Here is a 576,716-nt window from a genome sequence, read left to right as displayed (position 1 = left end):
CATACCATATCGTGACAACCTGGAACACCATTCTGACCTGCTTCACATGAGACTCCCAATCATACGAAAAGACCAAAATGTCATCCAAATATACAATCATGAATCTATCCAGGTACTCTCGGAAGATGTCATGCATAAAGGACTGAAACAGAGATGGAGCATTAGAAAGCCCGAATGGCATAACCAGGTACTCAAAATGACCCTCGGGCGTATTAAATGCTGTTTTCCATTCATCGCCCTGTTTAATTCGCACAAGATTATACGCCCCTCGAAGATCTATCTTGGTGAACCAACTAGCCCCCTTAATCCGAGCAAACAAATCAGACAGCAGCGGCAAAGGATACTGAAATTTGACTGTGATCTTATTAAGAAGGCGGTAATCAATACAAGGTCTTAAAGAGCCATCCTTCTTGGCCACAAAAAAGAACCCTGCTCCTAACGGTGATTGTCACGATATGGTATGAAATATCATAAGTAGGTCTCTTGCTAGCCTGAGTGGGCTAAGCCCCCTTCTTGGAGAACAGTTTGTAGCTGCAAATTCCTGGCTTTCCTTCTCTGAGAGTATGGGGGGAAGAGAGGTTTTATTGCCGAACGGAATTTACGACTAGCATTTCCTGTGTAAGCTCTTGTCCAGCTAGAACAGGAAAAATGGCTCCAAAAATTCATGAAAGATTCTTTGTTTAGTTTTTGTAAGATATTAGGCAAACGATTTAAGCTAGAAATACGAAAATATATATTCGTAGTCTCACTCGGTGTAGCTACACATCTCATGACACTCGGGTTTCTAACTCCATCTGGTAAAGAAGTAGGGTTTTCTCTGTAAATATGTATCCCAGATAGGACATATTTGATCTCATTAGAATGCTCACGTTAATCTGAGATGAATGATGAGCTTTTTAGGACGCTGACATGTTTTGTAGTGAAGTTATAGAAATCAGAGAGAATAGTTTAAAGTTTAGGCAGAATGTAGAGAGAGGAGGGTCTGGATAAGCCAGCCTTTCTGTGATGTCACAGCCTTAATGTTTTAAGTGTCTGGCAGGCTCTGAGGAGTCACTTGCTGCTGGATTTCTTGTCCTGTCCTGGAAGAGCCCTGCTCACGTCCCAATGAGCTGGGACGTATGGAAAAACTCCACTAGCCTGGTTGCTTGTCATGCTTTAAACATGTAAGTGTTGCTTTTCTCATTTATTCCCTTTATGTTATAATTACCCATGTACATATTTGCAATTGTCTCATTTATAACCTCTTTATAAACTATTTTTGATAAAGCATTGCCTAATTATTTTTAATGGGATATACTATTATATATTAGTTCGTTCTCCTGTTCTAAACCGTACCCTAAGTCTCTGAAGGGAAATACGCTACTGTTACTGTTGTGTTGGGTTAGCTTCGGACCCGTTTAATCGAAGCTGGTGGCAGCGAAAGTGTGCTGACGGTTGGATTATGCTGAAGCAACTGCGGGTTTGATAATTATTGTTCCTGCCTGCGTGGGAGTAGTTATCGCGTCGCTGCAGCGTGCCCAATAGCCAGTACATAGCAGGCAGCCTTTCTGGCAACTAATTACCCAGGGTGCAGTACCTAATCTGACCTGAGAGTAAGGGGGCGCCAGAGAGCTGCAAGTGTTAAGTGGAACTGTAAGCGGGATATACATAAATCCCTGCAGTTCGTGGTATATAGAAAAGCAGTGGGATACCTAGAATAAGCCCCTGCTGTAAACTAAGAGGTCAATAGCCTTGTGTGTGGTTTTTCATCACATTGTTAGCAGTGGAGGGATAACTAAGATAAGCCCCCCTGCACATGTGATAGCCGTCTGTTGGCCTAAAGTCACCCTGATCCGTGACGTAGGGGTGACGGTCACGGTGTGAATCCTGACCCAGTGGTGACAGCGGTCAGGGGAATCGTGACAATTGGTGGCAGCGGTGGGATATCTTAGAGCATTAGTGATTTGGTTTGAGTAATCATTCCTCTCACTAAAAACTTGCAGAAAGTTCTTGCGAGGACTCTGCGCAAATAAGTTTGGAGAACGAACTCAGTGCTTTTTAGTTGTGAGACAATTGTGTACGGGTAATTATCCCCTCCCTTTCTCTTCGTTTTTCTATCCTATCTTTTATTTGGCAACCATGGTTGTGCTGGGAGAAACCTTTTATGAGCAGCAGACCAGAGACACCCTTGTTGCCTTATGCAAGACACAGCACATTGACTTTGCAAGCAAAAACAAAGCCCAACTGGTCGCAGATCTGGTGCAATGGGAAGCCGCTCGAGACCAATCTCAGAGCTCCGAGGCCGCAGAAGCCAGCACCAGCGAACATGGTGCTGCAGCAGAGGTCCAACCACTGAATGCTGGCCCTGTTAGCAATCCGGGCGAATTGGACCCCCACCTGCAGGCGGCCTTGAAAGAATTCCCCATTGACGACCATGAGAGACGTCTGCAGCTGATCCAGCAATACCAGGAGCGAGCCGAGCGAGAGGCCCAGGCCCAGCGAGCCGAGCGGGAGGCTGAGCGAGCCGAGCGCCAAGCCCAGCGAGAACATGAACTGGAGATGCTCCGGCAGGGGGGGATGCCCTCCACCGCCCAGAGACGTGAGCACAGCAGCGCTCAGATACCTAAGCCCCGACCCGATCACTTTCCTGTTATGGAGAAGGACGGGGACTTGGACACTTTTCTGCGGGCCTTTGAGAAAGCCTGCAGACAGTACCGGCTGCCTACAGATGAATGGGCCCGATACCTGACACCAGGGCTGAAAGGTAAAGCTCTGGATGCGTTTGCTGCCCTCCCTCAAGAACAAGATGGTGACTATGAGGCCATCAAAAAGGCTCTGATAGCCAAGTACCAGCTTACACCCGAGGTGTACCGTAGAAAGTTCCGGACCCTCCAACGTGGCCCACACGACAGTTACAGTGATGTGGTGCATGGACTGGGGACCCACTTTGACCAGTGGACCCAAGGACTGTCAGTGACCACCTTTGCACAGCTGCGAGACCTGATGATCAAAGACCAGTTTTTTCATCTTTGCCCAGCTGAGGTGCGACAGTTCGTGATGGACAGAGAACCCAAAGACGTGACGAAAGCAGCGCAGATTGCCGATGCCTATGAGGCCAACCGTAGATCGGAAGCGCGGAAGCCAGTCACCACCAGCTGGAGAGGGGGTAAGCCTGCAACCAACGCCAGTACCCCTGCCAGCCAACACACCAGAGGTCCTGTCCCTGTGGCCAACAGCACCAGACCTACCACCGAACCTCGCGCGTGTTACACCTGCAAGCGGCCTGGGCATATCAGTACCTTCTGTCCAGACAGGCCGAAGAACCCCCCAGCCAAGGCCCCAGGGCCTAATGCAGCAGTTCTTTTGGTGGGTGGTGTGGTTGGGAGGGTGTGTGACAACGTACAGCCCGTCACTGTGGGAGGCCATGTTGCTACAGGCCTCAAGGACACCGGGGCTGAACGAACCCTCATCCGACCCGAACTGGCGGCCCCTGAAGAAATCATTCCGGGGAAAACCCTAACTGTCACTGGGATTGGGGGCATCAGCTGTCCCTTACCAATGGCCCGGGTTTTTATTGATTGGGGTGCTGGGAGCGGGGTGAAGGAAGTGGGGCTGTCTGATAATTTGCCCACTGATGTTTTGTTGGGGACTGATTTGGGGAGGATGTATGCATACTACGTCCCTGACACCCCTCCCCAATCTACTAATGAGGGTAAAGTTAACGCTGATGATGATGATGATGGGAAATCGCATGTGTTACCTGACCATGCTTTATCTTGTAATGATGCATCTAATAACCATTTTTTCCCTAGGATTGAGGGTGAAAATGTTGTACCTGTGCCAGCGGAACCTGATAATGATTTTTCTGTGAAGGTTAATGTGTCCATAGGTACAGGCGTGCCCAGCCACGTCGCTCTGCGGAGTGAGACGGCTGAGGAACCCCTAACAGGGGCAAGTGTCGGTGCTACAGGAAATGGGGAGATGCATGGGAACCGTGAGGAAGGTGACGCCATGAAAGTGACCAGTGCCACCGAGGAAGGTAACTGGCCCATAAGTAGCACTGCCCCTGGAGTGTTGGGGGTGGATGGGGAAGTAGAGCCCATAGCAGCGTCGGCTGATGGGCCTGTAGAAACCCCCGGGGAGACAGCCTATGTAGCTGCTGTCACCCGCAGTCAGAGTGCCCGGAACGCAGATAACTGTCTGCCTTCCGGACCCTCCTCAGTCAACACTGTGACTGAACCAGAGGTGGACCCAGAGCAGGTCCAAGAGGGTTCCCGTGGGGAAGGGACCCTGACGTCGCTTTTGGCTTCCCCTAGCCAGGAGTTTCAGGCCGCTCTGCACACAGATGCGAGCCTAGAGAGTTTGAGACAACTCGCCGGGACGCGCTTCTCCGAGACTGATAAGGAGAAGGTGTTCTGGGAACAAGGAAGGTTGTACCGGGAGACAGTACCCGGAGAATCACAAAAGGAGTGGTTGAGGGAAAGACAGCTGGTCGTCCCACAGCAATTCCGGGGTGAGTTGTTGCGGATTGCCCATGAGATCCCGCTAGCTGGACACTTGGGGATCAGCAAAACTAAGGCCCGGCTGTCTCAACACTTCTATTGGCCTAAGATGGGGACAGATGTGTCAAACTACTGCCGCTCCTGTATCACTTGTCAAAGAGTGGGGAAGGCGGGGCCTGCTCTTAAGGCTCCCCTGATCCCTTTGCCAGTGATAGAGGAGCCTTTCCAGAGGATCGCGGTGGACATTGTGGGCCCGCTGGCCGTCCCCAGCAGCTCTGGAAAGCAATACATCCTTACTGTGGTAGACTATGCTACCCGGTACCCAGAGGCAGTAGCTCTGTCGTCAACTAGGGCAGATAAGGTGGCGGATGCCCTGTTGGCCATCTTTTCACGTGTAGGATTTCCCAGGGAAATGCTTACTGATCAAGGGACCCAATTTATGTCTCGCCTAATGGAGGCTCTCTGTAAGAAAATGCAGGTGAAGCACCTGGTATCGAGTGCGTACCACCCACAGACCAATGGCTTGTGTGAACGCTTCAATGGTACCCTCAAACAGATGCTACGCATGCTGGTTGAGACTCAAGGGCGCGACTGGGAGCGGTACCTCCCACACCTGCTGTTCGCTTACCGAGAGGTTCCGCAGGCCTCGACGGGGTTCTCCCCCTTCGAGCTCCTGTACGGCAGGCGAGTCCGGGGACCCCTTGGGTTGGTAAGAGAATCCTGGGAAGAGGAGCCGAACCCTTCTGAAGTGTCCATAGTGGAGTATGTCATGCGCTTCCGTGACAAGATGCAGACCTTGACGCAGTTGGTGCATGACAACATGACGCAGGCTCAGGCTGATCAGAAGCACTGGTACGACCAGAACGCCCGGGAGCGGACCTACCACGTGGGTCAAAAGGTGTGGGTGCTGGTCCCCGTACCAACGGATAAGCTTCAGGCAGCCTGGGAGGGCCCGTACGTCGTCCACCAACAGCTCAACCCGGTCACGTACGTGGTCACGCTTGACCACGCTCGGGGTAGGCGAAAGGCCTTTCACGTCAACATGATGAAGGCTCATCACGAACGTGAACCTTTCGTCCCACCGGTCTGCAGCTTGCCCGAAGACGGTGAGGAAGACACCCTCCTGGACTTGCTGGCCCAAGCCAAGGCCAATGGGTCCATCGAGGATGTGGAGGTAAGCGCCTCGTTAACTGAACCCCAGCGGGTGCAGTTGCAAACCACACTGGAACCCTTCCGGGTCGTATTCTCCAACCGACCTGGGAGGACTGAGTTAGCCGTCCACGAGGTGGACACCGGGAATCACGCCCCACTACGGCGAACACCCTATCGAATCTCTGACCAGGTGCAGCAGACTATGCGCCAAGAGATCGATGAGATGTTACAGCTGGGGGTGATTCGACGGTCAAAGAGCGCGTGGGCATCGCCTGTAGTTCTCGTGCCAAAGAAGGACCGGACCACACGGTTCTGCGTGGACTACAGGGGGCTCAACGCCATCACAGCCTCGGATGCGCACCCAATGCCGCGCATCGAGGAGCTGCTTGAGAAGTTAGCTGGCGCAAAATACCTGACAATAATGGATTTGAGTAGAGGATACTGGCAGATTCCCCTGAGCCCCGAGGCGCAGGAGAAGTCCGCCTTTATCACACCCTTTGGACTGTACGAGTCCACGGTCATGCCCTTCGGCATGAAGAATGCCCCTGCCACTTTCCAGCGGATGGTCAACCGCCTGCTTCAGGGACTGGAGACGTACGCCGTGGCGTACTTGGATGACATTGCCATCTTCAGTTCCTCCTGGGAGGAACACCTGCAGCATCTCGAGGAGGTGCTCAGGCGAATTCACCAAGCAGGACTGACTATCAAGCCGGGAAAGTGTCAGATGGGCATGAGGGAGGTTCACTACCTGGGAAACCGGGTAGGCGAAGGCACCATGGAACCAGATCATGGCAATGGTGATGGGTTGGCCCACCAGGGTGAATCTGCTGAGGTGCGCATGGAGGAGAACCATCAGGTCCTGCCTCCCTAGCGCACACCAAAAGGGGGAGGTGTCACGATATGGTATGAAATATCATAAGTAGGTCTCTTGCTAGCCTGAGTGGGCTAAGCCCCCTTCTTGGAGAACAGTTTGTAGCTGCAAATTCCTGGCTTTCCTTCTCTGAGAGTATGGGGGGAAGAGAGGTTTTATTGCCGAACGGAATTTACGACTAGCATTTCCTGTGTAAGCTCTTGTCCAGCTAGAACAGGAAAAATGGCTCCAAAAATTCATGAAAGATTCTTTGTTTAGTTTTTGTTAGATATTAGGCAAACGATTTAAGCTAGAAATACGAAAATATATATTCGTAGTCTCACTCGGTGTAGCTACACATCTCATGACACTCGGGTTTCTAACTCCATCTGGTAAAGAAGTAGGGTTTTCTCTGTAAATATGTATCCCAGATAGGACATATTTGATCTCATTAGAATGCTCACGTTAATCTGAGATGAATGATGAGCTTTTTAGGACGCTGACATGTTTTGTAGTGAAGTTATAGAAATCAGAGAGAATAGTTTAAAGTTTAGGCAGAATGTAGAGAGAGGAGGGTCTGGATAAGCCAGCCTTTCTGTGATGTCACAGCCTTAATGTTTTAAGTGTCTGGCAGGCTCTGAGGAGTCGCTTGCTGCTGGATTTCTTGTCCTGTCCTGGAAGAGCCCTGCTCACGTCCCAATGAGCTGGGACGTATGGAAAAACTCCACTAGCCTGGTTGCTTGTCATGCTTTAAACATGTAAGTGTTGCTTTTCTCATTTATTCCCTTTATGTTATAATTACCCATGTACATATTTGCAATTGTCTTATTTATAACCTCTTTATAAACTATTTTTGATAAAGCATTGCCTAATTATTTTTAATGGGATATACTATTATATATTAGTTCGTTCTCCTGTTCTAAACCGTACCCTAAGTCTCTGAAGGGAAATACGCTACTGTTACTGTTGTGTTGGGTTAGCTTCGGACCCGTTTAATCGAAGCTGGTGGCAGCGAAAGTGTGCTGACGGTTGGATTATGCTGAAGCAACTGCGGGTTTGATAATTATTGTTCCTGCCTGCGTGGGAGTAGTTATCGCGTCGCTGCAGCGTGCCCAATAGCCAGTACATAGCAGGCAGCCTTTCTGGCGACTAATTACCCAGGGTGCAGTACCTAATCTGACCTGAGAGTAAGGGGGCGCCAGAGAGCTGCAAGTGTTAAGTGGAACTGTAAGCGGGATATACATAAATCCCTGCAGTTCGTGGTATATAGAAAAGCAGTGGGATACCTAGAATAAGCCCCTGCTGTAAACTAAGAGGTCAATAGCCTTGTGTGTGGTTTTTCATCACATTGTTAGCAGTGGAGGGATAACTAAGATAAGCCCCCCTGCACATGTGATAGCCGTCTGTTGGCCTAAAGTCACCCTGATCCGTGACGTAGGGGTGACGGTCACGGTGTGAATCCTGACCCAGTGGTGACAGCGGTCAGGGGAATCGTGACAGTGATGATGACGGGCGAATATGACCCTTCTCCAAGGACTCCTTTATATAACTCCGCATAGCGGCGTGCTCTGGCACAGATAAATTAAACAGTGGGCCCTTAGGAAACTTACTACCAGGAATCAAATTAATAGCACAATCACAATCCCTATGAGGAGGTAGGGCACTGGATTTGGGCTCTTCAAATACATCCCGGTAATCTGATAAAAACTCAGGGACTTCAGAAGGAGTGGAAGGCGAAATTGACAACAATGGAACATCACCATGTACCCCCTGACAACCCCAGCCGGACACAGACATAGATTTCCAATCCAACACTGGATTATGGACCTGTAGCCATGGCAACCCCAAAACGACCACATCATGCAGATTATGCAACATCAAAAAGCGGATATCCTCCTGATGTGCAGGAGCCATGCACATGGTTAATTGGGTCCAGTACTGAGGCTTATTCTTGGCCAAAGGCGTAGCATCAATTCCTCTCAATGGAATAGGATACTGCAAGGGCTCCAAGAAAAAACCACAGCGCCTAGCATACTCCAAGTCCATCAAATTCAGGGCAGCGCCTGAATCCACAAATGCCATAACAGAATAGGATGACAAAGAGCAAATCAGAGTAACAGACAATAGAAATTTAGACTGTACCGTACCAATGGTGGCAGACCTAGCGAACCGCTTAGTGCGCTTAGGACAATCGGAGATAGCATGAGTGGATTCACCACAGTAAAAACACAGCCCATTCCGACGTCTGTGTTCTTGCCGTTCAGCTCTGGTCAAAGTCCTATCACACTGCATAGGCTCAGGCCTATGCTCAGAGAATACCGCCAAATGGTGCACAGCTTTGCGCTCACGCAAGCGCCGATCGATCTGAATGGCCAAGGACATAGACTCATTCAGACCAGCAAGCGTGGGAAATCCCACCATGACATCCTTAAGGGCTTCAGAAAGACCCTTTCTGAAAATTGCCGCCAGGGCACATTCATTCCACTGAGTGAGCACAGACCACTTTCTAAACTTCTGACAGTACACCTCCGCTTCATCCTGACCCTGACACAAAGCCAGCAAGATTTTCTCTGCCTGATCCACTGAATTTGGTTCATCATAAAGCAATCCAAGTGCCAGAAAAAAACGCATCAACATCACGCAATGCAGGATCTCCTGGCGCAAGGGAAAATGCCCAGTCTTGAGGGTCACCACGCAACAAAGAAATAATGATTTTTACTTGTTGAACGGGGTCACCAGAGGACCGGGTTTCAAAGCTAGAAACTGATTACAATTATTTTTGAAATTCAGGAACTTAGATCTATCCCCAGAAAATAAATCAGGAATAAGAATTCTAGGCTCTAACATCGGATTCTGAACCACAAAATCTTGAATGTTTTGTACCCTTGCAGTGAGATGATCCACACAAGAGGACAGACCTTGAATGTCCATATCTACACCTGTGTCCTGAACCACCCAAAGGTTTAGGGGAAAAAAAAGACAAAACACACTGCAGAGAAAAAAAATTGGTCTCAGAACTTCTCTTATCCCTCTATTGAGATGCATTAATACTTTGGGCCAGCTGTACTGTTATGGACCTGGTGGTTAGGAGCACCCGGAACGACCTGATAGTTAAACTCACACAGGACAAGCTCTGGAATGTGGGAGCTCTGCTGACCGCAACCCCTAATCCTATCACAACAACTAGAAATAGCCGTGGAGCGTTCCTGACACTCCCTAGACGCCTCTTCACAGCCTAAGAGCTAGCTAGCCCTAGAGATAGAAAATAAAGCCTACCTTGCCTCAGAGAAATTCCCCAAAGGAAAAGGCAGCCCCCCACATATATTGACTGTGAGTAAAGATGAAAGTCACAAACGCAGAAATGAAACAGGTTTCAGCAAAGGGAGGCCAGACTTACTAAACAGACTGAGGATAGGAAAGGTATCTTTGCGGTCAGCACAAAAAACTACAAAAGACCACGCAGAGTGTGCAAAAAGACCTCCGCACCGACTAACGGTGCGGAGATGCCACTCTGCATCCCAGAGCTTCCAGCTAGCAAGGCAAAATCATGATATCCAGCTGGACAAGGAAACAATGAACAAATAATAACTAGCAGGAACTTAGCTTCTGCTGGAGTAGACAGGTCACCAGAAAGATCCAAGAGCGAACTGAACCAATGCAGGAACATTGACAGCTGGCATGGAGTAACGATCTGAGTGGAGTTAAATAGAGCAGCCAACCAAAGGATAAACCACGTCACCTGTGTAAGGAACCTCAGAAGCAACAGCTTCACTCGCAGCCACCAGAGGGAGTCCATGGACAGAACTCGCCGAAGTACCATTCACGACCACAGGAGGGAGTTCGACAACAGAATTCACAAAACCTGTCCACTCCTGCAGTCCAGGCACAACTGCATTACCCTCTGCAACCACCGGAGGGAGCCCAAAAGCTGAATTCACAACACTCCATGGAGTGAACTGTAGTTTTGCCTGTCGCATCCTTCACTTTTGGTTTGGGTGAAGGACACAAGGAAGCAACTTGTTCCTGACCGGGAACATCCACTGACGACTCGCTGCTTTTAGATTTCGAACCTTCTGAAGAGGAGGCGAAAGAGCTAGAGGCTGAGTCAGCAAGGAAAGCCAAAACTTTTTCCTGCTGCTCCGGCTTTAAAACCTGTTTTCCTACTCCCAGACAAGGGAGCCTTCGAGGCCTTGTATAGCCAGACGATGACGCTGGGTCAACACCTCGAGCCTTTGGTGCTATTTTGCTTTTCCCACTGCCACCAGATGCTCCACCACCACCACCACCATCAGTACCAGCTGGCAACGCCCGCTCACGGCCTCTTCCAGCAGACTTCCTCATTTTTTGGAAAAATCTAACCAAAATAACAACCGTTATATGGTACTGTGAAACAAGGTAGAAGGTGTATATAAACTTGTGGAGAATTTAAATCTCCCTTTTTTTGGGGGGGGAGACTGCAACAAAACTCAGGCCCAGTGTATTACACTACACAATGTAAGTGGCAGAACGTGGCGGGCAGATATATTAAAAAATACAAGGGCTGTAGTACAATTTCAATCTCCCTCCAATGATCTCAGGACAAGTATGGCAGCAATAAAAAGGACTGCTGCACACAAGTGTGGACAAAGAAACAAGAGAACTGTGCAGAATGGAGCAACAGGATTTTTGCTTTTAAAAAAGCAGTTGGTTTGCACAGCGGCGTACAAACAGCAATGCAGCTATCAGGGAGCCTTATAAGGAGCCTAATAAGATACAGAGCTGATGCACAAAAATATAAACTCCACTGTCCCTGCAAAGAAAAGGTGGTGTTGGACAGTGGAAATCGCTACAGCACAAGAGGTTTCAGGGTTAATCTTCCCTCCCTAACTATATCCCTTCTTCTGATGAAGCTGCAGCAACCTCTCCCTATGCTACGATCGGCAGAAGTAAGATGGCGGTTGGCGTGCACGCCCCTTTATAGCCCCTGTGACGCCGCAGAATGCAAACCAATCACTGTCATGCCCTTCTCTAAGATGGTGGGGACCGAGACCTATGTCATCACGTTGCCCACACTCTGCGTCCTCCTTCATTGGATGAGAAATGGAGCTGAAAGTAACATACGAAATGCGACTTTGGCGTGAAGATCGCCGACCTCATGGCCAATCCCACACTAGGATCGGGTCGAGTTTCACGAAACCTGACTTTGCCGAACGTCGTCGACTTCTGAATTTGTCCGATCTGTTTCGCTCAACTCTAGCCCTGATTGCTAATAGGGCCTGTATTCAGTGGTTGGACCGCTGCTGCAGCACCATGTTCGCTTGTGCTGGCTTCTGCGGCCACTGAGCTCTGTGACCTGGCTTGGTCTAGAGCGGCTTCCCATTGCACCAGATCTGCGACCAGTTAGGCTTTGTTTTTGCCCGCAAAGTCAATGTGCTGTGACCTTCATAAGGCAACAAGGGTGTCTCTCGTCTGCTGCTCATAAAAGGTTTCTCCTAGCACAACCATGGTTGCCAAATAAAAGATAGGACAGAAAAACGAAGAGAAAGGGAGGGGATAATTACCAGTACACAATTGTCTCAAGACTAATAAATACTGAGTTCGTTCTCCAAACTTATTTGCGCAGAGTCCTCGCAAGAACTTTGCAAGTTTTTAGTGAGAGGAATGATTGCTCAAACCAAATCACTAAAGCGCTAAGATCCCACCGCTGCCACCGATATGTCACGATTCACACCGTGACCGTCACCCCTACGTCACGGATCGGGGTGACTTTAGGCCAACAGACGGCTATCACATGTGCAGGGGGGCTTATCTTAGTTATCCCTCCACTGCTACAATGTGATGGAAAAAACACACACAAGGCTATTGACCTCTTAGTTTACAGCAGGGGCTTATTCTAGTTATCCCACTGTTCTTCAATATACCACGAACTGGAGGGATTTATGTATATCCCGCTTACAGTTCTGCTTGAACTTGCAGCTCTCTGGTGCCCCCCTTACCCTCAGGTCAGAATAGGTACTGCACCTAGGCAGGGCCGTATTTAGAGTTTCTGCTGCCCTAGGCACTCTTAGTGCTGCCTCCCCCTTTGGTGAGTATGACACTATCCGCAGTGACTTTGGCAAGAATCGCTGTTGTGAAAGTCGCCTTTTGCAGCAGATCGGGGCAGTTTTTCTGCATCTGCCATGTAACGGATCACTTACGGCAAAATTGCGTTTGGTTTCATTCATTCCCTATGGGATTTGCGGTACTTGCTGTGATCTGGGAAATGTGGTACCATACCTCCCAACTTTTGAAGGGAAAAAGGCGTAAAGGTTGCGGCGCACGTAGTGCGCGGCGGCAAATTTTAGGCCACGCCTCTGACCACACCCATTTCACAACTAATCACACCCATATCCAAGTCCCAACCACACCCATTTAGCACTGCTGATCACACTGTTTCATATACAATAATTAAAACAAAAAAAATATGGCCACACAGTGCTCCATACTGTATAATGGCTACGCAGTGCTCCACATACTGTATAATGGCCCTACATGATGCTCCATACTGTATAATGGCTACGCAGTGCTCCACATACTGTATAATGGCCCTACATGATGCTCCATACTGTATAAAGGCCACACATGATGCTCCATACTGTATAACGGCCACACATGATGCTCCATACTGTATAATGGCCACACATGATGCTCCATAATGTATAATGGCTACGCAGGGCTCCACATACTGTATAATGGCCGCACATGATGCTCCATACTTTATAAAGGCCACACATGATGCTCCATACTGTATAATGACTGCACATGATGCTCCATAATGTATGATGGCTACGCAGTGCTCCACATACTGTATAAAGGCCACACATGATGCTCCATACTGTATAACGGCCACACATGATGCTCCATACTGTATAACGGCCACACATGATGCTCCATACTGTATAATGGCCGCACATGATGCTCAATACTGTATAATGGCCATACATGATGCTCCATACTTTATAATGGCCCATGATGCTCAATACTGTATAATGACCTCACATGATGCTCCATACTGTATAATGACCGTACATGATGCTCCATACTGTATAATGGCCGCACATGATGCTCCATACTGTATAATGACCGCACATGATGCTCCATACTGTATAATGACCGCACATGATGCTCCATACTGTATAATGACCGCACATGATGCTCCATACTGTATAATGACCTCACATGATGCTCCATACTGTATAATGACCTCAGATGATGCCCCATACTGTATATTGACCACACATGATGCTCCATACTGTATAATGACCTCACAAGATGCTCAATACTGTATAATGACCGCACATGATGCTCCATACTGTATAATGACCGCACATGATGCTCAATACTGTATAATGACCTCACATGATGCTCCATACTGTATAATGGCCGCACATGATGTTCCATACTGTATAATGGCCACACATGATGCTCCATACTGTATAATGGCCGCACATGATGTTCCATACTGTATAATGGCCGCACATGATGCTCCATACTGTATAATGGCCACACAGTGCTCCATACTGTATAATGGCCGCACATGATGTTCCATACTGTATAATGACCGCACATGATGCTCCATACTGTATAATGACCGCACATGATGCTCTATACTGTATAATGACCGCACATGATGCTCCATACTGTATAATGACCGCACATGATGCTCCATACTGTATAATGACCGCACATGATGCTCCATACTGTATAATGACTGCACATAGTTACATAGTTATTAAGGTTGAAGGAAGACTATATGTCCATCTAGTTCAACCCATAGCCTAACCTAACATGCCCTAACATGTTGATCCAGAGGAAGGCAAAAAAAACCCATGTGGCAAAGAGTAAGCTCCACATTGGGGAAAAAAATTCCTTCCCGACTCCACATACGGCAATCAGACTAGTTCCCTGGATCAACGCCCTATCAAGGAATCTAGTGTATATACCCTGTAACATTATACTTTTCCAGAAAGGTATCCAGTCCCCTCTTAAATTTAAGTAATGAATCACTCATTACAACATCATACGGCAGAGAGTTCCATAGTCTCACTGCTCTTACAGTAAAGAATCCGCGTCTGTTATTATGCTTAAACCTTTTTTCCTCCAACCGCAGAGGATGCCCCCTTGTCCCTGTTTCAGGTCTATGATTAAAAAGATCATCAGAAAGGTCTTTGTACTGTCCCCTCATATATTTATACATTAACATAAGATCACCCCTTAGTCTTCGCTTTTCCAAACTAAATAGCCCCAAGTGTAATAACCTATCTTGGTATTGCAGACCCCCCAGTCCTCTAATAACCTTGGTCGCTCTTCTCTGCACCCGCTCCAGTTCAGCTATGTCTTTCTTATACACCGGAGACCAGAACTGTGCACAGTATTCTAAGTGTGGTCGAACTAGTGACTTGTATAGAGGTAAAATTATGTTCTCCTCATGAGCATCTATGCCTCTTTTAATGCATCCCATTATTTTATTTGCCTTTGTAGCAGCTGCCTGACACTGGCCCCTGAATATGAGTTTGTCATCCACCCATACACCCAGGTCTTTTTCATTGACGGTTTTGCCCAGAGTTTTAGAATTAAGCGCATAGTTATACATCTTATTACTTCTACCCAAGTGCATGACCTTACATTTATCCCCATTAAAGCTCATTTGCCATTTATCAGCCCAAGCTTCTAGTTTACATAAATCATCCTGTAATATAAAATTGTCCTCCTCTGTATTGATTACCCTGCAGAGTTTAGTGTCATCTGCAAATATTGAAATTCTACTCTGAATGCCCCCTACAAGGTCATTAATAAATATGTTAAAAAGTAGAGGGCCCAATACTGACCCCTGTGGTACCCCACTGCTAACCGCTACCCAGTCCGAGTGTGCTCCATTAATAACCACCCTTTGTTTCCTATCCCTGAGCCAGCTCTCAACCCACTTGCACATATTTTCCCCTATCCCCATTATTCTCATTTTATGTATCAACCTTTTGTGTGGCACCGTATCAAAAGCTTTTGAAAAGTCCATATACACTACATCCACTGGGTTCCCTTGGTCCAATCCGGAACTTACCTCTTCATAGAAACTGATCAAATTAGTCTGACATGAACGGTCCCTAGTAAACCCGTGCTGATACTGGGTCATGAGGTTATTCCTCTTCAGATACTCCAGTATAGCGTCCCTTAGAATGCCCTCCAGGATTTTACCCACAGTAGAGGTTAAGCTTACTGGCCGATAATTTCCGAGTTCAGTTTTTGTTCCCTTTTTGAATATTGGCACCACATTTGCTATACGCCAGTCCTGCGGCACAGACCCTGTTATTATGGAGTCTTTAAAGATTAAAAATAATGGTCTATCAATGACTGTACTTAATTCCTGCAGTACTCGAGGGTGGATCCCATCCGGGCCCGGAGATTTGTCAATTTTAGTGATTTTTAGACGCCGCCGCACTTCCTGCTGGGTTAAGCAGGTGACATTTAATTGGGAATTTTTATCACTAGACATTTTGTCGCCATGGGATTTTCTTGTGTAAATACTGATGAAAAAAAGTCATTTAGCATATTGGCTTTTTCCTCATCCTCATCCACCATCTCACCCAGACTATTTTTAAGGGGGCCAACACTATCATTTTTTAGTTTCTTACTATTTATGTAGTTAAAGAATATTTTAGGATTATTTTTACTCTCTCTGGCAATGAGTCTCTCTGTCTCAATCTTTGCTGCCTTGATTTGCTTTTTACATAATTTATTTAATTTTCTGTATTTATTTAATGCCTCCTCACTACCTACTTCCTTTAATTCTCTAAATACTTTCTTTTTGTCACTTATTGCGCCCCTTACAGCTCTATTTAGCCATATTAGTTTCCTCCTATTTCTAGTATGTTTATTCCCATACGGTATATACTGTGCACAGGTCCTATCCAGGATGCTAATAAACGTCTCCCATTTTCTTTGTGTATTTTTGTGTCTCAGGATATCGTCCCAGTTAATTGCACCAAGATCCTCTCTCATCCGTTGGAAATTTGCCCTCCTGAAGTTTAGTGTCCTTGTAACCCCTCTACTACACATCTTTTTAAAGGATACATGAAAACTTATTATTTTGTGATCGCTATTTCCCAAGTGACCCCCAACCCTTATATTTGATATGCGGTCTGGCCTGTTGGTTAATATTAGGTCTAGCAGTGCCCCCCTTCTTGTTGGGTCCTGAACCAGTTGTGAAAGGTAATTGTCTCTCATAATTGTCAAAAACCGATTACCTTTGCTGGAACTGCAGGTTTCTGTTCCCCAATCTATTTCAGGGTAGTTGAAGTCCCCCATAATAATGACTTCTCCTTGAGTCGCAGCTTCATCTATTTGCTTTACGAGGATATTCTCCATTGCTTCCATTACTTTTGGAGATTTATAACAAACCCCTATCAGTAATTTATTATTTTTTCCCCCTCCCCTTATCTCCACCCACAGGGATTCTACATTTTCATTAAATTCACCTATATTATCGCGCAGGATGGGTTTTAAGGATGATTTTACATATAGACACACCCCTCCCCCTCGCTTATCTGTACGGTCATTTCTGAACAGGCTATAGCCCTGCAAGTTAACAGCCCAGTCATGGCTCTCATCCAGCCACGTTTCAGATATCCCCACCATGTCATAATTATGCTCCAACAACATTAGTTCTAATTCGTCCATTTTGTTGGCGAGGCTTCTGGCATTAGTATACATGCACTTTATGTTCCTCTCTGTACTTCTATTTCTTAAATTATTAACTGTTCTGACCCCACCCCCCATGCCACCGCCACCCCCAACTTCCTTATTTGTGCCCAGGTCTCTGTCTGCACTATCTTCCCCTCCTATAAAATTGATACCCTCCCCCCCAATCCCTAGGTTAAACACTCCTCCAACCTTCTAGCCATTCTCTCCCCCAGCACAGCTGCACCCTCCCCATTGAGGTGCAGCCCGTCCCTAGCGTAGAGCCTGTAGCCAACTGAGAAGTCGGCCCAGTTCTGCAGGAACCCAAACCCCTCTTTCCTACACCAATTCTTGAGCCACTTATTAACCTCCCTAATCTCCCGTTGCCTCTCTGGCGTGGCACGTGGTACCGGCAGTATTTCGGAAAATACCATGTTGGAGGTCCTTGCTTTCAGCTTGCAGCCTAATTCCCTGAAATCATCTTTAAGGACCTTCCACCTACCTCTAACTTTGTCATTAGTGCCAATGTGCACCATGACCGCTGGGTCCTCACCAGCCCCTCCCAATAATCTGTCCACCCGATCAGCGATGTGTCGGACTCGAGCGCCAGGTAGGCAGCACACCATTCGACGATCCCTGTCTTTGTGACAGATTGCCCTATCTGTTCCCCTAATAATTGAATCGCCCACTACCAACACCTGTCTGGCCTGCCCTGCTCTCCTATTTCCCTCCTTACTGGAGCAGTCACTCCTCCGGCTTTCAGAGGACATGCCTGGCTGCAGCAGTGCTACCCCTGTACTGGCACCCCCCTCATCTGCCAACTTAGCAAACTTACTTACATGATGCTCCATACTGTATAATGGCCACACATGATGCTCCATACTATATAATGACCGTACATGATGCTCCATACTGTATAATGGCCGCACATGATGTTCCATACTGTATAATGGCCACACATGATGCTCCATACTGTATAATGACCGCACATGATGCTCCATACTGTATAATGGCCGCACATGATGCTCCATACTGTATAATGGCCACACATGATGCTCCATACTGTATAATGACCGCACATGATGCTCCATACTGTATAATGACCGCACATGATGCTCCATACTGTATAATGGCCGCACATGATGCTCCATACTGTATAATGGCCACACATGATGCTCCATACTATATAATGACCGTACATGATGCTCCATACTGTATAATGGCCGCACATGATGTTCCATACTGTATAATGGCCACACATGATGCTCCATACTGTATAATGACCGCAAATGATGCTCCATACTGTATAATGGCCGCACATGATGCTCCATACTGTATAATGGCCACACATGATGCTCCATACTGTATAATGACCGCACATGATGCTCCATACTGTATAATGGCCGCACATGATGCTCCATACTGTATAATGGCCGCACATGATGCTCCATATTGTATAATGGCCATGGCTCATATCCCCCCTCCTCCTGTATGCATGGCTCATAATTCCCCCCCCCCCCCTGTATGCATGGCTGATGGCTCATAATTCCCCCCCCTGTATGCATGGCTGATGGCTCATAATTCCCCCCCCTGTATGCATGGCTGATGGCTCATAATTCCCCCCCCCTGTATGCATGGCTGATGGCTCATAATTCCCCCCCCCCCCTGTATGCATGGCTGATGGCTCATAATTTCCCCCCCTGTATGCATGGCTGATGGCTCATAATTCCCCCCCCCCCTGTATGCATGGCTGATGGCTCATAATCCCCCCCCCTGTATGCATGGCTGATGGCTCATAATCCCCCCCTATGCATGGCTGATGGCTCATAATTCCCCCCCCCCTCCCTCCCTATGCATGGCTGATGGCTCATAATTCCCCCCCTCCCTCCCGATGCATGGCTGATGGCTCATAATTCCCCCCCTCCCTCCTTATGCATGGCTGATGGCTCATAATTCCCCCCCCTCCCTATGCATGGCTGATGGCTCATAATTCACCCCCCCTCCCTATGCATGGCTGATGGTTCATAATTCCCCCCCCCTCCCTATGCATGGCTGATGGCTCATAATTCCCCCCCCTCCCTCCCTATGCATGGCTGATGGCTCATAATTCCCCCCCCTCCCTCCCTATGCATGGCTGATGGCTCATAATTCCCCCCCTTCCCTCCCTATGCATGGCTGATGGCTCATGATTCCCCCCCTCCCTCCCTACGCATGGCTGATGGCTCATGATTCCCCCCCCTTCCTTTCTATGCATGGCTGATGGCTCATGGCTCATAATCCCCCCCCTCCCTATCCCTCCCTCTGCATGGCTCATCTCTGCAACCCCTCCCCCGCTCCTTCTCCCGGGCCATCTTGCATGGCGCGGGTGGCTTACCATCCTCCCCCCGCCCCCCGTCCCTCATACTCACCTGTCAGCTGCCTGTCCCACACGCCGCGCCGACATCCCTACGGCTCCGGCTCTGTCCCGCAGCAGCGCCTTCTTCCTGAGTGAGCGGTCATGTGGTACCGCTAATTAAGGTCATGAATATGCGCATATTCATGACCTTAATTAGCGGTACCACGTGACCGCTCACTCAGGACGCGCTACAGACGCTGAGACCAGGCATCGCTGGAGCAGGTGAGTATCGTCTTCAAGGAGGGTGGGTGGGACTCAGAGGCAGGGGGACTCGGAGACTTGGAGGTGGGGGGACTCGGAGGCGGGGGGGCGGGGCCGTCGGTCGCGTTTTTGACCTGGGATTTATTAAAAAAAACAAAAAAACACCTTGCTCAGGTGCCGCCCCCGCAATGTCGCCGCCCTAGGCACGTGCCCTTGTGTGCCTAGTGGCAAATACGGCCCTGCACCTAGGGTAATTAGTCGCCAGAAAGGCTGCCTGCTATGTACTGGCTATTGGGCACACTGCAGTGAGGCGATAACTACTCCCACTCACGCAGGAACAATAATTATCAACGCCGCCATCGCTACAACGACTCCCAAAGGCACAGAACACAGTATGCTGCCACCAGCTTCATTTAAACGGGTCCGAAGCTAACCCAAAACAGTAGCGTAATTCCCTTCAGAAGACTTAGGGTACGTTTTAGAGCAGAAGAACGAATCTAGTATTTTAAATATTATACTCTATAAAAGATTTAAGGCAGTGTTTATAAAAAGTTATATAAAGATGTTACAATATGAGACAATTGAAAATATGTACAAAGTAATTATAAAATAAAGGGATTAAATGAGAATAGGTAAAACTCACAAGTTCTCAGTTCATTTCAGGCAAAACTAGGCTAGTGGGCGGAGCTTCCAAATGTCCCAATGCATCAGGACTGGCAGTGAGGGCTCCTCAAGTCAGACTCAGACAGACTCTGCAGGCTGGGTAAAGTGGAGTCACTTAAATAACCACAGCCTTGTGACATCACTAACAGGGCTGGTTTCCTCAGACTCTCCTATCTCTTCAGTCTTACTAAATTTCACACAAGTTTGTCTAATGCCTGTATTTCCGCTACAGAACATGTCAGAATCATAACACACCCAGCATTCATCTTGTATTAACATTGGAGTTCTAATGAGACCAAATTTGGGCTTGATGGGATGCATAGTTCCAGAGAAATCCATACTCTGTCCCTGTTGGAACTAGAAGCCCGAGCTGACCGTGGCTGATAGATGCGTCGATGGAGATTCACAAACTGGACGTATTATTTTCCTAGTCAGTATTACAGAGGTGTCACTATTACAAAGGGGGGGTCACTATTACAGGGGTGTCACTATTACAGGGGGGGTCACTATTACAGGGGGTGTCACTATTACAGGGGGGGAGTCACTATTACAGGGGGGTCACTATTACAGGGGGAGTCACTATTACAGGGGGGGTCACTATTACAGGGGGGGTCACTATTACAGGGGGGTCACTATTACAGGGGGGGTCACGATTACAGGGGGGTCACTATTACAGGGGGGGAGTCACTATTACAGGGGGGGAGTCACTATTACAGGGGGGTCACTATTATAGGGGGAGTCACTATTACAGGGGGGGTCACTATTACAGGGGGGTCACTATTACAGGGGGTGTCACTATTACAGGGGGGGTCACTATTACAGGAGGGGAGTCACTATTACAGGGGGTGTCACTATTACAGGGGGGTCACTATTACAGGGGGTGTCACTATTACAGGGGGAGTCACTATTACAGGGGGGGTCACTATTACAGGGGGGAGTCTCTATTACAGGGGGTGTCACTATTACAGGGGGGGAGTCACTATTACAGGGGGGTCACCATTACAGGGGTGTCACTATTACAGGGGGTGTCACTATTACAGGGGGGTCACTATTACAGGGGAGTCACTATTACAGGGGGGGTCACTATTACAGGGGGGTCACTATTACAGGGGGGTCACTATTACAGGGGGAGTCACTATTACAGGGGGGTCACTATTACAGGGGGGGTCACTATTACAGGGGGGAGTCACTATTACAGGGGGAGTCACTATTACAGGGGGGTCACTATTACAGGGGAGTCACTATTACAGGGGGAGTCACTATTACAGGGGTAATCACTATTACAGGGGGGTCACTATTACAGGGGGGTCACTATTACAGGGGGGGTCACTATTACAGGGGAGTCACTATTACAGGGGAGTCACTATTACAGGGGAGTCACTATTCCAGGGGGGGTCACTATTACAGGGGGGTCACTATTACAGGGGGGGTCACTATTACAGGGGGGAGTCACTATTACAGGGGGGTCACTATTACAGGGGAGTCACTATTACAGGGGGAATCACTATTACAGGGGGGGGGTCACTATTACAGGGGGGAGTCACTATTACAGGGGGAGTCACTATTACAGGGGGGTCACTATTACAGGGGGGTCACTATTACGGGGGGGTCATTATTACAGGGGGGGAGTCACTATTACAGGGGGGAGTTATTATTACAGGGGAGTCACTATTACAGGGGGGAGTCACTATTACAGGGGGGTCACTATTACAGGGGAGTCACTATTACAGGGGGAGTCACTATTACAGGGGGAGTCACTATTACAGGGGTGTCACTATTACAGGGGGAGTCACTATTACAGGGGGAGTCACTATTACAGGGGGGGTCACTATTACAGGGGGGGTCACTATTACAGGGGGAGTCACTATTACAGGGGAGTCACTATTACAGGGGGGTCACTATTACAGGGGGAGTCACTATTACAGGGGGAGTCACTATTACAGGGGGGGGAGTCACTATTACAGGGGGGGAGTCACTATTACAGGGGGGGAGTCACTATTACAGGGGGGGAGTCACTATTACAGGGGGGAGTTATTATTACAGGGGAGTCACTATTACAGGGGGGGAGTCACTATTACAGGGGGGGAGTCACTATTACGGGGGGGAGTCACTATTACAGGGGGGAGTTATTATTACAAGGGAGTCACTATTACAGGGGAGTCATTATTACAGGGGGGGAGTCACTATTACAGGGGGGTCACTATTACAGGGGGGGTCACTATTACAGGGGGAGTCACTATTACAGGGGGAATCACTATTACAGGGGGGGAGTCACTATTACAGGGGGAGTCACTATTACAGGGGAGTCACTATTACAGGGGGAATCACTATTACAGGGGGGGGTCACTATTACAGGGGGGAGTCACTATTACAGGGGGAGTCACTATTACAGGGGGGTCACTATTACAGGGGGGTCACTATTACAGGGGGGGTCATTATTACAGGGGGGGAGTCACTATTACAGGGGGGAGTTATTATTACAGGGGAGTCACTATTACAGGGGGGAGTCACTATTACAGGGGGGTCACTATTACAGGGGAGTCACTATTACAGGGGGAGTCACTATTACAGGGGGAGTCACTATTACAGGGGTGTCACTATTACAGGGGGAGTCACTATTACAGGGGGAGTCACTATTACAGGGGGGGTCACTATTACAGGGGGGGTCACTATTACAGGGGGAGTCACTATTACAGGGGAGTCACTATTACAGGGGGGTCACTATTACAGGGGGAGTCACTATTACAGGGGGAGTCACTATTACAGGGGGGGGGAGTCACTATTACAGGGGGGGAGTCACTATTACAGGGGGGAGTCACTATTACAGGGGGGTCACTATTACAGGGGGGGTCACTATTACAGGGGGAGTCACTATTACAGGGGGAGTCACTATTACAGGGGGGGAGTCACTATTACAGGGGGAGTCACTATTATAGGGGGGGAGTCACTATTACAGGGGGGAGTTATTATTACAGGGGAGTCACTATTACAGGGGAGTCATTATTACAGGGGGGGTCACTATTAATGGGGGGGTCACTATTACAGGGGGGATCACTATTACAGGGGGAGTCACTATTACAGGGGGGAGTCACTATTACAGGGGGGAGTTATTATTACAGGGGAGTCACTATTACAGGGGGGGTCACTATTACAGGGGGGGTCACTATTACAGGGGGGGTCACTATTACAGGGGGAGTCACTATTACAGGGGGAGTCACTATTACAGGGGGTGTCACTATTACAGGGGGAGTCACTATTACAGGGGGGTCGGTCACTATTACAGGGGGGTCGGTCACTATTACAGGGAGGGGAGTCACTATTACAGGGGGAGTCACTATTACAGGGGGGAGTCACTATTACAGGGGGGTCGGTCACTATTACAGGGGGGTCGGTCACTATTTCAGGGGGGAGTCACTATTACAGGGGGGTCGGTCACTATTACAGGGGGGGTCACTATTACAGGGGGAGTCACTATTACAGGGGGGGTCACTATTACAGGGGGGGTCACTATTACAGGGGGGGAGTCACTATTACAGGGGGGAGTCACTATTACAGGGGGGGAGTCGCTATTACAGGGGGGGTCACTATTACAGGGGGGTCGGTCACTATTACAGGGGGGAGTCACTATTACAGGGGGGGAGTCACTATTACAGGGGGGGGAGTCACTATTACAGGGGGAGTCACTATTACAGGGGGGTCACTATTACAGGGGGGAGTCTCTATTACAGGGGGAGTCACTATTACAGGGGGAGTCACTATTACAGGGGGGTCACTATTACAGGGGGGGAGTCACTATTACAGAGGTGTCACTATTACAGGGGGGTCACAATTACAGGGGGGAGTCACTATTACGGGGGGTCACTATTACAGGGGGGAGTCACTATTACAGGGGGGAGTCACTATTACAGGGGGGAGTCACTATTACAGGGGGGAGTTATTATTACAGGGGAGTCACTATTACAGGGGGAGTCACTATTACAGGGGGGTCACTATTACAGGGGGGGTCACTATGACAGGGGGAGTCACTATTACAGGGGGGAGTCACTATTACAGGGGGGGAGTCACTATTACAGGGGGGAGTCACTATTACAGGGGGGTCACTATTACAGGGGGAGTCACTATTACAGGGGGAGTCACTATTACAGGGGGATCACTATTACAGGGGGGAGTCACTATTACAGGGGAGTCACTATTACAGGGGGAGTCACTATTACAGGGGGGAGTCACTATTACAGGGGGGTCGGTCACTATTACAGGGGGGTCGGTCACTATTTCAGGGGGGGAGTCACTATTACAGGGGGGTCGGTCACTATTACAGGGGGGGTCACTATTACAGGGGGGGTCACTATTACAGGGGGGAGTCACTATTACAGGGGGGAGTCACTATTACAGGGGGGAGTCGCTATTACAGGGGGGGTCACTATTACAGGGGGGAGTCACTATTACAGGGGGGAGTCACTATTACAGGGGGGGGAGTCACTATTACAGGGGGAGTCACTATTACAGGGGGGTCACTATTACAGGGGGGAGTCTCTATTACAGGGGGAGTCACTATTACAGGGGGAGTCACTATTACAGGGGGGTCACTATTACAGGGGGGAGTCACTATTACAGAGGTGTCACTATTACAGGGGGGTCACTATTACAGGGGGGAGTCACTATTACGGGGGGTCACTATTACTGGGGGGAGTCACTATTACAGGGGGGAGTCACTATTACAGGGGGGGAGTCACTATTACAGGGGGGAGTTATTATTACAGGGGAGTCACTATTACAGGGGGAGTCACTATTACAGGGGGAGTCACTATTACAGGGGGGGTCACTATGACAGGGGGAGTCACTATTACAGGGGGGAGTCACTATTACAGGGGGGGAGTCACTATTACAGGGGGGAGTCACTATTACAGGGGGGTCACTATTACAGGGGGAGTCACTATTACAGGGGGAGTCACTATTACAGGGGGGTCACTATTACAGGGGGGAGTCACTATTACAGGGGGGATCACTATTACAGGGGGGTCACTATTACAGGGGGGTCACTATTACAGGGGGGTCACTATTACAGGGGGATCACTATTACAGGGGGGTCACTATTACAGGGGGGAGTCACTATTACAGGGGGGTCGGTCACTATTACAGGGGGGGAGTCACTATTACAGGGGAGTCACTATTACAGGGGGGATCACTATTACAGGGGGAGTTATTATTACAGGGGGGGTCACTATTACAGGGGAGTCACTATTACAGGGAGGTCACTATTACAGGGCGGATCACTATTACAGGGGGAGTCACTATTACAGGGGGGGAGTCACTATTACAGGGGGAGTCACTATTACAGGGGAGTCACTATTACAGGGGGGTCACTATTACAGGGGGGGTCACTATTACAGGGGGGGAGTCACGATTACAGGGGAGTCACTATTACAGGGGGGATCACTATTACAGGGGGTCACTATTACAGGGGGGTCACTATTATAGGGGGGGTCACTATTACAGGGGAGTCACTATTACAGGGGGGTCACTATTACAGGGGGAGTCACTATTACAGGGGAGTCACTATTACAGGGGGGTCACTATTACAGGGGGAGTCACTATTACAGGGGGGGTCACTATTACAGGGGGGGTCACTATTACAGGGGGGGTCACTATTACAGGGGGGTCGGTCACTATTACAGGGGGGTCACTATTACAGGGGGGGAGTCACTATTACAGGGGGGTCACTATTACAGGGGGGTCACTATTACAGGGGGAGTCACTATTACAGGGGGGTCACTATTACAGGGGGGGTCACTATTAGAGGGGGGTCGGTCACTATTACAGGGGGGTCACTATTACAGGGGGGTCGGTCACTATTACAGGGGGGTCACTATTACAGGGGGGTCACTATTACAGGGGGAGTCACTATTACAGGGGGGTCACTATTACAGGGGGGGTCACTATTACAGGGGGGTCGGTCACTATTACAGGGGGGTCACTATTACAGGGGGGGAGTCACTATTACAGGGGGGTCACTATTACAGGGGGGGTCACTATTACAGGGGGGGTCACTATTACAGGGGGAGTCACTATTACAGGGGGGTCACTATTACAGGGGGGGTCACTATTAGAGGGGGGTCGGTCACTATTACAGGGGGGTCACTATTACAGGGGGGTCGGTCACTATTACAGGGGGGTCACTATTACAGGGGGGGAGTCACTATTACAGGGGGGTCACTATTACAGGGGGGGGTCACTATTACAGGGGGGGGTCACTATTACAGGGGGAGTCACTATTACAGGGGAGTCACTATTACAGGGGGGTCACTATTACAGGGAGTCACTATTACAGGGGGGGGTCACTATTACAGGGGGAGTCTCTATTACAGGGGAGTCACTATTACACGGAGTCACTATTACAGGGGGGTCACTATTACAGGGGGGTGTCACTATTACAGGGGGAGTCACTATTACAGGGGGGGTCACTATCACAGGGGAGTCACTATTACAGGGGAGTCACTATCACAGGGGAGTCACTATTACAGGGAGTCACTATTACAGGGGGGTCACAATTACAGGGTGTTAAAAATCGTTATTGCGCAAAAATATCTAATCAAGACTTAACCAGGTGCGTTATTCTTAAAAGAAAAATGTCATGATATTCTGACGAAAGTATAGTGGTTTATTGAGTTATCCACCATCGCAGCAAAAACATAAAAGGTAGATGAAACAATTACAAACAGAGTGTCCATGTGTAGATATCAGCGCTTCTCCTGTTACTCATCTTTCCAGGGTCCTGAATGGTAGAAGTCATCTGTCTGTGTGAAAGTCTGAAGTCATCATGGCATGGAGTAGCTAACAGCTGTTGTTCCTCGTGTCTTGTCTCATGTCCATGGAGAATGATGGTGAAGGAAGGGAGGTGACCGTCCCACGTGACAAAAAGCCCCCCACCCCCTCCTAAGAGACGTTTATATATGGTTTCTACAGATCACGTGTCTTCTGTATATGGAGTTAACTTATACTCTGAGCTACATACACAGAAATAGCTTTTGATAGTGTCAGCAAGAAACCATGTGCTCGGTACAGAATAAAAATAAGAATAATTAATATTTAACAATTCCCCCTTTTGAGGGTGACAGACATTGATTGGAACCCTCAAAGTAAAATATTAATAAAATCTTCTTTCTTCTTTGGCAAAATGATGTAATAAATAATATTATTAATAATAATATCGTTATATGTTCTCAATAATATAATGATATGTAAATTCATGTTATGGTAAGCCGTGACTAATATTCATATAAAATATATATTATACTTCCCTATATCTACTTGATGCTTCTCAGGTCTGATGTCATCTGATGTCATCTGGTCTTCATCTTGGTTCTTCTTCTTGGTTCTTTCAATCTTTAATATGTCTTTTGCAATAGATGATAGCATGTAGATATGTAGAGACCGTGTGTCATGTGTCAATCAAAGTCCATAAATTCAAATGTTGATAAGAAAACAAAGTCCATAGATGAAATGTAGCTTTAATATCTGTGCAGTGTCACTTTTAGAGACCTGGACTTACGTTGGCTCGCCTTGGAAATCATCTGGAATCCTCATATCGTCCGCACTGGTCTTGGGACAGGTGTGACGTCTTTGGTCAGCACAGCAAGGGTTACATTGACTCTTCCTTGCCAAACATAGCACCATAACCAGTCCTTAGTGCACAGGAGACATGTCAGGGTTGTAGCGTCCTGACAATTACCTGAGTGTTCACCAGCTTTCATGGAAGTCTTATAGGTGATAGGAAACCACTGGAACGTAATAACACAGTTCATCTTTGATACTGTACTCAGTTGTCAGTGATGGATGCTGTAGTTGTTGTCAGTAGTGACATGAATTGTATTTGACACAGTCTATTATTACTCAGAAATCATAGCATTGTTACCTTGTGGAACTTCTGGATAACAGCTTTTCTTCTTGTAACTTTTAAGAATCAATTGAATTTAGAAAAATGAAAAGTCTTTATTAACGTATCTCCGGTATCTTGATTGAAGTCTTCATTCCCTATTCTATACCAAATCTGGTAATTTCCCTAACTTATAATATCACAGCGTACCATAGCAATCAATAATATCCACATAATTATTAAATGATATTAAAATGGAGTTTATATTTGGAAAAATAAAATAATAATAATATATGATATATTATTAACCATATTCTTCATGTGATTGGACATTTTTATGTCATAGGTGTAATTTCTTCTTGAACCCATAGATGTCAGTATGTCTTTTATGTAACAAGTGCTGATATTTAGTATTAAAACTTTATTAATTTATGTTCAGTAGACCAATAATATGTAAGTATGTATAGCCATGAACCAAAATAAGAATATATATATATGAATAAACGAATGAATGAATGAATGAATTGTTGTATTTAACTCAGAATTGAAACATTTCTTATATAATGAAACCATATGATCACTATATTTGATCAAGCAATATTCTTGTATTAGACATTACTTTATGAAATATAGATTTTTCCTTGATGAAAAATAAGAATGAAAAATAAAAATTGAAAGAAAAGTGGAAAAAAAATGAAAAATAAAAATGAGAATAAAAAATAAAAATAAAAATAAAAATAAGGCCTTTATATGTTGATGACAAATGCTGAGATTATGTCTCAGTAACACACTCCCTTAATATTTTCTTCATGTAGATGTTGTCATAGCCTTGGATTACCAAAATATTGAAATTATGCAGCTTTGCATATAATACCCTTCATTAGAGGAAAAAATGATATTTATAATATTTATTGTTATTGTACCCAATAATACCTTATTAATATTTCTTCTTTATTAAAATGTGTGAAGAAGAGGTATTGATGAAATGTGATGATGTGATCAGGATCAAAAACACATTTCCCCCTTAATATCAAAAAATATTATTTTATGAAAAAATTAATTTGTAAAAAACCCAAGTGAAAAATAATTATTTTTATAACTGTCATATCAACTTGTGCCATATATTTGTTTGAAGATGTATACTCATCTATGTAACCATAAAAAAACACTGAATATGAAAAAATTATAATTTGGAAAAATTATTCTAAATGTAGGTTTTCTTGATAAACCATATTGATGTGTCATTGTACTTATTAAATAATAATAACTAAAGAAATATATGTTGAATAATAATATTTAAATATATCTTAATATTCTAATAATTTAACTGAATCCTATTATTATTATTTTTTTTTAAACACACAGTTGTTGGGTTTTTTTTCTGACATACCATAAATCATGAGGCCTCAGTCAAACTGTGCATCCACATTCCACATTCCACATTCCACATTCCACATACCACGCTCTGGTCACTCTTACATTACACACTTATGTCAAATTCACTCAGCAGCTGCTCATATGTTCTCTCACCTGTCACATGTGACTCACATAGACGTTCACAATACATTTCACATACAAAGAATAAAAAACATGTATATTAACCCAAAATATTGTATCCTAATTATCAATCAATGCGCATTGTAATCTATTAAATTTAGTATTCTAATATTCCTTTGAATATTCCCCAAATATTATTTAACAGTATCAGTATGTTTTAATGTTTTAAACTATAGAAAGGACTGGACTCATTTACAAGAAACTTGAGTTGAATGTTCTAACGCTATTTCGGTACAAGCCTGTTACTGAAACCATTTGAATGTAAGGCTGAGGAAAATTCCTAAAATTAAAAAACAAGGCTATATGATATTCCTTAACTCACATATGTCACACCATGCAGTGGGAGGAAAAAAAAAACACGTTTTAGATTATTACAGAAAGAAAATTTACATGTAGTACACACATTTTTAGGTTGTTAGATATATTATTTATTTTTAAGTGTTAAATATATAAAAATCATGCAGTTAATATAACTTCCTGTGTGAATAAGACATAAATTCATGAAAGAGGTATTTTTTGTTCAATCCTCGCTTTGAAAGTAAAATTCTAAGGGAAATGAAAGATAAAGGTTATTTCATATTTATTTCAAAACAAAATAATTTAAATATCTTATACATATGTATATATTTAATAAATGTATTTAATTGTAATTCTAAATATTTTTTACTGGAGTAAATTTTAATTATTTCACTATACATATAAAAATACAGTTAATATAATCTCTATTTATACAAATATGCTACAGTATTTACTGTATACTATATTAATATATGTAACTGCAGAATTTATATTGAATAAAATAATTACATATTAATAAATAATACATTGTATAACTCATCATATAATATAATTACATATTTAGCCAATTCCTATCCCAAAATGTAACTCTCTGTCGATTATCTGAAATGCTTTATTTAGTAAGGTCAGTTTTAACCCTATGGACTCTTTGAAGAGCTGCTGTGATAATGGAGTGTTCAGCTGAGCTCCCCCTGGGATACTCACCTGCTTCCGTCTGTCAGTTTCCGCCATCTTTAGAGACAGATCTGAGCCTTCAGATTTTAAATCTTTCAGAGAAATATCTTTAATAGACTCCTGAATCTTTTCATAGGGTTTGTAGCAAATATGTAATTTTCTTCGTACTTCATAGATTTGATTTTGGATCAGTTTTGGAGATTTTGATTTTGGCTTTTGATAAGATTGAATTCTTACTGGTTTCAAAAACTTAGTAAAATGTGTTTTCCTTTCAAGATTCTCGTGTTTTCTAGAAAAATCAAGGGATTGGGCGCATTCGTATAAAGAATTTTTCTGTGAAGCAATTATACGAGATACAGGATTTAAGAATTTAAACTTGTTTACAAAACAATTTATCATGGATTGTTGATTCAAATTCGTACAGACCAATTTATAAGTCCTTTCAAAAATGGCCATAAAAGTAAACGTACATTCTTCCCGGCCAATCTTCAATTTTAGAAGAATATCAAGATCTGGATAATTTTCTTTTAATCCACAGAAAATCAAAATTCTTAATCTTTCTACATCAGTCATATTTTCATACTCCTCATTCTGCATTTCTAATGAATATCTTCTCATAAAAGTTACTGGCAGCCAAATTTTAAACAAATTATTTTTCTCCTGATTAGTCAAATCAAACTTATCAGCAAAACTCTCAAATATCTCTGAATTTCTGCACACATGGATTTTGTCATCATATGCAGGAATGATTTTGCATAATTTTAGCATGATTTTCCTAGATTTAAGTTGGAGTTGGGCCTCTGAGTCGTCTATTTTTAGTGTCCCTTGTACATCTGTCCCTCGTAGATCATCTTTGTCAATTGTCATGTCTCCTTCACTTCCTCCATCTTGTTTTTCATCTTGTGTCACAAAGTCAATGTCACTTTGGGTGGTCATCGTCATCACAGATACGTGTGTCACATCTTCCTCACTCTTCTCATTACAGTCAATCTTGGGAACATCATTCGTTTCCTTAGAAATTCTTTCTACACTGTCTTTTTTGGACTTCTCTGTCACAAACTCGTTAAATACATAAACCATATGTAAAATATTTTTAAGTTGCTCTTTTTCTTTTTTCTTAGACATTAGCTTAGAATCTAAATTCAAATTCGAATTCGCTATTCTGCATTCTGCAAATAAATTAGACCAAAATATTTCTAAGCTAGATCCGTACAAACTTACAAATTCTATCTGACTTGATTTAGCATATGAATTTATCAAATCCATTTGTCTTACCTTGAAATCTCAGCTTGTAATCCCTTTGCTTTTACAACGCTGGGCTCCGGACTTCAGCACGGCTATTTTTAGCACATCTATCTTCAGCACTACCAGTGCTTGCCGTCAATCCGTCTGACACCTGTTAAAGTCTCCGTAATTCGTAGGTTCTTGTATGAGTTCTTTGTGACTTGAAGTTTTGAAGTGGAATTCCTGAATACTTGCACAATCTAGCGGAACTCTTCTGTCTTCCCCCGTGTGCAAGAAGAAGGAAATTCACGCAAAAATAGCACAAAAAAATCAAAACTGGCTGGCTTGGCCAAATGTTAAAAATCGTTATTGCGCAAAAATATCTAATCAAGACTTAACCAGGTGCGTTATTCTTAAAAGAAAAATGTCATGATATTCTGACGAAAGTATAGTGGTTTATTGAGTTATCCACCATCGCAGCAAAAACATAAAAGGTAGATGAAACAATTACAAACAGAGTGTCCATGTGTAGATATCAGCGCTTCTCCTGTTACTCATCTTTCCAGGGTCCTGAATGGTAGAAGTCATCTGTCTGTGTGAAAGTCTGAAGTCATCATGGCATGGAGTAGCTAACAGCTGTTGTTCCTCGTGTCTTGTCTCATGTCCATGGAGAATGATGGTGAAGGAAGGGAAGTGACCGTCCCACGTGACAAAAAGCCCCCCACCCCCTCCTAAGAGACGTTTATATATGGTTTCTACAGATCACGTGTCTTCTGTATATGGAGTTAACTTATACTCTGAGCTACATACACAGAAATAGCTTTTGATAGTGTCAGCAAGAAACCATGTGCTCGGTACAGAATAAAAATAAGAATAATTAATATTTAACACAGGGGGGTGTCACTATTACAGGGTAGTCACTATTACAGGGGGGTCACTATTACAGGGGGAGTCACTATTACAGGGGAGTCACTATTACAGAGGGGTCACTATTACAGGGAGTCACTATTACAGGGGGGTCACTATTACAGGGAGTCACTATTACAGGGGGGGGTGTCACTATTACAGGGTGGTCACTATTACAGGGGGGTCACTATTACAGGGGGGGTCACTATTACAGGGAGTCACTATTACAGGGAGGAGTCACTATTACAGGGGAGTCACTATTACAGGGGTGTCACTATTACAGGGTGGTCACTAATACGGGTCACTATTACAGGGGGAGTCACTATTACAGGGGGGTCACTATTACAGGGGGGATCACTATTACAGGGGGGTCACTATTACAGGGGGGGAGTCACTATTACAGGGGAGTCACTATTACAGGGGGGATCACTATTACAGGGGGGTCACTATTACAGGGGGGTCACTATTACAGGGGGAGTCACTATTACAGGGGGAGTCACTATTACAGGGGAGGTCACTATTACAGGGGGGGTCACTATTACAGGGGGGTCACTATTACAGGGGGAGTCACTATTACAGGGGAGTCACTATTACAGGGGAGTCAATATTACAGGGGGGGTCACTATTACAGGGGGGGGTCACTATTACAGGGGGGGTCACTATTACAGGGGGGGTCACTATTACAGGGGGGTCGGTCACTATTACAGGGGGGTCGGTCACTATTACAGGGGGAGTCACTATTACAGGGGGGAGTCACTATTACAGGGGGGTCACTATTACAGGGGGGTCACTATTACAGGGGGGTCACTATTACAGGGGGAGTCACTATTACAGGGGAGTCACTATGACAGGGGGGTCACTATTACAGGGGGGGGTCACTATTACAGGGGGGTCGGTCACTATTACAGGGGGGTCACTATTACAGGGGGGTCGGTCACTATTACAGGGGGGGTCACTATTACAGGGGGGTCACTATTACAGGGGGGGTCACTATTACAGGGGGGGTCACTATTACAGGGGGAGTCACTATTACAGGGGAGTCACTATTACAGGGGGGTCACTATTACAGGGAGTCACTATTACAGGGGGGGTCACTATTACAGGGGAGTCACTATTACAGGGGGGTCACTATTACACGGAGTCACTATTACAGGGGGGTCACTATTACAGGGGGGTGTCAATATTACAGGGGAGTCACTATTACAGGGGGGTCACTATTACAGGGGGGTCACTATTACAGGGGGAGTCACTATTATAGGGGGGGGTCACTATTACAGGGGGGCCGGTCACTATTACAGGGGAGTCACTATTACAGGGGGGGTCACTATTACAGGGGGAGTCACTATTACAGGGGAGTCACTATTACAGGGGGGTCACTATTACAGGGGGGGGTCACTATTACAGGGGGGGTCACTATTACAGGGGGGGGTCACTATTACAGGGGGGTCGGTCACTATTACAGGGGGAGTCACTATTACAGGGGGGAGTCACTATTACAGGGGGGTCACTATTACAGGGGGGTCACTATTACAGGGGGGTCACTATTACAGGGGGGGTCACTATTACAGGGGGGGTCACTATTACAGGGGGAGTCACTATTACAGGGGGGTCACTATTACAGGGGGGGTCACTATTACAGGGGGGTCGGTCACTATTACAGGGGGGTCACTATTACAGGGGGGTCGGTCACTATTACAGGGGGGGTCACTATTACAGGGGGGGAGTCACTATTACAGGGGGGTCACTATTACAGGGGGGGTCACTATTACAGGGGGGGTCACTATTACAGGGGGAGTCACTATTACAGGGGAGTCACTATTACAGGGGGGTCACTATTACAGGGAGTCACTATTACAGGGGGGGTCACTATTACAGGGGGAGTCTCTATTACAGGGGAGTCACTATTACAGGGGGGTCACTATTACACGGAGTCACTATTACAGGGGGGTCACTATTACAGGGGGGTGTCACTATTACAGGGGGAGTCACTATTACAGGGGGGGTCACTATTACAGGGGGGGTCACTATCACAGGGGAGTCACTATTACTGGGGGGTCACTATTACAGGGGGTCACTATTACAGGGGGTGTCACTATTACAGGGGGTGTCACTATTACAGGGGGGGTCACTATTACAGGGGGGGTCACTATTACAGGGGGGTCACAATTACAGGGGGGTGTCACTATTACAGGGTAGTCACTATTACAGGGGGGTCACTATTACAGGGGGAGTCACTATTACAGGGGAGTCACTATTACAGGGGGGCCACTATTACAGGGAGTCACTATTACAGGGGGGTGTCACTATTACAGGGGGGTGTCACTATTACAGGGTGGTCACTATTACACAGGGGGGTCACTATTACAGGGGGGTCACTATTACAGGGGGAGTCACTATTACAGGGGGAGTCACTATTACAGGAGAGTCACTATTACAGGGGGGTCACTATTACAGGGTGGTCACTATTACAGGGGGGTCACTATTACAGGGGAGTCACTATTACAGGGGGGTCACTATTACAGGGGGGGTCACTATTACAGGGGGGTCACTATTACAGGGGGGGTCACTATTACAGGGGGGTCACTATTACAGGGGGGTCACTATTACAGGGGAGTCACTATTACAGGGGGGTCACTATTACAGGGGGGCCGGTCACTATTACAGGGAGGCCACTATTACAGGGGGAGTCACTATTACAGGGGAGTCACTATTACAGGGGGTCACTATTACAGGGGGGTCACTATTACAGGGGGAGTCACTATTACAGGGGGGGTCACTATTACAGGGGGAGTCACTATTACAGGGGGTCACTATTACAGGGGGGGTCACTATTACAGGGGGAGTCACTATTACAGGGGGGGGTCACTATTACAGGGGGAGTCACTATTACAGGGGGAGTCACTATTACAGGGGGTCACTATTACAGGGGGGGTCACTATTACAGGGGGGGTCACTATTACAGGGGGAGTCACTATTACAGGGGGAGTCACTATTACAGGGGGTCACTATTACAGGGGGGGTCACTATTACAGGGGGAGTCACTATTACAGGGGGAGTCACTATTACAGGGGGAGTTACTATTACAGGGGGGTCACTATTACAGGGGGGTCACTATTACAGGGGGAGTCACTATTACAGGGGGTCACTATTACAGGGGGGGTCACTATTACAGGGGGAGTCACTATTACAGGGGGGGGTCACTATTACAGGGGGGGTCACTATTACAGGGGGAGTCACTATTACAGGGGGAGTCACTATTACAGGGGGAGTCACTATTACAGGGGGAGTTACTATTACAGGGGGGTCACTATTACAGGGGGGTCACTATTACAGGGGGAGTCACTATTACAGGGGGGTCGGTCGCTATTACAGGGGAGTCACTATTACAGGGGGATCACTATTACAGGGGGGTCACTATTACAGGGGGAGTCACTATTACAGGGGGGAGTCACTATTACAGGGGGAGTCACTATTACAGGGGGGAGTCACTATTACAGGGGGAGTCACTATTACAGGGGGGGTCACTATTACAGGGGGGGTCACTATTACAGGGGGAGTCACTATTACAGGGGGGTCGGTCACTATTACAGGGGGAGTTACTATTACAGGGGGGTCACTATTACAGGGGGGTCACTATTACAGGGGGAGTCACTATTACAGGGGGGTCGGTCACTATTACATGGGAGTCACTATTACAGGGGGGATCACTATTACAGGGGGTCACTATTACAGGGGGAGTCACTATTACAGGGGGGGAGTCACTATTACAGGGGGAGTCACTATTACAGGGGGGGTCACTATTACAGGGAGACACTATTACAGGGGAGTCACTATTACAGGGGGAGTCACTATTACAGGGGGAGTCACTATTACAGGGGGGGTCACTATTACAGGGGGAGTCACTATTACAGGGGGGTCGGTCACTATTACAGGGGGGTCACTATTACAGGGGGGTCACTATTACAGGGGGGGTCACTATTACAGGGGAGTCACTATTACAGGGGGAGTCACTATTACAGGGGGGTCGGTCACTATTACAGGGGGAGTCACTATTACAGGGGAGTCACTATTACAGGGGGGGTCACTATTACAGGGGGAGTCACTATTACAGGGGGGGTCACTATTACAGGGGGGAGTCACTATTACAGGGGGAGTCACTATGGCAGACGCGGTACTGAATAAGGTGCGCGTCTCTGACTGGGGAGCACATAGAGAGCTGCACGTAAAGGTGGTCTGTGCCAGTTCCCCCCCAGCATCACTCCCCCCTTAGTGGTGCACTAATTGGAAGATCCCCAGCCGGCCAGTGGGCACTAGAGGGGAGGGGTCCTACGGCCACTCCTACAGGGGTTAAATCCAGGTGTCCGGCCGAGAACTTTCTCTTTCACTCTCGGCGGACACCTGGAAGCTTTTGTCCCTGCATCCCTGTAGTAATGTCGGACTCCCTGGTCGAGGCCCTGCGGAAAGGATTGGAACAGAGAGGTGAGCACTGGCTTCAGGCCATCCTTACCGGCGTCAGGGCTCACCTCCCTGGGCCTTCTCCCGACCCCGCTCTGTCTTTCCTCACCCCTTCGTCCCCTGGTCCCGTAGGTCCGTCCTCCATTACCCCGTCGCCCTCTGGTCCCCTAGGTCCGTCCCCCAGTATCTCTTCTCCAGGGCTGTTCTCCCTTACCCCTCCGCCATCGGGCCCCCTCGGGCCTAGCTCACCTCTGCTGCCTTCGGGAGCACCAGCACCCTGTGGTCCGTCGTCTGGCCCGGCCCCGATCGATGGACAGAGGCCCCTCTCTGTGCCGCTGCCGGTATCGGGGCCCTCGGCTGTAGAGGGTCTGGGGGCCTCTCGAAGGCGGCGGGGGAGAGCCGGGCGTCGCACCCGTCGGAGGGTGGCCGGCGTCTCCTCGCCGGCTCTTGTCCGGACTCCGGTGGGGGCGGAAGGCAGCGATGGGCAGCCGGCGCCGGTTACTCCGTCCCGGCTGTGCGGGGCTACATCCGGCGGCGCCCGGCGGCGGACGGTGTCGCCCCCTTCCCCGGCCGCTCCGGAGAGGCCGGTGGTGGCGCCGGGTGGCAGGCGATCCGCCCGCTTGCCCCGCGCCCCGGAGCGGCTCCAAGTCGGGGAGGAGAGGGCCTCACCGCCTCGCAGCTGCAGGCGTCTTCCGGAGGCCTCGAGCACCGCTCGGAGCTCTGGGGAGGCTCCGCCCAGCCACTTCCGGTGCCCGCCCACTTCCGGTCGCCGCATATCAGCGCTGAACACAGCGCTGGTCAGTCCTCGGTTGCCTTCCCTGCGGGCACATATACGCCGCCCGCAGGGGGTAACCTGGGGGCTGGTTTTAACCCCTCACATGCCACAGAGTGCGCTGTTCGGTCGAACTCGCTCGAACAGCGTGCTGATTTATCTCCTGGCGTGACCTCCAGCTTACCCCCGGCAGGCGCAGCACTGATGCCTGTACGGGGGTATCAGGGGTCAGGCCAGAGAGGTCACAGGGCGGCTGAAGAGCGCGTTGTTCGGTCCCATAGGACCGAGCAAGGCGCTCAACAGCCGCACAGTGGGAATCACGGCGACATCTCAGTAAACGCACCATGCACAGACACATTATCACCTCCCCCCACAGCCCAAAATCTTAATAAAAATTTTCCGTTTACCACTGCCCCGTCAAATGCCAGCAATAGGGAGGAATACGGTTACCTCCTGACGCCCCCCCTTCCGATTAGCGCTACAGGACCATCTACGGCCAATTATCCCCCTCTGTCCACCGATAGAATCCCCCCCATTACACCGCATAACAACGGCGGACGAAGGCGTAGACGCCGCACGTCCTCCCAATCTTCCTCCGATAACTCCCGTCGCCGTTCCCGCTACTCCTCTAAACGCCCCTCCCGTCACCGTCGCAGACGCAGCTCCCATAGGAGCCGCCGCAGATCCCGGGCCACAGGATGGCTGTCATCAGCAACATCCGAGGGGTCCGAGGTGTCGCTAAGTCCGGATAAGAGTCATCGTGAACGTGGCAAGTCCTCTAAATCGCGGGCACCCTCTAGGGCTTTCAGCCGGGGAGAACAATCCCCCGCAGCTTCCAGCCACAACAACCACCACGCAGTCGCTGAAGACGGAGCCATCAATCCGCCACTATGTGGTAGTAATCGGGCTCCAACGCACGATACTCAGGACATCGGCCAGTCCCTCGCTGTAGCGGGAGCCAGAGTTTCCCCGTCCTGCGACATCCCCCCGTCAACATCGGCGGGGGTTCCTCCAGGATCGGTATCCACTCGTCCAGAGTCACACAGCTGTGAGTGTACCAAGGATAGCGAGGAAACGTTACGCTACGGGGTTAATGTAAAGGAAATGGAGCTAACTTCAGCGTTAAAGGAGATAATCCTACATTTATCTCAGGCAAGGGGAAATGTGGTGAACAACACAACACCACAATCCGCTAATCTACACAAAGACGCCTTCTTCTGCGGGATAAGTCCGCTAGGCGCTCATATAGATCAGGAAACTAGACTGAAGATATGGAGCAACGATTACATAGATATATGGTCGCTGTTATCAGCCGACCAACAAACGGTGGATAGAGCTAACGATAGGGGTTTTGATAGGGGGAGATCGAAAATTGCTCTAACCATGAATAATTGGCTCCAGGCCTTCGCAGTATTGGGCTGTATTATGGGCCAGAAACATCCGGAACGCTGCTCGTAATTGTTTATATATCAGGACATGATATATAGTTCGTACAAGTCGCACGGCGGTTCAGCCTGGCGACGGTACGACGAGGAGTTCCGCAGGCGTCTGGCCCTACAGCCCGATCTAGGCTGGGGGGTAAAAGCGACAGATGTGTGGTTGCGTATGATGTTGTCTCAAAAGCAGCCCCCCTTTTCAGCCACGACCACTAATTACTCCGGAGCCGCAGGTCAGAACTCAGTGGTCGTGCGAAAACCCGGGGCCTGCTGGCTATATAACGAGGGAAACTGCCGTTTCCACGCGCTATGCAAATTCAGACACGAATGCTCCGCTTGCGGGGGGGGACACCAAGCATCAAGGTGCACTCGTCAGGCGTACAAAGGGCCTACACGGCAGAACCCCAGTGAGCGTAACCGCGATAGCCCCCTGGCTAAAGCTCTACCCCAATAAGAAAGCGGCTCAGCAGCTGCAGGCGGGATTCACCGACGGTTTCTTTATACCCTTTAGGCTAACAAGAACGCCAACCCTATCCGATAACCTTAAATCAGCTCGCGAATTCCCCAAAATTCTTAGGCAAAAAATTGGAAAGGAGGTAGAATTGGGTAGGGTAGCCGGCCCCTTTACGTCGCTCCCCTTCAAAAACATTAAAATATCACCGTTAGGCATCATACCAAAAAAGGAACCCGGTAAATACCGCCTAATCCATCATTTATCCCACCCAAAGGGCGATTCGGTTAACGACGCAATTACCCCAGAAGAAGCTTCTGTCTCATACGCGTCTTTTGATAAGGCGGTTGAATTAGTGCGGGCAGCCGGGATCGGCGCCCTGCTAGCCAAATCCGACATTGAATCGGCATTCCGTTTACTACCCGTGCACCCCGAATGTTTCCACCTTCTGGGCTGCAAAGTGGACCAATACTATTACTTCGACATGTGCCTCCCGATGGGATGTTCCATCTCATGTCACTATTTCGAGCTGTTCAGCACCTTCCTAGATTGGGTAGTTCGGTACGAGACGGGCAGTAAATCCCTAATTCACTACCTCGACGATTTCCTGTTCGTCGGCCCCAGAAATTCTAAACTCTGCTTCGATCTACTAGAAAAATTCAAATCCATATCTCTCAAATTCGGCGTGCCCTTGTCACCGGAGAAAACGGAGGGTCCATGTAATGTATTGCCCTTTCTGGGCATTGAAATAGATACCAACATGATGGTGTTCCGCTTACCAGAGGATAAAATACAAAAAACCCTGCAAATGTTGAAAGGCTTCCGCGAAGTTAAAAAGGTAACCCTACAGCAAATGCAGGCGTTATTGGGTCTACTGACATTCGCCTGCCGGGTAATGCCGGTCGGCAGAGCATTCTCGCGCAGACTATCTCTGGCAACAAAAGGCGCTTCTCAGCCCGGCCACAGATCTGCTGGTATGGCAGACGTTCCTACAATCGTACAACGGTCACACGTGCGTCATGGCTAGAGAGATTACAAGCGAGGATTTAGGGCTGACATTAGGGTGGAACAAAAAAGAGGGTTTCGCAGCAATCTATAAAAAGCAATGGTGCAAATCTGGTTGGCCAGAGAGATGGACGACAACAATGTGGGGGCAAGACCCAGCCCTATGGGAAGTGTTTGCGGTAGTAGCAGCGTTGGAGATATGGGCCGATCAGTTGAGAAACATGAACATTCGTTTCCAAACTAAAAATACGAAAACAGCGAAGAGTTTAAATCACATGTCTTCTTCATCCTTGCCCATACTCGCTCTCTTGAGACGGCTCGCACTGATATGCCTAGAAAACAATATTTGGTGTAGAGCCACCGTGGTGGCGGAGGTTGACGAGAATATCATTAACCCATTGTTATTTTCCAATTGGCAGGCTTTCAGAATCCAGCAGCCCAACGCGCAACCCCGGGGTATCCTGTGTCCACTGTCCCTGTGGGATACAGTGGCCAATCATTGATGCCCTTAATCCGGGCCTCCGTTTCGCCAGCTACCTGGCGGGTGTATGGTAAGGCTTGGGAGGAGTGGTGCTCACTAATTCGGGGTAGGCCAGTCGATAAATGCGATCAAGCACGAAGCGTGGTGACGACTGATTTTCTAGTGCGGATGAGAGAAGATGGGGCGTCGGACACCTCAGCACAACGGAAATTATCGGGGCTAGCATTTTTCTTTCAATTATTGGGATGGGTAGACGTAACTAAGTCCTTCTGCATAAGACAGGCCATAAAAGGTTGGAAAAGGCTTCAGCCAAGCCAAGAATGTCGCCGCCCCATCTCTCTGAGACTATTGCAGGACCTGATTGCGAAATCCCCGTCGGTCTGCTCATCGCAATATGAGGCAGCCCTCTTATCGGCAGCTTTTGCGACCGTCTTTTTCGGAGCACTGCGTATCAGCGAATTGCTACCGCGGTCAAAAAACGCGTCGGAAGGAGGCCTAATTAATGAGGACATGGTAATATGCAGCGACGTCCTGCGCATCAGGGTCAGAAAATCCAAATGCGATCCCTCCAGTAGGGGTACATGGGTCCTGGTTAACTCCACAGAGGGCCCAGCTTGCCCGCTAAAAATGGTTAGAAGATACGCCGTGATAAGACACGCTGGTAGATTTTTCTTCACTCATACAGACGGGTCCCCTCTGACCAAGTACCAATTCCAGGCAATGTTCAAGCTATGCTTGGAAAAAACCGGCGCTAATCCAAACAAGTACGGAACACATTCGTTCCGCATAGGGGCAGCCACAGAAGCGGCTAGGGCAGGAGTGTCAGAGGCCGAGGTGCAGAGAATGGGTCGTTGGAAGTCCGCATGCTTCGCCAGATACATAAGACCCGACTTGCTTAATTGACATGTGTTGTCTCTTACAGGGGTGGAAGTTTGGGTGGTAGGAGATTCCTACGTTTACTGGGCCGAAAAGAGGGCCAAACTGCGGCCAGGAGGAACAAATCTTTACCTCCCGGGCATAAAAGTAAACTGGAGGGGTATCAAAGGCCTCCAGTGGAAACAGGTGTTCAAAGAGATGGTTGGCATAGCAAGGATGGCGGAACACCCGGTAATAATGGTGGTACACGCGTGTGGCAATGACCTCGGCAAACAAAAGGTGGCCGATTTGTACAAATGGGTGACAACGGATATCGAAAGGTTCAGCTGTCTATTCAGGAACATAATGCTGGTGTGGTCGGATATAACACCACGGGCCGTTTGGCGAGGAGCAAGAGATAAAAAAGCCATAGAGCGGACAAGGGGTAAATTCAACGCGCGGATTGGAAAATATGTGAGAGGAAGAGGCGGTATCGTGATCCGGCACCGCCAGCTACAAGGGGATAACACGCCACAACTAAGACCGGACGGAGTTCACCTAACGGACATTGGCCTCGATATTTTTCTGTCTGGTTTACAGGATGGGGTTGAACAGGCCCTAACATCGAGGGGTGGGGTCGGAGTCCCGCGTAGTTAATACACGGGATCCTCCGTGGCGGAAGAAGCGGGGGAGGGCAAAGGTCGTAACCGCTCGTTTGGCCAATTCCCCTGTCGATCACGGACAGGAGCTCGGCGCGAGCCGCTCGTTACGATATGTAATTGCCCTTTCTCTGATTATTTAATTAATAAACTGTGACCAACCTGTTCAACCCATCCAGGACTGTGTGTGTTTCATTACGGGACTGATGGGAGGGGGGAAGGCACTGGTTACGACATCCAGGTCTCCACAGTCTGGCAGGGGAGTCACTATTACAGGGGGAGTCACTATTACAGGGGGGTCGGTCACTATTACAGGGGGAGTCACTATTACAGGGGGGGTCACTATTACAGGGGGGTCACTATTACAGGGGGAGTCACTATTACAGGGGAGTCACTATTACAGGGGGGTCACTATTACAGGGGGAGTCACTATTACAGGGGGGGTCACTATTACAGGGGGGGTCACTATTACAGGGGGAGTCACTATTACAGGGGGGTCGGTCACTATTACAGGGGGAGTCACTATTACAGGGGAGTCACTATTACAGGGGAGTCACTATTACAGGGGAGTCACTATTACAGGGGGAGTCACTATTACAGGGGGGGTCACTATTACAGGGGGGTCACTATTACAGGGGGAGTCACTATTACAGGGGAGTCACTATTACAGGGGGGTCACTATTACAGGGGGGGTCACTATTACAGGGGGGAGTCACTATTACAGGGGGAGTCACTATTACAGGGGAGTCACTATTACAGGGGGAGTCACTATTACAGGGGGGCCGGTCACTATTACAGGGGGGTCGGTCACTATTACAAGGGGAGTTACTATTACAGGGGGGGAGTCACTATTACAGGGGGAGTCACTATTACGGGGGGGTCACTATTACAGGGGGGTCACTATTACAGGGGGAGTCACTATTACAGGGGGAGTCACTATTACGGGGGAGTCACTATTACAGGGGGGTCGGTCACTATTACAGGGGGAGTCACTATTACAGGGGGGGAGTCACTATTACAGGGGGGTCGGTCACTATTACAGGGGGGGTCACTATTACAGGGAGTCACTATCACAGGGGGGTCACTATTACAGGGGGGGTCACTATTACAGGGGGGTCACTATTACAGGGGGAGTCACTATTACAGGGGGAGTCACTATTACAGGGGGGTCACTATTACAGGGGGGGTCACTATTACAGGGGGAGTCACTATTACAAGGGGGATCACTATTACAGGGGGGATCACTATTACAGGGGGAGTCACTATTACAGGGGGGGAGTCACTATTACAGGGGGGTCGGTCACTATTACAGGGGGGGTCACTATTACAGGGGGGTGACTATTACAGGGGGGGTCACTATTACAGGGAGTCACTATTACAGGGGGGGTCACTATTACAGGGGGGTCACTATTACAGGGGGAGTCACTATTACAGGAGAGTCACTATTACAGGAGAGTCACTATTACAGGGGGGGTCACTATTACAGGGGGGTGACTATTACAGGGGGGGTCACTATTACAGGGAGTCACTATTATAGGGGGAGTCACTATTACAGGGGGGTCACTATTACAGGGGGGTCACTATTACAGGGGGGTCAATATTACAGGGGAGTCACTATTACAGGGGGGTCACTATTACAGGGGGGCCACTATTACAGGGGGGGTCACTATTACAGGGGGAGTCACTATTACAGGGGGGTCACTATTACAGGGGGAGTCACTATTACAGGGGGAGTCACTATTACGGGGGAGTCACTATTACAGGGGGGTCGGTCACTATTACAGGGGGAGTCACTATTACAGGGGGGGAGTCACTATTACAGGGGGGTCGGTCACTATTACAGGGGGGGTCACTATTACAGGGAGTCACTATCACAGGGGGGTCACTATTACAGGGGGGGTCACTATTACAGGGGGGTCACTATTACAGGGGGAGTCACTATTACAGGGGGGTCACTATTACAGGGGGGGTCACTATTACAGGGGGAGTCACTATTACAGGGGGGGTCGATATTTTTCTGTCTGGTTTACAAGATGGGGTTGAACAGGCCCTAACATCGAGGGGTGGGGTCGGAGTCCCGCGTAGTTAATACACGGGATCCTCCGTGGCGGAAGAAGCGGGGGAGGGCAAAGGTCGTAACCGCTCGTTTGGCCAATTCCCCTGTCGATCACGGACAGGAGCTCGGCGCGAGCCGCTCGTTACGATATGTAATTGCCCTTTCTCTGATTATTTAATTAATAAACTGTGACCGACCTGTTCAACCCATCCAGGACTGTGTGTGTTTCATTACGGGACTGATGGGAGGGGGGAAGGCACTGGTTACGACATCCAGGTCTCCACAGTCTGGCAGGGGAGTCACTATTACAGGGGGAGTCACTATTACAGGGGGGTCGGTCACTATTACAGGGGGAGTCACTATTACAGGGGGGGTCACTATTACAGGGGGGTCACTATTACAGGGGGAGTCACTATTACAGGGGAGTCACTATTACAGGGGGGTCACTATTACAGGGGGAGTCACTATTACAGGGGGGTCACTATTACAGGGGGGGTCACTATTACAGGGGGAGTCACTATTACAGGGGGGTCGGTCACTATTACAGGGGGAGTCACTATTACAGGGGAGTCACTATTACAGGGGAGTCACTATTACAGGGGAGTCACTATTACAGGGGGAGTCACTATTACAGGGGGGGTCACTATTACAGGGGGGTCACTATTACAGGGGGAGTCACTATTACAGGGGAGTCACTATTACAGGGGGGTCACTATTACAGGGGGGGTCACTATTACAGGGGGGAGTCACTATTACAGGGGGAGTCACTATTACAGGGGAGTCACTATTACAGGGGGAGTCACTATTACAGGGGGGCCGGTCACTATTACAGGGGGGTCGGTCACTATTACAAGGGGAGTTACTATTACAGGGGGGGAGTCACTATTACAGGGGGAGTCACTATTACGGGGGGTCACTATTACAGGTGGGTCACTATTACAGGGGGAGTCACTATTACAGGGGGAGTCACTATTACGGGGGAGTCACTATTACAGGGGGGTCGGTCACTATTACAGGGGGAGTCACTATTACAGGGGGGGAGTCACTATTACAGGGGGGTCGGTCACTATTACAGGGGGGTCACTATTACAGGGAGTCACTATCACAGGGGGGTCACTATTACAGGGGGGGTCACTATTACAGGGGGGTCACTATTACAGGGGGAGTCACTATTACAGGGGGAGTCACTATTACAGGGGGGTCACTATTACAGGGGGGGTCACTATTACAGGGGGAGTCACTATTACAAGGGGGATCACTATTACAGGGGGGATCACTATTACAGGGGGAGTCACTATTACAGGGGGGGAGTCACTATTACAGGGGGGTCGGTCACTATTACAGGGGGGGTCACTATTACAGGGGGGTGACTATTACAGGGGGGGTCACTATTACAGGGAGTCACTATTACAGGGGGGGTCACTATTACAGGGGGGTCACTATTACAGGGGGAGTCACTATTACAGGAGAGTCACTATTACAGGAGAGTCACTATTACAGGGGGGGTCACTATTACAGGGGGGTGACTATTACAGGGGGGGTCACTATTACAGGGAGTCACTATTATAGGGGGAGTCACTATTACAGGGGGGTCACTATTACAGGGGGGTCACTATTACAGGGGGGTCAATATTACAGGGGAGTCACTATTACAGGGGGGTCACTATTACAGGGGGGCCACTATTACAGGGGGGGTCACTATTACAGGGGGAGTCACTATTACAGGGGGGTCACTATTACAGGGGGAGTCACTATTACAGGGGGAGTCACTATTACGGGGGAGTCACTATTACAGGGGGGTCGGTCACTATTACAGGGGGAGTCACTATTACAGGGGGGGAGTCACTATTACAGGGGGGTCGGTCACTATTACAGGGGGGGGTCACTATTACAGGGAGTCACTATCACAGGGGGGTCACTATTACAGGGGGGGTCACTATTACAGGGGGGTCACTATTACAGGGGGAGTCACTATTACAGGGGGGTCACTATTACAGGGGGGGTCACTATTACAGGGGGAGTCACTATTACAGGGGGGGTCGATATTTTTCTGTCTGGTTTACAAGATGGGGTTGAACAGGCCCTAACATCGAGGGGTGGGGTCGGAGTCCCGCGTAGTTAATACACGGGATCCTCCGTGGCGGAAGAAGCGGGGGAGGGCAAAGGTCGTAACCGCTCGTTTGGCCAATTCCCCTGTCGATCACGGACAGGAGCTCGGCGCGAGCCGCTCGTTACGATATGTAATTGCCCTTTCTCTGATTATTTAATTAATAAACTGTGACCGACCTGTTCAACCCATCCAGGACTGTGTGTGTTTCATTACGGGACTGATGGGAGGGGGGAAGGCACTGGTTACGACATCCAGGTCTCCACAGTCTGGCAGGGGAGTCACTATTACAGGGGGAGTCACTATTACAGGGGGGTCGGTCACTATTACAGGGGGAGTCACTATTACAGGGGGGGTCACTATTACAGGGGGGTCACTATTACAGGGGGAGTCACTATTACAGGGGAGTCACTATTACAGGGGGGTCACTATTACAGGGGGAGTCACTATTACAGGGGGGGTCACTATTACAGGGGGGGTCACTATTACAGGGGGAGTCACTATTACAGGGGGGGTCACTATTACAGGGGGGTCACTATTACAGGGGGAGTCACTATTACAGGGGAGTCACTATTACAGGGGGGTCACTATTACAGGGGGGGTCACTATTACAGGGGGGAGTCACTATTACAGGGGGAGTCACTATTACAGGGGAGTCACTATTACAGGGGGAGTCACTATTACAGGGGGGCCGGTCACTATTACAGGGGGGTCGGTCACTATTACAAGGGGAGTTACTATTACAGGGGGGAGTCACTATTACAGGGGGAGTCACTATTACGGGGGGGTCACTATTACAGGGGGGTCACTATTACAGGGGGAGTCACTATTACAGGGGGGAGTCACTATTACGGGGGAGTCACTATTACAGGGGGGTCGGTCACTATTACAGGGGGAGTCACTATTACAGGGGGGGAGTCACTATTACAGGGGGGTCGGTCACTATTACAGGGGGGGTCACTATTACAGGGAGTCACTATCACAGGGGGGTCACTATTACAGGGGGGGTCACTATTACAGGGGGGTCACTATTACAGGGGGGGTCACTATTACAGGGGGAGTCACTATTACAGGGGGGTCACTATTACAGGGGGGGTCACTATTACAGGGGGAGTCACTATTACAAGGGGGATCACTATTACAGGGGGGATCACTATTACAGGGGGAGTCACTATTACAGGGGGGGAGTCACTATTACAGGGGGGTCGGTCACTATTACAGGGGGGGTCACTATTACAGGGGGGTGACTATTACAGGGGGGGTCACTATTACAGGGAGTCACTATTACAGGGGGGGTCACTATTACAGGGGGGATCACTATTACAGGGGGAGTCACTATTACAGGGGGGGAGTCACTATTACAGGGGGGTCGGTCACTATTACAGGGGGGGTCACTATTACAGGGGGGTGACTATTACAGGGGGGGTCACTATTACAGGGAGTCACTATTACAGGGGGGGTCACTATTACAGGGGGGGTCACTATTACAGGGGGAATCACTATTACAGGAGAGTCACTATTACAGGAGAGTCACTATTACAGGGGGGGTCACTATTACAGGGGGGTGACTATTACAGGGGGGGGTCACTATTACAGGGAGTCACTATTATAGGGGGAGTCACTATTACAGGGGGGTCACTATTACAGGGGGGTCACTATTACGGGGGGGTCAATATTACAGGGGAGTCACTATTACAGGGGGGTCACTATTACAGGGGGGCCACTATTACAGGGGGGGTCACTATTACAGGGGGAGTCACTATTACAGGGGAGTCACTATTACAGGGGAGTCACTATTACAGGGGGGTCACTATTACGGGGGGAGTCACTATTACAGGGGGGGGTCACTATTATGGGGGGAGTCACTATTACAGGGGGGGTCACTATTACAGGGGGGCCGGTCACTATTACAGGGGAGTCACTATTACAGGGGGAGTCACTATTACAGGGGGGTCACTATTACAGGGGGAGTCACTATTACAGGGGGGTCACTATTACAGGGGGGTCACTATTACAGGGGGGGTCACTATTATGGGGGGAGTCACTATTACAGGGGGAGTCACTATTACAGGGGAGTCACTATTACAGGGGGGTCACTATTACAGGGGGGTCGGTCACTATTACAGGGGGAGTCACTATTACGGGGGGGAGTCACTATTACAGGGGGGTCACTATTACAGGGGGGGTCACTATTACAGGGAGTCACTATTACAGGGGGAGTCACTATTACAGGGGGGTCGGTCACTATTACAGGGGGAGTCACTATTACGGGGGGGAGTCATTATTACAGAGGGAGTCACTATTACAGGGGGGGTCACTATTACAGGGAGTCACTATTACAGGGGGGTCACTATTACAGGGGAATCACTATTACAGGGGGGGTCACTATTACAGGGGGTGTCACTATTACAGGGGGGTCGGTCACTATTACAGGGGGAGTCACTATTACAGGGGGGTCACTATTACAGGGGGGGTCACTATTACAGGGGAGTCACTATTACAGGGGAAGTCACTATTACAGGGGGGTCGGTCACTATTACAGGGGGGTCGGTCACTATTACAGGGGGAGTCACTATTACAGGGGGGGTCACTATTACAGGGGGGAGTCACTATTACAGGGGAGTCACTATTACAGGGGGGTCAGTCACTATTACAGGGGGGTCACTATTACAGGGGGGTCACTATTACAGGGGGGTCACTATTACAGGGGAGTCACTATTACAGGGGGAGTCACTATTACAGGGGGAGTCACTATTACAGGGGGGGTCACTATTACAGGGGGGTCACTATTACAGGGGGGTCGGTCACTATTACAAGGGGAGTCACTATTACAGGGGGGTCACTATTACAGGGGGGTCAGTCACTATTACAGGGGGGTCACTATTACAGGGGGGTCACTATTACAGGGGGGTCACTATTACAGGGGAGTCACTATTACAGGGGGAGTCACTATTACAGGGGGAGTCACTATTACAGGGGGGGTCACTATTACAGGGGGGTCACTATTACAGGGGGGTCGGTCACTATTACAAGGGGAGTCACTATTACAGGGGGGTCACTATTACAGGGGAGTCACTATTACAGGGGGAGTCACTATTACAGGGGGGTCGGTCACTATTACAGGGGGGTCGGTCACTATTACAGGGGGAGTCACTATTACAGGGGAGTCACTATTACAGGGGGGTCACTATTACAGGGGAGTCACTATTACAGGGGGGGTCACTATTACAGGGGGGTCACTATTACAGGGGAGTCACTATTACAGGGGGGGGTCACTATTACAGGGGGGGGTCACTATTACAGGGGGAGTCACTATTACAGGGGGGTCGGTCACTATTACAGGGGGGTCACTATTACAGGGGAGTCACTATCACAGGGGGAGTCACTATTACAGGGGGGTCACTATTACAGGGAGTCACTATTACAGGGGGGTCACTATTACAGGGGAGTCACTATTACAGGGGAGTCACTATTACAGGGGGGATCACTATTACAGGGAGTCACTATTACAGGGGGAGTCACTATTACAGGGGGAGTCACTATTACAGGGGGGGTCACTATTACAGGGGGGTCACTATTACAGGGGGGTCACTATTACAGGGGGAGTCACTATTACAGGGGGAGTCACTATTACAGGGGGAGTCACTATTACAGGGGGGGTCACTATTACAGGGGGAGTCACTATTACAGGGGAGTCACTATTACAGGGGGGTCGGTCACTATTACAGGGGGAGTCACTATTACAGGGGGAGTCACTATTACAGGGGGGTCGGTCACTATTACAGGGGGGGAGTCACTATTACACGGGGGAGTTATTATTACAGGGGAGTCACTATTACAGGGGAGTCACTATTACAGGGGGGTCACTATTACAGGGAGTCACTATTACAGGGGGAGTCACTATTACAGGGGGGGTCACTATTACAGGGGGGGTCACTATTACAGGGGGAGTCACTATTACAGGGGGGTCACTATTACAGGGGAGTCACTATTACAGGGGAGTCACTATTACAGGGGGGTCACTATTACAGGGGGGGTCACTATTAAAGGGGGAGTCACTATTACAGGGGGGTCGGTCACTATTACAAGGGGAGTCACTATTACAGGGGGGTCACTATTACAGGGGAGTCACTATTACAGGGGGAGTCACTATTACAGGGGGGTCGGTCACTATTACAGGGGGGTCGGTCACTATTACAGGGGGAGTCACTATTACAGGGGAGTCACTATTACAGGGGGGTCACTATTACAGGGGAGTCACTATTACAGGGGGGGTCACTATTACAGGGGGGTCACTATTACAGGGGAGTCACTATTACAGGGGGGGTCACTATTACAGGGGGGGGTCACTATTACAGGGGGAGTCACTATTACAGGGGGGTCGGTCACTATTACAGGGGGGTCACTATTACAGGGGAGTCACTATCACAGAGGGAGTCACTATTACAGGGGGGTCACTATTACAGGGAGTCACTATTACAGGGGGGTCACTATTACAGGGGAGTCACTATTACAGGGGAGTCACTATTACAGGGGGGATCACTATTACAGGGAGTCACTATTACAGGGGGAGTCACTATTACAGGGGGAGTCACTATTACAGGGGGGGTCACTATTACAGGGGGGTCACTATTACAGGGGGGTCACTATTACAGGGGGAGTCACTATTACAGGGGGGGTCACTATTACGGGGGGTCACTATTACAGGGGGAGTCACTATTACGGGGGGTCACTATTACGGGGGGAGTCACTATTACAGGGGGGTCGGTCACTATTACAGGGGGAGTCACTATTACAGGGGGGTCACTATTACAGGGGGGGTCACTATTACAGGGGAGTCACTATTACAGGGGCGAGTCACTATTACAGGGGGGTCACTATTACAGGGGGGTGTCACTATTACAGGGAGTCACTATTACAGGGGAGTCACTATTACAGGGGGGTCACTATTACAGGGGGGGGTCACTATTACAGGGGGAGTCACTATTACAGGGGGGGGGTCACTATTCCAGGGGTGTCACTATTACAGGGGAGTCACTATTACAGGGGGAGTCACTATTACATGGGGAGTCACTATTACAGGGGGAGTCACTATTACAGGGGGGGAGTCACTATTACAGGGGAGTCACTATTACAGGGGGAGTCACTATTACAGGGGGGGTCACTATTACAGGGGAGTCACTATTACAGGGGGGGTCACTATTACAGGGGGAGTCACTATTACAGGGGGGGTCACTATTACAGGGGGAGTCACTATTACAGGGGGGTCGGTCACTATTACAGGGGGAGTCACTATTACAGGGGGGTCACTATTACGGGGGGGTCACTATTACAGGGGAGTCACTATTACAGGGGGAGTCACTATTACAGGGGGAGTCACTATTACAGGGGGGTCACTATTACAGGGGGGGTCACTATTACAGGGGGAGTCACTATTACAGGGGGGTCGGTCACTATTACAGGGGGGTCACTATTACAGGGGAGTCACTATCACAGGGGGAGTCACTATTACAGGGGGGTCACTATTACAGGGAGTCACTATTACAGGGGGGTCACTATTACAGGGGAGTCACTATTACGGGGGGGTCACTATTACAGGGGGAGTCACTATTACAGGGGGAGTCACTATTACAGGGGGGGTCACTATTACAGGGGGGTCACTATTACAGGGGGGTCACTATTACAGGGGGAGTCACTATTACAGGGGGGGTCACTATTACGGGGGGGTCACTATTACAGGGGGAGTCACTATTACGGGGGGGTCACTATTACAGGGGGAGTCACTATTACAGGGGGGTCGGTCACTATTACAGGGGGAGTCACTATTACAGGGGGGTCACTATTACAGGGGGGGTCACTATTACAGGGGAGTCACTATTACAGGGGCGAGTCACTATTACAGGGGGGTCACTATTACAGGGGGGTGTCACTATTACAGGGAGTCACTATTACAGGGGAGTCACTATTACAGGGGGGTCACTATTACAGGGGGGGGTCACTATTACAGGGGGAGTCACTATTACAGGGGGGGGGTCACTATTACAGGGGGGTCGGTCACTATTCCAGGGGTGTCACTATTACAGGGGAGTCACTATTACAGGGGGAGTCACTATTACAGGGGGAGTCACTGTTACAGGGGGGTCACTATTACAGGGGAGTCACTATTACAGGGGCGAGTCACTATTACAGGGGCGAGTCACTATTACAGGGGGGTCACTATTACAGGGGGGTGTCACTATTACAGGGAGTCACTATTACAGGGGAGTCACTATTACAGGGGGGTCACTATTACAGGGGGAGTCACTATTACAGGGGGGGGGGTCACTATTACAGGGGGGTCGGTCACTATTACAGGGGGGTCGGTCACTATTCCAGGGGTGTCACTATTACAGGGGAGTCACTATTACAGGGGGAGTCACTATTACATGGGGAGTCACTATTACAGGGGGAGTCACTATTACAGGGGGGGAGTCACTATTACAGGGGGAGTCACTATTACAGGGGGGTCACTATTACAGGGGGGGTCACTATTACAGGGGGAGTCACTATTACGGGGGGGTCACTATTACAGGGGGGGTCACTATTACAGGGGGAGTCACTATTACGGGGGGGTCACTATTACAGGGGGAGTCACTATTACAGGGGGTCGGTCACTATTACAGGGGGAGTCACTATTACAGGGGGGTCACTATTACAGGGGGGGTCACTATTACAGGGGAGTCACTATTACAGGGGCGAGTCACTATTACAGGGGGGTCACTATTACAGGGGGGTGTCACTATTACAGGGAGTCACTATTACAGGGGAGTCACTATTACAGGGGGGTCACTATTACAGGGGGGGGTCACTATTACAGGGGGAGTCACTATTACAGGGGGGGGGTCACTATTACAGGGGGGTCGGTTACTATTCCAGGGGTGTCACTATTACAGGGGAGTCACTATTACAGGGGGAGTCACTATTACATGGGGAGTCACTATTACAGGGGGAGTCACTATTACAGGGGGGAGTCACTATTACAGGGGAGTCACTATTACAGGGGGAGTCACTATTACAGGGGGGGTCACTATTACAGGGGAGTCACTATTACAGGGGGGGTCACTATTACAGGGGGAGTCACTATTACAGGGGGGGTCACTATTACAGGGGGAGTCACTATTACAGGGGGGTCGGTCACTATTACAGGGGGGTCACTATTACAGGCGGGGTCACTATTACAGGGGAGTCACTATTACAGGGGAAGTCACTATTACAGGGGGGTCGGTCACTATTACAGGGGGGTCGGTCACTATTACAGGGGGAGTCACTATTACAGGGGGGTCACTATTACAGGGGGGAGTCACTATTACAGGGGAGTCACTATTACAGGGGGGTCAGTCACTATTACAGGGGGAGTCACTATTACAGGGGGGTCACTATTACAGGGGGGTCACTATTACAGGGGAGTCACTATTACAGGGGGAGTCACTATTACAGGGGGAGTCACTATTACAGGGGGGGTCACTATTACAGGGGGAGTCACAATTACAGGGGAGTCACTATTACAGGGGGGTCACTATTACAGGGGGGTCGGTCACTATTACAGGGGGAGTCACTATTACAGGGGGGTCGGTCACTATTACAGGGGGGGAGTCACTATTACAGGGGGGAGTTATTATTACAGGGGAGTCACTATTACAGGGAGTCACTATTACAGGGGGAGTCACTATTACAGGGGGGGTCACTATTACAGGGGGGGTCACTATTACAGGGGGAGTCACTATTACAGGGGGGTCACTATTACAGGGGAGTCACTATTACAGGGGAGTCACTATTACAGGGGGGTCACTATTACAGGGGGGGTCACTATTAAAGGGGGAGTCACTATTACAGGGGGGTCGGTCACTATTACAAGGGGAGTCACTATTACAGGGGGGTCACTATTACAGGGGGGGTCACTATTACAGGGGAGTCACTATTACAGGGGGTCGGTCACTATTACAGGGGGGTCGGTCACTATTACAGGGGGAGTCACTATTACAGGGAGTCACTATTACAGGGGGGTCACTATTACAGGGGAGTCACTATTACAGGGGGGGTCACTATTACAGGGGGGTCACTATTACAGGGGAGTCACTATTACAGGGGGAGTCACTATTACAGGGGGGGTCACTATTACAGGGGAGTCACTATTACAGGGGGGGTCACTATTACAGGGGGAGTCACTATTACAGGGGGGGTCACTATTACAGGGGGAGTCACTATTACAGGGGGGTCGGTCACTATTACAGGGGGGTCACTATTACAGGCGGGGTCACTATTACAGGGGAGTCACTATTACAGGGGAAGTCACTATTACAGGGGGGTCGGTCACTATTACAGGGGGGTCGGTCACTATTACAGGGGGAGTCACTATTACAGGGGGGTCACTATTACAGGGGGGAGTCACTATTACAGGGGAGTCACTATTACAGGGGGGTCAGTCACTATTACAGGGGGAGTCACTATTACAGGGGGGTCACTATTACAGGGGGGTCACTATTACAGGGGAGTCACTATTACAGGGGGAGTCACTATTACAGGGGGAGTCACTATTACAGGGGGGGTCACTATTACAGGGGGAGTCACAATTACAGGGGAGTCACTATTACAGGGGGGTCACTATTACAGGGGGGTCGGTCACTATTACAGGGGGAGTCACTATTACAGGGGGGTCGGTCACTATTACAGGGGGGGAGTCACTATTACAGGGGGGAGTTATTATTACAGGGGAGTCACTATTACAGGGAGTCACTATTACAGGGGGAGTCACTATTACAGGGGGGGTCACTATTACAGGGGGGGTCACTATTACAGGGGGAGTCACTATTACAGGGGGGTCACTATTACAGGGGAGTCACTATTACAGGGGAGTCACTATTACAGGGGGGTCACTATTACAGGGGGGGTCACTATTAAAGGGGGAGTCACTATTACAGGGGGGTCGGTCACTATTACAAGGGGAGTCACTATTACAGGGGGGTCACTATTACAGGGGGGGTCACTATTACAGGGGAGTCACTATTACAGGGGGTCGGTCACTATTACAGGGGGGTCGGTCACTATTACAGGGGGAGTCACTATTACAGGGAGTCACTATTACAGGGGGGTCACTATTACAGGGGAGTCACTATTACAGGGGGGGTCACTATTACAGGGGGGTCACTATTACAGGGGAGTCACTATTACGGGGGGGGTCACTATTACAGGGGGGGGTCACTATTAAAGGGGGAGTCACTATTACAGGGGGGTCGGTCACTATTACAGGGGGGTCACTATTACAGGGGAGTCACTATCACAGGGGGAGTCACTATTACAGGGGGGTCACTATTACAGGGAGTCACTATTACAGGGGGGTCACTATTACAGGGGAGTCACTATTACAGGGGGAGTCACTATTACAGGGGGGGTCACTATTACAGGGGGGTCACTATTACAGGGGGGTCACTATTACAGGGGGGGTCACTATTACAGGGGGGTCACTATTACAGGGGGGTCACTATTACAGGGGGGGTCACTATTACAGGGGGAGTCACTATTACGGGGGGGTCACTATTACAGGGGGAGTCACTATTACAGGGGGGTCGGTCACTATTACAGGGGGAGTCACTATTACAGGGGGGTCACTATTACAGGGGGGGTCACTATTACAGGGGCGAGTCACTATTACAGGGGGGGTCACTATTACAGGGGAGTCACTATTACAGGGGGGTCACTATTACAGGGGGGGGTCACTATTACAGGGGGAGTCACTATTACAGGGGGGGGTCACTATTACAGGGGGGTCGGTCACTATTCCAGGGGTGTCACTATTACAGGGGAGTCACTATTACAGGGGGAGTCACTATTACATGGGGAGTCACTATTACAGGGGGAGTCACTATTACAGGGGGGGAGTCACTATTACAGGGGAGTCACTATTACAGGGGGAGTCACTATTACAGGGGGGGTCACTATTACAGGGGAGTCACTATTACAAGGGGGGTCACTATTACAGGGGGAGTCACTATTACAGGGGGGGTCACTATTACAGGGGGAGTCACTATTACAGGGGGGTCACTATTACAGGGGGGTCACTATTACAGGGGGAGTCACTATTACAGGGGGGTCACTATTACAGGGGGGTCACTATTACAGGGGGGGTCACTATTACAGGGGGGTCACTATTACAGGGGGGGGTCACTATTACAGGGGGAGTCACTATTACAGGGGGGGTCACTATTACAGGGGGGTCACTATTACAGGGGGGTCACTATTACAGGGGGGAGTCACTATTACAGGGGGGTCACTATTACAGGGGGGTCACTATTACAGGGGGGTCATTATTACAGGGGGAGTCACTATTACAGGGGGAGTCACTATTACAGGGGGCTCGGTCACTATTACAGGGGGAGTCACTATTACAGGGGGAGTCACTATTACAGGGGGGAGTCACTATTACAGGGGGGTCGGTCACTATTACAGGGGGAGTCACTATTACAGGGGGGTCACTATTACAGGGGGGTCACTATTACAGGGGGGGTCACTATTACAGGGGGGTCACTATTACAGGGGGGTCATTATTACAGGGGGGTCACTATTACAGGGGGGTCACTATTACAGGGGGGTCGGTCACTATTACAGGGGGGGGTCACTATTACAGGAGGGGGGTCACTATTACAGGGGGGTCACTATTATAGGGGTGTCACTATTACAGGGGGGTCGGTCACTATTACAGGGGAGTCACTATTACAGGGGGGTCAATATTACAGGGGGGTCACTATTACAGGGGGGTCACTATTACAGGGGGGTCACTATTATAGGGGGGTCATTATTACAGGGGGAGTCACTATTACAGGGGGAGTCACTATTACAGGGGGGTCACTATTACAGGGGAGTCACTATTACAGGAGAGTCACTATTACAGGGGGGGGTCACTATTACAGGGTGGTCACTATTACAGGGGGGGTCACTATTACAGGGGAGTCACTTACAGGGGGGTCACTATTACAGGGAGTCACTATTACAGGGGGGGTCACTATTACAGGGGGGTCACTATTACAGGGGGGGGGTCACTATTACAGGGGGGTCACTATTACAGGGGGGTCACTATTACAGGGGGGGTCACTATTACAGGGGGGTCACTATTACAGGGGGGGTCACTATTACAGGGGTGTCACTATTACAGGGGGTGTCGCTATTACAGGGGGGCCGGTCACTATTACAGGGGGGTCACTATTACAGGGGGGTCACTATTACAGGGGGAGTCACTATTACAAGTGAGTCACTATTACAGGGGGGTCACTATTACAGGGGGAGTCACTATTACAGGGGAGTCACTATTACAGGGGGAGTCACTATTACAGGGGGGTCGGTCACTATTACAGGGGGGTCACTATTACAGGGGAGTCACTATTACAGGGGAGTCACTATTACAGGGGGGTCACGATTACAGGGGGGGTCACTATTAAAGGGGGAGTCACTATTACAGGGGGGTCGGTCACTATTACAAGGGGAGTCACTATTACAGGGGGGGTCACTATTACAGGGGGGGTCACTATTACAGGGGAGTCACTATTACAGGGGGGTCGGTCACTATTACAGGGGGAGTCACTATTACAGGGAGTCACTATTACAGGGGGGTCACTATTACAGGGGAGTCACTATTACAGGGGGGTCACTATTACAGGGGGGTCACTATTACAGGGGAGTCACTATTACAGGGGGGGGTCACTATTACAGGGGGGGTCACTATTAAAGGGGGAGTCACTATTACAGGGGGGTCGGTCACTATTACAGGGGGGTCGGTCACTATTACAGGGGGGTCACTATTACAGGGGAGTCACTATTACAGGGGGGTCACTATTACAGGGAGTCACTATTACAGGGGGGTCACTATTACAAGGGAGTCACTATTACAGGGGGAGTCACTATTACAGGGGGGGTCACTATTACAGGGGGGTCACTATTACAGGGGGGTCACTATTACAGGGGGGGTCACTATTACAGGGGGGTCACTATTACGGGGGGGTCACTATTACAGGGGGAGTCACTATTACGGGGGGGTCACTATTACAGGGGGAGTCACTATTACAGGGGGAGTCACTATTACAGAGGGGTCACTATTACAGGGGGGGTCACTATTACAGGGGAGTCACTATTACAGGGGCGAGTCACTATTACAGGGGGGTCACTATTACAGGGGAGTCACTATTACAGGGGGGTCACTATTACAGGGGGGGGTCACTATTACAGGGGGAGTCACTATTACAGGGGGGGGTCACTATTACAGGGGGTCGGTCACTATTCCAGGGGTGTCACTATTACAGGGGAGTCACTATTACAGGGGGAGTCACTATTACATGGGGAGTCACTATTACAGGGGGAGTCACTATTACAGGGGGGGAGTCACTATTACAGGGGAGTCACTATTACAGGGGGAGTCACTATTACAGGGGGGGTCACTATTACAGGGGAGTCACTATTACAAGGGGGGTCACTATTACAGGGGGAGTCACTATTACAGGGGGGGGTCACTATTACAGGGGGAGTCACTATTACAGGGGGGTCACTATTACAGGGGGGTCACTATTACAGGGGGAGTCACTATTACAGGGGGGTCACTATTACAGGGGGGTCACTAATACAGGGGGGGTCACTATTACAGGGGGGTCACTATTACAGGGGGGGGTCACTATTACAGGGGGAGTCACTATTACAGGGGGGGTCACTATTACAGGGGGGTCACTATTACAGGGGGGTCACTATTACAGGGGGGTCACTATTACAGGGGGGAGTCACTATTACAGGGGGGTCACTATTACAGGGGGGTCACTATTACAGGGGGGTCATTATTACAGGGGGAGTCACTATTACAGGGGGAGTCACTATTACAGGGGGCTCGGTCACTATTACAGGGGGAGTCACTATTACAGGGGGAGTCACTATTACAGGGGGGAGTCACTATTACAGGGGGGTCGGTCACTATTACAGGGGGAGTCACTATTACAGGGGGGTCACTATTACAGGGGGGTCACTATTACAGGGGGGGTCACTATTACAGGGGGGTCACTATTACAGGGGGGTCATTATTACAGGGGGAGTCACTATTACAGGGGGGTCACTATTACAGGGGGGTCGGTCACGATTACAGGGGGGGGTCACTATTACAGGAGGGGGGTCACTATTACAGGGGGATTCACTATTACAGGGGGGTCACTATTATAGGGGTGTCACTATTACAGGGGGGTCGGTCACTATTACAGGGGAGTCACTATTACAGGGGGGTCAATATTACAGGGGGGTCACTATTACAGGGGGGTCACTATTACAGGGGGGTCACTATTATAGGGGGGTCATTATTACAGGGGGAGTCACTATTACAGGGGGGGAGTCACTATTACAGGGGAGTCACTATTACAGGGGGAGTCACTATTACAGGGGGGGTCACTATTACAGGGGAGTCACTATTACAAGGGGGGTCACTATTACAGGGGGAGTCACTATTACAGGGGGGTCACTATTACAGGGGGGTCACTATTACAGGGGGGGTCACTATTACAGGGGTGTCACTATTACAGGGGGTGTCGCTATTACAGGGGGGCCGGTCACTATTACAGGGGGGTCACTATTACAGGGGGGTCACTATTACAGGGGGAGTCACTATTACAAGTGAGTCACTATTACAGGGGGGTCACTATTACAGGGGGAGTCACTATTACAGGGGAGTCACTATTACAGGGGGAGTCACTATTACAGGGGGGTCGGTCACTATTACAGGGGGAGTTACTATTACAGGGGGGGAGTCACTATTACAGGGGGAGTCACTATTACGGGGGGGTCACTATTACAGGGGGGTCACTATGACAGGGGGGTCACTATGACAGGGGGAGTCACTATTACAGGGGAGTCACTATTACAGGGGGGTCACTATTACAGGGGGGTCACTATTACAGGGGGATCACTATTACAGGGGGAGTCACTATTACAGGGGGAGTCACTATTACAGGGGAGTCACTATTACAGGGGGGATCACTATTACAGGGGGGATCACTATTACAGGGGGAGTCACTATTACAGGGGGGGAGTCACTATTACAGGGGGGTCGGTCACTATTACAGGGGGGGAGTCACTATTACAGGGGGATCACTATTACAGTGGGAGTTATTATTACAGGGGGGGTCACTATTACAGGGGAGTCACTATTACAGGGGGGTCACTATTACAGGGGGGTCGGTCACTATTACAGGGGGGTCACTATTACAGGGGGGAGTCACTATTACAGGGGGAGTCACTATTACAGGGGGGGAGTCACTATTACAGGGGGGTCGGTCACTATTACAGGGGGAGTTATTATTACAGGGGGGGTCACTATTACAGGGGGGTCACTATTACAGGGGAGTCACTATTACAGGGGAGTCACTATTACAGGGGAGTCACTATTACAGGGGGGTCACTATTACAGGGGGAGTTATTATTACAGGGGGGGTCACTATTACAGGGGGGATCACTATTACAGGGGGAGTTATTATTACAGGGGGGGGTCACTATTACAGGGGGGATCACTATTACAGGGGGAGTTATTATTACAGGGGGGGTGACTATTACAGGGGGGTCACTATTACAGGGGTGTCACTATTACAGGGGGGGTCACTATTACAGGGGGGTCACTATTACAGGGGGGTCACTATTACAGGGGGGATCACTATTACAGGGGGGTCACTATTACAGGGGGGTCACTATTACAGGGGAAGTCACTATTACAGGGGAGTCACTATTACAGGGGAAGTCACTATTACAGGGGGGGTCACTATTACAGGGGGGAGTCAATATTACAGGGGGGTCACTATTACAGGGGGGTCACTATTACAGGGGGGGTCACTATTACAGGGGGTCACTATTACAGGGGGAGTCACTATTACAGGGGGGTCACTATTACAGGGGGGTCACTATTACAGGGGGGTCACTATTACAGGGGGGTCACTCTTACAGGGGGAGTCACTATTACAGGGGGGTCACTATTACAGGGGGAGTCACTATTACAGGGGGGTCACTATTACAGGGGGGTCACTATTACAGGGGGAGTCACTATTACAGGGGGGTCACTATTACAGGGGGGGTCACTATTACAGGGGGAGTCACTATTACAGGGGGGTCACTATTACAGGGGGGTCACTATTACAGGGGGAGTCACTATTACAGGGGGGTCACTATTACAGGGGGGTCACTATTACAGGGGGGGTCACTATTACAGGGGGAGTCACTATTACAGGGGGGTCACTATTACAGGGGGGTCACTATTACAGGGGGAGTCACTATTACAGGGGGGTCACTATTACAGGGGGGTCACTATTACAGGGGGGGTCACTATTACAGGGGGAGTCACTATTACAGGGGGGTCACTATTACAGGGGGGTCACTATTACAGGGGGGTCACTATTACAGGGGGGTCACTATTACAGGGGGGGTCACTATTACAGGGGAGTCACTTACAGGGGGGTCACTATTACAGGGAGTCACTATTACAGGGGGGGTCACTATTACAGGGGGGTCACTATTACAGGGGGGGGTCACTATTACAGGTGGGTCACTATTACAGGGGGGTCACTATTACAGGGGGGTCACTATTACAGGGGGGAGTCACTATTACAGGGGGGTCACTATTACAGGGGGGGTCACTATTACAGGGGGAGTCACTATTACAGGGGGGTCGGTCACTATTACAGGGGGGTCACTATTACAGGGGAGTCACTATCACAGGGGGAGTCACTATTACAGGGGGGTCACTATTACAGGGAGTCACTATTACAGGGGGGTCACTATTACAGGGGAGTCACTATTACGGGGGGGTCACTATTACAGGGGGAGTCACTATTACAGGGGGAGTCACTATTACAGGGGGGGTCACTATTACAGGGGGGTCACTATTACAGGGGGGTCACTATTACAGGGGGAGTCACTATTACAGGGGGGGTCACTATTACGGGGGGGTCACTATTACAGGGGGAGTCACTATTACGGGGGGGTCACTATTACAGGGGGAGTCACTATTACAGGGGGTCGGTCACTATTACAGGGGGAGTCACTATTACAGGGGGGTCACTATTACAGGGGGGGTCACTATTACAGGGGAGTCACTATTACAGGGGCGAGTCACTATTACAGGGGGGTCACTATTACAGGGGGGTGTCACTATTACAGGGAGTCACTATTACAGGGGAGTCACTATTACAGGGGGGTCACTATTACAGGGGGGGGTCACTATTACAGGGGGAGTCACTATTACAGGGGGGGGGTCACTATTACAGGGGGGTCGGTCACTATTCCAGGGGTGTCACTATTACAGGGGAGTCACTATTACAGGGGGAGTCACTATTACAGGGGGAGTCACTATTACAGGGGGGTCACTATTACAGGGGAGTCACTATTACAGGGGCGAGTCACTATTACAGGGGGGTCACTATTACAGGGGGGTGTCACTATTACAGGGAGTCACTATTACAGGGGAGTCACTATTACAGGGGGGTCACTATTACAGGGGGAGTCACTATTACAGGGGGGGGGTCACTATTACAGGGGGGTCGGTCACTATTACAGGGGGGTCGGTCACTATTCCAGGGGTGTCACTATTACAGGGGAATCACTATTACAGGGGGAGTCACTATTACATGGGGAGTCACTATTACAGGGGGAGTCACTATTACAGGGGGGGAGTCACTATTACAGGGGGAGTCACTATTACAGGGGGGTCACTATTACAGGGGGGGTCACTATTACAGGGGGAGTCACTATTACGGGGGGGTCACTATTACAGGGGGGGTCACTATTACAGGGGGAGTCACTATTACGGGGGGGTCACTATTACAGGGGGAGTCACTATTACAGGGGGTCGGTCACTATTACAGGGGGAGTCACTATTACAGGGGGGTCACTATTACAGGGGGGGTCACTATTACAGGGGAGTCACTATTACAGGGGCGAGTCACTATTACAGGGGGGTCACTATTACAGGGGGGTGTCACTATTACAGGGAGTCACTATTACAGGGGAGTCACTATTACAGGGGGGTCACTATTACAGGGGGGGGGTCACTATTACAGGGGGAGTCACTATTACAGGGGGGGGTCACTATTACAGGGGGTCGGTCACTATTCCAGGGGTGTCACTATTACAGGGGAGTCACTATTACAGGGGGAGTCACTATTACAGGGGGGGGTCACTATTACAGGGGGAGTCACTATTACAGGGGGGGGTCACTATTACAGGGGGTCGGTCACTATTCCAGGGGTGTCACTATTACAGGGGAGTCACTATTACAGGGGGAGTCACTATTACATGGGGAGTCACTATTACAGGGGGAGTCACTATTACAGGGGGGGAGTCACTATTACAGGGGAGTCACTATTACAGGGGGAGTCACTATTACAGGGGGGGTCACTATTACAGGGGAGTCACTATTACAAGGGGGGTCACTATTACAGGGGGAGTCACTATTACAGGGGGGGTCACTATTACAGGGGGAGTCACTATTACAGGGGGGTCACTATTACAGGGGGGTCACTATTACAGGGGGAGTCACTATTACAGGGGGGTCACTATTACAGGGGGGTCACTAATACAGGGGGGGTCACTATTACAGGGGGGTCACTATTACAGGGGGGGGTCACTATTACAGGGGGAGTCACTATTACAGGGGGGGTCACTATTACAGGGGGGTCACTATTACAGGGGGGTCACTATTACAGGGGGGTCACTATTACAGGGGGGAATCACTATTACAGGGGGGTCACTATTACAGGGGGGTCACTATTACAGGGGGGTCATTATTACAGGGGGAGTCACTATTACAGGGGGAGTCACTATTACAGGGGGCTCGGTCACTATTACAGGGGGAGTCACTATTACAGGGGGAGTCACTATTACAGGGGGGAGTCACTATTACAGGGGGGTCGGTCACTATTACAGGGGGAGTCACTATTACAGGGGGGTCACTATTACAGGGGGGTCACTATTACAGGGGGGGTCACTATTACAGGGGGGTCACTATTACAGGGGGGTCATTATTACAGGGGGAGTCACTATTACAGGGGGGTCACTATTACAGGGGGGTCGGTCACGATTACAGGGGGGGGTCACTATTACAGGAGGGGGGTCACTATTACAGGGGGATTCACTATTACAGGGGGGTCACTATTATAGGGGTGTCACTATTACAGGGGGGTCGGTCACTATTACAGGGGAGTCACTATTACAGGGGGGTCAATATTACAGGGGGGTCACTATTACAGGGGGGTCACTATTACAGGGGGGTCACTATTATAGGGGGGTCATTATTACAGGGGGAGTCACTATTACAGGGGGGGAGTCACTATTACAGGGGAGTCACTATTACAGGGGGAGTCACTATTACAGGGGGGGTCACTATTACAGGGGAGTCACTATTACAAGGGGGGTCACTATTACAGGGGGAGTCACTATTACAGGGGGGTCACTATTACAGGGGGGTCACTATTACAGGGGGGGTCACTATTACAGGGGTGTCACTATTACAGGGGGTGTCGCTATTACAGGGGGGCCGGTCACTATTACAGGGGGGTCACTATTACAGGGGGGTCACTATTACAGGGGGAGTCACTATTACAAGTGAGTCACTATTACAGGGGGGTCACTATTACAGGGGGAGTCACTATTACAGGGGAGTCACTATTACAGGGGGAGTCACTATTACAGGGGGGTCGGTCACTATTACAGGGGGAGTTACTATTACAGGGGGGGAGTCACTATTACAGGGGGAGTCACTATTACGGGGGGGTCACTATTACAGGGGGGTCACTATGACAGGGGGGTCACTATGACAGGGGGAGTCACTATTACAGGGGAGTCACTATTACAGGGGGGTCACTATTACAGGGGGGTCACTATTACAGGGGGATCACTATTACAGGGGGAGTCACTATTACAGGGGGAGTCACTATTACAGGGGAGTCACTATTACAGGGGGGATCACTATTACAGGGGGGATCACTATTACAGGGGGAGTCACTATTACAGGGGGGGAGTCACTATTACAGGGGGGTCGGTCACTATTACAGGGGGGGAGTCACTATTACAGGGGGGATCACTATTACAGTGGGAGTTATTATTACAGGGGGGGTCACTATTACAGGGGAGTCACTATTACAGGGGGGTCACTATTACAGGGGGGTCGGTCACTATTACAGGGGGGTCACTATTACAGGGGGGAGTCACTATTACAGGGGGAGTCACTATTACAGGGGGGGAGTCACTATTACAGGGGGGTCGGTCACTATTACAGGGGGAGTTATTATTACAGGGGGGGTCACTATTACAGGGGGGTCACTATTACAGGGGAGTCACTATTACAGGGGAGTCACTATTACAGGGGAGTCACTATTACAGGGGGGTCACTATTACAGGGGGAGTTATTATTACAGGGGGGGTCACTATTACAGGGGGGATCACTATTACAGGGGGAGTTATTATTACAGGGGGGGGTCACTATTACAGGGGGGATCACTATTACAGGGGGAGTTATTATTACAGGGGGGGTGACTATTACAGGGGGGTCACTATTACAGGGGTGTCACTATTACAGGGGGGGTCACTATTACAGGGGGGTCACTATTACAGGGGGGTCACTATTACAGGGGGGATCACTATTACAGGGGGAGTTATTATTACAGGGGGGGTGACTATTACAGGGGAGTCACTATTACAGGGGGGTCACTATTACAGGGGGGGTCACTATTACAGGGGGGTCACTATTACAGGGGGGTCACTATTACAGGGGAAGTCACTATTACAGGGGAGTCACTATTACAGGGGAAGTCACTATTACAGGGGGGGTCACTATTACAGGGGGGAGTCAATATTACAGGGGGGTCACTATTACAGGGGGGTCACTATTACAGGGGGGGTCACTATTACAGGGGGTCACTATTACAGGGGGAGTCACTATTACAGGGGGGTCACTATTACAGGGGGGTCACTATTACAGGGGGGTCACTATTACAGGGGGGTCACTCTTACAGGGGGAGTCACTATTACAGGGGGGTCACTATTACAGGGGGAGTCACTATTACAGGGGGGTCACTATTACAGGGGGGTCACTATTACAGGGGGAGTCACTATTACAGGGGGGTCACTATTACAGGGGGGGTCACTATTACAGGGGGAGTCACTATTACAGGGGGGTCACTATTACAGGGGGGTCACTATTACAGGGGGAGTCACTATTACAGGGGGGTCACTATTACAGGGGGGTCACTATTACAGGGGGGGTCACTATTACAGGGGGAGTCACTATTACAGGGGGGTCACTATTACAGGGGGGTCACTATTACAGGGGGGTCACTATTACAGGGGGGTCACTATTACAGGGGGGGTCACTATTACAGGGGAGTCACTTACAGGGGGGTCACTATTACAGGGAGTCACTATTACAGGGGGGGTCACTATTACAGGGGGGTCACTATTACAGGGGGGGGTCACTATTACAGGTGGGTCACTATTACAGGGGGGTCACTATTACAGGGGGGTCACTATTACAGGGGGGAGTCACTATTACAGGGGGGTCACTATTACAGGGGGGGTCACTATTACAGGGGGAGTCACTATTACAGGGGGGTCGGTCACTATTACAGGGGGGTCACTATTACAGGGGAGTCACTATCACAGGGGGAGTCACTATTACAGGGGGGTCACTATTACAGGGAGTCACTATTACAGGGGGGTCACTATTACAGGGGAGTCACTATTACGGGGGGGTCACTATTACAGGGGGAGTCACTATTACAGGGGGAGTCACTATTACAGGGGGGGTCACTATTACAGGGGGGTCACTATTACAGGGGGGTCACTATTACAGGGGGAGTCACTATTACAGGGGGGGTCACTATTACGGGGGGGTCACTATTACAGGGGGAGTCACTATTACGGGGGGGTCACTATTACAGGGGGAGTCACTATTACAGGGGGTCGGTCACTATTACAGGGGGAGTCACTATTACAGGGGGGTCACTATTACAGGGGGGGTCACTATTACAGGGGAGTCACTATTACAGGGGCGAGTCACTATTACAGGGGGGTCACTATTACAGGGGGGTGTCACTATTACAGGGAGTCACTATTACAGGGGAGTCACTATTACAGGGGGGTCACTATTACAGGGGGGGGTCACTATTACAGGGGGAGTCACTATTACAGGGGGGGGGTCACTATTACAGGGGGGTCGGTCACTATTCCAGGGGTGTCACTATTACAGGGGAGTCACTATTACAGGGGGAGTCACTATTACAGGGGGAGTCACTATTACAGGGGGGTCACTATTACAGGGGAGTCACTATTACAGGGGCGAGTCACTATTACAGGGGGGTCACTATTACAGGGGGGTGTCACTATTACAGGGAGTCACTATTACAGGGGAGTCACTATTACAGGGGGGTCACTATTACAGGGGGAGTCACTATTACAGGGGGGGGGTCACTATTACAGGGGGGTCGGTCACTATTACAGGGGGGTCGGTCACTATTCCAGGGGTGTCACTATTACAGGGGAGTCACTATTACAGGGGGAGTCACTATTACATGGGGAGTCACTATTACAGGGGGAGTCACTATTACAGGGGGGGAGTCACTATTACAGGGGGAGTCACTATTACAGGGGGGTCACTATTACAGGGGGGGTCACTATTACAGGGGGAGTCACTATTACGGGGGGGTCACTATTACAGGGGGGGTCACTATTACAGGGGGAGTCACTATTACGGGGGGGTCACTATTACAGGGGGAGTCACTATTACAGGGGGTCGGTCACTATTACAGGGGGAGTCACTATTACAGGGGGGTCACTATTACAGGGGGGGTCACTATTACAGGGGAGTCACTATTACAGGGGCGAGTCACTATTACAGGGGGGTCACTATTACAGGGGGGTGTCACTATTACAGGGAGTCACTATTACAGGGGAGTCACTATTACAGGGGGGTCACTATTACAGGGGGGGGGTCACTATTACAGGGGGAGTCACTATTACAGGGGGGGGGTCACTATTACAGGGGGGTCGGTTACTATTCCAGGGGTGTCACTATTACAGGGGAGTCACTATTACAGGGGGAGTCACTATTACATGGGGAGTCACTATTACAGGGGGAGTCACTATTACAGGGGGGAGTCACTATTACAGGGGAGTCACTATTACAGGGGGAGTCACTATTACAGGGGGGGTCACTATTACAGGGGAGTCACTATTACAGGGGGGGTCACTATTACAGGGGGAGTCACTATTACAGGGGGGGTCACTATTACAGGGGGGGTCACTATTACAGGGGAGTCACTATTACAGGGGAGTCACTATTACAGGGGAAGTCACTATTACAGGGGAGTCACTATTACAGGGGGGTCAGTCACTATTACAGGGGGAGTCACTATTACAGGGGGGGTCACTATTACAGGGGAGTCACTATTACAGGGGAAGTCACTATTACAGGGGGGTCGGTCACTATTACAGGGGGGTCGGTCACTATTACAGGGGGAGTCACTATTACAGGGGGGTCACTATTACAGGGGGGAGTCACTATTACAGGGGAGTCACTATTACAGGGGGGTCAGTCACTATTACAGGGGGAGTCACTATTACAGGGGGGTCACTATTACAGGGGGGTCACTATTACAGGGGAGTCACTATTACAGGGGGAGTCACTATTACAGGGGGAGTCACTATTACAGGGGGGGTCACTATTACAGGGGGAGTCACAATTACAGGGGAGTCACTATTACAGGGGGGTCACTATTACAGGGGGGTCGGTCACTATTACAGGGGGAGTCTGGCAGACGCGGTACTGATTAAGGTGCGCGTCTCTGACTGGGGAGCACATAGAGAGAGCTGCACGTAAAGAATGTCTGTGCCAGATCCCCCCTAGCATCACTCCCCCTTAGTGATGCATTAATTGGAAGACCCCCAGCCGGCCAGTGGGCACTAGAGGGGAGGGGTCCTACGGCCACTCCTACAGGGGTTAAATCCAGGTGTCCGGCCGAGAACTTTCTCTTTCACTCTCGGCAGGACACCTGGAAGCTTTTGTCTGTCCCTGCTGTGATGTCGGACCCCCTTCTTGTTGAGGCCTTGCTGATGAGAGCGGTGCAGGAAGGTGAGTTCTGGCTTCAGGCCGTTTTCATAGGCAGCAGGGCTCACCTCCCTGTGCCCTCTCCTGACCCCCTGCTCACTGTTCCCTTATCCGGTCCAGAAAATTTGTCCTCCCTCACGCCTGCGTCTCCGGGTCCCCCCCCCCCTAGGCCTAGGTCACCCCCGCTGCGTGCACGCCGGCTCCCGACGGGTTGGAGGTCGGAGCTGTACAGAGCCATGTGCGAAGGCTCTCTGCTGCCGGCTGTTCTCCCTCACCCCTCCGCCATCGTGCCCAGCTCACCTCCAATACCTTCGGGAGCACCAGCACCCTGCGGTCCGTCGTTTGGCCCGGCCCCAATCGCTGGGCAGGGGCCCCTCTCTGCGCCGCTGTCGGTGCCGGGCCCCTCGGCTGTAGATGGTCTGGGGGCCTCTCGAGGGCGGCGGGGTAGAGCCGGGCGTCGCACCCGTCGGAGGGTGGCCGGCATCTCCTCGCCGGCTCTGGTCCGGACTCCGGTGGGGGCAGAGGGCGGCGATGGGCAGCCGGCGCCGGTGGCTCCGTCCCGGCTGTGCGGGGCTACATCCGGCGGCGCCCGGCGGCGGGCGGTGTCGCCCCCTTCCCCGGCCGCTCCGGAGAGGCCGGTGGTGGCGCCGGGTTGCAGGCGATCCGCCCGCTTACCCCGCGCCCCGGAGCGGCTCCAGGTCGGGGAGGGGAGGGCCTCGCCGCCTCGCAGCTGCAGGCGTCTTCCGGAGGCCTCGGACACCGCTCGGAGTGCTGGGAGGCTCCGCCCAGCCACTTCCGGTCCCCGCCCAGCCACTTCCGGTCACCGCAGATGAGCGCTGAACACAGCGCTGGCCAGTCCTCGGTTGCCTTCCCTGCGGGCACATATACGCCGCCCGCAGGGGGTAACCTGGGGGCTGGTTTTAACCCCTCACTTTCCCCACAGTGCGCTGATCGGTCGAAATCGACCGATCAGCGTGCTGATTTGTCACCTGGTCTGACCTCCAGCCTACCCCAGGCAGACGCAGCACTGATGCCTGTACGGGGGTATCAGGGGTCAGGCCAGAGAGGTCACAGGGCGGCTGAAGAGCGCGTTGTTCGGTCCCATGGGACCGAGCAAGGCGCTCAACAGCCGTGCAGCGGGAATCACGGCGACATCGCAGTAAACGCACCAAGCACAGACACATCCACACCTCCCCCCACTGCCCAAAACCTAAATAAAAATTATCCGGTAACCGCCGCCCCGTCAAATCCCAGCAATGGGGAGGAATATGGTTACCTACTGACGCCCCCCCTTCCGATTAGCGTTACAGGACCAGCTACGGCCAATTATCCCCCTCTGTCTACTGATAGAATCCCCCCCATTGCACCGCATAATAACGGCGGATAACTCCCGTTGCCGTTCCCGCCACTCCTCTAAACGCCCCTCCCGTCACCGTCGCAGACGCAGCTCCCATAGGAGCCGCCGCAGATCCCGGGCCACAGGATGGCTGTCATCAGCAACATCCGAGGGGTCCGAGGTGTCGCTAAGTCCGGATAAGAGTCATCGTGCACGTGGCAAGTCCTCTAAATCGTGGGCACCCTCTAGGGCTTTCAGCCGGGGAGAACAATCCCCCGCGGCTTCCAGCCACAACAACCACCACGCAGCGGGAGCCAGAGTTTCCCCGTCCTGCGACATCACCCTGTCAACATCTGCGGGGGTTCCTCCAGGATCGGTGTACACTCGTCCAGAATCACGCAGCGGTGAGTGTTAGCCAGGGAAGAACAATCCCCCGCGGCTACCAGCCACGACAACTGCAATGCAGTCGCTGAAGACAGAGCCATTAATCCGCCACTATGTGGTAGTAATCGGGCTCCAACGCACGATATTCAGTGCATCGGCCAGCACATCGGCCAATCCCTCGCTGTAGCGGGAGCCAGAGTTTCCCCGTCCTGCGACATCCCCCCGTCAACATCTGCGGGGGTTCCTCCAGGATCGGAGCACACTCGTCCAGAGTCACACAGCGCACAGCGCAAGGGTAACGAGGAAATCTTATGTTACAGGGTTAACATAAAGGAAATGGAGCTAACTTCAGCGGTAAAGGAGTTACGCCTACAACTATCACATCCAAACGGATAAGTGGTGAACAAAGATCTGGATCAAAAATAGCTTTAACTATAGATCAGGAAATTAGTCAGAAAATCAGGAGCAACAATTATATTGACATATGGTCGCTGTTATCAGCGGACCAACAAACGGTGGATAAAGCTAACGATAGGGTTTTCGATAGGGGGAGATCAAAAATCGGATTAACCATGAATAATTGGCTCCAGGCCTTCGTAGTATTGGGCTGTATTAAGGGTGGCCCCCTGGCTAAAGCTTTACCCCAATAAGGTAGCGGCTCAGCAACTGCAATCAGGCTTCTCCGACGGGTTCTTTATTCCCTTTAGGCTAACAAGAACGCCAACCCTATCCGATAACCTAAAATCGGCTCGCGAATTCCCAAAATTCTTAGACAAAAATTGGGAAGGAGGTAGAATTGGGTAGAATAGCAGGCCCCTTTAAGTCGCTCCCCTTCAAAAACATTACAATTTCTCCGTTAGGCATCATACCAAAAAAGGAACCCGGTAAATACCGTTTAATCCATCATTTTCACCCAAAGGGCGATTCGGTTAACGATGCTATTTCCCCAGAAAAAGCTTCTGTCTCGTATGTGTCTTTCGATACAATAAGGTAGAACTAGTCCGGGCAGCCGGACCAGGCGCCCTGCTAGCCAAATACGACATTGAATCGGCATTCCGTTTGCTACCCATGCACCCCGAATGTTTCCACCTTCTGGGCTGCAAAGTGGACCAACACTATTACTTCGACATGTGCCTCCCGATGGGATGTTCCATCTCATGTCACTATTTCGAGCTGTTCAGCACCTTCCTAGATTGGGTAGTTCAGTACGAAACGGGCAGTAAATCCCTAATTCACTACCTCGACGATTTCCTGTTCGTCGGCCCCAGTGATTTTAATCTCTGCTCCGATTTACAAGAAAAATTCAAATCTATCTCACTCAAATTCGGCGTGCCATCGTCACCGAAAAAAAACGGGGGGACCATGTAATGTATTGCCCTTCTTGGGCATCGAAATAGATACCAACATGATGGTGTTCCGCTTACCAGAGGATAGAATACAAAAAACCCAACAAATGTCGAAAGGCTTCCGCGAAGTTAACAAGGTAACCCTACAGCAAATGCAGGCGTTATCGGGTTTACTGACGTTCGCCTGCCGCGTAATGCCGGCCGGCAGAGCATTCTCACGTAGACTATCTTTGGCAACAAAAGGCGCTTCTCAGCACGGCCATAGAATTAGGCTCACTCGTTCGCTAAAAGCAGATCTGCTGGTATGGCAGACGTTCCTACAATCGTACAACGGTCACACGTGCGTCATGGTTAGAGAGATCACAAGCAAAGAATTAGGGCTGACATTAGGGTGGAACAAAACAGAGGGTTTTGCAACAATCTATAAAAAACAATGGTGCCATTCTGGTTGGCCAGAGAATTGGACGACAACAAAGTGGGGGCAAGACCCGGCCCTATGGGAATTGTTTGCGGTAGTAGCAGCATTGGAGATATGGGCCGATCAGTTGAGAAACATGAACATTCGTTTCCAAACTAAAAATACGAAAACAGCGAAGAGTTTAAATCACATGTCTTCTTCATCCTTGCCCATACTCGCTCTCTTGCGCCGGCTAGCGATGATATGCCTTGAAAACAATATCTGGTGTAGAGCCACCGTGGTGGCGGAAGTAGATGATAATATCATTAACCCATTGTTGTTTTCCAATTGGCAGGCTTTCAGAATCCAGCAGCCCAACGCGCAACCCCTGGGTATCCTGTGTCCACTGTCCCTGTGGGATACAGTGGCCAATCATTGATGCCCTTAATCCGGGCCTAGCAGGTGTATGGTAAGGCTTGGGAGGAGTGGCGCTCACTAATTCAGCCAGTTCAGCTGATGGCTGAGTGGTTAAGCTCTTTCACTGAAGAGTGGGAAACATGGTTTCTATCCCCAGTAAAAGTAAATTTCTTCTTTATTTATTGGTAGGCCAGTCGACGAATGCGACGGAGCACGAAGCGCGGTTACAAGCGAATTTTTATTACGGAAATTATCGGGGCTAGCATTTTTCTTTCATCTATTGGGATGGGTAGACGTAACTAAGTCCTTCTGCATAAGACAAGCCATAAAAGGTGGGAAAAGGCTTCAGCCAAGCCAGGAATGTCGCCGCCCCATTTCACTGAGACTATTGCAGGAACTGATTGCTGCGTCGGAAGGAGGCCTAATTAATGAGGGCATAGTTATATGCAGCGACGCCCTGCGCATCAGGGTTCGAAAGTCCAAATGTTATCCCACCGGTAGGGGCACATGGGTCCTAGTTAACTCTACAGATGGCCCAGCTTGTCCGCTAAAAATGGTTAGAAGATACGCCGGGATAAGACACGCTGGTAGATTTTTTTTTCTTCACTCATAAAGACATGTCCCCTCTGACCAAGTACCAATTCCAGGCAATGTTCAAGCTATGCTTGGGAAAAACCGGCGCTAATCCAAAGGAGTACGGAACACATTCGTTCCGCATAGGGGCGGCCACAGCGGCAGCTAAGGCAGGAGTGTCAGAGGCCGAGGCGCAGAGAATGGGTCGCTGGAAGTCCGCATGCTTCGCCAGATACATAAGACCCGACTTGCTTAATTAACATGTGTTGTCTCTTACAGGGGTTGAAGTTTGGGTTGTAGGAGATTCCTACGTTTACTGGGCCAAGGAGAGGGCCAAACTGCGGCCAGGAGGAACAAATCTTTACCTCCCGGGCATAAAAGTTAAATGGAGGGGTATCAGAGGCCTCCAGTGGAAACAGGTGTTCAAGGAGATGGTTGGCATAGCAAGGAGGGCGGAAAGCCCTGTGGTAATGGTGGTACACACGGGTGGCAATGACCTTGGCAAACAAAAGGTGGCCGAATTGAACAAATGGTTGACAACGGATATGGATACAAAAGGTGGCCGAATTGTACAAATGGGTGACAACGGATATGGATTGGTTCAGCTGTCTTTACAGGAACATGATCCTGGTGTGGTCGGATATAACACCACGGGCCGTCTGGCGAAGAGCAAGAGATAAAAGAGCCATAGAACGGACAAGGGGTAAATTCAATGCTCGGATTGGAAAATATGTGAGAGGAAGAGGCGGTATCGTGATCCGTCACCTCCCGTTACAAGGGGATAACACGCCACAACTAAGACCGGACGGAGTTCACCTAACAGACATTGGCCTCGATATTTTTCTGTCTGGTTTACAGGATGGGGTTGAACAGGCCCTAACATCGAGGGGTGGGGTCGGAGTCCCGCGTAGATAATACACGGGATCCTCCGTGGCGGAAAAAGCGGAGGAGGGCAAAGGTCGTAACCGCTCGTTGGGCCAATTCCCCTGTCGATCACGGACAGGAGCTCGGCGCGAGCCGCTCGTTACGATATGTAATTGCCCTTTCTCCGATTATTTAATTAATAAACTGTGACCGACCTGTTCAACCCACCTAGGACTGTGTGTGTTTGATTACGGGATTGATGGGAGGGGGGAAGGCACTGGTTACGACACCCAGGTCTCCACAGTCTGGCAGACGCGGTACTGATTAAGGTGCGCGTCTCTGACTGGGGAGCACATAGAGAGAGCTGCACGTAAAGAATGTCTGTGCCAGATCCCCCCTAGCATCACTCCCCCTTAGTGATGCATTAATTGGAAGACCCCCAGCCGGCCAGTGGGCACTAGAGGGGAGGGGTCCTACGGCCACTCCTACAGGGGTTAAATCCAGGTGTCCGGCCGAGAACTTTCTCTTTCACTCTCGGCAGGACACCTGGAAGCTTTTGTCCCACCCACCCTCCCTTTTAAAGGCTAATTATGATACTAACCCGCAGGAGAATGTAAATGTGTGAATTATGTTGTAAGTTTAAAAAAAAAAAAAAAAAAAATTATTACGTATGTTGATAGAACTAAACCCTGGTAACCTTTATTAAGTCACAGCGGAAAAAGCGGAGGAGGGCAAAGGTCGTAACCGCTCGTTGGGCCAATTCCCCTGTCGATCACGGACAGGAGCTCGGCGCGAGCCGCTCGTTACGATATGTAATTGCCCTTTCTCCGATTATTTAATTAATAAACTGTGACCGACCTGTTCAACCCACCTAGGACTGTGTGTGTTTGATTACGGGATTGATGGGAGGGGGGAAGGCACTGGTTACGACACCCAGGTCTCCACAGTCACTATTACAGGGGGGTCGGTCACTATTACAGGGGGGGAGTCACTATTACAGGGGGGAGTTATTATTACAGGGGAGTCACTATTACAGGGAGTCACTATTACAGGGGGAGTCACTATTACAGGGGGGGTCACTATTACAGGGGGGGTCACTATTACAGGGGGAGTCACTATTACAGGGGGGTCACTATTACAGGGGAGTCACTATTACAGGGGAGTCACTATTACAGGGGGGTCACTATTACAGGGGGGGTCACTATTAAAGGGGGAGTCACTATTACAGGGGGGTCGGTCACTATTACAAGGGGAGTCACTATTACAGGGGGGTCACTATTACAGGGGGGGTCACTATTACAGGGGAGTCACTATTACAGGGGGTCGGTCACTATTACAGGGGGGTCGGTCACTATTACAGGGGGAGTCACTATTACAGGGAGTCACTATTACAGGGGGGTCACTATTACAGGGGAGTCACTATTACAGGGGGGGTCACTATTACAGGGGGGTCACTATTACAGGGGAGTCACTATTACAGGGGGGGGTCACTATTACAGGGGGGGGTCACTATTAAAGGGGGAGTCACTATTACAGGGGGGTCGGTCACTATTACAGGGGGGTCGGTCACTATTACAGGGGGGTCACTATTACAGGGGAGTCACTATCACAGGGGGAGTCACTATTACAGGGGGGTCACTATTACAGGGAGTCACTATTACAGGGGGGTCACTATTACAGGGGAGTCACTATTACAGGGGGAGTCACTATTACAGGAGGGGTCACTATTACAGGGGGGTCACTATTACAGGGGGGTCACTATTACAGGGGGGGTCACTATTACAGGGGGGTCACTATTACAGGGGGGTCACTATTACAGGGGGGGTCACTATTACAGGGGGAGTCACTATTACGGGGGGGTCACTATTACAGGGGGAGTCACTATTACAGGGGGGTCGGTCACTATTACAGGGGGAGTCACTATTACAGGGGGGTCACTATTACAGGGGGGGTCACTATTACAGGGGTGAGTCACTATTACAGGGGGGTCACTATTACAGGGGAGTCACTATTACAGGGGGGTCACTATTACAGGGGGGGTCACTATTACAGGGGGAGTCACTATTACAGGGGGGGGTCACTATTACAGGGGGGTCGGTCACTATTCCAGGGGTGTCACTATTACAGGGGAGTCACTATTACAGGGGGAGTCACTATTACATGGGGAGTCACTATTACAGGGGGAGTCACTATTACAGGGGGGGAGTCACTATTACAGGGGAGTCACTATTACAGGGGGAGTCACTATTACAGGGGGGGTCACTATTACAGGGGAGTCACTATTACAAGGGGGGTCACTATTACAGGGGGAGTCACTATTACAGGGGGGGTCACTATTACAGGGGGAGTCACTATTACAGGGGGGTCACTATTACAGGGGGGTCACTATTACAGGGGGAGTCACTATTACAGGGGGAGTCACTATTACAGGGGGGTCACTATTACAGGGGGGTCACTATTACAGGGGGGGTCACTATTACAGGGGGGTCACTATTACAGGGGGGGGTCACTATTACAGGGGGAGTCACTATTACAGGGGGGGTCACTATTACAGGGGGGTCACTATTACAGGGGGGTCACTATTACAGGGGGGTCACTATTACAGGGGGGAGTCACTATTACAGGGGGGTCACTATTACAGGGGGGTCACTATTACAGGGGGGTCATTATTACAGGGGGAGTCATTATTACAGGGGGAGTCACTATTACAGGGGGCTCGGTCACTATTACAGGGGGAGTCACTATTACAGGGGGAGTCACTATTACAGGGGGGAGTCACTATTACAGGGGGGTCGGTCACTATTACAGGGGGAGTCACTATTACAGGGGGGTCACTATTACAGGGGGGTCACTATTACAGGGGGGGTCACTATTACAGGGGGGTCACTATTACAGGGGGGTCATTATTACAGGGGGGTCACTATTACAGGGGGGTCACTATTACAGGGGGGTCGGTCACTATTACAGGGGGGGGTCACTATTACAGGAGGGGGGTCACTATTACAGGGGGGTCACTATTATAGGGGTGTCACTATTACAGGGGGGTCGGTCACTATTACAGGGGAGTCACTATTACAGGGGGGTCAATATTACAGGGGGGTCACTATTACAGGGGGGTCACTATTACAGGGGGGTCACTATTATAGGGGGGTCATTATTACAGGGGGAGTCACTATTACAGGGGGAGTCACTATTACAGGGGGGTCACTATTACAGGGGAGTCACTATTACAGGAGAGTCACTATTAAAGGGGGGGGTCACTATTACAGGGTGGTCACTATTACAGGGGGGGTCACTATTACAGGGGAGTCACTTACAGGGGGGTCACTATTACAGGGAGTCACTATTACAGGGGGGGGTCACTATTACAGGGGGGTCACTATTACAGGGGGGGGTCACTATTACAGGGGGGTCACTATTACAGGGGGGGGGTCACTATTACAGGGGGGTCGGTCACTATTCCAGGGGTGTCACTATTACAGGGGAGTCACTATTACAGGGGGAGTCACTATTACATGGGGAGTCACTATTACAGGGGGAGTCACTATTACAGGGGGGGAGTCACTATTACAGGGGAGTCACTATTACAGGGGGAGTCACTATTACAGGGGGGGTCACTATTACAGGGGAGTCACTATTACAGGGGGGGTCACTATTACAGGGGGAGTCACTATTACAGGGGGGGTCACTATTACAGGGGGAGTCACTATTACAGGGGGGTCGGTCACTATTACAGGGGGAGTCACTATTACAGGGGGGTCACTATTACGGGGGGGTCACTATTACAGGGGAGTCACTATTACAGGGGGAGTCACTATTACAGGGGGAGTCACTATTACAGGGGGGTCACTATTACAGGGGGGGTCACTATTACAGGGGGAGTCACTATTACAGGGGGGTCGGTCACTATTACAGGGGGGTCACTATTACAGGGGAGTCACTATCACAGGGGGAGTCACTATTACAGGGGGGTCACTATTACAGGGAGTCACTATTACAGGGGGGTCACTATTACGGGGGAGTCACTATTACGGGGGGGTCACTATTACAGGGGGAGTCACTATTACAGGGGGGGTCACTATTACAGGGGGGTCACTATTACAGGGGGGTCACTATTACAGGGGGAGTCACTATTACAGGGGGGGTTACTATTACGGGGGGGTCACTATTACAGGGGGAGTCACTATTACGGGGGGGTCACTATTACAGGGGGAGTCACTATTACAGGGGGGTCGGTCACTATTACAGGGGGAGTCACTATTACAGGGGGGTCACTATTACAGGGGGGGTCACTATTACAGGGGAGTCACTATTACAGGGGCGAGTCACTATTACAGGGGGGTCACTATTACAGGGGGGTGTCACTATTACAGGGAGTCACTATTACAGGGGAGTCACTATTACAGGGGGGTCACTATTACAGGGGGGGGTCACTATTACAGGGGGAGTCACTATTACAGGGGGGGGGTCACTATTACAGGGGGGTCGGTCACTATTCCAGGGGTGTCACTATTACAGGGGAGTCACTATTACAGGGGGAGTCACTATTACAGGGGGAGTCACTATTACAGGGGGGTCACTATTACAGGGGAGTCACTATTACAGGGGCGAGTCACTATTACAGGGGCGAGTCACTATTACAGGGGGGTCACTATTACAGGGGGGTGTCACTATTACAGGGAGTCACTATTACAGGGGAGTCACTATTACAGGGGGGTCACTATTACAGGGGGAGTCACTATTACAGGGGGGGGGGGTCACTATTACAGGGGGGTCGGTCACTATTACAGGGGGGTCGGTCACTATTCCAGGGGTGTCACTATTACAGGGGAGTCACTATTACAGGGGGAGTCACTATTACATGGGGAGTCACTATTACAGGGGGAGTCACTATTACAGGGGGGGAGTCACTATTACAGGGGGAGTCACTATTACAGGGGGGTCACTATTACAGGGGGGGTCACTATTACAGGGGGAGTCACTATTACGGGGGGGTCACTATTACAGGGGGGGTCACTATTACAGGGGGAGTCACTATTACGGGGGGGTCACTATTACAGGGGGAGTCACTATTACAGGGGGTCGGTCACTATTACAGGGGGAGTCACTATTACAGGGGGGTCACTATTACAGGGGGGGTCACTATTACAGGGGAGTCACTATTACAGGGGCGAGTCACTATTACAGGGGGGTCACTATTACAGGGGGGTGTCACTATTACAGGGAGTCACTATTACAGGGGAGTCACTATTACAGGGGGGTCACTATTACAGGGGGGGGTCACTATTACAGGTGGAGTCACTATTACAGGGGGGGGGTCACTATTACAGGGGGGTCGGTTACTATTCCAGGGGTGTCACTATTACAGGGGAGTCACTATTACAGGGGGAGTCACTATTACATGGGGAGTCACTATTACAGGGGGAGTCACTATTACAGGGGGGAGTCACTATTACAGGGGAGTCACTATTACAGGGGGAGTCACTATTACAGGGGGGGTCACTATTACAGGGGAGTCACTATTACAGGGGGGGTCACTATTACAGGGGGAGTCACTATTACAGGGGGGGTCACTATTACAGGGGGAGTCACTATTACAGGGGGGTCGGTCACTATTACAGGGGGGTCACTATTACAGGCGGGGTCACTATTACAGGGGAGTCACTATTACAGGGGAAGTCACTATTACAGGGGGGTCGGTCACTATTACAGGGGGGTCGGTCACTATTACAGGGGGAGTCACTATTACAGGGGGGTCACTATTACAGGGGGGAGTCACTATTACAGGGGAGTCACTATTACAGGGGGGTCAGTCACTATTACAGGGGGAGTCACTATTACAGGGGGGTCACTATTACAGGGGGGTCACTATTACAGGGGAGTCACTATTACAGGGGGAGTCACTATTACAGGGGGAGTCACTATTACAGGGGGGGTCACTATTACAGGGGGAGTCACAATTACAGGGGAGTCACTATTACAGGGGGGTCACTATTACAGGGGGGTCGGTCACTATTACAGGGGGAGTCACTATTACAGGGGGGTCGGTCACTATTACAGGGGGGGAGTCACTATTACAGGGGGGAGTTATTATTACAGGGGAGTCACTATTACAGGGAGTCACTATTACAGGGGGAGTCACTATTACAGGGGGGGTCACTATTACAGGGGGGGTCACTATTACAGGGGGAGTCACTATTACAGGGGGGTCACTATTACAGGGGAGTCACTATTACAGGGGAGTCACTATTACAGGGGGGTCACTATTACAGGGGGGGTCACTATTAAAGGGGGAGTCACTATTACAGGGGGGTCGGTCACTATTACAAGGGGAGTCACTATTACAGGGGGGTCACTATTACAGGGGGGGTCACTATTACAGGGGAGTCACTATTACAGGGGGTCGGTCACTATTACAGGGGGGTCGGTCACTATTACAGGGGGAGTCACTATTACAGGGAGTCACTATTACAGGGGGGTCACTATTACAGGGGAGTCACTATTACAGGGGGGGTCACTATTACAGGGGGGTCACTATTACAGGGGAGTCACTATTACAGGGGGGGGTCACTATTACAGGGGGGGGTCACTATTAAAGGGGGAGTCACTATTACAGGGGGGTCGGTCACTATTACAGGGGGGTCACTATTACAGGGGAGTCACTATCACAGGGGGAGTCACTATTACAGGGGGGTCACTATTACAGGGAGTCACTATTACAGGGGGGTCACTATTACAGGGGAGTCACTATTACAGGGGGAGTCACTATTACAGGGGGGGTCACTATTACAGGGGGGTCACTATTACAGGGGGGGTCACTATTACAGGGGGGTCACTATTACAGGGGGGTCACTATTACAGGGGGGGTCACTATTACAGGGGGAGTCACTATTACGGGGGGGTCACTATTACAGGGGGAGTCACTATTACAGGGGGGTCGGTCACTATTACAGGGGGAGTCACTATTACAGGGGGGTCACTATTACAGGGGGGGTCACTATTACAGGGGCGAGTCACTATTACAGGGGGGGTCACTATTACAGGGGAGTCACTATTACAGGGGGGTCACTATTACAGGGGGGGGTCACTATTACAGGGGGAGTCACTATTACAGGGGGGGGTCACTATTACAGGGGGGTCGGTCACTATTCCAGGGGTGTCACTATTACAGGGGAGTCACTATTACAGGGGGAGTCACTATTACATGGGGAGTCACTATTACAGGGGGAGTCACTATTACAGGGGGGGAGTCACTATTACAGGGGAGTCACTGTTACAGGGGGAGTCACTATTACAGGGGGGGTCACTATTACAGGGGAGTCACTATTACAAGGGGGGTCACTATTACAGGGGGAGTCACTATTACAGGGGGGGTCACTATTACAGGGGGAGTCACTATTACAGGGGGGTCACTATTACAGGGGGGTCACTATTACAGGGGGAGTCACTATTACAGGGGGGTCACTATTACAGGGGGGTCACTATTACAGGGGGGGTCACTATTACAGGGGGGTCACTATTACAGGGGGGGGTCACTATTACAGGGGGAGTCACTATTACAGGGGGGGTCACTATTACAGGGGGGTCACTATTACAGGGGGGTCACTATTACAGGGGGGTCACTATTACAGGGGGGAGTCACTATTACAGGGGGGTCACTATTACAGGGGGGTCACTATTACAGGGGGGTCATTATTACAGGGGGAGTCACTATTACAGGGGGAGTCACTATTACAGGGGGCTCGGTCACTATTACAGGGGGAGTCACTATTACAGGGGGAGTCACTATTACAGGGGGGAGTCACTATTACAGGGGGGTCGGTCACTATTACAGGGGGAGTCACTATTACAGGGGGGTCACTATTACAGGGGGGTCACTATTACAGGGGGTTCACTATTACAGGGGGGTCACTATTACAGGGGGGTCATTATTACAGGGGGGTCACTATTACAGGGGGGTCACTATTACAGGGGGGTCGGTCACTATTACAGGGGGGGGTCACTATTACAGGAGGGGGGTCACTATTACAGGGGGGTCACTATTATAGGGGTGTCACTATTACAGGGGGGTCGGTCACTATTACAGGGGAGTCACTATTACAGGGGGGTCAATATTACAGGGGGGTCACTATTACAGGGGGGTCACTATTACAGGGGGGTCACTATTATAGGGGGGTCATTATTACAGGGGGAGTCACTATTACAGGGGGAGTCACTATTACAGGGGGGTCACTATTACAGGGGAGTCACTATTACAGGAGAGTCACTATTACAGGGGGGGGTCACTATTACAGGGTGGTCACTATTACAGGGGGGGTCACTATTACAGGGGAGTCACTTACAGGGGGGTCACTATTACAGGGAGTCACTATTACAGGGGGGGTCACTATTACAGGGGGGTCACTATTACAGGGGGGGGTCACTATTACAGGGGGGTCACTATTACAGGGGGGTCACTATTACAGGGGGGGTCACTATTACAGGGGGGTCACTATTACAGGGGGGGTCACTATTACAGGGGTGTCACTATTACAGGGGGTGTCGCTATTACAGGGGGGCCGGTCACTATTACAGGGGGGTCACTATTACAGGGGGGTCACTATTACAGGGGGAGTCACTATTACAAGTGAGTCACTATTACAGGGGGGTCACTATTACAGGGGGAGTCACTATTACAGGGGAGTCACTATTACAGGGGGAGTCACTATTACAGGGGGGTCGGTCACTATTACAGGGGGGTCACTATTACAGGGGAGTCACTATTACAGGGGAGTCACTATTACAGGGGGGTCACGATTACAGGGGGGGTCACTATTAAAGGGGGAGTCACTATTACAGGGGGGTCGGTCACTATTACAAGGGGAGTCACTATTACAGGGGGGGTCACTATTACAGGGGGGGTCACTATTACAGGGGAGTCACTATTACAGGGGGGTCGGTCACTATTACAGGGGGAGTCACTATTACAGGGAGTCACTATTACAGGGGGGTCACTATTACAGGGGAGTCACTATTACAGGGGGGGTCACTATTACAGGGGGGTCACTATTACAGGGGAGTCACTATTACAGGGGGGGGTCACTATTACAGGGGGGGTCACTATTAAAGGGGGAGTCACTATTACAGGGGGGTCGGTCACTATTACAGGGGGGTCGGTCACTATTACAGGGGGGTCACTATTACAGGGGAGTCACTATCACAGGGGGAGTCACTATTACAGGGGGGTCACTATTACAGGGAGTCACTATTACAGGGGGGTCACTATTACAGGGGAGTCACTATTACAGGGGGAGTCACTATTACAGGGGGGGTCACTATTACAGGGGGGTCACTATTACAGGGGGGTCACTATTACAGGGGGGGTCACTATTACAGGGGGGTCACTATTACAGGGGGGTCACTATTACAGGGGGGGTCACTATTACAGGGGGAGTCACTATTACGGGGGGGTCACTATTACAGGGGGAGTCACTATTACAGGGGGAGTCACTATTACAGGGGGGTCACTATTACAGGGGGGGTCACTATTACAGGGGAGTCACTATTACAGGGGCGAGTCACTATTACAGGGGGGTCACTATTACAGGGGAGTCACTATTACAGGGGGGTCACTATTACAGGGGGGGGTCACTATTACAGGGGGAGTCACTATTACAGGGGGGGGTCACTATTACAGGGGGTCGGTCACTATTCCAGGGGTGTCACTATTACAGGGGAGTCACTATTACAGGGGGAGTCACTATTACATGGGGAGTCACTATTACAGGGGGAGTCACTATTACAGGGGGGGAGTCACTATTACAGGGGAGTCACTATTACAGGGGGAGTCACTATTACAGGGGGGGTCACTATTACAGGGGAGTCACTATTACAAGGGGGGTCACTATTACAGGGGGAGTCACTATTACAGGGGGGGTCACTATTACAGGGGGAGTCACTATTACAGGGGGGTCACTATTACAGGGGGGTCACTATTACAGGGGGAGTCACTATTACAGGGGGGTCACTATTACAGGGGGGTCACTAATACAGGGGGGGTCACTATTACAGGGGGGTCACTATTACAGGGGGGGGTCACTATTACAGGGGGAGTCACTATTACAGGGGGGGTCACTATTACAGGGGGGTCACTATTACAGGGGGGTCACTATTACAGGGGGGTCACTATTACAGGGGGGAGTCACTATTACAGGGGGGTCACTATTACAGGGGGGTCACTATTACAGGGGGGTCATTATTACAGGGGGAGTCACTATTACAGGGGGAGTCACTATTACAGGGGGCTCGGTCACTATTACAGGGGGAGTCACTATTACAGGGGGAGTCACTATTACAGGGGGGAGTCACTATTACAGGGGGGTCGGTCACTATTACAGGGGGAGTCACTATTACAGGGGGGTCACTATTACAGGGGGGTCACTATTACAGGGGGGGTCACTATTACAGGGGGGTCACTATTACAGGGGGGTCATTATTACAGGGGGAGTCACTATTACAGGGGGGTCACTATTACAGGGGGGTCGGTCACGATTACAGGGGGGGGTCACTATTACAGGAGGGGGGTCACTATTACAGGGGGATTCACTATTACAGGGGGGTCACTATTATAGGGGTGTCACTATTACAGGGGGGTCGGTCACTATTACAGGGGAGTCACTATTACAGGGGGGTCAATATTACAGGGGGGTCACTATTACAGGGGGGTCACTATTACAGGGGGGTCACTATTATAGGGGGGTCATTATTACAGGGGGAGTCACTATTACAGGGGGAGTCACTATTACAGGGGGGTCACTATTACAGGGGAGTCACTATTACAGGAGAGTCACTATTACGGGGGGGGTCACTATTACAGGGTGGTCACTATTACAGGGGGGGTCACTATTACAGGGGAGTCACTTACAGGGGGGTCACAATTACAGGGAGTCACTATTACAGGGGGGGTCACTATTACAGGGGGGTCACTATTACAGGGGGGGGTCACTATTACAGGGGGGTCACTATTACAGGGGGGTCACTATTACAGGGGGGTCACTATTACAGGGGGGGTCACTATTACAGGGGTGTCACTATTACAGGGGGTGTCGCTATTACAGGGGGGCCGGTCACTATTACAGGGGGGTCACTATTACAGGGGGGTCACTATTACAGGGGGAGTCACTATTACAAGTGAGTCACTATTACAGGGGGGTCACTATTACAGGGGGAGTCACTATTACAGGGGAGTCACTATTACAGGGGGAGTCACTATTACAGGGGGGTCGGTCACTATTACAGGGGGAGTTACTATTACAGGGGGGGAGTCACTATTACAGGGGGAGTCACTATTACGGGGGGGTCACTATTACAGGGGGGTCACTATGACAGGGGGGTCACTATGACAGGGGGAGTCACTATTACAGGGGAGTCACTATTACAGGGGGGTCACTATTACAGGGGGGTCACTATTACAGGGGGATCACTATTACAGGGGGAGTCACTATTACAGGGGGAGTCACTATTACAGGGGAGTCACTATTACAGGGGGGATCACTATTACAGGGGGGATCACTATTACAGGGGGAGTCACTATTACAGGGGGGGAGTCACTATTACAGGGGGGTCGGTCACTATTACAGGGGGGGAGTCACTATTACAGGGGGGATCACTATTACAGGGGGAGTTATTATTACAGGGGGGGTCACTATTACAGGGGAGTCACTATTACAGGGGGGTCACTATTACAGGGGGGTCGGTCACTATTACAGGGGGGTCACTATTACAGGGGGGAGTCACTATTACAGGGGGAGTCACTATTACAGGGGGGGAGTCACTATTACAGGGGGGTCGGTCACTATTACAGGGGGAGTTATTATTACAGGGGGGGTCACTATTACAGGGGGGTCACTATTACAGAGGAGTCACTATTACAGGGGAGTCACTATTACAGGGGGGTCACTATTACAGGGGGAGTTATTATTACAGGGGGGGTCACTATTACAGGGGGGATCACTATTACAGGGGGAGTTATTATTACAGGGGGGGGGGTCACTATTACAGGGGGGATCACTATTACAGGGGGAGTTATTATTACAGGGGGGGTGACTATTACAGGGGGGTCACTATTACAGGGGTGTCACTATTACAGGGGGGGTCACTATTACAGGGGGGTCACTATTACAGGGGGGTCACTATTACAGGGGGGATCACTATTACAGGGGGAGTTATTATTACAGGGGGGGTGACTATTACAGGGGAGTCACTATTACAGGGGGGTCACTATTACAGGGGGGGTCACTATTACAGGGGGGTCACTATTACAGGGGGGTCACTATTACAGGGGAAGTCACTATTACAGGGGAGTCACTATTACAGGGGAAGTCACTATTACAGGGGGGGTCACTATTACAGGGGGAAGTCAATATTACAGGGGGGTCACTATTACAGGGGGGTCACTATTACAGGGGGGGTCACTATTACAGGGGGTCACTATTACAGGGGGAGTCACTATTACAGGGGGGTCACTATTACAGGGGGGTCACTATTACAGGGGGGTCACTATTACAGGGGGGTCACTCTTACAGGGGGAGTCACTATTACAGGGGGGTCACTATTACAGGGGGAGTCACTATTACAGGGGGGTCACTATTACAGGGGGGTCACTATTACAGGGGGAGTCACTATTACAGGGGGGTCACTATTACAGGGGGGGTCACTATTACAGGGGGAGTCACTATTACAGGGGGGTCACTATTACAGGGGGGTCACTATTACAGGGGGAGTCACTATTACAGGGGGGTCACTATTACAGGGGGGTCACTATTACAGGGGGGGTCACTATTACAGGGGGAGTCACTATTACAGGGGGGTCACTATTACAGGGGGGTCACTATTACAGGGGGGTCACTATTACAGGGGGGTCACTATTACAGGGGGGGTCACTATTACAGGGGAGTCACTTACAGGGGGGTCACTATTACAGGGAGTCACTATTACAGGGGGGGTCACTATTACAGGGGGGTCACTATTACAGGGGGGGGTCACTATTACAGGGGGGTCACTATTACAGGGGGGTCACTATTACAGGGGGGTCACTATTACAGGGGGGAGTCACTATTACAGGGGGGTCACTATTACAGGGGGGGTCACTATTACAGGGGGAGTCACTATTACAGGGGGAGTCACTATTACAGGGGGGTCGGTCACTATTACAGGGGGGTCACTATTACAGGGGAGTCACTATCACAGGGGGAGTCACTATTACAGGGGGGTCACTATTACAGGGAGTCACTATTACAGGGGGGTCACTATTACAGGGGAGTCACTATTACGGGGGGGTCACTATTACAGGGGGAGTCACTATTACAGGGGGAGTCACTATTACAGGGGGGGTCACTATTACAGGGGGGTCACTATTACAGGGGGGTCACTATTACAGGGGGGTCACTATTACAGGGGAGTCACTTACAGGGGGAGTCACTATTACGGGGGGGTCACTATTACAGGGGGAGTCACTATTACAGGGGGGTCGGTCACTATTACAGGGGGAGTCACTATTACAGGGGGGTCACTATTACAGGGGGGTCACTATTACAGGGGAGTCACTATTACAGGGGCGAGTCACTATTACAGGGGGGTCACTATTACAGGGGGGTGTCACTATTACAGGGAGTCACTATTACAGGGGAGTCACTATTACAGGGGGGTCACTATTACAGGGGGGGGTCACTATTACAGGGGGAGTCACTATTACAGGGGGGGGTCACTATTACAGGGGGTCGGTCACTATTCCAGGGGTGTCACTATTACAGGGGAGTCACTATTACAGGGGGAGTCACTATTACAGGGGGAGTCACTATTACAGGGGGGTCACTATTACAGGGGAGTCACTATTACAGGGGCGAGTCACTATTACAGGGGGGTCACTATTACAGGGGGGTGTCACTATTACAGGGAGTCACTATTACAGGGGAGTCACTATTACAGGGGGGTCACTATTACAGGGGGAGTCACTATTACGGGGGGGGGTCACTATTACAGGGGGGTCGGTCACTATTACAGGGGGGTCGGTCACTATTCCAGGGGTGTCACTATTACAGGGGAGTCACTATTACAGGGGGAGTCACTATTACATGGGGAGTCACTATTACAGGGGGAGTCACTATTACAGGGGGGGAGTCACTATTACAGGGGGAGTCACTATTACAGGGGGGTCACTATTACAGGGGGGGTCACTATTACAGGGGGAGTCACTATTACGGGGGGGTCACTATTACAGGGGGGGTCACTATTACAGGGGGAGTCACTATTACGGGGGGGTCACTATTACAGGGGGAGTCACTATTACAGGGGGTCGGTCACTATTACAGGGGGAGTCACTATTACAGGGGGGTCACTATTACAGGGGGGGTCACTATTACAGGGGAGTCACTATTACAGGGGCGAGTCACTATTACAGGGGGGTCACTATTACAGGGGGGTGTCACTATTACAGGGAGTCACTATTACAGGGGAGTCACTATTACAGGGGGGTCACTATTACAGGGGGGGGGTCACTATTACAGGGGGAGTCACTATTACAGGGGGGGGGTCACTATTACAGGGGGGTCGGTTACTATTCCAGGGGTGTCACTATTACAGGGGAGTCACTATTACAGGGGGAGTCACTATTACATGGGGAGTCACTATTACAAGGGGAGTCACTATTACAGGGGGGAGTCACTATTACAGGGGAGTCACTATTACAGGGGGAGTCACTATTACAGGGGGGTCACTATTACAGGGGAGTCACTATTACAGGGGGGGTCACTATTACAGGGGGAGTCACTATTACAGGGGGGGTCACTATTACAGGGGGGGTCACTATTACAGGGGGGTCGGTCACTATTACAGGGGGGTCACTATTACAGGGGGGGTCACTATTACAGGGGAGTCACTATTACAGGGGAAGTCACTATTACAGGGGGGTCGGTCACTATTACAGGGGGAGTCACTATTACAGGGGGGTCACTATTACAGGGGGGAGTCACTATTACAGGGGAGTCACTATTACAGGGGGGTCAGTCACTATTACAGGGGGAGTCACTATTACAGGGGGGTCACTATTACAGGGGGGTCACTATTACAGGGGAGTCACTATTACAGGGGGAGTCACTATTACAGGGGGAGTCACTATTACAGGGGGGGTCACTATTACAGGGGGAGTCACAAATACAGGGGAGTCACTATTACAGGGGGGTCACTATTACAGGGGGGTCGGTCACTATTACAGGGGGAGTCACTATTACAGGGGGGTCGGTCACTATTACAGGGGGGGAGTCACTATTACAGGGGGGAGTTATTATTACAGGGGAGTCACTATTACAGGGAGTCACTATTACAGGGGGAGTCACTATTACAGGGGGGGTCACTATTACAGGGGGGGTCACTATTACAGGGGGAGTCACTATTACAGGGGGGTCACTATTACAGGGGAGTCACTATTACAGGGGAGTCACTATTACAGGGGGGTCACTATTACAGGGGGGGTCACTATTAAAGGGGGAGTCACTATTACAGGGGGGTCGGTCACTATTACAAGGGGAGTCACTATTACAGGGGGGTCACTATTACAGGGGGGGTCACTATTACAGGGGAGTCACTATTACAGGGGGTCGGTCACTATTACAGGGGGGTCGGTCACTATTACAGGGGGAGTCACTATTACAGGGAGTCACTATTACAGGGGGGTCACTATTACAGGGGAGTCACTATTACAGGGGGGGTCACTATTACAGGGGGGTCACTATTACAGGGGAGTCACTATTACAGGGGGGGGTCACTATTACAGGGGGGGGTCACTATTAAAGGGGGAGTCACTATTACAGGGGGGTCGGTCACTATTACAGGGGGGTCGGTCACTATTACAGGGGGGTCACTATTACAGGGGAGTCACTATCACAGGGGGAGTCACTATTACAGGGGGGTCACTATTACAGGGAGTCACTATTACAGGGGGGTCACTATTACAGGGGAGTCACTATTACAGGGGGAGTCACTATTACAGGGGGGGTCACTATTACAGGGGGGTCACTATTACAGGGGGGTCACTATTACAGGGGGGGTCACTATTACAGGGGGGTCACTATTACAGGGGGGTCACTATTACAGGGGGGGTCACTATTACAGGGGGAGTCACTATTACGGGGGGGTCACTATTACAGGGGGAGTCACTATTACAGGGGGGTCGGTCACTATTACAGGGGGAGTCACTATTACAGGGGGGTCACTATTACAGGGGGGGTCACTATTACAGGGGCGAGTCACTATTACAGGGGGGTCACTATTACAGGGGAGTCACTATTACAGGGGGGTCACTATTACAGGGGGGGGTCACTATTACAGGGGGAGTCACTATTACAGGGGGGGGTCACTATTACAGGGGGGTCGGTCACTATTCCAGGGGTGTCACTATTACAGGGGAGTCACTATTACAGGGGGAGTCACTATTACATGGGGAGTCACTATTACAGGGGGAGTCACTATTACAGGGGGGGAGTCACTATTACAGGGGAGTCACTATTACAGGGGGAGTCACTATTACAGGGGGGGTCACTATTACAGGGGAGTCACTATTACAAGGGGGGTCACTATTACAGGGGGAGTCACTATTACAGGGGGGGTCACTATTACAGGGGGAGTCACTATTACAGGGGGGTCACTATTACAGGGGGGTCACTATTACAGGGGGAGTCACTATTACAGGGGGAGTCACTATTACAGGGGGGTCACTATTACAGGGGGGTCACTATTACAGGGGGGGTCACTATTACAGGGGGGTCACTATTACAGGGGGGGGTCACTATTACAGGGGGAGTCACTATTACAGGGGGGGTCACTATTACAGGGGGGTCACTATTACAGGGGGGTCACTATTACAGGGGGGTCACTATTACAGGGGGGAGTCACTATTACAGGGGGGTCACTATTACAGGGGGGTCACTATTACAGGGGGGTCATTATTACAGGGGGAGTCACTATTACAGGGGGAGTCACTATTACAGGGGGCTCGGTCACTATTACAGGGGGAGTCACTATTACAGGGGGAGTCACTATTACAGGGGGGAGTCACTATTACAGGGGGGTCGGTCACTATTACAGGGGGAGTCACTATTACAGGGGGGTCACTATTACAGGGGGGTCACTATTACAGGGGGGGTCACTATTACAGGGGGGTCACTATTACAGGGGGGTCATTATTACAGGGGGGTCACTATTACAGGGGGGTCACTATTACAGGGGGGTCGGTCACTATTACAGGGGGGGGTCACTATTACAGGAGGGGGGTCACTATTACAGGGGGGTCACTATTATAGGGGTGTCACTATTACAGGGGGGTCGGTCACTATTACAGGGGAGTCACTATTACAGGGGGGTCAATATTACAGGGGGGTCACTATTACAGGGGGGTCACTATTACAGGGGGGTCACTATTATAGGGGGGTCATTATTACAGGGGGAGTCACTATTACAGGGGGAGTCACTATTACAGGGGGGTCACTATTACAGGGGAGTCACTATTACAGGAGAGTCACTATTAAAGGGGGGGGTCACTATTACAGGGTGGTCACTATTACAGGGGGGGTCACTATTACAGGGGAGTCACTTACAGGGGGGTCACTATTACAGGGAGTCACTATTACAGGGGGGGTCACTATTACAGGGGGGTCACTATTACAGGGGGGGGGTCACTATTACAGGGGGGTCACTATTACAGGGGGGTCACTATTACAGGGGGGGTCACTATTACAGGGGGGTCACTATTACAGGGGGGGTCACTATTACAGGGGTGTCACTATTACAGGGGGTGTCGCTATTACAGGGGGGCCGGTCACTATTACAGGGGGGTCACTATTACAGGGGGGTCACTATTACAGGGGGAGTCACTATTACAAGTGAGTCACTATTACAGGGGGGTCACTATTACAGGGGGAGTCACTATTACAGGGGAGTCACTATTACAGGGGGAGTCACTATTACAGGGGGGTCGGTCACTATTACAGGGGGGTCACTATTACAGGGGAGTCACTATTACAGGGGAGTCACTATTACAGGGGGGTCACTATTACAGGGGGGGTCACTATTAAAGGGGGAGTCACTATTACAGGGGGGTCGGTCACTATTACAAGGGGAGTCACTATTACAGGGGGGGTCACTATTACAGGGGGGGTCACTATTACAGGGGAGTCACTATTACAGGGGGGTCGGTCACTATTACAGGGGGAGTCACTATTACAGGGAGTCACTATTACAGGGGGGTCACTATTACAGGGGAGTCACTATTACAGGGGGGGTCACTATTACAGGGGGGTCACTATTACAGGGGAGTCACTATTACAGGGGGGGGTCACTATTACAGGGGGGTCACTATTAAAGGGGGAGTCACTATTACAGGGGGGTCGGTCACTATTACAGGGGGGTCGGTCACTATTACAGGGGGGTCACTATTACAGGGGAGTCACTATCACAGGGGGAGTCACTATTACAGGGGGGTCACTATTACAGGGAGTCACTATTACAGGGGGGTCACTATTACAGGGGAGTCACTATTACAGGGGGAGTCACTATTACAGGGGGGGTCACTATTACAGGGGGGTCACTATTACAGGGGGGTCACTATTACAGGGGGGGTCACTATTACAGGGGGGTCACTATTACAGGGGGGTCACTATTACAGGGGGGGTCACTATTACAGGGGGAGTCACTATTACGGGGGGGTCACTATTACAGGGGGAGTCACTATTACAGGGGGGTCGGTCACTATTACAGGGGGAGTCACTATTACAGGGGGGTCACTATTACAGGGGGGGTCACTATTACAGGGGAGTCACTATTACAGGGGCGAGTCACTATTACAGGGGGGTCACTATTACAGGGGAGTCACTATTACAGGGGGGTCACTATTACAGGGGGGGGTCACTATTACAGGGGGAGTCACTATTACAGGGGGGGGTCACTATTACAGGGGGGTCGGTCACTATTCCAGGGGTGTCACTATTACAGGGGAGTCACTATTACAGGGGGAGTCACTATTACATGGGGAGTCACTATTACAGGGGGAGTCACTATTACAGGGGGGGAGTCACTATTACAGGGGAGTCACTATTACAGGGGGAGTCACTATTACAGGGGGGGTCACTATTACAGGGGAGTCACTATTACAAGGGGGGTCACTATTACAGGGGGAGTCACTATTACAGGGGGGGTCACTATTACAGGGGGGGTCACTATTACAGGGGGAGTCACTATTACAGGGGGAGTCACTATTACAGGGGGGTCACTATTACAGGGGGAGTCACTATTACAGGGGGGTCACTATTACAGGGGGGTCACTATTACAGGGGGGGTCACTATTACAGGGGGGGTCACTATTACAGGGGGGTCACTATTACAGGGGGGGGTCACTATTACAGGGGGAGTCACTATTACAGGGGGGGTCACTATTACAGGGGGGTCACTATTACAGGGGGGTCACTATTACAGGGGGGTCACTATTACAGGGGGGAGTCACTATTACAGGGGGGTCACTATTACAGGGGGGTCACTATTACAGGGGGGTCATTATTACAGGGGGAGTCACTATTACAGGGGGAGTCACTATTACAGGGGGCTCGGTCACTATTACAGGGGGAGTCACTATTACAGGGGGAGTCACTATTACAGGGGGGAGTCACTATTACAGGGGGGTCGGTCACTATTACAGGGGGAGTCACTATTACAGGGGGGTCACTATTACAGGGGGGTCACTATTACAGGGGGGGTCACTATTACAGGGGGGTCACTATTACAGGGGGGTCATTATTACAGGGGGAGTCACTATTACAGGGGGGTCACTATTACAGGGGGGTCGGTCACTATTACAGGGGGGGGTCACTATTACAGGAGGGGGGTCACTATTACAGGGGGAGTCACTATTACAGGGGGGTCACTATTATAGGGGTGTCGGTCACTATTACAGGGGAGTCACTATTACAGGGGGGTCAATATTACAGGGGGGTCACTATTACAGGGGGGTCACTATTACAGGGGGGTCACTATTATAGGGGGGTCATTATTACAGGGGGAGTCACTATTACAGGGGGAGTCACTATTACAGGGGGGTCACTATTACAGGGGAGTCACTATTACAGGAGAGTCACTATTACAGGGGGGGGTCACTATTACAGGGTGGTCACTATTACAGGGGGGGTCACTATTACAGGGGAGTCACTTACAGGGGGGTCACTATTACAGGGAGTCACTATTACAGGGGGGGTCACTATTACAGGGGGGTCACTATTACAGGGGGGGGTCACTATTACAGGGGGGTCACTATTACAGGGGGGTCACTATTACAGGGGGGGTCACTATTACAGGGGGGTCACTATTACAGGGGGGGTCACTATTACAGGGGTGTCACTATTACAGGGGGTGTCGCTATTACAGGGGGGCCGGTCACTATTACAGGGGGGTCACTATTACAGGGGGGTCACTATTACAGGGGGAGTCACTATTACAAGTGAGTCACTATTACAGGGGGGTCACTATTACAGGGGGAGTCACTATTACAGGGGAGTCACTATTACAGGGGGAGTCACTATTACAGGGGGGTCGGTCACTATTACAGGGGGAGTTACTATTACAGGGGGGAGTCACTATTACAGGGGGAGTCACTATTACGGGGGGGTCACTATTACAGGGGGGTCACTATGACAGGGGGGTCACTATGACAGGGGGAGTCACTATTACAGGGGAGTCACTATTACAGGGGGGTCACTATTACAGGGGGGTCACTATTACAGGGGGATCACTATTACAGGGGGAGTCACTATTACAGGGGGAGTCACTATTACAGGGGAGTCACTATTACAGGGGAGTCACTATTACAGGGGGGATCTCTATTACAGGGGGGATCACTATTACAGGGGGAGTCACTATTACAGGGGGGGAGTCACTATTACAGGGGGGTCGGTCACTATTACAGGGGGGGAGTCACTATTACAGGGGGGATCACTATTACAGGGGGAGTTATTATTACAGGGGGGGTCACTATTACAGGGGAGTCACTATTACAGGGGGGTCACTATTACAGGGGGGTCGGTCACTATTACAGGGGGGTCACTATTACAGGGGGGAGTCACTATTACAGGGGGAGTCACTATTACAGGGGGGGAGTCACTATTACAGGGGGGTCGGTCACTATTACAGGGGGAGTTATTATTACAGGGGGGGTCACTATTACAGGGGGGTCACTATTACAGGGGAGTCACTATTACAGGGGAGTCACTATTACAGGGGAGTCACTATTACAGGGGGGTCACTATTACAGGGGGAGTTATTATTACAGGGGGGGTCACTATTACAGGGGGGATCACTATTACAGGGGGAGTTATTATTACAGGGGGGGGTCACTATTACAGGGGGGATCACTATTACAGGGGGAGTTATTATTACAGGGGGGGTGACTATTACAGGGGGGTCACTATTACAGGGGTGTCACTATTACAGGGGGGGTCACTATTACAGGGGGGTCACTATTACAGGGGGGTCACTATTACAGGGGGGATCACTATTACAGGGGGAGTTATTATTACAGGGGGGGTGACTATTACAGGGGAGTCACTATTACAGGGGGGTCACTATTACAGGGGGGGTCACTATTACAGGGGGGTCACTATTACAGGGGGGTCACTATTACAGGGGAAGTCACTATTACAGGGGAGTCACTATTACAGGGGAAGTCACTATTACAGGGGGGGTCACTATTACAGGGGGGAGTCAATATTACAGGGGGGTCACTATTACAGGAGGGGTCACTATTACAGGGGGGGTCACTATTACAGGGGGTCACTATTACAGGGGGAGTCACTATTACAGGGGGGTCACTATTACAGGGGGGTCACTATTACAGGGGGGTCACTATTACAGGGGGGTCACTCTTACAGGGGGAGTCACTATTACAGGGGGGTCACTATTACAGGGGGAGTCACTATTACAGGGGGGTCACTATTACAGGGGGGTCACTATTACAGGGGGAGTCACTATTACAGGGGGGTCACTATTACAGGGGGGGTCACTATTACAGGGGGAGTCACTATTACAGGGGGGTCACTATTACAGGGGGGTCACTATTACAGGGGGAGTCACTATTACAGGGGGGTCACTATTACAGGGGGGTCACTATTACAGGGGGGGTCACTATTACAGGGGGAGTCACTATTACAGGGGGGTCACTATTACAGGGGGGTCACTATTACAGGGGGGATCACTATTACAGGGGGGATCACTATTACAGGGGGGATCACTATTACAGGGGGAGTCACTATTACAGGGGGGGAGTCACTATTACAGGGGGGGTCACTATTACAGGGGAGTCACTATTACAGGGGGGATCACTATTACAGGGGGGTCACTATTACAGGGGGGGTCACTATTACAGGGGGAGTCACTATTACAGGGGGAGTCACTATTACAGGGGGGTCACTATTACAGGGGGGGTCACTATTACAGGGGGGAGTCACTATTACAGGGGGGGGGTCACTATTACAGGGGGGGTCACTATGACAGGGGGAGTCACTATGACAGGGGGAGTCACTATTACAGGGGAGTCACTATTACAGGGGGGGTCACTATTACAGGGGGGGTCACTATTATAGGGGGGGTCACTATTATAGGGGGGTCACTATTACAGGGGAGTCACTATTACAGGGGGGGTCACTAATACAGGGGGAGTCACTATTACAGGGGGGTCACTATTACAGGGGGGGTCACTATTACAGGGGGGGTCACTATTACAGGGGGAGTCACTATTACAGGGGGGAGTCACTATTACAGGGGGGTCACTATTACAGGGGGGTCACTATTACAGGGGGGGTCACTATTACAGGGGGGTCACTATTACAGGGGAGTCACTATTACGGGGGGGTCACTATTACAGGGGGGGTCACTATTACAGGGGGGGTCACTATTACAGGGGGGTCACTATTACAGGGGGGATCACTATTACAGGGGGATCACTATTACAGGGGGGGTCACTATTACAGGGGGGGTCACTATTACAGGGGGAGTCTCTATTACAGGGAGTCACTATTACAGGGGGGGTCACTATTACAGGGGGAGTCTCTATTACAGGGGGGTCACTATTACAGGAGGGTCACTATTACAGGGGGGGCCGGTCACTATTACAGGGGGGTCACTATTACAGGGGGGTCACTATTACAGGGGGGCCGGTCACTATTACAGGGGGGCCACTATTACAGGGGGAGTCACTATTACAGGGGGGTCACTATTACACGGAGTCACTATTACAGGGGGGTCACTATTACAGGGGGGTCACAATTACAGGGGGGTGTCACTATTACAGGGTAGTCACTATTACAGGGGGGTCACTATTACACGGAGTCACTATTACAGGGGGGGTCACTAATACAGGGGGAGTCTCTATTACAGGGGGGGGCACTATTACAGGGGGAGTCACTATTACAGGGGGGTCACTATTACAGGGGGGGTCACTATTACAGGGGGGGGTCACAATTACAGGGGGGTCACAAATACAGGGGGGTGTCACTATTACAGGGTAGTCACTATTACAGGGGGAGTCACTATTACAGGGGGGTCACTATTACAGGGAGGCACTATTACAGGGGGGTGTCACTATTACAGGGGGGTGTCACTATTACAGGGGGGTGTCACTATTACAGGGTGGTCACTATTACAGGGGGGGTCACTATTACAGGGGGGCCACTATTACAGGGGGGGTCACTATTACAGGGGGAGTCACTATTGCAGTGGGAGTCACTATTACAGGGGGGTCACTATTACAGGGAGGAGTCACTATTACAGGGGGGTGTCACTATTACAGGGTGGTCACTATTACAGGGGGGGTCACTATTACAGGGGGGGTCACTATTACAGGGGGAGTCACTATTACAGGGGGAGTCACTATTACAGGAGAGTCACTATTACAGGGGGGGTCACTATTACAGGGTGGTCACTATTACAGGGAGGGTCACTATTACAGGGGAGTCACTATTACAGGGGGGTCACTATTACAGGGAGTCACTATTACAGGGGGAGTCACTATTACAGGGGGGATCACTATTACAGGGGGGTCACTATTACAGGGGGGGTCACTATTACAGGGGGGGTCACTATTACAGGGGAGTCACTATTACAGGGGGGTCACTATTACAGGGGGGCCGGTCACTATTACAGGGGGGCCACTATTACAGGGGGGGTCACTATTACAGGGGGAGTCACTATTACAGGGGGGGTCACTATTACAGGGGGAGTCACTATTACAGGGGAGTCACTATTACAGGGGGAGTCACTATTACAGGGGGAGTCACTATTACAGGGGGGTCGGTCACTATTACAGGGGGAGTCACTATTACGGGGGGGAGTCACTATTACAGGGGGGAGTCACTATTACAGGGGGGGTCACTATTACAGGGGGGTCGGTCACTATTACAGGGGGAGTCACTATTACAGGGGGGTCACTATTACAGGGGGGGTCACTATTACAGGGGAGTCACTATTACAGGGGGAGTCACTATTACAGGGGGGTCGGTCACTATTACAGGGGGAGTCACTATTACAGGGGAGTCACTATTACAGGGGGAGTCACTATTACAGGGGGGTCGGTCACTATTACAGGGGGAGTCACTATTACAGGGGGGTCGGTCACTATTACAGGGGGGTCACTATTACAGGGGTGTCACTATTACAGGGGGAGTCACTATTACAGGGGGGTCACTATTACAGGGGGGGTCACTATTACAGGGGGGTCACTATTACAGGGGGGGGTCACTATTACAGGGGGAGTCACTATTACAGGGGGGGTCACTATTACAGGGGGGTCACTATTACAGGGGGGTCACTATTACAGGCAGGAGTCACTATTACAGGGGGGTCACTATTACAGGGGGGTCACTATTACAGGGGGGTCATTATTACAGGGGGAGTCACTATTACAGGGGGAGTCACTATTACAGGGGGAGTCACTATTACAGGGGGCTCGGTCACTATTACAGGGGGAGTCACTATTACAGGGGGGAGTCACTATTACAGGGGGGAGTCACTATTACAGGGGGGTCGGTCACTATTACAGGGGGAGTCACTATTACAGGGGGGTCACTATTACAGGGGGGTCACTATTACAGGGGGGGTCACTATTACAGGGGGGTCACTATTACAGGGGGGTCATTATTACAGGGGGGTCACTATTACAGGGGGGTCACTATTACAGGGGGGTCGGTCACTATTACAGGGGGGGTCACTATTACAGGAGGGGGGTCACTATTACAGGGGGGTCACTATTATAGGGGTGTCACTATTACAGGGGGGTCGGTCACTATTACAGGGGAGTCACTATTACAGGGGGGTCAATATTACAGGGGGGTCACTATTACAGGGGGGTCACTATTACAGGGGGGTCACTATTATAGGGGGGTCATTATTACAGGGGGAGTCACTATTACAGGGGGAGTCACTATTACAGGGGGGTCACTATTACAGGGGAGTCACTATTACAGGAGAGTCACTATTACAGGGGGGGTCACTATTACAGGGTGGTCACTATTACAGGGGGGGTCACTATTACAGGGGAGTCACTTACAGGGGGGTCACTATTACAGGGAGTCACTATTACAGGGGGGGTCACTATTACAGGGGGGTCACTATTACAGGGGGGGGTCACTATTACAGGGGGGTCACTATTACAGGGGGGTCACTATTACAGGGGGGGTCACTATTACAGGGGGGTCACTATTACAGGGGGGGTCACTATTACAGGGGTGTCACTATTACAGGGGGTGTCGCTATTACAGGGTGGCCGGTCACTATTACAGGGGGGTCACTATTACAGGGGGGTCACTATTACAGGGGGAGTCACTATTACAAGTGAGTCACTATTACAGGGGGGTCACTATTACAGGGGGAGTCACTATTACAGGGGAGTCACTATTACAGGGGGAGTCACTATTACAGGGGGGTCGGTCACTATTACAGGGGGGTCACTATTACAGGGGAGTCACTATTACAGGGGAGTCACTATTACAGGGGGGTCACTATTACAGGGGGGTCACTATTAAAGGGGGAGTCACTATTACAGGGGGGTCGGTCACTATTACAAGGGGAGTCACTATTACAGGGGGGGTCACTATTACAGGGGGGGTCACTATTACAGGGGAGTCACTATTACAGGGGGGTCGGTCACTATTACAGGGGGAGTCACTATTACAGGGAGTCACTATTACAGGGGGGTCACTATTACAGGGGAGTCACTATTACAGGGGGGGTCACTATTACAGGGGGGTCACTATTACAGGGGAGTCACTATTACAGGGGGGGTCACTATTACAGGGGGGGTCACTATTAAAGGGGGAGTCACTATTACAGGGGGGTCGGTCACTATTACAGGGGGGTCACTATTACAGGGGGGTCACTATTACAGGGGAGTCACTATCACAGGGGGAGTCACTATTACAGGGGGGTCACTATTACAGGGAGTCACTATTACAGGGGGGTCACTATTACAGGGGAGTCACTATTACAGGGGGAGTCACTATTACAGGGGGGGTCACTATTACAGGGGGGTCACTATTACAGGGGGGTCACTATTACAGGGGGGTCACTATTACAGGGGGGTCACTATTACAGGGGGGGTCACTATTACAGGGGGAGTCACTATTACGGGGGGGTCACTATTACAGGGGGAGTCACTATTACAGGGGGGTCGGTCACTATTACAGGGGAGTCACTATTACAGGGGGGTCACTATTACAGGGGGGGTCACTATTACAGGGGAGTCACTTACAGGGGGGTCACTATTACAGGGAGTCACTATTACAGGGGGGGTCACTATTACAGGGGGGTCACTATTACAGGGGGGGGTCACTATTACAGGGGGGTCACTATTACAGGGGGGTCACTATTACAGGGGGGGTCACTATTACAGGGGGGTCACTATTACAGGGGGGGTCACTATTACAGGGGTGTCACTATTACAGGGGGTGTCGCTATTACAGGGGGGCCGGTCACTATTACAGGGGGGTCACTATTACAGGGGGGTCACTATTACAGGGGGAGTCACTATTACAAGTGAGTCACTATTACAGGGGGGTCACTATTACAGGGGGAGTCACTATTACAGGGGAGTCACTATTACAGGGGGAGTCACTATTACAGGGGGGTCGGTCACTATTACAGGGGGAGTTACTATTACAGGGGGGGAGTCACTATTACAGGGGGAGTCACTATTACGGGGGGGTCACTATTACAGGGGGGTCACTATGACAGGGGGGTCACTATGACAGGGGGAGTCACTATTACAGGGGAGTCACTATTACAGGGGGGTCACTATTACAGGGGGGTCACTATTACAGGGGGATCACTATTACAGGGGGAGTCACTATTACAGGGGGAGTCACTATTACAGGGGAGTCACTATTACAGGGGAGTCACTATTACAGGGGGGATCACTATTACAGGGGGGATCACTATTACAGGGGGAGTCACTATTACAGGGGGGGAGTCACTATTACAGGGGGGGAGTCACTATTACAGGGGGGATCACTATTACAGGGGGAGTTATTATTACAGGGGGGGTCACTATTACAGGGGAGTCACTATTACAGGGGGGTCACTATTACAGGGGGGTCGGTCACTATTACAGGGGGGTCACTATTACAGGGGGGAGTCACTATTACAGGGGGAGTCACTATTACAGGGGGGGAGTCACTATTACAGGGGGGTCGGTCACTATTACAGGGGGAGTTATTATTACAGGGGGGGTCACTATTACAGGGGGGTCACTATTACAGGGGAGTCACTATTACAGGGGAGTCACTATTACAGGGGAGTCACTATTACAGGGGGGTCACTATTACAGGGGGAGTTATTATTACAGGGGGGGTCACTATTACAGGGGGGATCACTATTACAGGGGGAGTTATTATTACAGGGGGGGGTCACTATTACAGGGGGGATCACTATTACAGGGGGAGTTATTATTACAGGGGGGGTGACTATTACAGGGGGGTCACTATTACAGGGGTGTCACTATTACAGGGGGGGTCACTATTACAGGGGGGTCACTATTACAGGGGGGTCACTATTACAGGGGGGATCACTATTACAGGGGGAGTTATTATTACAGGGGGGGTGACTATTACAGGGGAGTCACTATTACAGGGGGGTCACTATTACAGGGGGGGTCACTATTACAGGGGGGTCACTATTACAGGGGGGTCACTATTACAGGGGAAGTCACTATTACAGGGGAGTCACTATTACAGGGGAAGTCACTATTACAGGGGGGGTCACTATTACAGGGGGGAGTCAATATTACAGGGGGGTCACTATTACAGGAGGGGTCACTATTACAGGGGGGGTCACTATTACAGGGGGTCACTATTACAGGGGGAGTCACTATTACAGGGGGGTCACTATTACAGGGGGGTCACTATTACAGGGGGGTCACTATTACAGGGGGGTCACTCTTACAGGGGGAGTCACTATTACAGGGGGGTCACTATTACAGGGGGAGTCACTATTACAGGGGGGTCACTATTACAGGCGGGTCACTATTACAGGGGGAGTCACTATTACAGGGGGGTCACTATTACAGGGGGGGTCACTATTACAGGGGGAGTCACTATTACAGGGGGGTCACTATTACAGGGGGGTCACTATTACAGGGGGAGTCACTATTACAGGGGGGTCACTATTACAGGGGGGTCACTATTACAGGGGGGGTCACTATTACAGGGGGAGTCACTATTACAGGGGGGTCACTATTACAGGGGGGTCACTATTACAGGGGGGTCACTATTACAGGGGGGTCACTATTACAGGGGGGTTCACTATTACAGGGGGGATCACTATTACAGGGGGAGTCACTATTACAGGGGGGGAGTCACTATTACAGGGGGGGTCACTATTACAGGGGAGTCACTATTACAGGGGGGATCACTATTACAGGGGGGTCACTATTACAGGGGGGGTCACTATTACAGGGGGGGTCACTATTACAGGGGGAGTCACTATTACAGGGGGAGTCACTATTACAGGGGGGTCACTATTACAGGGGGGTCACTATTACAGGGGGGAGTCACTATTACAGGGGGGGGTCACTATTACAGGGGGGGTCACTATGACAGGGGGAGTCACTATGACAGGGGGAGTCACTATTACAGGGGAGTCACTATTACAGGGGAGTCACTATTACAGGGGGGGTCACTATTACAGGGGGGGTCACTATTATAGGGGGGGTCACTATTATAGGGGGGTCACTATTACAGGGGAGTCACTATTACAGGGGGGGTCACTAATACAGGGGGAGTCACTATTACAGGGGGGTCACTATTACAGGGGGGGTCACTATTACAGGGGGAGTCACTATTACAGGGGGGAGTCACTATTACAGGGGGGTCACTATTACAGGGGGGTCACTATTACAGGGGGGGTCACTATTACAGGGGGGGTCACTATTACAGGGGAGTCACTATTACGGGGGGTCACTATTACAGGGGGGGTCACTATTACAGGGGGGTCACTATTACAGGGGGGTCACTATTACAGGGGGGATCACTATTACAGGGGGATCACTATTACAGGGGGGGTCACTATTACAGGGGGGGTCACTATTACAGGGGGAGTCTCTATTACAGGGAGTCACTATTACAGGGGGGGTCACTATTACAGGGGGAGTCTCTATTACAGGGGGGTCACTATTACAGGAGGGTCACTATTACAGGGGGGGCCGGTCACTATTACAGGGGGGTCACTATTACAGGGGGGTCACTATTACAGGGGGGCCGGTCACTATTACAGGGGGGCCACTATTACAGGGGGAGTCACTATTACAGGGGGGTCACTATTACACGGAGTCACTATTACAGGGGGGTCACTATTACAGGGGGGGGGTCACTATTACAGGGGGGTCACAATTACAGGGGGGTGTCACTATTACAGGGTAGTCACTATTACAGGGGGGTCACTATTACACGGAGTCACTATTACAGGGGGGGTCACTATTACAGGGGGAGTCTCTATTACAGGGGGGGTCACTATTACAGGGGGAGTCACTATTACAGGGGGGTCACTATTATAGGGGGGGTCACTATTACAGGGGGGGGTCACAATTACAGGGGGGTCACAAATACAGGGGGGTGTCACTATTACAGGGTAGTCACTATTACAGGGGGAGTCACTATTACAGGGGGGTCACTATTACAGGGAGTCACTATTACAGGGGGGTGTCACTATTACAGGGGGGTGTCACTATTACAGGGGGGTGTCACTATTACAGGGTGGTCACTATTACAGGGGGGGTCACTATTACAGGGGGGCCACTATTACAGGGGGGGTCACTATTACAGGGGGAGTCACTATTGCAGTGGGAGTCACTATTACAGGGGGGTCACTATTACAGGGAGGAGTCACTATTACAGGGGGGTGTCACTATTACAGGGTGGTCACTATTACAGGGGGGGTCACTATTACAGGGGGGGTCACTATTACAGGGGGAGTCACTATTACAGGGGGAGTCACTATTACAGGAGAGTCACTATTACAGGGGGGGTCACTATTACAGGGTGGTCACTATTACAGGGAGGGTCACTATTACAGGGGAGTCACTATTACAGGGGGGTCACTATTACAGGGAGTCACTATTACAGGGGGAGTCACTATTACAGGGGGGATCACTATTACAGGGGGGTCACTATTACAGGGGGGGTCACTATTACAGGGGGGTCACTATTACAGGGGAGTCACTATTACAGGGGGGTCACTATTACAGGGGGGCCGGTCACTATTACAGGGGGGCCACTATTACAGGGGGGGTCACTATTACAGGGGGAGTCACTATTACAGGGGGGGTCACTATTACAGGGGGAGTCACTATTACAGGGGAGTCACTATTACAGGGGGAGTCACTATTACAGGGGGGTCGGTCACTATTACAGGGGGAGTCACTATTACGGGGGGGAGTCACTATTACAGGGGGGAGTCACTATTACAGGGGGGGTCACTATTACAGGGAGTCACTATTACAGGGGGGTCGGTCACTATTACAGGGGGAGTCACTATTACAGGGGGGTCACTATTACAGGGGGGGTCACTATTACAGGGGAGTCACTATTACAGGGGGAGTCACTATTACAGGGGGGTCGGTCACTATTACAGGGGGAGTCACTATTACAGGGGAGTCACTATTACAGGGGGGTCACTATTACAGGGGGGGGTCACTATTACAGGGGGAGTCACTATTACAGGGGGGGTCACTATTACAGGGGGGTCACTATTACAGGGGGGTCACTATTACAGGGGGGAGTCACTATTACAGGGGGGTCACTATTACAGGGGGTCACTATTACAGGGGGGTCATTATTACAGGGGGAGTCACTATTACAGGGGGAGTCACTATTACAGGGGGCTCGGTCACTATTACAGGGGGAGTCACTATTACAGGGGGGAGTCACTATTACAGGGGGGTCGGTCACTATTACAGGGGGAGTCACTATTACAGGGGGGTCACTATTACAGGGGGGTCACTATTACAGGGGGGGTCACTATTACAGGGGGGTCACTATTACAGGGGGGTCATTATTACAGGGGGAGTCACTATTACAGGGGGGTCACTATTACAGGGGGGTCGGTCACTATTACAGGGGGGGGTCACTATTACAGGAGGGGGGTCACTATTACAGGGGGAGTCACTATTACAGGGGGGTCACTATTATAGGGGTGTCACTATTACAGGGGGGTCGGTCACTATTACAGGGGAGTCACTATTACAGGGGGGTCAATATTACAGGGGGGTCACTATTACAGGGGGGTCACTATTACAGGGGGGTCACTATTATAGGGGGGTCATTATTACAGGGGGAGTCACTATTACAGGGGGAGTCACTATTACAGGGGGGTCACTATTACAGGGGAGTCACTATTACAGGAGAGTCACTATTACAGGGGGGGGTCACTATTACAGGGTGGTCACTATTACAGGGGGGGTCACTATTACAGGGGAGTCACTTACAGGGGGGTCACTATTACAGGGAGTCACTATTACAGGGGGGGTCACTATTACAGGGGGGTCACTATTACAGGGGGGGGTCACTATTACAGGGGGGGGTCACTATTACAGGGGGGTCACTATTACAGGGGGGTCACTATTACAGGGGGGGTCACTATTACAGGGGGGTCACTATTACAGGGGGGGTCACTATTACAGGGGTGTCACTATTACAGGGGGTGTCGCTATTACAGGGGGGCCGGTCACTATTACAGGGGGGTCACTATTACAGGGGGGTCACTATTACAGGGGGAGTCACTATTACAGGGGAGTCACTATTACAGGGGGAGTCACTATTACAGGGGGAGTCACTATTACAGGGGGAGTTACTATTACAGGGGGGGAGTCACTATTACAGGGGGAGTCACTATTACGGGGGGGTCACTATTACAGGGGGGTCACTATGACAGGGGGGTCACTATGACAGGGGGAGTCACTATTACAGGGGAGTCACTATTACAGGGGGGTCACTATTACAGGGGGGTCACTATTACAGGGGGATCACTATTACAGGGGGAGTCACTATTACAGGGGGAGTCACTATTACAGGGGAGTCACTATTACAGGGGAGTCACTATTACAGGGGGGATCACTATTACAGGGGGGATCACTATTACAGGGGGAGTCACTATTACAGGGGGGGAGTCACTATTACAGGGGGGTCGGTCACTATTACAGGGGGGGAGTCACTATTACAGGGGGGATCACTATTACAGGGGGAGTTATTATTACAGGGGGGGTCACTATTACAGGGGAGTCACTATTACAGGGGGGTCACTATTACAGGGGGGTCGGTCACTATTACAGGGGGGTCACTATTACAGGGGGGAGTCACTATTACAGGGGGGTCGGTCACTATTACAGGGGGAGTTATTATTACAGGGGGGGTCACTATTACAGGGGGGTCACTATTACAGGGGAGTCACTATTACAGGGGAGTCACTATTACAGGGGAGTCACTATTACAGGGGGGTCACTATTACAGGGGGAGTTATTATTACAGGGGGGGTCACTATTACAGGGGGGATCACTATTACAGGGGGAGTTATTATTACAGGGGGGGGGGTCACTATTACAGGGGGGATCACTATTACAGGGGGAGTTATTATTACAGGGGGGGTGACTATTACAGGGGGGTCACTATTACAGGGGTGTCACTATTACAGGGGGGGTCACTATTACAGGGGGGTCACTATTACAGGGGGGTCACTACTACAGGGGGGATCACTATTACAGGGGGAGTTATTATTACAGGGGGGGTGACTATTACAGGGGAGTCACTATTACAGGGGGGTCACTATTACAGGGGGGGTCACTATTACAGGGGGGAGTCAATATTACAGGGGGGTCACTATTACAGGGGGGGTCACTATTACAGGGGGGGTCACTATTACAGGGGGTCACTATTACAGGGGGAGTCACTATTACAGGGGGGTCACTATTACAGGGGGGTCACTATTACAGGGGGGTCACTATTACAGGGGGGTCACTATTACAGGGGGGTCACTCTTACAGGGGGAGTCACTATTACAGGGGGAGTCACTATTACAGGGGAGTCACTATTACAGGGGAGTCACTATTACAGGGGGGATCACTATTACAGGGGGAGTCACTATTACAGGGGGGGAGTCACTATTACAGGGGGGGAGTCACTATTACAGGGGGGGAGTCACTATTACAGGGGGGGAGTCACTATTACAGGGGGGGAGTCACTATTACAGGGGGGATCACTATTACAGGGGGAGTCACTATTACAGAGGGAGTCACTATTACAGGGGGGTCACTATTACAGGGGGGTCACTATTACAGGGGGGTCACTATTACAGGGGGAGTCACTATTACAGGGGGGTCACTATTACAGGGGGGTCACTATTACAGGGGGGTCACTATTACAGGGGGGATCACTATTACAGGGGGGATCACTATTACAGGGGGAGTCACTATTACAGGGGGGGAGTCACTATTACAGGGGGGGTCACTATTACAGGGGAGTCACTATTACAGGGGGGATCACTATTACAGGGGGGTCACTATTACAGGGGGGTCACTATTACAGGGGGAGTCACTATTACAGGGGGGGTCACTATTACAGGGGGAGTCACTATTACAGGGGGAGTCACTGTTACAGGGGGGTCACTATTACAGGGGGGGTCACTATTACAGGGGGGAGTCACTATTACAGGGGGGGTCACTATTACAGGGGGGGTCACTATGACAGGGGGAGTCACTATTACAGGGGAGTCACTATTACAGGGGGGGTCACTATTACAGGGGGGGTCACTATTATAGGGGGGGTCACTATTATAGGGGGGTCACTATTACAGGGGAGTCACTATTACAGGGGGGGTCACTAATACAGGGGGAGTCACTATTACAGGGGGGTCACTATTACAGGGGGGGTCACTATTACAGGGGGGTCACTATTACAGGGGGGGTCACTATTACAGGGGGAGTCACTATTACAGGGGGGAGTCACTATTACAGGGGGGTCACTATTACAGGGGGGTCACTATTACAGGGGGGGTCACTATTACAGGGGGGGTCACTATTACAGGGGAGTCACTATTACGGGGGGGTCACTATTACAGGGGGGGTCACTATTACAGGGGGGTCACTATTACAGGGGGGTCACTATTACAGGGGGGATCACTATTACAGGGGGATCACTATTACAGGGGGGGTCACTATTACAGGGGGGGTCACTATTACAGGGGGAGTCTCTATTACAGGGAGTCACTATTACAGGGGGGGTCACTATTACAGGAGGAGTCTCTATTACAGGGGGGTCACTATTACAGGAGGGTCACTATTACAGGGGGGGCCGGTCACTATTACAGGGGGGTCACTATTACAGGAGGGTCACTATTACAGGGGGGGCCGGTCACTATTACAGGGGGGTCACTACTACAGGGGGGTCACTATTACAGGGGGGCCGGTCACTATTACAGGGGGGCCACTATTACAGGGGGAGTCACTATTACAGGGGGGTCACTATTACACGGAGTCACTATTACAGGGGGGTCACTATTACAGCGGGGGGGGTCACTATTACAGGGGGGTCACAATTACAGGGGGGTGTCACTATTACAGGGTAGTCACTATTACAGGGGGGTCACTATTACACGGAGTCACTATTACAGGGGGAGTCACTATTACAGGGGGGTCACTATTACAGGGGGGGGTCACTATTACAGGGGGGGTCACAATTACAGGGGGGTCACAATTACAGGGGAGTGTCACTATTACAGGGTAGTCACTATTACAGGGGGAGTCACTATTACAGGGGGGTCACTATTACAGGGAGTCACTATTACAGGGGGGTGTCACTATTACAGGGGGGTGTCACTATTACAGGGGGGTGTCACTATTACAGGGTGGTCACTATTACAGGGGGGGTCACTATTACAGGGGGGCCACTATTACAGGGGGGGTCACTATTACAGGGGGAGTCACTATTGCAGTGGGAGTCACTATTACAGGGGGGTCACTATTACAGGGAGGAGTCACTATTACAGGGGGGTGTCACTATTACAGGGTGGTCACTATTACAGGGGGGGTCACTATTACAAGGGGGGTCACTATTACAGGGGGAGTCACTATTACAGGGGGAGTCACTATTACAGGAGAGTCACTATTCCAGGGGTGTCACTATTACAGGGTGGTCACTATTACAGGGAGGGTCACTATTACAGGGGAGTCACTATTACAGGGGGGTCACTATTACAGGGAGTCACTATTACAGGGGGAGTCACTATTACAGGGGGGATCACTATTACAGGGGGGTCACTATTACAGGGGGGGTCACTATTACAGGGGGGGTCACTATTACAGGGGAGTCACTATTACAGGGGGGTCACTATTACAGGGGGGCCGGTCACTATTACAGGGGGGCCACTATTACAGGGGGGGTCACTATTACAGGGGGAGTCACTATTACAGGGGGGGTCACTATTACAGGGGGAGTCACTATTACAGGGGAGTCACTATTACAGGGGGAGTCACTATTACAGGGGGGTCGGTCACTATTACAGGGGGAGTCACTATTACGGGGGGGAGTCACTATTACAGGGGGGAGTCACTATTACAGGGGGGGTCACTATTACAGGGAGTCACTATTACAGGGGGGTCGGTCACTATTACAGGGGGAGTCACTATTACAGGGGGGTCACTATTACAGGGGGGGTCACTATTACAGGGGAGTCACTATTACAGGGGGAGTCACTATTACAGGGGGGTCGGTCACTATTACAGGGGGAGTCACTATTACAGGGGAGTCACTATTACAGGGGGAGTCACTATTACAGGGGGGTCGGTCACTATTACAGGGGGAGTCACTATTACAGGGGGGTCGGTCACTATTACAGGGGGGGTCACTATTACAGGGGTGTCACTATTACAGGGGGAGTCACTATTACAGGGGGGTCACTATTACAGGGGGGGTCACTATTACAGGGGGAGTCACTATTACAGGGGAGTCACTATTACAGGGGGAGTCACTATTACAGGGGGGTCGGTCACTATTACAGGGGGAGTCACTATTACAGGGGGTCACTATTGCAGGGGGGGTCACTATTACAGGGGAGTCACTATTACAGGGGGGTCACTATTACAGGGGGAGTCACTATTACAGGGGGGATCACTATTACAGGGGGGTCACTATTACAGGGGGGGTCACTATTACAGGGGGGGTCACTATTACAGGGGAGTCACTATTACAGGGGGGGTCACTATTACAGGGGGAGTCACTATTACAGGGGGAGTCACTATTACAGGGGGGATCACTATTACAGGGGGGTCACTATTACAGGGGGGTCACTATTACAGGGGGGGTCACTATTACAGGGGAGTCACTATTTCAGGGGGGTCACTATTACAGGGGGGCCGGTCACTATTACAGGGGGGCCACTATTACAGGGGGGGTCACTATTACAGGGGGAGTCACTATTACAGGGGGGGTCACTATTACAGGGGGAGTCACTATTACAGGGGAGTCACTATTACAGGGGGGTCACTATTACAGGGGAGTCACTATTACAGGGGGGTCGGTCACTATTACAGGGGGAGTCATTATTACGGGGGGGGAGTCACTATTACAGGGGGGAGTCACTATTACAGGGGGGGTCACTATTACAGGGAGTCATTATTACAGGGGGAGTCACTATTACAGGGGGGTCGGTCACTATTACAGGGGGGGTCACTATTACAGGGAGTCACTATTACAGGGGGAGTCACTATTACAGGGGGGTCGGTCACTATTACAGGGGGAGTCACTATTACAGGGGGGTCACTATTACAGGGGGGGTCACTATTACAGGGGAGTCACTATTACAGGGGGGGTCACTATTACAGGGGGAGTCACTATTACAGGGGGGGTCACTATTACAGGGGGAGTCACTATTACAGGGGGAGTCACTATTACAGGGGGGTTCACTATTACAGGGGGGAGTCACTATTACAGGGGAGTCACTATTACAGGGGGAGTCACTATTACAGGGGGGCCACTATTACAGGGGGGTCGGTCACTATTACAGGGGGAGTCACTATTACAGGGGGGTCACTATTACAGGGGAGTCACTATTACAGGGGGGCCACTATTACAGGGGGGTCGGTCACTATTACAGGGGGGTCACTATTACAGGGGAGTCCCTATTACAGGGGGGTCACTATTACAGGGAGTCACTATTACAGGGGGAGTCACTATTACAGGGGGGTCACTATTACAGGGGGGGTCACTATTACAGGGGAGTCACTATTACAGGGGGAGTCACTATTACAGGGGGGTCACTATTACAGGGGGGGTCACTATTACAGGGGAGTCACTATTACAGGGGGAGTCACTATTACAGGGGGGTCACTATTACAGGGGGGGTCACTATTAAAGGGGGAGTCACTATTACAGGGGGGTCGGTCACTATTACAGGGGGGGTCACTATTACAGAGGAGTCACTATTACAGGGGGAGTCACTATTACAGGGGGGTCGGTCACTATTACAGGGGGGTCACTATTACAGGGAGTCACTATTACAGGGGGGTCACAATTACAGGGGAGTCACTATTACAGGGGGGGTCACTATTACAGGGGGGGTCACTATTACAGGGGGGTCACTATTACAGGGGAGTCACTATTACAGGGGGGGTCACTATTACAGGGGGTGGTCACTATTACAGGGGGGTCGGTCACTATTACAGGGGGAGTCACTATTACAGGGAGTCACTATTACAGGGGGGTCAATATTACAGGGGGAGTCACTATTACAGGGGGGGGTCACTATTACAGGGGGAGTCACTATTACAGGGGGGGTCACTATTACAGGGGGGTCACTATTACAGGGGGGTCACTATTACAGGGGGGTCACTATTACAGGGGAGTCACTATTACAGGGGGGTCACTATTACAGGGGAGTCACTATTACAGGGGGAGTCACTATTACAGGGGGAGTCACTATTACAGGGGGGTCACTATTACAGGGGGGTCACTATTACAGGGGGGTCACTATTACAGGGGGTTCACTATTACAGGGGAGTCACTATTACAGGGGGAGTCACTATTACAGGGGGAGTCACTATTACAGGGGGGTCACTATTACAGGGGGAGTCACTATTACAGGGGGTCACTATTACAGGGGGGGTCACTATTACAGGGGAGTCACTATTACAGGGGCGAGTCACTATTACAGGGGGGTCACTATTACAGGGGGAGTCACTATTACAGGGAGTCACTATTACAGGGGAGTCACTATTACAGGGGGGTCACTATTACAGGGGGGTCACTATTACAGGGGGGGTCACTATTACAGGGGGAGTCACTATTACAGGGGGGTCACTATTACAGGGGGGGTCACTATTACAGGGAGTCACTATTACAGGGGAGTCACTATTACAGGGGGGGTCACTATTACAGGGGGAGTCACTATTACAGGGGGGTCACTATTACAGGGGGAGTCACTATTACGGGGGGGTCACTATTACAGGGGGGTCACTATTACAGGGGGGTCACTATTACAGGGGGGGAGTCACTATTACAGGGGGGTCACTATTACAGGGGGAGACACTATTACAGGGGGGGTCACTATTACAGGGGGGGTCACTATTACAGGGGGGTCACTATTACAGGGGGGCCATTATTACAGGGGGAGTCACTATTACAGGGGGGTTGGTCACTATTACAGGGGGGTCGGTCACTATTACAGGGGGAGTCACTATTACAGGGGGGTCACTATTACAGGGGGGTCGGTCACTATTACAGGGGGGTCGGTCACTATTACAGGGGAGTCACTATTACATGGGGGGGTCACTATTACAGGGGGGTCGGTCACTATTACAGGGGGAGTCACGATTACAGGGGGGAGTCACTATTACAGGGGAGTCACTATTACAGGGGGGTCACTATTACAGGGGGGGTCACTATTACAGGGGGAGTCACTATTACAGGGGGGTCACAATTACAGGGGGGGTCACTATTACAGGGGGGTCACTATTACAGGGGGGGTCACTATTACAGGGGGGTCACTATTACAGGGGGGGTCACTATTACAGGGAGTCACTATTACAGGGGAGTCACTATTACAGGGGGGTCACTATTACAGGGGGGGTCACTATTACAGGGGGGTCACTATTACAGGGGGGTCGGTCACTATTACAGGGGGAGTCACTATTACAGGGGGGTCACTATTACAGGGGGGGTCACTATTACAGGGGCGGTCACTATTACTGGGGGGGTCACTATTACAGGGGAGTCACTATTACAGGGGGGGGTCACTATTACAGGGGGGGTCGGTCACTATTCCAGGGGGGGTCACTATTACAGCGGGGGTCACTATTACAGGGGGAGTCACTATTACAGGGGGAGTCACTATTACAGGGGGGTCGGTCACTATTACAGGGGGAGTCACTATTACAGGGGGGTCACTATTACAGGGGGGGGTCACTATTACAGGGGGGTCGGTCACTATTCCAGGGGGGGTCACTATTACAGCGGGGGTCACTATTACAGGGGGAGTCACTATTACAGGGGGGGTCACTATTACAGGGGGGTCACTATTACAGGGGGGGTCACTATTACAGGGGGGGTCACTATTACAGGGGGGTCACTATTACAGGGGGGGTCACTATTACAGGGGGGGTCACTATTACAGGGGGAGTCACTATTACAGGGGGGGTCACTATTACAGGGGGGGGTCACTATTACAGGGGAGTCACTATTACAGGGGGGGTCACTATTACAGGGGAGTCACTATTACAGGGGGGGTCACTATTACAGGGGGGGTCACTATTACAGGGGGGTCACTATTACAGGGGGAGTCACTATTACAGGGGGGAGTCACTATTACAGGGGGAGTCACTATTACAGGGGGGGTCACTATTACAGGGGGGGTCACTATTACAGGGGGGAGTCACTATTACAGGGGGAGTCACTATGACAGGGGGGGTCACTATTACAGGGGGGAGTCACTATTACAGGGGGGGTCACTATTACAGGGGGGTCACTATTACAGGGGGGAGTCACTATTACAGGGGGAGTCACTATGACAGGGGGGGTCACTATTACAGGGGGGTCACTATTACAGGGGGTTCACTATTACAGGGGGAGTCACTATTACAGGGGGGTCACTATTACAGGGGGGTCGGTCACTATTACAGGGGGGTCGGTCACTATTACAGGGGGGTTGGTCACTATTACAGGGGGGTCACTATTACAGGGGGGTCACTATTACAGGGGGGTCACTATTACAGGGGGGTCACTATTACAGGGGGGTCGGTCACTATTACAGGGGGGTCGGTCACTATTACAGGGGGGTCGGTCACTATTACAGGGGGGGTCACTATTACAGGGGGCTCGGTCACTATTACAGGGGGGTCACTATTACAGGGGGAGTCACTATTACAGAGGGGGTCACTATTACAGGGGGGTCGGTCACTATTACAGGGGGCTCGGTCACTATTACAGGGGGGGTCACTATTACAGGGGGCTCGGTCACTATTACAGGGGGGTCGGTCACTATTACAGGGGGGGTCACTATTAGAGGGGGCTCGGTCACTATTACAGGGGGGTCACTATTACAGGGGGAGTCACTATTACAGAGGGGTCGGTCACTATTACAGGGGGGTCGGTCACTATTACAGGGGGGGTCACTATTACAGGGGGCTCGGTCACTATTACAGGGGGGGTCACTATTACAGGGGGCTCGGTCACTATTACAGGGGGGGTCACTATTACAGGGGGGTCGGTCACTATTACAGGGGGGGTCACTATTACAGGGGGCTCGGTCACTATTACAGGGGGGGTCACTATTACAGGGGGGAGTCACTATTACAGGGGGGGTCACTATTACAGGGGGCTCGGTCACTATTACAGGGGGCTCGGTCACTATTACAGGGGGGATCACTATTACAGGGGGAGTCACTATTACAGAGGGGTCGGTCACTATTACAGGGGGGTCGGTCACTATTACAGGGGGGTCGGTCACTATTACAGGGGGGGTCACTATTACAGGGGGAGTCACTATTACAGAGGGGTCGGTCACTATTACAGGGGGGTCGGTCACTATTACAGGGGGGTCGGTCACTATTACAGGGGGGGTCACTATTACAGGGGGAGTCACTATTACAGAGGGGTCGGTCACTATTACAGGGGGCTCGGTCACTATTACAGGGGGGATCACTATTACAGGGGGGGTCACTATTACAGAGGGGTCGGTCACTATTACAGGGGGGTCGGTCACTATTACAGGGGGGTCGGTCACTATTACAGGGGGGGTCACTATTACAGGGGGAGTCACTATTACAGAGGGGTCGGTCACTATTACAGGGGGCTCGGTCACTATTACAGGGGGCTCGGTCACTATTACAGGGGGTCGGTCACTATTACAGGGGGGGTCACTATTACAGGGGGGTCGGTCACTATTACAGGGGGGTCGGTCACTATTACAGGGGGGGTCACTATTACAGGGGGAGTCACTATTACAGAGGGGTCGGTCACTATTACAGGGGGGTCGGTCACTATTACAGGGGGGTCGGTCACTATTACAGGGGGGTCACTATTACAGGGGGAGTCACTATTACAGAGGGGTCGGTCACTATTACAGGGGGGTCGGTCACTATTACAGGGGGGTCGGTCACTATTACAGGGGGGTCACTATTACAGAGGGGTCGGTCACTATTACAGGGGGCTCGGTCACTATTACAGGGGGGATCACTATTACAGGGGGGGTCACTATTACAGAGGGGTCGGTCACTATTACAGGGGGGTCGGTCACTATTACAGGGGGGTCGGTCACTATTACAGGGGGGGTCACTATTACAGGGGGAGTCACTATTACAGAGGGGTCGGTCACTATTACAGGGGGCTCGGTCACTATTACAGGGGGCTCGGTCACTATTACAGGGGGTCGGTCACTATTACAGGGGGGGTCACTATTACAGGGGGGTCGGTCACTATTACAGGGGGGTCGGTCACTATTACAGGGGGGGTCACTATTACAGGGGGGTCACTATTACAGGGGGCTCGGTCACTATTACAGGGGGGTCACTATTACAGGGGGAGTCACTATTACAGGGGGGTCGGTCACTATTACAGGGGGGTCGGTCACTATTACAGGGGGGTCACTATTACAGGGGGGGTCACTATTACAGGGGGGTCGGTCACTATTACAGGGGGGTCACTATTACAGGGGGAGTCACTATTACAGGGGGGTCGGTCACTATTACAGGGGGGTCGGTCACTATTACAGGGGGGTCGGTCACTATTACAGGGGGGTCGGTCACTATTATAGGGGGGGTCACTATTACAGGGGGGTCGGTCACTATTACAGGGGGGTCGGTCACTATTACAGGGGGGTCGGTCACTATTACAGGGGGGTCGGTCACTATTATAGGGGGAGTCACTATTACAGAGGGGTCGGTCACTATTACAGGGGGGTCGGTCACTATTATAGGGGGGGTCACTATTACAGGGGGCTCGGTCACTATTACAGGGGGGTCACTATTACAGGGGGGTCGGTCACTATTACAGGGGGGTCGGTCACTATTACAGGGGGGTCGGTCACTATTACAGGGGGCTCGGTCACTATTACAGGGGGGTCGGTCACTATTACAGGGGGGGTCACTATTACAGGGGGGTCACTATTACAGGGGGCTCGGTCACTATTACAGGGGGGTCACTATTACAGGGGTCCTCCTGGCTGCAGACCTCCGGACAGTAGAGGCCGCTGTGCCGCCCTCCTGCCTTCTGGTGACAGTTCTCCTCCGTGCAGACAGAGGGCGCTGGGCCGCAGAGTGCGCGCTCACTGATTGGCTGCTGATGTCCGCCCACCAATAAGATGGCGCTGCGCTGACAGCGACATCCCTCATTCTCGGAGGTTGCGGTCATGTGACGTAGCTGCTGCTGGTGACGTCAGGAACATGGCGGCGCCCGGCTTCTGGTGACCTCCCGCAGCTCGGAGGCCGGTGACATTACCGTGTGTCACACTGTGCTGTGCCGGTGTCTGTACAAGCTGCAGTGCTGTCATGTTCCCTGCAGGCGGCGCACGCTCGGTGATCTGATTTATCCAGTGATGGCGGACGGCGGCCCCCCGGAGATTCCCGGCTCCTCCTTCCCCTCTGGATTCCGCGGTCGGGAGCCAATAACGAGCGGCTGGGATCGGGTCCGGGAACTGTACCGACGGAAGTAAGTGCAACCGGACTGCAGGGGGCGCTGCGCGGGGGCGGAGCTCTGCAGGTGAACGTGTGACGTCATCCTCACTGCAGCTAATCAGGCGTGCCCAAGACAGCACGCCCCTCCTTCCTGAAAGTGACCTGTGATCAGGATTGTGCTCAGTGACTACAGACAGTGTCAGGTCTGTGCTGTTATACTGATTACACTGATACCTGTGATCAGGATTGTGCTCAGTGACTACAGACAGTGTCAGGTCGGTGCCGTTATACTGATTACACCGATACCTGTGATCAGGATTGTGCTCAGTGACTACAGACAGTGTCAGGTCGGTGCCGTTATACTGATTACACTGATACCTGTGATCAGGATTGTGCTCAGTGACTACAGACAGTGTCAGGTCGGTGCCGTTATACTGATTACACCGATACCTGTGATCAGGATTGTGCTGAGTGACTACAGACAGTGTCAGGTCGGGGCCGTTATACTGATTACACCGATACCTGTGATCAGGATTGTGCTCAGTGACTACAGACAGTGTCAGGTCGGTGCCGTTATACTGATTACACTGATACCTGTGATCAGGATTGTGCTCAGTGACTACAGACAGTGTCAGGTCGGTGCCGTTATACTGATTACACTGATACCTGTGATCAGGATTGTGCTCAGTGACTACAGACAGTGTCAGGTCGGTGCCGTTATACTGATTACACTGATACCTGTGATCAGGATTGTGCTCAGTGACTACAGACAGTGTCAGGTCGGTGCCGTTATACTGATTACACTGATACCTGTGATCAGGATTGTGCTCAGTGACTACAGACAGTGTCAGGTCGGTGCCGTTATACTGATTACACTGATACCTGTGATCAGGATTGTGCTCAGTGACTACAGACAGTGTCAGGTCGGTGCCGTTATACTGATTACACTGATACCTGTGATCAGGATTGTGCTCAGTGACTACAGACAGTGTCAGGTCAGTGCCGTTATACTGATTACACTGATACCTGTGATCAGGATTGTGCTCAGTGACTACAGACAGTGTCAGGTCGGTGCTGTTATACTGATTACACTGATACCTGTGATCAGGATTGTGCTCAGTGACTACAGTCAGTGTCAGGTCGGTGCCGTTATACTGATTACACTGATACCTGTGATCAGGATTGTGCTCAGTGACTACAGTCAGTGTCAGGTCGGTGCCGTTATACTGATTACACTGATACCTGGGATCAGGATCGTGCTCAGTGACTACAGACAGTGTCAGGTCGGTGCCGTTATACTGATTACACTGATACCTGTGATCAGGATTGTGCTCAGTGACTACAGTGTCAGGTTGGTGCCGTTATACTGATTACACTGATACCTGTCAGCAGGATTGTGCTCAGTGACTACAGACAGTGTCAGGTCGGTGCTGTTATACTGATTACACTGATACCTGTGATCAGGATTGTGCTCAGTGACTACAGACAGTGTCAGGTCGGTGCTGTTATACTGATTACACTGATACCTGTGATCAGGATTGTGCTCAGTAACTACAGACAGTGTCAGGTCGGTGCTGTTATACTGATTACACCGATACCTGTGATCAGGATTGTGCTCAGTGACTACAGACAGTGTCAGGTCGGTGCCGTTATACTGATTACACTGATACCTGTGATCAGGATTGTGCTCAGTGACTACAGACAGTGTCAGGTCGGTGCCGTTATACTGATTACACTGATACCTGTGATCAGGATTGTGATCAGTGATTACAGTGTCAGGTCGGTGCCGTTATACTGATTACACTGATACCTGTGATCAGGATTGTGCTCAGTGACTACAGACAGTGTCAGGTCGGTGCCGTTATACTGATTACACTGATACCTGTGATCAGGATTGTGCTCAGTAACTACAGACAGTGTCAGGTCGGTGCTGTTATACTGATTACACTGATACCTGTGATCAGGATTGTGCTCAGTAACTACAGACAGTGTCAGGTCGGTGCTGTTATACTGATTACACCGATACCTGTGATCAGGATTGTGCTCAGTGACTACAGACAGTGTCAGGTCGGTGCCGTTATACTGATTACACTGATACCTGTGATCAGGATTGTGCTCAGTGACTACAGACAGTGTCAGGTCGGTGCCGTTATACTGATTACACTGATACCTGTGATCAGGATTGTGATCAGTGATTACAGTGTCAGGTCGGTGCCGTTATACTGATTACACTGATACCTGTGATCAGGATTGTGCTCAGTGACTACAGACAGTGTCAGGTCGGTGCCGTTATACTGATTACACTAATACCTGTGATCAGGATTGTGCTCAGTGACTACAGACAGTGTCAGGTCGGGGCCGTTATACTGATACCTGTGATCAGGATTGTGCTCAGTGACTACAGACAGTGTCAGGTCGGTGCCGTTATACTGATTACACTGATTCCTGTGATGAGGATTGTGCTCAGTGACTACAGACAGTGTCAGGTCGGTGCCGTTATACTGATTACACTGATACCTGTGATCAGGATTGTGCTCAGTGACTACAGACAGTGTCAGGTCAGTGCCGTTATACTGATTACACCGATACCTGTGATCAGGATTGTGCTCAGTGATTACAGACAGTGTCAGGTCGGTGCCGTTATACTGATTACACCGATACCTGTGATCAGGATTGTGCTCAGTGACTACAGACAGTGTCAGGTCGGTGCCGTTATACTGATTACACTGATACCTGTGATCAGGATTGTGCTGAGTGACTACAGACAGTGTCAGGTCGGTGCCGTTATACTGATTACACTGATACCTGTGATCAGGATTGTGCTCAGTGATTACAGACAGTGTCAGGTCGGTGCCGTTATACTGATTACACTGATACCTGTGATCAGGATTGTGCTGAGTGACTACAGACAGTGTCAGGTCGGAGCCGTTATACTGATTACACTGATACCTATGATCAGGATTGTGCTCAGTAACTACAGTGTCAGGCCGGTGCCGTTATACTGATTACACTGATACCTGTGATCAGGATTGTGCTCACTGACTACAGACAGTGTCAGGTCGGTGCCGTTATACTGATTACACTGATAACTGTGATCAGGATTGTGCTCAGTGACTACAGACAGTCTCAGGTCAGTGCCGTTATACTGATTACACTGATACCTGTGATCAGGATTGTGCTCAGTGACTACAGACAGTGACAGGTCAGTGCCGTTATACTGATTACACTGATACCTGTGATCAGGATTGTGCTCACTGACTACAGACAGTGACAGGTCAGTGCCGTTATACTGATTACACTGATACCTGTGATCAGGATTGTGCTCACTGACTACAGACATTGTCAGGTCGGCGCCGTTATACTGATTACACTGATACCTGTGATCAGGATTGTGCTCAGTGACTACAGACAGTGTCAGGTCAGCGCCGTTATACTGATTACACTGATACCTGTGATCAGCATTGTGCTCAGTGACTACAGACAGTGTCAGGTCGGTGCCGTTATACTGATTACACTGATACCTGTGATCAGGATTGTGCTCAGTGACTACAGACAGTGTCAGGTCGGTGCCGTTATACTGATTACACTGATACCTGTGATCAGCACTGTGCTCAGTGACTACAGACAGTGTCAGGTCGGTGTCGTTATACTGATTACAATGATACCTGTGATCAGGATTGTGCTCAGTGATTACAGACAGTGTCAGGTCGGTGCCGTTATACTGATTACACTGATACCTGTGATCAGGATTGTGCTCAGTGACTACAGACAGTGTCAGGTCGGTGCCATTATACTGATTACACTGATACCTGTGATCAGGATTGTGCTCAGTGACTACAGACAGTGTCAGGTCGGTGCCGTTATACTGATTACAATGATACCTGTGATCAGGATTGTGCTCAGTGATTACAGACAGTGTCAGGTCGGTGCCGTTATACTGATTACACTGATACCTGTGATCAGGATTGTGCTCAGTGACTTCAGACAGTGTCAGGTCGGCACTGTTATACTGATTACACTGATACCTGTGATCAGGATTGTGCTCAGTGACTACAGACAGTGTCAGGTCGGGGCCGTTATACTGATACCTGTGATCAGGATTGTGTTCAGTGACTACAGGCAGTGTCAGGTCTGTGCCATTATACTGATTACACTGATACCTGTGATCAGGATTGTGCTCAGTGACTACAGACAGTGTCAGGTCGGTGCCGTTATACTGATTACACTGATACCTGTGATCAGGATTGTGCTCAGTGACTACAGACAGTGTCAGGTCCGGGCCGTTATACTGATTACACTGATACCTGTGATCAGGATTGTGCTCAGTGACTTCAGACAGTGTCAGGTCGGGGCCGTTATACTGATACCTGTGATCAGGATTGTGTTCAGTGACTACAGGCAGTGTCAGGTCTGTGCCATTATACTGATTACACTGATACCTGTGATCAGGATTGTGCTCAGTGACTACAGACAGTGTCAGGTCGGTGCCGTTATACTGATTACACTGATACCTGTGATCAGGATTGTGCTCAGTGACTACAGACACTGATTACACTGATACCTGTGATCAGGATTGTGCTCAGTGACTACACAGTGTCAGGTCGGTGCCGTTATACTGATTACACTGATGCCTGTGATCAGGATTGTGCTCAGTGACTACAGTGTCAGGTCGGTGCCGTTATACTGATTACACTGATACCTGTGATCAGGATTGTGCTCAGTGACTACAGGCAGTGTCAGGTCGGTGCCGTTATACTGATTACACTGATACCTGTGATCAGGATTGTGCTCAGTGACTACAGGCAGTGTCAGGTCGGTGCCGTTATACTGATTACACTGATGCCTGTGATCAGGATTGTGCTCAGTGACTACAGGCAGTGTCAGGTCGGTGCCGTTATACTGATTACACTGATGCCTGTGATCAGGATTGTGCTCAGTGACTACAGTGTCAGGTCGGTGCCGTTATACTGATTACACTGATGCCTGTGATCAGGATTGTGCTCAGTGACTACAGGCAGTGTCAGGTCGGTGCCGTTATACTGATTACACTGATGCCTGTGATCAGGATTGTGCTCAGTGACTACAGTGTCAGGTCGGTGCCGTTATACTGATTACACTGATACCTGTGATAAGGATTGTGCTCAGTGACTACAGTGTTAGTTCGGTGCCGTTATACTGATTACACAGATACCTGTGATCAGGATTGTGCTCAGTGACTACAGACAGTATCAGGTCGGGGCCGTTATACTGATTACACTGATACCTGTGATCAGGATTGTGCTCAGTGATTACAGACAGTGTCAGGTCGGTGCCGTTATACTGATTACACTGATACCTGTGATCAGGATTGTGATCAGTGACTACAGACAGTGTCAGGTCGGTGCCATTATACTGATTACACTGATGGGCACCATTTTGCTGCGGCCAATTTTTTTTTCCTCCAACAAAATGGCAGCAGTGATTACGCAGTAGCATCCGTCGGTGAGACATACATGACACTGCGCAGCCGCTGCCAACGACATAATTTTGCTCAAAGTAAATTTTTTTCTAACCTCATAATATTCTATGCAATATGTAAAAAATTGTTGTCATCCTCCTCTGTTGTCACCATTGTCCTCCTCCGTTGTCGCCCTCCTCCTTTGTCGTCGTCTTCCTCCTCCGTTGTCTCCCTCGTCTTCCTCCTCTGTTGTCACCCTTGTCCTCCTCCGTTGTCGCCCTCCTTTGTCGTCGTCTTCCTCCTCCGTTGTCTCCCTCATCTTCATCTTCCGTTGTCTCCCTCATCTTCATCTTCCATTGTCGCCCTCGTCTTCCTCCTCCGTTGTCGCCCTCGTCTGCCCTCCTCCGTTGTCGCCCTCATTCTCCTCTTTATCATATTCTTCCTCGTTCTCCTTTTGCTCCCCCTTTTCTTCGCCCTCATCCTCCTCCTCCGTTACCCCTGGACCACGGTCTCAGGCTTTGCTCGCTTTCTTGCAGTGAGCACGGTGAGTTCTCGCCGGAGGTGGAGTTCATGGGGAAGAGCGCGCTGACCGGGGCAATGATTGGCATGGTGTATGGCGGTGTACCAGCAGCTCGCTTCAGCCGGGAGCATTATATAAAGCACAGCCAGGCAGAGGTTTATCGTCACCGGATAGAGGCTGTGGTGAGGTTCATGAGGCTTATAATGGCGGTGCTTTATTTGTCAGGTCAGCTCATCACATTACTGCATTTCTGTGTCTCCGCAGAGGTCAATACATAATGCCGCCATCCGGAGCTTTCTTCGGTACGGATTTCGTTGGGGATGGAGAGTTGCCGCTTTTGTCAGCATCTTTAAGTAAGTGACCACTCGGTGCTTATCCCTAAAGTCATCTCTGTGCAGCCGAGCCTCTTCACGTATGCCCCTCACTCAACAACCATGACTTGTGCTCCACAGCTTAACCAACGCCAGCCTCGCTGCGTACCGTGACAAAGTGGTGGTCAGCAACTTCGCTGCAGCCGGAGGTGAGGAGGAGAGAGTGGTCTGCGAGGGCGAGACATATGAGGGAGACCATGGTTTGTGTGCCCCCGATACGTGTGAAGGGTGAAGGAAAGGGTGGTCTGCAATGATGAGAGACGTATGAGGAAACCCTGTGTCACGGCTCTGTTGTCAGATGTCCTGGGATCGGGGGCTCCTTCCCTGTGCCTAACTCAGGTGTCGCCCTAGCTCGCCCTGTTCCCCGGATTACTTCTGATTGTGAAGACACTGTGGCCCTGTTCCTAGGATTACTTCTGATTGTGAAGACACTGTGGCCACGTACCTTGCCTTATTTCCTGAATCCGCCCTCCGTCTGTACCCTTCCCCCACCCAGGGAAGAGGGGAGTAGTAGTGTACCGTAAGACACCAAGCAGAGTAACAAGGTAATACGAACAGAGGTAACGGAAAATACCAAACATACAAATGTACATATATGAACAACAGTGGTAAATACCGGGGAGTGGAGGATGGAGTTAAACCGAAGTAGGGAATTATCACAAACTTAAAACCTCTTCTGGCTCCACTCTGTCGCGGTAACCCCATGACAGTACGTCACCATTCTACGAGGGACCTCTGGAACCTCAGAACCGGGTTTATCAGGGTGTGTCATGTGAAAAGACCGGATCAGCTTGGCTGCTGGTACCCAAGTCCTCTCTTCTGGACCATATTCCTTCCAGTGTACCAGATACGGAAGTGACCGATGAACTAAGCGAGAATCAACGATCTTGGTTACTTGAAATTCCAAAAATCCATCCACAATGATTGGAGATGGCGGTAGCGGTGATGGTACAGAGGTCACAGCGTAGTTTTTGAGTAGAGATCGATGAAACACATTATGGATCCTGAAAGTAAGCGTCAAAGCAAGGCGGAATGCTACGCGATTGACAATGGCCACAATCTTATAAGGACCGATAAACCTGGGACCCAGTTTCCAAGATGTAACCTTCAACTTAATGTTCCTCGAGGACATCTACACCAAGTCACCAACACACACGTCTGGACCCACCAAACGTCTCCAATGAGCCGCTCTCTTATATTTGGACCCCATCTTCCTAAAATGATCAAGAACCCCTTGTCACACAGATATAACTGATGAAACCGTTCTTCCTCGGGTATTGTAGAAGAGCAATTCCTAATAAATGACCTGAAATGAGAATGAAGCCTGCATTCCTTGAGGAACTGGGCCTTACCAGTAGACTCATGACAACGATTATTTACCATGAATTCGGCTAACGGTAAGTAGGTAACAAAACACCTAAGATAATTCTACAGATTCTGGTTAACCCGTTCAGTTTGCTCATTAGACTGAGTTAGAAATGCTGAAGAGAGCGACAGATGGATCCCCAGACGGGTGCAAAGCGACCTCCAAAATTTGGAAATAAACTGCGCCCTTTGATCAGAAACCATCGGTAGGGATCCCATGTAATTTTACAATCTCTTCGATGAAAATTTGCACCAAGGGCTTTGAATAAAGTAAAGCGGGTAGCGCAAAACAAAACGACATCTTACTGAATCTGTCCAACACCAAGAAGATAACAGTATTACCTGCTGGCACGGGTAGATCAGAGATAAAATCGACCGCTAAATGAGTCCAAGGTCTATTGGGAAAGAACCAGATAGACAAGTGCGAGAGGTCTTAGAATGCGCACAGACACCGCACGACTACATCCTCCCAGACATCCTGATGAACACCTGACCACCAAAAACTCTGAGTAAGAAGTGGTGGCTTTATTACCAGGATGTCCGGCCAAGACTGAATCGTGATGTTCGCTAAGAACTCTCAGACAGAGATTCATAGGAACAAACAGTTTACCAAGTGGCCAGGTAGCGGGGGCGTACCCCTGAGCGCCAACAACCTCTCTTTCCAGATCGGAGCATATAGACGCTATAATCGCCCCTTTTTGTAGTATAGGAACCGGTTCACACTGATTTCCACCCCCAGGAAAACAATGAGATAAGGCATCCGCCTTAATGTTCTTGTTCCCCGGCCTATATGTAACTAAAAAGTTAAATCTAATGACGAACAATGCCTGTCGAGGGGTTAGATGTTTTGCAGACTCTAGATATGAGATTCTTATGATCGTGATTGTCATAACTGGATGAACTGCCCCCTCCAAAAAAAAATGGCGCCACTCTTCAAATGCCCATTTGATTGTCAAAAGTTCCCTGTTACCAATGTCATAATTTCTCTTTGCAGATGAGGTTTTTTTTTTTTTTTTCTCCTTCACCTCACTGGGGGACACAGGACAGTGTGTGACAGTGGGTGTATGCTTCTGCCGCCAGGAGGCTGACACTAAGTAAACTTGAAAAAAAGTTAGCTCCTCCTCCATCGTATACACCCTGACACTGGCTACCAGAGACTCCAGTTTATGCTTAGTGTCTCAAGGAGGCACATCTCTGGGTCCTGGATCTTTGGACCCGATTTTCAACATCTTTGGATTGAAGGGGCGACGGACCTTTTTGAGGGTCCGATCTCCCCAAACCATTAACGGGCAAGTACGTGCGTTGTTTCTCCACGTATCCTTTCCCGCTACGTGGGATCCTGCACCAGACTTGGCCCTGACCACCCTGAGGTAGCTAGACTCCAGGCTGTACAGGTGCCTGTAGATGTCCGTGTGTTCCCCCCTGATTTCTACACCCCTGCGCGGTGGTGTTAGCTGGGGTGGTGGACGGTCCCTCTCCTTATCCTGGGGATAATGGAGATAGGGTTCCTTCACCGTCATTTGTTCTACCCCTCGCTGAGTGCGGTGTGACAAGGGGGGCTCCTGGCATTACCTGCTGCTGCGTCCTCCGGGAGTGCGGTGCCTTTTTGGCTTTGCTGAGGCCGGCGCTGTTTCCTTCTTGGGCGGTGTGAGCTGGGCCGGCGCTGCAGCATGATCCGGCGCTGCGGCGTTAGGACAGCGACGCTGCAGCGTGATCCGGCGCTGCGGCGTGATCCGGCACTGCGGCGTTAGGACAGCGGCGCTGCAGCGTGATCCGGCGCTGCGGCGTTAGGACAGCGGCACTGCAGCGTGATCCGGCGCTGCGGCGTTAGGACAGCGGCGCTGCAGCGTGATCCGGGCGGCGCCGCAGCATTAGGAGCGGCGCTGCGGGTATGATCGGCGCCGCTGTCCCCCCAGAGGCTTCAGCCCTGCCTGGCTTCCTGCGGGCGTGGGGCAGCTTCCTGGAGCCCGGGACTTCCGTCCAGCATACCGCGCTGTGAGGCTCCGCCCCCTCCGGCGCGTCACTTCCGGTTCCGGCTTCTCCTCTCTCTGAGGGGGAAAAATTGAGGCCCCGGCTTCGGGCCTGCTCCAGGCCGCAGCATCGTTTGGCGGTCCCTCCCCCCTAAGGCCTGCTGTGCATATAAGACAGCGCATTTGGGCTCCGCATCGTGCTTTCAGGATCCATCACGGTACTCGAGGGGACACAGGACTGGGGTAAGTGCTTCTCCCTCCATCTGGCTGAAGCATTCTTTTTGTCCAAGTCTCTGGCCCTGGGTATAGCTTTACGGATCATTATGTCTAAAAGGGTTAAGACTCACCCGGTTCTTTTTACCAGTTGTGTATCTTGTCGTGCCCCTTTTCCGCACGCCCAAAGTAATCGCCTCTGCGAGGCCTGTGACTCTGAACGTGCCCAGGAGCCCCCCCCCCCCCCCCCCCCCCCGTCAGTTCTCCAGTAGTCTCTCCGGCTCCGGTCCCTCAAGCAGATGCTGGGGCAGCTCTGCCGGAATGGGTCACGTCCTTGTCGCAATCCATGGCGTCCCTTACTGAAGCGATCAAATCTCTGCAGACCCCGGCAGTCAGGGCCGGTAGTCCACCTGTCTCGGAGAGGGCCTCGGGGTTTCAGGAGTCTTCGGCCTGTAGGGGCCGCGCTCTCACTAGGCAGACGCATGGAAAGCGGATTCGCAAAGCGTCGTCCAGGCACTCAGGTGCTTCCGCATCCTGGAGTTCCGTATCTCGCTCTCCTTCCCCTGCAGAAAGCGGGGAAGTTGAGACTGACTACGAGTCGGAAGGGTCTCTTAATTTTGAGAAACCTGGGTTTCAGGAGTCGGTAGATAGCCTAATTGAGGCTGTCAATCAGTCTTTGGGGATAGAGGACGAGCTCGCCTTATCCTCTGATCATAAAGTCTCATTTAAGCGGGCTATACGGGCCCATAGGGTCTTTTCCTCTCACCCTGAGTTTGAGGACCTGATTCGACGCAACCGGGAGCACCCGGACAAGCGTTTTTCAGGGCAAAGAGCTCTGAAGGCTAGGTATCCCTTTGCTTCGGAACTTTGTAGTAATTGGGCAGAAAATCCTTCTGTAGATCCTCCAGTGTCCCGTTTAGCCTCTAACACATTGCTATCTCTCCCTAATGGCTCATCGATTAAGGATCCTACGGATCGTCTTATAGAGAGCTTGGCTCGTTCCGTCTTTGAGGCCTCAAGTTCGGCACTTTTTCCTTTCTTTGCAGCAACTTGGGTTGCCAGGGCTATGATATCTTGGTCAGAGTTGTTATCAAAGGCTCTCCAAGAAGGTAATTTGTCAGCAGAATTGGCAGAAATGTCATCTCAGGTAGCAATGGCTGGTAGCTATCTGATTAACGCCTCCCTAGATGCGGCAGATTGTGCTTCTTCGGCTGCGTCTAATGCTATTGCCATCAGAAGGGCCCTTTGGTTAAGGTCCTGGCGGGCTGATTCTACCTCTAAAAAATCACTTACATCCCTACCGTATCAGGGTGGTCGTTTGTTCGGAGAGAAGCTGGATCAGCTTATTTCTGACTCCACAGGAGGGAAGAGTAAGTTTCTTCCTCAGCAGAGGTCTAGACAGCCTTTTCGTCGCCAATTTCAGGCCCGTTTTAGAACCTTTCGCAATGTTAGATGGGCCCCAGCATCAGGCTCTCCTGCGCAGGGTCGACCCAATCAGGACCGAGACGGTCGGATCCCTTATATGGCTAGCCAGGGGGGAAGAATGCGTCCCCAGTCTAGTAGATCCAGAGAATCTAGGACTCAAAGATTTTCGGCTAAGTGACTGGAGGCCTCCTCTGGGTGTCTCCAACAGAGTAGGCGGACGTCTACTTTTATTTCGCCAGGTCTGGCTTCAGGTAATCCACGACCGGTGGGTTGGAGAGCTCGTATCTTCAGGGTACAAAATAGAGCTGGTTCAGCTGCCTCCTCCCCGATTCTTTCCATCCCGTCTTCCCAGGTCCAAGTCTCTTCGTCAAAGCCTGTTCAATTCCGTAGAGTCCCTTCGTATCAGCGGTGTCATTTCTCCTGTTCCATGGGAGGAAAGGTTTCAGGGCTTTTATTCCAATCTTTTTGTAGTGCCCAAAAAGGACGGAGCAGTGAGGCCTATCCTAGATCTCAAACTCTTAAACAGGTTTGTCCGCGTTCGTCACTTTCGGATGGAGTCTCTCCGGTCAGTCATCGCCTCTCTGGAAAAGGGAGAGTTTTTGGCCTCAGTAGACATTCAGGATGCTTATCTACATATTCCCATCTTTCCACCTCATCAAAGATTTCTCCGGTTTGCCGTAAACAATCTACACTTTCAATTCACGGCATTACCCTTCGGGCTGGCCTCCGCTCCCAGGGTGTTCACAAAAGTCATATCTACTGTGGTATCCATTCTGCACTCCCGAGGTATAGTTGTCTTGCCATACCTAGACGATTTGCTGATCAAGGGACCGACTTTTCAATCTTGCAGGGAAAATGTCGGCTTCACTCTGGACACCCTTTCTCGTCTAGGTTGGCTGGTAAATTTAAGGAAGTCATCCCTACAGCCGTCCCGGAAGATCTCTTTTTTAGGCATGATCTTCGACACCTCTCAAGCCCTATCAATCCTTCCCCAGGACAAGGTCCTAGCCCTTCGGCGGGAAGTGAGGAATCTTCAACAACCGGGCCCTCATACGATTCGGTCTGGCATGAGCGTGTTAGGAAAGATGGTTGCAACTATAGAGGCGGTTCCGTTTGCGCAGCTTCATCTTCGACCCCTCCAACAAGCAATCCTATCAGTGTGGAACAGAAATCCTCTCTCCCTCAACCGCAGATTTCGGTTATCTATCCAGGCCAGGCTGGCTCTCTCTTGGTGGCTAAACAGCTCATCTCTACTCAGGGGGAAGCCCTTCCCCCCAACCAATTGGCTAGTGGTTACAACAGATGCCAGTCTCCTGGGTTGGGGAGCGGTGTTTTTTCATCACACAGCTCAGGGACGCTGGTCTCCTCGGGAATCAAATCTCCCCATCAATATCTTAGAGATTCGAGCAGTTCGACTAGCCTTGTTACATATCCACCATCTTCTGGCAGGCCGCCCTGTCCGAATTCAATCGGACAACGCCACAGCGGTAGCCTACATAAATCACCAGGGGGGCACCCGCAGCAAGGCAGCCATGCAGGAGGTAAAACAAATTCTACTCTGGGCAGAGAGAAATCACTCTGTGATCTCAGCGATCCACATTCCGGGCGAAGAAAACTGGGCGGCAGATTTTCTAAGCCGTCAGGGTCTGGCCTCCGGGAAGTGGTCTCTCCATCCCGAGGTATTTTTGCAGATATGCCATCTTTGGGGGACTCCGGACGTGGATCTAATGGCGTCCAAGATGAATGCCAAGGTGCCCAGTTTTGTCTCTCGGTACCGAGACCCCCGGGCGATCGCCGTGGATGCGCTGGTATTGTCTTGGAACCAGTTTCATCTCTCTTATCTGTTCCCTCCTCTGGCACTGCTCCCGAGGGTAATCAAGAAAATCAAATCAGAGAGAGTGCCGGCCATCCTGATCGCTCCGGATTGGCCACGACGGACCTGGTATGCAGACCTGGTACAACTTCTCGCCGGGGTTCCTTGGCGGCTCCCGATCGGCCGGATCTTCTATCTCAAGGGCCGATCTACCACCAGAACTCAGAGGTCCTACGTTTGACGGCCTGGTCGTTGAATCTTGGGTTTTAACCCAGGCAGGGTTTTCTCAAGAAGTGGCGGATACCATGATCAGTGCACGTAAGCCCGTCTCGGCCAAGATTTATTATCACACTTGGAAGGTGTTCCTTTCCTGGTGTAGAGAGCGCGGGCTGCCTCCTCTGCGTTTTTCCGTTCCAAACATTCTAGCCTTCCTTCAAGCAGGCCTTGATTCTGGGCTTGCTCCAAGTACCCTTAAAAGGCAGATTTCGGCTTTATCGGTCCTTTTTCAGCGCAAAATTGCTACTAATCGTCAGGTCAGGACTTTTTTCCAGGGAGTCGCTCATAAGGTCCCTCCTTATAGGACTCCTCTGGAAGCTTGGGACCTTAATCTGGTCTTAAGGGCTTTACAGAACGCTCCTTTTGAGCCTCTTCAAGATGTTTCTTTCTTGGAAAGTCGTATTTTTAGTGGCCATAACGTCCATAAGACGGGTATCGGAGCTGGCAGCCCTTTCTTGTCGTCCCCCTTTTCTGCAATTTCATCAGGACAAGGTAGTTCTCAGACCAGCCCCGTCCTTTTTGCCGAAGGTTGTTTCATCATTCCACATCAATGAAGATATTGTTCTGCCCTCTTTTTGTCCGGCACCTACGCACCGTGTAGAAAAAGCTCTCCATACATTGGATCTGGTAAGGGCTCTGAGGAGGTATATTTCCCGTACGGCTCCTTTTCACCAGACAGATGCTCTATTTGTCCTTCCGCAGGGTCGCAGGAGGGGATGCGCTGCTTCAAATTCTACCCTGGCCAGGTGGATAAGGGCGACCATTCAGGAGGCTTATCGCACCATGGGCATGACGGTTCCGGCCGGAATCAAGGCTCATTCAACAAGAGCGGTGGGGGCTTCCTGGGCCGTTCGGCACCAGGCCTCAGCAGAACAGGTTTGCAAGGCTGCGACCTGGTCTAGTCTGCATACGTTTGTCAAACATTATAATGTCCACTCCCAGACCTCTGCAGATGCAAGTCTGGGTAGAAGGATTCTTCAAGCAGCAGTGGCGCATTTATAGACAAACTTTATCTGGATGTCTTTGACTGGTGAGTTATTTTTCCCACCCAGGGACTGCTTTAGGACATCCCACTGTCCTGTGTCCCCCAATGAGGCGAAGGAGAAATAAGGATTTTTGTGTTACTCACCGTAAAATCCTTTTCTCCGAGACGCTCATTGGGGGACACAGCTCCCTCCCTGGTAGCCTTATGGCTGCTTTGGTTTTATCTGATTACATTAGTCAGTAGGATCTTTTCTAGACATAAGTTTTCTGTATTTATGCTGTTATATTATTTTTTGTGTTTTGTTCTCCTACTGCTTTTTGCACCAAACTGGAGTCTCTGGTAGCCAGTGTCAGGGTGTATACGATGGAGGAGGAGCTAACTTTTTTTCAAGTTTACTTAGTGTCAGCCTCCTGGCGGCAGAAGCATACACCCACAGTCCTGTGTCCCCCAATGAGCGTCTCGGAGAAAAGGATTTTACGGTGAGTAACACAAAAATCCTTATTTTTTTTTTTAGAATAGTATGCACATGGACGCCACACTTTACAAGTAGAACCCCTCAACAATACAGCCCCCACTTCAGACGCATTACCCTCTACGATAAATGGCTGAGAGACATCAGGCTGTATGAGGATCGGAGCAGATGGAAAACACCTCTTCAAGGTATCGAATGCCTCCCTGGCCAGACTGGATCACTTGGAAAAATCTGTCCATTCCTGGTCAAATCCATCAGAGGTTTGGCTACTACCGAAAAGTTTTTGATGAAGTTACAGCAGTAAACCTGTGTAACGCCTTCAAAACTTTAGGATGAACCCAATCTAGCACCGCCTGGACTTTATCCGGATCCATGCGAAAACCAGTGGACAATAAAACAGATCTTAGGAAAGGGATCTCCTCAACCGAGAACATACACTTCTCGGGTTTGACCTATAATTTGTCTCGGAGTATCTGTAAGACCTGCCTGACATGTACCTGATGTGACTCAAGGTCAGGTGAATAAATTAATATGTCATCCAGATAGATAACCACAAATCTGCACCAGGTGACTAAAGATGTCATTTGCAAAGTTCTGAAAGATGGCGGGAGCATTCATCAACCCAAATGGCATCACCAGGTTCTCATAGTGTCCCTCAGGCGTATTCAAAGATGTTTTCCACTCATCCCCCTCCTTAATGCGACTAAGATTATACGCCCCCCTGAGGTCCAGTTTAGGAATCCATTTTCCTCCTATAATCTGATTAAAGACCCGGGATGAGAGGGAGCAGATATGGATCTGATTAAGTTTGCGGAAATCTAGCAGTCGTAACCACCCATCCTTCTTCTTCAGGCTTCTTTTACACTTGCCGTTGTTTTGCGACCCCAATAGATTTCTATGGGGAAGTAAAAACAGGCTACAATAATTGCACAGCTCGGCGTATGGTTGTGAGGGGCCCTATTTACGGCCGTGAAAAAAGATCGAGCTTGCTCAATCTTTTTCACGGCTTACGGACACGGCCCCCCATTGTAAATCAATGGGGCTGCAAAAAAAACAGACCGCTGTCACTTCCGATTTTGTGGACCGCCTTACTTTTTCCCAATACTCTTCCTATAGTATTGGGAAGCTGGAAAACGGTGATACGCAAGTTTTTTAGGGTCCGATATTGCGGCAGACCTTGAAAATTGTGGCGATACAGCCTGCAAAAAAAGGCCCACAATAAAGGGCCGCAAAAAACCCGGTTATTGTAAAAGAATTCTTACAAAGAAAAACCCTGCAACAATGGGGGATGAGGATGGTCTGATTTGACCCTTTGTCAAATTCTCCGCAATATAGTCCTTCATGGCCTGTCTCTGGACTGGAGGTATTATAAAGTCTGCTCTTTGGCAGGTTGGCCCCAGGGACAAGATTAATGGCGCAGTCATAAGGACAATGGGGAGTAAGATCTTGGCACCCCTGCTCCGAGAACACATCCCCAAAATCAGACCGGTATTTTGGCACAGACTGGGTGGCCACCCTAGCAAGCTGGGTAACCAACCAGTGTCCTTGACAATACTCCACTTTACCACCCCCGAGTGCCAATCTACCACAGGGTTATGCAGAGTGAGCCAAGGTAGTCCAACAACCACAGGTGAGGGCAGAACCACTTGCACATAAGTCAATACCTTCTGAGTGCATGGCCCCTACCTGAAGATGTAACCCTCGGAAAACTTGAGTAAAACACCCGTCTCAAGGGTGTGGAGTCAATGGCGATTATGTGTCTGGACAGTGTATATTGTTTGAGGCCCTGGACCTGAACTAACCTAACGTGGAGGAAGGTAAACCTCGCCCCACTATCCGGGAATGCAGAAATAACCACCTTATTTTAGCCCAGATGGATTTCAGCAGGCAGAAAAAATTGTGTCCTACCCACAGGGGTGATATGTACACCCAGGTTGCTAACCTCTCCACAATCCGGGCTCCTTAGTTTTCCGGCTGCTGTTTACAGAGAGGTCGGGAAGGACACATGCCCACGAAATGGCCCTGTGTACCACAGTAAAAACACAATCCCCCATTGTGTTGAACAACAGACTACTTTCCAGAACGAGTTGCTGCACCCACCTACATGTGTTCCTCTTATGACCAGGTTTCCCCTGACCCTGGACCTCCCGCACAATGGGGTGTTTCTTTATATCTCAGGCGAAGACGTGGCCGCCTCAAGGAAAACTGGAGTCTCGTACAGGGCTAAGGCATCCTTCACCCTTACTGTAAGTCCCTGACAGAACTGGCATTCTACTTAGTGTCCATGTACCACCTCCGAAACTCTGAGCAGTACTCCTCCACCAGCCGGTCTCCCTGCTGAAGCTGATGTAGAGTGGATTCAGCCTAGGACATGCAGTCAGGGTCATCGTATATACAGTACAGACCAAAAGTTTGGACACACCTCATTTAAAGATTTTTCTGTATCTTCATTATATGAAAATTGTACATTCACACTGAAGGCATCAAAACTATGAATTAACAGATGTGGAATTATATACTTAACAAAAAAGTGTGAAACAACTGAAATTATGTCTTATATTCTGGGTTCTTCAAAGTAGCCACCTTTCGCTTTGATGACTGCTTTGCACACTCTTGGCATTCTCTTGATGAGCTTCAAGAGGTAGTCACCGGGAATGGTCTTCCAACAATCTTGAAGGAATTCCTAGAGATTCTTAGAACTTGTTGGCCCTTTTGCCTTCACTCTGCGGTCCAGCTCACCCCAAACCATCTCGATTGGGGTCAGGTCTGGTGACTGTGGAGGCCAGGTCATCTGGCGTAGCCCCCCATCACTCTCCTTCTTGGTCAAATAGCCCTTACACAGCCTGGAGGTGTGTTTGGGGTCATTGTCCTGTTGAAAAATAAATGATGGTCCAACTAAACGCAAACCGGATGGAATAGCATGCCGCTGCAAGATGCTGTGGTAGCCATGCTGGTTCAGTATGCCTTCAATTTTGAATAAATCCCCAACAGTGTCACCAGCAAAGCCCCCCCACACCATCACACCTCCTCCTCCATGCTTCACGGTGGGAACCAGGCATGTAGAGTCCATCCGTTCACCTTTTCTGCGTCGCACAAAGACACGGTGGTTGGAACCAAAGATCTCAAATTTGGACTCATCAGACCAAAGCACAGATTTCCACTGGTCTAATGTCCATTCCTTGTGTTCTTTAGCCCAAACAAGTCTCTTCTTCTTGTTGCCTGTCCTTAGCAGTGGTTTCCTAGCAGGTATTTTACCATGAAGGCCTGCTGCACAAAGTCTCCTCTTAACAGTTGTTGTAGAGATGTGTCTGCTGCTAGAACTCTGTGTGGCATTGACCTGGTCTCTAATCTGAGCTGCTGTTAACCTGCGATTTCTGAGGCTGGTGACTCGGATAAACTTATCCTCAGAAGCAGAGGTGACTCTTGGTCTTCCTTTCCTGGGGCGGTCCTCATGTGAGCCAGTTTCTTTGTAGCGCTTGATGGTTTTTGCCACTGCACTTGGGGGCACTTTCAAAGTTTTCCCAATTTTTCAGACTGACTGACCTTCATTTCTTAAAGTAATGATGGCCACTTGTTTTTCTTTACTTAGTTGCTTTTTTCTTGCCATAATACAAATTCTAACAGTCTATTCAGTAGGACTATCAGCTGTGTATACCCCAGACTTCTGCACAACACAACTGATGGGCCGAACCCCATTTATAAGGCAAGAAATCCCACTTATTAACCTGACAGGGCACACCTGTGAAGTGAAAACCATTCCCGGTGACTACCTCTTGAAGCTCATCAAGAGAATGCCAAGAGTGTGCAAAGCAGTCATCAAAGCAAAAGGTGGCTACTTTGAAGAACCTACAATATAAGACATATTTTCAGTTGTTTCACACTTTTTTTCTTAATTATATAATTCCACATGTGTTAATTCATAGTTTTGATGCCTTCAGTGTGAATGTACAATTTTCATAATCATGAAAATGCAGAAAAAATCTTTAAATGAGAAGGTGTGTCCAAACTTTTGGTCTGTACTGTATTGCAAAGCGCCAGAAAAAAATCCTCCACAATCTGGAACAACTGGGAGTCGAACAGGAGAGAGAATGCTCACGCTTGTGGGACCCCCTGAAGGAGCAAGATTACTATCCCCACACATTGCTCTTCAGTTCCTTAGGAACAAGGACGTAACCTAAAGTACAGTTTACAGGCCTCCCTGAAAGCAACAAACTTCTCAACCACCCCCCCTTCCTCCCCCCCCCCAGAGAACCTGTGTCAGGCAAAATGATCTTGGGATCCACTGAGGGTTGACTGCGAGTCATGGTCCCCAAACCTGATGTGTTTGGGAGCTGCAAAACGACAGTGCGTAGATCTGCCACCTCCAAACTGAGCTGCTGCAGTTTCTATGTCAGCAGTAATAGGATCCATAATGAATCAAAAAACAGATTCGGTCAGAGCTAATGTCACGACTCTGACATTTTTTCATGTGAGACTGTCCATTGACTCTTGCTGTATGTTAATTTGAGGAATGCCTGTTGATTACGTATTGCATCAGCCACCTGCTGTGTACTTGTCTGCACAACTTGGAGAACAAATATGAAGTCTAAAGGTACCTTCACAGATAACGATATTGTTAACGATATCGTTGCTTTTTGTGACGTAGCAACGATATCGTTAATGAAATCGTTATGTGTGACAGCGACCAACGATCAGGCCCCTGCTGGGAGATCGTTGGTCGCTGAGGAAAGTCCAGAACTTTATTTCGTTGCTGGACTCCTGCTGACATCGCTGGATCGGCGTGTGTGACACCGATCCAGCGATGTCTTCACTGGTAACCAGGGTAAACATCGGGTAACTAAGCGCAGGGCCGCGCTTAGTAACCCGATGTTTACCCTGGTTACCATCCTAAAAGTAAAAAAAACAAACACTACATACTTACCTACAGCCGTCTGTCCTCCAGCGCTGTGCTCTGCACTCCTCCTGCACTGGCTGTGAGCGTCGGTCAGCCGGAAAGCAGAGCGGTGACGTCACCGCTCTGCTTTCCGGCCGCTGTGCTCACAGCCAGTACAGGAGGAGTGCAGAGCACAGCGCTGGAGGACAGACAGCGGTAGGTAAGTATGTAGTGTTTGTTTTTTTACTTTTAGGATGGTAACCAGGGTAAACATCGGGTTACTAAGCGCGGCCCTGCGCTTAGTTACCCAATGTTTACCCTGGTTACCGGCATCGTTGGTCGCTGGAGAGCTGTCTGTGTGACAGCTCTCCAGCGACCAAACAGCGACGCTGCAGCGATCCGGATCGTTGTCGGTATCGCTGCAGCGTCGCTTAATGTGAAGGGGCCTTAACTGAGCAATCGAACAATGAGGGAACAGCCATACATATCTCCCCCCAATCCTGTGTGACACAATAGCCTGAAATGGGAGCTGAGGGGTATATTACACAAAAAAAAGCCTGCTCATGTTCCCGCTGTGATTGTGCACGCCGTCAGTCCAGGTACCACGGTTCGAGCTGGTGGAATACAGATCTGCTCCACTGCTGAACACTGAGCCCACAAAGTCGTTTGTCCCAACGTGAGCTATCCCATTAGGTCACCTGGCCGCATACCTCGCTGTGCTCGGTCAGCATCCTAAACTTGCCGCTACCTCTTCTCTGTGGGTGCTCGCCAAAAGCAGAGTGGTACTAGTTGGGGTGTGGTCTTGGATGCCCTAAAGTCGCATAGGTTCTAATCCCGGTGAGTCAGCAGAAAGGTGAGACTCTAATTTGCCCCATCTTGTGTACTTGCTGAGACTGTAGTATATGCTGATAACTGTTAGTGGTTCAATAAATTGCCACCCTGTGTTGTCTGAGTAGTGTTCTGCCCACAGAGATAGAGCGGGAGGTCATTGGTATGAGCCCTGCTCCATTCAGTCTTTCTAAAGACAGCTGGGCCATCGGACGAGAGCACCCACTGACCCCCGCGTCTCCACACCTGGTCTGGGTGCCCCAAATACATGCGAGGAGAGGGAGACCCTGGCCTGTGTGCCCCCAATACATGCGAGGAGACGGTGGTCTGCAAGGATGAGACGTATGAGGGAGACTCTGTTTTGTGTATCCCCCCCCCCCTCCCGATACGTGTGAGACTGAGGTCTGGGCGGCTTTGTGTACGTGCCAGTCGGGGATGGTCTGCGTTGTTGGCCATATGTGCGAGTGGAGACATGCTATACATGTAAGTTGTTGTGTGGAACAGTATCAGCGGTGGCACCAGTATCAGCGGTGGCTGCACACAGTGTGACTCCTTTTGTCCTATTCACAGCTGTCACTGGTGGAATATTCAGGCTGAACCTGGGGCTTCGGGGCCTGGTCGGAGGCTCAGTCATTGGGATGTTACTTGGGTGAGTGACACTTCTGAGGCAGACTTAATATAAAGCACATAAGGAGGGCACCATCAGAAATACACAATGTGGAAGGGAAGGCAGCTCTCCGTATTAGTTCAGGACTTGGTCTTTGGGACCTTCTATAGTCGGTGGCTCTTCTGTGGCTGCTCTCAGTATTAGTTTGGGACTTGGTCAGTGGGACTTTCTATGGTGGGTGGCTTTTCTATGTCTGGCTTCTCTCACTAGTTCGGGGCTCGGCCATTGCGACTTTCTGTATTGGGCGGCACTTCTGTGGCAGCTCTCTGTATTAGTCCGGGGCTTGGTCAGTGGGACCTTCTATAGTGGGTGGCACTTCTCCACATTAGTTCAGGGCTCGGTTATTGGGACCTTCTATAGTGGGCGGCACTTCTGTGGCAGCTCTCCACATTAGTTCAGGGCTCGGTTATTGGGACCTTCTATAGTGGGTGGCTCTTCTGTGGCTGCTCTCAGTATTAGTTTGGGACTTGGTCAGTGGGACTTTCTATGGTGGGTGGCACTTCTATGTCTGGCTTCTCTCCTCATTAGTTCGGGGCTCGGCCATTGCGACTTTCTGTATTGGGCGGCACTTCTGTGGCAGCTCTCCACATTAGTTAGGGGCTCGGTTATTGAAACTTTCTATGGTGGGTGGCATTTCTGTGTATGGCAGCTCTCCACATTAGTTCAGAGCTCGGTTATTGGGACCACCTTTGGTGGGTGGCTATTCTGTGTCTGCGGCAGCTCTCCGTATTAGTCTGGGACTTGGTCAGTGGGACCTTCTATAGCAGGTGGCATTTCTGTGGCACTTCTCCACATTAGTTCAGAGCTCGGTTATTGGGGCTTTCTGTGGTGGGTGGCATTTCAGTGTCTGTGGCCGCTCTCCGTATTAGTCCGGGGCTTGGTCAGTGGGACCTTCTATAGCGGGTGGCATTTCTGTGGCACTTCTCCACATTAGTTCAGGGCTCGGTTATTGAGACTTTCTTTGGTGGGTGGCATTTCGGTGTCTGTGGCCGCTCTCCGTATTAGTCCGGGACTTGCTCAGTGGGACCTTCTATAGTGGGCGGCACTTCTCCACATTAGTTCAGGGCTCGGTTATTGGGACCTTCTATAGTGGGCGGCACTTCTGTGGCAGCTCTCCGTATTAGTTTGGGACTTGATCTTTGGGACTTTCTATGGTGGGTGGCTCTTCTGTGTCTGTGGCTGCTCTCCACATTAGTTCAGAGCTCGGTTACTGGGACCTTCTGTGGTGGGTGGCTATTCTGTGTCTGTGGCAGCTCTCTGTATTAGTCCGGGGCTTGGTCAGTGGGACCTTCTATAGTGGGTGGCACTTCTCCACATTAGTTCAGAGCTCGGTTATTGGGACCTTCTATAGTGGGTGGCATTTCTGTGGCAGCTCTCCGTATTAGTCCGGGACTTGGTCAGTGGGACCTTCTATAGTGGGCGGCACTTCTCCACATTAGTTCAGGGCTCGGTTATTGGGACTTTCTGTGGTGGGTGGCACTTCTGTGGCACTTCTCCACATTAGTTCAGGGCTCGGTTATTGGGACTTTCTGTGGTGGGTGGCACTTCTGTGGCACTTCTCCACATTAGTTCAGGGCTCGGTTATTGGGACCTTCTATAGTGGGCGGCACTTCTGTGGCCGCTCTCCATATTAGTTCAAGGCTCGGTTATTGGGGCTTTCTGTGGTGGGTGGCTATTGTGTGTCTGCGGCAGCTCTCCGTATTAGTCCGGGACTTGGTCAGTGGGACCTTCTATAGTGGGCGGCACTTCTCCACATTAGTTCAGGGCTCGGTTATTGGGACCTTCTATAGTGGGCGGCACTTCTGTGGCCGCTCTCCATATTAGTTCAAGGCTCGGTTATTGGGGCTTTCTGTGGTGGGTGGCTATTGTGTGTCTGCGGCAGCTCTCCGTATTAGTCCGGGACTTGGTCAGTGGGACCTTCTATAGTAGATGACACTTCTGTGGCACTTCTCCACATTAGTTCAGGGCTCGGTTATTGGGGCTTTCTGTGGCAGCCTGTACATTGGTTGATCTTTCATGTCCATCTGTCTCTCCTCAGGATTCCCGCCGGAGCCTTGATCTCTGGATTACAGACTCTCACCGGACAGGATTTGGGTGAGCTGAGGCGGCAGGAACGTCAGCGGCTGCTTGACCTCCAGCTGCAGGAGTGGTGCGTATGTTGCATACCTGTACACACACGGCGCATGATGCTGAGAGTGGCGCTCACATGTCCGTCTGGTCTCTTTCTCCCAGGGCCGAGCGGGTGGCATTCACTGACGTTGTTGCGCAGGAGATTCAAGAAACTGGAGAGCAGCCGACCGAGAGAGAGGTGGAAAAGATTAACCAGTTACTACAGATATCCAGAACTACCACTCCAGAGCAATGAGGAGGAGGATGGGGGTTATACACAAGCCAAAGTGCAGCAAAATGGATGTCCTACTCGCTGTGCCGGATTGATCCGATGGAAGACAGTAGGATCTGGCTGCGGTGCTGCTCACCACCTGTATCCGAGGAGGACAATAAATATGAGAATGTTCTGGAGCGCCTCCTTGTAGTCATACTGACTTCTTCAGTCAGCTCGCCACCAGGGTTTACCATTTCTGAAGGCTACACAGGGACTGATCCCTGAGGGCTGCTGTGACTCCCAAGGGGTGACATGGTGGGCTTGGAGAGTATAGAAGGCTAGCACTCGACAGTTCTGAAGGTGACGGTGCAGATGAACGGAACCAATGGTCCTCTCAATCATATAATGTAAAATCACTGCACTCGTACGATGAAGATATTCAATTCATGTGGATAATTTTATTTAGAAAAATGTTCAGGTGAAGCGATAAGTATAAACGTTTCGGCCAGCCCGTGGCCTTGTTCACTAAATCGCTGAAACAAATAGAATAAAATAAACGTGAATAACTATGTACAAGACAAAATTACATATATACATATAAACATATATACAGTTCAGAAAACACGTCCATATTAGTGTCAAGGAAATGGAGGCTATCTAGGCTCATATCATCGAAATCTAGCAAGGAACAAAAAACAATGGAGCGAGAGAAATGTACAATCGATAAATTGTCGACAGAAGAGACGGTAGGGAGAGATAGTCCAGCATACCCATAGGTAGTAGATCCTTCCTTTGAATACGTGAATATTGCTGCTGGACTATCAGCCAAGATGCAGAAGTAAATAACCTGTAACGGGTAATGGAAAAAGTAAGCTGGGTTGCTGCATGACAGGTGTATGTATGGCCTCAGATACAACCATAGAAAGGCCTAGCTTGGCCACCATAGGAGTGTTTACACATCACCTTAGTGATAATGATGCCGTAGTCGCCGTGATACAGGGCCGACAGGTGTATATCAATGGCTGTATGGGTAGATATAAATGCACTATATCATCCAGTGTGTACATGACAAATGGGTAAGTAATACAGAGTAAAAATACATAACTACCTGTGTGCTTTAGGGGACCAGACAGAGCAATAGTTGGATGCCTTGGAAGAGTACAACCAGAAATATTAGAAAATTTGTGTGGCTTAGTGATACAGGAGCTGTGGTCGCCGTAGAGCAGGGCAAACAGGTATAAGTACCAAAGGCTGTATGGATAGATGTAGATATGTTAAAATAATCGGTATGTGTATAATCAGTAAATAATGGATGATACCGATGGTAGAAACAAACGTATCTAGCTACCTGTGCGCCTTCAGAGATTTGCCAGAGTCAAAATCGGATACCCTGGAGTAGTATAACCAGTATTGTGGGGAAATTCGTGTAGCTAGAGAGGGGCAAGGAGAAGTAAGTAAGTATCTACGATATAGGTGACGTATATGTAGTAGAAAGATGAAAAAAGACGAAAAAAGTACCTGCTAGGTAGTGGAACCAGCTAGAAGCAATGTATATTGAACTAAACCACAGGAATAAGGGGATCAGTGTCACTAGGAGGAAAAAGGGGAAGGAAACCAATGAGTATGGCACTGAGCAGGTGCTAAGAAACATAGAGTTAACTTATCTGTTAATGATCTCTTACATCCGTCCTCATATGTCCATGGAGATGGGTGGCCAGGACCAGCGTTGGTGGGCAAGTGGGAAGAGCAGACACTCACGGTGTCACTGTGTGGAGTAGCGCTGGTATGGAAGTGTCCAGAAGGCACCTATTTATAGCTCCGGGTATAGCACGAGTGCAGGGATGCCGGCGCATGCGCAATGGCTATTTTCGCCGCTCGAGCGCATCGGTTTGCCAGAGAAAGCCTGGGCATGCGCAGTGTGCGCAAGTCCGGGCCCGTCGATGACCGAACGGGTGTATATGTTTGTAAAGGCAGGGACCGGGAAGTCATATCCCATCAAGGAGCACTACACCTGTGACACAAACTACGTGATCTACATCATCAAGTGCCCATGTGGGCTATTATATGTAGGGGAGACGACTCAGGCTATCAAAGATCGAATTTCTAGCCGTAAGTCCACTATTAGATGCGAAAAAACATGGCTACCATTACCACTGCACTTCAAAGAGGCAAGACACAACGTATCACAACTTAGATTTCAGGTTATAGAAAGAGTCCCTTGCCCTAGGAGGGGAGGGAACCATATTCGATTGCTAAAACAGCGAGAAACGTTCTGGATTTATACCCTTGATAGCCTCCACCCTAGGGGATTGAACCGCGAGATAGACTGGCTAATAGGATTTACCCCTTTTTTTTCTAGACCTAACCTACTGCACTAGTAGCCTCACCCGTCTGCACAGTAGAGACGGTAAGATTTTTTTTCCCCATAGCAACCAGTATCCATTTTTGATTTTCATATTTCCCTTTTTTATTTAATTATTTTTTTATTATTTTTTCATTTTTTTATTCATTTCATTTTTTTCTTTTATGAATTTTTTCATTTCATTCATTTTTTCATTCATTTATCATTATTTTCATTCATTTCATTTCATCTTCCCATTTAGTTCATTCATTTCATTCATTTCTATTTATTTCATTCTTTTCATTCTTTTTCTTTTCATTTATTGGGTTCTTTTCTTTTCATTTCCATTTTATTTAGTTTGGACTCCTACCATGCACCCGTATGCTTTACCATGCAAGTGTAACTGTATATTTTTCTATGTATTATACTGCATATTATGTACTGCCAGTTTCTGTTCTCTGTTACAGCACCCCCTCCATTCACACATCACAGCCTCTCCGTGTCTTCCTCATACTACTACGGTGTCTCCCTATTAATGCCTTCCCCCCTTCATGGCACCTTACTAGCGCCTACATATATCCTGCCGTCTTTACAAGGGCGCTCCATGTGGAACGCTGTGGGGGCGCCCCTGCCTTTACAAACATATACACCCGTTCGGTCATCGACGGGCCCGGACTTGCGCACACTGCGCATGCCCAGGCTTTCTCTGGCAAACCGATGCGCTCGAGCGGCGAAAATAGCCATTGCGCATGCGCCGGCGTCCCTGCACTCGTGCTATACCCGGAGCTATAAATAGGTGCCTTCTGGACACTTCCATACCAGCGCTACTCCACACAGTGACACCGTGAGTGTCTGCTCTTCCCACTTGCCCACCAACGCTGGTCCTGGCCACCCATCTCCATGGACATATGAGGACGGATGTAAGAGATCATTAACAGATAAGTTAACTCTATGTTTCTTAGCACCTGCTCAGTGCCATACTCATGGGTTTCCTTCCCCTTTTTCCTCCTAGTGACACTGATCCCCTTATTCCTGTGGTTTAGTTCAATATACATTGCTTCTAGCTGGTTCCACTACCTAGCAGGTACTTTTTTCGTCTTTTTTCATCTTTCTACTACATATACAGTGGGGCAAAAAAGTATTTAGTCAGTCAGCAATAGTGCAAGTTCCACCACTTAAAAAGATGAGAGGCGTCTGTAATTTACATCATAGGTAGACCTCAACTATGGGAGACAAACTGAGAAAAAAAAATCCAGAAAATCACATTGTCTGTTTTTTTAACAATTTATTTGCATATTATGGTGGAAAATAAGTATTTGGTCAGAAACAAACAATCAAGATTTCTGGCTCTCACAGACCTGTAACTTCTTCTTTAAGAGTCTCCTCTTTCCTCCACTAATTACCTGTAATAATGGCACCTGTTTAAACTTGTTATCAGTATAAAAAGACACCTGTGCACACCCTCAAACAGTCTGACTCCAAACTCCACTATGGTGAAGACCAAAGAGCTGTCAAAGGACACCAGAAACAAAATTGTAGCCCTGCACCAGGCTGGGAAGACTGAATCTGCAATAGCCAACCAGCTTGGAGTGAAGAAATCAACAGTGGGAGCAATAATTAGAAAATGGAAGACATACAAGACCACTGATAATCTCCCTCGATCTGGGGCTCCACGCAAAATCCCACCCCGTGGGGTCAGAATGATCACAAGAACGGTGAGCAAAAATCCCAGAACCACGCGGGGGGACCTAGTGAATGAACTGCAGAGAGCTAGGACCAATGTAACAAGGCCTACCATAAGTAACACACTACGCCACCATGGACTCAGATCCTGCAGTGCCAGATGTGTCCCACTGCTTAAGCCAGTACATGTCCGGGCCCGTCTGAAGTTTGCTAGAGAGCATTTGGATGATCCAGAGGAGTTTTGGGAGAATGTCCTATGATCTGATGAAACCAAACTGGAACTGTTTGGTAGAAACACAACTTGTCGTGTTTGGAGGAAAAAGAATACTGAGTTGCATCCATCAAACACCATACCTACTGTAAAGCATGGTGGTGGAAACATCATGCTTTGGGGCTGTTTCTCTGCAAAGGGGCCAGGACGACTGATCCGGGTACATGAAAGAATGAATGGGGCCATGTATCGTGAGATTTTGAGTGCAAACCTCCTTCCATCAGCAAGGGCATTGAAGATGAAACGTGGCTGGGTCTTTCAACATGACAATGATCCAAAGCACACCGCCAGGGCAACGAAGGAGTGGCTTCGTAAGAAGCATTTCAAGGTCCTGGAGTGGCCTAGCCAGTCTCCAGATCTCAACCCTATAGAAAACCTTTGGAGGGAGTTGAAAGTCCGTGTTGCCAAGCGAAAAGCCAAAAACATCACTGCTCTAGAGGAGATCTGCATGGAGGAATGGGCCAACATACCAACAACAGTGTGTGGCAACCTTGTGAAGACTTACAGAAAACGTTTGACCTCTGTCATTGCCAACAAAGGATATATTACAAAGTATTGAGATGAAATTTTGTTTCTGACCAAATACTTATTTTCCACCATAATATGCAAAAAAATTGTTAAAAAAACAGACAATGTGATTTTCTGGATTTTTTTTTCTCAGTTTGTCTCCCATAGTTGAGGTCTACCTATGATGTAAATTACAGACGCCTCTCATCTTTTTAAGTGGTGGAACTTGCACTATTGCTGACTGACTAAATACTTTTTTGCCCCACTGTACGTCACCTATATCGTAGATACTTACTTACTTCTCCTTGCCCCTCTCTAGCTACACGAATTTCCCCACAATACTGGTTATACTACTCCAGGGTATCCGATTTTGACTCTGGCAAATCTCTGAAGGCGCACAGGTAGCTAGATACGTTTGTTTCTACCATCGGTATCATCCATTATTTACTGATTATACACATACCGATTATTTTAACATATCTACATCTATCCATACAGCCTTTGGTACTTATACCTGTTTGCCCTGCTCTACGGCGACCACAGCTCCTGTATCACTAAGCCACACAAATTTTCTAATATTTCTGGTTGTACTCTTCCAAGGCATCCAACTATTGCTCTGTCTGGTCCCCTAAAGCACACAGGTAGTTATGTATTTTTACTCTGTATTACTTACCCATTTGTCATGTACACACTGGATGATATAGTGCATTTATATCTACCCATACAGCCATTGATATACACCTGTCGGCCCTGTATCACGGCGACTACGGCATCATTATCACTAAGGTGATGTGTAAACACTCCTATGGTGGCCAAGCTAGGCCTTTCTATGGTTGTATCTGAGGCCATACATACACCTGTCATGCAGCAACCCAGCTTACTTTTTCCATTACCCGTTACAGGTTATTTACTTCTGCATCTTGGCTGATAGTCCAGCAGCAATATTCACGTATTCAAAGGAAGGATCTACTACCTATGGGTATGCTGGACTATCTCTCCCTACCGTCTCTTCTGTCGACAATTTATCGATTGTACATTTCTCTCGCTCCATTGTTTTTTGTTCCTTGCTAGATTTCGATGATATGAGCCTAGATAGCCTCCATTTCCTTGACACTAATATGGACGTGTTTTCTGAACTGTATATATGTTTATATGTATATATGTAATTTTGTCTTGTACATAGTTATTCACGTTTATTTTATTCTATTTGTTTCAGCGATTTAGTGAACAAGGCCACGGGCTGGCCGAAACGTTTATACTTATCGCTTCACCTGAACATTTTTCTAAATAAAATTATCCACATGAATTGAATATCTTCATCGTACGAGTGCAGTGATTTTACATTATATGGTTGGCATGAGCGCAGGAAGACTCCTAGCGCCTGCTCTGCATACAGTGACTTGTGAAAGTATTCACCCTCTTGGCATTTTTCGTGTTTTGCTCCCTCACATCCTGGAATTTCACGGTTTTTATTGAGTGTTTGCATCAGTTCATGTAGAGAACATGCCGACAACTGTGAACATTTGTTTTTCTTTTTATTGTGAAGCCGATGATAAATAGGACACAATAACTGAAAACTTCAGTGTGCATAACTATTAACCTCCTAAAGTCAGTTCTTTGTAGAGCCTCATTGTGCAGCAATTACAGGTGAAGGCACTTTGGATAAGTCTCTATGAGATTACCACATCTGGCCACTGGGATTTTTGCCTGTTCCTCAAGGCAGAACTGCTCCAGCGCCTTCAGGTTAGAGGTTTCCTCATGTCTGACCACTAGTGTTGAGCATTCCGATACCGCAAGTATCGGGTATCGGCCGATACTTGCGGTATTGGAATTCCGATACCGAATTCCGATACTTCCCGCGTATCGGATACCGGAATCGGAAGTTCCCAGAATTCAAACTGAACGCAGCAGCCAATGAGGAATGATTGGAAGTGTGGGCACATCCTGTTTAGCATGGTGGGCATGTAAGTACTGGCAAGGCTGTGATTGGCTGCTGAAATGATGTCACTCTGCACTATAAAAAGCGCTGCCGCCATTTTGCGCTCACTCTGCTGTGATTTCAGTTAGGGACAGGATGCTGTGTTCTAACTGAGGGCCAGTTGAGCTTGCTAATTGCTTTATTTTCCTTTCCAAAGGCTAATTTAGCAAAACGCTGTGTGTTCTTCACTGTTCACCTTGCTCTTGCCTTGCAGCGCTGTTTTAACAGCGTTCTGCAAGGTCTCTGTGTGTGTGTGTGTGTGCAGCTCACTCTGTAGTCTGTGTGCAGCCATATACCCGGTTGTATTCAGCTCAGGGGGGGTTCACACTGCCTCACACAGTTGTCCTTTTTTGCTCTTAGTGCAGCCTGCTGCACATTTTTTCTCAAATTTCCTATTAGTGTTTTTCCACCCGTCTCCAGCTAAATTGTGGAAAAACACTAGATAGGATAACCTAGAGGGGGGTTTTTGGGCCTTGCAGCGCCGTTTACGGCTGTCTGCACGGTCTCCGTGTGAGCCCAGCTCGCCCTGCAGTCTGTGTGCAGCCATAGCCGGTTGGATTCAGCTCAGGGTTCGTTACTGCCTCATACCTTGAAAAAAATTTTACTTTTTTTCAAATAGTGCAGCCTGTTTAAAATTTAAAAAAAAAAATTCCTATTAGTGTCTTTCATAGTAACATAGTTAGTAAGGCCGAAAAAAGACATTTGTCCATCCAGTTCAGCCTATATTCCATCATAATAAATCCCCAGATCTACGTCCTTCTACAGAACCTAATAATTGTATGATACAATATTGTTCTGCTCCAGGAAGACATCCAGGCCTCTCTTGAACCCCTCGACTGAGTTCGCCATCACCACCTCCTCAGGCAAGCAATTCCAGATTCTCACTGCCCTAACAGTAAAGAATCCTCTTCTATGTTGGTGGAAAAACCTTCTCTCCTCCAGACGCAAAGAATGCCCCCTTGTGCCCGTCACCTTCCTTGGTATAAACAGATCCTCAGCGAGATATTTGTATTGTCCCCTTATATACTTATACATGGTTATTAGATCGCCCCTCAGTCGTCTTTTTTCTAGACTAAATAATCCTAATTTATTCGGACTCCCATGACAGCACTACGAGAGAGAGGATCCGCCCTTCAGGAACAGGAAACCTACAGATACAAAAGGGCGGCACCTCTCCCCATGCATCAGTTGGTTTCCTGTTCCTGGAGGGACTGGATCCTACAAGAAGATTGCTAGCAGATTCCAGGCCGGCCGGACCGATTCGGGTAGCGAGGGGGTCTCCTACCTCGGCCGGTGCGGGGTACCTGAAGCAGACACGGTGGCTCTGGCAGGGCTGCACGGCAGTGTCTGATCAGCGTGGAGCGGTCGCCAGGGGGTGTCCTGTCTCCGGAAGCCGCGCGTGGTATGTATAAAGGTCCTCCTCCCTTGAGGCGCTGGGGGGGGGCTCTGGGGGGTCGGCGGCATTGTGGGGGCGCCCTCGGAGTCTCCCGGCATGGTCTCGGCGTCCCACGCTGTTCACAGCGCTGACAGGAAGCGCTGTGGACTAGGTGACGTCGGGGGGCGGAGCCGGCGGTGTCTTCCGGGTCGCGGAGTTTCTGCGCATGGAGCTCCAAGATGGCGGCGCCCACCGGTAAATGTGCGCCGATCACCCTCAGGTGTCGGCTGATCCCCTGCAGCTGCGGGGGGGGGGGGGTGGAAAGTGGCTACAAGCGCGGCATAATTACGCTGGCCGAAGGAGGGGCTATATATCGGCTCCAGGTGCGCGATCCTTGCTCCTTATCTCCAAACTGAAGATGGAGTCTGATCAGGATCAGCAGCCTCTGCTGCTGGATGAAGTGCCTCAGAAATCCATGGAGAAGGATCGTGAGAAAAAGAGCGATGGGTCTGGCCGCAGAAGCTCCTCCAGACAGGGGTCTGGAGCGTCAGCCAGAAAAGATCCCCCTCGTACTTCGGTATCTTCTGGGTGTGGGGCAGCCACTGGTAAGTGACCTTCGAGAAAGTTCACTTAGTGACTAGTGTCCCCTCATATGTTTTGTGCAGGGAAAGAAAAGCGTCAGTAAGGTGAAGCATAGGGAGTGTGCCATCTGCGGGGTCCCCTTGCCTGACTCACACCCTAAAAAACTATGTGACCCCTGTATCCAGCAGACGGTGAGGTCCTGGAAGGAGGGGAGGGGGTATAGCATGTAGATCTTACATTCTAGTCTACCTTACTTATCCCCTTAGGTAGCAGAAGAGTCCTCTTCTATTGCGGCCAGTCTAAAGGAAATGGTTAGAATGGAGGTCAAGCAGTCCATTAAGAACCTTTCACAGACAGGAGGCTCTAAGCAAAAAACTCAGTGGGCATCTGATTCGTCTGTGGATAAGGACAGGAGTGAGGAATCGGACGATTCAGCAGCTTCATCCTCCTCTTTGGAAGAAGACGCTGCTCGGTTTTGCCTACCCATAGAGAGGATAGACAAATTGATAAAGGCGGTCAGAGGCACAATGGGTATAACAGAACCCAAGCCTCAACTATCTAAAGAACAAATGATGTTCAGCGGGTTAGAACAGAAAAAGCGCAGAGTCTTTCCTTTAAATGAGAAAATACAGGAACTTATCAACAGGGAGTGGAGAAAACCAGAGAGAAAAGGCTCCTTACCACCTGCGCAGAAACGTCGGTACCCTTTTGATGACCCAGCAGTGGGTAGCTGGGAGAAGGCCCCAAAGCTGGATGCAGCAATTGCCAAGGTAGCAAAGCGATCCTCTCTCCCGTTTGAGGATATGGGGACACTTAAAGACCCCCTAGATAGGAAAGTGGATACCTTCCTAAAGGGAACCTGGGAAATGGCAGCCGGCTCCTTAAGACCTGCGGTGGCGTCAACCTGCACGGCAAGGTCAATGATGGTCTGGCTGGACCAGTTGGAGACCCAATTAAAACAGGGGGCCTCTAGAGATTCCATACTCTCAGCGTTACCAATAATCCAGGAGGGGGCGGCTTTTTTATCGGACGCCTCAATTGACTCCGTAAAGTTGGCAGCTAGAGCAGCAGGACTTTCTAATGCTGCAAGGAGAGCCCTATGGCTGAAATGCTGGCCGGGGGATATGCAGGCGAAAGCAAAGCTCTGCGCTATCCCTTGTAAAGGCGAGTATCTATTTGGGCCTACCCTGGATGAGCTCCTGGAGAAGGCAGGGGATAAGAAAAAGTTTCCCAATCTTTTCACTCCATATCGCCGTCCCTTCAACAAAAGAAGGTTCAATCGGGGAGGAAGGCGCACCTTCTCACCGGGTAGGGATCGTTCCAGATGGGATGATAAGCGAAAAAGAGGCACAGGTCTCATTTCGCCGTAACCCGACGGAAAACAAAAAACAAGACCAATGACTGGCAATCCCGGTGGGAGGGAGACTGTCGCATTTCTCGGCAGAGTGGTCAAAAATCACAAACAGTGTTTGGATAAAAGACACTGATTCCCATGGTCTCAGACTTGAGTTTGTCCATACTCCACGGGACAAATTCCAGTTAACACCCTGGCGTTCATCTCCCACTGAACAATTTGCCTTAGAAGAGGAAGTGAGGACTCTTTGCTCCAAAAATGTTTTGATTGAAGTGCCGTATTCTCAGGCAGGGAAGGGGTTCTACTCTCCCCTTTTCCTAATTCAAAAACCGGATATGTCTTATAGGACCATTATAAACCTTAAGGGTCTCAATAAGTTTTTGGTGAAACATACCTTCAAAATGGAGTCCATCAATTCGACAATAAAAATGCTTTTCAACAATTGTTTTATGGTAGTAGTGGATTTGAAAGATGCCTATTATTATTATTATTATTATTATACATTTTTATAGCGCCATTTATTCCATGGCGCTTTACATGTGAATACGGGGCAAATATAGACAAATACATTAAACATGAGCAGATAACAAGGCACACGAGTACATAAGGAGGGAGGACCCTGCCCGCGAGGGCTCACAGTCTGCAGGGGGTGGGTGAGGATACACTAGGAGAGGGAAGAGCTGGCTGTGCGGCTGTTCAGTAGGTTGAGGATCACTGCAGGCTGTAGGCTTGTCGGAAGAGATGAGTCTTCAGGTTCTTTTTGAAGGTTTCTATGGTAGGCGCAAGTCTGATGTGTTGGGGTAGAGAGTTCCAGAGTATGGGGGAAGCACGGGAGAAGTCTTGGATGCGGTTATGGGAAGAAGAGATGAGAGGGGAGTAGAGAAGGAGGTCTTGGGAGGATCGGAGGTCGCGTGTAGGTAGGTACTATCATGTACCCATTCACGCTGATTTCCAACAATACCTAAGGGTAGCAGTACTAATGGGGGGTAGGATTCAACATTTTCAGTTCAGGTCACTTCCCTTCGGGATAACTTCTGCTCCTAGAGTGTTCACTAAAATAATCGCTGAAGTCATGGCACATTTAAGAGAATCAAATGTCCTTATAATTCCCTACTTGGATGATTTCCTCATTGTAGGGAACTCAGTAGATCACTGTCTGTCACAATGGGAGGTTACTAAAGCCAAGCTAGAACACCTGGGTTGGATCATAAACTTCGAAAAATCTAAGTTACAGCCCCTAAATATTCAAAAGTTCCTGGGTCTAATGTTGGATTCAGTGACACAACAGTGTCTCCTCCCTATAGAAAAAATAGATCTAATTCAAATTTATGCGTTAAAGACAATCAATACACCTTCCATGACACTTAGGCAAGCAATGTCTCTACTTGGGTCACTCACATCTTGCATTCCAGCAGTTAAGTGGGCTCAGTTCCACACCAGATCCCTACAGAGAGAAGTCTTGTTCCATGACAGAGCCTTGGGAGGCGCGTTAAATGGGAAAATAACGTTAGGGCCAACCACGCTAGATTCCCTTAGGTGGTGGTCAGATAAAAATAATTTATCAGCAGGGGTTCCCTGGATAGTAAATGTGTCCCGGGTGATAACCACAGATGCCAGCTCTTCAGGGTGGGGAGCCTACATGGGGGACATGGTGGTCCAGGGACAATGGGAACCCTTCACAACATTCTCATCCAACCAAAGGGAGTTGTTGGCGGTTGAATTGGCTGTTAAAAAATTCCTCATATATCTGCAGGGCCAGCACGTCAGAATTCTGTCGGACAACAGAGTTGCAGTCGCTTACATAAACCGGCAAGGGGGAACTCGTTCCGAGACATTGATGCAAATCACGGATCGATTGTTCCAGGTGGCAGAGCACAATTTTCTATCTTTGACGGCTCTCCACATCAAAGGAAAGGAAAATGTGGCAGCAGATTTCCTCAGCCGAAACGTGTTAAGACAAGGAGAGTGGTCTCTCAACAAAGACATTTTCAATCTGATCGTCTGCAGATGGGGTCAACCAGTGGTAGACCTGTTCGCCACCAGAAACAACAGAAAAGTAAAACTTTTTTGCTCGCTAAATCCCAGGGAGAATCCCTTGGCGGTGGACGCGTTTCTGATAAAATGGGATTTTCCACTGGCCTATGCTTTCCCACCACTGAACCTGATACCTCTAGTGGTGAGGAAAATCAGGGAAGATCGAGCGAAAGTCATCCTTATCGCCCCCTTTTGGCCCAGAAGAACCTGGTTTGCCTGGCTCAAGACAATGTCTGTATCGGTTCCCTGGGTACTACCAGAGATCCCGAACCTGCTTTCTCAGGGACCGATCTCCCATCCACAAGTGGCAGCGCTCCATTTAACGGCGTGGAGTTTGAACGGTCACTATTAGTGGGGAAAGGCTTCTCTCCAAATTTAGTCGAGACACTCCTAAAGAGTAGAAAGCAAATAAATACAAAAATCTACTCTAGAACTTGGAGGAAGTTCTTGTCTTGTTCAAGATTTGACATCCGAGACGGGGTACCAATACAACAAATTTTAGAGTTCCTACAGAGGGGTCTCGAGTTAAAACTCTCAACTAGTACCCTTAGAGTACAGGTCTCAGCTCTGGGTGCCCTGTTTTCATGCAATATAGCTAACAATTATTGGATAGCGAGGTTTATGAAGGCAGTTAGTAGATCTAGACCGGTATATAAGGATAGAACAGTTCCATGGGATTTAAATTTAGTTCTGTCCTCTCTAACAAAACTCTGCAAGAGGCCTCGATCAAAATGTTGACGCTTAAGACAGCCTTCCTGATTGCCATAACCTCAGCTCGCAGGATAGGGGATATCCAGGCACTTTCTAGAGCTCCTCCATACATAGAAATCTTATCAGACAGAGTAGTCCTTAGACCAGACCCGGCATATCTGCCGAAGGTAGCGACACGTTTCCATAGATCACAGGAGATAGTTTTGCCATCCTTTATTCCTAATCCCTCTAATCCTAAAGAGCAGGAGCTTCATACGTTAGACGTTAGGAGATCTCTCCTTCAGTATATCTCAGCCACTGATAATTGGAAGAAAGATGGAGCACTGTTTCTTTCCTTCCAAGGTCCAAGGAAAGGATTTAGAGTGTCAAAATATTCACTAGCCAAATGGATTAGGGAAACTATCTCTCTAGCTTATACAGCAGGTGGGGGGCCAGCTCCGCAGAATCTAAAGGCACATTCCACCCGGGCCATGGCGTCATCCTGGGCAGAGAGATCTGGAGTGTCAGTGGAGCAAATATGTAAGGCGGCCACTTGGTCATCTCCTTCCACTTTCTTTAAACACTATCGGTTGGATTTGGGGTCCTCCTCTGATCTCTCCTTTGGGTTAAGGGTGCTACAGACTATAGTCCCTCCCTAAGGTAGCTTACATCTCTGTAAATCTCTCGTAGTGCTGTCATAGTAACATACATAGTAACATACATAGTTAGTAAGGCCGAAAAAAGACATTTGTCCATCCAGTTCAGCCTATATTCCATCATAATAAATACCCAGATCTACGTCCTTCTACAGAACCTAATAATTGTATGATACAATATTGTTCTGCTCCAGGAAGACATCCAGGCCTCTCTTGAACCCCTCGACTGAGTTCGCCATCACCACCTCCTCAGGCAAGCAATTCCAGATTCTCACTGCCCTAACAGTAAAGAATCCTCTTCTATGTTGGTGGAAAAACCTTCTCTCCTCCAGACGCAAAGAATGCCCCCTTGTGCCCGTCACCTTCCTTGGTATAAACAGATCCTCAGCGAGATATTTGTATTGTCCCCTTATATACTTATACATGGTTATTAGATCGCCCCTCAGTCGTCTTTTTTCTAGACTAAATAATCCTAATTTCGCTAATCTATCTGGGTATTGTAGTTCTCCCATCCCCTTTATTAATTTTGTTGCCCTCCTTTGTACTCTCTCTAGTTCCATTATATCCTTCCTGAGCACCGGTGCCCAAAACTGGACACAGTACTCCATGTGCGGTCTAACTAGGGATTTGTACAGAGGCAGTATAATGCTCTCATCATGTGTATCCAGACCTCTTTTAATGCACCCCATGATCCTGTTTGCCTTGGCAGCTGCTGCCTGGCACTGGCTGCTCCAGGTAAGTTTATCATTAACTAGGATCCCCAAGTCCTTCTCCCTGTCAGATTTACCCAGTGGTTTCCCGTTCAGTGTGTAATGGTGATATTGATTCCCTCTTCCCATGTGTATAACCTTACATTTATCATTGTTAAACCTCATCTGCCACCTTTCAGCCCAAGTTTCCAACTTATCCAGATCCATCTGTAGCAGAATACTATCTTCTCTTGTATTAACTGCTTTACATAGTTTTGTATCATCTGCAAATATCGATATTTTACTGTGTAAACCTTCTACCAGATCATTAATGAATATGTTGAAGAGAACAGGTCCCAATACTGACCCCTGCGGTACCCCACTGGTCACAGCGACCCAGTTAGAGACTATACCATTTATAACCACCCTCTGCTTTCTATCACTAAGCCAGTTACTAACCCATTTACACACATTTTCCCCCAGACCAAGCATTCTCATTTTGTGTACCAACCTCTTGTGCGGCACGGTATCAAACGCTTTGGAAAAATCGAGATATACCACGTCCAATGACTCACCGTGGTCCAGCCTATAGCTTACCTCTTCATAAAAACTGATTAGATTGGTTTGACAGGAGCGATTTCTCATAAACCCATGCTGATATGGAGTTAAACAGTTATTCTCATTGAGATAATCCAGAATAACATCATCTCCCGCCTCGACTACTGCAACCTCCTACTCTCTGGACTCCCCTCTAGCACTCTGGCACCACTCCAATCCATCCTACACTCTGCTGCCCGACTAATCCACCTGTCCCCCCGCTATTCCCCAGCCTCTCCCCTGTGTCAAGCCCTTCACTGGCTTCCTATCGCCCAGAGACTCCAGTTCAAAACCCTCACACTGACATACAAAGCCATCCACAACCTGTCTCCTCCATACATCTGTGACATGGTCTCCCGGTACCTACCTACACGCGACCTCCGATCCTCCCAAGACCTCCTTCTCGACTCCCCTCTCATCTCTTCTTCCCATAACCGCATCCAAGACTTCTCCCGTGCTTCCCCCATACTCTGGAACTCTCTACCCCAACACATCAGACTTGCGCCTACCATAGAAACCTTCAAAAAGAACCTGAAGACTCATCTCTTCCGACAAGCCTACAGCCTGCAGTGATCCTCAACCTACTGAACAGCCGCACAGCCAGCTCTTCCCTCTCCTAGTGTATCCTCACCCACCCCCTGCAGACTGTGAGCCCTCGCGGGCAGGGTCCTCCCTCCTTATGTACTCGTGTGCCTTGTTATCTGCTCATGTTTAATGTATTTGTCTATATTTGCCCCGTATTCACATGTAAAGCGCCATGGAATAAATGGCGCTATAAAAATGTATAATAATAATAATAATAATAACATCCCTCAGAAACCCTTCAAATATTTTACCAACAATAGAGGTTAGACTTACTGGCCTATAATTTCCAGGTTCACTTTTAGAGCCCTTTTTGAATATTGGCACCACATTTGCTATGCGCCAGTCCTGCGGAACAGACCCTGTCGCTATAGAGTCACTAAAAATAAGAAATAATGGTTTATCTATTACATTACTTAGTTCTCTTAGTACTCGTGGGTGTATGCCATCCGGACCCGGAGATTTATCTATTTTAATCTTATTTAGCCGGTTTCGCACCTCTTCTTGGGTTAGATTGGTGACCCTTAATATAGGGTTTTCATTGTTTCTTGGGATTTCACCTAGCATTTCATTTTCCACCGTGAATACCGTGGAGAAGAAGGTGTTTAATATGTTAGCTTTTTCCTCGTCATCTACAACCATTCTTTCCTCACTATTTTTTAAGGGGCCTACATTTTCAGTTTTTATTCTTTTACTATTGATATAGTTGAAGAACAGTTTGGGATTAGTTTTACTCTCCTTAGCAATGTGCTTCTCTGTTTCCTTTTTGGCAGCTTTAATTAGTTTTTTAGATAAAGTATTCTTCTCCCTATAGTTTTTTAGAGCTTCAATGGTGCCATCCTGCTTTAGTAGTGCAAATGCTTTCTTTTTACTGTTAATTGCCTGTCTTACTTCTTTGTTTAGCCACATTGGGTTTTTCCTATTTCTAGTCCTTTTATTCCCACAAGGTATAAACCGCTTACACTGCCTATTTAGGATGTTCTTAAACATTTCCCATTTATTATCTGTATTCTCATTTCTGAGGATATTGTCCCAGTCTACCAGATTAAGGGCATCTCTAAGCTGTTCAAACTTTGCCTTCCTAAAGTTCAATGTTTTTGTGACTCCCTGACAAGTCCCCCTAGTGAAAGACAGGTGAAACTGCACAATATTGTGGTCGCTATTTCCTAAATGCCCAACCACCTGCAGATTTGTTATTCTGTCAGGTCTATTAGATAGTATTAGGTCTAAAAGTGCTGCTCCTCTGGTTGGATTCTGCACCAATTGTGAAAGATAATTTTTCTTAGTTATTAGCAGAAACCTGTTGCCTTTATGGGTTTCACAGGTTTCTGTTTCCCAGTTAATATCCGGGTAGTTAAAGTCCCCCATAACCAGGACCTCATTATGGGTTGCAGCTTCATCTATCTGCTTTAGAAGTAGACTTTCCATGCTTTCTGTTATATTTGGGGGTTTGTAACAGACCCCAATGAGAATTTTGTTACCATTTTTCCCTCCATGAATTTCAACCCATATGGACTCGACATCCTCATTCCCTTCGCTAATATCCTCCCTTAAAGTGGACTTTAGACAAGACTTTACATAGAGACAAACCCCTCCTCCTCTCCGATTTTTACGATCCTTTCTAAACAGACTGTAACCCTGTAAGTTAACTGCCCAGTCATAGCTTTCATCTAACCATGTCTCGGTTATTCCCACTATGTCAAAGTTACCTGTAGATATTTCTGCTTCTAGTTCTTCCATCTTGTTTGTCAGGCTTCTGGCGTTTGCGAGCATGCAGTTTAGAGGATTTTGTTTTGTTCCAATCTCCTCACTGTGGATTGTTTTAGAAATGTTCTTACCTCCCTTCTGAGTATGTTTTCCTGGGTCGTCTTTGTTCGAGTTTAATGCTTTTCTTCCCGTCCCCTCTTCTTCTAGTTTAACGCCCTCCTGATGAGTGTAGCGAGTCTTCTGGCGAATGTGTGTTTCCGTGTGTTTCCGTGTCATGGGAGTCCGAATAAAGCATTAAGCTACTTACTGGTAGCGGCATTTTTCGGAGGCCCATGACAGCACCCTTAGTTCCCTCCCTATTCACGTGGGGGTAGCACTTCCTATAGTGTATATAATGATAGATTTCACGAGTGGTATCTAGTTCGATACAATGGATTGTTTTGTATATAAACTGTATATAATGTATATTTGTGTACCACTAACCGCGGTAGTCCTCTCAAGCTCTGAAATACAACTGATGCATGGGGAGAGGTGCCGCCCTTTTGTATCTGTAGGTTTCCTGTTCCTGAAGGGCGGATCCTGTTAAATATTAATTATTCTTATTTTTATTCTGTACATTGCTTCTTGCTGACACTATGAAAAGCTATTTCTGTGTATGTAGCTCAGAGTATAAGTTAACTCCATATACAGAAGACACGTGATCTGTAGAAACCATATAAATAACGTCTCTAAGGAGGGTGGGGGGCTTTTTGTCACGTGGGACGGTCACCTCCCTTCCTTCACCATCATTCTCCATGGACATGGGACAAGACACGAGGAACAACAGCTGTTAGCTACTCCATGCTATGATGACTTCACACAGACAGATGACTTTTACCATTCTACCTTTTAAAGATGAGTAACAAGAAAAGCGCTGATATCTACACATGGACACTCTGTTTGTAATTGTTTCATCTACCTTTTATGTTTTCTGCAATTTGGTTTTTCTGTGGACTAGTCAATAAACCACTATACTTTCTTCAGAAAATCATGACATTTTTCTTTTAAGAATAACGCACCTGGTTAAGTCTTGATTAGATATTTTTGCTCAATAATGATTTTTAACATTTGGCCAAGCCAGCCAGCTTTGATTTTTTGTGCTATTTTTGCGTGAATTTCCTTCTTCTTGCACACGGGGGAAGACAGAAGAGTTCCGCTAGATTGTGCAAGTATTCAGGAATTCCACTTCAAAACTTCAAGTCACAAAGAACTCATACAAGAACCTATGAATTACGGAGACTTTAACAGGTGTCAGACGGATTGACAGCAAGCACTGGTAGTGCTGAAGATAGATGTGCTAAAAATAGCCGTGCTGAAGTCCGGAGCCCAGCGTTGTAAAAGCAAAGGGACTACAAGCTGAGATTTCAAGGTAAGACAAATGGATTTGATAAATTCATATGCTAAATCAAGTCAGATAGACTTTGTAAGTTTGTACGGATCTAGCTTAGAAATATTTTGAAGTTAGATTCTAAGCTAATGTCTAGGAAAAAAAAGAAAAAGAGCAACTGAAGAATATTTTACATATGGTTTATGTATTTAACGAGTTTGTCATAGAGAAGTCCAAAAAAGACAGTGTAGAAAGAATTTCTAAGGAAACTAATGATGTTCCCAAGATTGACTGTAATGAGAAGAGTGAGAAAGATGTGACGTACGTATCTGTAATGACGATGACCACCCAAAGTGACATTGACTTTGTGACACAAGATGAAAAACAAGATGGAGGAAGTATAGGAGTCATGACAATTGACAAAGATGATCTACGAGGGACAGATGTACAAGGGCCACTAAAAATAGAAGATGACTCAAAGTCCCAAAAACTCCAAACTAAATCTAGAAAAATCTTGCTAAAATTATGCAAAATCAAATCTATGAAGTACGAAGAAAATTACATATTTGCTATAAACCCTATGAAAAGATTCAGGAGTCTATTAAAGAAATTTCTCTGAAAGATTTAAAATCTGAAGGCTCAGATCTGTCTGTAAAGATGGCGGAGACTGACAGACGGAAGCAGGTGAGTATCCCAGGGGGAGCTCAGCTGAACACTCCATTATCACAGCAGCTCTTCAAAGAGTCCATAGGGTTAAAACTGACCTTACTAAATTTAGCATTTCAGCAGATTATCGACAAACAGGTAAATTTTGAGATAGGGATTGGCTAAAAAATGTAATTACTGGTATATTATATGATGAGTTATACAATGTATTATTTATTAATGTAATTATTCTATTTCAATATAATTCTGCAGTTACATATATTAATATAATATACAGTAAATATTTTAGCATATTTGTATAAGTAGAGATTATATTAACTGCATTTTTATATGTATAGTGAAATAATTAAAATTTACTCCAGGAAAAAAAAAATATTTAGAATTACAATTAAATACATTTATTAAATATATACATATGTATAAGATATCTAAATTATTTTGTTTTGAAATAAATATGAAATTAACCTTTATCTTTCATTTCCCTTAGAATTTTACTTTCAAAGCGAGGATTGAACAAAAAATACCTGTTTCATGAATTTATGTCTTATTCACACAGGAAGCTATATTAACTGCATGATATATATATATATATATTTAACACTTAAAAATAAATAATATATCTAACAACCTAAAAATGTGTGTACTACATGTTTTTCTGTAACATTATGTTTTTCCACTGCATGGTGCATGACGTGACAGCTGTGAGTTAAGGAATATCATATAGCCTTGATTTTTAACTTTAGGAATTTTCCTCAGCCTTTACTTGCATTCAACCGGATTCAGTTACAGGCTTGTTTCAGGATTAGCTGTGAAACATTCAACTCGGGTTTCTTGTAAATGGAGGAGTCCTTTCTATAGGTTAAAACATAGTGTTAGATAATATTTGGGGAATATTCAAAGGAATATTAGAATACTAAATTTAATAGATTACAATGCGCATTGATTGATAATTAGGATACAATATTTTGGGTTAATATATGTGTATTCTTTGTATGTGAAATATGTAGTTTGAACGTCTATGTGTGTCACATGTTACAGATGACAGAAGTGTATGGGCAGCTGCTGAGGGTGAATCCAATGTAAGAGTGACCAGAGCGTGATATGTGGAATGTGTATGCACAGTTTGACTGAGGCCTCATGATTTATGGTATGTTTGAGAGAAAAGAAAAAAAAAACAACAACTTTGTGTTTAATAAATAATAGGATTCAGTTAAATTATTAGAATATTAAGATATATTTAAATATTATTATTCAACATATATTTCTTTAGTGATTATTAGTGAATAAGTACAATAACATTTTCCAAATTATAATTTTTTTCATATTCAGTGTTTTTTTATGGTTACATAGATGAGTACACATCTTCAAACAAATATATGGCACAAGTTGATATGACAGTTATAAAAATAATGATTTTTCACTTGGGTTTTTACAAATTAATTTTTTCATAAAATAATATTTTTTGATATTAAGGGGGAAATGTGTTTTTGATCCTGATCACATCATCACATTTCATCAATACCTCTTCTTCAAACATTTTAATAAAGAAGAAATATTAATAAGGTATTATTGGATACAATAACAATAAATATTATAAAAGTCATTTTTTCCTCTAATGAAGGGTATTATATGCAAAGTTGCATAATTTCAATATTTTGGTGATCCAAGGTTATGACAACATCTACATGAGGAAAATATTAAGGGAGTGTGTTACTGAGACATAATCTCAGCATTTGTCATCAACATATAAAGGCCTTATTTTTATTTTTTATTCTCATTTTTATTTTTCATTTTTTTTCCACTTTTCTTTCAATTTTTATTTTTCATTCTTATTTTTCATCAAGGAAAAATCAATATTTAATAGAGTAATGTCTACAAGCATATTGCTTTATCAAATATAGTGATCATATGGTTTCATTATATAAGAAATGTTTCAATTTTGAGTTAAATACAACAATTCTTTCACTCATTCATTCATTTATTCATATATATACTTATTTTGGTTCATGGCTATACATACTTACATATTATTGGTCTACTGAACATAAATTAATAAAGTTTTAATACTAAATATCAGCACTTGTTACATAAAAGACATACTGACATCTATGGGTTCAAAAAGAAATTACACCTATGACATAAAAATGTCCAATCACATGAAGAATATGGTCAATAATATACTATCATTTATTATTATTATTATTATTTTATTTTCCAAATATAAATTCCATATTAATATAATTTAATAATTATGTGGATATTATTGATTGCTATGGTACGCTGTGATATTATAAGTTAGGGAAATTACCAGATTTGGTATAGAATAGGGAATGAAGACTTCAATCAAGATACCGGAGATACGTTAATAAAGACTTTTCATTTTTCTAAATTCAATTGATTCTTAAAAGTTGCAAGAAGAAAAGCCGTTATCCAGAAGTTCCACAAGGTAACAATGCTCTGATTTCTGAGTAATAATAGACTGTGTCAAATACAATTCATGTCACCATTCACAACTACAGCATCCATCACTGACAACTGAGTACAGTATCAAAGATGAACTGTGTTATTACGTTCTTATCACGATCCAGTGGTTTCCTATCACCTATAAGACTTCCATGAAAGCTGGTGAACACTCAGGTAATTGTCAGGACGCTACAACCCTGACATGTGTCCTGTGCACTAAGGACTGGTTATGGTGCTATGTTTGGCAAGGAAGAGTCAATGTAACCCTTGCTGTGCCGACCAAAGACGTCACACCTGTTCCAACACCAGCACGGATGATATGAGGATTCCAGATGATTTCCAAGGCGAGCCAATGTAAGTCCAGGTCTCTACAGGTGACACTGCACAGATATTAAAGCTTAATTTCATCTATGAACTTTGTTTTCTTATCAACATTTGAATTTATGGACTTTGACACATGACACACGGTCTCTACATATCTACATGCCATCATCTATTGCAAACGAATTATAATAAAGATTGTTTTAAAAGAAGAAGACATCAATATGAAGACCAGATGACATCAGACCTGAGATGCTTCAAGTAGATATAGGGAAGTATAATATATATTTTATATGAATATTAGTCACGGCTTACCATAACATGAATTACCATAACATGAAGTTACATATCATTATATTATTGAGAACATATAACGATATTATTATTAATAATATTATTTATTACATCATTTTGCCAAAGAAGAAAGTAGATTTTATTAATATTTTAATTTGAGGGTTCCAATCAATGTCTGTCACCCTCAAAAGGGGGAATTGTTAAATATTAATTATTCTTATTTTTATTCTGTACCGAGCACATGGTTTCTTGCTGACACTATGAAAAGCTATTTCTGTGTATGTAGCTCAGAGTATAAGTTAACTCCATATACAGAAGACACGTGATCTGTAGAAACCATATAAATAACGTCTCTAAGGAGGGTGTGGGGCTTTTTGTCACGTGGGACGGTCACCTCCCTTCCTTCACCATCATTCTCCATGGACATGGGACAAGACACGAGGAACAACAGCTGTTAGCTACTCCATGCCATGATGACTTCACACAGACATGACTTTTACCATTCTACCTTTTAAAGATGAGTAACAAGAAAAGCGCTGATATCTACACATGGACACTCTGTTTGTAATTGTTTCATCTACCTTTTATGTTTTCTATAATTTGGTTTTTCTGTGGACTAGTCAATAAACCACTATACTTTCTTCAGAAAATCATGACATTTTTCTTTTAAGAATAACGCACCTGGTTAAGTCTTGATTAGATATTTTTGCTCAATAACGATTTTTAACAGATCCTCTCTCTCGTAGTGCTGTCATGGGCCTCCGAAAAATGCCGCTACCAGTAAGTAGCTTAATGCTTTCGCTAATCTATCTGGGTATTGTAGTTCTCCCATCCCCTTTATTAATTTTGTTGCCCTCCTTTGTACTCTCTCTAGTTCCATTATATCCTTCCTGAGCACCGGTGCCCAAAACTGGACACAGTACTCCATGTGCGGTCTAACTAGGGATTTGTACAGAGGCAGTATAATGCTCTCATCATGTGTATCCAGACCTCTTTTAATGCACCCCATGATCCGGTTTGGCTTGGCAGCTGCTGCCTGGCACTGGCTGCTCCAGGTAAGTTTATCATTAACTAGGATCCCCAAGTCCTTCTCCCTGTCAGATTTACCCAGTGGTTTCCCGTTCAGTGTGTAATGGTGATATTGATTCCCTCTTCCCATGTGTATAACCTTACATTTATCATTGTTAAACCTCATCTGCCACCTTTCAGCCCAAGTTTCCAACTTATCCAGATCCATCTGTAGCAGAATACTATCTTCTCTTGTATTAACTGCTTTACATAGTTTTGTATCATCTGCAAATATCGATATTTTACTGTGTAAACCTTCTACCAGATCATTAATGAATATGTTGAAGAGAACAGGTCCCAATACTGACCCCTGCGGTACCCCACTGGTCACAGCGACCCAGTTAGAGACTATACCATTTATAACCACCCTCTGCTTTCTATCACTAAACCAGTTACTAACCCATTTAAACAGTTATTCTCATTGAGATAATCCAGAATAACATCCCTCAGAAACCCTTCAAATATTTTACCAACAATAGAGGTTAGACTTACTGGCCTATAATTTCCAGGTTCACTTTTAGAGCCCTTTTTGAATATTGGCACCACATTTGCTATGCGCCAGTCCTGCGGAACAGACCCTGTCGCTATAGAGTCACTAAAAATAAGAAATAATGGTTTATCTATTACATTACTTAGTTCTCTTAGTACTCGTGGGTGTATGCCATCCGGACCCGGAGATTTATCTATTTTAATCTTATTTAGCCGGTTTCGCACCTCTTCTTGGGTTAGATTGGTGACCCTTAATATAGGGTTTTCATTGTTTCTTGGGATTTCACCTAGCATTTCATTTTCCACCGTGAATACCGTGGAGAAGAAGGTGTTTAATATGTTAGCTTTTTCCTCGTCATCTACAACCATTCTTTCCTCACTATTTTTTAAGGGGCCTACATTTTCAGTTTTTATTCTTTTACTATTGATATAGTTGAAGAACAGTTTGGGATTAGTTTTACTCTCCTTAGCAATGTGCTTCTCTGTTTCCTTTTTGGCAGCTTTAATTAGTTTTTTAGATAAAGTATTTTTCTCCCTATAGTTTTTTAGAGCTTCAATGGTGCCATCCTGCTTTAGTAGTGCAAATGCTTTCTTTTTACTGTTAATTGCCTGTCTTACTTCTTTGTTTAGCCACATTGGGTTTTTCCTATTTCTAGTCCTTTTATTCCCACAAGGTATAAACCGCTTACACTGCCTATTTAGGATGTTCTTAAACATTTCCCATTTATTATCTGTATTCTTATTTCTGAGGATATTGTCCCAGTCTACCAGATTAAGGGCATCTCTAAGCTGGTCAAACTTTGCCTTCCTAAAGTTCAGTGTTTTTGTGACTCCCTGACAAGTCCCCCTAGTGAAAGACAGGTGAAACTGCACAATATTGTGGTCGCTATTTCCTAAATGCCCAACCACCTGCAGATTTGTTATTCTGTCAGGTCTATTAGATAGTATTAGGTCTAAAAGTGCTGCTCCTCTGGTTGGATTCTGCACCAATTGTGAAAGATAATTTTTCTTGGTTATTAGCAGAAACCTGTTGCCTTTATGGGTTTCACAGGTTTCTGTTTCCCAGTTAATATCCGGGTAGTTAAAGTCCCCCATAACCAGGACCTCATTATGGGTTGCAGCTTCATCTATCTGCTTTAGAAGTAGACTTTCCATGGTTTCTGTTATATTTGGGGGTTTGTAACAGACCCCAATGAGAATTTTGTTACCATTTTTCCCTCCATGAATTTCGACCCATATGGACTCGACATCCTCATTTCCTTCGCTAATATCCTCCCTTAAAGTGGACTTTAGACAAGACTTTACATAGAGACAAACCCCTCCTCCTCTCCGATTTTTACGATCCTTTCTAAACAGACTGTAACCCTGTAAGTTAACTGCCCAGTCATAGCTTTCATCTAACCATGTCTCGGTTATTCCCACTATGTCAAAGTTACCTGTAGATATTTCTGCTTCTAGTTCTTCCATCTTGTTTGTCAGGCTTCTGGCGTTTGCGAGCATGCAGTTTAGAGGATTTTGTTTTGTTCCAATCTCCTCGCTGTGGATTGTTTTAGAAATGTTCTTACCTCCCTTCTGAGTATGTTTTCCTGGATCTTCTTTGTTCAAGTCTAATGTTTTTCTTCCCGTCTCCAGCTAAATTGTGGAAAAACACTACATAGGATAACCTAGAGGAGGGTTTTTGGGCCTTGCAGCGCCGTTTATGGCTGTCTGCACGGTCTCCGTGTGAGCGCAGCTCGCCCTGTAGTCTGTGTGCAGCCATAGCCGGTTGGATTCAGCTCAGGGTGCGTTACTGCCTCATACCTTGAAAAAAAATTTCCTTTTTTTCAAATAGTGCAGCCTGTTTAAAATTTTTTTAAAAATTTCCTATTAGTGTCTTTCCACCCGTCTCCAGCTAAATAGTGGAAAAACACTACATAGGATAACCTAGAGGAGGGTTTTTGGGCCTTGCAGCGCCGTTTACGGCTGTCTGCACGGTCCCCGTGTGAGTTAAACTTGCTCTGTAGTCCGATCTGCAGAAAAAAAAAAAAGTTCACCAAACACCACTTAACACTTGTGTAGGCCACATTTGAAAAATAATAAAGTTTAGTCCACAATTTACAACATTAGTGTTTCTTACACCTGTTAGGAGGAGCATTACAGGAATAAGCACACTAAGGCCTTAGTACTTTTCTGCTTATCTTTATCTGTCAACCAAGATGAAGAGGGCAGGGAGTAAGGCACGTGGGCGTGGAGCAGGGAGAGGAGCAGGGAGAGGACATGGTGATTCTGTGCCTGGTGCGGGCACCGGTGACTCGTCGTCACTCAGTTTCAGCAGGGAACAGTCCTTCATGCGCAGCTTTGTCGGAGAGCGCCGTGCACCGCTGCTGCGTGAAGATCAAATTGAAGCTGTTGTCGGGTGGATGGCAGCTAACGCCTCGGCATCGACTTCAGTTAGTGCCACATCCTCTCAGGCACAGAGCACTGGAGAGAAGCCATCTGTCTCTTCACCACCTGCCAAATTGGCCAGGCAGTCAGAGAGCCCAGGACAGGAGCCGTCTCTACTTCTGTTCTCTGAATCTCTTGGCTTGGAAACAGGGGGCCAGCCAAGCAGCATTGGAGAAATGGAAGGAGAGGCAGTGTGCAGTGATGCCCAACAGCTTTGTCTCTCTGACTCTGAAGAGGCGGGTGGGCCAGTGCCTGCGGTGACCACAGCGCAGTACGCATCTGATGATGAAACTCAGGTGCCGCTTTCTGGTGCGTACTGTGCTGCCGAGACTACCCAGGAGGAGCAGTTGGTGGCAGAGGGTAGTGGAGATGATGAGGTCGTTGACCCATCGTGGCGTGAGGAACAGGAAGGTGGTGGGAGCAGAGGGAGGGTGAAGACTGCGGAGCCTGTAGCCTCCACTTTGGCACCCGTTAGGAGCCTGTCTCTTTCCAAAGCCAAAAAGGGCGCTCCCAAGACTTGCAGTGCCTGGTCCTTTTTTTACACAGTTGCAGATGACATTTGTTTTGTCAAATGCAAGCTGTGTCATCAGAAAGTCAAAAGAGGGAAAAATGTCAGCAACCTCAATACCACAAATATGTGGAAACATGTGCGGACCAGGCACGCGGTGGAGTTACAGAAACACACTGAAGATGTAGGCCAACCAACAGCGGCAGCTACCACCTCTTCAGCTCGTGTTGCCTCTTCCTCCAGCTCACGCACAGCTGGTTTGGCTTCCTCCCAGGATCGCCATGGAAGAACCTCTGGCACTGTTGTCCAGAGACCTTGTGTAATTCCACCCACAGCACCACCTTCCCAGTCATCCTCACACTCCCAGTCTATTCTACAGCCATCGGTAGTACAGGCATGGGAGAAAAGGCGGGCATTCTCGGCCAACCACCCCCGAGCACAGGCTCTGAATGCAGGCATTGCCAAACTGTTGTCCCTGGAAATGCTCTCGTTCAGGCTGGTGGAGACTGACAGCTTCCGTGACTTGATGGCATTGGCAGTCCCACAGTACAAGGTGCCCAGCCGCTTTTACTTCAGCAGGCAAGCTGTCCCTGCCCTGCACAGGCATGTTGAGGGAAACATAAAACATGTGCTACTGAACGCCGTCAGTAGCAAGGTCCACCTCACCACCGATGCGTGGACCAGTCAGCATGGACAGGGGCGATACGTTTCCCTCACTGCCCATTGGGTTAATGTTGTTGAGCCAGGTACAGATCGTGCGAGTGGCGCAGGACGTGTCCTGCCCACTCCAAGGATTGCAGGAATCCAGTCTGTACGCATTGACTCCTCCTCTTGCACAAGTTCCTCAGAATCAACTCTGCAGGAGCCGTCACAGTCCACCTCCACATGGACCCGTGAACGTTTACCTATGACCGACATGAGCACAGCCGTGGCCAAACGTCAGCAGGCCGTCTTGAAACTAGTTTCATTGGGGAATCGAAGCCACACAGCGCAGGAGCTCTGGAATGCCATCAAGCAGGAGAGCGATGTGTGGTTACTGCCAGCGAATCTCCAGCCAGGCATGGTAGTGTGTGGCAATGGCCGAAATCTGGTGGTAGCTTTGGCCCTTGGCAACCTCACTCACATCCCATGTCTGGCACATGTGCTCAATTTGGTTGTGCAGAGTTTTCTGAGGGACTATCCGGATCTTGATGCGCTGCTGCACAAGGTCTGCCTAGAGTGTGCTCACTTGCGTCATTCCAGCTTGGCAAGATCCCGCATTGCTGCTCTGCAGCGCCGATTCCGCCTTCCGGAACACCGCATCATATGTGACCTACCTACCCGGTGGAATTCCACGTTACAAATGTTGGAGCAGTTGTGTGAGCAGCAGCAAGCAGTTATGGAGTACCAGCTGCATCAGGCGCAAAGAAGTCGCAGTCAGCGCCGATCAGACTTCACAACCACAGAGTGGGCCACTATGAAGGACGTCTGCCAGGTTTTGCGTCCTTTTGATTATTCCACGCGGATGGCAAGTGCAGATGATGCACTAGTCAGCATGACTGTCCCCCTTATCTGCCTGCTTCGGCAAACTTTGCAAGGGTTAAGGGATGATGTTGTGGAAGAGGTGGAGGATGAGGAGTCACCTTTTCCATCAGCTTCTGGAGAGTCAGCGCCACGTGGTTCCTCACAAAGGCGTACGCAGGGGCCACTGTGAGGAGGATGAGGAGGAGTCAATGGAGGAGGAAGAGCTCCGTCCAGAGGAGGGAGCGACACAATTGTCCAGTGGTCAGTGTACAGCGAGGGTGGGGTGATGACGAGCGGGCAGAGATCATGTCTCAAGCAGGGGACAGCGTTTCTGGGCCAGTTGGCAGTCTGCAGCACATGGTGGATTTCATGCTGCAGTGCCTGAGAAACGACCGCCGCATCGACCACATTCTCAACATGCCTGATTATTGGGTGTTCACCCTCCTCGATCCTCGCTACCGGGACAACGTCCAAACCCTCATCCCAGCGTTGACCCAGGAGCGTAAATTGCGGGAGTACCACGACACACTGGTGAATTCCATCATCTTCTCCAGTCCAACTGAGAGGAGTGCTGCTAGTGCTTTACAAAGCAGCTCAGTGCGTCGAGGCAGTGGGGGAGGCTCTGCCCAAAGAGGGAGCAGAAGCAGTGCCTCTGCCCAAGGCAAGCCCAGTATGGCACAACTCTGGCACACTTGTGTGCCCGCCCCAAATGTCTACACCATCACCGGCGGCTCCAGTCAGCAGGAGGCAACGGTTCCGTCAGATGGTGACAGACTACATGGCTTGCCCTCTTACTGTACTCCCAGACGGCTCTTCTCCGTTCAAGTTTTGGGTCTCTAAGCTGGATACATGGCCAGAGCTAAGCCAGTATGCATTGGAGGTGCTGGCTTGCCCTGCGGCTAGTGTCTTATCGGAACGTGTCTTTAGTGCCGCAGGTGGTGTACTAACAGACTGTCGCATGCGACTATCCTCCGATAACGTTGACCGGCTTACTTTCCTGAAAATGAACCAGGCCTGGATCTCGCAGGAATTTGCCACTCCTCTGCCTGATTAAGTAATTGGGTGTCATCCAGGTCTCCTGCTGTGTTCATCTTTCTACCACCTGAACTGCTATTCCTGGGCTCCAACACCGCCAGTTGCGGCTCAGAAGTGCAGGCTGCACAGTAAAAACATACGACCCAGTGTTATTGGGTTTCAGTAACGTCAGCTGATCCCCAGCTGTGTAGCCGGCAATGTATCCTGCGACCGCCACACTGGCACAACAACCTAAATGTAAGGGAACCTCTCCCCCCCCCCCCCCGTTGTTTGTTACTGAAAGAGCCATCTTGTGCAGCATTAATGCTGCACAAGGAAAAGGTAGATCTTTTAGTTTAGCTCCTTGCACACGCACTCAACACTTATTTAATGTGTTCACTGATACCGTTATACCGTCCCGGAGCTGGGACTTTCTTTCGTAATGTGACGCAGCACAGCCGTCATTCCTACCCCCTTGGTGCCATGTGCTGCCTCCTCAGCGTTGTTTTAAGCTGTCACGGAGCCTGCGCTGATCTGTTATCCCTTGGCCATGCCCTATTTGCGCTGCCTGTCTTCTGACATAATTTGGTGTCAGGCTGGCTGCGCCTGTGCGGCCACGCTGCCCGAGATCCCGCCTCGCAGTGTCTTCTGATTGAATCACACTGCGGGCCTGGGATCCATGGGCATGCGCAGTGCATATCTTCCCCTCGGGCTCTTGCTCATCTCCCTCCGCCTTCTTTAGACTGTGCGCCGTCAGCTGATCCCTAATAGCATGCCACGGCCGTGACACCGCACAGTCTGAAGAAGAGGGAAGGAGGGGAGTGAGAGTCGAGGATATGCACTGTGCATGCCCATGGATCCAAGGCCCGCAGTGGGATTACGTTAGACGACACTGCGAGGTGGGATCTGGAGCAGCGTGGACGCACAGGCACTGACAGCCTGACACCAAATTATGTCAGAAGACAGGCAGCGCTAATTGGGCATGGCCAAGGGCTAACAGAACAGCGCAGGCTCCGTGACAGCTTAAAACAACGCTGAGGAGGCAGCGCACGGCACCAAGGGGATAGGAATGACAGCTGTGCTGTGTCCCATTACGAAGGAAATTTGCACCTCCGGGACGGTTTTACGGTATAAGGGGACACATTTTTAGTGTTTACTTCTGTGTTTGCAAGGAGCATAATTAAAAGAGCAACCTTTTCCTTTTCCATCCTTAGTTCTGCACAAGATGGCTCTTTCAGCTACAAACGTCTTGGGGGGGGGGGGGGTAGTTAAAGGTTCCCTTTCAACTTGCTCCAATCAGGCTTCGGCCTACACTCTGTTCCTCTGCTCCTCCTGCTGTCCCTGGGCTCTAACACCGCCAGTTGGTGCCTGGAAGTGCTGTCTGCACAGTCAACAGTCGCTCCTCTGTTATTGGGGTTCAGTAACGTCAGCTGATCCCCAGCTGTGTGTGCGGCAATACCTCCAATCTGCTCCTCCTGCTGTCCCTGGGCTCTAACACCGCCAGTTGGTGCCTGGAAGTGCTGTCTGCACAGTCAACAGTCGCTCCTCTGTTATTGGGGTTCAGTAACGTCAGCTGATCCCCAGCTGTGTGTGCGGCAATACCTCCAATCTGCTCCTCCTGCTGTCCCTGGGCTCTAACACCGCCAGTTGGTGCCTGGAAGTGCTGTCTGCACAGTCAACAGTCACTCCTCTGTTATTGGGGTTCAGTAACGTCAGCTGATCCCCAGCTGTGTATCCGGCAACATGTCATGCGACCGCCACGCTGGCACAACTAAAATGTAAGGGGACCTGTCCTCCCCCCCCCTAGGCGTTTGTTACTGAAAGAGCCACCTTGTGCAGCACTAATACTGCACAAGGAAAAGGTCGCTCTTGAAATTATGCTCCTTGCAAACGCTGAACTACACACTCATGTAATGTGTCCCCTCACACCGTCCAACTGTCCCGGAGGTGGGACTTTCCTTTGTAATGTGATGCAGCACAGCCGTCATTGCTACCCCCTTGGCACCGTGCGCTGCCTCCTTAGCGTTGTTTGATTCCGTCATGGACTCTGCGCTGTTATGTTATCCCTTGGCTATGCACAGTTTGCGCTGCCCGTCCTCTGACATCATTTGTTGTCGTCCTGGCTGCGCCTGTGCGTCCACGCTGCCCGAAATCCCACCTCGCAGTGTCGTCTAATGTGATCCCACAGTGGGCCTGGTATCCATGGCCATGTGCAGTGCATATACTAGCCTCTCACTCCCCTTCTTCACGCTTCTTCAGACTAGGCGGCGTCAGCTGATCCCTAATAACATGCCACGGCCGTGACGCCGCACAGTCTGAAGAAGCAGGAAGGAGGTGAGTGAGAGGCGATGATATGCACTGCGCATGCCCATGGATCCCTGGCCCGCAGTGGGATTACATTAGATGACACTGCGAGGTTGGATCTCGGGCAGCTTGGACGCACAGGCACTGCCAGCCTGACACCTAAATGATGTCAGAAGACGGGCACCGCTAACTGTGCATGGCCAAGGGATAACATTACAGCGTGGGCTCCGTGACAGAACCAAACAACGTTGAGGAGGTGGCGCCCGGCACCAAGGGGGTTGGAATGACGGCTGTGCTGTGTCACATTACAAAGGAAAGTCCCACTTCCGGGACGGTTTGACGGTGTGAGGGGACACATTATATGAGTGTGTACTTCAGCGTTTGCAAGGAGCATAATTTTCGGAGCCACCATTTTCCATGTGCAGTATTACTGCTGTACAAGATGGCTCTTTCAGCAACAAATGCCTGGGGGGGGGGGGTTAAAGGTTCCCTTTCAACTTGCTCCACTGCAGTCTTCGGCCTACACTCTGCTCCTCTTTGATTCCCTGGGTTTCAACACTGCCAGTTGGGACCTGGAAGTGTTGTCTACACAGAAAAAAACACTAGCTGATGTGTCAGTGGGGTTCAGCACCGCCAGCTGTTCCCCTGCTGTGTAGTCGGCAACGTGTCCAGCACAAGCCACGCTGGCACAACAGAACAAAAGCTGCCACCAGTGCAGGCTTCGGCCTACACTCTGCTCCTCTCCTCCTCCTGCTGCCCCTGGGCTCAAACACCGCTAGTTTTTGCCCGGAAGTGCTAGCTGCACAGAGAAAAACACCAGCCAATGTGTTAGTGGGGTTCAGCACCGCCAGCTGTTCCCCTGCTGTGTAGCCGGCAACGTGACCTGCAAACGCCACGCAGGCACATGAACTGAAATTAAAGGGACCCTGCCACCCACCCCAAGGTGTTTCTATGTATAACAGCCACCTTGTACAGCAGTACTGCTGCATTTGTACAAGGTGGCTGACTTTTTCTCCTTGCCCATGTGGAACTCAACACGTACAAAATGTGTCTCATTAGAGACCATTACAGTGTCCCTGAGATGTGACTTTCCTTTTAAATGACACGCAGCACCCCTCTTGGTAGCGCTGCCCATCTTCTGACATCATTGGTTGGCTGCCTGTGCCTGTGCGTCCGCCCTGCCCGACACAACCCCACTCGTTGTCTCATATATTTTGGCTGCGAGGGTGTGATTGATGGGCATGTGCAGTGCATATGTTCCCCTGTCTTAACTCATCTCCTTCCGCTTTCTTCAGACTGTGCGGCCTCATGGCCGTGGTAGGCAATAAGGGATCAGCTGAGGCCGCCCAGTCTGAAGCAGGTGTAAGGACATGTGTGAGTGGCAAACATATTTACTGCACAAGGCCACGAATCCCAGCCACGCAGTGTGATTTTTTGAAAACACACTGCGGGTCTGGGATTCATGGCCATTGCTAACCGCACCGGCCAACATGAAATGAGGTGAGAAGACAGGCAGCGCTCACAGCGCATGGCCAAGGGATCACAATAGCGCAGACTCCTGTACAGCAAATAACAACGCTCAGGAGGCTGCGCCCAGCACCAAGGCGTTATTTATGTGCACCTGTGCTGCGTCTCCTTAAAAAGACAAGTCACGCCTCCAATACAGAACTGAACTACTGTTCTATGGGCTAAATTGTGTACGTCTTTCATTCTGCGTGTGCAATGAGCAAAACTTAAAGGGCAACCTTTAACTTGTGGAGCTTTACTGCTGCACAAGGTGTGGCTCTTCAACATTGTAACACCTGAGGGTGGGTTAAAGGTTACCTTTGAAATTGGTTCAAGTAGGCTTCCGCCTACACTCTGCTCCTCCTGCAGACCCTGGGCTCTAACTACGCCAGTTGGGGCCCGGAAGTGCTGGCTGCACAGAGAAAAACACCCACCATTGTGTCAGTGGGGTTCAGCACCGCCAGCTGTTCCCCTGCTGTGTAGCCAGCATCGTGTCCAGCACAAGCCACGCTGGCACAACAGACCAAAAGCTGCCACCAGTGCAGGCTTTGGCCTACACTCTGCTCCTCTCCTCCTCCTGCTGACCCTGGGCTATAACACCGCTAGTTTTTGCCCGGAAGTGCTAGCTGCACAGAGAAAAACACCAGCCAATGTGTTAGTTGGGTTCAGCAGCGCCAGCTGTTCCCCTGCTCTGTAGCCGGCATCGTGTCCAGCACAAGCCACGCTGGCACAACTGACCAAAAGCTGCCACCAGTGGAGGCTTCGGCCTACACTCTGCTCCTCTCCTCCTCCTGCTGCCCCTGGGCTCAAACACCGCTAGTTTTTGCCCGGAAGTGCTAGCTGCACAGAGAAAAACACCAGCCAATGTCTTAGTGTGGTTCAGCACCGCCAGCTGTTCCCCTGCTGTGTAGCCGGCAACGTGACCTGCAAACGCCACGCAGGCACATGAACTGAAATTGAAGGGAGCCTGCCCCCCCAGGTGTTTCTATGTATGACAGTCACCTTGTACAGCAGTAATGCTGCATTTGTACAAGGTGGCTGACTTTTTCTACTTGCCCACGTGGAACTCAACACGTACAAAATGTGTCTCATTGAGACCATTCCACTGTCCCTGAGGTGTGACTTTCCTTTCTAATGATACGCAGCACCACCCTTGGTAGCGCTTCCTGTCTTTTGACATCATTGGTTAGCTGGCTGCGCCTGTGCGTCCGCCCTGCTCGAAAAAACGCCCCTCGGTTTCTTATTTATTTTGTCAGCGAGGGTGTGGTTTATGGGCACGAGCAGTGCATATGTTTGCCTGTGTTCACTCATCTCCTTCCGCCTTCTTCAGACTGGGTGGCCTCATGGCCGCGGCATGCGATAAGGGATCAGATGAGGCCGCCCAGTCTGAAGCAGGTGTAAGGACATGTGTGAGCGGCAAACATATTTACTGCACAAGGCCTCAAATCCCAGCACCGCAGTGTGACTTTATGAAAAGGCACTGTGGGTCTGGGATTTATGGCCATCGTTAACCGCAGCGGCCAACATGAAATGAGGTCATAAGACGGGCAGCGCTAACAGGGCAGTGCCAAGGGATAACACAAGAGCGCAGACTCCTGTACAGCAAATAACGCTCAGGAAGCTGCACCAAGGCGTTATTTGGGACACCTGTGCTGCGTCTCCTTAAAAAGCCAAGTCACGCCTCCACTACAGTTTGACTGTAGAATGGGCTAAATTGTGTACGTCTTTCATTCAGCGTGTGCAAGTAGACAAATTAATAGAGCAACCTTTGACTTGTGCAGCATTAATACTGCACAAGGTGTGTCTCTTGTACTTTGTAACACCTGAGGGGGGGGTTAAAGGTTTCCTTTGAAATTGGTTCAACTAGGCTTCGGCCTACACTCTGCTCCTCTCCTCCTCCTGCTGCCCCCGGGCTCTAACACCGCTAGTTTTTGCCCGGAAGTGCTAGCTGCATAGAGAAAAACACCCGCCATTGTGTCAGTGGGGTTCAGCAACGCCAGCTGTTCCCCCACTGTGTAGCCGGCAAAGTGTCCTGCAAACGCAACGCAGACACAAAGCTGCCTCCAGTGCAGGCTTCGGCCTACACTCTGCTCCCCCTGCTTACCCTTTGCTCCAACACCGCTAGTTGGGGCTCTAGGAAGACAATCTTTAATAGGCAACACATCCGGGTTCCAGCACAGCCAGCTGGTTCTCGCCAGTGTTTTTGTCACGGATACTCCCTCGTGCCCAGCCTGGTTCCAGCACCGTCAGCTGTTTCCGGGTACTGTCAAACTCACTGAGACGCCTATGCTTGCCCCGTCGTGTTGCGGTCGGGTTAGCCAACTCCAGGGTGCCTCCAGTTTTGGGAGCTTCCTATGTGGGCTGCATGAATTGGTAGTCAAGGCTGGTTCTGTAGTGCCAGTAGGCCAAGCTCCCCCTGTAGGACTGTTGGGGTTCGGTAACTGCGGCTGCCTCGCGGCCTAGCTGTTCTCCCCTCTCCTGTGGACCTTGTGGTCCACCACCTGGTTCCAGCACCGTCAGCTGGTTCCGGGCCGAGCCTTTGGCTTAGGTGCCTCCTCCTGGGTATCCGAGTTCCGCCAACGTCAGGCGGTCCTTGGTAGTGCTTTTAAGCGCAGGCACCTACAGCTTAGTAACCGGGTTCCAGCACCGTCAGCTGGTCCTCGGTCGTGCCATTGGCTCTTGCACACTGGGGCAACGCATCTGGGTTCCAGCACCGCCAGCTGGTTCTCGGCAGTGTTTTTGTCACGGGTACTCCCTCGTGCCCAGCCTGGTTCCAGCACCGTCAGCTGTTTCCGGGTAGTGTCAAGCTCACTGAGACGCCTATGCTTGCCCCGTCGTGTTGCGGTCGGGTTAGCCAACTCCAGGGTGCCTCCAGTTTAGGAGCTTCCTATGTGGGCTGCATGAATTGGTAGTCAAGGCTGGTTCTGTAGTGCCAGTAGGCCAAGCTCCCCCTGTAGGACTGTTGGGGTTCGGTAACTGCGGCTGCCTCGCGGCCTAGCTGTTCTCTCCTCTCCTGTGGACCTTCGGGTCCACCACCTGGTTCCAGCACCGTCAGCTGGTTCTCGGCAGTGTCTTTTGCTCTTGTACCTTCTGCTCCCCATCCTGGTTCCAGTACCGTCAGCTGGTTCCGGGCAGAGCCTTTGGCTTAGGTGCCTCCTTCTGGGTATCCAAGTTCCACCAACGTCAGGTGGTCCTTGGTAGTGCTTTCAGGCACGGGTACCTCCTGCTTAGTAATCGGGTTCCAGTAACGTCAGCTGGTCCTCGGTAGTTCCATTGGCTCTTGGACCTTCGGCTACCCATCCGGGTTCCAGTACCATCAGCTGGTTCTCGGCAGTGTCTTTTGCTCTTGTACCTTCTGCTCCCCATCCTGGTTCCAGTAACGTCAGCTGGTTCCGGGCAGAGCCTTTGGCTTAGGTGCCTCCTTCTGGGTATCCAAGTCCCGCCAACGTCAGGCGGTCCTTGGTAGTGCTTTTTAGCACGGGTACCTCCTGCTTAGTAACCGGGTTCCAGTAACGTCAGCTGGTCCTCGGTAGTTCCATAGGCTCTTGAACCTTCGGGTAGCCATCCGAGTTCCAGTTCCATCAGCTGGTTCTTGGCATTTTCTCAGCCTTCTTGTACCTTCTGCTACATTTCCAAGTTGAAGACCCTAAAGTCGACGACCCGGAAGACCACCCCGATGATGACGACGGCAGAGACGACGACGGCGTAGACGACGACCCTGGAGACGACGACCCTGGAGACGACGACATAGAAGACCGAGAAGCAGAAGAACAAGAGGCTGCAAAACAAAGAGCAGAAGAACATTAAGCATAACACTTAATATCAGAGCAAAAGATATTATCTAAATTATATGCAGAAGAAGACTAAGCAGTGTATGGGGGTGAGTCCGTTCCTCCTCGTGGTGCCCCTGGATAAAGCCTGATGCTGCAGGCCAAACTGAACGCGGACAAATGTAACTTTTGTGACTGGCAGAACGGAAGGTGTAATCTTCAAACTTTTATAGATAACAACTACGGGAATGCCTGTCACAAATGAGAATATGATGAAGAAGTAGAATAGGAAGAATAATAACAGTGGAATAAAAAGAATATGTAGAATGTAATAAAAAAAAAAAATAGGTAGAAGATGAAGAAGAAGATGAATAAGGTGAAGAAGTTGATGTCAAAGATGCTGATGATGATGATGAAGATGAAAGTGTGGGAAAAGTAAAAAAAAAAAGGGGAAGGGCGTGGAATAGTGAAACATCAATATCTGACAAAATTTTAAAAAAAGTTACATAGTCAATATCTTAGTCACTACGAATGTCTTTAAAAAAAAAAAAGGCTATTCTATTTGATTGCGCTAAACCTCTATGACTTAAGGGTATGTTCACACGTTCAGGATTTCCATCCTTTTTTTTTCAGGACAGTTTTTTTAAAAAACTGCAGCTCTTGGCAGAAAACGCAGGTCCTTTTTTTTGTCCTTTTTTGATGCGTTTTTGATGCGTTTTTTGATGCGTTTTTTTATCCTTTTTTTACTGTGTGTTTCCTAGGAAGCTTTTTAGGGCTAAAATGGCTGAAAATACCCTAACCCTACCCCTACCCCTACCCCTAACCCTACCCCTAACCCTACCCCTAACCCTAACCCTACCCCTACCCCTACCCCTAACCCTACCCCTAACCCTAACCCTAACCCTACCCCTAACCCTAACCCTACCCCTAACCCTACCCCTAACCCTACCCCTACCCCTAACCCTAACCCTAACCCTACCCCTAACCCTACCCCTAACCCTAACCCTAACCCTACCCCTAACCCTACCCCTAACCCTACCCCTAACCCTAACCCTATTCTAACCTTAGTGAAAAAAAAAAAAAAAAATTCTTAATTTTTTTTATTGTCCCTACCAATGGGGGTGACAAAGTGGGGGGGGTGTCATTTACTATTTTTTTATTTTGATCACTGAGATAGGTTATATCTCAGTGATCAAAATGCACTTTGGAGCGAATCTGCCGGCCGGCAGATTCGGCGGGCGCACTGCGCATGCGCCCGCCATTTTGCAAGATGGCGGCGCCCAGGGAGAAGACGGCCGGACGGACACCGGGACGCCGGGTAAGTATAAGGGGGGGAGATTAGGGCACGGGGGGGGCATCGGAGCACTGGGGGGGGGGCATCGGAGCACGGGGGGGGGCATCGGAGCACGGGGGGGCGGGATCGGAGCACGGGGGGGCAGCCACACTCCGCCCACGCACTTCCGCCCGCTCCCCCACACTTCCTGCTGCAGCGGTTCTGCACATCAAATCGCAGTAAAACCCGCAGATATATTTTTGATCTGCGGGTTTTACTGCGATTTTGACCTCACAATGGAGGTCTATGGGTGCAGAACCGCTGCGGTTCAGGAAGAAGAATTGACATGCTCCTTCTTTTTTCCGGGAGCTATTCAGCGCGGCTTTTTTTTTACAATTTCCGGACCATGTGCACAGTGTGTCCTGTTTTCCATAGGGTACAGTGTACTGTATCCTGCATGGAAAACAGCTGCGGAACCGCAGCGGCAAAACCGCCGCGGTTCCGCGGTAAAAAACGCACTGTGTGAACATGGCCTTAATGTCTCCGGCACCTCCCCAAATACATCCTGCATTATTCTTTGTTGTTTTCCTTCATGTAGAATGAACCTACAAGGAAAGAAAGGGTTTATTTTAATTCCGATATTTTGGTCCCATTGACTTGCATTGGGATCGGGTATCGGTATCGGCGATATCCGATATTTTTTGAATATCGGCCGATCCAATCCGATACCGATACTTTCCGATATCGGAAGGTATCGCTCAACACTACTGACCACAGATTCTCCATTGGATTGAGGTCTGGGCTGTGACTCGGCCGCTGTGATGTATACAGTCTGTATAGGGTCTTGTGCTTGGGTGCGAGGAAACACAAAGGGTTGTTTACCCCCAAGGGTGGTTTGCACGTTAATGACCGGGCCAATTTTTACAATTCTGACCACTGTCCCTTTATGAGGTTATAACTCTGGAACTTCAACGGATCCCGGTGATTCTGACGTTTTCTCGTGACATATTGTACTTCATGATAGTGGAAACGTTTATTTGATATGACTTGTGTTTATTTGTGAAAAAAACGGAAATTTGGCGAAAATTTTAAATTTTTTTCCAACTTTGAATTCTTACGCCCTTAAATCACATACATTTTTTGTTAGGGAGTTATAAGGGTTAAAAGTTGACCAGCGATTTCTCATTTTTACAACACCATTTTTTTTTTTTTAGGGACCACATCTCATTTGAAGTCATTTTGAGAGGTCTGTGTGATAGAAAATACCCCAAAGTGACACCATTCTAAAAACTGCACCCCTCAAGGTGCTCAAAACCACATTCAAGAAGTTTATTAACCCTTCAGGTGCTTCGCGAGAACCAAAGCAATGCAGAAGGAAAAAAATGAACATTTAACTTTTTCACAAAAAAATTTCTTCAGATCACAATTTATTTATTTTTATTTTCCCAAGGGTAACAGGAGAAATTAGACCCCAAAGTTATTGGGCAATTTGTCCTGAGTATGCGGATACCCCATATGTGGGGGTAAACCACTGTTTGGGCGCATGGCAGAGCTCGGAAGGGAAGGAGCGCCTGATTTTACCCCTATGGTTTGCAGGTGCCGTGACCCACTGGGAGAGCCCATGAGGTCCCAGAACGGCAGAACCCCCCATAACTGATCCCATTTTACGAATTACGCCTCTCAATGAATTCATCATGCAGTGATCATATTGACACCATGGGCGTGTCACAGAATTTTATACCATTGGGCAGCCATGCGGAGAGACTCGAGAGGAACAGAGCTATTTGCCTATTCAAGTGAATGGGTCTGTGCACATGTCAGTGTGTTTCCATGGACGGTGTGTTGTAATGTCAGCACAGGCCACAAAACCTCCAGCACACATGCATACGCATAACACACATGGATGCCATTCATGTGACACGCATCGGCACCGGGGATGAAGTGTTACAGTAAGCGCTGTTCCCCGGCACTGGGTGCTGAACACGGCTCTCATCATTCTCCCCAGCTCTGCCGGCAATCGGCACAAGCAGGGGAGAATGACAGCTCTCTTCATTCTCCACTGCAGAATGGTTCTCCCCTGCTTGTGCCGATCGCCGGCAGAGCTGGGGAGAATGATGAGAGCCATGTTCAGCACCCGGCGCCGGGGAACAGCGCTTACTGTAACGCTTCTTCCCTGGCGCCTGTCCTTGTGGTACTGATGCGGCACACGCATGCCACACATGTACTGCTAGTATTACACACACGGACACTGACATCGCCGGTACCGGAAATATCAGGACGTGTGAAAAAGGCGTTATAGCGGATTTTTATGATTGGCAGCCGTCACACACTAAAAGACGCTTTTTATTTTTAAAAAATTGTTTTTGCACCATATTTTGAGAGCTATAATTTTTCCATATTTGAGTCCACAGAGTCATGTGAGGTCTTGTTTTTTGCGGGACGAGTTGACGTTTTTATTGGTACCATTTTTGGTCACGTGACGTTTTTTGATCGCTTTTTATTCCGATTTTTGTGAGGTAGAATGACTAAAAACCAGCTATTCATGAATTTCTTTTGGAGGAGGCGTTTATACCGTTCCGCGTTTGGTAAAATTGATAAAGCAGTTTTATTCTTCGGGTCAGTACGATTACAGCGACACCTCATTTATATAATTTTTTATGTTTTGGCGCTTTTACACGATAAAAACTTTTGTATAAAAAATTATTATTTTTGCTTCGCTTTATTCTGAGGACTATAACTTTTTTTATTTTTTCGCTGATGATGCTGTATGGCGGCTCGTTTTTTGCGGGACAAGATGACGTTCTCAGCGGTACCATGGTTATTTATATCAGTATTTTTGATCGCGTGTTCTTCCACTTTTTGTTCAGCGGTATGATAATAAAGCGTTGTTTTTTTGCCTTTTTTATGGTGTTCACTAAAGGGGTTAACTGGTGGGACGGTTTTATAGGTTGGGTCGTTACAGACGTGGCGATACTAAATATGTGTACTTTTATTGTTTAGATTTTTTTTTATTTAAATATTTATTTTTTGATGGAATAAATATAGATTTTTTTTTTATATATATTTTTACAATTATAATTTTTATTAATTCGTTCTTTGTTTTGCACTGTTCCACAGTGGGACAATCATATTGTGCAGATCTCCTATATGCCACATAAGCTGTCAGCGCTGCTCTGTGCACTGACCTCAGAGACTTCCGGACATGCACTGCACATGACAGGAAGTCTCAGCGCTGGAGACCAGGATGTCGTCATGATGACATCGGACCCCAAGGCAGCGATTCGGACCCCAAGGCGTGCCGTGGGTTCTCCAATCCAAAGGCAGAGGGGCTGTCAGTCCAGAATGCTGTGATCTTGTTTGATCGCACTGTTTCGGGGGTTAAAGTGACAAGTGACCGCTCCTGGAACTTAGTGCCGGGTGTCAGCTGTGAGAATCAGCTGACACCCGGCCCCGATCAGCGGCGCTCCCCCCATGTGCGCAGCCCTATCGCTATGACGTACTATCCCGTCCATGGTCAAACAGGCCCAGAGCACATGGACGGGATAGTACGTCAGATGTCAGAAAGGGGTTAAGAAGTGCTTGTATTCCTTCATATAGGTAAGTATGTCGCAGGGGAAAGGTCTCACACTATTGCAGGTACAAGGCCGGAGACACGGCAGGCCGGAATAAACCTTAAGTTCAGCAGAAATCACAGAAATAGGTGCAGAGTCCCTTGTAAATGTTGATGGCAACCAGAGGGATTCCAGTATCCACACGTGTCCCCGAGATCTGCAGTAGGAGATGGCTGGAGTACTATGTCCCAGGCGAACTGCAGACATGATGCAGTAGGAGATGGCTGGAGTACTATGTCCCAGGCGAACTGCAGACATGATGCAGTAGGAGATGGCTGGAATACTATGTCCCAGGTGAACTGCAGACATGATGCAGTCTCAAATCAACAATGGATTGAATTAGACTTTGTTCAAGATTATCCCTTTATTTCAGAACAAATATTTTCCCTGTCCCTGCTGCCGAAAAACCTGGTAATGGTGTTCTTGCGGTGATGAGCTGTGTTGGTTTGGCACCAGACAGTATTTACCTTGGTGGCCAAAATGTTCAGTCGTCTCATCTTCTGACCACAGCACTTTCCTACATACATTTGAGGAGTCTCCCACATGTCTTTTGACAAACTCAGAACAAGCCTTACAATTTTTGTGTGTAAGTAAAGGATTTTTTTCTACCCACTCTTACGTAAAGACCACCTCTCTGGAGTGTACAGCTTATTGTGGTCTTAAGGCTAGGTTCACATTGCGTTAGTGCAATCCGTTTAGCGCATACCCTAACGGAATGCGCTAACGCAATGCGCAAAAAGGGATTGCGTTTAGCGATCCCGCTAGCTCAGATGCCCGATCTGCGCTAGCGAGAAACGGACCTCGAACACTGCAAGCAGCATTCGAGGTCCATCAGAAAATAACGGGACATCGCTAACGCATGGCAAAAATGGCATACGTTAGCGATGCGTTCGATACATTGCGGTCAATCGGTGCGCTAACGGATCCATTACATAGCGTTAATTGCGCCATGTAACGGATTACGTCAGCGGACACCCACTAACACAATGTGAACCCAGCCTAATGGACAGATGCTCCAGTCTCTGCTTGGGAACTTTTCAGCTCCTTCAGGGTTACCTTTGGACTCTGTGCTGCCTCTCTGATTAATGCCCTCCTTGCCCAGGATAAGGGTTTTGGTGGTGCCCTCTCCTGGCAGGTTTGTTGTCGTACTAAGTTCATTCTATTTGATGATAATGGATTTGATGGTGCTCCAGGGGGTCTTATTTATAACCCAACCCTGAATTGTACTTCTCAACAACTTTGTCTCTGACTTGTCTGAAGATCTCCTTGGTTTTCATGGTGCTGTTTGGAGATCCCCTTGGTCTTCATGGTGTTGTTTGGAGATCTTGTTGGTCTTCATGTTGTTCTTTGGAGATCACGTTGGTCTTCGTGGTGTTGTTTGGAGATCCCCTTGGTCTTCATGTTGTTCTTTGGAGATCTCCTTGGTCTTCGTGGTGTTGTTTGAAGATCTCCTTGGTCTTCGTGGTGTTGTTTGAAGATCTCCTTGGTCTTCGTGGTGTTCTTTGGAGATCTCCTTGGTCTTCATGGAGTTCTTTGGAGATCCCCTTGGTCTTCATGGTGTTGTTTGGAGATCTCCTTGGTCTTCGTAGTGGTGTTTGGAGATCCCCTTGGTCTTGGTGGTGGTGTTTGGAGATCTCCTTAGTGTTCGTAATGGTGTTTGGAGATCCCCTTGGTCTTCATGGTGGTGTTTGGTTAGTGGTGCCTCCTGTTATTGATGTTGCAGCTTCTGTGGCCTTTCAGAAAAGGTAAAGTGTATATACTGACCGACATGTGACACTTAGATTGCACACGGGTGGATGTCATGTCACGAAGCATGGAACTTATGGGGGGGAATCTCTTGCACCGGAAATTTATAGGGGCTTCATCGCAAAAGGGGTGAATACATATGCACAAGCCAATTTTTAGTTATTTGATCCCATCAATTTAACTTTTGCTGATATATTTTTCTCACTTCACCAACTTAGACTATTTGGTGCTGATGCATCACACACAAACCTGATAACAAAAATATTTACACACAGGTTGTAATGTAACAAAATAGGTAAAAAGCCAAAGGGGTGGATACATTGGTATGATGCTAGATCTGGTTTTATTTCCTGGAGCCTGTAGTTACAGTACTGATTACATGAATTCGCCCCATTGCGCACATACTGACTGTTTCCTTACAGAGACAGTCAGTAGTCGCTCGTGCTGGGAGATTTACCATCCTGGCCCTGCTGATGGGGTTTTCTGGGCTAGTGAAGATGCAGGATCATGGCTAACGTCAGCAAACATGTGAAGGCGGAGCTGTGGCAACTGGGCGGAGTCTGAATCTCTAATCTTCAACACACCTACAATAGAGGCCCTGTCGGAGGTGCTCTGACCTGTGATGTCACATGTTACTACTAGTAGCGGGGTGTTAGTCTGATTACTCCATGTGAACGACCACACTGACCTCTGAGAACAGGGCGGCATGGCCACCCTGCAGAGGACTGTGCCCTCCCTTGCAGGGCCGGGTTATCCTGGACGTCACTCCCTTCATGCTCCACATACTTTCTCTATATCCTATGCGCCACGTTGACCCCTGCAGTGTTCAGTAATGGAGTCTAATAATCTGCCTGACAACACAGATATTGCATTTATTAATAGTGTCGATTGGAGTACGAGCTGACACGTCTCTGGCGCCATGATATACAACCAGTAGAGCAGTGTCCTACTGGAAAGGCGTCTACCCCTCTATGGCAAAGATAACTGGCATCTGACTAATTTACCTTCTACTTCCATCCTCCATTGGTCAGTGCGTTTGTCCTGCCTGTCCTCCCGTGACCTCTACTTTCTGCACTGTTCGGTCCGTCCATCCTGGCCGCCGTGCCCCTCACATTCCATGTTTGTCGATGTGTCCTTCATGCTGTCGTGCCTTCTGCATTCTGTACTGTTCAGTGTGTCCTTCCTGCCCGCTGTGCCCATCACATCCTAAGTTGGTCGGCACATCTTTCCTGCCTGCCGAGCCCCCTAAATGCTCTACTGGTCCGTGCTTTCTTCCTGCCTGCCAAGTTGCTGCATTCTGTACTGGTCAGCACGTCCCTGCTGCCCGCCGTGCCCTCCACATCCTATACTGGTCAGTGCATCCATTCTGCCCATCGTGCCATCTACATCCTCCATAGGTCGGTGCATCCTTTCTGCCTGCCATGCCATCTACATTCTGTACTGGTCAGTGCGTCCCTCCTGCCCGCCATGCCCTCTACTTCTCCTTTGGTCATTGTGTCCTTCCTGCCTGTCGTGAACTCTACATTCTGCACTGGCCTGTTTGTCCCTCCTTGCTGCCGAGCCTTCTAGATCTTCCATTGGTCAGTGCATCTTTCATGCCCGCCGTGCCCTCTACATAATATACTGGTTGTCCGCCATGCCCTCTAGACTGGTCGGTGCGTCCCTCCTGCCTTCTACATTATGTACTGCCCACCATGACCTTAACATTGCTTGTTGTGTTTCTCCTGTCCGCCATGCCCTTATCATTGATTGTTGCATCCTTTCTGCCTGGTGAGCTCTTAACATTATGTTCGGTGTGTCATACCCTCTACACTAGTCAGTGCATTCTTTCGGCCCACTGCACTGTGCCTTCTACATTTTGTTCTGGTCAGTGCATCCCTCTTGGCCACTGTGCCTTCTACGTTGGTTGGTGCGCCCTTTTTGCCACATCTGCCCTCTACATTGGTCGGTGCATCTTTCCTGTGTCCCCTACATTTGTTGGTTGATACATCATTCCTGCCCCCTCTGCCTTCTACATTGGTCAGGGCATCTTTCCTGTGTCCCCTACATTTGTTGGTGTGTCATTCTTACCCCTTCTGCCCTCTACTTTGGTCAATGCATCTTTCCTGTGTCCTCTACGTTGGTTGATGCATCATTCCTGCCCCCTCTGCCTTCTACATTGGTCTGTGCACCCCTCCTGCCCCCTCTGCTCTCTACATTGACCGACCAATGTGCATTTTTCCTGTGCCCTGTACATTGGTCGGTACGTCCTTCCTGTGCCCTCTACATTGGTCGGTGCATCCTTCCTGTGTCCTCTAAATTGGTCGGTGCATTCTTCCTGTGCCCTCTACATTGGTCGGTACGTCCTTCCTGTGCCCTCTGCCCTGTACATTGGTCGGTGCATTTTTCCTGTGCCCTGTACATTGGTCGGTACGTCCTTCCTGTGCCCTCTGCATTGGTCGGTGCATCCTTCCTGTGCCCTCTACATTGGTCGGTGCATCCTTCCTGTGCCCTCTACATTGGTCGGTGCATCCTTCCTGTGCCCTCTACATTGGTCGGTGCATCCTTCCTGTGCCCTCTACATTGGTCGGTGCATCCTTCCTGTGCCCTCTACATTGGTTGGTGCATCCTTCCTGTGCATCCTTCCTGTGCCCTCTACATTGGTTGGTTGGTACGTCCTTCTTCCTTTCCCAGTGTGACGTTGTGGAATTGTAACAATTCAGAATAATTCATAACGTCCCAGAGGTTAGAGGTGTCACTCTGTCCAGAAAGCCGGGATTATCCCCACACACGAGCGCCCGCACACTGCAGTGAGAGCAGGACGAGCGGCATCATCAGACTGAGGAGAACCGTGCTTTCCCTGCTCTTTCGACTCACAGATCCAGATATTCCTGAATGAATTTCACCTGTGAGGAAGAGACCAAAAGTTATTCCGCAAGATGGTGGATATAACCCCATAATGGTGGCCACTGCCCCAGTGTTACCACCACTTACCAGTTTTATCACTGCAGACTTTTCGCCCCTCTGTCACCACACAGCAGGAGATGGAGCCAGTTGTTGACTGCGGAAGGGTCAAACGTCCGGATACATTGTACAGCAGGGTCTGGGGATCACTGTCGGTCCAGGTCTCTGTCATGTTCCTGAACTCGAGTTTAGGGGTAATAATCCACTCCACGTCCCCCCTGGGGTAGCCTCCACTAGAGGAGCAGACAGCAGAGCGAACTGCCCCCTCCCTGAACACAGAAATCCGTGGCCTTGAGTAATCGGCTGCAAGGTGGAAAATAGAGCAATTGGTACACAACCATGAAAGATGCAGCAAACACGGGATGTGATACAAAGATGAGGCATAGAACTCCACCCAACCCTGACATATAGAATACAGCTTCACATCACCCACTAAGCTCTCCATACATCTAGTGGCTGTGCACTATTCCTAGTACCCCCACACTTATAACTAACCGCACCCTCCATTACCCCCGACATCTCATGACACCTGACACTCTACTGTTTATCCATCCTGCACCCCTCTCCCCTGCTGCGCTCCTCTGTTCTTTTGTATGTTCTCCAACCTTCTTCCCGCAGTGCCCCTCTTCGTCTCCCTGCCATACCCATTTCCCCACCACTCCCTTCTTTAGTCTCCCCCCAAGCCTCTCTTCCGTCTCCCTCATATGCCTATCTCTGCGCCGCTCCTTTCTTAAGTCCCACTGCTGTTCTCTTCCATTTCCCGGCCGTGCCTCTCCCTTTTATGTCCATCTCCCTGCCGCTCCTTTTTCTCCCTGCCACTCTCTTAAATCCCATTGGCATTGTCACGCCGTAAGCGGCGTTAAAGGGCCAGGACGGTGTACTGGGACCCGCACCTGTCCCTACCACTTTAATGGGGCCCTGGCTTTCCCTTATCTCGGGGGTACCTATGATGGTTAGGAGGCTCGACCCGCCAGCGTATCCCTGTCTCCTGTGCAGGCCCTATAAGTGGCCCCCTCTTCCCCCCCCCCAGGGAGGAGGACTGCACCAGTGTATAAACACAACAATAAACAGGGTATACAGACAAGGTAACTAAAAGTCTCAAACTCACCAAATACTCACACAACCACAGAGGGTACACATAGAAGGGAAGAGAAGGAGAAAACTAGGAAGGAAAACAGGTTTAACATGCAACCAAAACAGCAGACACCAATCTCTGTAATAAACCTCCAAGCTCCAAATATCACTCTCCTTCAACCTCCAAGCCAGGCAGCAGAACTGATCACTGACACTAGCTGTAATCAAGGCTGGGTCTATATAGAGGAGGAGATTACAAAATCACCTTCAGCTGATATACCCTGCTCACAGCAACTTAGCAAATAAGGTTATCTCATGCACCGCTGGCACAAAGCAGCCAGGTCAAAATACAGGAGAAGAGCTTCTGTTCACTGTGTGTGAACGAGGCCCAGAGCGCTGCAGTTCTCTGGAACCTCAGTTGCGGTAGACCCGTGACAGGCGTTTTCTTCTTCCATCTCCCCGTCTTTCCCTTTTTCCGTCTCCCCGCCTCTCCCTTCTTCCGTCTCCCCTGCCTCGCCCTTCTTCCATCTCCCCGCCTCTCCCTTCTTCCATCTCCCCGCCTCTCTCGTTTTCCATCTCCCCACCACTCTCTTCTTCCATCTCCCCGCCATTCTCTTCTTCCATCTCCCCACCACTCTCTTCTTCCATCTCCCCGCCTCTCCCGTCTTCCATCTCCCCGCCACTCTCCCGTCTTCCATCTCCCCGCCTCTCCCGTCTTCCATCTCCCCGCCACTCTCGTCTTCCATCTCCCCGCCACTCCCGTCTTCTATCTCCCCGCCACTCCCGTCTTCCATCTCCCCGCCACTCTCTTCTTCCATCTCCCCGCGTCTCCCGTCTTCCATCTCCCCGCCTCTCCCGTCTTCCATCTCCCCGCCTCTCCCGTCTTCCGTCTCCCCTGCCTCGCCCTTCTTCCGTCTCCCCGCCTCTCTCGTTTTCCATCTCCCCGCCTCTCTCGTTTTCCATCTCCCCGCCTCTCCCGTCTTCCATCTCCCCGCCACTCTCTTCTTCCATCTCCCCGCCATTCTCGTCTTCCATCTCCCCGCCACTCCCGTCTTCCATCTCCCCGCCACTCTCGTCTTCCATCTCCCCGCCTCTCCCGTCTTCCATCTCCCCGCCTCTCCCGTCTTCCACCTCCCCGCCTCTCCCGTCTTCCACCTCCCCGCCTCTCCCGTCTTCCACCTCCCCGCCTCTCCCGTCTTCCACCTCCCCGCCTCTCCCGTCTTCCATCTCCTCGCCACTCCCGACTTCCATCTCCCCGCCTCTCCCGTCTTCCATCTCCTCGCCACTCCCGTCTTCCATCTCCCCTCCTCTCCCGTCTTCCACCTCCCCGCCTCTCCCGTCTTCCACCTCCCCGCCTCTCCCGTCTTCCACCTCCCCGCCTCTCCCGTCTTCCATCTCCTCGCCACTCCCGTCTTCCATCTCCCCTCCTCTCCCGTCTTCCATCTCCTCGCCACTCCCGTCTTCCATCTCCCCTCCTCTCCCGTCTTCCATCTCCCCGCCTCTCCCGTCTTCCATCTCCCCGCCTCTCCCGTCTTCCATCTCCCCGCCACTATCTTCTTCCATCTCCCCGCCTCTCCCGTCTTCCATCTCCTCGCCACTCTCATCTTCCATCTCCATGCCTCTCCCTCCATGCTTAGCCCTGCAGTTCATCACATCTCCCATAGTTCTCCATGTTTTGTGTTCTCTATCTTCCTCCACTGGGGCAAAGAGTATCAATCGCCTTCTTCCCCGTCTTACCGGATATGGACAGAACCAGTCGCCCCTTGTACTCCAGATCATATCCCCAGGATCTTTTCAGGAAGACATTGCAGTCATACTCTCCCTCATCACGGAGACTGATGTGTGAGAGGGACAGCGTGAGGTTGTCTTTAAGGAGGTGGCAGCGGTTCTTGTACTCCCTGTCCTGGTGATCGGGCTGCTCCTTGCCGTTTGAGAAAGAGAATACCACTTTTGGATTGTAGGAAGGTGAAGGTCTCTGCAGGAAAAGCCGGAGTGTTCCCCACTGGGTAATGTTGGGGACCGGGTCCACACATTGCAGGCTCACGTTGTGCCCTAACTGTGCTTGTACCGGACGAGGCTGCACAGCACCTGCGGGAACAGACAAGCGACCATTACTATAAACATATGCAGCAACGATGTGCGCTGGCACCATCCACCAGAACCAGACCCTGCAGAAACACGGGTTCGTAGAAAACAGCATAGCAGGAAAAACCGCTCTCGCCGTCCTTTAAAACGTTTCTTCTTTGCTTGCAGGGGTGAATGGCGTGCTTGCAGGGTGACAGACGAAGCGTCTACAGGTGCTTGACTATTACCTGTTGGACCTGTTGAAACTCCAGTTGGTGGGAACCATCTGTCATCCTGCAAGCACACCATTCACCCCTACAAACAACGAAGAAACGTTCTAAAGGATGGCGATTGTGATTTTTTTTTCTCTACTGTTTCCTGCTGTTACTATAAACATACAATAGTGTTCAAAATAAAAGTCGTAACGGGAGACTGTCTGTGATCATCCTGGAGCCGATCATTGGTAACGTGAGACTGTCTGTGATCATCCTGGAGCCGATCATTGGTAACGGGAGACTGTCTGTGATCATCCTGGAGCCGATCATTGGTAACGTGAGACTGTGATCATCCTGGAGCCGATCACTGGTAACGTGAGACTGTGATCATCCTGGAGCCGATCATTGGTAACGTGAGACTGATCATCCTGGCGCCGATCATCGGTAACGTGAGACTGTGATCATCCTGGAGCCGATCATCGGTAACGTGAGTCTGTGATCATCCTGGAGCCGATCATCGGTAACGTGAGACTGTCTGTGATCATCCTGGAGCCGATCATTGGTAATGTGAGACTGTGATCATCCTGGAGCCGATCATTGGTAACGTGAGACTGTGATCATCCTGGAGCCGATCATTGGTAACGGGAGACTGATCATCCTGGAGCCGATCATCGGTAACGTGAGACTGTGATCATCCTGGAGCCGATCATTGGTAACGTGAGTCTGTCTGTGATCATCCTGGAGCTGATCATTGGTAACGTGAGACTGTGATCATCCTGAAGCCAATCATTGGTAACGTGAGACTCTGATCATCCTGGAGCTGATCACTGGTAACGTGAGACTGTGATCATCCTGGAGCTGATCATTGGTAACGTGAGACTGTGATCATCCTGGAGCCGATCATGGGTAACGTGAGACTATCTGATCATCCTGGAGCCGATCATTGGTAACGTGAGACTGTGATCATCCTGGAGCCGATCATTGGTAAGCTGAGACTGTGATCATCCTGGAGCCGATCATTGGTAACGTGAGACTGATCATCCTGGAGCCGATCATGGGTAACGTGAGACTGTGATCATCCTGGAGCCGATCATTGGTAACGTGAGACTGTGATCATCCTGGAGCCGATCATTGGTAACGTGAGACTGTGATCATCCTGGAGCCGATCATTGGTAACCTGAGACTGTGATCATCCTGGAGCCGATCATTGGTAACGTGAGACTGTCTGTGATCATCCTGGAGCCGATCATTGGTAACGTGAGACTGTGATCATCCTGGAGCCGATCATTGGTAACGTGAGACTGTGATCATCCTGGAGCCGATCATGGGTAACGTGAGACTATCTGATCATCCTGGAGCCGATCATTGGTAACGTGAGACTGTCTGTGATCATCCTGGAGCCGATCATTGGTAACCTGAGACTGTGATCATCCTGGAGCCGATCATTGGTAACGTGAGACTGTCTGTGATCATCCTGGAGCCGATCATTGGTAACGTGAGACTGTGATCATCCTGGAGCCGATCATTGGTAACGTGAGACTGTGATCATCCTGGAGCCGATCATGGGTAACGTGAGACTATCTGATCATCCTGGAGCTGATTATTGGTAACGTGAGATTGTGATCATCCTGGAGCCGATCATTGGTAACCTGAGACTATCTGATCATCCTGGAGCCGATCATTGGTAACGTGAGACTGTGCTCATCCTGGAGCCGATCATTGGTAACCTGAGACTGTGATCATCCTGGAGCCGATCATTGGTAACGTGAGACTGTCTGTGATCATCCTGGAGCCGATCATTGGTAACGTGAGACTGTGATCATCCTGGAGCCGATCATTGGTAACGTGAGACTGTGATCATCCTGGAGCTGATCATTGGTAACCTGAGACTGTGATCATCCTGGAGCCGATCATTGGTAACGTGAGACTGTGATCATCCTGGAGCCGATCATTGGTAACGTGAGACTGTGATCATCCTGGAGCCGATCATTGGTAACCTGAGACTGTGATCATCCTGGAGCCGATCATTGGTAACGTGAGACTGTGATCATCCTGGAGTCGATCATTGTTAAACTAGAAGAAGAGGGGACGGGAAGAAAAGCATTAGACGCGAACAAAGAAGACCCAGGAAAACATACTCAGAAGGGAGGTAAGAACATTTCTAAAACAATCCACAGCGAGGAGATTGGAACAAAACAAAATCCTCTAAACTGCATGCTCGCAAATGCCAGAAGCCTGACAAACAAGATGGAAGAACTAGAAGCAGAAATATCTACAGGTAACTTTGACATAGTGGGAATAACCGAGACATGGTTAGATGAAAGCTATGACTGGGCAGTTAACTTACAGGGTTACAGTCTGTTTAGAAAGGATCGTAAAAATCGGAGAGGAGGAGGGGTTTGTCTCTATGTAAAGTCTTGTCTAAAGTCCACTTTAAGGGAGGATATTAGCGAAGGAAATGAGGATGTCGAGTCCATATGGGTCGAAATTCATGGAGGGAAAAATGGTAACAAAATTCTCATTGGGATCTGTTACAAACCCCCAAATATAACAGAAACCATGGAAAGTCTACTTCTAAAGCAGATAGATGAAGCTGCAACCCATAATGAGGTCCTGGTTATGGGGGACTTTAACTACCCGGATATTAACTGGGAAACAGAAACCTGTGAAACCCATAAAGGCAACAGGTTTCTGCTAATAACCAAGAAAAATTATCTTTCACAATTGGTGCAGAATCCAACCAGAGGAGCAGCACTTTTAGATCTAATACTATCTAATAGACCTGACAGAATAACAAATCTGCAGGTGGTTGGGCATTTAGGAAATAGCGACCACAATATTGTACAGTTTCACCTGTCTTTCACTAGGGGGACTTGTCACGGAGTCACAAAAACACTGAACTTTAGGAAGGCAAAGTTTGACCAGCTTAGAGATGCCCTTAATCTGGTAGACTGGGACAATATCCTCAGAAATGAGAATACAGATAATAAATGGGAAATGTTTAAGAACATCCTAAATAGGCAGTGTAAGCGGTTTATACCTTGTGGGAATAAAAGGACTAGAAATAGGAAAAACCCAATGTGGCTAAACAAAGAAGTAAGACAGGCAATTAACAGTAAAAAGAAAGCATTTGCACTACTAAAGCAGGATGGCACCATTGAAGCTCTAAAAAACTATAGGGAGAAAAATACTTTATCTAAAAAACTAATTAAAGCTGCCAAAAAGGAAACAGAGAAGCACATTGCTAAGGAGAGTAAAACTAATCCCAAACTGTTCTTCAACTATATCAATAGTAAAAGAATAAAAACTGAAAATGTAGGCCCCTTAAAAAATAGTGAGGAAAGAATGGTTGTAGATGACGAGGAAAAAGCTAACATATTAAACACCTTCTTCTCCACGGTATTCACGGTGGAAAATGAAATGCTAGGTGAAATCCCAAGAAACAATGAAAACCCTATATTAAGGGTCACCAATCTAACCCAAGAAGAGGTGCGAAACCGGCTAAATAAGATTAAAATAGATAAATCTCCGGGTCCGGATGGCATACACCCACGAGTACTAAGAGAACTAAGTAATGTAATAGATAAACCATTATTTCTTATTTTTAGTGACTCTATAGCGACAGGGTCTGTTCCGCAGGACTGGCGCATAGCAAATGTGGTGCCAATATTCAAAAAGGGCTCTAAAAGTGAACCTGGAAATTATAGGCCAGTAAGTCTAACCTCTATTGTTGGTAAAATATTTGAAGGGTTTCTGAGGGATGTTATTCTGGATTATCTCAATGAGAATAACTGTTTAACTCCATATCAGCATGGGTTTATGAGAAATCGCTCCTGTCAAACCAATCTAATCAGTTTTTATGAAGAGGTAAGCTATAGGCTGGACCACGGTGAGTCATTGGACGTGGTATATCTCGATTTTTCCAAAGCGTTTGATACCGTGCCGCACAAGAGGTTGGTACACAAAATGAGAATGCTTGGTCTGGGGGAAAATGTGTGTAAATGGGTTAGTAACTGGCTTAGTGATAGAAAGCAGAGGGTGGTTATAAATGGTATAGTCTCTAACTGGGTCGCTGTGACCAGTGGGGTACCGCAGGGGTCGGTATTGGGACCTGTTCTCTTCAACATATTCATTAATGATCTGGTAGAAGGTTTACACAGTAAAATATCGATATTTGCAGATGATACAAAACTATGTAAAGCAGTTAATACAAGAGAAGATAGTATTCTGCTACAGATGGATCTGGATAAGTTGGAAACTTGGGCTGAAAGGTGGCAGATGAGGTTTAACAATGATAAATGTAAGGTTATACACATGGGAAGAAGGAATCAATATCACCATTACACACTGAACGGGAAACCACTGGGTAAATCTGACAGGGAGAAGGACTTGGGGATCCTAGTTAATGATAAACTTACCTGGAGCAGCCAGTGCCAGGCAGCAGCTGCCAAGGCAAACAGGATCATGGGGTGCATTAAAAGAGGTCTGGATACACATGATGAGAGCATTATACTGCCTCTGTACAAATCCCTAGTTAGACCGCACATGGAGTACTGTGTCCAGTTTTGGGCACCGGTGCTCAGGAAGGATATAATGGAACTAGAGAGAGTACAAAGGAGGGCAACAAAATTAATAAAGGGGATGGGAGAACTACAATACCCAGATAGATTAGCGAAATTAGGATTATTTAGTCTAGAAAAAAGACGACTGAGGGGCGATCTAATAACCATGTATAAGTATATAAGGGGACAATACAAATATCTCGCTGAGGATCTGTTTATACCAAGGAAGGTGACGGGCACAAGGGGGCATTCTTTGCGTCTGGAGGAGAGAAGGTTTTTCCACCAACATAGAAGAGGATTCTTTACTGTTAGGGCAGTGAGAATCTGGAATTGCTTGCCTGAGGAGGTGGTGATGGCGAACTCAGTCGAGGGGTTCAAGAGAGGCCTGGATGTCTTCCTGGAGCAGAACAATATTGTATCATACAATTATTAGGTTCTGTAGAAGGACGTAGAACTGGGGATTTATTATGATGGAATATAGGCTGAACTGGATGGACAAATATCTTTTTTCGGCCTTACTAACTATGTTACTATGTTACTATGTTATTGGTAACGTGAGACTGATCATCCTGGAGCCGATCATTGGTAACGTGAGACTGTCTGTGATCATCCTGGAGCCGATCATTGGTGGAGTCTTTCCCATTCTGGCCATTCTTCCATCATTACAATGGTCGTCTTCCACTTTCTTCCTCGTCTCTCTGGTTTGGCTTTCCATTATAGATCATTGTAGCTGAACGGCCGATCATTGTCTGCACTTCTGTATAAGTTTTACCTTCTCCAATCACCTGTTTAATCACAGTTTTCTGTTCTTCTGAGCAATATCTGGAACACCCCATATTCCACAGCCTTTCCAGGAGAAATACATGTACAACATGTCCTGGCTTAGATAAGGGCCATCGGATTCACACCCGTCTCATCACAGAATGATGGACCTCTCTGATTGACCTCCATACTGATATTATTGTGATCACCCCCTGTCAATTATTCTAATACACAGACTCAGAAACCTGCAGATGGTGAATGTGGAGTCTGGTGGTTTTCTTATCTACTGCACCGACTGGTAAATTGTGTGACGTGGTGATAGAATTTATACCAAAACCAGAGATTCATCTGGTCAGTCATATTGGATGAATATTACACTACTGTATGTGGTCACAGCAGCCTCCATCATAGGTAGTCCATAGAAGGTACACTGCAGACATGTGATGTACGAGGGGTGTAGTCCGCACATAGACCTGATGTATGGAGGGTGTAGTCCGCACATAGACCTGATGTATGGAGGGTGTAGTCCGCACATAGACCTGATGAACGGGGGGTGTAGTCCGCACATAGACCTGATGTATGGGGGGTGTAGTCTGCACATAGACCTGATGTACGGGGGGGTGTAGTCCACACATTGACCTGATGTTCGGAGGGTGTAGTCTGCACATAGACCTGATGTTCGGAGGGTGTAGTCCACACATAAACCTGATGTACCGGGGGTGTAGTCCGCATTGTAGGAATTTCACTCACTCAGGTGCGACGGCTGACACTCAGGAGGCACGTTCCTTTAAGAGTTCACAGGTTTTATTACTTCATAAACCACATGGCAAAATAACAGCAAACAAATAGCCTTTAGCTCAGGAAAAGAAAACAAAGTGTCCAGTCCATCAGGCTCAGTCCTGGAGCCTTAACACACTCAGGAGGGTTTCACCTCCACACATATCTGCTGTGTTAAGCATTAGCCTGTCTTATATAGAGCTAACCACACCCAGTAACCCATCACATGATTAGCCATGTGGTCTGACATCACCACAGGTCCTGAAACACATATATATATATATATACATGGTTATGTACAACAAAGAAATACTCCGGGCTACATTACAGCAACAAGACACTTATGTGACACATACCTCCCGTCGACTACACACCCTTTAGCCATGCTATTGCACATAGACCTGATGTTCGGAGGGTGTAGTCCGCACATAGACCTGATGTACCGGGGGTGTAGTCCGCACATAAGCCTGATGTACGAGAGAGTGTAGTTCGCACATAGACCTGATGTATAGGGGTGTAGTCCGCACATAGACCTTATGTGCTGGAGGTGTAGTCCGCACATAGACCTGATGAACGGGCGGTGTAGTCCACACACAGATATGATGTATGAGGGGCTCTAGTCCGCACATAGACCTGATGTATAGGGGTGTAGTCCGCACATAGACCTGATGTATAGGGGGTGTAGTCCGCACATAGACCCGATGTATGGGGGGTGTAGTCCACACACAGATATGATGTATGAGGGGCTCTAGTCCGCACATAGACCTGATGTTTGGGGGTGTAGTCCGCACATAGACCTGATGAATGGAGGGTGTAGTCCGCACATAGACCTGATGTATGGGGGGTGTAGTCCGCACATAGACCTGATGTACGGAGGGTGTAGTCCGCACATAGACCTGATGTATAGGGGGTGTAGTCCGCACATAGACCTGATGTATAGGGGGTGTAGTCCGCACATAGCCCTGATGTGCGGGAGGTGTAGTCCGCACATAGACCTGATGTACGGAGGGTGTAGTCCGCACATAGACCTGATGTACAGAGGGTGTAGTCCGCACATAGACCTGATGAATGGAGGGTGTAGTCCGCACATAGACCTGATGTATGGGGGGTGTAGTCCGCACATAGACCTGATGTACGGAGGGTGTAGTCCGCACATAGACCTGATGTATAGGGGGTGTAGTCCGCACATAGCCCTGATGTGCGGGAGGTGTAGTCCGCACATAGACCTGATAAACGGGGTGTAATCCACACACAGATATGATGTATGAGGGGGTGTAGTCCGCACATGACCTGATGTTTGGGGGTGTAGTCCACACATAGACCTGATGTATGGGGGTGTAGTCTGCACATAGACCTGATGAATGGGGGGTGTAATTCACACACAGACATCATGTACGTGGGGGTGTAGTCCGCACATAGACGTGATTTACGAGGGGTGTAGTCCGCACATAGACGTGATTTACGAGGGGTGTAGTCCGCACATAGACCTGATGTACGGGGGGTGTAGTCTGCACATGGACCTGATGAACGGGGGGTGTAATCCACACACAGACTTCATGTATGGGGGGTGTAGTCCGCATATAGACCTGATGTACGAGAGAGTGTAGTCTGCACATAGACCTGATGTATGGAGGGGTGTAGGCCCCACAGATACCTAATGTATGGGGGGTGTAGTCCGCACATAGACCTGATGTGTAGGGGGTGTAGTCCGCACATAGACCTGATGAACGGGGGGTGTAATCCACACACAGATATGATGTATGAGGGGGTGTAGTCCGCACATAGACCTGATGTTTGGGGGTGTAGTCCACACATAGACCTGATGTATGGGGGTGTAGTCTGCACATAGACTTTGGGGGGTGTAGTCTGCACATAGACCTGATGTTTGGGGGGTGTAGTCCGCACATAGACCTGATGTACGGGGGGGTGTAGTCCGCACATAGACGTGATTTACGAGGGGTGTAGTCCGCACATAGACCTGATGTACGGGGGGTGTAGTCCGCACATAGACCTGATGTACGGGGGGTGTAGTCTGCACATGGACCTGATGAACGGGGGGTGTAATCCACACACAGACTTCATGTATGGGGGGTGTAGTCCGCATATAGACCTGATGTACGAGAGAGTGTAGTCTGCACATAGACCTGATGTATGGAGGGGTGTAGGCCCCACAGATACCTAATGTATGGGGGGTGTAGTCCGCACATAGACCTGATGAACGGGGGGTGTAATCCACACACAGATATGATGTATGAGGGGGTGTAGTCCGCACATAGACCTGATGTTTGGGGGTGTAGTCCACACATAGACCTGATGTATGGGGGTGTAGTCTGCACATAGACTTTGGGGGGTGTAGTCTGCACATAGACCTGATGTTTGGGGGGTGTAGTCCGCACATAGACCTGATGTATGGGGGGATGTAGTCCACACGTAGACCTGATGAATGGGGGGGGTGTAATCCATACACAGACATGATGTATGGGGGGTGTAGTCTGCACATAGACCTGATGTACGGGGGGTGTAGCCCGCACATAGACCTGATGAACGGGGGGTGTAGTCCGCACATAGACCTGATGATCGGGGGGTGTAGTCCGCACATAGACCTGATGAACGGGGGGTGTAGTCCGCACATGGACCTGAAGAACGGGGGGGGGTGTAAGCCACACACAGACTTGATGTATGGGGGGGTGTAGTCCGCACATAGACCTGATATTTGGGGGGTGTAGTCCACACATAGACCCGATGTACGGGGGATGTAGTCCGCACATAAACCTGATGTACCGGGGGGGGTGTAATCTACACAGACCTGATGATCGGGGGGTGTAGTCCGCACATAGACCTGATGAACGGGGGGTGTAGTCTGCACATGGACCTGAAGAACGGGGGGGAGGTGTAATCCACACACAGACTTGATGTATGGGGGGGTGTAGTCCGCACATAGACCTGATATTTGGGGGGTGTAGTCCACACATAGACCCGATGTACGGGGGATGTAGTCCGCACATAAACCTGATGTACCGGGGGGGGGGGTGTAATCTACACAGACATGATGTATGGGGGTGTAGTCCGCACATAGACCTGATGAACGGGGGGGTGTAGTCTGCACATGGACCTGAAGAACGGGGGGAGGTGTAATCCACACACAGACTTGATGTATGGGGGGGTGTAGTCTGCACATAGACCCGATGTACGGGGGATGTAGTCCGCACATAAACCTGATGTACGGGGGGGGGGGGTGTAATCTGCACAGCCATGAAGTATGGGGGTGTAGTCCGCACATAGACCTGATTAACGGGAAGGGGGGGGGCGGTGTAATCCACACACAGACTTGATGTATGGGGGTGTAGTCTGCACATAGACCTGATGTTTGGGGGGTGTAGTCCGCACATAAACCTGATGTACGGGGGGAGTGTAATCTGCACAGACATGTATGGGGGGGGTGTAGTCCGCACATAGACCTGATGTTCGGGGAGCTGTAGTCCGCATACAGGAGTGATGTATGGGGGGTGTAGTCCACACACAGATGTGATGTTTGGGGGGTGTTGTCCACACAAACGTATTGTATGGGGGATGTAGACCCCATCGCATTGAGCGCTACACATAGTGTTACATGTTACCTGCAGTGACGAGGCTGCACAGAATCATATTCATGTCCAGTAATACCAAGGCTCCCTGGATCCGCCACACGTCTCTGGCCGCCGTGGTCTCAGGCATGTCCCGCTGGGGCTGTAGGAGGCAGATTACATCAGGTGATCGCACCATCATTTCATACAAGTGTAAACTAGATTCTCAGAAAGTCCAAGAAGCGATGATCTGGAAATCTCTACTCTGCAGACGATCTCATTCAGAAGTTGATGGCTGCGACATCTCAACAGTCGGGATGGGTATTACAAAAAGCAGAAGGTTGTACAAATGGAAAAAAGCCCAAAGATAGGGTTGTTCACTTGACTTTTTAATTTTTTTTGAACGGCTTATCAAAAAAACACAGACAATATTTTTTACAGACTCATTGCTAAATCATAATAAATCATTACAAATCATACACGGCTGCAGCCCAGATATCCAATATGAGACCTCGGCTGCATTCAGTGTAAACTATAAAATTAGGATTACAGTCAAAATGATCTGTTGAAGTTCCATCAGGCTCAAAAAAAATGGATGCCTTCAATTTTTTTACAAACTGGATGAGAAAGTGTCCTATTTATACGGACTGTCCTGGAATTTCTGGACAGTCGTCAACTACCCCAGGGGTCAGTGTTAAGCTTGGTCCAACGACTGTATGAAGAGCGTGTGAGAGAGGCAGAGTCTCTCCGAAGCAAAAATAGTCGGAGGTCATCGATTTGAGAACAACATGAGGCTGAAATTGTGAACAACATCAGAGAAATGTTCCTCAGTGTAAACTTATACCGCAAGAATATCTTCCATCTATATCACAAAATAACATCAGAGGATTCAGAAACTCTGAAGAAATCCATGTGCAAAAGGTCGACAGTCCGTATTGGAGGCTCGTTGTCACGATTCACACCGTGACTGTCACCCCTAGGTCACAGATCAGGGTGACTTTAGGCCAACAGACGGCTATCACATGTGCAGGGGGGCTTATCTTAGTTATCCCTCCACTGCTACAATGTGATGAAAACACACACAAGGCTATTGACCTCTTAGTTTACAGCAGGGGCTTATTTTAATTATCCCACTGCTCTTCAATATACCACAAACTGCAGGGATTTATGTATATCCCGCTTTACAGTTCCGCTTGAAAACTTGCAGCTCTCTGGCGCCCCCTCACCCTCAGGTCAGATTAGGTACTGCACCTATTGTAATTAGTCGCCAGAAAGGCTGCCTGCTATGCACTGGCTATTGGGCACGCTGCAGCGAGGCGATATAACTACTCCCACTCAGGCAGGAACAATAATTATCAACACCGCCGTCACTATGACTCCCAAATACCCAGAACACGGTATGCTGCCACCAGCTTCGATTAACGAGTCCGAAACTAACCCAAAACAGTAGCGTAATTCCCTTCAGAAGACTTAGGGTACGCTTTAGAACAGGAAGAATGAATCTAGTATTTTAAATATTTTACTCCAAAAGATAAGGCAGTGTTTATAGAAAATATTACCCCGATGTTACAAAAGAGACAATTGAAAATATGTACAAGGTAATTATAAAATAACAGGGGTTACATGTTACACTTACATGTGTTCAGGTCATTGCAGGCAAACCATGCTGGCAGGCAGAACCCCAAATGTCCCAGTGCATCAGGAGGTCTGGGTAGGAACAGCTCCTCAGGTAATACTGAAGGCTGGGCTAAGGGTAGAAACTTATAAACTGCAGCCCTGTGACATCACTAACAGGGCTGGTTTCCTCAGACCCTACCCTCTCCTCAGACTCACCAAAGTTAACACAAATTTGTATAATGCTCGTATCTCCGCTCCAGAACATGTCAGAATCATAACACACCCAGCATTCCTCTTATTTTAAAATTGGCTTTCTAATGGGACCAAATTTGTCCTAGTTGGAACACACAGTTTCAGAGAAATCCGTACTTTTTACCTGTTGCAATTAGAAGCTCGCACTTACAGTGGCTGACAGATCCGCCGATGGAGATTCGCAACATGGACTTATTATTTTCCTAGCCTACATCGTTGGCCCAATATCTCCCTGTAACAGGACAAAGAACCGCATGTCTTGAGAGGGATATCAGACCAGTTCTAGCTGGTACAACCGTCCACTGCAGCTATAGCGGTCGTAAAAATTCCTCTTCTACACAAACATTCCAGCAAGCAAAACACAGAGTGAAGGGGGTTTTTTAGCCCGCAGCATGGGTCTAACAGGCAAAGCTACAAAATCATGTTACATTTTGCACATTATTGTGACACTCGTGATCTCCGGGCCCTCAAGCTGCACTGCATTAAAAACAGACAGGATCTGGTCATGCAAATCACTACACGGGGAAAGGAATAATCCAGAAATCATCGGTGATCATAGGTCACCTGTCAGGAACATGAGGTATTTGATTGTATATTATCATGCACACTGAGCTCTGCTAAGTCCCTTAAAGCTGAGCCTACACATTCTGCAGGCCATCCCAACCTCCCCTCTTCTCTCGCTGCCTGCTTGTGTGTGAATCCTAAACCCCTAATTTTTCCCTCCCAAAACAATTTGTATTGCTTTTAGCTGCAAATAGCAGACATTTTTCTAAAACTACTCATTCCCTCTCCCATCGAATACTAGCTAAAACTGGTGTAGAAGCCCTGAGTTCCTTTGTTCTATTAATGTGATATATATGGGCACCGACCCAGGCTACAAATATACAAATGACATATTCCGGATGTCCCTCAATAGATCTATCACTCACTGAAACTGCTAGAAGCTAAGCACAAGTGCAAAGAGTGGAATTCTTCATAAGCAGGTCATGTAATTAATCTGTATTTACATTTAAAAGAATCACCCCGATGTGGTGCACCTTGTGATTCTTGGGTTTTTATTATACGAGGTTCATACAGCGAGATATGCATAAAAATAGTTTTCATATTCTAAGTAAAGGGGGAGGCATCAGCCCCTAAGTGATGTCACCACAGGTGGAGTACCTGGGTTTTGAGCTGTGAGATAACTTAGTGGGACAGCAGTTTGCAGTTTTTTTTTGTCTGGGGGGTCTAGCTGCTATAGAGAGGGGTGTTATGCATCTGGATATATGCTCACTCTTCCCCCCAGCACATGGCTGCCATGATGATGCCCTGAGATAACGACCTGTAAGTTCTCTTTTTAATGTTAATCCTTTTTTATTTGTAATCTGTAATGTACACATGATTTTGTCTTCTTTATAATATCTTTTATACTTTGTAAATACTGCCTACCTTTTTATGGAGTAAAATATATAATTTGCTAGCTTGCCTCTCTCTGCTCTATAAACGAACTGTCGCTTTCTCTAAAGTGAATTACGCTACTGATTTGGGTTGGCTCTGGACCAGTTAACCCTTGTGGAATCAGAGCTGGTGGCAGCATACTTTGTTCTGTGTGATTGGGAATCCTTGTAGCGAAGGCAGCGTTGTTAATTATTGTTCCCTTCTGTGTGGGAGTAGTTATATTGCCCTTGCTGCAGTGTGCACCACAGCCTTTCTGCTGACTAATTACCCTAGGTGCAGTACCTAATCTGACCTGAGCGTAAGGGGGGCACCAGAGAGCTGCAAGTTTCAAACCGGAACTGAGAAGTTGGATATAGATAAATCCCCTTCAGAAGGAACCAGGGGCAACCAAACAACCCTGGTTCGTGACAAATTGGTGTGAGTAGTGGGGACGATAAAGATATCCTCCCCGGGATCCCTGACATATTGGTGGGATCTGTGACATATTGTCGGCAGCATGGTGTGAACTGTGACATCACTGTAAAATCCACAACTGTAAGTGACAGCTCCATTATGTAAGGAAGAAGCAAAATATCTGCACAATCCAAAAACGAGGCCAGCTTCACTGGGCCAAAGCTCATTATAATGGATGGAGGAAAAATGAAAAACTGTTCTATGGTCAGATAAATCAGAGTGTGAAATTCTTAATGTAAACCCTGGATGCTGTGTTGTGCAGACTTAGGAGAGGGACCATCCAGCTTGTTATGGAAGGGAGGGACCATTAAGCTTGTTATTGGGGAGAGAGAAGTCCAGCTTGTTATGGAGGAGAGGGACCATCCTAATTATTATTGGGGAAAGGGACCACATGGCTTATATTTAGGAGAGGGACCACCCTGTTTGTTATTGAGGAAAGGGGACCATCCAGCTTGTTATTGAGGAGAGAGAGAACGTCCAGCTTGTTATTAAGGAGAGAGACAAACACGTTTGTTATTGATATTATGGACGATCCAGCTTGTTTATCGAGGAGAGGGATCATCCAGCTTGTTATTAATGATATGGACCATCCAGCTTGTTTATCGAGGAGAGGGATCATCCAGCTTGTTATTAATGATATGGACCATCCAGCTTGTTTATCGAGGAGAGGGATCATCCAGCTTGTTATTAATGATATGGACCATCCAGCTTGTTATTGAGGAGAGGGACCAACCAGCTTGTTATTGATGATATGGACCAACCAGCTTACCAGTGCACGATTCTGCAACTCTGACGTGCGGGGGTGAGCATTAGTGCCTAGGGCAGGGGCAGCACACACATGAGAAGTACCAGCAATGCTGAGCGTTATGTAGCAGTTATAGAACAACTTCTGCTCCATCCAGGCATCTATTTCAGCGAAACCGTATATTTCAGCATTCCTCCATTACAGCAGCACAACTCCACAAAAGAAGAGTCCCGGCGATGAACCAGCCACTTGCAATCCGGACCTTTCCCTAATATAAAAGATTAGATGGTTGCCCGATTCTAATGCATTGGGTATTCTAGAATATGCATGTCCACGTACTATATTGCACAGCCACGTAGTATATTGCCCAGCCACGTAGTGTATTGCCCAGTCACGTACTATTTTGCCCAGCTACGTAGTATATTGCCCAGCTACGTAGTATATTACCCAGCCACGTAGTATATTGCCCAGTCATGTAGTATATTGCCCAGCTACGTAGTATATTGCCCAGCCACGTAGTATATTGCCCAGTCACGTAGTATATTGCCCAGCCACGTAATATATTGCCCAGCTACGTAGTATATTGCCCAGCCACATAGTATATTGCCCAGCCACGTAGTGTATTGCCCAGTCACGTACTATTTTGCCCAGCTACGTAGTATATTGCCCAGCCACGTAGTATATTGCCCAGTCAAGTAGTATATTGCCCAGCCACGTAGTGTATTGCCCAGTCACGTACTATTTTGCCCAGCCACGTATATTGCCCAGTCACGTAGTATATTGCCCAGCCACGTAGTATATTGCACAGCGACGTAGTATACAGCACAGACACGTAGTATACTGCCCAGTCACGTAGTATATTGGCCAGTCACGTAGTATATTGCCCAGACACGTAGTATATTGCACAGCAACGTAGTATATTGCCCAGCCACGTAGTATATTGCCCAGCCACGTAGTATATTGCCCAGTCACATAGTATATTGCCCAGTCACGTAGTATATTGCACAGCCACGTAGTATATTGCCCAGCCATGTAGTATATTGCCCAGTCACGTAGTACATTGCCCAACCACGTAGTATATTGCCCAGTTACGTAGTATATTGCCCAGTCACGTAGTATATTGCGCAGTCACATAGTATATTGCCCAGCAATGTAGTATATTGCCCAACCACGTAGTATATTGCCCAGCCACGTAGTATATTGCCCAGCCACGTAATATATTGCCCAGCCACGTAGTATATTGCCCAGTCGCATAGTATATTGGCCACGTATGTAACAGGTTAAAAAAGACTTAAAATGAAAAATAAACATATACTCACCATCGGAGGGCCCCTTGTAGTCCTGTCGCCTGTGTACGGTGCACGCGGCAGCTTCCGGTCCCAGGGTTGGTATGAGCGCAGGACCTGTGATGACGTCGCGGTCACATGACTGTGACGTCATGGAAGGTCCTTCTTGCATAGCATTCTTGCCATCGGAGCCTGCCGCTTGCACTGCCGAGGAGAGGACGTGACGGCGGAGGGTGAGAATAACCTTTTTTTTTTTTATTATTATTATTTGTAACATTAGATCTTTTTACTATTGATGCCGCATACGCATCATCAATAGTAAACAGTTGGTCACACAGGGTTAATGGTTGCGTTAATGGAGTGCGTTACACCGTGGTCCATTAACACTGGCATTAACCCTGTGTGAGGCCTGACTGGAGGGGAGTATGTATGGAGCGGGCACTGACTGCGGGGAGGAAGGAGCGGCCATTTTGCCACCAGACTGTGCCCATCGCTGATTGGTCGTGGCTGTTTTGCCGTGACCAATCAGCGACTTGGATTTCCATGACAGACAGAGTCCGCGACCAATGAATATCTGTGACAGATAGACAGAAAGACAGACAGACGGAAGTGACCCTTAGACAATTATATAGTAGATGTAGGGTATTATGAAGCAAAAAAGGTTCACCTCTCAAGTTCTTCTCACTTTCCTCATGCCTACAGGCTGTTGTAAAAAGAAGAAGGAACGCTGCACAATGGTGGCTCAGGCCCTGGCACGATGGAGGACAAAGCACTGGCACAATGGCAGATGAGGCCCTGGCACAATGACGGACGTGGCCCTGGCACAATGGAGGACGCAAACTGGGCAGAACTGTTCTGAGATATGTCGATGGCATCAATTTCTAAATAAGGTAATTTTTCATATAAAATTGAGAAATGTGCGACTTCCAACCACTCTTCTTGGCTATGCTCTGCATGATAAGTATCGATGATATAGAAATCTATTGTCTCCATACTTTGTTTCTGCACCTTGTACACAGCTGCCCAACTTCATTAGATTTGGGGATCAAAATGACACATAGATCTGATGATAAGTCTGTTGTAAAATACCGCTGTGAGGATCTGTGGTTGTGGGATGTAATAATCATAAAGCCAGGTTAACGATGCAACTATTTTTTTTTTTTTGCATCCATGGTTTTCCAACAAATCCAGGTAGCTGGCAGTAACAGAGTGTCACCCCAGCCTGTACACATGGGACCACCTCGGTGCAGGAAGACTACTGTACACAAGATGAGGTGCAAACAACAAAGGGTAGATTTATTGAAAGGCAAGGAATGAAGTGGATGAGGAAGATGCAAACAGGGGTATGCAATGGCAAAAGATAATTTACAAGAGTTATATTCTATAGCTTGTCCATTAAATAGCACGGTGCTCCAACTGTTACAGATTCAATATATGTCACACAAGTAAATGCAAACAATATACAAAGAATGATGCTACTCTACATATAACCTTCATGGCCTTTACTAAGCAGGCCTCACGGCTGCCGTGTTCTGACTATTGAAGCCTACACTAGGCCCTGACATGTGCACATAACAGGAACAAACTCACGGTGATGGTGGGGACTCTGATCCAGTCCCGGGGGGGGGGGCCCCCAACAGTCTAGTACGGTGGTGCGCACGGCTTTCTGTCAGCTCCGTGAAACGTGGTCTTCTCCTTGCTTCTGGGTCCTGGACAGGGGCGGATTATCAGAGGGTCAATATGGGCGGTAGCCCAGGGCCCAGTGGTCTGGGGGGGCCCTGGGCTACCGCACAGATTGACCCTCCACTAATTGTCTGAATGCCCGCCGGCATTTGTGTGCCCCCGGGCCCGGTGGACAGAGAGAGGGGGCCCGCATTGGTTGGGAGGTGCGTGTATCAGCCGGTCAGCTGAGAGCTCCGAGTCCCTGCACCAGGCCTGCACAGCAGCACACCACATAATGGCTGCTCTGTGCACAGGACCTGTGATGAGGTCACAGGATGGGAGGAGTCAGGGGTCACATGATCGGGAGGAGGACCTCCGTGTACAGGACTTTGCTGGTTGCCATGGCGCCGGAGGAAGGTAAGGCAGCGTATGTGTGAGGTCAGGAGGTGTTTACAGGGTGGATGTAGCAGAGTCGTGTGTGTACGAGGTGTATGGATCAGAGCAGCGTGTGAAAGGTGTATGGAGCGGAGCCATGTGTGTACGATGTGTACGGAGCCGTGTGCATGAGGTGTACGGAGCGCAGCCGCGTGTGTACGAGGTGTACGGAGCAGAGCAGCGTGTGAAAGGTCTATGGAGCGGAGCCGTGTGTGTACGATGTGTACGGAGCCGTGTGCATGAGGTGTACGGAGCGCAGCCGCGTGTGTACGAGGTGTACGGAGCAGAGCAGCGTGTGTATGAGGTGTACGGAGCGGAGTCGTGTGTACAAGGTGTACGGAGCACAGCCGCGTGTGTTAGAGGTGTACGGAGCGCAGCCGCGTGTGTACGAGGTGTACGGAGCAGAGCAGCGTGTGTATGAGGTGTACGGAGCGGAGCCGTGTGTGTTAGAGGTGTACGGAGCGCAGCCGCGTGTGTTAGAGGTGTACGGAGCGCAGCCGCGTGTGTACGAGGTGGACGGAGCGGAGTCGTGTGTACAAGGTGTACGGAGCGCAGCCGCGTGTGTACAAGGTGTACGGAGCGGAGTTGTGTGTAAGAGGTGTACGGAGCACAGCCGCGTGTGTACGGAGCGGAGCAGCATGTGAAAGGTGTTCGGAGCCGTGTGTACGAGGTGTACGGAGCACTGCCGTGTGTGTACGAGGTGTACGGAGCACAGCCACGTGTGTACAAGGTGTACGGAGTAGTGCCGTGTGTGTACGAGATGTATGGAGAGGAGCCGTATGTGTATGAGGTGTACGCAGCGGAGCTGTGTGTGTGCAAGGTATGCGGAGCAGTGTGTGCAATGTGTATGGAGCGGAGCAGTGTGTGTATGAGGTGTACGGAGTAGTGCCGTGTGTACGAGATGTATGGAGCTGAGCCGTGTGTGTATGAGGTGTATGGAGCGGAGCCGTGTGTGTATGAGGTGTATGGAGCGGAGCCGTGTGTGTATGAGGTGTATGGAGCGGAGCCGTGTATGGAGCAGAGCCGTGTGTGTATGAGGTGTATGGAGCAGAGCCGTGTATGAGGTGTATGGAGCGGACCTGAATGTGAACGGAGCGGAGCCATGTGTGTATGAGATGTATGGAGTGGAGCTGTGTGTACGGAGCGGAGCCGTGTATGCAAAGTTTACGGAGCGCAGCCGCGTGTGTAGGAGTAGCTATGTGTGGCCATTATCATGTGCGGCCAATATACTGTATAGAGCATCATGTGTGGCCATTATACAGTATGGAGCATCATGTGCGGTCATTATACAGTATGGAGCATCATGTGGGGTCATTATACAGTATGGAGCATCATATGTGGCCATTATACAGTATGGAGCATCATGTGCGGTCATTATACACTATGGAGCATCATGTGCGGTCATTATACAGTATGGAGAATCATGTGTGGCCATTATACAGTATGGAGCATCATGTGCGGTCATTATACAGTATGGAGCATCATGTGGGGTCATTATACAGTATGGAGCATCATGTGCGGTCATTATACAGTATGGAGCATCATGTGCGGTCATTATACAGTATGGAGCATCATGTGTGGCCATTATACAGTATAGAGCATCATGTGCGGTCATTATACAGTATGGAGTATCATGTGTGGCCATTATACAGTATGGAGCATCATGTGCTGTCATTATACAGTATGGAGCATCATGTGCTGTCATTATACAGTATGGAGCATCATGTGCAGTCATTATACAGTATGGAGCATCATGTGCTGTCATACAGTATGGAGCATCATGTGCAGTCATTATACAGTATGGAGCATCATGTGTGGCCATTATACAGTATGGAGCATCATGTGCGGCTATTATACAGTATGGAGCATCATATGCGGTCATTATACAGTATGGAGCATCATGTGTGGCCATTATGGAGCATCATGTGCGGTCATTATACAGTATGGAGCATCATGTGGGGTCATTATACAGTATGGAGCATCATGTGCGGCCATTGTACAGTATGGAGCATCATGTGCGGCTATTATACAGTATGGAGCATCATATGCGGTCATTATACAGTATGGAGCATCATGTGTGGCCATTATGGAGCATCATGTGCGGTCATTATACAGTATGGAGCATCATGTGTGGCCATTATGGAGCATCATGTGCGGTCATTATACAATATGGAGCATCATGTGTGGTCATTATACAGTATAGAGCATCATGTGCGGTCATTATACAGTATGGAGCATCATGTGTGGCCATTATACAGTATGGAGCATCATGTGTGGCCATTATACAGTATTGAGCATCATGTGCGGTCATTATACAGTATGGAGCATCATGTGCAGTCACTATACAGTATGGAGCATCATGTGTGGCCATTATACAGCATTGAGCATCATGTGGGGTCATTATACAGTATTGAGCATCATGTGGGGCCATTATACAGTATTGAGCATCATGTGGGGTCATTATACAGTATGGAGCATCATGTGTGGCCATTATACAGTATGGAGCATCATGTGTGGCCATTATACAGTATGGAGCATCATGTGGGGTCATTATACAGTATTGAACATCATGTGTGGCGATTATACAGTATTGAGCATCATGTGGTCATGTGGGATCGTTATACAGTATGGAGCACTGTGTGGCCATTATACAGTATTGAGCACTGTGTGGCCATATTTTTTTTTTAGAATTATTCTTTATGAACAGTGTGATCAGCAGTGCTAAATGGGTGTGGTTGAGACATGGATATGGGTGTGACTAGTGAATGGGTGTGGTCAGAGGTGTGTCCCAAAATTTGCTGCGGCGCGCAACGCGCGCCGCAAACTTTGTACCTCTTTCCCAACTTCAAAAGTTGGGAGGTATGGTAATATGTGTTCTGGAAATGGTGCGGTGGTATTTGTTCCTTGTATGTGATATTATTGGTCAAGATATACCTAAATTGTATTGCAGATTTTAACAAATATTTCCTAGGTTACAGTAGAGTAGGGCCCGGCCCTTTTTCTGGAATAATCTGGTTCGGGTATATCATGACCCCCGTCACATGACCCCCGTCACATGACCCCCGTCACATGACCCCCGTCACATGACCGGGGGGGCCCACAGTGTGTGAACAGCCCGGGGCCCTGGCTACCCTTAATCCACCCCTGGTCCTGGAGGTGCTCCTGGAAACTGTAAATCCCTTTCTCTGTATCTTCGTGGCTCCTAGAACTAACACAGAACAACCACCCTCGCTGCACCTGGAAAAGTCTGTCAAATCTCTCAAGTCCACTCTGTTACGGGCTGGGGGTCCTCTCTCAGGGTCGGACTGGCCCACCGGAGAACCGGAGGATCCTCCGGTGGGCCCAGGCACTGACCCCTGCGGCACACTAAGCAACCCCTGAGTGAGGGAAGGGGGAGCAGCGGGTCACAGAGGCAGGAGCTGCTGCTGAGGCTAAACCTGTGCCCGCTGCTAAAGAGACATGAATATTCACTGCTTTCCACGCCCATTTCTCTTTAGCAGCGGCACACGTGATCAGCCTTGGGAAGCCTGCTAACACTGCCTGCTAAGTGCTACTGCAGAAGAATACTCACTGCCACCCAGGCTGGTGTTAGAGGCAGTTTTGAGCTGCCTCATGCTTTACACATGCTGCTCCTGACCGGCTTCAATCCTCTACAGAAGACAGGCCTCTGTCACACTGCCGGCATGAGAGGAGCCTGGGAGCCATCACTAACATGCTGGGACTGGGAGCAGCAGACTAAAGAGAGATGAGAAGACTGCTTGTGTTCCTATAGCCACTGCTTTCTTAGGGCAGTAATGGGCGCACAGGCAGGGAGACTGCTGTCAGTGGTGACAGGCTTCAATCCTCTACAGAAGACAGGCCTCTGTCACACTGCCGGCATGAGAGGAGCCTGGGAGCCATCACTAACATGCTGGGACTGGGAGCAGCAGACTAAAGAGAGATGAGAAGACTGCTTGTGTTCCTATAGCCACTGCTTTCTTAGGGCAGGGAGACTGCTGTCAGTGGTGACAGGCTGAGGTAGTTCATGATGACTGGGGCCTGTGCAGCCATTACTAGCCTCACTAGCAGTCGGGAAAGTACAGACCTGCTGTAAGGAGACCTTGTTTGTTTCTGTCCCCTCCTGTGTCTGGCAGCCCCTCACTACACTGCAGTGCCCTGAGGAGGAGAGCAGCCATAAATCCTTCACCCCTCTCTCAGATAAGCAGAACATGTGGCCAGGAAGCCTTGTCCAGTCGCTTCCAGAACAGCAAAATTGCCATAGATTCAATGGAAAGAAGGGGGGCTGTAATGGGCGCAGCTGGATGAAAGCCCCCACATGACTGCGTTGCCAAGAAGGGAGTTTTAGAGTTTTGAATAAAAACAGGGATCTTATAGGGGATTGGTGGAAATTTTTGAATAAGGGGTGGACCTAGTGGGGAAAGGAGGCAGGGGCTGGAGAAGTGCGGGAAGGATCACTTGTGAGGTGAATCATCAGGAGAGAAGAAGTGTGCAGCTACTCACCATGGCCTCCATAGACAGCCTCGTGGAGCAGCTGCGCAGGGAATCCAGGTCCAGGAGCGATGGATGGCTGGAAAAGCAGCTCACCAGGCTGCTGGGCGACTGCGGGAGCCGGGGCAGCAGGACCAGGAGAACCCGGCCCCCAGAAAGATTGTCCCCCGACATGTCACCGCGCGGCAGGCGCAGGCCGCGGAGCCCCTCCGGGGACCCTGCGGGGGCTGCGGGACGCGGCGCGACCATCCTGCCCGTCCCCCCCTCCGGCAGGAATCCACCCGGCGGCTCTGCCGGCGCGAGGCGGCGACGTGGAGCGGCGACCAGCCAGGCACGGCCCGATGCCAGGGCCGCAGCGGAAGCCAGGGCCGCAACGGAAGTGCGGCCTAGTCCGGGAGCGAGCGGCGGTGCGGCGCCCTCTAGCGGTGCCAGAAGCAGCCGGAGCACAGCGCGGGCAGCGGCGGCAGAGTCAGGAGGAGAAGGGAGCACAGCGACGTCAGCGGTGAGGGCCGCACAGGTAGTGCGGCCTAGTCCGGGATCGAGGGGAAGTGCGGCGCCCCCCAGCGGCGCCAGGAACAGCAGACTTACAGCACAGTCAGCGGCGGCGACAACAGGAGGAGCCAGGAGTCCAGCGACGGCAGCAGTGAGGGGGAGCTATGGAGCAGCGGTGACAGCGGCGGGCTCACCTCCCCTAGGTGGGCCTGGCAGCGGCACGAGACGACAGAGTAGGGCGACGGGCAGGCTGGCATCGGTGGTTCAGCTGGGCCCGGGACGCGTTGGTCGTGGGGCAGGTGCCGGTCGGGCAAGTAGGCCAGGAGGCCGAGGTGGATTGCAAACAGCCGTCAGGTCAAGATCCGCCAGGAGGTCCAGCGACAGGAGTGTATCGCCAGTCTCGGTCCCCCCTGGTGACGTGGAGGCCAGGGGCGCGGGCCTGGGGCAATTCAGCGGCAGCGACGACCCCGGATCTGAGAGCGAACATCCAGAAGATGGCAAACAGCGGGATTCCGGAGACACGGCTGGTGGGGACACAGCACCTGCGCAGCCTCGTGAGTACATGTCTATTCCTATTTCGGTGCCGGGTACGGTGGGGTTAGTGGAGGGGGTAGGGGACGCTGGTTCTGGGCTTCCTGGCGTTAGAGAGCTTTTGGCAGGTATGTCGCATATTTTGAGGCGATTGTACGCGGGGCCAGCAAGTAATATGGGAGGGTCACCTGCTGGGGCTTGGTTGGTGGATCCTGTTAGTACAGCCGGGGGAGGGGGCTCCGGTGAATTAGTGAGGTCTGGGGCGGCCGCGTCGGCCCAGGCAGCTGGGGTGTCAGTGTCGGTTCAAACGGAGACGGGTAAGAAGGATGAGATAAAGTTGGATGATCGGGCAAAAGGGGAGGTCTTTGTGTGCTTTGAGGGTCCCCTCGGTGCCCATTTAAAGAAGGAGGTGAAGGAGAAGATCTGGAAGGATGAATTTGTTGAGATTTTCTCCCTCCTCCCTTTGGAAAAATTTAATCTGGACAAAGGGAAAAAAGATGATAGCAAAAAGGAAGAGGAGGAAAAAAGGCGTTGGCGCCTGATTCCGCAAACGTTTGTTAATTGGCAACAGGCTTTTGCTATCTTGGCCAGTGTGATAGGAGAAAAATTCCCGGAAAATTGCTCGGGTCTTTTCTGTTACTTTGATTCTATTGGTGAGGCACATCGTACGTATGGGGGCCAGGCTTGGCAGCGTTACGATGAACAATTCAGGCAGCGGAAGGCGGTTAGGCCTGAGATAAAATGGGAGCATAAGGACATTGGATTGTGGCTGAAGGTGATGGCCCCTGTGAGGTACGGGCAGTCCTTTCAAGGGGGCGCGGGGAGTAGTAGTCAGCAATCAGGACAAGGGGGAGGAGGAGGACAGGGGTATCAAGGGGCGAAGGAAAAAACGGGAACGTGCTGGCAGTTCAATGACGGCCAGTGCAAGTATGGCAATACCTGCAGGTTTAAGCACGTGTGTTCCCATTGTAGCGGAGCTTCACACGGGGCTTCAAAATGTTTCAGAAAAGCAAGGGGCAAGCCAGCAGGGGGTAGCGGTCATGGGGGTGACGCCGGTGAGGCTTCAAAAGATGGCCCCTTATCTAAGTAGATATCCGGACCGGTTGAAGGCGGTGGTGATTAGGGACGGTTTTGCTGAAGGTTTTAGGATTCCTCACCCGAATCATACGGTCCCCTTTTCTACAAAAAATCTGAGGTCAGCAAGTTTACATGCGGATGTTGTTTCGAGTAAGTTAGCAAAAGAGGTGGAGTTAGGAAGAATGGCGGGCCCGTTTAGTTCGCTGCCTATGGAAGGGGTGATCGTTTCTCCATTGGGGGTGGTGCCCAAGAAGGAGCCAAATAAGTTTCGTTTAATCCAGCACCTATCGTACCCAAAAGGTTGTTCTGTTAACGATGGCATTGCGGAGGAATTATGCTCGGTTGTATACACGTCGTTCGATGCGGCAGTGCAATGGGTTCGTATGTACGGAGCGGGGGCCTTGATGACGAAGACAGACATCGAGTCTGCCTTTCGGCTTCTGCCGGTGCATCCGGAGAGCATTCCGTTACTAGGTTGTTTTTGGAATGGAGAATTTTATTTAGACAGGTGTTTGCCGATGGGCTGTTCCATTTCTTGCTCGTTATTTGAAACTTTCAGTACTTTTTTGGAATGGGTTGTTAGAGACGTTTCTGATGTTGCTTCGGTCATTCATTATTTGGATGACTTCATGTTTGTGGGCCCCCCGGACTCTGCGGTGTGCGGTAATTTATTGGCCACCATGGAATGGGTGTCCGGGCATTTCGGGGTCCCTTTGGCGCAGGAGAAAACAGAGGGTCCCTGTACGGTCTTAAGTTTTCTCGGGATTCTTATCGATTCTAGAAAGATGGAATGCAGGTTGCCCGACGACAAATTGTTGTTGCTGAAGCAGGAGGTGTCCAGAATCGGAAAATTGAGGAAAGTGACGTTGAAGGAGTTACAGTCGTTGCTAGGGCGCTTAAATTTTGCGTGCCGGATCATGCCTATGGGCCGGATTTTTTGCCGAAGGTTGTCCAGAGCTACGGCGGGAGTCCGTGCAGCTCATCATTTCATACGTTTGAGCCGGGAGCACAAGGACGATCTGTTGGTTTGGCAGCGTTTCCTGGAAAATTATAATGGCAGATCATTGATTCAGCAGGAGGATTTGAACGCCTTTGATTGTGAAATTTATACGGACGCAGCAGGGGGAGCCGGTTATGGCGCCTACTGTGCAGGCAAATGGAGTGTCGGAGTGTGGCCGGAAGAATGGCGGCAAAACGGGCTAACCAAAAATTTGGCATTGTTGGAGTTGTTCCCAATTGTAGTGGCAGCGTTTATTTGGGGCGAGAATTTTAAGGATCGTCGGGTACGATTCCATTGTGATAACTTGAGTGTCGTGTCAGTTATCAACAGTTTATCTTCCTCTTCTCCCCCCGTGATTAGGTTGGTTAGGGAATTGGTGTTGAGGTGTTTGGAATTGAATTCGTGGATTTCGGCGGTGCACGTACCAGGTGTCCAAAACAATATAGCTGATGCTTTATCTCGTTTTCAGTGGGACCGATTCCGGGAACTGGCGCCAGATTCGGAACCTACAGGAGCGGGATGTCCTTCGCATCTGTGGCAGATTGTTGCGGAAGGGGAGGTCGCTTGATACAGGCCTCACTGTCGAGCCGGACATGGTCGGATTATGCAGCGGCTTGGGAGATGTGGGAAGGTTGGTTGGTCCAATGCGGCCCAGTGGAATCCGACGGCGATAAGATTATGGCTCTGCTGGCTTTGATGGGTAAGGCGGCCGAATGGGGATGGTCCGTTTCGAGGTTAAACAAAGTTGTTGCGGGTCTGGCCTTTGGTTTTCGGTTGCAAGGTTCAGCTGATCTGACAAAAGATTTTTTGATAAGGCAGGCTTTGAAGGGTTTTCGGAAGGGCAATGTGTCTTTTGATAAGCGTAGGCCGATTTCTTTTGGTATGCTGGAACGGCTTGGGGAGGCTTTGGGCGGTATTTGTAGTTCGCAGTTTGAGGTTGTATTGTTTAGGTTAGCCTTCTCTTTAGCGTTCTTTGGCGCTTTGCGCCTGGGGGAGCTGGTGTCCCCAAATAAAAATAAGGTGGGTGGTCTGTTAGCGGAAGATGTTGACTTTTGGGCAGGAGGTATTGTATTTTGGATCAGGCGTTCTAAGACTGATCAGCTTGGTAGGGGTAGGCGAGTGGTGCTGGGGAGAGTTGACGGTAGCGGGATGTGCCCGCAGCACTGTTTGGAATCTTATTGGCGTCTGTCGGCACTGAGGGCAGGCCCTTTGTTACGACATCAGAACGGGGAATTTTTGTCGCGCTACCAATTTACGGCGCTGTTGAAGAGGGGTTTGGGATCGTTGGGTGTTGACCCGAAGAATTTCGGGTCGCATTCGTTTCGAATTGGTGCTGCGTCCGAGGCGGATGGTCTGGGCCTAGGCGTTGATGTGATCAAAAGAATAGGCAGATGGAGTTCGGATCGATATCTGTCTTATATTAGGAATTAGGTCTGTGGGGGAGAGAGCCTTGTTATGGTGTTAATCATTGTTGTGTTTTTTCAGGTCGAACCTCCCTCCTGGCATGGATTATCGGACATTCATTTGTTCATTGGGGTGCGCTTCGTGCGGATGTCAGGCGAAATGGTAGGCAATTAGGCTTTGTAAGGGATTCGGTGGTTATTAGATGGTTGGGATTCCGGGGTATGTTATGGCGGAGTTTGTTGCCGGCAGTTGCCAACGCCGCTAGATTGGATCGACCCCCGGACATTTTGGTGGTTCACCTTGGAGGAAATGATTTGGGAGTTAGGCCAGTGAGGGAGTTGATCAGAGACATTCGTTTTGATTTTTTACGGTTGTGGGTATCTTTCCCGGGTGTTGTGACGGTGTGGTTGGACATTGTACCAAGGCGGAAGTGGCGTGATGTACGGTCCCATAGAGGGATCAATAGAGCCCGGGTGAAGCTGAATAGGGCGGTGGCAGGATTTGTGTCTCGGAACGGGGGTATTGCCGTTAGACATTTGGAGCTGGAGGATGGGATTGGCAATTATTGGAGGGATGATGGAGTGCATCTTAATGATGTTGGTATGGATTTATAGGCACTCGGGCTACAGGAAGGAGTCGAGAGAGCTTTGGTGGCGGTGGGGCACTCACGAGCCTGAGGTGGTCAGGGCTGTTCGTGTGTGGCGGGGGGTGGGGTTCTTGGAGGTGGTGATGACGTTTTTACGGGGTTGATCTGGCTTTTGTTTACGGGCTCTGGACGGGGAATTTACCTCGGGAGCTTTGGGGTTTTGGTTTGCCCGAAATGGGTTACATGGTGCCCTTGAGCTGGTGGTCACGGCTGAGGGTAAAGAAGTGTTTGGTTTTAAAGTTGGTGGTGGCTTTATGCCTATTTTTGAGCCAGATTTCTTACCCCCAAGAACCCTCCCCTCAAGGTTTTTACATATGGTATATATGTTGTTATTTATGTTATTGTTTGTTTAATAAAATGGCCGCTGTGGCCAAAATTATCCAAAGAAATTTACGTGTTGGTGTTTAATTTAAATTTACAGGAGAAGGGGAGAATGGCCCCCTGGGGATGGGGTGGGGGTCAGGAAGATTGAGTACGGGAAAGACCCTGTTTTGGCGATACGCGGTCAAGAAGGGGGGCTGTAATGGGCGCAGCTGGATGAAAGCCCCCACATGACTGCGTTGCCAAGAAGGGAGTTTTAGAGTTTTGAATAAAAACAGGGATCTTATAGGGGATTGGTGGAAATTTTTGAATAAGGGGTGGACCTAGTGGGGAAAGGAGGCAGGGGCTGGAGAAGTGCGGGAAGGATCACTTGTGAGGTGAATCATCAGGAGAGAAGCCCACCCTCCCTCCCTTTATTGTGGATTAGTTTAAGTGAACAGTTTGATGGGGGGGTAGCCGGGGAGTTGGGTTTTTTCTCATCTCGGTTTTTTAATCAGTTATTGCCAGAGGGGAGTTTTCGTTATCATTGTCACAGTGGCAGTTTTGGCGGGGGGTGGGGTTCTTGGAGGTGGTGATGACGTTTTTACGGGGTTGATCTGGCTTTTGTTTACGGGCTCTGGACGGGGAATTTACCTCGGGAGCTTTGGGGTTTTGGTTTGCCCGAAATGGGTTACATGGTGCCCTTGAGCTGGTGGTCACGGCTGAGGGTAAAGAAGTGTTTGGTTTTAAAGTTGGTGGTGGCTTTATGCCTATTTTTGAGCCAGATTTCTTACCCCCAAGAACCCTCCCCTCAAGGTTTTTACATATGGTATATATGTTGTTATTTATGTTATTGTTTGTTTAATAAAATGGCCGCTGTGGCCAAAATTATCCAAAGAAATTTACGTGTTGGTGTTTAATTTAAATTTACAGGAGAAGGGGAGAATGGCCCCCTGGGGATGGGGTGGGGGTCAGGAAGATTGAGTACGGGAAAGACCCTGTTTTGGCGATACGCGGTCAAGATTTCTAAAAGGTGATTGTGTTCACTATCTAACTTCTATGTGAGAAATTGTATAATTTATTGGTGTTGGACAATCAAACCTTGATAAGCTATCCAGGGGTCCAGTTATGTGATTATTGGCGTCCAACATCCAGCCCCCACCCCACTGATCTGCTGTTATTTGGGTCAGCTATAGTGGTGAATGTAGCTGCAACAGTCGTTCCATTGAATGTGTAGCAGCCACTGCTGGGTACAGCAGACCGCCTCTTAGGCTCTGTGCACACATTGCGGATTTTGCTGCGGATCTGCAGCGCTTTCCCATGAGTTTACAGTACCATGTTAACCTATGGGAAACAAAATCCGCAGTGCACATGCTGTGGAAAAAAACGCACGGAAACGCAGCGGGTTTTTTTCCCGCAGCATGTCAATTCTTTGTGCGGAAACCGCAGCAGTTTTTCACCTGCTCCAATAGGAAACTGCAGGAGAAAAACCGCAGCGGAAACCACAATGAAAACCGCAATAAATCCGCAATAAAAAACGCAGCGGTTTTGCACTGTGAATTTATCAAAACCGCTGCGGAAAATTCCGCAATGGAATCCGCAGCATGTGCACATGGCCTGATAGCTGCAGCCGTTTTGCAGTACCCGGCAGCGCCAGCTACACAGCATCTCCCGCACTTTGCAGCTCTATGGAAAGTGTTTCCATATTGCCGCCAACTGCTGGATGGAGAAGGAAAATCCTCGTCGTCGCGTCGTCCGTCCTGGTCGGCCGCATTCTGGCGGCCAACAGTTGGTCAAACAACGTAATATTGATGAATAGCTCATCACTGTGTTTTCAGCAGACGGCTCCTTCAGTTGTATCGGCATCAGTTGCAGGGGCGGCGTGATGAACTGCAACATCAGTGATTAGACCTCATTCACACATCCATGTTGCACGTACATGTTCTGTCTGTGCATTTCTCAGATACAACAGGTCCCTATTTTTTTCTACATCCATTATAGCCTATGGGGCTGTTCACTTGCCTCTGATTTTCACAAACACCATGTGTCTATGCAAAATTCAGACACAAATCTATTTTTATATTTCAGGATTGAAAAAGGCTTTGGAGGGAAGCATTATTAACAAATTGGGGAGAATTCCCAATAAACGCTCACTATCAAGCCCTAAAATTGTCTTTTATTATATTAACCCCTTCATGACCGGGGGATTTTTCGTTTTTCCGTGTTCGTTTTTCGCTCCCCTCCTTCCCAGAGCCATAACTTTTTTATTTTTCCGTCAATTTGGCCATGTGAGGGCTTATTTTTTGCGGGACGAGTTGTACTTTTGAACGACATCATTGGTTTTAGCATGTCGTGTACTAGAAAACGGGAAAAAAATTCCAAGTGTGGTGAAATTGCAAAAAAAGTGCAATCCCACATTGGTTTTTTGTTTGGCTTTTTTGCTAGGTTCACTAAATGCTAAAACTGAGCTGCCATTATGATTCTCCAGGTCATTACGAGTTCATAGACACCAAACATGTCTAGGTTATTTTTTATCTAAGTGGTGAAAAAAAATTCCAAACTTTGCTAAAAAAAAAAAAAAAAAAAAATATTGCGCCATTTTCCGATACTTGTAGCGTCTCCATTTTTCGTGATCTGGGGTCGGGTGAGGGCTTATTTTTTGCGTGCCGAGATGACGTTTTTAATGATAGCATTTCGGTGCAGATACGTTCTTTTGATCGCCCGTTATTGCATTTTAATGCAATGTCGCGGCGACCAAAAAAACGTAATTCTGGCGTTTCGAGTTTTTTTCCCGCTACGCTGTTTAGCGATCAGGTTAATACTTTTTTTTATTTGATAGATCGGGCAATTCTGAGCGCGGCGATACCAAATATGCGTAGATTTGATATTTTTTTTATTGATTTATTTTGATTGGGGCAAAACGGGGGTGATTTAAACTTTTATGTTTTTTTTATTTTTTTCACATTTTTTTAAACTTTTTTTTTTAACTTTTGCCATGGTTCAATAGCCTCCATGAGAGGCTAGAAGCAGGCATAGCACGATCGCCTCTGCTACATAGCAGCGATCTGCTGATCGCTGCTATGTAGCAGAAATGGAGGTGTGCTGTGAGCGCCGACCACAGGGTGGCGCTCACAGCGACGGGCAATCAGTAACCATAGAGGTCTCTAGGACCTCTATGGCTACAATATACAAACATCGCCGACCCCCGATCATGTGACGGGGGTCGGCGATGACGTCATTTCCGGCCGCCCGGCCGGAAGCGGTAGTTAAATGCCGCTGTCTGCGTTTGACAGCGGCATTTAACTAGTTAATAGGTGCGGGCAGATCGCGATTCTGCCCGCGCCTATTGCGGGCACATGTCAGCTGTTCAAAACAGCTGACATGTCCCGGCTTTGGTGCGGGCTCACCGCGGAGCCCTGCATCAAAGCAGGGGAGCCGGCATCGGACGGTATAGTACGTCCGATGCCGGTAAGGGGTTAATGTTAAAAATTGCTTTAGGGTCTAAAAATTGAGGTCCCTAATCTGCCTAAATTTGGGTGCATACTAAAACCCTATGTGGCAAATTTACCTATGCCTATGGTAGATATTTTAGTCGTATTCATCTACACCTCTGCCTATTTTAGATTTTTTTTTACCGTTTCATTTTCTTAATTTAGTTTTCCTTTCCACTTCACTCCATTTGAAGCAGAGTAACCAATTTATTTACATATGTATTTATTTGACATAAAGTTGCAATACATGAATGTAGGGGTCAAATTTTTTGGAAACGGAATAACGGTTTTGAGCTCCGTTTTTTTTATTGGAATATGTTCATATTAGTACAACAACGTTATCTTCCAAGTTTCATTAGGATCTTTTTAGGGATTCAGTCTTTATGCGCCATATTCTGCCATACCTATGCCTAATGTGCTATCATGGTTGGAAACGGAAAAACGGTTTTGAGCTCCGTTTTTTTTATTGGAATTAGTTCATATTAGTACAACGACGTTATCTTCCAAGTTTCATTAAGATCTTTGTAGGGATTCAGTCTTTATGCGCCATTTTCTGCCATACCTATGCCTAGTGTGTTATCATGGTTGGAAACGGAAAAACGGTTTTGAGCTCCGTTTTTTTAATTGGAATTAAATTAGTAGTATATTGCCCAGCCACGTAGTATATTGGCTAGTCACGTAGTATATTGCCCAGCCACGTAGTATATTGGCTAGTCACGTAGTATATTGCCCAGCCACGTAGTATATTGGCTAGTCACGTAGTATATTGCACAGCCACGTAGTATATTGCCCAGTCACGTAGTATATTGCCCAGCCACGTAGTATATTGCCCAGTCACGTAGTATATTGCACAGCCACGTAGTATATTGCCCAGCCACGTAGTATATTGCCCAGCCACGTAGTATATTGCACAGCCACGTAGTATATTGCCCAGTCACGTAGTATATTGCACAGCCACGTAGTATATTGCCCAGCCACGTAGTATATTGCCCAGCCACGTAGTATATTGCACAGCCACGTAGTATATTGCCCAGTCACGTAGTATATTGCACAGCGACGTAGTATACAGCAAAGAGCCATGTAGTATATTGCCCAGCCACGTAGTATATTGCCCAGCCAGGTTTGTCACATTTTAAAAAATAAAAATATACTCACCTTTCTGAGGGCCCCTTGTAGTCCACGGCAGCTTCCGGTCCCAGGGTTGGTATGAGCGCAGGACCTGTGATGACGTTGCGGTCACAGGCAATATAGTACGTGGCTGGGCAATATAGTACGTGGCTGGGCAATATAGTACGTGGCTGGCCAATATAGTACGTGGGCTGGGCAATATACTACGTGACTGGGCAATATACTACGTGGCTGGGCAATATACTACGTGGCTGGGCAAAATATTACGTGGCTGGGCAATATACTACGTGCCTGGGCAATATACTACGTGCCTGGGCAATATACTACGTGGGCTGGGCAATATACTACGTGGCTGGGCAATATACTACGTGGCTGGGCAATATACTACGTGGCTGGGCAATATACTACGTGACTGGCAAAATATACTACGTGGGCTGGGCAATATACTACGTGGCTGGGCAATATACTACGTGGCTGGGCAATATACTACGTGACTGTGCAATATACAACGTGACTGGGCAATATACTACGTGGCTGGGCAATATTCTACGCGGCTGGGCAATATACTACGCGGCTGGGCAATATACTACGTGGCTGGGCAATATACTACTTGGGCTGGGCAATATACTACGTGACTGGGCAATATACTACGTGGCTGGGCAATATACTACGTGACTGGGCAATATACTACGTGGCTGGGCAATATACTACGTGGCTGGGCAATATACTACGTGACTGGGCAATATACTACGTGACTGTGCAATATACAACGTGACTGGGCAATATACTACGTGGCTGTGCAATATACAACGTGACTGGGCAATATACTACGTGGCTGTGCAATATACAACGTGACTGGGCAATATACTACGTGGGCTGGGCAATATACTACGTGGCTGGGCAATATTCTACGCGGCTGGGCAATATACTACGCGGCTGGGCAATATACTACGTGGCTGGGCAATATACTACTTGGGCTGGGCAATATACTACATGGCTGGGCAATATACTACGTGACTGGGCAATATACTACGTGACTGGGCAATATACTACGTGGCTGGGCAATATACTACTTGGGCTGGGCAATATACTACGTGACTGGGCAATATACTACGTGACTGGGCAATATACTACGTGACTGGGCAATATACTACGTGGCTGGGCAATATACTACGTGACTGGGCAATATACTACGTGACTGGGCAATATACTACGTGACTGGGCAATATACTACGTGACTGGGCAATATACTACGCGGCTGGGCAATATACTACGCGGCTGGGCAATATACTACGTGGCTGGGCAATATACTACTTGGGCTGGGCAATATACTACGTGACTGGGCAATATACTACGTGACTGGGCAATATACTACGTGACTGGGCAATATACTACGTGACTGGGCAATATACTACGTGACTGGGCAATATACTACGTGGGCTGGGCAATATACTACATGGCTGGGCAATATACTACTTGGGCTGGGCAATATACTACGTGACTGGGCAATATACTACGTGGGCTGGGCAATATACTACGTGACTGGGCAATATACTACGTGACTGGGCAATATACTACGTGGCTGGGCAATATACTACGTGACTGGGCAATATACTACGCGGCTGGGCAATATACTACGTGGCTGGGCAATATACTACGTGGCTGGGCAATATACTACTTGGGCTGGGCAATATACTACGTGACTGGGCAATATACTACGTGGCTGGGCAATATACTACGTGACTGGGCAATATACTACGTGGCTGGGCAATATACTACTTGGGCTGGGCAATATACTACGTGACTGGGCAATATACTACGTGACTGGGCAATATACTACTTGGGCTGGGCAATATACTACGTGACTGGGCAATATACTACGTGACTGGGCAATATACTACGTGGCTGGGCAATATACTACGTGGCTGGGCAATATACTACGTGGACATGCATATTCTAGAATACCCGATGCGTTAGAATCGGGCCACCATCTAGTATATCTACATCTATATATACCTATTCTATGTGTACACATTTATTCTACCTATTCTATTGTAAGCTGTCAGTGTGATTTTACTGTACACCGCACTGAATTGCTGGCTTTTCTCTCTAACACCGCTGCGTATTTCTCGCAAGTCACACTGTTGGTCCGTGTGTAATCCGTATTTTTCTGGCCCCCATAGACTTTCATTAGTGGATTTTTTGCGCAATACGGTGACAAACGCAGCATGCTGCGATTTTCTATGGCCGTAGAAGACTGTATAATACGGATCAGTAAAATACGGCTGATAGGAGCTTGGCCATAGAGAAGCATTGTACCGTATGCAATCCGTATTTTATGAACCGCTCATACGTCCGTAAAACTCGCAGGTGTGAGGTCGGCCTAAGGCAAAAATTTTCGATAAAGATATACTTAGGGATTCAGTGTTTATTTCAAATGTAAAGTTACTATATAGCAATGTATGGGTTTGCCTTGTTGAAAACGCAATTAAAGTTTAACCTCCGCTAATTTATTTTTAAATAGAGTGAAGTGGAAAGAAAAAATAGATTAAAAACATTCAACTTTAGAAAAAAAACTACCATAGGCATAGGTATGGCAGAAAATGGCGCATAACGACTGAATCCCTAAAAAGCTCCTAATGAAACTTGGAAGATAACGTTGTTGTACTAATATGAACATATTCCAATAAAAAAAACGGAGCTCAAAACCGTTTTTCCGTTTCCAACCATGATAACACACTAGGCATAGGTATGGCAGAAAATGGCGCATAACGACTGAATCCCTAAAAAGATCCTAATGAAACTTGGAAGATAACGTTGTTGTACTAATATGAACATATTCCAATAAAAAAAACGGAGCTTAAAACCGTTATTCGTAATTCTTACCAAAGTGATGATGGGAGAGCCTGGTGTTGCAGCTTGACTTCAGTAAGGTACAGTCACACATAGCGACGCTGCAGCGATATAGACAACGAGCCGATCACTGGAGCGTCGCTGTTTATGTCGCTGTAGAGACGTCAAACAGAACGATACAGGAGCGATCCAGTGACGTAACGGCGACTCACTTATTGTTCTCGCTCCATGTAAAACATTGTTGGCGTCGTTGCTTTTGATGTCAAACATGACGATACGCGCCGATCTAGCGATCAAATAAAGTTCTGGACTTCTAGCTCCGACCAGCGATGGCACAGCGGGATCCTGATCGCTGCTGCGTGTCAAACACAACGAGATCGCTATCCAGGACGCTGCAACGTCACAGATCGCTGTCGTTCTCGTTGCAAAGTTGCTGAGTGTGACGGTACCTTAAGATATGCCCCAGCTAGCATGTCCACTTACTCTGCATTCTATGCCCCAGCTAGCATGTCCACTTACTCTGCATTCTATGCCCCAGCCAGCATGTCCACTTACTCTGCATTCTATGCCCCAGCCAGCATGTCCACTTACTCTGCATTCTATGCCCCAGCTAGCATGTCCACTTACTCTGCATTCTATGCCCCAGCTAGCATGTCCACTTACTCTGCATTCTATGCTCCAGCTAGCATGTCCACTTACTCTGCATTCTATGCCCCAGCTAGCATGTCCACTTACTCTGCATTCTATGCTCCAGCTAGCATGTCCACTTACTCTGCATTCTATGCTCCAGCCAGCATGTCCACTTACTCTGCATTCTATGCTCCAGCTAGCATGTCCACTTACTCTGCATTCTATGCTCCAGCTAGCATGTCCACTTACTCTGCATTCTATGCTCCAGCCAGCATGTCCACTTACTCTGCATTCTATGCCCCAGCTAGCATGTCCACTTACTCTGCATTCTATGCTCCAGCCAGCATGTCCACTTACTCTGCATTCTATGCTCCAGCCAGCATGTCCACGTACTCTGCATTCTATGCCCCAGCTAGCATGTCCACTTACTCTGCATTCTATGCCCCAGCTAGCATGTCCACTTACTCTGCATTCTATGCTCCAGCTAGCATGTCCACTTACTCTGCATTCTATGCTCCAGCTAGCATGTCCACTTACTCTGCATTCTATGCCCCAGCTAGCATGTCCACTTACTCTGCATTCTGTGCCCCAGCTAGCATGTCCACTTACTCTGCATTCTATGCCCCAGCTAGCATGTCCACTTACTCTGCATTCTATGCCCCAGCTAGCATGTCCACTTACTCTGCATTCTATGCCCCAGCTAGCATGGCCACTTACTCTGCATTCTGTGCCCCAGCTAGCATGTCCACTTACTCTGCATTCTATGCTCCAGCTAGCATGTCCACTTACTCTGCATTCTATGCTCCAGCCAGCATGTCCACTTACTCTGCATTCTATGCCCCAGCTAGCATGTCCACTTACTCTGCATTCTATGCTCCAGCTAGCATGTCCACTTACTCTGCATTCTATGCTCCAGCTAGCATGTCCACTTACTCTGCATTCTATGCTCCAGCTAGCATGTCCACTTACTCTGCATTCTATGCTCCAGCCAGCATGTCCACTTACTCTGCATTCTATGCCCCAGCTAGCATGTCCACTTACTCTGCATTCTGTGCCCCAGCTAGCATGTCCACTTATCTGCATTCTATGCTCCAGCTAGCATGTCCACTTACTCTGCATTCTATGCCCCAGCTAGCATGTCCACTTACTCTGCATTCTATGCCCCAGCTAGCATGTCCACTTACTCTGCATTCTATGCCCCAGCTAGCATGTCCACTTACTCTGCATTCTGTGCTCCAGCTAGCATGTCCACTTACTCTGCATTCTATGCCCCAGCTAGCATGTCCACTTACTCTGCATTCTATGCCCCAGCTAGCATGTCCACTTACTCTGCATTCTATGCCCCAGCTAGCATGTCCACTTACTCTGCATTCTGTGCTCCAGCTAGCATGTCCACTTACTCTGCATTCTATGCCCCAGCTAGCATGTCCACTTACTCTGCATTCTATGCTCCAGCTAGCATGTCCACTTACTCTGCATTCTGTGCCCCAGCTAGCATGTCCACTTACTCTGCATTCTATGCCCCAGCTAGCATGTCCACTTACTCTGCATTCTATGCCCCAGCTAGCATGTCCACTTACTCTGCATTCTATGCCCCAGCTAGCATGTCCACTTACTCTGCATTCTGTGCCCCAGCTAGCATGTCCACTTACTCTGCATTCTATGCTCCAGCTAGCATGTCCACTTACTCTGCATTCTATGCCCCAGCTAGCATGTCCACTTACTCTGCATTCTATGCCCCAGCTAGCATGTCCACTTACTCTGCATTCTGTGCCCCAGCTAGCATGTCCACTTATCTGCATTCTATGCTCCAGCTAGCATGTCCACTTACTCTGCATTCTATGCCCCAGCTAGCATGTCCACTTACTCTGCATTCTGTGCCCCAGCTAGCATGTCCACTTACTCTGCATTCTATGCTCCAGCTAGCATGTCCACTTACTCTGCATTCTGTGCCCCAGCTAGCATGTCCACTTACTCTGCATTCTATGCCCCAGCTAGCATGTCCACTTACTCTGCATTCTGTGTCCCAGCTAGCATGTCCACTTACTCTGCATTCTATGCCCCAGCTAGCATGTCCACTTACTCTGCATTCTATGCCCCAGCTAGCATGTCCACTTACTCTGCATTCTATGCCCCAGCTAGCATGTCCACTTACTCTGCATTCTATGCTCCAGCCAGCATGTCCACTTACTCTGCATTCTATGCTCCAGCTAGCATGTCCACTTACTCTGCATTCTATGCCCCAGCTAGCATGTCCACTTACTCTGCATTCTATGCCCCAGCTAGCATGTCCACTTACTCTGCATTCTGTGCTCCAGCTAGCATGTCCACTTACTCTGCATTCTATGCCCCAGCTAGCATGTCCACTTACTCTGCATTCTATGCTCCAGCTAGCATGTCCACTTACTCTGCATTCTGTGCCCCAGCTAGCATGTCCACTTACTCTGCATTCTATGCCCCAGCTAGCATGTCCACTTACTCTGCATTCTATGCCCCAGCTAGCATGTCCACTTACTCTGCATTCTATGCCCCAGCTAGCATGTCCACTTACTCTGCATTCTATGCCCCAGCTAGCATGTCCACTTACTCTGCATTCTATGCCCCAGCTAGCATGTCCACTTACTCTGCATTCTATGCTCCAGCTAGCATGTCCACTTACTCTGCATTCTATGCCCCAGCTAGCATGTCCACTTACTCTGCATTCTATGCCCCAGCTAGCATGTCCACTTACTCTGCATTCTGTGCCCCAGCTAGCATGTCCACTTATCTGCATTCTATGCTCCAGCTAGCATGTCCACTTACTCTGCATTCTATGCCCCAGCTAGCATGTCCACTTACTCTGCATTCTGTGCCCCAGCTAGCATGTCCACTTACTCTGCATTCTATGCTCCAGCTAGCATGTCCACTTACTCTGCATTCTGTGCCCCAGCTAGCATGTCCACTTACTCTGCATTCTATGCCCCAGCTAGCATGTCCACTTACTCTGCATTCTGTGCCCCAGCTAGCATGTCCACTTACTCTGCATTCTATGCCCCAGCTAGCATGTCCACTTACTCTGCATTCTGTGGTTGCTGGGTACTGGATGTGTGAGAGGAGGGTTTATAAACTATCTCATGGTAGACAATATTAGGCTAGGTTCTCATTGCGTCAGGGCAATCCGTTTAGCGCTAAGTGCTAGGGGATTGCGCTAACGCAATGTCTTTTTAGGGGTCGCGTTAAATGTCCCCGCTAGCTGCAAGCAGCATCCGAGGCGCGCCACAAAAGAACGGCACATCGCTAGCACGTGCCGAAAATGGCACGCACTAGCAATGCGCTTTAACATTGCTGGCAATGGGAGCGCTAACGGACGCGTTGCACGGCCTTAATATTATCTCACTCAAAACATCCCCCTCCCTCTCTCAATTCAGGTACACAGAGAAGGGAGTTGTAAGGCTATGTGCACACGTTCAGTATTTTTCGCGGTTTTTTTCTATAAAAATGCGATAAAAACGTGAAAAAAACGCTTACATATGGTTCCCAATCATTTCAATGTAATCCGCAAAACTTGTGCAAATGTTGCGATTTTTTCCGCGAAAAAAACAAATCGCGGAAAAAAAAGCAACATGTTCATTAATTCTGCGGAATCGCTGATTTCCCGCACACTGTAAAAAATCTACCATAGGTATAGACTAAAAAAATCTACCATAGGCAAAATCTACCATAGGCATAGGTATAGACAAATATGACACATAGGGTTTTAGTATTTTCCCTAAATTTGTTGTCAGTAAAGTGCTCGATGCTGGATTTCTTATACTTAATGGGTAACACTGTGGAGTGCTAACACTTACAGTATGTGTCCACCTTCAGGATGGCCGGCGGTTTAGTCGGAGCGGCAAACCCGCTCTGTGCTAAGCTCCGCCCCCTTCTGGAGACGCAATGATGCTGGGTGTGTTCATTGCACACATCCGGAATCATCGCACCCCACACATAGGGCCCTGTGTTATACCTTGCAGCGGGGCAGCATCGCCGCAAGGTATACGGACATGCTGCGATCTTAAAAGACGCACCGCATGTCCGGAGTCGCAGGGCTGCCGCGTGCGTGTTACCACGCATAGTGGAGACGGGATTTCATTAAATCCCTTCCACTATGCTGTAACATCTGGACGCTGCGTGTCTGACGCTGCGTCTCTATGCAGCGTTTCCTGCACGTGGAAACATACCCTAATTTGGCAGAATTTGACGTACAAATTTATCGCACTTGTTCCCTCAACATGTTTCACCGCATTTGCGACAACAGGGGACAAGCCACAGTCCCATCCCCAACGTGGTGGCCTTAATTCTGTAAGACTCCATTATATTCTATGATGTGGGCTGTGTTATACTAGATCAGGTGAGCTGTATTATATTCTGTGGGGGGCTGCATTATATTTTATGGGGGAGGGTTGTGTTATACTATATGAGGTGGGCTATATTATATTCTATGTGGGGTTGCATTATATTCTATAGGGGGTTACATTATATTCTATGGGGGGGCTGTGTTATAATTTATGAGGGGGCTGCATTATATTCTATGGGGGCTATATTATACCCTATGAGGTGGGCTGCATTATACCCTATGAGGTGGGCTGCATTATACCCTATGAGGGGGCTGCATTACACTATATGAGGGCTGCATTATATTCTATGGGGGGAATTATACTCTATGAGGGGACTACATTATATTCTAAGAGGTGGGCTGCATTATATTCTATGAGGGGGGTTACCCCCAACCCTAATGAGGGGGGCTACTCAAACCCCTGCTATATCATTAAAACGTGTACTACCTTATATTATATCCTGATATTAGCGTGTTTTACGGCACAATCAGTGGTCTTGTATTTATTTCTATGTAGCTACATAGTGGGCCCAAAGAATGATTTTCTCTGGTGGGCCCAAGGAGCTCCAGTCCGACGCTGTCCTCTCTTGCAGCTATCAGCACAAAGTTCTCTCTGCAGCAGCCTCAGCTCACATACACTGTTCAGGCTTCACCCCTGCCATCTGTACAGTCCAGTTCATTCGCACAGTCTATTGCAGGGGAGAAGCAGAACATTCCATCTTGCCAGACAAGGGGGTGCAGTCTCATAAAGTAACAGCGTGTTCCTTACTGTCCATAACAGCACCACCCTCCTACATGCCTCCCTTCTTAATGATGGTCGTCCTCGGCGATCACAGCATCAAGGTCAAAGTGTAATGAAGGAACGTGCAATGCGGAAACAGCACCTATTTAGAAGGCAACAAAGTTGTAAAAACAGACAGCGCACACTGTTCTACATATCGGACTGGTGGAACCCCTGCATTAGACCTCTGGGATCTCCCAAGCTCTTGGCTGTCAGGCAAGGTTTGACTATCTTCCAGAAGAACACTTGCTGCAGGAGTCATCATGGGCTCTTGACTGGTCTCATCCTCGCGTGACGTACTGGTACATCCATGGGTTTACCGTCTCTGTGCGGCTCAGGACCCCTACTGTGTTAGGGACGGTCCACCACTCATCATCGATTTCACCATCAGGCATGACAGATTCAGGAAGTGGAGTAGCACCTTCAGGCAACATTGGCGTAGAACAGACCTCAGACTGGCAGGGCCACAGCATATTTATTATGAGCCCCAGGCAACTTGAAGACAGGGCCGTTAGCATACACTCGCTCGATTACTCTGTAAGGCTGTACTTCCCATCTCTCACTTAGCTTTCCTTTGGGGCTTTTCTCTCTGACTAATACTCGGTCTCCGGGTTGGAGCGGTAACTCTTGAGTCGGTTTGCGGCCCGTATGTTCTTTTTCTTGCAGCTGCTGACTCGCCAACCACCGTATCGTTTGTAATCGTTGCCAATGCTCTTTCACCCAAGAAGTGACAGTTCGCTCCATCAGCTCCTCTGGCTGTTCCAAATTCAGCTCAATGATCTCTCGTCCAGCTCTTCCAAACAGCAGTAGATAGGGGGTATAACCCGTGGTGGAGTGTACCCGATAGTTGTAGGTCCAGACCAACTCTGGCAGGTAGTCTGGCCAACACGCCTTCTTATCTTTCTCCAACGTTCTCAGCATTTGAAGCAAGGTTCGGTTGAAGCGTTCACATGCTCCGTTACCTTGAGGGTGGTAAGGGTTGTCCAGGACCGCTCGAAGCCATACATACGATACAGTTCTTCCATCACCTTGCCTTGGAAACATGCGACTTGGTCGGAGTGGATGCGCTTTGAACACCCATACACCTAGATGAAGTCTTGACAGATGGCTCGCGCCGCCGATTCCACAGTCTGATCTCTAGTCGGGGTGACTACTGCAAACTTAGAGAAATGATCGGTCATCACCAAACAGTACTGTAGCCCCCGGGCCGAGTGTCCCGCGAGGAGGTAGTCGATCATCAAGACTTCTAGCGGTTCCTTAGTTTGTATGGTCTGGATGAGCGCCCTCTGTACGGTACTCTTAATGAGTCACATACTCGACATTGCCGGCAAACCTCTTCCACCACAGACTCCAACCAGGGGCAATACACACACCGCTGTAACCATTCGTAGGTCTTTGTGGGGCCAAAGTGAGCTCCAAATTCGTGGGCTTCTTTAGCTACTTCTTGAACTATTCTTCCTGGGATGACCACCTGCCCCATTACTTCCATATCTTTTAGCTGTTGTCTCTTACAATATATCACTGACTCTCGCACTTCCAGTCTATCCCACTGATGTAACACACTCTTCATTTCCAGTCCAGATCATCTCTCTCTGGTTTGCCAGGCTTCCGCTTCTGAGGTACCCACCATTTCATCTGTCTCAGCCCTTCGTCTTAATCCTGAACATGTCCCCATTCCTCATTGGTTCTCCCCAGGGACCGGGGTAATGCGCAGGCCTCCCTTCTTAACTGGGCCGCAACCACTGGGAGCTTAAACTTACGAAAGTCTGGGGTTTCCTCCTCTTCGAGTTGCTCATCGAGATCCCCTGCTGGAGTCTCCACAGTCACTCTTGACAGCCCATCAGCATTTGCATTTTCAGTAGCAGAGCGATAACAGATGGTAAAGTCAAATTTGGCTAGGCAAGCCACCCACCGTTGTTCTAAGGCCCCCAATTTAGCATTCTCAAGGTGGGCCAGGGGATTATTGTCTGTTCGAACTTGAATCTTGGTACCTGTCAGAAAGCCCACAAACTTCTCTGTCATGGCCCAGGACCAGGAGCTCTAACCGGAAGGAGCTGTATTTGTGAGGGTTTCTTTTGCTGTCTCACAGGGACCAACTGGCATACCCGATGACTCTCTCATGTCCATCCTGTATCTGAGAAAGTACTGCACCGAGTCCATGAAGGCTACCATCTGTGTACAACAGGAACGGTTGATCGAAATCTGTGTAGGCCAAAATCGGAGCTGAGGTAAGGGCATTCTTTATAGCCTGGAAGGCCTCGTCTTGTCTCTGGGCCCAAGGGATGTACTGGGTCTTTGGCAATCCAGCGGTCCCATCAGCAGCTCATTGAGAGGACCCGCCACCTTCTCAAAGTCTTTAACAAACTGGCGGTAGTACCCGGCGAGCGACAGAAAGGCCTGGAGTTCTCTCACTGTTTGAGGGACTGGCCACTTCTGGATAGCAGCCACTTTTTCTGGCGAGGGTAGAACTCCATCTTGTGACACTATGTGGCCCAGGTACTCAATCTCTCTCTTGAAGAGGTGGCACTTCTTTGGCTTCACCTTCAGGTTATGATCCCGCAGTCTTCCGAGTACCTGTCCAAGCCGGCAAGGTGTTCTTCGAACGAGGCCGAAAACACAATGATGTCATCCAGATAGATCGGGGTAGCCTCAAAATTTAAGTCTCCCAAACACTTTTCCGTCAGCCATTGAAACGTGCCCGGAGCATTGGAGAGCCCGAAGGGCATCCAGTTAAACTCAAACAGCCCCATAGGGAGGATGAAGGCGGTTTTCTCTTTTTCTTTCTCTGCCACGGCTACTTTCCAGTATCCACTTGCTAGGTCCAGGATGGAGAAGTACTTGGCTTTCCCCAACGCTGTCAAGGATTCCTCGATGTGGGGCAATGGATATGAGTCTCGAACAGTGCAGGCATTGAGTTACCAGGAGCCCTGATGACCCCTACCGTCTGATAAGATGGCACACTCTTCTGTGTCCCACAGAGGCAGATCAGTCATTGAAGGGCTTCTTGAGTAGGCTTATGTGTAGTAGCCTTCTTCCAATATCCAGGTCCCCATTTGGTAAACATCATCTGATCGAGTTCACGTAGTATATTCATTCCCAGTACTACAGGCACATCTTCTTTGATAGGCTCAGGGACTAGCAGGATCCCTTTTCTCCCCACTTCTTGCCCACAGATTCGAATATTTATCCACACGACCCCTGTGACTGGGATCGGTTGTTGGTTAGCAGCAAACAACCGGATCAATGTCTATTTTTCTGGCTTGGCCAGGGCCTGGAAATGCTGCCTGAAATACGTTTCTGGCATCGTTGTCACTTGTGACCAGGTATCTATCAGGCAATCCACTAGAACTCCCTTGAATTCAGCACGTAGGATGGGACACCCAGCAATCAAGTATTTGTTATGATATGGAGCCTTCTCTCTCCTCGCCTCCCCCGCAGAGTGCCGCACTACTGCTGGGGTTGGCAGTTTAATGGTGGCTTCCGCTGGCCTTGCATATAGTTCCAACAATCTCTGGCAAGGTGCCCCCATCCTCCACATTCCCAGCATTGGATACCTCCTCCTCGCCGGGGAGCACCTCGAGCCTGTCCTCGTGCCTCCGATGCCTGATGGGAGGGGGCTTGCTCCCACTGATCCCGTATCGGTCAGGCCGAAGAATGGTTGCATGAATACGGTAGGTCAGACTGTTGTAGTTCCCCCACTCTTCGCTCCATCTGGGTCAGTTTCTCTTGTACGTTGACAAGGGACCGCTGCAAGTCTTACATCACCTGGACCAACACCTCCTGATGGTTTAAGTCCCCTCTGGTATTGGCGCCCTGGACACGCATCACCACAGACGCATAGCTCTCTTCTTTACTTTGGGCCACTGTTTCCACCAAGATTTGACGAAACATAAGAGCCAGATCTGCCTGGACCCATTCTGACAGTGCTCGCCTCAAGGATGTGCTGTGCCGTCCCAGAATTAATTGCTCCCGGAGTATCCGGTCTTTAGAGCCCATGTCGCCAAATCCATCCGCCTCCTTTCTCAGCACCTCTGCTAACACTTCTTGCAGTGCTGTTGGATACTGAGAAATTCCTTCTTCCCGCTGCAGCCTAGAGAAAAATTTGGCGCGAAGATGTCCCGCGCTAGCAGTCTCGCCGTAGATCTCTTCCAGGAACTTCACTAGCTCCTTCAGGGTACTGCGGGTGAGTTCTGGTTGTAGGCAGACGTTTCTACGGGCTTCTCCCTCTAGGGCAGTTAACGCAATGTCCACTTCAAGGTCTGGGCTGATGTTATAAATCTTCAGGATGCTTTGCAGGCGGGACACCGAGTCGGACAGTGGCATATTATTGCCGTCAAACTTTGGTAGCACACTAAATATGGTGCCCATAGGGAGTGTCCTTCCAGGGGTTCCACCAATGCCCACAGCATCTCCATTAACATTAGCATTGTCGCCATGGCTGTCTGCTGCCTCCATCCTGGTGACAGTACCCTGCTCGCAGTGCCACTTGAAGCGATGGCCGGATGACCACCACGTTGCAGGAAGACTACTGTACACAAAATGAGGTGCACACAACAAAGGGTAGATTTATTGAAAGGCAAGGAATGAAATGGATGAGGAAGATGCAAACAGGGGTATGCAATGGCAAAAGATAATTTAAAAGAGTTATATTCTTTAGCTTGTCAGTAAAATAGCACGGTGCTCCGACTGTTACAGACTTAATATATGTCACACAAGTAAATGCAGTATTTGGGATATAGGGGGTTCTCACTGAAAATGGAATTTGGTGCTCTGAAGGAAAAAAAAACAAGAAGACTGAAACAAAAACCTTCGGCACTCAATAAGAACAATTTATTGTTCAATGTTCAAATGAAATAAAAAGAGGTGAATCATCCACCATATACAAAAGCAAAAAAACGGAACACAGGTGTACACAGATATGCTTCTGCTGCAACGATTCAGCAATATAATGCCTTTGTCAAGCCAAATCTGTGACAGACAGGTCTAGGTGTAGAAATGTACTCGGCGGGTCTGCCTGCTTGTTTTGGAGAAGTAGATAAGGTGGCGGGCTGCTGGGGTCTGTGTGCAAACGCTGGGCAACAAACAAAGAATGATGCTACTCTACGTATAACCTTCCTGGCCTTTACTAAGCAGGCTGTTATGACCTGGTGGTCAGGACAATAATGGACCTGGTGGTTAAGAGCACACGGAATGACTTGATAGTTACTGATAATAAAGGACAAGCTCTGGGACGTGGGAACTCTGCTGACCGCAATCCCTAATCCTATCAAACACACTAGAAATAGCCGTGGATTGCGCCTAACGCTCCCTATGCAACTCGGCACAGCCTAAGGAACTAGCTAGCCCTGAAGATAGAAAAATAAAGCCTACCTTGCCTCAGAGAAATTCCCCAAAGGAAAAGGCAGCCCCCCACATATAATGACTGTGAGTAAAGATGAAAATACAAACACAGAGATGAAATAGATTTAGCAAAGTGAGGCCCGACTTACTGAACAGACCGAGGATAGGAAAGGTTACTTTGCGGTCAGCACAAAAACCTACAAAAAGACCACGCAGAGGGCGCAAAAAGACCCTCCGCACCGACTTACGGTGCGGAGGCGCTCCCTCTGCGTCCCAGAGCTTCCAGCAAGCAAGACAACAATAAAAATAGCAAGCTGGACAGAAAAATAGCAAACCAAAGAAATACAAGCTGGAACTTAGCTTCTGCTGGGAGGACAGGTCACAAGAACGATCCAGGAGTGAACTAGACCAATACTGGAACATTGACAGGTGGCATGGAGCAAAGATCTAAGTGGAGTTAAATAGAGCAGCCAGCTAACGAATTAACCTCGTCACCTGTGGAAGGAAACTCAGAAACACCCACCAGAGGAAGTCCATGGACAGAACCAGCCGAAGTACCATTCATGACCACAGGAGGGAGCCCGACAACAGAATTCACAACAGCAGGCCTCATTGCTGCCGTGTTCTGACTATTGAAGCCTACACTAGGCCCTGACAGGTGCACAAAACAGGAACAAACACACGGTGATGTTGGGGACTCAGATCAGGCCCCCAACAGTCTAATACGGTGGCGCGCAGGCTTTCTATCAGCTCTGTGAAACGTGGTCTTCTCCTTGCTTCTGGATCCTGGAGGTGCTCCTGGAAACTGTAAATCCCTTTCTCTGTATCTTCGTGGCTCCTCGAACTAACACAGGACAGCCACCCTCGCTGCACCCTGAAAAGTCTGTCAAATCTCACAAGTCCACTCTGTTACGGGCTGGGGGTCCTCTCTTGCAGCTATATCAGGACACAGTTCTCCTCTCTTGCAGCTATCAATACAAAGTTCTCTCTGCAGCAGCCTCAGCTCACACACGCTGTTCAGGCTCCACCCCTGCCATCTGCACAGTCCAGTTCATTCACACAATCTATTGTAGGGGAAAAGCAGTACATTCCATCCTGCCAGACAAGGGGGTGCAGTCTCTTAAAGTAGCAGCGTGTTCCTTACTGTCCATAACAGCACCACCCTCCTACACATGGACCATACTGTAATCAGGCTTACATTAGCATTCCTTGTCCTGTATCTAGTGGGGGCATGCTTGTCTTTGTTCCTCTCTGCAGGGGCATCTCCAATACACAACTGCAGCCAATTTTTCTGGAACATTCTTAGTCATTGAAGCTATGTTTAAGTGGGTGGGTGTTAGTATCTGTCACAATAATGTAAAAATTTCATATTGTGAGTTTAGTTTCAGAAGGTTACATGGCTTTCCAGACACATGCTGCAGATTTGACCCCCTTTCTCCCCCCTCTGGCCAAGCCCTATGGCAGACTCTCTGTGCAACTCGATACCAATGTGGGAGCAGTTTATGGCTTTTAGCTGCAGCAGACAAATCATCCTAAAACTATTCATTCCCTCCTCCCAACCAATACCAGCCCAAACTGGTATAGCCCCTTCCAAACTGCATGAGATCCTTTGTTCGATTAACTTGATATATATGGGCACCGATCCAGGCTAGGGATATAAGAATTATATATTCCGGATGTCCATCAATAGATCTACAATTGTGACACCCCTGCAATTCTGTCAGATAATACTCAGTTTCTTCCTGAAAATGATTGCAATCACAAATTCTTTGGTATTATTATCTTCATTTAATTTGTCTTAAATGAAAAAACACAAAAGAGAATGAAGCAAACAGCAAAACATTGATCATTTCACACAAAACTCCAAAAATGGGCCAGACAAAAGTATTGGCACCCTCAGCCTAATACTTGGTTGCACAACTTTTAGCCAAAATAACTGCGACCAACCGCTTCCGGTAACCATCAATAAGTTTCTTACAATGCTCTGCTGGAATTTTAGACCATTCTTCTTTAGCAAACTGCTCCAGGTCCCTGATATTTGAAGGGCGCCTTCTCCAAACTGCCATTTTTAGATTTCTCCACAGGTGTTCTATGGGATTCAGGTCTGGACTCATTGCTGGCCACCTTAGAAGTCTCCAGAGCTTTCTCTCAAACCAATTTCTAGTGATTTTTGAAGTTTGTTTCGGGTCATTGTCCTGCTGGAAGACCCATGACCTCTGAGGGAGACCCAGCGTTCTCACACTGGGCCCTACATTATGCTGCAAAATTTGTTGGTAGTTTTCAGACTTCATAATGCCATGCACACGGTCAAGCAGTCCAGTGCCAGAGGCAGCAAAGCAACCTCAAAACATCAGGGAACCTCCGCCATGTTTGACTGTAGGGACCGTGTTCTTTTCTTTGAATGCCTATTTTTTTCTCCTGTAAACTCTATGCTGATGCCTTTGCCCAAAAAGCTCTACTTTTGTCTCATCTGACGAGAGAACATTCTTCCAAAACATTTTAGGCTTTTTCAGGTAAGTTTTGGCAAACTCCAGCCTGGCTTTTTTATATCTCGGGGTAAGACGTGGGGTCTTCCTGGGTCTCCTACCATACAGTCCCTTTTCATTCAGACGGCGGCGGATAGTACGGGTTGACACGGTTGTACCCTCGGACTGCAGGGCAGCTTGAACTTGTTTGGATGTTAGTCGAGGTTCTTTATCCAACATCCGCACAATCTTGCGTTGAAATCGCTTGTCAATTTTTCTTTTATGTCCACATTTAGGGAGGTTAGTCACAGTGCCATGGGCTTTAAACTTCTTGATGACACTGCGCATGGTAGACACAGGAACATTCAGGTCTTTGGAGATGGACTTGTAGCCTTGAGATTGCTCATGCTTCCTCACAATTTGGTTTCCCAAGTCCTCAGACAGTTCTTTGGTCTTCTTTCTTTTCTCCATGCTCAATGTGGTACACACAAGGACACAGGACAGAGGTTGAGTCAACTTTAATCCATGTCAACTGGCTGCAAGTGTGATTTAGTTATTGCCAACACCTGTTAGGTACCACAGGTAAGTTACAGGTGCTGTTAATTACACTAATTAGAGAAGCATCACATGATTTTTCGAACAGTGCCAATACTTTTGTCCACCCCCTTTTTATGTTTGGTGTGGAATTATATCCAATTTGGCTTTAGGACAATTCTTTTTGTGTTTTTTTCATTTAAGACAAATTAAATGAAGATAATAATAACAAGGAATTTGTGTTTGCAATCTTTTTCAGGAAGAAACTGAGTATTATCTGTCAGAATTGCAGGGGTGTCATTACTTTTGGCCACAACTGTATCACTCACTGAAACCGCTAGCAGCTAAACACAAGTGCAAAATGCGGATTTCTCAGTAAGCGGTTCAGGTAATTGCTCCGTGTTTACACTGAAAAGAATCACCTCGACGTGGCGCACCTCGTGATCTGGATTTATTCCGGATACGAGATTCCTACAGCGAGCTAGGCATAAAAATAGTTTTCCTAAGTCTAAGAAAAGGGGAGGTTTCAGCCCCTAAGTGATGTCACCACAGGGGGAGTGCCTGGATTTTAGGCTAGAAAACAAGTAGTGAAGCGAGCAGTCTTCACAAGTCTTTTGTCTGGGGTCCAGTTGCTATGCTGAGGGGTGCCATGCATCTGGATATATGCTTACCCTTCCCCAGCACACGGCCAGTCATGATGATACAATGACATATCGACCTGTAAGGGTTCTTTTCAATTTTAATCCCATTTTATTTGTAATTTGTATTGTACATATGATTTGTCTCCTTTATAATTCCTTTTTACACTTTGTAAACACTGCCTACCTTTTTTGGAGTAAAATATAAAATTACTAGCTTGTCTCTCCATGCTCTAAACGAACTGTCACGTCCTCTGAGGTGAATTACGCTACTGATTTGGGTTGGCTCCGGACCCATTAACAATTAAGAGAATTGGAGCTGGTGGCAGCTTACTTTGTTCTGTGCTTTTTGGAGGCTTTGTAGCAACGACGCGTTGATAATTATTGTTCCCGCCTGAGTGGGAGTAGTTATATCGCCCTCGTTGCAGCATGCCCAATAGCCAGTACATAGCAGGCAGCCTTTCTGGTGACTAATTACCCTAGGTTCAGTGCCCTGACTGATCTGAGGGTAAGGGGGCGCCAGAGAGCTGAAAGTTCCAAAGCGGAACTGGGAAGTGGGATATAGATAAATCCCCTTCAGAAGGAACCAGGGGCAACCAAACAACCCCAGTTCATGACAAATTGGTGTGGGTGGTGGGGATGATAAAGGTATCTTCCCCGTGAACCACAACATATTGTTGAGATCCCTGACATAGCCGCTGGGATCTGTGACAGTATCTCTGCTGAACAAGGGGGCTGATACCAAGAGTGGTAGGACAATAGGACACATGTTCAGTTAGTTGATGCTGTGTGCTTTGAAGGTCAAGGATCTTCAGCTGCAGCTGGATCCTGGTATCGCGTATGGAGATTGGATATCATTTTGCCACATGGATTTGTGATGTCTCACAACAACCCTACTAGATTTAAGGACTGAATCTAAAGACTGTTGTTGTGTGGTTGCTTGCGAAAGGGCTGGGATCTTATGCTGAGGCGAGAGCCTTGTCACCGTGTGTATTGTTAGAAGCTGCCACGTGGGACTGTGTTATGTCCCTCATCTGCTGGATCCATTGAATTCACCCAAGGACTATTTCTATTTTCCTGGTGTCATATTGCGAGTGGCACCCCCAGATCTACTCCCTTTCTGTGGATTCATTGTGGACTCGTTGTGGACTAATTACGGACGCTGCAGAATTACTTTCATTTGTGTTGTCCCAGTTCCCTGCTCCAATAAATCTTGTTGGATTGTTTATTGGCCTGGTGTCTCTTCCTGCTCTGCCGCATACCCTTTCACAAACTGGTGGCAAGCAGTGGGGTCAGAGCAGAAAGAATGGAGGACAGCGGCCCATCAATGTCTGGAACCGGAACCTCAGGATACAGGAACTAGACTGTGTTGAGCTTACAAGCAAAGAACTGTGAATTAGGAGTCAGCTACAAAGGGTTGTCCAAGGAGCAACTGATTGAGGCTCTGGAAGAAGCCTGCCAGCAAGATGGCACAGACAAAGGATTTCCATAGCAAGGGGAGGAAAGACGGGAGCTGGAGGTAAATACCCCCAAAAGTCAGTGGGTTGTGTGGTATGAGGAGGAGATGGCATTTCTTGGGGATGAGGCCACCATAGAGGATAAGAGGGAGGCCATTTGCACAGCTAAGGAGAGGCAGTGCATGGTGGAAGCAGCTAGAAGCTCTAGACAGACTGTAACAACAGCACCTACCATGAGGGAATTCCCAAGGGTGTCCTGTAAGGACTTTAAGCCATTTAACAAGGCTGCAGATGACATTGAGGGCTTCTTCCAGGTCTTCGGACATCAATGTTGATTAACAGAAGTCCCGGAAAGGGAGCGAGTCAGACATCTGGTGGGTCTTTTAGAGGGTGGAGCTGCCGAAGCCTACAGAGCTATGGACCTCCGGTGGAACAGTAAGTATGGGGAGGTAAAAGAGGCCATTTTTGAACATTATGCCATAACCCCTGACATTTACAGGACTCAGTTCCGCTCTTTAGCCTGTGATGGGGAAGTGTCTTTCAAGATGTATGCCCACAGGCTCAAACAAGTATGTCATCACTGGCTGGAGGGAGAGGGGGCCTTAACTTGGGATACTTTCCTCCAGGTCATCCTAAAAGAGCAGTTCTATGCCAAATGCCCTGCTGAAATCTGGGAATGGGTGCGTGAGAGAAAACCAGCAACAGTAGAACAAGCTGCTGCTTTAGCTGATGAGGTTCTCACCATCAAGCCTCAATGGAAAAATTTACTGGTGGATGGAGTAAAAACTACCAGCACCCCACCACCAGTGGTCTCTTGTCCTTCAGTCCCTAAAGTTTGCTGTCCCACTAGACCACCACTTCATTTTGATACCCATGTGAATCACCTTTCATCTAGTCCTGCCTCTTCCTCTTAAATGCGACAAGAAGAGAAAGTAGTAGTGCGCAGGTGTTATGGATGTGGGCATCCCCGGCATCTGCAGGCCACATGCCCAGCTATACAGTGAAGAAATCAGTCTCAACCCCAACAACCCCCTCATGCACCTTCACATGGATATCAACCTCCAGGTTCCCTTACCTCCATCACCAAAGTGCACATGGGAAGGCGTGCGATACAGCGCAGATGTTATGGATGTGGGCAGCCTGGGCATCTGCAAGACGCCTGCCCTCATGGTGAATTGTGGATTGATCCTGCACCAAATCGGCCTATCAATTATTTACAGCCAAATACAATAGAGGAAGAGGTGCCACCGCTACAAATGGATTTGCCTAATAGCTCAGAAATAGATCACAAACCCATGTTCGACCATTAGGGGTTTATGGTGTGCGGGCCACAGCCATGAGTCCCTTTCATCCTCAAAGAAAGGAGGTTGTGCTGGACGGTCGGAGAGTTCTTGGTTTTTGTGACTCTGGGGCATTTCTCACCATAGCTGATCCCAGAGTGGTTCGGCCAGAGGCAATGCAGCATGGACCTGGGATTACCAATGAATTAGCTGGAGGCCAATGGAAAAATATCCCAAAAGCAAGTGTAGAACTGGATTTGGCTTTGGGGTCAAGCAATGCATGGTTGGGGTGATGAGGGGCCTGTCTGTGGATATTGTCCTAGGAAATTATGTGGGAGATTTACAATGCCGATTTGTGGGTGCAGGAAACAGAGTTTTAGGGTACCGTCACACAGTGGCACTTTGGTCGCTACGACGGCACGATCCGTGACGCTCCAGCATCGTAACAATATCGCTCCAGCGTCGTAGACTGCTGTCACACTTTGCAATGTACGACGCTGGAGCGATAATTTCATGACGTATGTGCGATGTAGAAGCCGTTGGTTACTATGCGCACATCGTATACAATATCGTGCACACCTTTGTTACACCATGCGATCATGCCGCCACAGCGGGACACTAGACGACGAAAGAAAGTTTCAAACGATCTGCTACGACGTACGATTCTCAGCGGGGTCCCTAATCGCAGGAGCGTGTCAGACACAGCGAGATCGCTGGAACGTCACGGATATATCGCTGTAACGTCACGAATCGTGCCGTCGTAGCGATCAAAATGCCACTGTGTGACGGTACCCTAAGTCAAAGAGGATGTAAAATGGAGCTCGGCCTTCACCTCCAACTTCCCCATACAAAAAGATGAGGCAGTCAACAAAAATGCTGATAGATCGTCCAGACAGGAGCAATAAGTTATGTTGGCCATGTCTACGTCTACGTGACAAGCATCCTTTTGAGGTCACTAGTCTGTACACTACTTTAGGGGGGAAGGGGTTGTAACAGAGTGTCACCCCAGCCTGCCTGTATACATGGGTCATACTGTAATCGGGCTTACATTAGCATTCCTTGTCCTGTTTCTGGTGGGGGCATGCTTGTCTCTGTTCCTCTCTGCAGGGGGCATCTCCAATATACAAACCTGTAGACAGACTGCAGACAGAGTTTCTGGAACATTCTTAAGGTACCTTCACACTAAACGACGCTGCAGCGATCCAGACAATGATCCGGATTGCTGCAGCGTCGCTGTTTGGTCGCTGGAGAGATGTCACACAGACAGCTCTCCAGCGACCAACGATGCCAGTAACCAGGGTAAACATCGGGTTACTAAGCGCAGGGCCGCGCTTAGTAACCCGATGTTTACCCTGGTTACCATCGTAAAAGTAAAAAAAACAAACACTACATACTTACCTTCCGCTGTCTGTCCCCGACGCTGTGCTTCTCGGCCCTGCGCTTAGTAACCCGATGTTTACCCTGGTTACCAGTGAAGACATCGCTGAATCAGCGTCACACACGCCGATTCAGCGATGTCTGCGGGGAGTCCAGCGACGAAATAAAGTTCTGGACTTTCTGCAGCGACCAACGATGTCACAGCAGGATCCTGATCGCTGCTGCGTGTCAAACACAACGATATCGCTAGCCAGGACGCTGCAACGTCACGGATCGCTAGCGATATCGTTCAGTGTGAAGGTACCTTTAGTCATTGAAGCTATATTTAAGTAGGTGAGTGTTAGTATCTCTGCTCAACAAGGGGCTGATCCCAAGAGTGGTAGGACGATAAGCCACATGTTCAGTGTGCTTTGAAGGACAAGGATCTGCAGCTGCAGCTGGATCCTGGTATCATGTATGTGGATCGCCCCCAGACACAGGGCCACGCGTTCTCGGTACCGGGCCTCTCTGGTTCGGTTCTGAGGCTGTCACGGTGGCTAGACCCGGTCCGCGACCCTGCTAAGGGGGGTCCGATAAAGGGAATACAGTCTATCAGGGATTCGTGACGCCACCTGTCATGATCCCAATGGCAGGGAATCACAAAAGGACAAGCACAGACACAATACGAACTCTAGGGAGATGGAACCTAAGCTGACCGCGACCCTGAACCTAAACACACAACTAACAGTAGCTGGGGAACGTGCCTACGATGATCCTAGACGTCTCGCACCAGCCGAAGCTCTAACTTCCCCTATTAGAAGAAACACAGACCTCTCTTGCCTCCAGAGAAATACCCCACAGAAATAGCAGCCCCCCACATATAATGACGGTGAAATGAGAGGAAAGCACAAACGTAGTATGAAAACAGTTTCAGCAAAATGAGGCCCGCTAAAGCTAGATAGCAGAGGATACAAAAGAGAACTGCGCGGTCAGCTAAAAACCCTTCAAAAAACCATCCTGTAATTACTTGAACTCATGTTCCAACTCATGGACCATGAAGAGTAATTACAGCCCACTAGAGCAACCAGCAGCAAGAATCATATATCTGCAAGCTGGACAAGACAAAAAATAAACAAAACGTGAAACAGGAAAAAACAGAACTTAGCTTGTCCTGAAGATTACTGAAGCCAGTAGCAGAGGAAACAAGACACACTGATTACATTGATAGCCGGCGGGGAAATGACAAGAAAGCCAGGTTACATAGGAAACTCCCATATCCTGATGGAACAGGTGGAACCCAGAGACCGCAGAAAACACAAGTCACCCAGTACCATCAATAACCACCAGAGGGAGCCCAAAACCAGAACTCACAACAGTACCCCCCCCTTGAGGAGGGGTCACCGAACCCTCACGAGAACCACCAGGGCGACCAGGATGAGCCCTATGAAAGGCGCGGACCAAATCATCAGCATGAACATCAGAGGCAACCACCCAGGAATTATCCTCCTGACCATAACCCTTCCACTTGACCAAATACTGGAGTTTCCGTCTGGAAACACGAGAATCCAAGATCTTCTCCACAACATACTCCAATTCTCCCTCCACCAGCACCGGAGCAGGAGGCTCAAGCGAAGGAACAACAGGTACCTCATACTTCCGCAACAACGACCGATGGAACACATTATGAATAGCAAATGATGCCGGGAGATCCAAACGAAACGACACAGGGTTAAGGATTTCCAAGATCCTATAAGGACCGATGAACCGAGGCTTGAACTTAGGAGAAGAGACCTTCATAGGAACAAAACGAGAAGACAACCACACCAAGTCCCCAACACGAAGTCGAGGACCCACGCGGCGACGGCGATTAGCAAACTGCTGAGACTTCTCCTGGGACAACTTCAAATTGTCCACCACATGACTCCAAATCCGATGCAACCTATCCACCACCATGTCCACTCCAGGACAATCAGAAGGCTCCACCTGACCAGAGGAAAAACGAGGATGAAACCCCGAATTACAGAAGAAAGGAGAAACCAAGGTAGCAGAACTAGCCCGATTATTAAGGGCAAACTCGGCCAGCGGCAAAAAGGTAACCCAGTCATCCTGATCAGCAGAAACAAAACACCTCAAATAAGTTTCCAAGGTCTGATTACTTCGTTCCGTCTGGCCATTCGTCTGAGGATGGAATGCAGACGAAAAGGACAAATCAATGCCCATCTTAGCACAGAACGTCCGCCAAAATCTAGATACAAACTGGGATCCCCTGTCAGAAACGATGTTCTCCGGAATCCCATGCAAACGAACCACGTTCTGGAAAAACAGAGGGACCAACTCAGAGGAGGAAGGTAACTTAGGCAAGGGCACCAGATGAACCATTTTAGAAAAGCGATCACACACAACCCAGATGACGGACATTTTTTGAGAGACAGGAAGATCAGAAATAAAGTCCATGGAAATGTGCGTCCAAGGCCTCTTCGGGATAGGCAAAGGTGACAACAATCCACTGGCCCGAGAACAGCAAGGCTTAGCCCGAGCACAAACCTCACAAGACTGCACAAAAGAACGCACATCCCTCGACAAGGAAGGCCACCAAAAAGACCTGGCCACCAAGTCTCTAGTACCAAATATTCCAGGATGACCTGCCAACGCAGAAGAATGGACCTCGGAGATGACTCTACTGGTCCAATTATCCGGAACAAACAGTCTCTCAGGCGGACAACGATCAGGTTTATCCGCCTGAAACTCCTGCAAAGCACGTCGCAAGTCTGGGAAGACGGCCGACAAAATCACCCCATCCCTAAGGATACCAGTGGGCTCAGAATTTCCAGGGGAGTCAGGCACAAAACTCCTAGAAAGAGCATCCGCCTTCACATTCTTTGAACCTGGCAGGTACGAAACCACAAAATTAAAACGAGAGAAAAACAGTGACCAACGAGCCTGTCTAGGATTCAAACGCCTGGCAGACTCAAGGTAAATCAGATTTTTGTGATCAGTCAAGACCACCACACGATGTCTAGCACCCTCAAGCCAATGACGCCACTCCTCAAATGCCCACTTCATGGCCAAAAGTTCCCGATTACCAACATCATAATTCCGCTCAGCCGGCGAAAACTTTCTAGAAAACAACGCGCATGGCTTCATCACTGAGCCATCGGAGCTTCTCTGTGACAAAACCGCCCCCGCTCCAATCTCGGAAGCATCAACCTCAACCTGAAAAGGAAGCGAAACATCTGGCTGACGCAACACAGGAGCAGAAGAAAACCGGCGCTTAAGTTCCTGAAAGGCCTCCACAGCCGCAGGAGACCAATCCGCAACATCAGCACCCTTCTTAGTCAAATCCGTCAAAGGCTTAACAACACTAGAAAAATTAGTTATGAAACGACGATAGAAATTAGCAAAGCCCAAGAACTTCTGTAGACTCTTAAGAGATGTAGGCTGCGTCCAATGACAAATAGCCTGAACCTTGACGGGATCCATCTCAATAGTAGAAGGGGAAAAAATATACCCCAAGAAAGAAATCTTCTGGACTCCAAAGAGACACTTTGAGCCTTTTACAAACAAGGAATTGGCCCGCAGGACCTGAAACACCTTCCTGACCTGCTGAACATGGGACTCCCAGTCATCAGAAAAAACCAAAACATCATCCAAATACACAATCATAAATTTATCCAGATATTCACGGAAAATATCGTGCATAAAGGACTGGAAGACTGAAGGAGCATTAGAAAGTCCAAAAGGCATTACCAAATACTCAAAATGGCCCTCAGGCGTATTAAATGCGGTTTTCCACTCATCACCCTGCTTTATTCGTATAAGATTATACGCACCCCGAAGATCAACCTTAGTGAACCATTTAGCTCCCTTAATACGAGCAAACAAATCAGTCAACAATGGCAAAGGATACTGATATTTTACGGTAATCTTATTCAAAAGACGATAATCTATACAAGGCCTCAAGGAACCATCTTTTTTGGCCACGAAAAAAAAACCTGCTCCCAAAGGGGACGAAGATGGACGGATATGTCCCTTTTCCAAGGACTCCTTAACATAATCCCGCATAGCAGTATGCTCTGGTACTGACAGATTGAACAAACGACCTTTAGGAAATTTACTGCCAGGAATTAAATCTATAGCACAATCGCAATCCCTGTGAGGAGGAAGCGAACTGAGCTTAGGCTCCTCAAAAACATCCCAATAATCAGACAAAAACACAGGAACCTCAGAAGGAATAGATGAGGCGATAGAAATCGGAGGTGCATCATCATGAACCCCCTGACAACCCCAGCTTAACACAGACATTGTTTTCCAGTCAAGGACTGGATTATGAGTTTGTAACCATGGCAGACCAAGCACTAGAACATCATGCAAATTATACAGTACCAGGAAGCGAATCACCTCCTGATGAACGGGAGTCATACGCATGGTCACTTGTGTCCAGTACTGAGGTTTATTCATAGCCAAAGGTGTAGAGTCAATTCCCTTCAAAGGAATAGGGACTTCCAGAGGCTCCAGACTAAACCCACAGCGATTGGCAAATGACCAATCCATAAGACTCAGGGCAGTGCCTGAATCTACATAGGCATCGACGGAAATGGATGATAATGAACAAATCAGAGTCACAGACAGAATGAACTTAGACTGTAAAGTACTAATGGCAACAGACTTATCAACCTTTTTTGTGCGTTTAGAGCATGCTGATATAACATGAGCCGAATCACCACAATAAAAGCACAACCCATTTTTCCGCCTATAGTTTTGCCGTTCACTTCTGGACTGAATTCTATCACATTGCATTATCTCAGGTGACTGTTCAGAAGACCCCGCCAAATGATGCACAGGTTTGCGCTCCCGTAAACGCCGATCAATCTGAATAGCCATAGTCATAGACTCATTCAGACCTGTAGGCGCAGGGAACCCCACCATAACATCTTTAATGGCCTCAGAAAAGCCATCTCTGAATTTTGCAGCCAGAGCGCACTCATTCCACTGAGTAAGCACTGACCATTTCCGAAATTTCTGACAATATATTTCTGCTTCATCTTGCCCCTGAGAGAGAGCCAATAAAGCTTTTTCAGCCTGAATCTCTAGGTTAGGTTCCTCATAGAGCAAACCCAATGCCAGAAAAAACGCATCCACATTAAGCAACGCAGGATCCCCTGGTGCCAATGCAAATGCCCAATTCTGAGGGTCAACCCGCAGGAAAGATATAATAATCTTGACCTGCTGAGCAGGGTCTCCAGAGGAGCGAGATTTCAAAGAAAGAAACAACTTGCAATTGTTCCTAAAATTCAAAAAACTAGATCTATCTCCAGAAAAAAACTCTGGGACAGAAATTCTAGGTTCAGACATAGGAGCATGTACAACAAAATCTTGTATATTTTGAACCTTAGCAGCAAGATTGTTCAGGCTGGAAGCTAAACTCTGGACGTCCATGATAAACAGCTGAGGTCAGAGCCATTCAAGGATTAAGAGGAGGGAAAAAAAAAAAAAAACTTCCTCAGACTACTTTTCCTCCTACTTCAGCCAAAATGATTACCACTTTTGGGCCGGGTATACTGTCATGATCCCAATGGCAGGGAATCACAAAAGGACAAGCACAGACACAATACGAACTCTAGGGAGATGGAACCTAAGCTGACCGCGACCCTGAACCTAAACACACAACTAACAGTAGCTGGGGAACGTGCCTACGATGATCCTAGACGTCTCGCACCAGCCGAAGATCTAACTTCCCCTATTAGAAGAAACACAGACCTCTCTTGCCTCCAGAGAAATACCCCACAGAAATAGCAGCCCCCCACATATAATGACGGTGAAATGAGAGGAAAGCACATACGTAGTATGAAAACAGTTTCAGCAAAATGAGGCCCGCTAAAGCTAGATAGCAGAGGATACAAAAGAGAACTGCGCGGTCAGCTAAAAACCCTTCAAAAAACCATCCTGAAATTACTTGAACTCATGTTCCAACTCATGGACCATGAAGAGTAATTACAGCCCACTAGAGCAACCAGCAGCAAGAATCATATATCTGCAAGCTGGACAAGACAAAAAATAAACAAAACGTGAAACAGGAAAAAACAGAACTTAGCTTGTCCTGAAGATTACTGAAGCCAGTAGCAGAGGAAACAAGACACACTGATTACATTGATAGCCGGCGGGGAAATGACAAGAAAGCCAGGTTAAATAGGAAACTCCCATATCCTGATGGAACAGGTGGAACCCAGAGACCGCAGAAAACACAAGTCACCCAGTACCATCAATAACCACCAGAGGGAGCCCAAAAACAGAACTCACAACAGCCACCTGTGGTGTTCGGTCAGGGTGACCGATGCTGTTGTGGGGTCCGCTGGGGTGATGGAATGGCAGCTGGATGGTATACCTTCCCACAGGTGAAGTATGTCCCCAGGGCTTCCCAGTAAGGTGGATGGTGATGGTGTGAGGTGCAGACAATAACGAGGACACAAGGTTGCAGTCTCTTTACCTCTTTACTGAAGACTTCAGTATCCGCAATCCAGAGCACGTTCAACAGGGATATCTGAGACCGGCCGGTCCGATGGGCACATCCAGAATTCCCTTTACAGGTGGATATCGTTGCCTACCAATAGCGCCTGTGTGTTGTAGTCCTTCCCTGCTGAGCATTCGGAATAGTCCTCACAACTTCTGTTCTCGTTCGTTCGTTCTTTCTAATGTGTTCCAGATGTTTCTAGTTCTCCGTCCCCCAGGTTTGTCATGGCTAGGACGCACCCGTTTGACGGGAAGGCCTGGAGTTCTTCCGGGACCCTAGAGACGCTCCTCTCCCACTGTTGCCCCCTATGTCTTCGTAGGTGTTTAGGTGACACAGCCAACCTATAATTAACTGTCCTGCGGAGTTTGAAGTAAAGCGTAGAGTCAGTTACTTCCTCGGTGTTCCGGCCACCGTCTACGCGCCTCAGTAGGATGTTGCCTCGGTCTCACGGCACGACTCTTACTGGCTCTCCTTTGTGCTTGATCTCGTTTCTCACTGTTCCACAATATTCTTCGCTTCTTGTCTCTTTCTTAGGATACCGCCGCGGGGTGTGCAGGCGTGGTTCCGTAACGTTCTGTTCTGTTCGCTAGGCACCTGCCAGGTTCCCACACCTGACAGGGACCCCCTGTGTCTTCTCTCTGCAACACCCCCTGCCACGGGATGTTGCCTGAATCCAACCCAGTCAGCTTCTGACTAACTTCCTTTCCAACCCCTAGTTTTAACAATGTGAGGAGTGGCCCAATAAATAAAGCCTTTGGCTCCCCCTAGTGGCCAGAGTGTGAAGTGTAATGTGTGCTGGTGATACCTGGTCAGTAGAATTCCTTCAGTGCCATGAGACGTACCGTCACTCCCCTTAGTGGCAGAGTGTCATACTGCAACGACCAGATCTCTGGGGCGCTGCATATGGAGATTGGAGATCGTTTTACCAGATGGAATTGTGATGTCTCACAACCCTACTGGATTTAAGGACTGAAGCTAAACACTGTTGTTGTGTGGTGACTTGCGAAGAGCTAAGATCTTACCCTGAGGTGAGATCCCTGTGACCTTGTGTATTGTTAGAAGATGCCACGTGGGAATGTGTTGTGTCCCTCATTTGCTGGATCCATTGAATTCACCCAAGGACTATTTCTATTTCCCTGGTGTCGGATTGCCAGGTGGCGCCCCGGGATCTGCTCCCTTTCTGCGGACTCATTGTGGACTCGTTGTGGACTAATTACGGACGCTGCAGAATTACTTTCATTTGTGTTGTCCCAGTTCCCTGCTCCAATAAATCTTGTTGGATTGTTTATCTGCCTGGTGTCTCTTCCTGCTCTGTCACATACCCCCTCACAATGGCCAAAATACAATGTTCCCAGTCACAAGATCCCCTCCCCGGGGGCCCACTGCTCCCATATCAGGCGATACTTACTGTCTCCCAACTTTTGGTTGGCCTACAGATTTCGTATTTCTAGCCAGTATAGTCTGTAGTCACAGTCCAGACTCCTCCAGATGACAGATAACACAACCATAGCACATGTCTCCAGGACCAACAATCCTTGAGAAAGTTTGTGAAATCCAGAGGACTGATCCCTCAACCACAGCAGGAGGATCCAGCCCAATCTATAAAAAAAACTCCATAACCATCCATCCATCATAATTAAAGAAAATTTGGCAGCACTACCAAAAAAAAAAAAGCCGGGTACAATAAAACTTGTTGAGATGATGTCCAAACCTCCAAAATAGAAATCAGAAAAAAACAGGCAGCACTCCAAAAATTAAAGTGAAAAACCATGGCTTTACTGATCCATTAGCATAGCCCATCCATCAGCTGTTGTGGATGCTGTGAGCCTGGACTTTGGTGACTGCTCCCCTGGGTCAACAATCCCCATCCACACAATGGAACTATTGGCTGGAAGAACAATGGAATGATAGAGTTCCTTGGGTCTGGCCCTAGGCCGTGTTCACATTGCGTTAACAGCAGCCCGTTCAATACATACGTTAACGGGCTGCTGTTAACGCAAGTGCCGATGTGTCATCACGCTAGCACAGATAGAGCTGGCAGATTCTCTATCTGCACTAGCGGTGACGGACCCAGAAAGCCCGCGTCCCAGGGTCCGTCACTCAATGACGGCACATCGCTAGCGCACGCCCATTGTGCGCTAGCGATGTGTCCGACATAGGACATAATGGCGGCGTTAACGGACTGCGTTACACCGTGTTATGCTGCAGTGTAATGTAGTCCGTCTAACGGACGCCACAGACGCAGTGTGAACCTTAGGTATACATAAGATCTAGCCTGCATGTCTTCCTCTACTCACTGAATGGAAACATTGATTCCAGAGGATGAACTGACCAGCAAGCAAATCACTAATAAAACACAACAATGTCAACATAACCGGTGATCCATGCTGGAAAAGTCTTCATCCCGTAGAGCAGTGAACTCCACTCTACATCTATTTATCCTATAGTCTTTAGTAAGTGGCCATATCCTCACAACCGCCATCTTAGATGTTTGTGATGGCAATAACAATGGATGCTTTCAACATGTGCCTTCCTAATAATGATTCCACCATTCCACATATCCTTGCAGGGTCACATCCAGCCATATAATACAGAGGAAGGGCGGAGAATATCTGATTTACACACGTGATATTAGATGGAGGAGTATCTGTATTACACGTGATATTACACAGGGAGTGTCTCTATTACACGTCTGATATTACACGGGGGGAGTGTCTGTATTACACTTGTGATATTACACGGGGGGAGTGTGTGTATTACACTTGTGATATTACACGGGGGGAGTGTGTGTATTACAGCTATGATATTACACGGGGGGAGTGTCTGTATTACACTTGTGATATTACTCGGGGGGAGTGTCTGTATTACACTTGTGATATTACACGGGGGGAGTGTCTGTATTACACTTGTGATTTCACACGGGGGGAGTGTGTGTATTACACTTGTGATATTACACGGGGGAGTGTGTGTATTACAGCTATGATATTACACGGGGGGAGTGTCTGTATTACACTTGTGATATTACTGGGGGGGAGTGTGTGTATTACACGTGGGATATTACACAGAAAGTGTCTGTATTACAGCTATGATATTACATGGGGGAGTGTCTTTATTACACGTGTGATATTACACAGAGGGGTGTCTGTATTACACGGGGGAGTGTCTGTATTACATGGGTGATATTACATGGGGGAGTGTCTTTATTACACGTGTGATATTACACAGAGGGGTGTCTGTATTGCATGTTTGATATTACATGGGGCAGTGTCTGTATTCAGGCTTGGATTGGCCCATAGGGGAACAGGGGAATCCCTGGTGGGTCCCGTACAGATCTGGGCCCCCAACACATCTGTATGGGCAGTACTTGTCATAATTCACTTGATTTACTCTGTACAGAAAAAAGCAGCATCTCATCATTCATTAACCAATCTACCCAGTTTATTATTATTTAGAGATATAGGTAAATTTGTGAAAGAGTGTAGTGTAATATTTGTATGCAGGTGAAAAGTGGGCCCCCCCAAAGTCAATGTTACTGGTGGGCACTTGGTACCCCAGTCCGACACGGTCTGTATTACACGTGTGATATTATACGGGGGAGTGTCTGTATTACACATGTGATATTACACGGGGCAGTGTCTGTATTATATGAGTGATAGTACAGAGGGGAGTGTCTGTATTACATGTGTGATATTACGCAGAGGGGTGTCTGTATTACACATGTGATATTACACGGGGGAGTGTCTGTATTTCACGAGTGATATTACACGGGGCAGTGTCTGTATCACACATGTGATATTACACGGGGGAGTGTCTGTATTACACATGTGATATTACACAGAGGGGTGTCTGTATTACACGTGTGATATTACACGGGGGAGTGTCTGTATTACACATGTGATATTACACGGGGCAGTGTCTGTATTATATGAGTGATAGTACAGAGGGGAGTGTCTGTATTACATGTGTGATATTACGCAGAGGGGTGTCTGTATTACACATGTGATATTACACGGGGGAGTGTCTGTATTTCACGAGTGATATTACACGGGGCAGTGTCTGTATCACACATGTGATATTACACGGGGGAGTGTCTGTATTACACGAGTGATATTACACAGGGGAGTGTCTGTATTACACATGTGATATTACACAGGGGAGTGTCTGTATTACACATGTGATATTACACGGGGCAGTGTCTGTATTATATGAGTGATAGTACAGAGGGGAGTGTCTGTATTATACGTGTGATATTACACAGGGGAGTGTCTGTTTTACATGTCTGATATTACGCAGAGGGGTGTCTGTATTACATGTGTGATATTACACAGGGGAGTGTCTGTATTTCACGAGTGATATTACATGTGGAGTGTCTGTATTACATGTGTCATATTACACAGGGGAGTGTCTGTATTACACATGTGATATTATACGGGGCAGTGTCTGTATTACACGTGTGCTATTACACAGGGAAGTGTCTGTATTACACATGTGATATTACACAGAGGGGTGTCTGTATTACACATGTGATATTAGACGGGGCAGTGTCTGTATTACACGTGTGCTATTACACGGGGAAGTGTCTGTATTACACATGTGATATTACACAGAGGGGTGTCTGTATTACACATGTGATATTACACGGGGGAGTGTCTGTATTGCACATGTGATATTACACAGAGGGGTGTCTGTATTACACATGTGATATTACACGGGGCAGTGTCTGTATTACACATGTGATATTACACAGGGGAGTGTCTGTATTACATGTGTGATATTACACAGAGGGGTGTCTGTATTACACGTGTGATATTACACAGGGGAGTGTCTGTATTTCACGAGTGATATTACATGGGGGAGTGTCTGTATTACACGTGTGATATTACAACGAGGGGTGTCTGTATTACTCATGTGACATTAAACGGGGGAGTGTCTGTATTACACGAGTGATATTACACAGAGGGGTGTGACGATAATGTAAAACTGACAAATGATTTTCTTTCTTAAATTCACATGCATTCTAGAACTTTCTACACCTTCAAAGCTGCACTGAGGCCGCCCTTCCCCCTGGCAACATACTTTTCCCCCTAGGTCCTTCACTCGTTTCATTCCCCCCTCCTGTCGGAATGTTAATTTTAGCCCCGAGCTGGCTTTGTTCACAAGAAACATGTGCTTTCCTTTGTTGATATGGGAGATAGTAAAAAGGGCATAATTCGGGCCCCATCAATGATAGGAAAAATATGGATGCATATTAAGAATGTGATTTAATAGAGCTTCACAATGGAGCCTCCTGCTGGAGTCTAACTCCAACAGAACCTGAGAAATAGATTTCTCCCAAACAAAGCGGAATAGCCAGATCACGTTTGGATTCAATAGAGAGCCAATTTTAATACCAGATGAATGAGGTGTGTGTTAGGATTCTGAGATGTGCTCGATCGAAGATACGAGAATTATAAGAATTGTGGTTAGAATTGGTAAGTCTGAGGAGAGGGGAGAGTCCAGGGAAACCAGCCTCTTTAGTGATGTCACAAGGCTGCAGTTATAAGTTCCTGCACTTCACCCAGCCTTCAGTTTTGCCTGGGATCTCACTATAGAAAGACTATCTCATGAATTGGGATATTTGGCTCCACCTACCAGCATGGTTTTACCTGAAATTATCTGAGCACATGTAAGTGTTACTTTCTGTTTTAATTCATGTTATTTTATAATTGCTTTGTACATACTTTACTTTGTCTCATATTGTAACATCTTTATATACCTTTTATAAACACTGCCTGTTCTTTTTTTACAGAGTAAAATATTTAAATTACTAGTTTCATTCTCCTGCTCTAAAGCGTACCCTATGCCTTCTGAAGGGAATTACGCTACTGTTTTGGGTTAGCTTCGGACCCGTTAATCGAAGCTGGTAGCGGCATACCTTGTCCTGTGCAATTGGGAATCTGTGTAGCGATGGCGGCATTGATAATTATTGTTCCTGCCTGAGTGGGAGTAGTTATATAGCCCTCGCTGCAATGTGCCCAATAGCTAGTACATAGCAGGCAGCCTTTCTGGCGACTAATTACCCTAGGTGCAGTACCTAATCTGACCTGAAGGTAAGGGGGCGCCAGAGAGCTGAAAATTTTCAAGCGGAACTGTAAAGCGGGATATACCTAAATCCCTGCAGTTCGTGTTATATTGCAGAGCAGTGGGATAACTAAAATAAGCCCCTGCGGTAAATTGAGAGGTCAATAGCCTTATTTGTGCTTTCATCACATTGGAGCAGTGGAGGGGTAACTAAGATAAACCCCCCTGCACATGTGATAGCCGGGTGCTGGCCAAAGATCACCCCGATCGTGATGTATTGTTGACAGTTACGGTGTGAACTGTGACAAGGGGTGTCTGTATTACACATGTGATATTACATAGGGGAGTGTCTCTATGGCACGTGTGGTATTACACGATGGGAATGTCTGTATTACACGTGTGATATTACACAAGGCAGTGTCTGTATTACACGTGTGATATTACACGGGGGAGTGTCTGTATTACACGAGTGATATTACACAGAGGATGTCTGTATCCATACTTTGTCCCTGTTGGAATTAGAAGCTCCTGCTTATGGTGGCTGATAGATACGGCGATGGAGATTCACAAAATGGACTTATTATTTTCCTAGCCAAAATCGTTGGCCCAATATCTCATTATAACAGGACAAAGAACAGCATGTCTTGAGAGGGATATCAGACCAGTTCTAGCTGGCACAACTGTCCACTGCAGCTATAGCGGTCATAAAAATTCTTCTGGGAGGCGCATGAGGGGTTTGGGATCTACACATACACATCTCCACAAATAGAAACACACAGAGAAGGGTTTTTTTTAGCCCACAGTATGGTGCTAACAGGCAAAGCTACAAAATCATATTACATTTTGTACATTATCGTGACAGTGTCTGTATTACACGAGTGATATTACACAGAGGGGTGTCTGTATTACACAAGTGATATTACACAGAGGAGTGTGTGTATTACATGTATGATATTACACAGAGGGGAGTGTCTGTGTTACACATGTAATATTAAATGGGGGAGTGTCTGTATTACACGATTAATATTACACAGAGGGGTGTCTGTATTACACATGTGATCTTACACAGAGGAGTGTCTGTATTACACGTGTGATATTACATGGGGGAGTATCTGTATTACACTTGTGATAATAATAATAATAATAATTTTTATTTATATAGCGCCAACATATTCCGCAGCACTTTACAAATTATAGAGGGGACTTGTACAGACAATAGACATTACAGCATAACAGAAATACAGTTCAAAACAGATACCAGGAGGAATGAGGGCCCTGCTGCTCGCAAGCTACAAACTATGGGGAAAAGGGGAGACACGAGAGGTGGATGGTAACAATTGCTATAGTTATTCGGACCAGCTATAGTGTAAGGCTCAGGTGTTCATGTAAAGCTGCATGAACCAGTTATCAGCCTAAGTATGTAGCAGTACAGACACAGAGGGCTAATACTGCATAAAGTGAATGAGAACATGTGAGGAACCTGTTTTTTTTTTTTTTATATAAATATGATATTTATATTGTGATATTGCATGGCTGAGTGTCTGTATTACACGTGTGATATTACACATAGGCCAGTAAGTCTAACCTCTATTGTTGGTAAAATATTTGAAGGGTTTCTGAGGGATGTTATTCTGGATTATCTCAATGAGAATAACTGTTTAACTCCATATCAGCATGGGTTTATGAGAAATCGCTCCTGTCAAACCAATCTAATCAGTTTTTATGAAGAGGTAAGCTATAGACTGGACCACGGTGAGTCATTGGACGTGGTATATCTCGATTTTTCCAAAGCGTTTGATACCGTGCCGCACAAGAGGTTGGTACACAAAATGAGAATGCTTGGTCTGGGGGAAAATGTGTGTAAATGGGTTAGTAACTGGCTTAGTGATAGAAAGCAGAGGGTGGTTATAAATGGTATAGTCTCTAACTGGGTCGCTGTGACCAGTGGGGTACCGCAGGGGTCGGTATTGGGACCTGTTCTCTTCAACATATTCATTAATGATCTGGTAGAAGGTTTACACAGTAAAATATCGATATTTGCAGATGATACAAAACTATGTAAAGCAGTTAATACAAGAGAAGATAGTATTCTGCTACAGATGGATCTGGATAAGTTGGAAACTTGGGCTGAAAGGTGGCAGATGAGGTTTAACAATGATAAATGTAAGGTTATACACATGGGAAGAAGGAATCAATATCACCATTACACACTGAACGGGAAACCACTGGGTAAATCTGACAGGGAGAAGGACTTGGGGATCCTAGTTAATGATAAACTTACCTGGAGCAGCCAGTGCCAGGCAGCAGCTGCCAAGGCAATCAGGATCATGGGGTGCATTAAAAGAGGTCTGGATACACATGATGAGAGCATTATACTGCCTCTGCACAAATCCCTAGTTAGACCGCACATGGAGTACTGTGTCCAGTTTTGGGCACCGGTGCTCAGGAAGGATATAATGGAACTAGAGAGAGTACAAAGGAGGGCAACAAAATTAATAAAGGGGATGGGAGAACTACAATACCCAGATAGATTAGCGAAATTAGGATTATTTAGTCTAGAAAAAAGACGACTGAGGGGCGATCTAATAACCATGTATAAGTATATAAGGGGACAATACAAATATCTCGCTGAGGATCTGTTTATACCAAGGAAGGTGACGGGCACAAGGGGGCATTCTTTGCGTCTGGAGGAGAGAAGGTTTTTCCACCAACATAGAAGAGGATTCTTTACTGTTAGGGCGGTGAGAATCTGGAATTGCTTGCCTGAGGAGGTGGTGATGGCGAACTCAGTCGAGGGGTTCAAGAGAGGCCTGGATGTCTTCCTGGAGCAGAACAATATTGTATCATACAATTATTAGGTTCTGTAGAAGGACGTAGATCTGGGGATTTATTATGATGGAATATAGGCTGAACTGGATGGACAAATGTCTTTTTTCGGCCTTACTAACTATGTTACTATGTTACACAGAGGGGTATCTGTATTACACGTTTGATATTACACAGAGTTACACGTGTGATATTACACAGGAGGGTGTCTGTATTACACATGTTATATTACACAGGAGGGTGTCTGTATTACACGTGTGATATTACATGGGGGAATGTCTGTATTACACGTTTGATATTACACAGAGTTACACATGTGATATTACACAGGAGGGTGTCTGTATTACACGTGTGATATTACATGGGGGAATGTTTGTATTACACGTTTGATATTACACAGAGTTACACATGTGATATTACACAGGAGGGTCTCTGTATTACACATGCGATATTACACGGGGGAGTGTCTGTATTACACGTGTGATATTACACAGAGGGGTGTCTGTATTACACATGCGATATTACACGGGGGAGTGTCTGTATTACACGTGTGATATTACACAGAGGGGTGTCTGGCTAACAGTGCTGAACTGAGAGCTCAGACTCCTAGAGCTCCCAGTCCCAACATGACCGATTAACCCCTGTTCTGCCAATAGAAAGAAATAAACGCCATGTAAAACAAAGGTGAACTGCTTCTCTTCAGTGCAGGAGCAGGAGCATTCAGACGCTGCCTTCTTCTGGCTCCTCTCTGGGCACAATCCCTATACACATAATGGACACATATCATGTGTTACTGCACCGTCACACAATAGCCCCAGATCCTTACCTGCCCCGCTTGACGTCCTCGCTGACTAAACTTCAGGTCTTTTCTATTTAAATCGTTTCTACAGACTGAATCAGAATGAGGAAGATCGGGGAGTCCAAGCGGAAACAGAAGGCGTGAGGCTCTGCTCCATCACACATATCACATCACCAAAATGTATGACTACAGCAGTAATGGGGCTGCAGGATTCTCCGCACACCACGACTTCCTCTCAGATGTGTCTAATATGTCTGGTGCCAAAGTCTCTGGGCCGGAACAGTTCCTAAAATTATTCAGAGGTTCCTTATTAATTATAATAGAGAGCTGCCCCACAAGCCTCATAGGGAAGGGGCTTCTGTGTCCCCCCAGCTCCCGATGAACCCACATGTCTCCAGGGTGGTAACTGAAGCAGTGTCTTGTACTTGGTCCAGCTCCGAAATGTGTTGAGAATAAACCGCAATCTAAATCCTCTACAACATCATCTGGATTCAAGAACTACATAAGCAACGCAGACTACAACTCCTATCCTCCCACTACATGCCACGTATGACTGGATCTCCCTATATGAGGGTTCAGCAGAAGCTGTAAATCCTTGATTCCTTAGGCTTCATTCACATTTCCGTCGGTACGGGGCCGTCGCCATGCGTCAGGCCGATGGACGTTGTGAATTTTTTGTACAACGTGGGCAGCGGATGCAGTTTTTCGATGCATCCGCTGCCCATTCTGCAGTCCGGGGAGGAGGGGGCAGAGTTTTGGCCGCGCATGCGTGGTCGAAAATGTTGCACGCGACGGACAAAAAACGTTCATTTCAATGTTTTTTTGTGACGACGGTCCGCCAAAACACGATGGATCAGTCGCACGACGGATGCGACATGTGGCAATCCTTCGCGATCCATCGCTAATACAAGTCTATGGGCAAAAACGCATCCTGCAGGCACATTTGCAGGATACGTTTTTTGCCCAAAACGACGGATTGCGACGGATGCCAAACGACGGAAGTGTGAAAGAGGCCTTAGCTGTGGGTCTAAAAATAGATATAGAAGGTGTAAAAGGATCAGTTGGGGTATAGATAAAGGAGATGTAGAGGGAGATGTCTGGTTGAAGATTTAGGAGGTGTAGAGGGAGCAGTCAGGGTCTAGATATAGGGAGTGTAGCTACAGTATAGAAGGTGTAGAGCGAGCAGTCGGGGTGTAGATATAGGAGGTGTAGAGGGAGCAGTCAGGGTGTAGATATAGGAGGTGTAGAGGGAGCAGTCGGGTTGTACATATAGAAGGTGTAGAGGGAGCAGTCGGGGTGTAGATATAGGAGGTGTAGAGGGAGCAGTCGAGGTGGAGATATAGGAAGTGTAGAGGGATCAGTCGGGGTGTAGATATAGGAGGTGTAGAGGGAGCAGTCGGGGTGTAGATATAGGAGGTGTAGAGGGAGCAGTCAGGGTGTAGATATAGGAGGTGTAGAGGGAGTAGTCGTGTGTAGATATAGGAGGTGTAGAGGGAGTAGTCGGGGTGTAGATATAGGAGGTGTAGAGGGATCAGTCGGGGTGTAGATATAAGATGTGTAGAGGGAGCAGTCGGGGTGTACATATAAGGTGTGTAGAGGGAGCAGTCGGGGTGTAGATATAGGAGGTGTAGAGGGAGCAGTCGGGGTGTAGATATAGGAGGTGTAGAGGGAGCAGTCGGGGTGTAGATATAGGAGGTGTAGAGGGAGCAGTCGGGGTGTAGATATAGGAGGTGTAGAGGGAGCAGTCGGGGTGTAGATATAGGAGGTGTAGAGGGAGCAGTCATGGTGCAGATATAGGAGGTGTAGAGGGATCAGTCGGGGAGTAGATATAGGATTTGTAGAGGGAGCAGTCGGGGTGTAGATATAGGAGATGTAGAGGGAGCAGTCAAGGGTGTAGATATAGGAGATGTAGAGGGAGCAGTCGGGGTGTAGATAAAGGAGATGTAGAGGGAGCAGTCGGGGTGTAGATATAGGAGGTGTAGAGGGAGTAGTCAGGGTGTAGATATAGGAGGTGTAGAGGGATCAGTCGGGGTGTAGATATAAGATGTGTAGAGGGAGCAGTCGGGGTGTACATATAAGGTGTGTAGAGGGAGCAGTCGGGGTGTAGATATAGGAGGTGTAGAGGGAGCAGTCGGGGTGTAGATATAGGAGGTGTAGAGGGAGCAGTCGGGGTGTAGATATAGGAGGTGTAGAGGGAGCAGTCGGGGTGTAGATATAGGAGGTGTAGAGGGAGCAGTCGGGGTGTAGATATAGGAGGTGTAGAGGGAGCAGTCGGGGTGTAGATATAGGAGGTGTAGAGGGAGCAGTCATGGTGCAGATATAGGAGGTGTAGAGGGATCAGTCGGGGAGTAGATATAGGATTTGTAGAGGGAGCAGTCGGGGTGTAGATATAGGAGATGTAGAGGGAGCAGTCAGGGGTGTAGATATAGGAGATGTAGAGGGAGCAGTCGGGGTGTAGATAAAGGAGATGTAGAGGGAGCAGTCGGGGTGTAGATATAGGAGGTGTAGAGGGAGCAGTCGGGGAGTAGATATAGGAGGTGTAGAGGGAGCAGTCGGGGTGTAGATATAGGAGGTGTAGAGGGAGCAGTCAAGGTGTAGATATAGGAGGTGTAGAGGGAGCAGTCAGGATGTAGATATAGGAGGTGTAGAGGGAGCAGTCGGGGAGTAGATATAGGAGGTGTAGAGGGATCAGTCATGGTGCAGATATAGGAAGTATAGAGGGATCAGTCAGGGTGTAGATATAGGAGGTGTAGAGGGAGCAGTCAGGGTGTAGATATAGGAGGTGTAGAGGGATCAGTCGGGGAGTAGATATAGGAGATGTAGAGGGATCAGTCGGGGAGTAGATATAGGAGGTGTAGAGGGAGCAGTCGGGGAGTAGATATAGGAGGTGTAGAGGGAGCAATCGGGGTGTAGAGGGATCAATCAGGGTGTAGATATAGGAGGTGTAGGGGTAGCGGTCAGGGGTGTAGATATAAAAGGTGTAGAGGGATCAGTCGGAGTGCAGATATAGGAGGTGCAGAGGCAGCAGTCGGGTGTAGATATAAGATGTGTAGAGGGAGCAGTCGGGGTGTAGATATAGGAGGTGTAGAGGGAGCAGTCGGGGTGTACATATAGGAGGTGTAGAGGGAGCAGTCGATGTGTAGATATAGGAGATGTAGAGGGAGAAGTCAGGGTGTAGATATAGGAGGTGTAGAGGGATCAATCAGGGTGTAGATATAGGAGGTGTAGGGGTAGCGGTCAGAGGTGTAGATATAGGATGTTTAGAGGGATCAGTCGGAGTGTCGATATAGGAGGTGCAGAGGGAGCAGTTAGGGTGTTGACATAGAAGGTGTAGAGGGAGCAGTCGAGGTGGAGATATAGGAGGTGTAGAGGGAGTAGTCGAGGTGGAGATATAGGAGGTGTAGAGGGAGCAGTCGGGGTGTAGATATAGGAGGTGTAGAGGGATCAGTCGGGGTCTAGATATAAGATGTGTAGAGGGAGCAGTCGGGGTGTAGATATAGGAGGTGTAGAGGGAGCAGTCAGGGTGTAGATATAGGAAGTGTAGAGGGAGCAGTCGGGGTGTAGATATAGGAGGTGTAGAGGGAGTAGTCGAGGTGGAGATATAGGAGGTGTAGAGGCAGCAGTCAGGGTGTAGATATAAGATGTGTAGAGGGAGCAGTCGGGGTGTAGATATAGGAGGTGTAGAGGGAGCAGTCGGGGTGTGGATATAGGAGGTGTAGAGGGAGCAGTCAGGGTGTAGATATAGGAAGTGTAGAGGGAGCAGTCGGGGTGTAGATATAGGAGGTGTAGAGGGAGTAGTCGAGGTGTAGATATAGGAGGTGTAGAGGGATCAGTCGGGGTGTAGAGGGAGCAGTCGGGTGTAGATATAGGAGGTGTAGAGGGAGCAGTCGGGGTGTGGATATAAGATGTGTAGAGGGAGTAGTCGAGGTGGAGATATAGGAGGTGTAGAGGGAGCAGTCAGGGTGTAGATATAGGAGGTGTAGAGGGAGCAGTCGGGGTGTAGATATAGGAGGTGTAGAGGGAGCAGTCGGGGTGTAGATATAGGAGATGTAGAGGGAGCAGTCGGGGTGTAGATATAGGAGGTGTAGAGGGAGCAGTCGGGGTGTAGATATAGGAGATGTAGAGGGAGCAGTCGGGGTGTGGATATAGGAGATGTAGAGGGAGCAGTCAGGGTGTAGATATAGGAGGTGTAGAGGGATCAGTCGGGGAGTAGATATAGGAGGTGTAGAGGGATCAGTCATGGTGCAGATATAGGAGGTGTAGAGGGAGCAGTCAGGGTGTAGATATAGGAGGTGTAGAGGGATCAGTCGGGGAGTAGATATAGGATTTGTAGAGGGAGCAGTCAGGGTGTAGATATAGGAGGTGTGGAGGGAGCAGTCAGGGTGTAGATATAGGAGGTGTAGAGGGTTCAGTCGGGGAGTAGATATAGGATTTGTAGAGGGAGCAGTCGGGGTGTTGACAGAAGGTGTAGAGGGAGCAGTCAGGGTGTAGATATAGGAGGTGTAGAGGGAGCAGTCAGGGTGTAGATATAGGAGGTGTAGAGGGATCAGTCGGGGAGTAGATATAGGAGGTGTAGAGGGAACAGTCAGGGTGTTGACAGAAGGTGTAGAGGGAGCAGTCAGGGTGTAGATATAGGAGGTGTAGAGGGAGCAGTCGGGGTGTGGATATAGGAGGTGTAGAGGGAGCAGTCAGGGTGTAGATATAGAAGGTGTAGAGGGAGCAGTCGGGGTGTAGATATAGGAGGTGTAGAGGGATCAGTCGGGGTGTAGATATAGGAGGTGTAGAGGGAGCAGTCGGGGAGTAGATATAGGAGGTGTAGAGGGATCAGTCATGGTGCAGATATAGGAGGTGTAGAGGGAGCAGTCAGGGTGTAGATATAGGAGGTGTAGAGGGAGCAGTCAGGGTGTAGATATAGGAGGTGTAGAGAGCGGTCGGGTTGTAGATATAGGAGGTGTAGAGGGAGCAGTCAGGAGTGTAGATATAGGAGGTGTAGAGGGAGCAGTCAGGGTGTAGATATAGGAGGTGTAGAGGTAGCAGTCAGGGTGTAGATATAGGAGGTGTAGAGGGAGCAGTCGGGGAGTAGATGAAGAAACAATGAAAACCCTATATTAAGGGTCACCAATCTAACCCAAGAAGAGGTGCGAAACCGGCTAAATAAGATTAAAATAGATAAATCTCCGGGTCCGGATGGCATACACCCACGAGTACTAAGAGAACTAAGTAATGTAATAGATAAACCATTATTTCTTATTTTTAGTGACTCTATAGCGACAGGGTCTGTTCCGCAGGACTGGCGCATAGCAAATGTGGTGCCAATATTCAAAAAGGGCTCTAAAAGTGAACCTGGAAATTATAGGCCAGTAAGTCTAACCTCTATTGTTGGTAAAATATTTGAAGGGTTTCTGAGGGATGTTATTCTGGATTATCTCAATGAGAATAACTGTTTAACTCCATATCAGCATGGGTTTATGAGAAATCGCTCCTGTCAAACCAATCTAATCAGCTTTTATGAAGAGGTAAGCTATAGACTGGACCACGGTGAGTCATTGGACGTGGTATATCTCGATTTTTCCAAAGCGTTTGATACCGTGCCGCACAAGAGGTTGGTACACAAAATGAGAATGCTTGGTCTGGGGGAAAATGTGTGTAAATGGGTTAGTAACTGGCTTAGTGATAGAAAGCAGAGGGTGGTTATAAATGGTATAGTCTCTAACTGGGTCGCTGTGACCAGTGGGGTACCGCAGGGGTCAGTATTGGGACCTGTTCTCTTCAACATATTCATTAATGATCTGGTAGAAGGTTTACACAGTAAAATATCGATATTTGCAGATGATACAAAACTATGTAAAGCAGTTAATACAAGAGAAGATAGTATTCTGCTACAGATGGATCTGGATAAGTTGGAAACTTGGGCTGAAAGGTGGCAGATGAGGTTTAACAATGATAAATGTAAGGTTATACACATGGGAAGAGGGAATCAATATCACCATTACACACTGAACGGGAAACCACTGGGTAAATCTGACAGGGAGAAGGACTTGGGGATCCTAGTTAATGATAAACTTACCTGGAGAAGCCAGTGCCAGGCAGCAGCTGCCAAGGCAAACAGGATCATGGGGTGCATTAAAAGAGGTCTGGATACACATAATGAGAGCATTATACTGCCTCTGTACAAATCCCTAGTTAGACCGCACATGGAGTACTGTGTCCAGTTTTGGGCACCGGTGCTCAGGAAGGATATAATGGAACTAGAGAGAGTACAAAGGAGGGCAACAAAATTAATAAAGGGGATGGGAGAACTACAATACCCAGATAGATTAGTGAAATTAGGATTATTTAGTCTAGAAAAAAGACGACTGAGGGGCGATCTAATAACCATGTATAAGTATATAAGGGGACAATACAAATATCTCGCTGAGGATCTGTTTATACCAAGGAAGGTGACGGGCACAAGGGGGCATTCTTTGCGTCTGGAGGAGAGAAGGTTTTTCCACCAACATAGAAGAGGATTCTTTACTGTTAGGGCAGTGAGAATCTGGAATTGCTTGCCTGAGGAGGTGGTGATGGCGAACTCAGTCGAGGGGTTCAAGAGAGGCCTGGATGTCTTCCTGGAGCAGAACAATATTGTATCATACAATTATTAGGTTCTGTAGAAGGACGTAGATCTGGGGATTTATTATGACGGAATATAGGCTGAACTGGATGGACAAATGTCTTTTTTCGGCCTTACTAACTATGTTACTATGTTACTATGTTAGATATAGGAGGTGTTGAGGGATCAGTCATGGTGCAGATATAGGAGGTGTAGAGGGAGCAGTCGGTGTAGATATAGGAGGTGTAGAGGGATCAGTCGGGGAGTAGATATAGGATTTGTAGAGGGAGCAGTCGCGGTGTAGATATAGGAGGTGTAGAGGGAGCAGTCAGGGTGTAGATATAGGAGGTGTAGAGGTATCAGTCGGGGAGTAGATATAGGAGATGTAGAGGGAGAAGTCGGGGTGTAGATATAGGAAGTGTAGAGGGATCAATCAGGGTGTAGATATAGGAGGTGTAGGGGTAGCGGTCTGAGGTGTAGATATAGGATGTTTAGAGGGATCAGTCGGAGTGTCGATATAGGAGGTGCAGAGGGAGCAGTTAGGGTGTTGACATAGAAGGTGTAGAGGGAGCAGTCGAGGTGGAGATATAGGAGGTGTAGAGAGCGGTCGGGGTGTAGATATAGGAAGTGTAAAGGGAGCAGTCGGGGTGTAGATATAGATGGCTTATACGGAGCAGTCGTGGTGTAGACCTAGCAGGTGGAGATATAGGTGGTGTAAAGGGTGCTGGGGGTGTAGATATAGTATGTTTAGAGGGAGCAATCAGGGTGTAGATATACGAGATATAGAAGAATCAGTCGGGGTGTAGATATAGGAACTCTAGAGGGAGCAGTCGAGGTGGAGATATAGGAGGTGTAGAGGGATCAGTTGGGGAGTAGATATAGGAGGTGTAGAGGGATCAGTTGGGGAGTAGATATAGGAGGTGTAGAGGGAGCAGTCGGGGTGTAGATATAGGAGGTGTAGAGGGAGCGGTCAGGGTGTAGATATGGGAGGCGTAGAAGGAGGACTCAGGATGTAGAGATAGGAGGTGTAGAGGGATCAGTCGGGTGTAGATATAGGAGGTGCAGAGGGAGCAGTCGGGGTGTCGATATAGGAGGTGTAGAGGGATCAGTCGGGTGTAGATATAGGAGGTGTAGAGGGAGCAGTCAGGCTGTAGATATAGGAGGTGTAGAAGGAGCGGTCGGGGTGTAGATATAGGAGGTGTAGATATAGGAGGTGTAAGGGAAGCAGTTGGGGTGTATATATAGAAAGTGTAGACGGAGCAGTCGGGGTGTAGATCTAGGCGGTGGAGGTATAGGAAGTGTAGAGGGAGCAGTCAGGTTGTAGATATAGGAGGTGTAGAGGGAGCAGTCGGGGTGTAGATATAGGAGGTGTAGAGGGAGCGGTCTGGGTGTAGATATAGGAGGTGGAGATATAGGAGGTGTAGAGGGATCTGGGGGTGTAGATATAGGATGTGTAGAGGGAGCAGACGGGGTCTAGATAAAAGAGGTGTAGATATAGGAGGTGTAGAGGGAGCAGTCGGGTGTAGATATAGGAGGTGTAAAGGAAGCAGCCGAGATGTAGATATAGGAGGTGTAGAGAGCGGTCGGGGTGTAGATATAGGAGGTGTAAAGGGAGCAGTTGGGGTGTAGATATAGAAAGTGTAGACAGAGCAGTCGGGGTGTAGATCTAGGAGGTGGAGGTATAGTAGGTGTAGAGTGAGCTGGGGGTGTAGATATAGGAAGTGTAGAGGGAGCAGTCAGGTTGTAGATATACGAGATGTAGAGGAAGCAGTCAGGGTGTAGATATAGGAACTGTGGAGGGAGCAGTCGAGGTGGAGATATAGGAGCTGTAGAGAGAGTGGTCGGGGTGTAGAGAGCAGTCGGGGTGTAGATATAGGAGGTGTAGAGGGAGCAGTTGGGGGTGTAGATATAGGAAGTGTAGAGGGAGCAGTCGAGGTGTAGATATAGGAGGTGTAGAGGGAGCAGTTGGGGTTGAGATATAGGAGTTGTAGAGGTAGCAGTCAGGGTGTAGATATAGGTGTAGAGGGAGCAGTTGGGGTGGAGATATAGAATATGTAGAGTGAGCTAGGTGTATATATAGGACATGTGGAAGGAGCAGTGGGGTGAATATATAGGGGTGTAGGTATAGGATGTGTAGAGGGAGCAGTCGGGGTGTACATATAGGAGGTGGAGATATAGGAGGTGTGGAGGGGAGTGTAGATATAGGATATGTAGATGGAGCAGTCAGGGTGTACAGTAGATATAGGAGTTATAGAGGGAGCAATCGAGGTGGAGATATAGGAGGTGTAGAGGGAACAGTCAGGTTGTGTCAGTATTCCACATTTTACAAGTCACCTTGTGAATGATCTTGCCCTTTGTTAAGATGGAGTTTGCTGTTTTTGTCTGCCCTACTTCCTGCTCACTTGTTTAAAACTCGGCTCAGGTGTCAGTTTCCTTGCTGGAGTATTCTGCTTCTTTTCCCCTTCAGCTCAGCTGCTTGTTTTAAGTGTGCTTCTACCCCTGGCTCTGGACATTCTCTGCATGTTATCTTTAGTCTGTTGACTTTGGAACTTAACCCTTGGTTCATTCCTCCTGGTAAGAACTGTGTTTCTGAACTGTGTTTCTGAACTGTGTGTTGCTACTTAATCCTTCATTACTCCCCCGGTGGGAGCTGCTGGAACCAACCTCAGTATAATACTTTAATGTGAACCTGTTTCTGGACAAACATGTGTTCATGTCATACTTGGGACTAACCTGAGGACTTGTTCTGGACTCCCTGTGTACATACCTGGATTTGACTCTTTCTGCACCGCCAAAGTTTTGATCTGCACCACATCACCAGTCACACTCACCTTTTATAATTGGAGGTGTAGAGGGAGCAGTTGGGGTGTAGATATAGGAGGTGTAGAGGGAGCAGTTGGGGTGGAGATATAGGAGGTGTAGAGGGAGCAGTCGGGGTGTAGATATAGGAGGTGTAGAGAGATCAATCAGGGTGTAGATATAGGAGGTGTAAGGGTAGCGGTCAGGGGTGTAGATATAGGATGTTTAGAGAGTGGTCGGGGTGTAGAGAGCAGTCGGGGGTGTAGATATATGAGGTTTAGAGGTTGCAGTCGGGGTGTAGATATAGGAGGTGTAGAGGGAGCAGTTGGGGTGGAGATATAGCATGTGTAGAGGGAGCTAGGTGTATATATAGGACATGTAGAAGGAGCAGTGGGGTGAATATATAGGGGTGTAGATATAGGATGTTTAGATGGAGCAGTCGGGGTGCAGATATAGGAGGTGTAGAGGGAGCAGTTAGGGTGTAGATATAGGAGGTGTAGAGGGAGCAGTCGAGGTGTAGATAAAGGAGGTATAGAGGGAACAGTCAGGTTGTGTCAGTATTCCGCGTTTTCCAAGTCACCTTGTGAATGATCTTGCCCTTTGTTAAGATGGAGTTTGCCGTTTTTGTCTGCCCTACTTCCTGCTCGTTTCTTTAAAACCCGGCTCAGGTGTCAGCCTTCTTGCTGGAGTATTCTGCTTCCATTCCCTTTCAGCTCAGCTGCTTGTTCTTAGTGTGCTTCTACCCCTGGCTCTGGACATTCTCTGCATGTTATCTTTAGTCTGTTGACTTTGGAACTTAACCCTTGGTTCACTCTTCCTGGTACAAACTGTGTTTGTGGACTGCGTGTTGCTACTTAGTCCTTCATTACTCCCCTCGGTGGGAGCTGCTGGAACCAACCCCAGTATAATACTTTAATGTGAACCTGTTTCTGGGCTTACCCGTGTTCGTGCGACATCTGAGATCAACTTTGAACTAGTTTTTGAACTTACCCGTGTTCATGTCATACCTGGGATTAACCTGAGGACTTGTTCTGGACTTCCCTGTGTTTACTACATACCTGGATTTGACTCTTTCTGCACCGCCAGTGTTTTGATCTGCACCACGTCACCAGTCACACTCACCTTTTTATCACCTTGCTGAGAACACTGTCTTGAGAACGCTGCCGTTTTGCTGTATATGTTTCAAGGACTTGTTTCATTGCAGGTCACTGCGGGTTGTCGGTATATTGCTTTGTGTGTTATCTGCTGTTGTACAAATACACTTTTTGCACTAAAGAAACCCGTCTCTGTCTGTTCATTGCCCCACACTACCAGAATCCTCGAGTTCCTATAATAGTATTACAGGGTGTAGATATAGGAGATGTAGAGGGAGCAGTCTGGGGCATAGATATGGGAGGTGTAGAGGGAGCAGTCGGGGTGTAGATATAGAAGGCATAGAGGGAGGTGTCAAGGTTTAGATATAGGAGGTGTAGTAGGAGCAGTAGGGATGTAGATATAGGAGGTGTAGAGGGATCAGTCGGGTGTAGAGGAAGAAGTCGGGGTATAGATATAGGAGACGTAGAGGGAGCAGTCTGGTTGTAGATATAGGAGGTGTACTAATCTGACCTGAGAGTAAGGGGGCGCCAGAGAGCTGCAAGTGTTAAGTGGAACTGTAAGCGGGATATACATAAATCCCTGCAGTTCGTGGTATATTGAAGAGCAGTGGGATACCTAGAATAAGCCCCTGCTGTAAACTAAGAGGTCAATAGCCCTGTGTGTGTTTTTTCATCACATTGTGGAGTGGAGGGATAACTAAGATAAGCCCCCCTGCACATGTGATAGCCATGTGTTGGCCTAAAGTCACCCCGACCCGTGACATAAGGGTGACGGTCACGGTGTGAATCATGACTAATTGGTGGCAGCGGTCAGGGATTCGTGACAGCTTTGAACACAGGTAAGTATTATTTCTCATGTAATCCCTGTTTTTTTTTAGAATTACCTTGGACATGTTTTCAATTGTTTCATATTGTAACATCTTTATATGCCTTTTTTTAAACACTGCCTTAAAATCTTTTATGGGGTATAATATTTAATCTTTTATGGGGTATAATATTTAAATTACTAGTTCGTTCTTCCTGTTCTAAAACGTACCCTAAGTCTTCTGAAGGGAATTACGCTACTGTGTTGGGTTAGCTTCGGACCCGTTTAATCGAAGCTGGTGGCAGCATACATTTGTGCAGGCCTTTGGGTGTCGTTGTAGCGACTGCGGCATTGATAATTATTGTTCCTGCCTGAGTGGGAGTAGTTTATCGCCCTCGCTGCAGCGTGCCCAATAGCCAGTACATAGCAGGCAGCCTTTCTGGCGACTAATTACCCCAGGCGCAGTACCTAATCTGACCTGAGAGTAAGGGGGGCGCCAGAGAGCTGCAAGTTTCAAGTGGAACTGTAAGTGGGATATACATAAATCCCTGCAGTTCGTGGTATATTGCAGAGCATGGCGATACCTAGAATAAGCCCCTGCTGTAAACTAAGAGGTCAACAGCCCTGTGTGTGTTGTTTTCATCACATTGTGGAGTGGAGGGATAACTAAGATAAGCCCCCCTGCACATGTGATAGCCATCTGTTGGCCTAAAGTCACCCTGATCTGTGATGTGTGGGGGTGACGGTCACGGTGTGAATCGTGACAGTATGTGCATCGGCTAGGCCAGCGTTTTCCAATTTCCTGTACCCTGGGTATCCGAGAAACTAATTACTGCTTACTCGCGGTGCATAGCCAGGTCGTGTTTGGTCTTAATAGAATGCTAGTCTCAGAACAAGATTAATGGTAATACCATCATTGCTATACGAGGTTGCATCCTGGAGCTACGGTGGATATGAATGTTCCATAACTCTGAGTCCCTCTGAGAAAGTAGGAGTGCATTCTATAGCTCTGCCCACTCAGTGATGTCATGACCATAGGGCATATCTTAACCCTGCTGAGTTATGATTAAGTCTTTGCTCAGGAAGAGAGCTAACAGCAGCTCTGCAAGCTGCTCTGATGCATTTTGATGTCGCCGCTTCCCCAGCCACATAGTTTGCCATGATCTGAAATGATATGAGAGAACTGTGTTTTTTTCAACTTTAATCCCTTTTTATTTGTAATTGTCTGTATATGCATAATCATCTCATTTTATAATATCTTTTTACCCTTTTGTAAACACTGCCTATCTTTTGGAGTAAAATATATAAAACTACTAGCTTCCTTTCTCCTTGCTCTATAACGTACTGTCACATCCTCTGAACTCATTTACGCTACTAATTGGGGTTGGCTCCGGACCCGTTATTAATTAAGAAATCGGAGCTGGTGGCAGCAGAATTTGTCCTGTGCATTTGGAAGACCTTGTAGCGACGGACGGCGTTGAAAATTATTGTTCCCGCTTTAGCGGGAGTAGTTATTTCACCCACACTGCAATGTGCCCATTAGCCAGTACAAAGTAAGGCAGCCTTTCTGGTGACTAATTATCCTAGTTGCAGTACCCTGTCTGACCTGAGGGTAAATGGGGCGCCAGAGAGCTGCAAGTTCCAAACCGGAACTGGGAAGTGGGATATAGATTAATCCCCTCCAGAAAGAACCAGGGGCAACCAAACAACCCCGGTGCATGACAAATTGATGTGAGTGGTGGGGATGATAAAGTTATCGTCCCTGGGATCCGCGACATATTGGTGACAGCAGTAAGATGACAAAAATGATCCTCCCTGTGAATTGTGACAGCATATCATATGGATACATGGGTGCGAGAAAATCACATCATCGCAAACGCATTACACACGGACGACCATACGGAGAGCACTCCTGCGACTCTCAGCTTCCATACGGTTAGTGTGACGCCGGCCTAATACTTGGGCAGCCTGTCCACATCCGTACAGCTGTACTACTGTGTATGGGGAAGGAGAACGTGGAACCTCCTGGTGGGTGTTACAGGAAGAGAAAGGAGAAGAACATTCTGGGAACAGAGAGAGGAGCTGCGAAGAGAGCGACCCCGGCACAAGAGACAGCGGCAATGAAACTCCACAGCCCGTGAGTCACACCGATATACGGGGATATACACGTGCACATATATACTGCATGTACACACATCTATACTGTGCACACACATGATATGTATACACTTCACACATATATACTGCACGTACACACATCTATACTGTACATACACATATTATATATACACTTCACACATATATACTGCATGTACACACATATATACTGTGCACACACATGATATGTATACACTTCACACATATATACTGCACGTACACACATCTATACTATGCATACACACATTATATATACACTTCACACATATATACTGCACGTACACACATATACACTATATATACTGTGCATACACATATGTATACACTTCACACATATATACATACTGCACGGACACACATCTATACTGTGCACACATTATATATACACTTCACATATATATACTGCATGTACACACATCTATACTGTGCACACACATGATATGTATACACTTCACATATATATATATACTGCACGTACACACATCTATACTGTACATACACACATTATATATACACTTCACACATATATACATACTGCACGTACACACATCTATATTGTACATACACACATTATATATACACTTCACACATATATACTGCACGTACACACATCTATACTGTACATACATACATTATATATACACTTCACACATATATACTGCACGTACACACATCTATACTGTACATACATACATTATATATACACTTCACATATATATATACTGCATGTACACACATCTATACTGTACATACACACATTATATATACACTTCACACATATATACATACTGCACGTACACACATCTATATTGTACATACACACATTATATATACACTTCACACATATATACTGCACGTACACACATCTATACTGTACATACATACATTATATATACACTTCACATATATATATACTGCATGTACACACATCTATACTGTACATACACACATTACATATACACTTCACACATATATATATACTGCACGTACACACATCTATACTGTACATACATTATATATACACTTCACACATATATATATACTGCACATACACACATCTATACTGTACATACACATATTATATATACACTTCACATATATATACTGCACGTACACACATCTATACTGTACATACACACACATGATATGTATACACTTCACACATATATACTGCATGTACACACATCTATACTGTACATACACATATTATATATACACTTCACACATATATACTGCATGTACACACATCTATACTGTACATACACACATTATATATACACTTCACACATATATATACTGCATGTACACACATCTATACTGTACATACACACATTATATATACACTTCACACATATATATACTGCATGTACACACATCTATACTGTACATACACACATTATATATACACTTCACACATATATATACTGCACGTACACACATCTATACTGTACATACACACATTATATATACACTTCACACATATATATACTGCATGTACACACATCTATACTGTACATACACACATTATATATACACTTCACACATATATATACTGCATGTACACACATCTATACTGTACATACACACATTATATATACACTTCACACATATATACTGCATGTACACACATATATACTGTACATACACATATTATATATACACTTCACACATATATATATACTGCACGTACACACATATATACTGTACATACACACGTTATATATACTGCACATACACACATATACATGCACACTGTCATACGCATAGATACGCTCCTGCACACATACACTGCACACACGTATAGTTCAGACTTCTGCACATTCAGTGTCAGGGATCTCTGTGCACAAAGGGGATTTATCAGCTGCAGGATCCGGTTCTCAGGGAGAAAAAAGCAATAAAGGGGAAAATCCGGGGAATTCCAGAATATTCCGATCTACCCACACCAAATAATAATCAAGAGGAAACACATCTGTAATAACCTTTATAATAGTCTGTGTGCGGACACTGCACAGTACCACTCCTCCTGTATATATACACTGCACAGCACCGCTCCTCCTGTATATATACACTGCACAGCACCGCTCCTCCTGTATATATACACTGCACAGCACCACTCCTCCTGTATATATACTCTGCACAGTACAGCTCCTCCTGTATATATACACTGCACAGTACAGCTCCTCCTGTATATATACTCTGCACAGTACCACTCCTCCTGTATATATACACTGCACAGTACCACTCCTCCTGTATATATACACTGCACAGTACCACTCCTCCTGTCCTGTATATATACACTGCACAGTACCACTCCTCCTGTATATATACACTGCACAGCACCACTCCTCCTGTATATATACACTGCACAGTACCACTCCTCCTGTCCTGTATATATACACTGCACAGCACCGCTCCTCCTGTATATATACACTGCACAGCACCACTCCTCCTGTATATATACTCTGCACAGTACAGCTCCTCCTGTATATATACACTGCACAGTACAGCTCCTCCTGTATATATACTCTGCACAGTACCACTCCTCCTGTATATATACACTGCACAGTACCACTCCTCCTGTATATATACACTGCACAGTACCGCTCCTCCTGTCCTGTATATATACACTGCACAGTACCACTCCTCCTGTATATATACACTGCACAGTACCACTCCTCCTGTCCTGTATATATACACTGCACAGTACCACTCCTCCTGTATATATACACTGCACAGTACCACTCCTCCTGTATATATACACTGCACAGTACCACTCCTCCTGTATATATACACTGCACAGTACCACTCCTCCTGTATATATACACTGTACAGTACCACTCCTCCTGTATATATACACTGCACAGCACCACTCCTCCTGTATATATACCCTGCACAGTACCACTCCTCCTGTATATATACACTGCACAGTACCGCTCCTCCTGTATATACACTGCACAGTACCGCTCCTCCTGTCCTGTATATATACACTGCACAGTACCGCTCCTCCTGTATATATACACTGCACAGTACCACTCCTCCTGTATATATACACTGCACAGTACCACTCCTCCTGTATATATACACTGCACAGTACCGCTCCTCCTGTATATATACACTGCACAGTACCACTCCTCCTGTATATATACACTGCACAGTACCGCTCCTCCTGTATATATACACTGCACAGTACCGCTCCTCCTGTATATATACACTGCACAGTACCACTCCTCCTGTATATATACACTGCACAGTACCACTCCTCCTGTATATATACACTGCACAGTACCGCTCCTCCTGTATATATACACTGCACAGTACCACTCCTCCTGTATATATACACTGCACAGTACAGCTCCTCCTGTATATATACACTGCACAGTACCACTCCTCCTGTATATATACACTGCACAGTACCACTCCTCCTGTATATATACACTGCACAGTACCACTCCTCGTATATATATACACTGCACAGTACCGCTCCTCCTGTATATATACAGTGCACAGTACCACTCCTCCTGTATATATACACCGCACAGTACCACTCCTCCTGTATATATACTCTGCACAGTACCACTCCTCCTGTATATATACACTGCACAGTACCACTCCTCCTGTATATATACACTGCACAGTACCACTCCTCCTGTATATATACACTGCACAGTACCACTCCTCCTGTATATATACACTGCACAGTACCACTCCTCCTGTATATATACACTGCACAGTGCCACTCCTCCTGTATATATACACTGCACAGTACCGCTCCTCCTGTATATATATACACTGCACAGTACCACTCCTCCTGTATATATACACTGCACAGTACCACTCCTCCTGTATATATACACTGCACAGCACCACTCCTCCTGTATATATACACTGCACAGCACCACTCCTCCTGTATATATACACTGCACAGTACCACTCCTCCTGTATATATACACTGCACAGTACCACTCCTCGTATATATATATACACTGCACAGTACCACTCCTCCTGTATATATACACTGCACAGTACCGCTCCTCCTGTATATATACACTGCACAGTACCACTCCTCCTGTATATATACACTGCACAGTACCACTCCTCCTGTATATATACACTGCACAGTACCACTCCTCCTGTATATATACACTGCACAGCACCACTCCTCCTGTATATATACACTGCACAGCACCACTCCTCCTGTATATATACACTGCACAGTACCACTCCTCCTGTATATATACACTGCACAGTACCACTCCTCGTATATATATATACACTGCACAGTACCACTCCTCCTGTATATATACACTGCACAGTACCACTCCTCCTGTATATATACACTGCACAGTACCGCTCCTCCTGTATATATACACTGCACAGTACCACTCCTCCTGTATATATATACTGCACAGTACCACTCCTCCTGTATATATACACTGCACAGTACCACTCCTCCTGTATATATACACTGCACAGTACCACTCCTCCTGTATATATACACTGCACAGTACCACTCCTCTTGTATATATACACTGCACAGTACCACTCCTCCTGTATATATACACTGCACAGTACCACTCCTCCTGTATATATACACTGCACAGTACCACTCCTCCTGTATATATACACTGCACAGTACCACTCCTCCTGTATATATACACTGCACAGTACCACTCCTCCTGTATATATACACTGCACAGTACCACTCCTCCTGTATATATACACTGCACAGCACCACTCCTCCTGTATATATACACTGCACAGCACCACTCCTCCTGTATATATACACTGCACAGTACCACTCCTCCTGTATATATACACTGCACAGTACCACTCCTCGTATATATATATACACTGCACAGTACCACTCCTCGTATATATACACTGCACAGTACCACTCCTCGTATATATATATACACTGCACAGTACCACTCCTCCTGTATATATACACTGCACAGTACCACTCCTCCTGTATATATACACTGCACAGTACCACTCCTCGTATATATATATACACTGCACAGTACCACTCCTCGTATATATACACTGCACAGTACTACTCCTCCTGTATATATTCACTGCACAGTACCACTCCTCGTATATATACACTGCACAGTACCACTCCTCCTGTATATATACACTGCACAGTACCACTCCTCCTGTATATATACACTGCACAGTACCACTCCTCGTATATATATATACACTGCACAGTACCACTCCTCGTATATATACACTGCACAGTACTACTCCTCCTGTATATATACACTGCACAGTACCACTCCTCGTATATATACACTGCACAGTACCACTCCTCCTGTATATATACACTGCACAGTACCACTCCTCCTGTATATATACACTGCACAGCACCACTCCTCCTGTATATACACTGCACAGTACCACTCCTCCTGTATATATATACACTGCACAGTACCACTCCTCCTGTATATATACACTGCACAGTACCACTCCTCCTGTATATATACACTGCACAGTACCACTCCTCCTGTATATATATACTGCACAGTACCACTCCTCCTGTATATATACACTGCACAGTACCACTCCTCCTGTATATATACACTGCACAGTACCACTCCTCCTGTATATATACACTGCACAGTACCACTCCTCCTGTATATATACACTGCACAGTACCACTCCTCCTGTATATATACACTGCACAGTACCACTCCTCCTGTATATATACACTGCACAGTACCACTCCTCCTGTATATATACACTGCACAGTACAACTCCTCCTGTATATATACACTGCACAGTACCACTCCTCCTGTATATATACACTGCACAGTACCACTCCTCCTGTATATATACACTGCACAGTACCACTCCTCCTGTATATATACACTGCACAGCACCACTCCTCCTGTATATATACACTGCACAGCACCACTCCTCCTGTATATATACACTGCACAGTACCACTCCTCGTATATATATATACACTGCACAGTACCACTCCTCGTATATATACACTGCACAGTACTACTCCTCCTGTATATATTCACTGCACAGTACCACTCCTCGTATATATACACTGCACAGTACCACTCCTCCTGTATATATACACTGCACAGTACCACTCCTCGTATATATATATACACTGCACAGTACCACTCCTCGTATATATACACTGCACAGTACTACTCCTCCTGTATATATACACTGCACAGTACCACTCCTCGTATATATACACTGCACAGTACCACTCCTCCTGTATATATACACTGCACAGTACCACTCCTCCTGTATATATACACTGCACAGCACCACTCCTCCTGTATATATACCCTGCACAGTACCACTCCTCCTGTATATATATACACTGCACAGTACCACTCCTCCTGTATATATACACTGCACAGTACCACTCCTCCTGTATATATACACTGCACAGTACCACTCCTCCTGTATATATACACTGCACAGTACCACTCCTCCTGTATATATACACTGCACAGCACCACTCCTCCTGTATATATACACTGCACAGTACCACTCCTCCTGTATATATACACTGCACAGTACCACTCCTCCTGTATATATACACTGCACAGCACCACTCCTCCTGTATATATACACTGCACAGCACCACTCCTCCTGTATATATACACTGCACAGTACCACTCCTCCTGTATATATACACTGCACAGTACCACTCCTCCTGTATATATATACTGCACAGTACCACTCCTCCTGTATAGATACACTGCACAGTACCACTCCTCCTGTATATATACACTGCACAGTACCACTCCTCCTGTATATATACCCTGCACAGTACCACTCCTCCTGTATAGATACACTGCACAGTACCACTCCTCCTGTATATATACCCTGCACAGTACCACTCCTCCTGTATATAGACACTGCACAGTACCACTCCTCCTGTATATATACACTGCACAGTACCACTCCTCCTGTATATATACACTGCACAGTACCACTCCTCCTGTATAGATACACTGCACAGTACCACTCCTCCTGTATAGATACACTGCACAGTACCACTCCTCCTGTATATATACACTGCACAGTACCACTCCTCCTGTATATATACACTGCACAGTACCGCTCCTCCTGTCCTGTATATATACACTGCACAGTACCACTCCTCCTGTATATATACACTGCACAGTACCGCTCCTCCTGTCCTGTATATATACACTGCACAGTACCACTCCTCCTGTATATATACCCTGCACAGTACCACTCCTCCTGTATATATACACTGCACAGTACCACTCCTCCTGTATATATACACTGCACAGTACCACTCCTCCTGTCCTGTATATATACACTGCACAGTACCACTCCTCCTGTATATATACACTGCACAGTACCACTCCTCCTGTATAGATACACTGCACAGTACCGCTCCTCCTGTATATATACACTGCACAGTACCACTCCTCCTGTATATATACACTGCACAGTACCACTCCTCGTATATATATATACACTGCACAGTACCACTCCTCCTGTATATATACACTGCACAGTACCACTCCTCCTGTATATATACACTGCACAGTACCACTCCTCCTGTATATATACACCGCACAGTACCACTCCTCCTGTATATATACACTGCACAGTACCACCCCTCCTGTATATATACACTGCACAGTACCACTCCTCCTGTCCTGTATATATACACTGCACAGTACCACTCCTCCTGTATATATACACCGCACAGTACCACTCCTCCTGTATATATACACTGCACAGTACCACCCCTCCTGTATATATACACTGCACAGTACCACTCCTCCTGTCCTGTATATATACACTACACAGTACCGCTCCTCCTGTATATATACACTGCACAGTACCACTCCTCGTATATATATATACACTGCACAGTACCACTCCTCCTGTATATATACACTGCACAGTACCACTCCTCCTGTATATATACACTGCACAGTACCACTCCTCCTGTATATATACACCGCACAGTACCACTCCTCCTGTATATATACACTGCACAGTACCACCCCTCCTGTATATATACACTGCACAGTACCACTCCTCCTGTCCTGTATATATACACTGCACAGTACCACTCCTCCTGTATATATACACTGCACAGTACCACTCCTCCTGTATATATACACTACACAGTACCACTCCTCCTGTATATATACACTGCACAGTACCACTCCCCCTGTATATATACACTGCACAGTACCACTCCTCCTGTATATATACACTGCACAGTACCACTCCTCCTGTATATATACACCGCACAGTACCACTCCTCCTGTATATATACACCGCACAGTACCACTCCTCCTGTATATATATATATACACTGCACAGTACCACTCCTCCTGTATATATACACTGCACAGTACCACTCCTCCTGTATATATACACCGCACAGTACCACTCCTCCTGTATATATATATATACACTGCACAGTACCACTCCTCCTGTATATATACACTGCACAGTACCACTCCTCCTGTATATATACACCGCACAGTACCACTCCTCCTGTATATATATATATACACTGCACAGTACCACTCCTCCTGTATATATACACTGCACAGTACCACTCCTCCTGTATATATACACTGCACAGTACCACTCCTCCTGTATATATACACCGCACAGTACCACTCCTCCTGTATATATATATATACACTGCACAGTACCACTCCTCCTGTATATATACACTGCACAGTACCACTCCTCCTGTATATATATATATACACTGCACAGTACCACTCCTCCTGTATATATACACTGCACAGTACCACTCCTCCTGTATATATATACCGCACAGTACCACTCCTCCTGTATATATACTCTGCACAGTACCACTCCTCCTGTATATATACACCGCACAGTACCACTCCTCCTGTATATATATATATACACTGCACAGTACCACTCCTCCTGTATATATACACTGCACAGTACCACTCCTCCTGTATATATATACCGCACAGTACCACTCCTCCTGTATATATACACCGCACAGTACCACTCCTCCTGTATATATATATATACACTGCACAGTACCACTCCTCCTGTATATATACACTGCACAGTACCACTCCTCCTGTATATATACACTGCACAGTACCACTCCTCCTGTATATATACACCGCACAGTACCACTCCTCCTGTATATATATATATACACTGCACAGTACCACTCCTCCTGTATATATACACTGCACAGTACCACTCCTCCTGTATATATACACTGCACAGTACCACTCCTCCTGTATATATACACTGCACAGTACCACTCCTCCTGTATATATATATATACACTGCACAGTACCACTCCTCCTGTATATATACACTGCACAGTACCACTCCTCCTGTATATATACACTGCACAGTACCACTCCTCCTGTATATATACACCGCACAGTACCACTCCTCCTGTATATATATATATACACTGCACAGTACCACTCCTCCTGTATATATACACTGCACAGTACCACTCCTCCTGTATATATACACCGCACAGTACCACTCCTCCTGTATATATATATATACACTGCACAGTACCACTCCTCCTGTATATATACACTGCACAGTACCACTCCTCCTGTATATATATACCGCACAGTACCACTCCTCCTGTATATATACACCGCACAGTACCACTCCTCCTGTATATATATATATACACTGCACAGTACCACTCCTCCTGTATATATACACTGCACAGTACCACTCCTCCTGTATATATACACCGCACAGTACCACTCCTCCTGTATATATATATATACACTGCACAGTACCACTCCTCCTGTATATATACACTGCACAGTACCACTCCTCCTGTATATATACACCGCACAGTACCACTCCTCCTGTATATATATATATACACTGCACAGTACCACTCCTCCTGTATATATACACTGCACAGTACCACTCCTCCTGTATATATACACCGCACAGTACCACTCCTCCTGTATATATATATATACACTGCACAGTACCACTCCTCCTGTATATATACACTGCACAGTACCACTCCTCCTGTATATATATACCGCACAGTACCACTCCTCCTGTATATATACACCGCACAGTACCACTCCTCCTGTATATATATATATACACTGCACAGTACCACTCCTCCTGTATATATACACTGCACAGTACCACTCCTCCTGTATATATACACTGCACAGTACCACTCCTCCTGTATATATACACCGCACAGTACCACTCCTCCTGTATATATATATATACACTGCACAGTACCACTCCTCCTGTATATATACACTGCACAGTACCACTCCTCCTGTATATATACACCGCACAGTACCACTCCTCCTGTATATATACACCGCACAGTACCACTCCTCCTGTATATATATATATACACTGCACAGTACCGCTCCTCCTGTATATATACACTGCACAGTACCACTCCTCCTGTATATATACACTGCACAGTACCACTCCTCCTGTATATATACACTGCACAGTACCACTCCTCCTGTCCTGTATATATACACTGCACAGTACCACTCCTCCTGTATATATACACTGCACAGTACCACTCCTCCTGTATATATACACTACACAGTACCACTCCTCCTGTATATATACACTGCACAGTACCACTCCCCCTGTATATATACACTGCACAGTACCACTCCTCCTGTATATATACACTGCACAGTACCACTCCTCCTGTATATATACACCGCACAGTACCACTCCTCCTGTATATATACACCGCACAGTACCACTCCTCCTGTATATATACACTGCACAGTACCACTCCTCCTGTATATATACACTGCACAGTACCACTCCTCCTGTATATATACACTGCACAGTACCGCTCCTCCTGTATATATACACTGCACAGTACCACTCCTCCTGTATATATACCCTGCACAGTACCACTCCTCCTGTATATATACACTGCACAGTACCACTCCTCCTGTATATATACACTGCACAGTACCACTCCTCCTGTATATATACACTGCACAGTACCACTCCTCCTGTATATATATATATACACTGCACAGTACCACTCCTCCTGTATATATACACTGCACAGTACCACTCCTCCTGTCCTCTATATATACACTGCACAGTACCACTCCTCCTGTATATATACACTGCACAGTACCACTCCTCCTGTATATATACCCTGCACAGTACCACTCCTCCTGTCCTCTATATATACACTGCACAGTACCACTCCTCCTGTATATATACACTGCACAGTACCACTCCTCCTGTATATATACCCTGCACAGTACCACTCCTCGTATATATATATATACACTGCACAGTACCACTCCTCCTGTATATATACACTGCACAGTACCACTCCTCCTGTATATATACACCGCACAGTACCACTCCTCCTGTATATATACACTGCACAGTACCACTCCTCCTGTATATATACACTGCACAGTACCACTCCTCCTGTATATATACACTGCACAGTACCACTCCTCCTGTATATATACCCTGCACAGTACCACTCCTCGTGTATATATATATATACACTGCACAGTACCACTCCTCCTGTATAGATACACTGCACAGTACCACTCCTCCTGTATATATACACTGCACAGTACCACTCCTCCTGTATATATACACTGCACAGTACCGCTCCTCCTGTATATATACACTGCACAGTACCACTCCTCCTGTATATATACCCTGCACAGTACCACTCCTCCTGTATATATACACTGCACAGTACCACTCCTCCTGTATATATACACTGCACAGTACCACTCCTCCTGTATATATACACTGCACAGTACCACTCCTCCTGTATATATATATATACACTGCACAGTACCACTCCTCCTGTATATATACCCTGCACAGTACCACTCCTCCTGTATATATACACTGCACAGTACCACTCCTCCTGTATATATACACTGCACAGTACCACTCCTCCTGTATATATACACTGCACAGTACCGCTCCTCCTGTCCTGTATATATACACTGCACAGTACCACTCCTCCTGTATATATACACTGCACAGTACCACTCCTCCTGTATATATACACTGCACAGTACCACTCCTCCTGTATATATACACTGCACAGTACCACTCCTCCTGTATATATACACTGCACAGTACCACTCCTCCTGTCCTGTATATATACACTGCACAGTACCACTCCTCCTGTATATATACACTGCACAGTACCACTCCTCCTGTATAGATACACTGCACAGTACCACTCCTCCTGTCCTGTATATATACACTGCACAGTACCACTCCTCCTGTATATATACACTGCACAGTACCATTCCTCCTGTATATATACACTGCACAGTACCACTCCTCGTATATATATATACACTGCACAGTACCACTCCTCCTGTATATATACACTGCACAGTACCACTCCTCCTGTATATATACACCGCACAGTACCACTCCTCCTGTATATATACACTGCACAGTACCACTCCTCCTGTATATATACACCACACAGTACCACTCCTCCTGTATATATACACTGCACAGTACCACTCCTCCTGTATATATACACTGCACAGTACCACTCCTCCTGTATATATACACTGCACAGTACCACTCCTCCTGTATATATACACTGCACAGCACCTCTCCTCCTGTATATATACACTGCACAGTACCACTACTCCTGTATATATACCCTGCACAGTACCACTCCTCGTATATATATATACACTGCACAGTACCACTCCTCCTGTATATATACACCGCACAGTACCACTCCTCCTGTATATATACACCGCACAGTACCACTCCTCCTGTATATATACACTGCACAGTACCACTCCTCCTGTATATATACACTGCACAGTACCACTCCTCCTGTATATATACACTGCACAGTACCACTCCTCCTGTATATATACACTGCACAGTACCACTACTCCTGTATATATACCCTGCACAGTACCACTCCTCGTATATATATATATACACTGCACAGTACCACTCCTCCTGTATATATACACTGCACAGTACCACTCCTCCTGTATATATACACTGCACAGTACCACTCCTCCTGTATATATACACCGCACAGTACCACTCCTCCTGTATATATACACTGCACAGTACCACTCCTCCTGTATATATACACTGCACAGTACCACTCCTCGTATATATATATATACTGCACAGTACCACTCCTTGTATATATATATACACTGCACAGTACCACTCCTCCTGTATATATACACTGCACAGTACCATTCCTCCTGTATATATACACTGCACAGCACCTCTCCTCCTGTATATATACACTGCACAGTACCGCTCCTCCTGTATATATACACTGCACAGTACCACTCCTCCTGTATATATATACACTGCACAGTACCGCTCCTCCTGTATATATACACTGCACAGTACCACTCCTCCTGTATATATACACTGCACAGTACCACTCCTCCTGTATATATACACTGCACAGCACCACTCCTCGTATATATATATATACTGCACAGTACCACTCCTCCTGTATATATATACACTGCACAGTACCGCTCCTCCTGTATATATACACTGCACAGTACCACTCCTCCTGTATATATACACTGCACAGTACCACTCCTCCTGTATATATACACTGCACAGTACCACTCCTCCTGTATATATACACTGCACAGCACCACTCCTCCTGTATATATACACTGCACAGTACCACTCCTCCTGTATATATACACTGCACAGTACCACTCCTCCTGTATATATACACTGCACAGTACCACTCCTCGTGTATATATATATACACTGCACAGTACCACTCCTCCTGTATATATACACTGCACAGTACCACTCCTCGTATATATATATACACTGCACAGCACCACTCCTCCTGTATATATATACACTGCACAGTACCGCTCCTCCTGTATATATACACTGCACAGTACCACTCCTCCTGTATATATACACTGCACAGTACCACTCCTCCTGTATATATACACTGCACAGTACCACTCCTCCTGTATATATACACTGCACAGTACCACTCCTCCTGTATATATACACTGTACAGTACCACTCCTCCTGTATATATACACTGCACAGCACCACTCCTCCTGTATATATACTGCACAGTACCACTCCTCCTGTATATATACACTGTACAGTACCACTCCTCCTGTATATATACACTGCACAGCACCACTCCTCCTGTATATATACTGCACAGTACCACTCCTCCTGTATATATACACTGCACAGTACCACTCCTCCTGTATATATACACTGCACAGTACCACTCCTCCTGTATATATACACTGCACAGTACCACACCTCCTGTATATATACACCGCACAGTACCACTCCTCCTGTATATATATATATACACTGCACAGTACCACTCCTCCTGTATATATACACTGCACAGTACCACTCCTCCTGTATATATACACCGCACAGTACCACTCCTCCTGTATATATATATATACACTGCACAGTACCACTCCTCCTGTATATATACACTGCACAGTACCACTCCTCCTGTATATATATACCGCACAGTACCACTCCTCCTGTATATATACACCGCACAGTACCACTCCTCCTGTATATATATATATACACTGCACAGTACCACTCCTCCTGTATATATACACTGCACAGTACCACTCCTCCTGTATATATACACCGCACAGTACCACTCCTCCTGTATATATATATATACACTGCACAGTACCACTCCTCCTGTATATATACACTGCACAGTACCACTCCTCCTGTATATATACACTGCACAGTACCACTCCTCCTGTATATATACACCGCACAGTACCACTCCTCCTGTATATATATATATACACTGCACAGTACCACTCCTCCTGTATATATACACTGCACAGTACCACTCCTCCTGTATATATACACTGCACAGTACCACTCCTCCTGTATATATATATATACACTGCACAGTACCACTCCTCCTGTATATATACACTGCACAGTACCACTCCTCCTGTATATATACACTGCACAGTACCACTCCTCCTGTATATATACACCGCACAGTACCACTCCTCCTGTATATATACACTGCACAGTACCACTCCTCCTGTATATATATATATACACTGCACAGTACCACTCCTCCTGTATATATACACTGCACAGTACCACTCCTCCTGTATATATATATATACACTGCACAGTACCACTCCTCCTGTATATATATATATACACTGCACAGTACCACTCCTCCTGTATATATACACTGCACAGTACCACTCCTCCTGTATATATACACTGCACAGTACCACTCCTCCTGTATATATACACCGCACAGTACCACTCCTCCTGTATATATACACTGCACAGTACCACTCCTCCTGTATATATATATATACACTGCACAGTACCACTCCTCCTGTATATATACACTGCACAGTACCACTCCTCCTGTATATATACACCGCACAGTACCACTCCTCCTGTATATATATATATACACTGCACAGTACCACTCCTCCTGTATATATACACTGCACAGTACCACTCCTCCTGTATATATATACCGCACAGTACCACTCCTCCTGTATATATACACCGCACAGTACCACTCCTCCTGTATATATATATATACACTGCACAGTACCACTCCTCCTGTATATATACACTGCACAGTACCACTCCTCCTGTATATATACACCGCACAGTACCACTCCTCCTGTATATATATATATACACTGCACAGTACCACTCCTCCTGTATATATACACTGCACAGTACCACTCCTCCTGTATATATACACTGCACAGTACCACTCCTCCTGTATATATACACCGCACAGTACCACTCCTCCTGTATATATATATATACACTGCACAGTACCACTCCTCCTGTATATATACACTGCACAGTACCACTCCTCCTGTATATATACACCGCACAGTACCACTCCTCCTGTATATATATATATACACTGCACAGTACCACTCCTCCTGTATATATATACCGCACAGTACCACTCCTCCTGTATATATACACCGCACAGTACCACTCCTCCTGTATATATATATATACACTGCACAGTACCACTCCTCCTGTATATATACACTGCACAGTACCACTCCTCCTGTATATATACACTGCACAGTACCACTCCTCCTGTATATATACACCGCACAGTACCACTCCTCCTGTATATATATATATACACTGCACAGTACCACTCCTCCTGTATATATACACTGCACAGTACCCCTCCTCCTGTATATATACAGTGCACAGTACCACTCCTCCTGTATATATACACCGCACAGTACCACTCCTCCTGTATATATACACCGCACAGTACCACTCCTCCTGTATATATATATATACACTGCACAGTACCGCTCCTCCTGTATATATACACTGCACAGTACCACTCCTCCTGTATATATACACTGCACAGTACCACTCCTCCTGTATATATACACTGCACAGTACCACTCCTCCTGTCCTGTATATATACACTGCACAGTACCACTCCTCCTGTATATATACACTGCACAGTACCACTCCTCCTGTATATATACACTGCACAGTACCACTCCCCCTGTATATATACACTGCACAGTACCACTCCTCCTGTATATATACACTGCACAGTACCACTCCTCCTGTATATATACACCGCACAGTACCACTCCTCCTGTATATATACACCGCACAGTACCACTCCTCCTGTATATATACACTGCACAGTACCACTCCTCCTGTATATATACACTGCACAGCACCACTCCTCCTGTATATATACACTGCACAGTACCACTCCTCCTGTCCTCTATATATACACTGCACAGTACCACTCCTCCTGTATATATACACTGCACAGTACCACTCCTCCTGTATATATACCCTGCACAGTACCACTCCTCGTATATATATATATACACTGCACAGTACCACTCCTCCTGTATATATACACTGCACAGTACCACTCCTCCTGTATATATACACCGCACAGTACCACTCCTCCTGTATATATACACTGCACAGTACCACTCCTCCTGTATATATACACTGCACAGTACCACTCCTCCTGTATATATACACTGCACAGTACCACTCCTCCTGTATATATACCCTGCACAGTACCACTCCTCGTATATATATATATACACTGCACAGTACCACTCCTCCTGTATAGATACACTGCACAGTACCACTCCTCCTGTATATATACACTGCACAGTACCACTCCTCCTGTATATATACACTGCACAGTACCGCTCCTCCTGTATATATACACTGCACAGTACCACTCCTCCTGTATATATACACTGCACAGTACCACTCTTCCTGTATATATACACTGCACAGTACCACTCCTCCTGTATATATACACTGCACAGTACCACTCCTCCTGTATATATACACTGCACAGTACCACTCCTCCTGTATATATACACTGCACAGTACCACTCCTCCTGTATATATACACTGCACAGTACCACTCCTCCTGTATATATACACTGCACAGTACCACTCCTCCTGTATATATACACTGCACAGTACCACTCCTCCTGTATATATACACTGCACAGTACCGCTCCTCCTGTCCTGTATATATACACTGCACAGTACCACTCCTCCTGTATATATACACTGCACAGTACCACTCCTCCTGTATATATATACACTGCACAGTACCACTCCTCCTGTATATATACACTGCACAGTACCACTCCTCCTGTATATATATATACACTGCACAGTACCACTCCTCGTATATATATATACACTGCACAGTACCACTCCTCCTGTCCTGTATATATACACTGCACAGCACCACTCCTCCTGTATATATACTGCACAGTACCACTCCTCCTGTATATATACACTGTACAGTACCACTCCTCCTGTATATATACACTGCACAGTACCGCTCCTCCTGTCCTGTATATATACACTGCACAGTACCCTCCTCCTGTATATATACACTGCACAGTACCGCTCCTCCTGTATATATACACTGCACAGTACCACTCCTCCTGTATATATACACTGCACAGTACCACTCCTCCTGTATATATACACTGCACAGTACCACTCCTCCTGTATATATACACTGCACAGTACCACTCCTCCTGTATATATACACTGCACAGTACCACTCCTCCTGTATATATACACTGCACAGTACCAATCCTCCTGTATATATACACTGCACAGTACCACTCCTCCTGTATATATACCCTGCACAGTACCACTCCTCCTGTATATATACACTGCACAGTACCACTCCTCCTGTATATATACACTGCACAGTACCACTCCTCGTATATATATACACTGCACAGTACCACTCCTCCTGTATATATACACTGCACAGTACCACTCCTCGTATATATATATACACTGCACAGTACCACTCCTCCTGTCCTGTATATATACACTGCACAGTACCACTCCTCCTGTATATATACACTGCACAGTACCACTCCTCCTGTATATATACACTGCACAGTACCACTCCTCCTGTATATATATATATACACTGCACAGTACCACTCCTCCTGTATATATACACTGCACAGTACCACTCCTCCTGTATATATACACTGCACAGTACCACTCCTCCTGTATATATACACTGCACAGTACCACTCCTCCTGTATATATACACTGCACAGTACCACTCCTCCTGTATATATACACTGCACAGTACCGCTCCTCCTGTCCTGTATATATACACTGCACAGTACCACTCCTCCTGTATATATACACTGCACAGTACCACTCCTCCTGTATATATATACACTGCACAGTACCACTCCTCCTGTATATATACACTGCACAGTACCACTCCTCCTGTATATATACACTGCACAGTACCACTCCTCCTGTATATATACACTGCACAGTACCACTCCTCCTGTCCTGTATATATACACTGCACAGTACCACTCCTCCTGTATATATACACTGCACAGTACCACTCCTCCTGTATAGATACACTGCACAGTACCACTCCTCCTGTCCTGTATATATACACTGCACAGTACCACTCCTCCTGTATATATACACTGCACAGTACCACTCCTCCTGTATATATACACTGCACAGTACCACTCCTCGTATATATATATACACTGCACAGTACCACTCCTCCTGTATATATACACTGCACAGTACCACTCCTCCTGTATATATACACCGCACAGTACCACTCCTCCTGTATATATACACTGCACAGTACCACTCCTCCTGTATATATACACTGCACAGTACCACTACTCCTGTATATATACCCTGCACAGTACCACTCCTCGTATATATATATATACACTGCACAGTACCACTCCTCCTGTATATATACACTGCACAGTACCACTCCTCCTGTATATATACACTGCACAGTACCACTCCTCCTGTATATATACACCGCACAGTACCACTCCTCCTGTATATATACACTGCACAGTACCACTCCTCCTGTATATATACACTGCACAGTACCACTCCTCGTATATATATATATACTGCACAGTACCACTCCTTGTATATATATATACACTGCACAGTACCACTCCTCCTGTATATATACACTGCACAGTACCATTCCTCCTGTATATATACACTGCACAGCACCTCTCCTCCTGTATATATACACTGCACAGTACCGCTCCTCCTGTATATATACACTGCACAGTACCACTCCTCCTGTATATATATACACTGCACAGTACCGCTCCTCCTGTATATATACACTGCACAGTACCACTCCTCCTGTATATATACACTGCACAGTACCACTCCTCCTGTATATATACACTGCACAGCACCACTCCTCGTATATATATATATACTGCACAGTACCACTCCTCCTGTATATATATACACTGCACAGTACCGCTCCTCCTGTATATATACACTGCACAGTACCACTCCTCCTGTATATATACACTGCACAGTACCACTCCTCCTGTATATATACACTGCACAGTACCACTCCTCCTGTATATATACACTGCACAGCACCACTCCTCCTGTATATATACACTGCACAGTACCACTCCTCCTGTATATATACACTGCACAGTACCACTCCTCCTGTATATATACACTGCACAGTACCACTCCTCGTGTATATATATATACACTGCACAGTACCACTCCTCCTGTATATATACACTGCACAGTACCACTCCTCGTATATATATATACACTGCACAGCACCACTCCTCCTGTATATATATACACTGCACAGTACCGCTCCTCCTGTATATATACACTGCACAGTACCACTCCTCCTGTATATATACACTGCACAGTACCACTCCTCCTGTATATATACACTGCACAGTACCACTCCTCCTGTATATATACACTGCACAGTACCACTCCTCCTGTATATATACACTGTACAGTACCACTCCTCCTGTATATATACACTGCACAGCACCACTCCTCCTGTATATATACTGCACAGTACCACTCCTCCTGTATATATACACTGTACAGTACCACTCCTCCTGTATATATACACTGCACAGCACCACTCCTCCTGTATATATACTGCACAGTACCACTCCTCCTGTATATATACACTGTACAGTACCACTCCTCCTGTATATATACACTGCACAGTACCGCTCCTCCTGTCCTGTATATATACACTGCACAGTACCCTCCTCCTGTATATATACACTGCACAGTACCGCTCCTCCTGTATATATACACTGCATAGTACCACTCCTCCTGTATATATACACTGCACAGTACCACTCCTCCTGTATATATACACTGCACAGTACCACTCCTCCTGTATATATACACTGCACAGTACCACTCCTCCTGTATATATACACTGCACAGCACCACTCCTCGTATATATATATATACTGCACAGTACCACTCCTCCTGTATATATATACACTGCACAGTACCGCTCCTCCTATATATACACTGCACAGTACCACTCCTCCTGTATATATACACTGCACAGTACCACTCCTCCTGTATATATACACTGCACAGTACCACTCCTCCTGTATATATACACTGCACAGTACCACTCCTCCTGTATATATACACTGCACAGCACCACTCCTCCTGTATATATACACTGCACAGTACCACTCCTCCTGTATATATACACTGCACAGTACCACTCCTCCTGTATATATACACTGCACAGTACCACTCCTCGTGTATATATATATACACTGCACAGTACCACTCCTCCTGTATATATACACTGCACAGTACCACTCCTCGTATATATATATACACTGCACAGCACCACTCCTCCTGTATATATATACACTGCACAGTACCGCTCCTCCTGTATATATACACTGCACAGTACCACTCCTCCTGTATATATACACTGCACAGTACCACTCCTCCTGTATATATACACTGCACAGTACCACTCCTCCTGTATATATACACTGCACAGTACCACTCCTCCTGTATATATACACTGTACAGTACCACTCCTCCTGTATATATACACTGCACAGCACCACTCCTCCTGTATATATACTGCACAGTACCACTCCTCCTGTATATATACACTGTACAGTACCACTCCTCCTGTATATATACACTGCACAGCACCACTCCTCCTGTATATATACTGCACAGTACCACTCCTCCTGTATATATACACTGTACAGTACCACTCCTCCTGTATATATACACTGCACAGTACCACTCCTCCTGTATAGATACACTGCACAGTACCACTCCTCCTGTATATATACACTGCACAGTACCACTCCTCCTGTATATATACACTGCACAGTACCCTCCTCCTGTATATATACACTGCACAGTACCCTCCTCCTGTATATATACACTGCACAGTACCCTCCTCCTGTATATATACACTGCACAGTACCGCTCCTCCTGTATATATACACTGCATAGTACCACTCCTCCTGTATATATACACTGCACAGTACCACTCCTCCTGTATATATACACTGCACAGTACCACTCCTCCTGTATATATACACTGCACAGTACCACTCCTCCTGTATATATACACTGCACAGTACCACTCCTCGTATATATATATACACTGCACAGTACCACTCCTCCTGTATATATACACTGCACAGTACCACTCCTCGTATATATATACACTGCACAGTACCACTCCTCGTATATATATATATACACTGCACAGTACCACTCCTCCTGTCCTGTATATATACACTGCACAGTACCACTCCTCCTGTATATATACACTGCACAGCACCACTCCTCCTGTATATATACACTGCACAGTACCACTCCTCCTGTATATATACACTGCACAGTACCACTCCTCCTGTATATATACTGCACAGTACCACTCCTCCTGTATATACACTGCACAGTACCACTCCTCCTGTATAGATACACTGCACAGTACCACTCCTCCTGTATATATACACTGCACAGTACCACTCCTCGTATATATATACACTGCACAGTACCACTCCTCGTATATATATACACTGCACAGTACCACTCCTCCTGTCCTGTATATATACACTGCACAGTACCACTCCTCCTGTATATATACACTGCACAGTACCACTCCTCGTATATATACACTGCACAGTACCACTCCTCCTGTATATATACACTGCACAGCACCACTCCTCCTGTATATACACTGCACAGTACCACTCCTCCTGTATATATACACTGCACAGCACCACTCCTCCTGTATATATACACTGCACAGTACCACTCCTCCTGTATATATACACTGCACAGTACCACTCCTCGTATATATATACACTGCACAGTACCACTCCTCATATATATATACACTGCACAGTACCACTCCTCCTGTCCTGTATATATACACTGCACAGCACCACTCCTCCTGTATATATACACTGCACAGTACCTCTCCTCCTGTATATATACACTGCACAGTACCACTCCTCCTGTATATATACACTGCACAGTACCACTCCTCCTGTATATATACACTGCACAGTACCACTCCTCCTGTATATATACACTGCACAGTACCACTCCTCCTGTATATATACCCTGCACAGTACCACTCCTCCTGTATATATACACTGCACAGTACCACTCCTCCTGTATATATACACTGCACAGTACCACTCCTCCTGTATATATACACTGCACAGTACCGCTCCTCCTGTATATATACACTGCACAGTACCACTCCTCCTGTCCTCTATATATACACTGCACAGTACCACTCCTCCTGTATATATACCCTGCACAGTACCACTCCTCCTGTATATATACCCTGCACAGTACCACTCCTCCTGTATATATACACTGCACAGTACCACTCCTCCTGTATATATATACTGCACAGTACCACTCCTCGTATATATATACTGCACAGTACCACTCCTCCTGTATATATACACTGCACAGTACCCTCCTCCTGTATATATACACTGCACAGTACCACTCCTCCTGTATATATACACTGCACAGTACCCTCCTCCTGTATATATACACTGCACAGTACCACTCCTCCTGTATATATACACTGCACAGTACCTCTCCTCCTGTATATATACACTGCACAGTACCACTCCTCCTGTATATATACACTGCACAGTACCACTCCTCCTGTATATATACACTGCACAGTACCACTCCTCCTGTACATATACACTGCACAGTACCACTCCTCCTGTATATATACCCTGCACAGTACCACTCCTCCTGTATATATACACTGCACAGTACCACTCCTCCTGTATATATACACTGCACAGTACCACTCCTCCTGTATATATACACTGCACAGTACCGCTCCTCCTGTATATATACACTGCACAGTACCACTCCTCCTGTCCTCTATATATACACTGCACAGTACCACTCCTCCTGTATATATACCCTGCACAGTACCACTCCTCCTGTATATATACCCTGCACAGTACCACTCCTCCTGTATATATACACTGCACAGTACCACTCCTCCTGTATATATATACTGCACAGTACCACTCCTCGTATATATATACTGCACAGTACCACTCCTCCTGTATATATACACTGCACAGTACCCTCCTCCTGTATATATACACTGCACAGTACCACTCCTCCTGTATATATACACTGCACAGTACCACTCCTCGTATATATATATACACTGCACAGTACCACTCCTCCTGTATATATACACTGCACAGTACCACTCCTCGTATATATATATACACTGCACAGTACCACTCCTCGTATATATATATACACTGCACAGTACCACTCCTCCTGTATATATACACTGTACAGTACCACTCCTCCTGTATATATACACTGCACAGCACCACTCCTCCTGTATATATACTGCACAGTACCACTCCTCCTGTATATATACACTGTACAGTACCACTCCTCCTGTATATATACACTGCACAGTACCGCTCCTCCTGTCCTGTATATATACACTGCACAGTACCCTCCTCCTGTATATATACACTGCACAGTACCGCTCCTCCTGTATATATACACTGCACAGTACCACTCCTCCTGTATATATACACTGCACAGTACCACTCCTCCTGTATATATACACTGCACAGTACCACTCCTCCTGTATATATACACTGCACAGTACCACTCCTCCTGTATATATACACTGCACAGTACCACTCCTCCTTTATATATACACTGCACAGTACCACTCCTCGTATATATATATATACTGCACAGTACCACTCCTTGTATATATATATACACTGCACAGTACCACTCCTCCTGTATATATACACTGCACAGTACCATTCCTCCTGTATATATACACTGCACAGCACCTCTCCTCCTGTATATATACACTGCACAGTACCGCTCCTCCTGTATATATACACTGCACAGTACCACTCCTCCTGTATATATATACACTGCACAGTACCGCTCCTCCTGTATATATACACTGCACAGTACCACTCCTCCTGTATATATACACTGCACAGTACCACTCCTCCTGTATATATACACTGCACAGTACCACTCCTCCTGTATATATACACTGCACAGTACCACTCCTCCTGTATATATACACTGCACAGTACCACTCCTCGTATATATATATACACTGCACAGTACCACTCCTCCTGTCCTGTATATATACACTGCACAGTACCACTCCTCCTGTATATATACACTGTACAGTACCACTCCTCCTGTATATATACACTGCACAGCACCACTCCTCCTGTATATATACTGCACAGTACCACTCCTCCTGTATATATACACTGTACAGTACCACTCCTCCTGTATATATACACTGCACAGCACCACTCCTCCTGTATATATACTGCACAGTACCACTCCTCCTGTATATATACACTGTACAGTACCACTCCTCCTGTATATATACACTGCACAGTACCGCTCCTCCTGTCCTGTATATATACACTGCACAGTACCCTCCTCCTGTATATATACACTGCATAGTACCACTCCTCCTGTATATATACACTGCACAGTACCACTCCTCCTGTATATATACACTGCACAGTACCACTCCTCCTGTATATATACACTGCACAGTACCACTCCTCCTGTATATATACACTGTACAGTACCACTCCTCCTGTATATATACACTGCACAGCACCACTCCTCCTGTATATATACTGCACAGTACCACTCCTCCTGTATATATACACTGTACAGTACCACTCCTCCTGTATATATACACTGCACAGCACCACTCCTCCTGTATATATACTGCACAGTACCACTCCTCCTGTATATATACACTGTACAGTACCACTCCTCCTGTATATATACACTGCACAGTACCGCTCCTCCTGTCCTGTATATATACACTGCACAGTACCCTCCTCCTGTATATATACACTGCATAGTACCACTCCTCCTGTATATATACACTGCACAGTACCGCTCCTCCTGTATATATACACTGCATAGTACCACTCCTCCTGTATATATACACTGCACAGTACCACTCCTCCTGTATATATACACTGCACAGTACCACTCCTCCTGTATATATACACTGCACAGTACCACTCCTCCTGTATATATACACTGCACAGTACCACTCCTCGTATATATATATACACTGCACAGTACCACTCCTCCTGTATAGATACACTGCACAGTACCACTCCTCCTGTATATATACACTGCACAGTACCACTCCTCGTATATATATATATACACTGCACAGTACCACTCCTCCTGTCCTGTATATATACACTGCACAGTACCACTCCTCCTGTATATATACACTGCACAGTACCACTCCTCGTATATATATATATATACACTGCACAGTACCACTCCTCCTGTCCTGTATATATACACTGCACAGTACCACTCCTCCTGTATATATACACTGCACAGCACCACTCCTCCTGTATATATATACACTGCACAGTACCGCTCCTCCTGTATATATACACTGCACAGTACCACTCCTCCTGTATATATACACTGCACAGTACCACTCCTCCTGTATATATACACTGCACAGTACCACTCCTCCTGTATATATACACTGCACAGCACCACTCCTCGTATATATATATATATACTGCACAGTACCACTCCTCCTGTATATATATACACTGCACAGTACCGCTCCTCCTGTATATATACACTGCACAGTACCACTCCTCCTGTATATATACACTGCACAGTACCACTCCTCCTGTATATATACACTGCACAGTACCACTCCTCCTGTATATATACACTGCACAGTACCACTCCTCCTGTATATATACACTGCACAGTACCACTCCTCGTATATATATACACTGCACAGTACCACTCCTCCTGTCCTGTATATATACACTGCACAGTACCACTCCTCCTGTATATATACACTGTACAGTACCACTCCTCCTGTATATATACACTGCACAGCACCACTCCTCCTGTATATATACTGCACAGTACCACTCCTCCTGTATATATACACTGTACAGTACCACTCCTCCTGTATATATACACTGCACAGCACCACTCCTCCTGTATATATACTGCACAGTACCACTCCTCCTGTATATATACACTGTACAGTACCACTCCTCCTGTATATATACACTGCACAGTACCGCTCCTCCTGTCCTGTATATATACACTGCACAGTACCCTCCTCCTGTATATATACACTGCATAGTACCACTCCTCCTGTATATATACACTGCACAGTACCACTCCTCCTGTATATATACACTGCACAGTACCACTCCTCCTGTATATATACACTGCACAGTACCACTCCTCCTGTATATATACACTGTACAGTACCACTCCTCCTGTATATATACACTGCACAGCACCACTCCTCCTGTATATATACTGCACAGTACCACTCCTCCTGTATATATACACTGTACAGTACCACTCCTCCTGTATATATACACTGCACAGCACCACTCCTCCTGTATATATACTGCACAGTACCACTCCTCCTGTATATATACACTGTACAGTACCACTCCTCCTGTATATATACACTGCACAGTACCGCTCCTCCTGTCCTGTATATATACACTGCACAGTACCCTCCTCCTGTATATATACACTGCATAGTACCACTCCTCCTGTATATATACACTGCACAGTACCGCTCCTCCTGTATATATACACTGCATAGTACCACTCCTCCTGTATATATACACTGCACAGTACCACTCCTCCTGTATATATACACTGCACAGTACCACTCCTCCTGTATATATACACTGCACAGTACCACTCCTCCTGTATATATACACTGCACAGTACCACTCCTCGTATATATATATACACTGCACAGTACCACTCCTCCTGTATAGATACACTGCACAGTACCACTCCTCCTGTATATATACACTGCACAGTACCACTCCTCGTATATATATATATACACTGCACAGTACCACTCCTCCTGTCCTGTATATATACACTGCACAGTACCACTCCTCCTGTATATATACACTGCACAGTACCACTCCTCGTATATATATATATATACACTGCACAGTACCACTCCTCCTGTCCTGTATATATACACTGCACAGTACCACTCCTCCTGTATATATACACTGCACAGCACCACTCCTCCTGTATATACACTGCACAGTACCACTCCTCCTGTATATATACACTGCACAGCACCACTCCTCCTGTATATATACACTGCACAGTACCACTCCTCCTGTATATATACACTGCACAGTACCACTCCTCCTGTATATATACACTGCACAGTACCACTCCTCCTGTATATATACACTGCACAGTACCACTCCTCCTGTATAGATACACTGCACAGTACCACTCCTCCTGTATATATACACTGCACAGTACCACTCCTCGTATATATATATACACTGCACAGTACCACTCCTCCTGTTCTGTATATATACACTGCACAGTACCACTCCTCCTGTATATATACACTGTACAGTACCACTCCTCCTGTATATATACACTACACAGCACCACTCCTCCTTTATATATACACTGCACAGTACCACTCCTCGTATATATATACACTGCACAGTACCACTCCTCCTGTCCTGTATATATACACTGCACAGTACCACTCCTCCTGTATATATATACACTGCACAGTACCACTCCTCGTATATATACACTGCACAGTACCACTCCTCCTGTATATATACACTGCACAGCACCACTCCTCCTGTATATACACTGCACAGTACCACTCCTCCTGTATATATACACTGCACAGCACCACTCCTCCTGTATATATACACTGCACAGTACCACTCCTCCTGTATATATACACTGCACAGTACCACTCCTCGTATATATATATACACTGCACAGTACCACTCCTCGTATATATATACACTGCACAGTACCACTCCTCCTGTCCTGTATATATACACTGCACAGCACCACTCCTCCTGTATATATACACTGCACAGTACCTCTCCTCCTGTATATATACACTGCACAGTACCACTCCTCCTGTATATATACACTGCACAGTACCACTCCTCCTGTATATATACACTGCACAGTACCACTCCTCCTGTATATATACACTGCACAGTACCACTCCTCCTGTATATATACCCTGCACAGTACCACTCCTCCTGTATATATACACTGCACAGTACCACTCCTCCTGTATATATACCCTGCACAGTACCACTCCTCCTGTATATATACACTGCACAGTACCACTCCTCCTGTATATATACACTGCACAGTACCACTCCTCCTGTATATATACACTGCACAGTACCGCTCCTCCTGTATAGATACACTGCACAGTACCACTCCTCCTGTCCTCTATATATACACTGCACAGTACCACTCCTCCTGTATATATACCCTGCACAGTACCACTCCTCCTGTATATATACCCTGCACAGTACCACTCCTCCTGTATATATACACTGCACAGTTCCACTCCTCCTGTATATATATACTGCACAGTACCACTCCTCCTGTATATATACACTGCACAGTACCCTCCTCCTGTATATATACACTGCACAGTACCACTCCTCCTGTATATATACACTGCACAGTACCACTCCTCGTATATATATATACACTGCACAGTACCACTCCTCCTGTATATATACACTGCACAGTACCACTCCTCGTATATATATATACACTGCACAGTACCACTCCTCGTATATATATATACACTGCACAGTACCACTCCTCCTGTCCTGTATATATACACTGCACAGCACCACTCCTCCTGTATATATACTGCACAGTACCACTCCTCCTGTATATATACACTGTACAGTACCACTCCTCCTGTATATATACACTGCACAGTACCGCTCCTCCTGTCCTGTATATATACACTGCACAGTACCCTCCTCCTGTATATATACACTGCACAGTACCGCTCCTCCTGTATATATACACTGCACAGTACCACTCCTCCTGTATATATACACTGCACAGTACCACTCCTCCTGTATATATACACTGCACAGTACCACTCCTCCTGTATATATACACTGCACAGTACCACTCCTCCTGTATATATACACTGCACAGTACCACTCCTCCTGTATATATACACTGCACAGTACCAATCCTCCTGTATATATACACTGCACAGTACCACTCCTCCTGTATATATACCCTGCACAGTACCACTCCTCCTGTATATATACACTGCACAGTACCACTCCTCGTATATATATACACTGCACAGTACCACTCCTCCTGTATATATACACTGCACAGTACCACTCCTCGTATATATATATACACTGCACAGTACCACTCCTCCTGTCCTGTATATATACACTGCACAGTACCACTCCTCCTGTATATATACACTGCACAGTACCACTCCTTCTGTATATATACACTGCACAGTACCACTCCTCGTATATATATACACTGCACAGTACCACTCCTCGTATATATATATACACTGCACAGTACCACTCCTCCTGTCCTGTATATATACACTGCACAGTACCACTCCTCCTGTATATATGCACTGCACAGCACCACTCCTCCTGTATATATACACTGCACAGTACCACTCCTCCTGTATATATACACTGCACAGCACCACTCCTCCTGTATATATACACTGCACAGTACCACTCCTCCTGTATATATACACTGCACAGTACCACTCCTCGTATATATATACACTGCACAGTACCACTCCTCGTATATATATATACACTGCACAGTACCACTCCTCCTGTCCTGTATATATACACTGCACAGTACCACTCCTCCTGTATATATACACTGCACAGTACCACTCCTCCTGTATATATACACTGCACAGTACCACTCCTCCTGTATATATACACTGCACAGTACCACCCCTCCTGTATATATACACTGCACAGTACCACACCTCGTATATATATATACACTGCACAGTACCGCTCCTCGTATATATACACTGCACAGTACCACTCCTCCTGTATATATACACTGCACAGTACCACTCCTCCTGTATAGATACACTGCACAGTACCACTCCTCCTGTATATATACACTGCACAGTACCACTCCTCCTGTATATATACACTGCACAGTACCACTCCTCCTGTATAGATACACTGCACAGTACCACTCCTCCTGTATATATACCCTGCACAGTACCACTCCTCCTGTATAGATACACTGCACAGTACCACTCCTCCTGTATATATACCCTGCACAGTACCACTCCTCCTGTATATATACACTGCACAGTACCACTCCTCCTGTATATATACCCTGCACAGTACCACTCCTCCTGTATATATACACTGCACAGTACCACTCCTCCTGTATATATACCCTGCACAGTACCACTCCTCCTGTATATATACACTGCACAGTACCACTCCTCCTGTATATATACACTGCACAGTACCACTCCTCCTGTATATATACACTGCACAGTACCGCTCCTCCTGTATAGATACACTGCACAGTACCACTCCTCCTGTATATATACACTGCACAGTACCCTCCTCCTGTATATATACCCTGCACAGTACCACTCCTCCTGTATAGATACACTGCACAGTACCACTCCTCCTGTATATATACCCTGCACAGTACCACTCCTCCTGTATATATACACTGCACAGTACCACTCCTCCTGTATATATACCCTGCACAGTACCACTCCTCCTGTATATATACACTGCACAGTACCACTCCTCCTGTATATATACACTGCACAGTACCACTCCTCCTGTATATATACACTGCACAGTACCACTCCTCCTGTATATATATACTGCACAGTACCACTCCTCGTATATATATACTGCACAGTACCACTCCTCCTGTATATATACACTGCACAGTACCCTCCTCCTGTATATATACACTGCACAGTACCACTCCTCCTGTATATATACACTGCACAGTACCACTCCTCGTATATATATATATACACTGCACAGTACCACTCCTCCTGTATATATACACTGCACAGTACCACTCCTCGTATATATATACACTGCACAGTACCACTCCTCGTATATATATATATACACTGCACAGTACCACTCCTCCTGTCCTGTATATATACACTGCACAGTACCACTCCTCCTGTATATATACACTGTACAGTACCACTCCTCCTGTATATATACACTGCACAGCACCACTCCTCCTGTATATATACTGCACAGTACCACTCCTCCTGTATATATACACTGTACAGTACCACTCCTCCTGTATATATACACTGCACAGTACCGCTCCTCCTGTCCTGTATATATACACTGCACAGTACCCTCCTCCTGTATATATACACTGCACAGTACCGCTCCTCCTGTATATATACACTGCACAGTACCACTCCTCCTGTATATATACACTGCACAGTACCACTCCTCCTGTATATATACACTGCACAGTACCACTCCTCCTGTATATATACACTGCACAGTACCACTCCTCCTGTATATATACACTGCACAGTACCACTCCTCCTGTATATATACACTGCACAGTACCAATCCTCCTGTATATATACACTGCACAGTACCACTCCTCCTGTATATATACCCTGCACAGTACCACTCCTCCTGTATATATACACTGCACAGTACCACTCCTCCTGTATATATACACTGCACAGTACCACTCCTCGTATATATATACACTGCACAGTACCACTCCTCCTGTATATATACACTGCACAGTACCACTCCTCGTATATATATATACACTGCACAGTACCACTCCTCCTGTCCTGTATATATACACTGCACAGTACCACTCCTCCTGTATATATACACTGCACAGTACCACTCCTCGTATATATATACACTGCACAGTACCACTCCTCGTATATATATATACACTGCACAGTACCACTCCTCCTGTATATATGCACTGCACAGCACCACTCCTCCTGTATATATACACTGCACAGCATCACTCCTCCTGTATATATACACTGCACAGTACCACTCCTCCTGTATATATACACTGCACAGCACCACTCCTCCTGTATATATACTGCACAGTACCACTCCTCCTGTATATATACACTGTACAGTACCACTCCTCCTGTATATATACACTGCACAGTACCGCTCCTCCTGTCCTGTATATATACACTGCACAGTACCCTCCTCCTGTATATATACACTGCACAGTACCGCTCCTCCTGTATATATACACTGCACAGTACCACTCCTCCTGTATATATACACTGCACAGTACCACTCCTCCTGTATATATACACTGCACAGTACCACTCCTCCTGTATATATACACTGCACAGTACCACTCCTCCTGTATATATACACTGCACAGTACCACTCCTCCTGTATATATACACTGCACAGTACCAATCCTCCTGTATATATACACTGCACAGTACCACTCCTCCTGTATATATACCCTGCACAGTACCACTCCTCCTGTATATATACACTGCACAGTACCACTCCTCCTGTATATATACACTGCACAGTACCACTCCTCGTATATATATACACTGCACAGTACCACTCCTCCTGTATATATACACTGCACAGTACCACTCCTCGTATATATATATACACTGCACAGTACCACTCCTCCTGTCCTGTATATATACACTGCACAGTACCACTCCTCCTGTATATATACACTGCACAGTACCACTCCTCGTATATATATACACTGCACAGTACCACTCCTCGTATATATATATACACTGCACAGTACCACTCCTCCTGTATATATGCACTGCACAGCACCACTCCTCCTGTATATATACACTGCACAGCATCACTCCTCCTGTATATATACACTGCACAGTACCACTCCTCGTATATATATACACTGCACAGTACCACTCCTCGTATATATATATATACACTGCACAGTACCACTCCTCCTGTCCTGTATATATACACTGCACAGTACCACTCCTCCTGTATATATACACTGTACAGTACCACTCCTCCTGTATATATACACTGCACAGTACCACTCCTCCTGTATATATACACTGCACAGTACCACTCCTCCTGTATATATACACTGCACAGTACCACTCCTCGTATATATATATACACTGCACAGTACCACTCCTCCTGTCCTGTATATATACACTGCACAGTACCACTCCTCCTGTATATATACACTGCACAGTACCACTCCTCCTGTATATATACACTGCACAGTACCACTCCTCCTGTATATATACACTGCACAGTACCACTCCTCCTGTATATATACACTGCACAGTACCACTCCTCGTATATATATATACACTGCACAGTACCACTCCTCGTATATATACACTGCACAGTACCACTCCTCCTGTATATATACACTGCACAGTACCACTCCTCCTGTATAGATACACTGCACAGTACCACTCCTCCTGTATATATACACTGCACAGTACCACTCCTCGTATATATATATACACTGCACAGTACCACTCCTCGTATATATATATACACTGCACAGTACCACTCCTCCTGTATATATACACTGTACAGTACCACTCCTCCTGTATATATACACTGCACAGCACCACTCCTCCTGTATATATACTGCACAGTACCACTCCTCCTGTATATATACACTGTACAGTACCACTCCTCCTGTATATATACACTGCACAGTACCGCTCCTCCTGTCCTGTATATATACACTGCACAGTACCCTCCTCCTGTATATATACACTGCACAGTACCGCTCCTCCTGTATATATACACTGCACAGTACCACTCCTCCTGTATATATACACTGCACAGTACCACTCCTCCTGTATATATACACTGCACAGTACCACTCCTCCTGTATATATACACTGCACAGTACCACTCCTCCTGTATATATACACTGCACAGTACCACTCCTCCTGTATATATACACTGCACAGTACCACTCCTCGTATATATATATATACTGCACAGTACCACTCCTTGTATATATATATACACTGCACAGTACCACTCCTCCTGTATATATACACTGCACAGTACCATTCCTCCTGTATATATACACTGCACAGCACCTCTCCTCCTGTATATATACACTGCACAGTACCGCTCCTCCTGTATATATACACTACACAGTACCACTCCTCCTGTATATATATACACTGCACAGTACCGCTCCTCCTGTATATATACACTGCACAGTACCACTCCTCCTGTATATATATACACTGCACAGTACCGCTCCTCCTGTATATATACACTGCACAGTACCACTCCTCCTGTATATATATACACTGCACAGTACCGCTCCTCCTGTATATATACACTGCACAGTACCACTCCTCCTGTATATATACACTGCACAGTACCACTCCTCCTGTATATATACACTGCACAGTACCACTCCTCCTGTATATATACACTGCACAGCACCACTCCTCGTATATATATATATACTGCACAGTACCACTCCTCCTGTATATATATACACTGCACAGTACCGCTCCTCCTGTATATATACACTGCACAGTACCACTCCTCCTGTATATATACACTGCACAGTACCACTCCTCCTGTATATATACACTGCACAGTACCACTCCTCCTGTATATATACACTGCACAGCACCACTCCTCCTGTATATATACACTGCACAGTACCACTCCTCCTGTATATATACACTGCACAGTACCACTCCTCGTATATATATATACACTGCACAGTACCACTCCTCCTGTCCTGTATATATACACTGCACAGTACCACTCCTCCTGTATATATACACTGTACAGTACCACTCCTCCTGTATATATACACTGCACAGCACCACTCCTCCTGTATATATACTGCACAGTACCACTCCTCCTGTATATATACACTGTACAGTACCACTCCTCCTGTATATATACACTGCACAGCACCACTCCTCCTGTATATATACTGCACAGTACCACTCCTCCTGTATATATACACTGTACAGTACCACTCCTCCTGTATATATACACTGCACAGTACCGCTCCTCCTGTCCTGTATATATACACTGCACAGTACCCTCCTCCTGTATATATACACTGCATAGTACCACTCCTCCTGTATATATACACTGCACAGTACCGCTCCTCCTGTATATATACACTGCATAGTACCACTCCTCCTGTATATATACACTGCACAGTACCACTCCTCCTGTATATATACACTGCACAGTACCACTCCTCCTGTATATATACACTGCACAGTACCACTCCTCCTGTATATATACACTGCACAGTACCACTCCTCGTATATATATATACACTGCACAGTACCACTCCTCCTGTATAGATACACTGCACAGTACCACTCCTCCTGTATATATACACTGCACAGTACCACTCCTCGTATATATATACACTGCACAGTACCACTCCTCGTATATATATATATACACTGCACAGTACCACTCCTCCTGTCCTGTATATATACACTGCACAGTACCACTCCTCCTGTATATATACACTGCACAGTACCACTCCTCGTATATATATATATATATACACTGCACAGTACCACTCCTCCTGTCCTGTATATATACACTGCACAGTACCACTCCTCCTGTATATATACACTGCACAGCACCACTCCTCCTGTATATACACTGCACAGTACCACTCCTCCTGTATATATACACTGCACAGCACCACTCCTCCTGTATATATACACTGCACAGTACCACTCCTCCTGTATATATACACTGCACAGTACCACTCCTCCTGTATATATACTGCACAGTACCACTCCTCCTGTATAGATACACTGCACAGTACCACTCCTCCTGTATATATACACTGCACAGTACCACTCCTCGTATATATATATACACTGCACAGTACCACTCCTCCTGTTCTGTATATATACACTGCACAGTACCACTCCTCCTGTATATATACACTGTACAGTACCACTCCTCCTGTATATATACACTACACAGCACCACTCCTCCTTTATATATACACTGCACAGTACCACTCCTCGTATATATATACACTGCACAGTACCACTCCTCCTGTCCTGTATATATACACTGCACAGTACCACTCCTCCTGTATATATATACACTGCACAGTACCACTCCTCCTGTATATATACACTGCACAGTACCACTCCTCGTATATATATACTGCACAGTACCACTCCTCCTGTATATATACACTGCACAGCACCACTCCTCCTGTATATACACTGCACAGTACCACTCCTCCTGTATATATACACTGCACAGCACCACTCCTTCTGTATATATACACTGCACAGTACCACTCCTCCTGTATATATACACTGCACAGTACCACTCCTCGTATATATATATACACTGCACAGTACCACTCCTCGTATATATATACACTGCACAGTACCACTCCTCCTGTCCTGTATATATACACTGCACAGCACCACTCCTCCTGTATATATACACTGCACAGTACCTCTCCTCCTGTATATATACACTGCACAGTACCACTCCTCCTGTATATATACACTGCACAGTACCACTCCTCCTGTATATATACACTGCACAGTACCACTCCTCCTGTATATATACACTGCACAGTACCACTCCTCCTGTATATATACCCTGCACAGTACCACTCCTCCTGTATATATACACTGCACAGTACCACTCCTCCTGTATATATACCCTGCACAGTACCACTCCTCCTGTATATATACACTGCACAGTACCACTCCTCCTGTATATATACACTGCACAGTACCACTCCTCCTGTATATATACACTGCACAGTACCGCTCCTCCTGTATAGATACACTGCACAGTACCACTCCTCCTGTCCTCTATATATACACTGCACAGTACCACTCCTCCTGTATATATACCCTGCACAGTACCACTCCTCCTGTATATATACCCTGCACAGTACCACTCCTCCTGTATATATACACTGCACAGTACCACTCCTCCTGTATATATATACTGCACAGTACCACTCCTCGTATATATATACTGCACAGTACCACTCCTCCTGTATATATACACTGCACAGTACCCTCCTCCTGTATATATACACTGCACAGTACCACTCCTCCTGTATATATACACTGCACAGTACCACTCCTCGTATATATATATACACTGCACAGTACCACTCCTCCTGTATATATACACTGCACAGTACCACTCCTCGTATATATATATACACTGCACAGTACCACTCCTCGTATATATATATACACTGCACAGTACCACTCCTCCTGTCCTGTATATATACACTGCACAGCACCACTCCTCCTGTATATATACTGCACAGTACCACTCCTCCTGTATATATACACTGTACAGTACCACTCCTCCTGTATATATACACTGCACAGTACCGCTCCTCCTGTCCTGTATATATACACTGCACAGTACCCTCCTCCTGTATATATACACTGCACAGTACCGCTCCTCCTGTATATATACACTGCACAGTACCACTCCTCCTGTATATATACACTGCACAGTACCACTCCTCCTGTATATATACACTGCACAGTACCACTCCTCCTGTATATATACACTGCACAGTACCACTCCTCCTGTATATATACACTGCACAGTACCACTCCTCCTGTATATATACACTGCATAGTACCAATCCTCCTGTATATATACACTGCACAGTACCACTCCTCCTGTATATATACCCTGCACAGTACCACTCCTCCTGTATATATACACTGCACAGTACCACTCCTCCTGTATATATACACTGCACAGTACCACTCCTCGTATATATATACACTGCACAGTACCACTCCTCCTGTATATATACACTGCACAGTACCACTCCTCGTATATATATATACACTGCACAGTACCACTCCTCCTGTCCTGTATATATACACTGCACAGTACCACTCCTCCTGTATATATACACTGCACAGTACCACTCCTTCTGTATATATACACTGCACAGTACCACTCCTCGTATATATATACACTGCACAGTACCACTCCTCGTATATATATATATACACTGCACAGTACCACTCCTCCTGTCCTGTATATATACACTGCACAGTACCACTCCTCCTGTATATATGCACTGCACAGCACCACTCCTCCTGTATATATACACTGCACAGTACCACTCCTCCTGTATATATACACTGCACAGCACCACTCCTCCTGTATATATACACTGCACAGTACCACTCCTCCTGTATATATACACTGCACAGTACCACTCCTCGTATATATATACACTGCACAGTACCACTCCTCGTATATATATATACACTGCACAGTACCACTCCTCCTGTCCTGTATATATACACTGCACAGTACCACTCCTCCTGTATATATACACTGCACAGTACCACTCCTCCTGTATATATACACTGCACAGTACCACTCCTCCTGTATATATACACTGCACAGTACCACCCCTCCTGTATATATACACTGCACAGTACCACACCTCGTATATATATATACACTGCACAGTACCGCTCCTCGTATATATACACTGCACAGTACCACTCCTCCTGTATATATACACTGCACAGTACCACTCCTCCTGTATAGATACACTGCACAGTACCACTCCTCCTGTATATATACACTGCACAGTACCACTCCTCCTGTATAGATACACTGCACAGTACCACTCCTCCTGTATATATACCCTGCACAGTACCACTCCTCCTGTATAGATACACTGCACAGTACCACTCCTCCTGTATATATACCCTGCACAGTACCACTCCTCCTGTATATATACACTGCACAGTACCGCTCCTCCTGTATAGATACACTGCACAGTACCACTCCTCCTGTATATATACCCTGCACAGTACCACTCCTCCTGTATATATACACTGCACAGTACCACTCCTCCTGTATAGATACACTGCACAGTACCACTCCTCCTGTATATATACCCTGCACAGTACCACTCCTCCTGTATAGATACACTGCACAGTACCACTCCTCCTGTATATATACCCTGCACAGTACCACTCCTCCTGTATATATACACTGCACAGTACCACTCCTCCTGTATATATACCCTGCACAGTACCACTCCTCCTGTATATATACACTGCACAGTACCACTCCTCCTGTATATATACCCTGCACAGTACCACTCCTCCTGTATATATACACTGCACAGTACCACTCCTCCTGTATATATACACTGCACAGTACCACTCCTCCTGTATATATACACTGCACAGTACCGCTCCTCCTGTATAGATACACTGCACAGTACCACTCCTCCTGTCCTCTATATATACACTGCACAGTACCACTCCTCCTGTATATATACCCTGCACAGTACCACTCCTCCTGTATATATACCCTGCACAGTACCACTCCTCCTGTATATATACACTGCACAGTACCACTCCTCCTGTATATATATACTGCACAGTACCACTCCTCGTATATATATACTGCACAGTACCACTCCTCCTGTATATATACACTGCACAGTACCCTCCTCCTGTATATATACACTGCACAGTACCACTCCTCCTGTATATATACACTGCACAGTACCACTCCTCGTATATATATATATATACACTGCACAGTACCACTCCTCCTGTATATATACACTGCACAGTACCACTCCTCGTATATATATACACTGCACAGTACCACTCCTCGTATATATATATATACACTGCACAGTACCACTCCTCCTGTCCTGTATATATACACTGCACAGTACCACTCCTCCTGTATATATACACTGTACAGTACCACTCCTCCTGTATATATACACTGCACAGCACCACTCCTCCTGTATATATACTGCACAGTACCACTCCTCCTGTATATATACACTGTACAGTACCACTCCTCCTGTATATATACACTGCACAGTACCGCTCCTCCTGTCCTGTATATATACACTGCACAGTACCACTCCTCCTGTATATATACACTGCACAGTACCCTCCTCCTGTATATATACACTGCACAGTACCCTCCTCCTGTATATATACACTGCACAGTACCGCTCCTCCTGTATATATACACTGCACAGTACCACTCCTCCTGTATATATACACTGTACAGTACCACTCCTCCTGTATATATACACTGCACAGTACCACTCCTCCTGTATATATACTGCACAGTACCACTCCTCCTGTATATATACACTGTACAGTACCACTCCTCCTGTATATATACACTGCACAGTACCGCTCCTCCTGTCCTGTATATATACACTGCACAGTACCCTCCTCCTGTATATATACACTGCACAGTACCACTCCTCCTGTATATATACACTGCACAGTACCACTCCTCCTGTATATATACACTGCACAGTACCAATCCTCCTGTATATATACACTGCACAGTACCACTCCTCCTGTATATATACCCTGCACAGTACCACTCCTCCTGTATATATACACTGCACAGTACCACTCCTCCTGTATATATACACTGCACAGTACCACTCCTCGTATATATATACACTGCACAGTACCACTCCTCCTGTATATATACACTGCACAGTACCACTCCTCGTATATATATATACACTGCACAGTACCACTCCTCCTGTCCTGTATATATACACTGCACAGTACCACTCCTCCTGTATATATACACTGCACAGTACCACTCCTCGTATATATATACACTGCACAGTACCACTCCTCGTATATATATATACACTGCACAGTACCACTCCTCCTGTATATATGCACTGCACAGCACCACTCCTCCTGTATATATACACTGCACAGCATCACTCCTCCTGTATATATACACTGCACAGTACCACTCCTCCTGTATATATACACTGCACAGTACCACTCCTCGTATATATATACACTGCACAGTACCACTCCTCGTATATATATATACACTGCACAGTACCACTCCTCCTGTCCTGTATATATACACTGCACAGTACCACTCCTCCTGTATATATACACTGTACAGTACCACTCCTCCTGTATATATACACTGCACAGTACCACTCCTCCTGTATATATACACTGCACAGTACCACTCCTCCTGTATATATACACTGCACAGTACCACTCCTCGTATATATATATACACTGCACAGTACCACTCCTCCTGTCCTGTATATATACACTGCACAGTACCACTCCTCCTGTATATATACACTGCACAGTACCACTCCTCCTGTATATATACACTGCACAGTACCACTCCTCCTGTATATATACACTGCACAGTACCACTCCTCCTGTATATATACACTGCACAGTACCACTCCTCGTATATATATATATACACTGCACAGTACCACTCCTCGTATATATACACTGCACAGTACCACTCCTCCTGTATATATACACTGCACAGTACCACTCCTCCTGTATAGATACACTGCACAGTACCACTCCTCCTGTATATATACACTGCACAGTACCACTCCTCCTGTATATATACACTGCACAGTACCACTCCTCCTGTATAGATACACTGCACAGTACCACTCCTCCTGTGTATATACCCTGCACAGTACCACTCCTCCTGTATAGATACACTGCACAGTACCACTCCTCCTGTATATATACACTGCACAGTACCACTCCTCCTGTATATATACACTGCACAGTACCACTCCTCCTGTATATATACACTGCACAGTACCACTCCTCCTGTATATATACACTGCACAGTACCACTCCTCCTGTATAGATACACTGCACAGTACCACTCCTCCTGTATATATACACTGCACAGTACCACTCCTCCTGTATATATACCCTGCACAGTACCACTCCTCCTGTATAGATACACTGCACAGTACCACTCCTCCTGTATATATACCCTGCACAGTACCACTGCTCCTGTATATATACACTGCACAGTACCACTCCTCCTGTATATATACACTGCACAGTACCATTCCTCCTGTATATATACACTGCACAGTACCACTCCTCCTGTATATATACCCTGCACAGTACCACTCCTCCTGTATAGATACACTGCACAGTACCACTCCTCCTGTATATATACCCTGCACAGTACCACTCCTCCTGTATAGATACACTGCACAGTACCACTCCTCCTGTATATATACCCTGCACAGTACCACTGCTCCTGTATATATACACTGCACAGTACCACTCCTCCTGTATATATACCCTGCACAGTACCACTCCTCCTGTATATATACACTGCACAGTACCACTCCTCCTGTATAGATACACTGCACAGTACCACTCCTCCTGTATATATACACTGCACAGTACCACTCCTCCTGTATATATACCCTGCAGAGTACCACTCCTCCTGTATAGATACACTGCACAGTACCACTCCTCCTGTATATATACCCTGCACAGTACCACTCCTCCTGTATAGATACACTGCACAGTACCACTCCTCCTGTATATATACACTGCACAGTACCACTCCTCCTGTATATATACACTGCACAGTACCACTCCTCCTGTATATATACACTGCACAGTACCACTCCTCCTGTATATATACACTGCACAGTACCACTCCTCCTGTATATATACACTGCACAGTACCGCTCCTCCTGTCCTGTATATATACACTGCACAGTACCACTCCTCCTGTATATATACACTGCACAGTACCACTCCTCCTGTATATACACTGCACAGCACCACTCCTCCTGTATATATACACTGCACAGTACCACTCCTCCTGTATATATATACACTGCACAGTACCACTCCTCCTGTATATATACACTGCACAGTACCACTCCTCCTGTATATATACACTGCACAGTACCACTCCTCCTGTATATATACACTGCACAGTACCACTCCTCCTGTATATATACACTGCACAGTACCACTCCTCCTGTATATATACACTGCACAGTACCACTCCTCCTGTATATATACACCGCACAGTACCACTCCTCCTGTATATATACACTGCACAGTACCACTCCTCCTGTATATATACACCGCACAGTACCACTCCTCCTGTATATATACACCGCACAGTACCACTCCTCCTGTATATATACACTGCACAGTACCACTCTTCCTGTATATATACACTGCACAGTACCACTCCTCCTGTATATATACACTGCACAGTACCACTCCTCCTGTATATATACCCTGCACAGTACCACTCCTCGTATATATATATATACACTGCACAGTACCACTCCTCCTGTATATATACACTGCACAGTACCACTCCTCCTGTATATATACACTGCACAGTACCACTCCTCCTGTATATATACACCGCACAGTACCACTCCTCCTGTATATATACACTGCACAGTACCACTCCTCCTGTATATATACACTGCACAGTACCACTCCTCCTGTATATATACACTGCACAGTACCACTCCTCCTGTATATATACCCTGCACAGTACCACTCCTCGTATATATATATATACACTGCACAGTACCACTCCTCCTGTATATATACACTGCACAGTACCGCTCCTCCTGTATATATACACTGCACAGTACCACTCCTCCTGTATATATACCCTGCACAGTACCACTCCTCCTGTATAGATACACTGCACAGTACCACTCCTCCTGTATATATACCCTGCACAGTACCACTCCTCCTGTATATATACACTGCACAGTACCACTCCTCCTGTATATATACACTGCACAGTACCACTCCTCCTGTATATATACACTGCACAGTACCACTCCTCCTGTATATATATACACTGCACAGTACCACTCCTCCTGTATATATACCCTGCACAGTACCACTCCTCCTGTATATATACACTGCACAGTACCGCTCCTCCTGTCCTGTATATATACACTGCACAGTACCACTCCTCCTGTATATATACACTGCACAGTACCACTCCTCCTGTATATATATACACTGCACAGTACCACTCCTCCTGTATATATACACTGCACAGTACCACTCCTCCTGTATATATACACTGCACAGTACCACTCCTCCTGTATATATACACTGCACAGTACCACTCCTCCTGTCCTGTATATATACACTGCACAGTACCACTCCTCCTGTATAGATACACTGCACAGTACCACTCCTCCTGTCCTGTATATATACACTGCACAGTACCACTCCTCCTGTATATATACACTGCACAGTACCACTCCTCCTGTATATATACACTGCACAGTACCACTCCTCGTATATATATATACACTGCACAGTACCACTCCTCCTGTATATATACACTGCACAGTACCACTCCTCCTGTATATATACACTGCACAGTACCACTCCTCCTGTATATATACACCGCACAGTACCACTCCTCCTGTATATATACACTGCACAGTACCACTCCTCCTGTATATATACACTGCACAGTACCACTCCTCCTGTATATATACACTGTACAGTACCCTCCTCCTGTATATATACACTGTACAGTACCACTCCTCCTGTATATATACACTGCACAGTACCACTCCTCCTGTATATATACACTGCACAGTACCACTCCTCCTGTATATATACACTGTACAGTACCACTCCTCCTGTATATATACACTGCACAGTACCACTCCTCCTGTATATATACACTGCACAGTACCACTCCTCCTGTATATATACACTGCACAGTACCACTCCTCCTGTATATATACACTGTACAGTACCACTCCTCCTGTATATATACACCGCACAGTACCACTCCTCCTGTATATATACACTGTACAGTACCACTCCTCCTGTATATATACACTGTACAGTACCACTCCTCCTGTATATATACACTGTACAGTACCACTCCTCCTGTCCTGTATATATACACTGCACAGTACCACTCCTCCTGTATATATACACTGTACAGTACCCTCCTCCTGTATATATACACTGTACAGTACCACTCCTCCTGTATATATACACTGCACAGTACCACTCCTCCTGTATATATACACCGCACAGTACCACTCCTCCTGTATATATACACCGCACAGTACCACTCCTCCTGTATATATACACTGCACAGTACCACTCCTCCTGTATATATACACTGCACAGTACCACTCCTCCTGTATATATACACTGCACAGTACCACTCCTCCTGTATATATACCCTGCACAGTACCACTCCTCGTATATATATATATACACTGCACAGTACCACTCCTCCTGTATATATACACTGCACAGTACCACTCCTCCTGTATATATACACTGCACAGTACCACTCCTCCTGTATATATACACCGCACAGTACCACTCCTCCTGTATATATACACTGCACAGTACCACTCCTCGTATATACATATATTCTGCACAGTACCACTCCTTGTATATATATATACACTGCACAGTACCACTCCTCCTGTATATATACACTGCACAGTACCATTCCTCCTGTATATATACACTGCACAGCACCTCTCCTCCTGTATATATACACTGCACAGTACCGCTCCTCCTGTATATATACACTGCACAGTACCACTCCTCCTGTATATATATACACTGCACAGTACCGCTCCTCCTGTATATATACACTGCACAGTACCACTCCTCCTGTATATATACACTGCACAGTACCACTCCTCCTGTATATATACTGCACAGTACCACTCCTCCTGTATATATACACTGCACAGTACCACTCCTCCTGTATATATACACTGTACAGTACCACTCCTCCTGTATATATACACTGCACAGCACCACTCCTCCTGTATATATACTGCACAGTACCACTCCTCCTGTATATATACACTGTACAGTACCACTCCTCCTGTATATATACACTGCACAGTACCACTCCTCCTGTATATATACACTGTACAGTACCACTCCTCCTGTATATATACACTGCACAGCACCACTCCTCCTGTATATATACTGCACAGTACCACTCCTCCTGTATATATACACTGCACAGTACCGCTCCTCCTGTCCTGTATATATACACTGCACAGTACCCTCCTCCTGTATATATACACTGCACAGTACCGCTCCTCCTGTATAGATACACTGCACAGTACCACTCCTCCTGTATATATACACTGCATAGTACCACTCCTCCTGTATATATACACTGCACAGTACCACTCCTCCTGTATATATACACTGCACAGTACCACTCCTCCTGTATATATACACTGCACAGTACCACTCCTCCTGTATATATACCCTGCACAGTACCACTCCTCCTGTATATATACCCTGCACAGTACCACTCCTCCTGTATATATACACTGCACAGTACCACTCCTCCTGTATATATACCCTGCACAGTACCACTCCTCCTGTATATATACCCTGCACAGTACCTCTCCTCCTGTATATATATATATACTGCACAGTACCACTCCTCCTGTATATATACACTGCACAGTACCACTCCTCCTGTATATATACACTGCACAGTACCACTCCTCCTGTATATATACCCTGCACAGTACCACTCCTCCTGTATATATACACTGCACAGTACCACTCCTCCTGTATATATACACTGCACAGTACCACTCCTCCTGTATATATACACTGCACAGTACCACTCCTCGTATATATATATACACTGCACAGTACCACTCCTCCTGTCCTGTATATATACACTGCACAGTACCACTCCTCCTGTATATATACACTGCACAGTACCACTCCTCCTGTATATATACCCTGCACAGTACCACTCCTCCTGTATATATACACTGCACAGTACCACTCCTCCTGTATATATACACTGCACAGTACCACTCCTCGTATATATATATACACTGCACAGTACCACTCCTCCTGTATAGATACACTGCACAGTACCACTCCTCCTGTATATATACACTGCACAGTACCACTCCTCGTATATATATACACTGCACAGTACCACTCCTCGTATATATATATACACTGCACAGTACCACTCCTCCTGTCCTGTATATATACACTGCACAGTACCACTCCTCCTGTATATATACACTGCACAGTACCACTCCTCCTGTATATATACACTGCACAGTACCACTCCTCGTATATATATATACACTGCACAGTACCACTCCTCGTATATATATATATACACTGCACAGTACCACTCCTCCTGTCCTGTATATATACACTGCACAGTACCACTCCTCCTGTATATATACACTGCACAGCACCACTCCTCCTGTATATACACTGCACAGTACCACTCCTCCTGTATATATATACTGCACAGCACCACTCCTCCTGTATATATACACTGCACAGTACCACTCCTCCTGTATATATACTGCACAGTACCACTCCTCCTGTATATACACTGCACAGTACCACTCCTCCTGTCCTGTATATATACACTGTACAGTACCACTCCTTCTGTATATATACACTACACAGCACCACTCCTCCTGTATATATACACTGCACAGTACCACTCCTCCTGTATATATACACTGCACAGTACCACTCCTCGTATATATATACACTGCACAGTACCACTCCTCCTGTATATATACACTGCACAGTACCACTCCTCGTATATATATACACTGCACAGTACCACTCCTCCTGTATATATACACTGCACAGCACCACTCCTCCTGTATATACACTGCACAGTACCACTCCTCCTGTATATATACACTGCACAGCACCACTCCTCGTATATATATATACACTGCACAGTACCACTCCTCCTGTCCTGTATATATACACTGCACAGCACCACTCCTCCTGTATATATACACTGCACAGTACCTCTCCTCCTGTATATATACACTGCACAGTACCACTCCTCCTGTATATATACACTGCACAGTACCACTCCTCCTGTATATATACACTGCACAGTACCACTCCTCCTGTATATATACACTGCACAGTACCACTCCTCCTGTATATATACCCTGCACAGTACCACTCCTCCTGTATATATACACTGCACAGTACCACTCCTCCTGTATATATACCCTGCACAGTACCACTCCTCCTGTATATATACACTGCACAGTACCACTCCTCCTGTATATATACACTGCACAGTACCACTCCTCCTGTATATATACACTGCACAGTACCGCTCCTCCTGTATATATACACTGCACAGTACCACTCCTCCTGTCCTCTATATATACACTGCACAGTACCACTCCTCCTGTATATATACCCTGCACAGTACCACTCCTCCTGTATATATACCCTGCACAGTACCACTCCTCCTGTATATATACACTGCACAGTACCACTCCTCCTGTATATATATACTGCACAGTACCACTCCTCGTATATATATACTGCACAGTACCACTCCTCCTGTATATATACACTGCACAGTACCCTCCTCCTGTATATATACACTGCACAGTACCACTCCTCCTGTATATATACACTGCACAGTACCACTCCTCGTATATATATACACTGCACAGTACCACTCCTCCTGTATATATACACTGCACAGTACCACTCCTCGTATATATATACACTGCACAGTACCACTCCTCGTATATATATATATATACACTGCACAGTACCACTCCTCCTGTCCTGTATATATACACTGCACAGTACCACTCCTCCTGTATATATACACTGTACAGTACCACTCCTCCTGTATATATACACTGCACAGCACCACTCCTCCTGTATATATACTGCACAGTACCACTCCTCCTGTATATATACACTGTACAGTACCACTCCTCCTGTATATATACACTGCACAGTACCGCTCCTCCTGTCCTGTACATATACACTGCACAGTACCCTCCTCCTGTATATATACACTGCACAGTACCGCTCCTCCTGTGTATATACACTGCACAGTACCACTCCTCCTGTATATATACACTGCACAGTACCACTCCTCCTGTATATATACACTGCACAGTACCGCTCCTCCTGTCCTGTATATATACACTGCACAGTACCACTCCTGTCCTGTATATATACACTGCACAGTACCACTCCTCCTGTCCTGTATATATACACTGCACAGTACCACTCCTCCTGTCCTGTATATATACACTGCACAGTACCACTCCTCCTGTATATATACACTGCACAGTACCACTCCTGTCCTGTATATATACACTGCACAGTACCACTCCTCCTGTATATATACCCTGCACAGTACCACTCCTCCTGTATATATACACTGCACAGTACCACTCCTCCTGTATATATACACTGCACAGTACCACTCCTCGTATATATATATACACTGCACAGTACCACTCCTCCTGTATATATACACTGCACAGTACCACTCCTCGTATATATATATACACTGCACAGTACCACTCCTCCTGTCCTGTATATATACACTGCACAGTACCACTCCTCCTGTATATATACACTGCACAGTACCACTCCTCGTATATATATACACTGCACAGTACCACTCCTCCTGTATATATACACTGCACAGTACCACTCCTCCTGTATATATACACTGCACAGTACCACTCCTCCTGTATATATACACTGCACAGTACCACTCCTCGTATATATATATACACTGCACAGTACCACTCCTCCTGTCCTGTATATATACACTGCACAGTACCACTCCTCCTGTATATATACACTGCACAGTACCACTCCTCCTGTATATATACACTGCACAGTACCACTCCTCCTGTGTATATACACTGCACAGTACCACTCCTCCTGTATATATACACTGCACAGTACCACTCCTCCTGTATATATACACTGCACAGTACCGCTCCTCCTGTCCTGTATATATACACTGCACAGTACCACTCCTGTCCTGTATATATACACTGCACAGTACCACTCCTCCTGTCCTGTATATATACACTGCACAGTACCACTCCTCCTGTCCTGTATATATACACTGCACAGTACCACTCCTGTCCTGTATATATACACTGCACAGTACCACTCCTCCTGTATATATACCCTGCACAGTACCACTCCTCCTGTATATATACACTGCACAGTACCACTCATCCTGTATATATACACTGCACAGTACCACTCCTCGTATATATATACACTGCACAGTACCACTCCTCCTGTATATATACACTGCACAGTACCACTCCTCGTATATATATATACACTGCACAGTACCACTCCTCCTGTCCTGTATATATACACTGCACAGTACCACTCCTCCTGTATATATACACTGCACAGTACCACTCCTCGTATATATATACACTGCACAGTACCACTCCTCCTGTATATATACACTGCACAGTACCACTCCTCGTATATATATATACACTGCACAGTACCACTCCTCCTGTCCTGTATATATACACTGCACAGTACCACTCCTCCTGTATATATACACTGCACAGTACCACTCCTCCTGTATATATACACTGCACAGTACCACTCCTCCTGTATATATACACTGCACAGTACCACTCCTCCTGTATATATACTCTGCACAGCACCACTCCTCCTGTATATATACACTGCACAGTACCACTCCTCCTGTATATATACACTGCACAGTACCACTCCTCGTATATATATACACTGCACAGTACCACTCCTCGTATATATATATACACTGCACAGTACCACTCCTCCTGTCCTGTATATATACACTGCACAGTACCACTCCTCCTGTATATATACACTGCACAGCACCACTCCTCCTGTATATACACTGCACAGTACCACTCCTCCTGTATATATACACTGCACAGCACCACTCCTCCTGTATATATACACTGCACAGTACCACTCCTCCTGTATATATACACTGCACAGTACCACTCCTCGTATATATATATACACTGCACAGTACCACTCCTCCTGTCCTGTATATATACACTGCACAGTACCACTCCTCCTGTATATATACACTGCACAGTACCACTCCTCGTATATATATATACACTGCACAGTACCACTCCTCCTGTCCTGTATATATACACTGCACAGTACCACTCCTCCTGTATATATACACTACACAGCACCACTCCTCCTGTATATATACACTGCACAGTACCACTCCTCCTGTATATATACACTACACAGCACCACTCCTCCTGTATATATACACTGCACAGTACCACTCCTCCTGTATATATACACTGCACAGTACCACCCCTCCTGTCCTGTATATATACACTGCACAGTACCACTCCTCCTGTATATATACACTGCACAGTACCACTCCTCCTGTATATATACACTGCACAGTACCACTCCTCGTATATATATACACTGCACAGTACCACTCCTCGTATATATATATATATATACACTGCACAGTACCACTCCTCCTGTCCTGTATATATACACTGCACAGTACCACTCCTCCTGTATATATATACACTGCACAGTACCCTCCTCCTGTATATATACACTGCACAGTACCGCTCCTCCTGTATATATACACTGCACAGTACCACTCCTCCTGTATATATACCCTGCACAGTACCACTCCTCCTGTATATATACACTGCACAGTACCACTCCTCCTGTATATATACACTGCACAGTACCACTCCTCCTGTATATATACACTGCACAGTACCACTCCTCCTGTATATATACCCTGCACAGTACCACTCCTCCTGTATATATACACTGCACAGTACCACTCCTCCTGTATATATACACTGCACAGTACCACTTCTCCTGTATAGATACACTGCACAGTACCACTCCTCCTGTATATATACACTGCACAGTACCACTCCTCCTGTCCTCTATATATACACTGCACAGTACCACTCCTCCTGTATATATACCCTGCACAGTACCACTCCTCCTGTATATATACCCTGCACAGTACCACTCCTCCTGTATATATACACTGCACAGTACCCTCCTCCTGTATATATACACTGCACAGTACCACTCCTCCTGTATATATACACTGCACAGCACCACTCCTCCTGTCCTGTATATATATACACTGCACAGTACCACTCCTCTTGTCCTGTATATATACACTGCACAGTACCACTCCTCCTGTATATATACACTGCACAGTACCACTCCTCCTGTATATATACACTGCACAGTACCACTCCTCCTGTATATATACCCTGCACAGTACCACTCCTCCTGTATATATACACTGCACAGTACCACTCCTCCTGTATATATACACTGCACAGTACCACTCCTCGTATATATATACACTGCACAGTACCACTCCTCCTGTATATATACACTGCACAGTACCACTCCTCGTATATATATATATATACACTGCACAGTACCACTCCTCCTGTCCTGTATATATACACTGCACAGTACCACTCCTCCTGTATATATACACTGCACAGTACCACTCCTCGTATATATATACACTGCACAGTACCACTCCTCCTGTATATATACACTGCACAGTACCACTCCTCGTATATATATATATACACTGCACAGTACCACTCCTCCTGTCCTGTATATATACACTGCACAGTACCACTCCTCCTGTATATATACACTGCACAGTACCACTCCTCCTGTATATATACACTGCACAGTACCACTCCTCGTATATATATACACTGCACAGTACCACTCCTCGTATATATATATACACTGCACAGTACCACTCCTCCTGTCCTGTATATATACACTGCACAGTACCACTCCTCCTGTATATATACCCTGCACAGTACCACTCCTCCTGTATATATACACTGCACAGTACCACTCCTCCTGTATATATACACTGCACAGTACCACTCCTCCTGTATATATACACTGCACAGTACCGCTCCTCCTGTATATATACACTGCACAGTACCACTCCTCCTGTCCTCTATATATACACTGCACAGTACCACTCCTCCTGTATATATACCCTGCACAGTACCACTCCTCCTGTATATATACCCTGCACAGTACCACTCCTCCTGTATATATACACTGCACAGTACCACTCCTCCTGTATATATATACTGCACAGTACCACTCCTCGTATATATATACTGCACAGTACCACTCCTCCTGTATATATACACTGCACAGTACCCTCCTCCTGTATATATACACTGCACAGTACCACTCCTCCTGTATATATACACTGCACAGTACCACTCCTCGTGTATATATATACACTGCACAGTACCACTCCTCCTGTATATATACACTGCACAGTACCACTCCTCGTATATATATACACTGCACAGTACCACTCCTCGTATATATATATACACTGCACAGTACCACTCCTCCTGTCCTGTATATATACACTGCACAGTACCACTCCTCCTGTATATATACACTGCACAGCACCACTCCTCCTGTATATATACTGCACAGTACCACTCCTCCTGTATATATACACTGTACAGTACCACTCCTCCTGTATATATACACTGCACAGTACCGCTCCTCCTGTCCTGTACATATACACTGCACAGTACCCTCCTCCTGTATATATACACTGCACAGTACCGCTCCTCCTGTATATATACACTGCACAGTACCACTCCTCCTGTATATATACACTGCACAGTACCACTCCTCCTGTATATATACACTGCACAGTACCACTCCTCCTGTATATATACACTGCACAGTACCACTCCTCCTGTATATATACACTGCACAGTACCACTCCTCCTGTATATATACACTGCACAGTACCGCTCCTCCTGTCCTGTATATATACACTGCACAGTACCACTCCTGTCCTGTATATATACACTGCACAGTACCACTCCTCCTGTCCTGTATATATACACTGCACAGTACCACTCCTCCTGTCCTGTATATATACACTGCACAGTACCACTCCTGTCCTGTATATATACACTGCACAGTACCACTCCTCCTGTATATATACCCTGCACAGTACCACTCCTCCTGTATATATACACTGCACAGTACCACTCCTCCTGTATATATACACTGCACAGTACCACTCCTAGTATATATATACACTGCACAGTACCACTCCTCCTGTATATATACACTGCACAGTACCACTCCTCGTATATATATATACACTGCACAGTACCACTCCTCCTGTCCTGTATATATACACTGCACAGTACCACTCCTCCTGTATATATACACTGCACAGTACCACTCCTCGTATATATATACACTGCACAGTACCACTCCTCCTGTATATATACACTGCACAGTACCACTCCTCGTATATATATATGCACTGCACAGTACCACTCCTCCTGTCCTGTATATATACACTGCACAGTACCACTCCTCCTGTATATATACACTGCACAGTACCACTCCTCCTGTATATATACACTGCACAGTACCACTCCTCCTGTATATATACACTGCACAGTACCACTCCTCCTGTATATATACTCTGCACAGCACCACTCCTCCTGTATATATACACTGCACAGTACCACTCCTCCTGTATATATACACTGCACAGTACCACTCCTCGTATATATATACACTGCACAGTACCACTCCTCGTATATATATATATACACTGCACAGTACCACTCCTCCTGTCCTGTATATATACACTGCACAGTACCACTCCTCCTGTATATATACACTGCACAGCACCACTCCTCCTGTATATACACTGCACAGTACCACTCCTCCTGTATATATACACTGCACAGCACCACTCCTCCTGTATATATACACTGCACAGTACCACTCCTCCTGTATATATACACTGCACAGTACCACTCCTCGTATATATATATACACTGCACAGTACCACTCCTCCTGTCCTGTATATATACACTGCACAGTACCACTCCTCCTGTATATATACACTGCACAGTACCACTCCTCGTATATATATATACACTGCACAGTACCACTCCTCCTGTCCTGTATATATACACTGCACAGTACCACTCCTCCTGTATATATACACTACACAGCACCACTCCTCCTGTATATATACACTGCACAGTACCACTCCTCCTGTATATATACACTACACAGCACCACTCCTCCTGTATATATACACTGCACAGTACCACCCCTCCTGTCCTGTATATATACACTGCACAGTACCACTCCTCCTGTATATATACACTGCACAGTACCACTCCTCCTGTATATATACACTGCACAGTACCACTCCTCGTATATATATACACTGCACAGTACCACTCCTCGTATATATATATACACTGCACAGTACCACTCCTCCTGTCCTGTATATATACACTGCACAGTACCACTCCTCCTGTATATATATACACTGCACAGTACCCTCCTCCTGTATATATACACTGCACAGTACCGCTCCTCCTGTATATATACACTGCACAGTACCACTCCTCCTGTATATATACCCTGCACAGTACCACTCCTCCTGTATATATACACTGCACAGTACCACTCCTCCTGTATATATACACTGCACAGTACCACTCCTCCTGTATATATACACTGCACAGTACCACTCCTCCTGTATATATACCCTGCACAGTACCACTCCTCCTGTATATATACACTGCACAGTACCACTCCTCCTGTATATATACACTGCACAGTACCACTCCTCCTGTATATATACACTGCACAGTACCACTCCTCCTGTATATATACACTGCACAGTACCACTCCTCCTGTCCTCTATATATACACTGCACAGTACCACTCCTCCTGTATATATACCCTGCACAGTACCACTCCTCCTGTATATATACCCTGCACAGTACCACTCCTCCTGTATATATACACTGCACAGTACCCTCCTCCTGTATATATACACTGCACAGTACCACTCCTCCTGTATATATACACTGCACAGCACCACTCCTCCTGTCCTGTATATATATACACTGCACAGTACCACTCCTCTTGTCCTGTATATATACACTGCACAGTACCACTCCTCCTGTATATATACACTGCACAGTACCACTCCTCCTGTATATATACACTGCACAGTACCACTCCTCCTGTATATATACCCTGCACAGTACCACTCCTCCTGTATATATACACTGCACAGTACCACTCCTCCTGTATATATACACTGCACAGTACCACTCCTCGTATATATATACACTGCACAGTACCACTCCTCCTGTATATATACACTGCACAGTACCACTCCTCGTATATATATATATACACTGCACAGTACCACTCCTCCTGTCCTGTATATATACACTGCACAGTACCACTCCTCCTGTATATATACACTGCACAGTACCACTCCTCCTGTATATATACACTGCACAGTACCACTCCTCCTGTATATATACACTGCACAGTACCACTCCTCGTATATATATACACTGCACAGTACCACTCCTCCTGTATATATACACTGCACAGTACCACTCCTCGTATATATATATACACTGCACAGTACCACTCCTCCTGTCCTGTATATATACACTGCACAGTACCACTCCTCCTGTATATATACCCTGCACAGTACCACTCCTCCTGTATATATACACTGCACAGTACCACTCCTCCTGTATATATACACTGCACAGTACCACTCCTCGTATATATATACACTGCACAGTACCACTCCTCCTGTATATATACACTGCACAGTACCACTCCTCGTATATATATATACACTGCACAGTACCACTCCTCCTGTCCTGTATATATACACTGCACAGTACCACTCCTCCTGTATATATACACTGCACAGTACCACTCCTCCTGTATATATACACTGCACAGTACCACTCCTCGTATATATATACACTGCACAGTACCACTCCTCGTATATATATATACACTGCACAGTACCACTCCTCCTGTCCTGTATATATACACTGCACAGTACCACTCCTCCTGTATATATACACTGCACAGCACCACTCCTCCTGTATATACACTGCACAGTACCACTCCTCCTGTATATATACACTGCACAGCACCACTCCTCCTGTATATATACACTGCACAGTACCACTCCTCCTGTATATATACACTGCACAGTACCACTCCTCGTATATATATATATACACTGCACAGTACCACTCCTCCTGTCCTGTATATATACACTGCACAGTACCACTCCTCCTGTATATATACACTGCACAGTACCACTCCTCGTATATATATATACACTGCACAGTACCACTCCTCCTGTCCTGTATATATACACTGCACAGTACCACTCCTCCTGTATATATACACTGCACAGTACCACTCCTCCTGTATATATACACTGCACAGTACCACTCCTCCTGTATATATACCCTGCACAGTACCACTCCTCCTGTATATATACACTGCACAGTACCACTCCTCCTGTATATATACACTGCACAGTACCACTCCTCCTGTATATATACACTGCACAGTACCACTCCTCCTGTATATATACCCTGCACAGTACCACTCCTCCTGTATATATACACTGCACAGTACCACTCCTCCTGTATATATACCCTGCACAGTACCACTCCTCCTGTATATATACACTGCACAGTACCACTCCTCCTGTATATATACCCTGCACAGTACCACTCCTCCTGTATATATACCCTGCACAGTACCACTCCTCCTGTATATATACACTGCACAGTACCACTCCTCCTGTATATATACACTGCACAGTACCACTCCTCCTGTATATATACACTGCACAGTACCGCTCCTCCTGTATATATACACTGCACAGTACCACTCCTCCTGTCCTCTATATATACACTGCACAGTACCACTCCTCCTGTATATATACCCTGCACAGTACCACTCCTCCTGTATATATACCCTGCACAGTACCACTCCTCCTGTATATATACACTGCACAGTACCCTCCTCCTGTATATATACACTGCACAGTACCACTCCTCCTGTATATATACACTGCACAGTACCACTCCTCGTATATATATACACTGCACAGTACCACTCCTCCTGTATATATACACTGCACAGTACCACTCCTCGTATATATATACACTGCACAGTACCACTCCTCGTATATATATATACACTGCACAGTACCACTCCTCCTGTATATATACACTGCACAGTACCACTCCTCCTGTCCTGTATATATACACTGCACAGTACCACTCCTCCTGTATATATACACTGCACAGCACCACTCCTCCTGTATATATACACTGCACAGCACCACTCCTCCTGTCCTGTATATATACACTGCACAGTACCCTCCTCCTGTATATATACACTGCACAGTACCGCTCCTCCTGTATATATACACTGCACAGTACCACTCCTCCTGTATATATACCCTGCACAGTACCACTCCTCCTGTATATATACACTGCACAGTACCACTCCTCCTGTATATATACACTGCACAGTACCACTCCTCCTGTATATATACACTGCACAGTACCACTCCTCCTGTATATATATACTGCACAGCACCACTCCTCCTGTCCTGTATATATATACACTGCACAGTACCACTCCTCCTGTCCTGTATATATACACTGCACAGTACCACTCCTCCTGTATATATGCACTGCACAGTACCACTCCTCCTGTATATATACACTGCACAGTACCACTCCTCCTGTATATATACCCTGCACAGTACCACTCCTCCTGTATATATACACTGCACAGTACCACTCCTCCTGTATATATACACTGCACAGTACCACTCCTCGTATATATATATACACTGCACAGTACCACTCCTCGTATATATATATACACTGCACAGTACCACTCCTCCTGTATATATACCCTGCACAGTACCACTCCTCCTGTATATATATACTGCACAGCACCACTCCTCCTGTCCTGTATATATATACACTGCACAGTACCACTCCTCCTGTCCTGTATATATACACTGCACAGTACCACTCCTCCTGTATATATACACTGCACAGTACCACTCCTCCTGTATATATACACTGCACAGTACCACTCCTCCTGTATATATACCCTGCACAGCACCTCTCCTCCTGTATATATACACTGCACAGTACCACTCCTCCTGTATATATACACTGCACAGTACCCTCCTCCTGTATATATACACTGCACAGTACCGCTCCTCCTGTATATATACACTGCACAGTACCACTCCTCCTGTATATATACCCTGCACAGTACCACTCCTCCTGTATATATACACTGCACAGTACCACTCCTCCTGTATATATACACTGCACAGTACCACTCCTCCTGTATATATACACTGCACAGTACCACTCCTCCTGTATATATACCCTGCACAGTACCACTCCTCCTGTATATATATACTGCACAGCACCACTCCTCCTGTATATATACACTGCACATGACCACTGCCCTGTATATATACACTGCACAGTACCACTCCTCCTGTATATATACACTGCACAGCACCACTCCTCCTGTCCTGTATATATATATACACTGCACAGTACCACTCCTCCTGTCCTGTATATATACACTGCACAGTACCACTCCTCCTGTATATATACACTGCACAGTACCACTCCTCCTGTATATATACCCTGCACAGTACCACTCCTCCTGTATATATACACTGCACAGTACCACTCCTCCTGTATATATACACTGCACAGCACCACTCCTCGTATATATATACACTGCACATTACCACTCCTCCTGTATATATACACTGCACAGTACCACTCCTCGTATATATATATACACTGCACAGTACCACTCCTCCTGTCCTGTATATATACAATGCACAGTACCACTCCTCCTGTATATATACACTGCACAGTACCACTCCTCCTGTATATATACACTGCACAGTACCACTCCTCCTGTCCTGTATATATACACTGCATAGTACCACTCCTCCTGTATATATACACTGCACAGTACCACTCCTCCTGTATATATACACTGCACAGTACCACTCCTCGTATATATATACACTGCACAGTACCACTCCTCCTGTCCTGTATATATACACTGCATAGTACCACTCCTCCTGTATATATACACTGCACAGTACCACTCCTCCTGTATATATACACTGCACAGTACCCTCCTCCTGTATATATACACTGCACATGACCACTGCCCTGTATATATACACTGCACAGTACCACTCCTCCTGTATATATACACTGCACAGCACCACTCCTCCTGTCCTGTATATATATATACACTGCACAGTACCACTCCTCCTGTCCTGTATATATACACTGCACAGTACCACTCCTCCTGTATATATACACTGCACAGTACCACTCCTCCTGTATATATACCCTGCACAGTACCACTCCTCCTGTATATATACACTGCACAGTACCACTCCTCCTGTATATATACACTGCACAGTACCACTCCTCGTATATATATACACTGCACAGTACCACTCCTCCTGTATATATACACTGCACAGTACCACTCCTCGTATATATATATACACTGCACAGTACCACTCCTCCTGTCCTGTATATATACACTGCACAGTACCACTCCTCCTGTATATATACACTGCACAGTACCACTCCTCCTGTATATATACACTGCACAGTACCACTCCTCGTATATATATACACTGCACAGTACCACTCCTCGTATATATATATATACACTGCACAGTACCACTCCTCCTGTCCTGTATATATACACTGCACAGTACCACTCCTCCTGTATATATACACTGCACAGCACCACTCCTCCTGTATATACACTGCACAGTACCACTCCTCCTGTATATATACACTGCACAGCACCACTCCTCCTGTATATATACACTGCACAGTACCACTCCTCCTGTATATATACACTGCACAGTACCACTCCTCGTATATATATATATACACTGCACAGTACCACTCCTCCTGTCCTGTATATATACACTGCACAGTACCACTCTGTCACGATATGGTATGAAATATCATATAAGTTTAGTTGCTCTTCAGCTCATGAGGTGGGCTAAACCCCCCCCTTCACTAGCTGACTCTACTTGTTTCTCTCTTTACAGACTGTATGCTAGAAGGGGGTTTTATTGCTCTGGGGTCGTAAATTCCAGGCTCAGAGGAAAGTCCCTCACCCCTCCCACCTTCACCAGTCAGAACTGGTAAAGTGGCTCCAAAATTCATGAAAGATTCTTTGTTTAGTTTTTGTTAGATATTAGGCCAACGATTTAAGCCAGAAATACGAAAATATATATTCGTAGCCTCACTCGGTGTATTTACACATCCCATGAATCTCGGGTTTCTAACTCCATCTGGTAAAGAAGTAGGGTTTTCTCTGTAAATATGTATCACAGATAGGACATATTTGATCTCATTAGAATGCTCACGTTAATCTGAGATGAATGATGAGCTTTTTAGGACGCTGACATGTTTTGTAGTGAAGTTATAGAAATCAGAGGAAATAGTTTAAAGTTTCCTCAGAATGTAGAGAGAGGAGGGTCTGGATAAGCCAGCCTTTCTGTGATGTCACAGCCTTAATGTTTTAAGTGTCTGGCAGGCTCTGAGGAGTCACTTTCTGCTGATTTCTCCTTCTGGACTGCTTTGTCCTATTGTCCTGGAAGAGCTGAGTACATCCCATGGACTGGGATGTATGGAAACTGCACTAGCCTGGATGCCTGCAATGCTTTTAATATGTGAGTGTTATCTTTTCTCATTTATTCCCTTTATGTTATAATTACCCTTGTACATATTTGCAATTGTCTCATGTATAACATCTTTATAAACTATTTTTGATAAAGCACTGCCTAGTTATTTTGAATGGGATATACTATTATATATTAGTTCTTCTCCATGCTCTAAAAGCCGTACCCTGTCTCTGAAGGGAAATACGCTACTGTTACTGTTGTGTTGGGTTAGCTTCGGACCCGTTTAATCGAAGCTGGTGGCAGCGAAAGTGTGCTGACGGTTGGATTATGCTGAAGCAACTGCGGGTTTGATAATTATTGTTCCTGCCTGTGTGGGAGTAGTTATCGCGTCGCTGCAGCGTGCCCAATAGCCAGTACATAGCAGGCAGCCTTTCTGGCGACTAATTACCCAGGGTGCAGTACCTAATCTGACCTGAGAGTAAGGGGGGCGCCAGAGAGCTGCAAGTGTTAAGTGGAACTGTAAGCGGGATATACATAAATCCCTGCAGTTCGTGGTATATAGAAAAGCAGTGGGATACCTAAAATAAGCCCCTGCTGTAAACTAAGAGGTCAATAGCCTTGTGTGTGGTTTTTCATCACATTGTTAGCAGTGGAGGGATAACTAAGATAAGCCCCCCTGCACATGTGATAGCCGTCTGTTGGCCTAAAGTCACCCTGATCCGTGACGTAGGGGTGACGGTCACGGTGTGAATCCTGACCCAGTGGTGACAGCGGTCAGGGGAATCGTGACAATTGGTGGCAAGGCGGTGGGATATCTTAGAGCATTAGTGATTTGGTTTGAGTAATCATTCCTCTCACTAAAAACTTGCAGAAAGTTCTTGCGAGGACTCTGCGCAAATAAGTTTGGAGAACGAACTCAGTGCTTTTTAGTTGTGAGACAATTGCGTACTGGTAATTATCCCTTCCCTTTCTCTTCGTTTTTCTATCCTATCTTTTGTTTGGCAACCATGGTTGTGCTGGGAGAAACCTTCTATGAGCAGCAGACCAGAGACACCCTTGTTGCCTTATGCAAGTCACAGCACATTGACTTTGCAAGCAAAAACAAAGCCCAACTGGTCGCAGATCTGGTGCAATGGGAAGCCGCTCGAGACCAATCTCAGAGCTCAGAGGCCGCAGAAGCCAGCACCAGCGAACATGGTGCTGCAGCAGAGGTCCAACCACTGAATGCTGGCCCTGTTAGCAATCCGGGCGAATTGGACCCCCACCTGCAGGCGGCCTTGAAAGAATTCCCCATTGACGACCATGAGAGACGTCTGCAGCTGATCCAGCAATACCAGGAGCGAGCCGAGAGAGAGGCCCGAGCTGAGAGAGAGGCCCAGCGAGCCGAGCGGCAAGCTGAGCGGGAGTACCAGCTGCAGTTAGCCCGACTGCAAATGCAGGGGTTGTCTCAGACCAACCGTGAGCCTAGCAGCGCTCAGACACCGAAGCCCCGGCCTGATCACTTTCCTGTTATGGAGAAGGACGGAGATTTGGACACTTTTCTGCGGGCCTTTGAGAAAGCCTGCAGGCAGTACCAGCTGCCTACAGAAGAATGGGCCCGATACCTGACACCAGGGCTGAGAGGCAAAGCTCTGGAGGCGTTTGCTGCCCTCCCTCAAGAACAAGATGGAGACTATGAGGCCATCAAGCAGGCCCTGATAGCAAAGTACCAGCTTACTCCCGAGGTGTACCGTAGAAAGTTCCGGACCCTCCAACGTGGCCCACACGACAGTTACAGTGATGTGGTGCATGGACTGGGGACCCACTTTGACCAGTGGACCCAAGGACTGTCAGTGACCACCTTTGCACAGCTGCGAGACCTGATGATCAAAGACCAGTTCTTTCATCTTTGCCCAGCTGAGGTGCGACAGTTCGTGATGGACAGAGAACCCAAAGACGTGACGAAAGCAGCGCAGATTGCCGATGCCTATGAGGCCAACCGTAGATCGGAAGTGCGGAAGATAGTCACCACCAGCTGGAGAGGGGGTAAGCCTGCAACCAACGCCAGTACCCCTGCCAGCCAGCACACCAGAGGTCCTGGCCCTGTGGCCAACAGCACCAGACCTACCACCGAACCTCGCACGTGTCACACCTGCAAGCGGCCTGGGCATATCAGTACCTTCTGTCCAGACAGGCCGAAGAACCCCCCAGCCAAGGCCCCAGGGCCTAATGCAGCAGTTCTTTTGGTGGGTGGTGTGGTTGGGAGGGTGTGTGACAACGTACAGCCCGTCACTGTGGGAGGCCATGTTGCTACAGGCCTCAAGGACACCGGGGCTGAACGAACCCTCATCCGACCCGAACTGGCGGCCCCTGAAGAAATCATTCCGGGGAAAACCCTAACTGTCACTGGGATTGGGGGCATCAGCTGTCCCTTACCAATGGCCCGGGTTTTTATTGATTGGGGTGCTGGGAGCGGGGTGAAGGAAGTGGGGCTGTCTGATAATTTGCCCACTGATGTTTTGTTGGGGACTGATTTGGGGAGGATGTATGCATACTACGTCCCTGACACCCCTCCCCAATCTACTAATGAGGGTAAAGTTAACCCTGATGATGATGATGATGGGAAATCGCATGTGTTACCTGACCATGCTTTATCTTGTGTTGATGCATCTACTAATGATTTTTTCCCTAGGATTGATGGTGAAAATGTTGTACCTGTGCCAGCTGAACCTGATAATGATTTTTCTGTGAAGGTTAATGTGTCCATAGGTACAGGTGTGCCCAGCCACGTCGCTCTGCGGAGTGAGACGGCTGAGGAACCCCTAACAGGGGCAAGTGTCGGTGCTACAGGAAATGGGGAGATGCATGGGAACCGTGAGGAAGGTGACGCCATGAAAGTGACCAGTGCCACCGAGGAAGGTAACTGGCCCATAAGTAGCACAGCCCCTGGAGTGTTGGGGGTGGATGGGGAGGTAGAGCCCATAGCAGCGCCGGCTGATGGGCCTGTAGAAACCCCCGGGGAGACAGCCTACGTAGCTGCTGTCACCCGCAGTCAGAGTGCCCGGAACGCAGATAACTGTCTGCCTTCCGGACCCTCCTCAGTCACCACTGTGACTGAACCAGAGGTGGACCCAGAGCAGGTCCAAGAGGGTTCCCGTGGGGAAGGGACCCTGACGTCGCTTTTGGCTTCCCCTAGCCAGGAGTTTCAGGCCGCTCTGCACACAGATGCGAGCCTAGAGAGTTTGAGACAACTCGCCGAGACGCCCCCCTCCGTGACTGATAAGGAGAGGGTGTTCTGGGAACAAGGAAGGTTGTACCGGGAGACAGTACCCGGAGAATCACAAAAGGAGTGGTTGAGGGAAAGACAGCTGGTCGTCCCACAGCAATTCCGGGGTGAGTTGTTGCGGATTGCCCATGAGATCCCGCTAGCTGGACACTTGGGGATCAGCAAAACTAAGGCCCGGCTGTCTCAACACTTCTATTGGCCTAAGATGGGGACAGATGTGTCAAACTACTGCCGCTCCTGTGTCACCTGTCAAAGAGTGGGGAAGGCAGGGCCTGCTCTTAAGGCTCCCCTGATCCCTTTGCCAGTGATAGAGGAGCCTTTCCAGAGGATCGCGGTGGACATTGTGGGCCCGCTGGCCGTCCCCAGCAGCTCTGGAAAGCAATACATCCTTACTGTGGTAGACTATGCTACCCGGTACCCAGAGGCAGTAGCTCTGTCGTCCACTAGGGCAGATAAGGTGGCGGATGCCCTGTTGGCCATCTTTTCACGTGTAGGATTTCCCAGGGAAATGCTTACTGATCAAGGGACCCAATTTATGTCTCGCCTAATGGAGGCTCTCTGTAAGAAAATGCAGGTGAAGCACCTGGTATCGAGTGCGTACCACCCACAGACCAATGGCTTGTGTGAACGCTTCAATGGTACCCTCAAACAGATGCTACGCATGCTGGTTGAGACTCAAGGGCGCGACTGGGAGCGGTACCTCCCACACCTGCTGTTCGCTTACCGAGAGGTTCCGCAGGCCTCGACGGGGTTCTCCCCCTTCGAGCTCCTGTACGGCAGGCGAGTTCGGGGACCCCTTGGGTTGGTAAGAGAATCCTGGGAAGAGGAGCCGAACCCTTCTGAAGTGTCCCTAGTGGAGTATGTCATGCACTTCCGTGACAAGATGCAGACCCTGACGCAGTTGGTGCATGACAACATGACGCAGGCTCAGGCTGATCAGAAGCACTGGTACGACCAGAACGCCCGGGAGCGGACCTACCACGTGGGTCAAAAGGTGTGGGTGCTGGTCCCTGTACCAACGGATAAGCTTCAGGCAGCCTGGGAGGGCCCGTACGTCGTCCACCAACAGCTCAACCCGGTCACGTACGTGGTCACGCTTGACCACGCTCGGGGTAGGCGAAAGGCCTTTCACGTCAACATGATGAAGGCTCATCACGAACGTGAACCTTTCGTCCTCCCGGTCTGCAGCTTGCCCGAAGACGGTGAGGAAGACACCCTCCTGGACATGCTGGCCCAAGCCAAGGCCAATGGGTCCATCGAGGATGTGGAGGTAAGCGCCTCGTTAACTGAACCCCAGCGGGTACAGTTGCAAACCACACTGGAACCTTTCCGGGTCGTGTTCTCCAACCGACCTGGGAGGACTGAGTTAGCCGTCCACGAGGTGGACACCGGGAATCACGCCCCACTACGGCGAACACCCTATCGAATCTCTGACCAGGTGCAGCAGACTATGCGCCAAGAGATCGATGAGATGTTACAGCTGGGGGTGATTCGACGGTCAAAGAGCGCGTGGGCATCGCCGGTAGTCCTCGTGCCAAAGAAGGACCGGACCACACGGTTCTGCGTGGACTACAGGGGACTCAACGCCATCACAGCCTCGGATGCGCACCCAATGCCGCGCATCGAGGAGCTGCTTGAGAAGTTAGCTGGCGCAGATTACCTGACAATAATGGATCTGAGTCGAGGATACTGGCAGATTCCCCTGAGCCCTGAGGCACAGGAGAAGTCCGCCTTTATCACACCCTTTGGACTGTACGAGTCCACGGTCATGCCCTTCGGCATGAAGAATGCCCCTGCCACTTTCCAGCGGATGGTCAACCTCCTGCTTCAGGGACTGGAGACGTACGCCGTGGCGTACTTGGATGACATTGCCATCTTCAGTTCCTCCTGGGAGGAACACCTGCAGCATCTCGAGGAGGTGCTCAGGCGAATTCACCAAGCAGGACTGACTATCAAGCCGGGAAAGTGTCAGATGGGCATGAGAGAGGTTCACTACCTGGGGCACCGGGTAGGCGGGAACACCCTAAAGCCAGAGCCTGACAAAGTGGGAGTGATCGTGAACTGGCCCACTCCCGTGACCAAGAAACAGGTGATGTCCTTCTTGGGCACTGCAGGGTACTATAGGCACTTTGTAAAGCACTATAGTAGCCTGGCAAAACCTTTGACGGACCTCACCAGGAAGAAGCTACCCCACATCGTCAACTGGACAGATGGCTGTGAGGGGGCCTTCCAGGCGTTGAAAACCGCACTGTGCAACGCCCCTGTGTTGAAAGCAGTCGACAGCAGTCGACCGTTCTTGGTGCAGACCGACGCCAGCGAGTTTGGCCTTGGTGCTGTGCTCAGCCAGGTCGACTCGGAGGACCAAGAGCACCCCGTGTTATACCTGAGCCGGAAACTTTTGCCGAGGGAAGTGGCCTACTCCACAATCGAGAAGGAGTGCCTGGCCATAGTCTGGGCCCTGCAGCGCTTGCAGCCCTACTTGTACGGTCGCCCCTTCACTGTGGTGACCGACCACAACCCTCTGCGCTGGCTAAACGCCATGTGTGGAACCAACGGCAGGTTGCTACGCTGGAGCCTTGCCCTTCAGCAGTTTGACTTCACCATTGAACACAAAACGGGCAAAGAGCATGGAAATGCAGATGGACTCTCCCGCCAGGGTGAACCTACTGAGGTGCCCATGAAGGCATACCGTGGGGTACTGCCTCCCTAGCGCACACCAAAAGGGGGAGGTGTCACGATATGGTATGAAATATCATATAAGTTTAGTTGCTCTTCAGCTCATGAGGTGGGCTAAACCCCCCCCTTCACTAGCTGACTCTACTTGTTTCTCTCTTTACAGACTGTATGCTAGAAGGGGGTTTTATTGCTCTGGGGTCGTAAATTCCAGGCTCAGAGGAAAGTCCCTCACCCCTCCCACCTTCACCAGTCAGAACTGGTAAAGTGGCTCCAAAATTCATGAAAGATTCTTTGTTTAGTTTTTGTTAGATATTAGGCCAACGATTTAAGCCAGAAATACGAAAATATATATTCGTAGCCTCACTCGGTGTATTTACACATCCCATGAATCTCGGGTTTCTAACTCCATCTGGTAAAGAAGTAGGGTTTTCTCTGTAAATATGTATCACAGATAGGACATATTTGATCTCATTAGAATGCTCACGTTAATCTGAGATGAATGATGAGCTTTTTAGGACGCTGACATGTTTTGTAGTGAAGTTATAGAAATCAGAGGAAATAGTTTAAAGTTTCCTCAGAATGTAGAGAGAGGAGGGTCTGGATAAGCCAGCCTTTCTGTGATGTCACAGCCTTAATGTTTTAAGTGTCTGGCAGGCTCTGAGGAGTCACTTTCTGCTGATTTCTCCTTCTGGACTGCTTTGTCCTATTGTCCTGGAAGAGCTGAGTACATCCCATGGACTGGGATGTATGGAAACTGCACTAGCCTGGATGCCTGCAATGCTTTTAATATGTGAGTGTTATCTTTTCTCATTTATTCCCTTTATGTTATAATTACCCTTGTACATATTTGCAATTGTCTCATGTATAACATCTTTATAAACTATTTTTGATAAAGCACTGCCTAGTTATTTTGAATGGGATATACTATTATATATTAGTTCTTCTCCATGCTCTAAAAGCCGTACCCTGTCTCTGAAGGGAAATACGCTACTGTTACTGTTGTGTTGGGTTAGCTTCGGACCCGTTTAATCGAAGCTGGTGGCAGCGAAAGTGTGCTGACGGTTGGATTATGCTGAAGCAACTGCGGGTTTGATAATTATTGTTCCTGCCTGTGTGGGAGTAGTTATCGCGTCGCTGCAGCGTGCCCAATAGCCAGTACATAGCAGGCAGCCTTTCTGGCGACTAATTACCCAGGGTGCAGTACCTAATCTGACCTGAGAGTAAGGGGGGCGCCAGAGAGCTGCAAGTGTTAAGTGGAACTGTAAGCGGGATATACATAAATCCCTGCAGTTCGTGGTATATAGAAAAGCAGTGGGATACCTAAAATAAGCCCCTGCTGTAAACTAAGAGGTCAATAGCCTTGTGTGTGGTTTTTCATCACATTGTTAGCAGTGGAGGGATAACTAAGATAAGCCCCCCTGCACATGTGATAGCCGTCTGTTGGCCTAAAGTCACCCTGATCCGTGACGTAGGGGTGACGGTCACGGTGTGAATCCTGACCCAGTGGTGACAGCGGTCAGGGGAATCGTGACAATTGGTGGCAAGGCGGTGGGATATCTTAGAGCATTAGTGATTTGGTTTGAGTAATCATTCCTCTCACTAAAAACTTGCAGAAAGTTCTTGCGAGGACTCTGCGCAAATAAGTTTGGAGAACGAACTCAGTGCTTTTTAGTTGTGAGACAATTGCGTACTGGTAATTATCCCTTCCCTTTCTCTTCGTTTTTCTATCCTATCTTTTGTTTGGCAACCATGGTTGTGCTGGGAGAAACCTTCTATGAGCAGCAGACCAGAGACACCCTTGTTGCCTTATGCAAGTCACAGCACATTGACTTTGCAAGCAAAAACAAAGCCCAACTGGTCGCAGATCTGGTGCAATGGGAAGCCGCTCGAGACCAATCTCAGAGCTCAGAGGCCGCAGAAGCCAGCACCAGCGAACATGGTGCTGCAGCAGAGGTCCAACCACTGAATGCTGGCCCTGTTAGCAATCCGGGCGAATTGGACCCCCACCTGCAGGCGGCCTTGAAAGAATTCCCCATTGACGACCATGAGAGACGTCTGCAGCTGATCCAGCAATACCAGGAGCGAGCCGAGAGAGAGGCCCGAGCTGAGAGAGAGGCCCAGCGAGCCGAGCGGCAAGCTGAGCGGGAGTACCAGCTGCAGTTAGCCCGACTGCAAATGCAGGGGTTGTCTCAGACCAACCGTGAGCCTAGCAGCGCTCAGACACCGAAGCCCCGGCCTGATCACTTTCCTGTTATGGAGAAGGACGGAGATTTGGACACTTTTCTGCGGGCCTTTGAGAAAGCCTGCAGGCAGTACCAGCTGCCTACAGAAGAATGGGCCCGATACCTGACACCAGGGCTGAGAGGCAAAGCTCTGGAGGCGTTTGCTGCCCTCCCTCAAGAACAAGATGGAGACTATGAGGCCATCAAGCAGGCCCTGATAGCAAAGTACCAGCTTACTCCCGAGGTGTACCGTAGAAAGTTCCGGACCCTCCAACGTGGCCCACACGACAGTTACAGTGATGTGGTGCATGGACTGGGGACCCACTTTGACCAGTGGACCCAAGGACTGTCAGTGACCACCTTTGCACAGCTGCGAGACCTGATGATCAAAGACCAGTTCTTTCATCTTTGCCCAGCTGAGGTGCGACAGTTCGTGATGGACAGAGAACCCAAAGACGTGACGAAAGCAGCGCAGATTGCCGATGCCTATGAGGCCAACCGTAGATCGGAAGTGCGGAAGATAGTCACCACCAGCTGGAGAGGGGGTAAGCCTGCAACCAACGCCAGTACCCCTGCCAGCCAGCACACCAGAGGTCCTGGCCCTGTGGCCAACAGCACCAGACCTACCACCGAACCTCGCACGTGTCACACCTGCAAGCGGCCTGGGCATATCAGTACCTTCTGTCCAGACAGGCCGAAGAACCCCCCAGCCAAGGCCCCAGGGCCTAATGCAGCAGTTCTTTTGGTGGGTGGTGTGGTTGGGAGGGTGTGTGACAACGTACAGCCCGTCACTGTGGGAGGCCATGTTGCTACAGGCCTCAAGGACACCGGGGCTGAACGAACCCTCATCCGACCCGAACTGGCGGCCCCTGAAGAAATCATTCCGGGGAAAACCCTAACTGTCACTGGGATTGGGGGCATCAGCTGTCCCTTACCAATGGCCCGGGTTTTTATTGATTGGGGTGCTGGGAGCGGGGTGAAGGAAGTGGGGCTGTCTGATAATTTGCCCACTGATGTTTTGTTGGGGACTGATTTGGGGAGGATGTATGCATACTACGTCCCTGACACCCCTCCCCAATCTACTAATGAGGGTAAAGTTAACCCTGATGATGATGATGATGGGAAATCGCATGTGTTACCTGACCATGCTTTATCTTGTGTTGATGCATCTACTAATGATTTTTTCCCTAGGATTGATGGTGAAAATGTTGTACCTGTGCCAGCTGAACCTGATAATGATTTTTCTGTGAAGGTACAGGTGTGCCCAGCCACGTCGCTCTGCGGAGTGAGACGGCTGAGGAACCCCTAACAGGGGCAAGTGTCGGTGCTACAGGAAATGGGGAGATGCATGGGAACCGTGAGGAAGGTGACGCCATGAAAGTGACCAGTGCCACCGAGGAAGGTAACTGGCCCATAAGTAGCACAGCCCCTGGAGTGTTGGGGGTGGATGGGGAGGTAGAGCCCATAGCAGCGCCGGCTGATGGGCCTGTAGAAACCCCCGGGGAGACAGCCTACGTAGCTGCTGTCACCCGCAGTCAGAGTGCCCGGAACGCAGATAACTGTCTGCCTTCCGGACCCTCCTCAGTCACCACTGTGACTGAACCAGAGGTGGACCCAGAGCAGGTCCAAGAGGGTTCCCGTGGGGAAGGGACCCTGACGTCGCTTTTGGCTTCCCCTAGCCAGGAGTTTCAGGCCGCTCTGCACACAGATGCGAGCCTAGAGAGTTTGAGACAACTCGCCGAGACGCCCCCCTCCGTGACTGATAAGGAGAGGGTGTTCTGGGAACAAGGAAGGTTGTACCGGGAGACAGTACCCGGAGAATCACAAAAGGAGTGGTTGAGGGAAAGACAGCTGGTCGTCCCACAGCAATTCCGGGGTGAGTTGTTGCGGATTGCCCATGAGATCCCGCTAGCTGGACACTTGGGGATCAGCAAAACTAAGGCCCGGCTGTCTCAACACTTCTATTGGCCTAAGATGGGGACAGATGTGTCAAACTACTGCCGCTCCTGTGTCACCTGTCAAAGAGTGGGGAAGGCAGGGCCTGCTCTTAAGGCTCCCCTGATCCCTTTGCCAGTGATAGAGGAGCCTTTCCAGAGGATCGCGGTGGACATTGTGGGCCCGCTGGCCGTCCCCAGCAGCTCTGGAAAGCAATACATCCTTACTGTGGTAGACTATGCTACCCGGTACCCAGAGGCAGTAGCTCTGTCGTCCACTAGGGCAGATAAGGTGGCGGATGCCCTGTTGGCCATCTTTTCACGTGTAGGATTTCCCAGGGAAATGCTTACTGATCAAGGGACCCAATTTATGTCTCGCCTAATGGAGGCTCTCTGTAAGAAAATGCAGGTGAAGCACCTGGTATCGAGTGCGTACCACCCACAGACCAATGGCTTGTGTGAACGCTTCAATGGTACCCTCAAACAGATGCTACGCATGCTGGTTGAGACTCAAGGGCGCGACTGGGAGCGGTACCTCCCACACCTGCTGTTCGCTTACCGAGAGGTTCCGCAGGCCTCGACGGGGTTCTCCCCCTTCGAGCTCCTGTACGGCAGGCGAGTTCGGGGACCCCTTGGGTTGGTAAGAGAATCCTGGGAAGAGGAGCCGAACCCTTCTGAAGTGTCCCTAGTGGAGTATGTCATGCACTTCCGTGACAAGATGCAGACCCTGACGCAGTTGGTGCATGACAACATGACGCAGGCTCAGGCTGATCAGAAGCACTGGTACGACCAGAACGCCCGGGAGCGGACCTACCACGTGGGTCAAAAGGTGTGGGTGCTGGTCCCTGTACCAACGGATAAGCTTCAGGCAGCCTGGGAGGGCCCGTACGTCGTCCACCAACAGCTCAACCCGGTCACGTACGTGGTCACGCTTGACCACGCTCGGGGTAGGCGAAAGGCCTTTCACGTCAACATGATGAAGGCTCATCACGAACGTGAACCTTTCGTCCTCCCGGTCTGCAGCTTGCCCGAAGACGGTGAGGAAGACACCCTCCTGGACATGCTGGCCCAAGCCAAGGCCAATGGGTCCATCGAGGATGTGGAGGTAAGCGCCTCGTTAACTGAACCCCAGCGGGTACAGTTGCAAACCACACTGGAACCTTTCCGGGTCGTGTTCTCCAACCGACCTGGGAGGACTGAGTTAGCCGTCCACGAGGTGGACACCGGGAATCACGCCCCACTACGGCGAACACCCTATCGAATCTCTGACCAGGTGCAGCAGACTATGCGCCAAGAGATCGATGAGATGTTACAGCTGGGGGTGATTCGACGGTCAAAGAGCGCGTGGGCATCGCCTGTAGTCCTCGTGCCAAAGAAGGACCGGACCACACGGTTCTGCGTGGACTACAGGGGACTCAACGCCATCACAGCCTCGGATGCGCACCCAATGCCGCGCATCGAGGAGCTGCTTGAGAAGTTAGCTGGCGCAGATTACCTGACAATAATGGATCTGAGTCGAGGATACTGGCAGATTCCCCTGAGCCCTGAGGCACAGGAGAAGTCCGCCTTTATCACACCCTTTGGACTGTACGAGTCCACGGTCATGCCCTTCGGCATGAAGAATGCCCCTGCCACTTTCCAGCGGATGGTCAACCTCCTGCTTCAGGGACTGGAGACGTACGCCGTGGCGTACTTGGATGACATTGCCATCTTCAGTTCCTCCTGGGAGGAACACCTGCAGCATCTCGAGGAGGTGCTCAGGCGAATTCACCAAGCAGGACTGACTATCAAGCCGGGAAAGTGTCAGATGGGCATGAGAGAGGTTCACTACCTGGGGCACCGGGTAGGCGGGAACACCCTAAAGCCAGAGCCTGACAAAGTGGGAGTGATCGTGAACTGGCCCACTCCCGTGACCAAGAAACAGGTGATGTCCTTCTTGGGCACTGCAGGGTACTATAGGCACTTTGTAAAGCACTATAGTAGCCTGGCAAAACCTTTGACGGACCTCACCAGGAAGAAGCTACCCCACATCGTCAACTGGACAGATGGCTGTGAGGGGGCCTTCCAGGCGTTGAAAACCGCACTGTGCAACGCCCCTGTGTTGAAAGCAGTCGACAGCAGTCGACCGTTCTTGGTGCAGACCGACGCCAGCGAGTTTGGCCTTGGTGCTGTGCTCAGCCAGGTCGACTCGGAGGACCAAGAGCACCCCGTGTTATACCTGAGCCGGAAACTTTTGCCGAGGGAAGTGGCCTACTCCACAATCGAGAAGGAGTGCCTGGCCATAGTCTGGGCCCTGCAGCGCTTGCAGCCCTACTTGTACGGTCGCCCCTTCACTGTGGTGACCGACCACAACCCTCTGCGCTGGCTAAACGCCATGTGTGGAACCAACGGCAGGTTGCTACGCTGGAGCCTTGCCCTTCAGCAGTTTGACTTCACCATTGAACACAAAACGGGCAAAGAGCATGGAAATGCAGATGGACTCTCCCGCCAGGGTGAACCTACTGAGGTGCCCATGAAGGCATACCGTGGGGTACTGCCTCCCTAGCGCACACCAAAAGGGGGAGGTGTCACGATATGGTATGAAATATCATATAAGTTTAGTTGCTCTTCAGCTCATGAGGTGGGCTAAACCCCCCCCTTCACTAGCTGACTCTACTTGTTTCTCTCTTTACAGACTGTATGCTAGAAGGGGGTTTTATTGCTCTGGGGTCGTAAATTCCAGGCTCAGAGGAAAGTCCCTCACCCCTCCCACCTTCACCAGTCAGAACTGGTAAAGTGGCTCCAAAATTCATGAAAGATTCTTTGTTTAGTTTTTGTTAGATATTAGGCCAACGATTTAAGCCAGAAATACGAAAATATATATTCGTAGCCTCACTCGGTGTATTTACACATCCCATGAATCTCGGGTTTCTAACTCCATCTGGTAAAGAAGTAGGGTTTTCTCTGTAAATATGTATCACAGATAGGACATATTTGATCTCATTAGAATGCTCACGTTAATCTGAGATGAATGATGAGCTTTTTAGGACGCTGACATGTTTTGTAGTGAAGTTATAGAAATCAGAGGAAATAGTTTAAAGTTTCCTCAGAATGTAGAGAGAGGAGGGTCTGGATAAGCCAGCCTTTCTGTGATGTCACAGCCTTAATGTTTTAAGTGTCTGGCAGGCTCTGAGGAGTCACTTTCTGCTGATTTCTCCTTCTGGACTGCTTTGTCCTATTGTCCTGGAAGAGCTGAGTACATCCCATGGACTGGGATGTATGGAAACTGCACTAGCCTGGATGCCTGCAATGCTTTTAATATGTGAGTGTTATCTTTTCTCATTTATTCCCTTTATGTTATAATTACCCTTGTACATATTTGCAATTGTCTCATGTATAACATCTTTATAAACTATTTTTGATAAAGCACTGCCTAGTTATTTTGAATGGGATATACTATTATATATTAGTTCTTCTCCATGCTCTAAAAGCCGTACCCTGTCTCTGAAGGGAAATACGCTACTGTTACTGTTGTGTTGGGTTAGCTTCGGACCCGTTTAATCGAAGCTGGTGGCAGCGAAAGTGTGCTGACGGTTGGATTATGCTGAAGCAACTGCGGGTTTGATAATTATTGTTCCTGCCTGTGTGGGAGTAGTTATCGCGTCGCTGCAGCGTGCCCAATAGCCAGTACATAGCAGGCAGCCTTTCTGGCGACTAATTACCCAGGGTGCAGTACCTAATCTGACCTGAGAGTAAGGGGGGCGCCAGAGAGCTGCAAGTGTTAAGTGGAACTGTAAGCGGGATATACATAAATCCCTGCAGTTCGTGGTATATAGAAAAGCAGTGGGATACCTAGAATAAGCCCCTGCTGTAAACTAAGAGGTCAATAGCCTTGTGTGTGGTTTTTCATCACATTGTTAGCAGTGGAGGGATAACTAAGATAAGCCCCCCTGCACATGTGATAGCCGTCTGTTGGCCTAAAGTCACCCTGATCCGTGACGTAGGGGTGACGGTCACGGTGTGAATCCTGACCCAGTGGTGACAGCGGTCAGGGGAATCGTGACACACTCCTCCTGTCCTGTATATATACACTGCACAGTACCACTCCTCCTGTATATATACACTGCACAGCACCACTCCTCCTGTATATACACTGCACAGTACCACTCCTCCTGTATATATACACTGCACAGTACCACTCCTCCTGTATATATACACTGCACAGTACCACTCCTCGTATATATACACTGCACAGTACCACTCCTCGTATATATATATACACTGCACAGTACCACTCCTCCTGTCCTGTATATATACACTGCACAGTACCACTCCTCCTGTATATATACACTGCACAGTACCACTCCTCGTATATATATATATACTGCACAGTACCACTCCTCCTGTCCTGTATATATACACTGCACAGTACCACTCCTCCTGTCCTGTATATATACACTGCACAGTACCACTCCCCCTGTCCTGTATATATACACTGCACAGTACCACTCCTCCTGTCCTGTATATATACACTGCACAGTACTACTCCCCCTGTCCTGTATATATACACTGCACAGCACCACTCCTCCTGTATATATACCCTGCACAGCACCACTCCTCCTGTATATACACTGCACAGTACCACTCCTCCTGTATATATACACTGCACAGCACCACTCCTCCTGTATATATACACTGCACAGTACCACTCCTCCTGTATATATACACTGCACAGAACCACTCCTCGTATATATATACACTGCACAGTACCACTCCTCCTGTCCTGTATATATACACTGCACAGTACCACTCCTCCTGTATATATACACTGCACAGTACCACTCCTCCTGTATATATACACTGCACAGTACCACTCCTCCTGTATATATACACTGCACAGTACCACTCCTCGTATATATATACACTGCACAGTACCACTCCTCGTATATATATATACACTGCACAGTACCACTCCTCGTATATATATATATACACTGCACAGTACCACTCCTCCTGTCCTGTATATATACACTGCACAGTACCACTCCTCCTGTATATATACACTGCACAGTACCACTCCTCCTGTATATATACACTGCACAGCACCACTCCTCCTGTCCTGTATATATACACTGCACAGTACCACTCCTCCTGTATATATACACTGCACAGTACCACTCCTCGTATATATATACACTGCACAGTACCACTCCTCGTATATATATATACACTGCACAGTACCACTCCTCCTGTCCTGTATATATACACTGCACAGTACCACTCCTCCTGTATATATACACTGCACAGTACCACTCCTCCTGTATATATACACTGCACAGTACCACTCCTCCTGTCCTGTATATATACACTGCACAGTACCCTCCTGCTGTATATATACACTGCACAGTACCGCTCCTCCTGTATATATACACTGCACAGTACCACTCCTCCTGTATATATACCCTGCACAGTACCACTCCTACTGTATATATACACTGCACAGTACCACTCCTCCTGTCCTGTATATATACACTGCACAGTACCCTCCTGCTGTATATATACACTGCACAGTACCACTCCTCCTGTATATATATATACTGCACAGTACCACTCCTCCTGTATATATACCCTGCACAGTACCACTCCTCCTGTATATATACACTGCACAGTACCACTCCTCCTGTATATATACACTGCACAGTACCACTCCTCCTGTATATATACACTGCACAGTACCACTCCTCCTGTATATATACACTGCACAGTACCACTCCTCCTGTATATATACACTGCACAGTACCACTCCTCGTATATATATATATATACACTGCACAGTACCACTCCTCCTGTCCTGTATATATACACTGCACAGTACCACTCCTCCTGTATATATACACTGCACAGTACCACTCCTCCTGTATATATACACTGCACAGTACCACTCCTCCTGTATATATACACTGCACAGTACCACTCCTCCTGTATATATACACTGCACAGTACCACTCCTCCTGTATATATACACTGCACAGTACCACTCCTCGTATATATATACACTGCACAGTACCACTCCTCGTATATATATATACACTGCACAGTACCACTCCTCCTGTCCTGTATATATACCCTGCACAGTACCACTCCTCCTGTATATATACACTGCACAGTACCACTCCTCCTGTATATATACACTGCACAGTACCACTCCTCCTGCATATATACACTGCACAGTACCACTCCTCCTGTATATATACCCTGCACAGTACCACTCCTCCTGTACATATACACTGCACAGTACCACTCCTCCTGTATATATACACTGCACAGTACCACTCCTCGTATATATATACACTGCACAGTACCACTCCTCGTATATATATATACACTGCACAGTACCACTCCTCCTGTCCTGTATATATACACTGCACAGTACCACTCCTCCTGTATATATACACTGCACAGTACCACTCCTCCTGTATATATACACTACACAGCACCACTCCTCCTGTATATACACTGCACAGTACCACTCCTCCTGTATATATACACTGCACAGCACCACTCCTCCTGTCCTGTATATATACACTGCACAGTACCACTCCTCCTGTATATATACACTGCACAGTACCACTCCTCCTGTATATATACACTGCACAGTACCACTCCTCCTGTATATATACACTGCACAGTACCACTCCTCCTGTATATATACACTGCACAGTACCACTCCTCCTGTATATATACACTGCACAGTACCACTCCTCGTATATATATACACTGCACAGTACCACTCCTCGTATATATATATACACTGCACAGTACCACTCCTCCTGTCCTGTATATATACACTGCACAGTACCACTCCCCCTGTATATATACACTGCACAGTACCACTCCTCGTATATATATACACTGCACACTACCACTCCTCGTATATATATATACACTGCACAGTACCACTCCTCCTGTCCTGTATATATACACTGCACAGTACCACTCCTCCTGTATATATACACTGTACAGTACCACTCCTCCTGTATATATACACTGCACAGCACCACTCCTCCTGTATATACACTGCACAGCACCACTCCTCCTGTATATATACACTGCACAGTACCACTCCTCCTGTATATATACACTGCACAGCACCACTCCTCCTGTATATATACACTGCACAGCACCACTCCTCCTGTATATATACACTGCACAGTACCACTCCTCCTGTATATATACACTGCACAGTACCACTCCTCGTATATATATATACACTGCACAGTACCACTCCTCCTGTCCTGTATATATACACTGCACAGTACCACTCCTCCTGTATATATACACTACACAGCACCACTCCTCCTGTATATACACTGCACAGTACCACTCCTCCTGTATATATACACTGCACAGCACCACTCCTCCTGTATATATACACTGCACAGTACCACTCCTCCTGTATATATACACTGCACAGTACCACTCCTCCTGTATATATACACTGCACAGTACCACTCCTCCTGTATATATACACTGCACAGTACCACTCCTCCTGTATATATACACTGCACAGTACCACTCCTCCTGTATATATACACTGCACAGTACCACTCCTCCTGTATATATACACTGCACAGTACCACTCCTCCTGTATATATACACTGCACAGTACCACTCCTCCTGTATATATACACTGCACAGTACCACTCCTCCTGTATATATACACTGCACAGTACCACTCCTCCTGTATATATACCCTGCACAGTACCACTCCTCCTGTATATATACCCTGCACAGTACCACTCCTCCTGTATATATACCCTGCACAGTACCACTCCTCCTGTATATATACACTGCACAGTACCACTCCTCCTGTATATATACACTGCACAGTACCACTCCTCCAGTATATATACCCTGCACAGTACCACTCCTCCTGTATATATACACTGCACAGTACCACTCCTCCTGTATATATACACTGCACAGTACCACTCCTCCTGTATATATACCCTGCACAGTACCACTCCTTCTGTATATATACACTGCACAGTACCACTCCTCCAGTATATATACACTGCACAGTACCACTCCTCCTGTATATATACCCTGCACAGTACCACTCCTCCTGTATATATACACTGCACAGTACCACTCCTCCTGTATATATACACTGCACAGTACCACTCCTCGTATATATATATACACTGCACAGTACCACTCCTCGTATATATATATACACTGCACAGTACCACTCCTCCTGTCCTGTATATATACACTGCACAGTACCACTCCTGTATATATACACTGTACAGTACCACTCCTCCTGTATATATACACTGCACAGCACCACTCCTCCTGTATATATACTGCACAGTACCACTCCTCCTGTATATATACACTGCACAGCACCACTCCTGTCCTGTATATATACACTGCACAGTACCACTCCTCCTGTATATATACACTGCACAGTACCACTCCTCCTGTATATATACACTGCACAGTACCACTCCTCGTATATATATATATACACTGCACAGTACCACTCCTCCTGTATATATACACTGCACAGTACCACTCCTCCTGTATATATACACTGCACAGTACCACTCCTCCTGTCCTGTAAATATACACTGCACAGTACCCTCCTCCTGTATATATACACTGCACAGTACCACTCCTCCTGTCCTGTATATATACACTGCACAGTACCCTCCTCCTGTATATATACACTGCACAGTACCACTCCTCCTGTATATATACACTGCACAGCACCTCTCCTCCTGTATATATACACTGCACAGCACCTCTCCTCCTGTATATATACACTGCACAGTACCTCTCCTCCTGTATATATACACTGCACAGCACCTCTCCTCCTGTATATATACACTGCACAGCACCTCTCCTCCTGTATATATACACTGCACAGCACCTCTCCTCCTGTATATATACACTGCACAGCACCACTCCTCCTGTATATATACACTGCACAGTACCACTCCTCCTGTATATATACACTGCACAGTACCACTCCTCCTGTATATATACACTGCACAGCACCTCTCCTCCTGTATATATACACTGCACAGCACCTCTCCTCCTGTATATATACACTGCACAGCACCTCTCCTCCTGTATATATACACTGCACAGTACCTCTCCTCCTGTATATATACACTGCACAGTACCGCTCCTCCTGTATATATACACTGCACAGTACCGCTCCTCCTGTATATATACACTGCACAGTACCACTCCTCCTGTATATATACACTGCACAGTACCACTCCTCCTGTATATATACACTGCACAGTACCACTCCTCCTGTATATATACACTGCACAGCACCACTCCTCCTGTATATATACACTGCACAGTACCACTCCTCCTGTATATATACACTGCACAGTACCGCTCCTCCTGTATATATATACACTGCACAGTACCACTCCTCCTGTATATATACACTGCACAGCACCACTCCTCCTGTATATATACACTGCACAGTACCACTCCTCCTGTATATATACACTGCACAGTACCACTCCTCCTGTATATATACACTGCACAGTACCACTCCTCCTGTATATATACACTGCACAGCACCACTCCTCCTGTATATATACACTGCACAGTACCACTCCTCCTGTATATATACACTGCACAGTACCACTCCTCCTGTATATATACACTGCACAGTACCACTCCTCCTGTATATATACACTGCACAGTACCACTCCTCCTGTATATATACACTGCACAGTACCACTCCTCCTGTATATATACACTGCACAGTACCACCCCTCCTGTATATATACACTGCACAGTACCCTCCTCCTGTATATATACACTGCACTGTACCACTCCTCCAGTATATATACACTGCACAGTACCCCTCCTGTATATATACACTGCACAGTACCACTCCTCCTGTATATATACACTGCACAGTACCACTCCTCCTGTATATATACACTGCACAGTACCACTCCTCCTGTATATATACACTGCACAGTACCACTCCTCCTGTATATATACACTGCACAGTACCACTCCTCCTGTATATATACACTGCACAGTACCACTCCTCCTATATATATACACTGCACAGTACCACTCCTCCTGTATATATACACTGCACAGCACCACTCCTCCTGTATATATACACTGCACAGTACCGCTCCTCCAGTATATATACACTGCACAGTACCCCTCCTGTATATATACACTGCACAGTACCACTCCTCCTGTATATATACACTGCACAGTACCACTCCTCCTGTATATATACACTGCACAGCACCACTCCTCCTGTATATATACACTGCACAGTACCGCTCCTCCAGTATATATACACTGCACAGTACCACTCCTCCTGTATATATACAATGCACAGTACCACTCCTCCTGTATATATACACTGCACAGTACCCTCCTCCTGTATATATACACTGCACAGTACCGCTCCTCCAGTATATATACACTGCACAGTACCGCTCCTCCTGTATATATACACTGCACAGTACCACTCCTCCTGTATATATACACTGCACAGTACCACTCCTCCTGTATATATACACTGCACAGTACCGCTCCTCCAGTATATATACACTGCACAGTACCGCTCCTCCTGTATATATACACTGCACAGTACCACTCCTCCTGTATATATACACTGCACAGTACCACTCCTCCTGTATATATACACTGCACAGTACCCCTCCTGTATATATACACTGCACAGTACCGCTCCTCCTGTATATATACACTGCACAGTACCGCTCCTCCTGTATATATACACTGCACAGTACCGCTCCTCCTGTATATATACAGTGCACAGTACCACTCCTCCTGTATATATACACTGCACAGTACCACTCCTCCTGTATATATACACTGCACAGTACCGCTCCTCCAGTATATATACACTGCACAGTACCGCTCCTCCTGTATATATACACTGCACAGTACCACTCCTCCTGTATATATACACTGCACAGTACCACTCCTCCTGTATATATACACTGCACAGTACCGCTCCTCCAGTATATATACACTGCACAGTACCACTCCTCCTGTATATATACACTGCACAGTACCACTCCTCCTGTATATATACAATGCACAGTACCACTCCTCCTGTATATATACACTGCACAGTACCCTCCTCCTGTATATATACACTGCACAGTACCGCTCCTCCAGTATATATACACTGCACAGTACCGCTCCTCCTGTATATATACACTGCACAGTACCACTCCTCCTGTATATATACACTGCACAGTACCACTCCTCCTGTATATATACACTGCACAGTACCGCTCCTCCAGTATATATACACTGCACAGTACCGCTCCTCCTGTATATATACACTGCACAGTACCACTCCTCCTGTATATATACAATGCACAGTACCACTCCTCCTGTATATATACACTGCACAGTACCCTCCTCCTGTATATATACACTGCACAGTACCGCTCCTCCAGTATATATACACTGCACAGTACCGCTCCTCCTGTATATATACACTGCACAGTACCACTCCTCCTGTATATATACACTGCACAGTACCACTCCTCCTGTATATATACACTGCACAGTACCGCTCCTCCAGTATATATACACTGCACAGTACCGCTCCTCCTGTATATATACACTGCACAGTACCACTCCTCCTGTATATATACACTGCACAGTACCACTCCTCCTGTATATATACACTGCACAGTACCCCTCCTGTATATATACACTGCACAGTACCGCTCCTCCTGTATATATACACTGCACAGTACCGCTCCTCCTGTATATATACACTGCACAGTACCGCTCCTCCTGTATATATACAGTGCACAGTACCACTCCTCCTGTATATATACAATGCACAGTACCACTCCTCCTGTATATATACACTGCACAGTACCCTCCTCCTGTATATATACACTGCACAGTACCGCTCCTCCAGTATATATACACTGCACAGTACCGCTCCTCCTGTATATATACACTGCACAGTACCACTCCTCCTGTATATATACACTGCACAGTACCCTCCTCCTGTATATATACACTGCACAGTACCGCTCCTCCAGTATATATACACTGCACAGTACCGCTCCTCCTGTATATATACACTGCACAGTACCCCTCCTGTATATATACACTGCACAGTACCGCTCCTCCTGTATATATACACTGCACAGTACCGCTCCTCCTGTATATATACACTGCACAGTACCACTCCTCCTGTATATATACACTGCACAGTACCCCTCCTGTATATATACACTGCACAGTACCGCTCCTCCTGTATATATACACTGCACAGTACCGCTCCTCCTGTATATATACACTGCACAGTACCGCTCCTCCTGTATATATACAGTGCACAGTACCACTCCTCCTGTATATATACACTGCACAGCACCACTCCTCGTATATATATATACACTGCACAGCACCACTCCTCCTGTATATATACACTGCACAGTACCCTCCTCCTGTATATATACACTGCACAGTACCGCTCCTCCAGTATATATACACTGCACAGTACCGCTCCTCCTGTATATATACACTGCACAGTACCGCTCCTCCTGTATATATACACTGCACAGCACCACTCCTCGTATATATATATACACTGCACAGTACCACTCCTCCTGTATATATACACTGCACAGTACCACTCCTCCTGTATATATACACTGCACAGTACCACTCCTCCTGTATATATACACTGCACAGTACCCCTCCTGTATATATACACTGCACAGTACCGCTCCTCCTGTATATATACACTGCACAGTACCGCTCCTCCTGTATATATACAGTGCACAGTACCACTCCTCCTGTATATATACACTGCACAGTACCACTCCTCCTGTATATATACACTGCACAGTACCGCTCCTCCAGTATATATACACTGCACAGTACCGCTCCTCCTGTATATATACACTGCACAGTACCACTCCTCCTGTATATATACACTGCACAGTACCACTCCTCCTGTATATATACACTGCACAGTACCGCTCCTCCAGTATATATACACTGCACAGTACCACTCCTCCTGTATATATACACTGCACAGTACCACTCCTCCTGTATATATACAATGCACAGTACCACTCCTCCTGTATATATACACTGCACAGTACCGCTCCTCCAGTATATATACACTGCACAGTACCACTCCTCCTGTATATATACACTGCACAGTACCACTCCTCCTGTATATATACACTGCACAGTACCCTCCTCCTGTCCTGTATATATACACTGCACAGTACCACTCCTCCTGTATATATACACTGCACAGTACCACTCCTCCTGTCCTGTATATATACACTGCACAGTACCGCTCCTCCAGTTTATATACACTGCACAGTACCGCTCCTCCTGTATATATACACTGCACAGTACCACTCCTCCTGTATATATACACTGCACAGTACCACTCCTCCTGTATATATACACTGCACAGTACCGCTCCTCCAGTATATATACACTGCACAGTACCGCTCCTCCTGTATATATACACTGCACAGTACCACTCCTCCTGTATATATACACTGCACAGTACCACTCCTCCTGTATATATACACTGCACAGTACCACTCCTCCTGTATATATACACTGCACAGTACCACTCCTCCTGTATATATACACTGCACAGTACCACTCCTCCTGTATATATACACTGCACAGTACCCCTCCTGTATATATACACTGCACAGTACCGCTCCTCCTGTATATATACACTGCACAGTACCGCTCCTCCTGTATATATACACTGCACAGTACCGCTCCTCCTGTATATATACAGTGCACAGTACCACTCCTCCTGTATATATACACTGCACAGTACCCTCCTCCTGTATATATACACTGCACAGTACCGCTCCTCCAGTATATATACACTGCACAGTACCGCTCCTCCTGTATATATACACTGCACAGTACCACTCCTACTGTATATATACACTGCACAGTACCCTCCTCCTGTATATATACACTGCACAGTACCGCTCCTCCAGTATATATACACTGCACAGTACCGCTCCTCCTGTATATATACACTGCACAGTACCGCTCCTCCTGTATATATACAGTGCACAGTACCACTCCTCCTGTATATATACAATGCACAGTACCACTCCTCCTGTATATATACACTGCACAGTACCGCTCCTCCTGTATATATACACTGCACAGCACCACTCCTCCTGTATATATACACTGCACAGTACCACTCCTCCTGTATATATACACTGCACAGTACCACTCCTCCTGTATATATACACTGCACAGTACCCCTCCTGTATATATACACTGCACAGTACCGCTCCTCCTGTATATATACACTGCACAGTACCGCTCCTCCTGTATATATACACTGCACAGTACCGCTCCTCCTGTATATATACAGTGCACAGTACCACTCCTCCTGTATATATACACTGCACAGCACCACTCCTCGTATATATATATACACTGCACAGCACCACTCCTCCTGTATATATACACTGCACAGTACCTCTCCTCGTATATATATATACACTGCACAGTACCGCTCCTCCTGTATATATACACTGCACAGTACCGCTCCTCCTGTATATATACACTGCACAGTACCGCTCCTCCTGTATATATACACTGCACAGCACCACTCCTCGTATATATATATACACTGCACAGCACCACTCCTCCTGTATATATACACTGCACAGTACCCTCCTCCTGTATATATACACTGCACAGTACCGCTCCTCCAGTATATATACACTGCACAGTACCGCTCCTCCTGTATATATACACTGCACAGTACCGCTCCTCCTGTATATATACACTGCACAGTACCGCTCCTCCTGTATATATACACTGCACAGTACCACTCCTCCTGTATATATACACTGCACAGTACCACTCCTCCTGTATATATACACTGCACAGCACCACTCCTCCTGTATATATACACTGCACAGTACCACTCCTCCTGTATATATACACTGTACAGTACCACTCCTCCTGTATATATACACTGCACAGTACCACTCCTCCTGTATATATACACTGCACAGTACCACTCCTCCTGTATACATACACTGCACAGTACCACTCCTCCTGTATATATACACTGCACAGTACCACTCCTCCTGTATACATACACTGCACAGTACCACTCCTCCTGTCCTGTATATATACACTGCACAGTACCACTCCTCCTGTATATATACACTGCACAGTACCACTCCTCCTGTATATATACACTGCACAGTACCACTCCTCCTGTATATATACACTGCACAGTACCACTCCTCCTGTATATATACCCTGCACAGTACCACTCCTCCTGTATATATACACTGCACAGTACCACTCCTCCTGTATATATACACTGCACAGTACCACTCCTCCTGTATATATACACTGCACAGTACCACTCCTCCTGTATATATACACTGTACAGTACCACTCCTCCTGTATATATACACTGCACAGTACCACTCCTCCTGTATATATACACTACACAGTACCACTCCTCCTGTATATATACACTACACAGTACCACTCCTCCTGTATAGATACACTGCACAGTACCACTCCTCCTGTATATATACACTGCACAGTACCACTCCTCCTGTATATATATACTGCACAGTACCACTCCTCCTGTATATATACACTGCACAGCACCACTCCTCCTGTATAGATACACTGCACAGTACCACTCCTCCTGTATATATACACTGCACAGTACCACTCCTCCTGTATATATACACTGCACAGTACCACTCCTCCTGTATATATACACTGCACAGTACCACCCCTCCTGTATATATACACTGCACAGTACCCTCCTCCTGTATATATACACTGCACAGTACAACTCCTCCTGTATATATACACTGCACAGTACCACTCCTCCTGTATATATACACTGTACAGTACCACTCCTCCTGTATATATACACTGCACAGTACCACTCCTCCTGTATATATACACTGCACAGTACCACTCCTCCTGTCCTGTATATACACTGCACAGTACCGCTCCTCCTGTCCTGTATATATACACTGCACAGTACCGCTCCTCCTGTATATATACACTGCACAGTACCGCTCCTCCTGTATATATACACTGCACAGTACCACTCCTCCTGTATATATACACTGCACAGTACCACTCCTCCTGTATATATACACTGCACAGTACCGCTCCTCCTGTATATATACACTGCACAGCACCACTCCTCCTGTATATATACACTGCACAGTGCCACTCCTCCTGTCCTGTATATATACACAGCACAGTACCACTCCTCCTGTATATATACACTGCACAGTACCGCTCCTCCTGTATATATACACTGCACAGTACCACTCCTCCTGTATATATACACTGCACAGTACCACTCCTCCTGTATATATGCACTGCACAGTACCGCTCCTCCTGTATATATACACTGCACAGTACCACTCCTCCTGTCCTGTATATATACACCGCACAGTACCGCTCCTCCTGTATATATACACTGCACAGTACCGCTCTTCCTGTATATATACACTGCACAGTACCGCTCCTCCTGTATATATACACTGCACAGTACCACTCCTCCTGTATATATACACTGCACAGTACCACTCCTCCTATATATATATACTGCACAGCACCACTCCTCCTGTATATATACACTGCACAGTACCACTCCTCCTGTATATATACACTGCACAGTACCACTCCTCCTGTATATATACACTACACAGTACCACTCCTCCTGTATATATATACTGCACAGCACCACTCCTCCTGTATATATACACTGCACAGTACCACTTCTCCTGTATATATACACTGCACAGTACCACTCCTCCTGTATATATATACTGCACAGCACCACTCCTCCTGTATATATACACTGCACAGTACCACTCCTCCTGTCCTGTATATATACACTGCACAGTACCACTCCTCCTGTATATATATGCACTGCACAGTACCACTCCTCCTGTCCTGTGTATATACACTGCACAGTACCACTCCTCCTGTCCTGTATATATACACTGCACAGTACCACTCCTCCTGTATATATACACTGCACAGTACCACTTCTCCTGTATATATACACTGCACAGTACCACTCCTCCTGTATATATATACTGCACAGCACCACTCCTCCTGTATATATATACACTGCACAGTACCGCTCCTCCTGTCCTGTATATATACACTGCACAGTACCACTCCTCCTGTCCTGTATATATACACTGCACAGTACCACTCCTCCTGTATATATACACTGCACAGTACCACTTCTCCTGTATATATACACTGCACAGTACCACTCCTCCTGTATATATACACTGCACAGTACCACTTCTCCTGTATATATACACTGTACAGTACCACTCCTCCTGTATATATATACTGCACAGCACCACTCCTCCTGTATATATACACTGCACAGTACCACTCCTCCTGTATATATATACTGCACAGCACCACTCCTCCTGTATATATACACTGCACAGTACCTCTCCTCCTGTCCTGTATATATACACTGCACAGTACCACTCCTCCTGTCCTGTATATATACACTGCACAGTACCGCTCCTCCTGTATATATACACTGCACAGTACCACTCCTCCTGTATATATACACTGCACAGTACCACTCCTCCTGTATATATACACTGCACAGTGCCACTCCTCCTGTATATATACACTGCACAGTACCACTCCTCCTGTATATATATACTGCACAGCACCACTCCTCCTGTATATATACACTGCACAGTACCACTCCTCCTGTCCTGTATATATACACTGCACAGTACCACTCCTCCTGTCCTGTATATATACACTGCACAGTACCACTCCTCCTGTATATATACACTGCACAGTACCGCTCCTCCTGTATATATACACTGCACAGTACCACTCCTCCTGTATATATACACTGCACAGTACCACTCCTCCTGTATATATACACTGCACAGTACCGCTCCTCCTGTATATATACACTGCACAGTACCGCTCCTCCTGTATATATACACTGCACAGTACCACTCCTCCTGTATATATACACTGCACAGTACCACTCCTCCTATATATATATACTGCACAGCACCACTTCTCCTGTATATATACACTGCACAGTACCGCTCCTCCTGTATATATACACTGCACAGTACCACTCCTCCTGTATATATACACTGCACAGTACCACTCCTCCTGTATATATACACTGCACAGTACCGCTCCTCCTGTATATATACACTGCACAGTACCGCTCCTCCTGTATATATACACTGCACAGTACCACTCCTCCTGTATATATACACTGCACAGTACCGCTCCTCCTGTATATATACACTGCACAGTACCGCTCCTCCTGTATATATACACTGCACAGTACCACTCCTCCTGTCCTGTATATATACACTGCACAGTACCACTCCTCCTGTCCTGTATATATACACTGCACAGTACCACTCCTCCTGTCCTGTATATATACACTGCACAGTACCACTCCTCCTGTATATATACACTGCACAGTACCACTCCTCCTGTATATATACACTGCACAGTACCACTCCTCCTGTATATATACACTGCACAGTACCACTCCTCCTGTATATATACACTGCACAGTGCCACTCCTCCTGTATATATACACTGCACAGTACCACTCCTCCTGTATATATACACTGCACAGTACCACTCCTCCTGTATATATACACTGCACAGTGCCACTCCTCCTGTATATATACACTGCACAGTACCACTCCTCCTGTCCTGTATATATACACAGCACAGTACCACTCCTCCTGTATATATACACTGCACAGTACCACTCCTCCTGTATATATACACTGCACAGTACCACTCCTCCTGTATATACACTGCACAGCACCACTCCTCCTGTATATATACACTGCACAGCACCACTCCTCCTGTATATATACACTGCACAGTACCCCTCCTCCTGTATATATACACTGCACAGTACCACTCCTCCTGTATATATACACTGCACAGTACCACTCCTCCTGTATATATACACCGCACAGTACCACTCCTCCTGTATATATACACTGCACAGTACCACTCCTCCTGTATATATACACTGCACAGTACCACTCCTCCTGTATATATACACTGCACAGTACCACTCCTCCTGTATATATACACTACACAGTACCACTCCTCCTGTATATATACACCGCACAGTACCACTCCTCCTGTATATATACACTGCACAGTACCACTCCTCCTGTATATATACACTGCACAGTACCACTCCTCCTGTATATATACACTGCACAGTACCACTCCTCCTGTATATATACACTGCACAGTACCACTCCTCCTGTATATATACACTGCACAGTACCACTCCTCCTGTATATATACACTACACAGTACCACTCCTCCTGTATATATACACCGCACAGTACCACTCCTCCTGTATATATACACTGCACAGTACCACTCCTCCTGTATATATACACTGCACAGTACCACTCCTCCTGTATATATACACTGCACAGTACCACTCCTCCTGTATATATACACTGCACAGTACCACTCCTCCTGTATATATACACTGCACAGTACCACTCCTCCTGTATATATACACTACACAGTACCTCTCCTCCTGTATATATACACTGCACAGTACCACTCCTCCTGTATATATACACTGCACAGTACCACTCCTCCTGTATATATACACTACACAGTACCACTCCTCCTGTATATATACACTGCACAGTACCACTCCTCCTGTATATATACACTACACAGTACCACTCCTCCTGTATATATACACCGCACAGTACCACTCCTCCTGTATATATACACTGCACAGTACCACTCCTCCTGTATATATACACTGCACAGTACCACTCCTCCTGTATATATACACTACACAGTACCACTCCTCCTGTATATATACACCGCACAGTACCACTCCTCCTGTATATATACACTGCACAGTACCACTCCTCCTGTATATATACACTGCACAGTACCACTCCTCCTGTATATATACACTGTACAGTACCACTCCTCCTGTATATATACACTGCACAGTACCACTCCTCCTGTATATATACACTGCACAGTACCACTCCTCCTGTATATATACACTGCACAGTACCACTCCTCCTGTATATATACACTGCACAGTACCACTCCTCCTGTATATATACACTGTACAGTACCACTCCTCCTGTATATATACACTGCACAGTACCACTCCTCCTGTATATATACACTGTACAGTACCACTCCTCCTGTATATATACACTGCACAGTACCACTCCTCCTGTATATATACACTGCACAGTACCACTCCTCCTGTATATATACACTGTACAGTACCACTCCTCCTGTATATATACACTGCACAGTACCACTCCTCCTGTATATATACACTGCACAGTACCACTCCTCCTGTATATATATACTGCACAGTACCACTCCTCCTGTATATATACACTGCACAGTACCACTCCTCCTGTATATATACACTGCACAGTACCACTCCTCCTGTATATATACACTGCACAGTACCACTCCTCCTGTATATATACACTGCACAGTACCACTCCTCCTGTATATATACACCGCACAGTACCACTCCTCCTGTATATATACACTGCACAGTACCACTCCTCCTGTATATATACACTGCACAGTACCACTCCTCCTGTATATATACACTGTACAGTACCACTCCTCCTGTATATATACACCGCACAGTACCACTCCTCCTGTATATATACACTGTACAGTACCACTCCTCCTGTATATATACACTGCACAGTACCACTCCTCCTGTATATATACACTGTACAGTACCACTCCTCCTGTATATATACACTGCACAGTACCTCTCTTCCTGTATATATACACTGCACAGTACCTCTCCTCCTGTGTATATATACACTGCACAGCACCTCTCCTCCTGTATATATACACTGCACAGCACCACTCCTCCTGTCCTGTATATATATACACTGCACAGTACCACTCCTCCTGTATATATACACTGCACAGTACCACTCCTACTGTCCTGTATATATACACTGCACAGTACCACTCCTCCTGTATATATACACTGCACAGTACCACTCCTCCTGTATATATACTGCACAGTACCACTCCTCCTGTATATATACACTGCACAGTACCACTCCTCCTGTATATATACACTGCACAGTACCACTCCTACTGTCCTGTATATATACACTGCACAGTACCGCTCCTCCTGTATATATACACTGCACAGTACCACTCCTCCTGTATATATACTGCACAGTACCACTCCTCCTGTATATACACACTGCACAGTACCACTCCTCCTGTATATATACACTGCACAGTACCACTCCTACTGTCCTGTATATATACACTGCACAGTACCGCTCCTCCTGTATATATACACTGCACAGTACCGCTCCTCCTGTATATATACTGCACAGTACAGCTCCTCCTGTATATATACTGCACAGTACCACTCCTCCTGTATATATGCACTGCACAGTACCACTCCTCCTGTATATATACACTGCACAGTACCACTCCTCCTGTATATATACTGCACAGTACCACTCCTCCTGTATATATGCACTGCACAGTACCACTCCTCCTGTATATATACACTGCACAGTACCACTCCTCCTGTATATATACTGCACAGTACCACTCCTCCTGTATATATGCACTGCACAGTACCACTCCTCCTGTATATATACACTGCACAGTACCACTCCTCCTGTATATATACACTGCACAGTACCACTCCTCCTGTATATATACACTGCACAGTACCACTCCTCCTGTATATATACACTGCACAGTACCACTCCTCCTGTATATATACACTGCACAGTACCACTCCTCCTGTATATATACACTGCACAGTACCACTCCTCCTGTATATATACACTGCACAGTACCACTCCTCCTGTATATATACACTGCACAGTACCACTCCTCCTGTATATACACTGCACAGTACCACTCCTCCTGTATATATACACTGCACAGCACCACTCCTCCTGTATATATACACTGCACAGTACCACTCCTCCTGTATATATACTCTGCACAGTACAGCTCCTCCTGTATATATACTCTGCACAGTACCACTCCTCCTGTATATATACACTGCACAGTACCACTCCTCCTGTATATACACTGCACAGTACCACTCCTCCTGTATATATACACTGCACAGTACCACTCCTCCTGTCCTGTATATATACACTGCACAGCACCACTCCTCCTGTCCTGTATATATACACTGCACAGTACCACTCCTCCTGTATATATACACTGCACAGTACCACTCCTCCTGTATATATACACTGCACAGTACCACTCCTCCTGTATATATACAATGCACAGTACCACTCCTCCTGTATATATACACCGCACAGTACCACTCCTCCTGTATATATACACTGCACAGTACCACTCCTCCTGTATATATACAATGCACAGTACCACTCCTCCTGTATATATACACTGCACAGTACCACTCCTCCTGTATATATACACTGCACAGTACCACTCCTCCTGTATATATACACTGCACAGTACCACTCCTCCTGTATATATACTCTGCACAGTACAGCTCCTCCTGTATATATACACTGCACAGTACAGCTCCTCCTGTATATATACTCTGCACAGTACCACTCCTCCTGTATATATACACTGCACAGTACCACTCCTCCTGTATATATACAATGCACAGTATCACTCCTCCTTTATATATACACTGCACAGTACCACTCCTCCTGTATATATACACTGCACAGTACCACTCCTCCTGTATATATACACTGCACAGTACAGCTCCTCCTGTATATATACACTGCACAGTACCACTCCTCCTGTATATATACTCTGCACAGTACCACTCCTCCTGTATATATACACTGCACAGTACCACTCCTCCTGTATATATACAATGCACAGTACCACTCCTCCTGTATATATACACTGCACAGTACCACTCCTCCTGTATATATACACTGCACAGTACCACTCCTCCTGTATATATACACTGCACAGTACCACTCCTCCTGTATATATACTCTGCACAGTACAGCTCCTCCTGTATATATACACTGCACAGTACAGCTCCTCCTGTATATATACTCTGCACAGTACCACTCCTCCTGTATATATACACTGCACAGTACCACTCCTCCTGTATATATACAATGCACAGTATCACTCCTCCTTTATATATACACTGCACAGTACCACTCCTCCTGTATATATACACTGCACAGTACCACTCCTCCTGTATATATACACTGCACAGTACCACTCCTCCTGTATATATACACTGCACAGTACCACTCCTCCTGTATATATACACTGCACAGTACAGCTCCTCCTGTATATATACACTGCACAGTACCACTCCTCCTGTATATATACACTGCACAGTACCACTCCTCCTGTATATATACACTGCACAGTACCACTCCTCCTGTATATATACAATGCACAGTACCACTCCTCCTGTATATATACACTGCACAGTACCACTCCTCCTGTATATATACACTGCACAGCACCACTCCTCCTGTCCTGTATATATACACTGCACAGTACCACTCCTCCTGTATATATACACTGCACAGTACCACTCCTCCTGTATATATACACTGCACAGTACCACTCCTCCTGTATATATACTCTGCACAGTACCACTCCTCCTGTATATGTACACTGCACAGTACCACTCCTCCTGTATATATACTCTGCACAGTACCACTCCTCCTGTATATATACACTGCACAGCACCACTCCTCCTGTCCTGTATATATACACTGCACAGTACCACTCCTCCTGTATATATACACTGCACAGTACCACTCCTCCTGTATATATACTCTGCACAGTACCACTCCTCCTGTATATATACACTGCACAGTACCACTCCTCCTGTATATATACACTGCACAGTACCACTCCTCCTGTATATATACTCTGCACAGTACCACTCCTCCTGTATATATACACTGCACAGTACCACTCCTCCTGTATATATACACTGCACAGTACCACTCCTCCTGTATATATACTCTGCACAGTACCACTCCTCCTGTATATATACTCTGCACAGTACCACTACCCCTGTATATATACACTGCACAGTACCACTCCTCCTGTATATATACAATGCACAGCACCACTCCTCCTGTATATATACTCTGCACAGTACCACTCCTCCTGTATATATACACTGCACAGTACCACTCCTCCTGTATATATACCCTGCACAGTGCCACTCCTCCTGTATATATACTCTGCACAGTACCACTCCTCCTGTATATATACACTGCACAGTACCACTACCCCTGTATATATACACTGCACAGTACCGCTCCTCCTGTATATATATACTGCACAGTACCACTCCTCCTGTCCTGTATATATACACTGCACAGTACCGCTCCTCCTGTATATATACTCTGCACAGTACCACTACCCCTGTATATATACACTGCACAGTACCGCTCCTCCTGTATATATATACTGCACAGTACCACTCCTCCTGTCCTGTATATATACACTGCACAGTACCGCTCCTCCTGTATATATACTCTGCACAGTACCACTACCCCTGTATATATACACTGCACAGTACCGCTCCTCCTGTATATATACACTGCACAGTACCACTCCTCCTGTATATATACACTGCACAGCACCACTCCTCCTGTATATATACTCTGCACAGTACCACTCCTCCTGTATATATACACTGCACAGTACCACTCCTCCTGTATATATACAATGCACAGTACCACTCCTCCTGTATATATACACTGCACAGTACCACTCCTCCTGTATATATACACTGCACAGTACCACTCCTCCTGTATATATACACTGCACAGTACCGCTCCTCCTGTATATATACACTGCACAGTACCACTCCTCCTGTATATATACACTGCACAGTACCACTCCTCCTGTATATATACACTGCACAGCACCACTCCTCCTGTATATATACACTGCACAGTACCACTCCTCCTGTCCTGTATACACTGCACAGTGCCACTCCTCCTGTATATATACACTGCACAGTACCACTCCTCCTGTATATATACACTGCACAGTACCACTCCTCCTGTATATATACACTGCACAGTACCACTCCTCCTGTATATATACACTGCACAGTACCACTCCTCCTGTATATATACACTGCACAGTACCACTCCTCCTGTATATATACACTGCACAGTACCACTCCTCCTGTATATATACACTGCACAGTACCACTCCTCCTGTATATATACACTGCACAGTACCACTCCTCCTGTATATATACACTGCACAGTACCACTCCTCCTGTATATATACAATGCACAGTACCACTCCTCCTGTATATATACACTGCACAGTACCACTCCTCCTGTATATATACACTGCACAGTACCACTCCTCCTGTATATATACACTGCACAGTACAGCTCCTCCTGTATATATACTCTGCACAGTACCACTCCTCCTGTATATATATACTGCACAGTACCACTCCTCCTGTATATATACACTGCACAGTACCACTCCTCCTGTCCTGTATACACTGCACAGTACCACTCCTCCTGTATATATACACTGTACAGTACCACTCCTCCTGTATATACACTGCACAGTACCACTCCTCCTGTATATATATACTGCACAGTACCACTCCTCCTGTATATATACACTGCACAGTACCACTCCTCCTGTCCTGTATACACTGCACAGTACCACTCCTCCTGTATATATACACTGCACAGTACCACTCCTCCTGTATATACACTGCACAGTACCACTCCTCCTGTATATATACACTGCACAGTACCACTCCTCCTGTCCTGTATACACTGCACAGTACCACTCCTCCTGTATATATACACTGCACAGTACCACTCCTCCTGTATATATACACTGCACAGTACCACTCCTCCTGTATATATACACTGCACAGTACCACTCCTCCTGTATATATACACTGCACAGTACCACTCCTCCTGTATATATACACTGCACAGTACCACTCCTCCTGTATATACACTGCACAGTACCACTCCTCCTGTATATATACACTGCACAGTACCACTCCTCCTGTCCTGTATACACTGCACAGTACCACTCCTCCTGTATATATACACTGCACAGTACCACTCCTCATGTATATATACACTGCACAGTACCACTCCTCCTGTATATATACACTGCACAGTACCACTCCTCCTGTATATATACACTGCACAGTACCACTCCTCCTGTATATATACAATGCACAGTACCACTCCTCCTGTATATATACACTGCACAGTACCACTCCTCCTGTATATATACACTGCACAGTACCACTCCTCCTGTATATATACACTGCACAGTACAGCTCCTCCTGTATATATACTCTGCACAGTACCACTCCTCCTGTATATATATACTGCACAGTACCACTCCTCCTGTATATATACACTGCACAGTACCACTCCTCCTGTCCTGTATACACTGCACAGTACCACTCCTCCTGTATATATACACTGTACAGTACCACTCCTCCTGTATATATACACTGCACAGTACCACTCCTCCTGTATATATATACTGCACAGTACCACTCCTCCTGTATATATACACTGCACAGTACCACTCCTCCTGTCCTGTATACACTGCACAGTACCACTCCTCCTGTATATATACACTGCACAGTACCACTCCTCCTGTATATACACTGCACAGTACCACTCCTCCTGTATATATACACTGCACAGTACCACTCCTCCTGTCCTGTATACACTGCACAGTACCACTCCTCCTGTATATATACACTGTACAGTACCACTCCTCCTGTATATATACACTGCACAGCACCACTCCTCCTGTATATATACACTGCACAGTACCACTCCTCCTGTATATATATACTGCACAGTACAGCTCCTCCTGTATATATACTCTGCACAGTACCACTCCTCCTGTATATATACACTGCACAGTACCACTCCTCCTGTATATATACAATGCACAGTACCACTCCTCCTGTATATATACACTGCACAGCACCACTCCTCCTGTATATATACAATGCACAGTACCACTCCTCCTGTATATATACACTGCACAGTACCACTCCTCCTGTATATATACACTGCACAGCACCACTCCTCCTGTATATATACACTGCACAGTACCACTCCTCCTGTATATATACACTGCACAGTACCACTCCTCCTGTATATATACACTGCACAGTACAGCTCCTCCTGTATATATACTCTGCACAGTACCACTCCTCCTGTATATATACACTGCACAGTACCACTCCTCCTGTATATATACAATGCACAGTACCACTCCTCCTGTATATATACACTGCACAGTACCACTCCTCCTGTATATATACACTGCACAGTACCACTCCTCCTGTCCTGTATATATACACTGCACAGTACCACCCCTCCTGTATATATACACTGCACAGTACCACTCCTCCTGTATATATACAATGCACAGTACCACTCCTCCTGTATATATACACTGCACAGTACCACTCCTCCTGTATATATACAATGCACAGTACCACTCCTCCTGTCCTGTATATATACACTGCACAGTACCACCCCTCCTGTATATATACACTGCACAGTACCACTCCTCCTGTATATATACAATGCACAGTACCACTCCTCCTGTATATATACACTGCACAGTACCACTCCTCCTGTATATATACACTGCACAGTACCACTCCTCCTGTATATATACAATGCACAGTACCACTCCTCCTGTCCTGTATATATACACTGCACAGTACCACCCCTCCTGTATATATACAATGCACAGTACCACTCCTCCTGTCCTGTATATATACACTGCACAGCACCACTCCTCCTGTATATATACACTGCACAGTACCACTCCTCCTGTATATATACACTGCACAGTACCACTCCTCCTGTATATATACAATGCACAGTACCACTCCTCCTGTCCTGTATATATACACTGCACAGTACCACTCCTCCTGTATATATACAATGCACAGTACCACTCCTCCTGTCCTGTATATATACACTGCACAGCACCACTCCTCCTGTATATATACACTGCACAGTACCACTCCTCCTGTATATATACACTGCACAGTACAGCTCCTCCTGTATATATACTCTGCACAGTACCACTCCTCCTGTATATATACACTGCACAGTACCACTCCTCCTGTATATATACATTGCACAGTACCACTCCTGTATATATACACTGCACAGCACCACTCCTCCTGTATATATACACTGCACAGTACCGCTCCTCCTGTCCTGTATATATACACTGCACAGTACCACTCCTCCTGTATATATACACTGCACAGTACCACTCCTCCTGTATATATACACTGCACAGTACCACTCATCCTGTATATATACACTGCACAGTACCGCTCCTCCTGTCCTGTATATATACACTGCACAGTACCACTCCTCCTGTATATATACACTGCACAGTACCACCCCTCCTGTATATATACACTGCACAGTACCACTCCTCCTGTATATATACTGCACAGTACCACTCCTCCTGTATATATACACTGCACAGTACCACTCCTCCTGTATATATACACTGCACAGTACCACTCCTCCTGTATATATACACTGCACAGTACCACTCCTCCTGTCCTGTATATATACACTGCACAGTACCACTCCTCCTGTGTATATACATTGCACAGTACCACCCCTCCTGTATATATACACTGCACAGTACCACTCCTCCTGTATATATACACTGCACAGTACCACTCCTCCTGTATATATACACTGCACAGTACCACTCCTCCTGTATATATACAATGCACAGTACCACTCCTCCTGTATATATACACTGCACAGTACCACTCCTCCTGTATATATACAATGCACAGTACCACTCATCCTGTATATATACACTGCACAGTACCGCTCCTCCTGTCCTGTATATATACACTGCACAGTACCACTCCTCCTGTATATATACACTGCACAGTACCACCCCTCCTGTATATATACACTGCACAGTACCACTCCTCCTGTATATATACTGCACAGTACCACTCCTCCTGTATATATACACTGCACAGTACCACTCCTCCTGTATATATACACTGCACAGTACCACTCCTCCTGTATATATACACTGCACAGTACCACTCCTCCTGTATATATACACTGCACAGTACCACTCCTCCTGTCCTGTATATATACACTGCACAGTACCACTCCTCCTGTGTATATACATTGCACAGTACCACCCCTCCTGTATATATACACTGCACAGTACCACTCCTCCTGTATATATACTGCACAGTACCACTCCTCCTGTATATATACACTGCACAGTACCACTCCTCCTGTATATATACACTGCACAGTACCACCCCTCCTGTATATATACACTGCACAGTACCACTCCTCCTGTATATATACACTGCACAGTACCTCTCCTCCTGTATATATACACTGCACAGTACCACTCCTCCTGTATATATACCCTGCACAGTACCACTCCTCCTGTATATATACACTGCACAGTACCACTCCTCCTGTCCTGTATATATACACTGCACAGTACCACTCCTCCTGTATATATACACTGCACAGTACCACTCCTCCTGTCCTGTATATATACACTGCACAGTACCACTCCTCCTGTATATATACACTGCACAGTACCACTCCTCCTGTATATATACACTGCACAGTACCACTCCTCCTGTCCTGTATATATACACTGCACAGCACCACTCCTCCTGTATATATACACTGCACAGTACCACTCCTCCTGTCCTGTATATATACACTGCACAGTACCACTCCTCCTGTATATATACACTGCACAGTACCATTCCTCCTGTCCTGTATATATACACTGCACAGTACCACTCCTCCTGTATATATACACTGCACAGTACCGCTCCTCCTGTATATATACACTGCACAGCACCACTCCTCCTGTATATATACACTGCACAGTACCGCTCCTCCTGTATATATACACTGCACAGCACCACTCCTCCTGTATATATACACTGCACAGTACCACTCCTCCTGTCCTGTATATATACACTGCACAGTACCACTCCTCCTGTATATATACACTGCACAGTACCACTCCTCCTGTATATATACACTGCACAGTACCATTCCTCTTGTCCTGTATATATACACTGCACAGTACCACTCCTCCTGTATATATACACTGCACAGTACCGCTCCTCCTGTATATATACACTGCACAGTACCACTCCTCCTGTATATATACACTGCACAGTACCACTCCTCCTGTATATAGATTCAAGATTCAAAGAAGCTTTATTGGCAGGACCAAATACACATCAGTTTTGCCAAAGCAAGTGTATAGAGGCAATAGGGATAGGGATTGTGGGGATGTTGGGTAGGAGCTGTGGGGGAGGTGGATGGGGCAGATCCAGGGTGGGGGCTATAGTCCATGGCATAGGGGAGGTGGATGGGGCAGATCCATTGTGGGGGCTATAGTCCATGGCATAGGGGAGGTGGATGGGGCAGATGCAGGGTGGGGGCTATAGTTCATGGCATAGGGGAGGTGGATGGGGCAGGTCCATTGTGGGGGCTATAGTCCATGGCATAGGGGAGGTGGATGGGGCAGATCCAGGGTGGGGGCTATAGTCCATGGCATAGGGGAGGTGGATGGGGCAGGTCCAGGTTGGGGGCTATAGTCCATGGCATAGGGGAGGTGGATGGGGCAGGTCCATTGTGGGGGCTATAGTCCATGGCATAGGGGAGGTGGATGGGGCAGATCCATTGTGGGGGCTATAGTCCATGGCATAGGGGAGGTGGATGGGGCAGATCCAGGGTGGGGGCTATAGTCCATGGCATAGGGGAGGTGGATGGGGCAGATCCAGGTTGGGGGCTATAGTCCATGGCATAGGGGAGGTGGATGGGGCAGATCCAGGGTGGGGGCTATAGTCCATGGCATAGGGGAGGTGGATGGGGCAGATCCAGGTTGGGGGCTATAGTCCATGGCATAGGGGAGATGGATGGGGAAGATCCAGGTTGGGGGCTATAGTCCATGGCATAGGGGAGGTGGATGGGGCAGGTCCAGGGTGGGGGCTATAGTCCATGGCATAGGGGAGGTGGATGGGGCAGATCCAGGTTGGGGGCTATAGTCCATGGCATAGGGGAGGTGGATGGGGCAGGTCCAGGTTGGGGGCTATAGTCCATGGCATCATAGTTCTCTTTCTCGTAGTCTATGGCATTCGCTCACATACCGCGCTGCTATCTCCACCGCTCTCTCTTCTTCTCCCAGCAAGATATATGTTTTCTCTTCCTCCTTCATGGTGATGAAGTCTGGGAAGAGATGTGAGAGTCTCCTGAAGTGAGTGTCCCTCACTGCTGAGTATTTGGAGCAGTGTAGCAGGAAGTGGGTTTCGTCCTCTATGGCCTCCTGGTCACAGTGTTGGCACAGTCTTTCCTCCCTGGGCTTGTAGCTCTGCCTGTGTCGGCCACATTCGATGGCCAGACTGTGGGCACTGAGTCTATATCGGCTCAGGATCTGGCGGTCTCTGGGGTCCGGGAGTTTCTCCAGATATGGGGCCAGTCTGTAATCTCTCTGTAGGCTCCGGTACATGGTCAGTTTCTGTGAGCTGATGATATCATTCTTCCAGTCACTGACATACCTCTCCTGGCCTTCTATATATACACTGCACAGTACCTCTCCTCCTGTGTGTATATATATATATATATATATATATATATATACACTGCACAGTACCGCTCCTCCTGTCCTGTAGCTTTGGATCACTGCTTTTTCCTGCATGCAGTGGGGGGTTAATGATAGAGTCAGGAGTAGGCAGGAAAGTACCTGTATTTCACAAGCGGCAGGGTTCTCAGATAATAATGGGTTGATTACATTTTTATCAATGTGATAATTTTTCCTTTTTCTTTTTCAGGTTTTCTGCAATTATTTTCGGCTATCTGACAGTCGGTGAGCATTGTGTTGTTTGAACATAAATACTAATTACACTGCATGACATGGCTCCCAGGTTATCCTCACTGTACATTTAGAATTATATACAGGAGATGCCCATGTTATACCAGCTGTCAATATATAATTACATACAGGAGATGCCCAGTGTCATGAACCGGGGGTGTTTGTTTGCCCCCAGCTCTTAAACAGGCTTTATATCCCACTTCCTTGTTCCTGTTTCTAACTGGAAGCTCTCTGGTGCCCCCTTACTTTCAGGTCAGATTAGGTACTGCACCTAGGGTAATTAGTCACCAGAAAGTCTGCCTTGCTATGTACTGGCTATTGGGCACGCTGCAGCGAGGGCAATATAACTACTCCCGCTGAGGCAGGAAATTTATCAACGCCGTCCGTCGCTGCCAGTTTCCCCAAAAGCTCAGGACACTTCGCTGCAACCAGCTTGTATTACTATAACTAATAGCGGGTCAGGAGCCAACCCAATCAGTAGCGTAATTTACTTCAGAGGACAATGGGGGTATGTTTTAGAGCAAGAAAAGCGAACCTAGTAAATATTATAACTTTTACTCCAAAAATAAATAGGCAGTGTTTACAAAAGTCTAAAAAGATATTACAACTATGAGACAAGTAAAATATGTACACAGTGATTACAAAATAAGAGGGATTAAAGATGAAAACACTTACAGTTATCTCATATCATAGTTGCCATGTGGCGGGGGAAGGGTGACACATCCCAAAGCATTAGAGCAGATTGCAGAGCTTCTGTTAGCTGACTTCCTGGGCAAAGATCTCCTAACTCTGCTCCTTAATGTTATATGTTCTGCTTGATGAGCTCACTCTGTGGGCTGTGCCCAGAAAAGCCCACCCCTCTTCAAAGCCACCAAAACTTCATTAATTTCATCACGTGGTGGGGGGGGGTCTCATGGCGCAACGACAACACTATCATTGATCTTGTTTTAAAATTAGCGTTCTATTGAGTCCTAAAATGGAGTGGAAGTATGACCCAGTTAAGTAGGAATCCACTTCTTGGAGTCTAGAAAATTCACTGGTGTGTAGTTCTACCATTGCACATCCCAAATATGTCACTTTCACACCTATATCACTACTTGGGGTCGCGTTATTTCAACTTGAATAACTCTATCATACAACAAAGGGAGCACATGTCTTTCAGCCAGTGGGGGGAAGAGTGGTATAGAATTTCACAGGCAGATGGAGGGGGCCTGTAACTATGACAGGAAGGAAGGGAGGAGCTGGCAAAGTGAACAGAAGAGCTACCTAGTATATAGAGAAGGAGGTTCCGCGAGGGGGACCACAGCTCCAGTGTGTGTGTACTGAGCTGGCATGTCATGGAAGGTACTAGAAGGGTGTCACGATATGGTATGAAATATCATAAGTAGTTCTCTTGCTAGCCTGCGTGGGCTAAGCCCCCCTTCTTGGAGTGATACTGCAAATTCCTGGCTTTCCTTCTCAGAGAGTGTTGGGGTTAGGAAAGCCAAAAGTATTTACGGTCACGGTGTGAATCCTGACCCATTGGTGACAGCGGTCAGGGGAATCGTGACAGTAATTATAACATAAAGGGAATAAATGAGAAAAAGCAACACTCACATGTTCAAAGCATGACAGGCAACCAGGCTAGGGCAGTTTTCCATACGTCCCAACTCATGGGATGTACTCAGCTCTTCCAGGAAAATAGGACAAGAAGGAAGCTGGGGATGTGTGCAGACAGTTATAGCTTAAGCCTGTAACATCCCAGAAAGGGGTTGGATCACCTCGTCCCTCCTACCTCTTCAGTTTACTGATTTTACCCTAACCTATATCTAATTTCTATAATTCTGCTACAAAACATCTCATAGTCCTAACAAATCCATCATTCATCTCGGATTAACGTGAGCATTCTAATGAGATCAAATATGTCCTATCTGGGATACATATTTACAGAGAAAACCCTACTTCTTTACCAGACGGAGTTAGAAGCCCGTGTTTCGGGGAATGGGTAGGTACACCGAGTGAGAGTAAGACTATATATTTTCGTATGTCTAGCTTAAATCGTTTGCCTAATATCTAACAAAAACTAAACAAAGAATCTTTCATGGATCCTCGAAGTTTCTACTTCACTTATAGCTGAACAAGAGCTTACACAGGAAATGCCGGTCGTAAATACTTTTGGCTCTCCTAACCCCCACACTCTCTGAGAAGGAAAGCCAGGAATTTGCAGTATCACTCCAAGAAGGGGGGCTTAGCCCACGCAGGCTAGCAAGAGAACTACTTATGATTAGTGTTGAGCATTCCGATACCGCAAGTATCGGGTATCGGCCAATACTTGCGGTATCGGAATTCCGATACCGAGATCCGATATTTTTGTGGTATCGGGTATCGGTATCGGAGGTGTAAAATAAAGAATTAAAATAAAAAATATTGTTATATTCACCTCTCCGGCGGCCCCTGGAACATCACCGCGAGTCACCGGCGTCCGGCAGGCTTCTTTGTTCAAAATGAGCGCCTTTAGGACCTGCGGAATGACGTAGCGGCTTCTGATTGGTCGCGTGCCGCCCATGTGACCGCCACGCGACCAATCAGAAGCCGCGACGTCATTCCTCAGATAAATTCCTAGAATGAGCGCCTTTAGGACCTGTGGAATGACGTCGCGGCTTCTGATTGGTCGCGTGGCGGTCACATGGGCGGCACGCGACCAATCAGAAGAAGCGACGTCATTCCGCAGGTCCTAAAGGCGCTCATTTTGAACAAAGAAGCCTGCCGGACGCCGGTTCCTCGCGGTGATGTTCCAGGGGCCGCCGGAGAGGTGAATATTACAATATTTTTTATTTTAATTCTTTATTTTACACCTCACTATGGATCCCAGGGCCTGAAGGAGAGTTTCCTCTCCTTCAGACCCTGGGATCCATCAGGATACCTTCCGATACTTGATGTCCCATTGACTTGTATTGGTATCGGATACTTTTCGGGTATCGGCCGATACTATCCGATACCGATACTTTCAAGTATCGGACGGTATCGCTCAACACTACTTATGATATTTCATACCATATCGTGACACCTCCCCCTTTTGGTGTGCGCTAGGGAGGCAGTACCCCACGGTATGCCTCCATGGGCACCTCAGTAGGTTCACCCTGGCGGGAGAGTCCATCTGCATTCCAATGCTCTTTGCCCGTTTTGTGTTCAATGGTGAAGTCAAACTGCTGAAAGGCAAGGCTCCAGCGTAGCAACCTGCCGTTGGTTCCACACATGGTGTTTAGCCAGCGCAGAAGGTCGTGGTCGGTCACCACAGTGAAGGTGCGACCGTACAAGTAGGGCTGCAAGCGCTGCAGGGCCCAGACTATGGCCAGGCACTCCTTCTCGATGGTGGAGTAGGCCACTTCCCTCGGCAAAAGCTTCCGGCTCAGGTATAACACGGGGTGCTCTTGGTCCTCCGAGTCAACCTGGCTGAGCACAGCACCAAGGCCAAACTCGCTGGCATCGGTCTGCACCAAGTACGGTCGACTGCTGTCGACTGCTTTCAACACAGGGGCGTTGCACAGTGCGGTTTTCAACGCCTTGAAGGCCCCCTCACAGCCATCTGTCCAGTTGACGATGTGGGGTAGCTTCTTCCTGGTGAGGTCCGTCAAAGGTTTTGCCAGGCTACTATAGTGCTGTACGAAGCGTCTATAGTACCCTGCAGTGCCCAAGAAGGACATCACCTGTTTCTTGGTCACGGGAGTGGGCCAGTTCACGATCACTCCCACTTTGTCAGGCTCTGGCTTCAGGGTGTTCCGCCTACCCGATGCCCCAGGTAGTGAACCTCCCTCATGCCCATCTGACACTTTCCCGGCTTGATAGTCAGTCCTGCTTGGTGAATTCGCCTGAGCACCTCCTCGAGATGCTGCAGGTGTTCCTTCCAGGAGGGACTGAAGATGGCAATGTCATCCAAGTACGCCACGGCGTACGTCTCCAGTCCCTGAAGCAGGAGGTTGACCATCCGCTGGAAAGTGGCAGGGGCATTCTTCATGCCGAAGGGCATGACCGTGGACTCGTACAGTCCAAAGGGTGTGATAAAGGCGGACTTTTCCTGCGCCTCGGGGGAATCTGCCAGTATCCTCAACTCAGATCCATTATTGTTAGGTAATCTGCGCCAGCTAACTTCTCAAGCAGCTCCTCGATGCGCGGCATTGGGTGCGCATCCGAGGCTGTGATGGCGTTGAGCCCCCTGTAGTCCACGCAGAACCGGGTGGTCCGGTCCTTCTTTGGCACGAAAACTACAGGTGATGCCCACGCGCTCTTTGACCGTCGAATCACCCCCAGCTGTAACATCTCATCAATCTCTTGGCGCATAGTCTGCTGCACCTGGTCAGAGATTCGATAGGGTGTTCGCTGTAGTGGGGCGTGATTCCCGGTGTCCACCTCGTGGACTGCTAACTGAGTCCTCCCAGGTCGGTTGGAGAACACGACCCGGAAGGGTTCCAGTGTGGTTTGCAACTGCAACCGCTGGGATTCAGTTAACGAGGCGCTTACCTCCACATCCTCGATGGACCCATTGGCCTTGGCTTGGTCCAGCATGTCCAGGAGGGTGTCTTCTTCACCGTCTTCGGGCAAGCTGCAGACCGGTAGGACGAAAGGTTCACGTTCGTGATGAGCCTTCATCATGTTGACGTGAAAGGCCTTTCGCCTACCCCGAGCGTGGTCAAGCGTGACCACGTACGTGACCGGGTTGAGCTGTGGGTGGACAACGTACGGGCCCTCCCAGGCTGCCTGAAGCTTATCCGTTGGTACGGGGACCAGCACCCACACCTTTTGACCCATGTGGTAGGTCCGCTCCCGGGCGTTCTGGTCGTACCAGTGCTTCTGATCAGCCTGAGCCTGCATCATGTTGTCATGCGCCAACTGCGTCAAGGTCTGCATCTTGTCACGGAAGCGCATGACATACTTCACTATGGACACTTCAGAAGGGTTCGGCTCCTCTTCCCAGGATTCTCTTACTAACCCCAGGGGTCCCCGGACTCGCCTGCCGTACAGGAACTCGAAGGGGGAGAACCCCGTAGAGGCCTGCGGAACCTCTCGGTATGCGAACAGCAGGTGTGGGAGGTACCGCTCCCAGTCGCGCCCTTGAGTCTCAACCAGCATGCGTAGCATCTGTTTGAGGGTACCATTGAAGCGTTCACACAAGCCATTGGTCTGTGGGTGATACGCACTCGATACCAGGTGCTTCACCTGCATTCTCTTACAGAGAGCCTCCATTAGGCGAGACATAAATTGGGCCCTTTGATCAGTAAGGGAAACCCTACACATGAAAAGATGGCCAACAGGGCATCCGCCACCTTATCTGCCCTAGTTGACGACAGAGCTACTGCCTCTGGGTACCGGGTAGCGTAGTCTACCACAGTAAGGATGTATTGCTTTCCAGAGATGCTGGGGACGGCCAGCGGGCCCACAATGTCCACCGCGATCCTCTGGAAAGGCTCCTCTATCACTGGCAAAGGGATCAGGGGAGCATTAAGAGCAGGCCCCGCCTTCCCCACTCTTTGACAAGTGATACAGGAGCGGCAGTAGTTTGACACATCTGTCCCCATCTTAGGCCAATAGAAGTGTTGAGACAGCCGGGCCTTAGTTTTGCTGATCCCCAAGTGTCCAGCTAGCGGGATCTCATGGGCAATCCGCAACAACTCACCCCGGAATTGCTGCGGGACGACCAGCTGTCTTTCCCTCAACCGCTCCTTTTGTGATTCTCCGGGTACTGTCTCCCGGTACAACCTTCCTTGTTCCCAGAACACCTTCTCCTTATCAGTCTCGGAGAAGTGCGTCCGGGCAAGTTGTCTCAAACTCTCTAGGCTCGCATCTGTGTGCAGAGTGGCCTGAAACTCCTGGCTAGGGGAAGCCAGAAGCGACGTCAGGGTCCCTTCCCCACGGGAACCCTCTTGGACCTGCTCTGGGTCCACCGCTGGTTCAGTCACAGTAATGACTGAGGGGGGTCCGGAAGGCCGACAGTTACCTGCGTTCCGGGCACTCTAACTGCGGGTGACAGCAGCTACGTAGGCTGTCTCCCCGGGGGTTTCTACAGACCCATCAGCCGGCGCTGCTATGGGCTCTACCTCCCCATCCACCCCCAACACTCCAGGGGCAGTGCTACTTATGGGCCAGTTACCTTCCTCGGTGGCACTGGTCACTTTCATGGCATCACCTTTCTCACGGTTCCCATGCTTCTCCCCATTTCCTGTAGCACCGACACTTGCCCCTGTTAGGGGTTCCTCAGCCGTCTCACTCCGCAGAGCGACGTGGCTGGGCACGCCTGTACCTATGGACACATTAACCTTCACAGAAAAATCATTATCAGGTTCAGCTGGCACAGGTACAACATTTTCACCATCAATCCTAGGAAAAAAATGGTTAATAGATGCATCATTACAAGATAAAGCATGGTCAGGTAACACATGCGATCTCCCATCATCATCATCATCATCAGGGTTAACGTTACCCTTATTAGTAGATTGGGGAGGGGTATCAGTGACGTAGTGGGCAACCAACCTCCCCAAATCAGTCCCCAACAAAACATCAGTGGGCAAATTATCAGACAGCCCCACTTCCTTCACCCCGCTCCCGGCACCCCAATCAATAAAAACCCGGGCCATCGGTAAGGGACAGCTGATGCCCCCAATCCCAGTGACAGTTAGGGTTTTCCCCGGAATGAGGGGAATGAGGGGCCGCCAGTTCGGGTCGGATGAGGGTTCGTTCAGCCCTGGTGTCCTTGAGGCCTGTAGCAACATGGCCTCCCACAGTGCACGTTGTCACATACCCTCCCAACCACACCACCCACCAAAAGAACTGCTGCATTAGGCCCTGGGGCCTTGGCTGGGGTGTTCTTCTGCTTGGTTGGGCAGGAGGGACTGATATGACCAGTCTGATGGCAGGTGAAACACTTGCGAGGTTCGGTGGTAGGTCTGGTGCTGTTGGCTACGGGGACAGGACCTCTGGTGTGATGGCTGGCAGGGGTACTGGCGTTGGTTGCAGGCTTACCCCCTCTCCAGCTGGTGGTGACTGGCTTCCGCACTTCCGATCTACGGTTGGCCTCATAGGCATCAGCAATCTGCGCTGCTTTCGTCACGTCTTTGGGTTCTCTGTCCATCACGAACTTTCGCACCCCAGCTGGGCAAAGATGAAAGAACTGGTCTTTGATCATCAGGTCTCGCAGCTGTGCAAAGGTGGTCACTGACAGTCCTTGGGTCCACTGGTCAAAGTGGGTCCCCAGTCCATGCACCACATCACTGTAACTGTCGTGTGGGCCACGTTGGAGGGTCGGGAAACTTTCTACGGTACACCTCGGGTGTAAGCTGGTACTTGGCTATCAGAGCCTGCTTGATGGCCTCATAGTCACCATCTTGTTCTTGAGGGAGGGCAGCAAACGCCTCCAGAGCTTTACCTCTCAGCCCTGGTGTCAGGTATCGGGCCCATTCATCTGTAGGCAGCCGGTACTGTCTGCAGGCTTTCTCAAAGGCCCGCAGAAAAGTGTCCAAGTCCCTGTCCTTCTCCATAACAGGAAAGTGATCGGGCCGGGGCTTAGGCATCTGAGCGCTGCTGGGCTCACGTCTCTGGGCGGTGGAGGACATCCCCCCCCTGCCGGAGCATCTCCAGTTCATGTTCTCGCTGGGCTTGGCGCTCGGCTCTCTCAGCCTCCCGCTCGGCTTGCTGGGCCTGGGCCTCCTGCCGGTATTGCTGAATCAGCTGCCGATGTCCCTCATGGTCATCAGTGGGGAATTCTTTCAAGGCCGCCTGCAGGTGGGGGTCCAATTTGCCCGGATTGCTAACAGGGCCAGCATTCAGTGGTTGGACCTCTGCTGCAGCACCATGTTTGCTGGTGCTGGCTTCTGCGGTCTCTGGGCTCTGTGACCTGGCTTGGTCGGCTTCCCATTGCACCAGAACTGCGACCAGTTGAGCTTTGTTTTTGCCCGCAAAGTCAATGTGCTGTGACTTGCATAAGGCAACAAGGGTGTCTCTGGTCTGCTGCTCATAGAAGGTTTCTCCCAGCACAACCATGGTTGCCAAATAAAAGATAGGATAGAAAAACGAAGAGAAAGGGAGGGGATAATTACCCGTACACAATTGTCTCAAGACTAATAAAGCTAACCCAACACAGTAGCGTAATTCTCTTCCAGAGACCGGGTGCGTTTGCCCATGAGATCCCGCTAGCTGGACACTTGGGGATCAGCAAAACTAAGGCCCGGCTGTCTCAACACTTCTATTGGCCTAAGATGGGGACAGATGTGTCAAACTACTGCCGCTCCTGTATCACTTGTCAAAGAGTGGGGAAGGTGGGGCCTGCTCTTAAGGCTCCCCTGATCCCTTTGCCAGTGATAGAGGAGCCTTTCCAGAGGATCGCGGTGGACATTGTGGGCCCACTGGCCGTCCCCAGCAGCTCTGGAAAGCAATACATCCTTACTGTGGTAGACTATGCTACCCGGTACCCAGAGGCAGTAGCTCTGTCGTCAACTAGGGCAGATAAGGTGGCGGATGCCCTGTTGGCCATCTTTTCAAGTGTAGGGTTTCCCAGGGAAATGCTTACTGATCAGGGGACCCAATTTATGTCTCGCCTAATGGAGGCTCTCTGTAAGAGAATGCAGGTGAAGCACCTGGTATCGAGTACGTATCACCCACAGACCAATGGCTTGTGTGAACGCTTCAATGGTACCCTCAAACAGATGCTACGCATGCTGGTTGAGACTCAAGGGCGCGACTGGGAGCGGTACCTCCCACACCTGCTGTTCGCTTACCGAGAGGTTCCGCAGGCCTCGACGGGGTTCTCCCCCTTCGAGCTCCTGTACGGCAGGCGAGTCCGGGGACCCCTGGGGTTGGTAAGAGAATCCTGGGAAGAGGAGCCGAACCCTTCTGAAGTGTCCATAGTGGAGTATGTCATGCGCTTCCGTGACAAGATGCAGACCTTGATGCAGTTGGTGCATGACAACATGACGCAGGCTCAGGCTGATCAGAAGCACTGGTATGACCAGAACGCCCGGGAGCGGACCTACCACGTGGGTCAAAAGGTGTGGGTGCTGGTCCCCGTACCAACGGATAAGCTTCAGGCAGCCTGGGAGGGCCCGTACGTCGTCCACCAACCACTCAACCCGGTCACGTACGTGGTCACGCTTGACCACGCTCGGGGTAGGCGAAAGGCCTTTCACGTCAACATGATGAAGGCTCATCACGAACGTGAACCATTCTTCCTACCGGTCTGCAGCTTGCCCGAAGACGGTGAGGAAGACACCCTCCTGGACATGCTGGTCCAAGCCAATGGGTATCTCCGCAACAATGACCTATGGAATACGTTATGGATGGAAAAAGAATCTGGAATGGTCAAACGAAAAGACACAGGATTAAGAACCTCAGAAATCCTATACGGTTCAATGAAACGAGGTTTAAACTTAGGAGAGGAAACCTTCATAGGAATATGACGAGAAGACAACCAAACCAAATCCCCAACACGATGTCTGCGATTAGCAAAATGTTGAGCCTTCTCCTGGGACAAGGTCAAATTGTCCACTACATGAGTCCAAATCTGCTGCAACCTGTCCACCACAGTATCCACACCAGGACAGTCCGAAGACTCAACCTGCCCTGAAGAGAAACGAGGATGGAACCCAGAGTTGCAGAAAAACGGCGAAACCAAGGTAGCCGAGCTGGCCCGATTATTAAGGGCGAACTCAGCCAAAGGCAGAAAGGACACCCAGTCATCCTGATCAGCAGAAACAAAGCATCTCAGATATGTTTCCAAGGTCTGATTGGTTCGTTCGGTCTGGCCATTAGTCTGAGGATGGAAAGCCGAGGAAAAAGACAAGTCAATGCCCATCCTAGCACAAAAGGCTCGCCAAAACCTCGAAACAAACTGGGAACCTCTGTCAGAAACGATATTCTCTGGAATGCCATGTAAACGAACCACATGCTGGAAGAACAATGGCACCAAATCAGAGGAGGAAGGTAATTTAGACAAGGGTACCAAATGGACCATCTTAGAGAAGCGATCACAAACTACCCAAATGAGTGACATTTTTTGAGAGATGGGAAGATCTGAAATAAAATCCATAGAGATATGTGTCCAAGGCCTCTTCGGGACCGGCAAGGGCAAAAGCAACCCACTGGCACGAGAACAGCAGGGCTTAGCCCGAGCACAAATCCCACAGGACTGCACAAAAGAACGCACATCCCGCGACAGAGATGGCCACCAAAAGGATCTAGCCACTAACTCTCTGGTACCAAAGATTCCAGGATGACCAGCCAACACCGAACAATGAACCTCAGAGATAACTTTATTCGTCCACCTATCAGGGACAAACAGTTTCTCCGCTGGGCAACGATCAGGTTTATTAGCCTGAAATTTTTGCAGCACCCGCCGCAAATCAGGGGAGATGGCAGACACAATTACTCCCTCTTTGAGAATACCCACCGGCTAAGACAAACCCGGAGAGTCGGGCACAAAACTCCTAGACAGGGCATCCGCCTTCACATTTTTAGAGCCCGGAAGGTACGAAATCACAAAGTCAAAACGGGCAAAAAACAACGACCAACGAGCTTGTCTAGGATTCAAGCGCTTGGCAGACTCGAGATAAGTCAAGTTCTTATGATCAGTCAATACCACCACGCGATGCTTAGCTCCCTCAAGCCAATGACGCCACTCCTCGAATGCCCACTTCATGGCCAGCAACTCTCGATTGCCAACATCATAATTTCGCTCAGCAGGCGAAAACTTCTTGGAAAAGAAGGCGCATGGTTTCATCACTGAGCAATCAGAACTTCTTTGCGACAAAACAGCCCCCGCTCCAATCTCAGAAGCATCAACCTCGACCTGGAACGGAAGCGAAACATCTGGCTGACACAACACAGGGGCAGAACAAAAACGACGCTTCAACTCTTGAAAAGCTTCCACAGCAGCAGAATACCAATTGACCACATCAGCACCCTTCTTGGTCAAATCGGTCAATGGTTTAGCAATACTAGAAAAATTGCAGATGAAGCGACGATAAAAATTAGCAAAGCCCAGGAACTTTTGCAGACTTTTCAGAGATGTCGGCTAAGTCCAATCATGGCTGGCCTGGACCTTAACAGGGTCCATCTCGATAGTAGAAGGGGAAAAAACGAACCCCAAAAATGAAACCTTCTGAACACCAAAGAGACACTTTGATCCCTTCACAAACAAAGAATTAGCACGCAGGACCTGAAACACCGTTCTGACCTGCTTCACATGAGACTCCCAATCATCCGAAAAGACCAAAATATCATCCAAGTATACAATCAGGAATTTATCCAGGTACTCTCGGAAGATGTCATGCATAAAGGACTGAAACACTGATGGAGCATTGGCAAGTCCGAATGGCATCACTAGATACTCAAAATGGCCCTCGGGCGTATTAAATGCAGTTTTCCATTCATCGCCTCGCTTAATACGCACAAGATTATATGCACCACGAAGATCTATCTTGGTGAACCAACTAGCCCCCTTAATCCGAGCAAACAAATCAGATAACAGCGGCAAGGGGTACTGAAATTTAACCGTGATCTTATTTAGAAGGCGGTAATCTATACAAGGTCTCAGCGAACCATCCTTCTTGGCCACAAAAAAGAACCCCGCTCCCAATGGCGACGATGATGGGCGAATATGCCCCTTCTCCAAGGACTCCTTCACATAACTCCGCATGGCGGCGTGCTCAGGCACAGATAAATTAAACAGTCGACCTTTTGGGAATTTACTACCAGGAATCAAATCGATAGCACAATCACAATCCCTATGCGGAGGTAGGGTATCGGACTTGGGCTCATCAAATACATCCCGGTAATCAGACAAGAATTCTGGGACCTCAGAAGGGGTGGATGACGAAATAGACAGAAATGGGACATCACCATGTACCCACTGACAACCCCAGCTGGACACAGACATGGATTTCCAATCTAATACTGGATTATGGACTTGTAGCCATGGCAACCCCAACACGACCACATCATGCAGATTATGCAACACCAGAAAGCGAATATCCTCCTGATGTGCAGGAGCCATGCACATGGTCAGCTGGGTCCAATACTGAGGCTTATTCTTGGCCAAAGGCGTAGCATCAATTCCTCTCAATGTAATAGGACACTGCAAGGGCTCCAAGAAAAACCCACAACGCCTAGCATACTCCAAGTCCATCAAATTCAGGGCAGCGCCTGAATCCACAAATGCCATGACAGAATAAGATGACAAAGAGCAGATCAAGGTAACGGACAAAAGAAATTTTGACTGTACCGTACCAATGGTGGCAGACCTAGTGAACCGCTTAGTGCGCTTAGGACAATCAGAGATAGCATGAGTGGAATCACCACAGTAGAAACACAGCCCATTCTGACGTCTGTGTTCCTGCCGTTCTACTCTGGTCAAAGTCCTATCGCACTGCATAGGCTCAGGTTTATGCTCGGATAATACCGCCAAATTTACTGCACAGATTTACGCTCACGCAAGCGTCGGCCGATCTGAATGGCCAAAGACATAGACTCATTCAGACCAGCAGGCATAGGAAATCCCACCATGACATCCTTAAGGGCTTCAGAGAGACCCTTTCTGAAAATAGCTGCGAGCGCACCTTCATTCCATTGAGTGAGCACGGACCACTTTCTAAATTTCTGACAATATACCTCTATCTCATCCTGACCCTGACACAGAGTCAGTAAATTTTTTTCTGCCTGATCCACTGAATTAGGTTCATCGTACAGCAATCCGAGCGCCAGGAAAAACGCATCAATATTACATAATGCAGGATCTCCTGGCGCAAGAGAAAATGCCCAGTCCTTAGGGTCGCCACGTAAAAAAGAAATAATGATCCTGACTTGTTGAACTGGGTCACCAGAGGAGCGAGGTTTCAAAGCCAGAAATAGTTTACAATTATTTTTGAAACTCAGAAATTTAGTTCTATCTCCAAAAAACAAATCAGGAATAGGAATTCTTGGTTCTAACATAGAATTCTGAACCACAAAGTCTTGAATATTTTGTACTCTTGCCGTGAGCTGATCCACACATGAAGACAGACCTTTAATGTCCATCGCTACACCTGTGTACTGAACCACCCAAATGTCTAGGGGAAAAAAAAGGCAAAACACAGTGCAGAGAAAAAAAAAATGGTCTCAGAACTTCTTTTTTCCCTCTATTGAGAATCATTAGTACTTTTGTCCTCCAGTACTGTTATGATTTGGTAATTCAGTACCACAATGGACATAGAAGTCAGAGCACATACAGTGACCTGACAATAACCAAAAAACATAGAACGAGCTCTGAGACGTGGGAACTCTGCTGACCGCAATCCCTAATCCTCTCCAACCACACTAGAGGCAGCCGTGGATTGCGCCTAACGCTCCCTATGCAACTCGGCACAGCCTGAGAAACTAGCTAGCCTGAAGATAGAAAATAAGCCTACCTTGCCTCAGAGAAATACCCCAAAGGAAAAGGCAGCCCCCCACATATAATGACTGTGAGTTAAGATGAAAAGACAAACGTAGAGATGAAATAGATTTAGCAAAGTGAGGCCCGACTTTCTGAACAGAGCGAGGATAGGAAAGGTAACTTTGCGGTCAACACAAAACCCTACAAACAACCACGCAAAGGGGGCAAAAAGACTCTCCGTACCGACTAACGGCACGGAGGTACACCCTCTGCGTCCCAGAGCTTCCAGCAAGCAAGAAAAACCAAATAAACAAGCTGGACAGAAAAAACAGCAAACAAAAATAACACAAGAGCAACTTAGCTATGCAGAGCAGCAGGCCACAGGAACGATCGAGGAGGAAGCAAGTCCAATACTAGAACATTGACTGGAGGCCAGGATCAAAGCACTAGGTGGAGTTAAATAGAGCAGCACCTAACGACTTCACCACATCACCTGAGGAAGGAAACTCAGAAGCCGCAGTACCACTTTCCTCCACCAACGGAAGCTCATAGAGAGAATCAGCCGAAGTACCACTTGTGACCACAGGAGGGAGCTCTGCCACAGAATTCACAACAGAACACCCTATCGAATCTCTGACCAGGTGCAGCAGACTATGCGCCAAGAGATCGATGAGATGTTACAGCTGGGGGTGATTCGACGGTCAAAGAGCGCGTGGGCATCACCTGTAGTTCTCGTGCCAAAGAAGGACCGGACCACCCGGTTCTGCGTGGACTACAGGGGGCTCAACGCCATCACAGCCTCAGATGCGCACCCAATGCCGCGCATTGAGGAGCTGCTTGAGAAGTTAGCTGGCGCAGATTACCTAACAATAATGGAGCTGTGTGACTCACCGCTGTGCTGTGCTTTCACTTTCACTTTACGGCCAGCAGTCAGTGCAGGAACCAGACGGCAAGGGACAGACAGCTGAATGTAAGTATGTACTGTTTGTTTTTTTACGCTGGTAACCAGGGTAAACATCGGGTTACTAAGCGCGGCCCTGCGCTTAGTTACCCGATGTTTACCCTGGTTACCGGGGACCTCGGGATCGTTGGTCGCTGGAGAGCGGTCTGTGTGACAGCTCTCCAGCGACCAAACAACGACGCTGCAGCGATCCGGATCGTTGTCGGTATCGCTGCAGCGTCGCTAAGTGTGACGGTACCTTTATTCTCACTCGGTGTACCTACCCATTCCCCGAAACACGGGCTTCTAACTCCGTCTGGTAAAGAAGTAGGGTTTTCTCTGTAAATATGTATCCCAGATAGGACATATTTGATCTCATTAGAATGCTCACGTTAATCCGAGATGAATGATGGATTGGTTAGGACTATGAGATGTTTTGTAGCAGAATTATAGAAATTAGATATAGGTTAGGGTAAAATCAGTAAACTGAAGAGGTAGGAGGGACGAGGTGATCCAACCCCTTTCTGGGATGTTACAGGCTTAAGCTATAACTGTCTGCACACATCCCCAGCTTCCTTCTTGTCCTATTTTCCTGGAAGAGCTGAGTACATCCCATGAGTTGGGACGTATGGAAAACTGCCCTAGCCTGGTTGCCTGTCATGCTTTGAACATGTGAGTGTTGCTTTTTCTCATTTATTCCCTTTATGTTATAATTACCCTTTATTTGCAATTGTCTCATTTATAACATCTTTATAAAAAAATTTTGATAAAGCACTGCCTAATTTTTTATGGGATATAATATTATATGTTAGTTCATTCTCCATGCTCTAAACACACCCTGTCTCTGGATGAGAATTACGCTACTGTGTTGGGTTAGCTTCGGACCCGTTTAATCGAAGCTGGTGGCAGTGATACCTTGCAGACTTTACGGTTATGCTGAAGCGACTGCGGCGTTGCTAATTATTGTTCCTGCCTGAGTGGGAGTAGTTTATTGCATCACTGCAGCGTGCCCAATAGCAAGTACATAGCAGGCAGCCTTTCTGGCGACTAATTACCCTAGGTGCAGTACCTAATCTGACCTGAGAGTAAGGGGGGCGCCAGAGAGCTGCAAGTGTTAAGTGGAACTGTAAGCGGGATATACATAAATCCCTGCAGTTTGTGGTATATTGAAAGCAGTGGGATACCTAGAATAAGCCCCTGCTGTAAACTAAGAGGTCAATAGCCTTGTGTGTGTTTTCTCATCACATCGTGGAGTGGAGGGATAACTAAGATATGCCCCCCTGCACATGTGATAGCCGTCTGTTGGCCTAAAGTCACCTCAATCCGTGACGTAGGGGTGACGGTCACGATGTGAATCCTGACCCATTGGTGACAGCGGTCAGGGGAATCGTGACAAAGGGTACTTTGAATATGACAGCCACTGACTGTCTCAGGTGCACGGAACTCCGTCCGAATCTGACGTGGATTTGCAGCTTTACGAAGAGTAGTAGATGTTCCAGCTCCTTTAAAAATTAATTCCTTTATTTTTCCAATTAATAAAACATTACAAACGGCAGTATCCTCTGTAGACGTGGATAGGCACACCAGGCACTGGCGGCCAAGCGACGCGTTTCGATCCTAATGTGGATCTTTGACACAGCTGACCTGCACTCCAACAACAGCAGCCTTTTATTTACTTGACAGACCAATCATGTAATTATCCCATGTCATGTGATCTAGTTTGGGAAGGTCCTGACGAGCAGAACCTAAATTATTTGTTAATTATAAGCGTATTCTGTTGGTTTGTCTTAAAATATTTTATAAAATTAAAAAATGTTATTACCAAGTAATTGATCTTTAATAATGAAACATAATTTAGTTTCTTTTATTAGGACCTACAGGATGTCTTGTCTCTAGACTATAAATCCAGGATGCCTCCCTTGTAAGGAGGCGTCTTTTCGTATCCCCTCCACGCTTCTGGCTTTTTAGCTGCTCTATTCCTGATATTGTTAGCGAACAGGTATTGCCATTATGTTGAGGAATAAAATGTTTGGAGGCCATGGAAATATTACGGGCTGAACTATTATTTTTATCTATGTCTCTAACATGTTCTCCAAAGCGCGTTTTAAGTTTCCTTGTAGGGCAACCTCTGTAAGTTAGATGGCATGCACTGCAGTCGATTCTATAGATCACATTATTTGAATTACAATTAATGAATTGATTAATATTATACGTGTGTGTTTCATTGGAATTTTTCAAGGTTTTTATAACTTGAGCATACTTGCACGTTTTACATTTGTTATGGCCGCATTTAAAAAACCTTTACAATGAAGCCAATTTTGTGTTGGTGACCTGGATGAAAACGGTGATATTTTATTTTCAATATTTGGGGCTCGTCTGGATACAATATTTACTCCTGATTCTACAATTTTGGCTAGGGTGTAAACATTTATAAATAATATTTTTTTGAAACTGTCTACTCTATTGTAAGCATACATATGGTTTCTTATTTGTATCTTCATTCTTTTTAATCTTTTGTTTGGGCTCTATCAGATCGTCTCTATATTTAGTGTTGGCTTTTTCCATCGTACTCCTCAGATACCAGTTTGGATAATTGCATTTTTTCAGATTAATGTGCAAGTTTTTAAATTCTTTGTTCATATTTTTCTCATCTGAACAGTTTCTTCTTATTCTAATATGTTCTCCTAATGGGATGGATCTTATGGTGTGTTTTGGATGAAGACTTGTGGCATGCTGAATAGTATTGCCTTTTAATGGTTTATAATGTGTTTTGCTATCAATTGGTAGTCCTATATTACCTTGTAGTTCAAGATCCAGAAAGGAGATGGAATAATTTTCCACTTTGTAGGTGACGCGGATATTGTAATTATTGAAGTTGATGTAGTTTATATACAGGAGATGCCCAGGTTATACCAGCTGTACATATATAATTATATACAGGAGATGCCCAGGTTATACCAGATGTAAATATTCTGACTCTTTCAGGCAGTATGAGTCTTTAAATCCTTAGCCATCAATCCGTTAGAATCGGGCAACCATCTAGTCCCTTAGATAACTGTATGATTGTTGTACTCACATGCCAGGCGTCCTCAGATATTACAAGTCAGTAAAGCTGAGTTGGCACTAAGAGTCCAGGAGAAACAGAGTTAATATTCTCTGAAATCTTTTATGAAGTACAATGCAGCAGGTGGAAAGAGTAATCCCAAACAGAGAAGTATACATGTGCATCCAAAGATGGCTACAGCAACTGATAATGAAGAAGGGAGGAGCAAGGGCTAACATCATCAACTACAGGAGAGACAAAGGGACAAACTTAGAGGACAGAGCTTCTCTCTAGAAACAGCAGAATTAAATGCATAACACAGAAAATACACAACAAGTTGTTCCCATTTATGGGACACAACACTCGCCGTCTGAAATCTTCAGATTTCACAATGTCTCTGTATGACATGACGAGTCATTGCTGTCCAACGCTGACATGGAACTTGAAAAGTGAAGAAAAGAAAACAATATGCAACAATTCAAGTCCTTACTTGTACGATGATGCGTAGTCCTTGAATAAAAATTATAAAATGAATATGAGTTCAGTAGAAAAACCCATCTTCTGGTTGAGGAAGCAGCAACAATTCAACTCTTCCACCAACCCAACAATCCAATGGTAACGTTTAATCCACGGAAAAATGTTCAAGTCCGGATGCACGCAGGGCGTTTTATGTCGTAACAAGGCTGGGGTATGAGGAAGTATGCTCTCCGCCGTGATGGAGTCCACCAACAATGTTCAGTTCATGTGATGTCCTCCTTCGGTAGAAGTAACACAAGTTCAGTGACTGGGCGAAAGAAGATTCGAGTTGAATCCCCTTTTGTCACCTTGACTTCTACCTTCGGAGTCTTTCCGTCATCACTGGGCACAACCTTGGTGATAAGACCCATCGGCCAGTGGTTATAATGAGCCTCTTTGTCTTTTAAAAGGACGAGATCTCCTTCCTGTAGGTTAGGAGTTGGTCTAATTTCCTTGTCAGATTCTGGATCCACCAGCCCATATGCGTTACTGATGTAGTTATCATAGGTATCCTCGTATAAGATACTTGGAGGTGTCAGCCACATGTTGTCACCGAGCTTGGATGCAGCTGTGAGTCTCGTTCCTCGGTCAGCTGGGTCTAGATCAGAGGGGAATGCGATGCTACTGCTCAGGAGTAGCAAAACATCTAATGCGCTCTACTCTGTTGCTCACATAGACGTAGAATTGTTTTGTTTGGTTATATGTCTGAGTACCACTCTACTATCTGTGTAGAATGTAAAGAAATCTATTGTGATGTCCATTTCATCTCTCACGACTTCAGCGATTTCTACCGCTAATACTGCGGCACAAAGTTCCATCCTTGGTACAAGGTTAAGAGTTAGTTTGGCCTTACCCAGAATGAAACCACAGTGCACTTCATTGTGCGCTCCCAAGGTCTTCAGATCAGCTACTGCAGCTATGGCTTCTGTAGATGACTTGGAGAAAATGTGGACTTCTCTTCTGGTGGCAACTGAAGAAGATTTTACAGAGTAACAACGTGGAACTTGGATTTGTTCTTAGACCTTTAGTGACTTCTTCCAGGGCTCCCATCTTTGTTGTTTATGGGACAGCAGCAGAGCATCCCAGTCGGTATTTTCAGCAGTGAGCTGTCTCAGCAGAATCTTGCTTTGAATAGTGATGGGTGCGACGAACCCAAGAGGATCGTAGACACTGTTTATGAGTAGTGATGAGCGAGTATACTCGGTACTCGAGATTTCCCGAGCACGCTCGGGTGTCCTCCGAGTATTTGTAAGTACTCAGAGATTTAGTTTTTAGCGCTGCAGCTGAATGATTTACATCTGTTAGCCAGCATAAGTACATGTGGGGGTTGCCTGGTTGCTAGGGAATCCCCACATGTAATAAAGTTGGCTAATAGATGTAAATCATTCAGCTGCAGCGCTGAAAGCTAATTCTCCGAGTACTTACAAATACTCGGAGGACACCCGAGCGTACTCGGGAAATCTCGAGTACCGAGTATACTCGCTCATCACTATTTATGACAGATAGCACAACTCATTTGGTGAATAGTTTGTCGGAGGGCGACACTTGTAAAGTAAATACGTCCTGTTTAACCCCTTCATGACCATGGGATTTTTCGTTTTTCCGTGTTCGTTTTTCACTCCCCTCCTTCCCAGAGCCGTAACATTTTTATTTTTCCATCAATTTGGCCATGTGAGGGCTTATTTTTTGTGGGACGAGTTGTACTTTTGAACGACATCATTGGTTTTAGCATGTCGTGTACTAGAAAACGGGAAAAAAATTCCAAGTGCGGTGAAATTGCAAAAAAAGTGCAATCCCACATTGGTTTTTTGTTTGGCTTTTTTGCTAGGTTCACTAAATGCTAAAACTGACCTGGCATTATGATTCTCCAGGTCATTACGAGTTCATAGACACCAAACATGTCTAGGTTATTTTTTATCTAAGTGGTGAAAAAAAATTCCAAACTTTGCTAAAAAAAATAAATAAAAAAAATTGCGCCATTTTCCGATACCCGTAGCGTCTCCATTTTTCGTGATCTGGGGTCGGTTGAGGGCTTATTTTTTGCGTGCCGAGATGGCGTTTTTAATGATAGCATTTCGGTGCAGATACGTTCTTTTGATCGCCCGTTATTGCATTTTAATGCAATGTCGCAGCGACCAAAAAAGCGTAATTCTGGTGTTTCGAATTTTTTCCCGCTACGCTGTTTAGCAATCAGGTTAATGCTTTTTTTTAATTGATAGATCGGGCGATTCTGAGCGCGGCGATACCAAATATGTGTAGATTTGATATTTTTTTATTGATTTATTTTGATTGGGGCGAAAGGGGGGTGATTTAAACTTTTATATTTTTTTTATTTTTTTTAACATTTTTTTCAACTTTTTTTTTTACTTTTGCCATGCTTCAATAGCCTCCATGGGAGGCTAGAAGCAGGCACAACGCAATCGGCTCAGCTACATAGCAGCGATCTGCTGATCACTGCTATGTAGCAGAATTGCAGGTGTGCTGTGAGCGCCGACCACAGGGTGGCGCTCACAGCCACCGGCGATCAGTAACCATAGAGGTCTCAAGGACCTCTATGGTTACAATGGAGACGCATTGCCGACCCCCGATCATGTGACGAGGGTCGGCGATGCCGTCATTTCCAGCCGCCCGGCCGGATGCGGTAGTTAAATGCCGCTGTCTGCGTTTGACAGCGGCATTTAACTAGTTAACCCTGCTGTTCTGTTGGTCAAAAATGACCGACTTTGAACTTCAATATTCTTTAAAATATTCAAGATGCGGCTCTGAAACCCGTGGCCGACCGACCCATCCTCATTTAAGTCAATCAACCACAAGTTTCAGAACCGCATCTTGAACACCCCAAAAAATACCAAAGTTCAAAATAGGTCTCCCCAGACCGAACAGAACAGCAGGGTTAATAGGTGCGGGCAGATCGCGATTCTGCCCGCGCCTATTACGGGCACATGTCAGCTGTTCAAAACAGCTGACATGTCCCGGCTTTGATGCGGGCTCACCGCGGAGCCCTGCATCAAAGCAGGGGATCTGACCTTGGACGTACTATCCCGTCCAAGGTCAGATAGGGGTTAATATCCCATAGCAGACCGAGGCTGCGTTGCGTGGGATGGACGTCGGAACCTAAATCGAGGTCTTTTAAGCTTGTGGCATAGTCTTCACATGGAAATACCTCCATTACCTCTTGACTGTTGGAGATAATCTTGTTGAGCCTGAGATTTGATGAAGAGAGTATTTCCTGAGTCCAGGAGAGCAGATCGATAGCCTCTTCACTCGAAAATAAATACTTGAGCCCGTCATCCACATAGAAGTTCTTCTCTACAAACTGACGAGCATCAAGTCCATGTTCACTCTCACCTTCCCAGGCTGCCCATCTCAGTCCATAGATCGCTATAGCAGGTGCCGAAGACAGGCACCTTCATCAGTTAAAGGAGGGAAGAAGAAGAAACATACCAAACTATACAGGAGTGTCAGGGATTCGTGGGAATCCTGTGGATTTTAGTGAGGCACGTCTGTTGTGAATTCTGTTGTCGGGCTCCCTCCTGTGGTCATGAATGGTACTTCGGCTGGTTCTGTCCATGGACTTCCTCTGGTGGGTGTTTCTGAGTTTCCTTCCTCAGGTGACGAGGTTAATTCGTTAGCTGGCTGCTCTATTTAACTCCACTTAGATCTTTGCTCCATGCCACCTGTCAATGTTCCAGTATTGGTTTAGTTCACTCCTGGATCGTTCTTGTGTCCTGTGTTGTGAATTCTGTGGCAGAGCTCCCTCTTGTGGTCACAAGTGGTACTTCGGCTGATTCTCTCTGTGAGCTTCCGTTGGTGGAGGAAAGTGGTACTGCGGCTTCTGAGTTTCCTTCCTCAGGTGATGTGGTGAAGTCGTTAGGTGCTGCTCTATTTAACTCCACCTAGTGCTTTGATCCTGGCCTCCAGTCAATGTTCTAGTATTGGACCTGTCTCCTCCTGGATCGTTCCTGTGGCCTGCTGCTCTGCATAGCTAAGTTATTCTTTGCTATTTGTTTGCTGTTTTTTTCTGTCCAGCTTGTCTATTTGTTTTTTCCTGCTTGCTGGAAGCTCTGGGACGCAGAGGGTGTACCTCCGTGCCGTTAGTTCGGTACGGAGGGTCTTTTTGCCCCCTTTGCGTGGTTTTTGTAGGGTTTTGTGTTGACCGCAAAGTTACCTTTCCTATCCTCGCTCTGTTCAGAAAGTTGGGCCTCGCTTTGCTAAATCTATTTCATCTCTACGTTTGTCTTTTCATCTTAACTCACAGTCATTATATGTGGGGGCTGCCTTTTCCTTTGGGGTATTTCTCTGAGGCAAGGTAGGCTTATTTTCTATCTTCAGGCTAGCTAGTTTCTCAGGCCGTGCCGAGTTGCATAGGGAGCGTTAGGCGCAATCCACGGCTGCCTTTAGTGTGGTTGGAGAGGATTAGGGATTGCGGTCAACAGAGTTCCCATGTCTCAGAGCTCGTTCTTGTTTTTTGGGTTTTGGTCAGGTCACTGTATGTGCGCTGACCTCTATGTCCATTGTGGTACTGAATTACCTTACATAACAGTACTGGAGGCCCAAAGTACTAATGATTCTCAATAGAGGGAAAAAAGAAGTTCTGAGACCATTTTTTTTTCTTTGCACTGTGTTTTGCCTTTTTTTTCCCCTAGACATTTGGGTGGTTCAGGACACAGGTGTGGACATGGATATTCAGGGTCTGTGCTCTTCATTGGATAATCTCGTTATAAATGTACAAAAGATTCAAGACCAGGGATTCAAGCTTCAGGAGGCTAATTTGCATATTCCAGGTGCCTTCTGGGAGAAGCGAAGTCTCCCTAAGCTAGAAGATCGTTGGGTACAGCCGGGACCAGCTGCTTCGAAAGCATCACCAAACCAGGGATTCAAGCTTCAGGAGGCTAATTTGCATATTCCAGGTGCCTTCTGGGAGAAGCGAAGTCTCCCTAAGCTAGAAGATCGTTGGGTACAGCCGGGACCAGCTGCTTCGAAAGCATCACCAAACCAGGGATTCAAGCTTCAGGAGGCTAATTTGCATATTCCAGGTGCCTTCTGGGAGAAGCGAAGTCTCCCTAAGCTAGAAGATCGTTGGGTACAGCCGGGACCAGCTGCTTCGAAAGCATCACCAAACCAGGGATTCAAGCTTCAGGAGGCTAATTTGCATATTCCAGGTGCCTTCTGGGAGAAGCGAAGTCTCCCTAAGCTAGAAGATCGTTGGGTACAGCCGGGACCAGCTGCTTCGAAAGCATCACCAAACCAGGGATTCAAGCTTCAGGAGGCTAATTTGCATATTCCAGGTGCCTTCTGGGAGAAGCGAAGTCTCCCTAAGCTAGAAGATCGTTGGGTACAGCCGGGACCAGCTGCTTCGAAAGCATCACCAAACCAGGGATTCAAGCTTCAGGAGGCTAATTTGCATATTCCAGGTGCCTTCTGGGAGAAGCGAAGTCTCCCTAAGCTAGAAGATCGTTGGGTACAGCCGGGACCAGCTGCTTCGAAAGCATCACCAAACCAGGGATTCAAGCTTCAGGAGGCTAATTTGCATATTCCAGGTGCCTTCTGGGAGAAGCGAAGTCTCCCTAAGCTAGAAGATCGTTGGGTACAGCCGGGACCAGCTGCTTCGAAAGCATCACCAAACCAGGGATTCAAGCTTCAGGAGGCTAATTTGCATATTCCAGGTGCCTTCTGGGAGAAGCGAAGTCTCCCTAAGCTAGAAGATCGTTGGGTACAGCCGGGACCAGCTGCTTCGAAAGCATCACCAAACCAGGGATTCAAGCTTCAGGAGGCTAATTTGCATATTCCAGGTGCCTTCTGGGAGAAGCGAAGTCTCCCTAAGCTAGAAGATCGTTGGGTACAGCCGGGACCAGCTGCTTCGAAAGCATCACCAAACCAGGGATTCAAGCTTCAGGAGGCTAATTTGCATATTCCAGGTGCCTTCTGGGAGAAGCGAAGTCTCCCTAAGCTAGAAGATCGTTGGGTACAGCCGGGACCAGCTGCTTCGAAAGCATCACCAAACCAGGGATTCAAGCTTCAGGAGGCTAATTTGCATATTCCAGGTGCCTTCTGGGAGAAGCGAAGTCTCCCTAAGCTAGAAGATCGTTGGGTACAGCCGGGACCAGCTGCTTCGAAAGCATCACCAAACCAGGGATTCAAGCTTCAGGAGGCTAATTTGCATATTCCAGGTGCCTTCTGGGAGAAGCGAAGTCTCCCTAAGCTAGAAGATCGTTGGGTACAGCCGGGACCAGCTGCTTCGAAAGCATCACCAAACCAGGGATTCAAGCTTCAGGAGGCTAATTTGCATATTCCAGGTGCCTTCTGGGAGAAGCGAAGTCTCCCTAAGCTAGAAGATCGTTGGGTACAGCCGGGACCAGCTGCTTCGAAAGCATCACCAAACCAGGGATTCAAGCTTCAGGAGGCTAATTTGCATATTCCAGGTGCCTTCTGGGAGAAGCGAAGTCTCCCTAAGCTAGAAGATCGTTGGGTACAGCCGGGACCAGCTGCTTCGAAAGCATCACCAAACCAGGGATTCAAGCTTCAGGAGGCTAATTTGCATATTCCAGGTGCCTTCTGGGAGAAGCGAAGTCTCCCTAAGCTAGAAGATCGTTGGGTACAGCCGGGACCAGCTGCTTCGAAAGCATCACCAAACCAGGGATTCAAGCTTCAGGAGGCTAATTTGCATATTCCAGGTGCCTTCTGGGAGAAGCGAAGTCTCCCTAAGCTAGAAGATCGTTGGGTACAGCCGGGACCAGCTGCTTCGAAAGCATCACCAAACCAGGGATTCAAGCTTCAGGAGGCTAATTTGCATATTCCAGGTGCCTTCTGGGAGAAGCGAAGTCTCCCTAAGCTAGAAGATCGTTGGGTACAGCCGGGACCAGCTGCTTCGAAAGCATCACCAAACCAGGGATTCAAGCTTCAGGAGGCTAATTTGCATATTCCAGGTGCCTTCTGGGAGAAGCGAAGTCTCCCTAAGCTAGAAGATCGTTGGGTACAGCCGGGACCAGCTGCTTCGAAAGCATCACCAAACCAGGGATTCAAGCTTCAGGAGGCTAATTTGCATATTCCAGGTGCCTTCTGGGAGAAGCGAAGTCTCCCTAAGCTAGAAGATCGTTGGGTACAGCCGGGACCAGCTGCTTCGAAAGCATCACCAAACCAGGGATTCAAGCTTCAGGAGGCTAATTTGCATATTCCAGGTGCCTTCTGGGAGAAGCGAAGTCTCCCTAAGCTAGAAGATCGTTGGGTACAGCCGGGACCAGCTGCTTCGAAAGCATCACCAAACCAGGGATTCAAGCTTCAGGAGGCTAATTTGCATATTCCAGGTGCCTTCTGGGAGAAGCGAAGTCTCCCTAAGCTAGAAGATCGTTGGGTACAGCCGGGACCAGCTGCTTCGAAAGCATCACCAAACCAGGGATTCAAGCTTCAGGAGGCTAATTTGCATATTCCAGGTGCCTTCTGGGAGAAGCGAAGTCTCCCTAAGCTAGAAGATCGTTGGGTACAGCCGGGACCAGCTGCTTCGAAAGCATCACCAAACCAGGGATTCAAGCTTCAGGAGGCTAATTTGCATATTCCAGGTGCCTTCTGGGAGAAGCGAAGTCTCCCTAAGCTAGAAGATCGTTGGGTACAGCCGGGACCAGCTGCTTCGAAAGCATCACCAAACCAGGGATTCAAGCTTCAGGAGGCTAATTTGCATATTCCAGGTGCCTTCTGGGAGAAGCGAAGTCTCCCTAAGCTAGAAGATCGTTGGGTACAGCCGGGACCAGCTGCTTCGAAAGCATCACCAAACCAGGGATTCAAGCTTCAGGAGGCTAATTTGCATATTCCAGGTGCCTTCTGGGAGAAGCGAAGTCTCCCTAAGCTAGAAGATCGTTGGGTACAGCCGGGACCAGCTGCTTCGAAAGCATCACCAAACCAGGGATTCAAGCTTCAGGAGGCTAATTTGCATATTCCAGGTGCCTTCTGGGAGAAGCGAAGTCTCCCTAAGCTAGAAGATCGTTGGGTACAGCCGGGACCAGCTGCTTCGAAAGCATCACCAAACCAGGGATTCAAGCTTCAGGAGGCTAATTTGCATATTCCAGGTGCCTTCTGGGAGAAGCGAAGTCTCCCTAAGCTAGAAGATCGTTGGGTACAGCCGGGACCAGCTGCTTCGAAAGCATCACCAAACCAGGGATTCAAGCTTCAGGAGGCTAATTTGCATATTCCAGGTGCCTTCTGGGAGAAGCGAAGTCTCCCTAAGCTAGAAGATCGTTGGGTACAGCCGGGACCAGCTGCTTCGAAAGCATCACCAAACCAGGGATTCAAGCTTCAGGAGGCTAATTTGCATATTCCAGGTGCCTTCTGGGAGAAGCGAAGTCTCCCTAAGCTAGAAGATCGTTGGGTACAGCCGGGACCAGCTGCTTCGAAAGCATCACCAAACCAGGGATTCAAGCTTCAGGAGGCTAATTTGCATATTCCAGGTGCCTTCTGGGAGAAGCGAAGTCTCCCTAAGCTAGAAGATCGTTGGGTACAGCCGGGACCAGCTGCTTCGAAAGCATCACCAAACCAGGGATTCAAGCTTCAGGAGGCTAATTTGCATATTCCAGGTGCCTTCTGGGAGAGGCGAAGTCTCCCTAAGCTAGAAGATCGTTGGGTACAGCCGGGACCAGCTGCTTCGAAAGCATCACCAAACCAGGGATTCAAGCTTCAGGAGGCTAATTTGCATATTCCAGGTGCCTTCTGGGAGAGGCGAAGTCTCCCTAAGCTAGAAGATCGTTGGGTACAGCCGGGACCAGCTGCTTCGAAAGCATCACCAAACCAGGGATTCAAGCTTCAGGAGGCTAATTTGCATATTCCAGGTGCCTTCTGGGAGAGGCGAAGTCTCCCTAAGCTAGAAGATCGTTGGGTACAGCCGGGACCAGCTGCTTCGAAAGCATCACCAAACCAGGGATTCAAGCTTCAGGAGGCTAATTTGCATATTCCAGGTGCCTTCTGGGAGAGGCGAAGTCTCCCTAAGCTAGAAGATCGTTGGGTACAGCCGGGACCAGCTGCTTCGAAAGCATCACCAAACCAGGGATTCAAGCTTCAGGAGGCTAATTTGCATATTCCAGGTGCCTTCTGGGAGAGGCGAAGTCTCCCTAAGCTAGAAGATCGTTGGGTACAGCCGGGACCAGCTGCTTCGAAAGCATCACCAAACCAGGGATTCAAGCTTCAGGAGGCTAATTTGCATATTCCAGGTGCCTTCTGGGAGAAGCGAAGTCTCCCTAAGCTAGAAGATCGTTGGGTACAGCCGGGACCAGCTGCTTCGAAAGCATCACCAAACCAGGGATTCAAGCTTCAGGAGGCTAATTTGCATATTCCAGGTGCCTTCTGGGAGAAGCGAAGTCTCCCTAAGCTAGAAGATCGTTGGGTACAGCCGGGACCAGCTGCTTCGAAAGCATCACCAAACCAGGGATTCAAGCTTCAGGAGGCTAATTTGCATATTCCAGGTGCCTTCTGGGAGAAGCGAAGTCTCCCTAAGCTAGAAGATCGTTGGGTACAGCCGGGACCAGCTGCTTCGAAAGCATCACCAAACCAGGGATTCAAGCTTCAGGAGGCTAATTTGCATATTCCAGGTGCCTTCTGGGAGAAGCGAAGTCTCCCTAAGCTAGAAGATCGTTGGGTACAGCCGGGACCAGCTGCTTCGAAAGCATCACCAAATTTTTGCCTGTAGGACATTATTGCAAGAGAGCTTGGCTGAGTAGATTACACAAGAAGGAAAACACACAGCAAGTCAGCAGGATCTAGGAGCAACATGGCAGATGTGACAACCTACATGGTGAGCTGCAGCATGTGCTACATGTTCACAGATCGACCAGAAGAAGAATCCAATTTCACCTGTCAGAAGTGTAGACTAGTGGCCCTTTTAGAAGAAAAGGTGCGGGGTCTGGAAGAAAGAATAGCAACTTTGAAACTCATCAAAGAGAATGAAGACTTTCTAGACAGAACAGAAGCATCTCTACTGGTCACAGAAGGTGCAAAAAGTGTCAGAGAACCTCCAAAAGCAGATGAGTGGAAGCATGTGACCAAAAGAAGCAAGAAGACCATGGAGAAATCACCAACCACACAACTGAAGAAACGATATCAAATCTTTGTAGAGGATGAAGATGGCACACCTAAGAATGAAGCAATACCAGCAAGCAAAAAAGAAAAGGGCACACAGCAACAAGTGACAGCAAAAAGTACAGCCAAGAAGCAACGAAGAGTGGTGGTGGTGGGAGACTCACTACTGAGAGGCACCGAAGCAGCCATCTGCAGACCGGACATAACTGCAAGAGAAGTATGCTGCCTTCCAGGTGCGATGATCAAGGATGTGACCGATAGGATACCAAAGCTCTTCAGCTCCAAGGACGTCCACCCATTTCTTCTGATACATGTTGGCACCAATGACACGGCAAGGAAGGACCTACCGACAATCTGCAAGGACTTTGAAGAGTTGGGGAAGAAAGTAAAGGAACTGGATGCACAGGTAGTTTTTTCTTCTATCCTTCCAGTAGACGGGCATGGCACCAGGAGATGGAACAGGATCCTTGATGCAAACAACTGGCTAAGACGATGGTGCAGACAACAAGGATTTGGATTCCTGGACCACGGTGTGAATTACTGGTATGATGGACTCCTCGCCAGAGACGGACTACACCTCAACAAACCTGGGAAACACACATTCGCCAGAAGACTCGCTACACTCATCAGGAGGGCGTTAAACTAGAAGAAGAGGGGACGGGAAGAAAAACATTAGACTCGAACAAAGACGACCAGGAAAACATACTCAGAAGGGAGGTAAGAACATTTCTAAAACAATCCACAGTGAGGAGATTGGAACAAAACAAAATCCTCTAAACTGCATGCTCGCAAACGCCAGAAGCCTGACAAACAAGATGGAAGAACTAGAAGCAGAAATATCTACAGGTAACTTTGACATGGTGGGAATAACCGAGACATGGTTAGATGAAAGCTATGACTGGGCAGTTAACTTACAGGGTTACAGTCTGTTTAGAAAGGATCGTAAAAATCGGAGAGGAGGAGGGGTTTGTCTCTATGTAAAGTCTTGTCTAAAGTCCACTTTAAGGGAGGATATTAGCGAAGGGAATGAGGATGTCGAGTCCATATGGGTTGAAATTCATGGAGGGAAAAATGGTAACAAAATTCTCATTGGGGTCGGTTACAAACCCCCAAATATAACAGAAACCATGGAAAGTCTACTTCTAAAGCAGATAGATGAAGCTGCAACCCATAATGAGGTCCTGGTTATGGGGGACTTTAACTACCCGGATATTAACTGGGAAACAGAAACCTGTGAAACCCATAAAGGCAACAGGTTTCTGCTAATAACCAAGAAAAATTATCTTTCACAATTGGTGCAGAATCCAACCAGAGGAGCAGCACTTTTAGACCTAATACTATCTAATAGACCTGACAGAATAACAAATCTGCAGGTGGTTGGGCATTTAGGAAATAGCGACCACAATATTGTGCAGTTTCACCTGTCTTTCACTAGGGGGACTTGTCAGGGAGTCACAAAAACATTGAACTTTAGGAAGGCAAAGTTTGACCAGCTTAGAGATGCCCTTAATCTGGTAGACTGGGACAATATCCTCAGAAATGAGAATACAGATAATAAATGGGAAATGTTTAAGAACATCCTAAATAGGCAGTGTAAGCGGTTTATACCTTGTGGGAATAAAAGGACTAGAAATAGGAAAAACCCAATGTGGCTAAACAAAGAAGTAAGACAGGCAATTAACAGTAAAAAGAAAGCATTTGCACTACTAAAGCAGGATGGCACCATTGAAGCTCTAAAAAACTATAGGGAGAAAAATACTTTATCTAAAAAACTAATTAAAGCTGCCAAAAAGGAAACAGAGAAGCACATTGCTAAGGAGAGTAAAACTAATCCCAAACTGTTCTTCAACTATATCAATAGTAAAAGAATAAAAACTGAAAATGTAGGCCCCTTAAAAAATAGTGAGGAAAGAATGGTTGTAGATGACGAGGAAAAAGCTAACATATTAAACACCTTCTTCTCCACGGTATTCACGGTGGAAAATGAAATGCTAGGTGAAATCCTAAGAAACAATGAAAACCCTATATTAAGGGTCACCAATCTAACCCAAGAAGAGGTGCGAAACCGGCTAAATAAGATTAAAATAGATAAATCTCCGGGTCCGGATGGCATACACCCACGAGTACTAAGAGAACTAAGTAATGTAATAGATAAACCATTATTTCTTATTTTTAGTGACTCTATAGCGACAGGGTCTGTTCCGCAGGACTGGCGCATAGCAAATGTGGTGCCAATATTCAAAAAGGGCTCTAAAAGTGAACCTGGAAATTATAGGCCAGTAAGTCTAACCTCTATTGTTGGTAAAATATTTGAAGGGTTTCTGAGGGATGTTATTCTGGATTATCTCAATGAGAATAACTGTTTAACTCCATATCAGCATGGGTTTATGAGAAATCGCTCCTGTCAAACCAATCTAATCAGTTTTTATGAAGAGGTAAGCTATAGACTGGACCACGGTGAGTCATTGGACGTGGTATATCTCGATTTTTCCAAAGCGTTTGATACCGTGCCGCACAAGAGGTTGGTACACAAAATGAGAATGCTTGGTCTGGGGGAAAATGTGTGTAAATGGGTTAGTAACTGGCTTAGTGATAGAAAGCAGAGGGTGGTTATAAAAGGTATAGTCTCTAACTGGGTCGCTGTGACCAGTGGGGTACTGCAGGGGTCAGTATTGGGACCTGTTCTCTTCAACATATTCATTAATGATCTGGTAGAAGGTTTACACAGTAAAATATCGATATTTGCAGATGATACAAAACTATGTAAAGCAGTTAATACAAGAGAAGATAGTATTCTGCTACAGATGGATCTGGATAAGTTGGAAACTTGGGCTGAAAGGTGGCAGATGAGGTTTAACAATGATAAATGTAAGGTTATACACATGGGAAGAGGGAATCAATATCACCATTACACACTGAACGGGAAACCACTGGGTAAATCTGACAGGGAGAAGGACTTGGGGATCCTAGTTAATGATAAACTTACCTGGAGCAGCCAGTGCCAGGCAGCAGCTGCCAAGGCAAACAGGATCATGGGGTGCATTAAAAGAGGTCTGGATACACATGATGAGAGCATTATACTGCCTCTGTACAAATCCCTAGTTAGACCGCACATGGAGTACTGTGTCCAGTTTTGGGCACCGGTGCTCAGGAAGGATATAATGGAACTAGAGAGAGTACAAAGGAGGGCAACAAAATTAATAAAGGGGATGGGAGAACTACAATACCCAGATAGATTAGCGAAATTAGGATTATTTAGTCTAGAAAAAAGACGACTGAGGGGCGATCTAATAACCATGTATAAGTATATAAGGGGACAATACAAATATCTCGCTGAGGATCTGTTTATACCAAGGAAGGTGACGGGCACAAGGGGGCATTCTTTGCGTCTGGAGGAGAGAAGGTTTTTCCACCAACATAGAAGAGGATTCTTTACTGTTAGGGCAGTGAGAATCTGGAATTGCTTGCCTGAGGAGGTGGTGATGGCGAACTCAGTCGAGGGGTTCAAGAGAGGCCTGGATGTCTTCCTGGAGCAGAACAATATTGTATCATACAATTATTAGGTTCTGTAGAAGGACGTAGATCTGGGTATTTATTATGATGGAATATAGGCTGAACTGGATGGACAAATGTCTTTTTTCGGCCTTACTAACTATGTTACTATATGTTACTATGTAAGATTTGGTGGTTCAGAATCCTATGTTAGAACCAAGAATTCCTATTCCTGATTTGTTTTATCGTGATAGAGCCAAGTTTGTGAATTTCAAAAATAATTGCAAACTGTTTCTGGCCTTGAAACCTCGCTCCTCTGGTGATCCAGTTCAACAAGTGAGAATTATTATTTCTTTTTTGCGTGGCGATCCTCAGGACTGGGCATTTTCCCTTGCGCCAGGGAATCCTGCATTAAGTAATATTGATGCGTTTTTCCTGGCGCTCGGATTGCTGTACGATGAGCCTAATTCAGTGGATCAGGCAGAGAAGAATTTGCTGGCTCTGTGTCAGGGTCAGGATGAAATAGAGGTATATTGTCAGAAATTTAGAAAGTGGTCCGTACTCACTCAGTGGAATGAAGGTGCGCTCACGGCTATTTTCAGAAGAGGTATCTCTGAAGCCCTTAAGGATGTCATGGTGGGATTTCCTATGCCTGCTGGTCTGAATGAGTCTATGTCTTTGGCCATTCAAATCGGTCGACGCTTGCGCGAGCGTAAATCTGTGCACCATTTGGCGGTATTACCTGAGCTTAAACCTGAGCCTATGCAGTGCGATAGGACTTTGACCAGAGTTGAACGGCAAGAACACAGACGTCTGAATGGGTTGTGTTTCTACTGTGGTGATTCCACTCATGCTATCTCTGATTGTCATAAGCGCACTAAGCGGTTCGCTAGGTCTGCCACCATTGGTACGGTACAGTCAAAATTTCTTCTGTCCGTTACCTTGATCTGCTCTTTGTCATCATATTCTGTCATGGCGTTTGTGGATTCAGGCGCTGCCCTGAATTTGATGGACTTGGAGTATGCTAGGCGTTGTGGGTTTTTCTTGGAGCCCTTGCAGTGTCCTATTCCATTGAGAGGAATTGATGCCACGCCTTTGGCCAAGAATAAGCCTCAGTACTGGACCCAGCTGACCATGTGCATGGCTCCTGCACATCAGGAGGTTATTCGCTTTCTGGTGTTGCATAATCTGCATGATGTGGTCGTGTTGGGGTTGCCATAGCTACAAGTCCATAATCCAGTATTAGATTGGAAATCCATGTCTGTGTCCAGCTGGGGTTGTCAGGGGGTACATGGTGATGTCCCATTTCTGACTATTTCGTCATCCACCCCTTCTGAGGTTACTGAGTTCTTGTCTGATTACCGGGATTTATTTGATGAGCCCAAGTCCGATACCCTACCTCCGCATAGGGATTGTGATTGTGCTATCGATTTGATTCCTGGTAGTAAATTCCCAAAAGGTCGACTGTTTAATTTATCTGTGCCTGAGCACGCCGCTATGCGGAGTTATGTGAAGGAGTCTTTGGAGAAGGGGCATATTCGCCCGTCATCGTCGCCATTAGGAGCAGGGTTCTTTTTTGTAGCCAAGAAGGATGGTTCGCTGAGACCTTGTATAGATTACCGCCTTCTAAATAAGATCACGGTTAAATTTCAGTACCCTTTGCCATTATTATCTGATTTGTTTGCTCGCATTAAGGGGGCTAGTTGGTTCACCAAGATAGATCTTCGTGGTGCGTATAATCTTGTGCGTATTAAGCGAGGCGATGAGTGGAAAACTGCATTTAATACGCCCGAGGGCCATTTTGAGTATCTAGTAATGCCATTCGGACTTGCCAATGCTCCATCAGTGTTTCAGTCCTTTATGCATGACATCTTCCGAGAGTACCTGGATAAATTCCTGATTGTGTACTTAGATGACATTTTGATCTTCTCGGATGATTGGGAGTCTCATGTGAAGCAGGTCAGAACGGTGTTTCAGGTCCTGCGTGCTAATTCTTTGTTTGTGAAGGGATCAAAGTGTCTCTTTGGTGTCCAGAAGGTTTCATTTTTGGGGTTCATCTTTTCCCCTTCTACTAACGAGATGGACCCTGTTAAGGTCCAAGCTATCCATAATTGGACTCAGCCGACATCTCTGAAAAGTCTGCAAAAGTTCCTGGGCTTTGCTAATTTTTATCGTCGCTTCATCTGCAATTTTTCTAGTATTGCTAAACCATTGACCGATTTGACCAAGAAAGGTGCTGATGTGGTCAATTGGTCTTCTGCTGCTGTGGAAGCTTTTCAGGAGTTGAAGCGTCGTTTTTCTTCTGCCCCTGTGTTGTGTCAACCAGATGTTTCGCTTCCGTTCCAGGTCGAGGTTGATGCTTCTGAGATTGGAGCAGGGGCTGTTTTGTCGCAGAAAAGTTCTGATTGCTCGGTGATGAAACCATGCATCTTCTTTTCCAGGAAGTTTTCGCCTGCTGAGCGAAATTATGATGTGGGCAATCGAGAGTTGCTGGCCATGAAGTGGGCATTCGAGGAGTGGCGTCATTGGCTTGAAGGAGCTAAGCATCGCGTGGTGGTTTTGACTGATCATAAGAACTTGACTTATCTCGAGTCCGCCAAGAGGTTGAATCCTAGACAAGCTCGTTGGTCGTTGTTTTTTGCCCGTTTTGACTTTGTGATTTCATATCTTCCGGGCTCTAACAATGTGAAGGCGGATGCTATGTCTAGGAGTTTTGTGCCCGACTCTCCGGGTGTATCTGAGCCGGCGGGTATCCTCAAAGAGGGAGTAATTGTGTCTGCCATCTCCCCTGATTTGCGGCGGGTGCTGCAAAAATTTCAGGCTGATAAACCTGATCGTTGCCCAGCGGAGAAACTGTTTGTTCCTGATAGGTGGACGAATAAAGTTATCTCTGAGGTTCATTGTTCGGTGTTGGCTGGTCATCCTGAAATCTTTGGTACCAGAGAGTTAGTGGCTAGATCCTTTTGGTGGCCATCTCTGTCGCGGGATGTGCGTTCTTTTGTGCAGTCCTGTGGGATTTGTGCTCGGGCTAAGCCCTGCTGTTCTCGTGCCAGTGGGTTGCTTTTGCCCTTGCCAGTCCCGAAGAGACCTTGGACACATATCTCTATGGATTTTATTTCAGATCTTCCCGTCTCTCAAAAGATGTCAGTCATTTGGGTGGTCTGTGATCGCTTCTCTAAGATGGTCCATTTGGTACCCTTGTCTAAATTGCCTTCTTCCTCTGATTTGGTGCCATTGTTTTTCGAGCATGTGGTTCGTTTACATGGCATTCCAGAGAATATCGTTTCTGACAGAGGTTCCCAGTTTGTTTCGAGGTTTTGGCGAGCCTTTTGTGGTAGGATGGGCTTGACTTGTCTTTTTCCTCGGCTTTCCATCCTCAGACTAATGGCCAGACCGAACGAACCAATCAGACCTTGGAAACATATCTGAGATGCTTTGTTTCTGCTGATCAGGATGACTGGGTGTCCTTTTTGCCTTTGGCTGAGTTCGCCCTTAATAATCGGGCCAGCTCGGCTACCTTGGTTTCACCGTTTTTCTGCAACTCTGGGTTCCATCCTCGTTTCTCTTTCTCTTCAGGGCAGGTTGAGTCTTCGGACTGTCCTGGTGTGGATACTGTGGTGGACAGGTTGCAGCAGATTTGGACTCATGTAGTGGACAATTTTACCTTGTCCCAGGAGAAGGCTCAACGTTTCGCTAATCGCAGACGCTGTGTGGGTCCCCGACTTCGGGTTGGGGACTTGGTTTGGTTATCTTCTCGTCATATTCCTATGAAGGTTTCCTCTCCTAAGTTTAAACCTCGTTTTATTGGTCCGTATAGGATTTCTGAGGTTCTTAATCCTGTGTCTTTTCGTCTGACCCTTCCAGATTCTTTTTCCATACATAACGTATTCCATAGGTCATTGTTGCGGAGATACGTGGCACCCGTGGTTCCATCTGTTGATCCTCCTGCCCCGGTTTTGGTGGAGGGGGAGTTGGAGTATATTGTGGAGAAGATTTTGGATTCTCGTGTTTCTAGACGGAAACTCCAGTATCTGGTTAAGTGGAAGGGTTATGCTCAGGAAGATAATTCCTGGGTCTTTGCCTCTGATGTCCATGCTCCCGATCTTGTTCGTGCCTTTCATATGGCTCATCCTGGTCGTCCTGGGAGCTCTGGTGAGGGTTCGGTGACCCCTCCTCAAGGGGGGGGTACTGTTGTGAATTCTGTGGCAGAGCTCCCTCTTGTGGTCACAAGTGGTACTTCGGCTGATTCTCTCTGTGAGCTTCCGTTGGTGGAGGAAAGTGGTACTGCGGCTTCTGAGTTTCCTTCCTCAGGTATATGGTGAAGTCGTTAGGTGCTGCTCTATTTAACTCCACCTAGTGCTTTGATCCTGGCCTCCAGTCAATGTTCTAGTATTGGACCTGTCTCCTCCTGGATCGTTCCTGTGGCCTGCTGCTCTGCATAGCTAAGTTATTCTTTGCTATTTGTTTGCTGTTTTTTTCTGTCCAGCTTGTCTATTTGTTTTTTCCTGCTTGCTGGAAGCTCTGGGACGCAGAGGGTGTACCTCCGTGCTGTTAGTTCGGTACGGAGGGTCTTTTTGCCCCCTTTGTGTGGTTTTTGTAGGGTTTTGTGTTGACCGCAAAGTTACCTTTCCTATCCTCGCTCTGTTCAGAAAGTTGGGCCTCGCTTTGCTAAATCTATTTCATCTCTACGTTTGTCTTTTCATCTTAACTCACAGTCATTATATGTGGGGGCTGCCTTTTCCTTTGGGGATATTTCTCTGAGGCAAGGTAGGCTTATTTTCTATCTTCAGGCTAGCTAGTTTCTCAGGCCGTGCCGAGTTGCATAGGGAGCGTTAGGCGCAATCCACGGCTGACTTTAGTGTGGTTGGAGAGGATTAGGGATTGCGGTCAACAGAGTTCCCACGTCTCAGAGCTCGTTCTTGTTTTTTGGGTTAATGCCAGGTCACTGTATGTGCGCTGACCTCTATGTCCATTGTGGTACTGAATTAGCTTACATAACAGTCCTGTCTTCCCAGCAGAAGCTAAGTTCCAGCTTGTATTTCTTTGGTTTGCTATTTTTCTGTCCAGCTTGCAATTTTTATTGTTGTCTTGCTTGATGGAAGCTCTGGGACGCAGAGGGAGCGCCTCCGCACCGTGAGTCGGTGCGGAGGGTCTTTTTGCGCCCTCTGCGTGGTCTTTTTGTAGGTTTTTGTGCTGACCGCAAAGTAACCTTTCCTATCCTCGGTCTGTTCAGTAAGTCGGGCCTCACTTTGCTAAATCTATTTCATCTCTGTGTTTGTATTTTCATCTTACTCACAGTCATTATATGTGGGGGGCTGCCTTTTCCTTTGGGGAATTTCTCTGAGGCAAGGTAGGCTTTATTTTTCTATCTTCAGGGCTACCTAGTTTCTTAGGCTGTGCCGAGTTGCATAGGGAGCGTTAGGCGCAATCCACGGCTATTTCTAGTGTGTTTGATAGGATTAGGGATTGCGGTCAGCAGCGTTCCCACGTCCCAGAGCTCGTCCTTATTATCAGTAACTATCAGGTCATTCCGTGTGCTCTTAACCACCTGGTCCATTATTGTCCTGACCACCAGGTCATAACAGTACAGGTGGCCCAAAGTACTAATGCATCTCAATAGAGGGATAAGAGAAGTTCTGAAACCATTTTTTTTTCTTTGCAGTGTGTTTTGTCTCTTTTTTCCCCTTTGCCTCTGGGTGGTTCAGGACACTGGTGTAAACATGGACATTCAAGGTCTGTCCTCTTGGATGGATAATCTCACTACAAGGGTACAAAACGTTCAAAATTTTGTGGTTCAGAATCCGATGTCAGAGCCTAGGATTCCAATTCCTGATTTGTTTTTTGGTGATAGATCTAAGTTCTTGAATTTCAAAAATAATTGTAAATTGTTTCTTGCCTTGAAACCTCGCTCCTCAGGTGACCCTGTTCAACAAGTAAAGATCATTATTTCTTTGTTACGTGGTGACCCTCAAGACTGGGCATTTTCCCTTGCGCCAGGAGATCCGGCATTGCGTGATGTTGATGCGTTTTTTCTGGCGCTCGGATTGCTTTATGATGAACCTAATTCAGTGGATCAGGCAGAGAAAATCTTGCTGGCTCTGTGTCAGGGTCAGGATGAAGCGGAGATATATTGTCAGAAGTTTAGAAAGTGGTCTGTGCTCACTCAATGGAATGAATGTGCCCTGGCAGCAATCTTCAGAAAGGGTCTCTCTGAAGCCTAAGTCTGAATGAGTCTATGTCCTTGGCCATTCAGATCGATCGACGCTTGCGTGAGCGTAAAGCTGTGCACCATTTGGCGGTACTATCTGAGCATGGAGACACAAAAGAAACCAAAAACACTCAGTTTGAAAAAATCGCAGTAATCCGCAAGTGCTAGTAAAAGATGTAAAAAACAGGGTATTTGGTTGATACGTTTTTTGCAAAAAATGTATACTAAGCTGCTCTACCAAACTTCACGGTATACCCATATAGAGCAGTCCTAACTAATGTATGCAATCCCTATCTGATGTATTTAAAAACCTGATCATCTGTATATTACCTGTGTGAACAGGGTTCAGAGAGGAAAAATCCATGTGTGCATACAGAGTAGAACAGCTTTTGTGCAGATAGCCCAAGAGGAGTGGTGGGTAACTCCCCAGTCTTGTAGACACAAGAGAACAATTATGGAAACAGGAACACATGGGCTACTTGCACAGTGAACAAGTCTGTAGGAACATGTTCACACACCACCAAGAAACCTGAAGACACGAAATAGAATAGTAAAACCAAAAACACTCAGTTTGAAAAAAATCGACTTGTTCACTGTGCAAGTAGCCCATGTGTTCCTGTATCTGAGCATGGGCCTGAGCCTATGCAATGTGATAGGACTTTGACCAGAGCTGAACAGCAAGAACACAGACGTCGGAATGGGCTATGTTTTTACTGTGGTGAATCCACCCATGCTATCTCCGTTTGTCCTAACCGCACTAAGCGGTTCGCTAGGTCTGCCACCATTGGTACGGTACAGTCTAAATTTCTATTGTCCGTTACTCTGATTTGCTCTTTGTCATCCTATTCTGTTATGGCATTTGTGGATTCAGGCGCTGCCCTGAATTTGATGGACTTGGAGTATGCTAGGCGCTGTGGATTTTTCTTGGAGCCCTTGCAGTATCCTATTCCATTGAGAGGAATTGATGCTACGCCTTTGGCCAAGAATAAGCCTCAGTACTGGACCCAATTGACCATGTGCATGGCTCCTGCACATCAGGAGGATATCCGCTTTCTGATGTTGCATAATCTGCATGATGTGGTCCTTTTGGGGTTGCCATGGCTACAGGTTCATAATCCAGTATTGGACTGGAAATCTATGTCTGTGTCCAGCTGGGGTTGTCAGGGGTACATGGTGATGTTCCATTTTTGTCTATTTCGTCATCCACCCCTTCTGAAGTTCCAGAGTTTTTGTCGGATTATCGGGATGTATTTGATGAGCCCAAAGCCAGTGCCCTACCTCCTCATAGGGATTGCGATTGTGCTATCAATTTGATTCCTGGTAGTAAGTTTCCTAAGGGCCGATTGTTCAATTTATCTGTGCCAGAGCACGCCGCTATGTGGAGTTATGTAAAGGAGTCCTTGGAGAAGGGCCATATTCGCCCGTCGTCATCACCGTTAGGAGCAGGGTTCTTTTTTGTGGCCAAGAAGGATGGTTCTTTGAGACCTTGTATTGATTACCGCCTTCTTAATAAAATTACAGTCAAATTTCAGTACCCCTTGCCGCTGCTATCTGATTTGTTTGCTCGTATTAAAGGGGCTAGTTGGTTCACCAAGATAGATCTTCGTGATGCGTATGATCTTGTGCGTATTAAACAGGGTGATGAATGGAAAACAGCATTTAATACGCCCGAGGGCCATTTTGAGTACCTGGTTATGCCATTCGGACTTTCCAATGCTCCATCAGTATTTCAGTCCTTTATGCATGACATCTTCCGAGAGTACCTGGATAAATTCCTGATTGTATACTTGGATGATATTTTGGTCTTTTCGGATGATTGGGAGTCTCATGTGAAGCAGGTCAGAATGGTGTTCCAGATCCTTCGTGCGAATTCCTTGTTTGTGAAGGGATCAAAGTGTCTCTTTGGAGTTCAGAAGGTTTCATTTTTGTGGTTCATTTTTTCCCCTTCTACTATCAAGATGGACTCTGTTAAAGTCCAGGCCATTTATGATTGGACTCAGCCGACATCTGTGAAGAGCCTGCAAAAGTTCCTGGGCTTTGCTAATTTTTATCGGCGCTTCATCGCTAATTTTTCTACTGTTGCTAAACCCTTGACTGATTTGACCAAGAAGGGTACTGATGTGGTCAATTGGTCTTCTGCAGCTGTAGAGGCTTTTCAGGAGTTGAAGCGTCGTTTTTCTTCTGCCCCTGTGTTGTGCCAGCCAGATGTTTCGCTCCCGTTTCAGGTTGAGGTTGATGCTTCTGAGATTGGAGCAGGGGCTGTTTTGTCGCAAAGAAGTTCTGATGGCTCGGTGATGAAGCCATGTGCTTTCTTTTCTAGAAAGTTTTTGCCTGCTGAGCGTAACTATGATGTTGGTAATCGTGAGTTGTTGGCCATGAAGTGGGCATTCGAGGAGTGGCGTCATTGGCTGGAAGGAGCCAAGCATCGCGTGGTGGTCTTGACAGATCACAAGAGTTTGACTTATCTTGAGTCTGCCAAACGGTTGAATCCGAGACAGGCTCGATGGTCGTTATTTTTCTCCCGTTTTGATTTTGTGGTTTCGTACCTTCCGGGCTCTAAGAATGTGAAGGCTGATTCCCTGTCAAGGAGTTTTGTGCCTGACTCTCCGGGTGTTCCTGAGCCAGCGGGTATTCTCAAAGAAGGGGTAATTTTGTCTGCCATCTCCCCTGATTTGCGGCGGGTGCTGAAAAAATTTCAGGCTGATAGACCTGACCGTTGCCCAGCGGAGAAACTCTTTGTCCCTGATAGATGGACTAGTAGAGTTATCTCTGAGATTCATTGTTCAGTGTTGGCTGGGCATCCTGGAATCTTTGGTACCAGAGATTTGGTGGCTAGATCCTTCTGGTGGCCGTCTTTGTCACGGGATATGCGTTCTTTTGTGCAGTCCTGTGGGACTTGTGCTCGGGCTAAGCCCTGCTGTTCTCGTGCCAGTGGGTTGCTTTTGCCCTTGCCGGTCCCGAAGAGGCCCTGTACGCATATTTCTATGGATTTTATTTCGGATCTCCCCGTCTCTCAAAAGATGTCGGTCATTTGGGTGGTTTGTTATCGCTTTTCTAAGATGGTCCATTTGGTACCTTTGTCTAAATTGCCTTCCTCCTCTGATTTGGTGCCATTATTTTTCCAGCATGTGGTTCGTTTACATGGTATCCCGGAGAACATCGTTTCTGACAGAGGTTCCCAGTTTGTTTCGAGGTTTTGGCGATCCTTTTGTGCTAGGATGGGCATTGAGTTGTCTTTTTCCTCGGCTTTCCATCCTCAGACAAATGGCCAAACCGAACAAACTAATCAAACTTTGGAAACATATCTGAGATGCTTTGTTTCTGCTGATCAGGATGACTGGGTGTCCTTTTTGCCGTTGGCTGAGTTCGCCCTTAATAATCGGGCCAGCTCGGCTACTTTGGTTTCGCCGTTTTTCTGCAATTCTGGTTTCCATCCTCCTATCTCTTCAGGGCAGGTTGACTCTTCGGACTGTCCTGGTGTAGATACTGTGGTGGATAGGTTGCAGCAGATTTGGACTCATGTGGTGGACAATTTGACATTGTCCCAGGAGAAGGCTCAACGTTTCGCTAACCGCCAGCGCTGTGTGGGTCCCCGACTTCGTGTTGGGGATTTGGTTTGGTTGTCGTCTCGTTATGTTCCTATGAAGGTTTCCTCTCCTAAGTTTAAGCCTCGTTTCATTGGTCCGTATAAGATTTCTGAGGTTATCAATCCTGTGTCATTTCGTTTGGCCCTTCCTGCTTCTTTTGCCATCCATAATGTGTTCCATAGGTCGTTATTGCGGAGATACGTGGCGCCTGTGGTTCCATCCGTTGATCCTCCTGCCCCGGTGTTGGTTGAGGGGGAGTTGGAGTGTGTGGTGGAGAAGATTTTGGATTCTCGTGTTTCGAGACGGAAACTCCAGTACCTGGTCAGGAGGATAATTCCTGGGTTTTTGCCTCTGATGTTCATGCTGCTGATCTGGTTCGTGCCTTTCATTTGGCTCATCCTGGTCGGCCTGGGGGCTCTGGTGAGGGTTCGGTGACCCCTCCTCAAGGGGGGGTACTGTTGTGAATTCTGTTGTCGGGCTCCCTCCTGTGGTCATGAATGGTACTTCGGCTGGTTCTGTCCATGGACTTCCTCTGGTGGGTGTTTCTGAGTTTCCTTCCTCAGGTGACGAGGTTAATTCGTTAGCTGGCTGCTCTATTTAACTCCACTTAGATCTTTGCTCCATGCCACCTGTCAATGTTCCAGTATTGGTTTAGTTCACTCCTGGATCGTTCTTGTGTCCTGTCTTCCCAGCAGAAGCTAAGTTCCAGCTTGTATTTCTTTGGTTTGCTATTTTTCTGTCCAGCTTGCAATTTTTGTTGTTGTCTTGCTTGATGGAAGCTCTGGGACGCAGAGGGAGCGCCTCCGCACCGTGAGTCGGTGCGGAGGGTCTTTTTGCGCCCTCTGCGTGGTCTTTTTGTAGCTTTTTGTGCTGACCGCAAAGTAACCTTTCTTATCCTCGGTCTGTTCAGTAAGTCGGGCCTCACTTTGCTAAATCTATTTAATCTCTGTGTTTGTATTTTCATCTTACTCACAGTCATTATATGTGGGGGGCTGCCTTTTCCTTTGGGGAATTTCTCTGAGGCAAGGTAGGCTTTATTTTTCTATCTTCAGGGCTAGCTAGTTTCTTAGGCTGTGCCGAGTTGCATAGGGAGCGTTAGGCGCAATCCACGGCTATTTCTAGTGTGTTTGATAGGATTAGGGATTGCGGTCAGCAGAGTTCCCACGTCCCAGAGCTCGTCCTTATTATCAGTAACTATCAGGTCATTCCGTGTGCTCTTAACCACCTGGTCCATTATTGTCCTGACCACCAGGTCATAACACACGTCTCTCTGGTGGAAAACAGATATAATTGTTATTATATGGTGAATAAGGGACAAATTCCCTATAGTGGGAAAGTGATATGTAAGAATGCCTACAGGTCTGGTCACTTTCACAAGAGTATGGGGCGTCTAAAGAGGAACAACCCCAATGGTAAACAAGCCTGGTGGATGGAAAAAAAAACCAATGCAGTAAAGCAATGTGTCATTCAGCTTGTCAGTTAAAGATTGGCGCTAACAGGGCAAGTGGTGCGCTGTGAGACTTACCATGGGACCTGAATGTGCGTGCCTGGAGAAAGACGCAGCGTCCAGGGAGCAGTGGCAGGGGTATAAATGGATAGCGGGCGTGTTATCAGCCTATCGCTGTGAAGAGGTGGTGGGAGGAGACAGGAAGCTCCTGGCTGTGAAGGGAGGAAGTGACATTAACAGGAGACGCCCGCCTTTTGTGTTCCAGCGGCCATTTTGATTGTGTTCCACCATAGGAATCTATATTAAAGCGATGCCATCCTATTATATCCCTCTTATTATAGCTAATCTAGAGCGGTGGTGAGAAAGAGGTTCAATGCCAATCCAAGGGAAGAATGGAGACGGAAGATAACCGGCTCTAAAGGAGAAGGACATAGAATTAGTTGCATATAAACAATATATAGGAACATGGCAATAGATATAGCCTATGTCCAGTAGAAATGTACACATGATACTTCGGCACAAAGAATAAGGCAGCATAAATCAGTGGCAATCATAAATGCCAGATCTAAGGTCATTCAACATAATTCAAATTGAACCGCAGTCACATACAAAGGAGTGTGTCCCAGGGGTTAAATGATCCCAAATCATAGTCCCTATTTAAGCCTCTTGGGTGTAGGGTCCCCAATCTGTGAATCCAGAAGGCTTCACGTTCTATTTAATCTTTTAATTCGATCTCCCCCTCGTCTTGGAAGTGGGACCTGTTCAATGACTTGAAAACGGAGTTGAGAGATCTTGTGGTTATGAGTAATGAAATGATGGGGGATTGGTAATAAAAGGTTTTTACGGCGGATGGTGGACTTATGTTTGGATATGCCATCTTTGATGGGCTGGGTAGTTTCTCCCACATAGGCTAAACTGCAAGGACATTTAATTAGGTAGACCACAAATGGTGTGTCGCAAGTGAAGTATTTCCGGATTTTGTATTTCTTGCCTGAATGGGGATGATGGATGTTTTGCCCTTTAACCCCCTTCTGCCATTGGACGTACTATTCCGCCCATGTGGGGTGGGCCCTACTTCCCAAGGACGGAATAGTACGTCCAGCGCGATCAGCCAATTTTTACAATTCTGACCACTGTCCCTTTATGAGGTTATAACTCTGGAACGCTTTAACAGATCCCGCTGATTCAGGGATTGTTTTTTCGTGACATATTGTACTTCATGATAGTGGTAACATTTCTTCGATATTACTTGCGATTATTTATGAAACAAAACGGAAATATGGCGAAAATTTTTAACATTTTGCAATTTTCAAACTTTGAAATTTTATGCCCTTAAATCACAGAGATGTGTCACGAAAAATAGTTAATAAATAACATTTCCCACATACCTACTTTACATCAGCACAATTTTGGAAACAACATTTTTTTTTTTAGGAAGTTATAAGGGTTAAAAGTTGACCAGCGATTTCTCATTTTTACAACAAAATTTACAAAACCATTTTTTTAGGGACCGCATCACACCTAAAGTCACTTTGAGGGGTGTACATGACAGAAAATACCCAAACTTGACATCATTCTAAAAACTGCACCCCTCAAGGTGCTCAAAACCACATTCAGGAAGTTTATTAACCCTTGACTTGCTTCACAGGAACTGAAACAATGTGGAAGGAAAAAATGAACATTTAACTTTTTTTTGCAAACATTTTAATTCAGAACCAATTTTTTTAATTTTCACAAGTGTAAAAAGAGAAAATGAACCACAAAATTTGTTTTGTAATTTCTCCTGAACACACCGATACCCTATACTGTATGTGGGGGTAAACCACTATTTAGGCGCACGGCAGGGCTTGGAAGAGAAGGAGTGCCGTTTGACTTTTTCAATGCAGAATTGGCTGGAATTGAGAACGGATGCCATGTCGCGTTTGAAGAGCCCCTGATGTGCTTAAACAGTGGAAGCCCCCCACAAGTGATACCATTTTGGAAAGTAGACCCCTTAAGGAACTTACCAAGATGTGTGGTGAGCACTTTGAACCCCCAAATGTTTCCCAGAAGTTTATAACGTAGAGCCGTGAAAATTAAAAAAAATCGCATTTTAAAATGATCTTTTCGCCCACAAATTCTTATTTTCACAAGGGTAACAGGAGAAATTAGACCATGAAAGTTGTTGTGCGATTTCTCCTGAATACGTCGATACCCCATATGTGGGGGTAAACCACTTTTTGGACGCACCGCAGAACTTAGAAGTGAAGGAGCGCCGTTTGACTTTTTCAATGCAGAATTGGCAGGAATTGAGATCAGACGCCATGTCGCGTTTGGAGAGCCCCTGATGTGCCTAAACAGTGGAAACCCCCCACAAGTGACACCATTTTGGAAACTAAACCCATTAAGGAACTTATCTAGATGTGTGGTGAGAACTTTGAACCCCCAAGTGCTTCACAGAAATTTATAATGCAGAGCCGTGAAAATAGAAAATCCTTTTCTTTTCCTCAAAAATGATTTTTAAGCTCGCAATTTTTTATTTTCTCAAGGGTAACAGGAGAAATTGGACCTCAACATTTTTTGTCCAGTTTGTCCTGAGTACGCTGATACCCCATATGTGGGGGGAGACCACTGTTTGTGCACACATCGGGGCTCAGAAGGGAAGTAGTGACGTTTTAAAATGCAGACTTTGATGGAATGGTCTGCGGGCGTCATGTTGCATTTTCAGAGCCTCTGATTTACCTAAACAGTAGAAACCCCCCACAAGTGACACCATTTTGGAAACTAGACCCCTTAAGGAACTTATCTAGATATGTGGTGAGCATTTTGAATGCCCAAGTGCTGCACAGAAGTTTATAATGCAGAGCCATGAAAATAAAAAATATTTTTTCCCCACAAAAATGATTTTTTAGCCCCCAATTTTTTTATTTTTGCAAGGATAACTGGAGACACTGGACCCCAAAAGTTGTTGTCCAATCAGTCATGAGTACGCTGATACCCCATATGTGGGGGTAAACCACTGTTTGGGCACACGGCAGAGGTCAGAAGGGAGGGAGCACCAATTGACTTTTTGATCGCAAAATTGGCTGTCGCTTTTGGAGACCCCCTGATGTACCTAAACAGTGGAAACCCCCCAATTCTAACTCCAACAATAACCCCAACACACCCCTAACGTTAATCCCAACCCAATCCATAACCCTAATCAAAACCCTAACCCCAAAACACCCCTAACCCTAATCCCAACCCTAACCCTAATCCCAACTCTAACCCTCACTTTAGCACAAACCCTAACTCTAACCCTAATTGGAAAATAGAAATACATACTTTTTTTTATTTTATAATTTTTTCCTAAATAAGGGGGTGATAAAGGGGGAGGGGTTATTTACTATTTTTTTTATTTTAATAACTGTGATAGGACCTCACAGTGACCAAAATAAAACAAGAGGAAGAATCTTCCTCTGCCGACCGGCACATCACGGCACTGCGCATGCGCCTGCCATTTTATTCACGGAGGAAGAAGTTGGCGGTAAGTATGATAAGGTCTCCGAATCCCCCTATTTCTCTATCCTCTGATGTGCGATCACATCAGAGGACAGAGAATGACATGCCGCTTTTTATTTTTGCATTCGTCGGTAAACGGTTAATTACCGGCAATTGCAAAACAGGGGTCGGTAAAAACCGACCCCGATAATGTTCTTTGGGGTCTCGGCTACCCCCAGCAATGGAGACCCCAAAGATCTGCCGGGTGCCTGCAGGCGCACTGCGCATGCGCCCGCCATTTTTTTCCTGGAAAAAGATGGCGGCGCCCATCGGGAGCCACGAGGAGCATCGGGGAGACGGGTGAGTATCGGGGGCTATCAGGGACCCCATTTCTCTGTCCTCTGATGTGCGATCACATTGGAGTACAGAGAAATTAAATGGGAAATCGCGTTTTGTTTTTTTTTGCGGCCGCCGGTAAACGGTTAATTACCGGCGGTCGCAACCCGGGGGTCGGTAAAACCACCCGAATCATGTTCTCTGTGGTCTCAGCTATCCTCGGTAACCGAGACCCCAGAGAAAATCTGACTCTGGGGGGGGCGATATTCACTTTTTCCACAGCGCCGTTAATTAACGGCGCTGTGGTTTAAGTACCCTTAACTGTCACCATTAAAAGGCGTATCAGTGAATGTTAAGGGGTTAAGTAGGTTGGCACATTGGGTACAATGTAGACACGGAAATGTACCACATCTCGGGGTATGAAGGGTGAGCTGACTAGAAGTAGTAGTGGTTGTGCCTATGTCGGCACGTACCAGTCGGTCCCTGATGTTGAGTGCTCTTTTAGAGCACGGTAGAAAAGGTTGTTGGAATTCGGAAATTTCTGGGTAGGCTTCATGTGACAAATGCCAATGTCGACGTATGGACCTATGTATTCGATAGGCAAATGGATGATACGAGTTGGGATTCTTTCGCTAGCATTCGTATGAGTAGTGGGCTGTGTTGCCTGTGCTTGCAATAGGACAGACTGGGGGTAACCTCTGTTTTGAAACTTGGTATGAAATTCATTGACCCGCTGTTGACACAGAGTATGGTATGTTACTATGTGGTTAATTCTATGTGTCTGAGATTTTGGGATGGATTTTTTTACTGATACTTGATGGAAACTTTGATAATGTAATAAGCTATTTCAGTCGGTACTTTTGATATATAGGTCTGTAGTTAGTTTGCCTTCCGTGTCTTTTAGAACTCGGGTATCCAGAGAATTTATTTCATTTCTATCAAAGGACATTGTGAAAGATAGGCCTGGCTAAGAAGAGTTGAGTAACTGGAAGAAGAGATGAAGTGATTCAGCCGTTCCTTGCCAGATACAGAAGATTTCGTCTATGAAGTGGTTCCACATCAAGACGTTATCCTGGTATAACTGGCTGGCATAGATCACAGTGCTCTTGTAGTCTGCCATGTAGCAGTTAGCATACGGTGGCGCTACGTTCGAGCCCATAGCGGTCCCACGGTTTTGAAGATAGTATCTGTCCTGGAATAGAACATTTTTTTTAGTGCGAACAATAGACAGCAGTTCAAGACAGAGATTAGCCTGATCAGGTATCATGCCTGCTTGAGATAATAGTTTGTTGACTGACTCAATACCGTGTTGGTGTGGTATGGATGTGTAAAGGTCTTTTACGTTGAACGTCACTAAATAGGACTCTGTAGGGACCTTGTCTAATTGTTGGATTGTTTTTAGAAAATCACCTGTGCCTAGTAGGAAGGAAGGTGTGGTTGGAATCATGGGTGTTAAAATTTTCTCCAGGAAGATTGACAATGGAGAGAGGATTGACCCTGTTGATGCCACTATAGGCCGCCCCGGGGGTTGTTCCAAGTTTTTATGTATCTTAGGCAGTACATAAAATACTGGAGTGATGGAATGTGTTTTGGTAAGATATTTACAAGTTTTAATGTCCAAAATTCCAAGTTCGGTGTACTTATGTAAAACCCCTTGAATTAACTCACGAATTTTACTGGTGGGGTCTCTAGGTAATTCTGTGTAGACGGTAGTGTCACTAAATTGTCTCAGTATTTCAGTCACATAGAAAGTTTTGTCCATTAGGCGCCACCCTTATCTGCTGGTTTGATAATCAGATCAGGGTCCTCTTGTAGTGATTTAAGGGCCTGTAGATCTGAAGCAGACAAGTTGGCGGCGTAGTGTAAAGGTACCGTCACACTCAGCGACGCTGCAGCGATATAGACAACGAGCCGATCGCTGCAGCGTCGCTGTTTAGGTCGCTAGGAGACGTCAAACACTGTAACAGCAGAACGATGCAGGAGCGATCCAGTGACGTACTTATCGTTCTCGCTGGTTGTTAGCTCCATGTAAAACATTGCAGGCATCGTTGCTTTTGCTGTCAAACAGGACGAATCACGCCGACCTGACGACCAAATAAAGTTCCGGACTTCTAGCTCCGACCAGCGATATCACAGCGGGATCCAGATCGCTGCTGCGTGTCAAACACAACGAGATCGCTATCCAGGACGCTGCAACGTCACGGATCGTTGTCGTTCTTGTTGGTAAGTTGCTTAATGTGACGGTACCTTAGAGACCTCGATCAATATCTGAGCAGAGATCGGTAAAAGATTTATTTACAAAGCCTATAAAGGCCTCCAGGGCGCGGGAACCCTGTGGAGGTCTAAAGCGGCTCTTGTTTTTAAGACCCAAGCTAGCTGCAGAGAGTAATTTACTATTCGTGTTAGAGTCAGGCGTAGGAGTATCAAATGGGGGAGACTGAGAAAAGTAAACCTTAAGTCTCAGACAGCGAAAGAAACGTTGGAGATCCATCTCCATGTTAAATGTATTGAAATTATAGGCAGGGGAGAGGGAAAGACCCTTCTGGAAAACATTGTATTCAGATATCCCTAGCGTCTTTGATGAGATATTGACCACAAGAGGCCAGGTACCTTTGAGCGTGTTGTGCAGGGTTGATCGTGAGTCCCTCCTGTGGCCACGGCCTCGGCCTTGTCTAGTTTTTTTCTTCCTTGTGGTTTCTTCCACTGACCTAAAAAATGGCTGGTGGATGGAAGATCTCTCCTCTCTGCTTCCGAGCTAGAGGTAGACAGTTCTGTTGAGGACCGAGCCCCAGATCTTTGAGGGAGACCTCTGGTGGGAGGTGTAGGGGTAGGCGCACCCCTTTAAATCAAACAGATCAAAGAGTTCTGACCTTGCTAGTGATTGATTGCTCTGATCATCCAGGATGCTATACACCTTCAAGGCCTTCTCTGGATGACCCTTGAGATATACTTTTAAAAGGCAAATCTTCGCACAAGACTTGTCCCAAAGACCTTCTCCGCAGAATTCTGTGCATGAAGAAGATACTGTGAGATGACTTGCTGCTTGGTCTGTACTATCCCCACTAAGGCTTGTGGTTGGAGAAGGCATAAGTGTAGGGTTAAGCTGGGATGGATGGAGTGCTTGTACGTGGTCCTCGCTGTCACACTCCATGTACTTGATTGTGACCTTACAGCCCTTAGGCTACGTTCACATTAGCGTTTCCCGACGCAGCGTCGGGAAATGCAGCGGCGACGCATGCGTCATGCGCCCCTATATTTAACATGGGGGCGCATGGACATGCGTTGTGCTGCGTTGTGCGACGCATGCGTTTTTTTTGCCGCAAGCGTCGGGCAAAGAAAACACAACAAGTTGCATTTTTTTGCGTAGAAATTTTGGCAAAAAACGACGCATGTGTCGCAAAACGCAGCGTTTTTGCGTGCGTTTTGGTGCGTTTTTATTTGCGTTGTGCGTTGCGTCACCGACGCAGCGGCGCACAACGCAAATGTGAACGTAGCCTAGTGAGGTGTTTGGTAGAAGCACAACATCTGAAGCATGCTCAAAACTTCTTTTGAAGCTCCTTGCATTCTTAGAGCGGTTTCCTTCTGAAGCCGATACATTTCTTCAGCGGATGTGGCTTCTTGTGGATGGGACCCTGAGGGTTTGGATTCTTGACTCTTTCACCTTTGTCACTCTCATCAGGAACTGATGCTGGTGTGGGAAGAATGTCAGTCTTTTTTACCGATACTTGTCAATTTGACGAGGGCTGTCATATTTGGGAGCAGATGAAGCTGTGCCGGTGGGTTCTCCACAGGTGAAGCTTGGGTCGACCTTACGCTCTTCAATGTCTTTGATGAACTCACAGAAGTAGGAGAACGGAGGAAAGGACACCTTGTGTTCCTTTTTGTATTTTGTCCCCAGCGCAATTCACCTTTTTTGCACGTTATATGGCAGCTTGACGACTATAGGTTTCACCCCACGTGTGGTGTCCAGGTAGCTGAGGCCAGGTGAATGTGTGTCTGTCTTGGCCAGCTGGAGTTCGAACGGCAGGTCACTGAGTTCCTGGAATTTTGAAGCGTCCTTGCCGGATATTTTAGGAAAATCCTGCAATTGTTTGAGCAGTGCGTCTTCTATAGCTTCAGGACTGCAGACACCTTTCTCTAGTCTGTCCCATGCGGTCGTGAGACCAGCCGCTGGATCGCTGATGTAAACAGATTTGAGTCTCTTGATTCGCTCTGTGGATCATGGTCCCCAATGAATATAAAAATCCGGCATTCAAAAAGTCGTGCAGAACTATTTATTCTTTAATTTCATTATCCCACGTAATCAATTATAACATTTCGGTCTTTATGACCTTCATCAGACTGGGGTAAAAAAGAAACGAACAAAACAAAAGGATTACAATCCATATCTTAGAAAAGACAACATCGCAAAACCAAAAATCATCATAAGTTAATGAATTCTCTTTATAACAACCTGGATTATGTTCATAATAAAGATACACTGTATATACCATTGCATAGTGAGAACTGGATAACTTTTGAAAACAAGAAGCCCTTGATAACCAGATTCAGTGACATATAAAATTAATATATAAAATTAATATAATATGCAACAGGAGTTTATATCCTTTCAAGACTAAGGAGGTACTGTGTGACCACAAGAAAAAGAAAGAAAAAAAAACCGCGCTTACCCATGGATGCAGTAAACGAAAAAAAAACACCAATAATATACAAACGACTCCGTAAGGAGTTCTATGAAGAACAAAGGGGGCGCCAATAAGAAACAGTGCACGTAGATTCTGACACTCCTAAGTGAAGCAAAATGTGCTTGCCGCAAAAGAATCCAGTGATGCTACGGCTACCGACCGCGCAGAGCGGCTTGTGGTGTCCCTGCATGCTGCCCTAATCTCCCGTCCGCTCTAAATAACCCCTAACCCGGAAGTGATGTCCAATAAAGTGCCTGGAACGCTTAATGGAGCGCAGAAGATGTCGGCTCACCCGGAAATGCGTCACCGCCGTGTCTCGAGGTCAATTCACCTCAGTGGAACGCAGTAGTGGAACGCGGAAGTGAGTAATCAATCTGAAAGTGAAGAACGTTCCAGTTTGCAGTGAGTCACGATATTCAGCGATGGAGCGTGCGGATCAGGTGAGTATAATGTAAAAAACAAAAGAAATCAATTTCCTGCCTAAAAAACAATAAAAAAAGGAAAAATAATATTAAACATTCAGATGAAAAAAAAAATCCTACAACAGAGTATTGTTTTTTCTTTGCTTGGATACGAAAAATCTCTACATCCTGAAGGAATAAAGTTCCATACGAGAACATCTCTCAATCTAAGTCACTGCATATTTTAAAGGCAATCATATCGTGCAAAACCCAAATAAAAAAGACAAATTAAAAAAAACAAATAAGTCTGAAGACAGAAAATTCACCGTTCAGAACATGTCCAATATTTCTTAAACCTATTATAATTAGAAAAGACCGGTGAGGTTATACTCCCTATTAAGTCCCTTAGGTTCTAAACTCTGCAAATAGTGTATCCAATAAATTTATTATAAAAAAGTCTTGTATTTATATCACCCCCGCTTCTATTCTGAGAAATCTGTTCTAAAACTAGAAACCGTAATTGTGTGACCCCATGACCCGCTTCACGAAAATGGTGTGGAATGGGGAGATGGTCCTTCCCACAACGAATGTCCGATTTGTGATGTGAAATGCGATCCTTAATAGCCTGAGTCGTTTCACCTACGTAAATTTTACCGCAGGGACATTTTATCGCATACACCACTTGTTTAGAATCACAAGTATAAAAACCTTGAATGGGGATATCAGTTCCTGTTAGAGGGTGGGAAATCTTTGGACCCTTCAATACATTCGCACACTGTGCACATTGGAAACATGGAAAGGTACCTTTCCGTTGTGTCTGCCCTAACAAACAAAATGTCTGACGTGCAGGGCTGTATCTACAACTAGGCACTTGAGGGCATGTGCCTAGGGCGCCAGTATGCGGGGAATGGCACCTGAGCAAGTTTTATTTTTTTTTTAAGTTCGGGGTCGGCCGCAGCACCAGCATACGGGGCATATTATTCTATGGAGCATCTTATGGGGCCATCAACGTTTATGGAGCATTATACAGGGCATAATATTTTATGGAACATCTTATGGGGCCAACATTAACCTTTTACGCAGCATTATATGGGGCATATTTTAATATGGAGCATCTTATAGGGCCATTATTAACCTTTGTGCAGCATTATATGGGGCATATTTTTTGTATGGAGCATCTTATGGGGCACATCATGAACTTTATGGAGCATTATATGGAGCGTATTTTGTATGGAGCATCTTGCATCTTATGGGGCTCGTGATTCAATATGGATATTCAAAAACACTTTACCTACTGATGTCTCAATTAATTTTACTTTTATTGGTATCTATTTTTATTTTTGAAATTTACCAGTAGATGCTGCATTTCCGACCCTAGGCTTATACTTGAGTCAATAAGTTTTCCCAGTTTTTTTGTGGCAAAATTAGGGGGTCTCGGCTTATACTCGAGTATATACAGTAATTCTCATGTTTTTATTTATTTTAGGAGCATTAAAGGGGATGTCCAGGTTTGTGATGAGTCTGCAGTCATTCTTTGTGACTGCAGAATTCTGAATTCTCACAGTGCGCACTGCACGCTGTCAGGATTCTCTCGAGCTGGCAATTTACACACATGCAGTCATGCGCTGACTAGACATGTGTGGCCTCGCTCAATGAAAATGAACTGAGTGAGGCTGGGTACGTCTAGTCGGAATGTGGTCAGAGGTGTCCACCAGCAAGGAAGAATCCTAAAATTGTGCAGTGCATTAGTTGTGAGAATTCAGAAGCTGCAATGTCAGGATTCAGCTCTGCAGGTTCCAGTAGTTGTCACATGGACACTTCGCTCATATGCGATTTTCATACTTGTGGTCCTGTGACATCGAGCTTCTCTTCTGCTTCTCTCAGTTTTTCACTGAACATTGAGAGCATTAGGGAGAGGAGCTTGTGAGAACATGACTGAGTGTGCAAATCGCATATATCCTTGGCGGAGGGGGGGGCACCAAAATGAATTCTTGTTCCAGGTGCCAGAAAACCTAGATACGCCTCTGCCAGTATGCTACTGCGAGCTTTGATTACCGGGTCCGGTGGGGGAATGTCTGTGCACAGGCAGTGAGGCAGGGACTGAGGGTGTGCACAGAGAGAGAATGGAGGCCCGGAGACTGCCCGTCCGAGTCTACGCCATAGCCTGGAGCCCTCATTATCATAGGAATATGTCAGTTAATAAATGGTTTTTATGAAGATTCATAGTGTAGTTTTAGGTCAGAGAGGGATGGTTAGGGATGAGCTAGCAAGGTGGAGGGACAGGTAGTGATGACTATAGGTGGACATGTGCAGCACTAGCGGTTTTGCACTTGCGGTAAGACAAAAAAACACTGCTAGCAGCGTTTTTTTCCATTCCTGCAAGTACCGCATTTTCTGGATTGCGGCAAAACAGCAAGTGCCGTACATGTCCGTAAGTCCCATAGGGAATGAATGAGGCTGAACGCAGTGTTGCCATAAGTGATCCGTTACGTGGCAGATGCGGAAAGACTGCCGGATCTGCTGCAAAAGGCGACTTTCAGTGATTTTTGCCAAAGTCACTGCCGATAGTGTCATACTCACCAATGGGGGAGGCAGCACTAAAAGCGCCTAGGGCAGCAGAAACTCTAAATACGGCCGTGCTGACGTGGAACACTGGAGAGAGAGCCAATGTCTGCCCTAACAATTTTGTTTTTCAAATTACACGGCCGCCTAAAACAGGGCAAAAAAGGTGTTTGAAATTCTGGTATTTCTGGAAAACTCCTGTAATATGTGCCAGTATTTACGAATCTTATTATGGAGCTTGTACATGTACGGATGAAAGGTATGCACAAAAGCGATCCTTGAAGAAGGCCCTGGATCTCTACTTGTACCCATCTTATTCCAACATTGTCGTAATAGACGAAGGGGATAGCCCCTCCGTAAGAATTTCTCTTCCATTTCATCTAAACGTTGGGAACACAATATTGGGTCACTTACGATTCTATGTACTCTTTTGAGAGCGAGGAATCTCTTTAACTGCTCTAAGATGGCAACTTTGGTAGAGTAAGAGGTTATTCCGATCTGTATCTTTCACAAATAGATCTACCGTTAGTGAACCGTCAGACTTCTGAATAATCTTAGTATCCAAGAAGTTGATCTCTGTATAATCATAATTCAATGTGAAAGAGAGTTCAGGCCAGACCAAATTAATTTGGTCAACAAACCTATGTAAGCTTTCACATGAGCCCCTCCATAAACAAAACACGTCATCGATGTATCTACGCCATAATATACAATGTGATTGATATAGTTCCTTACTATATATATAGTCTGATTCAAAGGTGGACATGAAACAATTTGCATACGGTGGGGCCACATTGGACCCCATCGCCGAGCCCTGTACTTGGACATAAAAAGTGTCCTCGAAAATAAAAAAATTCTCGGTCAAAACAAGCTTCAATAAGTCCAATAAAAAAGATATCACTCTTGGATCTTTTTGAGATTTTTTCAAAAGTTGTTCCGTCGCTCTAATCCCCTTAGCATGTTGAATGGAGGTATACAAATTGTTTACATCTAATGTTACTAAAAGAGTGCCCTCTGGTAGTTTGCCCAGATCATGAATAATCTGTAAAAAAGCCCCTATATCTAATAAAAAAGCAGGTGTATTCTTGATTGACTCCTGTCAAGACCTTCTCAAGTAAAATCGAGAGTGGTGATAGAATAGAATCCGTAGACGCTACTATCGGCCTACCTGGTGGTTTTTCTAGATTTTTATGGATTTTGGGCAAAATGTAAAATACCGGAATCATTGGGTGTTCATTTGTCAAAAAATCCCTGGTCTTCTTATCAATGACATGTGAGGACAATGCTCCCTCTAATATTAACGCAATCTTACTTCTAATAGATGATGTTGGATTATTAGAAAGAGGTAAATATACCTCCCTGTTGGCTAATTGGAACAGGATCTCGGAACGATAGCTAGAATGATCCATAATTACTATCACGCCCCCTTTGTCTGCTGACTTTATGACTATATCTTTATCACTCATGAGTGTTTTCAGTGCCATGTGTTCAGTTTTATCTAAATTAGGATGAAAAGCCAGATCACCCCTAATAATACGTTTCTGATCGGTCGAAACCTCCCTCCCAATCAAACTAATAAAAGTCTCTACAGGTGGACTATTTTTTGGGGGGAGAAAATTGATTCGTAACTTCAAACCTAAGTCCTTCAGGTTGATAGGTGTAACCTGATGCACTAGTGGATTCGTCACAATTGGTGTCTGATCATAAAAATAAGCTTTCAATCATGTGTTTCTATAAAATCTCTGTTAGTCCATATCTAACTGAAAGGAATTAAATTTATACGTCGGACAGAACGATAAACCCTTTTGTGATAAACGTAGCTGAGATGAATTCAAAGATTTTTGTGATATATTCTCAACTAGATTAGACTGGGCACCTGAGACCCGGTGTTCATGGCGTGACGGTTTGTCTCTGAAGCATTGCCCCCCCCCCCCTCCTCGTCCTTTTCTTGGATTGTATCTCCGGCCAGAGCCTAAAAAAGATCGATTGTAGTCCATACATTCGTTGTCCGAGCTTGAGGCTGACGAACCATCCGTGTATCTGTAGTTTCGATAATTCGGACGAGGGGAGGAACCTTGCCATCTATAAACTCTTTCCTGTAGATAATCCTGGGTGTGTCGTATAAATTTCTGTCCTTTACGTTTCTTCGTTTCCTTCCTAAAATTGTCTACGTTTTCCTTAGTGCGAGTTTTAACTGAATCAAATTCTTTCTTTGGTAGTGAATCTTTCAATTGAATTTCAATACTGGAAACTTTTTCTTGGCTATTATTAATTTCCTTATTGAGGTGATGCAAAGTCAAAGTCATTAGGTCCACCGAGCATTTATGTAATATCTGTTCAAATTTAGAGCAGAACTCAGAATTATCCTGAAATAAGGTCGGTCGTAATGACACATGGCGGCGTCTTGGGATACCTTGAGTTTTTATATATTCCGCAATGGTAATGCTGTGTAGTTCCAAACTGACCAAATGTCGGGATTCTCTCTCCAGGTCACATGACTTGAATTCACTGCCCGAGACTTGTAAAAAATCACTGGATGCCGTAACCTGTGAGACTATATTATCTAGTTCTGTCTCACTATAAGAAAAACCGATGGTAGACATAATCCACTTCAAAAAAGAAAATATAATAAGAGGCAAAAAGATAATTTATAGAAAAATAGAATTTATAATATAAAATATGGATCTCAATAAGGGTGCTCGTGTAAAAAGGCCAATCACAATCTCACAATCACAATCTCAATAATTTGACACGTCACTCCTTAGAAATTCAGGTGCTCAGAGAAGGGTTTCCAACCCCTGTATCCACAATGAATACGGATTTTTATATTAATTATGGGTACAGGGGTTGGTAGCCCTTCTCTGAGCACCTGAATTTCTAAGGAGTGACGTGTCAGATTATTGAGATTGATCCTGGTCCCAGCCACCTGATCAACAGGTCCAGCTCTTCAGCAGCAGTAATGCCGAGGTCATTAGTTGCAGTTTTAAAGACACACTTCCACACTCTGTAGTTTTCAGGTTGGTTGTCGAACCTTGTGAGACTGGTGTTGGTGAGTTCTCGGCGAATCATGTACCTTGCAAAGTCGGACATGTCTGTTCTTTCTGACTTTGGGAGCACACTTGCTGGCTGAGTAATGCTGTTCCCTTTGGTTGTAGTTTCTCGGTTCAGGAACATGAGAAGGTATGGAGTAGCATAAGTGTTTAACCCAGCAACCGGTTTGGTGTATACAGTCTCTGTCATATGCGAGGCTGGATGTTGTGAATTCTGCTCTTGGGCTCCCTCCGGTGGTTGTTGATGGTAATGCAGTTATTCCTGAGCAGCAGTCTTGTACAGGTCTTTCTGCTAATTGCAATTCTGACTGGGGTATTTAGCTGTGCAGGACTCATTAGTCCTTGCCAGTAGTCAATGTTCCTTTCGAAGTGTTGGTCCTCTGCCAGGCCTCTCCTGCTTGCTGCCATTTCAGCAAAGATAAGTGTTTGCTTCATTTTTTTTTAGACACACTGCTGTGTGTTTATTTTCTGTGCTGATCTTGTTTCTATTTTGTTCCTGCTAGACTGTGCCTGTTGTTTTTCTCAGTCTAGTTGGACTCGCTGGAGTCGCAGATATACTCTCCACATCTTTAGTTAGGTGGTGGAGTTTTTGTATTTTTCTGCTGTGGATATTTTGTAGTGTTTTATGCTGACCGCATAGTATCCTGTACTATCCTTTCCTATCTAGGTAGAAGTGGCCTCCTTTGCTTATCCCTGTTTTCTGTCTGCGTGTGTCTTTTCCTCTCCTACTCACAGTCATTATTTGTGGGGGGCTACCTATCCTTTGGGGATCTACTCTGAGGCAAGAGAGTTTTCCTATTTCCATCTTTAGGGATATTTAGTTCTCCGGCTGTGTCGAGGTGTCTAGGTCTGGTTAGGCACACCCCACGGCTACTTCTAGTTGCGGTGATAGGATCAGGGTTTGCGGTCAGTAAAGTTACCACTGCTCCAGCCAAGGTCATTTCATGCTGCTCCAAGGCCACCTGATCATAACAGCTGGAGCCATGCAGTTGTCAAAGGTATAGTGACTTGTCGTCATGTTAGGTTGCATGTAGATGTCAGCTAATGGAGTTTGCTGAGGTGCAGTATTTGGCTACGTGTTGGAGCATGAATGAGATTCAGGTTTGGACATTGGTTGTGCATTGGACTGACTTTGAAATCTGGGAACTGCAGGCGGATCAGCGTTTTGGTACCTTGGAGAAGTGTCGGAACTGACAGGAACGTTAGTGGTGATCGGTGGTTGAGTGTTTTGGCTTAGTATATAGTCTCTTGTGCGCTTAAGGGGGTCTGCTGTATTGATCTCACACAAGCTGATACTGTCCCCATGACTCCCACTTAAAGCATGTTCAGAGACCTTTAACCTTGCCAGGGCTGTCGCATGTTCGCATTCCTTCTCTAGGACTTCCATTTCCGCCTTCTTGCATACAGATTCAGCTTCCATCTCTGCTTTCCTTTCAGCCAAGACAGCTTGAACCTTTGTAGTCTCCGCTTCGGTACGCACTCTTATAAGCTACTTTGACCCTTACTTCTTTTCAGATCCATCACAATCCATTGATTTTTGAGAAAAAAATTTGCAGGATCCTGCATTTTCCCATAGACTTGTATTAGTGACGGATTGTGATGGATGGCCATCTGTTTCATCCGTCATGCACTGGATCCGTCATAAAATAGCGGTCCGTCGTGCAGAGAAAACATTCATTGTAACGTTTTTTGTGCACATCGGAAAATCGGTCAGCGACGCATCCTGCGCTGCCCGTCGTCGGCTCGAATAGATGCCTATGGGCGCAGGATCCTTCGCTGACCGTCACACGCAGGAATCCAGCGACGGATCCAGTTTTTCCCTTCTGAGGATGCCCGGAAGGATTTTCAATTCCGGGAAACAAGTCTCTCTCTCTCTCTCTCTCTCAAAAATGGAAGTGTGAAAGTAGTCATAAGTAGGGTTGAGCGAAACGGGTCGTTCATTTTCAAAAGTCGCCGACTTTTGGCAAAGTCGGGTTTCATGAAACCCGATCCGACCCCTGTGCGGGGTCGGCCATGCGGTACGCGACTTTCGCGCCAAAGTCGCATTTCAATGACGCGAAAAGCGCCATTTCTCAGCCAATGAAGGTGCACGCAGAGTGTGGGCAGCGTGATGACATAGGTCCTGGTCCCCACCATCTTAGAGAAGGGCATTGCAGTGATTGGCTTGCTGTCTGCGGCGTCACAGGGGCTATAAAGGGGAGTTCCCGCCGACCGCCATCTTACTGCTGCTGATCTGAGCTTAGGGAGAGGTTGCTGCCGCTTCGTCAGAAGCAGGGATAGCGTTAGGCAGGGTCCATTAACCACAAAACCGCTTGTGCTGTAGCGATTTCCACTGCCCAACACCACCTTCGGTGTGCAGGGACAGTGGAGGCTACATTTTTTTTTTTTCCCCTCAGCGCTGTAGCTCATTGGGCTGCCCTAGAAGGCTCCCTGATAGCTGCATTGCTGTGTGTACGCCGCTGTGCAAACCAACTGCTTTTTTCAAAGCACAAATCCTCTTGTTCCTTCCTTTCTGCACAGCTATCTTGTTTGTTTGTCCACACTTTTTATTTAATTTGTGCATCAGTCCACTCCTTATTGCTGCCTGCCATACCTGGCTGAGATTACTGCAGGGAGATAGGAATTGAAGGACAGTTCCTGTTTTTTTTTTTTTTTTTTGTGGGAGATTAAGATTGACATTTCTGCTAGAGTGCCATCCCTGTCTGTGTCATCTCTCACTCAGTGGGCCATAGAAAGCCTATTTATTTTTTTGCTTGATTTTGGTTCTAAAATCTACCTGAAAAAATCACTACATCAATCAGTGGGAGAAAAATATTGGCCTCAGGGCTTGTGTGCCACTCCTGACTCCTGTGTGCATCATCACTCACTCAGTGGGCCATAGAAAGCCTATTTTTTTTTTTTTTTTGCTTTATTTGGGTTCTAAATTCTACCTGAAAAAATCAATAAATCAATCAGTGGGAGATTAATATTGGCCTTTGTGTGCCAGTCCTAAGCGTGCCATCTCTCTCTCTCAGATAGTGGGCCATAGAAAGCCTATTTATTTATTATTTTTTTTATTGGGTTTTGGAACAAAAAAAAAAAGTGGGAGATAAATATTGGCCTCTGGGCTTGTGTGCCACTCCTGACTCCTGTGTGCGTCATCTCTCACTCAGTGGGCCATAGAAAGCCTTTTTTTGTTTTATTTGTTTTCTAAATTCTCCCTGAAAAAATCATTTTATTTTATTTGGTTTCTAAATTCTTCCTGAAAAAATAATTTTATTCTATTATTTTTTTTTCCTAAAGTCTCCCTGAAAAAAAAAAAAATCAAATCAGTGGGAGATTAATATTTACATTTGTGCTTCAGTGACAGTCCTGCGTGTGTGGCATCTCTCTCATTTGTTGCCACCAACAACAGAGTGTGTAACATTGTGCCTGATTTTCGTTGTGGTCTCACTCACCTGTAAAGGGGTAGCTAAATCATACTGAAGTTATAGCTCACTGTGTAATTTGTGTGACAGCAACAAATGACAGCAACAAATACCGTTAGTTTGTTTACGTTTTTAAAACAATGAGGAAGTCTGGTGGAAGAGGTCGTGGCCGGGGGCGTTCATTGTCAGCTGGTAATGAGAGTAATGGTAGTGGTGGAGCATCAGGTGGTCGTGGGAAAAAAAATATTGCACCTAAGTCTGGAGCTGTGGAGCCAGGTTCGTCGTCTGGCTACACAAGGCCTCGAACGCTCCCTTTACTGGGAGTAGGAAAACCGCTTTTAAAGCCGGAGCAGCAAGAGCAAGTTTTGGCTTACCTTGCAGACTCAGCCGCTAGCTCTTTTGCCTCCTCTCGTGAAACTGGTAAATGTAAAAGCAGCGCGTCGTTAGTGGATGTTCACGGTCAGGGACAAGTCGCTTCCTTGTCCTCTTCAGCAAAAACAACAACAGAGAAGAATGCAGCAGGCGACACAACGGGTTACTCCATGGAGCTCTTTACACATACCGTCCCTGGCTTAGAAAGTGAAACACTTAACAGGCCATGCCCATTACAAGTTGAATCTGACATGGAGTGCACTGATGCACAGCCACAGCCAGACTACTATGCTGGTCCTTTGACTCAGACCACAACATTGCCCTCTCAGGGTACTGATCCACAATCAGACCCTGATGAGACTATGTTGCCCCATCACGAACGCTATACCACCGACCGACACGGTGACACAGACGAAGTTGCACACGAGCTACAAGAAGAGGTAATAGATGACCCAGTTCTTGACCCCGATTGGCAGCCATTGGGGGAACAGGGTGCAGGCGGCAGCAGTTCTGAAGCGGAGGAGGAGGGGCCGCAGCAGGCATCAACATCGCAACAGGTTCCATCTGCCGGGCCCGTATCTTGCCCAAAACGCGTGGCAAAGCCAAAACCTGTTGGAGGACAGCGTGGCCATCCGGTTAAAGCTCAGTCTGTAATGCCTGAAAAGGTATCCGATGCTAGAAAGAGTGCAGTCTGGCATTTTTTTAAACAACATCCAATTGATCAGCGCAAAGTCATCTGTCAAAAATGTTCAACTACCTTAAGCAGAGGGCAGAATCTGAAAAGTCTCAATACAAGTTGCATGCATAGACATTTAACCACCATGCATTTGCAAGCCTGGACTAACTACCAAACGTCCCTTAAGGTTGTAGCACCCTCGGCCAATGAAGCTAGTCAGCAACGCAACATCCCTTCCGGCAGTGTAGGGCCACCATTTTCCGCACCACCTGCAGTATCTGTGCAGGTTTCTTTGCCAGGCCAAAGCAGTCAGGGTCAGGGAATCACCTGTTTCGTAGTAGGAAACACTGCATCTAGGGCACCGGCGGCAACAATACCATCTCCCACCGTCTCTCAGTCTGCCATGTCCACCCGCAAGTTCCACGATCTCCAGCTCTCCAGTCCAGCTCACCCTACATGAGACTATGGTTAGAAAAAGGAAGTAGCCTCGCATCCGCGTACACAGGGTTTGAACGCACACATAGCTAGACTAATCTCGTTAGAGATGATGCCCTACCGGTTAGTTGAAAGCGAAGCTTTCAAAGCCCTGATGGACTACGCTGTACCACGCTACGAGCTACCCAGTCGACACTTTTTTTCCAGAAAAGCCATCCCAGCCCTCCACCAGCATGTTAAAGAGCGCATCGTCCATGCACTCAGGCAATCTGTGAGCACAAAGGTGCACCTGACAACAGATGCATGGACCAGTAGGCATGGCCAGGGACGTTATGTGTCCATCACGGCACACTGGGTAAATGTGGTGGATGCAGGGTCCACAGGGGACAGCAAGTTTGGGACAGTTCTGCCTAGCCCACGGTCTAGGAAACAGTTGGCTGTAGCCGTTCGCACCCCCTCCTCCTCCTCTTCGTCCTCCTGCAGAAGCGAGAGCTCGTCCACAGACCGCAGTCGCACAACCACTCCATCCGCAGCTGCCACTGTTGCACACCAGGTCTCCCATTATGGGGCAGCTACTGGCAAGCGTCAGCAGGCTGTATTGGCTATGAAGTGTTTGGGCGACAACAGACACACCGCGGAAGTTCTGTCCGAGTTCTTGCAGAAAGAAACGCAGTCGTGGCTGGGCACTGTAGATCTTGAGGCAGGCAAGGTAGTGAGTGATAACGGAAGGAATTTCATGGCTGCCATCTCCCTTTCCCAACTGAAACACATTCCTTGCCTGGCTCACACCTTAAACCTGGTGGTGCAGTGCTTCCTGAAAAGTTATCCGGGGTTATCCGACCTGCTCCTCAAAGTGCGTGGACTTTGCTCACATATCCGCCGTTCGCCCGTACACTCCAGCCGTATGCAGACCTATCAGCGTTCTTTGAACCTTCCCCAGCATCGCCTAATCATAGACGTTGCAACAAGGTGGAACTCAACACTGCACATGCTTCAGAGACTGTGCGAACAGAGGCGGGCTGTTATGTTTTTGTGGGAGGATACACATACACGGGCAGGCAGTAGGATGGCAGACATGGAGTTGTCAGGTGTGCAGTGGTCGAAGATTCAAGACATGTGTCAAGTCCTTCAGTGTTTTGAGGAATGCACATGGCTGGTTAGTGCAGACAACGCCATAATAAGCATGAGCATCCCCCTAATGCGTCTGCTGATGCAAAGTTTGACGCACATAAAGGATCAGGCGTCTGCAGCTCAGGAAGAGGAAAGCCTTGATGACAGTCAGCCATTGTCTGGCCAGGGCAGTGTACAGGACGAGTTAGCGGGCGAAGAGGAGAAGGAGGACGAGGAGGATGATGGGCATGATTATATTTTTAATGAGGAAGCTTTTCCGGGGCCACTGGAAATTGGTGGCGCGGCAAGGCCGGGTTCTGGTTTTTGGAGGGACACAAGTGACGTGGATTTGCCTGAAACTGCCCCTCAACCAAGCACAACCGCAGATTTGAGAACTGGAACTTTGGCCCACATGGCGGATTATGCCTTACGTATCCTCAAAAGGGACACACGCATAACTAAAATGATGAACGATGACAATTACTGGTTGGCCTGCCTCCTTGATCCTCGCTATAAAGGCAAATTGCAAAATATAATGCCACATGAGAACTTGGAACTAATATTAGCAACCAAACAATCAACTCTTGTTGACCGTTTGCTTCTGGCATTCCCTGCACACAGCGCCCGTGATCGTTCTCACACGAGCTGCAGGGGCCAGCAGACCAGAGGAGTTAGAGGGGCAGAAATCAGAAGTGGCGTTGGCCAGAGGGGTTTTCTGACCAGGTTGTGGAGTGATTTTGCTATGACCGCAGACAGGACAGGTACTGCAGCATCAATTCAAAGTGACAGGAGACAACATTTGTCCAGTATGGTTACAAACTATTTTTCATCCCTTATCGACGTTCTCCCTCAACCGTCATTCCCATTTGATTACTGGGCATCAAAATTAGACACCTGGCCAGAATTGGCAGAATATGCAAGCTTGCTTGCCCGGCAGCTAGTGTCCTATCAGAAAGAGTATTCAGTGCTGCAGGTTCAATACTAACAGAAAAAAGGACTCGTCTGGCTACCCAAAATGTTGATGATCTAACCTTCATTAAAATGAACCACAACTGGATTTCGAAATCTTTTGCCCCACCTTGCCCGGCTGACACCTAGCTTTCCTATGAAAAGGTCTTGCCTGTGGACTATTCTGAATGCCTTTTCCAATCTCGTAATTTTCTGCACCTGATTGTCCAGCATACGACATGTTTACACCTCACTAAGTGGCCAAACTCCCCACACGGGGCCGTGGTATCGACACTTGGCGACAGCACCCGTGAGAGTGCTGTTTGTCTGAAGAGGTGGGTGAGCCCGCTTTTGGTCGACGGCACTGCCACTGGGTCCCTCCTAGTACAATAAAGTGTCTCTGGCGGTGGTGGTGCGCACCCAACATCAGACACACTGTTGTAATATGAGGGGCCCTGGGCCTGTACAGCCGGCCACAAGACAGTCCCCCCCCCCAGCTCAAACAGTGCTCTACCACTTGCAAAATTATCTCACAGCTCCACCAATGTTTAGTCTATGCGCTGACATCCTTCAATGCCTGCCACTGACAATACCATTGTATTGACATTTTTGTTATGTTAGGCCTTCGAAGCCTGTCTGCGGTCCCTCCTTCCACTAGGCCTCCACTGACCACACCACTGCTGCCCGTGTACCCCTGGAACCAATTTAAAATTGCCTACAGCCAGCCCAATTTTTTTATTTTAGGCCTTCGATGCCTGTCTGCGGTCCATTCTTTCTACTACTACTACACTGACCAGGCCACTGCTGCCCGTGTACCCCTGGAACCAATTTAAAATTGCCTACAGCCAGCCCAATTTTTTTATTTTAGGCCTTCGATGCCTGTCTGCGGACCGTTCTTTCTACTACTACTACACTGACCACACCACTGCTGCCCGTGTACCCCTGGAACCAATTTAAAATTGCCTACAGCCATGTGTTATTATTTTAGGCCTTCGATGCCTGTCTGCGGTCACTCCTTCCACTAGGCCTCCACTGACCTGTCTACTGCTGCCCGTGTACCCCTGGAACCAATTTAAAATTGCCTACAGCCATGTGTTATTATTTTAGGCCTTCGATGCCTGTCTGCGGTCACTCCTTCCACTAGGCCTCCACTGACCTGTCTACTGCTGCCCGTGTACCCCTGGAACCAATTTAAAATTGCCTACAGCCATGTGTTATTATTTTAGGCCTTCGATGCCTGTCTGCGGTCACTCCTTCCACTAGGCCTCCACTGACCACACCACTGCTGCCCGTGTACCCCTGTAACCAATTTAAAATTGCCTACAGCCAGCCCAATTTTTTTACTTTAGGCCTTCGATGCCTGTCTGCGGTCACTCCTTCCACTAGGCCTCCACTGACCACACCACTGCTGCCCGTGTACCCCTCGAACCAATTTAAAATTGCCTACAGCCATGTGTTATTATTTTAGGCCTTCGATGCCTGTCTGCGGTCACTCCTTCCACTAGGCCTCCACTGACCACACCACTGCTGCCCGTGTACCCCTGGAACCAACATCAGAAAATATAAAAATAAGTATTTTGCTTATAAAAAAAGAAAATACTGGAGAGATATCAAATGCAGACATTTTAACATTAAAAACAAACACATACAACAAAAATCTGGTACAGTACTAAAAATGGCCACCAGCTACAATAACTTTCTCCTGCAAGTAGTTAACTGAAAGTTTTTTTCAATTTAAAACACAGATATGGCATCCACCGAGTGTTGTCCTGTCGCGTCTTCTTTATATTATTGCCAAGAAGATGCAAAACAATGAAAATAATAAAATCATTATTTACCAAAAAAATAGAGTAAGTCAAAACCACATTGCAAATAAACATTCATTACAAATAAAGAAGCAGGGCGCGTCCGAGGGTGAGTATATACCTAATAAGAATATAATCACCCTCGGACGCGCCCTGCTTCTTTCCGACAGCCTTCCTTCCTAAGAATCAGCCCTTCCGTGGTGTAGAGAGAGGGTTTGTTACACTCCAAGGTGTTCCCCAGGTTGCCTTTCCTGAGCTTCGATCTTCATGCTCTCGTTTAGTAGTTGTCGGAAAGTAGGCTGCATTAGGCCTACAAATTGGGTATGGGGTGGAGAGAGATGGTGTGTTACACTCCAAGGTGTTCCCCAGGTTGCCTTTCCTGAGCTTCGATCTTCCGGCTCTCGTTTAGTAGTTGTTGGAAACTACACTGCATTAGGCCTACAAATTGGGTATGGGGTGTAGAGAGATGGTGTGTTCCACTCCAAGGTGTTCTCCAGGTTGCCTTTCCTGAGCTTCGATCTTCCGGCTCTCGTTTAGTAGTTGTTGGAAACTACGCTGCATTAGGCCTACAAATTGGGTATGGGGTGTAGAGAGATGGTGTGTTCCACTCCAAGGTGTTCCCCAGGTTTCCTCGCCAATGCTTCGATCATCATGCTCTCGTTTAGTAGTTGTTGGAAACTACGCTGCATTAGGCCTACAAATTGGGTATGGGGTGTAGAGAGATGGTGTGTTCCACTCCAAGGAGTTCCCCAGGTTTCCTCGCCAATGCTTCGATCTTCATGCTCTCGTTTAGTAGTTGTTGGAAACTACGCTGCATTAGGCCTACAAATTGGGTATGGGGTGTAGAGAGATGGTGTGCTCCACTCCAAGGTGTTCTCCAGGTTGCCTTTCCTGAGCTTCGATCTTCCGGCTCTCGTTTAGTAGTTCTTGGAAACTACACTGCATTAGGCCTACAAATTGGGTATGGGGTGTAGAGAGATGGTGTGTTCCACTCCAAGGTGTTCTCCAGGTTGCCTTTCCTGAGCTTCGATCTTCCGGCTCTCGTTTAGTAGTTGTTGGAAACTACACTGCATTAGGCCTACAAATTGGGTATGGGGTGTAGAGAGATGGTGTGTTCCACTCCAAGGTGTTCTCCAGGTTGCCTTTCCTGAGCTTCGATCTTCCGGCTCTCGTTTAGTAGTTCTTGGAAACTACACTGCATTAGGCCTACAAATTGGGTATGGGGTGTAGAGAGATGGTGTGTTCCACTCCAAGGTGTTCTCCAGGTTCCCTTTCCTGAGCTTCGATCTTCCGGCTCTCGTTTAGTAGTTGTTGGAAACTACGCTGCATTAGGCCTACAAATTGGGTATGGGGTGTAGAGAGATGGTGTGTTCCACTCCAAGGTGTTCCCCAGGTTTCCTCGCCAATGCTTCGATCATCATGCTCTCGTTTAGTAGTTGTTGGAAACTACGCTGCATTAGGCCTACAAATTGGGTATGGGGTGTAGAGAGATGGTGTGTTCCACTCCAAGGTGTTCCCCAGGTTTCCTCGCCAATGCTTCGATCTTCATGCTCTCGTTTAGTAGTTGTTGGAAACTACGCTGCATTAGGCCTACAAATTGGGTATGGGGTGTAGAGAGATGGTGTGTTCCACTCCAAGGTGTTCTCCAGGTTGCCTTTCCTGAGCTTCGATCTTCCGGCTCTCGTTTAGTAGTTGTTGGAAACTACACTGCATTAGGCCTACAAATTGGGTATGGGGTGTAGAGAGATGGTGTGTTCCACTCCAAGGTGTTCTCCAGGTTGCCTTTCCTGAACTTCTATCTTCAGGCTCTCATTAAATTGTGGTTAAACGGAACAACTGCATTTGGCGTACTAGTTGGTTTGGGGCCTACTATCGGTGTCTGCCACTCCTTGCTGTTCTCCTGGTTTCCTGTCCTGAAATTCCGTTTTCAGGCGCTCGTTAAGTAGTTGTTAATGTTAGACTGCATTTGGCCTACTAGTTGGGTTGGGGCCTACTATCGGTGTCTGCCACTCCTTGCTGTTCTCCTCCACTGAACAAAGCTGTGCCGCCTGTTTACTACGGTTGCCAATTTTGAACTGCATTTCGACTACTTACTGATTTGGGCCTACTCTCTGTGTCAGCCTCTCATTCCAGTTGTCCTCCACTGCAATGCCCCCTGGTTATTCCTGTGTTACCAATTTTGAACTGCATTTAGCCAACTTTATTCTTTGGGCCTATATCTGTGTTTCCTCCTCATCCTGCCCATTGCCCAGCCAGTGATAGATGAGTCTGCTGGTACATTGACCCATAACGCAACATTCCCCGTGCACGCTACACAACATCATTGTGACCCTGCTGAAAGTCAGGTTGCTCTTCCCGCATACCATACCACCTTACACGGGGACAAAGAGGAAGGTGCAGATGAAAGTGCAGGTTCCTTCATCAGGTGGGGGGAGGAATACTAGTTGGCGACGTCACTGGCACAGGGCCTCTCATAGTACGCAAAAGTGTTGCTGCCGGTGGGAGGCGCCCCCGCCGTGCAAACACACCGCTGTACTTTGAGGGGCCCTGTGCCAGTGCCAATGCCAACGAGTGGGCCCCCCCTGCTTGCTCAGGATCACAGCACTTGCAAAGTTGAAATACTTACCTCTCCCTGCTCCACTGCCGTGACGTGGTCCAGATTTCCTGGGCCCACTAATTACTTGAACCAGCCCTACCCACCACAACTTTAGCCAAATGACCCCCAATTTCAAATGCCTTCCAATTATTATAAGGTAAATTACGCTTGACAAGCTTCATTAAGAAGAATGGATGGTTTTGACATTAAAATGGGCACTCTAGGTGTTTTCCTGGCCCCCACTCACTGCCGACTATGCTGCCCCATTGACTTGCATTGGGTTTCGTGTTTCGGTCGATCCCGACTTTACGTCATAATCGGCCGATTTCACTCGACCCGACTTTTGAGATAGTCGGGTTTCGCAAAACCCGGCTCGACTCTAAAAAGGTCAAGGTCGCTCAACTCTAGTCATAAGCTGTTCACTGCGGGTAGAGAATTTTGATGCACTTGATCTGGATGAGTGCTATGAGTACTTAGCAGACCTGGATTTGCGGGATGACATTTCTGACATCTGCACAATATTTGCTTCCGTTTTATTCACGATGTCGCGCACAGTGCAGTCTCGTTCAGATTCGAGTTGTTGAAAGCTTTGAAGTTCCTTTAGAGACTCTTGTGTGTAGTCTCACCGAGACAGAGGTATATTTCTCACAAGTGTCCTTGAAAGGCTGGTAATCTGAGTACAATCGTTCCAGTGCTCCCTGTGGTGGTAACTCATGAGCACCAGGCATAGATAGGTCAGTCACTTGATTCTGCACCCCTTCCCATAATGAAGATACACTGGAAAGTAATTCACATTTAGCGGTTTCTAGATTGTCTTTCACCTTCCATGTAGGTTTAGTCAAACGTTTGGATCACTCACCGAAGGCTCCATGAGATCATGTGTCTTTTTCTTGCTGTTGTAAATCAGGCAGAGAATAATAGATCCTTCCTGTATTTTCCATTATACAAAGAATGTAAAGGTGGAGGCTATTCTGCTCCTAGCTGCAGAGGAGCTCACGTACAATGTTGCAATTTCTAAGCAGCACAGGCAGTGTCTGCAGACTCTATGTAAGCCACTGTGTCTTCACAATTAGCTTTATAGATGTGCCTTTCTCTGGAGTGTAAGCTGTATACTGTTCTTGGTGGCAGGCCACTCTTTCCACTATTCTGATTCTTCAAGGCAGTATGAGTTTCTAAATCCTCAGCCATCAATCCCCTAGGTAACTGTATGATTGTTGTACTCACATGCCAGGCGTCCTCAGATAGTGCCAACTCAGCCACACTGACTTGTAATGAGAGTCCAGGAGGAACAGAGTTGATTTTCTCTGAAATCTTGTATTAAGTACAATGCAGCAGGTGGAAATAGTAATCGCAAACAGAGAAGTATACATGTGCATCCAAAGATGGCTACAGCAAACTGATAATGAAGAAGAAGGGAGGAGCAAGGACTAACATCATCAACTACAGGAGGGAAGAAGGGACAAACTTAGAGGACAGAGCTTCTCTCTAGCAACAGCAGAATTAAATGCATAACACAGAAAATACACAACAAGCTGTTCCCATTCATGCGACACAACAGTACATGTATAATTATATACAGGAGATGCCCAGGTTATACCGGCTGTACATATATAATTATGTACAGGAGATGCCCAGGTTATACCAGGTGTATATATATAATTATATACAGGAGATGCCCAGGATATATCAGCTGCACATATAAAATTATATACAAGAGATACCCAGGTTATACCAGCTGTACATATATAAAATTATATACAGGAGATACCCAGGTTATACCGGCTGTACATATATAATTATATGCAGGCGATGCCCAGGTTATACCGGCTGTACATATATAATTATATACAGGAGATGCCCAGGTTATACCGGCTGTACATATATAATTATATACAGGAGATGCCCAGGTTATACCGGCTGTACATACATAATTATATACAGGAGATGGCCAGGTTATACCAGCTGTACATATACAATTATATACAGGAGATGCCCAGGTTATACCGGCTGTACATATGCGAGGCAGTTTGGGGAGTCATATGCGAGGGTCGATATGTGTCCCCCCAGGAGGCGGACGGAGTCCTATTAAACCCGCTGGAGTTCCTTGAGTTCACAGCAGGACGCCTGTGAGGCACAAGGCAAAATATCAGAAAGTGTGGATTAAGTCCAAGCAGGGACTCAGTCAGATTTTTAGGAAAACCCATCAATGGCTTTTATTTTTAGAGAGATTTGCAGGTTTGGTAGTGGGCGAGCCTCTCTCTCCACTCCGCGTTTTAGAAGTGGCTCTATGGCCATAATAATAATAATAATAATAATAATAATAATAATCTTTATTTATATAGCGCCAACATATTCCGCAGCGCTTTACAGTTTAACAGTTTCAAACACAACAGTCATAAGTAACAACGTTAACAATACAATAATTAAAGCACAATAATCCGCCCCTGCTGGTGAGAGCTTACAATCTACAATGAGGTGGGGGGGATACAAAGTACAGGTGTGTATTTACAATGATGTATTTACAATGAGGGTCCGGCCATCTTCAGGGGGTGGGGAATAGATGGGGATAGTGAATGGGCTACACACACACAAACATAACATAAAATGACTTTGATTACTGAACGTGATAGGCCGCTCTGAACAAATGTGTTTTGAGCGAGCGCCTAAAACTATGCAAATTATGGATGGTCCTAATATCTTGGGGTAGAGCATTCCAGAGGATTGGCGCAGCACGGGAGAAGTCTTGGAGTCGGGAGTGAGAGGTACGGATTAGTGCAGAGGTTAGCTGAAAGTCATTTGCAGAGCGCAGTGGTCTGTTAGGCCGATAGACAGAAATGAGGGAGGAGATGTATGGGGGCCGCACTGTGGAGAGCTTTGTGGGTGAGAACAAGTACTTTGAATTGTATCCTGTAATGAATGGGTAGCTAGTGTAACGACTGGCGAAGAGCAGATGCGTCCGAGTAACGATTAGCCAGATGGAACAGTACATGGAACGATTAGCCAGATGGCCATGATAAACAGTAGATAAGCCCCCGATGTATCCTGGTTAGATTATACTCACACAGGGGCGGTCCGGTCTGATGGGCATCGAGGTCCGGGTCCAGCGCCTCCCATCTTCATACGATGATGTCCTCTTCTTTTCTTCCTGCCGAGCCTCCTGCTCGGGTCTCTCAATGGTTCCTGTCTCTGAAAAATTTCAATTTCACCGTGGAACATCATGCAGGGAAGGCGCAAGGGGCTGCGGATGGCAAGTCACGGGCCCCCTGTGTGGTGACAAGTGTGAACAGAGGGGATAAGCGAGGCAGTGAGGGGGATCACATGATAGTCCATATGAATCCCCCCAGGATGCGGACAGTCCTATTAAACTCACTGAAGCGCCTTGTGTTCACAGCAGGACGCCTGTGAGGCACAAGGCAAAATAAAAGAGAGTGGTTTGGGTCCAAGTAGTGACTCAGATTTTTAGGAAAACCCATTAAGGGCTTTTATTTTTAGAGGGATTTGCAGGTTTCTCTCTGGGTTTTGGAAGTGGCTCTATGGCCACAATTACATTTAAATCTCAGGTTTTGCCTTGGGTGGGTCAGTTTGGAGTTTGCAAGCTGCAGAGCAGGTGTTTTTGTGCAACCCAGGACTCTGTGAAGGTAGCACAGAGCCAGGGGCTTCCAGGGAGCTGACGCTCCCCAGAGACACGGCGGTGTTGTTGTCCACGGCAACAGGTTCTGAACATGGACTGTATATATGGAAACCCAGCTGCAATACGGAGCATACCATGCTTATTTGTAAAGACACTGTTTACATTGAACCTTCTGTGGTCCATGTCTCTGTGCCTGGCCTGTTCCTGACTTTGTCTTAGCCTAGTCCTGTTCCTGTGTCCGTTTATATCCCTGCCTTGGTTTCCTTTCCCTGCTCTGCGTCCTTTGTGTCTTGCTTTGCTCTGCTTTTGCCTCTGCTCTCTGCGACCTTGCTTTGCTCCTTGCTCTGCATTCTGAGACCTTGTTCTGCTCTGTGGTTTTGCTCTCGGCTCTGCTCTCTGTAGCTTTGCTCTGCACTCAGTTCTGCGCTCTGACTTTGCTCTGCTCTCAGCTCCGTACCCTGTGGCTCTGCTCTCAGCTCTGCACTCTGTGACTTTGCTCTCGGCTCTGCTCTCTGTAGCTTTGCTCTCAGCTCGGCTCTCTGTAGCTTTGCTCTGCACTCAGTTCTGCGCTCTGACTTTGCTCTGCTCTCAGCTCTGCACTCTGTGGCTTTGCTCTCAGCTCGGCTCTCTGTAGCTTTGCTCTGCACTCTGACCTTGCTCTGCACTCTGTGGCCTTGCTCTGCAGCTCAGCTCTTGCTCTGCGGCTCCACTCCTTACGGTTCTACCTGGCTCCGCTCCTTGCAGTTCTACGCCTCCTGCTCTTGGCTTCGCCTCCTGCGTTTATGCATGTGGCTCCGCCTCCTGCTCTTGGCTCCACCTCCTGCGTTTCCACACTTGGCTCCGCCTCATGCATCTCTGTTCTTGGCTCTAGCTCCTGTGCTTTCGCTCTGCATCCGCTCTTGCGGTCTTTCTCTACCTATTCTTAAGTCCTCCTGTCTGAACAGGTTCTTACCTGTTTTACATACCTGCCTGCAGACCGGTCCCTACCGGTTCTTCCAGTGTACCAGCCTGGTCTGCCTGTCCTGCCAGAAAGCCAGCCTTACCTGCCTGCCAGCCGTGCCTGCCTGCCAGTGTCTCTGTTGTACCCGTCTGCCTGTGTCCCAGCCATGCTCGCGTGCCAGAGTGCCCGCTGTGCCCACTTGCCTGTCTATGTTCCATTCCCGGTGGGATCAACAGCCACAGCCAGACATCACCCTGGAGTGGTACCTGGTAGCTTCCTGCCGCACAAGTCTGACCTCATCATCAGAGGCTCCAGCGAAGACCAAGGAAGCTACTTAGTTACGCCCCTTCCAGGGCAGTCTGGTCTGTGGTCCAGTGGGGCCACTGTTGTGAATTCTGCTCTTGGGTTTCCTCCAGTGGTTGTAGGTGGGAATGCAGTTATCTCTGAGTCGCAGTCCTGGCCAGGTGTATCGGATGATTACAATTCTGACTGGGATATTTAGGTGTGCAGGATCCTTTAGCCCTTGCCAGTTGTCAATGTTACTTGTGAAGTTTTGGATCACTTTCTGGCTTCTCCTGTTGCTGACAAATTCTGCAAATATAAGTGTTTGTTTTTGTATCTGTGGCACACTGCTGTGTGCTTGTTTCAGTTTTATTCCTGCTCTGTTTGTAGGATTCACTGGAGTTGCAGATTTACGCTCCTACATCTTTAGTTAGATGTAGGAAGTTTTTTGTATATTCTGCTGTGGGTGTTTTGAAGGGTTTTAATACTGACCGCACAGAACTCTGTCCTATCCTGTCCTATCTAGCTAGAGTGGCCTCCTGTGCTAATCCTGTTTTTCTGCCTGTGTATGTTTTTTCCTCTCCGACTCACCGCCAATATTTGTGGGGGGCTGTCTATCCTTTGGGGATTTTCTCTGAGGCAAGATAGTATTCCAATTTCTATCTTAAGGGGTATTTAGTCCTCTGGCTGTGACGAGGTGTCTAGGTGTGTTAGGTACACTCCATGGCTACTTCTAGTTGCTGTGTTAAGTTCAGGATTGCGGTCAGTATAGTGGCCACTTTCTCCAGTGAAAGTTCTCATGCAGCTCCAAGGTCACCGGATCATAACAGGCCACACGCCCGCACCAACCAGTCTGGGCGCGAACGTGACAGATATGTTTGGAGAAAGCCAGGATTGGGATCGCCTGGTCACCTGGCTCCATTGAGATGTTTGGAGAAGCCAGATTGTGACCCTCGGGTCAACTGGCCTTGTACCTGAATGGACCATCATCTTCCTAAGCTTGTCGTTGTCTCCTCTATGCTCGTGCCACAGGTGGGGTAGTCCACCCTGGGAGCTCTGAAGTAACAGCTGCCATTATCCTGGTGAGTCAGCGGAATGGTGAGACTCTGTAATCTGCATCATCCTGGGTATATTTCTGGCACTGTTCTACATGTCATCTGCCTGTTTTGTGGTTCAATAAAGTATTGCCACACTCTGTTACCCTCACCCTGTGCTGTCTGAGTAGCGTTATGCCCACCATAAAAGAAGAGCGAGCGTTTGGCAGGACAATCCCTGGTCCAGGCACGTTAATGATGCAACTATTTTATTGGATACATCCATGATTTTTCAACAAATCCAAGTAGATGGCCAAAATGCAATGTCCTCAGTACACAAGATTCCCTCCCCGGGACCTATAGTCTCACTGCCCCCGACCAGCCGATACTCACTGCCCCCCAACTTTGGTTGGCCCACAGATTTCATATCTCCTGCCAGTGTAGTCTGTAGTCACTGTCCACGCTCCTCCAGCGACAGATAATCAAACCATAGCACATGTATCCAGGACCAGCAATAAGAAAGTTTGTGAAATCCAGATGACAGATGCCTCAACCACAGCAGGGGGATCCAGCCCAGCCCACAACCGATCTCCAAAACTCCATAGGCCATCCATCCATCCATGGCTCCAGGATCTCAGCCTAGATCCTATCCCATCAGCGTCACTCTAACAACTGCATGAACAAACATGTAGCTTGTTTTCCTCCCTCCCATGCATGAGACCCCCCTGTAGTCAGTGCTCCCCAGGGTCTACAATCCCCATCCGCACAATGGGACTATTGGCTGGAAGAACAATGGAACGAGTTCCTTGATTACTACTCTTGGATTTGGCCTTATGTATACATAAGATCTAGGCTTCTTCTGCTCTTGGCACTGAATGGAAACATTGATTCCTGAGAATAAACTGACGAGCTAGCAAATCCCTAATAAAACACCATGCTGTAAAAATCTGCATCCCGTAGAGCCATGGACTCCGCTCTACATTCATTTGTCCAATAGTAAGTGGTCAGCTCCTCACACCCAGGTTATACCGGCTGTACATATATAATTCTACTGTATAGAGGAGATGCCCAAGTTATACCAGCTGGGGAGACCTTCTGTAATTGTGCTTACATATAGGAAATTTGCAGTATTAGGCTATGTGCACACGTTCAGGATTTCTTGCAGAAATTTCCTGAGCAAAACCGGACATTTTCTGCAAATAATCCGCTTGCGTTTTTGACGCGTTTTTGAGGCTTTTATTTCCGGAGCTTCCCAATGCTTTTAATAGAGGAACAAACGCAAAAATCCACAAAATTAATGAACATGCTGCGTTTTTTACCGCAATGTGTTTTTTTTTAGCGGAAAAAAGGGCATCATGTGCACAAAAATTGCGGAATGCATTCTAAATGATGGGATGCATAATGTATGCGATTTTTATGCATTTTTATATTGAAAAAAACACGAAAAATCCGCAACGTGTGCACACAGCCTTACCGTCTGACTCTGCTCTTCCAGTGCAGATGGTGAGGCCTGATGTCCGAGCAGCTGGACTCTACATAACGTTAGTCTTGTCTTCCTCTCGCCGCCATGTCTCATGTGTAACGCTTCATGTCGCACAGCTTCTAGGTTCGTATTCAGCATGCTGGGATCTCTACATGGCTCGGTGGAGTTGCCGTGTGTCTACAATCAGCTGCCAGACGCCATAGAGAAGATCAATGTGTACTGGCAACTGAGGAACTGTACACCAGATCTGGTGGTGGCTGCAGTCATGAGTGGGGAGGTGGACATGAAATTTGTGGATGAGCGGTTCAAGGGCCGCGCTCATTTCAATCCTGAGGGTTTACGAGCTGGAAATTTCAACCTCAGCATAAGAAACCTATCCTTACATGATAGTGGCACCTATGTCTGCATCATACTGTGGAGTCCGTCCTATATAGAAATCCTCTATAATACTACGGTAGAGCTGAAGGTGACAGGTGAGGACATGCAACTAGCTAAGAGCTCCCCCATAACTTTACCCTCACCACATCTCAGTCATGAGCCATCCTCACCTCTACCTCATGTGTAGGTCTTTCCTCTATCTTCACTCTCACCTGCACCTCATGAGTAGGTCTCTCCTCTATCTTCACTCTCACCTCCACCTCATGAGCAATCCTCACCTCCAGCACCACCTCATGAGCAATCCTCACCTCCAACACCACCTCATGAGCAATCCTCACCTCCAACACCACCTCATGAGCAATCCTCACCTCCAACACCACCTCATGAGCAATCCTCACCTCCAGCACCACCTCATGAGCAATCCTCACCTCCAACACCACCTCATGAGCAATTCTCACCTCCAGCACCACCTCATGAGCAATCCTCACCTCCAACACCACCTCATGAGCAATCCTCACCTCCAGCACCACCTCATGAGCAATCCTCACCTCCAACACCACCTCATGAGCAATCCTCACCTCCAACACCACCTCATGAGCAATTCTCACCTCCAGCACCACCTCATGAGCAATCCTCACCTCCAACACCACCTCATGAGCAATCCTCACCTCCAACACCACCTCATGAGCAATCCTCACCTCCAACACCACCTCATGAGCAATCCTCACCTCCAGCACCACCTCATGAGCAATCCTCACCTCCAACACCACCTCATGAGCAATCCTCACCTCCAACACCACCTCATGAGCAATCCTCACCTCCAACACCACCTCATGAGCAATCCTCACCTCCAACACCACCTCATGAGCAATTCTCACCTCCAACACCACCTCATGAGCAATCCCCACCTCCAACACCACCTCATGAGCAATCCTCACCTCCAACACCACCTCATGAGCAATCCTCACCTCCAACACCACCTCATGAGCAATCCTCACCTCCAACACCACCTCATGAGCAATCCTCACCTCCAACACCACCTCATGAGCAATCCTCACCTCCAACACCACCTCATGAGCAATTCTCACCTCCAACACCACCTCATGAGCAATCCCCACCTCCAACACCACCTCATGAGCAATCCTCACCTCCAACACCACCTCATGAGCAATCCTCACCTCCAACACCACCTCATGAGCAATCCTCACCTCCAGCACCACCTCATGAGCAATCCTCACCTCCAACACCACCTCATGAGCAATCCTCACCTCCAACACCATCTCATGAGCAATCCTCACCTCCAACACCACCTCATGAGCAATCCTCACCTCCAACACCACCTCATGAGCAATCCTCACCTCCAACACCACCTCATGAGCAATCCCCACCTCCAACACCACCTCATGAGCAATCCTCACCTCCAACACCACCTCATGAGTAGGTCTCATCTTTACTTTTACTCTCACCTCCACATCATGAGCAGACCTCACTTCTACCTACACCCTCACTCCCACCTCATGATCAGGCTTCACCAAGTTATACGGCAGTGTGAGCACTTACCATTACCCTTCAAACTTTTTGTATCTGCAGCTGAATTCAGTACCCCACTGATGGACGTCCCTGAACCAGGAAAGCTGCTGTATGGCCAGGAGGTGAACTTCACCTGCAAATCACAAGGAGGACTTGAGCTACCAATAATAATGTGGATAAACTACAGTGATGGCAGCAGAATCCAGAATGGTCGTGTCCACGAAGTCATTCACCAAGATGGGGAATTCATCAATGTGATGAGCACAATCACCCTCAACATCACGTCCAACATCAACATCTCATGTGTCATAGTCACCAAGAATGGAAATCTGACATCCCAGCACTGTGAGTCCACCACGACACTAAACTTTAGATGAGTTTTTACCTTTATATTTTTTGTATACTTAAGAAGCAGGACTGAGCTTGAAGATGATGGTGGTTTGTAGCCTGAAAGTCAGGGGTGGCAGAGGAGATGGACTCCGGCTGAATCTGAGGAAAAGCAAACTGCCCCAGCCTTGTAGCCTCCGAGTGCAGTGCTGCTCAATTGCTAAGTACCTGGCCTGTACCTGAGTCGGCCTTAAAAGGCCTAAGATAATGATGGCAGAGGAGCTCACCAAGCTTCATGAGGCAGGAACCAATGCAAAGAAAGGGAAACATAAGGCGCAAAGACCGGCGCTAGAGCCGGGACAAGTGAGTAACAAAAGGGATAGAGGAGTTAAAGAGATAAGATGCATGCGTCTGTAAAAGAAGCAGTTCTATGGAGTATCAGGAGGAGTTAGGGAGGTGTGTGGAGAAGTATGGGACGATAAGAGGAGGAGGAGTTATATGGAACAGAAGGAGTTAAAGGAGGAGGAGTTAAAGAGAAGCGAGTGGAGAAATAAAGGGAGGAGTTATATGGAGAAGGTGGAGGAGTTAAGGGGAAGGTTATCAGGAGTTAAAGGGAGGAGTTTTATGGAGTTGCAGGAGTTAAATGGAAGCTTGTGGAGAAGTATGGGATGTTAAAAGGAGGAGTTACAGGGAAGGATCTTATGCAGAATTCGGAGGAGCCGAGTCTCATAGAAAAACATTAGATGAAGCAATAGTAGGAGTTGTAACTAGTAGTATAGCAGTATTTCACTGTGTGCCCACAATCCATGGCCTGATAACTACCCACAAACAGTGACTCCCGTAGTCACTCCCACAAGTAGGCTTTCTGAAGCTTTAATGGCTCCGCCCCTTATAGGGCACTACAGAAGGGCAGATAATAAGTGATGACCCGACCACGCGCTCACTGCTCCAGAACCCAACCTTTCCAAAGTATGTCAGAAAGCGCGGCTGTGCAGGAGAGTAAGGGGCCGAAAACCAGGAGCCATCTTCTAGGCCATCCATATCCCATGTGTGTCCCACTCGTGCCCTGTGTAACAGTCTCGTCAGTATCAGGGACCCCCAACATTCTGCAGGATCGGTGGGACCTCGCAGCCCGAGGCCTGGATTTAGCTGGAAGATGCGCCATATTGGTAATGAGGTCACATCAGAAGAACGTCGGAATAGTGATAGTGTCAGGACATCTGGGAGGGCGATCATCCCACCGCCATACAGTGAAAGTCATCACACCCCATGAACTTTTCCCCATTTTTTCATGTTACATCCACAAATGTAAATGTATTTCATTGGGATTTTAGGTGATAAAAAAATATCAGAGAGGAGGAAACAGCCTCACAAACAGCAGTCCAGATCACCAATGCACTGCAGGATGCAGCAGACCCCATGAAATAGGCGGGGGCAGCACAGCTGCAAAATACGGATCGAGCAACCACTCACAAACCCCCCAATTCATGGAGCGGGCGGCTGCACCCAGATGATGCTTGTGTAGGACGCCAGTCGTACAGCTACGTGTGACGCACCGTGTCTGGCGTCAGCTATCGATGACGCCCAGGCTGTCCAGCGCTATATGAGTGCACCCCACAGTGGCGGACACCCCAATTCACCCAAACACTAGAGATACTGAAGACATGAAGGATCCACACCTCGCTGCCCCCCCTGACGTCAATATTATGTCAGCGGGATCACGTGGTCTCTCTACTTGTACCAACGTGACACTCTGCACCCCTGGGAACAGGTCAGCTTGGCACAGTTTACGCAGACACCAAGTGAGGTACAGGGAGGGAGAAGATGTGGCCCACGCAGTCACTGATGTGCCACCACACTCACCCACAACCCTGACAGGCAGAGAGGCCTCGTCCACTAGCACCAGTGAAAAAGAACCTTTTCAGACTGGTAGGACTGCACCAACTCCTCATTCAATATAGTCCCTTAACAGGGTTATAGAGGGTCACAAACCCGCCCCAGAAGCGTGTGAGATTAGGCCGAGAAATGATCGTGTGAATTTGTGGATTGAGATAAGAGCAGCCCAAGGTTAAATGATAGATTTAATTGACTTAAGGGCACACAAGACAATGCACTCAGTGTACTGTGAGGGGATCATACGCGAGGGTCCATGTGTATCCCCCAGGAAGAGTATTGAGGCCGCTGGAGTGCATTGCAGTCACAGACATGGCGGTGGTTACAGTGCAGAATAAAAGTAAGTTTGGACCTGGTTGAGTTATTTGGCCAAGTCACTGTTTAGGAAAACCCATTAAGGGCTTTTATTTTTTTGAGTGAACCACAGGATGGTAGTAGGGCAGTACTGGGAGAACAATACCCCTGACCGATATCCTAAAGAGAAAGAAATTGGTCATGGTGCGGTGGAACCCTCAAGTGGAGGAAGCATACCAGTCTATGAAGGTGGCGCTGTGCGGAGAGCTGGTATGCATCAGCCCCAATTTCAAGAGAGACTTTGTTGTGCAGACAGACGCCTCCAACGTTGGCCTAGGAGTGGTCCTGTCACAGGAGGTGAATGGAGAAGAACATCCGGTCACCTACCTGAGTGTGAAACTGACCCCGGCCGAGAGAAATTATAGCGTAGTGGAGGAGGAGTGCCTGGCCATTAAGTGGGCCTTGGAGTCCGTACGCTACTATTTGCTCGGTCGACCATTTCACCCTTGGTCTGGATGAGAAATGCCAAGGAGAGGAAGGGAAGTCGCAGGGAATGCGGATGTCCTGTCATGGGCACCTTGTATGGTGACAAGTTTTTAACCCCACAAGTTTGAACAGGGGGTGATATGTGAGGCAGTAAGGGGGATCATATGCGAGGGTTAATATGTGTCCCCCAGGAAGCGCATAGAAGCGTATTGCGGCTGCTGGAGTGCATTGCAGTCACAGACATGGCGGTGGTTGCAGTGCAAAATAAAAGTGAGTTTGGACCTGGTCAAGTTATTTGGCCAAGTCACTGTTTAAGAAAACCCATTAAGGGCTTTTATTTTTGGAGTGAACTACAGGATGGTAGTAGGGCAGTTCACTCCCTCCAGCCGGGTCTTATAAGTGACCCATGGTTTGCAAGCTGCAGAGCAGGTGGCTCTGCAACATCCGGATTGTGTGAAGTCAACACAGATCCAAGGGAAGCAAATGCCCGGTGTCCCCTCAGTGTCACATGGTGGTGCAGTTGCCCACGGTGATAGGTCTCAGATATGAACTGTTTTGATGCCCCAGCTGCAATGCTTTTCATTTGTACGTTTTGGACATTAAAGACATTTTGCTTTGAACTTTACTGGGTCGCTGGCTTATTGCCGCACTGTGTGAACACCGCCGCACTACAGTACACAGCAGTAATACACATATAATGGTCAGATATACAAAAGCAATAGTGGTAGAACAAAAGATATAAGCAGAAGATGTTGTCAGTTACCAGTTAGATGAAAAGCCTGGGGAGGGCTTTCACATTGAAGGCTTGTGGCCCCCTTTGTGTGCGACTTGTCCTCACATGATGTATTGTCGCGACCTACCATAGAAAAAGGAATAGTATATGCTTCACACAAGCATTTACCCGTCTGGGTCACACCCGTCCTGCCCTCTGGGCTAAATCTAAATCCCCTCCCCTGGAAGTTTAGAGATAAATCTCCCCAAACCTATGAAAGATCATAACTCCTTTCTGGGTGGTCCTAGGACAGCGGTTCTGGCACCATTGCATCCAACCGGACCCCAGCTACTCGTAGAGACTAAACACAATTTTGCTACTTACAGTAGCTGCTACTGGCTGATCTATGTGCCTCCTTTCTCATGTGTGTTACAATGGCTTGAGACCCAGGCAGGTGCTTGCCCTGCTCTGGGGATCTTGGAAATATACACAATGTACAGCTAGGACATATAGTATTTCGATAACTCAGTTGTGAATTCATAGTTAGCAGAATAAAGGACTCAGGCTGCATGGCTTGGATCCACAGAGGGTTCCTGTAGAAGGTTGCATACCAGCTAGCTAGTGGGGGTGTGAATCCCTGAAGCAGTTGCCCAGGTGTCGCCCTACCACAGCACGTGGTGAAGGTGTTTTTATAACTCTATGCCAAATAGGATAGAGATGATTGACATGGAATTATGTCTACAGTATTCTACACACACACAGCAGCCCTGCCCTGCCTTAGGCTCTGTTTAATTGTGCACCTGTGTCTCAGCCTGTCTCACTCTTCATCTGTGGTGCTGACTGGGCAGTGTGGAGGTTGGACCCGAAATGTCTGTTTGGACCTGGTCAACCTTTATCCTTACCTGCCCCTCTGACGCTATGGGAGTGATTCAGAAATGCTCTAGGTACAGCTTGCATTTAATATGGTCTTGCTTTTAATTTGTTTAGGAGGCGTTTATGGTGCAGCGAATATGAAAAACATAGAGTAGGACTGCCCCATTATGAGAATGCCGTGACGTGGCGGGGTGGCTCAAAGAATTGATCAATTGTTTGCTAAATGTCTCATTTTGAAATACAATCAGAAATCAATATGCGCATGTGCACTTTATGTATTGCGTTCTGACCATAAACAGCGCTGGTTCTCCCCTTGATTCTTCACAGATACCAACACAATGTCAGCAAATGATACAAGGTGTAATAATTATTTTATAAATATAAATCTGATCATTTGTCCTGTGCATTTGAATTCAGCCCCCCGAGTCATTACCTTGCAGGACCACCTTTCTCTGCAGTCTTTTGGGGTCCGTCTCTCCACCTTTCTCTGCAGTCTTTTGGGGTCTGTCTCTCCACCTTTCTCTGCAGTCTTTTGGGGTCTGTCTCTCCTTTCTCTGCAGTCTTTTGGGATCTGTCTCTCCTCCTTTCTCTGCAGTCTTCTGGGGTCTGTATCTCCACCTTTCTCTGCAGTCTTTTGGGGTCTGTCTCTCCTCCTTTCTCTGCAGTCTTTTGGGGTCTGTCTCTCCACCTTTCTCTGCAGTCTTTTGGGGTCTGTCTCTCCTTTCTCTGCAGTCTTTTGGGATCTGTCTCTCCTCCTTTCTCTGCAGTCTTCTGGGGTCTGTATCTCCACCTTTCTCTGCAGTCTTTTGGGGTCTGTCTCTCCTCCTTTCTCTGCAGTCTTTTGGGGTCCGTCTCTCCACCTTTCTCTGCAGTCTTTTGGGGTCTGTCTCTCCTCCTTTCTCTGCAGTCTTTTGGGGTCCGTCTCTCCACCTTTCTCTGCAGTCTTTTGGGGTCTGTCTCTCCTCCTTTCTCTGCAGTCTTTTGGGGTCTGTCTCTCCTCCTTTCTCTGCAGTCTTTTGGGGTCCGTCTCTCCACCTTTCTCTGCAGTCTTTTGGGGTCCGTCTCTCCACCTTTCTCTACAGTCTTTTGGGGTCTGTCTCTCCTCCTTTCTCTGCAGTCTTTTGGGGTCCGTCTCTCCACCTTTCTCTGCAGTCTTTTGGGGTCTGTCTCTCCTCCTTTCTCTGCAGTCTTTTGGGGTCCGTCTCTCCACCTTTCTCTGCAGTCTTTTGGGGTCTGTCTCTCCTCCTTTCTCTGCAGTCTTTTGGGGTCTGTCTCTCCTCCTTTCTCTGCAGTCTTTTGGGGTCCGTCTCTCCACCTTTCTCTGCAGTCTTTTGGGGTCCGTCTCTCCACCTTTCTCTGCAGTCTTTTGTGGTCTGTCTCTCCACCTTTCTCTGCAGTCTTTTGGGGTCTGTCTCTCCTCCTTTCTCTGCAGTCTTTTGGGGTCCGTCTCTCCACCTTTCTCTGCAGTCTTTTGGGGTCTGTCTCTCCTCCTTTCTCTGCAGTCTTTTGGGGTCTGTCTCTCCTCCTTTCTCTGCAGTCTTTTGGAGTCTGTCTCTCCCTCCTTTCTCTGCAGTCTTTTGGGGTCTGTCTCTCCACCTTTCTCCGCAGTCTTTTGGGGTCTGTCTCTCCTCCTTTCTCTGCAGTCTTTTGGGGTCTGTCTCTCCACCTTTCTCTGCAGTCTTTTGGGGTCTGTCTCTCCTCCTTTCTCTGCAGTCTTTTGGGGTCTGTCTCTCCCACCTTTTGCTGCAGTCTTTTGGGGTCTGTCTCTCCTCCTTTCTCTGCAGTCTTTTGGGGTCTGTCTCTCCCACCTTTTGCTGCAGTCTTTTGGGGTCTGTCTCTCCACCTTTCTCTGCAGTCTTTTGGGGTCTGTCTCTCCCACCTTTCTCTGCAGTCTTTTGGGGTCTGTCTCTCCCACCTTTTGCTGCAGTCTTTTGGGGTCTGTCTCTCCACCTTTCTCTGCAGTCTTTTGGGGTCTGTCTCTCCCACCTTTTGCTGCAGTCTTTTGGGGTCTGTCTCTCCTCCTTTCTCTGCAGTCTTTTGGGGTCTGTCTCTCCCACCTTTTGCTGCAGTCTTTTGGGGTCTGTCTCTCCACCTTTCTCTGCAGTCTTTTGTGGTCTGTCTCCTCCTTTCTCTGCAGTCTTTTGGGGTCTGTCTCTCCACCTTTCTCTGCAGTCTTTTGGGGTCTGTCTCTCCCACCTTTTGCTGCAGTCTTTTGGGGTCTGTCTCTCCTCCCTTCTCTGCAGTCTTTTGGGGTCTGTCTCTCCCACCTTTTGCTGCAGTCTTTTGGGGTCTGTCTCTCCACCTTTCTCTGCAGTCTTTTGGGGTCTGTCTCTCCCACCTTTTGCTGCAGTCTTTTGGGGTCTGTCTCTCCTCCCTTCTCTGCAGTCTTTTGGGGTCTGTCTCTCCCACCTTTTGCTGCAGTCTTTTGGGGTCTGTCTCTCCTCCCTTCTCTGCAGTCTTTTGGGGTCTGTCTCTCCCACCTTTTGCTGCAGTCTTTTGGGGTCTGTCTCTCCTCCTTTCTCTGCAGTCTTTTGGGGTCTGTCTCTCCCACCTTTTGCTGCAGTCTTTTGGGGTCTGTCTCTCCACCTTTCTCTGCAGTCTTTTGGGGTCTGTCTCTCCTCCTTTCTCTGCAGTCTTTTGGGGTCTGTCTCATCCTTTCTCTGCAGTCTTTTGGGGTCTGTCTCTCCTCCTTTCTCTGCAGTCTTTTGGGGTCTGTCTCTCCACCTTTCTCTGCAGTCTTTTGGGGTCTGTCTCATCCTTTCTCTGCAGTCTTTTGGGGTCTGTCTCTCCTCCTTTCTCTGCAATCTTTTGGGGTCTGTCTCTCCACCTTTCTCTGCAGTCTTTTGGGGTCTCTCCACCTTTCTCTGCAGTCTTTTGGGGTCTGTCTCTCCTCCTTTCTCTGCAGTCTTTTGGGGTCTGTCTCTCCACCTTTCTCTGCAGTCTTTTGGGGTCTGTCTCTCCTCCTTTCTCTGCAGTCTTTTGGGGTCTGTCTCTCCACCTTTCTCTGCAGTCTTTTGGGGTCTGTCTCTCCACCTTTCTCTGCAGTCTTTTGGGGTCTGTCTCATCCTTTCTCTGCAGTCTTTTGGGGTCTGTCTCTCTTCCTTTCTCTGCAGTCTTTTGGGGTCTGTCTCTCCTCCTTTCTCTGCAGTCTTTTGGGGTCTGTCTCTCCTCCTTTCTCTGCAGTCTTTTGGGGTCTGTCTCTCCTCCTTTCTCTGCAGTCTTTTGGGGTCTGTCTCTCCTCCTTTCTCTGCAGTCTTTTGTGGTCTGTCTCTCCACCTTTCTCTGCAGTCTTTTGGGGTCTGTCTCTCCTCCTTTCTCTGCAGTCTTTTGGGGTCTGTCTCTCCTCCTTTCTCTGCAGTCTTTTGGGGTCTGTCTCTCCTCCTTTCTCTGCAGTCTTTTGGGGTCTCTCTCCACCTTTCTCTGCAGTCTTTTGGGGTCTGTCTCTCCCACCTTTTGCTGCAGTCTTTTGGGGTCTGTCTCTCCACCTTTCTCTGCAGTCTTTTGGGGTCTGTCTCTCCTCCTTTCTCTGCAGTCTTTTGGGGTCTGTCTCTCCCACCTTTTGCTGCAGTCTTTTGGGGTCTGTCTCTCCTCCTTTCTCTGCAGTCTTTTGGGGTCTGTCTCTCCCACCTTTTGCTGCAGTCTTTTGGGGTCTGTCTCTCCTCCTTTCTCTGCAGTCTTTTGGGGTCTGTCTCTCCTCCTTTCTCTGCAGTCTTTTGGGGTCTGTCTCTCCTCCTTTTTCTGCAGTCTTTTGGGGTCTGTCTCTCCCACCTTTTGCTGCAGTCTTTTGGGGTCTGTCTCTCCTCCTTTCTCTGCAGTCTTTTGGGGTCTGTCTCTCCACCTTTCTCTGCAGTCTTTTGGGGTCTGTCTCTCCTCCTTTTTCTGCAGTCTTTTGGGGTCTGTCTCTCCCACCTTTTGCTGCAGTCTTTTGGGGTCTGTCTCTCCTCCTTTTTCTGCAGTCTTTTGGGGTCTGTCTCTCCTCCTTTCTCTGCAGTCTTTTGGGGTCTGTCTCTCCTCCTTTCTCTGCAGTCTTTTGGGGTCTGTCTCTCCACCTTTCTCTGCAGTCTTTTGGGGTCTGTCTCTCCTCCTTTCTCTGCAGTCTTTTGGGGTCTGTCTCTCCTCCTTTCTCTGCAGTCTTTTGGGGTCTGTCTCTCCACCTTTCTCTGCAGTCTTTTGGGGTCTGTCTCTCCCACCTTTTGCTGCAGTCTTTTGGGGTCTGTCTCTCCCTCCTTTCTCTGCAGTCTTTTGGGGTCTGTCTCTCCTCCTTTCTCTGCAGTCTTTTGGGGTCTGTCTCTCCCACCTTTTGCTGCAGTCTTTTGGGGTCTGTCTCTCCTCCTTTCTCTGCAGTCTTTTGGGGTCTGTCTCTCCTCCTTTCTCTGCAGTCTTTTGGGGTCTGTCTCTCCTCCTTTCTCTGCAGTCTTTTGGGGTCTGTCTCTCCCACCTTTTGCTGCAGTCTTTTGGGGTCTGTCTCCTCCTTTCTCTGCAGTCTTTTGGGGTCTGTCTCTCCTCCTTTCTCTGCAGTCTTTTGGGGTCTGTCTCTCCTCCTTTCTCTGCAGTCTTTTGGGGTCTGTCTCTCCTCCTTTCTCTGCAGTCTTTTGGGGTCTGTCTCCTCCTTTTGCTGCAGTCTTTTGGGGTCTGTCTCTCCTCCTTTCTCTGCAGTCTTTTGGGGTCTGTCTCTCCACCTTTCTCTGCAGTCTTTTGGGGTCTGTCTCTCCCACCTTTTGCTGCAGTCTTTTGGGGTCTGTCTCTCCTCCTTTCTCTGCAGTCTTTTGGGGTCTGTCTCTCCACCTTTCTCTGCAGTCTTTTGGGGTCTGTCTCTCCACCTTTCTCTGGAGTCTTTTGGGGTCTCTCCTCCTTTCTCTGCAGTCTTTTGGGGTCTGTCTCTCCTCCTTTCTCTGCAGTCTTTTGGGGTCTGTCTCTCCACCTTTCTCTGCAGTCTTTTGGGGTCTGTCTCTCCCACCTTTTGCTGCAGTCTTTTGGGGTCTGTCTCTCCACCTTTCTCTGCAGTCTTTTGTGGTCTGTCTCTCCACCTTTCTCTGCAGTCTTTTGGGGTCTGTCTCTCCCACCTTTTGCTGCAGTCTTTTGGGGTCTGTCTCTCCACCTTTCTCTGCAGTCTTTTGGGGGTCTGTCTCTCCTCCTTTCTCCGCAGTCTCTTGGGGGTCTGTCTCTCCCACCTTTCTCTGCAGTCTTTTGGGGTCTGTGTCTCCTCCTTTCTCTGCAGTCTTTTGGGGTCTGTCTCTCCACCTTTCTCTGCAGTCTTTTGGGGTCTGTCTCTCCCACCTTTTGCTGCAGTCTTTTGGGGTCTCTCCTCCTTTCTCTGCAGTCTTTTGGGGTCTGTCTCTCCTCCTTTCTCTGCAGTCTTTTGGGGTCTGTCTCTCCACCTTTCTCTGCAGTCTTTTGGGGTCTGTCTCTCCACCTTTCTCTGCAGTCTTTTGGGGTCTCTCCTCCTTTCTCTGCAGTCTTTTGGGGTCTGTCTCTCCTCCTTTCTCTGCAGTCTTTTGGGGTCTGTCTCTCCACCTTTCTCTGCAGTCTTTTGGGGTCTCTCCTCCTTTCTCTGCAGTCTTTTGGGGTCTGTCTCTCCTCCTTTCTCTGCAGTCTTTTGGGGTCTGTCTCTCCACCTTTCTCTGCAGTCTTTTGGGGTCTGTCTCTCCCCCTTTCTCTGCAGTCTTTTGGGGTCTGTCTCTCCTCCTTTCTCTGCAGTCTTTTGGAGTCTGTCTCTCCACCTTTCTCTGCAGTCTTTTGGGGTCTGTCTCTCCACCTTTCTCTGCAGTCTTTTGGGGTCTGTCTCTCCACCTTTCTCTGCAGTCTTTTGTGGTCTGTCTCTCCCACCTTTCTCTGCAGTCTTTTGGGGTCTGTCTCTCCACCTTTCTCTGCAGTCTTTTGGGGTCTCTCCTCCTTTCTCTGCAGTCTTTTGGGGTCTGTCTCTCCTCCTTTCTCTGCAGTCTTTTGGGGTCTGTCTCTCCACCTTTCTCTGCAGTCTTTTGGGGTCTCTCCTCCTTTCTCTGCAGTCTTTTGGGGTCTGTCTCTCCTCCTTTCTCTGCAGTCTTTTGGGGTCTGTCTCTCCACCTTTCTCTGCAGTCTTTTGGGGTCTGTCTCTCCTCCTTTCTCTTCAGTCTTTTGGGGTCTGTCTCTCCTCCTTTCTCTGCAGTCTTTTGGGGTCTGTCTCTCCACCTTTCTCTGCAGTCTTTTGGGGTCTGTCTCTCCTCCTTTCTCTGCAGTCTTTTGGGGTCTGTCTCTCCACCTTTCTCTGCAGTCTTTTGGGGTCTGTCTCTCCACCTTTCTCTGCAGTCTTTTGGGGTCTGTCTCTCCACCTTTTGCTGCAGTCTTTTGGGGTCTGTCTCTCCTCCTTTCTCTGCAGTCTTTTGGGGTCTGTCTCTCCTCCTTTCTCCGCAGTCTCTTGGGGGTCTGTCTCTCCTCCTTTCTCTGCAGTCTTTTGGGGTCTGTCTCTCCACCTTTCTCTGCAGTCTTTTGGGGTCTGTCTCTCCACCTTTTCCTGCAGTCTTTTGGGGTCTGTCTCTCCCACCTTTCTCTGCAGTCTTTTGGGGTCTGTCTCTCCACCTTTCTCTGCAGTCTTTTGGGGTCTGTCTCTCCCACCTTTTGCTGCAGTCTTTTGGGGTCTCTCCTCCTTTCTCTGCAGTCTTTTGGGGTCTGTCTCTCCTCCTTTCTCTGCAGTCTTTTGGGGTCTGTCTCTCCACCTTTCTCTGCAGTCTTTTGGGGTCTGTCTCTCCACCTTTCTCTGCAGTCTTTTGGGGGTCTGTCTCTCCTCCTTTCTCCGCAGTCTCTTGGGGGTCTGTCTCTCCCACCTTTCTCTGCAGTCTTTTGGGGTCTGTCTCTCCACCTTTCTCTGCAGTCTTTTGGGGTCTGTCTCTCCCACCTTTTGCTGCAGTCTTTTGGGGTCTGTCTCTCCACCTTTCTCTGCAGTCTTTTGGGGGTCTGTCTCTCCTCCTTTCTCCGCAGTCTCTTGGGGGTCTGTCTCTCCCACCTTTCTCTGCAGTCTTTTGGGGTCTGTCTCTCCACCTTTCTCTGCAGTCTTTTGGGGTCTGTCTCTCCCACCTTTTGCTGCAGTCTTTTGGGGTCTCTCCTCCTTTCTCTGCAGTCTTTTGGGGTCTGTCTCTCCACCTTTCTCTGCAGTCTTTTGGGGTCTGTCTCTCCACCTTTCTCTGCAGTCTTTTGGGGTCTCTCCTCCTTTCTCTGCAGTCTTTTGGGGTCTGTCTCTCCTCCTTTCTCTGCAGTCTTTTGGGGTCTGTCTCTCCACCTTTCTCTGCAGTCTTTTGGGGTCTGTCTCTCCACCTTTCTCTGCAGTCTTTTGGGGTCTGTCTCTCCACCTTTCTCTGCAGTCTTTTGGGGTCTGTCTCTCCACCTTTCTCTGCAGTCTTTTGGGGTCTGTCTCTCCACCTTTCTCTGCAGTCTTTTGGGGTCTGTCTCTCCTCCTTTCTCTGCAGTCTTTTGGGGTCTGTCTCTCCACCTTTCTCTGCAGTCTTTTGTGGTCTGTCTCTCCCACCTTTCTCTGCAGTCTTTTGGGGTCTGTCTCTCCACCTTTCTCTGCAGTCTTTTGGGGTCTCTCCTCCTTTCTCTGCAGTCTTTTGGGGTCTGTCTCTCCTCCTTTCTCTGCAGTCTTTTGGGGTCTGTCTCTCCACCTTTCTCTGCAGTCTTTTGGGGTCTGTCTCTCCTCCTTTCTCTTCAGTCTTTTGGGGTCTGTCTCTCCTCCTTTCTCTGCAGTCTTTTGGGGTCTGTCTCTCCTCCTTTCTCTGCAGTCTTTTGGGGTCTGTCTCTCCACCTTTCTCTGCAGTCTTTTGGGGTCTGTCTCTACTCCTTTCTCTGCAGTCTTTTGGGGTCTGTCTCTCCTCCTTTCTCTGCAGTCTTTTGAGGTCTGTCTCTCCTCCTCTCTCTGCAGTCTTTTGGGGTCTGTTTCTCCACCTTTCTCTGCCGTCTTTTGGGGTCTGTCTCTCCACCTTTCTCTGCAGTCTTTTGGGGTCTGTCTCTCCCACCTTTCTCTGCAGTCTTTTGGGGTCTGTCTCTCCACCTTTCTCTGCAGTCTTTTGGGGTCTGTCTCTCCTTTCTCTGCAGTCTTTTGGGGTCTGTCTCTCCCACCTTTCTCTGCAGTCTTTTGGGGTCTGTCTCTCCTCCTTTCTCTGCAGTCTTTTGGGGTCTGTCTCTCCTCCTTTCTCTGCAGTCTTTTGGGGTCTGTCTCTCCTCCTTTCTCTGCAGTCTTTTGGGGTCTGTCTCTCCACCTTTCTCTTCAGTCTTTTGGGGTCTGTCTCTCCTCCTTTCTCTGCAGTCTTTTGGGGTCTGTCTCTCCACCTTTCTCTGCAGTCTTTTGGGGTCTGTCTCTCCACCTTTCTCTGCAGTCTTTTGGGGTCTGTCTCTCCACCTTTCTCTGCAGTCTTTTGGGGTCTGTCTCTCCACCTTTTGCTGCAGTCTTTTGGGGTCTGTCTCTCCACCTTTCTCTGCAGTCTTTTGGGGTCTCTCCACCTTTCTCTGCAGTCTTTTGGGGTCTGTCTCTCCCACCTTTCTCTGCAGTCTTTTGGGGTCTGTCTCTCCTCCTTTCTCTGCAGTCTTTTGGGGTCTGTCTCTCCTCCTTTCTCTGCAGTCTTTTGGGATCTGTCTCTCCTCCTTTCTCTGCAGTCTTTTGGGGTCTGTCTCTCCTCCTTTCTCTGCAGTCTTTTGGGGTCTGTCTCTCCTCCTTTCTCTGCAGTCTTTTGGGATCTGTCTCTCCTCCTTTCTCTGCAGTCTTTTGGGGTCTGTCTCTCCTTTCTCTGCAGTCTTTTGGGGTCTGTCTCTCCACTTTTCTCTGCAGTCTTTTGGGGTCTGTCTCTCCACCTTTCTCTGGAGTCTTTTGGGGTCTGTCTCTCCCACCTTTTGCTGCAGTCTTTTGGGGTCTGTCTCTCCACCTTTCTCTGCAGTCTTTTGGGTTCTGTCTCTCCTCCTTTCTCTGCAGTCTTTTGGGGTCTGTATCTCCACCTTTCTCTGCAGTCTTTTGGGTTCTGTCTCTCCTCCTTTCTCTGCAGTCTTTTGGGGTCTGTCTCTCCACCTTTCTCTGGAGTCTTTTGGGGTCTGTCTCTCCCACCTTTTGCTGCAGTCTTTTGGGGTCTGTCTCTCCTCCTTTCTCTGCAGTCTTTTGGGGTCTGTCTCTCCTTTCTCTGCAGTCTTTTGGGGTCTGTCTCTCCACTTTTCTCTGCAGTCTTTTGGGGTCTGTCTCTCCACCTTTCTCTGGAGTCTTTTGGGGTCTGTCTCTCCCACCTTTTGCTGCAGTCTTTTGGGGTCTGTCTCTCCTCCTTTCTCTGCAGTCTTTTGGGTTCTGTCTCTCCTCCTTTCTCTGCAGTCTTTTGGGGTCTGTATCTCCACCTTTCTCTGCAGTCTTTTGGGTTCTGTCTCTCCACCTTTCTCTGGAGTCTTTTGGGGTCTGTCTCTCCCACCTTTTGCTGCAGTCTTTTGGGGTCTGTCTCTCCACCTTTCTCTGCAGTCTTTTGGGTTCTGTCTCTCCTCCTTTCTCTGCAGTCTTTTGGGGTCTGTATCTCCACCTTTCTCTGCAGTCTTTTGGGGTCTGTCTCTCCTCCTTTCTCTGCAGTCTTTTGGGGTCTGTCTCTCCTCCTTTCTCTGCAGTCTTTTGGGGTCTCTCTCCTTCTTTCTCTGCAGTCTTTTGGGGTCTGTCTCTCCTCCTTTCTCTGCAGTCTTTTGGGGTCTGTCTCTCCACCTTTCTCTGCAGTCTTTTGGGGTCTGTCTCTCCCACCTTTCTCTCCAGTCTTTTGGAGTCTGTCTCTCCCCCTTTCTCTGCAGTCTTTTGGGGTCTGTCTCTCCACCTTTCTCTGCAGTCTTTTGGGGTCTGTCTCTCCACCTTTCTCTGCAGTCTTTTGGGGTCTGTCTCTCCACCTTTCTCTCCAGTCTTTTGGAGTCTGTCTCTCCTCCTTTCTCTGCAGTCTTTTGGGGTCTGTCTCTCCACCTTTCTCTGCAGTCTTTTGGGGTCTGTCTCTCCACCTTTCTCTGCAGTCTTTTGGGGTCTGTCTCTCCACCTTTCTCTGCAGTCTTTTGGGGTCTGTCTCTCCCACCTTTCTCTCCAGTCTTTTGGAGTCTGTCTCTCCTCCTTTCTCTGCAGTCTTTTGGGGTCTGTCTCTCCACCTTTCTCTGCAGTCTTTTGGGGTCTGTCTCTCCACCTTTCTCTGCAGTCTTTTGGGGTCTGTCTCTCCACCTTTCTCTGCAGTCTTTTGGGGTCTGTCTCTCCCACCTTTCTCTGCAGTCTTTTGGGGTCTGTCTCTCCACCTTTCTCTGCAGTCTTTTGGGGTCTGTCTCTCCTCCTTTCTCTGCAGTCTTTTGGGGTCTGTCTCTCCTCCTTTCTCTGCAGTCTTTTGGGATCTGTCTCTCCTCCTTTCTCTGCAGTCTTTTGGGGTCTGTCTCTCCACCTTTCTCTGCAGTCTTTTGGGGTCTGTCTCTCCACCTTTCTCTGCAGTCTTTTGGGGTCTGTCTCTCCTTTCTCTGCAGTCTTTTGGGGTCTGTCTCTCCACCTTTCTCTGCAGTCTTTTGGGGTCTGTCTCTCCACCTTTCTCTGCAGTCTTTTGGAGTCTGTCTCTCCACCTTTCTCTGCAGTCTTTTGTGGTCTGTCTCTCCACCTTTCTCTGCAGTCTTTTGGGGTCTGTCTCTCCCTCCTTTCTCTGCAGTCTTTTGGAGTCTGTCTCCACCTTTCTCTGCAGTCTTTTGGGGTCTGTCTCTCCACCTTTCTCTGCAGTCTTTTGGGGTCTGTCTCTCCTCCTTTCTCTGCAGTCTTTTGTGGTCTGTCTCTCCTCCTTTCTCTGCAGTCTTTTGGGGTCTGTCTCTCCTCCTTTCTCTGCAGTCTTTTGGGGTCTGTCTCTCCACCTTTCTCTGCAGTCTTTTGGGGTCTCTCCACCTTTCTCTGCAGTGTTTTGGGGTCTGTCTCTCCCACCTTTCTCTGCAGTCTTTTGGGGTCTGTCTCTCCACCTTTCTCTGCAGTCTTTTGGGGTCTGTCTCTCCTCCTTTCTCTGCAGTCTTTTGGGGTCTGTCTCTCCTCCTTTCTCTGCAGTCTTTTGGGGTCTGTCTCTCCTCCTTTCTCTGCAGTCTTTTGGGATTTGTCTCTCCTCCTTTCTCTGCAGTCTTTTGGGGTCTCTCCACCTTTCTCTGCAGTCTTTTGGGGTCTGTCTCTCCTCCTTTCTCTGCAGTCTTTTGGGGTCTGTCTCTCCACCTTTCTCTGGAGTCTTTTGGGGTCTGTCTCTCCCACCTTTTGCTGCAGTCTTTTGGGGTCTGTCTCTCCACCTTTCTCTGCAGTCTTTTGGGGTCTGTCTCTCCTCCTTTCTCTGCAGTCTTTTGGGGTCTGTCTCTCCACCTTTCTCTGCAGTCTTTTGGGGTCTCTCCACCTTTCTCTGCAGTCTTTTGGGGTCTGTCTCTCCTCCTTTCTCTGCAGTCTTTTGGGGTCTGTCTCTCCACCTTTCTCTGCAGTCTTTTGGGGTCTGTCTCTCCCACCTTTCTCTGCAGTCTTTTGGGGTCTGTCTCTCCTCCTTTCTCTGCAGTCTCTTGGGGTCTGTCTCCACCTTTCTCTGCAGTCTTTTGGGGTCTGTCCCTCCTTTCTCTGCAGTCTTTTGGGGTCTGTCTCCTCCTTTCTCTGCAGTCTTTTGGGGTCTGTCTCTCCTCCTTTCTCTGCAGTCTTTTGGGGTCTGTCTCTCCACCTTTCTCTGCAGTCTTTTGGGGTCTGTCTCTCCCCCTTTCTCTGTAGTCTTTTGGGGTCTGTCTCTCCACCTTTCTCTGCAGTCTTTTGGGGTCTGTCTCTCCCACCTTTCTCTGCAGTCTTTTGGGGTCTGTCTCTCCTCCTTTCTCTGCAGTCTTTTGGGGTCTGTCTCTCCACCTTTCTCTGCAGTCTTTTGGGGTCTGTCTCTCCCACCTTTCTCTGCAGTCTTTTGGGGTCTGTCTCTCCTCCTTTCTCTGCAGTCTCTTGGGGTCTGTCTCCACCTTTCTCTGCAGTCTTTTGGGGTCTGTCCCTCCTTTCTCTGCAGTCTTTTGGGGTCTGTCTCCTCCTTTCTCTGCAGTCTTTTGGGGTCTGTCTCTCCTCCTTTCTCTGCAGTCTTTTGGGGTCTGTCTCTCCACCTTTCTCTGCAGTCTTTTGGGGTCTGTCTCTCCCCCTTTCTCTGTAGTATTTTGGGGTCTGTCTCTCCTCCTTTCTCTGCAGTCTTTTGGGGTCTGTCTCTCCTTTTTTCTCTGCAGTCTTTTGGGGTCTGTCTCTCCCACCTTTATCTGCAGTCTTTTGGGGTCTGTCTCTCCACCTTTCTCTGTAGTCTTTTGGGGTCTGTCTCTCCTTTCTCTGTAGTATTTTGGGGTCTGTCTCTCCTCCTTTCTCTGTAGTCTTTTGGGGTCTGTCTCTCCTCCTTTCTCTGCAGTCTTTTGGGGTCTGTCTCTCCTTTTTTCTCTGCAGTCTTTTGGGGTCTGTCTCTCCCACCTTTATCTGCAGTCTTTTGGTGTCTGTCTCTCCTCCTTTCTCTGCAGTCTTTTGGGGTCTGTCTCTCCACCTTTCTCTGCAGTCTTTTGGGGTCTGTCTCTCCCCCTTTCTCTGCAGTCTTTTGGGGTCTGTCTCCTCCTTTCTCTGCAGTCTTTTGGGGTCTGTCTCTCCCACCTTTCTCTGCAGTCTTTTGGGGTCTGTCTCTCCTCCTTTCTCTGCAGTCTTTTGGGGTCTGTCTCTCCCCCCTTTCTCTGCAGTCTTTTGGGGTCTGTCTCTCCTCCTTTCTCTGCAGTCTTTTGGGGTCTGTCTCTCCCCCCTTTCTCTGTAGTCTTTTGGGGTCTGTCTCCACCTTTCTCTGCAGTCTTTTGGGGTCTGTCTCTCCCCCTTTCTCTGCAGTCTTTTGGGGTCTGTCTCTCCTCCTTTCTCTGCAGTCTTTTGGGGTCTGTCTCTCCACCTTTCTCTGCAGTCTTTTGGGGTCTGTCTCTCCACCTTTCTCTGCAGTCTTTTGGGGTCTCTCCACCTTTCTCTGCAGTCTTTTGGGGTCTGTCTCTCCACCTTTCTCTGCAGTCTTTTGGGGTCTGTCTCCTCCTTTCTCTGCAGTCTTTTGGGGTCTGTCTCCACCTTTCTCTGCAGTCTTTTGGGGTCTGTCTCTCCACCTTTCTCTGCAGTCTTTTGGGGTCTGTCTCCACCTTTCTCTGCAGTCTTTTGGGGTCTGTCTCTCCACCTTTCTCTGCAGTCTTTTGGGGTCTGTCTCTCCACCTTTCTCTGCAGTCTTTTGGGGTCTGTCTCTCCACCTTTCTCTGCAGTCTTTTGGGGTCTGTCTCTCCACCTTTCTCTGCAGTCTTTTGTGGTCTGTCTCTCCACCTTTCTCTGCAGTCTTTTGGGGTCTGTCTCTCCACCTTTCTCTGCAGTCTTTTGGGGTCTCTCCACCTTTCTCTGCAGTCTTTTGGGGTCTGTCTCTCCCACCTTTCTCTCCAGTCTTTTGGAGTCTGTCTCTCCCCCTTTCTCTGCAGTCTTTTGGGGTCTGTCTCTCCTCCTTTCTCTGCAGTCTTTTGGGGACTGTCTCTCCTCCTTTCTCTGCAGTCTTTTGAGGTCTGTCTCTCCCCCTTTCTCTGCAGTCTTTTGGGGTCTGTCTCTCCACCTTTCTCTGCAGTCTTTTGGGGTCTGTCTCTCCACCTTTCTCTGCAGTCTTTTGGGGTCTGTCTCTCCCACCTTTCTCTGCAGTCTTTTGGGGTCTGTCTCTCCACCTTTCTCTGCAGTCTTTTGGGGTCTGTCTCTCCTCCTTTCTCTGCAGTCTTTTGGGGTCTGTCTCTCCTCCTTTCTCTGCAGTCTTTTGGGATCTGTCTCTCCTCCTTTCTCTGCAGTCTTTTGGGGTCTGTCTCTCCACCTTTCTCTGCAGTCTTTTGGGGTCTGTCTCTCCTTTCTCTGCAGTCTTTTGGGGTCTGTCTCTCCTTTCTCTGCAGTCTTTTGGGGTCTGTCTCTCCTCCTTTCTCTGCAGTCTTTTGGGGTCTGTCTCTCCACCTTTCTCTGCAGTCTTTTGGGGTCTGTCTCTCCTTTCTCTGCAGTCTTTTGGGGTCTGTCTCTCCACCTTTCTCTGCAGTCTTTTGGGGTCTGTCTCTCCACCTTTCTCTGCAGTCTTTTGGGGTCTCTCCACCTTTCTCTGCAGTCTTTTGGGGTCTGTCTCTCCCACCTTTCTCTGCAGTCTTTTGGGGTCTGTCTCTCCACCTTTCTCTGCAGTCTTTTGGGGTCTGTCTCTCCTCCTTTCTCTGCAGTCTTTTGGGGTCTGTCTCTCCTCCTTTCTCTGCAGTCTTTTGGGATCTGTCTCTCCTCCTTTCTCTGCAGTCTTTTGGGGTCTGTCTCTCCTCCTTTCTCTGCAGTCTTTTGGGGTCTGTCTCTCCTCCTTTCTCTGCAGTCTTTTGGGGTCTGTCTCTCCACCTTTCTCTGGAGTCTTTTGGGGTCTGTCTCTCCCACCTTTTGCTGCAGTCTTTTGGGGTCTGTCTCTCCCACCTTTCTCTGCAGTCTTTTGGGGTCTGTCTCTCCACCTTTCTCTGCAGTCTTTTGGGGTCTGTCTCTCCCACCTTTCTCTGCAGTCTTTTGGGGTCTGTCTCTCCTCCTTTCTCTGCAGTCTTTTGGGGTCTGTCTCTCCAGCTTTCTCTGCAGTCTTTTGGGGTCTGTCTCTCCTCCTTTCTCTGCAGTCTTTTGGGGTCTGTCTCTCCACCTTTCTCTGCAGTCTTTTGGGGTCTGTATCTCCACCTTTCTCTGCAGTCTTTTGGGGTCTGTCTCTCCACCTTTCTCTGCAGTCTTTTGGGGTCTGTCTCTCCTTTCTCAGCAGTCTTTTGGGGTCTGTCTCTCCTTTCTCTGCAGTCTTTTGGGGTCTGTCTCTCCACCTTTCTCTGCAGTCTTTTGGGGTCTGTCTCTCCTCCTTTCTCTGCAGTCTTTTGGGGTCTGTCTCTCCACCTTTCTCTGCAGTCTTTTGGGGTCTGTCTCCACCTTTCTCTGCAGTCTTTTGGGGTCTGTCTCTCCTCCTTTCTCTGCAGTCTTTTGGGGTCTGTCTCTCCCTCCTTTCTCTGCAGTCTTTTGGGGTCTGTCTCCACCTTTCTCTGCAGTCTTTTGGGGTCTGTCTCTCCTCCTTTCTCTGCAGTCTTTTGGGGTCTGTCTCTCCTCCTTTCTCTGCAGTCTTTTGGGGTCTGTCTCTCCCTCCTTTCTCTGCAGTCTTTTGGGGTCTGTCTCTCCTCCTTTCTCTGCAGTCTTTTGGGGTCTGTCTCTCCTCCTTTCTCTGCAGTCTTTTGGGGTCTGTCTCTCCTCCTTTCTCTGCAGTCTTTTGGGGTCTGTCTCCACCTTTCTCTGCAGACTTTTGGGGTCTGTCTCCACCTTTCTCTGCAGTCTTTTGGGGTCTGTCTCTCCCTCCTTTCTCTGCAGTCTTTTGGGGTCTGTCTCTCCTCCTTTCTCTGCAGTCTTTTGGGGTCTGTCTCTCCTCCTTTCTCTGCAGTCTTTTGGGGTCTGTCTCTCCTCCTTTCTCTGCAGTCTTTTGGGGTCTGTCTCCTCCTTTCTCTGCAGTCTTTTGGGGTCTCTCTCCACCTTTCTCTGCAGTCTTTTGGGGTCTGTCTCTCCTCCTTTCTCTGCAGTCTTTTGGGCTCTGTCTCTCCACCTTTCTCTGCAGTCTTTTGGGGTCTGTCTCTCCTCCTTTCTCTGCAGTCTTTTGGGGTCTGTCTCTCCACCTTTCTCTGCAGTCTTTTGTGGTCTGTCTCTCCACCTTTCTCTGCAGTCTTTTGGGGTCTGTCTCTCCTCCTTTCTCTGCAGTCTTTTGGGGTCTGTGTCTCCTCCTTTCTCTGCAGTCTTTTGGGGTCTGTCTCTCCACCTTTCTCTGCAGTCTTTTGGGGTCTGTCTCTCCCTCCTTTCTCTGCAGTCTTTTGGGGTCTGTCTCTCCCTCCTTTCTCTGCAGTCTTTTGGGGTCTGTCTCTCCTCCTTTCTCTGCAGTCTTTTGGGGTCTGTCTCTCCACCTTTCTCTGCAGTCTTTTGGGGTCTGTCTCTCCACCTTTCTCTGCAGTCTTTTGGGGTCTGTCTCTCCTCCTTTCTCTGCAGTCTTTTGGGGTCTGTGTCTCCTCCTTTCTCTGCAGTCTTTTGGGGTCTGTCTCTCCACCTTTCTCTGCAGTCTTTTGGGGTCTGTCTCTCCCTCCTTTCTCTGCAGTCTTTTGGGGTCTGTCTCCACCTTTCTCTGCAGTCTTTTGGGGTCTGTCTCTCCCCCTTTCTCTGCAATCTTTTGGGGTCTCTCCACCTTTCTCTGCAGTCTTTTGGGGTCTGTCTCCACCTTTCTCTGCAGTCTTTTGGGGTCTGTCTCCACCTTTCTCTGCAGTCTTTTGGGGTCTGTCTCTCCACCTTTCTCTGCAGTCTTTTGGGGTCTGTCTCTCCCCCTTTCTCTGCAGTCTTTTGGGGTCTCTCCACCTTTCTCTGCAGTCTTTTGGGGTCTGTCTCTCCACCTTTCTCTGCAGTTTCTTGGGGTCTGTCTCTCCTCCTTTCTCAGCAGTCTTTTGGGGTCTGTCTCCACCTTTCTCTGCAGTCTTTTGGGGTCTGTCTCTCCTCCTTTCTCTGCAGTCTTTTGGGGTCTGTCTCTCCCCCTTTCTCTGCAGTCTTTTGGGGTCTCTCCACCTTTCTCTGCAGTCTTTTGGGGTCTGTCTCTCCACCTTTCTCTGCAGTCTCTTGGGGTCTGTCTCCACCTTTCTCTGCAGTCTTTTGGGGTCTGTCTCCACCTTTCTCTGCAGTCTTTTGGGGTCTGTCTCTCCACCTTTCTCTGCAGTCTTTTGGGGTCTGTCTCCACCTTTCTCTGCAGTCTTTTGGGGTCTGTCTCTCCACCTTTCTCTGCAGTCTTTTGGGGTCTGTCTCTCCTCCTTTCTCTGCAGTCTTTTGGGGTCTGTCTCTCCTTTCTCTGCAGTCTTTTGGGGTCTGTCTCTCCACCTTTCTCTGCAGTCTTTTGGGGTCTGTCTCTCCTCCTTTCTCTGCAGTCTTTTGGGGTCTGTCTCTCCACCTTTCTCTGCAGTCTTTTGGGGTCTGTCTCCACCTTTCTCTGCAGTCTTTTGGGGTCTGTCTCTCCTCCTTTCTCTGCAGTCTTTTGGGGTCTGTCTCTCCCTCCTTTCTCTGCAGTCTTTTGGGGTCTGTCTCCACCTTTCTCTGCAGTCTTTTGGGGTCTGTCTCTCCTCCTTTCTCTGCAGTCTTTTGGGGTCTGTCTCTCCTCCTTTCTCTGCAGTCTTTTGGGGTCTGTCTCTCCCTCCTTTCTCTGCAGTCTTTTGGGGTCTGTCTCTCCTCCTTTCTCTGCAGTCTTTTGGGGTCTGTCTCTCCTCCTTTCTCTGCAGTCTTTTGGGGTCTGTCTCTCCTCCTTTCTCTGCAGTCTCTTGGGGTCTGTCTCTCCTCCTTTCTCTGCAGTCTTTTGGGGTCTGTCTCCACCTTTCTCTGCAGACTTTTGGGGTCTGTCTCCACCTTTCTCTGCAGTCTTTTGGGGTCTGTCTCTCCCTCCTTTCTCTGCAGTCTTTTGGGGTCTGTCTCTCCTCCTTTCTCTGCAGTCTTTTGGGGTCTGTCTCTCCTCCTTTCTCTGCAGTCTTTTGGGGTCTGTCTCTCCTCCTTTCTCTGCAGTCTTTTGGGGTCTGTCTCCTCCTTTCTCTGCAGTCTTTTGGGGTCTCTCTCCACCTTTCTCTGCAGTCTTTTGGGGTCTGTCTCTCCTCCTTTCTCTGCAGTCTTTTGGGCTCTGTCTCTCCACCTTTCTCTGCAGTCTTTTGGGGTCTGTCTCTCCTCCTTTCTCTGCAGTCTTTTGGGGTCTGTCTCTCCACCTTTCTCTGCAGTCTTTTGGGGTCTGTCTCTCCTCCTTTCTCTGCAGTCTTTTGGGGTCTGTCTCTCCACCTTTCTCTGCAGTCTTTTGTGGTCTGTCTCTCCACCTTTCTCTGCAGTCTTTTGGGGTCTGTCTCTCCTCCTTTCTCTGCAGTCTTTTGGGGTCTGTGTCTCCTCCTTTCTCTGCAGTCTTTTGGGGTCTGTCTCTCCACCTTTCTCTGCAGTCTTTTGGGGTCTGTCTCTCCCTCCTTTCTCTGCAGTCTTTTGGGGTCTGTCTCTCCCTCCTTTCTCTGCAGTCTTTTGGGGTCTGTCTCTCCTCCTTTCTCTGCAGTCTTTTGGGGTCTGTCTCTCCACCTTTCTCTGCAGTCTTTTGTGGTCTGTCTCTCCACCTTTCTCTGCAGTCTTTTGGGGTCTGTCTCTCCTCCTTTCTCTGCAGTCTTTTGGGGTCTGTGTCTCCTCCTTTCTCTGCAGTCTTTTGGGGTCTGTCTCCACCTTTCTCTGCAGTCTTTTGGGGTCTGTCTCTCCCCCTTTCTCTGCAGTCTTTTGGGGTCTGTCTCTCCACCTTTCTCTGCAGTCTTTTGGGGTCTGTCTCTCCCTCCTTTCTCTGCAGTCTTTTGGGGTCTGTCTCCACCTTTCTCTGCAGTCTTTTGGGGTCTGTCTCTCCCCCTTTCTCTGCAGTCTTTTGGGGTCTCTCCACCTTTCTCTGCAGTCTTTTGGGGTCTGTCTCCACCTTTCTCTGCAGTCTTTTGGGGTCTGTCTCCACCTTTCTCTGCAGTCTTTTGGGGTCTGTCTCTCCACCTTTCTCTGCAGTCTTTTGGGGTCTGTCTCTCCCCCTTTCTCTGCAGTCTTTTGGGGTCTCTCCACCTTTCTCTGCAGTCTTTTGGGGTCTGTCTCTCCACCTTTCTCTGCAGTTTCTTGGGGTCTGTCTCCACCTTTCTCAGCAGTCTTTTGGGGTCTGTCTCCACCTTTCTCTGCAGTCTTTTGGGGTCTGTCTCTCCTCCTTTCTCTGCAGTCTTTTGGGGTCTGTCTCTCCCCCTTTCTCTGCAGTCTTTTGGGGTCTCTCCACCTTTCTCTGCAGTCTTTTGGGGTCTGTCTCTCCACCTTTCTCTGCAGTCTCTTGGGGTCTGTCTCCACCTTTCTCTGCAGTCTTTTGGGGTCTGTCTCCACCTTTCTCTGCAGTCTTTTGGGGTCTGTCTCTCCACCTTTCTCTGCAGTCTTTTGGGGTCTGTCTCCACCTTTCTCTGCAGTCTTTTGGGGTCTGTCTCTCCACCTTTCTCTGCAGTCTTTTGGGGTCTGTCTCCACCTTTCTCTGCAGTCTTTTGGGGTCTGTCTCTCCTCCTTTCTCTGCAGTCTTTTGGGGTCTGTCTCTCCTCCTTTCTCTGCAGTCTTTTGGGGTCTGTCTCTCCCCCTTTCTCTGCAGTCTTTTGGGGTCTGTCTCCACCTTTCTCTGCAGTCTTTTGGGGTCTGTCTCTCCACCTTTCTCTGCAGTCTTTTGGGGTCTCTCCACCTTTCTCTGCAGTCTTTTGGGGTCTGTCTCTCCACCTTTCTCTGCAGTCTCTTGGGGTCTGTCTCCACCTTTCTCTGCAGTCTTTTGGGGTCTCTCCTCCTTTCTCTGCAGTCTTTTGGGGTCTGTCTCTCCTCCTTTCTCTGCAGTCTTTTGGGGTCTGTCTCTCCTCCTTTCTCTGCAGTCTTTTGGGGTCTGTCTCTCCACCTTTCTCTGCAGTCTTTTGGGGTCTGTCTCCCTCCTTTCTCTGCAGTCTTTTGGGGTCTGTCTCCACCTTTCTCTGCAGTCTTTTGGGGTCTCTCCACCTTTCTCTGCAGTCTTTTGGGGTCTGTCTCTCCACCTTTCTCTGCAGTCTCTTGGGGTCTGTCTCCACCTTTCTCTGCAGTCTTTTGGGGTCTCTCCTCCTTTCTCTGCAGTCTTTTGGGGTCTGTCTCTCCTCCTTTCTCTGCAGTCTTTTGGGGTCTGTCTCTCCACCTTTCTCTGCAGTCTTTTGGGGTCTGTCTCCCTCCTTTCTCTGCAGTCTTTTGGGGTCTGTCTCCACCTTTCTCTGCAGTCTTTTGGGGTCTGTCTCTCCCCCTTTCTCTGCAGTCTTTTGGGGTCTGTCCTCCTTTCTCTGCAGTCTTTTGGGGTCTGTCTCTCCTCCTTTCTCTGCAGTCTTTTGGGGTCTGTCTCTCCTCCTTTCTCTGCAGTCTCTTGGGGTCTGTATCTCCTCCTTTCTCTGTAGTCTTTTGGGGTCTGTCTCTCCACCTTTCTCTGCAGTCTTTTGGGGTCTGTCTCTCCTCCTTTCTCTGCAGTCTTTTGGGGTCTGTCTCCACCTTTCTCTGCAGTCTTTTGGGGTCTGTCTCTCCCCCTTTCTCTGCAGTCTTTTGGGGTCTGTCTCTCCACCTTTCTCTGCAGTCTTTTGGGGTCTGTCTCTCCCTCCTTTGTCTGCAGTCTCTTGGGGTCTGTCTCCACCTTTCTCTGCAGTCTTTTGGGGTCTGTCTCTCCCCCTTTCTCTGCAGTCTTTTGGGGTCTGTCTCTCCACCTTTCTCTGCAGTCTTTTGGGGTCTGTCTCTCCTCCTTTGTCTGCAGTCTCTTGGGGTCTGTCTCCACCTTTCTCTGCAGTCTTTTGGGGTCTGTGTGCAGCTTTGTACATCTAGAGGTGACGCTTTGCCCCTTCTTCTTTGTACACTCGCTCTCGCTCAGTGAGATTGGATGGAGACGTTTGTGATCAGCATCTTTCACGTCTCAGATTCTCTGAGATTTGTCTCTGGATGGTGACTGTTCACACACAGGAATCTGCTCTGATCTACACCCTCCATTGTGGCTCTGGCAGGATGTTTTTTGTTGTTGTCCTGCTGGAAGGTGACCTTCCCCCCCAGTCTCCAGACTTCTGCAGCCTCTAACAGGTTTTCCTCCAGGATTGTTCCGGAACTCCATCCAACTTCCCATCACCTCTGTCCAGCTTCCTTGTCCCTGCTGTAGAAAGGTCTCCCCACAGCATGATGGTACCACCATGTGTGAAGGTGGGGATGGTGTTTTCACAGCAATGTGCAGTCTTCGTATTCCGCCACACATAGAGTTTTGCATTTAGCCCAAAAAGTTCTGCTTTAGTGTTATCTGACCAAAGCCTCTTCTTCCACATGCTCGCTGTGTCCCCTCTATGGCTTTATACAAACTTCAAATCGGACTTCTTATGGCTTGCTTTTGAAAACTGCTTTCTTCATTCCCCTCTTCCATAAAGGTCGTATTTGTAGAGTATACGACTGGCAGGTGCTCTTTCGACAGATTCTCCCACCTGAGTTGTGGATCTTTGCGGCTCCTCCAGAGTGACCATGAGCCTCTTGGCTGCTACTCTAATTAGTGCTCTCATTGCTTGGGATGTCAGTTTTGGTGGACAGCCATTTCTTGGTAGGATTGCACTTGTGCCACACTCCTTCCATTTTGGATGACAGATTGAACAGTGCCCCATTGTCAAGGGCTCACTTGTTGAGGTGGATCCTTGAAGCCCAAGGTCCCGGTGGGCACACAAACCATGGATGATGGTGTAGAAGGTAGATGCTTTCTGCATACAGAAAACAGGTAGCAGAATAACTGGAAGCCACAAGCAGACATGTAGTAGAAGTCCTAGAAGCCAAAAAAGGACAAGAGACATCCTTGTACCTGCAGGTGAAGACGTAGCAGAGGTCCTAAAAGACCGGGAACAAATTGCAGACCCAACTCTGGAGTAACTAGAAAGTCTGAATACCATGGAAGCCACAGGCAGATAGAAGACCAAAGACAGGAAGCAGAGTTACTGGAAGCCGCAAGTAGACCTGTAACAGAAGTGCTGGAAGCCGCAAGCAGACAGGAGATTTCCTGAAGACCGCAGACAAGTTATAGACAACACTCCATAGTAACTATAATATCTGAATACCATAGAAGTAACAGGCAGATAAGAGACGTCTTGGAGACGACAGACAGGTAACGGAGTTGCTGGAAGCCACAGGCAGACAGGAGATTTCTGTTGCCTGCGAGGGTGGTCATATAACCTCCATATCTGCTCTTTCCTGTATGGATGGTTATATAGCCTTCATATGTTTCTCTCCTGTAAAAGCTGTTACATACCCTCCATATCTTCTTTTTTTGTGAGGATGGTCATATAACCTTCATATCTGTTTCTCTCCTGTGAAAGCCGTTACATGATTCTGAGACATACCCTTGTAATAGAGTCAATGGCACCGTGTATGTAGGGTGTTGCGTGTCACTGCGTATGCTACAGTCAGTGATGTAGAACCTCTGTAACACTCTCTCTTGAGTCTTCTCCACCCCCAGATGTCCACCCAAAACATGTGAATGGGCCATGTTTAACACCCTCCTCCGGTAGGGTCCTAGAACTAACCACTGCTCTACTACCTCTCCTCCCCTCAGTTTGGTCACCCGATACAATAACTCGCCCTGTACTGTAAAATAGGGGAACCTGGTGTCATCCCCCGGCTCTTGAGCAACCCCATTACATACAGTCACATTCTCGAATGCCCCATTTAATGTAAGGTCCCGAAGTTGAGCAATCCAAAAGTTCTTTCCTCTGTTACCGTCTCGTCCTCCTCTTTAGCGAGTACGCATAGGGTAAACTCCTTCACCTCTGATTTTGACGGAGTCACCTTCAGAGGGGCCTGGCTTTTGATCGGGACACGAAGTACAGTCCACTTTGGCATCAGTTCCAAAACAGAGCAAAATCCCGGCCCAGTATGACAGGATGGATTAAGTCTCTTACTACTCCAACCTCATGGGATTTATCACCACAGTCTGTTCCCATGGTTACTCGGGCCACAGGGTAGTCCTTGGCATCTCCATGTATGCAGCAGATGTCCACAGAAGTATTAACTGGTGGGGCTGCAAAGCACTAATTACAGTCACCAGACTTCCAGAGTCCAACAGTCCCAGAACCATTACCCCATCAACCGACAGGGCGCACGACTGGGGACCCTCACCGGGTTGACAGTCCACACTGCAGACTGGATAGGCATAATAGGAGCAGCGCCTGCCTTGTCTGCAGTCCATGTGTTCAGGGGACATATGACACCGGGTGGCTATGTGTCCACAATTGTGACACTGTCAACAGACTAAATCCTTCATAACAGCCTTAGAAGACCCTTCAGCAGCATTGGGACGCCGCCCATTTGTGGGTCTAGCTGCCCTCTGTGGTGAGCCCACCCCCTTTTGGGTATCCCAGTACGGGGAAGTAGCAAGGTCTGGTTTCCCGAGGGATTTCTCCACAACCTGGTATCTCTCAACTAGGCTGACCAAGTCCTCTGCATTCTGAGGGTCGCCCTGGGCAACCCAGGTCTGCATTGGCCTGGGGAGGGAGTGGATGAACCTGTCCAACAATTTGGGCAGGAGTGGAGGTCTCTGGCTGCAGCCACTTTTGAACCAGATCAAACATCTGGGAGCATGGTGGTTTGTCGCCAGCGTATGCCCAGCGTTGGACTCGCTGAGCCTTTACAGACATTGTCAATCCCAGACGTGCCAGAATTTCAGTCTTTAATTTGCCGTACTCTTTGGCATCCTTGAGGGCTAGGTCGTAAAATGCCTTTTGGGGTTCCAGCACCGCTGCCCACTGCTCTGGCAGTAGCCTTTCACGCTCCGACACCTGCTCAAACACAGCCAAAAAGGATTCAACATCATCCCCGGGGTCATTTTCTGTAAGGCTCATCTTAAGGTCTTCTGGACGTACGCATAATCACCTGGAGACGGAGAGGAGACAGCCGGCCGTACCAAACTGTCTCTGCGAGGAGCTCCAGTTGCCGTGTTAGGGCCTCCTGCTGCTGTCGCTGCTGCTGAAGCTGGTGTTGAAGCTGTTGTACTAACAGCTTTTTCATCTCCTGCTGCGCCGTTCCCTGCTGTTCACTTGCGAGCTGATGTTGCTGCTGTAACTGGAGGAGATGCTTCACAAGCTCCTCCATGCTGCCGGACGTCTCGCTCTGAAAGGCGGATTTCACCCAGGACATGCCGTTGTCCTCAGTCTCTACCATGTGTGAGGGATTAACACGCTTGGCTGCTTCTTCAGGTAGACACAGGAGCACTGATAGTGAAACATCTGCTGGTTTATTAAAGTCAGCAAAGACCAAGGCAGGGTCCACGAAAACAAAAGCAGAGGAAAAACAAGACAAAGTTACTCTGCAGACACCTAGCAATGTCCTCCATTCCTCCTGAAGCCACGTGATGTGTTGAGAGAGGGAACACTCCCATGTGGCTCCAGGAGGAGTGGAGGACATTGCTAATTGTCTGCAGGTTGAACCTGCAGAGTAAGGACTCTGCTGCACTTTGTTTTGTTTTTCTGTTAAGCCAGGAAGGCTCTGCTTTTGTTTTCATGAACCCTGCCTTGGTCTATGCTGACTTTAATAAACCAGCAGGTGCTTCACTATCCAAGTGATCCTGTGTCTACCTGAAGAAGCAGCTAAGCCTGCAAACCACTCACACCCTCCATATCTGCTTCTCTCCTGTGAGGACGGTCATATAACCTCCATATCTGCTGCTTCCCTCCTATGAGGACGGTCATATAACCTCCATATCTGCTTCTCTCCTATGAGGACGGTCATATAACCTCCATATCTGCTGCTTCCCTCCTATGAGGATGGTCATATAACCTCCATATCTGCTGCTTCCCTCCTATGAGGACGGTCATATAACCTCCATATCTGCTTCCCTCCTATGAGGATGGTCATATAACCTCCATATCTGCTGCTCCCCTCCTATGAGGACGGTCATATAACCTCCATATCTGCTTCTCTCCTATGAGGACGGTCATATAACCTCCATATCTGCTTCTCTCCTATGAGGACGGTCATATAACCCCCACATCTGCTGCTTCCCTCCTATGAGGACGGTCATATAACCTCCATATCTGCTGCTTCCCTCCTATGAGGACGGTCATATAACCTCCATATCTGCTGCTTCCCTCCTATGAGGACGGTCATATAACCTCCATATCTGCTGCTTCCCTCCTATGAGGACGGTCATATAACCTCCATATCTGCTTCTCTCCTATGAGGACGGTCATATAACCTCCATATCTGCTGCTTCCCTCCTATGAGGACGGTCATATAACCTCCATATCTGCTACTTCCCTCCTATGAGGACGGTCATATAACCTCCATATCTGCTTCCCTCCTATGAGGATGGTCATATAACCTCCATATCTGCTGCTTCCCTCCTGTGAGGACGGTCATATAACCTCCATTACTGCTGCTTCCCTCCTATGAGGACGGTCATATAACCTTCATATCTGCTGCTTCCCTCCTATGAGGACGGTCATATAACCTCCATTACTGCTGCTTCCCTCCTATGAGGACGGTCATATAACCTCCATATCTGCTGCTTCCCTCCTATGAGGACGGTCATATAACCTCCATATCTGCTTCCCTCCTATGAGGACGGTCATATAACCTCCATATCTGCTGCTTCCCTCCTGTGAGGACAGTCATATAACCTCCATATCTGCTTCTCTCCTGTGAGGACGGTCATATAACCTCCATATCTGCTGCTTCCCTCTGTCACGATTCCCCTGACCGCTGTCACCAATGGGTCAGGATTCACACCGTGACCGTCACCCCTACGTCACGGATTGAGGTGACTTCAGGCCAACAGACGGCTATCACATGTGCAGGGGGGCTTATCTTAGTTATCCCTCCACTCCACGATGTGATGAAAAACCACACACAAGGCTATTGACCTCTTAGTTTACAGCAGGGGCTTATTCTAGGTATCCCACTGCTTTTCTATATACCACGAACTGCAGGGATTTATGTATATCCCGCTTACAGTTCCACTTAACACTTGTAGCTCTCTGGCGCCCCCCTTACTCTCAGGTCAGATTAGGTACTGCACCCTGGGTAATTAGTCGCCAGAAAGGCTGCCTGCTATGTACTGGCTATTGGGCACGCTGCAGCAACGCGATAACTACTCCCACTCAGGCAGGAACAATAATTATCAAACCCGCAGTTGCTTCAGCATAATCCAACAGTCAGCACACTTTCGCTGCCACCAGCTTCGATTAAACGGGTCCGAAGCTAACCCAACACAACAGTAACAGTAGCGTATTTCCCTTCAGAGACTTAGGGTACGGTTTAGAACAGGAGAACGAACTAATATATAATAGTATATCCCATTAAAAATAATTAGGCAGTGCTTTATCAAAAATATTTTATAAAGAGGTTATAAATGAGACAATTGCAAATATGTACATGGGTAATTATAACATAAAGGGAATAAATGAGAAAAGCAACACTCACATGTTTAAAGCATGACAGGCATCCAGGCTAGTGGAGTTTTTCCATATGTCCCAGCTCATTTGGACGTGCTGCTGGCTTCAGAAGACAAGCAGTCCAGCAGGAGTAATCAGCAGAAGAGAGTGAGCTGGGGCTCCTGCCACAAACTTAATACCTTAAGGCTTTGACATCACAGAAGGGCTGGCTTATCCAGACCCTCCTCTCTCTACATTCTGCCTAAACTTTAAACTATTCTCTCTAATTTCTATAACTTCACTACAAAACACGCCATGGTTCCAACAAACTCATCATTCATCTCAGATTAACGTGAGCATTCTAATGAGATCAAATATGTCCTATCTGGGATACATATTTACAGAGAAATCCCTACTTCTTTACCAGATGGAGTTAGAAGCCCGAGTATCATGGGATGTGTAGATACACAGAGTGAGACTACGAATATATATTTTCGTATTTCTAGCTTAAATCGTTTGCCTAATATCTAACAAAAACTAAACAAAGAATCTTTCATGGATTCTTGAAGTTTCTACTTCCCTTATAGCTGAACAAGAGCTTACACAGGAAATGCTAGTCGTAAATTCCATTCGGCAATAAAACCTCTCTTCCCCCATACTCTCAGAGAAGGAAAGCCAGGAATTTGCAGCTCAAACTGTGCTCCAAGAAGGGGGCTCAGCCCACGCAGGCTAGCAAGGGAACTACTTATGATATTTCATACCATATCGTGACACCTCCCCCTTTTGGTGTGCGCTAGGGAGGCAGTACCCCACGGTATGCCTTCATGGGCACCTCAGTAGGTTCAACCTGGCGGGAGAGTCCATCTGCATTCCCATGCTCTTTGCCCGTTTTGTGTTCAATGGTGAAGTCAAACTGCTGAAGGGCAAGGCTCCAGCGTAGCAACCTGCCATTGGTTCCACACATGGCGTTTAGCCAGCGCAGAGGGTTGTGGTCGGTCACCACAGTGAAGGGGCGACCGTACAAGTAGGGCTGCAAGCGCTGCAGGGCCCAGACTATGGCCAGGCACTCCTTCTCGATGGTGGAGTAGGCCACTTCCCTCGGCAAAAGCTTCCGGCTCAGGTATAACACGGGGTGCTCTTGGTCCTCCGAGTCAACCTGGCTGAGCACAGCACCAAGGCCAAACTCGCTGGCGTCGGTCTGCACCAAGTACGGTCGACTGCTGTCGACTGCTTTCAACACAGGGGCGTTGCACAGTGCGGTTTTCAACGCCTGGAAGGCCCCCTAACAGCCATCTGTCCAGTTGACGATGTGAGGTAGCTTCTTCCCGGTGAGGTCCGTCAAAGGTTTTGCCAGGCTACTATAGTGCTGCACGAAGCGCCTATAGTACCCTGCAGTGCCCAAGAAGGACATCACCTGTTTCTTGGTCACGGGAGTGGGCCAGTTCACGATCACTCCCACTTTGTCAGGCTCTGGCTTTAGGGTGTTCCCGCCTACCCGGTGCCCCAGGTAGTGAACCTCCCTCATGCCCATCTGACACTTTCCCAGCTTGATAGTCAGTCCTGCTTGGTGAATTCGCCTGAGCACCTCCTCGAGATGCTGCAGGTGTTCCTCCCAGGAGGAACTGAAGATGGCAATTTCATCCAAGTACGCCACGGCGTACGTCTCCAGTCCCTGAAGCAGGAGGTTGACCATCCGCTGGAAAGTGGCAGGGGCATTCTTCATGCCGAAGGGCATGACCGTGGACTCGTACAGTCCAAAGGGTGTGATAAAGGCGGACTTCTCCTGTGCCTCAGGGCTCAGGGGAATCTGCCAGTATCCTCGACTCAGATCCATTATTGTTAGGTAATCTGCGCCAGCTAACTTCTCAAGCAGCTCCTCGATGCGCGGCATGGGGTGCGCGTCAGAGGCTGTAATGGCGTTGAGCCCCCTGTAGTCCACGCAGAACCGTGTGGTCCGGTCCTTCTTTGGCACAAGAACTACAGGTGATGCCCACGCGCTCTTTGACCGTCGAATCACCCCCAGCTGTAACATCTCATCGATCTCTTGGCGCATAATCTGCTGCACCTGGTCAGAGATTCGATAGGGTGTTCGCCGTAGTGGGGCGTGATTCCCGGTGTCCACCTCGTGGATGGCTAACTCAGTCCTCCCAGGTCGGTTGGAGAACACGACCCGGAAGGGTTCCAGTGTGGTTTGCAACTGCAACCGCTGGGGTTCAGTTAACGAGGCGCTTACCTCCACGTCCTCAATGGACCCATTGGCCTTGGCTTGGGCCAGCATGTCCAGGAGGGTGTCTTCCTCACCGTCTTCGGGCAAGCTGCAGACCGGTAGGACGAAAGGTTCACGTTCATGATGAGCCTTCATCATGTTGACGTGAAAGGCCTTTCGCCTACCCCGAGCGTGGTCAAGCGTGACCACGTAATTGACCGGGTTGAGCTGTTGGTGGACGACGTACGGGCCCTCCCAGGCTGCCTGAAGCTTATCCGTTGGTACGGGGACCAGCACCCACACCTTTTGACCCACGTGGTAGGTCCGCTCCCGGGCGTTCTGGTCGTACCAGTGCTTCTGATCAGCCTGAGCCTGCGTCATGTTGTCATGCACCAACTGCGTCAAGGTCTGCATCTTGTCACGGAAGCGCATGACATACTCCACTATGGACACTTCAGAAGGGTTCGGCTCCTCTTCCCAGGATTCTCTTACCAACCCAAGGGGTCCCCGGACTCGCCTGCCGTACAGGAGCTCGAAGGGGGAGAACCCCGTCGAGGCCTGCGGAACTTCTCGGTAAGCGAACAGCAGGTGTGGGAGGTACCGCTCCCAGTCGCACCCTTGAGTCTCAACCAGCATGCGTAGCATCTGTTTGAGGGTACCATTGAAGCGTTCACACAAGCCATTGGTCTGTGGGTGATACGCACTCGATACCAGGTGCTTCACCTGCATTTTCTTACAGAGAGCCTCCATTAGGCGAGACATAAATTGGGTCCCTTGATCAGTAAGCATTTCCCTGGGAAATCCTACACGTGAAAAGATGGCCAACAGGGCATCTGCCACCTTATCTGCCCTAGTTGAGGACAGAGCTACTGCCTCTGGGTACCGGGTAGCGTAGTCTACCACAGTAAGGATGTATTGCTTTCCAGAGCTGCTGGGGACGGCCAGCGGGCCCACAATGTCCACCGCGATCCTCTGGAAAGGCTCCTCTATCACTGGCAAAGGGATCAGGGGAGCCTTAAGAGCAGGCCCCGCTTTCCCCACCCTTTGACAGGTGACACAGGAGCGGCAGTAGTTTGACACATCTGTCCCCATCTTAGGCCAATAGAAGTGTTGAGACAGCCGGGCCTTAGTTTTGCTGATCCCCAAGTGTCCAGCTAGCGGGATCTCATGGGAAATCCGCAACAACTCACCCCGGAATTGCTGTGGGACGACCAGCTGTCTTTCCCTCAACCACTCCTTTTGTGACTCTCCGGGTACGGTCTCCCGGTATAACCTTCCTCGTTCCCAGAACACCTTCTCCTTATCAGTCTCGGAGAAGCGCGTCCCGGCGAGTTGTCTCAAACTCTCTAGGCTCGCATCTGTGTGCAGAGCGGCCTGAAACTCCTGGCTAGGGGAAGCCAAAAGCGACGTCAGGGTCCCTTCCCCACGGGAACCCTCTTGGACCTGCTCTGGGTCCACCTCTGGTTCAGTCACCGTGATGACTGAGGAGGGTCCGGAAGGCTGACGGTTATCTGCGTTCCGGGCACTCTGACTGCGGGTGACAGCAGCTACGTAGGCTGTCTCCCCGGGGATTTCTACAGGCCCATCAGCCGGCGCTGCTTTGGGCTCTACCTCCCCATCCACCCCCAACACTCCAGGGGCAGTGCTACTTATGGGCCAGTTACCTTCCTCGGTGGCACCGGTCAATTTCATGGCATCACCTTCCTCACGGTTCCCATGCATCTCCCCATTTCCTGTAGCACCGACACTTGCCCCTGTTAGGGGTTCCTCAGCCGTCTCACTCCGCAGAGCGACGTGGCTGGGCACGCCTGTACCTATGGACACATTAACCTTCACAGAAAAATCATTATCAGGTTCAGCTGGCACAGGTACAACATTTTCACCATCAATCCTAGGGAAAAAATGGTTATTAGATGCATCATTACAAGATAAAGCATGGTCAGGTAACACATGCGATTTCCCATCATCATCATCATCAGGGTTAACTTTACCCTTATTAGTAGATTGGGGAGGGGTGTCAGGGACGTAGTATGCAACTATCCTCCCCAAATCAGTCCCCAACAAAACATCAGTGGGCAAATTATCAGACAGCCCCACTTCCTTCACCCCGCTCCCAGCACCCCAATCAATAAAAACCCGGGCCATCGGTAAGGGACAGCTGATGCCCCCAATCCCAGTGACAGTTAGGGTTTTCCCCGGAATGATTTCTTCAGGGGCCGCCAGTTCGGGTCGGATGAGGGTTCGTTCAGCCCCGGTGTCCTTGAGGCCTGTAGCAACATGGCCTCCCACAGTGACGTGCTGTACGCTGTCACACACCCTCCCAACCACACCACCCACCAAAAGAACTGCTGCATTAGGCCCTGGGGCCTTGGCTTGGGTGTTCTTCTGCTTGGTTGGGCAGGAGAGACTGATATGACCAGTCTGACGGCAGGTGTAACACGTGCGAGGTTCGGTGGTCGGTCTGGTGCTGTTGGCCACGGGGCCAGGACCTCTGGGGTGCTGGCTGGCAGGGGTACTGGCGTTGGTTGCAGGCTTACCCCCTCTCCAGCTGGTGGTGACTGGCTTCCGCGCTTCCGATCTACGGTTGGCCTCATAGGCATCGGCAATCTGCGCTGCTTTCGTCACGTCTTTGGGTTCTCTGTCCATCACGAACTGTCGCACCTCAGCTAGGCAAAGATGAAAGAACTGGTCTTTGATCATCAGGTCTCGCAGCTGTGCAAAGGTGGTCACTGACAGTCCTTGGGTCCACTGGTCAAAGTGGGTCCCCAGTCCATGCACCACATCACTGTAACTGTCGTGTGGGCCACGTTGGAGGGTCCGGAACTTTCTACGGTACACCTCGGGTGTAAGCTGGTACTTGGCTATCAGAGCCTGCTTGATGGCCTCATAGTCTCCATCTTGTTCTTGAGGGAGGGCAGCAAACGCCTCCAGAGCTTTACCTCTCAGCCCTGGTGTCAGGTATCGGGCCCATTCATCTGTAGGCAGCTGGTACTGCCTGCAGGCTTTCTCAAAGGCCCGCAGAAAAGTGTCCAAGTCCCCGTCCTTCTCCATAACAGGAAAGTGATCGGGCCGGGGCTTAGGTATCTGAGCGCTGCTGGGCTCACGTCTCTGGCCGGTGGAGGGCATCCCCCCCTGCCGGAGCATCTCCAGTTCATGTTCTCGCTGGGCTTGGCGCTCGGCTCTCTCAGCCTCCCGCTCGGCTCGCTGGGCCTGGGCCTCTCGCTCAGCTCGGGCCTCTCTCTCGGCGCGCTGGGCCTGGGCCTCTCGCTCGGCTCGCTCCTGGTATTGCTGGATCAGCTGCAGACGTCTCTCTAGGTCATCTGCGGAGCATTGTTGCAGAGCCAGCTGCAGGAGGAGGTCTGCACCCCCCTGGTTGCCAGTAGGGCCCGTATTCAGTGGTTGGACCTCTGCTGCAGCACCATGTTCGCTTGTGCTGGCTTCTGCGGCCTCTGGGCTCTGTGACCTGGCTTGGTCTGCTTCAAATTGCACCAGTTCAGCGACCATTTGTATCTTGGTCTTGCCCTGGGGGTTCAGGCCATGGTACGTGCATATCCCAGCAAGAATGTCCTTCTTCTGCTGGTTGTACCAGGCTTCCCCTTTCGCAGCCATGGTTGCCAAATAAAAGATAGGATAGAAAAACAAAGAGAAAGGGAGGGGATAATTACCCGTACACAATTGTCTCACAACTAAAAAGCACTGAGTTCGTTCTCCAAACTTATTTGCGCAGAGTCCTCGCAAGAACTTTCTGCAAGTTTTTAGTGAGAGAAATGATTACTCAAACCAAATCACTAATGCTCTAAGATATCCCACCGCCTTGCCACCAATTGTCACGATTCCCCTGACCGCTGTCACCAATGGGTCAGGATTCACACCGTGACCGTCACCCCTACGTCACGGATTGAGGTGACTTTAGGCCAACAGACGGCTATCACATGTGCAGGGGGGCTTATCTTAGTTATCCCTCCACTCCACGATGTGATGAAAAACCACACACAAGGCTATTGACCTCTTAGTTTACAGCAGGGGCTTATTCTAGGTATCCCACTGCTTTTCTATATACCACGAACTGCAGGGATTTATGTATATCCCGCTTACAGTTCCACTTAACACTTGCAGCTCTCTGGCGCCCCCCTTACTCTCAGGTCAGATTAGGTACTGCACCCTAGGTAATTAGTCGCCAGAAAGGCTGCCTGCTATGTACTGGCTATTGGGCACGCTGCAGCGACGCGATAACTACTCCCACTCAGGCAGGAACAATAATTATTAACGCCGCAGCCACTACAACATAACCCAAAAGTCCGCACACTTATCGCTGCCACCAGCTTCGATTAAACGGGTCCGAAGCTAACCCAACACAACAGTAACAGTAGCGTATTTCACTTCAGAAGACTTAGGGTACGGTTTTTTAGAGCATGGAGAAGAACTAACATATAATAGTATATCCCATTAAAAATAATTAGGCAGTGCTTTATCAAAAATAGTTTATAAAGATGTTACAAATGAGACAATTGCAAATATGTACATGGGTAATTATAACATAAAGGGAATAAAAGAGAAAAGATAACACTCACATGTTAAAAGCATGGCAGGCAATCAGGCTAGTGGAGTTTTCCATATGTCCCAGCTCATTTGGACGTGCTGCTGGCTTCAGGAGCAGACAAGAAGAGGAGGAAATCTGAGCTGGGGAAGCCTGCCACACACTTAAACCTTAAGGCTGTGACATCACAGAAAGGCTGGCTTATCCAGACCCTCCTCTCTCTACATTCTGCCTAAACTTTAAACTATTCTCTCTAATTTCTATAACTTCACTACAAAACACTTCATAGTTCTAACAAACCCATCAATCATCTCGGGTTAACGTGAGCATTCTAATGAGATCAAATATGTCCTATCTGGGATACATATTTACACAGAAAACCCTACTTCTTTACCAGATGGAGTTAGAAGCCCGAGACTCATGGGATGTGTAGATACACCGAGTGAGACTAAGAATATATATTTTCGTATTTCTAGCTTAAATCGTTTGCCTAAAATCTAACAAAAACTAAACAAAGAATCTTTCATGAATTTTGGAGCCACTTTACCAGTTCTGACTAGTGAAGGTGGGAGGGGTGAGGGACTTTCCTCTGAGCCTGGAATTTACGACCCCAGGGCAATAAAACCCCCTTCTAGCATACAGTCCGTAGCCCAGAGAGAAACAAGTAGAGTCAGCTAGTGAAGGGGGGGTTTAGCCCACCTCATGAGCTGACGAGCAACTAAACTTATATAATATTTCATACCATATCGTGACACCCTCCTATGAGGACGGTCATATAACCTCCATATCTGCTTCTCTCCTGTGAGGACGGTCATATAACCTCCATATCTGCTGCTTCCCTCCTATGAGGAAGGTCACATAACCTCCATATCTGCTGCTTCCTTCCTATGAGGACGGTCATATAACCTCCATATCTGCTGATTCCCTCCTATGAGGAAGGTCACATAACCTCCATATCTGCTGCTTCCTTCCTATGAGGACGGTCACATAACCTCCATATCTGCTTCCCTCCTATGAGAATGGTCATATAACCTCCATATCTGCTGCTTCCCTCCTATGAGGATGGTCATATAACCTCCATATCTGCTGCTTCCCTCCAATGAGGACGGTCATATAACCTCCATATCTGCTGCTTCCCTCCTATGAGAAAGGTCATATAACCTCCATATCTGCTGCTTCCCTGCTATGAGGATGGTCATATAACCTCCATATCTGCTGCTTCCCTCCTATGAGGACGGTCATATAGCCTCCATATCTGCTGCTTCCCTCCTATGAGAACGGTCATATAACCTCCACATCTGCTGCTTCCTTCCTATGAGGACGGTCATATAACCTCCATATCTGCTGCTTCCCTCCTATGAGAAAGGTCATATAACCTCCATATCTGCTGCTTCCCTGCTATGAGGACGGTCACATAACCTCTATATCTGCTGCTTCCCTCCTCTGAGGACGGTCATATAACCTCCATATCTGCTGCTTCCCTCCTCTGAGGACGGTCATATAACCTCCATATCTGCTGCTTCCCTCCTATGAGGACGGTCATATAACCTCCATATCTGCTGCTTCCCTCCTCTGAGGACGGTCATATAACCTCCATATCTGCTGCTTCCCTCCTATGAGGACGGTCATATAACCTCCATATCTGCTGCTTCCCTCCTATGAGGACGGTCATATAACCTCCATATCTGCTGCTTCTCTCAGATGAGGACGGTCATATAACCTCCATATCTGCTGCTTCCCTCCTATAAGGACAGTCATATATCCTCCATACCTGCTGCTTCCCTCCTATGAGGACGGTCATATAACCTCCATATCTGCTGCTTCCCTCCTCTGAGGACGGTCATATAACCTCCATATCTGCTGCTTCTCTCAGATGAGGACGGTCATATAAACTCCATATCTGCTGCTTCCCTCCTATGAGGAAGGTCATTTAACCTCCATACCTGCTGCTTCCCTCCTATGAGGACGGTCATATAACCTCCATACCTGCTGCTTCCCTCCTATGAGGACGGTCATATAACCTCCATATCTGCTGCTTCCCTCCTATGAGGACGGTCATATAACCTCCATATCTGCTGCTTCCCTCCTATGAGGACGGTCAGATAACCTCCATATCTGCTTCCCTCCTATGAGAAAGGTCATATAACCTCCATATCTGCTGCTTCCCTCCTATGAGGATGGTCATATAACCTCCATATCTGCTGCTTCCCTCCTATGAGGACGGTCAGATAACCTCCATATCTGCTTCCCTCCTATGAGGAAGGTCATATAACCTCCATATCTGCTTCCCTCCTATGAGGACGGTCATATAACCTCCATATCTGCTTCCCTCCTATGAGGACGGTCATATAACCTCCATATCTGCTGCTTCCCTCCTATGAGGATGGTCATATAACCTCCATATCTGCTGCTTCCCTCCTATGAGGACGGTCAGATAACCTCCATATCTGCTTCCCTCCTATGAGGAAGGTCATATAACCTCCATATCTGCTTCCCTCCTATGAGGACGGTCATATAACCTCCATATCTGCTTCTCTCCTGTGAGGACGGTCATATAACCTCCATATCTGCTGCTTCCCTCCTATGAGGACGGTCATATAACCTCCATATCTGCTGCTTCCCTCCTATGAGGACGGTCATATAACCTCCATATCTGCTGCTTCCCTCCTATGAGGACGGTCATATAACCTCCATATCTGCTGCTTCCCTCCTATGAGTACGGTCATATAACCTCCATATCTGCTGCTTCCCTCCTATGAGGACGGTCATATAACCTCCATATCTGCTTCACTCCTATGAGGACGGTCGCATAACCTCCATATCTGCTGCTTCCCTCCTATGAGGACGGTTATATAACCTCCATATCTGCTGCTTCCCTCCTATGAGGAAGGTCATATAACCTCCATATCTGCTTCCCTCCTATGAGGAAGGTCATATAACCTCCATATCTGCTGCTTCCCTCCTCTGAGGACGGTCATATAACCTCCATATCTGCTGCTTCCCTCCTATGAGAAAGGTCATATAACCTCCATATCTGCTTCCCTCCTATGAGGAAGGTCATATAACCTCCATATCTGCTGCTTCCCTCCTATGAGTACGGTCATATAACCTCCATATCTGCTGCTTCCCTCCTATGAGGACGGTCATATAACCTCCATATATGCTGCTTCCCTCCTATGAGGACGGTCATATAACCTCCATATCTGCTGCTTCCCTCCTATGAGGACGGTCATATAACCTCCATATCTGCTGCTTCCCTCCAATGAGGACGGTCATATAACCTCCATATCTGCTGCTTCCCTCCTCTGAGGACGGTCATATAACCTTCATATCTGCTGCTTCTCTCAGATGAGGACGGTCATATAACCTCCATATCTGCTGCTTCCCTCCTATGAGGACGGTCACATAACCTCCATATCTGCTGCTTCCCTCCTTTGAGGACGGTCACATAACCTCCATATCTGCTGCTTCCCTCCTATGAGGACGGTCACATATCCTCCATATCTGCTGCTTCCCTCCTATGAGGACGGTCACATAACCTCCATATCTGCTGCTTCCCTCCTTTGAGGAAGGTCATATAACCTCCATATCTGCTGCTTCCCTCCTTTGAGGACGGTCACATAACCTCCATATCTGCTGCTTCCCTCCTCTGAGGACGGTCATATAACCTCCATATCTGATGCTTCCCTCCTATGAGGACGGTCACATATCCTCCATATCTGCTGCTTCCCTCCTTTGAGGACGGTCACATAACCTCCATATCTGCTGCTTCCCTCCTATGAGGACGGTCACATATCCTCCATATCTGCTGCTTCCCTCCTTTGAGGACGGTCACATATCCTCCATATCTGCTGCTTCCCTCCTTTGAGGACGGTCACATAACCTCCATATCTGCTGCTTCCCTCCTATGAGGACGGTCACATAACCTCCATATCTGCTGCTTCCCTCCTATGAGGACGGTCATATAACCTCCATATCTGCTTCTCTCCTGTGAGCACGGTCATATAACCTCCATATCTGCTGCTTCCCTCCTATGAGGACGGTCACATAACCTCCATATCTGCTGCTTCTCTCCTATGAGGACGGTCATATAACCTCCATATCCGCTGCTTCCCTCCTATGAGGACGGTCATATAACCTCCATATCTGCTGCTTCCCTCCTATGAGGACGGTCATATTACCTCCATATCTGCTTCTCTCCTGTGAGGACGGTCATATAACCTCCATATCTGCTGCTTCCCTCCTATGAGGACGGTCACATAACCTCCATATCTGCTGCTTCTCTCCTATGAGGACGGTCACATAACCTCCATATCTGCTTCCCTCCTATGAGGACGGTCATATAACCTCCATATCTGCTGCTTCCCTCCTATGAGGACGGTCACATAACCTCCATATCTGCTGCTTCCCTCCTATGAGGACGGTCATATAACCTCCATATCTGCTGCTTCCCTCCTATGAGGACGGTCATATAACCTCCATATCTGCTGCTTCCCTCCTATGAGGACGGTCATATAACCTCCATATCTGCTGCTTCCTTCCTATGAGGACGGTCACATAACCTCCATATCTGCTGCTTCCTTCCTATGAGGACGGTCATATAACCTCCATATCTGCTGCTTCCCTCCTATGAGGACGGTCACATAACCTCCATATCTGCTGCTTCCCTCCTATGAGGACGGTCATATAACCTCCATATCTGCTGCTTCCCTCCTATGAGGACGGTCACATAACCTCCATATCTGCTGCTTCTCTCCTATGAGGACGGTCATATAACCTCCATATCTGCTGCTTCCTTCCTATGAGGACGGTCATATAACCTCCATATCTGCTGCTTCCCTCCTATGAGGACGGTCACATAACCTCCATATCTGCTGCTTCCCTCCTATGAGGACGGTCACATAACCTCCATATCTGCTGCTTCCTTCCTATGAGGACGGTCACATAACCTCCATATCTGCTGCTTCCCTCCTATGAGGACGGTCACATAACCTCCATATCTGCTGCTTCCCTCCTATGAGGACGGTCATATAACCTCCATATCTGCTGCTTCCTTCCTATGTGGACGGTCATATAACCTCCATATCTGCTGCTTCCTTCCTATGAGGACGGTCATATAACCTCCATATCTGCTGCTTCCCTCCTATGAGGACGTTCATATAACCTCCATATCTGCTGCTTCCCTCCTATGAGGATGGTCATATAACCTCCATATCTGCTGCTTCCTTCCTATGAGGACGGTCATATAACCTCCATATCTGCTGCTTCCCTCCTATGAGGACGGTCATATAACCTCCATATCTGCTGCTTCCCTCCTATGAGGACGGTCATATAACCTCCATATCTGCTGCTTCCTTCCTATGAGGACGGTCATATAACCTCCATATCTGCTGCTTCCCTCCTATGAGGATGGTCATATAACCTTCATATCTGCTGCTTCCTTCCTATGAGGACGGTCACATAACCTCCATATCTGCTTCCCTCCTATGAGGACGGTCATATAACCTTCATATCTGCTGCTTCCTTCCTATGAGGACGGTCATATAACCTCCATATCTGCTGCTTCCTTCCTATGAGGACGGTCATATAACCTCCATATCTGCTGCTTCCCTCCTATGAGGATGGTCATATAACCTTCATATCTGCTGCTTCCTTCCTATGAGGACGGTCACATAACCTCCATATCTGCTTCCCTCCTATGAGGACGGTCATATAACCTTCATATCTGCTGCTTCCTTCCTATGAGGACGGTCATATAACCTCCATATCTGCTGCTTCCTTCCTATGAGGACGGTCATATAACCTCCATATCTGCTGCTTCCTTCCTATGAGGACGGTCATATAACCTCCATATCTGCTGCTTCCTTCCTATGTGGACGGTCATATAACCTCCATATCTGCTGCTTCCCTCCTATGAGGACGGTCATATAACCTCCATATCTGCTGCTTCCCTCCTATGAGGACGGTCATATAACCTCCATATCTGCTGCTTCCTTCCTATGAGGACGGTCATATAACCTCCATATCTGCTGCTTCCTTCCTATGAGGACGGTCATATAACCTCCATATCTGCTGCTTCCCTCCTATGAGGACGGTCATATAACCTCCATATCTGCTGCTTCCCTCCTATGAGGACGGTCATATAACCTCCATATCTGCTGCTTCCTTCCTATGTGGACGGTCATATAACCTCCATATCTGCTGCTTCCCTCCTATGAGGACGGTCATATAACCTCCATATCTGCTGCTTCTTCCTATGAGGACGGTCATATTACCTCCATATCTGCTGCTTCCTTCCTATGAGGACGGTCATATAACCTCCATATCTGCTGCTTCCCTCCTATGAGGACGGTCATATAACCTCCATATCTGCTGCTTCCCTCCTATGAGGATGGTCATATAACCTTCATATCTGCTGCTTCCTTCCTATGAGGACGGTCATATAACCTCCATATCTGCTGCTTCCTTCCTATGAGGACGGTCACATAACCTCCATATCTGCTTCCCTCCTGTGAGGACGGTCATATAACCTCCATATCTGCTGCTTCCCTCCTATGAGGACGGTCATATAACCTCCATATCTGCTGCTTCCCTCCTATGAGTACGGTCATATAACCTCCATATCTGCTGCTTCCCTCCTATGAGGACGGTCATATAACCTCCATATCTGCTGCTTCCCTCCTATGAGGACGGTCATATAACCTCCATATCTGCTACTTCCCTCCTATGAGGACGGTCATATAACCTCCATACCTGCTGCTTCCCTCCTATGAGGAAGGTCATATAACCTCCATATCTGCTGCTTCCCTCCTATGAGGACGGTCACATAACCTCCATATCTGCTGCTTCCCTCCTATGAGGAAGGTCATATAACCTCCATATCTGCTGCTTCCCTCCTATGAGGAAGGTCATATAACCTCCATATCTGCTGCTTCCCTCCTATGAGGACGGTCATATAACCTCCATATCTGCTGCTTCCCTCCTATGAGGAAGGTCATATAACCTCCATATCTGCTGCTTCCCTCCTATGAGGACGGTCATATAACCTCCATATCTGCTGCTTCCCTCCTATGAGGACGGTCACATAACCTCCATATCTGCTTCCCTCCTATGAGGACGGTCACATATCCTCCATATCTGCTGCTTCCCTCCTATGAGGAAGGTCATATAACCTCCATATCTGCTGCTTCCCTCCTGTGAGGACGGTCATATAACCTCCATATCTGCTGCTTCCTTCCTATGAGCACGGTCATATAACCTCCATATCTGCTGCTTCCCTCCTATGAGCACGGTCATATAACCTCCATATCTGCTGCTTCCCTCCTATGAGGAAGGTCATATAACCTCCATATCTGCTGCTTCCCTCCTATGAGGAAGGTCATATAACCTCCATATCTGCTTCCCTCCTATGAGGACGGTCATATAACCTCCATATCTGCTGCTTCCCTCCTATGAGGAAGGTCATATAACCTCCATATCTGCTGCTTCCCTCCTATGAGGACGGTCATATAACCTCCATATCTGCTGCTTCCCTCCTATGAGGAAGGTCATATAACCTCCATATCTGCTGCTTCCCTCCTATGAGGACGGTCATATAACCTCCATATCTGCTGCTTCCCTCCTATGAGGACGGTCATATAACCTTCATATCTGCTGCTTCCCTCCTATGAGGAAGGTCATATAACCTCCATATCTGCTGCTTCCCTCCTGTGAGGACGGTCATATAACCTCCATATCTGCTGCTTCCCTCCTATGAGCACGGTCATATAACCTCCATATCTGCTGCTTCCTTCCTATGAGGAAGGTCATATAACCTCCATATCTGCTGCTTCCCTCCTATGAGGATGGTCATATAACCTCCATATCTGCTGCTTCCCTCCTATGAGGACGGTCATATAACCTCCATATCTGCTGCTTCCCTCCTCTGAGGACGGTCATATAACCTCCATATCTGCTTCCCTCCTATGAGGACGGTCATATAACCTCCATATCTGCTGCTTCCTTCCTATGAGGAAGGTCATATAACCTCCATATCTGCTGCTTCCTTCCTATGAGGACGGTCATATAACCTCCATATCTGCTTCCCTCCTATGAGGACGGTCACATAACCTCCATATCTGCTGCTTCCCTCCTATGAGGACGGTCACATAACCTCCATATTTGCTGCTTCCCTCCTATGAGGATGGTCATATAACCTCCATATTTGCTGCTTCCTTCCTATGAGGACGGTCATATAACCTCCATATCTGCTTCTCTCCTATGAGGACGGTGATATAACCTTCATATCTGCTCCCCTCCTATGAGGACGGTCATATAACCTCCATATCTGCTGCTTCCCTCCTATGAGGACGGTCATATAACCTCCATATCTGCTGCTTCCCTCCTATGAGGAAGGTCATATAACCTCCATATCTGCTGCTTCCCTCCTATGAGGACGGTCATATAACCTCCATATCTGCTGCTTCCCTCCTATGAGGAAGGTCATATAACCTCCATATCTGCTGCTTCCCTCCTATGAGGACGGTCATATAACCTCCATATCTGCTTCCCTCCTATGAGGACGGTCATATAACCTCCATATCTGCTTCCCTCCTATGAGGACGGTCATATAACCTCCATATCTGCTTCCCTCCTATGAGGAAGGTCATATAACCTCCATATCTGCTGCTTCCCTCCTATGAGGAAGGTCATATAACCTCCATATCTGCTGCTTCCCTCCTATGAGGACGGTCATATAACCTCCATATCTGCTGCTTCCCTCCTATGAGCACGGTCATATAACCTCCATATCTGCTGCTTCCTTCCTATGAGGAAGGTCATATAACCTCCATATCTGCTGCTTCCCTCCTATGAGGACGGTCATATAACCTCCATATCTGCTGCTTCCCTCCTATGAGGACGGTCATATAACCTCCATATCTGCTGCTTCCCTCCTCTGAGGACGGTCATATAACCTCCATATCTGCTTCCCTCCTATGAGGACGGTCATATAACCTCCATATCTGCTGCTTCCCTCCTATGAGCACGGTCATATAACCTCCATATCTGCTGCTTCCTTCCTATGAGGAAGGTCATATAACCTCCATATCTGCTGCTTCCTTCCTATGAGGACGGTCATATAACCTCCATATCTGCTTCCCTCCTATGAGGACGGTCACATAACCTCCATATCTGCTGCTTCCCTCCTATGAGGACGGTCACATAACCTCCATATCTGCTGCTTCCCTCCTATGAGGAAGGTCATATAACCTCCATATCTGCTGCTTCCCTCCTATGAGGACGGTCATATAACCTCCATATCTGCTGCTTCCCTCCTATGAGGAAGGTCATATAACCTCCATATCTGCTGCTTCCCTCCTATGAGGACGGTCATATAACCTCCATATCTGCTGCTTCCCTCCTATGAGGACGGTCATATAACCTCCATATCTGCTTCCCTCCTATGAGGACGGTCATATAACCTCCATATCTGCTGCTTCCCTCCTATGAGGACGGTCATATAACCTCCATATCTGCTTCCCTCCTATGAGGACGGTCATATAACCTCCATATCTGCTTCCCTCCTATGAGGACGGTCATATAACCTCCATATCTGCTGCTTCCCTCCTATGAGGACGGTCATATAACCTCCATATCTGCTTCCCTCCTATGAGGACGGTCATATAACCTCCATATCTGCTGCTTCCCTCCTATGAGGAAGGTCATATAACCTCCATATCTGCTGCTTCCCTCCTATGAGGACGGTCATATAACCTCCATATCTGCTGCTTCCCTCCTATGAGGAAGGTCATATAACCTCCATATCTGCTGCTTCCCTCCTATGAGGACGGTCATATAACCTCCATATCTGCTTCCCTCCTATGAGGACGGTCATATAACCTCCATATCTGCTGCTTCCCTCCTATGAGGACGGTCATATAACCTCCATATCTGCTGCTTCCCTCCTATGAGGATGGTCATATAACCTCTATATCTGCTTCCCTCCTATGAGGACGGTCATATAACCTCCATATCTGCTTCCCTCCTATGAGGACGGTCATATAACCTCCATATCTGCTGCTTCCCTCCTATGAGGACGGTCATATAACCTCCATATCTGCTTCCCTCCTGTGAGGACGGTCATATAACCTCCATATCTGCTGCTTCCCTCCTATGAGGACGGTCATATAACCTCCATATCTGCTTCCATCCTATGAGGACGGTCATATAACCTCCATATCTGCTTCCCTCCTATGAGGACGGTCATATAACCTCCATATCTGCTGCTTCCCTCCTATGAGGACGGTCATATAACCTCCATATCTGCTTCCCTCCTATGAGGACGGTCATATAACCTCCATATCTGCTTCCCTCCTATGAGGACGGTCATATAACCTCCATATCTGCTTCTCTCCTATGAGGACGGTCATATAACCTCCATATCTGCTTCCCTCCTATGAGGACGGTCATATAACCTCCATATCTGCTTCTCTCCTATGAGGACAGTCATATAACCTCCATATCTGCTTCTCTCCTATGAGGACGGTCATATAACCTCCATATCTGCTGCTTCCCTCCTATGAGGACGGTCATATAACCTCCATATCTGCTTCCCTCCTATGAGGACGGTCATATAACCTCCATATCTGCTACTTCCCTCCTATGAGGACGGTCATATAACCTCCATATCTGCTTCCCTCCTATGAGGACGGTCATATAACCTCCATATCTGCTGCTTCCCTCCTATGAGGACGGTCATATAACCTCCATATCTGCTTCTCTCCTATGAGGACGGTCATATAACCTCCATATCTGCTGCTTCCCTCCTGTGAGGACGGTCATATAACCTCCATATCTGCTGCTTCCCTCCTATGAGGACGGTCATATAACCTCCATATCTGCTTCCCTCCTATGAGGACGGTCATATAACCTCCATATCTGCTTCTCTCCTATGAGGACGGTCATATAACCTCCATATCTGCTGCTTCCCTCCTATGAGGACGGTCATATAACCTCCATATCTGCTGCTTCCCTCCTATGAGGACGGTCATATAACCTCCATATCTGCTGCTTCCCTCCTATGAGGACGGTCATATAACCTCCATATCTGCTGCTTCCCTCCTATGAGGACGGTCATATAACCTCCATATCTGCTTCCCTCCTATGAGGACGGTCATATAACCTCCATATCTGCTTCCCTCCTATGAGGATGGTCATATAACCTCCATATCTGCTGCTTCCCTCCTATGAGGACGGTCATATAACCTCCATATCTGCTTCCCTCCTATGAGGACGGTCATATAACCTCCATATCTGCTTCTCTCCTATGAGGACGGTCATATAACCTCCATATCTGCTTCCCTCCTATGAGGACGGTCATATAACCTCCATATCTGCTGCTTCCCTCCTATGAGGACGGTCATATAACCTCCATATCTGCTTCCCTCCTATGAGGACGGTCATATAACCTCCATATCTGCTTCTCTCCTATGAGGACGGTCATATAACCTCCATATCTGCTTCCCTCCTATGAGGACGGTCATATAACCTCCATATCTGCTTCCCTCCTATGAGGACGGTCATATAACCTCCATATCTGCTGCTTCCCTCCTATGAGGACGGTCATATAACCTCCATATCTGCTGCTTCCCTCCTATGAGGACGGTCATATAACCTCCATATCTGCTGCTTCCCTCCTATGAGGACAGTCATATAACCTCCATAACTGCTGCTTCCCTCCTATTAGGACGGTCATATAACCTCCATATCTGCTTCCCTCCTATGAGGACGGTCATATAACCTCCATATCTGCTGCTTCCCTCCTATGAGGACGGTCATATAACCTCCACATCTGCTGCTTCCCTCCTATGAGGACGGTCATATAACCTCCATATCTGCTTCCCTCCTATGAGGACGGTCATATAACCTCCATATCTGCTGCTTCCCTCCTATGAGGACGGTCATATAACCTCCATATCTGCTTCCCTCCTATGAGGACGGTCATATAACCTCCATATCTGCTTCTCTCCTATGAGGACGGTCATATAACCTCCATATCTGCTTCCCTCCTATGAGGACGGTCATATAACCTCCATATCTGCTTCCCTCCTATGAGGACGGTCATATAACCTCCATATCTGCTGCTTCCCTCCTATGAGGACGGTCATATAACCTCCATATCTGCTGCTTCCCTCCTATGAGGACGGTCATATAACCTCCATATCTGCTGCTTCCCTCCTATGAGGACAGTCATATAACCTCCATAACTGCTGCTTCCCTCCTATTAGGACGGTCATATAACCTCCATATCTGCTTCCCTCCTATGAGGACGGTCATATAACCTCCATATCTGCTGCTTCCCTCCTATGAGGACAGTCATATAACCTCCATAACTGCTGCTTCCCTCCTATGAGGACGGTCATATAACCTCCATATCTGCTTCCCTCCTATGAGGACGGTCATATAACCTCCATATCTGCTACTTCCCTCCTATGAGGACGGTCATATAACCTCCATATCTGCTGCTTCCTTCCTATGAGGACGGTCTTATAACCTCCATATCTGCTACTTCCCTCCTATGAGGACGGTCATATAACCTCCATATCTGCTGCTTCTCTCAGATGAGGACGGTCATATAACCTCCATATCTGCTGCTTCCCTCCTATGAGGACGGTCATATAACCTCCATATCTGCTTCCCTCCTATGAGGACGGTCATATAACCTCCATATCTGCTGCTTCCCTCCTATGATGACAGTCATATAACCTCCATATCTGCTGCTTCCCTCCTATGAGGACGGTCATATAACCTCCATATCTGCTTCCCTCCTATGAGGACGGTCATATAACCTCCATATCTGCTGCTTCCCTCCTATGAGGACGGTCATATAACCTCCATATCTGCTTCCCTCCTATGAGGACGGTCATATAACCTCCATATCTGCTGCTTCCCTCCTATGATGACAGTCATATAACCTCCATATCTGCTGCTTCCCTCCTATGAGGACGGTCATATAACCTCCATATCTGCTGCTTCCCTCCTATGAGGAAGGTCATATAACCTCCATATCTGCTGCTTCCCTCCTATGAGGACGGTCATATAACCTCCATATCTGCTTCCCTCCTATGAGGACGGTCATATAACCTCCATAACTGCTGCTTCCCTCCTATGAGGACGGTCATATAACCTCCATATCTGCTTCCCTCCTATGAGGACGGTCATATAACCTCCATAACTGCTGCTTCCCTCCTATGAGGACGGTCATATAACCTCCATATCTGCTGCTTCCCTCCTATGAGGACGGTCATATAACCTCCATATCTGCTGCTTCCCTCCTATGAGGACGGTCATATAACCTCCATATCTGCTTCCCTCCTATGAGGACGGTCATATAACCTCCATATCTGCTGCTTCCCTCCTATGAGGACGGTCATATAACCTGCATATCTGCTTTTCTTCTCAGATAAGATGGAAATTACACCAGAAGCGCCATCTCCTCCAAACGTCCTGATCATCTTCCTGATCATTGGAGGATTAGTGGGAGTCTTCCTCATTGGTTTCCTGCTGAGAAGACGATGTCGCGACCGCACCCCAACATATGAAGGTGAGATAATGTCACAGCGCAGATGAAAGCTGATCCAGGGGGACAGTCCCAGAATTTGGACGCTGTCCCCACTGTGGACTTGCTCTAATAAGAGAACCCACAATAGAATATACAGGTGCATCTCACAAAATGAGAATATCATCAAAAAGTTCATTTATTTCAGTTCTTCAATACAAAAAGTGAATCTCCTATATTCTATAGAGCCATTACTCACAGAGTGATCTATTTCACGTGTTTATTTCTGTTAATGTTGATGATTATGGCTTACAGCCAATGAAAACCCAAAACTCATTATCTCAGTAAATTAGAATACTTTGTAACACCAGCTTGAAAAATGATTGTAAAATCTGAAATGTTCCCTACTGAAATGTATGTTCAGTAAATGCACTCAATACTTGGTCGCGGCTCCTTTTGCATCAATTACTGCATCACTGCGGCGTGGCATGGAAGCGATCAGCCTGTGGCTGCTGCTGAGGGGTTATGGAAGCCCAGGTTGCTTTGATAGCAGCCTTCAGTCTGCATTGTTGGGTCTGGTGTCTCATCTTCCTCTTGACAATACTCCATAGATTCTCTATGGGGTTAAGGTCAGGTGAGTTTGCTGCCGATCAAGCCCAGTGATACTGTTGTTTTTACACCAGGTATTGGTAATTTTGGCCGTGTGGACAGGGGCCAAGTCCTGCTGGAGAATGACATTTCCATCTCCATAAAGCTTGTGGGCAGAGGGAAGCATGAAGGGCTCTACAATGTCCTGGTAGATGGCTGCACTGACTTTGGTCTTGATAACACACAGTGGACCTACACCAGCAGATGACATGGCTCCCAAACCATCACTGATTATGGACACTTCACACTAGACCTCCAGCAGCTTGGATTGTGGCCTCCACTCTTCCTCCAGACTCTGGGACCTTGGTTTCCAAGGTCTAGTGTGAAGTTTCCCGCCGTTGTCTTTTTCAGGAGGCGTGCGTTGGGGTGGGAGTAGGTCAGAAGGTATCAGATTGATCAGCCTATCACAGAGCTCACTTACGGGGGTGTTGGTCAGGTGGTTAAGATCATGTGATTCTATGAGTGACGCGCTTTGTCGTATGGTGCATGTGTGGGCATGCCACATTATATATCCCGAAGATGGCACATGCGTCGCTGGCTCCCATCACCTAATAGGTTTGTGATGCCCAGGAGACCGGGATACCCAGCACCGGACCAATGGAGTCTGTCTCTTGAGGGGGATGTCACGGGTGGCTTGACCCGGTGCTGTGGCCTCAGGCAATGCACAGTGTAAAGGGTATCATGAGGGGACAGGCACTTACTTGATCAGCAGCAGATTCTCCCAGCGGTGACGATCCCGATCCTGGATAGATAGCTATTGTCCAAATGAAAGACTGAGGCACTGAAACGTTTAACCAGTTTACTTTAACATAAAAGGATTTACAATCCAGTCCTGTCACCGGAGTCTGTATGGGAACTCTGAGTTACTTTGACCCTGCCGGGATCTTCGCCTCTTATTGTGCGCAATTTCTGTGTGGCCCTGCTGCTGTATGTGAACTGGCTGCCGGCCCAATCTGTCCTCTCCGGGTCCTGGTTCGACGGGCAACCCGAGTCCTTTTATCGGCTTACCCCCTCCAGGAGTACCGCTGAACTCTGTGTCTGTTGCTGCGTCCGACCCTAGTGAAGCTGATATCACCTCACGTTTTTCCGGTTGCTGTATTATATATAATGAATACAGCCACGGATCCGGTATCCGTCTTTGCGCCTGTTCTGGGTAGTGATTAATGCTACCCGGTTCTCACAATGTCCTTTTTCTCTGTCCCTCTTCTCCTCAGGCCGGTGATTTAGGCCTGGAAACAGTCATAGGGCTGTTAGAGATTCAACTGTATGACCTCTCACTATCAGCTCCTTGGCCCAACTGCCATTTCTTCTCTCAGACCAGAATGGATCAAGGGGAGTCTCTGGAGCTCCCCCTTCTGGCCGGAGGTGGTAGTGCAGTCTTGCTATTTTAGTATTTGTACTTACTGTCAGTAACTATTTTTGTGGCAAATACCCCTAGGGGTGCCACAGGTTCTTCCGATCCACGGCCCCAGAGCGCAAGCACACTGCAGCCGTCATGGAGACGGCACAAGCGCAATGCGCCCCAGTTGTCAGCGCATCTGAAGATCAGCAACAGGGTAAACCGCGCATGGAACTGTACGAATGAAGAGAGACAAAAAACAGCACTAAAGTGGAAAACAAGGGAAAGGAGCCAAGAGCAAACTACCCCAAATACATAACGTGGTGATCGTGTATCTCAGTGACTGGAGACACATCGGCACATTCCATACACTTTATTTCCACTTTATTATTATTTCTTTCACACTTTTTCTACATCGTTCTATATTGTGTATCTACAATCCATCTTTTCCATTCATGTCTACATACAATGTATGGGATCATTCACAGTTTCCTACTTGTTGCCCTTATTAGTTTTCATTATTGTCTCACTCAAATGGATTTAATCATCTTTTATTCCTCATCAGCATACATTCAGTGTTCATTAATTTACATATCCAATTCATACTTTGTATTCCATCTGACCAGTCGATTCCAGTAAGCGCTTCCATAGGGTCTGTGGTAGATCCGCTCACTCGGATGAACAGAGGTAGAAACGGTGCACTGTCTCTTTAAGAATGTCTTTGGTTTATTAAGTGCAGCATAAACCAAGATGGAAAAAGTAAACATGACCCTCTGGGCAAAACAGCAAAATAAAACACAGTCCTTCTCCTAGTGGGGATTAGCCCGCTCTATGGATGTGCATATAATCCTCAACCCATTATACAAATTGTCTGTAACCCCACACTTAGTGGCATTACAGTGGTGAGTGGAGTTTTATATCGCTGACGCCAATAAGCACAGTGAAATATATCTCCCCTCTATTACATTACCAGTGACTCTGTCACATATCCCCCCCTCTGCGCAAAGCGGGGGTTTTGTCACCTTCACCTTCTCCAGCAGGGGAGTCTGGACAGGGCATCTGTGTTCCCATGCACCTGGCCTGTGTTCAACGTGAAAATTAAAGTCCACGAGCGCTAAAAACCATCTAGTCATCCGGCCACAGGTCACATTCGGGGTATCTCTCCCTATGTACGCATGCGCGGCTTACCCTGTCGCTGATCTTCGGATGCGAGGACAGCAGGGGTGCATTGCACATGAGCCGTCTCTATGATGGCTGCAGCGTGCTTACATTCCTGGTTCGTGGATAGGAAGATCCCATTAGGTGACAGGAGCCAGCAACGCATGCGCCGCCTTCGGGGGATATAATGGGGGATGCCCACGCATACGCTATACGACAACGCGCTTCACTTAAAGAATCATATGATCTTAACCACCTGACCAACAAACCCCTGTAAGCGAGCTCCCTCATAGGCTAAGGATAAGACCCCTCATCCTTATCCTGGTATACATGGCCTCCCCTCATCCCTACCCTGGTATGCATGGCCTCCCCTCATCCCTACCCTGGTATGCATGGCCTCCCCTCATCCCTACCCTGGTATACATGGCTCCTCATCCCTTCCTAGTATGCATGGCCCCCTCATCCCTATCCTGGTATACATGGCTCCTCATCCCTATCCTGGTATGCATGGCCCCCTCATCCCTATCCTGGTATACATGGCCCCTTCATTCCTACCCTGGTATGCATGGCTCCCTCATCCCTACTCTGGTATGCATGGCCCCCTCATCCCTATCCTGGTATACATGGTCCCCTCATCCCTATCCTGGTATGCATGGTCCCCTCATCCCTATCCTGGTATGCATGGCCCCCTCATCCCCATCCTGGTAGGCATGGCCCCCTCATCCCTATCCTGGTATGCATGGCCCCCTGATCCCTATCCTGGTATGCATGGCCCCCTCATCCCTATCCTGGTATGCATGGCCCCCTCATCCCCATCCTGGTAGGCATGGCCCCCTCATCCCCATCCTGGTATGCATGGCCCCCTGATCCCCATCCTGGTATGCATGGCCCCCTCATCCCCATCCTGGTAGGCATGGCCTCCTCATACCTATCCTGGTATGCATGGCCCCCTCATCCCTATCCTGGTATACATGGCCCCTTCATCCCTATCCTGGTATACATGGCCCCCTCATCCCTATCCTGGTATGCATGGCCCCCTCATCCCTATCCTGGTATGCATGGCCTCCCCTCATCCCTATCCTGGTATACATGGCCCCCTCATCCCTATCCTGGTATACATGGCCTCCCCTCATCGCTATCCTGGTATACATGGCCCCCTCATCCCTATCCTGGTATGCATGGCCCCCTCATCCCTATCCTGGTATACATGGCTCCCTCATCCCTATCCTGGTATGCATGGTCCCCTCATCCCTATCCTGGTATGCATGGCCCCTCATCCCCATCCTGGTAGGCATGGCCTCCTCATACCTATCCTGGTATGTATGGTCCCCTCATCCCTATCCTGGTATGTATGGTCCCCTCATCCCTATCCTGGTATGCATGGCCCCCTCATCCCTATCCTGGTATGCATGGCCCCCTCATCCCTATCCTGGTATACATGGCTCCCTCATCCCTATCCTGGTATGCATGGTGCCCTCATCCCTATCCTGGTATGCATGGCCCCCTCATCCCTATCCTGGTATGCATGGCCCCCTGATCCCTATCCTGGTATGCATGGCTCCCTCATCCCTATCCTGGAATGCATGGCCCCCTCACCCCTATCCTGGTATGCATGGCTCCTCATCCCTACTCTGGTATGCATGGCCCCTCATCCCTATCCTGATATGTATGGCTCCCTCATCCCTACTCTGGTATGCATGGCCCCCTCATCCCTATCCTGGTATGCATGGCCTCCCCTCATCCCTATCCTGGTATACATGGCCCCCTCATCCCTATCCTGGTATGCATGGCCTCCCCTCATCCCTATCCTGGTATACATGGCCCCCTCATCCCTATCCTGGTATACATGGCCCCCTCATCCCTATCCTGGTATACATGGCCCCCTCATCCCTATCCTGGTATACATGGCCTCCCCTCATCCCTATCCTGGTATGCATGGCCCCCTCATCCCTATCCTGGTATACATGGCTCCCTCATCCCTACTCTGGTATGCATGGCCCCCTCATCCCTATCCTGGTATGCATGGCCCCTTCATCCCTATCCTGGTATGCATGGCTCCCTCATCCCTATCCTGGTATGCATGGCCCCCTCACCCCTATCCTGGTATGCATTGCCCCCTCATCCCTATCCTGGTATGCATGGCTCCCTCATCCCTATCCTGGAATGCATGGCCCCCTCACCCCTATCCTGGTATGCATGGCCCCCTCATCCCTATCCTGGTATGCATGGCCTCCCCTCATCCCTATCCTGGTATACATGGCCCCCTCATCCCTATCCTGGTATACATGGCCTCCCCTCATCGCTATCCTGGTATACATGGCCCCCTCATCCCTACTCTGGTATGCATGGCCCCCTCATCCCTATCCTGGTATGCATGGCCCCTTCATCCCTATCCTGGTATACATGGCCCCCTCATCCCTATCCTGGTATGCAGGGCCTCCCCTCATCCCTATCCTGGTATACATGGCTCCCTCATCCCTACTCTGGTATGCATGGCCCCCTCATCCCTATCCTGGTATGCATGGCCTCCCCTCATCCCTATCCTGGTATACATGGCCCCCTCATCCCTATCCTGGTATGCATGGCCTCCCCTCACCCCTATCCTGGTATGCATGGCCCCCCCATCCCTATCCTGGTATACATGGCTCCCTCATCCCTATCCTGGTATGCATGGTCCCCTCATCCCTATCCTGGTATGCATGGCCCCCTCATCCCTATCCTGGTATGCATGGCCCCCTGATCCCTATCCTGGTATGCATGGCCCCCTCATCCCCATCCTGGTAGGCATGGCCTCCTCATACCTATCCTGGTATGTATGGTCCCCTCATCCCTATCCTGGTATGCATGGCCCCCTCATCCCCATCCTGGTAGGCATGGCCCCCTCATCCCCATCCTGGTATGCATGGCCCCCTCATCCCTATCCTGGTATGCATGGCTCCCTCATCCCTATCCTGGAATGCATGGCCCCCTCACCCCTATCCTGGTATGCATGGCCCCCTCATCCCTATCCTGGTATGCATGGCTCCCTCATCCCTATCCTGGTATGCATGGCTCCTCATCCCTACTCTGGTATGCATGGCCCCTCATCCCTATCCTGATATGTATGGCTCCCTCATCCCTACTCTGGTATGCATGGCCCCCTCATCCCTATCCTGGTATGCATGGCCTCCCCTCATCCCTATCCTGGTATACATGGCCCCCTCATCCCTATCCTGGTATGCATGGCCTCCCCTCATCCCTATCCTGGTATACATGGCCCCCTCATCCCTATCCTGGTATACATGGCCTCCCCTCATCCCTATCCTGGTATACATGGCCCCCTCATCCCTATCCTGGTATGCATGGCCCCCTCATCCCTATCCTGGTATACATGGCTCCCTCATCCCTACTCTGGTATGCATGGCCCCCTCATCCCTATCCTGGTATGCATGGCCCCTTCATCCCTATCCTGGTATACATGGCCCCCTCATCCCTATCCTGGTATGCAGGGCCTCCCCTCATCCCTATCCTGGTATACATGGCTCCCTCATCCCTACTCTGGTATGCATGGCCCCCTCATCCCTATCCTGGTATGCATGGCCCCTTCATCCCTATCCTGGTATACATGGCCCCCTCATCCCTATCCTGGTATGCATGGCCTCCCCTCATCCCTATCCTGGTATACATGGCTCCCTCATCCCTACTCTGGTATGCATGGCCCCCTCATCCCTATCCTGGTATACATGGCTCCCTCATCCCTATCCTGGTATACATGGCCCCCTCATCCCTATCCTGGTATGCATGGCCTCCCCTCATCCCTATCCTGGTATACATGGCCCCTCATCCCTATCCTGGTATGCATGGCTCCCTCATCCCTATCCTGGTATACATGGCCCCTCATCCCGATCCTGGTATGCATGGCCCCCTCATCCCTATCCTGGTATACATGGCCCCTCATCCCTATCCTGATATGCATGGCTCCCTCATCCCTATCCTGGTATGCATGGCGCCTTCATCCCTATCCTGGAATGCATGGCCTCCGCATCCCTATCCTGGTATACATGGCCCCCTCATCCCTATCCTGGTATGCATGGCCTCCCCTCATCCCTATCTTGGTATACATGGCCCCTCATCCCTATCCTGGTATACATGGCTCCTCATCCCTATCCTGGTATACATGGCCCCCTCATCCCTATCCTGGTATACATGGCCCCTCATCCCTATCCTGGTATGCATGGCTCTCTCATCCCTATCCTGATATGCATGGCCCCTTCATCCCTATCCTGGAATGCATGGCCTCCGCATCCCTATCCTGGTATGCATGGCCCCCCCATCCCTATCCTGGTATACATGGCTCCCTCATCCCTATCCTGGTATGCATGGTCCCCTCATCCCTATCCTGGTATGCATGGCCCCCTCATCCCTATCCTGGTATGCATGGCCCCCTGATCCCTATCCTGGTATGCATGGCCCCCTCATCCCCATCCTGGTAGGCATGGCCTCCTCATACCTATCCTGGTATGTATGGTCCCCTCATCCCTATCCTGGTATGCATGGCCCCCTCATCCCCATCCTGGTAGGCATGGCCCCCTCATCCCTATCCTGGTATGCATGGCCCCCTCATCCCTATCCTGGTATGCATGGCTCCCTCATCCCTATCCTGGAATGCATGGCCCCCTCACCCCTATCCTGGTATGCATGGCCCCCTCATCCCTATCCTGGTATGCATGGCTCCCTCATCCCTATCCTGGTATGCATGGCTCCTCATCCCTACTCTGGTATGCATGGCCCCTCATCCCTATCCTGATATGTATGGCTCCCTCATCCCTACTCTGGTATGCATGGCCCCCTCATCCCTATCCTGGTATACATGGCCCCCTCATCCCTACTCTGGTATGCATGGCCCCCTCATCCCTATCCTGGTATGCATGGCCCCTTCATCCCTATCCTGGTATACATGGCCCCCTCATCCCTATCCTGGTATGCAGGGCCTCCCCTCATCCCTATCCTGGTATACATGGCCCCCTCATCCCTATCCTGGTATGCATGGCCTCCCCTCATCCCTATCCTGGTATACATGGCCCCCTCATCCCTATCCTGGTATACATGGCCTCCCCTCATCCCTATCCTGGTATACATGGCCCCCTCATCCCTATCCTGGTATGCATGGCCCCCTCATCCCTATCCTGGTATACATGGCTCCCTCATCCCTACTCTGGTATGCATGGCCCCCTCATCCTTATCCTGGTATGCATGGCCCCTTCATCCCTATCCTGGTATACATGGCCCCCTCATCCCTATCCTGGTATGCAGGGCCTCCCCTCATCCCTATCCTGGTATACATGGCTCCCTCATCCCTACTCTGGTATGCATGGCCCCCTCATCCCTATCCTGGTATGCATGGCCCCTTCATCCCTATCCTGGTATACATGGCCCCCTCATCCCTATCCTGGTATGCATGGCCTCCCCTCATCCCTATCCTGGTATACATGGCTCCCTCATCCCTACTCTGGTATGCATGGCCCCCTCATCCCTATCCTGGTATACATGGCTCCCTCATCCCTATCCTGGTATACATGGCCCCCTCATCCCTATCCTGGTATGCATGGCCTCCCCTCATCCCTATCCTGGTATACATGGCCCCTCATCCCTATCCTGGTATGCATGGCTCCCTCATCCCTATCCTGGTATACATGGCCCCTCATCCCGATCCTGGTATGCATGGCCCCCTCATCCCTATCCTGGTATACATGGCCCCTCATCCCTATCCTGATATGCATGGCTCCCTCATCCCTATCCTGGTATGCATGGCGCCTTCATCCCTATCCTGGAATGCATGGCCTCCGCATCCCTATCCTGGTATACATGGCCCCCTCATCCCTATCCTGGTATGCATGGCCTCCCCTCATCCCTATCTTGGTATACATGGCCCCTCATCCCTATCCTGGTATACATGGCTCCTCATCCCTATCCTGGTATACATGGCCCCCTCATCCCTATCCTGGTATACATGGCCCCTCATCCCTATCCTGGTATGCATGGCTCTCTCATCCCTATCCTGATATGCATGGCCCCTTCATCCCTATCCTGGAATGCATGGCCTCCGCATCCCTATCCTGGTATACATGGCCCCCTCATCCCTATCCTGGTATGCATGGCCTCCCCTCATCCCTATCCTGGTATACATGGCCCCCTCATCCCTATCCTGGTATACATGGCCCCCTCATCCCTATCCTGGTATACATGGCCCCTCATCCCTATCCTGGTATGCATGGCTCCCTCATCCCTATCCTGATATGCATGGCCCCTCATCCCTATCCTGGAATGCATGGCCTCCGCATCCCTATCCTGGTATACATGGCCCCCTCATCCCTATCCTGGTATGCATGGCCTCCCCTCATCCCTATCCTGGTATACATGGTCCCCTCATCCCTATCCTGGTATGCATGGCCTCCCCTCATCCCTATCCTGGTATACATGGCCCCCTCATCCCTATCCTGGTATACATGGCCCCTCATCCCTATCCTGGTATGCATGGCTCTCTCATCCCTATCCTGATGTGCATGGCCCCTTCATCCCTATCCTGGAATGCATGGCCTCCGCATCCCTATCCTGGTATACATGGTCCCCTCATCCCTATCCTGGTATGCATGGCCTCCCCTCATCCCTATCCTGGTATACATGGTCCCCTCATCCCTATCCTGGTATGCATGGCCTCCCCTCATCCCTGTCCTGGAATGCATGGCCCCCTCATCCCTATCCTGGTATGCATGGCCTCCCCTCATCCCTATCTTGGTATACATGGCCCCTCATCCCTATCCTGGTATACATTGCTCCTCATCCCTATCCTGGTATGCATGGCCCCCTCATCCCTATCCTGGTATACATGGCCCCTCATTCCTATCCTGGTATGCATGGCCCCCTCATCCCTATCCTGATATGCATGGCCCCTTCATCCCTATCCTGGAATGCATGGCCTCCGCATCCCTATCCTGGTATACATGGCCCCCTCATCCCTATCCTGGTATGCATGGCCTCCCCTCATCCCTATCCTGGTATACATGGTCCCCTCATCCCTATCCTGGTATGCATGGCCTCCCCTCATCCCTATCCTGGTATACATGGCCCCCTCATCCCTATCCTGGTATACATGGCCCCTCATCCCTATCCTGGTATGCATGGCTCTCTCATCCCTATCCTGATGTGCATGGCCCCTTCATCCCTATCCTGGAATGCATGGCCTCCGCATCCCTATCCTGGTATACATGGTCCCCTCATCCCTATCCTGGTATGCATGGCCTCCCCTCATCCCTATCCTGGTATACATGGTCCCCTCATCCCTATCCTGGTATGCATGGCCTCCCCTCATCCCTGTCCTGGAATGCATGGCCCCCTCATCCCTATCCTGGTATGCATGGCCTCCCCTCATCCCTATCTTGGTATACATGGCCCCTCATCCCTATCCTGGTATACATTGCTCCTCATCCCTATCCTGGTATGCATGGCCCCCTCATCCCTATCCTGGTATACATGGCCCCTCATTCCTATCCTGGTATGCATGGCCCCCTCATCCCTATCCTGATATGCATGGCCCCTTCATCCCTATCCTGGAATGCATGGCCTCCGCATCCCTATCCTGGTATACATGGCCCCCTCATCCCTATCCTGGTATGCATGGCCTCCCCTCATCCCTATCCTGGTATACATGGCCCCCTCATCCCTATCCTGGTATACATGGCCCCCTCATCCCTATCCTGGTATGCATGGCTCCCTCATCCCTATCCTGATATGCATGGCCCCTTCATCCCTATCCTGGAATGCATGGCCTCCGCATCCCTATCCTGGTATACATGGCCCCCTCATCTCTATCCTGGTATACATGGCCCCTCCTTCCCTATCCTGGAATGCATGGCCTCCTCATCCCTATCCTGGTATGCATGGCCCCTTCATCCCTATCCTGGAATGCATGGCCTCCCCTCATCCCTATCTTGGTATACATGGCCCCCTCATCCCTATCCTGATATGATTGGCCCCATCAGAAAAACATTAAAAGAAGACCATTAGACTTAACTTCCCGGCGCTCCCTCGCAGCATCTTGTTCCGGTGCCAGCAGCTGATTTATACTTTAAGCAGTGCATGGCAGGGACATCATGTGCTGCTTACAAGCCGAGGACAGCTGCAAGAATACTCTTTGCTCTTCACGCCAGGATCATGGGTGTGTGGAGCAATGAATATTCATCTTCTTTAATAGTGGGCACAGTGTTATCCACAGTGCCCGGCTTCCTGCAGCTGCCGGGCAATCACGTAAATTTTTTTTTTAACAGTTTGAACATTTGTTAGCCAGATCCTGTCTCCTGTGACCTGCTGCTCCACCGGTGTCGCTCCCCCACCTCCCCTTCCATGGGTGTTAGGACTCCTCTTTTTGTGTCATAAAATATATCCTGTATTACATGCTGGGGATTGTCTGTATTACACGTATGATCATTGATGGAACTAGAGTCTGGTGAGCCCCGATGCAGGTTCATCAGATGTATGGGCCCTTGTAGTATTCCAGATCCTGTGAAGACATAGATGTTTGCTCTGTCATGTAACAATGTCTTTTTACCTGTAATAATGTCCCGACCTGGCCCCTTTCTGGTATGTTGTCCATCCTGGGCCCTTCCTGGTATACTGACCCCCCCTCCTGGACTCTTTCCTGTAATAGTGTCCCCATCCTGGTATATATGTGCCCCATCCTGGGCCTGTTCTAGTAATACACAGTGGCGAGCAAAAGGGTAAAAGTATTTGGACCTTCTGACTCTCAGGCTCCATATCTAACCATCCACTACTGCTCTGAACGTGAGACCACCATCATCTCATAGAGGGGGACACCACAGACATACATTGTGATCTAACTCTCAGGCTCCATATCTCACCATCCACTGCTGCTCTGAATGTGAGACCACCATCATCTCATAGAGGGGGACACCACAGACATACATTGCGATCTAACTCTCAGGCTCCATATCTCACCATCCACTACTGCTCTGAACGTGAGACCACCATCATCTTATAGAGGGGGACACCACAGACATACATTGTGATCTAACTCTCAGGCTCCATATCTTACCATCCACTACTGCTCCGAACGTGAGACCACCATCATCTCATAGAGGGGGACACCACAGACATACATTGCGATCTAACTCTCAGGCTCCATATCTCACCATCCACTACTGCTCTGAACGTGAGACCACCATCATCTTATAGAGGGGGACACCACAGACATACATTGTGATCTAACTCTCAGGCTCCATATCTTACCATCCACTACTACTCCGAACGTGAGACCACCATCATCTCATAGAGGGGGACACCACAGACATACATTGTGATCTAACTCTCAGGCTCCATATCTCACCATCCACTACTGCTCTGAACGTGAGACCACCATCATCTTATAGAGGGGGACACCACAGACATACATTGTGATCTAACTCTCAGGCTCCATAGCTCACCATCCACTGCTGCTCTGAACGTGAGACCACCATCATCTCATAGAGGGGGACACCACAGACATACATTGAGATCTAACTCTCAGGCTCCATATCTCACCATCCACTACTGCTCTGAACGTGAGACCACCATCATCTCATAGAGGGGGACACCACAGACATACATTGTGATCTAACTCTCAGGCTCCATATCTCACCATCCACTACTGCTCTGAACGTGAGACCACCATCATCTCATAGAGGGGGACACCACAGACATACATTGTGATCTAACTCTCAGGCTCCATATCTCACCATCCACTGCTGCTCTGAACGTGAGACCACCATCATCTTATAGACAATCATCTTTTCTATCTCATACATGAATGTGACTTGCAGCTATTTAGCATATGATTAGTTCTCCAGATTCTCATCAGGTCGCTGCATGTTACTTTTTTTCTCCTGGTGGTGGAAAAAGCTTTTTCTTCCTGTAAACTACGAAATGTAACCTGTACAAGAGGAATCAAAAGAAGGTGATTTCCCAAGAAAAGAGAAACATCATCATCCACCTCATCGATAGCTGTCTCTCGGCCAAGAAGAAGCAAAATGGGCAGCACGGTGGCTCAGTCGTTAACACTGCAGCCTTGCAGCGCTGGAGTCCTGGGTTCAAATCCCACCAAGGACAACATCTACAAGGAGTTTGTATGTTCTCCCCGTGTTTGCGTGGGTTTCCTCTGGGTTCTCCGGGAACACGGAATTTAGATTATGAGCCCCATCGGGGATAGCAATGATTGTGTAAAGCTGCGGAACATGTTAGCGCTGTAAAAAATAAATAAAGAAGAAATAAAGAAAATGGTGGAGAAGCCTCAACTTCAATAATGTCATAAGAAGCGTCAGCTCGAGTTTGCACAAGAGTACAAAAACAGTAGAAGATTGGAAATGGGTGATTTGGGGCAATGAGACGAAAGTCAATAGACTGCTTTGATGGGTGCAACTGGGTCTGGAAGGAAAAAGGGTAAAATGGACTAACGGATCGATAAATTGAAGAAAATATCAAGTTCGGTGGAGGAAACCTGATGATATGGGGTTATTTCACATCCTGAGGCTTTGGATACTTGACCAGGATCAATGGTGGCCTAAATGCTGAGCTATATGTGAGTATCCTATAAGAAGAGTTACTTTGTATACTCTAGTAATATGGGTATATAAAGGACGATGTAGTGTTCCAGCAGGAAAACAACACAAAGCATACGGCGAGATTGGTAAAGAAATGGTAAGATTGGTAAGGTAATGAAGTAGAGGTGCTGGATGGTCCCAAACCTCAACCTACTTGAACACTTGTAACATAGTAACATAGTAACATAGTTAGTAAGGCCGAAAAAAGACATTTGTCCATCCAGTTCAGCCTATATTCCATCATAATAAATACCCAGATCTACGTCCTTCTACAGAACCTAATAATTGTATGATACAATATTGTTCTGCTCCAGGAAGACATCCAGGCCTCTCTTGAACCCCTCGACTGAGTTCGCCATCACCACCTCCTCAGGCAAGCAATTCCAGATTCTCACTGCCCTAACAGTAAAGAATCCTCTTCTATGTTGGTGGAAAAACCTTCTCTCCTCCAGACGCAAAGAATGCCCCCTTGTGCCCGTCACCTTCCTTGGTATAAACAGATCCTCAGCGAGATATTTGTATTGTCCCCTTATATACTTATACATGGTTATTAGATCGCCCCTCAGTCGTCTTTTTTCTAGACTAAATAATCCTAATTTCGCTAATCTATCTGGGTATTGTAGTTCTCCCATCCCCTTTATTAATTTTGTTGCCCTCCTTTGTACTCTCTCTAGTTCCATTATATCCTTCCTGAGCACCGGTGCCCAAAACTGGACACAGTACTCCATGTGCGGTCTAACTAGGGATTTGTACAGAGGCAGTATAATGCTCTCATCATGTGTATCCAGACCTCTTTTAATGCACCCCATGATCCTGTTTGCCTTGGCAGCTGCTGCCTGGCACTGGCTGCTCCAGGTAAGTTTATCATTAACTAGGATCCCCAAGTCCTTCTCCCTGTCAGATTTACCCAGTGGTTTCCCGTTCAGTGTGTAATGGTGATATTGATTCCCTCTTCCCATGTGTATAACCTTACATTTATCATTGTTAAACCTCATCTGCCACCTTTCAGCCCAAGTTTCCAACTTATCCAGATCCATCTGTAGCAGAATACTATCTTCTCTTGTATTAACTGCTTTACATAGTTTTGTATCATCTGCAAATATCGATATTTTACTGTGTAAACCTTCTACCAGATCATTAATGAATATGTTGAAGAGAACAGGTCCCAATACTGACCCCTGCGGTACCCCACTGGTCACAGCGACCCAGTTAGAGACTATACCATTTATAACCACCCTCTGCTTTCTATCACTAAGCCAGTTACTAACCCATTTACACACATTTTCCCCCAGACCAAGCATTCTCATTTTGTGTACCAACCTCTTGTGCGGCACGGTATCAAACGCTTTGGAAAAATCGAGATATACCACGTCCAATGACTCACCGTGGTCCAGTCTATAGCTTACCTCTTCATAAAAACTGATTAGATTGGTTTGACAGGAGCGATTTCTCATAAACCCATGCTGATATGGAGTTACACAGTTATTCTCATTGAGATAATCCAGAATAACATCCCTCAGAAACCCTTCAAATATTTTACCAACAATAGAGGTTAGACTTACTGGCCTATAATTTCCAGGTTCACTTTTAGAGCCCTTTTTGAATATTGGCACCACATTTGCTATGCGCCAGTCCTGCGGAACAGACCCTGTCGCTATAGAGTCACTAAAAATAAGAAATAATGGTTTATCTATTACATTACTTAGTTCTCTTAGTACTCGTGGGTGTATGCCATCCGGACCCGGAGATTTATCTATTTTAATCTTATTTAGCCGGTTTCGCACCTCTTCTTGGGTTAGATTGGTGACCCTTAATATAGGGTTTTCATTGTTTCTTGGGATTTCACCTAGCATTTCATTTTCCACCGTGAATACCGTGGAGAAGAAGGTGTTTAATATGTTCGCTTTTTCCTCGTCATCTACAACCATTCTTTCCTCACTATTTTTTAAGGGGCCTACATTTTCAGTTTTTATTCTTTTACTATTGATATAGTTGAAGAACAGTTTGGGATTAGTTTTACTCTCCTTAGCAATGTGCTTCTCTGTTTCCTTTTTGGCAGCTTTAATTAGTTTTTTAGATAAAGTATTTTTCTCCCTATAGTTTTTTAGAGCTTCAATGGTGCCATCCTGCTTTAGTAGTGCAAATGCTTTCTTTTTACTGTTAATTGCCTGTCTTACTTCTTTGTTTAGCCACATTGGGTTTTTCCTATTTCTAGTCCTTTTATTCCCACAAGGTATAAACCGCTTACACTGCCTATTTAGGATGTTCTTAAACATTTCCCATTTATTATCTGTATTCTCATTTCTGAGGATATTGTCCCAGTCTACCAGATTAAGGGCATCTCTAAGCTGTTCAAACTTTGCCTTCCTAAAGTTCAATGTTTTTGTGACTCCCTGACAAGTCCCCCTAGTGAAAGACAGGTGAAACTGCACAATATTGTGGTCGCTATTTCCTAAATGCCCAACCACCTGCAGATTTGTTATTCTGTCAGGTCTATTAGATAGTATTAGGTCTAAAAGTGCTGCTCCTCTGGTTGGATTCTGCACCAATTGTGAAAGATAATTTTTCTTGGTTATTAGCAGAAACCTGTTGCCTTTATGGGTTTCACAGGTTTCTGTTTCCCAGTTAATATCCGGGTAGTTAAAGTCCCCCATAACCAGGACCTCATTATGGGTTGCAGCTTCATCTATCTGCTTTAGAAGTAGACTTTCCATGCTTTCTGTTATATTTGGGGGTTTGTAACAGACCCCAATGAGAATTTTGTTACCATTTTTCCCTCCATGAATTTCAACCCATATGGACTCGACATCCTCATTCCCTTCGCTAATATCCTCCCTTAAAGTGGACTTTAGACAAGATTTTACATAGAGACAAACCCCTCCTCCTCTCCGATTTTTACGATCCTTTCTAAACAGACTGTAACCCTGTAAGTTAACTGCCCAGTCATAGCTTTCATCTAACCATGTCTCGGTTATTCCCACTATGTCAAAGTTACCTGTAGATATTTCTGCTTCTAGTTCTTCCATCTTGTTTGTCAGGCTTCTGGCGTTTGCGAGCATGCAGTTTAGAGGATTTTGTTTTGTTCCAATCTCCTCACTGTGGATTGTTTTAGAAATGTTCTTACCTCCCTTCTGAGTATGTTTTCCTGGGTCGTCTTTGTTCGAGTCTAATGTTTTTCTTCCCATCCCCTCTTCTTCTAGTTTAACGCCCTCCTGATGAGTGTAGCGAGTCTTCTGGCGAATGTGTGTTTCCCAGGTTTGTTGAGGTGTAGTCCGTCTCTGGCGAGGAGTCCATCATACCAGTAATTCACACCGTGGTCCAGGAATCCAAATCCTTGTTGTCTGCACCATCGTCTTAGCCAGTTGTTTGCATCAAGGATCCTGTTCCATCTCCTGGTGCCATGCCCATCTACTGGAAGGATAGAAGAAAAAACAACCTGTGCATCCAGTTCCTTTACTTTCTTTCCCAACTCTTCAAAGTCCTTGCAGATTGTCGGTAGGTCCTTCCTTGCCGTGTCATTGGTGCCAACATGTATCAGAAGAAATGGGTGGACGTCCTTGGAGCTGAAGAGCTTTGGTATCCTATCGGTCACATCCTTGATCATCGCACCTGGAAGGCAGCATACTTCTCTTGCAGTTATGTCCGGTCTGCAGATGGCTGCTTCTGTGCCTCTCAGTAGTGAGTCTCCCACCACCACCACTCTTCGTTGCTTCTTGGCTGTACTTTTTGCTGTCACTTGTTGCTGTGTGCCCTCTTCTTTTTTGCTTGCTGGTATTGCTTCATTCTTAGGTGTGCCATCTTCATCCTCTACAAAGATTTGATATCGGTTCTTCAGTTGTGTGGTTGGTGATTTCTCCATGGTCTTCTTGCTTCTTTTGGTCACATGCTTCCACTCATCTGCTTTTGGAGGTTCTCTGACACTTTTTGCACCTTCTGTGACCAGTAGAGATGCTTCTGTTCTGTCTAGAAAGTCTTCATTCTCTTTGATGAGTTTCAAAGTTGCTATTCTTTCTTCCAGACCCCGCACCTTTTCTTCTAAAAGGGCCACTAGTCTACACTTCTGACAGGTGAAATTGGATTCTTCTTCTGGTCGATCTGTGAACATGTAGCACATGCTGCAACTCACCATGAAGGTTGTCACATCTGCCATGTTGCTCCTAGATTCTGCTGACTTGCTGTGTGTTTTCCTTCTTGTGTAATCTACTCAGCCAAGCTCTCTTGCAATAATGTCCTACAGGCAAAAATTCGCGCGCCGTAAGGTTTGGTGATGCTTTCGAAGCAGCTGGTCCCGGCTGTACCCAACGATCTTCTAGCTTAGGGAGACTTCGCTTCTCCCAGAAGGCACCTGGAATATGCAAATTAGCCTCCTGAAGCTTGAATTCCCTTCGCTAATATCCTCCCTTAAAGTGGACTTTAGACAAGACTTTACATAGAGACAAACCCCTCCTCCTCTCCGATTTTTACGATCCTTTCTAAACAGACTGTAACCCTGTAAGTTAACTGCCCAGTCATAGCTTTCATCTAACCATGTCTCGGTTATTCCCACTATGTCAAAGTTACCTGTAGATATTTCTGCTTCTAGTTCTTCCATCTTGTTTGTCAGGCTTCTGGCGTTTGCGAGCATGCAGTTTAGAGGATTTTGTTTTGTTCCAATCTCCTCACTGTGGATTGTTTTAGAAATGTTCTTACCTCCCTTCTGAGTATGTTTTCCTGGGTCGTCTTTGTTCGAGTCTAATGTTTTTCTTCCCGTCCCCTCTTCTTCTAGTTTAACGCCCTCCTTGTGGGTAGAGTTAAAGAAAAAGCTGTATACTTACACAAGTGAGTCAACCAGTGTGCACCAACTTTGGGAATGCGTAGAAGGGACACGGTCGAGACATGTTTGAATATGATTGAGAGCTGCCCAGAAGGATTCAGGCCGTGGTGAAAGCCAAAGGTGCACTTGCAAAATAATAGGAAAATTGTCTCTTCTGAGACGAAGAGGATTTGAACTCTAGTGTCACCTATTGGAAGTACCCTTCCTACAAGTCAAAACTCTTTAACAAGCCTTGCAATATGACTTAGAATAAAAGTCAAACCAGAATCCCAATTTGCAGACAGTGTTTCTGGGTATTGCCCCTCATCAGTGCTAAGTATGAGATCTGATTTGAGGTGAGAGGCTAAGATCTAAGGGGTAAGGTTTCTCCTTGTGGAAAGTGACAAGCCAGGTCTGGCATGTCAGTATCAAGAGGCTTAAAGGCTTAAACATAGTCCTCTAGGAAATATTATCTTAAGTCATTTTTCAAGGCTCGTTGAAGGGTTGATATTGATTTGTAGGATTGCTACTTCCAATGGTTTTCACTAGAGTTCAAGTCCTCTTCCTCTCTGAAGAGAAAATGTGCATATTTAATTTCCCAAAGGAGCATGCATGGCATTTAAGCCTCCTCACACTGGCATGCCAGACCTGGATTGTCACTCTCCACAAAGAGAAACCTTACCCCATAGATAACAAAATAATAAAAAATTAAATGTAAATGTGTGTGCCTGATCCCATTGACAGAACACTTCCAATCGAAGTGCTCTCCTCTGCTTAGCTGAGCCATCTGTGATGATGTAGTAAGTTTATTTTTATGTACCTGTATATGCTGTATTGTTTTATCCCATGTAAAATCTTCTGTACATTTTTTATAAACTCTGCCTATCGTTATGGATTAAATATAAAATGTAATAGTTCTGTTCTTTTTGTTCTGTAAACCGCACTCCTGAAGCCATACGCTACCTGTTTGGCTTCGAATCAACCTGTATAAACAATCTGTGGTGGCAGGGAGTCATTATTTGGCTATTGTGGAATTAACAGTGATCGTACCGGGTTATCTATAAATTCCATGTGCTGGAATCGGAGGTGTATATACCATACGCTCACTGTTAGTTTCCCAATAACCGGCCTATTTGTGGAAACAGCCTGCGGCCTCCTCCATTAATCGTCGGTCAATTGCATAATTATCTGGATGATACAGGGCAGCAGAGGGCTGTGATCTTTGACAATTGGTGGGATTCTGTGCGATCCCTCTGGTATCATTCTTTGACAATATGTTAAATAGCTACAAGTCAAATTTATGTGTGAGGTAGCCAAGATGATTGTCTATAAAATGATGGTTCCTTCACATTAGAAGCCGTAATGAATGGTGAGATATGGAGCCTGAGGTTTTGTGGGGGCTACAGATCGGTCACACAGGGGTCCGGTGTCACATTCTCTTCTGGTCATCCATTTTTCACCATTTTTCATGTGTTTCTTTCCCTCTTAGTTCCAACCAACCAAGTCAGCGATCTGGGAAGTGGCTGAGCCATGACCTCACCAATAGAATGTGATCACCACCCTCCGCGGAGTCTGGACAAATGGATGTAACACATGGACGTGAAAGGAAAGTTCAGGCCAATGTGGAGCAGCAGCATGGAGGATGACGGTGAAAGGACACAGGGGCCATCACCTCCAAGAGCGTTGACCAAGCAGACCCCAGGCAGGATATATACAGAAGGATGGAACTGATGCTGAGTGATGGGGAGCAATGGGAGGAGTATATGGAATAATGGGAGGAGTATATGGAATAATGGGAGGAGTTCTATAGAGTAATAGGAGAGGTTATACAGGATAAGATGAGGAGCTCTATCTACAATGAGTGGAGTCATGTGGAGTAAGGAGCGGATATATGGACAGGAGGACGGCGGGGGTGCTAAAGCAATGGCGAGGCTGCAGGAGGGACTGCGGGAATGCAGCAGGGACGGGGGGTGCAGGAGGGATGGCGGAAGTGCAGGAGGGACGGGGAGTGCAGGAGGGACGGGCGGTGTGCTGGAGCAATGGCGAGGCTACAGTAGGGACAGCGGGAATGCAGCAGGGACGGGGGTGCAAGAGGGATGGCGGAAGTGCAGGAAGGATGGGGGGTGTGCTGAAGCAATAGCGAGGCTGCAGGAGAGACAGTGGGAATGCAGGAGGGACGGGGGTGCAAGAGGGATGGCGGAAGTGCAGGAGGGATGGGGGTGCAGAAGGGATGGCGGAAGTGCAGGAGCATGGGGAGTGCAGGACAGCGGGTGTGCTGGAGCAATGGCAAGGCTGCAGGATGGGAAGGTGGAGGTGTAGGAGGAATGGCGGGGGTTCAGGAAGGAGCAACGGTGGGGGCTTAGGAGGGACGGCGGGGGTGCAGGAGGCACGGTGGGGGTTCAGGAGGGATGGCGGGGTTCAGGAAGGAGCAACGGTGGGGGCTTAGGAGGGACGGCGGGGGTGCAGGAGGCACGGTGGGGGTTCAGGAGGGAATGTGGGGGTTCAGGAGGGACGGTGGGGGTGCAGGAGGGACGGCGGGGTGCAGGAGGCACGGTGGGGGTTCAGGAGGGAATGTGGGGGTGGAGGAGGGACGGCGGGGGTTCAGGAGGGACGGTGGGGGTGCAGGAGGGATGGTGGGGGTGCAGGAGGAATGGGGGGCAGGAGGGAAGGTGGGGGTGCAGGAGGGACGGCGGGGTGCAGGAGGCACGGTGGGGGTTCAGGAGGGAAAGGGGGTTGAGGAGGGATGACGGGGGTTGAGAAGGGACAGCGGGGGTTCAGGAGGGACAGCGGGGGTGGAGGAGGGACCGGGGGGTTCAGGAGGCACGGTGGGGGTTCAGGAGGGAAAGTGAGGGTGCAGGATGGACGAGGGTGCAGGAGGGAAAGTGGGGGTTCAGGAGGGACGGCGGGGGTTCAGGAGGGAAAGTGGGGGTTCAGGAGGGACGGCGGGGGTGCAGGAGGAACGAGGGGTCAGGAGGGATGGTGGGGGTGCAGGAGGGACGCAGGAGTACAGGGGCAGAGAATAAAGCCCTGCCTCGGCAATTTCCCAATGCCTCATCTTAATGAATCAGACGCCAATTACTTTTATCAGAAAAACAAAAAAGTAAGATAAAAATAACCAACTGGGAAATCCATCATCCATCCGGACTGATGATTCCGAAGAAGAGTGCGGACCTTCCCTCAACCCTGGACAGAAAACACAAACACTCTGATCCCTGATTGGACAAAACTAAACGCACTTCCCAAACATTCTGTTGCCTGTGCAGAAGTATAAAGTACAGATAAACCGCACGGGCCGCAGCTCTGTATATACTGAGGATGAATAGTGGCCATGTAAGAAGTCGTCCGTCCACCAGAACTACAGAGACTCCCTGCTGCTCAGCGCGGACGTCGTACTGACGATTATGATAATCACTCTGATCAGAGTCTGAGTATCGTGAGATCTGATTCTGTCAGAGGAGCAGAAGATGGAGAAAAAAATGTCTCCATCTTCTCCATTGTGTAAGTCGGTGGGTATCAGGCTGCACTCAGATGTCATCTGATGTTTCCACGGACTCATTGACTTATGGGATATCGGATCAAACTTAGACATGCACGAAATTTTTACTCAGACAGACGTTGTCTGAGAAAAGTATCAAACATGTTCACGACCCCATAGATGAACATTGGTCCGAGTGTGATCCAATGTTTTGGCGGGGACTATGCAGGTTTCTTCAGCCTGTACTGGAGATCTTTGGTTCTTATGCCCGTACAGGGATCTGTTGTTTCACTTCTGACCATACAGGGATATGTCATTTTCTTCCGACCGTATGGAGGATCTGTTTTTCTTCTGACCATACAGTGATCTGCTATTTTTCTTCTGACCATACAGTGATCTGCTATTTCTCTTCTGACCATACAGTGATCTGCTATTTCTCTTCTGACCATACGGGGATCTGCTATTTTTCTTCTGACTATACAGTGATCTGCTATTTTTCTTCTGACTATACAGGGATCTGCTATTTTTCATCTGACTATACAGTGATCTGCTATTTTTCTTCTGACCATACAGTGATCTGCTATTTTTCTTCTGACCATACGGGGATCTGCTATTTTTCTTCTGACCATACAGTGATCTGCTATTTCTCTTCTGACCATACAGGGATCTGCTATTTTTGTTCTGACTATACAGGGATCTGCTATTTTTCTTCTGACCATACAGGGATCTGCTATTTCTCTTCTGACCATACAGGGATCTGCTATTTTTCTTCTGACCATACAGGGATCTGCTATTTTTCATCTGACCATACAGGGATCTGCTATTTCTCTTCTGACTATACAGTGATCTGCTATTTTTGTTCTGACTATACAGGGATCTGCTATTTTTCTTCTGACTATACAGTGATCTGCTATTTTTGTTCTGACTATACAGGGATCTGCTATTTTTCTTCTGACTATACAGTGATCTGCTATTTTTCATCTGACCATACAGGGATCTGCTATTTTTCTTCTGACTATACAGTGATCTGCTATTTTTGTTCTGACTATACAGGGATCTGCTATTTTTCTTCTGACCATACAGGGATCTGCTATTTTCCTTCTGACCTTACAGGGGATCTGCTATTTTCCTTCTGACCTTACAGGGGATCTGCTATTTTCCTTCTGACCTTACAGGGGATCTGCTATTTTTCATCTGACCATACGGGGATCTGCTATTTTTCTTCTGACTATACAGTGATCTGCTATTTTTGTTCTGACCATACAGGGATCTGCTATTTTTCTTCTGACCATACAGGGATCTGCTATTTTCCTTCTGACCTTACAGGGGATCTGCTATTTTTCTTCTGACCATACAGGGATCTGCTATTTTCCTTCTGACCTTACAGGGGATCTGCTATTTTCCTTCTGACCTTACAGGGGATCTGCTATTTTTCATCTGACCATACGGGGATCTGCTATTTTTCTTCTGACTATACAGTGATCTGCTATTTTTGTTCTGACTATACAGGGATCTGCTATTTTTCTTCTGACCATACAGGGATCTGCTATTTTCCTTCTGACCTTACAGGGGATCTGCTATTTTTCTTCTGACCATACAGGGATCTGCTATTTTTCTTCTGACTATACAGTGATCTGCTATTTTTGTTCTGACTATACAGTGATCTGCTATTTTTCTTCTGACCATACAGGGATCTGCTATTTTTCTTCTGACCATACGGGGATCTGCTATTTTTCTTCTGACTATACAGTGATCTGCTATTTTTGTTCTGACTATACAGGGATCTGCTATTTTTCTTCTGATTATACAGGGATCTGCTATTTTCCTTCTGACCATACAGTGATCTGCTGTTTTCCTTCTGACCTTACAGGGGATCTGCTATTTTTCTTCTGACTATACAGGGATCTGCTATTTTTCTTCTGACCATACAGGGATCTGCTATTTTTCTTCTGACTATACAGTGATCTGCTATTTTTCTTCTGACCATACTGGGGATCTGCTATTTTTCTTCTGACCATACAGTGATCTGCTATTTTCCTTCTGACCTTACAGTGATCTGCTATTTTTCTTCTGACTATACAGGGATCTGCTATTTTTCTTCTGACCTTACAGTGATCTGCTATTTTTCTTCTGACTATACAGGGATCTGCTATTTTTCTTCTGACTATACAGGGATCTGCTATTTTTCTTCTGACTATACAGGGATCTGCTATTTTTCTTCTGACTATACAGGGATCTGCTATTTTTCTTCTGACCATACAGTGATCTGCTATTTTTCTTCTGACCATACAGTGATCTGCTATTTTTCTTCTGACTATACAGTGATCTGCTATTTTTCTTCTGACTATACAGGGATCTGCTATTTTTCTTCTGAACATACAGTGATCTGCTATTTTTCTTCTGACTATACAGTGATCTGCTATTTTTCTTCTGACCATACAGTGATCTGCTATTTTTCTTCTGACTATACAGTGATCTGCTATTTTTCTTCTGACTATACAGTGATCTGCTATTTTTCTTCTGACCATACTGGGGATCTGCTATTTTTCTTCTGACTATACAGTGATCTGCTATTTTCCATCTGACCTGTCACGATATTGTATGAAATATAATATGATGTTGTAGCTTTGTCCTTCAGCCCATGCTGGGGGCTGAAACCCTACTTCTCTCTCTGGCTCTCTTTGTTTCTCTGTGTGCTTGGGAATGTATGGTAGAGGAGGGGGTTTTATTGCCCGGGCCATAAATTCCAGGTTCCATGAAAGTTACTCGCCCCCTCCCAACTGCACTAGCTGGAACTGGTAAAAATGGTTCCAAAATCCATGAGAGTCTTTGTTCTAATATGATAAGATATTGGGCCAACGACTTGGGCTACGAGAATATTGAATATATATTCTTAACGTCCATCGGCGGATCTGTCACCCGCTGTAAACATGAGCTTCTAACTCCATCAGGTAAAAAAGTAGGGATTTCTCTGTAATTATGCATCCCAAATAGGACATATTTGATCTCATTAGAATGTCAATGTTAATACGAGATGAATGCTGGGCTTGTTATGACTATGACATGTTCTGTAGCGGAGTTAGAGGCATTAGACAAATTTAGGTTAAATTTAGTTAGACTGAAGAGGTAGGAGAGTCTGGGATAGCCAGCCCTTTCTATGATGTCACAGGCTGCAACTATAAGTTTTTTGGCCAGACACCAGCAGTGAGTCTGTCTGCTGGAGCCTATGTGAGTCTGACATGAAGAGCTGTTCCCAACCAGCGTCCTAATGCACTGGGACAGATGGAAACTCCACCACTAGCCGGGTTACATAGTAACATAGTTCAAGGATTACATAGTAACATAGTAACACAGTTAGCAAGGCCAAAAAAAGACATTTGTCCATCCAGTTCAGCCTATATTCTATCATAATAAATCCCCAGATCTACGTCCTTCTACAGAACCTAATAATTGTATGATACAATATTGTTCTGCTCCAGGAAGACATCCAGGCCTCTCTTGAACCCCTCGACTGAGTTCGCCATCACCACCTCCTCAGGCAAGCAATTCCAGATTCTCACTGCCCTAACAGTAAAGAATCCTCTTCTATGTTGGTGGAAAAACCTTCTCTCCTCCAGACGCAAAGAATGCCCCCTTGTGCCCGTCACCTTCCTTGGTATAAACAGATCCTCAGCGAGATATTTGTATTGTCCCCTTATATACTTATACATGGTGTAGCGTGGCTAAAGGTCATGTGATTGATGGACGGTATGTATCGTAGAGGTGGGTGGCCCTGTGATGGAAGCCTGGATATGTTTTGCTCAAGCAGATCTACTGCTGAGGGATTTGTTTACATTAGGAAGGCTTCCAGGTGATTGGAGAGATGGGTGGGTTCAGTCACCTACAAACCCACCCCAAGAGGCGTGTTTGAACACCTAAGATGGTTTTGTGTTGAAGGACCTGTGGTGATGTCACACTCACCTGACTGGCCATGTGACAGGTATCTGGGTGTGGTTACACTTATGTAAAGAGGTGTGTGTAGCCCATGTGGTGAGTGTGTTTGGGAGTCTGCAAGAGTGGACAGACCCACACTTTCTTCCAGTCACCCGGAACTCTGGACTATCGACCTTAGTGTTATGACCTGGTGGTCAGGACAATAATGGACCTGGTGGTTAAGAGCACACGGAATGACCTGATAATTACTGATAATAAGGACGAGCTCTGGGACGTGGGAACTCTGCTGACCGCAATCCCTAAACCTATCAAACACACTAGAAATAGCCGTGGATTGCGCCTAACGCTCCCTATGCAACTCGGCACAGCCTAAGAAACTAGCTAGCCCTGAAGATAGAAAAATAAAGCCTACCTTGCCTCAGAGAAATTCCCCAAAGGAAAAGGCAGCCCCCCACATATAATGACTGTGAGTAAAGATGAAAATACAAACACAGAGATGAAATAGATTTAGCAAAGTGAGGCCCGATTTACTGAACAGACCGAGGATAGGAAAGGTTACTTTGCGGTCAGCACAAAAACCTACAAAAAGACCACGCAGAGGGCGCAAAAAGACCCTCCGCACAGACTCACGGTGCGGAGGCGCTCCCTCTGCGTCCCAGAGCTTCCAGCAAGCAAGACAACAAATTAAATAGCAAGCTGGACAGAAAAATAGCAAACCAAAGAAATACAAGCTGGAACTTAGCTTCTGATGGGAAGACAGGTCACAAGAACGATCCAGGAGTGAACAGACCAATACTGGAACATTGACAGGTGGCATGGAGCAAAGATCTAAGTGGAGTTAAATAGAGCAGCAGCTAACGAATTAACCTCGTCACCTGTGAAACTCAGAAACACCCACCAGAGGAAGTCCATGGACAGAACCAGCCGAAGTACCATTCATGACCACAGGAGAGAGCCCGACAACAGAATTCACAACAGTACCCCCCCCCCTTGAGGAGGGGTCACCGAACCCTCACCAGAGCCCCCAGGCCGACCAGGATAAGCCAAATGAAAGGCACGAACCAGATCGGCAGCATGAACATCAGGGGCAAAAACCCAGGAATTATCTTCCTGAGCATAACCCTTCCATTTAACCAGATACTGGAGTTTCCGTCTAGAAACACGAGAATCCAAAATCTTCTCCACAATATACTCCAATTCCCCCTCCACCAAAACCGGGGCAGGAGGCTCAACAGATGGAACCATAGGTGCCACGTATCTCCGCAACAACGACCTATGGAATACATTATGTATGGAAAAGGAGTCTGGGAGGGTCAAACGAAAAGACACAGGATTGAGAACCTCAGAAATCCTATACGGACCAATAAAACGAGGTTTAAATTTAGGAGAGGAAACCTTCATAGGAATATGACGAGAAGATAACCAAACCAGATCCCCAACACGAAGTCGGGGACCCACACGGCGTCTGCGATTAGCGAAAAGTTGAGCTTTCTCCTGGGACAAGATCAAATTGTCCACTACCTGAGTCCAGATCTGCTGCAACCTATCCACCACAGAATCCACACCAGGACAGTCCGAAGACTCAACCTGTCCTGAAGAGAAACGAGGATGGAACCCAGAATTGCAAAAAAATGGAGAAACCAAGGTAGCCGAGCTGGCCCGATTATTAAGGGCGAACTCAGCCAACGGCAAAAAGGACACCCAATCATCCTCATCAGCAGAAACAAAGCATCTCAGATATGTTTCCAAGGTCTGATTGGTTCGTTCGGTCTGGCCATTTGTCTGAGGATGGAAAGCCGAGGAAAAAGACAAATCAATGCCCATCCTAGCACAAAAGGATCGCCAAAACCTTGAAACAAACTGGGAACCTCTGTCAGAAACGATGTTCTCCGGGTTACCATGTAAACGAACCACGTGCTGGAAAAACAATGGCACCAAATCAGAGGAGGAAGGCAATTTAGACAAGGGTACCAAATGGACCATCTTAGAAAAGCGATCACAAACCACCCAAATGACCGACATCTTTTGAGAGACGGGGAGATCCGAAATAAAATCCATAGAAATATGCGTCCAGGGCCTCTTCGGGACTGGCAAGGGCAAAAGCAACCCACTGGCATGAGAACAGCAGGGCTTAGCCCGCGCACAAGTCCCACAGGACTGCACAAAAGAACGCACATCCCGCGACAAAGACGGCCACCAAAAGGATCTAGCCACCAAATCTCGGGTACCAAAGATTCCAGGATGCCCAGCCAACACTGAACAATGAATCTCCGAGATAACTCTACTAGTCCATCTATCAGGGACAAACAGTTTCTCCGCTGGGCAACGGTCAGGTCTATCAGCCTGAAATTTTTGCAGCACCCGCCGCAAATCAGGGGAGATGGCAGACAAAATTACCCCCTCTTTGAGAATACCCGCCGGATCAGGAACACCCGGAGAGTCAGGCACAAAACTCCTTGACAGGGCATCAGCCTTCACATTCTTAGAGCCCGGAAGGTACGAAACCACAAAATCAAAACGGGAGAAAAATAATGACCATCGAGCCTGTCTCGGATTCAACCGTTTGGCAGACTCAAGATAAGTCAAATTCTTGTGATCTGTCAAGACCACCACGCGATGCTTGGCTCCTTCCAGCCAATGACGCCACTCCTCGAATGCCCACTTCATGGCCAACAATTCACGATTACCAACATCATAGTTACGCTCAGCAGGCGAAAACTTTCTAGAAAAGAAAGCACATGGCTTCATCACCGAGCCCTCAGAACTTCTTTGCGACAAAACAGCCCCTGCTCCAATCTCAGAAGCATCAACCTCAACCTGAAACGGAAGCGAAACATCTGGCTGGCACAACACAGGGGCAGAAGAAAAACGACGCTTCAACTCCTGAAAAGCCTCTACAGCCGCAGAAGACCAATTGACCACATCAGCACCCTTCTTGGTCAAATCAGTCAACGGTTTAGCAACAGTAGAAAAATTAGCGATGAAGCGCAGATAAAAATTAGCAAAGCCCAGGAACTTTTGCAGGCTCTTCACAGATGTCGGCTGAGTCCAATCGTAAATGGCCTGGACTTTAACAGGGTCCATCTCAATAGTAGAAGGGGAAAAAATGAACCCCAAAAATGAAACCTTCTGAACTCCAAAGAGACTCTTAGACCCCTTCACAAACAAGGAATTCGCACGAAGGACCTGGAACACCATTCTGACCTGCTTCACATGAGACTCCCAATCATCCGAAAAGACCAAAATATCATCCAAATACACAATCAGGAATTTATCCAGGTACTCTCGGAAGATGTCATGCATAAAGGATTGAAATACTGATGGAGCATTGGAAAGCCCGAATGGCATAACCAGGTACTCAAAATGGCCCTCGGGCGTATTAAATGCTGTTTTCCATTCATCGCCTTGTTTAATACGCACAAGATTATACGCCCCTCGAAGATCTATCTTGGTGAACCAACTAGCCCCTTTAATACGAGCAAACAAATCAGACAGCAATGGCAAAGGATACTGAAATTTTACTGTAATTTTATTAAGAAGGCGGTAATCAATACAAGGTCTCAAAGAACCATCCTTATTGGCCACAAAAAAGAACCCTGCTCCTAACGGTGATGACGACGGGCGAATATGACCCTTCTCCAAGGATTCCTTTACATAACTCCGCATAGCGGCGTGTTCTGGCACAGATAAATTGAACAATCGGCCCTTATGAAACTTACTACCAGGAATCAAATGAATTGCACAATCGCAATCCCTATGAGGAGGTAGGGCACTGGCTTTGGGCTCATCAAATACATCCCGGCAATCCGACAAAAACTCAGGGACTTCAGAAGGAGTGGAAGGCGAAATTGACAGCAATGGAACATCACCATGTACCCCTTGACAACCCCAGCTGGACACAGACATAGATTTCCAATCCAATACTGGATTATGAACCTGTAGCCATGGCAACCCCAAAACGACCACATCATGCAGATTATGCAACAACAGAAAGCGGATATCCTCCTGATGTGCAGGAGCCATGCACATGGTCAATTGGGTCCAGTACTGAGGCTTATTCTTGGCCAAAGGCGTAGCATCAATTCCTCTCAATGGAATAGGACACTGCAAGGGCTCCAAGAAAAAACCACAGCGCCTGGCAAACTCCAAGTCCATCAAATTCAGGGCAGCGCCTGAATCCACAAATGCCATAACAGAATAGGATGACAAAGAGCAAATCAGAGTAACAGACAATAGAAATTTAGACTGTACCGTACCAATGGTGGCAGACCTAGCGAACCGCTTAGTGCGCTTAGGACAATCGGAGATAGCATGAGTGGAATCACCACAGTAAAAACATAGCCCATTCCGACGTCTGTGTTCTTGCCGTTCAGCTCTGGTCAAAGTCCTATCACATTGCATAGGCTCAGGCCCATGCTCAGATAGTACCGCCAAATGGTGCACAGCTTTACGCTCACGCAAGCGTCGATCGATCTGAATGGCCAAGGACATAGACTCATTCAGACCAGCAGGCATGGGAAACCCCACCATGACATCCTTAAGGGCTTCAGAGAGACCCTTTCTGAAGATTGCTGCCAGGGCACATTCATTCCACTGAGTGAGCACAGACCACTTCCTAAACTTCTGACAATATATCTCCACTTCATCCTGACCCTGACACAGAGCCATCAAGATTTTCTCTGCCTGATCCACTGAATTAGGTTCGTCATAAAGCAATCCAAGCGCCAGGAAAATGCATCAACATCATGCAATGCCGGATCTCCTGGCGCAAGGGAAAATGCCCAGTCTTGAGGGTCACCACGTAACAAAGAAATAATGATCTTTACTTGTTGAACAGGGTCACCTGAGGAGCGAGGTTTCAAGGCAAGAAACAATTTACAATTATTTTTGAAATTCAAGAACTTAGATCTATCACCAAAAAACAAATCAGGAATTGGAATCCTAGGCTCTGACATCGGATTCTGAACCACAAAATCTTGAATGTTTTGTATCCTTGTAGTGAGATTATCCATCCAAGAGGACAGACCTTGAATGTCCATGTTTACACCTGTGTCCTGAACCACCCAGAGGTAAAGGGGAAAAGAGAGACAAAACACACTGCAAAGAAAAAAAAATGGTCTCAGAACTTCTCTTATCCCTCTATTGAGATGCATTAGTACTTTGGGCTACCTGTACTGTTATGACCTGGTGGTCAGGACAATAATGGACCTGGTGGTTAAGAGCACACGGAATGACCTGATAGTTACTGATAATAAAGACGAGCTCTGGGATGTGGGAACTCTGCTGACCGCAATCGCTAAACCTATCAAACACACTAGAAATAGCCGTGGATTGCGCCTAACGCTCCCTATGCAACTCTGCACAGCCTAAGAAACTAGCTAGCCCTGAAGATAGAAAAATAAAGCCTACCTTGCCTAAGAGAAATTCCCCAAAGGAAAAGGCAGCCCACCACATATAATGACTGTGAGTAAAGATGAAAATACAAACACAGAGATGAAATAGATTTAGCAAAGTGAGGCCCGATTTACTGAACAGACCGAGGATAGGAAAGGTTACTTTGCGGTCAGCACAAAAACCTACAAAAAGACCACGCAGAGGGCGCAAAAAGACCCTCCGCACCGACTCACGGTGCGGAGGCGCTCCCTCTGCGTCCCAGAGCTTCCAGCAAGCAAGACAACAAATTAAATAGCAAGCTGGACAGAAAAATAGCCAACCAAAGAAATACAAGCTGGAACTTAGCTTCTGATGGGAAGACAGGTCACAAGAAAGATCCAGGAGTGAACAGACCAATACTGGAACATTGACAGATGGCATGGAGCAAAGATCTAAGTGGAGTTAAATAGAGCAGCCAGCTAACGAATTAACCTCGTCACCTGTGAAACTCAGAAACACCCACCAGAGGAAGTCCATGGACAGAACCAGCCGAAGTACCATTCATGACCACAGGAGGGAGCCCGACAACAGAATTCACAACACCTTAGGTGTCACTATCTCTTTTTCACACATCACACAATCCGGAATCACTACAGCCGCCTGTTGTGGTGGGGCTCCCTTAGGGTCATTCCAGCTCCCTTCTGAGCCATCAGACACTCCCCTTTCCTCCCACAAGTCCCAAAACCTTTCAAAGTCCTGGCCTATTACAACAGGGAATGGCAAGTCTGGGACTACAGGTACATCATGGCTGGTAATTATCGTGGGCGTCTCAATGATTACCCTGGAGACCGGATAATCCCTAGCAACCCCATGAATGCAGTGAACTTCAATCTTCCTTCCGGGAATCAGATAAACAGGGAGTGTGGCGCTCACCAGCGTCACCAGGCTCCCTGAGTCCAGAAGTCCAGTCACGCACACTCCATTGACTTCTACAGAACAGCTCTGTGTCATCTTGTCAGATAGAAAGTCAGTACAATATTCTGGACATGCGCTGTTCGAACACTGAACCCGGCAACAGTCCATCAGTGCATTCACCGCCACCCCTTTTTGGGCCACCACCCCTATTTGGGTCGCCACACCCTTTTTGGACTCCACCCTTTTTGGGTTACCGCCCCCTTGTGGACCATTTTCTCATTTAGGGCCACCGCCCCTTTTTGTCCAACCATAATTATTTGGGCACCGCTCCGTTTTTGGGACTCCACCCACTTTTTAGGGACACCACCCCACTCTGGGGTACACCCTGTGGACTTCCCACAGTACTCTCAGGCCCCAGTTTGCACAACACACCAATGTGACTCTGGTCCTTTAAGAGTCTGCACACTCTAAACCAGCAATGTGTTTTTTTTTTTTTTCTTCCTTTGCTGCAACTGCACTTCACAAGGCTCTGCACCGCGGACTTCGTGGACCCACCGATCCACAGCAAAACTTCGTAACCCCGCCGAGTTACCGCCAGACGCCTTCAGTCTTTGTGGCCCCGCCGAGCCACAGCAAGTCGATCACAGAAGAAAAAAAAAGAAATACATGGACTCGCCGGTCCACAGCAAGCACCTGCACACGTGCTTATAGAAAAAAAAAACAGTCTCTCACTGACCCTGGTCAGATTAAGGCTTCTTTCACACTAGCGTCGGAATCTCCCCGTCGCAATGCGTCGGGGAGACATTCCGCCGCTAGTGTTTGCTGCATTGCACAATGGGTGCAGCAGATGCATTTTTCCGGTGCATCCGCTGCCCCATTGTAAGGTGCGGGGAGGTGGGGGCGGAGTTCCGGCCGTGCATGCGCGGTCGGAAAAAGCGGTCCGTCAGGAGAAAAAAACGTTACATGTAGAGTTTTTTGTTCCTGACGGTCCGCCAAAGCACGACGCATCCGTCGCAAGACGGATACGAAGTGTGGCAATCCATCGCAAATGCGTCGTCAATACAAGTCTATGGGGAAAAAACGCATCCTGCAAGCACTTTTGCAGGATGCGTTTTTTCTGCAAAACGACGCATTGTGACGGATTAAAAAAAACGCTAGTGTGAAAGTACCCTAACACAGACTACGGTCTGTTACACACCCGGCTTTAACATAGCCCAAAACAGTTTTTCACTGACCCCGGTCAGTACAATACACGGTTTTCAGACCGTCACCCGTTGGCAACTTCACGGGTTTCTGGACACCCCTCAGCCTCAGAGATGCCCAGACGCACTGTCTCTGTTTTCTTCCACTCTGACCCCGGTCAGTACACACGGACACCTGTCCGTTACCTGTTGGTGCCGGCCACACAGGTTCCCGGATCCCTCTTCTCCACAGAGGTATCCCATATACAGCAGTTCTCACTGATCACGATCAGCATTACTCATGGTTGTCAAGACCATCCACTCCTCTGGCTCAGACCAGCCAGCGCTGCAACATGTGCTCTTCAGCGTTCATGTAGGTTTATTCACTCCATAAACCACATAGCAACAGGAACAACAGGTAAACAGTCTTACATCAGACAGTTGAATCCTCAATGTCCATATTAGAGCTCCGCTCTCTCTCAGGCCTGTAGGCATACAGGCTGTGCTATGTCCAGCACGTAGGCTCTCCAGCCTAAATATGGTCTCGGTGTGCTGTTCAGGACGTCTGTCCCCACTTGGAACCGTCCAACACACAGGCCACTCTGCAGTGTCCGGCTAGGACACATGGAAGTCTGTCCACTCTTGCAGACTCCCAAACACACTCACCACATGGGCTACACACACCTCTTTACATAAGTATAACCACACCCAGATACCTGTCACATGGCCAGTCAGGTGAGTGTGACATCACCAGAGGTCCTTTAACACAAAACCATCTTAGGTATTCAAACACGCCTCTTAGGGTGGATTTGTAGGTGACTGAACCCACCCATCTCTCCAATCACCTGGAAGCCTTCCCAATGTAAACAAATCCCTCAGCAGTAGATCTGCTTGAGCAAAACATACCCAGGCTTCCATCACAGGGCCACCCACCTCTGCGATACATACCGTCCATTAATCACATGACCTTTAGCCACGCTACAATGGTTATTAAATCGCCCCTCAGTCATCTTTTTCTAGACTAAATAATCTTAATTTCGCTAATCTATCTGGGTATTGTAGATCTCCCATCCCCTTTATTAATTTTGTTGCCCTCTTTTGTACTCTCTCTAGTTCCATTATATCCTTCCTGAGCACCGGTGCCCAAAACTGGACACAGTACTCCATGTGCGGTCTAACTAGGGATTTGTACAGAGGCAGTATAATGCTCTCATCATGTGTATCCAGACCTCTTTTAATGCACCCCATGATCCTGTTTGCCTTGGCAGCTGCTGCCTGGCACTGGCTGCTCCAGTGGTTGCCTCACATGATCTGAACGCATGTAAGTGTTATTTCTCATTTAACCCCTGTTATTTTCATAATTACCTTGTACATATTTTCAATTGTCTCACATTGTAACATCTTTATATGACTTATTTTATAAACACTGCCTGAAACCATTGACGGAGTATAATATTTAATACTAGAGTTGTTCTTCCTGTCTAAAACGTACCTTGTCTCCTGAAGGGAATTACGCTACTGTTTTGGGATAGCTTCGGACCTGTTTAATCGAAGCTAGTGGCAGCATACGTTTGTACTGGGTAGTTGGGAATCGTTGTAGCGACTGTGGCGTTGATAATTATTGTTCCTGCCTGTGTGGGAGTAGTTATCGCGTCGCTGCAGCGTGCCCAATAGCCAGTACATAGCAGGCAGCCTTTCTGGCGACTAATTACCCTAGGTGCAGTACCCAATCTGACCTGAGAGTAAGGGGGGCGCCAGAGAGCTGCAAGTGTTAAGTGGAACTGTAAGTGGGATATACATAAATCCCTGCAGTTCGTGGTATATTGCAGAGCAGTGGGATACCTACAATAAGCCCCTGCTGTAAACTAAGAGGTCAATAGCCTTGTGTGTGGTTTTTCCATCACATTGTGCAGTGGAGGGATAACTAAGATAAGCCCCCTGCACATGTGATAGCCGTCTGTTGGCCTAAAGTCACCCCGACCCGTGACGTAGGGGTGACGGTCACGGTGTGAATCGTGACATGACCTTACATGGATCTGCTATTTTTCTTCTGAGCATACAGAGATCTGCTATTTTCCTTCTGACCTTACATGGATCTGCTATTTTTCTTCTGACCTTACATGGATCTGCTATTTTTCTTCTGAGCATACAGTGATCTGCCATTTTCCTTCTGACCTTACATGGATCTGCCATTTTCCTTCTGACCTTACATGGATCTGCTATTTTCCTTCTGACCTTACATGGATCTGCTATTTTCCTTCTGACCTTACATGGATCTGCCATTTTCCTTCTGACCTTACATGGATCTGCTATTTTCCTTCTGACCTTACATGGATCTGCTATTTTCCTTCTGACCTTACATGGATCTGCTATTTTCCTTCTGACCTTACATGGATCTGCCATTTTCCTTCTGACCTTACATGGATCTGCTATTTTCCTTCTGACCTTACATGGATCTGCTATTTTCCTTCTGACCATACAGGGATCTGCTATTTTTCTTCTGCCTGTGCACGGGACCTGCAGTTTTCTGCTCGGTCTAGGCAATTTTCAATGTATTATTATTCAATGTTTTATATATTATGTGAATATATTTAGTCTCACATTGTGGGCACCTTCATGGACAATATTGGCAGCACATCCACTGATGCAGATGTTCAATATTTGTGATTAAAATGTAAATGTGTTGAAGCATTTTCCTGAAATCTGAGTTGTCCCTTGGCCGCCGAGCAGCATGGTAGACTGAGGCTTCAGATGCTGTTGATTCCTGCACAGAATACAAGAGAGGGGTTAAAGTATTAGACATCAGGAGATAGAGAACACAAGGTCGTCGAAGAAGTGATGTGACCGCTCCCCTCCCTGCACAGGTCACAGAGCATGCTCACAGCACTCTAATATTTCTCTACAGTTGCTCCACACCTGTCCTGCGTATTATGGGCTCCACTTCCTTCCCCTGGGTCCGCTGCCCTCTTCTGTGCTCCACATTAGGTTTCGCAGGTTGTCCAGAGTGGATCAATGACACTCTCTAGGCAAGATTAAGGCAAATTTAGACCCTCAGTAGGTTTTTTTCATGAAGTTAAAAAGTCAAAAAATTGTAATACCTTTCTTAAAAGGAAACAAGTAGTGTTCCCGACAGTAGCGTAGCTACCGGGGGGCAGAAGGGGCCATCGCCCCGCGCTCAGAGGGGGCCCACCCGGAGCTATTGTAACTGCATTGGCGTGCACAGCGCGCCGATATAGTTATATTCTGTGGAGAATTGATCTCCCTGCTCTGCTGCTATGGGCCCATGAGCAGGTCGGGGGGCCGGTGCCAGCAGCGGGCCCCCACCTGTCATCGCAGGGTCAGCTGTATCGGCATCTAGCCGATGCAGCTGACCGCATCATCCCATCATCCCACTGTCAGCGTCTGACGTCACCGACACTGATGGGGCGTGACGACGTCACTGCCCGACGCCCGCGGACCGGAGGTGAGCGGAAGCAGGGAGCAGCGCAGGAACCAGGAAGAAGAGAGTATTTTTTTATTATTTTCTTTATGGGGACTGCCTTATACTACAGAGTCTGCCTGTGGGGGGTGCTGTGGAAGGAGAAAGGCAAACTATTCATCTACGATGGTAATCTGTGCCGAAGAAACATTGATCCATGCCCTCATGAGTTAGTCTGGCAAATAGTGGTCCCAAGACTAGATGCGCCAATGGTTCTGGAAGCATACCATGATGGAGCAGGACACTTCGGATGGAAGAAGTTGGAGATCCTTTTACGTGGAAGATTTCACTGGATTGGCATGAGAAAAGCCATTGAAAAGTGGTGCAGAGAGTGTGGCCCATGTAACTTGCGCAGAAAGGACCGTGACAGCCAGATGGCTCCCCTACAGCCTATAGTCACCAATCAGCCACTTGAACTGGTGGCCTTAGACCATGTGAAGCTAACTCCAAGCTGGTCAAGCTATGTCTATGCTTTGACTATTGTGGACCATTACTCCAGATTCCTGGTTGTTGTACCTGTCAAGGACCAGACAGCAAGGACAGCAGCCAGAGTCTTCCAACAGCACTTCTGTAGACCACATGGATATCCTGAAAAACTACTTACTGACCAAGGACCAGCGTTTGAAGCGGAAGTATTTCATGAATTCTGCAACCTGTATGGATGCAAAAAGATCAGAACAACTCGTATCACCCGCAAACCAACGGAATGTGCGAAAAGATGAACCAGGTGGTAATCGATCTGTTAAAGACCTTGCCTTTACATGAAAGGAACTTGTGGCCAGAGATGTTGCCAGGTCTTGGTAGACTTGTACAACCACATTCCAGTGAATTCCACCAACTGCACTCCAGCATACCTGATGAGGGGAAGATCTAGTAAACTACCAGTTGATCTAGACATGGGAATCCTAACCCCAGAAAATACCTCACCAGATACAGATTGGGATACTGAGAGACAAGAACAATACCGTCAAATACAAGAATGCGTAGACAGAAGTCTATCATAAGCGAGACAAAAGCAAGAGAGAGACTATAACCAACGTGCCCCTGCAATTCCCTTGTCACCAGGTGAACAAGTGCTCAAACATAAAAGGAGATTGCACAAACTTGACGACCAGTGGGAAGCAGAACCATATACTATCCTACCTTCAAACTTCGACAACACGAGTCTGCCTTATCAGTAAAGATGGAGGAGAAACTTTGACTGCAGTATCCAGAGACCATCTCAAAGTATGCCCTGATAAACTGAGGAACAGAGAAACAGACCCAGGAACATCTCCACCCATGGAAGAAGAAGAAAAGAAATTTCACACTGTTCTTGGAGATTTTCCCCAGTCTTGGACTCAAATACATCACGCCATATTGATACCTGTCTTAACTTTTCCCTAGCCGGAAATACAAGAAGAAGTGACTCAGAACCATCCTGAACCAGAAGAGACTCTACACCAGCAGGTTCAAGTAGCCAATGTCACCCTAGCAGTGGAACAAGAAAATCCACCCTCTGCTATTGGTGAAACTGTCAGACCTATGGTGAATCTGAGAACTCGCAGACAATTACCTAGTATATCTACACAATGCAGGTCTACACATAGTACATGCACCAGTGGGTACACTACAACAGACATGGTAGACCAGGAAGTATGTAGGTCTACTCCAAGGGTCAAATCCCAGCCCGTTATAGGGACTGTCAATCATTGGTGTTACCTGTTGAAAATGTGTGCATGTATTCCGTTACAGGTTTATAATGGACATTGAGGTAATGGACAGTGATTACCCAGAATTTTTATTGTATATAGTTTGGCACCGTCAAAGGTGCACCCTGGTTCTGCCCATTTGCCGGCGTGGGTAGAGCCTTTCTTTGTTTCTATGGACCAAAGACAAAACTCGATGTACTGTTTAACCTATGGACATGGACACCCTGGTATAAGGCCAGATATACTTTTATAAATTGTTTGTGCCTCCCGTAAGGGATGAAAAGTTTAAGGCTATGTGCACACGTAAGAAAAGAGGTGAAGAATTTTCTGCACAAAATCTGCATCTCCTGGCAGAATCCGCAGCTGCATTTTTTATGCGTTTTTATGCAATTTTAGTGCGTTTTTTGTGCGGAGTTGATGCGGATTTTGTGCAGTTTTTGTGCAGATTTTACCACTGCGGATTTCTATTAATGGAGGGGTGCAGAAACGCTGCAGAACTGCACAAAAAAAGTGACATGCACTTCTTTGAAATCTGCAGCGTTTCTGCGCGGATTTTTCTGCACCATGTGCACAGCTTTTTTTTTCACATTGATTTACATTGTACTGTAAATCACAGTGCAGTTCTGCAGCGTTTCTGCGCAGAAAAAAAACGCTGCAGTTCTGCACTAAATCTGCACCGTGTGCACACAGCCTTACCTGTTTTGATATATTTCAAATGTATTTATAAAAATGTCTTTGTTAACCTGTTGTTTATGTTATTTCCCAGTCCAGGAGTACTGGATTTAACAGGGGGGGGAATGTGGCACCCCAGGAGTTCGGGTACCACAGTAGTGATGCCTTCCTCTCAGGGAGGGTAGTGCTATGTCTGGAGACAAGTGGGATTCCCTTTGGTAGGTTATCACACAAACAACACCTTCCAAACCCTGTTTTAGGGCAGCGTCCCACAATAAAGATCCTGGTTTGGAGGAGGAATGAGTTGAGTTAGTGCAGACAGTCTGTGTGCGAGGACAGACAGGGACAGAGCACAGTGGAAATGCAGGACTCCAGGAGGCCATCAGTAGGCCCCCAGGAAGTCAGTGCGCAGAGAATCCGGGAACCGGGAGCCCGAGGCTTATATGGATTACAATACACAGAGCAGAACTGGAGGGCATTGAATTACGTGGACTTTGCCCATATTTACCTGTGGCTCAGCAGCACCTTGGAGCTTGGAGTCACTGTGAAAGACCCCAGGAGGCACAGCTCAAGCTGCCTGCCATACAGGAACCTGTCCCAGGACAGGAGAACGAATAAGGACCTTGTTTGAGACACTTAGTGGCAGCAGGGACCTCAGAGACAGTGAGCGCAGAGTGGAAGGCCCCTGCCTGACCTACCCAAGGGACCCCGCTTGTCTCTGGACTGCCCGGACTCCTAACCAACCTGGTTGCTGGTACCCTGGACTGTGGCCTGTCACCCACAAGAAAACCAGGTAACGACTTATCACTTGTCTCCTCCATTTATTCACTGGCTACACCATCTACACCACACACCATAGGACCCCTGGGGACCCCACTTCACCTGTGGGAAGTGTAACATCTGGGCTGCCGCAACATCCCCCAGGGGATGCAGCGGAGGGGTCGCAGGAGCCTTCCGCTCACATCAAGTGCTAGGCCACGCCCCCACCGTCCTTCCGTGACGACTTGATTTACTCTTGTCCCCCGGGTGGACTTGCGTTTTAAAGAATGGTCTAAGGAAAAAATGCTAGATCCCAATGTGTCACATTCTGAAATGTCTCCAATATCTACTCCCAGAATGACTGAACTGGAACCCATGGAGATCAGCCAAATTTTCTCCAGCTGACAGATCCCGTCACCATACTGGCAAATGTGAAGAACTTGAGACTTCTCTTTGTCCATTGCACCATCAGTCCTTGCCTCTGTTCTGCCCGACCTGCCTGCATCTCAACAGACTTTTAGTATTATTATTATTATTAATTTATATAGCACCATTGATTCCATGGTACTTTACATGAGAAGGGGTTACATACAAGTTACAGATATCACTTACAGTAAACTAACAATTACAGACTGATACAGAGGGGCGAGGACCCTGCCCCCGCGGGCTTACATTCTACAGGATGGTGGGACAATAGGTTGAGGGTTGTAGGAGCTCCGGTGTTGGTGGGGCGGTAGCTCCGGTAGTGATGAGGAGGCAGCAAGGTCAGTGCAAACTGTAGGCTTTCATGAAGAGGTGGGTTTTCAGGTTCCGTCTGACGGATCTGAATGTGGTTGATAGCCAGATGTGTTGGGGCAAATAATTCCAGAGGATGGGGGATATTCGGGAGAAGTCTTGGAGGCGGTTGGATGAGGAGCGAATAAGTGTGGAGGAGAGAAGGAGGTCTTGGGAGGATCGGAGATTACGTGAGGGAACATATCTGGAGATTAGTTCAGAGATATATGGAGGAGACAGGTTGTGGATGGCTTTGTAGATCAGTGTTAGTAATTTGAACTGGATACGCTGAGGGAATGGGAGCCAGTGAAGAGATTTGCAGAGGAAGGAAGCGGAGGAGTAGCAAGAAGAGAGATTATTTAGTTAAGAATGGACTGGAGAGGTGCAAGGGTGTTAGCAGGGAGGCCACTGAAAAGGATGTTGCAGTGGTCAAGGCGGGAGATGATGAGGGCGTTCACAAGCATTTTAGCAGATTAACGGTTGAGGAAAGGACGGATTCTGGAGATATTTTTAAGCTGGAGGAGACAGGAGGTGGAAAGAGCTTGGATGTGTGGTTTGAAGGACAGGGCAGAGTCATAGTAACATAGTAACATAGTTAGTAAGGCCGAAAAAAGACATTTGTCCATCCAGTTCAGCCTATATTCCATCATAATAAATCCCCAGATCTACGTCCTTCTACAGAACCTAATAATTGTATGATACAATATTGTTCTGCTCCAGGAAGACATCCAGGCCTCTCTTGAACCCCTCGACTGAGTTCGCCATCACCACCTCCTCAGGCAAGCAATTCCAGATTCTCACTGCCCTAACAGTAAAGAATCCTCTTCTATGTTGGTGGAAAAACCTTCTCTCCTCCAGACGCAAAGAATGCCCCCTTGTGCCCGTCACCTTCCTTGGTATAAACAGATCCTCAGCGAGATATTTGTATTGTCCCCTTATATACTTATACATGGTTATTAGATCGCCCCTCAGTCGTCTTTTTTCTAGACTAAATAATCCTAATTTCGCTAATCTATCTGGGTATTGTAGTTCTCCCATCCCCTTTATTAATTTTGTTGCCCTCCTTTGTACTCTCTCTAGTTCCATTATATCCTTCCTGAGCACCGGTGCCCAAAACTGGACACAGTACTCCATGTGCGGTCTAACTAGGGATTTGTACAGAGGCAGTATAATGCTCTCATCATGTGTATCCAGACCTCTTTTAATGCACCCCATGATCCTGTTTGCCTTGGCAGCTGCTGCCTGGCACTGGCTGCTCCAGGTAAGTTTATCATTAACTAGGATCCCCAAGTCCTTCTCCCTGTCAGATTTACCCAGTGGTTTCCCGTTCAGTGTGTAATGGTGATATTGATTCCCTCTTCCCATGTGTATAACCTTACATTTATCATTGTTAAACCTCATCTGCCACCTTTCAGCCCAAGTTTCCAACTTATCCAGATCCATCTGTAGCAGAATACTATCTTCTCTTGTATTAACTGCTTTACATAGTTTTGTATCATCTGCAAATATCGATATTTTACTGTGTAAACCTTCTACCAGATCATTAATGAATATGTTGAAGAGAACAGGTCCCAATACTGACCCCTGCGGTACCCCACTGGTCACAGCGACCCAGTTAGAGACTATACCATTTATAACCACCCTCTGCTTTCTATCACTAAGCCAGTTACTAACCCATTTACACACAATTTCCCCCAGACCAAGCATTCTCATTTTGTGTACCAACCTCTTGTGCGGCACGGTATCAAACGCTTTGGAAAAATCGAGATATACCACGTCCAATGACTCACCGTGGTCCAGTCTATAGCTTACCTCTTCATAAAAACTGATTAGATTGGTTTGACAGGAGCGATTTCTCATAAACCCATGCTGATATGGAGTTAAACAGTTATTCTCATTGAGATAATCCAGAATAACATCCCTCAGAAACCCTTCAAATATTTTACCAACAATAGAGGTTAGACTTACTGGCCTATAATTTCCAGGTTCACTTTTAGAGCCCTTTTTGAATATTGGCACCACATTTGCTATGCGCCAGTCCTGCGGAACAGACCCTGTCGCTATAGAGTCACTAAAAATAAGAAATAATGGTTTATCTATTACATTACTTAGTTCTCTTAGTACTCGTGGGTGTATGCCATCCGGACCCGGAGATTTATCTATTTTAATCTTATTTAGCCGGTTTCGCACCTCTTCTTGGGTTAGATTGGTGACCCTTAATATAGGGTTTTCATTGTTTCTTGGGATTTCACCTAGCATTTCATTTTCCACCGTGAATACCGTGGAGAAGAAGGTGTTTAATATGTTCGCTTTTTCCTCGTCATCTACAACCATTCTTTCCTCACTATTTTTTAAGGGGCCTACATTTTCAGTTTTTATTCTTTTACTATTGATATAGTTGAAGAACAGTTTGGGATTAGTTTTACTCTCCTTAGCAATGTGCTTCTCGGTTTCCTTTTTGGCAGCTTTAATTAGTTTTTTAGATAAAGTATTTTTCTCCCTATAGTTTTTTAGAGCTTCAATGGTGCCATCCTGCTTTAGTAGTGCAAATGCTTTCTTTTTACTGTTAATTGCCTGTCTTACTTCTTTGTTTAGCCACATTGGGTTTTTCCTATTTCTAGTCCTTTTATTCCCACAAGGTATAAACCGCTTACACTGCCTATTTAGGATGTTCTTAAACATTTCCCATTTATTATCTGTATTCTTATTTCTGAGGATATTGTCCCAGTCTACCAGATTAAGGGCATCTCTAAGCTGTTCAAACTTTGCCTTCCTAAAGTTCAATGTTTTTGTGACTCCCTGACAAGTCCCCCTAGTGAAAGACAGGTGAAACTGCACAATATTGTGGTCGCTATTTCCTAGATGCCCGACCACCTGCAGATTTGTTATTCTGTCAGGTCTATTAGATAGTATTAGGTCTAAAAGTGCTGCTCCTCTGGTTGGATTCTGCACCAATTGTGAAAGATAATTTTTCTTGGTTATTAGCAGAAACCTGTTGCCTTTATGGGTTTCACAGGTTTCTGTTTCCCAGTTAATATCCGGGTAGTTAAAGTCCCCCATAACCAGGACCTCATTATGGGTTGCAGCTTCATCTATCTGCTTTAGAAGTAGACTTTCCATGCTTTCTGTTATATTTGGGGGTTTGTAACAGACCCCAATGAGAATTTTGTTACCATTTTTCCCTTCATGAATTTCAACCCATATGGACTCGACATCCTCATTCCCTTCGCTAATATCCTCCCTTAAAGTGGACTTTAGACAAGACTTTACATAGAGACAAACCCCTCCTCCTCTCCGATTTTTACGATCCTTTCTAAACAGACTGTAACCCTGTAAGTTAACTGCCCAGTCATAGCTTTCATCTAACCATGTCTCGGTTATTCCCACTATGTCAAAGTTACCTGTAGATATTTCTGCTTCTAGTTCTTCCATCTTGTTTGTCAGGCTTCTGGCGTTTGCGAGCATGCAGTTTAGAGGATTTTGTTTTGTTCCAATCTCCTCACTGTGGATTGTTTTAGAAATGTTCTTACCTCCCTTCTGAGTATGTTTTCCTGGGTCGTCTTTGTTCGAGTCTAATGTTTTTCTTCCCGTCCCCTCTTCTTCTAGTTTAACGCCCTCCTGATGAGTGTAGCGAGTCTTCTGGCGAATGTGTGTTTCCCAGGTTTGTTGAGGTGTAGTCCGTCTCTGGCGAGGAGTCCATCATACCAGTAATTCACACCGTGGTCCAGGAATCCAAATCCTTGTTGTCTGCACCATCGTCTTAGCCAGTTGTTTGCATCAAGGATCCTGTTCCATCTCCTGGTGCCATGCCCATCTACTGGAAGGATAGAAGAAAAAACTACCTGTGCATCCAGTTCCTTTACTTTCTTCCCCAACTCTTCAAAGTCCTTGCAGATTGTCGGTAGGTCCTTCCTTGCCGTGTCATTGGTGCCAACATGTATCAGAAGAAATGGGTGGACGTCCTTGGAGCTGAAGGGTTACTCCAAGGCAGCGGACTTCCGGTACGGGGGAAAGCTTGATGTCGTTAATTGCGATAGATGGGTCAGGTAAGGAAGATCTATGAGATGGAGTAAAGATAATGAGTTCAGATTTGTCCTTATTGAGTTTGAAGAAGCGAGAGGAGAAGGAGGATATGGCTGAAAGACACACTGGGATTCTGGACAGCAGAGCGGTGACGTCTGGGCCAGAGAGGTAGATCTGAGTGTCATCAGCATAGAGGTGGTACCGGAATCCATGGGACTTTATGAGCTGTCCCAGGCCAAGTGTATAGATTGAGAAGAGTAGGGGTCCTAGAACAGAGCCTTGGGGGACTCCAACAGAGAGAGGGTGGGATGAGGAAGCAGTGTGGGAGTGGGAGATGCTGAATGTGCGGTTGGAAAGGTATGAGGAGATCCAGGATAGGGCGAGGTCTTTGATGCCAAAGGAGGAGAGCATCTGCAGTAGGAGGAAGTGGTCAACTGTGTCGAAAGCAGAGGACAGGTCTAGAAGGAGGAGTACAGAGTATTGTCCAGTAGCTTTGGCGGTAAGTAGGTCGTTAGTGATTTTGGTCAGGGCTTTCTCAGTTGAGTGATGGGGCGGAAACCAGATTGTAGATTGCCAAATAGCAAGTTAGATGAGAGGTGGGAGGAGAGTTCAGCATGGACGTGCTGCTCCAGGAGTTTGGAAGTGAATGGGAGCAGCGATATTGTGCGATAGCTGGACACAGCAGTTGGATCGAGGGTTGGCTTTTTAAGGATAGGCGTGATTGTGGCATGTATGAAAGCAGAAGGGAAGGTACCAGAAGTTAGTGATAGGTTGAAGAGGTGGGTAAGAGATGGGATAAGTGTGGTGGTGAGGTTGGGGAGGAGGTGGGATGGGGTCAACTGCACAGGTGGTGAGGTGCGATTTGGAGAGGAGACAATTAAGCCCCCTTCAGTGATGTTGGATAGGGAGGTTATGGGGTTTGGGCATTGGTCTGGTATACAAAGGGGTTGTGGTGGTTGAACAATGAAGACTTGCCTTAGAACCGGCACCATCTTTCCCTCTCTCTATGACCCTCCCTGATCGAACCCCTCCCCATGTGGGCTATTCCCAAGCTTTTAACTATATACTAACCTGAATGCTGCAAACTGTATCCTTACACCTTCCAGAGTTTCACCGCTCTTTCCCACTCCCATAGTCCGGTCTTGAAGTAAAACCTGCAAGAAAACTGAGACAAAAACCGGCCATAAGGATAAAGTGTAGAGTTATATAAAACACATCCATAAAAACATTAATACTATACAAGTTAACTCTTCTTTTCTCAACATCTTCTTCTTCTCACCCCTCTTACAATAGCACCAATCTGCTCATAACGCGCCTCCCATGGGGCAGACGCTTCCTCGGGGGCGGGCACAGCTGGGTACATAGGTGAATTAATCCCATACCATGAGGATTGCTGGACTCACGGCCATGTACATCATTAACACAATACACGGCATAATGGCCAATCTGATACCGTGCACATGACACCAGATATACAGCTGTCAGAGAGACATTTTATCGGTCAGCTGCCCCTCCCCCATCTAATTATTACACCAAGATATCACTAATTATTACTACGTATGAAGGAGAAAATGGCGAAACTTTCCAGATGATTCAGTGAAACCTTCAAGTTCCTTTACCACTTCTGACCATGAAGATAAAGACAGTGAAAGTTACGGGACAGCACACTGCTGAATAGTGCACAGAATACCGTATCATATGGTGGAGCGCCCACAGCGGCGCTCACAGGACTCCAGCAAAAGAGGAAACCTCACAAACAAAAAACGGAACTGAGATTAGAGCCTCAAGCCAGCGGGAAAACCCCGAACACGAAATCTGTCAGTGAGACCAACCACATCGCAAAAGGGGAAGCGAAAAAGAACAAGTGAGTCAAGTATCAATCCCGAGAATGTGAGATTGTAGGTGATCAACACCAAGGAGAAAAGTCCAATAGTATAACACTGCTCTAAAGATTGTACTGCAACATGTGTGCAAGAATATATCTACTATAATACTGCCCCTATGTGCAAGAATATACAGTGGGGCAAAAAAGTATTTAGTCAGTCAGCAATAGTGCAAGTTCCACCACTTAAAAAGATGAGAGGCGTCTGTAATTTACATCATAGGTAGACCTCAACTATGGGAGACAAACTGAGAAAAAAAAATCCAGAAAATCACATTGTCTGTTTTTTTAACATTTTATTTGCATATTATGGTGGAAAATAAGTATTTGGTCAGAAACAAAATTTCATCTCAATACTTTGTAATATATCCTTTGTTGGCAATGACAGAGGTCAAACGTTTTCTGTAAGTCTTCACAAGGTTGCCACACACTGTTGTTGGTATGTTGGCCCATTCCTCCATGCAGATCTCCTCTAGAGCAGTGATGTTTTTGGCTTTTCGCTTGGCAACACGGACTTTCAACTCCCTCCAAAGGTTTTCTATAGGGTTGAGATCTGGAGACTGGCTAGGCCACTCCAGGACCTTGAAATGCTTCTTACGAAGCCACTCCTTCGTTGCCCTGGCGGTGTGCTTTGGATCATTGTCATGTTGAAAGACCCAGCCACGTTTCATCTTCAATGCCCTTGCTGATGGAAGAAGGTTTGCACTCAAAATCTCACAATACATGGCCCCATTCATTCTTTCATGTACCCGGATCAGTCGTTCTGGCCCCTTTGCAGAGAAACAGCCCCAAAGCATGATGTTTCCACCACCATGCTTTACAGTAGGTATGGTGTTTGATGGATGCAACTCAGTATTCTTTTTCCTCCAAACACGACAAGTTGTGTTTCTACCAAACAGTTCCAGTTTGGTTTCATCAGACCATAGGACATTCTCCCAAAACTCCTCTGGATCATCCAAATGCTATCTAGCAAACTTCAGACGGGCCCGGACATGTACTGGCTTAAGCAGTGGGACACATCTGGCACTGCAGGATCTGAGTCCATGGTGGCGTAGTGTGTTACTTATGGTAGGCCTTGTTACATTGGTCCCAGCTCTCTGCAGTTCATTCACTAGGTCCCCCCGCGTGGTTCTGGGATTTTTGCTCACCGTTTTTGTGATCATTCTGACCCCACGGGGTGGGATTTTGCGTGGAGCCCCAGATCGAGGGAGATTATCAGTGGTCTTGTATGTCTTCCATTTTCTAATTATTGCTCCCACTGTTGATTTCTTCACTCCAAGCTGGTTGGCTATTGCAGATTCAGTCTTCCCAGCCTGGTGCAGGGCTACAATTTTGTTTCTGGTGTCCTTTGACAGCTCTTTGGTCTTCACCATAGTGGAGTTTGGAGTCAGACTGTTTGAGGGTGTGCACAGGTGTCTTTTTATACTGATAACAAGTTTAAACAGGTGCCATTACTACAGGTAATGAGTGGAGGAAAGAGGAGACTCTTAAAGAAGAAGTTACAGGTCTGTGAGAGCCAGAAATCTTGATTGTTTGTTTCTGACCAAATACTTATTTTCCACCATAATATGCAAAAAAAATGATAAAAAAACAGACAATGTGATTTTCTGGATTTTTTTTTCTCAGTTTGTCTCCCATAGTTGAGGTCTACCTATGATGTAAATTACAGACACCTCTCATCTTTTTAAGTGGTGGAACTTGCATTATTGCTGACTGGCTAAATACTTTTTTGCCCCACTGTATCTACTATAATACTGCCCCTATGTACAAGAATATATCTACTATAATACTGCTCCTATGTACAAGAATATATCTACTATAATACTGCCCTTATGTACAAGAATATAACTACTGTAATACTGCCTCTATGTACAAGAATATAACTACTATAATCCTGCTCCTATGTACAAGAATATAACTACTATAATACTGCTCCTATGTACAAGAATATAACTACTATAATACTGCCCCTATATACAAGAATATAACTACTATAATACTGCCCCTATGTACAAGAATATAACTACTATAATACTGTTCCTATGTACAAGACTATAACTACTATAATACTGCCTCTATGTACAAGAATATAACTACTATAATACTGCTCCTATGTACAAGAATATAACTACTATAATACTGCTCCTATGTACAAGAATATAACTACTATAATACTGCTCCTATATACATGAATATAACTACTATAATACTGCTCCCTATGTACAAGACTATAACTACTATAATACTGCCTCTATGTACAAGAATATAACTACTATAATACTGCTCCTATGTACAAGAATATAACTACTATAATACTGCTCCTATGTACAAGAATATAACTACTATAATACTGCTCCTATATACATGAATATAACTACTATAATACTGCTCCTATGTACAAGAATATAACTACTATAATACTGCCCCTATGTACAAGAATATAACTACTGTAATACTGCCTCTATGTACAAGAATATAACTACTATAATACTGCTCCTATGTACAAGAATATAACTACTATAATACTGCTCCTATGTACAAGAATATAACTACTATAATACTGCACCTATGTACAAGAATATAACTACTATAATACTGCTCCTATGTACAAGAATATAACTACTATAATACTGCTCCTATGTACAAGAATATAACTACTATAATACTGCTCCTATGTACAAGAATATAACTACTATAATACTGCCCCTATGTACAAGAATATAACTACTATAATACTGCCCCTATGTGCAAGAATATATCTACTATAATACTGCCCCTATGTACAAGAATATATCTACTATAATACTGCTCCTATGTACAAGAATATATCTACTATAATACTGCTCCTATGTACAAGAATATAACTACTATAATCCTGCCCTTATGTACAAGAATATAACTACTGTAATACTGCCTCTATGTACAAGAATATAACTACTATAATACTGCTCCTATGTACAAGAATATAACTACTATAATACTGCTCCTATGTACAAGAATATAACTACTATAATACTGCCCCTATGTACAAGAATATAACTACTATAATACTGTTCCTATGTACAAGACTATAACTACTATAATACTGCCTCTATGTACAAGAATATAACTACTATAATACTGCTCCTATGTACAAGAATATAACTACTATAATACTGCTCCTATGTACAAGAATATAACTACTATAATACTGCTCCTATATACAAGAATATAACTACTATAATACTGCTCCCTATGTACAAGACTATAACTACTATAATACTGCCCCTATGTACAAGAATATAACTACTATAATACTGCCCCTATGTACAAGAATATAACTACTGTAATACTGCCTCTATGTACAAGAATATAACTACTATAATGCTTCTCCTATGTACAAGAATATAACTACTATAATACTGCTCCTATGTACAAGAATATAACTACTATAATACTGCTCCTATGTACAAGAATATAACTACTATAATACTGCTCCTATGTACAAGAATATAACTACTATAATACTGCTCCCTATGTACAAGAATATAACTACTATAATACTGCTCCTATGTACAAGACTATAACTACTATAATACTGCCCCTATGTACAAGAATATAACTACTATAATACTGCCCCTATGTACAAGAATATAACTACTATAATACTGCTCCTATATACAAGAATATAACTACTATAATACTGCCCCTATGTACAAGAATATAACTACTATAATACTGCTCCTATGTACAAGACTATAACTACTATAATACTGCCCCTATGTACAAGAATATAACTACTATAATACTGCTCCTATGTACAAGAATATAACTACTATAATACTGCTCCTATGTACAAGAATATAACTACTATAATACTGCTCCTATGTACAAGAATATAACTACTATAATACTGCTCCCTATGTACAAGAATATAACTACTATAATACTGCTCCTATGTACAAGACTATAACTACTATAATACTGCCCCTATGTACAAGAATATAACTACTATAATACTGCTCCTATATACAAGAATATAACTACTATAATACTGCCCCTATGTACAAGAATATAACTACTATAATACTGCTCCTATGTACAAGACTATAACTACTATAATACTGCCCCTATGTACAAGAATATAACTACTATAATACTGCCCCTATGTACAAGAATATAACTACTATAATACTGCCCCTATGTACAAGAATATAACTACTATAATACTGCCCCTATGTACAAGAATATAACTACTATAATACTGCCCCTATGTTCAAGAATATAACTACTATAATACTGCCCCTATGTACAAGAATATAACTACTATAATACTGCTCCTATGTACAAGAATATAACTACTATAATACTGCCCCTATGTACAAGAATATAACTACTATAATACTGCCCCTATATACAAGAATATAACTACTATAATACTGCCCCTATATACAAGAATATAACTACTATAATACTGCTCCTATGTACAAGAATATAACTACTATAATACTGCCCCTATGTACAAGAATATAACTACTATAATACTGCCCCTATGTACATGAATATAACTACTATAATACTGCCCCTATGTACAAGAATATAACTACTATAATACTACTCCTATATACAAGAATATAACTACTATAATACTGCCCCTATGTACAAGAATATAACTACTATAATACTGCTCCTATGTACAAGACTATAACTACTATAATACTGCCCCTATGTACAAGAATATAACTACTATAATACTGCCCCTATGTACAAGAATATAACTACTATAATACTGCCCCTATGTACAAGAATATAACTACTATAATACTGCCCCTATGTACAAGAATATAACTTCTATAATACTGCCCCTATGTACAAGAATATAACTACTATAATACTGCTCCTATGCACAAGACTATAACTACTATAATACTGCTCCTATGTACAAGAATATAACTACTATAATACTGCTCCTATGTACAAGAATATAACTACTATAATACTGCCCCCTATGTACAAGAATATAACTACTATAATACTGCCCCTATGTACAAGAATATATCTACTATAATACTGCCCCTATGTACAAGAATATATCTACTATAATACTGCTCCTATGTACAAGAATATAACTACTATAATACTGCTCCTATGTACAAGAATATAACTACTATAATACTGCCCCTATGTACAAGAATATAACTACTATAATACTGCCCCTATGTACAAGAATATAACTACTATAATACTGCCCCTATGTACAAGAATATAACTTCTATAATACTGCCCCTATGTACAAGAATATAACTACTATAATACTGCCCCTATGTACAAGAATATAACTACTATAATACTGCTCCTATGTACAAGAATATAACTACTATAATACTGCTCCTATGTACAAGAATATAACTACTATAATACTGCCCCCTATGTACAAGAATATAACTACTATAATACTGCCCCTATGTACAAGAATATATCTACTATAATACTGCCCCTATGTACAAGAATATATCTACTATAATACTGCTCCTATGTACAAGAATATAACTACTATAATACTGCTCCTATGTACAAGAATATAACTACTATAATACTGCCCACTATGTACAAGAATATATCTACTATAATACTGCCCCTATGTACAAGAATATAACTACTATAATACTGCTCCTATGTACAAGACTATAACTACTATAATACTGCCCCTATGTACAAGAATATAACTACTATAATACTGCCCCTATGTACAAGAATATAACTACTATAATACTGCCCCTATGTACAAGAATATAACTTCTATAATACTGCCCCTATGTACAAGAATATAACTACTATAATACTGCTCCTATGCACAAGACTATAACTACTATAATACTGCTCCTATGTACAAGAATATAACTACTATAATACTGCTCCTATGTACAAGAATATAACTACTATAATACTGCCCCCTATGTACAAGAATATAACTACTATAATACTGCCCCTATGTACAAGAATATATCTACTATAATACTGCCCCTATGTACAAGAATATATCTACTATAATACTGCTCCTATGTACAAGAATATAACTACTATAATACTGCTCCTATGTACAAGAATATAACTACTATAATACTGCCCCTATGTACAAGAATATAACTACTATAATACTGCCCCTATGTACAAGAATATAACTACTATAATACTGCCCCTATGTACAAGAATATAACTACTATAATACTGCTCCTATGTACAAGAATATAACTACTATAATACTGCCCCTATGTACAAGAATATAACTACTATAATACTGCCCCTATGTACAAGAATATAACTACTATAATACTGCCCCTATGTACAAGAATATAACTACTATAATACTGCCCCTATGTACAAGAATATAACTTCTATAATACTGCCCCTATGTACAAGAATATAACTACTATAATACTGCCCCTATGTACAAGAATATAACTACTATAATACTGCTCCTATGTACAAGAATATAACTACTATAATACTGCTCCTATGTACAAGAATATAACTACTATAATACTGCCCCCTATGTACAAGAATATAACTACTATAATACTGCCCCTATGTACAAGAATATATCTACTATAATACTGCCCCTATGTACAAGAATATATCTACTATAATACTGCTCCTATGTACAAGAATATAACTACTATAATACTGCTCCTATGTACAAGAATATAACTACTATAATACTGCCCACTATGTACAAGAATATATCTACTATAATACTGCCCCTATGTACAAGAATATAACTACTATAATACTGCTCCTATGTACAAGACTATAACTACTATAATACTGCCCCTATGTACAAGAATATAACTACTATAATACTGCCCCTATGTACAAGAATATAACTACTATAATACTGCCCCTATGTACAAGAATATAACTACTATAATACTGCCCCTATGTACAAGAATATAACTACTATAATACTGCCCCTATGTACAAGAATATAACTATTATAATACTGCCCCTATGTACAAGAATATAACTACTATAATACTGCTCCTATGTACAATAATATAACTGCTATAATACTGCCCCTAAGTACAAGAATATAACAACTATAATACTGCCCCTATGTACAAGAATATAACTACTATAATACTGCCCCTATGTACAAGAATATAACTATTATAATACTGCCCCTATGTACAAGAATATAACTACTATAATACTGCCCCTATGTACAATAATATAACTGCTATAATACTGCCCCTAAGTACAAGAATATAACTACTATAATACTGCTCCTATGTACAATAATATAACTGCTATAATACTGCCCCTAAGTACAAGAATATAACTACTATAATACTGCTCCTATGTACAATAATATAACTGCTATAATACTGCCCCTAAGTACAAGAATATAACTACTATAATACTGCCCCTATGTACAAGAATATAACTACTATAATACTGCTCCTATGTACAAGACTATAACTACTATAATACTGCCCCTATGTACAAGAATATAACTACTATAATACTGCCCCTATGTACAAGAATATATCTACTATAATACTGCCCCTATGTACAAGAATATATCTACTATAATACTGCTCCTATGTACAAGAATATAACTACTATAATACTGCTCCTATGTACAAGAATATAACTACTATAATACTGCCCACTATGTACAAGAATATATCTACTATAATACTGCCCCTATGTACAAGAATATAACTACTATAATACTGCTCCTATGTACAAGACTATAACTACTATAATACTGCCCCTATGTACAAGAATATAACTACTATAATACTGCCCCTATGTACAAGAATATAACTACTATAATACTGCCCCTATGTACAAGAATATAACTACTATAATACTGCCCCTATGTACAAGAATATAACTACTATAATACTGCCCCTATGTACAAGAATATAACTATTATAATACTGCCCCTATGTACAAGAATATAACTACTATAATACTGCTCCTATGTACAATAATATAACTGCTATAATACTGCCCCTAAGTACAAGAATATAACTACTATAATACTGCTCCTATGTAGAAGAATATAACTACTATAATACTGCTCCTATGTACAAGAATATAACTACTATAATACTGCCTCCTATGTACAAGAACATAACTACTATAATACTGCCCCTATATACAAGAATATAACTACTATAATACTGCTCCTATGTACAAGAATATAACTACTATAATACTGCCCCTATGTACAAGAATATAACTACTATAATACTGCCCCTATGTACAAGAATATAACTACTATAATACTGCCCCTATGTACAAGAATATAACTACTATAATACTGCTCCTATGTACAAGAATATAACTACTATAATACCGCTCCTATGTACAAGAATATAACTACTATAATACTGCCCCTATGTACAAGAATATAACTACTATAATACTGCCCCTATGTACAAGAATATAACCACTATAATACTGCCTCTATGTACAAGAATATAACTACTATAATACTGCCCCTATGTACAAGAATATAACTACTATAATACTGCTCCTATATACAGAATATAACTACTATAATACTGCTCCTATATACAAGAATATAACTGCTATAATACTGCCCCTATGTACAAGAATATAACTACTATAATACTACCCCTATGTACAAGAATATAACTACTATAATACTGCCCCTATGTACAACAATATAACTACTATAATACTGCCCCTATGTAGAAGAATATAACTACTATAATACTGCCCCCTATGTACAAGAATATAACTACTATAATACTGCCTCCTATGTACAAGAACATAGTAACATAGTAACATACATAGTAACATAGTAAGGCCGAAAAAAGACATTTGTCCATCCAGTTCAGCCTATATTCCATCATAATAAATCCCCAGATCTACGTCCTTCTACAGAACCTAATAATTGTATGATACAATATTGTTCTGCTCCAGGAAGACATCCAGGCCTCTCTTGAACCCCTCGACTGAGTTCGCCATCACCACCTCCTCAGGCAAGCAATTCCAGATTCTCACTGCCCTAACAGTAAAGAATCCTCTTCTATGTTGGTGGAAAAACCTTCTCTCCTCCAGACGCAAAGAATGCCCCCTTGTGCCCGTCACCTTCCTTGGTATAAACAGATCCTCAGCGAGATATTTGTATTGTCCCCTTATATACTTATACATGGTTATTAGATCGCCCCTCAGTCGTCTTTTTTCTAGACTAAATAATCCTAATTTCGCTAATCTATCTGGGTATTGTAGTTCTCCCATCCCCTTTATTAATTTTGTTGCCCTCCTTTGTACTCTCTCTAGTTCCATTATATCCTTCCTGAGCACCGGTGCCCAAAACTGGACACAGTACTCCATGTGCGGTCTAACTAGGGATTTGTACAGAGGCAGTATAATGCTCTCATCATGTGTATCCAGACCTCTTTTAATGCACCCCATGATCCTGTTTGCCTTGGCAGCTGCTGCCTGGCACTGGCTGCTCCAGGTAAGTTTATCATTAACTAGGATCCCCAAGTCCTTCTCCCTGTCAGATTTACCCAGTGGTTTCCCGTTCAGTGTGTAATGGTGATATTGATTCCTTCTTCCCATGTGTATAACCTTACATTTATCATTGTTAAACCTCATCTGCCACCTTTCAGCCCAAGTTTCCAACTTATCCAGATCCATCTGTAGCAGAATACTATCTTCTCTTGTATTAACTGCTTTACATAGTTTTGTATCATCTGCAAATATCGATATTTTACTGTGTAAACCTTCTACCAGATCATTAATGAATATGTTGAAGAGAGCAGGTCCCAATACTGACCCCTGCGGTACCCCACTGGTCACAGCGACCCAGTTAGAGACTATACCATTTATAACCACCCTCTGCTTTCTATCACTAAGCCAGTTACTAACCCATTTACACACATTTTCCCCCAGACCAAGCATTCTCATTTTGTGTACCAACCTCTTGTGCGGCACGGTATCAAACGCTTTGGAAAAATCGAGATATACCACGTCCAATGACTCACCGTGGTCCAGCCTATAGCTTACCTCTTCATAAAAACTGATTAGATTGGTTTGACAGGAGCGATTTCTCATAAACCCATGCTGATATGGAGTTAAACAGTTATTCTCATTGAGATAATCCAGAATAACATCCCTCAGAAACCCTTCAAATATTTTACCAACAATAGAGGTTAGACTTACTGGCCTATAATTTCCAGGTTCACTTTTAGAGCCCTTTTTGAATATTGGCACCACATTTGCTATGCGCCAGTCCTGCGGAACAGACCCTGTCGCTATAGAGTCACTAAAAATAAGAAATAATGGTTTATCTATTACATTACTTAGTTCTCTTAGTACTCGTGGGTGTATGCCATCCGGACCCGGAGATTTATCTATTTTAATCTTTATTTATAAGAAGATAACTACTATAATACTGCTCCTATGTACAGGAATATAACTACTATAATACTGCCCCTATATACAAGAATATAACTACTATAATACTGCCTCCTATGTACAAGAAGATAACTACTATAATACTGCCCTCTATGTACAAGAAGATAACTACTATAATACTGCTCCTATGTACAAGAATATAACTACTATAATACTGCCCCCTATGTACAAGAATATAACTACTATAATACTGCTCATATATACAAGAATATAACTACTATAATACTGCCCCTATGTATAAGAATATAACTACTATAATACTGCCCCTATGTACAAGAATATAACTACTATAATACTGCTCCTATGTACAGGAATATAACTACTATAATACTGCCCCTATATACAAGAATATAACTACTATAATACTGCTCCCTATATACAGGAATATAACTACTATAATACTGCCCCTATGTACAAGAATATAACTACTATAATACTGCCCCTATGTACAAGAATATAACTACTATAATACTGCTCCTATATACAAGAATATAACTACTATAATACTGCCTCCTAGCTGTGAGGTTGTGTGTTGGTAGGTCTCCTGATGTCTGGAGCAAGCCCAGGGAGGGGCCACCCTGGGCGGGGAAGCTCCCCAGGCAAGGCCCAGGCTTCTCGGCCTACACTGGGACAAGGCTCCCAGACCTCTCTGAATGGGAATGTTAATCCCAAAGCCTCTGTGAGACCGGTGAATGCAGCGGCCAAAGCTGCAGCAGTTCTGTGAAGGAAGAAAAACTTGCGAGTAAAGTTTTGGGAGGAAAATCTGCTCCAAGCCCGGCAAAGAAGCCAGAAGGTAAAGTGTTGGTGAGTGATGTTCCACAGCACAGTATGAAGTCCTGTAACTCCCCGGTCAGTCAGCAGCCCCTGCCTGAGGCACAGGTGAGATCGGTCTCAGCTGTACCAATCACCTCTCCTGCATCCAGGCAGAGACGGACGTCTTTGGAAAGACAGACCATCCAGGAGAACTTACAGCAACATGGCAGTGTGGCGCTGTCAGGACGCACCCGGTCACAGTCAGGTGGCAGCGATAAACCTGCTGCGGAGCCGGCATCCAGCCGAGGAGCCACAAAACCATCTGTGGTGGAACCGCACAAGGCAGTGTTCAAAACCCCTGTACCCGTGGTGAAGACAAAACCTGTGCAGCCGGCGCGTGCACCCGAGCTGCAGCTAGCGGACGAGATACCGGGACTGGGTGAGTTACAGCAGCAAAAAAAAGCGCTGCAAATGGAGGTAGACTTCATCTATAGTCTAAACACCACTAATCCTGCCAGTAATGATGTGTATGACCTGAGGCTGAACACACTGGGGGTGCAGCTGGCAAGTGTGGTGCAGGACATTGAATCTGTGCTGGAGGGCATGGGGCCCCTGGCGGAGACCTACAGGAACCGGGAGCGGTTCGCCTCCTATAAGCAGGACTGTGCTGTAGAGACCGGGACCCCCCAGCAGCGGACACGGCCTGTGTTACAGGCTGCCCGCTTCTGCTTCCAGGAAGGAAAAAACTGCAGCAGCAAGCAGCTGAGTGTGAACAGGAGCATGCACTTCAGACTCCAACAGAGGCATCACAGGTCCCAGAATGCCCCACGCAGGAGCCGGACTGTATATGTGAGACTGTTTGTGCTGCTGAGGCAGCTGAGTGTGAACAAGAGCATACACTTCAGACTCCAGCAGAGGCACCACAGGTCCCAGAATGCCCCATGCAGGAGCAGGACATTATATATGAAACTGTTTGTGCTGATGAGGCTGAGGCTGAGGCACAGACTGGGGCTGGTGATGTTGTGTGTCATGATTCCAATGGCAGGGAATCACAAAAGGACAAGCACCAACGAGCTCTAGGGTGATGGAACCTGAGCTGACCGCGACCCTAAACCTGAACACACAAATAACAATAGCCGGGGAACGTGCCTACGTTGATCCTAGACGTCTCGCACCAGCCGAAGATCTAACTTCCCCTATTAGAAGAAACACAGACCTCTCTTGCCTCCAGAGAAATACCCCACAGAAATAGCAGCCCCCCACATATAATGACGGTGAAATGAGAGGAAGGCACATACACAGTATGAAATCAGATTCAGCAAAATGAGGCCCGCTAAAACTAGATAGCAGAGGATACAAAAGTAAACTGCGCGGTCAGCAAAAAACCCTTCAAAAAAACCATCCTGTAATTACTTGAACTCATGTTCCAACTCATGGAACATGAGGAGCAATAACAGCCCACTAGAGCAACCAGCAGCAAAGAAACAATTAAATGCAAGCTGGACAAGACAAAAATAAATCAAAACGTGGAACAAGAAAATCAAAAACTTAGCTTGTCCTGAAGATTACTGAAGCCAGAAGCCGAGGTAACAAAACACTCTGATAACCTTGATAGCCGGCGGGAAAATAACAAGAAAGCCTGGTTAAATAGGAAACTCCCAAATACTAATAGAACAGGTGGACACCAGAGACAGCAGAACACAAATCACCCAGTACCATCAGTAACCACCAGAGGGAGCCCAAAAACAGAACTCACAACAGTACCCCCCCCTTGAGGAGGGGTCACCGAACCCTCACGAGAACCACCAGGGCGACCAGGATGAGCCCTATGAAAAGCGCGGACCAAATCATCAGCATGAACATCAGAGGCAACCACCCAAGAATTATCCTCCTGACCATAACCCTTCCACTTGACCAAATATTGGAGTTTCCGTCTGGAAACACGAGAATCCAAGATCTTCTCCACAACATACTCCAATTCTCCCTCCACCAGCACCGGAGCAGGAGGCTCAGGCGAAGGAACAACAGGTACCTCATACCTCCGCAACAACGACCGATGGAACACATTATGAATAGCAAACGATGCCGGGAGATCCAAACGAAACGACACAGGGTTAAGAATTTCCAAGATCCTATAAGGACCGATGAACCAAGGCTTGAACTTAGGAGAAGAGACTTTCATAGGAACAAAACGAGAAGACAACCACACCAAGTCCCCAACACGAAGTCGAGGACCCACGCGGCGACGGCGATTAGCAAACTGCTGAGCCTTCTCCTGGGACAACTTCAAATTGTCCACCACATGACTCCAAATCTGATGCAACCTATCCACCACCATGTCCACTCCAGGACAATCAGAAGGCTCCACCTGACCAGAGGAAAAACGAGGATGAAACCCCGAATTACAAAAGAAAGGAGAAACCAAGGTAGCAGAACTAGCCCGATTATTAAGGGCAAACTCGGCCAGCGGCAAAAAGGTAACCCAGTCATCCTGATCAGCAGAAACAAAACACCTCAAATAAGTTTCCAAGGTCTGATTAGTTCGTTCCGTCTGGCCATTCGTCTGAGGGTGGAATGCAGACGAAAAGGACAAATCAATGCCCATCTTAGCACAGAACGTCCGCCAAAATCTAGACACAAACTGGGATCCCCTGTCAGAAACGATGTTCTCCGGAATCCCATGCAAACGAACCACGTTCTGGAAAAACAGAGGGACCAACTCAGAGGAGGAAGGCAACTTAGGCAAGGGTACAAGATGAACCATTTTAGAAAAGCGGTCACACACAACCCAGATGACGGACATTTTTTGAGAGACAGGGAGATCCGAAATAAAGTCCATGGAAATGTGCGTCCAAGGCCTCTTCGGGATAGGCAAAGGTGACAACAATCCACTGGCTCGAGAACAGCAAGGCTTAGCCCGAGCACAAACCCCACAAGACTGCACAAAAGAACGCACATCCCTAGACAAGGAAGGCCACCAAAAAGACCTGGCCACCAAGTCTCTAGTACCAAATATTCCAGGATGACCTGCCAACGCAGAAGAATGGACCTCAGAGATGACTCTACTGGTCCAGCTATCCGGAACAAACAGCCTCTCAGGCGGACAACGATCAGGTTTACCCGCCTGAAACTCCTGCAAAGCACGTCGCAAGTCTGGGAATACGGCCGACAAAATCACCCCATCCCTAAGGATACCAGTGGGCTCAGAATTTCCAGGGGAGTCAGGCACAAAACTCCTAGAAAGAGCATCCGCCTTCACATTCCTTGAACCTGGCAGGTATGAAACCACAAAATTGAAACAAGAGAAAAACAGTGACCAACGAGCCTGTCTAGGATTCAGACGCCTGGCAGACTCAAGGTAAATCAGATTTTTGTGATCAGTCAAGACCACCACACGATGTCTAGCACCCTCCAGCCAATGACGCCACTCCTCAAATGCCCACTTCATGGCCAAAAGTTCCCGATTACCCACATCATAATTCCGCTCAGCGGGCGAAAATTTTCTAGAAAAGAACGCACATGGCTTCATCACCGAGCAATCGGAGCTTCTCTGTGACAAAACCGCCCCCGCTCCAATCTCGGAAGCATCAACCTCAACTTGGAAAGGAAGCGAAACATCAGGCTGACGCAACACAGGAGCAGAAGAAAACCGGCGTTTAAGTTCCTGAAAGGCCTCCACAGCCGCAGGAGACCAATCAGCAACATCAGCACCCTTCTTAGTCAAATCCGTCAAAGGCTTAACAACACTAGAAAAATTAGTTATAAAACGACCATAGAAATTAGCAAAGCCCAAGAACTTCTGCAAACTCTTAAGAGATGCAGGCTGCGTCCAGTCACAAATAGCCCGAACCTTGACGGGATCCATCTCAATAGTAGAAGGGGAAAAAATATACCCCAAGAAAGAAATCTTCTGGACTCCAAAGAGACACTTTGAGCCCTTTACAAACAAGGAATTAGCCCGCAGGACCTGAAACACCTTCCTGACCTGCTGAACATGAGACTCCCAGTCATCAGAAAAAAACAAAATATCATCCAAATACACAATCATAAATTTATCCAGATATTCACGGCAAATATCGTGCATAAAGGACTGGAAGACTGAAGGAGCATTAGAAAGTCCGAAAGGCATTACCAAATACTCAAAATGGCCCTCAGGCGTATTAAATGCGGTTTTCCACTCATCACCTTGCTTTATTCGTATAAGATTATACGCACCCCGGAGATCAATCTTAGTGAACCATTTAGCCCCCTTAATGCGAGCAAACAAATCAGTCAACAAAGGCAAAGGATACTGATATTTTACGGTAATCTTATTCAAAAGACGATAATCTATACAAGGTCTCAAGGACCCATCTTTCTTGGCCACGAAAAAAAAACCTGCTCCCAAAGGGGACGAAGATGGACGGATATGTCCCTTTTCCAAGGACTCCTTAACATAATCCCGCATAGCAGTATGCTCTGGCACTGACAGATTGAACAAACGACCTTTAGGAAATTTACTACCAGGAATTAAATCTATAGCACAATCGCAATCCCTGTGAGGAGGAAGCGAACTGAGCTTAGGCTCCTCAAAAACATCCCGATAATCAGACAAAAATACAGGAACCTCAGAAGGAGTAGATGAAGCGATAGAAATCGGAGGTGCATCATCATGAACCCCCTGACATCCCCAGCTTAACACAGACATTGTTTTCCAGTCAAGGACTGGATTATGAGTTTGTAACCATGGCAGACCAAGTACTAGAACATCATGTAAATTATACAACACCAGGAAGCGAATCACCTCCTGATGAACGGGAGTCATATGCATGGTCACTTGTGTCCAGTACTGAGGTTTATTCATAGCCAAAGGTGTAGAGTCAATTCCTTTCAAAGGAATAGGGACTTCCAGAGGCTCCAGACTAAACCCACAGCGGTTGGCAAATGACCAATCCATAAGACTCAGGGCAGCGCCTGAATCTACATAGGCATCGACGGAAATGGATGATAATGAACAAATCAGAGTCACAGACAGAATGAACTTAGACTGTAAAGTACTAATGGCAACAGACTTATCAACCTTTTTTGTGCGTTTAGAGCATGCTGATATAACATGAGCTGAATCACCACAATAAAAGCACAACCCATTTTTCCGCCTATAGTTTTGCCGTTCACTTCTAGACTGAACTCTATCACATTGCATTGTCTCAAGTGCCTGTTCAGAAGACACCGCCAAATGGTGCACAGGTTTGCGCTCCCGTAAACGCCGATCAATCTGAATAGCCATAGTCATAGACTCATTCAGACCCGTAGGCGCAGGGAACCCCACCATAACATCTTTAATGGCCTCAGAAAGGCCATCTCTGAATCTTGCAGCCAGGGCGCACTCATTCCACTGAGTAAGCACTGACCATTTCCGAAATTTTTGACAATATATTTCTGCTTCATCTTGCCCCTGAGAGAGAGCTAATAAAGCTTTTTCAGCCTGAATCTCTTGGTTAGGTTCCTCATAGAGCAAACCCAATGCCAGAAAAAACGCATCCACATTAAGCAACGCAGGATCCCCTGGTGCCAATGCAAATGCCCAATTTTGAGGGTCACCCCGCAGGAAAGATATAATAATCTTAACCTGCTGAGCAGGGTCTCCAGAAGAGCGAGATTTCAAAGAAAGGAACAGCTTGCAATTGTTCCTAAAATTCAAAAAACTAGATCTATCTCCAGCAAAGAACTCTGGAATAGGAATTCTAGGTTCAGACATAGGAGCATGTACAACAAAATCTTGTATATTTTGAACCTTAGCAGCAAGATTATTCAAGCTGGAAGCTAAACTCTGGACGTCCATGATAAACAGCTAAGGTCAGAGCCATTCAAGGATTAAGAGGAGGAAAAAAAAAAAAAAAAAAAAAAATCTGCCAGGCTGCAATTAGGGCTAGGCAGCAACCTCAGAGGAGAGAAAAAAAAAAAACTTCCTCAGACTACTTTTCCTCCTACTTCAGCCCAAACATTTTGTGGCCGGCTATACTGTCATGATTCCAATGGCAGGGAATCACAAAAGGACAAGCACCAACGAGCTCTAGGGTGATGGAACCTGAGCTGACCGCGACCCTAAACCTGAACACACAAATAACAATAGCCGGGGAACGTGCCTACGTTGATCCTAGACGTCTCGCACCAGCCGAAGATCTAACTTCCCCTATTAGAAGAAACACAGACCTCTCTTGCCTCCAGAGAAATACCCCACAGAAATAGCAGCCCCCCACATATAATGACGGTGAAATGAGAGGAAGGCACATACACAGTATGAAATCAGATTCAGCAAAATGAGGCCCGCTAAAACTAGATAGCAGAGGATACAAAAGTAAACTGCGCGGTCAGCAAAAAACCCTTCAAAAAAACCATCCTGTAATTACTTGAACTCATGTTCCAACTCATGGAACATGAGGAGCAATAACAGCCCGCTAGAGCAACCAGCAGCAAAGAAACAATTAAATGCAAGCTGGACAAGACAAAAATAAATCAAAACGTGGAACAAGAAAATCAAAAACTTAGCTTGTCCTGAAGATTACTGAAGCCAGAAGCTGAGGTAACAAAACACTCTGATAACCTTGATAGCCGGCGGGGAAATGACAAGAAAGCCTGGTTAAATAGGAAACTCCCAAATACTAATAGAACAGGTGGACACCAGAGACAGCAGAACACAAATCACCCAGTACCATCAGTAACCACCAGAGGGAGCCCAAAAACAGAACTCACAACAGTTGTGCCCATGGGGTCGGGGGTTGGGGAGGCTTCACATTCTGTCATGAACGTGGCACTGTCTGATAATGATGCTGCTAATAATAATATGCATGATATGTGTGACTATCCCCCATTACCATCTAGTCCACAAGGTGTGGCAGCCCCCCCTGCTGCAGACCCTCTCCCTGTCAGTCGGCCCAGTGTGGCCCGGCAGGTGCCCCCCAGGAATGCCTGGAGCCGCGGCGCCCCATCCTTCACTTCCAGCGCCAGATATACCGGCCAGACATTTAAGCGTATTAATGTGGTGCGGTTTAAGTACATAGGTGCCAAGGAGGATCTGCCACAGCGCAGGTATGTGGTGAGAGAGCTGCTATGCGGCCAGATGGGGTTTGTGGCAAACGAGATACTGGCGGTGTCCAATCTTCTGGACAGACAGGGCTACGAGGTCAGCTTCAAGCTGCAGTGTGACCTGGACAGGTTCTGGTCCAATTACCCCAGGTTCAGAGACGCTGAAGGCTGGAATAAGTTTATATTGGTTCCTATCTCCAGGCCGGACACAGTCACGGTAAATATCACCTTCAGGAATGAGGCCGTTCCCCCACAGGACATCGAGGTGTGGCTCCGGAGACACTGTGACCTCGCCTCTGGACTCACCAAGGTCAGAGATGAGGATGGTATCTGGACAATGGGGTGGAAAGCTGTGGTGAAACTGCGGCAATTCAATAACATTACTGACCATTTACCCAACTCCTTCTTCATTGGGAGGGAGAAGGGAAGATGTTATTACCCCGGGCAGCAAAGAAAGTGCTTCAAATGTGGTGAGAAAGGTCATCTGGCCAACGCCTGTACTGTGGTGAAGTGCAGCCTGTGTGGGGATATCGGCCATGTCGCTGTGGATTGCCGGGATGTTAGGTGCAACCTCTGCGGTAAGATGGGCCACCCTCACAGGGACTGTCCAGACGCTTGGCATAATATCTGCAGAGTCTTCCCTGATGAGGCTGTACTGGCAGGGGCAGAGGCTCAGGAGGATGAGGATGTGGTGGCAGGGGCACATGAGGGGGAGGATTTAATGTCAGGAGAGATGGTGACCAGCCCAGATGCCCACAGGAGTCCAGTCATGTAACACCAGAGAAGCAGGGTATAGAGGGTGCAGAGGGGAACATGGAGGTCCAGCAGCCTCAGGTAGCCCCCCCTTCAGCATCACTGTCTGAATCTGATGACTGGAGCATTAATCACAATAAAAGGAAGAAAAAGAGCACATCCTCCCGTAAACCTGAGGCAGAATATGACACCGGTCAGAGTGCTACTAGGAAGGTTCAGAATTGTGCAGGAGTGATGGTTGTGTCCAACAAGTATGGAGTTTTATCGGAGTCTAATGATGATGATTATGAGACAGAGTTGAGAAAAGTTGATGCAGAGTGTGACAGGGACATAGAGGACCACCCTCCGTCAAAGCGGAAGCCCTTATCTGTAGACCCTCGGGTAGAGTCTGACATGGACACCGGTGGTGGACAGAACATCCCTGACTCATGATGATGGCAGTTACTGTGCTCCTTCTCTATTGTGTTGTGATGGCGGGGTTCTCATTAACACTAACATCAAGTAATGTCAATAGCATTAAGGCAAGGAGGACGAGACATGTGGTGTATGAACATCTCACACATCTGGACACCGATGTCATTTTCCTGCAGGAGACACGACTGACATCTCTGGGGCTTATGAGAGAGGCTGAGAGGGAATGGCGGTGCAGTCCTTCTTTCTGGTCACTGGCTGTGGAGCCTTACGCCGGAGTCGCTGTCCTGTTTAACACCAATGATGTGACTGTGCATAGGATGACGGAGGTGGTCATGGGAAGATGTTTGGTCCTGGAAGTCACTATTCATGGGAGGCGACTCCGGCTTATTAACATCTATGGGCCACAGACAGTGACTGACAGGATCCAGCTGTTTAATAACGTTAAGCCTTACCTCTTCACTTCTCTTCCGGTGGTGATGGCAGGGGACTTTAACGCCATACTGACATCAGGTGACAGTTCCTCGGGCAGGACAGTGACCAGGGACAGGAAGGTCCAACATAACATTATAATGCAGGCTGGACTGACTGACGTTTTCGCACAGGGAGGTCGACAGCCAAAATTCACATATTCATGTTCCAACAGGAGCAGTAGGATAGATTTTGCTTTTGTGAGTCCTACTGAGGCTGTTGACACCCTGAGTGAGAAGGTCGTCCCTTACTCTGATCACCTCGCCTTGTGTTTCTGTCTGGGGACCTCTAACCGTCCGGAGATCGGTAGAGGGTTGTGGAAGCTCAATTCCAGTCTCCTGGATGATGCTTATGTTCAGAGTTGTGTCTACTCCCTTATCCAGCTTCATCTAGATAGGGTTGACTTCTATGACAACATGACCGACTGGTGGGAGGACGTCAAGGAGGATATCAGATCCCTCTTAAAGAGACTGTCAGTTAATAAAGGGAGGAATAAGTACAGCCAGTACCTAAAGCTGCGTAAAGAATTGGAGTCACTATATTCGGCGGGCGGGGATGACAAAGTGAAGATCGACCGACTGAAATCTGAGATAAGGCAGTATCAGTATAGTAGGTATACCTCCCTGGTTCTTGAACGGGATTATGGGTCCTTGGGGGCCCCTGATCCCTTTGGGAATTGCAGGGAGAGGGTAGTAAAAAAAATGGTCACGGGTCTCACTGACTTCCAGGGTGTATTGCAGGATTCACGGGAGGGTATCCTGGAGGTGGTGAGATCTTACTATGCTGACTTGTTTCAGAGGAAAGTTTTGGATAAAGATAAGATGGCTCAATTCTTGGAGGCAACTCCTGCGCCTGATACTAATGATCTGGACTTTTCTCCTTTGACAGCGGAGTTAACGGTGGAGGAAGTTAAGGAGGCTATTGATAAATTACATCTGAAGAAGGCACCAGGTCCAGATGGCATAACAGCAGAATTTTATAGGAAATTCAGAGACCTCCTGGCTCCAATCCTCGTGGATGTGTATAAAAGTTGTCTAGAAAATCACCTGATGCCTCCATCCATGAGAGTGTCTTCGTTGATTCTGCTGTCTAAAGGTAAAGAGCCGAGCGAC

The 576,716-nt window shown here is 47.5% G+C and overlaps 3 protein-coding genes across 4 annotated transcripts; 2 read left to right on the top strand and 1 right to left on the bottom strand.

The window, feature by feature from the left end:
• Positions 1–119,137: 119,137 nt before the first annotated feature.
• On the top strand, positions 119,138–143,132 carry TIMMDC1 (translocase of inner mitochondrial membrane domain containing 1). Its single transcript, XM_069760396.1, has 7 exons — positions 119,138–119,436; positions 125,376–125,541; positions 125,624–125,712; positions 125,812–125,879; positions 140,521–140,599; positions 142,656–142,766; positions 142,850–143,132. Exons 1-7 carry the CDS (start codon positions 119,324–119,326, stop codon positions 142,980–142,982), a joined length of 759 nt encoding a protein of 252 aa, XP_069616497.1. The 5' UTR covers positions 119,138–119,323; the 3' UTR covers positions 142,983–143,132.
• Positions 143,133–186,628: 43,496 nt separating this feature from the next.
• On the bottom strand, positions 186,629–262,867 carry CD80 (CD80 molecule). 2 transcript variants are annotated; one of them, XM_069760394.1, is made up of 5 exons: positions 262,625–262,867; positions 202,327–202,435; positions 192,067–192,417; positions 189,286–189,558; positions 186,629–189,197 (listed from the first exon to the last, which is right to left on the bottom strand). In XM_069760394.1, the coding sequence occupies exons 2-5, from the start codon at positions 202,421–202,423 to the stop codon at positions 189,070–189,072; spliced, it is 849 nt and encodes a 282-aa protein (XP_069616495.1). In that variant the 5' UTR covers positions 202,424–202,435; positions 262,625–262,867; the 3' UTR covers positions 186,629–189,069. The 2 variants fall into 2 exon arrangements, with proteins under 2 accessions (XP_069616495.1, XP_069616494.1); XM_069760393.1 differs by lacking the exons at positions 202,327–202,435; positions 262,625–262,867 and having other exon boundaries at positions 192,067–194,244.
• Positions 262,868–275,940: 13,073 nt separating this feature from the next.
• ICOSLG (inducible T cell costimulator ligand) lies at positions 275,941–529,891 on the top strand. The gene is made up of 6 exons (XM_069760392.1): positions 275,941–276,024; positions 380,342–380,376; positions 456,375–456,731; positions 458,227–458,511; positions 508,892–509,032; positions 529,042–529,891. Exons 1-6 carry the CDS (start codon positions 276,008–276,010, stop codon positions 529,077–529,079), a joined length of 873 nt encoding a protein of 290 aa, XP_069616493.1. The 5' UTR covers positions 275,941–276,007; the 3' UTR covers positions 529,080–529,891.
• The last annotated feature ends 46,825 nt before the right edge of the window (positions 529,892–576,716 follow it).

This window comes from Ranitomeya imitator, chromosome 3 (genome assembly GCF_032444005.1).
Source record: "Ranitomeya imitator isolate aRanImi1 chromosome 3, aRanImi1.pri, whole genome shotgun sequence".
NCBI lineage: Eukaryota > Metazoa > Chordata > Amphibia > Anura > Dendrobatidae > Ranitomeya > Ranitomeya imitator.
The sequence above is the reverse complement of the archived record's forward strand: the minus strand, read 5'-3'. Positions and strand labels throughout refer to the sequence as shown.

What these genes read in the sequence shown, in the direction of transcription:
- TIMMDC1 (XM_069760396.1), top strand. Translation starts at nt 119,324, where the DNA reads ATGGCGGACGGCGGCCCCCCGGAGATTCCCGGCTCCTCCTTCCCCTCT. An exon ending in CGGGAACTGTACCGACGGAA is followed by an intron (nt 119,437 to 125,375) that starts GTAAGTGCAACC and finishes GCTTTCTTGCAG; the next exon opens with TGAGCACGGTGAGTTCTCGC. An exon ending in GTCATTGGGATGTTACTTGG is followed by an intron (nt 140,600 to 142,655) that starts GTGAGTGACACT and finishes GTCTCTCCTCAG; the next exon opens with GATTCCCGCCGGAGCCTTGA.
- CD80 (XM_069760393.1), bottom strand. Translation starts at nt 192,529, where the DNA reads ATGCTGTTTTCTACGAACCCGTGTTTCTGCAGGGTCTGGTTCTGGTGG. An exon ending in ACTGGTTCTGTCCATATCCG is followed by an intron (nt 189,559 to 192,066) that starts GTAAGACGGGGA and finishes TCCACCTTGCAG; the next exon opens with CCGATTACTCAAGGCCACGG. An exon ending in AGTCTGCAGTGATAAAACTG is followed by an intron (nt 189,198 to 189,285) that starts GTAAGTGGTGGT and finishes TCTTCCTCACAG; the next exon opens with GTGAAATTCATTCAGGAATA.
- ICOSLG (XM_069760392.1), top strand. An exon ending in AAATCTGACATCCCAGCACT is followed by an intron (nt 458,512 to 508,891) that starts GTGAGTCCACCA and finishes TTTTCTTCTCAG; the next exon opens with ATAAGATGGAAATTACACCA. An exon ending in CCGCACCCCAACATATGAAG is followed by an intron (nt 509,033 to 529,041) that starts GTGAGATAATGT and finishes TTTCCCTCTTAG; the next exon opens with TTCCAACCAACCAAGTCAGC.